Below are 576716 nucleotides of genomic sequence, written 5' to 3'. Positions count from 1 at the left end.
CTGACACTCTCTATCACTCTCTGACACTCTCTGACACTCTCTGACAGTCTCTATCACTCTCTATCACTCTCTGACACTCTCTGACACTCTCTGACAGTCTCTATCACTCTCTATCACTCTCTGACAGTCTCAATCACTCTCTATCACTCTCTGACAGTCTCAATCACTCTCTATCACTCTCTGACACTCTCAGACACTCTCAGACACTCTCAGACACTCTCTGAAACTCTCTGAAACTCTCTATCACTCTCTATCACTCTCTGACACTCTCTGACACTCTCATACACTCTCTGACACTCTCTGACACTCTCAGACACTCTCTGAAACTCTCTGACATTCTCTGACACTCTCTATCACTCTCTATCACTCTCTGACACTCTCTGACACTCTCATACACTCTCTGACACTCTCTGACACTCTCAGACACTCTCTGAAACTCTCTGACATTCTCTGACACTCTCTATCACTCTCTGACACTCTCAGACACTCTCTGACACTCTCTGACACGCTCTGACACTCTCTGACATTCTCTGACATTCTCTATCACTCTCTATCACTCTCTGACACTCTCAGACACTCTCTGAAACTCTCTATCACTCTCTATCACTCTCTGACACTCTCTGACACTCACTATCACTCTCTGACACTCTTTGACACTCTCTGACAGTCTCTATCACTCTCTATCACTCTCTGACAGTCTCAATCACTCTCTATCACTCTCTGACAGTCTCAATCACTCTCTATCACTCTCTGACACTCTCAGACACTCTCAGACACTCTCAGACACTCTCTGAAACTCTCTGAAACTCTCTATCACTCTCTATCACTCTCTGACACTCTCTGACACTCTCATACACTCTCTGACACTCTCTGACACTCTCAGACACTCTCTGAAACTCTCTGACATTCTCTGACACTCTCTATCACTCTCTGACACTCTCAGACACTCTCTGACACTCTCTGACACTCTCTGACATTCTCTGACATTCTCTATCACTCTCTATCACTCTCTGACACTCTCAGACACTCTCAGACACTCTCTGAAACTCTCTATCACTCTCTATCACTCTCTGACACTCTCTGACACTCACTATCACTCTCTGACACTCTCAGACACTCTCATACACTCTCTGACACTCTCTGACACTCTCAGACACTCTCTGAAACTCTCTGACATTCTCTGACACTCTCTATCACTCTCTATCACTCTCTGACACTCTCTGACAGTCTCTGACAGTCTCTATCACTCTCTATCACTCTCTGACAGTCTCAATCACTCTCTATCACTCTCTGACAGTCTCAATCACTCTCTATCAATCTCTGACATTCTCAGACACTCTCTGACACTCTCTGACACTCTCAGACACTCTCTGACACTCTCTGAAACTCTCTATCACTCTCTGACACTCTCTGACACTCTCTGACACTCTCTATCACTCTATGACACTCTCTGACACTCTCTATCACTCTCTATCACTCTCTGACACTCTCAGACACTCACTATCACTCTCTGACACTCTCTGACACACTCTGACACTCTCTGACACTCTCTGAAACTCTCTATCACTCTCTGACACTCTCTGACACTCTCTGACACTCTCTATCACTCTATGACACTCTCTGACACTCTCTATCACTCTCTATCACTCTCTGACACTCTCAGACACTCACTATCACTCTCTGACACTCTCTGACACACTCTGACACTCTCTGACACTCTCTGACACTCTCAGACACTCACTATCACTCTCTGACACTCTCTGACATTCTCTGAAACTCTCTATCACTCTCTATCACTCTCTATCACTCTCTATCACTCTCTGACACTCTCTGACACTCTCTGACAGTCTCTATCACTCTCTATCACTCTCTGACAGTCTCAATCACTCTCTATCACTCTCTGACAATCTCAATCACTCTCTTTCACTCTCTGACACTCTCAGACACTCACTATCACTCTCTGACACTCTCTGACATTCTCTGACACTCTCTATCACTCTCTATCACTCTCTGACACTCTCTGACACACTCTGACACTCTCAGACACTCACTATCACTCTCTGGCACTCTCTGACACTCTCTGACAGTCTCTGACACTCTCTATCACTCTCTGACACTCTCTGACACTCTCTGACACTCTCTGAAACTCTCTATCACTCTCTGACACTCTCTGAAACTCTCTATCACTCTCTATCACTCTCTATCACTCTCTGACACTCTCTGACAATCTCTGACAGTCTCTATCACTCTCTATCACTCTCTGACAGTCTCAATCACTCTCTATCACTCTCTGACAGTCTCAATCACTCTCTTTCACTCTCTGACACTCTCAGACACTCGCAGACACTCTCTGACACTCTCTGACACTCTCTGAAACTCTCTGACATTCTCTGACACTCTCTATCACTCTCTATCACTCTCTGACACTCTCAGACACTCTCTGAAAATCTCTGAAACTCTCTATCACTCTCTATCACTCTCTGACACTCTCTGACACTCTCTGACACACTCTGACACGCTCAGACACTCAATATCACTCTCTGACACTCTCAGACACTCTCAGACACTCTCATACACTCTCTGACATCTCAGACACTCAGTATCTCTCTCTGACTCTCTTTGACTCTCTCTGACAGTCTCTATCACTCTCTATCACTCTCTGACAGTCTCAATCACTCTCTATCACTCTCTTACAGTCTCAATCACTCTCTATCACTCTCTGACACTCTCAGACACTCTCAGACACTCCCAGACACTCTCTGAAACTCTCTGAAACTCTCTATCACTCTCTATCACTCTCTGACACTCTCTGACACTCTCATACACTCTCTGAAACTCTCTGCAACTCTCTATCACTCTCTATCACTCTCTGACACTCTCTGACACTCACTATCACTCTCTGACACTCTCTGAAAATCTCTGAAACTCTCTATCACTCTCTATCACTCTCTGACACTCTCTGACACTCTCTGACACACTCTGACACGCTCAGACACTCACTATCACTCTCTGACACTCTCAGACACTCTCAGACACTCTCTGACACTCTCAGACACTCAGCATCACTCTCTGACTCTCTTTGACACTCTCTGACAGTCTCTATCACTCTCTATCACTCTCTGACAGTCTCAATCACTCTCTATCACTCTCTTACAGTCCCAATCACTCTCTATCACTCTCTGACACTCTCAGACACTCTCAGACACTCCCAGACACTCTCTGAAACTCTCTGAAACTCTCTGACACTCTCTGACACTCTCTGACACTCTCATACACTCTCTGAAAATCTCTGAAACTCTCTATCACTCTCTATCACTCTCTGACACTCTCTGACACTCACTATCACTCTCTGACACTCTCAGACACTCTCATACACTCTCTGACACTCTCTGACACTCTCAGACACTCTCTGAAACTCTCTGACATTCTCTGACACTCTCTATCACTCTCTATCACTCTCTGACACTCTCTGACACTGTCAGACACTCTCTGAAACTCTCTGACATTCTCTGACACTCTCTATCACTCTCTGACACTCTCTGACAGTCTCTGACAGTCTCTATCACTCTCTATCACTCTCTGACAGTCTCAATCACTCTCTATCACTCTCTGACAGTCTCAATCACTCTCTATCACTCTCTGACATTCTCAGACACTCTCTATCACTCTCTGACACTCTCTGACACTGTCAGACACTCTCTGAAACTCTCTGACATTCTCTGACACTCTCTATCACTCTCTGACACTCTCTGACATTCTCTGACATTCTCTATCACTCTCTATAACTCTCTGACACTCTCAGACACTCTCTGAAACTCTCTGAAACTCTCTATCAATCTCTATCACTCTCTGACACTCTCTGACACTCACTATCACTCTCTGACACTCTCAGACACTCTCATACACTCTCTGACACTCTCTGACACTCTCAGACACTCTCTGAAACTCTCTGACATTCTCTGACACTCTCTATCACTCTCTGACACTCTCTGACAGTCTCTGACAGTCTCTATCACTCTCTATCACTCTCTGACAGTCTCAATCACTCTCTATCACTCTCTGACAGTCTCAATCACTCTCTATCACTCTCTGAAATTCTCAGACACTCTCTGACACTCTCTGACACTCTCTGACACTCTCTGAAATTCTCTGACATTCTCTATCACTCTCTATCACTCTCTGACACTCTCAGACACTCTCTGAAACTCTCTGAAACTCTCTATCACTCTCTATCACTCTCTGACACTCTCTGACACTCTCATACACTCTCGGACACTCTCAGACACTCTCTGACACTCTCTGAAACTCTCTATCACTCTCTATCACTCTCTGACACTCTCTGACACTCTCTGACACTCTCTGACACTCTCTGACACTCAGTATCACTCTCTGACACTCTCTGACACTCTCTGACAGTCTCTATCACTCTCTATCACTTTATGACAGTCTCAATCACACTCTATCACTCTCTGACAGTCTCAATCACTCTCTATCACTCTCTGACACTCTCTGACACTCTCTGACACTCTCTGACACTCTCTGAAACTCTCTGAAACTCTCTGAAACTCTCTATCAATCTCTGACACTCTCTGACACTCCCTGACACTCTCTGACACTCTCTGACATTCTCTGACATTCTCTGACACTCTCTGACACTCTCAGACACTCTCAGACACTCTCTGACACTCTCTGACACTCTCTGACACTCTCTGACACTCTCTGACACTCTCTATCACTCTCTATCACTCTTACACTCTCTGACACTCTCAGACACTCTCAGACACTCTCTGACACTCTATATCACTCTCTATCACTCTCTGACACTCTCTGACACTCTCTATCACTCTCTATCACTCTCTGACACTCTCAGACACTCTCTGACACTCTCTGAAACTCTCTATCACTCTCTATCACTCTCTATCACTCTCTGACACTCTCTGACACTCTCTATCACTCTCTATCACTCTCTGACACTCTCAGACACGCTCTGACACTCTCTGACACTCTCTATCACTCTCTATCACTCTCTATCACTCTCTGACACTCTCTGACACTCTCTATCACTCTCTATCACTCTCTGACACTCTCAGACACTCTCTGACACTCTCTGACACTCTCTATCACTCTCTGACACTCTCTGACACTCTCTATCACTCTCTATCACTCTCTGACTCTCTCAGACACTCACTATCACTCTCTGACACTCTCTGACACTCTCTGACACTCTCTGACACTCTCTGACACTCTCTATCACTCTCTGACACTCTCTGACAATCTCTATCACTCTCTATCACTCTCTGACACTCTCAGACACTCACTATCACTCTCTGACACTCTCTGACACTCTCTGACACTCTCTATCACTCTCTGACACTCTCAGACACTCTCTGACACTCTCTGACACTCTCTGGCACTCTCAGACACTCAGTATCACTCTCTGACACTCTCTGACAGTCTCTATCACTCACTATCAATCTCTGACTGTCTCAATCACTCTCTATCACTCTCTGACAGTCTCAATCACTCTCTATCACTCTCTGACACTCTCAGACACTCTCAGACACTCTCTGAAACTCTCTGACATTCTCTGACACTCTCTATCACTCTCTATCACTCTCTGACACTCTCTGACAGTCTCTGACAGTCTCTATCACTCTCTATCACTCTCTGACAGTCTCAATCACTCTCTTTCACTCTCTGACACTCTCTGACTCTCTCTGACATTCTCTGACACTCTCTGAAACTCTCTATCACTCTCTATCACTCTCTGACACTCTCAGACACTCTCTGACACTCTCTGACACTCTCTATCAATCTCTATCACTCTCTGACACTCTCAGACACTCTCTGACACTCTCTATCACTCTCTATCACTCTCTGACAGTCTCAATCACTCTCTATCACTCTCTGACACTCTCTGACACTCTCTGACAGTCTCTGACAGTCTCAATCACTCCCTATCACTCTCTGACTCTCTCAATCACTCTGTATCACTCTCTTACACTCTCAGACACTCTCTGACACTCTCTGACACTCTCTGAAACTCTCTATAACTCTCTGACACTCTCAGACACTCTCTGACACTCTCTGAAACTCTCTATCACTCTCTATCATTCTCTATCACTCTCTGACACTCTCAGACACTCTCTGACACTCTCTGCAACTCTCTATCACTCTCTATCACTCTCTATCACTCTCTGACACTCTCTGACACTCTCTATCACTCTCTATCACTCTCTGACACTCTCAGACACTCTCTGACACTCTCTGACACTCTCTATCACTCTCTATCACTCCCTGACACTCTCTGACACTCTCTATCACTCTCTATCACTCTCTGACACTCTCAGGCACTCTCTTACACTCTCTGAAACTGTCTATCACTCTCTGACACTCTCAGACACTCTCTGACACTCTCTGACACTCTCTGACACTCTCTATCACTCTCTATCACTCTCTATCACTCCCTGACACTCTCTGACACTCTCTGACACTCTCTATCACTCTCTATCAATCTCTATCACTCTCAGACACTCACTATCACTCTCTGACACTCTCTGACAGTCTCTGACACTCTCTATCACTCTCTGACACTCTCAGACACTCAGTATCACTCTCTGACACTCTCTGACAGTCTCTATCACTCTCTATCACTCTCTGACAGTCTCAATCACTCTCTATCACTCTCTGACAGTCTCTATCACTCTCTATCACTCTCTGACACTCAGACACTCTCAGACACTCTCTGAAACTCTCTGACATTCTCTGACACTCTCTATCAATCTCTATCACTCTCTGACACTCTCTGACAGTCTCTGACAGTCTCTACCACTCTCTATCACTCTCTGACAGTCTCAATCACTCTCTATCACTCTCTGACAGTCTCAATCACTCTCTATCACTCTCTGACACTCTCAGACACTCTCAGACACTCTCTGAAACTCTCTGACATTCTCTGACACTCTCTATCACTCTCTATCACTCTCTGACACTCTCTGACACTCTCTATCACTCTCTATCACTCTCTGACACTCTCAGACACTCTCTGAAACTCTCTGAAACTCTCTATCACTCTCTGAAACTCTATATCACTCTCTGACACTCTCTGACACTCTCTATCACTCTCTGACAATCTCTGACACTCTCTATCACTCTCTATCACTCTCTGACACTCTCTGGCACTCAGTATCACTCTCTGACACTCTCTGACACTCTCTGACAGTCTCTATCACTCTCTATCACTCTCTGACAGTCTCAATCACTCTCTATCACTCTCTGACAGTCTCAATCACTCTCTATCACTCTCTGACACTCTCAGACACTCTCAGACACTCTCTGACACTCTCTGACACTCTCTGACACTCTCTGAAACTCTCTGACATTCTCTGACACTCTCTATCACTCTCTATCACTCTCTGACACTCTCAGACACTCTCTGACGCTCTCTGACACTCTCTGACACTCTCAGACACTCACTATCACTCTCTGACACTCTCTGACACTCTCTGACACTCTCTGACACTCTCTGACAGTCTCTGACACTCTCTATCACTCTCAGACACTCTCAGACACTCTCAGACACTCTCTGACACTCTCTGACACTCTCAGACACTCAGTATCACTCTCTGACACTCTCTGACAGTCTCTATCACTCTCTATCACTCTCTGACTGTCTCAATCACTCTCTATCACTCTCTGACAGTCTCAATCACTCTCTATCACTCTCTGACACTCTCAGACACTCTCAGACACTCTCAGACACTCTCAGATACTCTCTGAAACTCTCTGACATTCTCTGACACTCTCTATCACTCTCTATCACTCTCTGACACTCTCTGACACACTCTGACACGCTCAGACACTCTCAGACACTCTCAGAAACTCTCTGAAACTCTCTGAAACTCTCTATCACTCTCTATCACTCTCTGACACTCTCTGACACTCTCAGACACTCACTATCACTCTCTGACTCTCTTTGACACTCTCTGACAGTCTCTATCACTCTCTATCACTCTCTGACAGTCTCAATCACTCTCTATCACTCTCTTACAGTCTCAATCACTCTCTATCACTCTCTGACACTCTCAGACACTCTCAGACACTCTCAGAAACTCTCTGAATCTCTCTGAAACTCTCTATCACTCTCTATCACTCTCTGACACTCTCTGACACTCTCAGACAATCACTATCACTCTCTGACTCTCTTTGACACTCTCTGACAGTCTCTATCACTCTCTATCACTCTCTGACAGTCTCAATCACTCTCTATCACTCTCTTACTGTCTCAATCACTCTCTATCACTCTCTGACACTCTCAGACACTCTCAGACACTCTCAGAAACTCTCTGAAACTCTCTGAAACTCTCTATCACTCTCTATCACTCTCTGACACTCTCTGACACTCTCAGACACTCTCTATCACTCTCTGACACTCTCTGACACTCTCTGACACTCTCGGACACTCTCAGACACTCTCTGACACTCTGTGAAACTCTCTATCACTCTCTATCACTTTCTGACACTCCCTGACACTCTCTGACACCCTCTGACACTCTCTGACACTCTCTATCAATCTCTAACACTCTCAGACACTCTCAGACACTCTCTGACGCTCTCTGACACTCTCTGACACTCTCAGACACTCACTATCACTCTCTGACACTCTCTGACAGTCTCTGACACTCTCTATCACTCTCTGACACTCTCTGACACTCTCTATCACTCTCTGACACTCTCTGACACTCTCTATCACTCTCTATCACTCTCTGACACTCTCAGACACTCACTATCACTCTCTGACACTCTCTGACACTCTCTGACACTCTCTATCACTCTCTGACACTCTCAGACACTCTCTGACACTCTCTGACACTCTCTGGCACTCTCAGACACTCAGTATCACTCTCTGACACTCTCTGACAGTCTCCATCACTCACTATCAATCTCTGACTGTCTCAATCACTCTCTATCACTCTCTGACAGTCTCAATCACTCTCTATCACTCTCTGACACTCTCAGACACTCTCAGACACTCTCTGAAACTCTCTGACATTCTCTGACACTCTCTATCACTCTCTATCACTCTCTGACACTCTCTGACAGTCTCTGACAGTCTCTATCACTCTCTATCACTCTCTGACAGTCTCAATCACTCTCTTTCACTCTCTGACACTCTCTGACTCTCTCTGACATTCTCTGACACTCTCTGAAACTCTCTATCACTCTCTATCACTCTCTGACACTCTCAGACACTCTCTGACACTCTCTGACACTCTCTATCAATCTCTATCACTCTCTGACACTCTCAGACACTCTCTGACACTCTCTATCACTCTCTATCACTCTCTGACAGTCTCAATCACTCTCTATCACTCTCTGACACTCTCTGACACTCTCTGACAGTCTCTGACAGTCTCAATCACTCCCTATCACTCTCTGACTCTCTCAATCACTCTGTATCACTCTCTTACACTCTCAGACACTCTCTGACACTCTCTGACACTCTCTGACACTCTCTGAAACTCTCTATAACTCTCTGACACTCTCAGACACTCTCTGACACTCTCTGAAACTCTCTATCACTCTCTATCATTCTCTATCACTCTCTGACACTCTCAGACACTCTCTGACACTCTCTGCAACTCTCTATCACTCTCTATCACTCTCTATCACTCTCTGACACTCTCTGACACTCTCTATCACTCTCTATCACTCTCTGACACTCTCAGACACTCTCTGACACTCTCTGACACTCTCTATCACTCTCTATCACTCTCTATCACTCCCTGACACTCTCTGACACTCTCTATCACTCTCTATCACTCTCTGACACTCTCAGGCACTCTCTTACACTCTCTGAAACTGTCTATCACTCTCTGACACTCTCAGACACTCTCTGACACTCTCTGACACTCTCTGACACTCTCTATCACTCTCTATCACTCTCTATCACTCCCTGACACTCTCTGACACTCTCTGACACTCTCTATCACTCTCTATCAATCTCTATCACTCTCAGACACTCACTATCACTCTCTGACACTCTCTGACAGTCTCTGACACTCTCTATCACTCTCTGACACTCTCAGACACTCAGTATCACTCTCTGACACTCTCTGACAGTCTCTATCACTCTCTATCACTCTCTGACAGTCTCAATCACTCTCTATCACTCTCTGACAGTCTCTATCACTCTCTATCACTCTCTGACACACTCAGACACTCTCAGACACTCTCTGAAACTCTCTGACATTCTCTGACACTCTCTATCAATCTCTATCACTCTCTGACACTCTCTGACAGTCTCTGACAGTCTCTACCACTCTCTATCACTCTCTGACAGTCTCAATCACTCTCTATCACTCTCTGACAGTCTCAATCACTCTCTATCACTCTCTGACACTCTCAGACACTCTCAGACACTCTCTGAAACTCTCTGACATTCTCTGACACTCTCTATCACTCTCTATCACTCTCTGACACTCTCAGACACTCTCTGAAAATCTCTGAAACTCTCTATCACTCTCTGAAACTCTATATCACTCTCTGACACTCTCTGACACTCTCTATCACTCTCTGACAATCTCTGACACTCTCTATCACTCTCTATCACTCTCTGACACTCTCTGGCACTCAGTATCACTCTCTGACACTCTCTGACACTCTCTGACAGTCTCTATCACTCTCTATCACTCTCTGACAGTCTCAATCACTCTCTATCACTCTCTGACAGTCTCAATCACTCTCTATCACTCTCTGACACTCTCAGACACTCTCAGACACTCTCTGACACTCTCTGACACTCTCTGACACTCTCTGAAACTCTCTGACATTCTCTGACACTCTCTATCACTCTCTATCACTCTCTGACACTCTCTGACGCTCTCTGACACTCTCTGACACTCTCAGACACTCACTATCACTCTCTGACACTCTCTGACACTCTCTGACACTCTCTGACACTCTCTGACAGTCTCTGACACTCTCTATCACTCTCAGACACTCTCAGACACTCTCAGACACTCTCTGACACTCTCAGACACTCTCTGACACTCTCTGACACTCTCAGACACTCAGTATCACTCTCTGACACTCTCTGACAGTCTCTATCACTCTCTATCACTCTCTGACTGTCTCAATCACTCTCTATCACTCTCTGACAGTCTCAATCACTCTCTATCACTCTCTGACACTCTCAGACACTCTCAGACACTCTCAGACACTCTCAGATACTCTCTGAAACTCTCTGACATTCTCTGACACTCTCTATCACTCTCTATCACTCTCTGACACTCTCTGACACACTCTGACACGCTCAGACACTCTCAGACACTCTCAGAAACTCTCTGAAACTCTCTGAAACTCTCTATCACTCTCTATCACTCTCTGACACTCTCTGACACTCTCAGACACTCACTATCACTCTCTGACTCTCTTTGACACTCTCTGACAGTCTCTATCACTCTCTATCACTCTCTGACAGTCTCAATCACTCTCTATCACTCTCTTACAGTCTCAATCACTCTCTATCACTCTCTGACACTCTCAGACACTCTCAGACACTCTCAGAAACTCTCTGAATCTCTCTGAAACTCTCTATCACTCTCTATCACTCTCTGACACTCTCTGACACTCTCAGACAATCACTATCACTCTCTGACTCTCTTTGACACTCTCTGACAGTCTCTATCACTCTCTATCACTCTCTGACAGTCTCAATCACTCTCTATCACTCTCTTACTGTCTCAATCACTCTCTATCACTCTCTGACACTCTCAGACACTCTCAGACACTCTCAGAAACTCTCTGAAACTCTCTGAAACTCTCTATCACTCTCTATCACTCTCTGACACTCTCTGACACTCTCAGACACTCTCTATCACTCTCTGACACTCTCTGACACTCTCTGACACTCTCGGACACTCTCAGACACTCTCTGACACTCTGTGAAACTCTCTATCACTCTCTATCACTTTCTGACACTCCCTGACACTCCCTGACACTCTCTGACACCCTCTGACACTCTCTGACACTCTCTATCAATCTCTAGCACTCTCAGACACTCTCAGACACTCTCTGACGCTCTCTGACACTCTCTGACACTCTCAGACACTCACTATCACTCTCTGACACTCTCTGACACTCTCTGACAGTCTCTGACACTCTCTATCACTCTCAGACACTCTCAGACACTCTCAGACACTCTCTGACACTCTCTGACACTCTCAGACACTCAGTATCACTCTCTGACACTCTCTGACAGTCTCTATCACTCTCTATCACTCTCTGACTGTCTCAATCACTCTCTATCACTCTCTGACAGTCTCAATCACTCTCTATCACTCTCTGACACTCTCAGACACTCTCAGACACTCTCAGACACTCTCAGACACTCTCTGAAACTCTCTGACATTCTCTGACACTCTCTATCACTCTCTATCACTCTCTGACACTCTCTGACACTCTCTGACAGTCTCTATCACTCTCTATCACTCTCTGACAGTCTCAATCACTCTCTATCACTCTCTGACAGTCTCAGTCACTCTCTATCACTCTCTGACACTCTCTGACACTCTCTGACACTCTCTGACACTCTCTGACACTCTCTGAAACTCTCTATCACTCTCTATTAGTCTCTGACACTCTCAGACACTCTCTGACACTCTCTGACAGTCTCTGACAGTCTCTATCACTCTCTATCACTCTCTGACACTCTCTGACACTCTCTATCACTCTCTATCACTCTGTGACACTCTCAGACACTCTCTGACACTCTCTGAAACTCTCTATCACTCTCTATCACTCTCTGACACTCTTGACACTCTCTATCACTCTCTATCACTCTCTGAAACTCTCAGACACTCTCTGACACACTCTGACACTCTCTATCACTCTCTATCACTCTATATCACTCCCTGACACTCTCTGACACTCTCTATCACTCTCTATCACTCTCTGACACTCTCAGACACTCTCTGACACTCTCTGAAACTCTCTATCACTCTCTGACACTCTCTGACACTCAGTATCACTCTCTGACACTCTCTGACAGACTCTATAACTCTCTATCACTCTCTGACAGTCTCAATCACTCTCTATCACTCTCTGACAGTCTCAATCACTCTCTATCACTCTCTGACACTCTCAGACACTCTCAGACACTCTCAGACACTCTCTGAAACTCTCTGACATTCTCTGACACTCTCTATCACTCTCTATCACTCTCTGACACTCTCTGACAGTCTCTGACAGTCTCTATCACTCTCTATCACTCTCTGACAGTCTCAATCACTCTCTATCACTCTCTGACAGTCTCAATCATACTCTATCACTCTCTGACACTCTCTGACACTCTCTGACAGTCTCTGACTGTCTCTATCACTCTCTATCACTCTCTGACAATCTCAATCACTCTCTATCACTCTCTGACTGTCTCAATCACTCTCTATCACTCTCTGACACTCTCAGACACTCTCAGACACTCTCTGACACTCTCTGACACTCTCTGAAACTCTCTATCACTCTCTATCACTCTCTGACACTCTCAGACACTCTCTGACACTCTCTGAAACTCTCTATCACTCTCTATCATTCTCTATCACTCTCTGACACTCTCTGACACTCTCTATCACTCTCTATCACTCTCTGACACTCTCAGACACTCTCTATCACTCTCTATCACTCTGACACTTACTGACACTCTCAGACACTCTCTGACACTCTCTGAAACTCTCTATCACTCTCTATCACTCTCTATCACTCTCTGACACTCTCTGACACTCTCTATCACTCTCTAACACTCTCTGACACTCTCAGACACTCTCTGACACTCTCTGAAACTCTCTATCACTCTCTATCACTCTCTGACACTCTTGACACTCTCTATCACTCTCTATCACTCTCTGAAACTCTCAGACACTCTCTGACACTCTCTGACACTCTCTATCACTCTCTATCACTCTCTATCACTCCCTGACACTCTCTGACACTCTCTATCACTCTCTATCACTCTCTGACACTCTCAGACACTCTTTGACACTCTCTGAAACTCTCTATCACTCTCTGACACTCTCAGACACTCAGTATCACTCTCTGACACTCTCTGACAGTCTCTATAACTCTCTATCACTCTCTGACAGTCTCAATCACTCTCTATCACTCTCTGACAGTCTCAATCACTCTCTATCACTCTCTGACACTCTCAGACACTCTCAGACACTCTCAGACACTCTCTGAAACTCTCTGACATTCTCTGACACTCTCTATCACTCTCTATCACTCTCTGACACTCTCTGACAGTCTCTATCACTCTCTATCACTCTCTGACAGTCTCAATCACTCTCTATCACTCTCTGACAGTCTCAATCACTCTCTATCACTCTCTGACACTCTCTGACACTCTCTGACAGTCTCTGACTGTCTCTATCACTCTCTATCACTCTCTGACAGTCTCAATCACTCTCCATCACTCTCTGACTGTCTCAATCACTCTTTATCACTCTCTGACACTCTCAGACACTCTCAGACACTCTCTGACACTCTCTGACACTCTCTGAAACTCTCTATCACTCTCTATCACTCTCTGACACTCTCAGACACTCTCTGACACTCTCTGAAACTCTCTATCACTCTCTATCATTCTCTATCACTCTCTGACACTCTCAGACACTCACTATCACTCTCTGACACTCTCTGACACTCTCTGACACTCTCATACACTCTCTGACACTCTCTGACACTCTCAGACACTCTCTGAAACTCTCTGACATTCTCTGACACTCTCTATCACTCTCTATCACTCTCTGACAGTCTCAATCACTCTCTATCACTCTCTGACAGTCTCAATCACTCTCTATCACTCTCTGACACTCTCAGACACTCTCTGACACTCTCTGACACTCTCTGACACTCTCTGACACTCTCTGACATTCTCTGACACTCTCTATCACCCTCTATCACTCTCTGACACTCTCAGACACTCTCTGAAACTCTCTGAAACTCTCTATCACTCTCTGACACTCTCTGACACTCTCATACACTCTCGGACACTCTCAGACACTCTCTGACACTCTGTGAAACTCTCTATCACTCTCTGACACTCTCAGACTCTCTCAGACACTCTCTGACGCTCTCTGACACTCTCTGACACTCTCAGACACTCACTATCACTCTCTGACACTCTCTGACAGTCTCTGACACCCTCTGACACTCTCTGACACTCTCTATCACTCTCTGACACTCTCAGACTCTCTCAGACACTCTCTGACGCTCTCTGACACTCTCTGACACTCTCAGACACTCACTATCACTCTCTGACACTCTCTGACAGTCTCTGACACTCTCTATCACTCTCTGACACTCTCTATCACTCTCTGACAGTCTCTGACACTCTCTATCACTCTCTGACACTCTCAGACACTCTCTGACACTCTCTGACAGTCTCTGACACTCTCTATCACTCTCTGACACTCTCTATCACTCTCTGACAGTCTCTGACACTCTCTATCACTCTCTGACACTCTCAGACACTCTCAGACACTCTCTGACACTCTCTGACACTCTCTGACACTCTCAGACACTCAGTATCACTCTCTGACACTCTCTGACAGTCTCTATCACTCTCTATCACTCTCTGACTGTCTCAATCACTCTCTATCACTCTCTGACAGTCTCAATCACTCTCTATCACTCTCTGACACTCTCTGACACTCTCAGACACTCACTATCACTCTCTGACACTCGCTGACACTCTCTGACAGTCTCTGACACTCTCTATCACTCTCTGACACTCTCAGACACTCTCAGACACTCTCTGACACTCTCTGACACTCTCAGACACTCAGTATCACTCTCTGACACTCTCTGACAGTCTCTATCACTCTCTATCACTCTCTGACTGTCTCAATCACTCTCTATCACTCTCTGACAGTCTCAATCACTCTCTATCACTCTCTGACACTCTCTGACACTCTCAGACACTCACTATCACTCTCTGACACTCGCTGACACTCTCTGACAGTCTCTGACACTCTCTATCACTCTCTGACACTCTCAGACACTCTCAGACACTCTCAGACACTCTCTGAAACTCTCTGACATTCTCTGACACTCTCTATCACTCTCTATCACTCTCTGACACTCTCTGACACTCTCTGACAGTCTCTATCACTCTCTATCACTCTCTGACAGTCTCAATCACTCTCTATCACTCTCTATCACTCTCTGACAGTCTCTATCACTCTCTATCACTCTCTGACTGTCTCAATCACTCTCTATCACTCTCTGACAGTCTCAATCACTCTCTATCACGCTCTGACACTCTCAGACACTCTCAGACACTCTCTGAAACTCTCTGACATTCTCTGACACTCTCTATCACTCTCTATCACTCTCTGACACTCTCTGACAGTCTCTATCACTCTCTGACACTCTCTGACAGTCTCAATCACTCTCTATCACTCTCTGACAGTCTCAGTCACTCTCTATCACTCTCTGACACTCTCTGACACTCTCTGACACTCTCTGACACTCTCTGACACTCTCTGAAACTTTCTATCACTCTCTATCAGTCTCTGACACTCTCAGACACTCTCTGACACTCTCTGAAACTCTCTATCACTCTCTATCACTCTCTATCACTCTCTGACACTCTCTGACACTCTCTATCACTCTCTATCACTCTCTGACACTCTCAGACACTCTCTGACACTCTCTGAAACTCTCTATCACTCTCTATCACTCTCTGACACTCTTGACACTCTCTACCACTCTCTACCACTCTCTATCACTCTCTGAAACTCTCAGACACTCTCTGACACACTCTGACACTCTCTATCACTCTCTATCACTCTATGTCACTCCCTGACACTCTCTGACACTCTCTATCACTCTCTATCACTCTCTGACACTCTCAGACACTCTCTGACACTCTCTGAAACTCTCTATCACTCTCTGACACTCTCTGACACTCAGTATCACTCTCTGACACTCTCTGACAGACTCTATAACTCTCTATCACTCTCTGACAGTCTCAATCACTCTCTATCACTCTCTGACAGTCTCAATCACTCTCTATCACTCTCTGACACTCTCAGACACTCTCAGACACTCTCAGACACTCTCTGAAACTCTCTGACATTCTCTGACACTCTCTATCACTCTCTATCACTCTCTGACACTCTCTGACAGTCTCTGACAGTCTCTATCACTCTCTATCACTCTCTGACAGTCTCAATCACTCTCTATCACTCTCTGACAGTCTCAATCACTCTCTATCACTCTCTGACACTCTCTGACAGTCTCTGACTGTCTCTATCACTCTCTATCACTCTCTGACAGTCTCAATCACTCTCTATCACTCTCTGACTGTCTCAATCACTCTCTATCACTCTCTGACACTCTCAGACACTCTCAGACACTCTCTGACACTCTCTGACACTCTCTGACACTCTCTGAAACTCTCTATCACTCTCTATCACTCTCTGACACTCTCAGACACTCTCTGACACTCTCTGAAACTCTCTATCACTCTCTATTACTCTCTATCACTCTCTGACACTCTCTGACACTCTCTATCACTCTCTATCACTCTCTATCACTCTCTGACACTCTCAGACACTCTCTGACACTCTCTGACACTCTCTATCACTCTCTATCACTCTCTATCACTCTCTGACACTCTCTGACACTCTCTGACACTCTCTATCACTCTCTATCACTCTCTGACACTCTCACACACTCTCTGACACTCTCTGACACTCTCTATCACTCTGACACTCTCTGACACTCTCTATCACTCTCTATCACTCTCTGACACTCTCAGACACTCACTATCACTCTCTGACACTCTCTGACACTCTCTGACAGTCTCTGACACTCTCTATCACTCTCTGACACTCTCAGACACTCTCAGACACTCTCTGACACTCTCTGACACTCTCAGACACTCAGTATCACTCTCTGACACTCTCTGACAGTCTCTATCACTCTCTATCACTCTCTGACTGTCTCAATCACTCTCTATCACTCTCTGACAGTCTCAATCACTCTCTATCACTCTCTGACACTCTCAGACACTCTCAGACACTCTCTGAAACTCTCTGACTTCTCTGACACTCTCTATCACTCTCAGACACTCAGTATCACTCTCTGACACTTTCTGACAGTCTCTATCACTCTCTATCACTCTCTGACTGTCTCAATCACTCTCTATCACTCTCTGACAGTCTCAATCACTCTCTATCACTCTCTGACACTCTCAGACACTCTCTGAAACTCTCTGACATTCTCTGACACTCTCTATCACTCTCTATCACTCTCTGACACTCTCTGACACTCTCTGACAGTCTCTATCACTCTCTATCACTCTCTGACAGTCTCAATCACTCTCTATCACTCTCTGACAGTCTCAATCACTCTCTATCACTCCCTGACACTCTCTGACACTCTCTGACACTCTCTGACACTCTCTGAAACTCTCTATCACTCTCTATCAGTCTCTGACACTCTCAGACACTCTCTGACACTCTCTGAAACTCTCTATCACTCTCTATCACTCTCTATCACTCTCTGACACTCTCTGACACTCTCTGACACTCTCTATCACTCTCTATCACTCTCTGACACTCTCAGACACTCTCTGACACTCTCTGAAACTCTCTATCACTCTCTATCACTCTCTGACACTCTTGACACTCTCTATCACTCTCTATCACTCTCTGAAACTCTCAGACACTCTCTGACACTCTCTGACACTCTCTATCGCTCTCTATCACTCTCTATCACTCCCTGACACTCTCTGACACTCTCTATCACTCTCTATCACTCTCTGACACTCTCAGACACTCTCTGACACTCTCTGAAACTCTCTATCACTCTCTGACACTCTCAGACACTCAGTATCACTCTCTGACACTCTCTGACAGTCTCTATAACTCTCTATCACTCTCTGACAGTCTCAATCACTCTCTATCACGCTCTGACAGTCTCAATCACTCTCTATCACTCTCTGACACTCAGTATCACTCTCTGACACTCTCTGACAGTCTCTATAACTCTCTATCACTCTCTGACAGTCTCAATCACTCTCTATCACGCTCTGACAGTCTCAATCACTCTCTATCACTCTCTGACACTCTCAGACACTCTCAGACACTCTCAGACACTCTCAGACACTCTCTGAAACTCTCTGACATTCTCTGACACTCTCTATCACTCTCTATCACTCTCTGACACTCTCTGACAGTCTCTATCACTCTCTATCACTCTCTGACAGTCTCAATCACTCTCTATCACTCTCTGACAGTCTCAATCACTCTCTATCACTCTCTGACACTCTCTGACAGTCTCTGACTGTCTCTATCACTCTCTATCACTCTCTGACAGTCTCAATCACTCTCTATCACTCTCTGACTGTCTCAATCACTCTCTATCACTCTCTGACACTCTCAGACACTCTCAGACACTCTCTGACACTCTCTGACACTCTCTGAAACTCTCTATCACTCTCTATCACTCTCTGACACTCTCAGACACTCTCTGACACTCTCTGAAACTCTCTATCACTCTCTATCATTCTCTATCACTCTCTGACACTCTCTGACACTCTCTATCACTCTCTATCACTCTCTGACACTCTCAGACACTCTCTGACACTCTCTGAAACTCTCTATCACTCTCTATCACTCTCTATCACACTCTGACACTCTCTGACACTCTCTATCACTCTCTATCACTCTCTGACACTCTCAGACACTCTCTGACACTCTCTGACACTCTCTATCACTCACTATCACACTCTATCACTCCCTGACACTCTCTGAAACTCTCTATCACTCTCTATCACTCTCTGACACTCTCAGACACTCTCTGACACTCTCTGACACTCTCTGACACTCTCTGACGCTCTCTGAAACTCTCTGAAACTCTCTATCAATCTCTGACACTCTCTGACACTCCCTGACACTCTCTGACACTCTCTGACATTCTCTGACATTCTCTGACACTCCCTGACACTCTCAGACACTCTCAGACACTCTCTGACACTCTCTGACACTCTCTGAAACTCTCTGACACTCTCTGACACTCTCTGTCACTCTCTGTCACTCTCTGTCACTCTCTGACACTCTCTGACACTCTCTGACAGTCTCTATCACTCTCTATCACTCTCTGACAGTCTCAATCACTCACTATCACTCTCTGACACTCTCAGACACTCTCATACACTCTCTGACACTCTCTGACACTCTCTGACACTATCTGACACTCTCAGACACTCTCTGACTCTCTCTGAAACTCTCTATCACTCTCTGACACTCTCTATCACTCTCTAACACTCTCAGACACTCTCTGACACTCTCTATCACTCTCTATCACTCTCTGACACTCTCAGACACTCTCTGACAATCTCTGAAACTCTCTATCACTCTCTGACACTCTCTGTCACTCTCTGTCACTCTCTGTCACTCTCTGACACTCTCTGACACTCTCTGACAGTCTCTATCACTCTCTATCACTCTCTGACTGTCTCAATCACTCTCTATCACTCTCTGACAGTCTCAATCACTCTCTATCACTCTCTGACACTCTCAGACACTCTCTGAAACTCTCTGACATTCTCTGACACTCTCTATCACTCTCTATCACTCTCTGACACTCTCTGACACTCTGTGACAGTCTCTATCACTCTCTGACAGTCTCAATCACTCGCTATCACTCTCTGACAGTCTCAATCACTCTCTATCACTCTCTGACACTCTCTGACACTCTCTGACACTCTCTGACACTCTCTGAAACTCTCTATCACTCTCTATCAGTCTCTGACACTCTCAGACACTCTCTGACACTCTCTGAAACTCTCTATCACTCTCTATCACTCTCTATCACTCTCTGACACTCTCTGACACTCTCTATCACTCTCTATCACTCTCTGAAACTCTCAGACACTCTCTGACACTCTCTGACACTCTCTATCACTCTCTATCACTCTCTATCACTCCCTGACACTCTCTGACACTCTCTGACACTCTCTATCACTCTCTATCACTCTCTGACACTCTCAGACACTCTCTGACACTCTCTGAAACTCTCTATCACTCTCTGACACTCTCAGACACTCAGTATCACTCTCTGACACTCTCTGACAGTCTCTATAACTCTCTATCACTCTCTGACAGTCTCAATCACTCTCTATCACTCTCTGACACTCTCAGACACTCTCAGACACTCTCAGACACTCTCTGAAACTCTCTGACATTCTCTGACACTCTCTATCACTCTCTATCACTCTCTGACACTCTCTGACAGTCTCTGACAGTCTCTATCACTCTCTATCACTCTCTGACAGTCTCAATCACTCTCTATCACTCTCTGACTGTCTCAATCACTCTCTATCACTCTCTGACACTCACTAGCACTCTCTGACAGTCTCTGACTGTCTCTATCACTCTCTATCACTCTCTGACAGTCTCAATCACTCTCTATCACTCTCTGACTGTCTCAATCACTCTCTATCACTCTCTGACACTCTCAGACACTCTCTGACACTCTCTGACACTCTCTGACACTCTCTGAAACTCTCTATCACTCTCTATCACTCTCTGACACTCTCAGACACTCTCTGACACTCTCAGACACTCTCTGACACTCTCAGACACTCTCTGACACTCTCTGAAACTCTCTATCACTCTCTATCACTCTCTATCACTCTCTGACACTCTCAGACACTCTCTGACACTCTCTGAAACTCTCTATCACTCTCTATCATTCTCTATCACTCTCTGACACTCTCTGACACTCTCTATCACTCTCTATCACTCTCTGACACTCTCAGACACTCTCTGACACTCTCAGACACTCTCTATCACTCTCTATCACTCTCTATCACTCTCTGACACTCTCTGACACTCTCTATCACTCTCTATCACTCTCTGACACTCTCAGACACTCTCTGACACTCTCTGACACTCTCTATCACTCTCTATCACTCCCTGACACTCTCTGACACTCTCTATCACTCTCTATCACTCTCTGACACTCTCAGACACTCTCTTACACTCTCTGAAACTCTCTAACACTCTCAGACACTCTCTGACACTCTCTGACACTCTCTATCACTCTCTGACACACTCTGACACTCTCTATCACTCTCTATCACTCTCTATCACTCTCAGACACTCACTATCACTCTCTGACACTCTCTGACACTCTCTGACAGTCTCTGACACTCTCTATCACTCTCTGACACTCTCAGACACTCTCTGACACTCTCTGACACTCTCAGTCACTCAGTATCACTCTCTGACACTCTCTGACAGTCTCTATCACTCTCTATCACTCTCTGACAGTCTCAATCACTCTCTATCACTCTCTGACAGTCTCAATCACTCTCTATCACTCTCTGAAACTCTCTGACATTCTCTGACACTCTCTATCACTCTCTATCACTCTCTATCACTCTCTGACACTCTCTGAAAGTCTCTGACAGTCTCTATCACTCTCTATCACTCTCTGACAGTCTCAATCGCTCTCTATCACTCTCAGACACTCTCTGACACTCTCTGACACTCTCTGACACTCTCTGACATTCTCTGACACTCTCTATCACTCTCCATCACTCGCTGACCCTCTCAGACACTCTCTGAAACTCTCTGAAACTCTCTATCACTCTCTATCACTCTCTGACAATCTCTGGCACACTCTGACACTCTCAGACACTCAGTATCACTCTCTGACACTCTCTGACAGTCTCTATCACTCTCTATCACTCTCTGACAGTCTCAATCACTCTCTATCACTCTCTGACAGTCTCAATCACTCTCTATCACTCTCTGAAACTCTCTGACATTCTCTGACACTCTCTATCACTCTCTATCACTCTCTATCACTCTCTGACACTCTCTGACAGTCTCTGACAGTCTCTATCACTCTCTATCACTCTCTGACAGTCTCAATCACTCTCTATCACTCTCTGAAACTCTCTGACATTCTCTGACACTCTCTATCACTCTCTATCACTCTCTATCACTCTCTGAAACTCTCTGAAACTCTCTATCACTCTCTATCACTCTCTGACACTCTCTGACACTCTCAGACACTCACTATCACTCTCTGACTCTCTTTGACACTCTCTGACAGTCTCTATCACTCTCTATCACTCTCTGACAGTCTCAATCACTCTCTATCACTCTCTTACAGTCTCAATCACTCTCTATCACTCTCTGACACTCTCAGACACTCTCAGACACTCTCAGAAACTCTCTGAATCTCTCTGAAACTCTCTATCACTCTCTATCACTCTCTGACACTCTCTGACACTCTCAGACAATCACTATCACTCTCTGACTCTCTTTGACACTCTCTGACAGTCTCTATCACTCTCTATCACTCTCTGACAGTCTCAATCACTCTCTATCACTCTCTTACTGTCTCAATCACTCTCTATCACTCTCTGACACTCTCAGACACTCTCAGACACTCTCAGAAACTCTCTGAAACTCTCTGAAACTCTCTATCACTCTCTATCACTCTCTGACACTCTCTGACACTCTCAGACACTCTCTATCACTCTCTGACACTCTCTGACACTCTCTGACACTCTCGGACACTCTCAGACACTCTCTGACACTCTGTGAAACTCTCTATCACTCTCTATCACTTTCTGACACTCCCTGACACTCTCTGACACCCTCTGACACTCTCTGACACTCTCTATCAATCTCTAACACTCTCAGACACTCTCAGACACTCTCTGACGCTCTCTGACACTCTCTGACACTCTCAGACACTCACTATCACACTCTGACACTCTCTGACACTCTCTGACAGTCTCTGACACTCTCTATCACTCTCTGACACTCTCTGACACTCTCTATCACTCTCTGACACTCTCTGACACTCTCTATCACTCTCTATCACTCTCTGACACTCTCAGACACTCACTATCACTCTCTGACACTCTCTGACACTCTCTGACACTCTCTATCACTCTCTGACACTCTCAGACACTCTCTGACACTCTCTGACACTCTCTGGCACTCTCAGACACTCAGTATCACTCTCTGACACTCTCTGACAGTCTCTATCACTCACTATCAATCTCTGACTGTCTCAATCACTCTCTATCACTCTCTGACAGTCTCAATCACTCTCTATCACTCTCTGACACTCTCAGACACTCTCAGACACTCTCTGAAACTCTCTGACATTCTCTGACACTCTCTATCACTCTCCATCACTCTCTGACACTCTCTGACAGTCTCTGACAGTCTCTATCACTCTCTATCACTCTCTGACAGTCTCAATCACTCTCTTTCACTCTCTGACACTCTCTGACTCTCTCTGACATTCTCTGACACTCTCTGAAACTCTCTATCACTCTCTATCACTCTCTGACACTCTCAGACACTCTCTGACACTCTCTGACACTCTCTATCAATCTCTATCACTCTCTGACACTCTCAGACACTCTCTGACACTCTCTATCACTCTCTATCACTCTCTGACAGTCTCAATCACTCTCTATCACTCTCTGACACTCTCTGACACTCTCTGACAGTCTCTGACAGTCTCAATCACTCCCTATCACTCTCTGACTCTCTCAATCACTCTGTATCACTCTCTTACACTCTCAGACACTCTCTGACACTCTCTGACACTCTCTGACACTCTCTGAAACTCTCTATAACTCTCTGACACTCTCAGACACTCTCTGACACTCTCTGAAACTCTCTATCACTCTCTATCATTCTCTATCACTCTCTGACACTCTCAGACACTCTCTGACACTCTCTGCAACTCTCTATCACTCTCTATCACTCTCTATCACTCTCTGACACTCTCTGACACTCTCTATCACTCTCTATCACTCTCTGACACTCTCAGACACTCTCTGACACTCTCTGACACTCTCTATCACTCTCTATCACTCTCTATCACTCCCTGACACTCTCTGACACTCTCTATCACTCTCTATCACTCTCTGACACTCTCAGGCACTCTCTTACACTCTCTGAAACTGTCTATCACTCTCTGACACTCTCAGACACTCTCTGACACTCTCTGACACTCTCTGACACTCTCTATCACTCTCTATCACTCTCTATCACTCCCTGACACTCTCTGACACTCTCTGACACTCTCTATCACTCTCTATCAATCTCTATCACTCTCAGACACTCACTATCACTCTCTGACACTCTCTGACAGTCTCTGACACTCTCTATCACTCTCTGACACTCTCAGACACTCAGTATCACTCTCTGACACTCTCTGACAGTCTCTATCACTCTCTATCACTCTCTGACAGTCTCAATCACTCTCTATCACTCTCTGACAGTCTCTATCACTCTCTATCACTCTCTGACACACTCAGACACTCTCAGACACTCTCTGAAACTCTCTGACATTCTCTGACACTCTCTATCAATCTCTATCACTCTCTGACACTCTCTGACAGTCTCTGACAGTCTCTACCACTCTCTATCACTCTCTGACAGTCTCAATCACTCTCTATCACTCTCTGACAGTCTCAATCACTCTCTATCACTCTCTGACACTCTCAGACACTCTCAGACACTCTCTGAAACTCTCTGACATTCTCTGACACTCTCTATCACTCTCTATCACTCTCTGACACTCTCTGACACTCTCTATCACTCTCTGACACTCTCAGACACTCTCTGAAAATCTCTGAAACTCTCTATCACTCTCTGAAACTCTATATCACTCTCTGACACTCTCTGACACTCTCTATCACTCTCTGACAATCTCTGACACTCTCTATCACTCTCTATCACTCTCTGACACTCTCTGGCACTCAGTATCACTCTCTGACACTCTCTGACACTCTCTGACAGTCTCTATCACTCTCTATCACTCTCTGACAGTCTCAATCACTCTCTATCACTCTCTGACAGTCTCAATCACTCTCTATCACTCTCTGACACTCTCAGACACTCTCAGACACTCTCTGACACTCTCTGACACTCTCTGACACTCTCTGAAACTCTCTGACATTCTCTGACACTCTCTATCACTCTCTATCACTCTCTGACACTCTCTGACGCTCTCTGACACTCTCTGACACTCTCAGACACTCACTATCACTCTCTGACACTCTCTGACACTCTCTGACACTCTCTGACACTCTCTGACAGTCTCTGACACTCTCTATCACTCTCAGACACTCTCAGACACTCTCAGACACTCTCTGACACTCTCAGACACTCTCTGACACTCTCTGACACTCTCAGACACTCAGTATCACTCTCTGACACTCTCTGACAGTCTCTATCACTCTCTATCACTCTCTGACTGTCTCAATCACTCTCTATCACTCTCTGACAGTCTCAATCACTCTCTATCACTCTCTGACACTCTCAGACACTCTCAGACACTCTCAGACACTCTCAGATACTCTCTGAAACTCTCTGACATTCTCTGACACTCTCTATCACTCTCTATCACTCTCTGACACTCTCTGACACACTCTGACACGCTCAGACACTCTCAGACACTCTCAGAAACTCTCTGAAACTCTCTGAAACTCTCTATCACTCTCTATCACTCTCTGACACTCTCTGACACTCTCAGACACTCACTATCACTCTCTGACTCTCTTTGACACTCTCTGACAGTCTCTATCACTCTCTATCACTCTCTGACAGTCTCAATCACTCTCTATCACTCTCTTACAGTCTCAATCACTCTCTATCACTCTCTGACACTCTCAGACACTCTCAGACACTCTCAGAAACTCTCTGAATCTCTCTGAAACTCTCTATCACTCTCTATCACTCTCTGACACTCTCTGACACTCTCAGACAATCACTATCACTCTCTGACTCTCTTTGACACTCTCTGACAGTCTCTATCACTCTCTATCACTCTCTGACAGTCTCAATCACTCTCTATCACTCTCTTACTGTCTCAATCACTCTCTATCACTCTCTGACACTCTCAGACACTCTCAGACACTCTCAGAAACTCTCTGAAACTCTCTGAAACTCTCTATCACTCTCTATCACTCTCTGACACTCTCTGACACTCTCAGACACTCTCTATCACTCTCTGACACTCTCTGACACTCTCTGACACTCTCGGACACTCTCAGACACTCTCTGACACTCTGTGAAACTCTCTATCACTCTCTATCACTTTCTGACACTCCCTGACACTCTCTGACACCCTCTGACACTCTCTGACACTCTCTATCAATCTCTAACACTCTCAGACACTCTCAGACACTCTCTGACGCTCTCTGACACTCTCTGACACTCTCAGACACTCACTATCACTCTCTGACACTCTCTGACACTCTCTGACAGTCTCTGACACTCTCTATCACTCTCAGACACTCTCAGACACTCTCAGACACTCTCTGACACTCTCTGACACTCTCAGACACTCAGTATCACTCTCTGACACTCTCTGACAGTCTCTATCACTCTCTATCACTCTCTGACTGTCTCAATCACTCTCTATCACTCTCTGACAGTCTCAATCACTCTCTATCACTCTCTGACACTCTCAGACACTCTCAGACACTCTCAGACACTCTCAGACACTCTCTGAAACTCTCTGACATTCTCTGACACTCTCTATCACTCTCTATCACTCTCTGACACTCTCTGACACTCTCTGACAGTCTCTATCACTCTCTATCACTCTCTGACAGTCTCAATCACTCTCTATCACTCTCTGACAGTCTCAGTCACTCTCTATCACTCTCTGACACTCTCTGACACTCTCTGACACTCTCTGACACTCTCTGACACTCTCTGAAACTCTCTATCACTCTCTATTAGTCTCTGACACTCTCAGACACTCTCTGACACTCTCTGACAGTCTCTGACAGTCTCTATCACTCTCTATCACTCTCTGACACTCTCTGACACTCTCTATCACTCTCTATCACTCTGTGACACTCTCAGACACTCTCTGACACTCTCTGAAACTCTCTATCACTCTCTATCACTCTCTGACACTCTTGACACTCTCTATCACTCTCTATCACTCTCTGAAACTCTCAGACACTCTCTGACACACTCTGACACTCTCTATCACTCTCTATCACTCTATATCACTCCCTGACACTCTCTGACACTCTCTATCACTCTCTATCACTCTCTGACACTCTCAGACACTCTCTGACACTCTCTGAAACTCTCTATCACTCTCTGACACTCTCTGACACTCAGTATCACTCTCTGACACTCTCTGACAGACTCTATAACTCTCTATCACTCTCTGACAGTCTCAATCACTCTCTATCACTCTCTGACAGTCTCAATCACTCTCTATCACTCTCTGACACTCTCAGACACTCTCAGACACTCTCAGACACTCTCTGAAACTCTCTGACATTCTCTGACACTCTCTATCACTCTCTATCACTCTCTGACACTCTCTGACAGTCTCTGACAGTCTCTATCACTCTCTATCACTCTCTGACAGTCTCAATCACTCTCTATCACTCTCTGACAGTCTCAATCATACTCTATCACTCTCTGACACTCTCTGACACTCTCTGACAGTCTCTGACTGTCTCTATCACTCTCTATCACTCTCTGACAATCTCAATCACTCTCTATCACTCTCTGACTGTCTCAATCACTCTCTATCACTCTCTGACACTCTCAGACACTCTCAGACACTCTCTGACACTCTCTGACACTCTCTGAAACTCTCTATCACTCTCTATCACTCTCTGACACTCTCAGACACTCTCTGACACTCTCTGAAACTCTCTATCACTCTCTATCATTCTCTATCACTCTCTGACACTCTCTGACACTCTCTATCACTCTCTATCACTCTCTGACACTCTCAGACACTCTCTATCACTCTCTATCACTCTGACACTTACTGACACTCTCAGACACTCTCTGACACTCTCTGAAACTCTCTATCACTCTCTATCACTCTCTATCACTCTCTGACACTCTCTGACACTCTCTATCACTCTCTAACACTCTCTGACACTCTCAGACACTCTCTGACACTCTCTGAAACTCTCTATCACTCTCTATCACTCTCTGACACTCTTGACACTCTCTATCACTCTCTATCACTCTCTGAAACTCTCAGACACTCTCTGACACTCTCTGACACTCTCTATCACTCTCTATCACTCTCTATCACTCCCTGACACTCTCTGACACTCTCTATCACTCTCTATCACTCTCTGACACTCTCAGACACTCTTTGACACTCTCTGAAACTCTCTATCACTCTCTGACACTCTCAGACACTCAGTATCACTCTCTGACACTCTCTGACAGTCTCTATAACTCTCTATCACTCTCTGACAGTCTCAATCACTCTCTATCACTCTCTGACAGTCTCAATCACTCTCTATCACTCTCTGACACTCTCAGACACTCTCAGACACTCTCAGACACTCTCTGAAACTCTCTGACATTCTCTGACACTCTCTATCACTCTCTATCACTCTCTGACACTCTCTGACAGTCTCTATCACTCTCTATCACTCTCTGACAGTCTCAATCACTCTCTATCACTCTCTGACAGTCTCAATCACTCTCTATCACTCTCTGACACTCTCTGACACTCTCTGACAGTCTCTGACTGTCTCTATCACTCTCTATCACTCTCTGACAGTCTCAATCACTCTCCATCACTCTCTGACTGTCTCAATCACTCTTTATCACTCTCTGACACTCTCAGACACTCTCAGACACTCTCTGACACTCTCTGACACTCTCTGAAACTCTCTATCACTCTCTATCACTCTCTGACACTCTCAGACACTCTCTGACACTCTCTGAAACTCTCTATCACTCTCTATCATTCTCTATCACTCTCTGACACTCTCAGACACTCACTATCACTCTCTGACACTCTCTGACACTCTCTGACACTCTCATACACTCTCTGACACTCTCTGACACTCTCAGACACTCTCTGAAACTCTCTGACATTCTCTGACACTCTCTATCACTCTCTATCACTCTCTGACAGTCTCAATCACTCTCTATCACTCTCTGACAGTCTCAATCACTCTCTATCACTCTCTGACACTCTCAGACACTCTCTGACACTCTCTGACACTCTCTGACACTCTCTGACACTCTCTGACATTCTCTGACACTCTCTATCACCCTCTATCACTCTCTGACACTCTCAGACACTCTCTGAAACTCTCTGAAACTCTCTATCACTCTCTGACACTCTCTGACACTCTCATACACTCTCGGACACTCTCAGACACTCTCTGACACTCTGTGAAACTCTCTATCACTCTCTGACACTCTCAGACTCTCTCAGACACTCTCTGACGCTCTCTGACACTCTCTGACACTCTCAGACACTCACTATCACTCTCTGACACTCTCTGACAGTCTCTGACACCCTCTGACACTCTCTGACACTCTCTATCACTCTCTGACACTCTCAGACTCTCTCAGACACTCTCTGACGCTCTCTGACACTCTCTGACACTCTCAGACACTCACTATCACTCTCTGACACTCTCTGACAGTCTCTGACACTCTCTATCACTCTCTGACACTCTCTATCACTCTCTGACAGTCTCTGACACTCTCTATCACTCTCTGACACTCTCAGACACTCTCAGACACTCTCTGACACTCTCTGACACTCTCTGACACTCTCAGACACTCAGTATCACTCTCTGACACTCTCTGACAGTCTCTATCACTCTCTATCACTCTCTGACTGTCTCAATCACTCTCTATCACTCTCTGACAGTCTCAATCACTCTCTATCACTCTCTGACACTCTCTGACACTCTCAGACACTCACTATCACTCTCTGACACTCGCTGACACTCTCTGACAGTCTCTGACACTCTCTATCACTCTCTGACACTCTCAGACACTCTCAGACACTCTCTGACACTCTCTGACACTCTCTGACACTCTCAGACACTCAGTATCACTCTCTGACACTCTCTGACAGTCTCTATCACTCTCTATCACTCTCTGACTGTCTCAATCACTCTCTATCACTCTCTGACAGTCTCAATCACTCTCTATCACTCTCTGACACTCTCTGACACTCTCAGACACTCACTATCACTCTCTGACACTCGCTGACACTCTCTGACAGTCTCTGACACTCTCTATCACTCTCTGACACTCTCAGACACTCTCAGACACTCTCAGACACTCTCTGAAACTCTCTGACATTCTCTGACACTCTCTATCACTCTCTATCACTCTCTGACACTCTCTGACACTCTCTGACAGTCTCTATCACTCTCTATCACTCTCTGACAGTCTCAATCACTCTCTATCACTCTCTATCACTCTCTGACAGTCTCTATCACTCTCTATCACTCTCTGACTGTCTCAATCACTCTCTATCACTCTCTGACAGTCTCAATCACTCTCTATCACGCTCTGACACTCTCAGACACTCTCAGACACTCTCTGAAACTCTCTGACATTCTCTGACACTCTCTATCACTCTCTATCACTCTCTGACACTCTCTGACAGTCTCTATCACTCTCTGACACTCTCTGACAGTCTCAATCACTCTCTATCACTCTCTGACAGTCTCAGTCACTCTCTATCACTCTCTGACACTCTCTGACACTCTCTGACACTCTCTGACACTCTCTGAAACTTTCTATCACTCTCTATCAGTCTCTGACACTCTCAGACACTCTCTGACACTCTCTGAAACTCTCTATCACTCTCTATCACTCTCTATCACTCTCTGACACTCTCTGACACTCTCTATCACTCTCTATCACTCTCTGACACTCTCAGACACTCTCTGACACTCTCTGAAACTCTCTATCACTCTCTATCACTCTCTGACACTCTTGACACTCTCTACCACTCTCTACCACTCTCTATCACTCTCTGAAACTCTCAGACACTCTCTGACACACTCTGACACTCTCTATCACTCTCTATCACTCTATGTCACTCCCTGACACTCTCTGACACTCTCTATCACTCTCTATCACTCTCTGACACTCTCAGACACTCTCTGACACTCTCTGAAACTCTCTATCACTCTCTGACACTCTCTGACACTCAGTATCACTCTCTGACACTCTCTGACAGACTCTATAACTCTCTATCACTCTCTGACAGTCTCAATCACTCTCTATCACTCTCTGACAGTCTCAATCACTCTCTATCACTCTCTGACACTCTCAGACACTCTCAGACACTCTCAGACACTCTCTGAAACTCTCTGACATTCTCTGACACTCTCTATCACTCTCTATCACTCTCTGACACTCTCTGACAGTCTCTGACAGTCTCTATCACTCTCTATCACTCTCTGACAGTCTCAATCACTCTCTATCACTCTCTGACAGTCTCAATCACTCTCTATCACTCTCTGACACTCTCTGACAGTCTCTGACTGTCTCTATCACTCTCTATCACTCTCTGACAGTCTCAATCACTCTCTATCACTCTCTGACTGTCTCAATCACTCTCTATCACTCTCTGACACTCTCAGACACTCTCAGACACTCTCTGACACTCTCTGACACTCTCTGACACTCTCTGAAACTCTCTATCACTCTCTATCACTCTCTGACACTCTCAGACACTCTCTGACACTCTCTGAAACTCTCTATCACTCTCTATCATTCTCTATCACTCTCTGACACTCTCTGACACTCTCTATCACTCTCTGACACTCTCAGACACTCTCTATCACTCTCTATCACTCTGACACTCTCTGACACTCTCTGACACTCTCAGACACTCTCTGACACTCTCTGAAACTCTCTATCACTCTCTATCACTCTCTATCTGACTCTGACACTCTCTGACACTCTCGATCACTCTCTATCACTCTCTGACACTCTCAGACACTCTCTGACACTCTCTGAAACTCTCTATCACTCTCTATTACTCTCTATCACTCTCTGACACTCTCTGACACTCTCTATCACTCTCTATCACTCTCTATCTCTCTCTGACACTCTCAGACACTCTCTGACACTCTCTGACACTCTCTATCACTCTCTATCACTCTCTATCACTCTCTGACACTCTCTGACACTCTCTGACACTCTCTATCACTCTCTATCACTCTCTGACACTCTCACACACTCTCTGACACTCTCTGACACTCTCTATCACTCTGACACTCTCTGACACTCTCTATCACTCTCTATCACTCTCTGACACTCTCAGACACTCACTATCACTCTCTGACACTCTCTGACACTCTCTGACAGTCTCTGACACTCTCTATCACTCTCTGACACTCTCAGACACTCTCAGACACTCTCTGACACTCTCTGACACTCTCAGACACTCAGTATCACTCTCTGACACTCTCTGACAGTCTCTATCACTCTCTATCACTCTCTGACTGTCTCAATCACTCTCTATCACTCTCTGACAGTCTCAATCACTCTCTATCACTCTCTGACACTCTCAGACACTCTCAGACACTCTCTGAAACTCTCTGACTTCTCTGACACTCTCTATCACTCTCAGACACTCAGTATCACTCTCTGACACTTTCTGACAGTCTCTATCACTCTCTATCACTCTCTGACTGTCTCAATCACTCTCTATCACTCTCTGACAGTCTCAATCACTCTCTATCACTCTCTGACACTCTCAGACACTCTCTGAAACTCTCTGACATTCTCTGACACTCTCTATCACTCTCTATCACTCTCTGACACTCTCTGACACTCTCTGACAGTCTCTATCACTCTCTATCACTCTCTGACAGTCTCAATCACTCTCTATCACTCTCTGACAGTCTCAATCACTCTCTATCACTCCCTGACACTCTCTGACACTCTCTGACACTCTCTGACACTCTCTGAAACTCTCTATCACTCTCTATCAGTCTCTGACACTCTCAGACACTCTCTGACACTCTCTGAAACTCTCTATCACTCTCTATCACTCTCTATCACTCTCTGACACTCTCTGACACTCTCTGACACTCTCTATCACTCTCTATCACTCTCTGACACTCTCAGACACTCTCTGACACTCTCTGAAACTCTCTATCACTCTCTATCACTCTCTGACACTCTTGACACTCTCTATCACTCTCTATCACTCTCTGAAACTCTCAGACACTCTCTGACACTCTCTGACACTCTCTATCGCTCTCTATCACTCTCTATCACTCCCTGACACTCTCTGACACTCTCTATCACTCTCTATCACTCTCTGACACTCTCAGACACTCTCTGACACTCTCTGAAACTCTCTATCACTCTCTGACACTCTCAGACACTCAGTATCACTCTCTGACACTCTCTGACAGTCTCTATAACTCTCTATCACTCTCTGACAGTCTCAATCACTCTCTATCACGCTCTGACAGTCTCAATCACTCTCTATCACTCTCTGACACTCAGTATCACTCTCTGACACTCTCTGACAGTCTCTATAACTCTCTATCACTCTCTGACAGTCTCAATCACTCTCTATCACGCTCTGACAGTCTCAATCACTCTCTATCACTCTCTGACACTCTCAGACACTCTCAGACACTCTCAGACACTCTCAGACACTCTCTGAAACTCTCTGACATTCTCTGACACTCTCTATCACTCTCTATCACTCTCTGACACTCTCTGACAGTCTCTATCACTCTCTATCACTCTCTGACAGTCTCAATCACTCTCTATCACTCTCTGACAGTCTCAATCACTCTCTATCACTCTCTGACACTCTCTGACAGTCTCTGACTGTCTCTATCACTCTCTATCACTCTCTGACAGTCTCAATCACTCTCTATCACTCTCTGACTGTCTCAATCACTCTCTATCACTCTCTGACACTCTCAGACACTCTCAGACACTCTCTGACACTCTCTGACACTCTCTGAAACTCTCTATCACTCTCTATCACTCTCTGACACTCTCAGACACTCTCTGACAGTCTCTGAAACTCTCTATCACTCTCTATCATTCTCTATCACTCTCTGACACTCTCTGACACTCTCTATCACTCTCTATCACTCTCTGACACTCTCAGACACTCTCTGACACTCTCTGAAACTCTCTATCACTCTCTATCACTCTCTATCACACTCTGACACTCTCTGACACTCTCTATCACTCTCTATCACTCTCTGACACTCTCAGACACTCTCTGACACTCTCTGACACTCTCTATCACTCACTATCACACTCTATCACTCCCTGACACTCTCTGAAACTCTCTATCACTCTCTATCACTCTCTGACACTCTCAGACACTCTCTGACACTCTCTGACACTCTCTGACGCTCTCTGAAACTCTCTGAAACTCTCTATCAATCTCTGACACTCTCTGACACTCCCTGACACTCTCTGACACTCTCTGACATTCTCTGACATTCTCTGACACTCCCTGACACTCTCAGACACTCTCAGACACTCTCTGACACTCTCTGACACTCTCTGAAACTCTCTGACACTCTCTGACACTCTCTGTCACTCTCTGTCACTCTCTGTCACTCTCTGACACTCTCTGACACTCTCTGACAGTCTCTATCACTCTCTATCACTCTCTGACAGTCTCAATCACTCACTATCACTCTCTGACACTCTCAGACACTCTCATACACTCTCTGACACTCTCTGACACTCTCTGACACTCTCTGACACTCTCTGACTCTCTCTGAAACTCTCTATCACTCTCTGACACTCTCTATCACTCTCTAACACTCTCAGACACTCTCTGACACTCTCTATCACTCTCTATCACTCTCTGACACTCTCAGACACTCTCTGACAATCTCTGACACTCTCTATCACTCTCTGACACTCTCTGTCACTCTCTGTCACTCTCTGTCACTCTCTGACACTCTCTGACACTCTCTGACAGTCTCTATCACTCTCTATCACTCTCTGACTGTCTCAATCACTCTCTATCACTCTCTGACAGTCTCAATCACTCTCTATCACTCTCTGACACTCTCAGACACTCTCTGAAACTCTCTGACATTCTCTGACACTCTCTATCACTCTCTATCACTCTCTGACACTCTCTGACACTCTGTGATAGTCTCTATCACTCTCTGACAGTCTCAATCACTCGCTATCACTCTCTGACAGTCTCAATCACTCTCTATCACTCTCTGACACTCTCTGACACTCTCTGACACTCTCTGACACTCTCTGAAACTCTCTATCACTCTCTATCAGTCTCTGACACTCTCAGACACTCTCTGACACTCTCTGAAACTCTCTATCACTCTCTATCACTCTCTATCACTCTCTGACACTCTCTGACACTCTCTATCACTCTCTATCACTCTCTGAAACTCTCAGACACTCTCTGACACTCTCTGACACTCTCTATCACTCTCTATCACTCTCTATCACTCCCTGACACTCTCTGACACTCTCTGACACTCTCTATCACTCTCTATCACTCTCTGACACTCTCAGACACTCTCTGACACTCTCTGAAACTCTCTATCACTCTCTGACACTCTCAGACACTCAGTATCACTCTCTGACACTCTCTGACAGTCTCTATAACTCTCTATCACTCTCTGACAGTCTCAATCACTCTCTATCACTCTCTGACACTCTCAGACACTCTCAGACACTCTCAGACACTCTCTGAAACTCTCTGACATTCTCTGACACTCTCTATCACTCTCTATCACTCTCTGACACTCTCTGACAGTCTCTGACAGTCTCTATCACTCTCTATCACTCTCTGACAGTCTCAATCACTCTCTATCACTCTCTGACTGTCTCAATCACTCTCTATCACTCTCTGACACTCACTAGCACTCTCTGACAGTCTCTGACTGTCTCTATCACTCTCTATCACTCTCTGACAGTCTCAATCACTCTCTATCACTCTCTGACTGTCTCAATCACTCTCTATCACTCTCTGACACTCTCAGACACTCTCTGACACTCTCTGACACTCTCTGACACTCTCTGAAACTCTCTATCACTCTCTATCACTCTCTGACACTCTCAGACACTCTCTGACACTCTCAGACACTCTCTGACACTCTCAGACACTCTCTGACACTCTCTGAAACTCTCTATCACTCTCTATCACTCTCTATCACTCTCTGACACTCTCAGACACTCTCTGACACTCTCTGAAACTCTCTATCACTCTCTATCATTCTCTATCACTCTCTGACACTCTCTGACACTCTCTATCACTCTCTATCACTCTCTGACACTCTCAGACACTCTCTGACACTCTCAGACACTCTCTATCACTCTCTATCACTCTCTATCACTCTCTGACACTCTCTGACACTCTCTATCACTCTCTATCACTCTCTGACACTCTCAGACACTCTCTGACACTCTCTGACACTCTCTATCACTCTCTATCACTCCCTGACACTCTCTGACACTCTCTATCACTCTCTATCACTCTCTGACACTCTCAGACACTCTCTTACACTCTCTGAAACTCTCTAACACTCTCAGACACTCTCTGACACTCTCTGACACTCTCTATCACTCTCTGACACACTCTGACACTCTCTATCACTCTCTATCACTCTCTATCACTCTCAGACACTCACTATCACTCTCTGACACTCTCTGACACTCTCTGACAGTCTCTGACACTCTCTATCACTCTCTGACACTCTCAGACACTCTCTGACACTCTCTGACACTCTCAGTCACTCAGTATCACTCTCTGACACTCTCTGACAGTCTCTATCACTCTCTATCACTCTCTGACAGTCTCAATCACTCTCTATCACTCTCTGACAGTCTCAATCACTCTCTATCACTCTCTGAAACTCTCTGACATTCTCTGACACTCTCTATCACTCTCTATCACTCTCTATCACTCTCTGACACTCTCTGAAAGTCTCTGACAGTCTCTATCACTCTCTATCACTCTCTGACAGTCTCAATCGCTCTCTATCACTCTCAGACACTCTCTGACACTCTCTGACACACTCTGACACTCTCTGACATTCTCTGACACTCTCTATCACTCTCCATCACTCGCTGACCCTCTCAGACACTCTCTGAAACTCTCTGAAACTCTCTATCACTCTCTATCACTCTCTGACAATCTCTGGCACACTCTGACACTCTCAGACACTCAGTATCACTCTCTGACACTCTCTGACAGTCTCTATCACTCTCTATCACTCTCTGACAGTCTCAATCACTCTCTATCACTCTCTGACAGTCTCAATCACTCTCTATCACTCTCTGAAACTCTCTGACATTCTCTGACACTCTCTATCACTCTCTATCACTCTCTATCACTCTCTGACACTCTCTGACAGTCTCTGACAGTCTCTATCACTCTCTATCACTCTCTGACAGTCTCAATCACTCTCTATCACTCTCTATCACTCTCAGACACTCTCAGACACTCACAGACACTCTCTGACACTCTCTGACACTCTCTGACACTCTCTGACACTCTCTGACATTCTCTGACACTCTCTATCACTCTCCATCACTCTCTGACACTCTCAGACACTCTCTGAAACTCTCTGAAACTCTCTATCACTCTCTGACAATCTCTGGCACACTCTGACACTCTCAGACACTCACTATCACTCTCTGACACTCACTAACACTCTCTGACACTCACTATCACTCTCTGACACTCACTATCACTCTCTGACACTCTCAGACACTCTCATACACTCACTATCACTCTCTCACACTCACTATCACTCTCTGACACTCACTATCACTCTCTGACACTCTCAGACACTCTCATACACTCACTATCACTCTCTGACACTCACTATCACTCTCAGACACTCACTATCACTCTCAGACACTCACTATCACTCTCTGACACTCACTATCACTCTCTGACACTCACTATCACTCTCTGACACTCTCTGACACTCTCATACACTCTCTGACACTCTCTGACACTCTCTGACACTCTCAGATACTCTCAGACACTCTCTGACACTCTCTGAAACTCTCTATCACTCTCTATCACTCTCTATCACTCTCTGACAATCTCTGACACTCTCTGACACTCTCTGACACTCAGTATCACTCTCTGACACTCTCTGACACTCTCTGACAGTCTCTATCACTCTCTATCACTCTCTGACAGTCTCAATCACTCTCTATCACTCTCTGACAGTCTCAATCACTCTCTATCACTCTCTGACACTCTCAGACACTCTCAGACACTCTCTGACACTCTCTGACATTCTCTGACATTCTCTGACACTCTCTGACACTCTCAGACACTCTCAGACACTCTCTGACACTCTCTGAAACTCTCTGACACTCTCTGACACTCTCCGACACTCTCTGTCACTCTCTGACACTCTCTGACACTCTCTGACAGTCTCTATCACTCTTTATCACTCTCTGACAGTCTCAATCACTCTCTATCACTCTCTGACAGTATCAATCACTCTCTATCACTCTCTGACACTCTCTGACACTCTCTATCACTCTCTATCACTCTCTGACACTCTCAGACACTCTCTGACACTCTCTGACACGCTCTATCACTCTCGATCACTCTCGATCACTCCCTGACACTCTCTGATACTCTCTATCACTCTCTATCACTCTCTGACACTCTCAGACACTCTCTTACACTCTCTGAAACTCTCTATCACTCTCTGACACTCTCAGACACTCTCTGACACTCTCTGACACTCTCTATCACTCTCTGACACACTCTGACACTCTCTATCATTCTCTATCACTCTCTATCACTCTCAGACACTCACTATCACTCTCAGACACTCACTATCACTCTCTGACACTCTCTGACACTCTCTGACAGTCTCTGACACTCTCTATCGCTCTCTGACACTCTCAGACACTCTCTGACACTCTCTGACACTCTCAGACACTCAGTATCACTCTCTGACACTCTCTGACAGTCTCTATCACTCTCTATCACTCTCTGACAGTCTCAATCACTCTCTATCACTCTCTGACAGTCTCAATCACTCTCTATCACTCTCTGACACTCTAAGACACTCTCAGACACTCTCTGAAACTCTCTGACATTCTCTGACACTCTCTATCACTCTCTATCACTCTCTGACACTCTCTGACAGTCTCTGACAGTCTCTATCACTCTCTATCACTCTCTGACAGTCTCAATCACTCTCTATCACTCTCTGACAGTCTCAATCACTCTCTATCACTCTCTGACACTCTCAGACACTCTCAGACACTCTCTGACACTCTCTGACACTCTCTGACACTCTCTGACACTCTCTGACATTCTCTGACACTCTCTATCACTCTCCATCACTCTCTGACACTCTCAGACACTCTCTGAAACTCTCTGAAACTCTCTATCACTCTCTATCACTCTCTGACAATCTCTGGCACACTCTGACACTCTCAGACACTCACTATCACTCTCGGACACTCACTATCACTCTCTGACACTCACTATCACTCTCTGACACTCACTATCACTCTCTGACACTCTCAGACACTCTCATGCACTCACTATCACTCTCTCACACTCACTATCACTCTCTGACACTCACTATCACTCTCTGACACTCTCAGACACTCTCATACACTCACTATCACTCTCTGACACTCACTATCACTCTCAGACACTCACTATCACTCTCAGACACTCACTATCACTCTCTGACACTCACTATCACTCTCTGACACTCAGTATCACTCTCTGACACTCTCAGACACTCTCATACACTCTCTGACACTCTCTGACACTCTCAGATACTCTCAGACACTCTCTGACACTCTCTGAAACTCTCTATCACTCTCTACACTCTCTGACACTCTCTGACACTCTCTGACACTCTCTGACACTCTCTGACACTCAGTATCACTCTCTGACACTCTCTGACACTCTCTGACAGTCTCTATCACTCTCTATCACTCTCTGACAGTCTCAATCACTCTCTATCACTCTCTGACAGTCTCAATCACTCTCTATCACTCTCTGACACTCTCAGACACTCTCAGACACTCTCTGACACTCTCTGACAGTCTCTGACATTCTCTGACATTCTCTGACACTCTCTGACACTCTCTGACACTCTCTGACAATCTCAGACACTCTCTGACACTCTCTATCACTCTCTGACACTCTCTGAAACTCTCTATCACTCTATCACTCTCTGACACTCTCTGACACTCTCTGACACTCACTATCACTCTCTGACACTCTCAGACACTCTCAGACACTCACTGACACTCTCTGACACTCTCTGAAACTCTCTATCACTCTCTATCACTCTCTGACACTCTCTGACACTCTCTGACACTCTCTATCACTCTCTATCACACTCTGACACTCTCTGACACTCTCTGACAGTCTCTATCACTCTCTGAAACTCTCAGACACTCACTATCACTCTCTGACACTCTCTGACACTCTCTGACAGTCTCTATCACTCTCTGACACTCTCTGACACTCTCTGACAGTCTCTATCACTCTCTGACACTCTCAGACACTCTCTGACACTCTCTGACAGTCTTTATCACTCTCTGACACTCTCTGACACTCTCTGACAGTCTCTATCACTCTCTGACACTCTCTGACACTCTCAGACACTCTCTGACACTCTCTGACACTCTCTGAAACTCTCTATCACTCTCTATCACACTCTGACACTCTCAGACACTCTCTGACACTCTCAGACACTCTCTGACACTCTCTATCACTCTCTATCACTCTCTGACACTCTCAGACACTCTCTGACACTCTCTGAAACTCTCTATCACTCTCTATCACTCTCTATCACTCTCTGACACTCTCTGACACTCTCTGACACTCTCTATCACTCTCTGACACTCTCAGACACTCTCTGACTCTCTCTGACACTCTCTGAAAGTCTCTATCACTCTCGATCACTCTCTGACACACTCTGACACTCTCTGAATCTCTCTAAGACTCTCTATCGCTCTCTGACACTCTCTGACACTCTCTGACACTCTCTGACACTCTCTATCACTCTCTGACACTCTCAGACACTCTCTGACACTCTCTGACACTCTCTGAAACTCTCTATCACTCTCTGACACTCTCTGACAATCTCAGACACTCTCTGACACTCTCTATCACTCTCTGACACTCTCTGAAACTCTCTATCACTCTATCACTCTCTGACACTCTCTGACACTCTCTGACACTCTCTATCACACTCTCTCACTCTCTGACACTCTCAGACACTCTCTGACACTCTCTGACACTCTCTGAAACTCTCTATCACTCTCTGACACTCTCAGACACTCTCTGACACTCTCTGAAACTCTCTATCACTCTCTATCATCTCTGACACTCTCTGACACTCTCTATCACTCTCTGACACTCTCAGACACTCTCTGACACTCTCAGACACTCTCTGAAACTCTCTATCACTCTCTGACACTCTCTGACACTCTCTGACACTATCTATCACACTCTGACACACTCAGACACTCTCTGACACTCTCTGACACTCTCTGACAGTCTCTATCACTCTCTATCACTCTCTGACACTCTCAGACACTCTCAGACACTCGCTGACACTCTCTGAAACTCTCTATCACTCTCTATCACTCTCTGTCACTCTCTGACACTCTCTGACACTCTCAGTCACTCTCTGACAATCTCTATCTCTCTCTATCACTCTCTGACACTCTCAGACACTGTCTGACACTCTCTGAAACACTCTGAAACTCTCTATCACTCTCTGACATTCTCTGACACTCTCTGACACTCTCTATCACTCTCTGACACTCTCTGACACTCTCTGACACTCTCTATCACTCTCTGACACTCTCTGACAGTCTCTATCACTCTCTATCACTCTCTGACACTCTCAGACACTCTCTGACAATCACTGAAACTCTCTATCACTCTCTATCACTCTCTGACACTCTCTGACACTCTCTGACACTCTCAGACACTCTCTATCTCTCTCTATCACTCTCTATCACTCTCTGACACTCTCAGACACTGACTGACACTCTCTGAAACTCTCTGTCACTCTCTGTCACTCTCTATCACTCTCTATCACTCTCAGACACTCTCAGACACTCTCAGACACTCTCTGACACTCTCTATCACTCTCTATCACTCTCTGACACTCTCAGACACTCTCTGACACTCTCTGAAACTCTCTATCACTCTCTATCACTCTCTATCACTCTCTATCACTCTCTGACACTCTCTGACACTCTCTGACACTCTCTATCACTCTCTGACACACTCAGACACTCTCTGACACTCTCTATCACTCTCGATCACTCTCTGACACTCTCTGACACTCTCTGAATCTCTCTAACACTCTCTATCGCTCTCTGACACTCTCTGACACTCTCTGACACTCTCTATCACTCTCTGATACTCTCAGACACTCTCTGACACTCTCTATCACTCTCTGACACTCTCTGACAATCTCAGACACTCTCTGACACTCTCTGACACTCTCTATCACTCTCTGACGCTCTCTGAAACTCTCTATCACTCTATCACTCTCTGACACTCTCTGACACTCTCTGACACTCTCTGACACTCTCTATCACACTCTCTCACTCTCTGACACTCTCTGACACTCTCTGACACTCTCTATCACTCTCTGACACTCTCAGACACTCTCTGACACTCTCTGAAACTCTCTATCACTCTCTGAAGCTCTCTGACACTCTCTATCACTCTCTGACACGCTCAGACACTCTCTGACACGCTCAGACACTCTCTGACACTCTCAGACACTCTCTGAAACTCTCTATCAGTCTCTATCACTCTCTGACATTCTCTGACGCTCTCTTTCAGTCTCTATCACTCTCTGACACTCTCAGACACTCTCTGACACTCTCTGAAACTCTCTATCACTCTCTATCACTCTCTATCACTCTCTGACACTCTCTGACACTCTCTGACACTCTCTATCACTCTCTGACACTCTCTGACACTCTCTGACACTCTCTGACACTCTCTATCACTCACTATCACTCTCTGACACTCTCTGACACTCTCTATCACTCTTTGACACTCTCTGACACACTCTGAAACTCTCTATCACTCTCTATCACTCTCTGACACTCTCTGACACTCTCTGACACTCTCTGACAGTCTCTGAAACTCTCTATCACTCTCTGACACTCTCTGACACTCTCTGACACTCTCTATCACTCTTTGACACTCTCAGACACCCTCTGACACTCTCAGACACTCACTATCACCCTCTGAAACTCTCAGACACTCTCAGACACTCTCTGACGCTCCCTGAAACTCTCTATCACTCTCTATCACTCTCTGACACTCTCTGACACTCTCTATCACTCTCTATCACTCTCTGACACTCTCTGACAGTCTCTGACACTCTCTGACACTCTCTGACATTCTCTGACACTCTCTATCACTCTCTGACACTCTCTGACACGCTCTGACACTCTCAGACACTCACTATCACTCTCTGACACTCTCTGACACTCTCTATCACTCTCTATCACTCTCTGACACTCTCTGACACTCTCTATCACTCTCTGACACTCTCTGACACTCTCTGACACTCTCTGAAACTCTCTATCACTCTCCATCACTCTCTGACACTCTCTGCCACTCTCTGACATTCTCTGACACTCTCTATCACTCTCTATCACTCTCTGACACTCTCTGACACTCTCTGACACTCTCTATCACTCTCTGACACTCTCTGACACTCTTTGACACTCTCTGACACTCTCTATCACTCACTATCACTCTCTGACACCCTCTGACACTCTCTATCACTCTTTGACACTCTCTGACACTCTCTGAAACTCTCTATCACTCTCCATCACTCTCTGACACTCTCTGCCACTCTCTGACATTCTCTGACACTCTCTATCACTCTCTATCACTCTCTGACACTCTCTGACACTCTCTGACACTCTCTATCACTCTCTGACACTCTCTGACACTCTTTGACACTCTCTGACACTCTCTATCACTCACTATCACTCTCTGACACCCTCTGACACTCTCTATCACTCTTTGACACTCTCTGACATACTCTGAAACTCTCTATCATTCTCTATCACTCTCTGACACTCTCTGACACTCTCTGACACTCTCTATCACTTTCTGACACTCTCAGACACTCTCTGACACTCTCTGACAGTCTCTGAAACTCTCTATCACTCTCTGACACTCTCTGACACTCTCTGACACTCTCTATCACTCTTTGACACTCTCAGACACCCTCTGACACTCTCAGACACTCACTATCACTCTCTGATACTCTCTGACACTCTCTGACACTCTCTATCACTCTCTCTCACACTATGACACTCTCAGACACTCTCAGACACTCTCTGACGCTCCCTGAAACTCTCTATCACTCTCTGACACTCTCTGACACTCTCTGACACTCTCTGACACTCTCTATCACTCTCTGACACTCTCTGACACTCTCTGAAACTCTCTATCACTCTCTATCACGCTCTGACACTCTCTGACACTCTCTGACACTCTGTGACACTCTCTGACAGTGTCTATCACTCTCTATCACTCTCTGACACTCACTGACACTCTCTGACACTCTCTGAAACTCTCTATCACTCTCTGACACTCTCTGACACTCTCTGACACTCTCTATCACTCTCTGAAACTCTCTGACACTCTCTGACACTTTCTGAAACTCTCTATCACACTCTATCACTCTCTGACACTCTCTGACACTCTCTGACACTCTCTATCACTCACTATCACTCTCTGACACTCTCTGACACTCTCAGACACTCTCAGACACTCTCTGAAGCTCTCTGAAACTCTCTATCACTCTCTATCACTCTCTGACACTCTCTGACACTCTCAGACACTCTCTAACACTCTCTATCACTCTCTGACACTCTCTGACAGTCTCTATCACTCTCTATCACTCTCTGACACTCTCTGTCACTCTCAGACACTCTCTGACACTCTCTGACACTCTCTGAAACTCTCTATTACTCTCCATCACTCTCTGACACTCTCTGACACTCTCTGACACTCTCTGACATTCTCTGACACTCTCTATCACTCTCTATCACTCTCTGACACTCTCTGATACTTTCAGACACTCTCTGACACTCACTATCACTCTCTGACACTCTCAGACACTCACTATCACTCTCTGACACTCTCAGACACTCACTATCACTCTCAGACACTCACTATCACTCTCTGACACTCACTATCACTCTCTGACACTCTCAGACACTCACTATCACTCTCAGACACTCACTATCACTCTCTGACACTCTCAGACACTCACTATCACTCTCAGACACTCACTATCACTCTCTGACACTCACTATCACTCTCTGACACTCTCAGACACTCACTATCACTCTCAGACACTCACTATCACTCTCTGACACTCTCAGACACTCACTATCACTCTCAGACACTCACTATCACTCTCTGACACTCTCAGACACTCTCAGACACTCACTGACACTCTCTGACACTCTCTGAAACTCCCTATCACTCTCTATCACTCTCTGACACTCTCTGACACTCTCTGACACTCTCTATCACTCTCTATCACACTCTGACACTCTCTGACACTCTCTGACAGTCTCTATCACTCTCTGACTCTCTCAGACACTCACTATCACTCTCTGACACTCTCTGACACTCTCTGACAGTCTCTATCACTCTCGATCACTCTCTGACACTCTCTGACACTCTCTGACAGTCTGTATCACTCTCTGACACTCTCAGACACTCTCTGACACTCTCTGACACTCTCTGACAGTCTCTATCACTCTCTGACACTCTCTGACACTCTCTGACAGTCTCTATCACTCTCTGACACTCTCTGACACTCTCAGACACTCTCTGACACTCTCTGACACTCTCTGACACTCTCTGAAACTCTCTATCACGCTCTGACACTCTCAGACACTCACTATCACTCTCTGACACTCTCTGACACTCTCTATCACTCTCTATCACACTCTGACACTCCCAGACACTCTCTGACATTCTCTGACACTCTCTATCACTCTCTATCACTCTCTGACACTCTCTGATACTTTCAGACACTCTCTGACACTCACTATCACTCTCTGACACTCTCAGACACTCACTATCACTCTCTGACACTCTCAGACACTCACTATCACTCTCAGACACTCACTATCACTCTCTGACACTCACTATCACTCTCTGACACTCTCAGACACTCACTATCACTCTCAGACACTCACTATCACTCTCTGACACTCTCAGACACTCACTATCACTCTCAGACACTCACTATCACTCTCTGACACTCACTATCACTCTCTGACACTCTCAGACACTCACTATCACTCTCAGACACTCACTATCACTCTCTGACACTCTCAGACACTCTCAGACACTCACTGACACTCTCTGACACTCTCTGAAACTCCCTATCACTCTCTATCACTCTCTGACACTCTCTGACACTCTCTGACACTCTCTATCACTCTCTATCACACTCTGACACTCTCTGACACTCTCTGACAGTCTCTATCACTCTCTGACTCTCTCAGACACTCACTATCACTCTCTGACACTCTCTGACACTCTCTGACAGTCTCTATCACTCTCGATCACTCTCTGACACTCTCAGACACTCTCTGACAGTCTGTATCACTCTCTGACACTCTCAGACACTCTCTGACACTCTCTGACACTCTCTGACAGTCTCTATCACTCTCTGACACTCTCTGACACTCTCTGACAGTCTCTATCACTCTCTGACACTCTCTGACACTCTCAGACACTCTCTGACACTCTCTGACACTCTCTGACACTCTCTGAAACTCTCTATCACGCTCTGACACTCTCAGACACTCACTATCACTCTCTGACACTCTCTGACACTCTCTATCACTCTCTATCACACTCTGACACTCCCAGACACTCTCTGACACTCTCAGACACTCTCTGACACTCTCTATCACTCTCTATCACTCTCTGACACTCCCAGACACTCTCTGACACTCTCAGACACTCTCTGACACTCTCTATCACTCTCTATCACTCTCTGACACTCTCAGACACTCTCTGACACTCTCTGAAACTCTCTATCACTCTCTATCACTCTCTATCACTCTCTGACACTCTCTGACACTCTCTGACACTCTCTATCACTCTCTGACACTCTCAGACACTCTCTGACACTCTCTGAAACTCTCTATCACTCTCTGACACTCTCTGACAATCTCAGACACTCTCTGACACTCTCTATCACTCTCTGACACTCTCGGAAACTCTCTATCACTCTATCACTCTCTGACACTCTCTGACACTCTCTGACACTCTCTGACATTCTCTATCACACTCTCTCACTCTCTGACACTCTCTATCACACTCTCTGACACTCTCTGACACTCTCTGAAACTCTCTATCACTCTCTGACACTCTCAGACACTCTCTGACACTCTCTGAAACTCTCTATCACTCTCTATCATCTCTGACAATCTCTGACACTCTATATCACTCTCTGACACTCTCAGACACTCTCTGACACTCTCAGACACTCTCTGAAACTCTCTATCACTCTCTGACACTCTCTGACACACTCTATCACACTCTGACACACTCAGACACTCTCTGACACTCTCTGACAGTCTCTATCACTCTCTATCACTCTCTATCACTCTATGACACTCTCAGACACTCTCAGACACTCTCAGACACTCGCTGACACTCTCTATCACTCTCTATCACTCTCTATCACTCTCTGTCACTCTCTGACACTCTCTGACACTCTCTGACACTCTCAGTCACTCTCTGACAATCTCTATCACTCTCTATCACTCTCTGACACTCTCAGACACTGTCTGACACTCTCTGAAACACTGTGAAACTCTCTATCACTCTCTGACATTCTCTGACACTCTCTGACACTCTCTATCACTCTCTGACACTCTCTGACAGTCTCTGACACTCTATCACTCTCTGACACTCTCTGACAGTCTCTATCACTCTCTATCACTCTCTGTCACTCTCTGACACTCTCTGACACTCTCTTTCACTCTCTGACACTCCCTATCACTCTCTATCACTCTCTGACACTCTCTGACACTCTCAGACACTCTCTGAAACTCTCTATCACTCTCTATCACTCTCTATCACTCTCTGACACTCTCTGACACTCTCTGACACTCTCTATCACTCTCTGACACTCTCAGACACTCTCTGACACTCTCTATCACTCTCGATCACTCTCTGACACTCTCTGACAATCTCTGAATCTCTCTAACACTCTCTATCGCTCTCTGACACTCTCTGACACTCTCTGACACTCTCTATCACTCTCTGACACTCTCAGACACTCTCTGACACTCTCTGACAGTCTCTGAAACTCTCTATCACTCTATCACTCTCTGACACTCTCTGACACTCTCTGACACTCTCTGACACTCTCTATCACACTCTCTCACTCTCTGACACTCTCTGACACTCTCTGACACTCTCTATCACTCTCTGACACTCTCAGACACTCTCTGACACTCTCTGAAACTCTCTATCACTCTCTGAAGCTCTCTGACACTCTCTATCACTCTCTGACACGCTCAGACACTCTCTGACACTCTCAGACACTCTCTGAAACTCTCTATCAGTCTCTATCACTCTCTGACATTCTCTGACGCTCACTTACAGTCTCTATCACTCTCTGACACTCTCAGACACTCTCTGACACTCTCTGAAACTCTCTATCACTCTCTATCACTCTCTATCACTCTCTGACACTCTCTATCACTCTCTGACACTCTCTGACACTCTCTGACACTCTCTGACACTCTCTATCACTCACTATCACTCTCTGACACTCTCTGACACTCTCTATCACTCTTTGACACTCTCTGACACACTCTGACACTCTCTATCACTTTCTGACACTCTCTGTCACTCTCTGACACTCTCTGACACTCTCTTTCACTCTCTGACACTCCCTATCACTCTCTATCACTCTCTGACACTCTCAGACACTATCTGACACTCTCTGAAACTCTCTATCACTCTCTATCACTCTCTATCACTCTCTGACACTCTCTGACACTCTCTGACACTCTCTATCACTCTCTGACACTCTCAGACACTCTCTGACACTCTCTATCACTCTCGATCACTCTCTGACACTCTCTGACAATCTCTGAATCTCTCTAACACTCTCTATCGCTCTCTGACACTCTCTGACACTCTCTGACACTCTCTATCACTCTCTGACACTCTCAGACACTCTCTGACACTCTCTGACACTCTCTGAAACTCTCTATCACTCTATCACTCTCTGACACTCTCTGACACACTCTGACACTCTCTATCACACTCTCTCACTCTCTGACACTCTCTGACACTCTCTGACACTCTCTATCACTCTCTGACACTCTCAGACACTCTCTGACACTCTCTGAAACTCTCTATCACTCTCTGAAGCTCTCTGACACTCTCTATCACTCTCTGACACGCTCAGACACTCTCTGACACTCTCAGACACTCTCTGAAACTCTCTATCAGTCTCTATCACTCTCTGACATTCTCTGACGCTCTCTTACAGTCTCTATCACTCTCTGACACTCTCAGACACTCTCTGACACTCTCTGAAACTCTCTATCACTCTCTATCACTCTCTATCACTCTCTGACACTCTCTGACACTCTCTGACACTCTCTATCACTCTCTGACACTCTCTGACACTCTCTGACACTCTCTGACACTCTCTATCAATCACTATCACTCTCTGACACTCTCTGACACTCTCTATCACTCTCTGATACTCTCTGACACTCTCTGACACTCTCTGACACTCTCTATCACCCTCTGAAACTCTCAGACACTCTGAGACACTCTCTGACGCTCCCTGAATCTCTCTATCACTCTCTATCACTCTCTATCACTCTCTGACACTCTCTGACACTCTCTGACACTCTCTGACACTCTCTATCACTCTCTATCACTCTCTGACACTCTCTGACACTCTCTGACATTCTCTGACACTCTCTGACATTCTCTGACACTCTCTATCACTCTCTGACACTCTCTGACACGCTCTGACACTCTCAGACACTCACTATCACTCTCTGACACTCTCTGACACTCTCTATCCCTCTCTATCACTCTCTGACACTCTCTGACTCTCTCTATCACTCTCTGACACTCTCTGACACTCTCTGACACTCTCTGAAACTGTCTATCACTCTCCATCACTCTCTGACACTCTCTGACACTCTCTGACACTCTCTGACATTCTCTGACACTCTCTATCACTCTCTATCACTCTCTGACACTCTCTATCACTCTCTGACACTCTCTGACACTCTCTATCACTCTCTGACACTCTCTGACACTCTCTGACCCTCTCTGAAACTCTCTATCACTCTCCATCACTCTCTGACACTCTCTGACACTCTCTGACACTCTCTGACATTCTCTGACACTCTCTATCACTCTCTATCACTCTCTGACACTCTCAGACACTCTCAGACACTCTCTGAAACTCTCTGAAACTCTCTATCACTCTCTATCACTCTCTGACACTCTCTGACACTCTCTGACACTCTCTATCACTCTCTGACACTCTCTGACACTCTCAGACCCTCTCTGACACTCTCTGACACTCTCAATCACTCTCTGACACTCTCTGATACTTTCAGACACTCTGTGACACTCTCTATCACTCTCTGACACTCTCTGACACTCTCAGACCCTCTCTGACACTCTCTGACACTCACTATCACTCTCTGACACTCTCAGACACTCACTATCACTCTCAGACACTCACTATCACTCTCTGACACTCTCAGACACTCACTATCACTCTCAGACACTCACTATCACTCTCTGACACACTCAGACACTCACTATCACTCTCAGACACTCACTATCACTCTCTGACACTCTCAGACACTCACTATCACTCTCAGACACTCACTATCACTCTCAGACACTCACTATCACTCTCTGACACTCACTATCACTCTCTGACACACTCAGACACTCACTATCACTCTCAGACACTCACTATCACTCTCTAACACTCTCAGACACTCACTATCACTCTCAGACACTCACTATCACTCTCAGACACTCACTATCACTCTCTGACACTCTCAGACACTCTCAGACACTCACTGACACTCTCTGACACTCTCTGAAACTCTCTATCACTCTCTATCACTCTCTGACACTCTCTGACACTCTCTGACACTCTCTATCACTCTCTATCACACTCTGACACTCTCTGACACTCTCTGACAGTCTCTATCACTCTCTGACACTCTCAGACACTCACTATCACTATCTGACACTCTCTGACACTCTCTGACAGTCTCTATCACACTCTGACACTCTCTATCACTCTCTGACAGTCTCTATCACTCTCTGACACTCTCAGACACTCACTATCACTCTGACACTCTCTGACACTCTCTGACAGTCTCTATCACTCTCTGACACTCTCTGACACTCTCTGACAGTCTCTATCACTCTCTGACACTCTCAGACACTCTCTGACACTCTCTGACACTCTCTGACAGTCTCTATCACTCTCTGACACTCTCTGACATTCTCTATCACTCTCTGACACTCTCTGACACTCTCAGACACTCTCTGACACTCTCTGACACTCTCTGACAGTCTCTATCACTCTCTGACACTCTCAGAAACTCTCAGACACTCTCTGACACCCTCTGACACTCTCTGAAACTCTCTATCACGCTCTGACACTCTCAGACACTCACTATCACTCTCTGACACTCTCTGACACTCTCTATCACTCTCTATCACACTCTGACACTCTCAGACTCTCTGACACTCTCAGACACTCTCTGACACTCTCTATCACTCTCTATCACTCTCTGACACTCTCAGACACTCTCTGACACTCTCTGAAACTCTCTATCACTCTCTATCACTCTCTATCACTCTCTGACACTCTCTGACACTCTCTGACACTCTCAGACACTCTCTGACACTCTCTGACACTCTCTGACACTCTCTGAAACTCTCTATCACTCTCGATCACTCTCTGACACTCTCTGAATCTCTCTAACACTCTCTATCGCTCTCTGACACTCTCTGACACTCTCTATCACTCTCTGACACTCTCTGACACTCTCTGAAACTCTCTATCACTCTCTGACACTCTCTGACAATCTCAGACACTCTCTGACACTCTCTATCACTCTCTGACACTCTCTGAAACTCTCTATCACTCTATCACTCTCTGACACTCTCTGACACTCTCTGACACTCTCTATCACAGTCTCTCAATCTCTGACACTCTCAGACACTCTCTGACACTCTCTGAAACTCTCTATCCCTCTCTATCACTCTCTAACGCTCTCTGACACTCTCTATCACTCTCTGACACGCTCAGACACTCTCTGACACTCTCAGACACTCTCTGACTGTCTCTATCACACTCTGACACTCTCTATCACTCTCTGACAGTCTCTATCACACTCTGACAGTCTCTATCACTCTCTGACACTCTCAGACACTCACTATCACTCTCTGACACTCTCTGACACTCTCTGACAGTCTCTATCACTCTCTGACACTCTCTGACACTCTCTGACACTCTCTGACAGTCTCTATCACTCTCTGACACTCTCTGACACTCTCTGACACTCTCTATCACTCTCTGACACTCTCAGACACTCTCAGACACTGTCTGACACTCTCTGACACTCTCTGACAGTCTCTATCACTCTCTGACACTCTCAGAAACTCTCAGACACTCTCTGACACCCTCTGACACTCTCTGAAACTCACTATCACTCTCTGACACTGTCTGACACTCTCTATCACTCTCTATCACACGCTGACACTCTCAGACACTCTCTGACACTCCCAGACACTCTTTGACACTCTCTATCACTCTCTATCACTCTCTGACACTCTCAGACACTCTCTGACACTCTCTGAAACTCTCAATCACTCTCTATCACTCTCTATCACTCTCTGACACTCTCTGACACTCTCTGACACTCTCTGACACTCTCAGACACTCTCTGACACTCTCTGACACTCTCTGACACTCTCTGAAACTCTCTATCACTCTCGATCACTCTCTGACACTCTCTGACACTCTCTGAATCTCTCTAACACTCTCTATCGCTCTCTGACACTCTCTGACACTCTCTGACACTCTCTATCACTCTCTGACACTCTCAGACACTCTCTGACACTCTCTGAAACTCTCTATCACTCTCTGACACTCTCTGACAATCTCAGACACTCTCTGAAACTCTCCATCACTCTCTGACACTCTCTGAAACTCTCTATCACTCTATCACTCTCTGACACTCTCTGACAATCTCTATCACACTCTGTCACTCTCTGACACTCTCTGACACGCTCTATCACTCTCTGACACTCTCAGACACTCGCTGACACTCTCTGACACTCTCTATCACACTCTGACACTCTTAGACACTCTCTGACATTCTCTGACACTCTCTGACAGTCTCTATCCCTCTCTGAAACTCTCTATCAGTCTCTATCACTCTCTGACATTCTCTGACACTCTCTGACAGTCTCTATCACTCTCTGACACTCTCAGACTCTCTCTGACACTCTCTGACACTCTCTGACACTCTCTGAAACTCTCTATCACTCTCTATCACTCTCTATCACTCTCTGACACTCTCTGACACTCTCTATCACTCTCTGACACTCTCTGACACTCTCTGACACTCTCTATCACTCACTATCACTCTCTGACACTCTCTGACACTCTCTATCACTCTTTGACACTCTCTGACACACTCTGAAAATCTCTATCATTCTCTATCACTCTCTGACACTCTCTGACACTCTCTGACACTCTCTGACACTCTCTGACAGTCTCTAACACTTTCTGACACTCTCAGACACTCTCTGACACTCTCTGACAGTCTCTGAAACTCTCTATCACTCTCTGACACTCTCTGACACTCTCTGACACTCTCTGTCACTCTTTGACACTCTCAGACACCCTCTGACACTCTCAGACACTCACTATCACTCGCTGATACTCTCTGACACTCTCTGACACTCTCTATCACTCTCTATCACCCTCTGACACTCTCAGACACTCTCAGACACTCGCTGACGCTCCCTGAAACTCTCTATCACTCTCTGACACTCTCTGACACTCTCTGACACTCTCTATCACTCTCTGACACTCTCTGACACTCTCTGAAACTCTCTATCACTCTCTGACACTCACTATCACTCTCTGACACTCTCAGACACTCACTATCACTCTCTGACACTCTCAGACACTCACTATCACTCTCAGACACTCACTATCACTCTCTGACACTCACTATCACTCTCTGACACTCACTATCACTCTCTGACACTCACTATCACTCTCAGACACTCACTATCACTCTCAGACACTCACTATCACTCTCTGACACTCACTATCACTCTCTGACACTCTCAGACACTCTCAGACACTCTCAGACACTCAGTGACACTCTCTGAAACTCTCTATCACTCTCTATCACTCTCTGACACTCTCTGACACTGTCTATCACTCTCTATCACACTCTGACACTCTCTGACACTCTCTGACGCTCACTATCACTCTCAGACACTCACTATCACTCTCTGACACTCTCAGACACTCTCTGACAAGCTCTGACAATCTCAGACACTCTCTATCACTCTCTATCACACTCTGACACACTCTGACACTCTCTGACAGTCTCTATCACTCTCTGACACTCTCAGACACTCACTATCACTCTCTGACACTCTCTGACACTCTCTGACAGTCTCTATCACTCTCTGACACTCTCAGACACTCTCTGACACTCTCTGACAGTCTATATCACTCTCTGACACTCTCTGACACTCTCTGACAGTCTCTATCACTCTCTGACACTCTCCGACACTCTCAAACACTCTCTGACACTCTCTGACAGTCTTTATCACTCTCTGACACTCTCAGACACTCACTATCACTCTCTGACACTCTCTGACAGTCTCTATCACTCTCTGACACTCTCAGACACTCTCTGACACTCTCTGACAGTCTATATCACTCTCTGACACTCTCTGAAACTCTCTGACAGTCTCTATCACTCTCTGACACTCTCAGAAACTCTCAGACACTCTCTGACACTCTCTGAAACTCTCTATCACGCTCTGACACTCTCAGACACTCACTATCACTCTCTGACACTCTCTGACACTCTCTATCACTCTCTATCACACTCTGACACTCTCTGACACTCTCTGACAGTCTCTATCACTCTCTGACACTCTCTGACAATCTCAGACACTCTCTGACAATCTCTGAAACTCTCTATCACTCTCTATCTCTCTCTGACACTCTCAGACGCTCTCTGACACTCTCTGACACTCTCTATCACTCTCTGACACTCTCAGACACTCTCTGACACTCTCTGACACTCTCTGAAACTCTCCATCACTCTCTGACACTCTCAGACACTCTCTGACACTCTCAGACACTCTCTGAAACTCTCTGACAGTCTCTATCACTCTCTATCACTCTCTGACACTCTCAGACAATCTCAGACACTCGCTGACACTCTCTGACACTCTCAGACACTCTCTGACACTCTCTACCACTCTCTATCACTCTCTGACACTCTCAGACACTCGCTGACACTCTCTGACACTCTCAGACACTCTCTGACACTCTCTACCACTCCCTATCACTCTCTGACACTCTCAGACACTCTCTGACACCCTCTGAAACTCTCTATCACTCTCTATCACTCTCTGACACTCTCTGACACTCTGACACTCTCAGACACTCTCTGACACTCTCTATCACTCTCTATCACTCTCTGACACTCTCAGACACTCTCTGACACTCTCTGAAACTCTCTATCACTCTCTATCACTCTCTATCACCCTCTATCACTCTCAGACACTCTCAGACACTCTCAGACACTCTCTGACACTCTCTATCACTCTCTATCACTCTCTGACACTCTCAGACACTCTCTGACACTCTCTGAAACTCTCTATCACTCTCTATCACTCTCTGACACTCTCTGACACTCTCTATCACTCTCTGACACTCTCAGACACTCTCTGACACTCTCAGACACTCTCTGACACTCTCTATCGCTCTCTGACACTCTCAGACACTCTCTGACACTCTCTGACACTCTCTGAAACTCTCTATCACTCTCTGACACTCTCTGACACTCTCTATCACTCTCTGACACTCTCAGACACTCTCTGACACTCTCAGACACTCTCTGAAACTCTCTATCACTCTCTATCACTCTCTGACACTCTCTGACACTCTCTGACACTCTCTATCACACTCTGACACTCTCAGCACTCTCTGACACTCTCTGACAGTCTCTATCACTCTCTATCATTCTCTGACACTCTCAGACACTCTCAGACACTCTCTGAAACTCTCTGACACTCTCAGACACTCTCTGACACTCTCTATCACTCTCTATCACTCTCTGACACACTCAGACACTCTCTGACACTCTCTGAAACTCTCTGAAACTCTCCATCACTCTCTGACACTCTCAGACACTCTCTGACACTCTCAGACACTCTCTGAAACTCTCTATCACTCTCTATCACTCTCTGACACTCTCTGACACTCTCTGACACTCTCTGACAGTCTCTATCACTCTCTGACACTCTCAGACACTCTCAGACACTCGCTGACACTCTCAGACACTCTCTGACACTCTCTACCACTCTCTATCACTCTCTGTCACTCTCTGTCACTCTCTGTCACTCTCTGACACTCTCTGACACTCTGACACTCTCAGACACTCTCTGAAACTCTCTATCACTCTCTATCACTCTCTGACACTCTCTATCACTCTATATCACTCTCTGACACTCTCTGACACTCTCTGACACTCTCTGAAATTCTCTATCACTCTCTATCACTCTCTGACACTATCTTACACTCTCTGACACTCTCTGACAATCTCTATCACTCTCTGACACTCTCAGACACTCTCTGACACTCTCTGACACTCTCTGAAACTCTCCATCACTCTCTGACACTCTCAGACACTCTCTGACACTCTCAGACAGTCTCTATCACTCTCTATCACTCTCTGACACTCTCAGACACTCTCAGACACTCGTTGACACTCTCTGACACTCTCAGACACACTCTGACACTCTCTACCACTCTCTATCACTCTCTGACACTCTCAGACACTCGCTGACACTCTCTGACACTCTCAGACACTCTCTGACACTCTCTACCACTCTCTATCACTCTATGACACTCTCAGACACTCTCTGACACTCTCTGAAACTCTCTATCACTCTCTATCACTCTCTGACACTCTCTGACACTCTGACACTCTCTGACACTCTCTGACACTCTCTATCACTCTCTATCACTCTCTGACACTCTCAGACACTCTCTGACACTCTCTGAAACTCTCTGACACTCTCAGACACTCGCTGACACTCTCTGACACTCTCAGACACTCTCTGACACTCTCTACCACTCCCTATCACTCTCTGACACTCTCAGACACTCTCTGACACCCTCTGAAACTCTCTATCACTCTCTATCACTCTCTGACACTCTCTGACACTCTGACACTCTCAGACACTCTCTGACACTCTCTATCACTCTCTATCACTCTCTGACACTCTCAGACACTCTCTGACACTCTCTGAAACTCTCTATCACTCTCTATCACTCTCTATCACCCTCTATCACTCTCAGACACTCTCAGACACTCTCAGACACTCTCTGACACTCTCTATCACTCTCTATCACTCTCTGACACTCTCAGACACTCTCTGACACTCTCTGAAACTCTCTATCACTCTCTATCACTCTCTGACACTCTCTGACACTCTCTATCACTCTCTGACACTCTCAGACACTCTCTGACACTCTCAGACACTCTCTGACACTCTCTATCGCTCTCTGACATTCTCAGACACTCTCTGACACTCTCTGACACTCTCTGAAACTCTCTATCACTCTCTGACACTCTCTGACACTCTCTATCACTCTCTGACACTCTCAGACACTCTCTGACACTCTCAGACACTCTCTGAAACTCTCTATCACTCTCTATCACTCTCTGACACTCTCTGACACTCTCTGACACTCTCTATCACACTCTGACACTCTCAGCACTCTCTGACACTCTCTGACAGTCTCTATCACTCTCTATCATTCTCTGACACTCTCAGACACTCTCAGACACTCTCTGAAACTCTCTGACACTCTCAGACACTCTCTGACACTCTCTATCACTCTCTATCACTCTCTGACACACTCAGACACTCTCTGACACTCTCTGAAACTCTCTGAAACTCTCCATCACTCTCTGACACTCTCAGACACTCTCTGACACTCTCAGACACTCTCTGAAACTCTCTATCACTCTCTATCACTCTCTGACACTCTCTGACACTCTCTGACACTCTCTGACAGTCTCTATCACTCTCTGACACTCTCAGACACTCTCAGACACTCGCTGACACTCTCAGACACTCTCTGACACTCTCTACCACTCTCTATCACTCTCTGTCACTCTCTGTCACTCTCTGTCACTCTCTGACACTCTCTGACACTCTGACACTCTCAGACACTCTCTGAAACTCTCTATCACTCTCTATCACTCTCTGACACTCTCTATCACTCTATATCACTCTCTGACACTCTCTGACACTCTCTGACACTCTCTGAAATTCTCTATCACTCTCTATCACTCTCTGACACTATCTTACACTCTCTGACACTCTCTGACAATCTCTATCACTCTCTGACACTCTCAGACACTCTCTGACACTCTCTGACACTCTCTGAAACTCTCCATCACTCTCTGACACTCTCAGACACTCTCTGACACTCTCAGACAGTCTCTATCACTCTCTATCACTCTCTGACACTCTCAGACACTCTCAGACACTCGTTGACACTCTCTGACACTCTCAGACACACTCTGACACTCTCTACCACTCTCTATCACTCTCTGACACTCTCAGACACTCGCTGACACTCTCTGACACTCTCAGACACTCTCTGACACTCTCTACCACTCTCTATCACTCTATGACACTCTCAGACACTCTCTGACACTCTCTGAAACTCTCTATCACTCTCTATCACTCTCTGACACTCTCTGACACTCTGACACTCTCTGACACTCTCTGACACTCTCTATCACTCTCTATCACTCTCTGACACTCTCAGACACTCTCTGACACTCTCTGAAACTCTCTATCACTCTCTATCACTCTCTGACACTCTCTGACACTCTCTGACACTCTCTATCGCTCTCTGACACTCTCAGACACTCTCTGACACTCTCTGACACTCTCTGAAACTCTCTATCACTCTCTGATACTCTCTGACACTCTCTATCACTCTCTGACACTCTCAGACACTCTCTGACACTCTCAGACACTCTCTGAAACTCTCTGTCACTCTCTATCACTCTCTGACACTCTCTGACACTCTCTGACACTCTCTATCACACTCTGACACTCTCAGACACTCGCTGACACTCTCTGACAGTCTCTATCACTCTCTATCATTCTCTGACACTCTCAGACACTCTCAGACACTCTCTGACACTCTCTGACACTCTCTATCACTCTCTATCACTCTCTGACACACTCAGACACTCTCTGACACTCTCTGAAACGCTCTATCACTCTCAGACACTCTCAGACACTCTCAGACACTCTCTGACACTCTCTGACACTCTCTATCACTCTCTATCACTCTCTATCACTCTCAGACACTCTCAGACACTCTCAGACACTCTCTGACACTCTCTATCACTCTCTATCACTCTCTGACACTCTCAGACATTCTCTGACACTCTCTGAAACTCTCTTCACTCTCTATCTCTCTCTATCACTCTCTGAAACTCTCTGACACTCTCTGACACTCTCTATCGCTCTCTGACACACTCAGACACTCTCTGACGCTCTCTGACACACTCTGAAACTCTCTATCTCTCTCTATCACTCTCTATCACTCTCTGACACTCTCTGACACTCTCTGACACTCTCTTTCGCTCTCTATCACTCTCTGACACTCTCAGACACTCTCTGACACTCTCAGACACTCTCTGAAACTCTCTATCACTCTCTATCACTCTCTGACACTATCTTACACTCTCTGACACTCTCTGACACTCTCTATCACTCTCTGACACTCTCAGACACTCTCTGACACTCTCTGACACTCTCTGAAACTCTCCATCACTCTCTGACACTCTCAGACACTCTCTGACACTCTCAGACACTCTCTGACACTCTCTGACACTCTCTATCACTCTCTGACACTCTCTGACACTCTCTGACACTCTCTGACAGTCTCTATCACTCTCTATCACTCTCAGACACTCTCAGACACTCTCAGACACTCGCTGACACTCTCTGACACTCTCAGACACTCTCTGACACTGTCTACCACTCTCTATCACTCTCTGACACTCTCAGACACTCGCTGACACTCTCTGACACTCTCAGACACTCTCTGACACTCTCTACCACTCTCTATCACTCTCTGACACTCTCAGACACTCTCTGACACTCTCTGAAACTCTCTATCACTCTCTATCACTCTCTGACACTCTCTGAAACTCTGACACTCTCAGACACTCTCTGACACTCTCTATCACTCTCTATCACTCTCTGACACTCTCAGAAACTCTCTGACACTCTCTGAAACTCTCTATCACTCTCTATCACTCTCTATCACTCTCTGACACTCTCTGACACTCTCTGACACTCTCTATCGCTCTCTGACACTCTCAGACACTCTAAGACACTCTCTGAAACTCTCTATCACTCTCTGACACTCTCTGACACTCTCTATCACTCTCTGACACTCTCACACGCTCTCTGACACTCTCAGACACTCTCTGAAACTCTCTATCACTCTCTGACACTCTCTGACACTCTCTATCACACTCTGACACTCTCAGCACTCTCTGACACTCTCTGACAGTCTCTATCACTCTCTATCACTCTCTGACACTCTCAGACACTCTCAGACAATCTCTGACACTCTCTGACACTCTCAGACACTCTCAGACCCTCTCTGACACTCTCTATCACTCTCTATCACTCTCTGACACTCTCAGACACTCTCTGACACTCTCTGACACTCTCTATCACTCTCTATCACTCTCTATCACTCTCAGACACTCTCTATCACTCTCTATCACTCTCTGACACTCTCTGACACTCTCTGACACTCTCTGACACTCTCTGACACTCTCTATCGCTCTCTGACACTCTCAGACACTCTCTGACACTCTCTGAAACTCTCTATCACTCTCTGACACTCTCTGACACTCTCTATCACTCTCTGACACTCTCAGACACTCTCTGACACTCTCTATCGCTCTCTGACACTCTCAGACACTCTCTGACACTCTCTGAAACTCTCTATCACTCTCTGACACTCTCTGACACTCTCTATCACTCTCTGACACTCTCAGACACTCTCTGATACTCTCAGACACTCTCTGAAACTCTCTATCACTCTCTATCACTCTCTGACACTCTCTGACACTCTCTATCACACTCTGACACTCTCAGCACTCTCTGACACTCTCTGACAGTCTCTATCACTCTCTATCACTCTCTGACACTCTCAGACACTCTCAGACACTCTCTGACACTCTCTGACACTCTCAGACACTCTCTGACACTCTCTATCACTCTCTATCACTCTCTGACACTCTCAGACACTCTCTGACACTCTCTGAAACTCTCTATCACTCTCTATCACTCTCTATCACTCTCAGACACTCTCTATCACTCTCTATCACTCTCTGACACTCTCAGACACTCTCTGACACTCTCTGAAACTCTCTATCACTCTCTATCACTCTCTATCACCCTCTGACACTCTCTGACACTCTCTGACACTCTCTATCGCTCTCTGACACTCTCAGACACTCTCTGACGCTCTCTGACACTCTCTGAAACTCTCTATCACTCTCTATCACTCTCTGACACTCTCTGACACTCTCTGAAACTCTGTAACACTCTCTGACACTCTCTGACACTCTCTGACACTCTCTGACATTCTCTGACACTCTCAGACACTCTCTGACACTCTCTGACACTCTCTGAAACTCTCTATCACTTTCTGACACTCTCTGACAATCTCTGACACTCTCTGACACTCTCTATCACTCTCTGATACTCTCTGAAACTCTCTATCACTCTATCACACTCTGACACTCTCTGACACTCTCTATCACACTCTGTCACTCTCTGACACTCTCAGACACTCTCTGACACTCTCTGACACTCTCTGAAACTCTCTATCACGCTCTGACACTCTCAGACACTCACTATCACTCTCTGACACTCTCTGAAACTCTCTATCACTCTATCACACTCTGACACTCTCTGAAACTCTCTATCACACTCTGTCACTCTCTGACACTCTCAGACACTCTCTGACACTCTCTGAAACTCTCTATCACTCTCTATCACTCTTTATCACTCTCAGACACTCTCTATCACTCTCTATCACTCTCTAACACTCAGACACTCTCTGACACTCTCTGAAACTCTCTATCACTCTCTATCACTCTCTATCACTCTCTGACACTCTCTGACACTCTCTGACACTCTCTATCGCTCTCTGACACTCTCAGACACTCTCTGACGCTCTCTGACACTCTCTGAAACTCTCTATCACTCTCTATCACTCTCTGACACTCTCTGACACTCTCTGAAACTCTGTAACACTCTCTGACACTCTCTGACACTCTCTGACACTCTCAGACACTCTCTGACACTCTCTGAAACTCTCTATCACTTTCTGACACTCTCTGACAATCTCTGACACTCTCTATCACTCTCTATCACTCTCTGACACTCTCTATCACTCTCTGACACTCTCTGACACTCTCTGAAACTCTGTAACACTCTCTGACACTCTCTGACACTCTCTGACACTCTCAGACACTCTCTGACACTCTCTGAAACTCTCTATCACTCTCTGACACTCAGACACTCTCTGACACTCTCTGAAACTCTCTATCACTCTCTATCACTCTCTATCACTCTCTGACACTCTCTGACACTCTCTGACACTCTCTATCGCTCTCTGACACTCTCAGACACTCTCTGACGCTCTCTGACACTCTCTGAAACTCTCTATCACTCTCTATCACTCTCTGACACTCTCTGACACTCTCTGAAACTCTGTAACACTCTCTGACACTCTCTGACACTCTCTGACACTCTCAGACACTCTCTGACACTCTCTGAAACTCTCTATCACTTTCTGACACTCTCTGACAATCTCTGACACTCTCTGACACTCTCTATCACTCTCTGACACTCTCTGAAACTCTCTATCACTCTATCACACTCTGACACTCTCTGACACTCTCTATCACACTCTGTCACTCTCTGACACTCTCTGACACTCTCTATCACTCTCTGACACTCTCTGAAACTCTCTATCACTCTATCACACTCTGACACTCTCTGACACTCTCTATCACACTCTGTCACTCTCTGACACTCTCTGACACTCTCTATCACTCTCTGACACTCTCTGACACTCTCAGACACTCTCTGACGCTCTCTGACACACTCTGAAACTCTCTATCACTCTCTATCACTCTCTATCACACTCTGTCACTCTCTGACACTCTCAGACACTCTCTGACACTCTCTGAAACTCTCTATCACTCTCTATCACTCTCTATCACTCTCAGACACTCTCTATCACTCTCTATCACTCTCTGACACTCAGACACTCTCTGACACTCTCTGAAACTCTCTATCACTCTCTATCACTCTCTATCACTCTCTGACACTCTCTGACACTCTCTCACACTCTCTATCACTCTCTATCACTCTCTGACACTCTCAGACACTCTCTGACACTCTCTGAAACTCTCTATCACTCTCTATCACTCTCTATCACTCTCTATCACTCTCTGACACTCTCTGACACTCTCTGAAACTCTGTAACACTCTCTGACACTCTCTGACACTCTCTGACAATCTCTGACACTCTCTGACACTCTCTATCACTCTCTGACACTCTCTGAAACTCTCTATCACTCTATCACACTCTGACACTCTCTGACACTCTCTATCACACTCTGTCACTCTCTGACACTCTCTGACACTCTCTATCACTCTCTATCACTCTCTGACACTCTCTGACACTCTCTATCACTCTCTGACACTCTCAGACACTCTCTGACGCTCTCTGACACACTCTGAAACTCTCTATCACTCTCTATCACTCTCTATCACTCTCTGACACTCTCTGACACTCTCTGACACTCTCTGTCGCTCTCTATCACTCTCTGACACTCTCAGACACTCTCTGACACTCTCAGACACTCTCTGAAACTCTCTATCACTCTCTATCACTCTCTGACACTATCTTACACTCTCTGACACTCTCTGACACTCTCTATCACTCTCTGACACTCTCAGACACTCTCTGACACTCTCTGACACTCTCTGAAACTCTCCATCACTCTCTGACACTCTCAGACACTCTCTGACACTCTCAGACACTCTCTGAAACTCTCTATCACTCTCTATCACTCTCTGACACTCTCTGACACTTTCTGACACTCTCTGACAGTCTCTATCACTCTCTATCACTCTCTGACAATCTCAGACATTCTCAGACACTCTCTGAAACTCTCTATCACTTTCTGACACTTTCTGACAATCTCTGACACTCTCTGACACTCTCTATCACTCTCTATCACTCTCTGACACTCTCTGACACTCTCTGAAACTCTGTAACACTCTCTGACACTGTCTATCGCTCTCTGACACTCTCAGACACTCTCTGACGCTCTCTGACACTCTCTGAAACTCTCTATCACTCTCTATCACTCTCTGAGACTCTCTGACACTCTCTGAAACTCTGTAACACTCTCTGACACTCTCTGACACTCTCTGACACTCTCTATCACTCTCTGACTCTCTCAGACACTCTCTGACACTCTCTGACACTCTCTGAAACTCTCTATCACTTTCTGACACTCTCTGACAATCTCTGACACTCTCTGACACTCTCTATCACTCTCTGACACTCTCTGAAACTCTCTATCACTCTATAACACTCTGACACTCTCTGACACTCTCTATCACACTCTGTCACTCTCTGACACTCTCAGACACTCTCTGACACTCTCTGACACTCTCTGAAACTCTCTATCACGCTCTGACACTCTCAGACACTCACTATCACTCTCTGACACTCTCTGACACTCTCTATCACTCTCTATCACTCTCTATCACTCTCTATCACTCTCAGACACTCTCTATCACTCTCTATCACTCTCTGACACTCTCAGACACTCTCTGACACTCTCTGAAACTCTCTATCACTCTCTATCACTCTCTATCACTCTCTATCACTCTCTGACACTCTCTGACACTCTCTGACACTCTCTATCGCTCTCTGACACTCTCAGACACTCTCTGACGCTCTCTGACACTCTCTGAAACTCTCTATCACTCTCTATCACTCTCTGACACTCTCTGACACTCTCTGAAACTCTGTAACACTCTCTGACACTCTCTGACACTCTCTGACACTCTCTATCACTCTCTGACACTCTAAGACACTCTCTATCACTCTCTGAAACTCTCTATCACTTTCTGACACTCTCTGACACTCTCTATCACTCTCTATCACTCTCTATCACCCTCAGACACTCTCTATCACTCTCTATCACTCTCTGACACTCTCAGACACTCTCTGACACTCTCTGAAACTCTCTATCACTCTCTATCACTCTCTATCACTATCTGACACTCTCTGACACTCTCTGACACTCTCTATCGCTCTCTGACACTCTCAGACACTCTCTGACGCTCTCTGACACTCTCTGAAACTCTCTATCACTCTCTATCACTCTCTGACACTCTCTGACACTCTCTGAAACTCTGTAACACTCTCTGACACTCTCTGACAATCTCTGACACTCTCTGACACTCTCTATCACTCTCTGACACTCTCTGAAACTCTCTATCACTCTATCACACTCTGACACTCTCTGACACTCTCTATCACACTCTGTCACTCTCTGACACTCTCAGACACTCTCTGACACTCTCTGACACTCTCTGAAACTCTCTATCACGCTCTGACACTCTCAGACACTCACTATCAATCTCTGACACTCTCTGACACTCTCTATCACTCTCTATCACTCTCTATCACTCTCAGACACTCTCTATCACTCTCTATCACTCTCTGACACTCTCAGACACTCTCTGACACTCTCTGAAACTCTCTATCACTCTCTATCACTATCTGACACTCTCTGACACTCTCTGACACTCTCTATCGCTCTCTGACACTCTCAGACACTCTCTGACGCTCTCTGACACTCTCTGAAACTCTCTATCACTCTCTATCACTCTCTGACACTCTCTGACACTCTCTGAAACTCTGTAACACTCTCTGACACTCTCTGACACTCTCTGACACTCTCTATCACTCTCTGACACTCTAAGACACTCTCTGACACTCTCTGAAACTCTCTATCACTTTCTGACACTCTCTGACAATCTCTGACACTCTCTGACACTCTCTGTCACTCTCTGACACTCTCTGAAACTCTCTATCACTCTATCACACTCTGACACTCTCTGACACTCTCTATCACACTCTGTCACTCTCTGACACTCTCTGACACTCTCTATCACTCTCTGACAGTCTCTATCACTCTCTATCACTCTCTGACACTCTCAGACACTCTCAGACACTCGCTGACACTCTCTGACACTCTCAGACACTCTCTGACACTCTCTACCACTCTCTATCACTCTCTGACACTCTCAGACACTCGCTGACACTCTCTGACACTCTCTGACACTCTCTGAAACTCTCTATCACTTTCTGACACTCTCTGACAATCTCTGACACTCTCTGACACTCTCTATCACTCTCTGATACTCTCTGAAACTCTCTATCACTCTATCACACTCTGACACTCTCTGACACTCTCTATCACACTCTGTCACTCTCTGACACTCTCAGACACTCTCTGACACTCTCTGACACTCTCTGAAACTCTCTATCACGCTCTGACACTCTCAGACACTCACTATCACTCTCTGACACTCTCTGAAACTCTCTATCACTCTATCACACTCTGACACTCTCTGAAACTCTCTATCACTCTCTGACACTCTCAGACACTCTCAGACACTCTCTGACACTCTCTGACACTCTCAGACACTCTCTGACACTCTCTATCACTCTCTATCACTCTCTGACACTCTCAGACACTCTCTGACACTCTCTGAAACTCTCTATCACTCTCTATCACTCTCTATCACTCTCAGACACTCTCTATCACTCTCTATCACTCTCTGACACTCTCAGACACTCTCTGACACTCTCTGAAACTCTCTATCACTCTCTATCACTCTCTATCACCCTCTGACACTCTCTGACACTCTCTGACACTCTCTATCGCTCTCTGACACTCTCAGACACTCTCTGACGCTCTCTGACACTCTCTGAAACTCTCTATCACTCTCTATCACTCTCTGACACTCTCTGACACTCTCTGAAACTCTGTAACACTCTCTGACACTCTCTGACACTCTCTGACACTCTCTGACATTCTCTGACACTCTCAGACACTCTCTGACACTCTCTGACACTCTCTGAAACTCTCTATCACTTTCTGACACTCTCTGACAATCTCTGACACTCTCTGACACTCTCTATCACTCTCTGATACTCTCTGAAACTCTCTATCACTCTATCACACTCTGACACTCTCTGACACTCTCTATCACACTCTGTCACTCTCTGACACTCTCAGACACTCTCTGACACTCTCTGACACTCTCTGAAACTCTCTATCACGCTCTGACACTCTCAGACACTCACTATCACTCTCTGACACTCTCTGAAACTCTCTATCACTCTATCACACTCTGACACTCTCTGAAACTCTCTATCACACTCTGTCACTCTCTGACACTCTCAGACACTCTCTGACACTCTCTGAAACTCTCTATCACTCTCTATCACTCTTTATCACTCTCAGACACTCTCTATCACTCTCTATCACTCTCTGACACTCAGACACTCTCTGACACTCTCTGAAACTCTCTATCACTCTCTATCACTCTCTATCACTCTCTGACACTCTCTGACACTCTCTGACACTCTCTATCGCTCTCTGACACTCTCAGACACTCTCTGACGCTCTCTGACACTCTCTGAAACTCTCTATCACTCTCTATCACTCTCTGACACTCTCTGACACTCTCTGAAACTCTGTAACACTCTCTGACACTCTCTGACACTCTCTGACACTCTCAGACACTCTCTGACACTCTCTGAAACTCTCTATCACTTTCTGACACTCTCTGACAATCTCTGACACTCTCTATCACTCTCTATCACTCTCTGACACTCTCTGACACTCTCTGACACTCTCTATCGCTCTCTGACACTCTCAGACACTCTCTGACGCTCTCTGACACTCTCTGAAACTCTCTATCACTCTCTATCACTCTCTGACACTCTCTGACACTCTCTGAAACTCTGTAACACTCTCTGACACTCTCTGACACTCTCTGACACTCTCAGACACTCTCTGACACTCTCTGAAACTCTCTATCACTCTCTGACACTCAGACACTCTCTGACACTCTCTGAAACTCTCTATCACTCTCTATCACTCTCTATCACTCTCTGACACTCTCTGACACTCTCTGACACTCTCTATCGCTCTCTGACACTCTCAGACACTCTCTGACGCTCTCTGACACTCTCTGAAACTCTCTATCACTCTCTATCACTCTCTGACACTCTCTGACACTCTCTGAAACTCTGTAACACTCTCTGACACTCTCTGACACTCTCTGACACTCTCAGACACTCTCTGACACTCTCTGAAACTCTCTATCACTTTCTGACACTCTCTGACAATCTCTGACACTCTCTGACACTCTCTATCACTCTCTGACACTCTCTGAAACTCTCTATCACTCTATCACACTCTGACACTCTCTGACACTCTCTATCACACTCTGTCACTCTCTGACACTCTCTGACACTCTCTATCACTCTCTGACACTCTCAGACACTCTCTGACACTCTCTGAAACTCTCTATCACTCTATATCACTCTCTGACACTCTCTGACACTCTCTATCACTCTCTGACACTCTCAGACACTCTCTGACGCTCTCTGACACACTCTGAAACTCTCTATCACTCTCTATCACTCTCTATTACACTCTGTCACTCTCTGACACTCTCAGACACTCTCTGACACTCTCTGAAACTCTCTATCACTCTCTATCACTCTCTATCACTCTCAGACACTCTCTATCACTCTCTATCACTCTCTGACACTCAGACACTCTCTGACACTCTCTGAAACTCTCTATCACTCTCTATCACTCTCTATCACTCTCTGACACTCTCTGACACTCTCTCACACTCTCTATCACTCTCTATCACTCTCTGACACTCTCAGACACTCTCTGACACTCTCTGAAACTCTCTATCACTCTCTATCACTCTCTATCACTCTCTATCACTCTCTGACACTCTCTGACACTCTCTGAAACTCTGTAACACTCTCTGACACTCTCTGACACTCTCTGACAATCTCTGACACTCTCTGACACTCTCTATCACTCTCTGACACTCTCTGAAACTCTCTATCACTCTATCACACTCTGACACTCTCTGACACTCTCTATCACACTCTGTCACTCTCTGACACTCTCTGACACTCTCTATCACTCTCTGACACTCTCAGACACTCTCTGACACTCTCTGAAACTCTCTATCACTCTCTATCACTCTCTGACACTCTCTGACACTCTCTATCACTCTCTGACACTCTCAGACACTCTCTGACGCTCTCTGACACACTCTGAAACTCTCTATCACTCTCTATCACTCTCTATCACTCTCTGACACTCTCTGACACTCTCTGACACTCTCTGTCGCTCTCTATCACTCTCTGACACTCTCAGACACTCTCTGACACTCTCAGACACTCTCTGAAACTCTCTATCACTCTCTATCACTCTCTGACACTATCTTACACTCTCTGACACTCTCTGACACTCTCTATCACTCTCTGACACTCTCAGACACTCTCTGACACTCTCTGACACTCTCTGAAACTCTCCATCACTCTCTGACACTCTCAGACACTCTCTGACACTCTCAGACACTCTCTGAAACTCTCTATCACTCTCTATCACTCTCTGACACTCTCTGACACTTTCTGACACTCTCTGACAGTCTCTATCACTCTCTATCACTCTCTGACACTCTCAGACATTCTCAGACACTCTCTGAAACTCTCTATCACTTTCTGACACTTTCTGACAATCTCTGACACTCTCTGACACTCTCTATCACTCTCTATCACTCTCTGACACTCTCTGACACTCTCTGAAACTCTGTAACACTCTCTGACACTCTCTATCGCTCTCTGACACTCTCAGACACTCTCTGACGCTCTCTGACACTCTCTGAAACTCTCTATCACTCTCTATCACTCTCTGAGACTCTCTGACACTCTCTGAAACTCTGTAACACTCTCTGACACTCTCTGACACTCTCTGACACTCTCTATCACTCTCTGACTCTCTCAGACACTCTCTGACACTCTCTGACACTCTCTGAAACTCTCTATCACTTTCTGACACTCTCTGACAATCTCTGACACTCTCTGACACTCTCTATCACTCTCTGACACTCTCTGAAACTCTCTATCACTCTATAACACTCTGACACTCTCTGACACTCTCTATCACACTCTGTCACTCTCTGACACTCTCAGACACTCTCTGACACTCTCTGACACTCTCTGAAACTCTCTATCACGCTCTGACACTCTCAGACACTCACTATCACTCTCTGACACTCTCTGACACTCTCTATCACTCTCTATCACTCTCTATCACTCTCTATCACTCTCAGACACTCTCTATCACTCTCTATCACTCTCTGACACTCTCAGACACTCTCTGACACTCTCTGAAACTCTCTATCACTCTCTATCACTCTCTATCACTCTCTATCACTCTCTGACACTCTCTGACACTCTCTGACACTCTCTATCGCTCTCTGACACTCTCAGACACTCTCTGACGCTCTCTGACACTCTCTGAAACTCTCTATCACTCTCTATCACTCTCTGACACTCTCTGACACTCTCTGAAACTCTGTAACACTCTCTGACACTCTCTGACACTCTCTGACACTCTCTATCACTCTCTGACACTCTAAGACACTCTCTATCACTCTCTGAAACTCTCTATCACTTTCTGACACTCTCTGACACTCTCTATCACTCTCTATCACTCTCTATCACTCTCAGACACTCTCTATCACTCTCTATCACTCTCTGACACTCTCAGACACTCTCTGACACTCTCTGAAACTCTCTATCACTCTCTATCACTCTCTATCACTATCTGACACTCTCTGACACTCTCTGACACTCTCTATCGCTCTCTGACACTCTCAGACACTCTCTGACGCTCTCTGACACTCTCTGAAACTCTCTATCACTCTCTATCACTCTCTGACACTCTCTGACACACTCTGAAACTCTGTAACACTCTCTGACACTCTCTGACAATCTCTGACACTCTCTGACACTCTCTATCACTCTCTGACACTCTCTGAAACTCTCTATCACTCTATCACACTCTGACACTCTCTGACACTCTCTATCACACTCTGTCACTCTCTGACACTCTCAGACACTCTCTGACACTCTCTGACACTCTCTGAAACTCTCTATCACGCTCTGACACTCTCAGACACTCACTATCAATCTCTGACACTCTCTGACACTCTCTATCACTCTCTATCACTCTCTATCACTCTCAGACACTCTCTATCACTCTCTATCACTCTCTGACACTCTCAGACACTCTCTGACACTCTCTGAAACTCTCTATCACTCTCTATCACTATCTGACACTCTCTGACACTCTCTGACACTCTCTATCGCTCTCTGACACTCTCAGACACTCTCTGACGCTCTCTGACACTCTCTGAAACTCTCTATCACTCTCTATCACTCTCTGACACTCTCTGACACTCTCTGAAACTCTGTAACACTCTCTGACACTCTCTGACACTCTCTGACACTCTCTATCACTCTCTGACACTCTAAGACACTCTCTGACACTCTCTGAAACTCTCTATCACTTTCTGACACTCTCTGACAATCTCTGACACTCTCTGACACTCTCTGTCACTCTCTGACACTCTCTGAAACTCTCTATCACTCTATCACACTCTGACACTCTCTGACACTCTCTATCACACTCTGTCACTCTCTGACACTCTCTGACACTCTCTATCACTCTCTGACAGTCTCTATCACTCTCTATCACTCTCTGACACTCTCAGACACTCTCAGACACTCGCTGACACTCTCTGACACTCTCAGACACTCTCTGACACTCTCTACCACTCTCTATCACTCTCTGACACTCTCAGACACTCGCTGACACTCTCTGACACTCTCAGACACTCTCTGACACTCTCTACCACTCTCTATCACTCTCTGACACTCTCAGACACTCTCTGACACTCTCTGACACTCTCTGAAACTCTCTATCACGCTCTGACACTCTCAGACACTCACTATCACTCTCTGACACTCTCTGACACTCTCTATCACTCTCTATCACTCTCTATCACTCTCAGACACTCTCTATCACTCTCTATCACTCTCTGACACTCTCAGACACTCTCTGACACTCTCTGAAACTCTCTATCACTCTCTATCACTCTCTGTCACTCTCTATCACTCTCAGACACTCTCTATCACTCTCTATCACTCTCTGACACTCTCAGACACTCTCTGACACTCTCTGAAACTCTCTATCACTCTCTGTCACTCTCTATCACTATCTGACACTCTCTGACACTCTCTGACACTCTCTATCGCTCTCTGACACTCTCAGACACTCTCTGACGCTCTCTGACACTCTCTGAAACTCTCTATCACTCTCTATCACTCTCTGACACTCTCTGACACTCTCTGAAACTCTGTAACACTCTCTGACACTCTCTGACACTCTCTGACACTCTCTATCACTCTCTGACACTCTAAGACACTCTCTGACACTCTCTGAAACTCTCTATCACTTTCTGACACTCTCTGACAATCTCTGACACTCTCTGACACTCTCTATCACTCTCTGACACTCTCTGACACTCTCTATCACTCTCTGACACTCTAAGACACTCTCTGACACTCTCTGAAACTCTCTATCACTTTCTGACACTCTCTGACAATCTCTGACACTCTCTGACACTCTCTATCACTCTCTGACACTCTAAGACACTCTCTGACACTCTCTGAAACTCTCTATCACTTTCTGACACTCTCTGACAATCTCTGACACTCTCTGACACTCTCTATCACTCTCTGACACTCTCTGAAACTCTCTATCACTCTATCACACTCTGACACTCTCTGACACTCTCTATCACACTCTGTCACTCTCTGACACTCTCTGACACTCTCTATCACTCTCTGACACTCTCAGACACTCTCTGACACTCTCTGAAACTCTCTATCATTCTCTATCACTCTCTGACACTCTCTGACACTCTCTGACAATCTCTGACACTCTCTGACACTCTCTATCACTCTCTGACACTCTCTGAAACTCTCTATCACTCTATCACACTCTGACACTCTCTGACACTCTCTATCACACTCTGTCACTCTCTGACACTCTCAGACACTCTCTGACACTCTCTGACACTCTCTGAAACTCTCTATCACGCTCTGACACTCTCAGACACTCACTATCACTCTCTGACACTCTCTGACACTCTCTATCACTCTCTATCACTCTCTATCACTCTCAGACACTCTCTATCACTCTCTATCACTCTCTGACACTCTCAGACACTCTCTGATACTCTCTGAAACTCTCTATCACTCTCTATCACTATCTGACACTCTCTGACACTCTCTGACACTCTCTATCGCTCTCTGACACTCTCAGACACTCTCTGACGCTCTCTGACACTCTCTGAAACTCTCTATCACTCTCTATCACTCTCTGACACTCTCTGAAACTCTGTAACACTCTCTGACACTCTCTGACACTCTCTGACACTCTCTATCACTCTCTGACACTCTAAGACACTCTCTGACACTCTCTGAAACTCTCTATCACTTTCTGACACTCTCTGACAATCTCTGACACTCTCTGACACTCTCTATCACTCTCTGACACTCTCTGAAACTCTCTATCACTCTATCACACTCTGACACTCTCTGACACTCTCTATCACACTCTGTCACTCTCTGACACTCTCTGACACTCTCTATCACTCTCTGACAGTCTGTATCACTCTCTATCACTCTCTGACACTCTCAGACACTCTCAGACACTCGCTGACACTCTCTGACACTCTCAGACACTCTCTGACACTCTCTACCACTCTCTATCACTCTCTGACACTCTCAGACACTCGCTGACACTCTCTGACACTCTCAGACACTCTCTGACACTCTCTACCACTCTCTATCACTCTCTGACACTCTCAGACACTCTCTGACACTCTCTGACACTCTCTGAAACTCTCTATCACGCTCTGACACTCTCAGACACTCACTACCACTCTCTGACACTCTCTGACACTCTCTATCACTCTCTATCACTCTCTATCACTCTCAGGCACTCTCTATCACTCTCTATCACTCTCTGACACTCTCAGACACTCTCTGACACTCTCTGAAACTCTCTATCACTCTCTATCACTCTCTATCACTATCTGACACTCTCTGACACTCTCTGACACTGTCTATCGCTCTCTGACACTCTCAGACACTCTCTGACGCTCTCTGACACTCTCTGAAACTCTCTATCACTCTCTATCACTCTCTGACACTCTCTGACACTCTCTGAAACTCTGTAACACTCTCTGACACTCTAAGACACTCTCTGACACTCTCTGAAACTCTCTATCACTTTCTGACACTCTCTGACAATCTCTGACACTCTCTGACACTCTCTATCACTCTCTGACACTCTCTGAAACTCTCTATCACTCTATCACACTCTGACACTCTCTGACACTCTCTATCACACTCTGTCACTCTCTGACACTCTCTGACACTCTCTATCACTCTCTGACACTCTCAGACACTCTCTGACACTCTCTGAAACTCTCTATCATTCTCTATCACTCTCTGACACTCTCTGACACTCTCTATCACTCTCTGACACTCTCAGACACTCTCTGACGCTCTCTGACACACTCTGAAACTCTCTATCACTCTCTATCACTCTCTATCACTCTCTGACACTCTCTGACACTCTCTGACACTCTCTATCGCTCTCTATCACTCTCTGACACTCTCTGACACTCTCTGACACTCTCAGACACTCTCTGAAACTCTCTATCACTCTCTATCACTCTCTGACACTATCTTACACTCTCTGACACTCTCTGACACTCTCTATCACTCTCTGACACTCTCAGACACTCTCTGACACTCTCTGAAACTCTCCATCACTCTCTGACACTCTCAGACACTCTCTGACACTCTCAGACACTCTCTGAAACTCTCTATCACTCTCTATCACTCTCTGACACTCTCTGACACTCTCTGACACTCTCTGACAGTCTCTATCACTCTCTATCACTCTCTGACACTCTCAGACACTCTCAGACACTCGCTGACACTCTCTGACACTCTCAGACACTCTCTGACACTCTCTACCACTCTCTATCACTCTCTGACACTCTCAGACACTCGCTGACACTCTCTGACACTCTCAGACACTCTCTGACACTCTCTACCACTCTCTATCACTCTCTGACACTCTCAGACACGCTCTGACACTCTCTGACACTCTCTGAAACTCTCTATCACTCTCTATCACTCTCTGACACTCTCTGACACTCTGACACTCTCAGACACTCTCTGACACTCTCTACCACTCTCTATCACTCTCTGACACTCTCAGACACTCTCTGACACTCTCTGACACTCTCTGACACTCTCTGAAACTCTCTATCACTCTCTATCACTCTCTGACACTCTCTGACACTCTGACACTCTCAGACACTCTCTGACACTCTCTATCACTCTCTATCACTCTCTGACACTCTCAGAAACTCTCTGACACTCTCTGAAACTCTCTATCACTCTCTATCACTCTCTATCACTCTCTATCACTCTCTGACACTCTCTGACACTCTCTGACACTCTCTATCGCTCTCTGACACTCTCAGACACTCTCTGACACTCTCTGAAACTCTCTATCACTCTCTGACACTCTCTGACACTCTCTATCACTCTCTGACACTCTCAGACACTCTCTGACACTCTCAGACACTCTCTGAAACTCTCTATCACTCTCTATCACTCTCTGACACTCTCTGACACTCTCTATCACACTCTGACACTCTCAGCACTCTCTGACACTCTCTGACAGTCTCTATCACTCTCTATCACTCTCTGACACACTCAGGCACTCTCAGACACTCTCTGACACTCCCTGACACTCTCAGACACTCTCTGACACTCTCTATCACTCTCTATCACTCTCTGACACTCTCAGACACTCTCTGACACTCTCTGAAACTCTCTATCACTCTCTATCACTCTCTGACACTCTCTGACACTCTCTGACACTCTCTGACACTCCCTGACACTCTCTGACACTCTCTATCACTCTCTATCACTCTCTATCACTCTCAGACACTCTCTATCACTCTCTATCACTCTCTGACACTCTCAGACACTCTCTGACACTCTCTGAAACTCTCTATCACTCTCTATCACTCTCTGACACTCTCTGACACTCTCTATCGCTCTCTGACACTCTCAGACACTCTCTGACGCTCTCTGACACTCTCTGAAACTCTCTATCACTCTCTATCACTCTCTGACACTCTCTGACACTCTCTGACACTCTCTATCACTCTCTGACACTCTCAGACACTCTCTGACACTCTCTGACACTCTCTGAAACTCTCTATCACTTTCTGACACTCTCTGACAATCTCTGACACTCTCTGACACTCTCTATCACTCTCTGACACTCTCTGAAACTCTCTATCACTCTATCACACTCTGACACTCTCTGACACTCTCTATCACACTCTGTCACTCTCTGACACTCTCAGACACTCTCTGACACTCTCTGACACTCTCTGAAACTCTCTATCACGCTCTGACACTCTCAGACACTCACTATCACTCTCTGACACTCTCTGACACTCTCTATCACTCTCTACCACTCTCTATCACTCTCAGACACTCTCTATCACTCTCTGACACTCTCAGACACTCTCTGACACTCTCTGAAACTCTCTATCACTCTCTATCACTCTCTATCACTATCTGACACTCTCTGACACTCTCTGACACTGTCTATCGCTCTCTGACACTCTCAGACACTCTCTGACGCTCTCTGACACTCTCTGAAACTCTCTATCACTCTCTATCACTCTCTGACACTCTCTGACACTCTCTGAAACTCTGTAACACTCTCTGACACTCTAAGACACTCTCTGACACTCTCTGAAACTCTCTATCACTTTCTGACACTCTCTGACAATCTCTGACACTCTCTGACACTCTCTATCACTCTCTGACACTCTCTGAAACTCTCTATCACTCTATCACACTCTGACACTCTCTGACACTCTCTATCACACTCTGTCACTCTCTGACACTCTCTGACACTCTCTATCACTCTCTGACACTCTCAGACACTCTCTGACACTCTCTGAAACTCTCTATCATTCTCTATCACTCTCTGACACTCTCTGACACTCTCTATCACTCTCTGACACTCTCAGACACTCTCTGACGCTCTCTGACACACTCTGAAACTCTCTATCACTCTCTATCACTCTCTATCACTCTCTGACACTCTCTGACACTCTCTGACACTCTCTATCGCTCTCTATCACTCTCTGACACTCTCTGACACTCTCAGACACTCTCTGAAACTCTCTATCACTCTCTATAACTCTCTGACACTATCTTACACTCTCTGACACTCTCTATCACTCTCTGACACTCTCAGACACTCTCTGACACTCTCTGAAACTCTCCATCACTCTCTGACACTCTCAGACACTCTCTGACACTCTCAGACACTCTCTGAAACTCTCTATCACTCTCTATCACTCTCTGACACTCTCTGACACTCTCTGACACTCTCTGACAGTCTCTATCACTCTCTATCACTCTCTGACACTCTCAGACACTCTCAGACACTCGCTGACACTCTCTGACACTCTCAGACACTCTCTGACACTCTCTACCACTCTCTATCACTCTCTGACACTCTCAGACACTCGCTGACACTCTCTGACACTCTCAGACACTCTCTGACACTCTCTACCACTCTCTATCACTCTCTGACACTCTCAGACACGCTCTGACACTCTCTGACACTCTCTGAAACTCTCTATCACTCTCTATCACTCTCTGACACTCTCTGACACTCTGACACTCTCAGACACTCTCTGACACTCTCTACCACTCTCTATCACTCTCTGACACTCTCAGACACTCTCTGACACTCTCTGACACTCTCTGACACTCTCTGAAACTCTCTATCACTCTCTATCACTCTCTGACACTCTCTGACACTCTGACACTCTCAGACACTCTCTGACACTCTCTATCACTCTCTATCACTCTCTGACACTCTCAGAAACTCTCTGACACTCTCTGAAACTCTCTATCACTCTCTATCACTCTCTATCACTCTCTATCACTCTCTGACACTCTCTGACACTCTCTGACACTCTCTATCGCTCTCTGACACTCTCAGACACTCTCTGACACTCTCTGAAACTCTCTATCACTCTCTGACACTCTCTGACACTCTCTATCACTCTCTGACACTCTCAGACACTCTCTGACACTCTCAGACACTCTCTGAAACTCTCTATCACTCTCTATCACTCTCTGACACTCTCTGACACTCTCTATCACACTCTGACACTCTCAGCACTCTCTGACACTCTCTGACAGTCTCTATCACTCTCTATCACTCTCTGACACACTCAGGCACTCTCAGACACTCTCTGACACTCCCTGACACTCTCAGACACTCTCTGACACTCTCTATCACTCTCTATCACTCTCTGACACTCTCAGACACTCTCTGACACTCTCTGAAACTCTCTATCACTCTCTATCACTCTCTGACACTCTCTGACACTCTCTGACACTCCCTGACACTCTCTGACACTCTCTATCACTCTCTATCACTCTCTATCACTCTCAGACACTCTCTATCACTCTCTATCACTCTCTGACACTCTCAGACACTCTCTGACACTCTCTGAAACTCTCTATCACTCTCTATCACTCTCTGACACTCTCTGACACTCTCTATCGCTCTCTGACACTCTCAGACACTCTCTGACGCTCTCTGACACTCTCTGAAACTCTCTATCACTCTCTATCACTCTCTGACACTCTCTGACACTCTCTGACACTCTCTATCACTCTCTGACACTCTCAGACACTCTCTGACACTCTCTGACACTCTCTGAAACTCTCTATCACTTTCTGACACTCTCTGACAATCTCTGACACTCTCTGACACTCTCTATCACTCTCTGACACTCTCTGAAACTCTCTATCACTCTATCACACTCTGACACTCTCTGACACTCTCTATCACACTCTGTCACTCTCTGACACTCTCAGACACTCTCTGACACTCTCTGACACTCTCTGAAACTCTCTATCACGCTCTGACACTCTCAGACACTCACTATCACTCTCTGACACTCTCTGACACTCTCTATCACTCTCTACCACTCTCTATCACTCTCAGACACTCTCTATCACTCTCTGACACTCTCAGACACTCTCTGACACTCTCTGAAACTCTCTATCACTCTCTATCACTCTCTATCACTATCTGACACTCTCTGACACTCTCTATCGCTCTCTGACACTCTCAGACACTCTCTGACGCTCTCTGACACTCTCTGAAACTCTCTATCACTCTCTATCACTCTCTGACACTCTCTGACACTCTCTGAAACTCTGTAACACTCTCTGACACTCTCTGACACTCTCTGACACTCTCTATCACTCTCTGACACTCTCAGACACTCTCTGACACTCTCTGAAACTCTCTATCACTTTCTGACACTCTCTGACAATCTCTGACACTCTCTGACACTCTCTTTCTCTCTCTGACACTCTCTGAAACTCTCTATCACTCTATCACACTCTGACACTCTCTGACACTCTCTATCACACTCTGTCACTCTCTGACACTCTCTGACATTCTCTATCACTCTCTGACACTCTCAGACACTCTCTGACACTCTCTGAAACTCTCTATCACTCTCTATCACTCTCTGACACTCTCTGACACTCTCTATCACTCTCTGACACTCTCAGACACTCTCTGACGCTCTCTGACACACTCTGAAACTCTCTATCACTCTCTATCACTCTCTATCACTCTCTGACACTCTCTGACACTCTCTGACACTCTCTATCGCTCTCTATCACTCTCTGACACTCTCAGACACTCTCTGACACTCTCAGACACTCTCTGAAACTCTCTATCACTCTCTATCACTCTCTGACACTATCTTACACTCTCTGACACTCTCTGACGCTCTCTATCACTCTCTGACACTCTCAGACACTCTCTGACACTCTCTGACACTCTCTGAAACTCTCCATCACTCTCTGACACTCTCAGACACTCTCTGACACTCTCAGACACTCTCTGAAACTCTCTATCACTCTCTATCACTCTCTGACACTCTCTGACACTCTCTGACACTCTCTGACAGTCTCTATCACTCTCTATCACTCTCTGACACTCTCAGACACTCTCAGACACTCGCTGACACTCTCTGACACTCTCAGACACTCTCTGACACTCTCTACCACTCTCTATCACTCTCTATCACTCTCTGACACTCTCAGACACTCGCTGACACTCTCTGACACTCTCAGACACTCTCTGACACTCTCTACCACTCTCTATCACTCTCTGACACTCTCAGACAATCTCTGACACTCTCTGACACTCTCTATCACTCTCTGACACTCTCTGAAACTCTCTATCACTCTATCACACTCTGACACTCTCTGACACTCTCTATCACACTCTGTCACTCTCTGACACTCTCTGACACTCTCTATCACTCTCTGACACTCTCAGACACTCGCTGACACTCTCTGAAACTCTCTATCACTCTCTATCACTCTCTGACACTCTCAGACACTCTCTGACACTCTCTGAAACTCTCTATCACTCTCTATCACTCTCTGACACTCTCTGACACTCTGACACTCTCAGACACTCTCTGACACTCTCTATCACTCTCTATCACTCTCTGACACTCTCAGAAACTCTCTGACACTCTCAGAAACTCTCTATCACTCTCTATCACTCTCTATCACTCTCTGACACTCTCTGACACTCACTGACACTCTCTATCGCTCTCTGACACTCTCAGACACTCTCTGACACTCTCAGACACTCGCTGACACTCTCTGACACTCTCAGACACTCTCTGACACTCTCTACCACTCTCTATCACTCTCTGACACTCTCTGACAATCTCTGACACTCTCTGACACTCTCTATCACTCTCAGACACTCTCTGACACTCTCTGAAACTCTCTATCACTCTCTGACACTCTCTGACACTCTCTATCACTCTCTGACACTCTCAGACACTCTCTGACACTCTCAGACACTCTCTGAAACTCTCTATCACTCTCTATCACTCTCTGACACTCTCTGACACTCTCTGACACTCTCTATCACACTCTGACACTCTCAGCACTCTCTGACACTCTCTGACAGTCTCTATCACTCTCTATCACTCTCTGACACTCTCAGACACTCTCAGACACTCTCTGACACTCTCTGACACTCTCAGACACTCTCTGACACTCTCTATCACTCTCTATCACTCTCTGACACTCTCAGACACTCTCTGACACTCTCTGAAACTCTCTATCCCTCTCTGACACTCTCTGACACTCTCTGACACTCTCTGACACTCTCTATCACTCTCTATCACTCTCTGACACTCTCAGACACTCTCTGACACTCTCTGAAACTCTCTATCACTCTCTATCACTCTCTGACACTCTCTGACACTCTCTATCGCTCTCTGACACTCTCAGACACTCTCTGACGCTCTCTGACACTCTCTGAAACTCTCTATCACTCTCTATCACTCTCTGACACTCTCTGACACTCTCTGAAACTCTGTAACACTCTCTGACACTCTCTGACACTCTCTGACACTCTCTATCACTCTCTGACACTCTCAGACACTCTCTGACGCTCTCTGACACTCTCTGAAACTCTCTATCACTCTCTGACACTCTCTGACACTCTCTGAAACTCTGTAACACTCTCTGACACTCTCAGACAATCTCTGACACTCTCTGACACTCTCTATCACTCTCTGACACTCTCTGAAACTCTCTATCACTCTATCACACTCTGACACTCTCTGACACTCTCTATCACACTCTGTCACTCTCTGACACTCTCTGACACTCTCTATCACTCTCTGACACTCTCAGACACTCGCTGACACTCTCTGAAACTCTCTATCACTCTCTATCACTCTCTGACACTCTCAGACACTCTCTGACACTCTCTGAAACTCTCTATCACTCTCTATCACTCTCTGACACTCTCTGACACTCTGACACTCTCAGACACTCTCTGACACTCTCTATCACTCTCTATCACTCTCTGACACTCTCAGAAACTCTCTGACACTCTCAGAAACTCTCTATCACTCTCTATCACTCTCTATCACTCTCTGACACTCTCTGACACTCACTGACACTCTCTATCGCTCTCTGACACTCTCAGACACTCTCTGACACTCTCAGACACTCGCTGACACTCTCTGACACTCTCAGACACTCTCTGACACTCTCTACCACTCTCTATCACTCTCTGACACTCTCTGACAATCTCTGACACTCTCTGACACTCTCTATCACTCTCAGACACTCTCTGACACTCTCTGAAACTCTCTATCACTCTCTGACACTCTCTGACACTCTCTATCACTCTCTGACACTCTCAGACACTCTCTGACACTCTCAGACACTCTCTGAAACTCTCTATCACTCTCTATCACTCTCTGACACTCTCTGACACTCTCTGACACTCTCTATCACACTCTGACACTCTCAGCACTCTCTGACACTCTCTGACAGTCTCTATCACTCTCTATCACTCTCTGACACTCTCAGACACTCTCAGACACTCTCTGACACTCTCTGACACTCTCAGACACTCTCTGACACTCTCTATCACTCTCTATCACTCTCTGACACTCTCAGACACTCTCTGACACTCTCTGAAACTCTCTATCCCTCTCTGACACTCTCTGACACTCTCTGACACTCTCTGACACTCTCTATCACTCTCTATCACTCTCTGACACTCTCAGACACTCTCTGACACTCTCTGAAACTCTCTATCACTCTCTATCACTCTCTGACACTCTCTGACACTCTCTATCGCTCTCTGACACTCTCAGACACTCTCTGACGCTCTCTGACACTCTCTGAAACTCTCTATCACTCTCTATCACTCTCTGACACTCTCTGACACTCTCTGAAACTCTGTAACACTCTCTGACACTCTCTGACACTCTCTGACACTCTCTATCACTCTCTGACACTCTCAGAAACTCTCTGACACTCTCTGACAATCTCTGAAACTCTCTATCACGTTCTGACACTCTCTGACAATCTCTGACACTCTCTGACACTCTCTATCACTCTCTGACACTCTCTGAAACTCTCTATCACTCTATCACACTCTGACACTCTCTGACACTCTCTATCACACTCTGTCACTCTCTGACACTCTCTGACACTCTCTATCACTCTCTGACACTCTCAGACACTCGCTGACACTCTCTGAAACTCTCTATCACTCTCTATCACTCTCTGACACTCTCTGACACTCTCTATCACTCTCTGACACTCTCAGACACTCTCTGACACTCTCAGACACTCTCTGGAACTCTCTATCAGTCTCTATCACTCTCTGACACTCTCTGACACTCTCTATCACACTCTGACACTCTTAGACACTCTCTGACATTCTCTGACACTCTCTGACAGTCTCTATCACTCTCTATCACTCTCTGACACTCTCAGACTCTCTCAGACACTCTCAGACACTCTCTGACACTCTCAGACACTCTCTGACAATCTCAGACACTCTCTGACACTCTCTGAAACTCTCTATCACTCTCTATCACTCTCTGACACTCTCTGACACTCTCTGACACTCTCTATCGCTCTCTGACACTCTCAGACACTCTCTGACACTCTCTGACACTCTCTGAAACTCTCCATCACTCTCTGACACTCTCAGACACTCTCTGACACTCTCAGACACTCTCTGAAACTCTCTATCACTCTCTGACACTCTCTGACACTCTCTGACACTCTCTATCACTCTCTATCACTCTCTGACACTCTCAGAAACTCTCTGACACTCTCTGAAACTCTCTATCACTCTCTATCACTCTCTATCACTCTCTGACACTCTCTGACACTCTCTGACACTCTCTGACACTCTCTATCGCTCTCTGACACTCTCAGACACTCTCTGACACTCTCTGAAACTCTCTATCACTCTCTGACACTCTCTGACACTCTCTATCACTCTCTGACACTCTCTGACACTCTCTATCGCTCTCTGACACTCTCAGACAATCTCTGACACTCTCTGAAACTCTCTATCACTCTCTGACACTCTCTGACACTCTCTATCACTCTCCGACACTCTCAGACACTCTCTGACACTCTCAGACACTCTCTGAAACTCTCTATCACTCTCTATCACTCTCTGACACTCTCTGACACTCTCTGACACTCTCGATCACACTCTGACACTCTCAGCACTTTCTGACACTCTCTGACAGTCTCTATCACTCTCTGACACTCTCAGACACTCTCAGACACTCTCTGACACTCTCTGACACTCTCAGACACTCTCTGACACTCTCTATCACTCTCTATCACTCTCTGACACTCTCAGACACTCTCTGACACTCTCTGAAACTCTCTATCACTCTCTATCACTCTCTGACACTCTCAGACACTCTCTGACACTCTCTGACACTCTCTATCACTCTCTATCACTCTCTATCACTCTCAGACACTCTCTATCACTCTCTATCACTCTCTGACACTCTCAGACACTCTCTGACACTCTCTGAAACTCTCTATCACTCTCTATCACTCTCTATCACTCTCTGACACTCTCTGACACTCTCTGACACTCTCTATCGCTCTCTGACACTCTCAGACACTCTCTGACGCTCTCTGAAACTCTCTGAAACTCTCTATCACTCTCTATCACTCTCTGACACTCTCTGACACTCTCTGAAACTCTGTAACACTCTCTGACACTCTCTGACACTCTCTATCACTCTCTGACACTCTCTGACACTCTCTGACACTCTCTGACACTCTCTGAAACTCTCTATCACTTTCTGACACTCTCCGACAATCTCTGACACTCTCTGACACTCTCTATCACTCTCTGACACTCTCTGAAACTCTCTATCACTCTATCACACTCTGACACTCTTAGACACTCTCTGACATTCTCTGACACTCTCTGGAACTCTCTATCAGTCTCTATCACTCTCTGACACTCTCTGACACTCTCTATAACACTCTGACACTCTTAGACACTCTCTGACATACTCTGACACTCTCTGACAGTCTCTATCACTCTCTATCACTCTCTGAAACTCTCTATCAGTCTCTATCACTCTCTGACATTCTCTGACACTCTCTGACAGTCTCTATCACTCTCTGACACTCTCAGACACTCTCTGACACTCTCTGAAACTCTCTATCACTCTCTATCACTCTCTATCACTCTCTGACACTCTCTGAAACTCTCTATCACTCTCTGACACTCTCTGACACTCTCTGACACTCTCTATCACTCACTATCACTCTCTGACACTCTCTGACACTCTCTATCACTCTTTGACACTCTCTGACACACTCTGAAAATCTCTATCATTCTCTATCACTCTCTGACACTCTCTGACACTCTCTGACACTCTCTGACACTCTCTGACAATCTCTATCTCTTTCTGACACTCTCAGACACTCTCTGACACTCTCTGACAGTCTCTGAAACTCTCTATCACTCTCTGACACTCTCTGACACTCTCTATCACTCTTTGACACTCTGAGACACCCTCTGACACTCTCAGACACTCACTATCACTCGCTGATACTCTCTGACACTCTCTGACACTCTCTATCACTCTCTATCACCCTCTGACACTCTCAGACACTCTCAGACACTCTCTGACGCTCCCTGAAACTCTCTATCACTCTCTATCACTCTCTGACACTCTCTGACACTCTCTGACACTCTCTGACACTCTCTATCACACTCTGACACTCTCTGACACTCTCTGAAACTCTCTATCACTCTCTATCACGCTCTGACACTCTCTGACACTCTCTGACACTCTCTGACACTCTCTGACACTCTGTGACACTCTCTGACAGTCTCTATCACTCTCTATCACTCTCTGACACTCCCTGACACTCTCTGACACTCTCTGAAACTCTATATCACTCTCTATCACTCTCTGACACTCTCTGACACTCTCTATCACTCTCTGACACTCTCTGACACTCTCTGACACTCTCTGACACTCTCTGACACTCTCTGACACTCTCTATCACACTCTATCACTCTCTGACACTCTCTGACACTCTCAGACACTCTCAGACACTCTCTGAAGCTCTCTGAAACTCTCTATCACTCTCTGTCACTCTCTGAAACTCTCTGACACTCTCAGACACTCTCTGACACTCTCCATCACTCTCTGGCACTCTCTGACACTCTCTGACAGTCTCTATCACTCTCTATCACTCTCTGACACTCTCTGACACTCTCAGACACTCTCTGACACTCTCTGACACTCTCTGAAACTCTCTATCACTCTCCATCACACTCTGACACTCTCTGACACTCTCTGACACTCTCTGACATTCTCTGACACTCTCTATCACTCTCTATCACTCTCTGACACTCTCAGACACTCTCAGACACTCTCTGAAACTCTCTGAAACTCTCTATCACTCTCTATCACTCTCTGACACTCTCTGACACTCTCTGACACTCTCTATCACTCTCTGACACTCTCTGACACTCTCAGACACTCTCTGACACTCTCTGACACTCTCAATCACTCTCTGACACTCTCTGATACTTTCAGACACTCTCTGACACTCACTATCACTCTCTGACACTCTCAGACACTCACTATCACTCTCTGACACTCTCAGACACTCACTGTCACTCTCAGACACTCTCTGACACTCTCTGACACTCTCAATCACTCTCTGACACTCTCTGATACTTTCAGACACTCTCTGACACTCACTATCACTCTCTGACACTCTCAGACACTCACTATCACTCTCTGACACTCTCAGACACTCACTATCACTCTCAGACACTCACTATCACTCTCTGACACTCACTATCACTCTCTGACACTCTCAGACACTCTCAGACACTCACTGACACTCTCTGACACTCTCTGAAACTCTCTATCACTCTCTATCACTCTCTGACACTCTCTGACACTCTCTATCACTCTCTATCACACTCTGACACTCTCTGACACTCTCTGACGCTCACTATCACTCTCAGACACTCACTATCACTCTCTGACACTCTCAGACACTCTCTGACTATCTCTGACACTCTCAGACACTCTCTATCACTCTCTATCACACTCTGACACTCTCTGACACTCTCTGACAGTCTCTATCACTCTCTGACACTCTCAGACACTCACTATCACTCTCTGACACTCTCTGACACTCTCTGACAGTCTCTATCACTCTCTGACACTCTCTGACACTCTCTGACACTCTCTGACACTCTCTGACAGTCTATATCACTCTCTGACACTCTCAGACACTCTCTGACACTCTCTGACAGTCTCTATCACTCTCTGACACTCTCAGAAACTCTCAGACACTCTCTGACACTCTCTGACACTCTCTGAAACTCTCTATCACGCTCTGACACTCTCAGACACTCACTATCACTCTCTGACACTCTCTGACACTCTCTATCACTCTCTATCACACTCTGACACTCTCTGACACTCTCTGACAGTCTCTATCACTCTCTGACACTCTCTGACACTCTCAGACACTCTCTGACACTCTCTGAAACTCTCTATCACTCTCTATCTTTCTCTGACACTCTCAGATGCTCTCTGACACTCTCTGACACTCTCTGACACTCTCAGACACTCTCTATCACTCTCTGACACTCTCAGACACTCTCTGACACTCTCTGAAACTCTCTATCACTCTCTATCACTCTCTGACACTCTCTGGCACTCTCTATCACTCTCTGGCACTCTCAGACACTCTCTGACACTCTCAGACACTCTCTGAAACTCTCTATCACTCTCTGACACTCTCTATCACTCTATATCACTCTCTGACACTCTCTGACACTCTCTGACACTCTCTGAAATTCTCTATCACTCTCTATCACTCTCTGACACTATCTTACACTCTCTGACACTCTCTGACACTCTCTATCACTCTCTGACACTCTCAGACACTCTCTGACACTCTCTGACACTCTCTGAAACTCTCCATCACTCTCTGACACTCTCAGACACTCTCTGACACTCTCAGACACTCTCTGAAACTCTCTATCACTCTCTATCACTCTCTGACACTCTCTGACACTCTCTGACACTCTCTGACAGTCTCTATCACTCTCTATCACTCTCTGACACTCTCAGACACTCTCAGACACTCGCTGACACTCTCTGACACTCTCAGACACTCTCTGACACTCTCTACCACTCTCTATCACTCTCTGACACTCTCAGACACTCGCTGACACTCTCTGACACTCTCAGACACTCTCTGACACTCTCTACCACTCTCTATCACTCTCTGACACTCTCTGACACTCTCTGACAGTCTCTATCACTCTCTGACACTCTCTGACACTCTCAGACACTCTCTGACACTCTCTGAAACTCTCTATCACTCTCTATCTTTCTCTGACACTCTCAGATGCTCTCTGACACTCTCTGACACTCTCTGACACTCTCAGACACTCTCTATCACTCTCTGACACTCTCAGACACTCTCTGACACTCTCTGAAACTCTCTATCACTCTCTATCACTCTCTGACACTCTCTGGCACTCTCTATCACTCTCTGGCACTCTCAGACACTCTCTGACACTCTCAGACACTCTCTGAAACTCTCTATCACTCTCTGACACTCTCTATCACTCTATATCACTCTCTGACACTCTCTGACACTCTCTGACACTCTCTGAAATTCTCTATCACTCTCTATCACTCTCTGACACTATCTTACACTCTCTGACACTCTCTGACACTCTCTATCACTCTCTGACACTCTCAGACACTCTCTGACACTCTCTGACACTCTCTGAAACTCTCCATCACTCTCTGACACTCTCAGACACTCTCTGACACTCTCAGACACTCTCTGAAACTCTCTATCACTCTCTATCACTCTCTGACACTCTCTGACACTCTCTGACACTCTCTGACAGTCTCTATCACTCTCTATCACTCTCTGACACTCTCAGACACTCTCAGACACTCGCTGACACTCTCTGACACTCTCAGACACTCTCTGACACTCTCTACCACTCTCTATCACTCTCTGACACTCTCAGACACTCGCTGACACTCTCTGACACTCTCAGACACTCTCTGACACTCTCTACCACTCTCTATCACTCTCTGACACTCTCAGACACTCTCTGACACTCTCTGAAACTCTCTATCACTCTCTATCACTCTCTGACACTCTCTGACACTCTGACACTCTCAGACACTCTCTGACACTCTCTATCACTCTCTATCACTCTCTGACACTCTCAGACACTCTCTGACACTCTCTGAAACTCTCTATCACTCTCTATCACTCTCTATCACTCTCTATCACTCTCAGACACTCTCAGACACTCTCAGACACTCTCTGACACTCTCTATCTATCTCTATCACTCTCTGACACTCTCAGACACTCTCTGACACTCTCTGAAACTCTCTATCACTCTCTATCACTCTCTGACACTCTCTGACACTCTCTGACACTCTCTATCGCTCTCTGACACTCTCAGACACTCTCTGACACTCTCTGACACTCTCTGAAACTCTCTATCACTCTCTGACACTCTCTGACACTCTCTATCACTCTCTGACACTCTCAGACACTCTCTGACACTCTCAGACACTCTCTGAAACTCTCTATCACTCTCTATCACTCTCTGACACTCTCTGACACTCTCTGACACTCTCTATCACACTCTGACACTCTCAGCACTCTCTGACACTCTCTGACAGTCTCTATCACTCTCTATCATTCTCTGACACTCTCAGACACTCTCAGACACTCTCAGACACTCTCTGACACTCTCTGACACTCTCAGACACTCTCTGACACTCTCTATCACTCTCTATCACTCTCTGACACACTCAGACACTCTCTGACACTCTCTGAAACGCTCTATCACTCTCTATCACTCTCAGACACTCTCAGACACTCTCTGACACTCTCTGACACTCACTATCACTCTCTATCACTCTCTATCACTCTCAGACACTCTCAGACACTCTCAGACACTCTCTGACACTCTCTATCACTCTCTATCACTCTCTATCACTCTCTGACACTCTCAGACACTCTCTGACACTCTCTGAAACTCTCTATCACTCTCTATCACTCTCTATCACTCTCTGAATCTCTCTGACACTCTCTGACACTCTCTATCGCTCTCTGACACACTCAGACACTCTCTGACGCTCTCTGACACACTCTGAAACTCTCTATCACTCTCTATCACTCTCTATCACTCTCTGAAACTCTCTGACACTCTCTGACACTCTCTATCGCTCTCTATCACTCTCTGACACTCTCTGACACTCTCTGACACTCACAGACACTCTCTGAAACTCTCTGACACTCTCTGACAGTCTCTGAAACTCTCTATCACTCTCTGACACTCTCTGACACTCTCTATCACTCTCTGACACTCTCAGACACTCTCTGACACTCTCTGACACTCTCTGAAACTCTCCATCACTCTCTGACACTCTCAGACACTCTCAGACACTCTCTGACACTCTCAGACACTCTCTGACACTCTCTATCACTCTCTATCACTCTCTATCACTCTCTGACACACTCAGACACTCTCTGACACTCTCTGAAACGCTCTATCAATCTCTATCACTCTCAGACACTCTCAGACACACTCTGACACTCTCTGACACTCTCTGACGCTCACTATCACTCTCAGACACTCACTATCACTCTCTGACACTCTCAGACACTCTCTGACTATCTCTGACACTCTCAGACACTCTCTATCACTCTCTATCACACTCTGACACTCTCTGACACTCTCTGACAGTCTCTATCACTCTCTGACACTCTCAGACACTCACTTTCACTCTCTGACACTCTCTGACACTCTCTGACAGTCTCTATCACTCTCTGACACTCTCTGACACTCTCTGACACTCTCTGACACTCTCTGACAGTCTGTATCACTCTCTGACACTCTCTGACACTCTCTGACAGTCTCTATCACTCTCTGACACTCTCAGACACTCTCAGACACTCTCTGACACTCTCTGACAGTCTCTATCACTCTCTGACACTCTCAGAAACTCTCAGACACTCTCTGACACTCTCTGACACTCTCTGAAACTCTCTATCACGCTCTGACACTCTCAGACACTCACTATCACTCTCTGACACTCTCTGACACTCTCTATCACTCTCTATCACACTCTGACACTCTCTGACAGTCTCTATCACTCTCTGACACTCTCTGACACTCTCAGACACTCTCTGACACTCTCTGAAACTCTCTATCACTCTCTATCTCTCTCTGACACTCTCAGATGCTCTCTGACACTCTCTGACACTCTCTGACACTCTCTGACACTCTCTATCACTCTCTGACACTCTCTGACACTCTCAGACACTCTCTGAAACTCTCTATCACTCTCTATCACTCTCTGACACTCTCTATCACTCTATATCACTCTCTGACACTCTCTGACACTCTCTGACACTCTCTGAAATTCTCTATCACTCTCTATCACTCTCTGACACTATCTTACACTCTCTGACACTCTCTGACACTCTCTATCACTCTCTGACACTCTCAGACACTCTCTGACACTCTCTGACACTCTCTGAAACTCTCCATCACTCTCTGACACTCTCAGACACTCTCTGACACTCTCAGACACTCTCTGAAACTCTCTATCACTCTCTATCACTCTCTGACACTCTCTGACACTCTCTGACAGTCTCTGACAGTCTCCATCACTCTCTATCACTCTCTGACACTCTCTGACACTCTCAGACACTCTCAGACACTCGCTGACACTCTCTGACACTCTCAGACACTCTCTGACACTCTCTACCACTCTCTATCACTCTCTGACACTCTCAGACACTCGCTGACACTCTCTGACACTCTCAGACACTCTCTGACACTCTCTACCACTCTCTATCACTCTCTGACACTCTCAGACACTCTCTGACACTCTCTGAAACTCTCTATCACTCTCTATCACTCTCTGACACTCTCTGACACTCTGACACTCTCAGACACTCTCTGACACTCTCTATCACTCTCTATCACTCTCTGACACTCTCAGACACTCTCTGACACTCTCTGAAACTCTCTATCACTCTCTATCACTCTCTATCACTCTCTATCACTCTCAGACACTCTCAGACACTCTCAGACACTCTCTGACACTCTCTATCTCTCTCTATCACTCTCTGACACTCTCAGACACTCTCTGACACTCTCTGAAACTCTCTATCACTCTCTATCACTCTCTGACACTCTCTGACACTCTCTGACACTCTCTATCGCTCTCTGACACTCTCAGACACTCTCTGACACTCTCTGACACTCTCTGAAACTCTCCATCACTCTCTGACACTCTCTGACACTCTCTATCACTCTCTGACACTCTCAGACACTCTCTGACACTCTCAGACACTCTCTGAAACTCTCTATCACTCTCTATCACTCTCTGACACTCTCTGACACTCTCTGACACTCTCTGACACTCTCTATCACACTCTGACACTCTCAGCACTCTCTGACACTCTCTGACAGTCTCTATCACTCTCTATCATTCTCTGACACTCTCAGACACTCTCAGACACTCTCTGACACTCTCTGACACTCTCAGACACTCTCTGACACTCTCTATCACTCTCTATCACTCTCTGACACACTCAGACACTCTCTGACACTCTCTGAAACGCTCTATCACTCTCTATCACTCTCAGACACTCTCAGACACTCTCTGACACTCTCTGACACTCCCTATCACTCTCTATCACTCTCTATCATTCTCTATCACTCTCAGACACTCTCAGACACTCTCAGACACTCTCTGACACTCTCTATCACTCTCTATCACTCTCTATCACTCTCTGACACTCTCAGACACTCTCTGACACTCTCTGAAACTCTCTATCACTCTCTATCACTCTCTATCACTCTCTGAAACTCTCTGACACTCTCTGACACTCTCTATCGCTCTCTGACACACTCAGACACTCTCTGACGCTCTCTGACACACTCTGAAACTCTCTATCACTCTCTATCACTCTCTATCACTCTCTGAAACTCTCTGACACTCTCTGACACACTCTATCGCTCTCTATCACTCTCTGACACTCTGTGACACTCTCTGACACTCTCAGACACTCTCTGAAACTCTCTATCACTCTCTGACACTCTCTGACACTATCTTACACTCTCTGACACTCTCTGACACTCTCTATCACTCTCTATCACTCTCTATCACTCTCTGACACACTCAGACACTCTCTGACACTCTCTGAAACGCTCTATCACTCTCTATCACTCTCAGACACTCTCAGACACTCTCTGACACTCTCTGACACTCTCTATCACTCTCTATCACTCTCTATCACTCTCTATCACTCTCAGACACTCTCAGACACTCTCAGACACTCTCTGACACTCTCTATCACTCTCTATCACTCTCTATCACTCTCTGACACTCTCAGACACTCTCTGACACTCTCTGAAACTCTCTATCACTCTCTATCACTCTCTGAAACTCTCTGACACTCTCTGACACACTCAGACACTCTCTGACGCTCTCTGACACACTCTGAAACTCTCTATCACTCTCTATCACTCTCTATCACTCTCTGACACTCTCTGACACTCTCTGACACTCTCTATCGCTCTCTATCACTCTCTGACACTCTCAGACACTCTCTGACACTCTCAGACACTCTCTGACACTCTCTGACACTCTCTATCACTCTCTGACACTCTCAGACACTCTCTGACACTCTCTGACACTCTCTGAAACTCTCCATCACTCTCTGACACTCTCAGACACTCTCTGACACTCTCAGACACTCTCTGAAACTCTCTATCACTCTCTATCACTCTCTGACACTCTCTGACACTCTCTGACACTCTCTGACAGTCTCTATCACTCTCTATCACTCTCTGACACTCTCAGACACTCTCAGACACTCGCTGACACTCTCTGACACTCTCAGACACTCTCTGACACTCTCTACCACTCTCTATCACTCTCTGACACTCTCAGACACTCGCTGACACTCTCTGACACTCTCAGACACTCTCTGACACTCTCTACCACTCTCTATCACTCTCTGACACTCTCAGACAATCTCTGACACTCTCTGACACTCTCTATCAATCTCTGACACTCTCTGAAACTCTCTATCACTCTATCACACTCTGACACTCTCTGACACTCTCGATCACACTCTGTCACTCTCTGACACTCTCTGACACTCTCTATCACTCTCTGACACTCTCAGACACTCGCTGACACTCTCTGAAACTCTCTATCACTCTCTATCACTCTCTGACACTCTCAGACACTCTCTGACACTCTCTGAAACTCTCTATCACTCTCTATCACTCTCTGACACTCTCTGACACTCTGACACTCTCAGACACTCTCTGACACTCTCTATCACTCTCTATCACTCTCTGACACTCTCTGACACTCACTGACACTCTCTATCGCTCTCTGACACTCTCAGACACTCTCTGACACTCTCAGACACTCGCTGACACTCTCTACCACTCTCTATCACTCTCTGACACTCTCTGACAATCTCTGACACTCTCTGACACTCTCTATCACTCTCTACCACTCTCTATCACTCTCTGACACTCTCTGACAATCTCTGACAATCTCTGACACTCTCAGACACTCTCTGACACTCTCTGACACTCTCTACCACTCTCTATCACTCTCTGACACTCTCAGACACTCGCTGACACTCTCTGACACTCTCATACACTCTCTGACACTCTCTACCACTCTCTATCACTCTCTGACACTCTCTGACAATCTCTGACACTCTCAGACACTCTCTGACACTCTCTGACACTCTCTACCACTCTCTATCACTCTCTGACACTCTCAGACACTCGCTGACACTCTCTGACACTCTCAGACACTCTCTGACACTCTCTACCACTCTCTATCACTCTCTGACACTCTCAGACACTCTCTGACACTCTCTGAAACTCTCTATCACTCTCTATCACTCTCTGACACTCTCTGACACTCTGACACTCTCAGACACTCTCTGACACTCTCTATCACTCTCTATCACTCTCTGACACTCTCTGACACTCTCAGAAACTCTCTGACACTCTCTGAAACTCTCTATCACTCTCTATCACTCTCTATCACTCTCTGACACTCTCTGACACTCTCTGACACTCTCTATCGCTTTCTGACACTCTCAGACACTCTCTGACACTCTCTGAAACTCTCTATCACTCTCTGACACTCTCTGACACTCTCTATCACTCTCTGACACTCTCAGACACTCTCTGACACTCTCAGACACTCTCTGAAACTCTCTATCACTCTCTATCACTCTCTGACACTCTCTGACACTCTCTGACACTCTCTATCACACTCTGACACTCTCAGCACTCTCTGACACTCTCTGACAGTCTCTATCACTCTCTATCACTCTCTGACACTCTCAGACACTCTCAGACACTCTCTGACACTCTCTGACACTCTCAGACACTCTCTGACAATCTCTATCACTCTCTATCACTCTCAGACAATCTCTGACACTCTCTGACACTCTCTATCAATCTCTGACACTCTCTGAAACTCTCTATCACTCTATCACACTCTGACACTCTCTGACACTCTCGATCACACTCTGTCACTCTCTGACACTCTCTGACACTCTCTATCACTCTCTGACACTCTCAGACACTCGCTGACACTCTCTGAAACTCTCTATCACTCTCTATCACTCTCTGACACTCTCAGACACTCTCTGACACTCTCTGAAACTCTCTATCACTCTCTATCACTCTCTGACACTCTCTGACACTCTGGCACTCTCAGACACTCTCTGACACTCTCTATCACTCTCTATCACTCTCTGACACTCTCAGAAACTCTCTGACACTCTCAGAAACTCTCTATCACTCTCTATCACTCTCTATCACTCTCTGACACTCTCTGACACTCACTGACACTCTCTATCGCTCTCTGACACTCTCAGACACTCTCTGACACTCTCAGACACTCGCTGACACTCTCTGACACTCTCAGACACTCTCTGACACTCTCTACCACTCTCTATCACTCTCTGACACTCTCTGACAATCTCTGACACTCTCTGACAATCTCTATCACTCTCAGACACTCTCTGACAATCTCTGACACTCTCAGACACTCTCTGACACTCTCTGACACTCTCTACCACTCTCTATCACTCTCAGACACTCGCTGACACTCTCTGACACTCTCAGACACTCTCTGACACTCTCTACCACTCTCTATCACTCTCTGACACTCTCTGACAATCTCTGACACTCTCAGACACTCTCTGACACTCTCTGACACTCTCTACCACTCTCTATCACTCTCTGACACTCTCAGACACTCGCTGACACTCTCTGACACTCTCAGACACTCTCTGACACTCTCTACCACTCTCTATCTCTCTCTGACACTCTCAGACACTCTCTGACACTCTCTGAAACTCTCTATCACTCTCTATCACTCTCTGACACTCTCTGACACTTTGACACTCTCAGACACTCTCTGACACTCTCTATCACTCTCTATCACTCTCTGACACTCTCTGACACTCTCAGAAACTCTCTGACACTCTCTGAAACTCTCTATCACTCTCTATCACTCTCTATCACTCTCTGACACTCTCTGACACTCTCTGACACTCTCTATCGCTTTCTGACACTCTCAGACACTCTCTGACACTCTCTGAACTCTCTATCACTCTCTGACACTCTCTGACATTCTCTATCACTCTCTGACACTCTCAGACACTCTCTGACACTCTCAGACACTCTCTGAAACTCTCTATCACTCTCTATCACTCTCTGACACTCTCTGACACTCTCTGACACTCTCTATCACACTCTGACACTCTCAGCACTCTCTGACACTCTCTGACAGTCTCTATCACTCTCTATCACTCTCTGACACTCTCAGACACTCTCAGACACTCTCTGACACTCTCTGACACTCTCAGACACTCTCTGACAATCTCTATCACTCTCTATCACTCTCTGACACTCTCTGACACTCTCAGACACTCTCTGACACTCTCTGAAACTCTCTATCACTCTCTATCACTCTCTGACACTCTCAGACACTCTCTGACACTCTCTGACACTCTCTATCACTCTCTATCACTCTCTATCACTCTCTGACACTCTCAGACACTCTCTGACACTCTCTGACACTCTCTATCACTCTCTATCACTCTCAGACACTCTCTATCACTCTCTATCACTCTCTGACACTCTCAGACACTCTCTGACACTCTCTGAAACTCTCTATCACTCTCTATCACTCTCTATCACTCTCAGACACTCTCTGACACTCTCTGACACTCTCTATCACTCTCTATCACTCTCTATCACTCTCAGACACTCTCTATCACTCTCTATCACTCTCTGACACTCTCAGACACTCTCTGACACTCTCTGAAACTCTCTATCACTCTCTATCACTCTCCATCACTCTCTGACACTCTCTGACACTCTCTGACACTCTCTATCGCTCTCTGACACTCTCAGACACTCTCTGACGCTCTCTGACACTCTCTGAAACTCTCTATCACTCTCTATCACTCTCTGACACTCTCTGACACTCTCTGAAACTCTGTAACACTCTCTGACACTCTCTGACACTCTCTGACACTCTCTGACACTCTCTATCACTCTCTGACACTCTCAGACACTCTCTGACACTCTCTGACACTCTCTGAAACTCTCTATCACTTTCTGACACTCTCTGACAATCTCTGACACTCTCTGACACTCTCTATCACTCTCTGACACTCTCTGAAACTCTCTATCACTCTATCACACTCTGACACTCTCTGACACTCTCTATCGCACTCTGTCACTCTCTGACACTCTCTGGCACTCTCTATCACTCTCTGACACTCTCAGACACTCTCTGACACTCTCTGAAACTCTCTATCACTCTCTATCACTCTTTGACACTCTCTGACACTCTCTATCACTCTCTGACACTCTCAGACACTCTCTGACACTCTCAGACACTCTCTGGAACTCTCTATCAGTCTCTATCACTCTCTGACACTCTCTGACACTCTCTGACACTCTCTATCACACTCTGACTCTCTTAGACACTCTCTGACATTCTCTGACACTCTCTGACAGTCTCTATCACTCTCTATCACTCTCTGACACTCTCAGACTCTCTCAGACACTCTCAGACACTCTCTGACACTCTCAGACACTCTCTGACACTCTCTGACACTCTCTAAATCTCTCTGACACTCTCAGACACTCTCTGACACTCTCTGAAACTCTCTATCACTCTCTATCACTCTCTGACACTCTCTGACACTCTCTATCACTCTCTGACACTCTCAGACACTCTCTGACACTCTCAGACACTCTCTGGAACTCTCTATCAGTCTCTATCACTCTCTGACACTCTCTGACACTCTCTATCACACTCTGACACTCTTAGACACTCTCTGACATTCTCTGACACTCTCTGACAGTCTCTATCACTCTCTATCACTCTCTGACACTCTCAGACTCTCTCAGACACTCTCAGACACTCTCTGACACTCTCAGACACTCTCTGACACTCTCTGAAACTCTCTATCACTCTCTATCACTCTCTATCACTCTCTGACACTATCTGACACTCTCTATCGCTCTCTGACACTCTCAGACACACTCTGACACTCTCTGACACTCTCTGAAACTCTCTATCACTCTCTATCACTCTCTGACACTCTCTGACACCCTCTGACACACTCTGAAACTCTCTATCACTCTCTATCACTCTCTGACACTCTCTGACACTCTCTGACACTCTCTATCACTCTCTGACACTCTCTGACACTCTCAGACACTCTCTGACACTCTCTGTCACTCTCTATCACTCTCTGACACACTCAGACACTCTCTGACACTCTCTGAAACGCTCTATCACTCTCTATCACTCTCAGACACTCTCTGACACTCTCTGACACTCTCTTTCACTCTCTATCACTCTCTATCACTCTCAGACACTCTCAGACACTCTCAGACACTCTCTGACACTCTCTATCACTCTCTATCACTCTCTGACACTCTCAGACACTCTCTGACACTCTCTGACAGTCTCTATCACTCTCTATCATTCTCTGACTCTCTCAGACACTCTCAGACACTCTCTGACACTCTCTGACACTCTCAGCACTCTCTGACACTCTCTGACAGTCTCTATCACTCTCTATCATTCTCTGACACTCTCAGACACTCTCAGACACTCTCTGACACTCTCTGACACTCTCAGACACTCTCTGACACTCTCTATCACTCTCTATCACTCTCTGACACACTCAGACACTCTCTGACACTCTCTGAAACGCTCTATCACTCTCTATCACTCTCAGACACTCTCAGACACTCTCTGACACTCTCTGACACTCACTATCACTCTCTATCACTCTCTATCACTCTCTATCACTCTGAGACACTCTCAGACACTCTCAGACACTCTCTGACACTCTCTATCACTCTCTATCACTCTCTATCACTCTCTGACACTCTCAGACACTCTCTGACACTCTCTGAAACTCTCTATCACTCTCTATCACTCTCTATCACTCTCTGAAACTCTCTGACACTCTCTGACACTCTCTATCGCTCTCTGACACACTCAGACACTCTCTGACGCTCTCTGACACACTCTGAAACTCTCTATCACTCTCTATCACTCTCTATCACTCTCTGAAACTCTCTGACACTCTCTGACACTCTCTATCGCTCTCTATCACTCTCTGACACTCTCTGACACTCTCTGACACTCTCAGACACTCTCTGAAACTCTCTATCACTCTCTGACACTCTCTGACACTATCTTACACTCTCTGACACTCTCTGACACTCTCTATCACTCTCTGACACTCTCAGACACTCTCTGACACTCTCTGACACTCTCTGAAACTCTCCATCACTCTCTGACACTCTCAGACACTCTCTGACACTCTCTGACACTCTCAGACACTCTCTGACACTCTCTATCACTCTCTATCACTCTCTATCACTCTCTGACACACTCAGACACTCTCTGACACTCTCTGAAACGCTCTATCACTCTCTATCACTCTCAGACACTCTCAGACACTCTCTGACACTCTCTGACACTCTCTATCACTCTCTATCACTCTCTATCACTCTCTATCACTCTCAGACACTCTCAGACACTCTCAGACACTCTCTGACACTCTCTATCACTCTCTATCACTCTCTATCACTCTCTGACACTCTCAGACACTCTCTGACACTCTCTGAAACTCTCTATCACTCTCTATCACTCTCTGAAACTCTCTGACACTCTCTGACACACTCAGACACTCTCTGACGCTCTCTGACACACTCTGAAACTCTCTATCACTCTCTATCACTCTCTATCACTCTCTGACACTCTCTGACACTCTCTGACACTCTCTATCGCTCTCTATCACTCTCTGACACTCTCAGACACTCTCTGACACTCTCAGACACTCTCTGAAACTCTCTATCACTCTCTATCACTCTCTGACACTATCTTACACTCTCTGACACTCTCTGACACTCTCTATCACTCTCTGACACTCTCAGACACTCTCTGACACTCTCTGACACTCTCTGAAACTCTCCATCACTCTCTGACACTCTCAGACACTCTCTGACACTCTCAGACACTCACTGAAACTCTCTATCACTCTCTATCACTCTCTGACACTCTCTGACACTCTCTGACAGTCTCTATCACTCTCTATCACTCTCTGACACTCTCAGACACTCTCAGACACTCGCTGACACTCTCTGACACTCTCAGACACTCTCTGACACTCTCTACCACTATCTATCACTCTCTGACACTCTCAGACACTCGCTGACACTCTCTGACACTCTCAGACACTCTCTGAAACTCTCTACCACTCTCTATCACTCTCTGACACTCTCAGACAATCTCTGACACTCTCTGACACTCTCTATCAATCTCTGACACTCTCTGAAACTCTCTATCACTCTATCACACTCTGACACTCTCTGACACTCTCGATCACACTCTGTCACTCTCTGACACTCTCTGACACTCTCTATCACTCTCTGACACTCTCAGACACTCGCTGACACTCTCTGAAACTCTCTATCACTCTCTATCACTCTCTGACACTCTCAGACACTCTCTGACACTCTCTGAAACTCTCTATCACTCTCTATCACTCTCTGACACTCTCTGACACTCTGACACTCTCAGACACTCTCTGACACTCTCTATCACTCTCTATCACTCTCTGACACTCTCAGAAACTCTCTGACACTCTCAGAAACTCTCTATCACTCTCTATCACTCTCTATCACTCTCTGACACTCTCTGACACTCACTGACACTCTCTATCGCTCTCTGACACTCTCAGACACTCTCTGACACTCTCAGACACTCGCTGACACTCTCTGACACTCTCAGACACTCTCTGACACTCTCTACCACTCTCTATCACTCTCTGACACTCTCTGACAATCTCTGACACTCTCTGACACTCTCTATCACTCTCAGACACTCTCTGACAATCTCTGACACTCTCAGACACTCTCTGACACTCTCTGACACTCTCTACCACTCTCTATCACTCTCTGACACTCTCAGACACTCGCTGACACTCTCTGACACTCTCTGACACTCTCTGACACTCTCTACCACTCTCTATCACTCTCTGACACTCTCTGACAATCTCTGACAGTCTCAGACACTCTCTGACACTCTCTGACACTCTCTACCACTCTCTATCACTCTCTGACACTCTCAGATACTCGCTGACACTCTCTGACACTCTCAGACACTCTCTGACACTCTCTACCACTCTCTATCACTCTCTGACACTCTCTGACACTCTCTGACACTCTCTGAAACTCTCTATCACTCTCTATCACTCTCTGACACTCTCTGACACTCTGACACTCTCAGACACTCTCTGACACTCTCTATCACTCTCTATCACTCTCTGACACTCTCTGACACTCTCAGAAACTCTCTGACACTCTCTGAAAATCTCTATCACTCTCTATCACTCTCTATCACTCTGACACTCTCTGACACTCTCTGACACTCTCTATCGCTTTCTGACACTCTCAGACACTCTCTGACACTCTCTGAAACTCTCTATCACTCTCTGACACTCTCTGACACTCTCTATCACTCTCTGACACTCTCAGACACTCTCTGACACTCTCAGACACTCTCTGAAACTCTCTATCACTCTCTATCACTCTCTGACACTCTCTGACACTCTCTGACACTCTCTATCACACTCTGACACTCTCAGCACTCTCTGACACTCTCTGACAGTCTCTATCACTCTCTATCACTCTCTGACACTCTCAGACACTCTCAGACACTCTCTGACACTCTCTGACACTCTCAGACACTCTCTGACAATCTCTATCACTCTCTATCACTCTCAGACAATCTCTGACACTCTCTGACACTCTCTATCAATCTCTGACACTCTCTGAAGCTCTCTATCACTCTATCACACTCTGACACTCTCTGACACTCTCGATCACACTCTGTCACTCTCTGACACTCTCTGACACTCTCTATCACTCTCTGACACTCTCAGACACTTGCTGACACTCTCTGAAACTCTCTATCACTCTCTGACACTCTCTATCACTCTCTATCACTCTCTGACACTCTCAGAAACTCTCTGACACTCTCAGAAACTCTCTATCACTCTCTATCACTCTCTATCACTCTCTGACACTCTCTGACACTCACTGACACTCTCTATCGCTCTCTGACACTCTCAGACACTCTCTGACACTCTCAGACACTCGCTGACACTCTCTGACACTCTCAGACACTCTCTGACACTCTCTACCACTCTCTATCACTCTCTGACACTCTCTGACAATCTCTGACACTCTCTGACACTCTCTATCACTCTCAGACACTCTCTGACAATCTCTGACACTCTCAGACACTCTCTGACACTCTCTGACACTCTCTACCGCTCTCTATCACTCTCTGACACTCTCAGACACTCGCTGACACTCTCTGACACTCTCAGACACTCTCTGACACTCTCTACCACTCTCTATCACTCTCTGACACTCTCTGACAATCTCTGACACTCTCAGACACTCTCTGACACTCTCTGACACTCTCTACCACTCTCTATCACTCTCTGACACTCTCAGACACTCGCTGACACTCTCTGACACTCTCAGACACTCTCTGACACTCTCTACCACTCTCTATCACTCTCTGACACTCTCAGACACTCTCTGACACTCTCTGAAACTCTCTATCACTCTCTATCACTCTCTGACACTCTCTGACACTCTGACACTCTCAGACACTCTCTGACACTCTCTATCACTCTCTATCACTCTCTGACACTCTCTGACACTCTCAGAAACTCTCTGACACTCTCTGAAACTCTCTATCACTCTCTATCACTCTCTATCACTCTCTGACACTCTCTGACACTCTCTGACACTCTCTATCGCTTTCTGACACTCTCAGACACTCTCTGACACTCTCTGAAACTCTCTATCACTCTCTGACACTCTCTGACACTCTCTATCACTCTCTGACACTCTCAGACACTCTCTGACACTCTCAGACACTCTCTGAAACTCTCTATCACTCTCTATCACTCTCTGACACTCTCTGACACTCTCTGACACTCTCTATCACACTCTGACACTCTCAGCACTCTCTGACACTCTCTGACAGTCTCTATCACTCTCTATCACTCTCTGACACTCTCAGACACTCTCAGACACTCTCTGACACTCTCTGACACTCTCAGACACTCTCTGACACTCTCTATCACACTCTGACACTCTCAGCACTCTCTGACACTCTCTGACAGTCTCTATCACTCTCTATCACTCTCTGACACTCTCAGACACTCTCAGACACTCTCTGACACTCTCTGACACTCTCAGACACTCTCTGACAATCTCTATCACTCTCTATCACTCTCTGACACTCTCTGACACTCTCAGACACTCTCTGACACTCTCTGAAACTCTCTATCACTCTCTATCACTCTCTGACACTCTCAGACACTCTCTGACACTCTCTGACACTCTCTATCACTCTCTATCACTCTCTATCACTCTCTGACACTCTCAGACACTCTCTGACACTCTCTGACACTCTCTATCACTCTCTATCACTCTCTATCACTCTCAGACACTCTCTATCACTCTCTATCACTCTCTGACACTCTCAGACACTCTCTGACACTCTCTGAAACTCTCTATCACTCTCTATCACTCTCTATCACTCTCAGACACTCTCTGACACTCTCTGACACTCTCTATCACTCTCTATCACTCTCTATCACTCTCAGACACTCTCTATCACTCTCTATCACTCTCTGACACTCTCAGACACTCTCTGACACTCTCTGAAACTCTCTATCACTCTCTATCACTCTCTATCACTCTCTGACACGCTCTGACACTCTCTGACACTCTCTATCGCTCTCTGACACTCTCAGACACTCTCTGACGCTCTCTGACACTCTCTGAAACTCTCTATCACTCTCTATCACTCTCTGACACTCTCTGACACTCTCTGAAACTCTGTAACACTCTCTGACACTCTCTGACACTCTCTGACACTCTCTGACACTCTCTATCACTCTCTGACACTCTCAGACACTCTCTGACACTCTCTGACACTCTCTGAAACTCTCTATCACTTTCTGACACTCTCTGACAATCTCTGACACTCTCTGACACTCTCTATCACTCTCTGACACTCTCTGAAACTCTCTATCACTCTATCACACTCTGACACTCTCTGACACTCTCTATCACACTCTGTCACTCTCTGACACTCTCTGACACTCTCTATCACTCTCTGACACTCTCAGACACTCTCTGACACTCTCTGAAACTCTCTATCACTCTCTATCACTCTCTGACACTCTCTGACACTCTCTATCACTCTCTGACACTCTCAGACACTCTCTGACACTCTCAGACACTCTCTGGAACTCTCTATCAGTCTCTATCACTCTCTGACACTCTCTGACACTCTCTGACACTCTCTATCACACTCTGACTCTCTTAGACACTCTCTGACATTCTCTGACACTCTCTGACAGTCTCTATCACTCTCTATCACTCTCTGACACTCTCAGACTCTCTCAGACACTCTCAGACACTCTCTGACACTCTCAGACACTCTCTGACACTCTCTGACACTCTCTAAAACTCTCTGACACTCTCAGACACTCTCTGACACTCTCTGAAACTCTCTATCACTCTCTATCACTCTCTGACACTCTCTGACACTCTCTATCACTCTCTGACACTCTCAGACACTCTCTGACACTCTCAGACACTCTCTGGAACTCTCTATCAGTCTCTATCACTCTCTGACACTCTCTGACACTCTCTATCACACTCTGACACTCTTAGACACTCTCTGACATTCTCTGACACTCTCTGACAGTCTCTATCACTCTCTATCACTCTCTGACACTCTCAGACTCTCTCAGACACTCTCAGACACTCTCTGACACTCTCAGACACTCTCTGACACTCTCTGAAACTCTCTATCACTCTCTATCACTCTCTATCACTCTCTGACACTATCTGACACTCTCTATCGCTCTCTGACACTCTCAGACACACTCTGACACTCTCTGACACTCTCTGAAACTCTCTATCACTCTCTATCACTCTCTGACACTCTCTGACACCCTCTGACACACTCTGAAACTCTCTATAACTCTCTATCACTCTCTGACACTCTCTGACACTCTCTGACACTCTCTATCACTCTCTGACACTCTCTGAAACTCTCTATCACTCTATCACACTCTGACACTCTCTGACACTCTCTATCACACTCTGTCACTCTCTGACACTCTCTGACACTCTCTATCACTCTCTGACACTCTCAGACACTCTCTGACACTCTCTGAAACTCTCTATCACTCTCTATCACTCTCTGACACTCTCTGACACTCTCTATCACTCTCTGACACTCTCAGACACTCTCTGACACTCTCAGACACTCTCTGGAACTCTCTATCAGTCTCTATCACTCTCTGACACTCTCTGACACTCTCTGACACTCTCTATCACACTCTGACTCTCTTAGACACTCTCTGACATTCTCTGACACTCTCTGACAGTCTCTATCACTCTCTATCACTCTCTGACACTCTCAGACTCTCTCAGACACTCTCAGACACTCTCTGACACTCTCAGACACTCTCTGACACTCTCTGACACTCTCTAAAACTCTCTGACACTCTCAGACACTCTCTGACACTCTCTGAAACTCTCTATCACTCTCTATCACTCTCTGACACTCTCTGACACTCTCTATCACTCTCTGACACTCTCAGACACTCTCTGACACTCTCAGACACTCTCTGGAACTCTCTATCAGTCTCTATCACTCTCTGACACTCTCTGACACTCTCTATCACACTCTGACACTCTTAGACACTCTCTGACATTCTCTGACACTCTCTGACAGTCTCTATCACTCTCTATCACTCTCTGACACTCTCAGACTCTCTCAGACACTCTCAGACACTCTCTGACACTCTCAGACACTCTCTGACACTCTCTGAAACTCTCTATCACTCTCTATCACTCTCTATCACTCTCTGACACTATCTGACACTCTCTATCGCTCTCTGACACTCTCAGACACACTCTGACACTCTCTGACACTCTCTGAAACTCTCTATCACTCTCTATCACTCTCTGACACTCTCTGACACCCTCTGACACACTCTGAAACTCTCTATCACTCTCTATCACTCTCTGACACTCTCTGACACTCTCTGACACTCTCTATCACTCTCTGACACTCTCTGACACTCTCAGACACTCTCTGACACTCTCTATCACTCTCTATCACTCTCTGACACACTCAGACACTCTCTGACACTCTCTGAAACGCTCTATCACTCTCTATCACTCTCAGACACTCTCTGACACTCTCTGACACTCTCTTTCACTCTCTATCACTCTCTATCACTCTCTATCACTCTCAGACACTCTCAGACACTCTCAGACACTCTCTGACACTCTCTATCACTCTCTATCACTCTCTGACACTCTCAGACACTCTCTGAAACTCTCTATCACTCTCTATCACTCTCTATCACTCTCTGAAACTCTCTGACACTCTCTGACACTCTCTATCGCTCTCTGACACTCTCAGACAGTCTCTGACGCTCTCTGACACACTCTGAAACTCTCTATCACTCTCTATCACTCTCTATCACTCTCTGACACTCTCTGACACTCTCTGACACTCTCTATCGCTGTCTATCACTCTCTGACACTCTCAGACACTCTCTGACACTCTCAGACACTCTCTGAAACTCTCTATCACTCTCTATCACTCTCTGACACTATCTTACACTCTCTGACACTCTCTGACACTCTCTATCACTCTCTGACACTCTCAGACACTCTCTGACACTCTCTGAAACTCTCCATCACTCTCTGACACTCTCAGCCACTCTCTGACACTCTCTGAAACTCTCCATCACTCTCTGACACTCTCAGCCACTCTCTGACACTCTCAGACACTCTGTGAAACTCTCTATCACTCTCTATCACTCTCTGACACTCTCTGACACTCTCTGACAGTCTCTATCACTCTCTATCACTCTCTGACACCCTCAGACACTCTCAGACACTCGCTGACACTCTCTGACACTCTCAGACACTCTCTGACACTCTGTGAAACTCTCTATCACTCTCTATCACTCTCTGACACTCTCTGACACTCTCTGACAGTCTCTATCACTCTCTATCACTCTCTGACACCCTCAGACACTCTCAGACACTCGCTGACACTCTCTGACACTCTCAGACACTCTCTGACACTCTCTACCACTCTCTATCACTCTCTGACACTCTCAGACACTCGCTGACACTCTCTGACACTCTCAGACACTCTCTGACACTCTCTACCACTCTCTATCACTCTCTGACACTCTCTATCACTCTCTGACACTCTCTGACACTCTCTATCGCTCTCTGACACTCTCTGACACTCTCTATCGCTCTCTGACACTCTCAGACACTCTCTGACACTCTCTGACACTCTCTATCACTCTCTGACACTCTCAGACACTCTCTGACACTCTCAGACACTCTCTGAAACTCTCTATCACTCTCTATCACTCTCTGACACTCTCTGACACTCTCTGACACTCTCTATCACACTCTGACACTCTCAGCACTCTCTGACACTCTCTGACAGTCTCTATCACTCTCTATCACTCTCTGACACTCTCAGACACTCTCAGACACTCTCTGACACTCTCTGACACTCTCAGACACTCTCTGACACTCTCTGAAACTCTCTATCACTCTCTATCACTCTCTATCACTCTCTGACAGTCTCTGACACTCTCTGACACTCTCTATCGCTCTCTGACACTCTCTATCGCTCTCTGACACGCTCTGACACTCTCTATCGCTCTCTGACACTCTCAGACACTCTCTGACACTCTCTGACACTCTCTATCACTCTCTGACACTCTCAGACACTCTCTGACACTCTCAGACACTCTCTGAAACTCTCTATCACTCTCTGACACTCTCTGACACTCTCTGACACTCTCTATCACACTCTGACACTCTCAGCACTCTCTGACACTCTCTGACAGTCTCTATCACTCTCTATCACTCTCTGACACTCTCAGACACTCTCAGACACTCTCAGACACTCTCTGAAACACTCTATCACTCTCTATCACTCTCTATCACTCTCTGACACTCTCTGACACTCTCTGACACTCTCTATCACTCTCTGACACTCTCAGACACTCTCTGACACTCTCAGACACTCTCTGAAACTCTCCATCACTCTCTATCACTCTCTGACACTCTCTGACACTCTCTGACACTCTCTATCACACTCTGACACTCTCAGCACTCTCTGACACTCTCTGACAGTCTCTATCACTCTCTATCACTCTCTGACACTCTCAGACACTCTCAGACACTCTCTGACACTCTCAGACACTCTCAGACACTCTCTGATACTCTCTATCACTCTCTATCACTCTCTGACACTCTCAGACACTCTCTGACACTCTCTGAAACTCTCTATCACTCTCTATCACTCTCTGACACTCTCCGACACTCTCTGACACTCTCTATCACTCTCTATCACTCTCAGACACTCTCTATCACTCTCTATCACTCTCTGACACTCTCAGACACTCTCTGACACTATCTGAAACTCTCTATCACTCTCTATCACTCTCTATCACTCTCTGACACTCTCTGACACTCTCTGACACTCTCTATCGCTCTCTGACACTCTCAGACACTCTCTGACGCTCTCTGACACTCTCTGAAACTCTCTATCACTCTCTATCACTCTCTATCACTCTCTGACACTCTCTGACACTCTCTGAAACTCTGTAACACTCTCTGACACTCTCTGACACTCTCTGACACTCTCTATCACTCTCTGACACTCTCAGACACTGTCTGACACTCTCTGACACTCTCTGAAACTCTCTATCACTTTCTGACACTCTCTGACAATCTCTGACACTCTCTGACACTCTCTATCACTCTCTGACACTCTCTGACACTCTCTGAAACTCTGTAACACTCTCTGACACTCTCTGACACTCTCTGACACTCTCTATCACTCTCTGACACTCTCAGACACTGTCTGACACTCTCTGACACTCTCTGAAACTCTCTATCACTTTCTGACACTCTCTGACAATCTCTGACACTCTCTGACACTCTCTATCACTCTCTGACACTCTCTGAAACTCTCTATCACTCTATCACACTCTGACACTCTCTGACACTCTCTATCACACTCTGTCACTCTCTGACACTCTCTGACACTCTCTGACACTCTCTGACACTCTCTATCGCTCTCTGACACTCTCTGACACTCTCTATCTCTCTCTGACACTCTCAGACACTCTCTGACACTCTCTGAAACTCTCTATCACTTTCTGACACTCTCTGACAATCTCTGACACTCTCTGACACTCTCTATCACTCTCTGAACACTCTCTGAAACTCTCTATCACTCTATCACACTCTGACACTCTCTGACACTCTCTATCACACTCTGTCACTCTCTGACACTCTCTGACACTCTCTATCACTCTCTGACACTCTCAGACACTCTCTGACACTCTCTGAAACTCTCTATCACTCTATATCACTCTCTGACACTCTCTGACACTCTCTATCACTCTCTGACACTCTCTGACACTCTCTGACACTCTCTATCATTCTCTGACACTCTCAGACACTCTCTGACACTCTCTGACACTCTCTGAAACTCTCTATCACTCTCTATCACTCTCTGACACTCTCTGACACTCTCTGACACTCTCTGAAACTCTCCATCACTCTCTATCACTCTCTGACACTCTCTGACACTCTCTGACACTCTCAGACACTATCTGAAACTCCCTGAAACTCTCTATCACTCTCTATCACTCTCTGACACTCTCTGAAACTCTCTGACACTCTCTGACCCTCTCTATCACTCTCTGACACTCTCTGACACTCTCTGAAACTCTCTATCACTCTCTATCACTCTCTGACACTCTCTGACACTCTCTGACACTCTCTATCACTCACTATCACTCTCTGACACTCTCTGACACTCTCAGACAGTCTCTATCACTCTCTATCCCTCTCTGACACTCTCTGACACTCTCTGAGACTCTCAGACACTCTCTGACACTCTCTGACACTCTCTGAAACTCTCTATCACTCTCGATCACTCTCTGACACTCTCTGACACTCTCTGACACTCTCTATCACTCACTATCACTCTCTGACACTCTCTGACACTCTCTGAAACTCTCTGAAACTCTCTATCACTCTCTATCACTCTCTGACACTTTCTGAAAATCTCTGACACTCTCTGACCTTCTCTATCACTCTCTGACACTCTCTGACACTCTCTGAAACTCTCTATCACTCTCTATCACTCTCTATCACTCTCTGACACTCTCTGACACTCTCTGACACTCTCTATCACTCACTATCACTCTCTGACACTCTCTGACACTCTCAGACAGTCTCTATCACTCTCTATCACTCTCTGACACTCTCTGACACTCTCTGACACTCTCAGACACTCTCTGACACTCTCTGAAACTCTCTATCACTCTCTATCACTCTCTGACACTCTCTGACACTCTCTGACACTCTCTGAAACTCTCCATCACTCTCTATCACTCTCTGACACTCTCTGACACTCTCTGACACTCTCAGACACTATCTGACACTCCCTGAAACTCTCTATCACTCTCTATCACTCTCTGACACTCTCTGAAACTCTCTGACACTCTCTGACCCTCTCTATCACTCTCTGACACTCTCTGACACTCTCTGAAACTCTCTATCACTCTCTATCACTCTCTGACACTCTCTGACACTCTCTGACACTCTCTATCACTCACTATCACTCTCTGACACTCTCTGACACTCTCAGACAGTCTCTATCACTCTCTATCCCTCTCTGACACTCTCTGACACTCTCTGAGACTCTCAGACACTCTCTGACACTCTCTGACACTCTCTGAAACTCTCTATCACTCTCGATCACTCTCTGACACTCTCTGACACTCTCTGACACTCTCTATCACTCACTATCACTCTCTGACACTCTCTGACACTCTCTGAAACTCTCTGAAACTCTCTATCACTCTCTATCACTCTCTGACACTCTCTGAAACTCTCTGACACTCTCTGACCTTCTCTATCACTCTCTGACACTCTCTGACACTCTCTGAAACTCTCTATCACTCTCTATCACTCTCTATCACTCTCTGACACTCTCTGACACTCTCTGACACTCTCTATCACTCACTATCACTCTCTGACACTCTCTGACACTCTCAGACAGTCTCTATCACTCTCTATCACTCTCTGACACTCTTTGACACTCTCTGACACTCTCAGACACTCTCTGACACTCTCTGACACTCTCTGAAGCTCTCTATCACTCTCGATCACTCTCTGACACTCTCTGACACTCTCTGACACTCTCTATCACTCACTATCACTCTCTGACACTCTCTGACACTCTCTGAAAATCTCTGAAACTCTCTATCACTCTCTATCACTCTCTGACAATCTCTGACACTCTCTGACACTCTCTGACACTCTCTGTCACTCTCTATCACTTTCTGACACTCTCTGACACTCTCAGACACTCAGTATCACTCTCTGACACTCTCTGACACTCTCAGACAGTCACTATCAATCTCTGATACTCTCTGACACTCTCTGACACTCTCTATCACTCTCTATCACCCTCTGACACTCTCTGACACTCTCAAACACTCTCTGACACTCCCTGAAACTCTCTATCACTCTCTATCACTCTCTGACACTCTCTGAAACTCTCTGACACTCTCTGACCCTCTCTATCACTCTCTGACACTCTCTGAAACACTCTATCACTCTCTATCACTCTCTGACACTCTCTGACACTCTCTATCACTCACTATCACTCTCTGACACTCTCTGACACTCTCAGACAGTCTCTATCACTCTCTATCACTCTCTGACACTCTCTGACACTCTCTGACACTCTCTGAAACTCTCTATAACTCTCTATCACTCTCTGACACTCTCTGACACTCTCAGACAGTCTCTATCACTCTCTATCACTCTCTGACACTCTCAGACACTCTCTGACACTCTCTGAAACTCTCTATAACTCTCTATCACTCTCTGACACTCTCTGACACTCTCTGACACTCTCTATCACTCACTATCACTCTCTGACACTCTCTGACACTCTCAGACACTCTCTGAACCTCTCTGAAACTCTCTAACACTCTGTATCACTCTCTGGCAATCTCTGACACTCTCTGACTCTCTCTGACACTCTCTATCACTCTCTATCACTCTCTGACACTCTCTGCCACTCTCAGACACTCTCTGACACTCTCTATCACTCTCTGGCACTCTCTGACACTCTCTGACACTCTCTGACACTCTCTGAAACTCTCTATCACTTTTTATCACTCTCTGACACTCTCTGACACTCTCTGACACTCACTATCACTCTCTGACACTCTCTGACACTCTCTGACAGTCTCTATCACTCTCTATCACTCTCTGACACTCTCTGACTCTCTCAGACACTCTCTGACACTCTCTGACACTCTATGAAACTCTCTATCACTCTCTGACACTCTCTGACACTCTCTGACAGTCTCTATCACTCTCTATCACCCTCTGACACTCTCTGACACTCTCTATCACTCACCATCGCTCACCATCACTCTCTGACACTCTCTGACATTCTCAGACACTCTCTGAAACTCTCTGAAACTCTCTGAAACTCTCTATCACTCTCTGACACTCTCTGACACTCTCTGACACTCTCTATCACTCTCTATCACTCTCTGACACTCTCTGACACTCTCAGACACTCTCTGACACTCTCTATCACTCTCTGGCACTCTCTGACACTCTCTGACACTCTCTGACAGTCTCTATCACTCTCTATCACTCTCTGACTCTCTCTGACACTCTCTGACACTCTCTGACACTCTCTATCACTCACTATCACTCTCTGACACTCTCTGACACTCTCTGACACTCTCTATCACTCTCTGGCACTCTCTGACACTCTCTGACACTCTCTGACACTCACTATCACTCTCTGACGCTCTCTGACACTCTCTGACAGTCTCTATCAATCTCTAACACTCTCTGACACTCTCTGACTCTCTCAGACACACTCTGACACTCTCTGACACTCTCTGAAACTCTCTATCACTCTCTATCACTCTCTGACACTCTCTGACACTCTCTGACACTCTCTGACACTCTCTATCACTCACTATCACTCTCTGACACTCTCTGACATTCTCTGACACTCTCTGAAACTCTCTGAAACTCTCTATCACTCTCTGACACTCTCTGACACTCTCTGACACTCTCTGACACTCTCTATCACTCTCTATCACTCTCTGACACTCTCTGACACTCTCAGACACTCTCTGACACTCTCTATCACTCTCTGGCACTCTCTGACACTCTCTGACACTCTCTGACAGTCTCTATCACTCTCTATCACTCTCTGACACTCTCTATCACTCACTATCACTCTCTGACACTCTCTGACATTCTCTGACACTCTCTGAAACTCTCTGAAACTCTCTATCACTCTCTGACACTCTCTGACACTCTCTGACACTCTCTATCACTCTCTGACACTCTCTGACACTCTCTGACACTCTCTATCACTCACTATCACTCTCTGACACTCTCTGACACTCTCTATCACTCTCTGACACTCTCTGAAACTCTCTGACACTCTCTGACCCTCTCTATCACTCTCTGACACTCTCTGACACTCTCTGAAACTCTCTGACACTCTCTATCACTCACTATCACTCTCTGAAACTCTCTGACACTCTCTATCACTCTCTGGCACTCTCTGACACTCTCTGACACTCACTATCACTCTCTGACACTCTCTGACACTCTCTGACAGTCTCTATCACTCTCTAACACTCTCAGACACTCTCTGACTCTCTCAGACACTCTCTGACACTCTCTGACACTCTCTGAAACTCTCTATCACTCTCTATCACTCTCTGACACTCTCTGACACTCTCTATCACTCACTATCACTCTCTGACACTCTCTGACATTCTCTGACACTCTCTGAAACTCTCTGAAACTCTCTATCACTCTCTGACACTCTCTGACACTCTCTGACACTCTATATCACTCTCTATCACTCTCTGACACTCTCTGACACTCTCAGACACTCTCTGACACTCTCTATCACTCTCTGGCACTCTCTGACACTCTCTGACACTCTCTGACAGTCTCTATCACTCTCTATCACTCTCTGACACTTTCTGACACTCTCAGAAACTCTCTGACACGCTCTGACACTCTCTGAAACTCTCTATCACTCTCTATCACTCTCTGACACTCTCTGACACTCTCTGACACTCTCTGACAGTCTCTGACAGTCTCTATCACTCTCTATCACTCTCTGACACTCTCTGACACTCTCAGAAACTCTCTGACACGCTCTGACACTCTCTGAAACTCTCTATCACTCTCTATCACTCTCTGACACTCTCTGACACTCTCTGACACTCTCTATCACTCTCTATCACTCTCTGACACTCTCTGACACTCTCAGACACTCTCTGACACTCTCTATCACTCTCTGGCACTCTCTGACACTCTCTGACACTCTCTGACAGTCTCTATCACTCTCTATCACTCTCTGACACTCTCTATCACTCACTATCACTCTCTGACACTCTCTGACATTCTCTGACACTCTCTGAAACTCTCTGAAACTCTCTATCACTCTCTGACACTCTCTGACACTCTCTGACACTCTCTATCACTCTCTGACACTCTCTGACACTCTCTGACACTCTCTATCACTCACTATCACTCTCTGACACTCTCTGACACTCTCTATCACTCTCTGACACTCTCTGAAACTCTCTGACACTCTCTGACCCTCTCTATCACTCTCTGACACTCTCTGACACTCTCTGAAACTCTCTGACACTCTCTATCACTCACTATCACTCTCTGAAACTCTCTGACACTCTCTATCACTCTCTGGCACTCTCTGACACTCTCTGACACTCACTATCACTCTCTGACACTCTCTGACACTCTCTGACAGTCTCTATCACTCTCTAACACTCTCAGACACTCTCTGACTCTCTCAGACACTCTCTGACATTCTCTGACACTCTCTGAAACTCTCTATCACTCTCTATCACTCTCTGACACTCTCTGACACTCTCTATCACTCACTATCACTCTCTGACACTCTCTGACATTCTCTGACACTCTCTGAAACTCTCTGAAACTCTCTATCACTCTCTGACACTCTCTGAAACTCTCTGACACTCTCTGACCCTCTCTATCACTCTCTGACACTCTCTGACACTCTCTGAAACTCTCTGACACTCTCTATCACTCACTATCACTCTCTGAAACTCTCTGACACTCTCTATCACTCTCTGGCACTCTCTGACACTCTCTGACACTCACTATCACTCTCTGACACTCTCTGACACTCTCTGACAGTCTCTATCACTCTCTAACACTCTCAGACACTCTCTGACTCTCTCAGACACTCTCTGACACTCTCTGACACTCTCTGACACTCTATATCACTCTCTATCACTCTCTGACACTCTCTGACACTCTCAGACACTCTCTGACACTCTCTATCACTCTCTGGCACTCTCTGACACTCTCTGACAGTCTCTATCACTCTCTATCACTCTCTGACACTCTCTGACACTCTCAGAAACTCTCTGACACGCTCTGACACTCTCTGAAACTCTCTATCACTCTCTATCACTCTCTGACACTCTCTGACACTCTCTGACACTCTCTGACAGTCTCTGACAGTCTCTATCACTCTCTATCACTCTCTGACACTCTCTGACACTCTCAGAAACTCTCTGACACGCTCTGACACTCTCTGAAACTCTCTATCACTCTCTATCACTCTCTGACACTCTCTGACACTCTCTGACACTCTCTGACACTCTCAGACACTCTCAGACACTCACGATCAATCTCTGATACTCTCTGACACTCTCTGACACTCTCTGACACTCTCAGACACTCTCTGACACTCTCTATCACTCTCTGACACTCTCAGACACTCTCTGACACTCTCAGACACTCTCTATCACTCTCTGACACTCTCTGAAACTCTCTGACACTCTCTATCACTCACTATCACTCTCTGACACTCTCTGACACTCTCTGACACTCTCTGACACTCTCAGACAGTCTCTATCACTCTCTATCACTCTCTGACACTCTCTGACACTCTCTGACACTCTCAGACACTCTCTGACACTCTCTGACACTCTCTGAAACTCTCTATCACTCTCGATCACTCTCTGACACTCTCTGACACTCTCTGACACTCTCAGACACTCTCTGACACACTCTGAAACTCTCTATCACTCTCTATCACTCTCTGACACTCTCTGACACTCTCTGACACTCTCTATCACTCACTATCACTCTCTGACACTCTCTGACACTCACGATCAATCTCTGATACTCTCTGACACTCTCTGACACTCTCTGACACTCTTAGACACTCTCTGACACTCTCTATCACTCTCTGACACTCTCAGACACTCTCTGACACTCTCAGACACTCTCTATCACTCTCTGACACTCTCTGAAACTCTCTGACACTCTCTATCACTCACTATCACTCTCTGACACTCTCTGACACTCTCTGACACTCTCTGACACTCTCAGACAGTCTCTATCACTCTCTATCACTCTCTGACACTCTCTGACACTCTCTGACACTCTCAGACACTCTCTGACACTCTCTGACACTCTCTGAAACTCTCTATCACTCTCGATCACTCTCTGACACTCTCTGACACTCTCTGACACTCTCAGACACTCTCTGACAGACTCTGAAACTCTCTATCACTCTCTATCACTCTCTGACACTCTCTGACACTCTCTGACACTCTCTATCACTCACTATCACTCTCTGACACTCTCTGACACTCTCAGACACTCTCTGAAACTCTCTGAAACTCTCTATCACTCTCTATCACTCTCTGACACTCTCTGAAACTCTCTGACACTCTCTGACCCTCTCTATCACTCTCTGACACTCTCTGACACTCTCTGAAACACTCTATCACTCTCTATCACTCTCTGACACTCTCTGACACTCTCTATCACTCACCTGCACTCTCTGACACTCTCTGACACTCTCAGACAGTCTCTATCACTCTCTATCACTCTCTGACACTCTCTGACACTCTCTGACACTCTCTGACACTCTCAGACACTCTCTGACACTCTCTGAAACTCTCTATAACTCTCTATCACTCTCTGACACTCTCTGACACTCTCTATCACTCACTATCACTCTCTGACACTCTCTGACACTCTCAGACACTCTCTGAACCTCTCTGAAACTCTCTAACACTCTCTATCACTCTCTGACAATCTCTGACACTCTCTGACTCTCTCTGACACTCACTATCACTCTCTATCAATCTCTGACACTCTCTGACACTCTCAGACACTCTCTGACACTCTCTATCACTCTCTGGCACTCTCTGACACTCTCTGACACTCTCTGACACTCTCTGACACTCTCTGAAACTCTCTATCACTTTCTATCACTCTCTGACACTCTCTGACACTCTCTGACACTCTCTGACACTCACTATCACTCTCTGACACTCTCTGACACTCTCTGACAGTCTCTATCACTCTCTATCTCTCTCTGACACTCTCTGACTCTCTCAGACACTCTCTGACACACTCTGACACTCTATGAAACTCTCTATCACTCTCTATCACCCTCTGACACTCTCTGACACTCTCTATCACTCACCATCACTCTCTGACACTCTCTGACATTCTCAGACACTCTCTGAAACTCTCTGAAACTCTCTATCACTCTCTGACACTCTCTGACACTCTCTGACACTCTCTATCACTCTCTAACACTCTCTGACACTCTCTGACACTCTCAGACACTCTCTGACACTCTCTATCACTCTCTGGCACTCTCTGACACTCTCTGACAGTCTCTATCACTCTCTATCACTCTCTATCACTCTCTATCACTCTCTGACACTCTCTGACACTCTCAGACACTCTCTGACACTCTCTATCACTCTCTGGCACTCTCTGACACTCTCTGACTCTCTCTGACACTCACTATCAATCTCTGATACTCTCTGACACTCTCTGACACTCTCTATCACTCTCTATCACCCTCTGACACTCTCTGACACTCTCAGACACTCTCTGACACTCTCTGAAACTCTCTATCACTCTCTATCACTCTCTGACACTCTCTGACACTCTCTGACACTCTCTATCACTCACTATCACTCTCTGACACTCTCTGACACTCTCAGACAGTCTCTATCACTCTCTGACACTCTCTGACACTCTCAGACACTCTCTGACACACTCTGAAACTCTCTATCACTCTCTATCACTCTCTGACACTCTCTGACACTCTCTGACACTCTCTGACAATCTCTGACACTCACTATCACTCTCTGACGCTCTCTGACACTCTCTGACAGTCTCTATCAATCTCTAACACTCTCTGACACTCTCTGACTCTCTCAGACACACTCTGACACTCTCTGACACTCTCTGAAACTCTCTATCACTCTCTATCACTCTCTGACACTCTCTGACACTCTCTGACACTCTCTATCACTCACTATCACTCTCTGAAACTCTATATCACTCTCTGACACTCTCTGACACTCTCTGACACTCTCTGACACTCTCTATCACTCTCTATCACTCTCTGACACTCTCTGACACTCTCAGACACTCTCTGACACTCTCTATCACTCTCTGGCACTCTCTGACACTCTCTGACACTCTCTGACAGTCTCTATCACTCTCTATCACTCTCTGACACTCTCTATCACTCACTATCACTCTCTGACACTCTCTGACATTCTCTGACACTCTCTGAAACTCTCTGAAACTCTCTATCACTCTCTGACACTCTCTGACACTCTCTGACACTCTCTATCACTCTCTGACACTCTCTGACACTCTCTGACACTCTCTATCACTCACTATCACTCTCTGACACTCTCTGACACTCTCAGACACTCTCTGAAACTCTCTGAAACTCTCTATCACTCTCTATCACTCTCTGACAATCTCTGACACTCTCTGAGACTCTCTATCACTCTCTATCACTCTCTGACACTCTCTGACACTCTCAGACACTCTCTGACACTCTCTATCACTCTCTGGCACTCTCTGACACTCTCTGACACTCTCTGAAACTCTCTATCACTCTCTATCACTCTCTGACACTCTCTGACACTCTCTGACACTCACTATCACTCTCTGACACTCTCTGACACTCTCTGACAGTCTCTATCACTCTCTAACACTCTCAGACACTCTCTGACTCTCTCAGACACTCTCTGACACTCTCTGACACTCTCTGAAACTCTCTATCACTCTCTGACACTCTCTGACATTCTCTGACACTCTCTGAAACTCTCTGAAACTCTCTATCACTCTCTGACACTCTCTGACACTCTCTGACACTCTCTGACACTCTATATCACTCTCTATCACTCTCTGACACTCTCTGACACTCTCAGACACTCTCTGACACTCTCTATCACTCTCTGGCACTCTCTGACACTCTCTGACAGTCTCTATCACTCTCTATCACTCTCTGACACTCTCTGACACTCTCAGAAACTCTCTGACACGCTCTGACACTCTCTGAAACTCTCTATCACTCTCTATCACTCTCTGACACTCTCTGACACTCTCTGACACTCTCTGACAGTCTCTGACAGTCTCTGACAGTCTCTATCACTCTCTATCACTCTCTGACACTCTCTGACACTCTCAGAAACTCTCTGACACGCTCTGACACTCTCTGAAACTCTCTATCACTCTCTATCACTCTCTGACACTCTCTGACACTCTCTGACACTGTCTGACACTCTCAGACACTCTCAGACACTCACTATCAATCTCTGATACTCTCTGACACTCTCTGACACTCTCTATCACTCTCTATCACCCTCTGACACTCTCTGACACTCTCAGACACTCTCTGACACTCCCTGAAACTCTCTATCACTCTCTATCACTCTCTGAAACTCTCTGACACTCTCTGACACTCTCTATCACTCTCTATCACCCTCTGACACTCTCTGACACTCTCAGACACTCTCTGACACTCCCTGAAACTCTCTATCACTCTCTGACCCTCTCTATCACTCTCTGACACTCTCTGACACTCTCTGAAACTCTCTATCACTCTCTATCACTCTCTGACACACTCTGACACTCTCTGACACTCTCTATCACTCACTATCACTCTCTGACACTCTCTGACACTCTAAGACAGTCTCTATCACTCTCTATCACTCTCTGACACTCTCTGACACTCTGACACTCTCAGACACTCTCTGACACACTCTGATACTCTCTATCACTCTCTATCACTCTCTGACACTCTCTGACACTCTCTGACACTCTCTATCACTCACTATCACTCTCTGACACTCTCTGACACTCTCAGACACTCTCTGAAACTCTCTGAAACTCTCTATCACTCTCTATCACTCTCTGACACTCTCTGAAACTCTCTGGCACTCTCTGACCCTCTCTATCACTCTCTGACACTCTCTGACACTCTCTGAAACACTCTATCACTCTCTATCACTCTCTGACACTCTCTGACACTCTCTATCACTCACCTGCACTCTCTGACACTCTCTGACACTCTCAGACAGTCTCTATCACTCTCTATCACTCTCTGACACTCTCTGACACTCTCTGACACTCTCTGACACTCTCTGACACTCTCTGAAACTCTCTATAACTCTCTATCACTCTCTGACACTCTCTGACACTCTCTGACACTCTCTATCACTCACTATCACTCTCTGACACTCTCTGACACTCTCAGACACTCTCTGAACCTCTCTGAAACTCTCTAACACTCTCTATCACTCTCTGACAATCTCTGACACTCTCTGACTCTCTCTGACACTCTCTATCACTCTCTATCACTCTCTGACACTCTCTGACACTCTCAGACACTCTCTGACACTCTCTATCACTCTCTGGCACTCTCTGACACTCTCTGACACTCTCTGACACTCTCTGACACTCTCTGAAACTCTCTATCACTTTCTATCACTCTCTGACACTCTCTGACACTCTCTGACACTCTCAGACACTCTCTGACACTCTCTGACAGTCTCTATCACTCTCTATCACTCTCTGACACTCTCTGACTCTCTCTGACTCTCTCAGACACTCTCTGACACTCTCTGACACTCTATGAAACTCTCTATCACTCTCTATCACCCTCTATCACCCTCTGACACTCTCTGACACTCTCTGACACTCTCTGACACTCTCTATCACTCACCATCACTCTCTGACACTCTCTGACATTCTCAGACACTCTCTGAAACTCTCTGAAACTCTCTATCACTCTCTGACACTCTCTGACACTCTCTGACACTCTCTATCACTCTCTATCACTCTCTGACACTCTCTGACACTCTCAGACACTCTCTGACACTCTCTATCACTCTCTGGCACTCTCTGACACTCTCTGACAGTCTCTATCACTCTCTGTCACTCTCTATCACTCTCTGACACTCTCTGACACTCTCAGACACTCTCTGACACTCTCTATCACTCTCTGGCACTCTCTGACACTCTCTGACACTCTCTGACACTCACTATCAATCTCTGATACTCTCTGACACTCTCTGACACTCTCTATCACTCTCTCTCACCCTCTGACACTCTCTGACACTCTCAGACACTCTCTGACACTCTCTGAAACTCTCTATCACTCTCTATCACTCTCTGACACTCTCTGACACTCTCTATCACTCACTATCACTCTCTGACACTCTCTGACACTCTCAGACAGTCTCTATCACTCTCTGACACTCTCTGACAATCTCTGACACTCTCAGACACTCTCTGACACACTCTGAAACTCTCTATCACTCTCTGACACTCTCTGACACTCTCTGACACTCTCTATCACTCACTATCACTCTCTGACACTCTCTGACACTCTCAGACACTCTCTGAAACTCTCCGAAACTCTCTATCACTCTCTATCACTCTCTGACAATCTCTGACACTCTCTGATACTCTCTGTCACTCTCTATCACTCTCTGACACTCTCTGACACTCTCTGACACTCTCAGACACTCTCTGAAACTCTCTATCACTCTCTATCACTCTCTGACAATCTCTGACACTCTCTGAGACTCTCTATCACTCTCTATCACTCTCTATCACTCTCTGACACTCTCTGACACTCTCAGACACTCTCTGACACTCTCTATCACTCTCTGGCACTCTCTGACACTCTCTGACACTCTCTGACAGTCTCTATCACTCTCTATCACTCTCTGTCACTCTCTATCACTCTCTGACACTCTCTGACACTCTCAGACACTCTCTGACACTCTCTATCACTCTCTGGCACTCTCTGACACTCTCTGACACTCTCTGACACTCACTATCAATCTCTGATACTCTCTGACACTCTCTGACACTCTCTATCACTCTCTCTCACCCTCTGACACTCTCTGACACTCTCAGACACTCTCTGACACTCTCTGAAACTCTCTATCACTCTCTATCACTCTCTGACACTCTCTGACACTCTCTATCACTCACTATCACTCTCTGACACTCTCTGACACTCTCAGACAGTCTCTGTCACTCTCTGACACTCTCTGACAATCTCTGACACTCTCAGACACTCTCTGACACACTCTGAAACTCTCTATCACTCTCTGACACTCTCTGACACTCTCTGACACTCTCTATCACTCACTATCACTCTCTGACACTCTCTGACACTCTCAGACACTCTCTGAAACTCTCTGAAACTCTCTATCACTCTCTATCACTCTCTGACAATCTCTGACACTCTCTGATACTCTCTGTCACTCTCTATCACTCTCTGACACTCTCTGACACTCTCAGACACTCTCTGACACTCACTATCACTCTCTGACGCTCTCTGACACTCTCTGACAGTCTCTATCAATCTCTAACACTCTCTGACACTCTCTGACTCTCTCAGACACACTCTGACACTCTCTGACACTCTCTGAAACTCTCTATCACTCTCTATCACTCTCTGACACTCTCTGACACTCTCTGACACTCTCTGACACTCTCTATCACTCACTATCACTCTCTGACACTCTCTGACATTCTCTGACACTCTCTGAAACTCTCTGAAACTCTCTATCACTCTCTGACACTCTCTGACACTCTCTGACACTCTCTATCACTCTCTATCACTCTCTGACACTCTCTGACACTCTCAGACACTCTCTGACACTCTCTATCACTCTCTGGCACTCTCTGAAACTCTCTGACACTCTCTGACAGTCTCTATCACTCTCTATCACTCTCTGACACTCTCTATCACTCACTATCACTCTCTGACACTCTCTGACATTCTCTGACACTCTCTGAAACTCTCTGAAACTCTCTATCACTCTCTGACACTCTCTGACACTCTCTGACACTCTCTATCACTCTCTGACACTCTCTGACACTCTCTGACACTCTCTATCACTCACTATCACTCTCTGACACTCTCTGACACTCTCAGACACTCTCTGAAACTCTCTATCACTGTCTATCACTCTCTGACAATCTCTGACACTCTCTGAGACTCTCTATCACTCTCTATCACTCTCTGACACTCTCTGACACTCTCAGACACTCTCTGACACTCTCTATCACTCTCTGGCACTCTCTGACACTCTCTGACACTCTCTGAAACTCTCTATCACTCTCTATCACTCTCTGACACTCTCTGACACTCTCTGACACTCACTATCACTCTCTGACACTCTCTGACACTCTCTGACAGTCTCTATCACTCTCTAACACTCTCTGACACTCTCTGACACTCTCTATCACTCACTATCACTCTCTGGCACTCTCTGACACTCTCTGACACTCTCTGAAACTCTCTATCACTCTCTATCACTCTCTGACACTCTCTGACACTCTCTGACACTCACTATCACTCTCTGACACTCTCTGACACTCTCTGACAGTCTCTATCACTCTCTATCACTCTCTGACACTCTCTGACACTCTCAGAAACTCTCTGACACGCTCTGACACTCTCTGAAACTCTCTATCACTCTCTATCACTCTCTGACACTCTCTGAAACTCTCTGACACTCTCTGACACTCTCTGACACTCTCAGACACTCACTATCAATCTCTGATACTCTCTGACACTCTCTGACACTCTCTATCACTCTATATCACCCTCTGACACTCTCTGACACTCTCAGACACTCTCTGACACTCCCTGAAACTCTCTATCACTCTCTATCACTCTCTGACACTCTCTGAAACTCTCTGACACTCCCTGACCCTCTCTATCACTCTCTGACACTCTCTGACACTCTCTGACACTCTCTGAAACTCTCTGACACTCTCTATCACTCACTATCACTCTCTGACACTCTCTGACACTCTCTGACACTCTCTGACACTCTCAGACAGTCTCTATCACTCTCTATCACTCTCTGACACTCTCTGACACTCTCTGACACTCTCAGACACTCTCTGACACTCTCTGACACTCTCTGAAACTCTCTATCACTCTCGATCACTCTCTGACACTCTCTGACACTCTCTGACACTCTCTATCACTCACTATCACTCTCTGACACTCTCTGACACACTCAGACACTCTCTGAAACTCTCTGAAACTCTCTATCACTCTCTATCACTCTCTGACAATCTCTGACACTCTCTGACACTCTCTGACACTCTCTGTCACTCTCTATCACTCTCTGACACTCTCTGACACTCTCAGACACTCAGTATCACTCTCTGACACTCTCTGACACTCTCAGACACTCACTATCAATCTCTGATACTCTCTGACACTCTCTGACACTCTCTATGACTCTCTATCACCCTCTGACACTCTCTGACACTCTCAAACACTCTCTGACACTCTCTGAAACTCTCTGACACCCTCTGACCCTCTCTATTACTCTCTGACACTCTCTGACACTCTCTGAAACACTCTATCACTCTCTATCACTCTCTGACACTCTCTGACACTCTCTATCACTCACTATCACTCTCTGACACTCTCTGACACTCTCAGACACTCTCTGACACTCTCTGAAACTCTCTATCACTCTCTATCACTCTCTGACACTCTCTGACACTCTCTGACACTCTCTGACACTCTCTATCGCTCACTATCACTCTCTGACACTCTCTGACACTCTCAGACACTCTCTGAACCTCTCTGAAACTCTCTATCTCTCTCTATCACTCTCTGACAATCTCTGACACTCTCTGACACTTTCTGACACTCTCTATCAATCTCTATCGCTCTCTGACACTCTCTGACACTCTCAGACACTCTCTGACACTCTCTATCACTCTCTGGCACTCTCTGACACTCTCTGACACTCTCTATCACTCTCTGAAACTCTCTATCACTCTCTATCACTCTCTGACACTCTCTGACACTCTCTGACACTCACTATCACTCTCTGACACTCTCTGACACTCTCTGACAGTCTCTATCACTCTCTATCACTCTCTGACACTCTCTGACTCTCTCTGACACTCTCTGACACTCTCTGACACTCTATGAAACTCTCTATCACTCTCTATCACCCTCTGACACTCTCTGACACTCTCTGAAACTCTCTATCACTCACCATAACTCTCTGACACTCTCTGACATTCTCAGACACTCTCTGAAACTCTCTGAAACTCTCTATCACTCTCTGACACTCTCTGACACTCTCTGACACTCTCTATCACTCTCTATCACTCTCTGACACTCTCTGACACTCTCTGACACTCCCTGACCCTCTCTATCACTCTCTGACACTCTCTGACACTCTCTGACACTCTCTGACACTCTCTGTCACTCTCTATCACTCTCTGACACTCTCTGACACTCTCAGACACTCAGTATCACTCTCTGACACTCTCTGACACTCTCAGACACTCACTATCAATCTCTGATACTCTCTGACACTCTCTGACACTCTCTATGACTCTCTATCACCCTCTGACACTCTCTGACACTCTCAAACACTCTCTGACACTCTCTGAAACTCTCTGACACCCTCTGACCCTCTCTATTACTCTCTGACACTCTCTGACACTCTCTGAAACACTCTATCACTCTCTATCACTCTCTGACACTCTCTGACACTCTCTATCACTCACTATCACTCTCTGACACTCTCTGACACTCTCAGACACTCTCTGACACTCTCTGAAACTCTCTATCACTCTCTATCACTCTCTGACACTCTCTGACACTCTCTGACACTCTCTGACACTCTCTATCGCTCACTATCACTCTCTGACACTCTCTGACACTCTCAGACACTCTCTGAACCTCTCTGAAACTCTCTATCTCTCTCTATCACTCTCTGACAATCTCTGACACTCTCTGACACTTTCTGACACTCTCTATCAATCTCTATCGCTCTCTGACACTCTCTGACACTCTCAGACACTCTCTGACACTCTCTATCACTCTCTGGCACTCTCTGACACTCTCTGACACTCTCTATCACTCTCTGAAACTCTCTATCACTCTCTATCACTCTCTGACACTCTCTGACACTCTCTGACACTCACTATCACTCTCTGACACTCTCTGACACTCTCTGACAGTCTCTATCACTCTCTATCACTCTCTGACACTCTCTGACTCTCTCTGACACTCTCTGACACTCTCTGACACTCTATGAAACTCTCTATCACTCTCTATCACCCTCTGACACTCTCTGACACTCTCTGACACTCTCTATCACTCACCATAACTCTCTGACACTCTCTGACATTCTCAGACACTCTCTGAAACTCTCTGAAACTCTCTATCACTCTCTGACACTCTCTGACACTCTCTGACACTCTCTATCACTCTCTATCACTCTCTGACACTCTCTGACACTCTCTGACACTCCCTGACCCTCTCTATCACTCTCTGACACTCTCTGACACTCTCTGACACTCTCTGAAACTCTCTGACACTCTCTATCACTCACTATCACTCTCTGACACTCTCTGACACTCTCTGACACTCTCTGACACTCTCAGACAGTCTCTATCACTCTCTATCACTCTCTGACACTCTCTGACACTCTCTGACACTCTCAGACACTCTCTGACACTCTCTGACACTCTCTGAAACTCTCTATCACTCTCGATCACTCTCTGACACTCTCTGACACTCTCTGACACTCTCTATCACTCACTATCACTCTCTGACACTCTCTGACACACTCAGACACTCTCTGAAACTCTCTGAAACTCTCTATCACTCTCTATCACTCTCTGACAATCTCTGACACTCTCTGACACTCTCTGACACTCTCTGTCACTCTCTATCACTCTCTGACACTCTCTGACACTCTCAGACACTCAGTATCACTCTCTGACACTCTCTGACACTCTCAGACACTCACTATCAATCTCTGATACTCTCTGACACTCTCTGACACTCTCTATCACTCTCTATCACCCTCTGACACTCTCTGACACTCTCAAACACTCTCTGACACTCTCTGAAACTCTCTGACACCCTCTGACCCTCTCTATTACTCTCTGACACTCTCTGACACTCTCTGAAACACTCTATCACTCTCTATCACTCTCTGACACTCTCTGACACTCTCTATCACTCACTATCACTCTCTGACACTCTCTGACACTCTCAGACACTCTCTGACACTCTCTGAAACTCTCTATCACTCTCTATCACTCTCTGACACTCTCTGACACTCTCTGACACTCTCTGACACTCTCTATCGCTCACTATCACTCTCTGACACTCTCTGACACTCTCAGACACTCTCTGAACCTCTCTGAAACTCTCTATCTCTCTCTATCACTCTCTGACAATCTCTGACACTCTCTGACACTCTCTGACACTCTCTATCACTCTCTATCGCTCTCTGACACTCTCTGACACACTCAGACACTCTCTGACACTCTCTATCACTCTCTGGCACTCTCTGACACTCTCTGACACTCTCTATCACTCTCTGAAACTCTCTATCACTCTCTATCACTCTCTGACACTCTCTGACACTCTCTGACACTCACTATCACTCTCTGACACTCTCTGACACTCTCTGACAGTCTCTATCACTCTCTATCACTCTCTGACACTCTCTGACTCTCTCTGACACTCTCTGACACTCTCTGACACTCTATGAAACTCTCTATCACTCTCTATCACCCTCTGACACTCTCTGACACTCTCTGACACTCTCTATCACTCACCATAACTCTCTGACACTCTCTGACATTCTCAGACACTCTCTGAAACTCTCTGAAACTCTCTATCACCCTCTGACACTCTCTGACACTCTCTGACACTCTCTATCACTCTCTATCACTCTCTGACACTCTCTGACACTCTCTGACACTCTCTATCACTCTCTGAGACTCTCTGACACTCTCTGACACTCTCTGACAGTCTCTATCACTCTCTATCACTCTCTGACACTCTCTGACACTCTCTGACATTCTCAGACACTCTCTGAAACTCTCTGAAACTCTCTATCACTCTCTGACACTCTCTGACACTCTCTGACACTCTCTATCACTCTCTATCACTCTCTGACACTCTCTGACACTCTCTGACACTCTCTATCACTCTCTGGCACTCTCTGACACTCTCTGACACTCTCTGACAGTCTCTATCACTCTCTATCACTCTCTGACACTCTCTGACACTCTCTGACACTCTCAGACACTCTCTGACACTCTCTGAAACTCTCTATCACTCTCTATCACTCTCTGACACTCTCTGACACTCTCTGACACTCTCAGACACTCACTATCACTCTCTGACACTCTCTGACACTCTCTGACAGTCTCTATCACTCTCTATCATTCTCTGACACTCTCTGACACTCTCTGACACTCTCTGACAGTCTCTATCACTCTCTATCACTCTCTGACACGCTCTGACACTCTCTGACACTCTCTGACACTCTCTGACACTCTCTGAAACTCTCTATCACTCTCTATCACTCTCTGACACTCTCTGACACTCTCTGGCACTCTCTGACATTCTCTATCACTCTCTATCACTCTCTGACACTCTCTGACACTCTCTATCACTCTCTGACACTCTCTGACACTCTCTGACACTCTCAGACACTCTCTGACACTCTCTGACACTCTCTGAAACTCTCTATCACTCTCTATCACTCTCTGACACTCTCTGACACTCTCAGACACTCTCTGACACTCTCTGACACTCTCTGAAACTCTCTATCACTCTCTATCACTCTCTATCAATCTCTGACACTCTCTGACACTCTCAGACACTCTCTGACACTCTCTGACACTCTCGGAAACTCTCTATCACTCTCTATCACTCTCTGACACTCTCTGACACTCTCTGACAGTCTCTATCACTCTCTATCATTCTCTGACACTCTCTGACACTCTCTGACACTCTCTGACAGTCTCTATCACTCTCTGACACTCTCTGACACTCTCTGACAGTCTCTATCACTCTCTATCATTCTCTGACACTCTCTGACACTCTCTGACACTCTCTGACAGTCTCTATCACTCTCTATCACTCTCTGACACGCTCTGACACTCTCTGACACTCTCTGACACTCTCTGACACTCTCTGAAGCTCTCTATCACTCTCTATCACTCTCTGACACTCTCTGACACTCTCTGACAGTCTCTATCACTCTCTGACACTCTCTGACACTCTCTGACAGTCTCTATCACTCTCTATCATTCTCTGACACTCTCTGACACTCTCTGACACTCTCTGACACTCTCTGAAACTCTCTATCACTCTCTATCACTCTCTGACACTCTCTGACACTCTCTGACACTCTCTGACATTCTCTATCACTCTCTATCACTCTCTGACACTCTCTGACACTCTCTATCACTCTCTGACACTCTCTGACACTCTCTGACACTCTCAGACACTCTCTGACACTCTCTGACACTCTCTGAAACTCTCTATCACTCTCTATCACTCTCTGACACTCTCTGACACTCTCTGACACTCTCTGACACTCTCTGAAACTCTCTATCACTCTCTATCATTCTCTGACACTCTCTGACACTCTCTGACACTCTCTGACAGTCTCTATCACTCTCTATCACTCTCTGACACGCTCTGACACTCTCTGACACTCTCTGACACTCTCTGACACTCTCTGAAACTCTCTATCACTCTCTATCACTCTCTGACACTCTCTGACACTCTCTGACACTCTCTGACATTCTCTATCACTCTCTATCACTCTCTGACACTCTCTGACACTCTCTATCACTCTCTGACACTCTCTGACACTCTCTGACACTCTCAGACACTCTCTGACACTCTCTGAAACTCTCTATCACTCTCTATCACTCTCTGACACTCTCTGACACTCTCAGACACTCTCTGACACTCTCTGACACTCTCTGAAACTCTCTATCACTCTCTATCACTCTCTATCAATCTCTGACACTCTCTGACACTCTCAGACACTCTCTGACACTCTCTGACACTCTCGGAAACTCTCTATCACTCTCTATCACTCTCTGACACTCTCTGACACTCTCTGACAGTCTCTATCACTCTCTATCATTCTCTGACACTCTCTGACACTCTCTGACACTCTCTGACAGTCTCTATCACTCTCTGACACTCTCTGACACTCTCTGACAGTCTCTATCACTCTCTATCATTCTCTGACACTCTCTGACACTCTCTGACACTCTCTGACAGTCTCTATCACTCTCTATCACTCTCTGACACGCTCTGACACTCTCTGACACTCTCTGACACTCTCTGACACTCTCTGAAGCTCTCTATCACTCTCTATCACTCTCTGACACTCTCTGACACTCTCTGACAGTCTCTATCACTCTCTGACACTCTCTGACACTCTCTGACAGTCTCTATCACTCTCTATCATTCTCTGACACTCTCTGACACTCTCTGACACTCTCTGACACTCTCTGAAACTCTCTATCACTCTCTATCACTCTCTGACACTCTCTGACACTCTCTGACACTCTCTGACATTCTCTATCACTCTCTATCACTCTCTGACACTCTCTGACACTCTCTATCACTCTCTGACACTCTCTGACACTCTCTGACACTCTCAGACACTCTCTGACACTCTCTGACACTCTCTGAAACTCTCTATCACTCTCTATCACTCTCTGACACTCTCTGACACTCTCAGACACTCTCTGACACTCTCTGAAACTCTCTGAAACTCTCTATCACTCTCTATCACTCTCTATCAATCTCTGACACTCTCTGACACTCTCAGACACTCTCTGACACTCTCTGACACTCTCGGAAACTCTCTATCACTCTCTATCACTCTCTGACACTCTCTGACACTCTCTGACAGTCTCTATCACTCTCTATCATTCTCTGACACTCTCTGACACTCTCTGACACTCTCTGACAGTCTCTATCACTCTCTGACACTCTCTGACACTCTCTGACAGTCTCTATCACTCTCTATCATTCTCTGACACTCTCTGACACTCTCTGACACTCACTGACAGTCTCTATCACTCTCTATCACTCTCTGACACGCTCTGACACTCTCTGACACTCTCTGACACTCTCTGACACTCTCTGAAACTCTCTATCACTCTCTATCACTCTCTGACACTCTCTGACACTCTCTGACAGTCTCTATCACTCTCTGACACTCTCTGACACTCTCTGACAGTCTCTATCACTCTCTATCATTCTCTGACACTCTCTGACACTCTCTGACACTCTCTGACAGTCTCTATCACTCTCTATCACTCTCTGACACGCTCTGACACTCTCTGACACTCTCTGACACTCTCTGACACTCTCTGAAACTCTCTATCACTCTCTATCACTCTCTGACACTCTCTGACACTCTCTGACAGTCTCTATCACTCTCTGACACTCTCTGACACTCTCTGACAGTCTCTATCACTCTCTATCATTCTCTGACACTCTCTGACACTCTCTGACACTCTCTGACAGTCTCTATCACTCTCTATCACTCTCTGACACGCTCTGACACTCTCTGACACTCTCTGACACTCTCTGACACTCTCTGAAACTCTCTATCACTCTCTATCACTCTCTGACACTCTCTGACACTCTCTGACACTCTCTGACATTCTCTATCACTCTCTATCACTCTCTGACACTCTCTGACACTCTCTATCACTCTCTGACACTCTCTGACACTCTCTGACACTCTCAGACACTCTCTGACACTCTCTGACACTCTCTGAAACTCTCTATCACTCTCTATCACTCTCTGACACTCTCTGACACTCTCAGACACTCTCTGACACTCTCTGACACTCTCTGAAACTCTCTATCACTCTCTATCACTCTCTATCAATCTCTGACACTCTCTGACACTCTCAGACACTCTCTGACACTCTCTGACACTCTCGGAAACTCTCTATCACTGTCTGTCACTCTCTGACACTCTCTGACACTCTCTGACACTCTCTGACACTCTCAGACACTCTCTGACACTCTCTGACACTCTCTGAAACTCTCTATCACTCTCTATCACTCTCTGACACTCTCTGACACTCTCTGACACTCTCTGAAACTCTCTATCGCTCACTATCACTCTCTGACACTCTCTGACACTCTCTGACACTCTCTGACACTCTCTATCAATCTCTGACACTCTCTGACACTCTCTGACTCTCTCTGACACTCTCAGACACTCACTATCACTCTCTGACACTCTCTGACACTCTCAGACACTCACTATCAATCTCTGATACTCTCTGACACTCTCTGACACTCTCTGACACTCTCTATCACTCTCTATCACCCTCTGACACTCTCTGACACTCACTATCAATCTCTGATACTCTCTGACACTCTCTGACACTCTCGATCACTCTCTATCACCCTCTGACACTCTCTGACACTCTCAGACACTCTCTGACACTCCCTGAAACTCTCTATCACTCTCGATCACTCTCTGACACTCTCTGAAACTCTCTGACACTCTCTGACCCTCTCTATCACTCTCTGACACTCTCTGACACTCTCTGAAACTCTCTATCACACTCTATCACTCTCTGACACTCTCTGACACTCTCTGACACTCTCTATCACTCACTATCACTCTCTGACACTCTCTGACACTCTCAGACAGTCTCTATCACTCTCTATCACTCTCTGACACTCTCTGACACTCTCTGACACTCTCAGACACTCTCTGACACTCTCTGACACTCTCTGAAATTCTCTATCACTCTCGATCACTCTCTGACACTCTCTGACACTCTCTGACACTCTCTATCACTCACTATCACTCTCTGACACTCTCTGACACACTCAGACACTCTCTGAAACTCTCTGAAACTCTCGATCACTCTCTTTCACTCTCTGACAATCTCTGACACTCTCTGACACTCTCTGACACTCTCTGTCACTCTCTATCACTCTCTGACACTCTCTGACACTCTCAGACACTCAGTATCACTCTCTGACACTCTCTGACACTCTCAGACACTCACTATCAATCTCTGATACTCTCTGACACTCTCTGACACTCTCTATCACTCTCTATCACCCTCTGACACTCTCTGACACTCTCAAACACTCTCTGACACTCCCTGAAACTCTCTATCACTCTCTATCACTCTCTGACACTCTCTGAAACTCTCTGACACCCTCTGACCCTCTCTATCACTCTCTGACACTCTCTGACACTCTCTGAAACACTCTATCACTCTCTATCACTCTCTGACACTCTCTGACACTCTCTATCACTCACTATCACTCTCTGACACTCTCTGACACTCTCTGACACTCTCTGACACTCTCAGACACTCTCTGACACTCTCTGAAACTCTCTATCACTCTCTATCACTCTCTGACACTCTCTGACACTCTCTGACACTCTCTATCACTCTCTGACACTCTCTGACACTCTCAGACACTCTCTGAACCTCTCTGAAACTCTCTATCTCTCTCTATCACTCTCTGACAATCTCTGACACTCTCTGACACTCTCTGACATTCTTTATCACTCTCTATCGCTCTCTGACACTCTCTGACACTCTCAGACACTGTCTGACACTCTCTATCACTCTCTGGCACTCTCTGACACTCTCTGACACTCTCTGACACTCTCTGAAACTCTCTATCACTCTCTGACACTCTCTGACACTCTCTGACACTCACTATCACTCTCTGACACTCTCTGACACTCTCTGACAGTCTCTATCACTCTCTATCACTCTCTGACACTCTCTGACTCTCTCCGACACTCTCTGACACTCTCTGACACTCTATGAAACTATCTATCACTCTCTATCACCCTCTGACACTCTCTGACACTCTCTGACACTCTCTATCACTCACCATAACTCTCTGACACTCTCTGACATTCTCAGACACTCTCTGAAACTCTCTATCACTCTCTGACACTCTCTGACACTCTCTGACACTCTCTGACACTCTCTATCACTCTCTATCACTCTCTGACACTCTCTGACACTCTCTGACACTCTCTATCACTCTCTGGCACTCTCTGTCACTCTCTGACACTCTCTGACAGTCTCTATCACTCTCTATCACTCTCTGACACTCTCTGACACTCTCTGACATTCTCAGACACTCTCTGAAACTCTCTGAAACTCTCTCTCACTCTCTGACACTCACTGACACTCTCTGACACTCTCTATCACTCTCTATCACTCTCTGACACTCTCTGACACTCTCTGACACTCTCTATCACTCTCTGGCACTCTCTGACACTCTCTGACACTCTCTGACAGTCTCTATCACTCTCTATCACTCTCTGACACTCTCTGACACTCTCAGACACTCTCTGACACTCTCTGAAACTCTCTATCACTCTCTATCACTCTCTGACACTCTCTGACACTCTCAGACACTCACTATCACTCTCTGACACTCTCTGACACTCTCTGACAGTCTCTATCACTCTCTGACACTCTCTGACACTCTCTGACACTCTCTGACAGTCTCTATCACTCTCTGACACTCTCTGACACTCTCTGACACTCTCAGACACTCACTATCACTCTCTGACACTCTCTGACACTCTCTGACACTCTCTGACAGTCTCTGACACTCTCTGACACTCTCTGACACTATCTATCACTCTCTGACACTCTCTGACACTCTCTGACACTCTCAGACACTCTCTGACACTCTCTGACACACTCTGAAACTCTCTATCACTCTCTATCACTCTCTGACACTCTCTGACACTCTCAGACACTCTCTGACACTCTCTGACACTCTCTGACACTCTCAGACACTCTCTGACAGTCTCTATCACTCTCTGACACTCTCTGACACTCTCTGACACTCTCTGACAGTCTCTATCACTCTCTGACACTCTCTGACACTCTCAGACACTCTCTGACACTCTCTGACACTCTCTGAAACTCTCTATCACTCTCTATCACTCTCTGACACTCTCTGCACTCTCTGACACTCTCTATCACTCTCTGACACTCTCTGACACTCTCTGACACTCTCTGACACTCTCTGACACTCTCTGACAGTCTCTGACACTCTCTGACACTCTCTGACACTATATATCACTCTCTGACACTCTCTGACACTCTCTGACACTCTCAGACACTCTCTGACACTCTCTGACACACTCTGAAACTCTCTATCACTCTCTATCACTCTCTGACACTCTCTGACACTCTCAGACACTCTCTGACACTCTCTGACACTCTCTGACACTCTCAGACACTCTCTGACAGTCTCTATCACTCTCTGACACTCTCTGACACTCTCTGACACTCTCTGACAGTCTCTATCACTCTCTGACACTCTCTGACACTCTCAGACACTCTCTGACACTCTCTGACACTCTCTGAAACTCTCTATCACTCTCTATCACTCTCTGACACTCTCTGCACTCTCTGACACTCTCTATCACTCTCTGACACTCTCTGACACTCTCTGACACTCTCTGACACTCTCAGACACTCTCTGACACTCGCTGACACTCTCTGAAACTCTCTATCACTCTCTATCACTCTCTGACACTCTCTGACACTCTCAGACACTCTCTGACACTCTCTGACAGTCTCTATCACACACTATCACTCTCTGACACTCTCTGACACTCTCTGACACTCTCTGACACTCTCTGACACTCTCTGACACTCTCTATCACTCTCTATCACTCTCTGACACTCTCTGACACTCTCTGACACTCTCTGACACTCTCTATCACTCACTATCACTCTCTGACACTCTCTGACACTCTCAGACACTCTCTGAACCTCTCTGAAACTCTCTATCTCTCTCTATCACTCTCTGACAATCTCTGACACTCTCTGACACTCTCTGACACTCTTTATCACTCTCTATCGCTCTCTGACACTCTCTGACACTCTCAGACACTCTCTGACACTCTCTGACACTCTCTGAAACTCTCTATCACTCTCTATCACTCTCTGACACTCTCTGACACTCTCTGACACTCTCTATCACTCTCTGACACTCTCTGACACTCTCTGACACTCTCAGACACTCTCTGACACTCTCTGTCACTCTCTGAAACTCTCTATCACTCTCTATCACTCTCTGACACTCTCTGACACTCTCTGACACTCTCTGACACTCTCTATCACTCACTATCACTCTCTGACACTCTCTGACACTCTCTGACACTCTCTGACACTCTCTGACAGTCTCTATCACTCTCTATCACTCTCTATCACTCTCTATCACTCTCTGACACTCTCTGACACTCTCAGACACTCTCTGACACTCTCTATCACTCTCTGGCACTCTCTGACACTCTCTGACACTCTCTGACACTTACTATCAATCTCTGATACTCTCTGACACTCTCTGACACTCTCTATCACTCTCTATCACCCTCTGACACTCTCTGACACTCTCAGACACTCTCTGACACTCTCTGAAACTCTCTATCACTCTCTATCACTCTCTGACACTCTCTGACACTCTCTGACACTCTCTATCACTCACTATCACTCTCTGACACTCTCTGACACTCTCAGACAGTCTCTATCACTCTCTGACACTCTCTGACAATCTCTGACACTCTCAGACACTCTCTGACACACTCTGAAACTCTCTATCACTCTCTATCACTCTCTGACACTCTCTGACACTCTCTGACACTCTCTATCACTCACTATCACTCTCTGACACTCTCTGACACTCTCAGACACTCTCTGAAACTCTCTGAAACTCTCTATCACTCTCTATCACTCTCTGACAATCTCTGACACTCTCTGAGACTCTCTGTCACTCTCTATCACTCTCTGACACTCTCTGACACTCTCAGACACTCTCTGACACTCTCTATCACTCTCTGGCACTCTCTGACACTCTCTGACACTCTCTGACACTCACTATCACTCTCTGACGCTCTCTGACACTCTCTGACAGTCTCTATCAATCTCTAACACTCTCTGACACTCTCTGACTCTCTCAGACACACTCTGACACTCTCTGACACTCTCTGAAACTCTCTATCACTCTCTATCACTCTCTGACACTCTCTGACACTCTCTGACACTCTCTATCACTCACTATCACTCTCTGACACTCTCTGACATTCTCTGACACTCTCTGAAACTCTCTGAAACTCTCTATCACTCTCTGACACTCTCTGACACTCTCTATCACTCTCTATCACTCTCTGACACTCTCTGACACTCTCAGACACTCTCTGACACTCTCTATCACTCTCTGGCACTCTCTGACACTCTCTGACACTCTCTGACAGTCTCTATCACTCTCTATCACTCTCTGACACTCTCTATCACTCACTATCACTCTCTGACACTCTCTGACATTCTCTGACACTCTCTGAAACTCTCTGAAACTCTCTATCACTCTCTGACACTCTCTGACACTCTCTGACACTCTCTATCACTCTCTGACACTCTCTGACACTCTCTGACACTCTCTATCACTCACTATCACTCTCTGACACTCTCTGACACTCTCAGACACTCTCTGAAACTCTCTGAAACTCTCTATCACTCTCTATCACTCTCTGACAATCTCTGACACTCTCTGAGACTCTCTATCACTCTCTATCACTCTCTGACACTCTCTGACACTCTCAGACACTCTCTGACACTCTCTATCACTCTCTGGCACTCTCTGACACTCTCTGACACTCTCTGAAACTCTCTATCACTCTCTATCACTCTCTGACACTCTCTGACACTCTCTGACACTCACTATCACTCTCTGACACTCTCTGACACTCTCTGACAGTCTCTATCACTCTCTAACACTCTCAGACACTCTCTGACTCTCTCAGACACTCTCTGACACTCTCTGAAACTCTCTATCACTCTCTGTCACTCTCTGACACTCTCTGACACTCTCTATCACTCTATATCACCCTCTGACACTCTCTGACACTCTCAGACACTCTCTGACACTCCCTGAAACTCTCTATCACTCTCTATCACTCTCTGACACTCTCTGAAACTCTCTGACACTCCCTGACCCTCTCTATCACTCTCTGACACTCTCTGACACTCTCTGAAACTCTCTGACACTCTCTATCACTCACTATCACTCTCTGACACTCTCTGACACTCTCTGACACTCTCTGACACTCTCAGACAGTCTCTATCACTCTCTATCACTCTCTGACACTCTCTGACACTCTCTGACACTCTCAGACACTCTCTGACACTCTCTGACACTCTCTGAAACTCTCTATCACTCTCGATCACTCTCTGACACTCTCTGACACTCTCTGACACTCTCTATCACTCACTATCACTCTCTGACCCTCTCTGACACACTCAGACACTCTCTGAAACTCTCTGAAACTCTCTATCACTCTCTATCACTCTCTGACAATCTCTGACACTCTCTGACACTCTCTGAAACTCTCTGTCACTCTCTATCACTCTCTGACACTCTCTGACACTCTCAGACACTCAGTATCACTCTCTGACACTCTCTGACACTCTCAGACACTCACTATCAATCTCTGATACTCTCTGACACTCTCTGACACTCTCAGACACTCAGTATCACTCTCTGACACTCTCTGACACTCTCAGACACTCACTATCAATCTCTGATACTCTCTGACACTCTCTATCACTCTCTATCACCCTCTGACACTCTCTGACACTCTCAAACACTCTCTGACACTCTCTGAAACTCTCTGACACCCTCTGACCCTCTCTATTACTCTCTGACACTCTCTGACACTCTCTGAAACACTCTATCACTCTCTATCACTCTCTGACACTCTCTGACACTCTCTATCACTCACTATCACTCTCTGACACTCTCTGACACTCTCTGACACTCTCAGACACTCTCTGACACTCTCTGAAACTCTCTATCACTCTCTATCACTCTCTGACACTCTCTGACACTCTCTGACACTCTCTGACACTCTCTATCGCTCACTATCACTCTCTGACACTCTCTGACACTCTCAGACACTCTCTGAACCTCTCTGAAACTCTCTATCTCTCTCTATCACTCTCTGACAATCTCTGACACTCTCTGACACTCTCTGACACTCTCTATCACTCTCTATCGCTCTCTGACACTCTCTGACACTCTCAGACACTCTCTGACACTCTCTATCACTCTCTGGCACTCTCTGACACTCTCTGACACTCTCTGACACTCTCTGAAACTCTCTATCACTCTCTATCACTCTCTGACACTCTCTGACACTCTCTGACACTCACTATCACTCTCTGACACTCTCTGACACTCTCTGACAGTCTCTATCACTCTCTATCACTCTCTGACACTCTCTGACTCTCTCTGACACTCTCTGACACTCTCTGACACTCTATGAAACTCTCTATCACTCTCTATCACCCTCTGACACTCTCTGACACTCTCTGACACACTCTATCACTCACCATAACTCTCTGACACTCTCTGACATTCTCAGACACTCTCTGAAACTCTCTGAAACTCTCTATCACTCTCTGACACTCTCTGACACTCTCTGACACTCTCTATCACTCTCTATCACTCTCTGACACTCTCTGACACTCTCTGACACTCTCTATCACTCTCTGAGACTCTCTGACACTCTCTGACACTCTCTGACAGTCTCTATCACTCTCTATCACTCTCTGACACTCTCTGACACACTCTGACATTCTCAGACACTCTCTGAAACTCTCTGAAACTCTCTATCACTCTCTGACACTCTCTGACACTCTCTGACACTCTCTATCACTCTCTATCACTCTCTGACACTCTCTGACACTCTCTGACACTCTCTATCACTCTCTGGCACTCTCTGACACTCTCTGACACTCTCTGACAGTCTCTATCACTCTCTATCACTCTCTGACACTCTCTGACACTCTCTGACACTCTCAGACACTCTCTGACACTCTCTGAAACTCTCTATCACTCTCTATCACTCTCTGACACTCTCTGACACTCTCTGACACTCTCAGACACTCACTATCACTCTCTGACACTCTCTGACACTCTCTGACACTCTCTGACACTCTCTGACACTCTCTGACAGTCTCTATCACTCTCTATCACTCTCTGACACGCTCTGACACTCTCTGACACTCTCTGACACTCTCTGACACTCTCTGAAACTCTCTATCACTCTCTATCACTCTCTGACACTCTCTGACACTCTCTGACACTCTCTGACATTCTCTATCACTCTCTATCACTCTCTGACACTCTCTGACACTCTCTATCACTCTCTGACACTCTCTGAAACTCTCTGACACTCTCAGACACTCTCTGACACTCTCTGACACTCTCTGAAACTCTCTATCACTCTCTATCACTCTCTGACACTCTCTGACACTCTCAGACACTCTCTGACACTCTCTGACACTCTCTGACAGTCTCTATCACTCTCTATCACTCTCTGACACGCTCTGACACTCTCTGACACTCTCTGACACTCTCTGACACTCTCTGAAACTCTCTATCACTCTCTATCACTCTCTGACACTCTCTGACACTCTCTGACACTCTCTGACATTCTCTATCACTCTCTATCACTCTCTGACACTCTCTGACACTCTCTATCACTCTCTGACACTCTCTGACACTCTCTGACACTCTCTGAAACTCTCTATCACTCTCTATCACTCTCTGACACTCTCTGACACTCTCTGACACTCTCAGACACTCACTATCACTCTCTGACACTCTCTGACACTCTCTGACACTCTCTGACACTCTCTGACAGTCTCTATCACTCTCTATCACTCTCTGACACGCTCTGACACTCTCTGACACTCTCTGACACTCTCTGACACTCTCTGAAACTCTCTATCACTCTCTATCACTCTCTGACACTCTCTGACACTCTCTGACACTCTCTGACATTCTCTATCACTCTCTATCACTCTCTGACACTCTCTGACACTCTCTATCACTCTCTGACACTCTCTGACACTCTCTGACACTCTCAGACACTCTCTGACACTCTCTGACACTCTCTGAAACTCTCTATCACTCTCTATCACTCTCTGACACTCTCTGACACTCTCAGACACTCTCTGACACTCTCTGACACTCTCTGACAGTCTCTATCACTCTCTATCACTCTCTGACACGCTCTGACACTCTCTGACACTCTCTGACACTCTCTGACACTCTCTGAAACTCTCTGACACTCTCTGACAGTCTCTATCACTCTCTATCACTCTCTGACACGCTCTGACACTCTCTGACACTCTCTGACACTCTCTGACACTCTCTGACACTCTCTGACAGTCTCTATCACTCTCTAACACTCTCAGACACTCTCTGACTCTCTCAGACACTCTCTGACACTCTCTGAAACTCTCTATCACTCTCTGTCACTCTCTGACACTCTCTGACACTCTCTATCACTCTATATCACCCTCTGACACTCTCTGACACTCTCAGACACTCTCTGACACTCCCTGAAACTCTCTATCACTCTCTATCACTCTCTGACACTCTCTGAAACTCTCTGACACTCCCTGACCCTCTCTATCACTCTCTGACACTCTCTGACACTCTCTGAAACTCTCTGACACTCTCTATCACTCACTATCACTCTCTGACACTCTCTGACACTCTCTGACACTCTCTGACACTCTCAGACAGTCTCTATCACTCTCTATCACTCTCTGACACTCTCTGACACTCTCTGACACTCTCAGACACTCTCTGACACTCTCTGACACTCTCTGAAACTCTCTATCACTCTCGATCACTCTCTGACACTCTCTGACACTCTCTGACACTCTCTATCACTCACTATCACTCTCTGACCCTCTCTGACACACTCAGACACTCTCTGAAACTCTCTGAAACTCTCTATCACTCTCTATCACTCTCTGACAATCTCTGACACTCTCTGACACTCTCTGAAACTCTCTGTCACTCTCTATCACTCTCTGACACTCTCTGACACTCTCAGACACTCAGTATCACTCTCTGACACTCTCTGACACTCTCAGACACTCACTATCAATCTCTGATACTCTCTGACACTCTCTGACACTCTCAGACACTCAGTATCACTCTCTGACACTCTCTGACACTCTCAGACACTCACTATCAATCTCTGATACTCTCTGACACTCTCTATCACTCTCTATCACCCTCTGACACTCTCTGACACTCTCAAACACTCTCTGACACTCTCTGAAACTCTCTGACACCCTCTGACCCTCTCTATTACTCTCTGACACTCTCTGACACTCTCTGAAACACTCTATCACTCTCTATCACTCTCTGACACTCTCTGACACTCTCTATCACTCACTATCACTCTCTGACACTCTCTGACACTCTCTGACACTCTCAGACACTCTCTGACACTCTCTGAAACTCTCTATCACTCTCTATCACTCTCTGACACTCTCTGACACTCTCTGACACTCTCTGACACTCTCTATCGCTCACTATCACTCTCTGACACTCTCTGACACTCTCAGACACTCTCTGAACCTCTCTGAAACTCTCTATCTCTCTCTATCACTCTCTGACAATCTCTGACACTCTCTGACACTCTCTGACACTCTCTATCACTCTCTATCGCTCTCTGACACTCTCTGACACTCTCAGACACTCTCTGACACTCTCTATCACTCTCTGGCACTCTCTGACACTCTCTGACACTCTCTGACACTCTCTGAAACTCTCTATCACTCTCTATCACTCTCTGACACTCTCTGACACTCTCTGACACTCACTATCACTCTCTGACACTCTCTGACACTCTCTGACAGTCTCTATCACTCTCTATCACTCTCTGACACTCTCTGACTCTCTCTGACACTCTCTGACACTCTCTGACACTCTATGAAACTCTCTATCACTCTCTATCACCCTCTGACACTCTCTGACACTCTCTGACACACTCTATCACTCACCATAACTCTCTGACACTCTCTGACATTCTCAGACACTCTCTGAAACTCTCTGAAACTCTCTATCACTCTCTGACACTCTCGGACACTCTCTGACACTCTCTATCACTCTCTATCACTCTCTGACACTCTCTGACACTCTCTGACACTCTCTATCACTCTCTGAGACTCTCTGACACTCTCTGACACTCTCTGACAGTCTCTATCACTCTCTATCACTCTCTGACACTCTCTGACACACTCTGACATTCTCAGACACTCTCTGAAACTCTCTGAAACTCTCTATCACTCTCTGACACTCTCTGACACTCTCTGACACTCTCTATCACTCTCTATCACTCTCTGACACTCTCTGACACTCTCTGACACTCTCTATCACTCTCTGGCACTCTCTGACACTCTCTGACACTCTCTGACAGTCTCTATCACTCTCTATCACTCTCTGACACTCTCTGACACTCTCTGACACTCTCAGACACTCTCTGACACTCTCTGAAACTCTCTATCACTCTCTATCACTCTCTGACACTCTCTGACACTCTCTGACACTCTCAGACACTCACTATCACTCTCTGACACTCTCTGACACTCTCTGACACTCTCTGACACTCTCTGACACTCTCTGACAGTCTCTATCACTCTCTATCACTCTCTGACACGCTCTGACACTCTCTGACACTCTCTGACACTCTCTGACACTCTCTGAAACTCTCTATCACTCTCTATCACTCTCTGACACTCTCTGACACTCTCTGACACTCTCTGACATTCTCTATCACTCTCTATCACTCTCTGACACTCTCTGACACTCTCTATCACTCTCTGACACTCTCTGACACTCTCTGACACTCTCAGACACTCTCTGACACTCTCTGACACTCTCTGAAACTCTCTATCACTCTCTATCACTCTCTGACACTCTCTGACACTATCAGACACTCTCTGACACTCTCTGACACTCTCTGACAGTCTCTATCACTCTCTATCACTCTCTGACACGCTCTGACACTCTCTGACACTCTCTGACACTCTCTGACACTCTCTGAAACTCTCTATCACTCTCTATCACTCTCTGACACTCTCTGACACTCTCTGACACTCTCTGACATTCTCTATCACTCTCTATCACTCTCTGACACTCTCTGACACTCTCTATCACTCTCTGACACTCTCTGACACTCTCTGACACTCTCTGAAACTCTCTATCACTCTCTATCACTCTCTGACACTCTCTGACACTCTCTGACACTCTCAGACACTCACTATCACTCTCTGACACTCTCTGACACTCTCTGACACTCTCTGACACTCTCTGACACTCTCTGACAGTCTCTATCACTCTCTATCACTCTCTGACACGCTCTGACACTCTCTGACACTCTCTGACACTCTCTGACACTCTCTGAAACTCTCTATCACTCTCTATCACTCTCTGACACTCTCTGACACTCTCTGACACTCTCTGACATTCTCTATCACTCTCTATCACTCTCTGACACTCTCTGACACTCTCTATCACTCTCTGACACTCTCTGACACTCTCTGACACTCTCAGACACTCTCTGACACTCTCTGACACTCTCTGAAACTCTCTATCACTCTCTATCACTCTCTGACACTCTCTGACACTCTCAGACACTCTCTGACACTCTCTGACACTCTCTGACAGTCTCTATCACTCTCTATCACTCTCTGACACGCTCTGACACTCTCTGACACTCTCTGACACTCTCTGACACTCTCTGAAACTCTCTGACACTCTCTGACAGTCTCTATCACTCTCTATCACTCTCTGACACGCTCTGACACTCTCTGACACTCTCTGACACTCTCTGAAACTCTCTATCACTCTCTATCACTCTCTGACACTCTCTGACACTCTCTGACACTCTCTGACATTCTCTATCACTCTCTATCACTCTCTGACACTCTCTGACACTCTCTATCACTCTCTGACACTCTCTGACACTCTCTGACACTCTCAGACACTCTCTGACACTCTCTGACACTCTCTGAAACTCTCTATCACTCTCTATCACTCTCTGACACTCTCTGACACTCTCAGACACTCTCTGACACTCTCTGACACTCTCTGACAGTCTCTATCACTCTCTATCACTCTCTGACACGCTCTGACACTCTCTGACACTCTCTGACACTCTCTGACACTCTCTGAAACTCTCTATCACTCTCTATCACTCTCTGACACTCTCTGACACTCTCTGACACTCTCTGACATTCTCTATCACTCTCTATCACTCTCTGACACTCTCTGACACTCTCTATCACTCTCTGACACTCTCTGACACTCTCTGACACTCTCAGACACTCTCTGACACTCTCTGACACTCTCTGAAACTCTCTATCACTCTCTATCACTCTCTGACACTCTCTGACACTCTCAGACACTCTCTGACACTCTCTGACACTCTCTGAAACTCTCTATCACTCTCTATCACTCTCTATCAATCTCTGACACTCTCTGACACTCTCAGACACTCTCTGACACTCTCTGACACTCTCGGAAACTCTCTATCACTCTCTATCACTCTCTGACACTCTCTGACACTCTCTGACACTCTCTGACAGTCTCTATCACTCTCTGACACTCTCTGACACTCTCTGACACTCTCAGACACTCTCTGACACTCTCTGACACTCTCTGACACTCTCAGACACTCTCTGACACTCTCTGACACTCTCTATCACTCTCTGACACTCTCTGACACTCACTATCACTCTCTGACACTCTCTGACACTCTCTGAAACTCTCTATCACTCTCGATCACTCTCTGACACTCTCTGACACTCTCTGACACTCTCTATCACTCACTATCACTCTCTGACCCTCTCTGACACACTCAGACACTCTCTGAAACTCTCTGAAACTCTCTATCACTCTCTATCACTCTCTGACAATCTCTGACACTCTCTGACACTCTCTGAAACTCTCTGTCACTCTCTATCACTCTCTGACACTCTCTGACACTCTCAGACACTCAGTATCACTCTCTGACACTCTCTGACACTCTCAGACACTCACTATCAATCTCTGATACTCTCTGACACTCTCTGACACTCTCAGACACTCAGTATCACTCTCTGACACTCTCTGACACTCTCAGACACTCACTATCAATCTCTGATACTCTCTGACACTCTCTATCACTCTCTATCACCCTCTGACACTCTCTGACACTCTCAAACACTCTCTGACACTCTCTGAAACTCTCTGACACCCTCTGACCCTCTCTATTACTCTCTGACACTCTCTGACACTCTCTGAAACACTCTATCACTCTCTATCACTCTCTGACACTCTCTGACACTCTCTATCACTCACTATCACTCTCTGACACTCTCTGACACTCTCTGACACTCTCAGACACTCTCTGACACTCTCTGAAACTCTCTATCACTCTCTATCACTCTCTGACACTCTCTGACACTCTCTGACACTCTCTGACACTCTCTATCGCTCACTATCACTCTCTGACACTCTCTGACACTCTCAGACACTCTCTGAACCTCTCTGAAACTCTCTATCTCTCTCTATCACTCTCTGACAATCTCTGACACTCTCAGACACTCTCTGACACTCTCTGAAACTCTCTATCACTCTCTATCACTCTCTGACACTCTCTGACACTCTCTGACACTCTCTATCACTCACTATCACTCTCTGACACTCTCTGACACTCTCAGACAGTCTCTATCACTCTCTGACACTCTCTGACAATCTCTGACACTCTCAGACACTCTCTGACACTCTCTGACACTCTCTGACACTCTCAGACACTCTCTGACACTCTCTGACACTCTCTGAAACTCTCTATCACTCTCTATCACTCTCTGACACTCTCTGACACTCTCAGACACTCTCTGACACTCTCTGACACTCTCTGAAACTCTCTATCACTCTCTATCACTCTCTATCAATCTCTGACACTCTCTGACACTCTCAGACACTCTCTGACACTCTCTGACACTCTCGGAAACTCTCTATCACTCTCTATCACTCTCTGACACTCTCTGACACTCTCTGACACTCTCTGACACTCTCTATCACTCACTATCACTCTCTGACACTCTCTGACACTCTCAGACACTCTCTGAACCTCTCTGAAACTCTCTATCTCTCTCTATCACTCTCTGACAATCTCTGACACTCTCTGACACTCTCTGACACTCTTTATCACTCTCTATCGCTCTCTGACACTCTCTGACACTCTCAGACACTCTCTGACACTCTCTGACACTCTCTGACACTCTCTGACACTCTCTATCACTCTCTGACACTCTCTGACACTCTCTGACACTCTCTGACACTCTCTATCACTCACTATCACTCTCTGACACTCTCTGACACTCTCAGACACTCTCTGAACCTCTCTGAAACTCTCTATCTCTCTCTATCACTCTCTGACAATCTCTGACACTCTCTGACACTCTCTGACACTCTTTATCACTCTCTATCGCTCTCTGACACTCTCTGACACTCTCAGACACTCTCTGACACTCTCTGACACTCTCTGAAACTCTCTATCACTCTCTATCACTCTCTGACACTCTCTGACACTCTCTGACACTCTCTATCACTCTCTGACACTCTCTGACACTCTCTGACACTCTCGGACACTCTCTGACACTCTCTGTCACTCTCTGAAACTCTCTATCACTCTCTATCACTCTCTGACACTCTCTGACACTCTCTGACACTCTCTGACACTCTCTATCACTCACTATCACTCTCTGACACTCTCTGACACTCTCTGACACTCTCTGACACTCTCTGACACTCTCTGACAGTCTCTATCACTCTCTATCACTCTCTATCACTCTCTATCACTCTCTGACACTCTCTGACACTCTCAGACACTCTCTGACACTCTCTATCACTCTCTGGCACTCTCTGACACTCTCTGACACTCTCTGACACTTACTATCAATCTCTGATACTCTCTGACACTCTCTGACACTCTCTATCACTCTCTATCACCCTCTGACACTCTCTATCACTCTCTATCACTCTCTGACACTCTCTGACACTCTCTGACACTCTCTATCACTCACTATCACTCTCTGACACTCTCTGACACTCTCAGACAGTCTCTATCACTCTCTGACACTCTCTGACAATCTCTGACACTCTCAGACACTCTCTGACACACTCTGAAACTCTCTATCACTCTCTATCACTCTCTGACACTCTCTGACACTCTCTGACACTCTCTATCACTCACTATCACTCTCTGACACTCTCTGACACTCTCAGACACTCTCTGAAACTCTCTGAAACTCTCTATCACTCTCTATCACTCTCTGACAATCTCTGACACTCTCTGAGACTCTCTGTCACTCTCTATCACTCTCTGACACTCTCTGACACTCTCAGACACTCTCTGACACTCTCTATCACTCTCTGGCACTCTCTGACACTCTCTGACACTCTCTGACACTCACTATCACTCTCTGACGCTCTCTGACACTCTCTGACAGTCTCTATCAATCTCTAACACTCTCTGACACTCTCTGACTCTCTCAGACACACTCTGACACTCTCTGACACTCTCTGAAACTCTCTATCACTCTCTATCACTCTCTGACACTCTCTGACACTCTCTGACACTCTCTATCACTCACTATCACTCTCTGACACTCTCTGACATTCTCTGACACTCTCTGAAACTCTCTGAAACTCTCTATCACTCTCTGACACTCTCTGACACTCTCTATCACTCTCTATCACTCTCTGACACTCTCTGACACTCTCAGACACTCTCTGACACTCTCTATCACTCTCTGGCACTCTCTGACACTCTCTGACACTCTCTGACAGTCTCTATCACTCTCTATCACTCTCTGACACTCTCTATCACTCACTATCACTCTCTGACACTCTCTGACATTCTCTGACACTCTCTGAAACTCTCTGAAACTCTCTATCACTCTCTGACACTCTCTGACACTCTCTGACACTCTCTATCACTCTCTGACACTCTCTGACACTCTCTGACACTCTCTATCACTCACTATCACTCTCTGACACTCTCTGACACTCTCAGACACTCTCTGAAACTCTCTGAAACTCTCTATCACTCTCTATCACTCTCTGACAATCTCTGACACTCTCTGAGACTCTCTATCACTCTCTATCACTCTCTGACACTCTCTGACACTCTCAGACACTCTCTGACACTCTCTATCACTCTCTGGCACTCTCTGACACTCTCTGACACTCTCTGAAACTCTCTATCACTCTCTATCACTCTCTGACACTCTCTGACACTCTCTGACACTCACTATCACTCTCTGACACTCTCTGACACTCTCTGACAGTCTCTATCACTCTCTAACACTCTCAGACACTCTCTGACTCTCTCAGACACTCTCTGACACTCTCTGAAACTCTCTATCACTCTCTGTCACTCTCTGACACTCTCTGACACTCTCTATCACTCTATATCACCCTCTGACACTCTCTGACACTCTCAGACACTCTCTGACACTCCCTGAAACTCTCTATCACTCTCTATCACTCTCTGACACTCTCTGAAACTCTCTGACACTCCCTGACCCTCTCTATCACTCTCTGACACTCTCTGACACTCTCTGAAACTCTCTGACACTCTCTATCACTCACTATCACTCACTGACACTCTCTGACACTCTCTGACACTCTCTGACACTCTCAGACAGTCTCTATCACTCTCTATCACTCTCTGACACTCTCTGACACTCTCTGACACTCTCAGACACTCTCTGACACTCTCTGACACTCTCTGAAACTCTCTATCACTCTCGATCACTCTCTGACACTCTCTGACACTCTCTGACACTCTCTATCACTCACTATCACTCTCTGACCCTCTCTGACACACTCAGACACTCTCTGAAACTCTCTGAAACTCTCTATCACTCTCTATCACTCTCTGACAATCTCTGACACTCTCTGACACTCTCTGAAACTCTCTGTCACTCTCTATCACTCTCTGACACTCTCTGACACTCTCAGACACTCAGTATCACTCTCTGACACTCTCTGACACTCTCAGACACTCACTATCAATCTCTGATACTCTCTGACACTCTCTGACACTCTCAGACACTCAGTATCACTCTCTGACACTCTCTGACACTCTCAGACACTCACTATCAATCTCTGATACTCTCTGACACTCTCTATCACTCTCTATCACCCTCTGACACTCTCTGACACTCTCAAACACTCTCTGACACTCTCTGAAACTCTCTGACACCCTCTGACCCTCTCTATTACTCTCTGACACTCTCTGACACTCTCTGAAACACTCTATCACTCTCTATCACTCTCTGACACTCTCTGACACTCTCTATCACTCACTATCACTCTCTGACACTCTCTGACACTCTCTGACACTCTCAGACACTCTCTGACACTCTCTGAAACTCTCTATCACTCTCTATCACTCTCTGACACTCTCTGACACTCTCTGACACTCTCTGACACTCTCTATCGCTCACTATCACTCTCTGACACTCTCTGACACTCTCAGACACTCTCTGAACCTCTCTGAAACTCTCTATCTCTCTCTATCACTCTCTGACAATCTCTGACACTCTCTGACACTCTCTGACACTCTCTATCACTCTCTATCGCTCTCTGACACTCTCTGACACTCTCAGACACTCTCTGACACTCTCTATCACTCTCTGGCACTCTCTGACACTCTCTGACACTCTCTGACACTCTCTGAAACTCTCTATCACTCTCTATCACTCTCTGACACTCTCTGACACTCTCTGACACTCACTATCACTCTCTGACACTCTCTGACACTCTCTGACAGTCTCTATCACTCTCTATCACTCTCTGACACTCTCTGACTCTCTCTGACACTCTCTGACACTCTCTGACACTCTATGAAACTCTCTATCACTCTCTATCACCCTCTGACACTCTCTGACACTCTCTGACACTCTCTATCACTCACCATAACTCTCTGACACTCTCTGACATTCTCAGACACTCTCTGAAACTCTCTGAAACTCTCTATCACTCTCTGACACTCTCTGACACTCTCTGACACTCTCTATCACTCTCTATCACTCTCAGACACTCTCTGACACTCTCTGACACTCTCTATCACTCTCTGAGACTCTCTGACACTCTCTGACACTCTCTGACAGTCTCTATCACTCTCTATCACTCTCTGACACTCTCTGACACACTCTGACATTCTCAGACACTCTCTGAAACTCTCTGAAACTCTCTATCACTCTCTGACACTCTCTGACACTCTCTGACACTCTCTATCACTCTCTATCACTCTCTGACACTCTCTGACACTCTCTGACACTCTCTATCACTCTCTGGCACTCTCTGACACTCTCTGACACTCTCTGACAGTCTCTATCACTCTCTATCACTCTCTGACACTCTCTGACACTCTCTGACACTCTCAGACACTCTCTGACACTCTCTGAAACTCTCTATCACTCTCTATCACTCTCTGACACTCTCTGACACTCTCTGACACTCTCAGACACTCACTATCACTCTCTGACACTCTCTGACACTCTCTGACACTCTCTATCACTCTCTATCACTCTCTGACACTCTCTGACACTCTCAGACACTCTCTGACACTCTCTGACACTCTCTGACAGTCTCTATCACTCTCTATCACTCTCTGACACGCTCTGACACTCTCTGACACTCTCTGACACTCTCTGACACTCTCTGAAACTCTCTATCACTCTCTATCACTCTCTGACAATCTCTGACACTCTCTGACACTCTCTGACATTCTCTATCACTCTCTATCACTCTCTGACACTCTCTGACACTCTCTATCACTCTCTGACACTCTCTGACACTCTCTGACACTCTCAGACACTCTCTGACACTCTCTGACACTCTCTGAAACTCTCTATCACTCTCTATCACTCTCTGACACTCTCTGACACTCTCAGACACTCTCTGACACTCTCTGACACTCTCTGAAACTCTCTATCACTCTCTATCACTCTCTATCAATCTCTGACACTCTCTGACACTCTCAGACACTCTCTGACACTCTCTGACACTCTCGGAAACTCTCTATCACTCTCTATCACTCTCTGACACTCTCTGACACTCTCTGACACTCTCTGACACTCTCTGACACTCTCAGACACTCTCTGACACTCTCTGACACTCTCTGAAACTCTCTATCACTCTCTATCACTCTCTGACACTCTCTGACACTCTCAGACACTCTCTGACACTCTCTGACACTCTCTGAAACTCTCTATCACTCTCTATCACTCTCTATCAATCTCTGACACTCTCTGACACTCTCAGACACTCTCTGACACTCTCTGACACTCTCGGAAACTCTCTATCACTCTCTATCACTCTCTGACACTCTCTGACACTCTCTGACACTCTCTGACAGTCTCTATCACTCTCTGACACTCTCTGACACTCTCTGACACTCTCAGACACTCTCTGACACTCTCTGACACTCTCTGACACTCTCAGACACTCTCTGACACTCTCTGACACTCTCTATCACTCTCTGACACTCTCTGACACTCACTATCACTCTCTGACACTCTCTGACACTCTCTGACAGTCTCTATCACTCTCTATCACTCTCTGACACTCTCTGACACTCTCTGACACTCTCTGACAGTCTCTATCACTCTCTGACACTCTCTGACACTCTCTGACACTCTCAGACACTCTCTGACACTCTCTGACACTCTCTGAAACTCTCTATCACTCTCTATCACTCTGTGACACTCTCTGACACTCTCTGACACTCTCTGACAGTCTCTTTCACTCTCTATCACTCTCTGACACTCTCTGACACTCTCAGAAACTCTCTGACACTCTCTGACACTCTCTGACACTCTCAGACACTCTCTGACACTCTCTGACACTCTCTATCACTCTCTGACACTCTCTGACACTCTCAGACAATCTCTGACACTCTCTGACACTCTCTGAAACTCTCTATCACTCTCTAACACTCTCTGACACTCTCTGACACTCTCTGACACTCTCTGAAACTCTCTATCACTCTCTATCACTCTCTGACACTCTCTGACACTCTCTGACACTCTCTGACACTCACTATCACTCTCTGACACTCTCTGACACTCTCTGACAGTCTCTACCACTCTCTATCACTCTCTGACACTCTCTGACACTCTCAGACACTCTCTGACACTCTCTGACACTCTCTGACACTCTCTATCACTCTCTGACACTCTCTGACACTCTCAGACACTCTCTGACACTCTCTGACACTCTCTGAAACTCTCTATCACTCTCTAACACTCTCTGACATTCTCAGACACTCACTATCTCTCTCTGACACTCTCTGACACTCTCTGACAGTCTCTATCACTCTCTATCACTCTCTGACACTCTCTGACACTCTCAGACACTCTCTGACACTCTCTGACACTCTCTGAAACTCTCTATCACTCTCTATCACTCTCTGACACTCTCTGACACTCTCTGACACTCTCTGACACTCACTATCACTCTCTGACACTCTCTGACACTCTCTGACAGTCTCTATCACTCTCTATCACTCTCTATCACTCTCTGACACTCTCTGACACTCTCAGACACTCTCTGACACTCTCTGACACTCTCTGACACTCTCTATCACTCTCTGACACTCTCTGACACTCTCAGACACTCTCTGACACTCTCTGACACTCTCTGAAACTCTCTATCACTCTCTAACACTCTCTGACACTCTCTGACACTCACGATCACTCTCTGACACTCTCTGACACTCTCTGACAGTCTATATCACTCTCTGACACTCTCTGACACTCTCTGACACTCTCAGACACTCTCTGACACTCTCTGACACTCTCTGAAACTCTCTATCACTCTCTAACACTCTCTGACACTCTCTGACACTCTCTGACACTCACTATCACTCACTATCACTCTCTGACACTCTCTGACACTCTCTGACAGTCTCTATCACTGTCTATCACTCTCTGACACTCTCTGACACTCTCAGACACTCTCTGACACTCTCTGACACTCTCTGAAACTCTCTATCACTCTCTAACACTCTCTGACACTCTCTGACACTCACGATCACTCTCTGACACTCTCTGACTGTCTCTATCACTCTCTATCACTCTCTGACACTCTCTGACACTCTCAGACACTCTCTGACACGCTCTGACACTCTCTGATACTCTCTATCACTCTCTATCGCTCTCTGACACTCTCTGACACACTCTGACACTCTCTGACACTCTCTGACACTCTCTATCACTCACTATCACTCTCTGACACTCTCTGACACTCTCAGACACTCTCAGACACTCTCTGAAACTCTCTGAAACACTCTATCACTCTCTATCACTCCCTGACACTCTCTGACACTCTCTGACACTCTCTGACACTCTCTATCACTCTCTATCACTCTCTGACACTCTCTGACACTCTCTGACTCTCTCTGACAGTCTCTATCACTCTCTATCACTCTCTATCACTCTCTGACACTCTCTGACACTCTCAGAGACTCTCTGACACTCTCTGACACTCTCTGAAACTCTCTATCACTCTCTATCGCTCTCTGACACTCTCTGACACACTCTGACACTCTCTGACACTCTCTGACACTCTCTGACACTCTCTATCACTCACTATCACTCTCTGACTCTCTCTGACACTCTCAGACACTCTCCGACACTCTCTGAAACTCTCTGAAACTCTCTATCACTCTCTATCACTCTCTGACACTCTCTGACACTCTCAGACACTCTCTGACACTCTCTATCACTCTCTGGCACTCTCTGACATTCTCTGACAGTCTCTATCACTCTCTATCACTCTCTGACACTCTCTGACACTCTCAGCCACTCTCAGCCACTCTCTGACACTCTCTGACACTCTCTGACACTCTCTATCACTATCTGGCACTCTCTGACACTCTCTGACAGTCTCTATCACTCTCTATCACTCTCTATCACTCTCTGACACTCTCTGACACTCTCTGACACTCTCTGACACTCTCTATCACTCACTATCACTCTCTGACACTGTCTGCCACTCTCTGACACTCTCTGACACTCTCTATCACTCTCTATCACTCTCTGACACTCTCAGACACCCTCTGACACTCTCTGACACTCTCTGACACTCTCTATCACTCTCTGACACTCTCAGACACTCTCTGACACTCTCTGAAACTCTCTGTCACTCTCTATCACTCTCCGACACTCTCTGACACTCTCTGACACTCTCTATCACTCACTATCACTCTCTGACACTCTCTGACACTCTCTGACACTCTCTGACACTCTCTATCAATCTCTGACACTCTCTGACACTCTCTGACACTCTCTGACACTCTCTATCGCTCACTATCACTCTCTGACAATCTCTGACACTCTCTGACACTCTCTGACACTCTCTATCAATCTCTGACACTCTCTGACACTCTCTGACTCTCTCTGACACTCTCAGACACTCACTATCACTCTCTGACACTCTCTGACACTCTCAGACACTCACTATCAATCTCTGATACTCTCTGACACTCTCTGACACTCTCTATCACTCTCTATCACCCTCTGACACTCTCTGACACTCTCAGACACTCTCTGACACTCCCTGAAACTCTCTATCACTCTCGATCACTCTCTGACACTCTCTGAAACTCTCTGACACTCTCTGACCCTCTCTATCACTCTCTGACACTCTCTGACACTCTCTGAAACTCTCTATCACACTCTATCACTCTCTGACACTCTCTGACACTCTCTATCACTCACTATCACTCTCTGACACTCTCTGACACTCTCAGACAGTCTCTATCACTCTCTATCACTCTCTGACACTCTCTGACACTCTCAGACACTCTCTGACACTCTCTGACACTCTCTGAAATTCTCTATCACTCTCGATCACTCTCTGACACTCTCTGACACTCTCTGACACTCTCTATCACTCACTATCACTCTCTGACACTCTCTGACACACTCAGACACTCTCAGAAACTCTCTGAAACTCTCGATCACTCTCTTTCACTCTCTGACAATCTCTGACACTCTCTGACACTCTCTGACACTCTCTGTCACTCTCTATCACTCTCTGACACTCTCTGACACTCTCAGACACTCAGTATCACTCTCTGACACTCTCTGACACTCTCAGACACTCACTATCAATCTCTGATACTCTCTGACACTCTCTGACACTCTCTTTCACTCTCTATCACCCTCTGACACTCTCTGACACTCTCAAACACTCTCTGACACTCCCTGAAACTCTCTATCACTCTCTATCACTCTCTGACACTCTCTGAAACTCTCTGACACCCTCTGACCCTCTCTATCACTCTCTGACACTCTCTGACACTCTCTGAAACACTCTATCACTCTCTATCACTCTCTGACACTCTCTGACACTCTCTATCACTCACTATCACTCTCTGACACTCTCTGACACTCTCTGACACTCTCTGACACTCTCAGACACTCTCTGACACTCTCTGAAACTCTCTATCACTCTCTATCACTCTCTGACACTCTCTGACACTCTCTGACACTCTCTATCACTCTCTGACACTCTCTGACACTCTCAGACACTCTCTGAACCTCTCTGAAACTCTCTATCTCTCTCTATCACTCTCTGACAATCTCTGACACTCTCTGACACTCTCTGACATTCTTTATCACTCTCTATCGCTCTCTGACACTCTCTGACACTCTCAGACACTCTCTGACACTCTCTATCACTCTCTGGCACTCTCTGACACTCTCTGACACTCTCTGACACTCTCTGACACTCTCTGAAACTCTCTATCACTCTCTATCACTCTCTGACACTCTCTGACACTCTCTGACACTCACTATCACTCTCTGACACTCTCTGACACTCTCTGACACTCTCTGACAGTCTCTATCACTCTCTATCACTCTCTGACACTCTCTGACTCTCTCCGACACTCTCTGACACTCTCTGACACTCAGTATCACTCTCTGACACTCTCTGACACTCTCAGACACTCACTATCAATCTCTGATACTCTCTGACACTCTCTGACACTCTCTTTCACTCTCTATCACCCTCTGACACTCTCTGACACTCTCAAACACTCTCTGACACTCCCTGAAACTCTCTATCACTCTCTATCACTCTCTGACACTCTCTGAAACTCTCTGACACCCTCTGACCCTCTCTATCACTCTCTGACACTCTCTGACACTCTCTGAAACACTCTATCACTCTCTATCACTCTCTGACACTCTCTGACACTCTCTATCACTCACTATCACTCTCTGACACTCTCTGACACTCTCTGACACTCTCTGACACTCTCAGACACTCTCTGACACTCTCTGAAACTCTCTATCACTCTCTATCACTCTCTGACACTCTCTGACACTCTCTGACACTCTCTATCACTCTCTGACACTCTCTGACACTCTCAGACACTCTCTGAACCTCTCTGAAACTCTCTATCTCTCTCTATCACTCTCTGACAATCTCTGACACTCTCTGACACTCTCTGACATTCTTTATCACTCTCTATCGCTCTCTGACACTCTCTGACACTCTCAGACACTCTCTGACACTCTCTATCACTCTCTGGCACTCTCTGACACTCTCTGACACTCTCTGACACTCTCTGACACTCTCTGAAACTCTCTATCACTCTCTATCACTCTCTGACACTCTCTGACACTCTCTGACACTCACTATCACTCTCTGACACTCTCTGACACTCTCTGACACTCTCTGACAGTCTCTATCACTCTCTATCACTCTCTGACACTCTCTGACTCTCTCCGACACTCTCTGACACTCTCTGACACTCACTATCACTCTCTGACACTCTCTGACACTCTCTGACAGTCTCTATCACTCTCTATCACTCTCTATCACTCTCTGACACTCTCTGACACTCTCAGACACTCTCTGACACTCTCTGACACTCTCTGACACTCTCTATCACTCTCTGACACTCTCTGACACTCTCAGACACTCACTGACAATCTCTGACACTCTCTGAAACTCTCTATCACTCTCTAACACTCTCTGACACTCTCTGACACTCACGATCACTCTCTGACACTCTCTGACACTCTCTGACAGTCTATATCACTCTCTGACACTCTCTGACACTCTCTGACACTCTCAGACACTCTCTGACACTCTCTGACACTCTCTGAAACTCTCTATCACTCTCTAACACTCTCTGACACTCTCTGACACTCTCTGACACTCACTATCACTCACTATCACTCTCTGACACTCTCTGACACTCTCTGACAGTCTCTATCACTCTCTATCACTCTCTGACACTCTCTGACACTCTCAGACACTCTCTGACACTCTCTGACACTCTCTGAACTCTCTATCACTCTCTAACACTCTCTGACACTCACGATCACTCTCTGACACTCTCTGACTGTCTCTATCACTCTCTATCACTCTCTGACACTCTCTGACACTCTCAGACACTCTCTGACACGCTCTGACACTCTCTGATACTCTCTATCACTCTCTATCGCTCTCTGACACTCTCTGACACACTCTGACACTCTCTGACACTCTCTGACACTCTCTATCACTCACTATCACTCTCTGACACTCTCTGACACTCTCAGACACTCTCAGACACTCTCTGAAACTCTCTGAAACACTCTATCACTCTCTATCACTCCCTGACACTCTCTGACACTCTCTGACACTCTCTGACACTCTCTATCACTCTCTATCACTCTCTGACACTCTCTGACACTCTCTGACACTCTCTGACAGTCTCTATCACTCTCTATCACTCTCTATCACTCTCTGACACTCTCTGACACTCTCAGACACTCTCTGACACTCTCTGACACTCTCTGAAACTCTCTATCACTCTCTATCGCTCTCTGACACTCTCTGACACACTCTGACACTCTCTGACACTCTCTGACACTCTCTGACACTCTCTATCACTCACTATCACTCTCTGACTCTCTCTGACACTCTCAGACACTCTCCGACACTCTCTGAAACTCACTGAAACTCTCTATCACTCTCTATCACTCTCTGACACTCTCTGACACTCTCAGACACTCTCTGACACTCTCTATCACTCTCTGGCACTCTCTGACATTCTCTGACAGTCTCTATCACTCTCTATCACTCTCTGACACTCTCTGACACTCTCAGCCACTCTCAGCCACTCTCTGACACTCTCTGACACTCTCTGACACTCTCTATCACTATCTGGCACTCTCTGACACTCTCTGACAGTCTCTATCACTCTCTATCACTCTCTATCACTCTCTATCACTCTCTGACACTCTCTGACACTCTCTGACACTCTCTGACACTATCTATCACTCACTATCACTCTCTGACACTCTCTGCCACTCTCTGACACTCTCTGACACTCTCTATCACTCTCTATCACTCTCTGACACTCTCAGACACCCTCTGACACTCTCTGACACTCTCTGACACTCTCTATCACTCTCTGACACTCTCAGACACTCTCTGACACTCTCTGAAACTCTCTGTCACTCTCTATCACTCTCCGACACTCTCTGACACTCTCTGACACTCTCTATCACTCACTATCACTCTCTGACACTCTCTGACACTCTCTGACACTCTCTGACACTCTCTATCAATCTCTGACACTCTCTGACACTCTCTGACACTCTCTGACACTCTCTATCGCTCACTATCACTCTCTGACAATCTCTGACACTCTCTGACACTCTCTGACACTCTCTATCAATCTCTGACACTCTCTGACACTCTCTGACTCTCTCTGACACTCTCAGACACTCACTATCACTCTCTGACACTCTCTGACACTCTCAGACACTCACTATCAATCTCTGATACTCTCTGACACTCTCTGACACTCTCTATCACTCTCTATCACCCTCTGACACGCTCTGACACTCTCAGACACTCTCTGACACTCCCTGAAACTCTCTATCACTCTCGATCACTCTCTGACACTCTCTGAAACTCTCTGACACTCTCTGACCCTCTCTATCACTCTCTGACACTCTCTGACACTCTCTGAAACTCTCTATCACACTCTATCACTCTCTGACACTCTCTGACACTCTCTATCACTCACTATCACTCTCTGACACTCTCTGACACTCTCAGACAGTCTCTATCACTCTCTATCACTCTCTGACACTCTCTGACACTCTCTGACACTCTCAGACACTCTCTGACACTCTCTGACACTCTCTGAAATTCTCTATCACTCTCGATCACTCTCTGACACTCTCTGACACTCTCTGACACTCTCTATCACTCACTATCACTCTCTGACACTCTCTGACACACTCAGACACTCTCAGAAACTCTCTGAAACTCTCGATCACTCTCTTTCACTCTCTGACAATCTCTGACACTCTCTGACACTCTCTGACACTCTCTGTCACTCTCTATCACTCTCTGACACTCTCTGACACTCTCAGACACTCAGTATCACTCTCTGACACTCTCTGACACTCTCAGACACTCACTATCAATCTCTGATACTCTCTGACACTCTCTGACACTCTCTATCACTCTCTATCACCCTCTGACACTCTCTGACACTCTCAAACACTCTCTGACACTCCCTGAAACTCTCTATCACTCTCTATCACTCTCTGACACTCTCTGAAACTCTCTGACACCCTCTGACCCTCTCTATCACTCTCTGACACTCTCTGACACTCTCTGAAACACTCTATCACTCTCTATCACTCTCTGACACTCTCTGACACTCTCTATCACTCACTATCACTCTCTGACACTCTCTGACACTCTCAGACACTCTCTGACACTCTCTGAAACTCTCTATCACTCTCTATCACTCTCTGACACTCTCTGACACTCTCTGACACTCTCTATCACTCTCTGACACTCTCTGACACTCTCAGACACTCTCTGAACCTCTCTGAAACTCTCTATCTCTCTCTATCACTCTCTGACAATCTCTGACACTCTCTGACACTCTCTGACATTCTTTATCACTCTCTATCGCTCTCTGACACTCTCTGACACTCTCAGACACTCTCTGACACTCTCTATCACTCTCTGGCAATCTCTGACACTCTCTGACACTCTCTGACACTCTCTGACACTCTCTGAAACTCTCTATCACTCTCTATCACTCTCTGACACTCTCTGACACTCTCTGACACTCACTATCACTCTCTGACACTCTCTGACACTCTCTGACAGTCTCTATCACTCTCTATCACTCTCTGACACTCTCTGACTCTCTCCGACACTCTCTGACACTCTCTGACACTCTATGAAACTATCTATCACTCTCTATCACCCTCTGACACTCTCTGACTCTCTCTGACACTCTCAGACACTCACTATCACTCTCTGACACTCTCTGACACTCTCAGACACTCACTATCAATCTCTGATACTCTCTGACACTCTCTGACACTCTCTATCACTCTCTATCACCCTCTGACACTCTCTGACACTCTCAGACACTCTCTGACACTCCCTGAAACTCTCTATCACTCTCGATCACTCTCTGACACTCTCTGAAACTCTCTGACACTCTCTGACCCTCTCTATCACTCTCTGACACTCTCTGACACTCTCTGAAACTCTCTATCACACTCTATCACTCTCTGACACTCTCTGACACTCTCTATCACTCACTATCACTCTCTGACACTCTCTGACACTCTCAGACAGTCTCTATCACTCTCTATCACTCTCTGACACTCTCTGACACTCTCTGACACTCTCAGACACTCTCTGACACTCTCTGACACTCTCTGAAATTCTCTATCACTCTCGATCACTCTCTGACACTCTCTGACACTCTCTGACACTCTCTATCACTCACTATCACTCTCTGACACTCTCTGACACACTCAGACACTCTCAGAAACTCTCTGAAACTCTCGATCACTCTCCTTCACTCTCTGACAATCTCTGACACACTCTGACACTCACTGACACTCTCTGTCACTCTCTATCACTCTCTGACACTCTCTGACACTCTCAGACACTCAGTATCACTCTCTGACACTCTCTGACACTCTCAGACACTCACTATCAATCTCTGATACTCTCTGACACTCTCTGACACTCTCTATCACTCTCTATCACCCTCTGACACTCTCTGACACTCTCAAACACTCTCTGACACTCCCTGAAACTCTCTATCACTCTCTATCACTCTCTGACACTCTCTGAAACTCTCTGACACCCTCTGACCCTCTCTATCACTCTCTGACACTCTCTGACACTCTCTGAAACACTCTATCACTCTCTATCACTCTCTGACACTCTCTGACACTCTCTATCACTCACTATCACTCTCTGACACTCTCTGACACTCTCTGACACTCTCTGACACTCTCAGACACTCTCTGACACTCTCTGAAACTCTCTATCACTCTCTATCACTCTCTGACACTCTCTGACACTCTCTGACACTCTCTATCACTCTCTGACACTCTCTGACACTCTCAGACACTCTCTGAACCTCTCTGAAACTCTCTATCTCTCTCTATCACTCTCTGACAATCTCTGACACTCTCTGACACTCTCTGACATTCTTTATCACTCTCTATCGCTCTCTGACACTCTCAGACACTCTCTGACACTCTCTATCACTCTCTGGCACTCTCTGACACTCTCTGACACTCTCTGACACTCTCTGAAACTCTCTATCACTCTCTATCACTCTCTGACACTCTCTGACACTCTCTGACACTCACTATCACTCTCTGACACTCTCTGACACTCTCTGACACTCTCTGACAGTCTCTATCACTCTCTATCACTCTCTGACACTCTCTGACTCTCTCCGACACTCTCTGACACTCTCTGACACTCTATGAAACTATCTATCACTCTCTATCACCCTCTGACACTCTCTGACACTCTCTGACACTCTCTATCACTCACCATAACTCTCTGACACTCTCTGACACTCTCAGACACTCTCTGAAACTCTCTATCACTCTCTGACACTCTCTGACACTCTCTGACACTCTCTATCACTCTCTATCACTCTCTGACACTCTCTGACACTCTCTGACACTCTCTATCACTCTCTGGCACTCTCTGTCACTCTCTGACACTCTCTGACAGTCTCTATCACTCTCTATCACTCTCTGACACTCTCTGACACTCTCTGAGATTCTCAGACACTCTCTGAAACTCTCTGAAACTCTCTATCACTCTCTGACACTCACTGACACTCTCTGACACTCTCTATCACTCTCTATCACTCTCTGACACTCTCTGACACTCTCTGACACTCTCTATCACTCTCTGGCACTCTCTGACACTCTCTGACACTCTCTGACAGTCTCTATCACTCTCTATCACTCTCTGACACTCTCTGACACTCTCAGACACTCTTTGACACTCTCTGAAACTCTCTATCACTCTCTATCACTCTCTGACACTCTCTGACACTCTCAGACACTCACTATCACTCTCTGACACTCTCTGACACTCTCTGACAGTCTCTATCACTCTCTATCACTCTCTGACACTCTCTGACACTCTCTGACACTCTCTGACACTCTCTGACAGTCTCTATCACTCTCTGACACTCTCTGACACTCTCTGACACTCTCAGACACTCACTATCACTCTCTGACACTCTCTGACACTCTCTGACAGTCTCTATCACTCTCTATCACTCTCTGACACTCTCTGACACTCTCTGACACTCTCTGACAGTCTCTATCACTCTCTGACACTCTCTGACACTCTCAGACACTCTCTGACACTCTCTGACACTCTCTGAAACTCTCTATCACTCTCTATCGCTCTCTGACACTCTCTGACACTCTCTGACACTATCTATCACTCTCTGACACTCTCTGACACTCTCTGACACTCTCAGACACTCTCTGACACTCTCTGACACTCTCTGAAACTCTCTATCACTCTCTATCACTCTCTGACACTCTCTGACACTCTCAGACACTCTCTGACACTCTCTGACACTCTCTGACACTCTCAGACACTCTCTGACAGTCTCTATCACTCTCTGACACTCTCTGACACTCTCAGACACTCACTATCACTCTCTGACACTCTCTGACACTCTCTGACACTCTCTGACAGTCTCTATCACTCTCTGACACTCTCTGACACTCTCTGACACGCTCAGACACTCTCTGACACTCTCTGACACTCTCTGAAACTCTCTATCACTCTCTATCACTCTCTGACACTCTCTGACACTCTCTGACACTCTCTGACACTCTCTATCACTCTCTGACACTCTCTGACACTCTCTGACACTCTCAGACACTCTCTGACACTCTCTGACACTCTCTGAAACTCTCTATCACTCTCTATCACTCTCTGACACTCTCTGACACTCTCAGACACTCTCTGACACTCTCTGACAGTCTCTATCACTCACTATCACTCTCTGACACTCTCTGACACTCTCTGACACTCTCTGACACTCTCTGACACTCTCTATCACTCTCTGACACTCTCTATCACTCTCTATCACTCTCTGACACTCTCTGACACTCTCTGACACTCTCTGACACTCTCTATCACTCACTATCACTCTCTGACACTCTCTGACACTCTCAGACACTCTCTGAACCTCTCTGAAACTCTCTATCTCTCTCTATCACTCTCTGACAATCTCTGACACTCTCTGACACTCTCTGACACTCTTTATCACTCTCTATCGCTCTCTGACACTCTCTGACACTCTCAGACACTCTCTGACACTCTCTGACACTCTCTGAAACTCTCTATCACTCTCTATCACTCTCTGACACTCTCTGACACTCTCTGACACTCTCTATCACTCTCTGACACTCTCTGACACTCTCTGACACTCTCAGACCCTCTCTGACACTCTCTGACACTCTCTGAAACTCTCTATCACTCTCTATCACTCTCTGACACTCTCTGACACTCTCAGACACTCTCTGACACTCTCTGACAGTCTCTATCACTCACTATCACTCTCTGACACTCTCTGACACTCTCTGACACTCTCTGACACTCTCTATCACTCTCTATCACTCTCTGACACTCTCTGACACTCTCTGACACTCTCTGACACTCTCTATCACTCACTATCACTCTCTGACACTCTCTGACACTCTCAGACACTCTCTGAACCTCTCTGAAACTCTCTATCTCTCTCTATCACTCTCTGACAATCTCTGAAACTCTCTGACACTCTCTGACACTCTTTATCACTCTCTATCGCTCTCTGACACTCTCTGACACTCTCAGACACTCTCTGACACTCTCTATCACTCTCTGGCACTCTCTGACACTCTCTGACACTCTCTGACACTCTCTGACACTCTCTGAAACTCTCTATCACTCTCTATCACTCTCTGACACTCTCTGACACTCTCTGACACTCACTATCACTCTCTGACACTCTCTGACACTCTCTGACACTCTCTGACAGTCTCTATCACTCTCTGACACTCTCTGACACTCTCAGACACTCTCTGACACTCTCTGACACTCTCTGAAACTCTCTATCACTCTCTATCACTCTCTGACACTCTCTGACACTCTCTGACACTCTCTATCACTCTCTGACACTCTCTGACAATCTCTGACACTCTCTGACACTCTCTGACACTCTTTATCACTCTCTATCGCTCTCTGACACTCTCTGACACTCTCTGACACTCTCTATCACTCTCTGGCACTCTCTGACACTCTCTGACACTCTCTGACACTCTCTGACACTCTCTGACACTCACTATCACTCTCTGACACTCTCTGACACTCTCTGACACTCTCTGACAGTCTCTATCACTCTCTGACACTCTCTGACACTCTCAGACACTCTCTGACTCTCTCTGACACTCTCTGAAACTCTCTATCACTCTCTATCACTCTCTGACACTCTCTGACACTCTCTGACACTCTCTATCACTCTCTGACACTCTCTGACACTCTCTGACACTCTCAGACACTCTCTGACACTCTCTGACACTCTCTGAAACTCTCTATCACTCTCTATCACTCTCTGACACTCTCTGACACTCTCAGACACTCTCTGACACTCTCTGACACTCTCTATCACTCATTATCACTCTCTGACACTCTCTGACACTCTCTGACACTCTCTGACACTCTCTATCACTCTCTATCACTCTCTGACACTCTCTGACACTCTCTGACACTCTCTATCACTCACTATCACTCTCTGACACTCTCTGACACTCTCAGACACTCTCTGAACCTCTCTGAAACTCTCTATCTCTCTCTATCACTCTCTGACAATCTCTGACACTCTCTGACACTCTCTGACACTCTTTATCACTCTCTATCGCTCTCTGACACTCTCTGACACTCTCAGACACTCTCTGACACTCTCTATCACTCTCTGGCACTCTCTGGCACTCTCTGACACTCTCTGACACTCTCTGACACTCTCTGACACTCTCTGACACTCTCTGAAACTCTCTATCACTCTCTATCACTCTCTGACACTCTCTGACACTCTCTGACACTCACTATCACTCTCTGACACTCTCTGACACTCTCTGACAGTCTCTATCACTCTCTATCACTCTCTGACACTCTCTGACTCTCTCCGACACTCTCTGACACTCTCTGACACTCTATGAAACTATCTATCACTCTCTATCACCCTCTGACACTCTCTGACACTCTCTGACACTCTCTATCACTCACCATAACTCTCTGACACTCTCTGACATTCTCAGACACTCTCTGAAACTCTCTGAAACTCTCTATCACTCTCTGACACTCTCTGACACTCTCTGACACTCTCTGACACTCTCTATCACTCTCTATCACTCTCTGACACTCTCTGACACTCTCTGACACTCTCTATCACTCTCTGGCACTCTCTGTCACTCTCTGACACTCTCTGACAGTCTCTATCACTCTCTATCACTCTCTGACACTCTCTGACACTCTCTGACATTCTCAGACACTCTCTGAAACTCTCTGAAACTCTCTATCACTCTCTGACACTCACTGACACTCTCTGACACTCTCTATCACTCTCTATCACTCTCTGACACTCTCTGACACTCTCTGACACTCTCTATCACTCTCTGGCACTCTCTGACACTCTCTGACACTCTCTGACAGTCTCTATCACTCTCTATCACTCTCTGACACTCTCTGACACTCTCAGAGACTCTCTGACACTCTCTGAAACTCTCTATCACTCTCTATCACTCTCTGACACTCTCTGACACTCTCTGACACTCTCAGACACTCACTATCACTCTCTGACACTCTCTGACACTCTCTGACACTCTCAGACACTCACTATCACTCTCTGACACTCTCTGACACTCTCTGACAGTCTCTATCACTCTCTATCACTCTCTGACACTCTCTGACACTCTCTGACACTCTCTGACAGTCTCTATCACTCTCTGACACTCTCTGACACTCTCTGACACTCTCAGAAACTCTCTGACACTCTCTGACACTCTCTGAAACTCTCTATCACTCTCTATCACTCTCTGACACTCTCTGACACTCTCTGACACTCTCTGACACTCTCTGAAACTCTCTATCACTCTCTATCACTCTCTGACACTCTCTGACACTCTCTGACACTCTCAGACACTCTCTGACACTCTCAGACACTCTCTGACACTCTCTATCACTCTCTATCACTCTCTGACACCCTCTGACACTCTCTGACACTCTCTATCACTCTCTGACACTCTCTGACACTCTCTGACACTCTCAGACACTCTCTGACACTCTCTGACACTCTCTGAAACTCTCTATGACTCTCTATCACTCTCTGACACTCTCTGACACTCTCAGACACTCACTATCACTCTCTGACACTCTCTGACACTCTCTGACAGTCTCTATCACTCTCTATCACTCTCTGACACTCTCTGACACTCTCTGACACTCTCTGACAGTCTCTATCACTCTCTGACACTCTCTGACACTCTCTGACACTCTCAGACACTCTCTGACACTCTCTGACACTCTCTGAAACTCTCTATCACTCTCTATCACTCTCTGACACTCTCTGACACTCTCTGACACTCTCTGACACTCTCTGAAACTCTCTATCACTCTCTATCACTCTCTGACACTCTCTGACACTCTCTGACACTCTCAGACACTCTCTGACACTCTCAGACACTCTCTGACACTCTCTATCACTCTCTATCACTCTCTGACACCCTCTGACACTCTCTGACACTCTCTATCACTCTCTGACACTCTCTGACACTCTCTGACACTCTCAGACACTCTCTGACACTCTCTGACACTCTCTGAAACTCTCTATGACTCTCTATCACTCTCTGACACTCTCTGACACTCTCAGACACTCTCTGACACTCTCTGACACTCTCTGACACTCTCTGAAACTCTCTATCACTCTATCACTCTCTGACACTCTCTGACACTCTCTGACACTCTCAGACACTCTCTGACACTCTCTGACACTCTCTGACACTCTCTGACAGTCTCTATCACTCTCTATCACTCTCTGACACTCTCTGACACTCTCTGACACTCTCTGACAGTCTCTATCACTCTCTGACACTCTCTGACACTCTCTGACACTCTCAGACACTCTCTGACACTCTCTGACACTCTCTGAAACTCTCTATCACTCTCTATCACTCTCTGACACTCTCTGACACTCTCTGACACTCTCTGACACTCTCTGACACTCTCTGACACTCTCTGAAACTCTCTATCACTCTCTATCACTCTCTGACACTCTCTGACACTCTCAGACACTCTCTGACACTCTCTGACACTCTCAGACACTCTCTGACACTCTCTATCACTCTCTATCACTCTCTGACACTCTCTGACACTCTCTGACACTCTCTATCACTCTCTGACACTCTCTGACACTCTCTGACACTCTCAGACACTCTCTGACACTCTCTGACACTCTCTGAAACTCTCTATCACTCTCTATCACTCTCTGACACTCTCAGACACTCTCTGACACTCTCTGACACTCTCTGACACTCTCTGAAACTCTCTATCACTCTCTATCACTCTCTATCACTCTCTGACACTCTCTGACACTCTCTGACACTCTCAGACACTCTCTGACACTCTCTGACACTCTCGGAAACTCTCTATCACTCTCTATCACTCTCTGACACTCTCTGACACTCTCTGACACTCTCTGACAGTCTCTATCACTCTCTATCAATCTCTGACACTCTCTGACACTCTCAGACACTCTCTGACACTCTCTGACACTCTCTGATACTCTCAGACACTCTCTGACACTCTCTGACACTCTCTGACACTCTCTATCACTCTCTGACACTCTCTGACACTCACTATCACTCTCTGACACTCTCTGACACTCTCTGACAGTCTCTATCACTCTCTATCACTCTCTGACACTCTCTGACACTCTCTGACACTCTCTGACAGTCTCTATCACTCTCTATCACTCTCTGACACTCTCTGACACTCTCTGACACTCTCAGACACTCTCTGACACTCTCTGACACTCTCTGAAACTCTCTATCACTCTCTATCACTCTCTGACACTCTCTGACACTCTCTGACACTCTCTGACAGTCTCTATCACTCTCTATCACTCTCTGACACTCTCTGACACTCTCTGACACTCTCTGACACTCTCTGACACTCTCAGACACTCTCTGACACACTCCGACACTCTCTATCACTCTCTATCACTCTCTGACACTCTCTGACACTCTCAGACACTCTCTGACACTCTCTGACACTCTCTGAAACTCTCTATCGCTCTCTAACACTCTCTGACACTCTCTGACACTCTCTGACACTCTCTGACACTCTCTGAAACTCTCTATCACTCTCTATCACTCTCTGACACTCTCTGACACTCTCTGACACTCACTATCACTCTCTGACACTCTCTGACAGTCTCTATCACTCTCTATCACTCTCTGACACTCTCTGACACTCTCAGACACTCTCTGACAGTCTCTGACACTCTCAGACACTCTCTGACACTCTCTGAAGCTCTGTATCACTCTCTAACACTCTCTGACACTCTCAGACACTCACTATCACTCTCTGACACTCTCTGACACTCTCTGACAGTCTCTATCACTCTCTATCACTCTCTGACACTCTCTGACACTCTCAGACACTCTCTGACAGTCTCTGACTCTCTCTGACACTCTCTATCACTCTCTGACACTCTCTGACACTCTCAGACACTCTCTGACACTCTCTGACACTCTCTGAAACTCTGTATCACTCTCTAACACTCTCTGACACTCTCAGACACTCACTATCACTCTCTGACACTCTCTGACACTCTCTGACAGTCTCTATCACTCTCTATCACTCTCTGACACTCTCTGACACTCTCAGACACTCTCTGACACTCTCTGACACTCTCTGAAACTCTCTATCACTCTCTGACACTCTCTGACACTCTCTGACACTCTCTGACACTCACTATCACTCTCTGACACTCTCTGACACTCTCTGACAGTCTCTATCACTCTCTGACACTCTCAGACACTCTCTGACACTCTCTGACACTCTCTGACACTCTCTATCACTCTCTGACACTCTCTGACACTCTCAGACACTCTCTGACACTCTCTGACACTCTCTGAAACTCTCTATCACTCTCTAACACTCTCTGACACTCACGATCACTCTCTGACACTCTCTGACACTCTCTGACAGTCTCTATCACTCTCTGACACTCTCTGACACTCTCTGACACTCTCAGACACTCTCTGACACTCTCTGACACTCTCTGAAACTCTCTATCACTCTCTATCACTCTCTGACACTCTCTTACACTCTCTGACACTCACTATCACTCTCTGACACTCTCTGACACTCTCTGACAGTCTCTATCACTCTCTATCACTCTCTGACACTCTCTGACACTCTCAGACACTCTCTGACACTCTCTGACACTCTCTGACACTCTCTATCACTCTCTGACACTCTCTGACATTCTCAGACACTATCTGACACTCTCTGACACTCTCTGAAACTCTCTATCACTCTCTAACACTCTCTGACACTCTCTGACACTCACAATCACTCACTGACACTCTCTGACTGTCTCTATCATTCTCTATCGCTCTCTGACACTCTCTGACACACTCTGACACTCTCTGACACTCTCTGACACTCTCTATCACTCACTATCACTCTCTATCACTCTCTGAAACTCTCTGACACTCTCTGACACTCTCTATCACTCTCTATCACTCTCTGACACTCTCTGACACTCTCTGACACTCTCTGACAGTCTCTATCACTCTCTATCACTCCCTGACACTCTCTGACACTCTCTGACACTCTCTGACACTCTCTGACACTCTCTGAAACTCTCTATCACTCTCTATCGCTCTCTGACACTCTCTGACACACTCTGACACTCTCTGACACTCTCTGACACTCTCTATCACTCACTATCACTCTCTGACTCTCTCTGACACTCTCAGACACTCTCTGAAACTCTCTGAAACTCTCTGAAACTCTCTATCACTCTCTATCACTCTCTGACACTCTCTGACACTCTCTGACACTCTCTATCACTCTCTGACACTCTCTGACACTCTCTGACACTCTCTGACAGTCTTTGTCACTCTCTATCACTCTCTGACACTCTCTGACACTCTCAGACACTCTCTGACACTCTCTGACAATCTCTGAAACTCTCTATCACTCTCTATCGCTCTCTGACACTCTCTGACACACTCTGACACTCTCTGACACTCTCTGACACTCTCTATCACTCACTATCACTCTCTGACTCTCTCTGACACTCTCAGACACTCTCAGACACTCTCTGAAACTCTCTGAAACTCTCTATCACTCTCTATCACTCTCTGACACTCTCTGACACTCTCTGACACTCTCTGACACTCTCTATCACTCTCTGACACTCTCTGACACTCTCTGACACTCTCTGACAGTCTTTGTCACTCTCTATCACTCTCTGACACTCTCTGACACTCTCAGACACTCTCTGACACTCTCTGACAATCTCTGAAACTCTCTATCACTCTCTATCGCTCTCTGACACTCTCTGACACACTCTGACACTCTCTGACACTCTCTGACACTCTCTATCACTCACTATCACTCTCTGACTCTCTCTGACACTCTCAGACACTCTCAGACACTCTCTGAAACTCTCTGAAACTCTCTATCACTCTCTATCACTCTCTGACACTCTCTGACACTCTCAGACACTCTCTGACACTCTCTATCACTCTCTGACACTCTCTGACACTCTCTATCACTATCTGGCACTCTCTGACACTCTCTGACAGTCTCTATCACTCTCTATCACTCTCTGACACTCTCTGACACTCTCTGACACTCTCTATCACTCACTATCACTCTCTGACACTCTCTGACACTCTCTGACACTCTCAGACACTCTCTGACACTCGCTATCACTCTCTATCACTCTCTGACACTCTCTGACACTCTCTGACACTCTCTATCACTCTCTATCACTCTCTGACACTCTCAGACACCCTCTGACACTCTCTGACACTCTCTGACACTCTCTATCACTCTCTGACACTCTGAGACACTCTCTGACACTCTCTGAAACTCTCTGTCACTCTCTATCACTCTCCGACACTTTCTGACACTCTCTGACACTCTCTATCACTCACTATCACTCTCTGACACTCTCTGACACTCTCTGACACTCTCTGACACTCTCTGACACTCTCTATCACTCTCTGACACTCTCTGACACTCTCTATCACTCTCTATCACTCTCTGACACTCTCAGACACCCTCTGACACTCTCTGACACTCTCTATCACTCTCTGACACTCTCTGACACACTCTGACACTCACTATCACTCTCTGACACACTCTGACACTCACTATCACTCTCTGACACTCTCTGACACTCTCAGACACTCTCAGACACTCACTATCCTTCTCTGACACTCTCTGGCACTCTCTTAAACTCTCTATCACTCTCTATCACTCTCTGACACTCTCTGACACTCTCAGACACTCTCTGACACTCTCTATCACTCTCTATCACTCTCTGACACTCTCTGACACTCTCTATCACTCTCTGACACTCTCTGACACTCTCTGACACACTCAGACACTCTCTGAAACTCTCTATCACCCTCTATCACTCTCTGACACTCTCTGACATTCTTTATCACTCTCTATCACTCTCTGACACTCTCTGACACGCTCAGACACTCTCTGACACTCTCTGAAACTCTGCAACACTCTCTATCACTCTCTGACACTCTCTGACACTCTCTGACACTCTCTGATACTATCTGTCACTCTCTGACACTCTCTGACACTCTCTGAAACTCTCTATCACTCTCTATCACTCTCCAACACTCTCTGACACTCTCTGACACTCTCTGACACTCTCTGAAACTCTCTATCACTCTCTATCACTCTCTGACACTCTCTGACACTCTCTGACACTCTCTGACACTCACTATCACACTCTGACACTCTCTGACACTCTCTGACAGTCTCTATCACTCTCTGACACTCTCTGACACTCTCAGACACTCTCTGACACTCTCTGACACTCTCTGACACTCTCTATCACTCTCTGACGCTCTCTGACACTCTCAGACACTCTCTGACACTCTCTGACACTCTCTGAAACTCTCTATCACTCTCTAACACTCTCTGACACTCTCAGACACTCACTATCACTCTCTGACACTCTCTGACACTCTCTGACATTCTCTATCACTCTCTATCACTCTCTGACACTCTCTGACACTCTCTGACACTCTCTGACATTCTCTATCACTCTCTATCACTCTCTGACACTCTCTGACACTCTCTGACACTCTCTGACACTCTCTGACATTCTCTGACACTCTCTGACACTCTCTGACACTCTCTGACACTCTCTGAAACTCTCTATCACTCTCTTTCACTCTCTGACACTCTCTGACACTCTCTGACACTCTCTGACACTCACTATCACTCTCTGACACTCTCTGACACTCTCTGACAGTCTCTATCACTCTCTATCACTCTCTGACACTCTCTGACACTCTCAGACACTCTCTGACACTCTCTGACAGTCTCTATCACTCTCTATCACTCTCTGACACTCTCTGACACTCTCAGACACTCTCTGACACTCTCTGACACTCTCTGAAACTCTCTATCACTCTCTATCACTCTCTGACACTCTCTGAAACTCTCTGACACTCTCTGACAGTCTCTATCACTCTCTATCACTCTCTGACACTCTCTGACACTCTCAGACACTCTCTGACACTCTCTGACACTCTCAGACACTCTCTGACACTCTCTGACACTCTCTATCACTCTCTGACACTCTCTGACACTCTCTGACACTCTCCTACAGTCTCTATCACTCTCTATCACTCTCTGACACTCTCTGACACTCTGAGACACTCTCTGACACTCTCTGACACTCTCTGAAACTCTCTATCACTCTCTATCACTCTCTGACACTCTCTGACACTCTCTGACACTCTCTGACACTCACTATCACTCTCTGACACTCTCTGACACTCTCTGACAGTCTCTATCACTCTCTATCACTCTCTGACACTCTCTGACACTCTCTGACACTCTCTGATACTCTCTGTCACTCTCTATCACTCTCTGACACTCTCTGACACTCTCTGAAACTCTCTATCACTCTCTATCACTCTCTAACACTCTCTGACACTCTCTGACACTCTCTGACACTCTCTGAAACTCTCTATCACTCTCTATCACTCTCTGACACTCTCTGACACTCTCTGACACTCACTATCACTCTCTGACACTCTCTGGCACTCTCTGACAGTCTCTATCACTCTCTGACACTCTCTGACACTCTCAGACACTCTCTGACACTCTCTGACACTCTCTGACACTCTCTATCACTCTCTGACGCTCTCTGACACTCTCTGACACTCTCTGAAACTCTCTATCACTCTCTAACACTCTCTGACACTCTCAGACACTCACTATCACTCTCTGACACTCTCTGACACTCTCTGACATTCTCTATCACTCTCTATCACTCTCTGACACTCTCTGACACTCTCAGACACTCTCTGACACTCTCTGACACTCTCTGAAACTCTCTATCACTCTCTATCACTCTCTGACACTCTCTGAAACTCTCTATCACTCTCTAACACTCTCTGACACTCTCTGACACTCTCTGAAACTCTCTATCACTCTCTATCACTCTCTGACACTCTCTGACACTCTCTGACACTCTCTGACACTCACTATCACTCTCTGACACTCTCTGACACTCTCTGACACTCTCTGAAACTCTCTATCACTCTCTATCACTCTCTGACACTCTCTGAAACTCTCTGACACTCTCTGACAGTCTCTATCACTCTCTATCACTCTCTGACACTCTCTGACACTCTCAGACACTCTCTGACACTCTCTGACACTCTCTGACACTCTCAGACACTCTCTGACACTCTCTGACACTCTCTATCACTCTCTGACACTCTCTGACACTCTCTGACACTCTCTGAAACTCTCTATCACTCTCTATCACTCTCTGACACTCTCTGACACTCTCTGACACTCTCTGACACTCACTATCACACTCTGACACTCTCTGACACTCTCTGACAGTCTCTATCACTCTCTGACACTCTCTGACACTCTCAGACACTCTCTGACATTCTCTGACACTCTCTGACACTCTCTATCACTCTCTGACGCTCTCTGACACTCTCAGACACTCTCTGACACTCTCTGACACTCTCTGAAACTCTCTATCACTCTCTAACACTCTCTGACACTCTCAGACACTCACTATCACTCTCTGACACTCTCTGACACTCTCTGACATTCTCTATCACTCTCTATCACTCTCTGACACTCTCTGACACTCTCTGACACTCTCTGACATTCTCTATCACTCTCTATCACTCTCTGACACTCTCTGACACTCTCTGACACTCTCTGACACTCTCTGACACTCTCTGACACTCTCTGACACTCTCTGAAACTCTCTATCACTCTCTTTCACTCTCTGACACTCTCTGACACTCTCTGACACTCTCTGACACTCACTATCACTCTCTGACACTCTCTGACACTCTCTGACAGTCTCTATCACTCTCTATCACTCTCTGACACTCTCTGACACTCTCAGACACTCTCTGACACTCTCTGACAGTCTCTATCACTCTCTATCACTCTCTGACACTCTCTGACACTCTCAGACACTCTCTGACACTCTCTGACACTCTCTGAAACTCTCTATCACTCTCTATCACTCTCTGACACTCTCTGAAACTCTCTGACACTCTCTGACAGTCTCTATCACTCTCTATCACTCTCTGACACTCTCTGACACTCTCAGACACTCTCTGACACTCTCTGACACTCTCTGACACTCTCAGACACTCTCTGACACTCTCTGACACTCTCTATCACTCTCTGACACTCTCTGACACTCTCAGACACTCTCTGACAGTCTCTATCACTCTCTATCACTCTCTGACACTCTCTGACACTCTCTGACACTCTCTGACACTCACTATCACTCTCTGACACTCTCTGACACTCTCTGACAGTCTCTATCACTCTCTATCACTCTCTGACACTCTCTGACACTCTCTGACACTCTCTGATACTCTCTGTCACTCTCTATCACTCTCTGACACTCTCTGACACTCTCTGAAACTCTCTATCACTCTCTATCACTCTCTAACACTCTCTGACACTCTCTGACACTCTCTGACACTCTCTGAAACTCTCTATCACTCTCTATCACTCTCTGACACTCTCTGACACTCTCTGACACTCACTATCACTCTCTGACACTCTCTGGCACTCTCTGACAGTCTCTATCACTCTCTGACACTCTCTGACACTCTCAGACACTCTCTGACACTCTCTGACACTCTCTGACACTCTCTATCACTCTCTGACGCTCTCTGACACTCTCTGACACTCTCTGAAACTCTCTATCACTCTCTAACACTCTCTGACACTCTCAGACACTCACTATCACTCTCTGACACTCTCTGACACTCTCTGACATTCTCTATCACTCTCTATCACTCTCTGACACTCTCTGACACTCTCAGACACTCTCTGACACTCTCTGACACTCTCTGAAACTCTCTATCACTCTCTATCACTCTCTGACACTCTCTGAAACTCTCTATCTCTCTCTAACACTCTCTGACACTCTCTGACACTCTCTGAAACTCTCTATCACTCTCTATCACTCTCTGACACTCTCTGACACTCTCTGACACTCTCTGACACTCACTATCACTCTCTGACACTCTCTGACACTCTCTGACACTCTCTGAAACTCTCTATCACTCTCTATCACTCTCTGACACTCTCTGAAACTCTCTGACACTCTCTGACAGTCTCTATCACTCTCTATCACTCTCTGACACTCTCTGACACTCTCAGACACTCTCTGACACTCTCTGACACTCTCTGACACTCTCAGACACTCTCTGACACTCTCTGACACTCTCTATCACTCTCTGACACTCTCTGACACTCTCAGACACTCTCTGACACTCTCTGACACTCTCTGAAACTCTCTATCACTCTCTAACACTCTCTGACACTCTCTGACACTCTCTGACACTCTCTGAAACTCTCTATCACTCTCTATCACTCTCTGACACTCTCTGACACTCTCTGACACTCTCTGACACTCACTATCACTCTCTGACACTCTCTGACACTCTCTGACAGTCTCTATCACTCTCTATCACTCTCTGACACTCTCTGACACTCTCAGACACTCTCTGACACTCTGTGACACTCTCTATCACTCTCTGACACTCTCTGACACTCTCAGACTCTCTCTGACACTCTCTGACACTCTCTGAAACTCTCTATCACTCTCTAACACTCTCTGACACTCTCAGACACTCACTATCACTCTCTGACACTCTCTGACGGTCTCTATCACTCTCTATCACTCTCTGACACTCTCTGACACTCTCAGACACTCTCTGACACTCTCTGACACTCTCTGAAACTCTCTGACACTCTCTATCACCCTCTGACACTCTCTGACACTCTCTGACACTCTCAGACACTCTCTGACACTCTCTGACACTCTCTGACAGTCTCTATCACTCTCTATCAATCTCTGACACTCTCTGACACTCTCAGACACTCTCTGACACTCTCTGACACTCTCAGACACTCACTATCACTCTCTGACACTCTCTGACGGTCTCTATCACTCTCTATCAATCTCTGACACTCTCTGACACTCTCAGACACTCTCTGACACTCTCTGACACTCTCTGAAACTCTCTATCACTCTCTATCACCCTCTGACACTCTCTGACACTCTCTGACACTCTCTGACACTCTCAGACACTCTCTGACACTCTCTGACACTCTCTGACAGTCTCTATCACTCTCTATCAATCTCTGACACTCTCTGACACTCTCAGACACTCTCTGACACTCTCTGACACTCTCTGACACTCTCTATCACTCTCTGACACTCTCTGACACTCTCAGACACTCTCTGACACTCTCTGACACTCTCTGAAACTCTCTATCACTCTCTAACACTCTCTGACACTCTTTGACACTCACGATCACTCTCTGACACTCTCTGACACTCTCTGACAGTCTCTATCACTCTCTGACACTCTCTGACACTCTCTGACACTCTCAGACACTCTCTGACACTCTCTGAAACTCTCTATCACTCTCTATCACTCTCTGACACTCTCTGACACTCTCTGACACTCTCTGACACTCACTATCACTCTCTGACACTATCTGACACTCTCTGACTGTCTCTATCACTCTCTATCACTCTCTGACACTCTCAGACACTCTCTGACACTCTCTGACACTCTCTGACACTCTCTATCAATCTCTGACACTCTCTGACACTCTCAGACACTCTCTGACACTCTCTGACACTCTCTGAAACTCTCTATCACTCTCTAACACTCTCTGACACTCTCTGACACTCACAATCACTCTCTGACACTCTCTGACTGTCTCTATCACTCTCTATCACTCTCTGACACTCTCTGACACTCTCAGACACTCTCAGACACTCTCTGACACTCTCTGACACTCTCTGAAACTCTCTATCACTCTCTATCGCTCTCTGACACTCTCTGACACACTCTGACACTCTCTGACACTCTCTGACACTCTCTATCACTCACTATCACTCTCTGACACTCTCTGACACTCTCAGATACTCTCAGACACTCTCTGAAACTCTCTGAAACTCTCTATCACTCTCTATCACTGTCTGACACTCTCTGACACTCTCTGACACTCTCTGACACTCTCTATCACTCTCTATCAGTCTCTGACACTCTCTGACACTCTCTGACACTCTCTGACAGTCTCTATCACTCTCTATCACTCTCTGACACTCTCTGACACTCTCAGACACTCTCTGACACTCTCTGACACTCTCTGAAACTCTCTATCACTCTCTATCGCTCTCTGACACTCTCTGACACACTCTGACACTCTCTGACACTCTCTGACACTCTCTATCACTCACTATCACTCTCTGACTCTCTCTGACACTCTCAGACACTCTCAGACACTCTCTGAAACTCTCTGAAACTCTCTATCACTCTCTATCACTCTCTGACACTCTCTGACACTCTCAGACACTCTCTGACACTCTCTATCACTCTCTGGCACTCTCTGACATTCTCTGACAGTCTCTATCACTCTCTATCACTCTCTGACACTCTCTGACACTCTCAGACACTCTCTGACACTCTCTGACACTCTCTATCACTATCTGGCACTCTCTGACACTCTCTGACAGTCTCTATCACTCTCTATCAATCTCTGACACTCTCTGACACTCTCTGACACTCTCTGACACTCTCTATCACTCACTATCACTCTCTGACACTCTCTGACACTCTCTGACACTCTCAGACACTCTCTGACACTCGCTATCACTCTCTATCACTCTCTGACACTCTCTGACACTCTCTGACACTCTCTATCACTCTCTATCACTCTCTGACACTCTCAGACACCCTCTGACACTCTCTGACACTCTCTGACACTCTCTATCACTCTCTGACACTCTCAGACACTCTCTGACACTCTCTGAAACTCTCTGTCACTCTCTATCACTCTCCGACACTCTCTGACACTCTCTGACACTCTCTATCACTCACTATCACTCTCTGACACTCTCTGACAATCTCTGACACTCTCTGACACTCTCTATCACTCTCTATCACTCTATGACACTCTCTGACACTCTCCATCACTCTCTATCACTCTCTGACACTCTCAGACACCCTCTGACACTCTCTGACACTCTCTGACACTCTCTATCACTCTCTGACACTCTCTGACACACTCTGACACTCTCTGGCACTCTCTGAAACTCTCTATCACTCTCTATCACTCTCTGACACTCTCTGACACTCTCAGACACTCTCTGACACTCTCTGACACTCTCTGACACACTCAGACACTCTCTGAAACTCTCTATCACCCTCTATCACTCTCTGACACTCTCTGACACTCTCTATCACTCTCTATCACTCTCTGACACTCTCTGACACGCTCAGACACTCTCTGACACTCTCTGAAACTCTGCAACACTCTCTATCACTCTCTAACACTCTCTGACACTCTCTGATACTCTCTGTCACTCTCTATCACTCTCTATCACTCTCTAACACTCTCTGACACTCTCTGACACTCTCTGACACTCTCTGACACTCTCTGAAACTCTCTATCACTCTCTATCACTCTCTGACACTCTCTGACACTCTCAGACACTCTCTGACACTCTCTGACACTCTCTGACACTCTCTATCACTCTCTGACACTCTCTGACACTCTCAGACACTCTCTGACACTCTCTGACACTCTCAGACACTCTCTGACACTCTCTGACACTCTCTGACTGTCTCTATCACTCTCTATCACTCTCTGACACTCTCTGACACTCTCAGACACTCTCTGACACTCTCTGACACTCTCTGAAACTCTCTATCACTCTCTATCGCTCTCTGACACTCTCTGACACACTCTGACACTCTCTGACACTCTCTGACACTCTCGATCACTCACTATCACTCTCTGACACTCTCTGACACTCTCTGACACTCTCAGACACTCTCAGACACTCTCTGACACTCTCTATCACTCTCTATCACTCTCTGACACTCTCTGACACTCTCTGACACTCTCTGACACTCTCTATCACTCTCTATCACTCTCTGACACTCTCTGACACTCTCTGACACTCTCTGACACTCTCTATCACTCTCTATCACTCTCTATCACTCTCTATCACTCTCTGACACTCTCTGACACTCTCAGACACTCTCTGACACTCTCTGACATTCTCTGAAACTCTCTATCACTCTCTATCGCTCTCTGACACTCTCTGACACACTCTGACACTCTCTGACACTCTCTGACACTCTCTATCACTCACTATCACTCTCTGACTCTCTCTGACACTCTCAGACACTCTCTGAAACTCTCTGAAACTCTCTATCACTCTCTATCACTCTCTGACACTCTCTGACACTCTCAGACACTCTCTGACACTCTCTATCACTCTCTGGCACTCTCTGACATTCTCTGACAGTCTCTATCACTCTCTATCACTCTCTGACACTCTCTGACACTCTCAGACACTCTCTGACACTCTCTGACACTCTCTATCACTCACTATCACTCTCTGACACTCTCTGACACTCTCTGACACTCTCAGACACTCTCTGACACTCGCTATCACTCTCTATCACTCTCTGACACTCTCTGACACTCTCTGACACTCTCTATCACTCTCTATCACTCTCTGACACTCTCTGACACTCTCAGACACTCTCTGACACTCTCTATCACTCTCTGGCACTCTCTGACATTCTCTGACAGTCTCTATCACTCTCTATCACTCTCTGACACTCTCTGACACTCTCAGACACTCTCTGACACTCTCTGACACTCTCTATCACTCACTATCACTCTCTGACACTCTCTGACACTCTCTGACACTCTCAGACACTCTCTGACACTCGCTATCACTCTCTATCACTCTCTGACACTCTCTGACACTCTCTGACACTCTCTATCACTCTATATCACTCTCTGACACTCTCAGACACTCTCTGACACTCTCTATCACTCTCTGACACTCTCAGACACTCTCTGACACTCTCTGAAACTCTCTGTCACTCTCTATCACTCTCTGACACTCTCTGACACTCTATATCACTCTCTGACACTCTCTGACACTCTCTGACACTCTCTGACACTCTCTATCACTCTCTGACACTCTCTATCACTCTCTGACACTCTCAGACACCCTCTGACACTCTCTGACACTCTCTGACACTCTCTATCACTCTCTGACACTCTCTGACACACTCTGACACTCACTATCACTCTCTGACACTCTCTGACACTCTCAGACACTCTCTGACACTCTCTGACACTCTCTGGCACTCTCTGAAACTCTCTATCACTCTCTATCACTCTCTGACACTCTCTGACACTCTCAGACACTCTCTGACACTCTCTGACAGTCTCTATCACTCTCTGACACTCTCTATCACTCTCTATCACTCTCTCACACTCTCTGACACTCTCTATCACTCTCTGACTCTCTCTGACACACTCAGACACTCTCTGAAACTCTCTATCACCCTCTATCACTCTCTGACACTCTCTGACACTCTCTATCACTCTCTATCACTCTCTGACACTCTCTGACACGCTCAGACACGCTCAGACACTCTCTGACACTCTCTGAAACTCTGCAACACTCTCTATCACTCTCTGACACTCTCTGACACTCTCTGACACTCTCTGATACTCTCTGTCACTCTCTATCACTCTCTGACACTCTCTGACACTCTCTGAAACTCTCTATCACTCTCTGACACTCTCTGACACTCTCAGACACTCTCTATCACTCTCTGACACTCTCAGACACTCTCTGAAACTCTCTCTCACTCTCTATCACTCTCTGACGCTCTCTGACACTCTCTGACACTCTCTGACACTCTCTATCACTCTCTATCACTCTCTGACACTCTCTGAAACTCTCTATCACTCTCTATCACTCTCTGACACTCTCTGACACTCTCTATCACTCTCTGACAATCTCAGACACTCTCAGACACTCACTATCACTCTCTGACACTCTCTGACACTCTCAGACACTCTCAGACACTCACTATCCCTCTCTGACACTCTCTGGCACTCTCTGAAACTCTCTATCACTCTCTATCACTCTCTGACGCTCTCTGACACTCTCAGACACTCTCTGACACTCCCTGACACTCTCTATCACTCTCTGACACTCTCTGACACTCTCTATCACTCTCTGACACTCTCTGACACACTCAGACACTCTCTGAAACTCTCTATCACCCTCTATCACTCTCTGACACTCTCTGACACTCTCTATCACTCTCTATCACTCTCTGACACTCTCTGACACGCTCAGACACTCTCTGACACTCTCTGAAACTCTGCAACACTCTCTATCACTCTCTGACACTCTCTGACACTCTATGACACTCGCTATCACTCTCTATCACTCTCTGACACTCTCTGACACGCTCAGACACTCTCTGACACTCTCTGAAACTCTGCAACACTCTCTATCACTCTCTGACACTCTCTGACACTCTCTGACACTCTCTGATACTCTCTGTCACTCTCTATCACTCTCTGACACTCTCTGACACTCTCAGACACTCTCTATCACTCTCTGACACTCTCAGACACTCTCTGAAACTCTCTCTCACTCTCTATCACTCTCTGACACTCTCTGACACTCTCTATCACACTCTGACACTCTCAGACACTCTCTGACACTCTCTGACACTCTCTATCACTCACTATCACTCTCTGACACTCTCTGACACTCTCAGACACTCTCAGACACTCTCTGAAACTCTCTGAAACTCTCTATCACTCTCTATCACTCTCTGACACTCTCTGACACTCTCTGACACTCTCTATCACTCTCTATCACTCTCTGACACTCTCTGACACTCTCTGACACTCTCTGACACTCTCTGACAGTCTCTATCACTCTCTATCACTCTCTGACACTCTCTGACACTCTCAGACACTCTCTGACACTCTCTGACATTCTCTGAAACTCTCTATCACTCTCTATCGCTCTCTGACACTCTCTGACACACTCTGACACTCTCTGACACTCTCTGACACTCTCTATCACTCACTATCACTCTCTGACTCTCTCTGACACTCTCAGACACTCTCAGACACTCTCTGAAACTCTCTGAAACTCTCTATCACTCTCTATCACGCTCTATCACTCTCTGACACTCTCTGACACTCTCAGACACTCTCTGACACTCTCTATCACTCTCTGGCACTCTATGACATTCTCTGACAGTCTCTATCACTCTCTATCACTCTCTGACACTCTCTGACACTCTCAGACACTCTCTGACACTCTCTGACACTCTCTGACACTCTCTATCACTATCTGGCACTCTCTGACACTCTCTGACAGTCTCTATCACTCTCTATCACTCTCTGACACTCTCTGACACTCTCTGACACTCTCTATCACTCACTATCACTCTCTGACACTCTCTGACACTCTCAGACACTCTCTGACACTCGCTATCACTCTCTATCACTCTCTGACACTCTCTGACACTCTCTGACACTCTCTATCACTCTCTATCACTCTCTGACACTCTCAGACACCCTCTGACACTCTCTGACACTCTCTGACACTCTCGATCACTCTCTGACACTCTCAGACACTCTCTGACACTCTCTGAAACTCTCTGTCACTCTCTATCACTCTCCGACACTCTCTGACACTCTCTGACACTCTCTGACACTCTCTGACACACTCTGACACTCACTATCACTCTCTGACACTCTCTGACACTCTCAGACAATCTCAGACACTCACAATCACTCTCTGACACTCTCTGACTGTCTCTATCACTCTCTATCACTCTCTGACACTCTCTGACACTCTCAGACACTCTCAGACACTCTCTGACACTCTCTGACACTCTCTGAAACTCTCTATCACTCTCTATCGCTCTCTGACATTCTCTGACACACTCTGACACTCTCTGACACTCTCTGACACTCTCTAACACTCACTATCACTCTCTGACACTCTCTGACACTCTCAGATACTCTCAGACACTCTCTGAAACTCTCTGAAACTCTCTATCACTCTCTATCACTCTCTGACACTCTCTGACACTCTCTGACACTCTCTGACACTCTCTATCACTCTCTATCAGTCTCTGACACTCTCTGACACTCTCTGACACTCTCTGACAGTCTCTATCACTCTCTATCACTCTCTGACACTCTCTGACACTCTCAGACACTCTCTGACACTCTCTGACACTCTCTGAAACTCTCTATCACTCTCTATCGCTCTCTGACACTCTCTGACACACTCTGACACTCTCTGACACTCTCTGACACTCTCTATCACTCACTATCACTCTCTGACTCTCTCTGACACTCTCAGACACTCTCAGACACTCTCTGAAACTCTCTGAAACTCTCTATCACTCTCTATCACTCTCTGACACTCTCTGACACTCTCAGACACTCTCTGACACTCTCTATCACTCTCTGGCACTCTCTGACATTCTCTGACAGTCTCTATCACTCTCTATCACTCTCTGACACTCTCTGACACTCTCAGACACTCTCTGACACTCTCTGACACTCTCTATCACTATCTGGCACTCTCTGACACTCTCTGACAGTCTCTATCACTCTCTATCAATCTCTGACACTCTCTGACACTCTCTGACACTCTCTGACACTCTCTATCACTCACTATCACTCTCTGACACTCTCTGACACTCTCAGACACTCTCTGACACTCGCTATCACTCTCTATCACTCTCTGACACTCTCTGACACTCTCTGACACTCTCTATCACTCTCTATCACTCTCTGACACTCTCAGACACCCTCTGACACTCTCTGACACTCTCTGACACTCTCTATCACTCTCTGACACTCTCAGACACTCTCTGACACTCTCTGAAACTCTCTGTCACTCTCTATCACTCTCCGACACTCTCTGACACTCTCTGACACTCTCTATCACTCACTATCACTCTCTGACACTCTCAGACAATCTCAGACACTCACAATCACTCTCTGACACTCTCTGACTGTCTCTATCACTCTCTATCACTCTCTGACACTCTCTGACACTCTCAGACACTCTCAGACACTCTCTGACACTCTCTGACACTCTCTGAAACTCTCTATCACTCTCTATCGCTCTCTGACACTCTCTGACACACTCTGACACTCTCTGACACTCTCTGACACTCTCTATCACTCACTATCACTCTCTGACACTCTCTGACACTCTCAGATACTCTCAGACACTCTCTGAAACTCTCTGAAACTCTCTATCACTCTCTATCACTGTCTGACACTCTCTGACACTCTCTGACACTCTCTGACACTCTCTATCACTCTCTATCAGTCTCTGACACTCTCTGACACTCTCTGACACTCTCTGACAGTCTCTATCACTCTCTATCACTCTCTGACACTCTCTGACACTCTCAGACACTCTCTGACACTCTCTGACACTCTCTGAAACTCTCTATCACTCTCTATCGCTCTCTGACACTCTCTGACACACTCTGACACTCTCTGACACTCTCTGACACTCTCTATCACTCACTATCACTCTCTGACTCTCTCTGACACTCTCAGACACTCTCAGACACTCTCTGAAACTCTCTGAAACTCTCTATCACTCTCTATCACTCTCTGACACTCTCTGACACTCTCAGACACTCTCTGACACTCTCTATCACTCTCTGGCACTCTCTGACATTCTCTGACAGTCTCTATCACTCTCTATCACTCTCTGACACTCTCTGACACTCTCAGACACTCTCTGACACTCTCTGACACTCTCTATCACTATCTGGCACTCTCTGACACTCTCTGACAGTCTCTATCACTCTCTATCAATCTCTGACACTCTCTGACACTCTCTGACACTCTCTGACACTCTCTATCACTCACTATCACTCTCTGACACTCTCTGACACTCTCTGACACTCTCAGACACTCTCTGACACTCGCTATCACTCTCTATCACTCTCTGACACTCTCTGACACTCTCTGACACTCTCTATCACTCTCTATCACTCTCTGACACTCTCAGACACCCTCTGACACTCTCTGACACTCTCTGACACTCTCTATCACTCTCTGACACTCTCAGACACTCTCTGACACTCTCTGAAACTCTCTGTCACTCTCTATCACTCTCCGAAACTCTCTGACACTCTCTGACACTCTCTATCACTCACTATCACTCTCTGACACTCTCTGACAATCTCTGACACTCTCTGACACTCTCTATCACTCTCTATCACTCTATGACACTCTCTGACACTCTCCATCACTCTCTATCACTCTCTGACACTCTCAGACACCCTCTGACACTCTCTGACACTCTCTGACACTCTCTATCACTCTCTGACACTCTCTGACACACTCTGACACTCTCTGGCACCATCTGAAACTCTCTATCACTCTCTATCACTCTCTGACACTCTCTGACACTCTCAGACACTCTCTGACACTCTCTGACACTCTCTGACACACTCAGACACTCTCTGAAACTCTCTATCACCCTCTATCACTCTCTGACACTCTCTGACACTCTCTATCACTCTCTATCACTCTCTGACACTCTCTGACACGCTCAGACACTCTCTGACACTCTCTGAAACTCTGCAACACTCTCTATCACTCTCTAACACTCTCTGACACTCTCTGATACTCTCTGTCACTCTCTATCACTCTCTATCACTCTCTAACACTCTCTGACACTCTCTGACACTCTCTGACACTCTCTGACACTCTCTGAAACTCTCTATCACTCTCTATCACTCTCTGACACTCTCTGACACTCTCTGACACTCTCTGACACTCTCTGACACTCTCTATCACTCTCTGACACTCTCTGACACTCTCAGACACTCTCTGACACTCTCTGACACTCTCTGACTGTCTCTATCACTCTCTATCACTCTCTGACACTCTCTGACACTCTCAGACACTCTCTGACACTCTCTGACACTCTCTGAAACTCTCTATCACTCTCTATCGCTCTCTGACACTCTCTGACACACTCTGACACTCTCTGACACTCTCTGACACTCTCGATCACTCACTATCACTCTCTGACACTCTCTGACACTCTCTGACACTCTCAGACACTCTCAGACACTCTCTGACACTCTCTATCACTCTCTATCACTCTCTGACACTCTCTGACACTCTCTGACACTCTCTGACACTCTCTATCACTCTCTATCACTCTCTGACACTCTCTGACACTCTCTGACACTCTCTGACACTCTCTATCACTCTCTATCACTCTCTATCACTCTCTGACACTCTCTGACACTCTCAGACACTCTCTGACACTCTCTGACATTCTCTGAAACTCTCTATCACTCTCTATCGCTCTCTGACACTCTCTGACACACTCTGACACTCTCTGACACTCTCTGACACTCTCTATCACTCACTATCACTCTCTGACTCTCTCTGACACTCTCAGACACTCTCTGAAACTCTCTGAAACTCTCTATCACTCTCTATCACTCTCTGACACTCTCTGACACTCTCAGACACTCTCTGACACTCTCTATCACTCTCTGGCACTCTCTGACATTCTCTGACAGTCTCTATCACTCTCTATCACTCTCTGACACTCTCTGACACTCTCAGACACTCTCTGACACTCTCTGACACTCTCTATCACTCACTATCACTCTCTGACACTCTCTGACACTCTCTGACACTCTCAGACACTCTCTGACACTCGCTATCACTCTCTATCACTCTCTGACACTCTCTGACACTCTCTGACACTCTCTATCACTCTCTATCACTCTCTGACACTCTCAGACACCCTCTGACACTCGTTGACACTCTCTGACACTCTCTATCACTCTCTGACACTCTCAGACACTCTCTGACACTCTCTGAAACTCTCTGTCACTCTCTATCACTCTCTGACACTCTCTGACACTCTATATCACTCACTATCAATCTCTGACACTCTCTGACACTCTCTGACACTCTCTGACACTCTCTATCACTCTCTGACACTCTCTATCACTCTCTGACACTCTCAGACACCCTCTGACACTCTCTGACACTCTCTGACACTCTCTATCACTCTCTGACACTCTCTGACACACTCTGACACTCACTATCACTCTCTGACACTCTCTGACACTCTCAGACACTCTCTGACACTCTCTGACACTCTCTGGCACTCTCTGAAACTCTCTATCACTCTCTATCACTCTCTGACACTCTCTGACACTCTCAGACACTCTCTGACACTCTCTGACAGTCTCTATCACTCTCTGACACTCTCTAAAACTCTCTATCACTCTCTGACACTCTCTGACACTCTATATCACTCTCTGACACTCTCTGACACACTCAGACACTCTCTGAAACTCTCTATCACCCTCTATCACTCTCTGACACTCTCTGACACTCTCTATCACTCTCTATCACTCTCTGACACTCTCTGACACGCTCAGACACGCTCAGACACTCTCTGACACTCTCTGAAACTCTGCAACACTCTCTATCACTCTCTGACACTCTCTGACACTCTCTGACACTCTCTGATACTCTCTGTCACTCTCTATCACTCTCTGACACTCTCTGACACTCTCTGAAACTCTCTATCACTCTCTATCACTCTCTGACACTCTCTGACACTCTCTGACACTCTCTGACACTCTCTATCTTTCTCTATCACTCTCTGACACTCTCTGACACTCTCAGACACTCTCTGACACTCTCTGACACTCTCAGACACTCTCAGACACTCTCTATCACTCTCTGACACTCTCAGACACTCTCTGAAACTCTCTCTCACTCTCTATCACTCTCTGACGCTCTCTGACACTCTCTATCACACTCTGACACTCTCAGACACTCTCTGACACTCTCTGACACTCTCTGACACTCTCTATCACTCTCTATCACTCTCTGACACTCTCTGAAACTCTCTATCACTCTCTATCACTCTCTGACACTCTCTGACACTCTCTATCACTCTCTGACAATCTCAGACACTCTCAGACACTCACTATCACTCTCTGACACTCTCTGACACTCTCAGACACTCTCAGACACTCACTATCCCTCTCTGACACTCTCTGGCACTCTCTGAAACTCTCTATCACTCTCTATCACTCTCTGACGCTCTCTGACACTCTCAGACACTCTCTGACACTCCCTGACACTCTCTATCACTCTCTGACACTCTCTGACACTCTCTATCACTCTCTGACACTCTCTGACACACTCAGACACTCTCTGAAACTCTCTATCACCCTCTATCACTCTCTGACACTCTCTGACACTCTCTATCACTCTCTATCACTCTCTGACACTCTCTGACACGCTCAGACACTCTCTGACACTCTCTGAAACTCTGCAACACTCTCTATCACTCTCTGACACTCTCTGACACTCTCTGACACTCGCTATCACTCTCTATCACTCTCTGACACTCTCTGACACGCTCAGACACTCTCTGACACTCTCTGAAACTCTGCAACACTCTCTATCACTCTCTGACACTCTCTGACACTCTCTGACACTCTCTGATACTCTCTGTCACTCTCTATCACTCTCTGACACTCTCTGACACTCTCAGACACTCTCTATCACTCTCTGACACTCTCAGACACTCTCTGAAACTCTCTCTCACTCTCTATCACTCTCTGACACTCTCTGACACTCTCTATCACACTCTGACACTCTCAGACACTCTCTGACACTCTCTGACACTCTCTATCACTCACTATCACTCTCTGACACTCTCTGACACTCTCAGACACTCTCAGACACTCTCTGAAACTCTCTGAAACTCTCTATCACTCTCTATCACTCTCTGACACTCTCTGACACTCTCTGACACTCTCTATCACTCTCTATCACTCTCTGACACTCTCTGACACTCTCTGACACTCTCTGACACTCTCTGACAGTCTCTATCACTCTCTATCACTCTCTGACACTCTCTGACACTCTCAGACACTCTCTGACACTCTCTGACATTCTCTGAAACTCTCTATCACTCTCTATCGCTCTCTGACACTCTCTGACACACTCTGACACTCTCTGACACTCTCTGACACTCTCTATCACTCACTAACTCTCTCTGACTCTCTCTGACACTCTCAGACACTCTCAGACACTCTCTGAAACTCTCTGAAACTCTCTATCACTCTCTATCACGCTCTATCACTCTCTGACACTCTCTGACACTCTCAGACACTCTCTGACACTCTCTATCACTCTCTGGCACTCTATGACATTCTCTGACAGTCTCTATCACTCTCTATCACTCTCTGACACTCTCTGACACTCTCAGACACTCTCTGACACTCTCTGACACTCTCTGACACTCTCTATCACTATCTGGCACTCTCTGACACTCTCTGACAGTCTCTATCACTCTCTATCACTCTCTGACACTCTCTGACACTCTCTGACACTCTCTATCACTCACTATCACTCTCTGACACTCTCTGACACTCTCAGACACTCTCTGACACTCGCTATCACTCTCTATCACTCTCTGACACTCTCTGACACTCTCTGACACTCTCTATCACTCTCTATCACTCTCTGACACTCTCAGACACCCTCTGACACTCTCTGACACTCTCTGACACTCTCGATCACTCTCTGACACTCTCAGACACTCTCTGACACTCTCTGAAACTCTCTGTCACTCTCTATCACTCTCCGACACTCTCTGACACTCTCTGACACTCTCTGACACTCTCTATCACTCTCTGACACTCTCTGACACTGTCTGACACGCTCTGACACTCTCTATCACTCTCTATCACTCTCTGACACTCTCTGACACTCTCTATCACTCTCTGACACTCTCAGACACCCTCTGACACTCTCTGACACTCTCTGACACTCTCTATCACTCTCTGACACTCTCTGACACACTCTGACACTCACTATCACTCTCTGACACTCTCTGACACTCTCAGACACTCACTATCACTCTCTGACACTCTCTGACACTCTCAGACAATCTCAGACACTCACTATCCCTCTCTGACACTCTCTGGCACTCTCTGAAACTCTCTATCACTCTCTATCACTCTCTGACACTCTCTGACACTCTCAGACACTCTCTGACACGCTCTGACAGTCTCTATCACTCTCTGACACTCTCTATCACTCTCTATCACTCTCTGACACTCTCTGACACTCTCTATCACTCTCTGACACTCTCTGACACTCTCTGACACACTCAGACACTCTCTGAAACTCTCTATCACCCTCTATCACTCTCTGACACTCTCTGACACTCTCTATCACTCTCTATCACTCTCTGACACTCTCTGACACGCTCAGACACTCTCTGACACTCTCTGAAACTCTGCAACACTCTCTATCACTCTCTGACACTCTCTGACACTCTCTGACACTCTCTGACACTCTCTGATACTCTCTGTCACTCTCTATCACTCTCTGACACTCTCTGACACTCTCTGAAACTCTCTATCACTCTCTGTCACTCTCTGACACTCTCTGACACTCTCTGACACTCTCTGACACTCTCTGACACTCTCTGACACTCTCTGAAACTCTGCAACACTCTCTATCACTCTCTGACACTCTCTGACACTCTCTGACACTCTCTGATACTCTCTGTCACTCTCTATCACTCTCTGACACTCTCTGACACTCTCTGAAACTCTCTATCACTCTCTATCACTCTCTGACACTCTCTGACACTCTCTGACACTCTCTGACACTCTCTATCACTCTCTACCACTCTCTGACACTCTCTGACACTCTCAGACACTCTCTGACACTCTGACACTCTCAGACACTCTCTGACACTCTCTGACACTCTCTGACACTCTCAGACACTCTCTATCACTCTCTGACACTCTCAGACACTCTCTGAAACTCTCTCTCACTCTCTATCACTCTCTGACACTCTCGGACACTCTCTGACACTCTCAGACACTCTCTGACACTCTCAGACACTCTCTATCACTCTCTGACACTCTCAGACACTCTCTGAAACTCTCTATCACTCTCTGACACTCTCTGACACTCTCTATCACACTCTGACACTCTCAGACACTCTCAGACACTCTCTGAAACTCTCTATCACTCTCTATCACTCTCTATCACTCTCTGACACTCTCAGACACTCACTATCCCTCTCTGACACTCTCTGGCACTCTCTGAAACTCTCTATCACTCTCTATCACTCTCTGACACTCTCTGACACTCTCAGACACTCTCTGACACGCTCTGACAGTCTCTATCACTCTCTGACACTCTCTATCACTCTCTATCACTCTCTGACACTCTCTGACACTCTCTATCACTCTCTGACACTCTCTGACACTCTCTGACACACTCAGACACTCTCTGAAACTCTCTATCACCCTCTATCACTCTCTGACACTCTCTGACACTCTCTATCACTCTCTATCACTCTCTGACACTCTCTGACACGCTCAGACACTCTCTGACACTCTCTGAAACTCTGCAACACTCTCTATCACTCTCTGACACTCTCTGACACTCTCTGACACTCTCTGACACTCTCTGATACTCTCTGTCACTCTCTATCACTCTCTGACACTCTCTGACACTCTCTGAAACTCTCTATCACTCTCTGTCACTCTCTGACACTCTCTGACACTCTCTGACACTCTCTGACACTCTCTGACACTCTCTGACACTCTCTGAAACTCTGCAACACTCTCTATCACTCTCTGACACTCTCTGACACTCTCTGACACTCTCTGATACTCTCTGTCACTCTCTATCACTCTCTGACACTCTCTGACACTCTCTGAAACTCTCTATCACTCTCTATCACTCTCTGACACTCTCTGACACTCTCTGACACTCTCTGACACTCTCTATCACTCTCTACCACTCTCTGACACTCTCTGACACTCTCAGACACTCTCTGACACTCTGACACTCTCAGACACTCTCTGACACTCTCTGACACTCTCTGACACTCTCAGACACTCTCTATCACTCTCTGACACTCTCAGACACTCTCTGAAACTCTCTCTCACTCTCTATCACTCTCTGACACTCTCGGACACTCTCTGACACTCTCAGACACTCTCTGACACTCTCAGACACTCTCTATCACTCTCTGACACTCTCAGACACTCTCTGAAACTCTCTATCACTCTCTGACACTCTCTGACACTCTCTATCACACTCTGACACTCTCAGACACTCTCAGACACTCTCTGAAACTCTCTATCACTCTCTATCACTCTCTGAAACTCTCTGAAACTCTCTATCACTCTCTATCACTCTCTGACACTCTCTGACACTCTCTATCACTCTCTGACACTCTCAGACACTCTCAGACACTCTCTGACATTCTCAGACACTCTCTGACACTCTCTATCACTCTCTATCACTCTTTGACACTCTCTGACACTCTCAGACACTCTCAGACAATCTCAGACACTCACTATCCCTCTCTGACACTCTCTGGCACTCTCTGAAACTCTCTATCACTCTCTATCACTCTCTGACACTCTCTGACACTCTCAGACACTCTCTGACACTCTCTGAAACTCTCTGTCACTCTCTATCACTCTCCGACACTCTCTGACACTCTCTGACACACTCTGACACTCTCTATCACTCTCTGACACTCTCTGACACTCTCTGACACTCTCTGACACTCTCTATCACTCTCTATCACTCTCTGACACTCTCTGACACTCTCTATCACTCTCTGACACTCTCAGACACCCTCTGACACTCTCTGACACTCTATATCACTCTCTGACACTCTCTGACACACTCTGACACTCACTATCACTCTCTGACACTCTCTGACACTCTCAGACACTCACTATCACTCTCTGACACTCTCTGACACTCTCAGACAATCTCAGACACTCACTATCCCTCTCTGACACTCTCTGGCACTCTCTGAAACTCTCTATCACTCTCTTTCACTCTCTGACACTCTCTGACACTCTCAGACACTCTCTGACACTCTCTGACAGTCTCTATCACTCTCTGACACTCTCTATCACTCTCTATCACTCTCTGACACTCTCTGACACTCTCTGTCACTCTCTGACACTCTCTGACACTCTCTGACACACTCAGACACTCTCTGAAACTCTCTATCACCCTCTATCACTCTCTGACACTCTCTGACACTCTCTATCACTCTCTATCACTCTCTGACACTCTCTGACACGCTCAGACACTCTCTGACACTCTCTGAAACTCTGCAACACTCTCTATCACTCTCTGACACTCTCTGACACTCTCTGACACTCTCTGATACTCTCTGTCACTCTCTATCACTCTCTGACACTCTCTGACACTCTCTGAAACTCTCTATCACTCTCTATCACTCTCTGACACTCTCTGACACTCTCTGACACTCTCTGACACTCTCTGAAACTCTGCAACACTCTCTATCACTCTCTGACACTCTCTGGCACTCTCTGACACTCTCTGATACTCTCTGTCACTCTCTATCACTCTCTGACACTCTCTGACACTCTCTGAAACTCTCTATCACTCTCTATCACTCTCTGACACTCTCTGACACTCTCTGACACTCTCTGACACTCTCTATCACTCTCTACCACTCTCTGACACTCTCAGACACTCTCTGACACTCTGACACTCTCAGACACTCTCTGACACTCTGACACTCTCAGACACTCTCTGACACTCTCAGACACTCTCTATCACTCTCTGACACTCTCTGACACTCTCTATCACTCTCTGACACTCTCTGACACTCTCTATCACTCTCTCTCACTCTCTATCACTCTCTGACACTCTCTGACACTCTCTGACACTCTCAGACACTCTCTGACACTCTCAGACACTCTCTATCACTCTCTGACACTCTCAGACACTCTCTGAAACTCTCTATCACTCTCTGACACTCTCTGACACTCTCTATCACACTCTGACACTCTCAGACACTCTCTGACACTCTCAGACACTCTCTGAAACTCTCTATCACTCTCTATCACTCTCTGAAACTCTCTGAAACTCTCTATCACTCTCTATCACTCTCTGACACTCTCTGACACTCTCTATCACTCTCAGACACTCTCAGACACTCTCTGACACTCTCAGACACTCTCTGACACTCTCTATCACTCTCTATCACTCTCTGACACTCTCTGACACTCTCAGACACTCTCAGACAATCTAAGACACTCACTATCCCTCTCTGACACTCTATGGCACTCTCTGAAACTCTCTATCTCTCTCTATCACTCTCTGACACTCTCTGACACTCTCTGACAGTCTCTATCACTCTCTGACACTCTCTATCACTCTCTATCACTCTCTGACACTCTCTGACACTCTCTATCACTCTCTGACACTCTCTGACACTCTCTGACACACTCAGACACTCTCTGAAACTCTCTATCACCCTCTATCACTCTCTGACACTCTCTGACACTCTCTATCACTCTCTATCACTCTCTGACACTCTCTGACACGCTCAGACACTCTCTGACACTCTCTGAAACTCTGCAACACTCTCTATCACTCTCTGACACTCTCTGACACTCTCTGACACTCTCTGATACTCTCTGTCACTCTCTATCACTCTCTGACACTCTCTGACACTCTCTGAAACTCTCTATCACTCTCTATCACTCTCTGACACTCTCTGACACTCTCTGACACTCTCTGACACTCTCTATCACTCTCTATCACTCTCTGACACTCTCTGACACTCTCAGACACTCTCTGACACTCTGACACTCTCAGACACTCTCTGACACTCTCTGACACTCTCTGACACTCTCAGACACTCTCTATCACTCTCTGACACTCTCAGACACTCTCTGAAACTCTCTCTCACTCTCTATCACTCTCAGACACTCTCTGACACTCTCTGACACTCTCAGACACTCTCTGACACTCTCAGACACTCTCTATCACTCTCTGACACTCTCAGACACTCTCTGAAACTCTCTATCACTCTCTGACACTCTCTGACACTCTCTATCACACTCTGACACTCTCAGACACTCTCTGACACTCTCAGACACTCTCTGAAACTCTCTATCACTCTCTATCACTCTCTGAAACTCTCTGAAACTCTCTATCACTCTCTATCACTCTCTGACACTCTCTGACACTCTCTATCACTCTCTGACACTCTCTGAAACTCTGCAACACTCTCTATCACTCTCTGACACTCTCTGACACTCTCTGACACTCTCTGATACTCTCTGACACTCTCTATCACTCTCTGACACTCTCTGACACTCTCTGAAACTCTCTATCACTCTCTATCACTCTCTGACACTCTCTGACACTCTCTGACACTCTCTGACACTCTCTATCACTCTCTATCACTCTCTGACACTCTCTGACACTCTCAGACACTCTCTGACACTCTGACACTCTCAGACACTCTCTGACACTCTCTGACACTCTCTGACACTCTCAGACACTCTCTATCACTCTCTGACACTCTCAGACACTCTCTGAAACTCTCTCTCACTCTCTATCACTCTCTGACACTCTCTGACACTCTCTGACACTCTCAGACACTCTCTGACACTCTCAGACACTCTCTATCACTCTCTGACACTCTCAGACACTCTCTGAAACTCTCTATCACTCTCTGACACTCTCTGACACTCTCTATCACACTCTGACACTCTCAGACACTCTCTGACACTCTCAGACACTCTCTGAAACTCTCTATCACTCTCTATCACTCTCTGAAACTCTCTGAAACTCTCTATCACTCTCTATCACTCTCTGACACTCTCTGACACTCTCTATCACTCTCTGACACTCTCAGACACTCTCAGACACTCTCTGACACTCTCAGACACTCTCTGACACTCTCTATCACTCTCTATCACTCTCTGACACTCTCTGACACTCTCAGACACTCTCAGACACACTCTGACACTCTCTGACACTCTCTGAAACTCTCTCTCACTCTCTATCACTCTCTGACACTCTCTGACACTCTCTGACACTCTCTATCACTCTCAGACACTCTCTGACACTCTCAGTCACTCTCTGAAACTCTCTATCACTCTCTATCACTCTCTGACACTCTCTGAAACTCTTTATCACTCTCTACTGTCGGAGAGACTCACGGTTGGTGTGTTGCCTCCCAGGTGCCAGGGTACGTGATGTCTCCGATCGTGTTTTTGGGATCCTTAAGGGGGAGGGGGAGCACCCCCAAGTCGTGGTCCACATAGGCACCAACGACATCGGTAGGAAGAGAGATGGGGATTTAAGGCAGAAATTCAGGGAGCTAGGGTGGAAGCTTAGAGCGAGAACAACCAGAGTTGTTATCTCTGGGTTGTTGCCTGTGCCACGTGCTAGCGAAGAGAGGAATAGGGAGAGAGAGGAGTTGAACACGTGGCTGCAGGGATGGTGTAGGAGGGAGGGTTTTGGTTTCCTGGATAATTGGGGCTCTTTCTGGGGTAGGTGGGACCTCTACAAACAGGATGGTCTTCACCTGAACCAGAGGGGTACCAATATCCTGGGGGGGGAGATTTGTTAGTGCTCTTCGGGGGGGTTTAAACTAAATCAGCAGGGGAATGGGAACCTAAATTGCAGTGCCAGTGTACAGGCTGTTGAGAGTAGTGAGGTAGGGGATAAGGTTACAGGGACGCAAGAGGGCACTGGCAAGCAAGAACTTGGTTTAAAGTGTGTCTACTTCAACGCCAGGAGCATCCGGAATAAGGTGGGTGAGCTTGCAGCATGGGTTGGTACCTGGGATCCTGATGTTGTGGCCATTTCGGAGACATGGGTAGAGCAGGGGCAGGAATGGATGTTGCAGGTTCCGGGATTTAGATGTTTCAGAAAGAACAGAGAAGAGGGTAAAAGAGGGGGGGGGGTGTGGCATTGTTAATCAAGGAAAGTATTACAGCGGCAGAAAGGACGTTTGAGGACTCGTCTACTGAGGTAGTATGGGCCGAGGTTAGAAACAGGAGAGGAGAGGTCACCCTGTTGGGAGTTTTCTATAGACCTCCGAATAGTTCCAGAGATGTAGAGGAAAGGATAGCGAAGATGATTCTCGACAGGAGCGAGAGTAACAGGGTAGTGGTTATGGGGGACTTTAACTTTCCAAATATTGACTGGAAATACTATAGTTCGAGTACTTTAGATGGGTCTGTTTTTGTCCAGTGTGTGCAGGAGGGTTTTCTGACACAGTATGTGGACAGGCCAACCAGGGGCGATGCCACATTGGATTTGGTACTGGGTAATGAACCCGGCCAGGTGTTTGATTTAGATGTAGGTGAGCACTTTGGCGATAGTGATCACAATTCGGTTAGGTTTACCTGAGCGATGGGCAGGGACAGGTATATACCGCAGGGCAAGAATTATAGCTGGGGGAAAGGAAATTATGACGCGATTAGGCAAGATTTAGGATGTGTAGGATGGGGAAGGAAACTGCAGGGGATGGGCACAAACGAAATGTGGAGCTTATTCAAGGAGCAGCTAATGCGTGTCCTTGATAAGTATGTACCTGTCAGGCAGGGAGGAAGTTGTCGAGCAAGGGAGCCGTGGTTTACTCAAGAAGTTGAAGCGCTTGTCAAGAGGAAGAGGGCGGCTTATGTTAGGATGAGACGTGAAGGCTCAGTTAGGGCGCTTGAGAGTTACAAGCTAGCCAGGAAGGATCTAAAGGGAGGGCTAAGAAGAGCAAGGAGAGGACACGAGAAGTCATTGGCGGATAGGATCAAAGAAAACCCTAAGGCTTTCTATAGGTATATCAGGAATAAACGAATGATAAGAGTTAGAACAGGGCCAATCAAGGATAGTAGTGGGAAGTTGTGTGCGGAATCAGAGGAGATAGGGGAAGCGTTAAATGAATATTTTGCGTCAGTATTTACAGTAGAGAAAGAAAATGTTGCCGAGGAGATTACTGAGATACAGCCTACTAGGCTAGATGGGATTGAGATTCACAAGGAGGAGGTGTTAGCAATTTTGGAAAGAGTGAAAATAGATAAGTCCCCTGGGCCAGATGGGATTTATCCTAGGATTCTCTGGGAAGCCAGGGAGGAGATTGCAGAGCCGTTGTTGTTGATCTTTAAGTCGTCATTGTCGACAGGAGTAGTGCCGGAGGACTGGAGGATAGCAAATGTTGTCCCCTTGTTCAAGAAGGGGAGTAGAGACAGCCCTGGTAATTATAGACCTGTGAGCCTTACTTCGGTTGTGGGTAAAATGTTGGAAAAGGTTATAAGAGACAGGATTTATAATCATCTTGAAAAGAATAAGTTCATTTGCGATAGTCAGCACGGTTTTGTGAAAGGTAGGTCGTGCCTCACAAACCTTATTGAGTTTTTCGAGAAGGTGACCAAACAGGTGGATGAGGGTAAAGCCGTGGATGTGGTGTATATGGATTTCAGTAAGGCGTTTGATAAGGTTCCCCACGGTAGGCTATTGCAGAAAATACGCAAGTATGGGGTTGAAGGTGATTTAGAGCTTTGGATCAGAAATTGGCTAGCTGAAAGAAGACAGAGGGTGGTGGTTGATGGCAAATGTTCATCCTGGAGTTTAGTTACTAGTGGTGTACCGCAAGGTTCTGTTTTGGGGCCACTGCTGTTTGTCATTTTTATAAACGACCTGGATGAGGGTGTAGAAGGGTGGGTTAGTAAATTTGCGGATGACACGAAGGTCGGTGGAGTTGTGGATAGTGTCGAAGGGTGTTGTAGGGTACAGAGGGACATAGATAGGCTGCAGAGCTGGGCTGAGAGATGGCAAATGGAGTTTAATGCGGAGAAGTGTGAGGTGATTCACTTTGGAAGGAGTAACAGGAATGCAGAGTACTGGGCTAATGGGAAGATTCTTGGTAGTGTAGATGAGCAGAGAGATCTTGGTATCCAGGTACATAAATCCCTGAAAGTTGCTACCCAGGTTAATAGGGCTGTTAAGAAGGCATATGGTGTGTTAGCCTTTATTAGTAGGGGGATCGAGTTTCAGAGCCACGGGGTCATGATGCAGCTGTACAAAACTCTGGTGAGGCCGCACCTGGAGTATTGCGTGCAGTTCTGGTCACCGCATTATAGGAAGGATGTCGAAGCTTTGGAAAGGGTGCAGAGGAGATTTACTAGGATGTTGCCTGGTATGGAAGGAAGGTCTTACGAGGAAAGGCTGAGGGACTTGGGGTTGTTTTCGTTAGAGAGAAGGAGGAGGAGAGGTGACTTAATAGAGACATACAAGATAATCAGAGGGTTAGATAGGGTGGATAGTGAGAGTCTTTTTCCTCGGATGAGGATGGCAAACACGAGGGGACATAGCTTTAAGTTGAGGGGTGAAAGATATAGGACAGATGTCAGAAGTAGTTTCTTTACGCAGAGAGTAGTAGGGGCGTGGAACGCCCTGCCTGCAACAGTAGTAGACTCGCCAACTTTAAGGGCATTTAAGTGGTCATTGGATAGACATATGGATGTAAATGGAATAGTGTAGGTCAGATGATCGGCGCAACATCGAGGGCCGAAGGGCCTGTACTGCGCTGTAATATTCTAATTCTAATTCTAATTCTATCACTCTCTGACACTCTCTGACACTCTCTATCACTCTCTGACACTCTCAGACACTCTCAGACACTCTCTGACACTCTCAGACACTCTCTGACACTCTCTGTCACTCTCTATCACTCTCTGACACTCTCAGACACTCTCTGACACTCTCTGAAACTCTCTATCACTCTATCACTCTCTATCACTCTCTGACACTCTCAGACACTCTCAGACACACTCTGACACTCTCTGACACTCTCTGAAACTCTCTATCACTCTCTATCACTCTCTGACACTCTCTGACACTCTCTGACACTCTCTATCACTCTCTATCACTCTCTGACACTCTCTGACATTCTCTATCACTCTCTATCACTCTCTGACACTCTCAGACACTCTCTGACAGTCTCTATCACTCTCTATCACTCTCTGACATTCTCAGACACTCTCAGACACACTCTGACACTCTCTGACACTCTCAGACACTCTCTGACACTCTCTATCACTCTCTATCACTCTCTATCACTCTCTGACACTCTCTGACACTCTCTGAAACTCTCTATCACTCTCTGACACTCTCTGACACTCTCAGACACTCTCTGAAACACTCTGAAACTCTCTATCACTCTCTGACGCTCTCTGACACTCTCTGACAGTCTCTGACACTCTCTATCACTCTCTGACACTCTCTGACACGCTCTGACACTCTCAGACACTCTCTGACACTCTCTGACACTCTCTATCACTCTCTGACACTCTCTGACACTCTCTGACACTCTCTATCACTCTCTATCACTCTCTGACACTCTCTGACACTCTCTGACACTCTCTATCACTCTCTATCACTCTCTGACACACTCTGACACTCTCTGACACTCTCTATCACTCTCTATCACTCTCTGACACTCTCTGACACACTCTGACACTCTCTATCACTCTCTGACACTCTCAGACACTCTCTGACACTCTCTGACACTCTCAGACACTCTCTGACACTCTCAGACACTCGCTATCACTCTCTATCACTCTCTGACACTCTCAGACACTCTCAGACACTCTCAGACACTCTCTGACACTCCCTGAAACTCTCTATCACTCTCTATCACTCTCTGACACTCTCTGACACTCTCTGACACTCTCTATCACTCTCTATCACTCTCTGACACTCTCAGACACTCTCAGACACTCTCTGACACTCTCTGACACTCTCTATCACTCTCTATCACTCTCTGACACTCTCTGACACTCTCAGACACTCACTATCACTCTCTGACACTCGCTGACACTCTCTGACACTCTCTGACAGTCTCTATCACTCTCTATCACTCTCAGACACTCTCAGACTCACTCTGACACTCTCTGACACTCTCTGAAACTCTCTATCACTCTCTATCACTCTCTGACACTCTCTGACACTCTCTGACACTCTCTATCACTCTCTATCACTCTCTGACACTCTCTGACACTCTCTGACACTCTCTGACACTCTCAGACACTCTCTGAAACACTCTGAAACTCTCTATCACTCTCTATCACTCTCTGACTCTCTCTGACACTCTCTGACACTCTCTCTCACTCTCTGACACTCTCTGACACTCTCTGACACGCTCTGACACTCTCAGACACTCTCTGACACTCTCTGACACTCTCTATCATTCTCTGACACTCTCTGACACTCTCTGAAACTCTCTATCACTCTTTATCACTCTCTGACACTCTTTGACACTCTCTGACACTCTCTATCACTCTCTATCACTCTCTGACACTCTCTGACACTCTCTATCACTCTCTATCACTCTCTGACACTCTCTGACACTCTCTGACAGTCTCTATCACTCTCTATCACTCTCAGACACTCTCTGAAACACTCTGAAACTCTCTATCACTCTCTATCACTCTCTGACACTCTCTGACACTCTCTGACAGTCTCTGACACTCTCTATCACTCTCTGACACTCTCTGACACTCTCTGACACTCTCTATCACTCTCTGACACTCTCTGACACTCTCTGACACTCTCTGACAGTCTCTGACACTCTCTATCACTCTCTATCACTCTCTATCACTCTCTGACACTCTCTGACACTCTCTGACACTCTCTATCACTCTCTATCACTCTCTGACACTCTCTGACACTCTCTGACAATCTCTATCACTCTCTATCATTCTCTGACCCTGTCTGACACACTCTGACACTCTCTATCACTCTCTGACACTCTCAGACACTCTCTGACACTCTCTGACACTCTCAGACACTCTCTGACACTCTCAGACACTCGCTATCACTCTCTATCACTCTCTGACACTCTCTGACACTCTCTGACACTCTCTATCACTCTCTATCACTCTCTGACACTCTCAGACACTCACTATCACTCTCTGACACTCTCTGACACTCTCTGACAGTCTCTATCACTCTCTATCACTCTCTGACACTCTCTGACACTCTCAGACACTCTCAGACACACTCTGACACTCTCTGACACTCTCTGAAACTCTCTATCACTCTTTATCACCCTCTGACAGTCTTTGACACTCTCTGACACTCTCTATCACTCTCTATCACTCCCTGACACTCTCCGACACTCTCTGACACTCTCTATCACTCTCTATCACTCTCTGACACTCTCTGACACTCTCAGACACTCTCTATCACTCTCTATCACTCTCTATCACTCACTGACACTCTCTGACACTCTCTGACACTCTCAGACACTCTCTGAAACACTCTGAAACTCTCTATCACTCTCTATCACTCTCTGACACTCTCTGACACTCTCAGACACTCACTATCACTCTCTGACACTCTCTGACACTCTCTGACAGTCTCTGACACTCTCTGACAGTCTCTATCACTCTCTATCACTCTCAGACACTCTCAGACACACTCTGACACTCTCTGACACTCTCTGAAACTCTCTATCTCTCTCTATCACTCTCTGACACTCTCTGACTCTCTCTGACACTCTCTATCACTCTCTATCACTCTCTGACACTCTCTGACACTCTCTGACACTCTCAGACACTCTCTGAAACACTCTGAAACTCTCTATCACTCTCTATCACTCTCTGACACTCTCTGACACTCTCTGACAGTCTCTATCACTCTCTATCACTCTCAGACACTCTCAGACACACTCTGACACTCTCTGACACTCTCTGAAACTCTCTATCTCTCTCTATCACTCTCTGACACTCTCTGACTCTCTCTGACACTCTCTATCACTCTCTATCACTCTCTGACACTCTCTGACACTCTCTGACACTCTCAGACACTCTCTGAAACACTCTGAAACTCTCTATCACTCTCTATCACTCTCTGACACTCTCTGACACTCTCTGACACTCTCTATCACTCTCTGACACTCTCTGACACTCTCTGACACGCTCTGACACTCTCAGACACTCTCTGACACTCTCTGACACTCTCTATCATTCTCTGACACTCTCTGAAACTCTCTATCACTCTTTACCACTCTCTGACACTCTTTGACACTCTTTGACACTCTCTGACACTCTCTATCACTCTCTATCACTCTCTGACACTCTCTGACACTCTCTATCACTCTCTATCACTCTCAGACACTCTCAGACACTCTCTGACACTCTCTGACACTCCCTGAAACTCTCTATCACTCTCTATCACTCTCTGACACTCTCAGACACTCTCAGACACTCTCTGACACTCTCTGACACTCCCTGAAACTCTCCATCACTCCCTGAAACTCTCTGACACTCTCTGACACTCTCTGACACTCTCTATCACTCTCTATCACTCTCTGACACTCTCTGACACTCTCAGACACTCACTATCACTCTCTGACACTCTCTGACACTATCTGACAGTCTCTATCACTCTCTATCACTCTCTATCACTCTCTGACACTCTCTGACACTCTCAGACACTCACTATCACTCTCTGACACTCTCTGACACTCTCTGACAGTCTCTATCACTCTCTATCACTCTCAGACACTCTCAGACACACTCTGACACTCTCCGACACTCTCTGAAACACTCTATCACTCTCTATCACTCTCTGACACTCTCTGAAACTCTCTGACACTCTCTATCACTCTCTATCACTCTCTGACACTCTCTGACACTCTCTGAGCCTCTCAGACACTCTCTGAAACACTCTGAAACTCTCTATCACTCTCTATCACTCTCTGACACTCTCTGAAACACTCTGAAACTCTCTATCACTCTCTATCACTCTCTGACACTCTCTGACACTCTCTGACACTCTCTATCACTCTCTATCACTCTCTGACACTCTCAGACACACTCTGACACTCTCTGACACTCTCTGAAACTCTCTATCACTCTCTATCACTCTCTGAAACTCTCTGACACTCTCTATCACTCTCTATCACTCTCTGACACTCTCTGACACTCTCTGAGCCTCTCAGACACTCTCTGAAACACTCTGAAACTCTCTATCACTCTCTATCACTCTCTGACACTCTCTGACACTCTCTGACACTCTCTATCACTCTCTGACACTCTCTGACACTCTCTGACAGTCTCTATCACTCTCTCTCACTCTCAGACACTCTCTGAAACACTCTGAAACTCTCTATCACTCTCTATCACTCTCTGACACTCTCAGACACTCACTATCACTCTCTGACACTCTCTGACACTATCTGACAGTCTCTATCACTCTCTATCACTCTCTATCACTCTCTGACACTCTCTGACACTCTCAGACACTCACTATCACTCTCTGACACTCTCTGACACTCTCTGACAGTCTCTATCACTCTCTATCACTCTCAGACACTCTCAGACACACTCTGACACTCTCTGACACTCTCTGAAACTCTCTATCACTCTCTATCACTCTCTGACACTCTCTGAAACTCTCTGACACTCTCTATCACTCTCTATCACTCTCTGACACTCTCTGACACTCTCTGAGCCTCTCAGACACTCTCTGAAACACTCTGAAACTCTCTATCACTCTCTATCACTCTCTGACACTCTCTGACACTCTCTGACACTCTCTATCACTCTCTGACACTCTCTGACACTCTCTGACAGTCTCTATCACTCTCTCTCACTCTCAGACACTCTCTGAAACAGTCTGAAACTCTCTATCACTCTCTATCACTCTCTGACACTCTCTGACACTCTCTGACACTCTCTATCACTCTCTATCACTCTCTATCACTCTCTGACACTCTCTGACACTCTCTATCACTCTCTATCACTCTCTGACACTCTCTGACACTCTCTGACACTCTCTATCACTCTCTATCACTCTCTGACACTCTCTGACACTCTCTGACACTCTCTATCACTCTCTGACACTCTCTGACACTCTCTGACACGCTCTGACACTCTCAGACACTCTCTGACACTCTCTGACACTCTCTATCATTCTCTGACACTCTCTGAAACTCTCTATCACTCTTTATCACTCTCTGACACTCTTTGACACTCTTTGACACTCTCTGACACTCTCTATCACTCTCTATCACTCTCTGACACTCTCTGACACTCTCTATCACTCTCTATCACTCTCTGAAACTCTCTGACACTCTCTATCACTCTCTATCACTCTCTGACACTCTCTGACACTCTCTGAGCCTCTCAGACACTCTCTGAAACACTCTGAAACTCTCTATCACTCTCTATCACTCTCTGACACTCTCTGACACTCTCTGACACTCTCTATCACTCTCTGACACTCTCTGACACTCTCTGACAGTCTCTATCACTCTCTCTCACTCTCAGACACTCTCTGAAACACTCTGAAACTCTCTATCACTCTCTATCACTCTCTGACACTCTCAGACACTCACTATCACTCTCTGACACTCTCTGACACTATCTGACAGTCTCTATCACTCTCTATCACTCTCTATCACTCTCTGACACTCTCTGACACTCTCAGACACTCACTATCACTCTCTGACACTCTCTGACACTCTCTGACAGTCTCTATCACTCTCTATCACTCTCAGACGCTCTCAGACACACTCTGACACTCTCTATCACTCTCTATCACTCTCTATCACTCTCTGACACTCTCTGACACTCTCTATCACTCTCTATCACTCTCTGACACTCTCTGACACTCTCTGACACTCTCTATCACTCTCTATCACTCTCTGACACTCTCTGACACTCTCTATCACTCTCTATCACTCTCTGACACTCTCTGACACTCTCTGACACTCTCTATCACTCTCTATCACTCTCTGACACTCTCTGACACTCTCTGACACTCTCTATCACTCTCTGACACTCTCTGACACTCTCTGACACGCTCTGACACTCTCAGACACTCTCTGACACTCTCTGACACTCTCTATCATTCTCTGACACTCTCTGAAACTCTCTATCACTCTTTATCACTCTCTGACACTCTTTGACACTCTTTGACACTCTCTGACACTCTCTATCACTCTCTATCACTCTCTGACACTCTCTGACACTCTCTATCACTCTCTATCACTCTCAGACACTCTCAGACACTCTCTGACACTCTCTGACACTCCCTGAAACTCTCTATCACTCTCTATCACTCTCTGACACTCTCAGACACTCTCAGACACTCTCTGACACTCTCTGACACTCCCTGAAACTCTCCATCACTCCCTGAAACTCTCTGACACTCTCTGACACTCTCTGACACTCTCTATCACTCTCTATCACTCTCTGACACTCTCTGACACTCTCAGACACTCACTATCACTCTCTGACACTCTCTGACACTATCTGACAGTCTCTATCACTCTCTATCACTCTCTATCACTCTCTGACACTCTCTGACACTCTCAGACACTCACTATCACTCTCTGACACTCTCTGACACTCTCTGACAGTCTCTATCACTCTCTATCACTCTCAGACACTTTCAGACACACTCTGACACTCTCTGACACTCTCTGAAACTCTCTATCACTCTCTATCACTCTCTGACACTCTCTGAAATTCTCTGACACTCTCTATCACTCTCTATCACTCTCTGACACTCTCTGACACTCTCTGAGCCTCTCAGACACTCTCTGAAACACTCTGAAACTCTCTATCACTCTCTATCACTCTCTGACACTCTCTGACACTCTCTGACACTCTCTGACACTCTCTGACAGTCTCTATCACTCTCTATCACTCTCAGACACTCTCAGACACACTCTGACACTCTCTGACACTCTCTGAAACTCTCTATCACTCTCTATCACTCTCTGACACTCTCTGAAACTCTCTGACACTCTCTATCACTCTCTATCACTCTCTGACACTCTCTGACACTCTCTGAGCCTCTCAGACACTCTCTGAAACACTCTGAAACTCTCTATCACTCTCTATCACTCTCTGACACTCTCTGACACTCTCTGACACTCTCTATCACTCTCTGACACTCGCTGACACGCTCTGACACTCTCAGACACTCTCTGACACTCTCTGACACTCTCTATCATTCTCTGACACTCTCTGACACTCTCAGACACTCTCTGACACTCACTATCACTCTCTGACACTCTCTGACACTCTCTGACAGTCTCTATCACTCTCTATCACTCTCAGACACTCTCAGACACACTCTGACACTCTCTGACACTCTCTGAAACTCTCTATCGCTCTCTATCACTCTCTGACACTCTCTGAAACTCTCTGACACTCTCTATCACTCTCTATCACTCTCTGACACTCTCTGACACTCTCTGACACTCTCAGACACTCTCTGAAACACTCTGAAACTCTCTATCACTCTCTATCACTCTCTGACACTCTCTGACACTCTCTGACACTCTCTATCACTCTCTGACACTCTCTGACACTCTCTGACACGCTCTGACACTCTCAGACACTCTCTGACACTCTCTATCATTCTCTGACACTCTCTGACACTCTCAGACACTCTCTGACACTCTCTATCACTCTCTGACACTCTCTGACACGCTCTGACACTCTCAGACACTCTCTGACACTCTCTGACACTCTCTATCATTCTCTGACAAATTCTGACACTCTCAGACACTCTCTGACACTCTCTATCATTCTCTGACACTCTCTGACACTCTCTGACACTCTCTGACACTCTCTATCACTCTCTGACACTCTCTGACACGCTCTGACACTCTCAGACACTCTCTGACACTCTCTGACACTCTCTATCATTCTCTGACACTCTCTGACACTCTCAGACACTCTCTGACACTCACTATCACTCTCTGACACTCTCTGACACTCTCTGACAGTCTCTATCACTCTCTATCACTCTCAGACACTCTCAGACACACTCTGACACTCTCTGACACTCTCTGAAACTCTCTATCGCTCTCTATCACTCTCTGACACTCTCTGAAACTCTCTGACACTCTCTATCACTCTCTATCACTCTCTGACACTCTCTGACACTCTCTGACACTCTCAGACACTCTCTGAAACACTCTGAAACTCTCTATCACTCTCTATCACTCTCTGACACTCTCTGACACTCTCTGACACTCTCTATCACTCTCTGACACTCTCTGACACTCTCTGACACGCTCTGACACTCTCAGACACTCTCTGACACTCTCTATCATTCTCTGACACTCTCTGACACTCTCAGACACTCTCTGACACTCTCTGTCACTCTCTATCACTCTCTGACACTCTCTGACAATCTCTGACACTCTGTATCACTCTCTATCACTCTCTGACACTCTCTGACACTCTCTGACACTCTCTGATACTCTCTATCACTCTCTCACACTCTCAGACACTCTCTGCCACTCTCTGACACTCTCTGACACTCTCTGACACTCTCAGACACTCTCTGCCACTCTCTGAAACTCTCTGACAGTCTCTATCACTCTCTATCACTCTCAGACAATCTCAGACACACTCTGACACTCTCTGACACTCTCTGAAACTCTCTATCACTCTCTATCACTCTCTGACACTCTCTGAAACTCTCTGACACTCTCTATCACTCTCTATCACTCTCTGACACTCTCTGACACTCTCAGACACTCTCTGAAATACTCTGAAACTCTCTATCACTCTCTATCACTCTCTGACACTCTCTGACACTCTCTGACACTCTCTGACACTCTCTATCACTCTCTGACACTATCAGACACTCTCTGACACTCTCTGAAACTCTCTATCACTCTCTATCACTCTCTGACACTCTCTGACACTCTCTATCACTCTCTGACACTCTCAGACACTCTCTGCCACTCTCTGACACTCTCTGACACTCTCTGACACTCTCAGACACTCTCTGCCACTCTCTGACACTCTCTGAAACTCTCTATCACACACTATCACTCTCTGACACTCTCTGACACTCTCTATCACTCTCTGACAGTCTCAGACACTCTCTGACACTCTCTGACACTCTCTGACACTCTCTGAAACTCTCTATCACTCTATATCACTCTCTGACACTCTCTGACACTCCCTGTCACTCTCTGACACTCTCTATCACTCTCTGACACTCTCTATCAATCTCTGACACTCTCAGACACTCTCTGACACTCTCTGACACTCTCTATCACTCTCTGACACTCTCAGACACTCTCTGAAATACTCTGAAACTCTCTATCACTCTCTATCACTCTCTGACACTCTCTGACACTCTCTGACACTCTCTGACACTCTCTATCACTCTCTGACACTCTCAGACACTCTCTGACACTCTCTGAAACTCTCTATCACTCTCTATCACTCTCTGACACTCTCTGACACTCTCTATCACTCTCTGACACTCTCAGACACTCTCTGCCACTCTCTGACACTCTCTGACACTCTCTGACACTCTCAGACACTCTCTGCCACTCTCTGACACTCTCTGAAACTCTCTATCACTCACTATCACTCTCTGACACTCTCTGACACTCTCTGACACTCTCAATCACTCTCTGACAGTCTCAGACACTCTCTGACACTCTCTGACACTCTCTGACACTCTCTGAAACTCTCTATCACTCTATATCACTCTCTGACACTCTCTGACACTCCCTGACACTCTCTGACACTCTCTATCACTCTCTGACACTCTCAGACACTCTCTGACACTCTCTGAAACTCTCAGACACTATATCACTCTCTGACACTCTCTGGCACTCTCTGAAACTCTCTATCACTCTCTATCACTCTCTGACACTCTCAGACACTCTCTGACACTCTCTGAAACTCTCTCTCACTCTCTATCACTCTCTGACACTCTCTGACACACTCTGACACTCTCTATCACTCTCTGACACTCTCAGACACTCTGTGAAACTCTCTGTCACTCTCTGACACTCTCAGACACTCTCTGACACTCTCTGACACTCTCTGTCACTCTCTGACACTCTCAGACACTCTCTGACACTCTCTGAAACTCTCTATCACTCTCTATCACTCTCTGACACTCTCTGACACTCTCTGACACGCTCTGACACTCTCAGACACTCTCTGACACTCTCTGACACTCTCTATCATTCTCTGACACTCTCTGACACTCTCAGACACTCTCTGACACTCTCTATCACTCTCTATCACTCTCTGACACTCTCTGACACTCTCTGACACTCTCTATCACTCTCTATCACTCTCTGACACTCTCTGACACTCTCTGACACTCTCTGACACTCTCTATCACTCTCTGACACTCTCAGACACTCTCTGACACTCTCTGAAACTCTCTATCACTCTCTGTCACTCTCTGACACTCTCTGACACTCTCTTACATTCTCTGACACTCTCAGACACTCTCTGCCACTCTCTGACACTCTCTGACACTCTCTGACACTCTCAGACACTCTCTGCCACTCTCTGACACTCTCTGAAACTCTCTATCTCTCTCTATCACTCTCTGACACTCTCTCACACTCTCTGACACTCTCTATCACTCTCTGACAGTCTCAGACACTCTCTGACACTCTCTGACACTCTCTGACACTCTCTGAACCTCTCTATCACTCTATATCAATCTCTGACACTCTCAGACACTCCCTGATACTCTCTGACACTCTCTATCACTCTCTGACACTCTCAGACACTCTCTGACACTCTCTGAAACTCTCAGACACTCTATCACTCTCTGACACTCTCTGACACTCTCTGAAACTCTCTCTCACTCTCTATCACTCTCTATCACTCTCTGACACTCTCTGACACACTCTGACACTCTCTATCACTCTCTGACACTCTCAGACACTCTCTGACACTCTCTGAAACTCTCAGACACTCTATCACTCTCTGACACTCTCTGACACTCTCTGACACTCTCTGAAACTCTCTATCACTCTCTATTACTCTCTGACACTCTCAGACACTCTCTGACACTCTCTGAAACTCTCTCTCACTCTCTATCACTCTCTGACACTCTCTGACACACTCTGACACTCTCTATCACTCTCTGACACTCTCAGACACTCTCTGACATTCTCTGACACTCTCAGACACTCTCATACACTCACTATCTCTCTCTGACACTCTCTGACACTCTCAGACACACTCAGACGCTCACTATCACTCTCTGACACTCTCTATCACTCTCTATCAATCTCTATCACTCTCTATCACTCTCTATCACTCTCTATCACTCTCTGACACTCTCTGACACTCTCTGACACTCTCTGTCACTCTCTGACACTCTCAGACAATCTCTGACACTCTCTGACACTCCCTGAAACTCTCTATCACTCTCTGTCACTCCCTGACACTCTCTGACACTCTCTGACACTCTCTGACACTCTCTATCACTCTCTATCACTCTCTGACACTCTCTGACACTCTCTGACAATCTCTGACACTCTCTATCACTCTCTACCACTCTCTGACGCTCTCTGACACTCTCAGACACTCACTATCACTCTCTGACACTCTCTGACACTCTCTGACAGTCTCTATCACTCTCTGACACCCTCTATTACTCTCTGACACTCTCAGACACTCTCTGACACTCTCTATCACTCTCTATCATTCTCTGACACTCTCAGACACTCTCTGAAACTCTCTATCACTCTCTGACACTCTCTGACACACTCTGACACTCTCTGACACACTCTGACACTCTCTATCACTCTCTGACACTCTCAGACACTCTCTGACATTCTCTGACACTCTCAGACACTCTCATACACTCACTATCTCTCTCTGACACTCTCTGACACTCTCAGACACACTCAGACGCTCACTATCACTCTCTGACACTCTCTATCACTCTCTATCACTCTCTATCACTCTCTATCACTCTCTATCACTCTGTATCACTCTCTGACACTCTCTGACACTCTCTATCACTCTCTATCACTCTCTGACACTCTCTGACACTCTCTGACACTCTCTGACACTCTCTATCACTCTCTACCACTCTCTGACACTCTCTGACACTCTCAGACACTCACTATCACTCTCTGACACTCTCTGACACTCTCTGACAGTCTCTATCACTCTCTATCACTCTCAGACACTCTCAGACACTCTCAGACACACTCTGACACTCTCTATCACTCTCTGACACTCTCTGACACTCTCTGACAGTCTCTATCACTCTCTATCACTCTCAGACACTCTCAGACACTCTCAGACACACTCTGACACTCTCTATCACTCTCTGACACTCTCTGACACTCTCTGACACTCTCAGACACTCACTATCACTCTCTGACACTCTCTGACACTCTCTGACAGTCTCTAACACTCTCTATCACTCTCAGACACTCTCAGACACACTCTGACACTCTCTGACACTCTCTGAAACTCTCTATCACTCTCTATCACTCTCTGACACTCTCTGACACTCTCTGACACTCTCTATCACTCTCTATCACTCTCTGACACTCTCTGACACTCTCTGACACTCTCAGACACTCTCTGAAACACTCTGAAACTCTCTATCACTCTCTATCACTCTCTGACACTCTCAGACACTCACTATCACTCTCTGACACTCTCTGACACTCTCTGACAGTCTCTATCACTCTCTGACACTCTCAGACACTCTCTGACACTCTCTGAAACTCTCTACCACTCTCTATCGCTCTCTGACACTCTCTATCACTCTCTGACACTCTCTGACACTCTCTGACACTCTCTATCACTCTCTATCACTCTCTGACACTCTCTGACACTCTCTGACACTCTCTGACACCCTCTATCACTCTCTGACACTCTCAGACACTCTCTGACACTCTCTATCACTCTCTATCATTCTCTGACACTCTCAGACACTCTCTGAAACTCTCTATCACTCTCTGACACACTCTGACACACTCTGACACTCTCTATCACACTCTGACACTCTCAACACTCTCAGACACTCTCTGACACACTCTGACACTCTCTATCACACTCTGACACTCTCTATCACACTCTGACACTCTCTGACACTCTCAGACACTCTCTGACACTCTCTGAAACTCTCTATCACTCTCTATCACTCTCTATCACTCTCTGACACTCTCTGACACTCTCTGACACTCTCTATCACTCTCTATCACTCTCTGACACTCTCTGACACTCTCTGACACCCTCTATCACTCTCTGACACTCTCAGACACTCTCTGACACTCTCTGAAACTCTCTATCACTCTCTATCATTCTCTGACACTCTCTGACACTCTCTATCACTCTCAGACACTCTCTGACACTCTCAGACACTCTCTGAAACTCTCTATCACTCTCTATCACTCTCTGACATTCTCTGACACACTCTGACAGTCTCTATCACACTCTGACACTCTCAGACACTCTCAGAAACTCTCTGACACTCTCTGACACTCTCAGACACTCTCAGACACTCTCTGACACTCTCTGACACTCTCTGACACTCTCAGACACTCTCTGACACTCTCTATCACTCTCTATGACTCTCTATCACTCTCTGACACTCTCAGACACTCTCAGACACTCTCTGGCACTCTCTGAAACTCTCTATCACTCTCTATCACTCCCTGACACTCTCTGACACTCTCTATCACTCTCTGACACTCTCAGACACTCACTATCACTCTCTGACACTCTCTGACAGTCTCTTACACTCTCTTACACTCTCTGACACTCTCTGACACTCTCTGACAGTCTCTATCACTCTCTTACACTCTCTGACACTCTCTGACTCTCTCTGACACTCTCTATCACTCTCTGACACTCTCTGACACTCTCAGACACTCTCTTACACTCTCTTACACTCTCTGACACTCTCTGACACTCTCTATCGCTCTCTGACACTCTCTGACACTCTCAGACACTCTCTGACACTCTCTGAAACTCTCTATCACTCTCTGACACACTCTGACACTCTCTGAAACTCTCTATCACTCTCTATCACTCTCTGACACTCTCTGACACTCTCTGACACTCTCTGAAACTCTCTATCTCTCTCTATCACTCTCTGACACTCTCTGACACTCTCTGACACTCTCTGACACTCTCTATCACTCTCTATCACTCTCTGACACTCTCTGACACTCTCTGACACTCTCAGGCACTCTCTGACACTCTCTGACACTCTCTGACACCCTCTACCACTCTCTATGACTCTCTATCACTCTCTGACACTCTCAGACACTCTCAGACACTCTCTGACACTCTCTGAAACTCTCTATCACTCTCTATCACTCCCTGACACTCTCTGACACTCTCTGAAACTCTCTGACATTCTCTATCACTCTCTGACACTCTCAGACACTCACTATCACTCTCTGACACTCTCTGACAGTCTCTTACACTCTCTTACACTCTCTGACACTCTCTGACACTCTCTGACACTCTCTATCACTCTCTGACACTCTCTGACACTCTCAGACACTCTCTGACACTCTCTGAAACTCTCTGACACTCTCTGACACTCTCTGACACTCTCTGAAACTCTCTATCACTCTCTATCACTCTCTGACACTCTCTGACACTCTCTGACACTCTCTGACACTCTCTATCACTCTCTATCACTCTCTGACACTCTCTGACACTCTCAGGCACACTCTGACACTCTCTGACACTCTCTGACACCCTCTACCACTCTCTGACAGTCTCAGACACTCTCTGACACTCTCTGAAACTCTCTATCACTCTCTATCACTCTCTATCACTCTCTGACACTCTCTGACACTCTCTGACACTCTCTATCACTCTCTGACACTCTCAGACACTCTCTGACACTCTCAGACACTCTCTGAAACTCTCCATCACTCTCTATCACTCTCTGACACTCTCTGACATTCTCTATCACACTCTGACACTCTCAGACACTCTCTGACACTCTCTGACACTCTCTATCACTCTCTGACACTCTCTGACACTCTCTGACACTCTCTGACACTCTCTATCACTCTCTGACACTCTCAGACACTCACTATCACACTCTGACATTCTCTGACAGTCTCTATCACTCTCTATCACTCTCTGACATTCTCTGACACTGTCAGACACTCTCTGACACTCTCTGACACTCACTGAAACTCTCTATCACTCTCTATCACTCTCTGACACTCTCTGACACTCTCTGACACTCTCTGACACTCTCTATCACTCTCTGACACTATCTGACACTCTCAGACATTCTCAGACACTCTCTGAAACTCTCTATCACTCTCTATCACTCTCTATCACTCTCTGACACTTTCTGACACTCTCAGACACTCTCAGACACTCTCTGACACTCTCTGAAACTCTCTATCACTCTCTATCACTCTCTGACACTCTCTGACACACTCTCTCACTCACTGTCACTCTCTGACACTCTCTGACACTCTCAGACACTCTCAGACACTCTCTGAAACTCTCTGAAACTCTCTATCACTCTCTATCACTCTCTGACACTCTCTGAAACTCTCTGACACTCTCGATCACTCTCTGACACTCTCTGACACTCTCAGTCACTCTCTGAAACTCTCTATCACTCTCTGACACTCTCTGACTCTCTCTGAGAGTCTCTTCACACTCTATCACTCTCTGACACTCTCTGACACTCTCAGACACTATCTGACACTCTCTGACACTCTCTGACACTCTCTGACACTCTCTATCACTCACTATCACTCTCTGACACTCTCTGACACTCTCAGACACTCTCAGACACTCTCTGAAACTCTCTGAAACTCTCTATCACTCTCTATCACTCTCTGAAACTCTCTAACACTCTCTGACACTCTCTATCACTCTCTGACACCCTCTGACACTCTCTGACACTCGCAGCATCTCTCTGACACTCTCTGACACTCTCTATCACTCTCTGACACTCTCTGACACTCTCAGACACTCTCTATCACTCTCTGAAACTCTCTGACACTCTCTGACACTCTCTGACACTCTCTATCACTCTCTATCACTCTCTGACACTCTCAGACACTCTCTGACACTCTCTGACACCCTCTGACACTCTCTATCACTCTCTGACACTCTCAGACACTCTCTGACACTGTCTGAAACACTCTATCACTCTCTATCACTCTCTGACACTCTCTGACACTCTCTATCACTTTCTGACACTCTCAGACACTCTCTGCCACTCTCTGAAACTCTCTGAAACTCTCTATCACTCTCTATCACTCTCTGACACTCTCTGACACTCTCTGACACTCTCTGACACTCTCTATCGCTCTCTGACACTCTCTGACACTCTCAGACACTCTCTGACACTCTCTGAAACTCTCTATCACTCTCTGACACACTCTGACACTCTCTGAAACTCTCTATCACTCTCTATCACTCTCTGACACTCTCTGACACTCTCTGACACTCTCTGAAACTCTCTATCACTCTCTATCACTCTCTGACACTCTCTGACACTCTCTGACACTCTCTGACACTCTCTATCACTCTCTATCACTCTCTGACACTCTCTGACACTCTCTGACACTCTCAGGCACTCTCTGACACTCTCTGACACTCTCTGACACCCTCTACCACTCTCTGACAGTCTCAGACACTCTCTGACACTCTCTGAAACTCTCTATCACTCTCTATCACTCTCTATCACTCTCTGACACTCTCTGACACTCTCTGACACTCTCTATCACTCTCTGACACTCTCAGACACTCTCTGACACTCTCAGACACTCTCTGAAACTCTCCATCACTCTCTATCACTCTCTGACACTCTCTGACATTCTCTATCACACTCTGACACTCTCAGACACTCTCTGACACTCTCTGACACTCTCAGACACTCTCTGACACTCTCTGACACTCTCTGACACTCTCTATCACTCTCTGACACTCTCTGACACTCTCTGAAACTCTCTATCACTCTCTATCACTCTCTGACACTCTCTGACACTCTCTGACACTCTCTGACACACTCTATCACTCACTGTCACTCTCTGACACTCTCTGACACTCTCAGACACTCATAGACACTCTCTGAAACTCTCTGAAACTCTCTATCACTCTCTATCACTCTCTGACACTCTCTGAAACTCTCTGACACTCTCGATCACTCTCTGACACTCTCTGACACTCTCAGTCACTCTCTGACACTCTCTATCACTCTCTGACACTCTCTGAAACTCTCTGACACTCTCGATCACTCTCTGACACTCTCTGACACTCTCAGTCACTCTCTGACACACTCTATCACTCTCTGACACTCTCTGACACTCTCAAACACTATCTGACACTCTCTGACACTCTCTGACACTCTCTGACACTCTCTATCACTCACTAACACTCTCTGACACTCTCTGACACTCTCAGACACTCTCAGACACTCTCTGAAACTCTCTGAAACTCTCTATCACTCTCTGAATCTCTCTAACACTCTCTGACACTCTCTATCACTCTCTGACACCCTCTGACACTCTCTGACACTCGCAGCATCTCTCTGACACTCTCTGACACTCTCTATCACTCTCTGACACTCTCTGACACTCTCAGACACTCTCTATCACTCTCTATCACTCTCTGAAACTCTCTGACACTCTCTGACACTCTCTGACACTCTCTATCACTCTCTATCACTCTCTGACACTCTCAGACACTCTCTGACACTCTCTGACACCCTCTGACACTGTCTATCACTCTCTGACACTCTCAGACACTCTCTGACACTGTCTGAAACACTCTATCACTCTCTATCACTCTCTGACACTCTCTGACACTTTCTGACACTCTCAGACACTCTCTGCCACTCTCTGACACTCTCTGAAACTCTCTATCACTCTCTATCACTCTCTATCACTCTCTGACACTCTCTGACACTCTCTGACACTCTCTATCGCTCTCTGACACTCTCTGACACTCTCAGACACTCTCTGACACTCTCTGAAACTCTCTATCACTCTCTGACACACTCTGACACTCTCTGAAACTCTCTATCACTCTCTATCACTCTCTGACACTCTCTGACAATCTCTGACACTCTCTGAAACTCTCTATCACTCTCTATCACTCTCTGACACTCTCTGACACTCTCTGACACTCTCTGACACTCTCTATCACTCTCTATCACTCTCTGACACTCTCTGACACTCTCTGACACTCTCTGACACTCTCTGAAACTCTCTATCACTCTCTATCACTCTCTATCACTCTCTGACACTCTCTGACACTCTCTGACACTCTCTATCACTCTCTGACACTCTCAGACACTCTCTGACACTCTCAGACACTCTCTGAAACTCTCCATCACTCTCTATCACTCTCTGACACTCTCTGACATTCTCTATCACACTCTGACACTCTCAGACACTCTCTGACACTCTCTGACACTCTCAGACACTCTCTGACACTCTCTGACACTCTCTGACACTCTCTATCACTCTCTGACACTCTCTGACACTCTCTGACACTCTCTATCACTCTCTGACACTCTCAGACACTCACTATCACTCTCTGACATTCTCTGACAGTCTCTATCACTCTCTATCACTCTCTGACATTCTCTGACACTGTCAGAAACTCTCTGACACTCTCTGACATTCTCTGACACTGTCAGACACTCTCTGACACTCTCTGACACTCACTGAAACTCTCTATCACTCTGTACAACTCTCTGACACTCTCTGACACTCTCTGACACTCTCTGACACTCTCTGACACTCTCTATCACTCTCTGACACTATCTGACACTCTCAGACATTCTCAGACACTCTCTGAAACTCTCTATCACTCTCTATCACTCTCTATCACTCTCTGACACTCTCTGACACTCTCAGACACTCTCTGACACTCTCTGACACTCTCTGAAACTCTCTATCACTCTCTATCACTCTCTGACACTCTCTGACACTCTCTGACACTCTCTGACACACTCTATCACTCACTGTCACTCTCTGACACTCTCTGACACTCTCAGACACTCTCAGACACTCTCAGACACTCTCTGAAACTCTCTGACACTCTCAGTCACTCTCTGACACTCTCTATCACTCTCTGACACTCTCTGACTCTCTCTGACAGTCTCTTCACACTCTATCACTCTCTGACACTCTCTGACACTCTCAGACACTATCTGACACTCTCTGACACTCTCTGACACTCTCTGACACTCTCTGACATTCTCTGACAGTCTCTATCACTCTCTATCACTCTCTGACATTCTCTGACACTGTCAGACACTCTCTGACACTCTCTGACACTCACTGAAACTCTCTTTCACTCTCTATCACTCTTTGACACTCTCTGACACTCTCTGACACTCTCTGACACTCTCTATCACTCTCTGACACTATCTGACATTCTCAGACACTCTCTGAAACTCTCTATCACTCTCTATCACTCTCTATCACTCTCTATCACTCTCTGACACTCTCTGACACTCTCAGACACTCTCTGACACTCTCTGACACTCTCTGAAACTCTCTATCACTCTCTATCACTCTCTGACACTCTCTGACACTCTCTGACACTCTCTGACACACTCTATCACTCACTGTCACTCTCTGACACTCTCTGACACTCTCTGACACTCTCAGACACTCTCAGACACTCTCAGACACTCTCTGAAACTCTCTGAAACTCTCTATCACTCTCTATCACTCTCTGACACTCTCTGACACTCTCTGACACTCTCGATCACTCTCTGACACTCTCTGACACTCTCAGTCACTCTCTGACACTCTCTATCACTCTCTGACACTCTCTGACTCTCTCTGACAGTCTCTTCACACTCTATCACTCTCTGACACTCTCAGACACTCTCAGACACTCTCAGACACTATCTGACACTCTCTGACACTCTCTGACACTCTCTGAAACTCTCTATCACTCTCTATCACTCTCTATCACTCTCTGACACTCTCTGACACTCTCTGACACTCTCTATCACTCTCTGACACTCTCAGACACTCTCTGACACTCTCAGACACTCTCTGAAACTCTCCATCACTCTCTATCACTCTCTGACACTCTCTGACATTCTCTATCACACTCTGACACTCTCAGACACTCTCTGACACTCTCTGACACTCTCAGACACTCTCTGACACTCTCTGACACTCTCTGACACTCTCTATCACTCTCTGACACTCTCTGACACTCTCTGACACTCTCTATCACTCTCTGACACTCTCAGACACTCACTATCACTCTCTGACATTCTCTGACAGTCTCTATCACTCTCTATCACTCTCTGACATTCTCTGACACTGTCAGAAACTCTCTGACACTCTCTGACATTCTCTGACACTGTCAGACACTCTCTGACACTCTCTGACACTCACTGAAACTCTCTATCACTCTGTACAACTCTCTGACACTCTCTGACACTCTCTGACACTCTCTGACACTCTCTGACACTCTCTATCACTCTCTGACACTATCTGACACTCTCAGACATTCTCAGACACTCTCTGAAACTCTCTATCACTCTCTATCACTCTCTATCACTCTCTGACACTCTCTGACACTCTCAGACACTCTCTGACACTCTCTGACACTCTCTGAAACTCTCTATCACTCTCTATCACTCTCTGACACTCTCTGACACTCTCTGACACTCTCTGACACACTCTATCACTCACTGTCACTCTCTGACACTCTCTGACACTCTCAGACACTCTCAGACACTCTCAGACACTCTCTGAAACTCTCTGACACTCTCAGTCACTCTCTGACACTCTCTATCACTCTCTGACACTCTCTGACTCTCTCTGACAGTCTCTTCACACTCTATCACTCTCTGACACTCTCTGACACTCTCAGACACTATCTGACACTCTCTGACACTCTCTGACACTCTCTGACACTCTCTGACATTCTCTGACAGTCTCTATCACTCTCTATCACTCTCTGACATTCTCTGACACTGTCAGACACTCTCTGACACTCTCTGACACTCACTGAAACTCTCTATCACTCTCTATCACTCTTTGACACTCTCTGACACTCTCTGACACTCTCTGACACTCTCTATCACTCTCTGACACTATCTGACATTCTCAGACACTCTCTGAAACTCTCTATCACTCTCTATCACTCTCTATCACTCTCTATCACTCTCTGACACTCTCTGACACTCTCAGACACTCTCTGACACTCTCTGACACTCTCTGAAACTCTCTATCACTCTCTATCACTCTCTGACACTCTCTGACACTCTCTGACACTCTCTGACACACTCTATCACTCACTGTCACTCTCTGACACTCTCTGACACTCTCTGACACTCTCAGACACTCTCAGACACTCTCAGACACTCTCTGAAACTCTCTGAAACTCTCTATCACTCTCTATCACTCTCTGACACTCTCTGACACTCTCTGACACTCTCGATCACTCTCTGACACTCTCTGACACTCTCAGTCACTCTCTGACACTCTCTATCACTCTCTGACACTCTCTGACTCTCTCTGACAGTCTCTTCACACTCTATCACTCTCTGACACTCTCAGACACTCTCAGACACTCTCAGACACTATCTGACACTCTCTGACACTCTCTGACACTCTCTGACACTCTCTATCACTCACTATCACTCTCTGACACTCTCTGACACTCTCAGACACTCTCAGACACTCTCTGAAACTCTCTGAAACTCTCTATCACTCTCTATCACTCTCTGAAACTCTCTAACACTCTCTGACACTCTCTATCACTCTCTGACACCCTCTGACACTCTCTGACACTCGCAGACTCTCTCTGACACTCTCTGACACTCTCTATCACTCTCTGACACTCTCTGACACTCTCAGACACTCTCTATCACTCTCTATCACTCTCAGAAACTCTCTGACACTCTCTGACACTCTCTGACACTCTCTAAAACTCTCTATCACTCTCAGACACTCTCTGACACTCTCTGACACCCTCTGACACTCTCTATCACTCTCTGACACTCTCAGACACTCTCTGACACTGTCTGAAACACTCTATCACTCTCTATCACTCTCTGACACTCTCTGACACTCTCTATCACTTTCTGACACTCTCAGACACTCTCTGCCACTCTCTGACACTCTCTGAAAGTCTCTATCACTTTCTATCACTCTCTGACACTGTCTGACACTCTCTGACACTCTCTATCACTCTCTGACACTCTCAGACACTCTCTGACACTCTCTGAAACTCTCAGACACTCACTATCACTCTCTATCACACTCTGACACTCTCAGACACTCTCTGACACTCTCTGAAACTCTCTATCACTCTCTATCACTCTCTGACACTCTCTGACACACTCTGACACTCTCTATCACTCTCTGACAGTCTCAGACACTCTCTGACACTCTCTGAAACTCTCTATCACTCTCTTTCACTCTCTATCACTCTCTGACACTCTCTGACACTCTTAGACACTCTCTGACACTCTCTGACACTCTCTATCACTCTCTGACACTCTCAGACACTCTCTGACACTCTCTGAAACTCTCTATCACTCTCTATCACTCTCTGACACTCTATATCACTCTCTGACAATCTCTGACACTCTCAGACACTCTCTGACACTCTCAGACACTCTCTGAAACTCTCTATCACTCTCTATCACTCTCTGACACTCTCTGACACTCTCTATCACTCTCTGTCACTATCTGACACTCTCTGACACTCTCTGAAACTCTCTATCACTCTCTGACACTCTCTGACACTCTCTGACACACTCTATCACTCTCTATCACTCTCTGACACTCTCAGACACTCTCCGACACTCTCAGACACTCTCTATCACTCTCTGACACTCTCAGACACTCTCTGACACTCTCTGAAACTCTCTATCACTCTCTATCACTCTCTGACACTCTCTGACACTCTCTTTCACTCTCTGACACTCTCAGACACTCTCTGACACTCTCAGACACTCTCTGAAACTCTCTCTCACTCTCTATCACTCTCTGACACTCTCTGACACTCTCTGACACTCTCTATCACTCTCTGACACTCTCAGACACTCTCTGACAGTCTCTATCACTCTCTATCACTCTCTGACACTCTCTGACACTCTCAGACACTCTCAGACACTCTCTGACACTCTCTATCACTCTCTATCACTCTCTGACACTCTCTGACACTCTCAGACACTCTCAGACACTCTGTGACACTCTCTATCACTCTCTGACACTCTCAGACACTCTCAGAGACTCTCTGACACTCTCTGAAACTCTATATCACTCTCTATCACTCTCTGACACTCTCTATCACTCTCTGACACTCTCAGACACTCTCTGACACTCTCTGACACTCTCTGAAACACTCTATCACTCTCTGACAATCTCTGACACTCTCTGACACTCTCTGAAACTCTCTATCACTCTCTATCACTCTCTGACACTCTCTGACACTCTCTGAAACTCTCTGACACTCTCTATCACTCTCTGACACTCTCAGACTCTCTCTGACACTCTCTGACACTCTCTGAAACTCTCTATCACTCTCTGACACTCTCTGACACTCTCTGACACTCTCTGACACTCTCTATCACTCTCTGACACTCACAGACACTCTCTGACACTCTCTGACACTCACTATCACTCTCTGACACTCTCTGACACTCTCTATCACTCTCTATCACTCTCTGGCACTCTCAGACACTCTCAGACACTCTCTGACACTCTCTGGCACTCTCAGACACTCTCAGACACTCTCTGACACTCCCTGAAACTCTCTATCAATCTCTATCACTCTCTGACACTCTCTGACACTCTCTATCACTCTCTATCACTCTCTATCACTCTCAGACACTCACTATCACTCTTTGACACTCTCTGACACTCTCTGACAGTCTCTATCACTCTCTATCACTCTTTGACACTCTCAGACACTCTCAGACACACTCTGACACACTCTGACACTCTCTGAAACTCTCTATCACTCTCTATCACTCTCTATCACTCTCTGACACTCTCTGACACTCTCTGACACTCTCTGACACTCTCTATCACTCTCTGACACTCTCTGACACTCTCTGACACTCTCTGACACTCTCTATCACTCTCTGACACTCTCTGACACTCTCTGACACCCTCAGACACTCTCTGACACTCTCTATCATTCTCTATCACTCTCTGACACTCTCTGACACTCTCTGACACTCTCTATCACTCTCTATCACTCTCTGACACTCTCTGACACTCTCTATCACTCTCTGACACTCTCCGACACTCTCCGACACTCTCAGACACTCTCTGAAACTCTCTATCACTCTCTGACACTCTCTGACACTCTCTATCACTCTCTGACACTCTCAGACACTCTCTGACACTCTCTGACACTCTCTGACAGTCTCTGACACTCTCTATCACTCTCTATCACTCTCTATAACTCTCTGACACTCTCAGACACTCTCAGACACTCTCTGACACTCTCTGAAACTCTCTATCACTCTCTATCACTCTCTGACACTCTCTGACACTCTCTATCACTCTCTGACACTCTCAGACACTCTCTGACACTCTCAGACACTCTCTGACACTCTCTATCACTCTCTATCATTCTCTGACACTCTCAGACACTCTCTGACACTCTCTATCACTCTCTGAAACTCTCTATCACTCTCTATCACTCTCTGACACTCTCTGACACTCTCTATCACTCTCTGACACTCTCAGACACTCTCTGACACTCTCTGACACTCTCTGACAGTCTCTGACACTCTCTATCACTCTCTATCACTCTCTATAACTCTCTGACACTCTCAGACACTCTCAGACACTCTCTGACACTCTCTGAAACTCTCTATCACTCTCTATCACTCTCTGACACTCTCTGACACTCTCTATCACTCTCTGACACTCTCAGACACTCTCTGACACTCTCAGACACTCTCTGACACTCTCTATCACTCTCTATCATTCTCTGACACTCTCAGACACTCTCTGACACTCTCTATCACTCTCTGACACTCTCAGACACTCTCTGACACTCTCAGACACTCTCTGACTCTCTCTATCACTCTCTGACACTCTCTATCACTCTCTGACACTCTCAGACACTCTCTGACACTCTCAGACACTCTCAGACACTCTCTGACTCTCTCTATCACTCTCGATCACTCTCAGACACTCTCAGACACTCTCTGACACTATCTGAAACTCTCTATCACTCTCTATCACTCTCTGACACTCTCTGACACTCTCTATCACTCTCTGACACTCTCAGACACTCTCTGACACGCTCTGACACTCTCTGAAACACTCTATCACTCTCTATCACTCTCTGACACTCTCTGACACTCTCTGACACTCTCTGAAACTCTCTATCACTCTCTTTCACTCACTGACACGCTCTGACAATCTCTGACACTCTCTATCACTCTCTGACACTCTCTGACACTCTCAGACACTCTCTGACACTCTCTGACACTCTCTGACACTCTCTGAAACTCTCTATCACTCTCTGACACTCTCTGACACTCTCTGACACTCTCTATCACTCTCTGACACTCGCAGACAATCTCTGACACTCTCTAACACTCACTATCACTCTCTGACACTCTCTGACACTCTCTGACACTCTCTATCACTCTCTATCACTCTCTGACACTCTCAGACACTCTCTATCACTCTCTGACACTCTCTGACACTCTCTGACACTCTCTATCACTCTCTGACACTCTCTGACACTCTCTGACACTCTCAGACTCTCTCAGACACTCTCTGACACTCTCTGACACTCTCTATCACTCTCTGACACTCTCTGACACTCTCTGACACTCTCTGACACTCTCTATCACTCTCTGACACTCTCTGACACTCTCTGACACCCTCAGACACTCTCTGACACTCTCTATCACTCTCTATCACTCTCTGACACTCTCTGACACTCTCTGACACTCTCTATCACTCTCTATCACTCTCTGACACTCTCTGACACTCTCTATCACTCTCTGACACTCTCCGACACTCTCCGACACTCTCAGACACTCTCTGAAACTCTCTATCACTCTCTATCACTCTCTGACACTCTCTGACACTCTCTATCACTCTCTGACACTCTCCGACACTCTCCGACACTCTCAGACACTCTCTGAAACTCTCTATCACTCTCTATCACTCTATGACACTCTCTGACACTCTCTATCACTCTCTGACACTCTCAGACACTCTCTGACACTCTCTGACACTCTCTGACACTCTCTGACAGTCTCTGACACTCTCTATCACTCTCTATCACTCTCTATAACGCTCTGACACTCTCAGACACTCTCAGACACTCTCTGACACTCTCTGACACTCTCTGACACTCTCTGAAACTCTCTATCACTCTCTGACACTCTCTGACACTCTCTGACACTCTCTATCACTCTCTGACACTCGCAGACAATCTCTGACACTCTCTGACACTCACTATCACTCTCTGACACTCTCTGACACTCTCTGACACTCTCTATCACTCTCTATCACTCTCTGACACTCTCAGACACTCTCTATCACTCTCTGACACTCTCTGACACTCTCTGACACTCTCTATCACTCTCTGACACTCTCTGACACTCTCTGACACTCTCAGACTCTCTCTGACACTCTCTGACACTCTCTGACACTCTCTATCACTCTCTGACACTCTCTGACACTCTCTGACACTCTCTATCACTCTCTGACACTCTCTGACACTCTCTGACACCCTCAGACACTCTCTGACACTCTCTATCACTCTCTATCACTCTCTGACACTCTCTGACACTCTCTGACACTCTCTGACACTCCCTATCACTCTCTGACACTCTCAGACACTCTCAGACACTCTCTGACACTCTCTGACAGTCTCTGACACTCTCTATCACTCTCTATCACTCTCTATAACTCTCTGACACTCTCAGACACTCTCTGACACTCTCAGACACTCTCTGACACTCTCAGACACTCTCTGACACTCTCTATCACTCTCTATCACTCTCTGACACTCTCAGACACTCTCTGACTCTATCACTCTCTGACACTCTCAGACACTCTCTGACACTCTCAGACACTCTCTGACACTCTCTATCACTCTCTATCACTCTCTGACACTCTCAGACACTCTCAGACACTCTCTGACACTCTCTATCACTCTCTATCACTCTCTGACACTCTCAGACACTCTCAGACACTCTCTGACACTCTCTGAAACTCTCTATCACTCTCTATCACTCTCTGACACTCTCTGACATTCTCTATCACATTATGACACTCTCAGATTCTCTCTGACACTCTCTGACACTCTCTGAAACACTCTATCACTCTCTATCACTCTCTGACACTCTCTGACACTCTCTGACACTCTCTGAAACTCTCTATCACTCTTTTTCACTCTCTGACACGCTCTGACAATCTCTGACACTCTCTGACACTCTCTATCACTCTCTGACACTCTCTATCACTCTCTGACACTCTCAGACACTCTCTGACACTCTCTGACACTCTCTGACACTCTCTGAAACTCTCTATCACTCTCTGACACTCTCTGACACTCTCTATCACTCTCTGACACTCGCAGACAATCTCTGACACTCTCTGACACTCACTATCACTCTCTGACACTCTCTGACACTCTCAGACACTCTCTGACACTCTCTGACACTCTCTATCATTCTCTATCACTCTCTGACACTCTCTGACACTCTCTGACACTCTCTATCACTCTCTATCACTCTCTGACACTCTCTGACACTCTCTATCACTCTCTGACACTCTCCGACACTCTCCGACACTCTCAGACACTCTCTGAAACTCTCTATCACTCTCTGACACTCTCTGACACTCTCTATCACTCTCTGACACTCTCAGACACTCTCTGACACTCTCTGACACTCTCTGACAGTCTCTGACACTCTCTATCACTCTCTATCACTCTCTATAACTCTCTGACACTCTCAGACACTCTCAGACACTCTCTGACACTCTCTGAAACTCTCTATCACTCTCTATCACTCTCTGACACTCTCTGACACTCTCTATCACTCTCTGACACTCTCAGACACTCTCAGACACTCTCAGACACTCTCTGACACTCTCTATCACTCTCTATCATTCTCTGACACTCTCAGACACTCTCTGACACTCTCTATCACTCTCTGAAACTCTCTATCACTCTCTATCACTCTCTGACACTCTCTGACACTCTCTATCACTCTCTGACACTCTCAGACACTCTCTGACACTCTCTGACACTCTATGACAGTCTCTGACACTCTCTATCACTCTCTATCACTCTCTATAACTCTCTGACACTCTCAGACACTCTCAGACACTCTCTGACACTCTCTGAAACTCTCTATCACTCTCTATCACTCTCTGACACTCTCTGACACTCTCTATCACTCTCTGACACTCTCAGACACTCTCTGACACTCTCAGACACTCTCTGACACTCTCTATCACTCTCTATCATTCTCTGACACTCTCAGACACTCTCTGACACTCTCTATCACTCTCTGACACTCTCAGACACTCTCTGACACTCTCAGACACTCTCTGACTCTCTCTATCACTCTCTGACACTCTCTATCACTCTCTGACACTCTCAGACACTCTCTGACACTCTCAGACACTCTCAGACACTCTCTGACTCTCTCTATCACTCTCTATCACTCTCAGACACTCTCAGACACTCTCTGACACTCTCTGAAACTCTCTATCACTCTCTATCACTCTCTGACACTCTCTGACACTCTCTATCACTCTCTGACACTCTCAGACACTCTCTGACACGCTCTGACACTCTCTGAAACACTCTATCACTCTCTATCACTCTCTGACACTCTCTGACACTCTCTGACACTCTCTGACACTCTCAGGCACTCTCTGACACTCTCTGACACTCTCTGACACCCTCTACCACTCTCTGACAGTCTCAGACACTCTCTGACACTCTCTGAAACTCTCTATCACTCTCTATCACTCTCTATCACTCTCTGACACTCTCTGACACTCTCTGACACTCTCTATCACTCTCTGACACTCTCAGACACTCTCTGACACTCTCAGACACTCTCTGAAACTCTCCATCACTCTCTATCACTCTCTGACACTCTCTGACATTCTCTATCACACTCTGACACTCTCAGACACTCTCTGACACTCTCTGACACTCTCAGACACTCTCTGACACTCTCTGACACTCTCTGACACTCTCTATCACTCTCTGACACTCTCTGACACTCTCTGAAACTCTCTATCACTCTCTATCACTCTCTGAAACTCTCTGACACTCTCTGACACTCTCTGACACACTCTATCACTCACTGTCACTCTCTGACACTCTCTGACACTCTCAGACACTCATAGACACTCTCTGAAACTCTCTGAAACTCTCTATCACTCTCTATCACTCTCTGACACTCTCTGAAACTCTCTGACACTCTCGATCACTCTCTGACACTCTCTGACACTCTCAGTCACTCTCTGACACTCTCTATCACTCTCTGACACTCTCTGAAACTCTCTGACACTCTCGATCACTCTCTGACACTCTCTGACACTCTCAGTCACTCTCTGACACACTCTATCACTCTCTGACACTCTCTGACACTCTCAAACACAATCTGACACTCTCTGACACTCTCTGACACTCTCTGACACTCTCTATCACACACTAACACTCTCTGACACTCTCTGACACTCTCAGACACTCTCAGACACTCTCTGAAACTCTCTGAAACTCTCTATCACTCTCTGAATCTCTCTAACACTCTCTGACACTCTCTATCACTCTCTGACACCCTCTGACACTCTCTGACACTCGCAGCATCTCTCTGACACTCTCTGACACTCTCTATCACTCTCTGACACTCTCTGACACTCTCAGACACTCTCTATCACTCTCTATCACTCTCTGAAACTCTCTGACACTCTCTGACACTCTCTGACACTCTCTATCACTCTCTATCACTCTCTGACACTCTCAGACACTCTCTGACACTCTCTGACACCCTCTGACACTGTCTATCACTCTCTGACACTCTCAGACACTCTCTGACACTGTCTGAAACACTCTATCACTCTCTATCACTCTCTGACACTCTCTGACACTTTCTGACACTCTCAGACACTCTCTGCCACTCTCTGACACTCTCTGAAACTCTCTATCACTCTCTATCACTCTCTATCACTCTCTGACACTCTCTGACACTCTCTGACACTCTCTATCGCTCTCTGACACTCTCTGACACTCTCAGAAACTCTCTGACACTCTCTGAAACTCTCTATCACTCTCTATCACTCTCTGACACTCTCTGACAATCTCTGACACTCTCTGAAACTCTCTATCACTCTCTATCACTCTCTGACACTCTCTGACACTCTCTGACACTCTCTGACACTCTCTATCACTCTCTATCACTCTCTGACACTCTCTGACACTCTCTGACACTCTCTGACACTCTCTGAAACTCTCTATCACTCTCTATCACTCTCTATCACTCTCTGACACTCTCTGACACTCTCTGACACTCTCTATCACTCTCTGACACTCTCAGACACTCTCTGACACTCTCAGACACTCTCTGAAACTCTCCATCACTCTCTATCACTCTCTGACACTCTCTGACATTCTCTATCACACTCTGACACTCTCAGACACTCTCTGACACTCTCTGACACTCTCAGACACTCTCTGACACTCTCTGACACTCTCTGACACTCTCTATCACTCTCTGACACTCTCTGACACTCTCTGACACTCTCTATCACTCTCTGACACTCTCAGACACTCACTATCACTCTCTGACATTCTCTGACAGTCTCTATCACTCTCTATCACTCTCTGACATTCTCTGACACTGTCAGAAACTCTCTGACACTCTCTGACATTCTCTGACACTGTCAGACACTCTCTGACACTCTCTGACACTCACTGAAACTCTCTATCACTCTGTACAACTCTCTGACACTCTCTGACACTCTCTGACACTCTCTGACACTCTCTGACACTCTGTATCACTCTCTGACACTATCTGACACTCTCAGACATTCTCAGACACTCTCTGAAACTCTCTATCACTCTCTATCACTCTCTATCACTCTCTGACACTCTCTGACACTCTCAGACACTCTCTGACACTCTCTGACACTCTCTGAAACTCTCTATCACTCTCTATCACTCTCTGACACTCTCTGACACTCTCTGACACTCTCTGACACACTCTATCACTCACTGTCACTCTCTGACACTCTCTGACACTCTCAGACACTCTCAGACACTCTCAGACACTCTCTGAAACTCTCTGACACTCTCAGTCACTCTCTGACACTCTCTATCACTCTCTGACACTCTCTGACTCTCTCTGACAGTCTCTTCACACTCTATCACTCTCTGACACTCTCTGACACTCTCAGACACTATCTGACACTCTCTGACACTCTCTGACACTCTCTGACACTCTCTGACATTCTCTGACAGTCTCTATCACTCTCTATCACTCTCTGACATTCTCTGACACTGTCAGACACTCTCTGACACTCTCTGACACTCACTGAAACTCTCTATCACTCTCTATCACTCTTTGACACTCTCTGACACTCTCTGACACTCTCTGACACTCTCTATCACTCTCTGACACTATCTGACATTCTCAGACACTCTCTGAAACTCTCTATCACTCTCTATCACTCTCTATCACTCTCTATCACTCTCTGACACTCTCTGACACTCTCAGACACTCTCTGACACTCTCTGACACTCTCTGAAACTCTCTATCACTCTCTATCACTCTCTGACACTCTCTGACACTCTCTGACACTCTCTGACACACTCTATCACTCACTGTCACTCTCTGACACTCTCTGACACTCTCTGACACTCTCAGACACTCTCAGACACTCTCAGACACTCTCTGAAACTCTCTGAAACTCTCTATCACTCTCTATCACTCTCTGACACTCTCTGACACTCTCTGACACTCTCGATCACTCTCTGACACTCTCTGACACTCTCAGTCACTCTCTGACACTCTCTATCACTCTCTGACACTCTCTGACTCTCTCTGACAGTCTCTTCACACTCTATCACTCTCTGACACTCTCAGACACTCTCAGACACTCTCAGACACTATCTGACACTCTCTGACACTCTCTGACACTCTCTGACACTCTCTATCACTCACTATCACTCTCTGACACTCTCTGACACTCTCAGACACTCTCAGACACTCTCAGACACTCTCTGAAACTCTCTGAAACTCTCTATCACTCTCTATCACTCTCTGAAACTCTCTAACACTCTCTGACACTCTCTATCACTCTCTGACACCCTCTGACACTCTCTGACACTCGCAGACTCTCTCTGACACTCTCTGACACTCTCTATCACTCTCTGACACTCTCTGACACTCTCAGACACTCTCTATCACTCTCTATCACTCTCAGAAACTCTCTGACACTCTCTGACACTCTCTGACACTCTCTATCACTCTCTATCACTCTCAGACACTCTCTGACACTCTCTGACACCCTCTGACACTCTCTATCACTCTCTGACACTCTCAGACACTCTCTGACACTGTCTGAAACACTCTATCACTCTCTATCACTCTCTGACACTCTCTGACACTCTCTATCACTTTCTGACACTCTCAGACACTCTCTGCCACTCTCTGACACTCTCTGAAAGTCTCTATCACTTTCTATCACTCTCTGACACTGTCTGACACTCTCTGACACTCTCTATCACTCTCTGACACTCTCAGACACTCTCTGACACTCTCTGAAACTCTCAGACACTCACTATCACTCTCTATCACACTCTGACACTCTCAGACACTCTCTGACACTCTCTGAAACTCTCTATCACTCTCTATCACTCTCTGACACTCTCTGACACACTCTGACACTCTCTATCACTCTCTGACAGTCTCAGACACTCTCTGACACTCTCTGAAACTCTCTATCACTCTCTTTCACTCTCTATCACTCTCTGACACTCTCTGACACTCTTAGACACTCTCTGACACTCTCTGACACTCTATATCACTCTCTGACACTCTCAGACACTCTCTGACACTCTCTGAAACTCTCTATCACTCTCTATCACTCTCTGACACTCTATATCACTCTCTGACAATCTCTGACACTCTCAGACACTCTCTGACACTCTCAGACACTCTCTGAAACTCTCTATCACTCTCTATCACTCTCTGACACTCTCTGACACTCTCTATCACTCTCTGTCACTATCTGACACTCTCTGACACTCTCTGAAACTCTCTATCACTCTCTGACACTCTCTGACACTCTCTGACACACTCTATCACTCTCTATCACTCTCTGACACTCTCAGACACTCTCTGACACTCTCAGACACTCTCTATCACTCTCTGACACTCTCAGACACTCTCTGACACTCTCTGAAACTCTCTATCACTCTCTATCACTCTCTGACACTCTCTGACACTCTCTTTCACTCTCTGACACTCTCAGACACTCTCTGACACTCTCAGACACTCTCTGAAACTCTCTCTCACTCTCTATCACTCTCTGACACTCTCTGACACTCTCTGACACTCTCTATCACTCTCTGACACTCTCAGACACTCTCTGACAGTCTCTATCACTCTCTATCACTCTCTGACACTCTCTGACACTCTCAGACACTCTCAGACACTCTCTGACACTCTCTATCACTCTCTATCACTCTCTGACACTCTCTGACACTCTCAGACACTCTCAGACACTCTGTGACACTCTCTATCACTCTCTGACACTCTCAGACACTCTCAGAGACTCTCTGACACTCTCTGAAACTCTCTATCACTCTCTATCACTCTCTGACACTCTCTATCACTCTCTGACACTCTCAGACACTCTCTGACACTCTCTGACACTCTCTGAAACACTCTATCACTCTCTGACAATCTCTGACACTCTCTGACACTCTCTGAAACTCTCTATCACTCTCTATCACTCTCTGACACTCTCTGAAACTCTCTGACACTCTCTATCACTCTCTGACACTCTCAGACTCTCTCTGACACTCTCTGACACTCTCTGAAACTCTCTATCACTCTCTGACACTCTCTGACACTCTCTGACACTCTCTGACACTCTCTATCACTCTCTGACACTCGCAGACACTCTCTGACACTCTCTGACACTCACTATCACTCTCTGACACTCTCTGACTCTCTCTGACAGTCTCTTCACACTCTATCACTCTCTGACACTCTCTGACACTCTCAGACACTATCTGACACTCTCTGACACTCTCTGACACTCTCTGACACTCTCTGACATTCTCTGACAGTCTCTATCACTCTCTATCACTCTCTGACATTCTCTGACACTGTCAGACACTCTCTGACACTCTCTGACACTCACTGAAACTCTCTATCACTCTCTATCACTCTTTGACACTCTCTGACACTCTCTGACACTCTCTGACACTCTCTATCACTCTCTGACACTATCTGACATTCTCAGACACTCTCTGAAACTCTCTATCACTCTCTATCACTCTCTATCACTCTCTGACACTCTCTGACACTCTCAGACACTCTCTGACACTCTCTGACACTCTCTGAAACTCTCTATCACTCTCTATCACTCTCTGACACTCTCTGACACTCTCTGACACTCTCTGACACACTCTATCACTCACTGTCACTCTCTGACACTCTCTGACACTCTCTGACACTCTCAGACACTCTCAGACACTCTCAGACACTCTCTGAAACTCTCTGAAACTCTCTATCACTCTCTATCACTCTCTGACACTCTCTGACACTCTCTGACACTCTCGATCACTCTCTGACACTCTCTGACACTCTCAGTCACTCTCTGACACTCTCTATCACTCTCTGACACTCTCTGACTCTCTCTGACAGTCTCTTCACACTCTATCACTCTCTGACACTCTCAGACACTCTCAGACACTCTCAGACACTATCTGACACTCTCTGACACTCTCTGACACTCTCTGACACTCTCTATCACTCACTATCACTCTCTGACACTCTCTGACACTCTCAGACACTCTCAGACACTCTCTGAAACTCTCTGAAACTCTCTATCACTCTCTATCACTCTCTGAAACTCTCTAACACTCTCTGACACTCTCTATCACTCTCTGACACCCTCTGACACTCTCTGACACTCGCAGACTCTCTCTGACACTCTCTGACACTCTCTATCACTCTCTGACACTCTCTGACACTCTCAGACACTCTCTATCACTCTCTATCACTCTCAGAAACTCTCTGACACTCTCTGACACTCTCTGACACTCTCTATCACTCTCTATCACTCTCAGACACTCTCTGACTCTCTCTGACACCCTCTGACACTCTCTATCACTCTCTGACACTCTCAGACACTCTCTGACACTGTCTGAAACACTCTATCACTCTCTATCACTCTCTGACACTCTCTGACACTCTCTATCACTTTCTGACACTCTCAGACACTCTCTGCCACTCTCTGACACTCTCTGAAAGTCTCTATCACTTTCTATCACTCTCTGACACTGTCTGACACTCTCTGACACTCTCTATCACTCTCTGACACTCTCAGACACTCTCTGACACTCTCTGAAACTCTCAGACACTCACTATCACTCTCTATCACACTCTGACACTCTCAGACACTCTCTGACACTCTCTGAAACTCTCTATCACTCTCTATCACTCTCTGACACTCTCTGACACACTCTGACACTCTCTATCACTCTCTGACAGTCTCAGACACTCTCTGACACTCTCTGAAACTCTCTATCACTCTCTTTCACTCTCTATCACTCTCTGACACTCTCTGACACTCTTAGACACTCTCTGACACTCTCTGACACTCTCTATCACTCTCTGACACTCTCAGACACTCTCTGACACTCTCTGAAACTCTCTATCACTCTCTATCACTCTCTGACACTCTATATCACTCTCTGACAATCTCTGACACTCTCAGACACTCTCTGACACTCTCAGACACTCTCTGAAACTCTCTATCACTCTCTATCACTCTCTGACACTCTCTGACACTCTCTATCACTCTCTGTCACTATCTGACACTCTCTGACACTCTCTGAAACTCTCTATCACTCTCTGACACTCTCTGACACTCTCTGACACACTCTATCACTCTCTATCACTCTCTGACACTCTCAGACACTCTCTGACACTCTCAGACACTCTCTATCACTCTCTGACACTCTCAGACACTCTCTGACACTCTCTGAAACTCTCTATCACTCTCTATCACTCTCTGACACTCTCTGACACTCTCTTTCACTCTCTGACACTCTCAGACACTCTCTGACACTCTCAGACACTCTCTGAAACTCTCTCTCACTCTCTATCACTCTCTGACACTCTCTGACACTCTCTGACACTCTCTATCACTCTCTGACACTCTCAGACACTCTCTGACAGTCTCTATCACTCTCTATCACTCTCTGACACTCTCTGACACTCTCAGACACTCTCAGACACTCTCTGACACTCTCTATCACTCTCTATCACTCTCTGACACTCTCTGACACTCTCAGACACTCTCAGACACTCTGTGACACTCTCTATCACTCTCTGACACTCTCAGACACTCTCAGAGACTCTCTGACACTCTCTGAAACTCTCTATCACTCTCTATCACTCTCTGACACTCTCTATCACTCTCTGACACTCTCAGACACTCTCTGACACTCTCTGACACTCTCTGAAACACTCTATCACTCTCTGACAATCTCTGACACTCTCTGACACTCTCTGAAACTCTCTATCACTCTCTATCACTCTCTGACACTCTCTGAAACTCTCTGACACTCTCTATCACTCTCTGACACTCTCAGACTCTCTCTGACACTCTCTGACACTCTCTGAAACTCTCTATCACTCTCTGACACTCTCTGACACTCTCTGACACTCTCTGACACTCTCTATCACTCTCTGACACTCGCAGACACTCTCTGACACTCTCTGACACTCACTATCACTCTCTGACACTCTCTGACACTCTCTATCACTCTCTATCACTCTCTGGCACTCTCAGACACTCTCAGACACTCTCTGACACTCTCTGGCACTCTCAGACACTCTCAGACACTCTCTGACACTCCCTGAAACTCTCTATCAATCTCTGTCACTCTCTGACACTCTCTGACAGTCTCTATCACTCTCTATCACTCTCTATCACTCTCAGACACTCACTATCACTCTTTGAAACTCTCTGACACTCTCTGACAGTCTCTATCACTCTCTATCACTCTTTGACACTCTCAGACACTCTCAGACACACTCTGACACACTCTGACACTCTCTGAAACTCTCTATCACTCTCTATCACTCTCTATCACTCTCTGACACTCTCTGACACTCTCTGACACTCTCTGACACTCTCTGACACTCTCTATCACTCTCTGACACTCTCTGACACTCTCTGACACTCTCTGACACTCTCTATCACTCTCTGACACTCTCTGACACTCTCTGACACCCTCAGACACTCTCTGACACTCTCTATCATTCTCTATCACTCTCTGACACTCTCTGACACTCTCTGACACTCTCTATCACTCTCTATCACTCTCTGACACTCTCTGACACTCTCTATCACTCTCTGACACTCTCCGACACTCTCCGACACTCTCAGACACTCTCTGAAACTCTCTATCACTCTCTGACACTCTCTGACACTCTCTATCACTCTCTGACACTCTCAGACACTCTCTGACACTCTCTGACACTCTCTGACAGTCTCTGACACTCTCTATCACTCTCTATCACTCTCTATAACTCTTTGACACTCTCAGACACTCTCAGACACTCTCTGACACTCTCTGAAACTCTCTATCACTCTCTATCACTCTCTGACACTCTCTGACACTCTCTATCACTCTCTGACACTCTCAGACACTCTCTGACACTCTCAGACACTCTCTGACACTCTCTATCACTCTCTATCATTCTCTGACACTCTCAGACACTCTCTGACACTCTCTATCACTCTCTGAAACTCTCTATCACTCTCTATCACTCTCTGACACTCTCAGACACTCTCTATCACTCTCTGACACTCTCTGACACTCTCTGACACTCTCTATCACTCTCTGACACTCTCTGACACTCTCTGACACTCTCAGACTCTCTCAGACACTCTCTGACACTCTCTGACACTCTCTATCACTCTCTGACACTCTCTGACACTCTCTGACACTCTCTGACACTCTCTATCACTCTCTGACACTCTCTGACACTCTCTGACACCCTCAGACACTCTCTGACACTCTCTATCACTCTCTATCACTCTCTGACACTCTCTGACACTCTCTGACACTCTCTATCACTCTCTATCACTCTCTGACACTCTCTGACACTCTCTATCACTCTCTGACACTCTCCGACACTCTCCGACACTCTCAGACACTCTCTGAAACTCTCTATCACTCTCTATCACTCTCTGACACTCTCTGACACTCTCTATCACTCTCTGACACTCTCCGACACTCTCCGACACTCTCAGACACTCTCTGAAACTCTCTATCACTCTCTATCACTCTCTGACACTCTCTGACACTCTCTATCACTCTCTGACACTCTCAGACACTCTCTGACACTCTCTGACACTCTCTGACACTCTCTGACAGTCTCTGACACTCTCTATCACTCTCTATCACTCTCTATAACGCTCTGACACTCTCAGACACTCTCAGACACTCTCTGACACTCTCTGACACTCTCTGACACTCTCTGAAACTCTCTATCACTCTCTGACACTCTCTGACACTCTCTGACACTCTCTGACACTCTCTATCTCTCTCTGACACTCGCAGACAATCTCTGACACTCTCTGACACTCACTATCACTCTCTGACACTCTCTGACACTCTCTGACACTCTCTATCACTCTCTATCACTCTCTGACACTCTCAGACACTCTCTATCACTCTCTGACACTCTCTGACAATCTCTGACACTCTCTATCACTCTCTGACACTCTCTGACACTCTCTGACACTCTCAGACTCTCTCTGACACTCTCTGACACTCTCTGACACTCTCTATCACTCTCTGACACTCTCTGACACTCTCTGACACTCTCTATCACTCTCTGACACTCTCTGACACTCTCTGACACCCTCAGACACTCTCTGACACTCTCTATCACTCTCTATAACTCTCTGACACTCTCAGACACTCTCTGACACTCTCAGACACTCTCTGACACTCTCAGACACTCTCTGACACTCTCTATCACTCTCTATCACTCTCTGACACTCTCAGACACTCTCTGACTCTATCACTCTCTGACACTCTCAGACACTCTCTGACACTCTCAGACACTCTCTGACACTCTCTATCACTCTCTATCACTCTCTGACACTCTCAGACACTCTCTGACACTCTCTGACACTCTCTATCACTCTCTATCACTCTCTGACACTCTCAGACACTCTCAGACACTCTCTGACACTCTCTGAAACTCTCTATCACTCTCTATCACTCTCTGACACTCTCTGACATTCTCTATCACATTATGACACTCTCAGACACTCTCTGACACTCTCTGACACTCTCTGAAACACTCTATCACTCTCTATCACTCTCTGACACTCTCTGACACTCTCTGACACTCTCTGAAACTCTCTATCACTCTTTTTCACTCTCTGACACGCTCTGACAATCTCTGACACTCTCTGACACTCTCTATCACTCTCTGACACTCTCTATCACTCTCTGACACTCTCAGACACTCTCTGACACTCTCTGACACTCTCTGACACTCTCTGAAACTCTCTATCACTCTCTGACACTCTCTGACACTCTCTATCACTCTCTGACACTCGCAGACAATCTCTGACACTCTCTGACACTCACTATCACTCTCTGACACTCTCTGACACTCTCAGACACTCTCTGACACTCTCTGACACTCTCTATCATTCTCTATCACTCTCTGACACTCTCTGACACTCTCTGACACTCTCTATCACTCTCTATCACTCTCTGACACTCTCTGACACTCTCTATCACTCTCTGACACTCTCCGACACTCTCCGACACTCTCAGACACTCTCTGAAACTCTCTATCACTCTCTGACACTCTCTGACACTCTCTATCACTCTCTGACACTCTCAGACACTCTCTGACACTCTCTGACACTCTCTGACAGTCTCTGACACTCTCTATCACTCTCTATCACTCTCTATAACTCTCTGACACTCTCAGACACTCTCAGACACTCTCTGACACTCTCTGAAACTCTCTATCACTCTCTATCACTCTCTGACACTCTCTGACACTCTCTATCACTCTCTGACACTCTCAGACACTCTCTGACACTCTCAGACACTCTCTGACACTCTCTATCACTCTCTATCATTCTCTGACACTCTCAGACACTCTCTGACACTCTCTATCACTCTCTGAAACTCTCTATCACTCTCTATCACTCTCTGACACTCTCTGACACTCTCTATCACTCTCTGACACTCTCAGACACTCTCTGACACTCTCTGACACTCTCTGACAGTCTCTGACACTCTCTATCACTCTCTATCACTCTCTATAACTCTCTGACACTCTCAGACACTCTCAGACACTCTCTGACACTCTCTGAAACTCTCTATCACTCTCTATCACTCTCTGACACTCTCTGACACTCTCTATCACTCTCTGACACTCTCAGACACTCTCTGACACTCTCAGACACTCTCTGACACTCTCTATCACTCTCTATCATTCTCTGACACTCTCAGACACTCTCTGAAACTCTCGGAAACTCTCTATCACTCTCTATCACTCTCTGACACTCTCTGACACTCTCTAACACTCTCTGACACTCTCTATCACTCTCTGACACTCTCTGACACACTCTGACACTCTCAGACACTCTCTGACACTCTCTGACACTCTCTATCACTCTCTGACACTCTCTGACACTCTCAGACACTCTCTGACACTCTCTATCACTCTCTATCACTCTCTATCACTCTCTGACACTCTCTGAGAATCTCTGACACTCTCTATCACTCTCTATCACTCTCTGACACACTCTGACACTCTCTGACACTCTGTGACACTCTCTATCACTCTCTGACACTCTCAGACACTCTCTGACACTCTCTGAAACTCTCTATCACTCTCTGACACTCTCTGACACTCTCTGACACTCTCTGACACTCTCTATCACTCTCTGACACTCGCAGACAATCTCTGACACTCTCTAACACTCACTATCACTCTCTGACACTCTCTGACACTCTCTGACACTCTCTATCACTCTCTATCACTCTCTGACACTCTCAGACACTCTCTATCACTCTCTGACACTCTCTGACACTCTCTGACACTCTCTATCACTCTCTGACACTCTCTGACACTCTCTGACACTCTCAGACTCTCTCAGACACTCTCTGACACTCTCTGACACTCTCTATCACTCTCTGACACTCTCTGACACTCTCTGACACTCTCTGACACTCTCTGACACTCTCTATCACTCTCTGACACTCTCTGACACTCTCTGACACCCTCAGACACTCTCTGACACTCTCTATCACTCTCTATCACTCTCTGACACTCTCTGACACTCTCTGACACTCTCTATCACTCTCTATCACTCTCTGACACTCTCTGACACTCTCTATCACTCTCTGACACTCTCCGACACTCTCCGACACTCTCAGACACTCTCTGAAACTCTCTATCACTCTCTATCACTCTCTGACACTCTCTGACACTCTCTATCACACTCTGACACTCTCAGACACTCTCTGACACTCTCTGACACTCTCTGACACTCTCTGACAGTCTCTGACACTCTCTATCACTCTCTATCACTCTCTATAACGCTCTGACACTCTCAGACACTCTCAGACACTCTCTGACACTCTCTGACACTCTCTGACACTCTCTGAAACTCTCTATCACTCTCTGACACTCTCTGACACTCTCTGACACTCTCTGACACTCTCTATCACTCTCTGACACTCGCAGACAATCTCTGACACTCTCTGAAACTCACTATCACTCTCTGACACTCTCTGACACTCTGACACTCTCTATCACTCTCTATCACTCTCTGACACTCTCAGACACTCTCTATCACTCTCTGACACTCTCTGACACTCTCTGACACTCTCTATCACTCTCTGACACTCTCTGACACTCTCTGACACTCTCAGACTCTCTCTGACACTCTCTGACACTCTCTGACACTCTCTATCACTCTCTGACACTCTCTGACACTCTCTGACACTCTCTATCAATCTCTGACACTCTCTGACACTCTCTGACACCCTCAGACACTCTCTGACACTCTCTTTCACTCTCTATCACTCTCTGACACTCTCTGACACTCTCTGACACTCTCTGACACTCCCTATCACTCTCTGACACTCTCAGACACTCTCAGACACTCTCTGACACTCTCTGACAGTCTCTGACACTCTCAGACACTCTCTGACACTCTCTGACAGTCTCTGACACTCTCTATCACTCTCTATCACTCTCTATAACTCTCTGACACTCTCAGACACTCTCTGACACTCTCAGACACTCTCTGACACTCTCAGACACTCTCTGACACTCTCTATCACTCTCTGACACTCTCAGACACTCTCTGACTCTATCACTCTCTGACACTCTCAGACACTCTCTGACACTCTCAGACACTCTCTGACACTCTCTATCACTCTCTATCACTCTCTGACACTCTCAGACACTCTCAGACACTCTCTGACACTCTCTATCACTCTCTATCACTCTCTGACACTCTCAGACACTCTCAGACACTCTCTGACACTCTCTGAAACTCTCTATCACTCTCTATCACTCTCTGACACTCTCTGACATTCTCTATCACATTATGACACTCTCAGACACTCTCTGACACTCTCTGACACTCTCTGAAACACTCTATCACTCTCTATCACTCTCTGACACTCTCTGACACTCTCTGACACTCTCTGAAACTCTCTATCACTCTTTTTCACTCTCTGACACGCTCTGACAATCTCTGACACTCTCTGACACTCTATATCACTCTCTGACACTCTCTATCACTCTCTGACACTCGCAGACAATCTCTGACACTCTCTAACACTCACTATCACTCTCTGACACTCTCTGACACTCTCTGACACTCTCTATCACTCTCTATCACTCTCTGACACTCTCAGACACTCTCTATCACTCTCTGACACTCTCTGACACTCTCTGACACTCTCTATCACTCTCTGACACTCTCTGACACTCTCTGACACTCTCAGACTCTCTCAGACACTCTCTGACACTCTCTGACACTCTCTATCACTCTCTGACACTCTCTGACACTCTCTGACACTCTCTGACACTCTCTATCACTCTCTGACACTCTCTGACACTCTCTGACACCCTCAGACACTCTCTGACACTCTCTATCACTCTCTATCACTCTCTGACACTCTCTGACACTCTCTGACACTCTCTATCACTCTCTATCACTCTCTGACACTCTCTGACACTCTCTATCACTCTCTGACACTCTCCGACCTTCTCCGACACTCTCAGACACTCTCTGAAACTCTCTATCACTCTCTATCACTCTCTGACACTCTCTGACACTCTCTATCACTCTCTGACACTCTCAGACACTCTCTGACACTCTCTGACACTCTCTGACACTCTCTGACAGTCTCTGACACTCTCTATCACTCTCTATCACTCTCTGACACTCTCTGACATTCTCTATCACATTATGACACTCTCAGACACTCTCTGACACTCTCTGACACTCTCTGAAACACTCTATCACTCTCTATCACTCTCTGACACTCTCTGACACTCTCTGACACTCTCTGAAACTCTCTATCACTCTTTTTCACTCTCTGACACGCTCTGACAATCTCTGACACTCTCTGACACTCTATATCACTCTCTGACACTCTCTATCACTCTCTGACACTCGCAGACAATCTCTGACACTCTCTAACACTCACTATCACTCTCTGACACTCTCTGACACTCTCTGACACTCTCTATCACTCTCTATCACTCTCTGACACTCTCAGACACTCTCTATCACTCTCTGACACTCTCTGACACTCTCTGACACTCTCTATCACTCTCTGACACTCTCTGACACTCTCTGACACTCTCAGACTCTCTCAGACACTCTCTGACACTCTCTGACACTCTCTATCACTCTCTGACACTCTCTGACACTCTCTGACACTCTCTGACACTCTCTATCACTCTCTGACACTCTCTGACACTCTCTGACACCCTCAGACACTCTCTGACACTCTCTATCACTCTCTATCACTCTCTATCACTCTCTGACACTCTCTGACACTCTCTGACACTCTCTATCACTCTCTATCACTCTCTGACACTCTCTGACACTCTCTATCACTCTCTGACACTCTCCGACCTTCTCCGACACTCTCAGACACTCTCTGAAACTCTCTATCACTCTCTATCACTCTCTGACACTCTCTGACACTCTCTATCACTCTCTGACACTCTCAGACACTCTCTGACACTCTCTGACACTCTCTGACACTCTCTGACAGTCTCTGACACTCTCTATCACTCTCTATCACTCTCTATAACGCTCTGACACTCTCAGACACTCTCAGACACTCTCTGACACTCTCTGACACTCTCTGGCACTCTCTGAAACTCTCTATCACTCTCTGACACTCTCTGACACTCTCTGACACTCTCTGACACTCTCTATCACTCTCTGACACTCGCAGACAATCTCTGACACTCTCTGACACTCACTATCACTCTCTGACACTCTCTGACACTCTCTGACACTCTCTATCACTCTCTATCACTCTCTGACACTCTCAGACACTCTCTATCACTCTCTGACACTCTCTGACACTCTCTGACACTCTCTATCACTCTCTGACACTCTCTGACACTCTCTGACACTCTCAGACTCTCTCTGACACTCTCTGACACTCTCTGACACTCTCTATCACTCTCTGACACTCTCTGACACTCTCTGACACTCTCTATCACTCTCTGACACTCTCTGACACTCTCTGACACCCTCAGACACTCTCTGACACTCTCTATCACTCTCTATCACTCTCTGACACTCTCTGACACTCTCTGACACTCTCTGACACTCCCTATCACTCTCTGACACTCTCAGACACTCTCAGACACTCTCTGACACTCTCTGACAGTCTCTGACACTCTCTATCACTCTCTATCACTCTCTGACACTCTCTGACACTCTCAGACACTCTCTGACACTCTCAGACACTCTCTGACACTCTCAGACACTCTCTGACACTCTCTATCACTCTCTATCACTCTCTGACACTCTCAGACACTCTCTGACTCTATCACTCTCTGACACTCTCAGACACTCTCTGACACTCTCAGACACTCTCTGACACTCTCTATCACTCTCTATCACTCTCTGACACTCTCAGACACTCTCAGACACTCTCTGACACTCTCTATCACTCTCTATCACTCTCTGACACTCTCAGACACTCTCAGACACTCTCTGACACTCTCTGAAACTCTCTATCACTCTCTATCACTCTCTGACACTCTCTGACATTCTCTATCACATTATGACACTCTCAGACTCTCTCTGACACTCTCTGACACTCTCTGAAACACACTATCACTCTCTATCACTCTCTGACACTCTCTGACACTCTCTGACACTCTCTGAAACTCTCTATCACTCTTTTTCACTCTCTGACACGCTCTGACAATCTCTGACACTCTCTGACACTCTCTATCACTCTCTGACACTCTCTATCACTCTCTGACACTCTCAGACACTCTCTGACACTCTCTGACACTCTCTGAAACTCTCTATCACTCTCTGACACTCTCTGACACTCTCTATCACTCTCTGACACTCGCAGACAATCTCTGACACTCTCTGACACTCACTATCACTCTCTGACACTCTCTGACACTCTCAGACACTCTCTGACACTCCCTGAAACTCTCTATCACTCTCTATCACTCTCTATCACTCTCTGACACTCTCTGACACTCTCTACCACTCTCTATCACTCTCAGACACTCACTATCACTCTCTGACACTCTCTGACAGTCTCTATCACTCTCGATCACTCTCTGACATTCTCAGACACTCTCAGACACACTCTGACACTCTCTGAAACTCTCTATCACTCTCTATCACTCTCTGACACTCTCTGACAGTCTCTGACACTCTCAGACACTCTCTGAAACTCTCGGAAACTCTCTATCACTCTCTATCACTCTCTGACACTCTCTGACACTCTCTAACACTCTCTGACACTCTCTATCACTCTCTGACACTCTCTGACACACTCTGACACTCTCAGACACTCTCTGACACTCTCTGACACTCTCTATCACTCTCTGACACTCTCTGACACTCTCAGACACTCTCTGACACTCTCTATCACTCTCTATCACTCTCTATCACTCTCTGACACTCTCTGAGAATCTCTGACACTCTCTATCACTCTCTATCACTCTCTGACACACTCTGACACTCTCTGACACTCTGTGACACTCTCTATCACTCTCTGACACTCTCAGACACTCTCTGACACTCTCTGAAACTCTCTATCACTCTCTGACACTCTCTGACACTCTCTGACACTCTCTGACACTCTCTATCACTCTCTGACACTCGCAGACAATCTCTGACACTCTCTAACACTCACTATCACTCTCTGACACTCTCTGACACTCTCTGACACTCTCTATCACTCTCTATCACTCTCTGACACTCTCAGACACTCTCTATCCCTCTCTGACACTCTCTGACACTCTCTGACACTCTCTATCACTCTCTGACACTCTCTGACACTCTCTGACACTCTCAGACTCTCTCAGACACTCTCTGACACTCTCTGACACTCTCTATCACTCTCTGACACTCTCTGACACTCTCTGACACTCTCTGACACTCTCTATCACTCTCTGACACTCTCTGACACTCTCTGACACCCTCAGACACTCTCTGACACTCTCTATCACTCTCTATCACTCTCTGACACTCTCTGACACTCTCTGACACTCTCTATCACTCTCTATCACTCTCTGACACTCTCTGACACTCTCTATCACTCTCTGACACTCTCCGACACTCTCCGACACTCTCAGACACTCTCTGAAACTCTCTATCACTCTCTATCACTCTCTGACACTCTCTGACACTCTCTATCACACTCTGACACTCTCAGACACTCTCTGACACTCTCTGACACTCTCTGACACTCTCTGACAGTCTCTGACACTCTCTATCACTCTCTATCACTCTCTATAACGCTCTGACACTCTCAGACACTCTCAGACACTCTCTGACACTCTCTGACACTCTCTGACACTCTCTGAAACTCTCTATCACTCTCTGACACTCTCTGACACTCTCTGACACTCTCTGACACTCTCTATCACTCTCTGACACTCGCAGACAATCTCTGACACTCTCTGAAACTCACTATCACTCTCTGACACTCTCTGACACTCTCTGACACTCTCTATCACTCTCTATCACTCTCTGACACTCTCAGACACTCTCTATCACTCTCTGACACTCTCTGACACTCTCTGACACTCTCTATCACTCTCTGACACTCTCTGACACTCTCTGACACTCTCAGACTCTCTCTGACACTCTCTGACACTCTCTGACACTCTCTATCACTCTCTGACACTCTCTGACACTCTCTGACACTCTCTATCAATCTCTGACACTCTCTGACACTCTCTGACACCCTCAGACACTCTCTGACACTCTCTTTCACTCTCTATCACTCTCTGACACTCTCTGACACTCTCTGACACTCTCTGACACTCCCTATCACTCTCTGACACTCTCAGACACTCTCAGACACTCTCTGACACTCTCTGACAGTCTCTGACACTCTCAGACACTCTCTGACACTCTCTGACAGTCTCTGACACTCTCTATCACTCTCTATCACTCTCTATAACTCTCTGACACTCTCAGACACTCTCTGACACTCTCAGACACTCTCTGACACTCTCAGACACTCTCTGACACTCTCTATCACTCTCTGACACTCTCAGACACTCTCTGACTCTATCACTCTCTGACACTCTCAGACACTCTCTGACACTCTCAGACACTCTCTGACACTCTCTATCACTCTCTATCACTCTCTGACACTCTCAGACACTCTCAGACACTCTCTGACACTCTCTATCACTCTCTATCACTCTCTGACACTCTCAGACACTCTCAGACACTCTCTGACACTCTCTGAAACTCTCTATCACTCTCTATCACTCTCTGACACTCTCTGACATTCTCTATCACATTATGACACTCTCAGACACTCTCTGACACTCTCTGACACTCTCTGAAACACTCTATCACTCTCTATCACTCTCTGACACTCTCTGACACTCTCTGACACTCTCTGAAACTCTCTATCACTCTTTTTCACTCTCTGACACGCTCTGACAATCTCTGACACTCTCTGACACTCTATATCACTCTCTGACACTCTCTATCACTCTCTGACACTCTCAGACACTCTCTGACACTCTCTGACACTCTCTGACACTCTCTGAAACTCTCTATCACTCTCTGACACTCTCTGACACTCTCTATCACTCTCTGACACTCGCAGACAATCTCTGACACTCTCTGACACTCACTATCACTCTCTGACACTCTCTGACACTCTCAGACACTCTCTGACACTCCCTGAAACTCTCTATCACTCTCTATCACTCTCTGACACTCTCTGACACTCTCTACCACTCTCTATCACTCTCAGACACTCACTATCACTCTCTGACACTCTCTGACAGTCTCTATCACTCTCGATCACTCTCTGACATTCTCAGACACTCTCAGACACACTCTGACACTCTCTGAAACTCTCTATCACTCTCTATCACTCTCTGACACTCTCTGACAGTCTCTGACACTCTCAGACACTCTCTGAAACTCTCTGAAACTCTCTATCACTCTCTATCACTCTCTGACACTCTCTGACACTCTCTAACACTCTCTGACACTCTCTATCACTCTCTGACACTCTCTGACACACTCTGACACTCTCAGACACTCTCTGACACTCTCTGACACTCTCTATCACTCTCTGACACTCTCTGACACTCTCAGACACTCTCTGACACTCTCTATCACTCTCTATCACTCTCTATCACTCTCTGACACTCTCTGAGAATCTCTGACACTCTCTATCACTCTCTATCACTCTCTGACACACTCTGACACTCTCTGACACTCTGTGACACTCTCTATCACTCTCTGACACTCTCAGACACTCTCTGACACTCTCTGAAAATCTCTATCACTCTCTATCACTCTCTGACACTCTCTGACACTCTCTATCACTCTCTGACACTCTCAGACACTCTCTGCCACTCTCTGACACTCTCTGAAACTCTCTATCACTCTCTATCACTCTCTGACACTCTCTGACACTCTCTATCACTCTGTGACACTCTCAGACACTCTCTGACACTCTCTGACACTCTCTATCACTCTCTGACACTCGCAGACAATCTCTGACACTCTCTGACACTCACTATCACTCTCTGACACTCTCTGACACACTCTATCACTCTCTATCACTCTCTGGCACTCTCAGACACTCTCTGGCACTCTCTGACACTCTCTGAAACTCTCTATCACTCTCTATCACTCTCTGACACTCTCTGACACTCTCTGACACTCTCTATCACTCTCTGACACTCTCAGACACTCTCTGACACTCTCTGAAACTCTCAGACACTCTATCACTCTCTGACACTCTCTGACACTCTCTGAAACTCTCAGTCACTCTCTGACACTCTCTATCACTCTCTATCACTCTCTGACACTCTCTGACACACTCTGACACTCTCTATCACTCTCTGACACTCTCAGACACTCACTATCACTCTCTGACACTCTCTGACACTCTCTGACACTCTCTGACACTCTTTGAAACTCTCTATCACTCTCTATCACTCTCTGACACTCTCCGACGCTCTCTGACACTCTCTATCACACTCTGACACTCTCAGACATTCTCTGACACTCTCTGAAACTCTCTATCACTCTCTGACACTCTCTGACACTCTCTGACACTCACTGACACTCTCTGACACTCGCAGACACTCTCTGACACACTCTGACACTCACTATCACTCTCTGACACTCTCTATCACTCTCTATCACTCTCTGGCACTCTCAGACACTCTCTGGCACTCCCTGAATCTCTCTATCACTCTCTATCACTCTATGACACTCTCTGACACTCTCTGACACTCTCTATCACTCTCTATCACTCTCAGACACTCACTATCACTCTCTGACACTCTCAGACACTCTCTGACAGTCTCTATCACTCTCTATCACTCTCTGACACTCTCAGACACTCTCTGACACTCTCTGACACTCTCTATCACTCTCTATCACTCTCTGACACTCTCTGACACTCTCTGACACTCTCTATCACTCTCTGACACTCTCTGACACTCTCAGACACTCTCTGACACTCTCTGACACTCTCTATCACTCTCTGACACTCTCTGACACTCTCTATCACTCTCTGAAACTCTCTGACACTCACTGACACTCTCTATCACTCTATATCACTCTCTGACACTCTCAGACACTCTCTATCACTCTCTGACACTCTCTGACACTCTCTGACACTCTCTATCACTCTCTGACACTCTCTGACACTCTCTGACACTCTCAGACTCTCTCAGACACTCTCTGAAACTCTCTGAAACTCTCTATCACTCTCTATCACTCTCTGACACTCTCTGACACTCTCTGACACTCTCTATCACTCTCTGACACTCTCTGACACTCTCTGACACTCTCAGACACTCTCTGACACTCTCTATCACTCTCTGACACTCTCAGACACTCTCTGACACTCTCTGACACTCTCAGACACTCTCTGACACTCTCTGACACTCTCTGACACTCTCAGACACTCTCTGAAACTCTCTGACACTCACTATCACTCTCTGACACTCTCTGACACACTCTATCACTCTCTATCACTCTCTGGCACTCTCAGACGATCTCAGACTCTCTCTGACACTCCCTGAAACTCTCTATCACTCTCTCTCACTCTCTGACACTCTCTGACACTCTCTATCACTCTCTATCACTCTCTGACACTCGCTGACACTCTCAGACACTCTCTGACACTCTCTGAAACTCTCAGACATTATATCACTCTCTGACACTCTCTGACACTCTCTGAAACTCTCAGACACTCTCTGACACTCTCTATCACTCTCTATCACTCTCTGACACTCTCTGACACTCTCTATCACTCTCTGACACTCTCTGACACTCTCTGACACTCTCTGACACTCTCAGACGCTCTCAGACACTCACTATCACTCTCTGACACTCTCTGATACTCTCTGACACTCTCTATCGCTCTCTGACACTCTCAGACACTCACTATCACTCTCTGACAATCTCTGACACTCTCTATCACTCTCTGACACTCTCAGACACTCACTATCACTCTCTGACACTCTCTGACGCTCTCTATCACTCTCTGACATTCTCAGACACTCACTATCACTCTCTGACACTCTCTGACACTCTCTGACACTCTCTGACACTCTCTGAAACTCTCTATCACTCTCTATCACTCTCTGACACTCTCCGACACTCTCTGACACTCTCTATCACACTCTGACACTCTCAGACATTCTCTGACACTCTCTGAAACTCTCTATCACTCTCTGACACTCTCTGACACTCTCTGTCACTCTCTGACACTCGCAGACACTCTCTGACACTCTCTGACACTCACTATCACTCTCTGACACTCTCTATCACTCTCTATCACTCTCTGGCACTCTCAGACACTCTCTGACACTCCCTGAATCTCTCTATCACTCTCTATCACTCTCTGACACTCTCTGACACTCTCTGACACTCTCTATCACTCTCTATCACTCTCAGACACTCACTATCACTCTCTGACACTTTCTGACACTCTCTGACAGTCTCTATCACTCTCTATCACTCTCTATCACTCTCTGACACTCTCTGACACTCTCTGACACTCTCTGACACTCTCTGACACTCTCTATCACTCTCTGACACTCTCTGACACTCTCTATCACTCTCTGACACTCTCTGACACTCTCTGACACTCTCTATCACTCTCTATCACTCTCTGACTCTCTCAGACACTCTCTATCACTCTCTGACACTCTCTGGCACTCTCTGACACTCTCTATCACTCTCTGACACTCTCTGACACTCTCAGACTCTCTCAGACACTCTCTGACACTCTCTGACACTCTCTATCACTCTCTGACACTCTCTGACTCTCTCTGACACTCTCAGACACTCTCTATCACTCTCTGACACTCTCTGACACTCTCTGACACTCTCAGACACTCTCTGACACTCTCTATCACTCTCTATCACTCTCTGACACTCTCTATCACTCTCTATCACTCTCTGACACTCTCTGACACTCTCTGACACTCTCTGACACTCTCAGACACTCTCTGACACTCTCTGACACTCACTATCACTCTCTGACACTCTCTGACACTCTCTATCACTCTCTATCACTCTCTGGCACTCTCAGACACTCTCAGACACTCTCTGACACTCCCTGAAACTCTCTATCACTCTCTCTCACTCTCTGACACTCTCTGACACTCTCTACCACTCTCTTTCACTCTCAGACACTCACTATCACTCTCTGACACTCTCTGACACTCTCTGACACTCTCTGACACTCTCTATCACTCTCTATCACTCTCTGAAAATCTCAGACACTTTCAGACACACTCTGACACTCTCTGAAACTCTCTATCACTCTCTATCACTCTCTGACACTCTCTGACACTCTCTGACACTCTCTGAAACTCTCTATCACTCTCTATCACTCTCTGACACTCTCTGACACTCTCTAACACTCTCTGACACTCTCTATCACTCTCTGACACTCTCTGACACACTCTGACACTCTCAGACACTCTCTGACACTCTCTATCACTCTCTGACACTCTCTGACACTCTCAGACACTCCCTGACACTCTCTATCACTCTCTATCACTCTCTGACACTCTCAGACACTCTCTGACACTCTCTATCACTCTCTATCACTCTCTGACACTCTCTGACACTCTCTGACACTCTCTGACACTCTATGAAACTCTCTATCACTCTCTCTCACTCTCTGACACTCTCTGACACTCTCTGACACTCTCTACCACTCTCTTACACTCTCAGACACTCACTATCACTCTCTGACACTCTCTGACACTCTCTGACAGTCTCTATCACTCTCTATCACTCTCTGAAAATCTCAGACACTCTCAGACACACTCTGACACTCTCTGAAACTCTCTATCACTCTCTATCACTCTCTGACACTCTCTGACACTCTCTGACACTCTCTGAAACTCTCTATCACTCTCTATCACTCTCTGACACTCTCTGACACTCTCTAACACTCTCTGACACTCTCTATCACTCTCTGACACTCTCTGAAACACTCTGACACTCTCAGACACTCTCTGACACTCTCTGACACTCTCTATCACTCTCTGACACTCTCTGACACTCTCAGACACTCCCTGACACTCTCTATCACTCTCTATCACTCTCTGACACTCTGTGACACTCTCTGACACTCTCTATCACTCTCTATCACTCTCTGACACTCTCTGACAATCTCAGACTCTCTCTGACACTCTCTGAAACTCTCAGATACTCTATCACTCTCTGACACTCTCTGACACTCTCTGAAACTCTCAGACACTCTCTGACACTCTCTATCACTCTCTATCACTCTCTGACACTCTCTGACACACTCTGACACTCTCTATCACTCTCTGACACTCTCAGACACTCTCTGACACTCTCTGACACTCTCAGACGCTCTCAGACACTCACTATCACTCTCTGACACTCTCTGACACTCTCTGACACTCTCTATCGCTCTCTGACACTCTCAGACACTCACTATCACTCTCTGACACTCTCTGACTCTCTCTATCACTCTCTGACACTCTCAGACACTCACTATCACTCTCTGACACTCTCTGACACTCTCTATCACTCTCTGACACTCTCAGACACTCACTATCACTCTCTGACACTCTCTGACACTCTCTGACACTCTCTGACACTTTCTGACACTCTCTGAAACTCTCTATCACTCTCTATCACTCTCTGACACTCTCTATCACTCTCTATCACTCTCTATCACACTCTGACTCTCTCAGACATTCTCTGACACTCTCTGAAACTCTCTATCACTCTCAGACACTCACTATCACTCTCTGACACTCTCTGACACTCTCTATCACTCTCTGACACTCTCAGACACTCACTATCACTCTCTGACACTCTCTGACACTCTCTGACACTCTCTGACACTCTCTGAAACTCTCTATCACTCTCTATCACTCTCTGACACTCTCTGACACTCTCTGACACTCTCTGAAACTCTCTATCACTCTCTATCACTCTCTGACACTCTCCGACACTCTCTGACACTCTCTATCACACTCTGACACTCTCTATCACACTCTGACACTCTCAGACATTCTCTGACACTCTCTGAAACTCTCTATCACTCTCTGACACTCTCTGACACTCTCTGACACTCTCTGACACTCTCTATCACTCTCTGACACTCGCAGACACTCTCTGACACTCTCTGACACTCACTATCACTCTCTGACACTCTCTATCACTCTCTATCACTCTCTGGCACTCTCAGACACTCTCTGACACTCCCTGAATCTCTCTATCACTCTCTATCACTCTCTGACACTCTCTGACACTCTCTATCACTCTCTATCACTCTCTGACACTCTCTGAAACTCTCAGACACTCTATCACTCTCTGACACTCTCTGACACTCTCTGAAACTCTCAGACACTCTCTGACACTCTCTAACACTCTCTATCACTCTCTGACACTCTCTGACACACTCTGACACTCTCTATCACTCTCTGACACTCTCAGACACTCTCTGACACTCTCTGACACTCTCAGACGCTCTCAGACACTCACTATCACTCTCTGACACTCTCTGACACTCTCTGACACTCTCTATCGCTCTCTGACACTCTCAGACACTCACTATCACTCTCTGACACTCTCTGACTCTCTCTATCACTCTCTGACACTCTCAGACACTCACTATCACTCTCTGACACTCTCTGACACTCTCTATCACTCTCTGACACTCTCAGACACTCACTATCACTCTCTGACACTCTCTGACACTCTCTGACACTCTCTGACACTCTCTGAAACTCTCTATCACTCTCTATCACTCTCTGACACTCTCTATCACTCTCTATCACTCTCTATCACACTCTGACACTCTCAGACATTCTCTGACACTCTCTGAAACTCTCTATCACTCTCAGACACTCACTATCACTCTCTGACACTCTCTGACACTCTCTATCACTCTCTGACACTCTCAGACACTCACTATCACTCTCTGACACTCTCTGACACTCTCTATCACTCTCTGACACTCTCAGACACTCACTATCACTCTCTGACACTCTCTGACACTCTCTGACACTCTCTGACACTTTCTGACACTCTCTGAAACTCTCTATCACTCTCTATCACTCTCTGACACTCTCTATCACTCTCTATCACTCTCTATCACACTCTGACTCTCTCAGACATTCTCTGACACTCTCTGAAACTCTCTATCACTCTCAGACACTCACTATCACTCTCTGACACTCTCTGACACTCTCTATCACTCTCTGACACTCTCAGACACTCACTATCACTCTCTGACACTCTCTGACACTCTCTGACACTCTCTGACACTCTCTGAAACTCTCTATCACTCTCTATCACTCTCTGACACTCTCTGACACTCTCTGACACTCTCTGAAACTCTCTATCACTCTCTATCACTCTCTGACACTCACCGACACTCTCTGACACTCTCTATCACACTCTGACACTCTCTATCACACTCTGACACTCTCAGACATTCTCTGACACTCTCTGAAACTCTCTATCACTCTCTGACACTCTCTGACACTCTCTGACACTCTCTGACACTCTCTATCACTCTCTGACACTCGCAGACACTCTCTGACACTCTCTGACACTCACTATCACTCTCTGACACTCTCTATCACTCTCTATCACTCTCTGGCACTCTCAGACACTCTCTGACACTCCCTGAATCTCTCTATCACTCTCTATCACTCTCTGACACTCTCTGACACTCTCTATCACTCTCTATCACTCTCTGACACTCTCTGAAACTCTCAGACACTCTATCACTCTCTGACACTCTCTGACACTCTCTGAAACTCTCAGACACTCTCTGACACTCTCTAACACTCTCTATCACTCTCTGACACTCTCTGACACACTCTGACACTCTCTATCACTCTCTGACACTCTCAGACACTCTCTGACACTCTCTGACACTCTCAGACGCTCTCAGACACTCACTATCACTCTCTGACACTCTCTGACACTCTCTGACACTCTCTATCGCTCTCTGACACTCTCAGACACTCACTATCACTCTCTGACACTCTCTGACTCTCTCTATCACTCTCTGACACTCTCAGACACTCACTATCACTCTCTGACACTCTCTGACACTCTCTATCACTCTCTGACACTCTCAGACACTCACTATCACTCTCTGACACTCTCTGACACTCTCTGACACTCTCTGACACTCTCTGAAACTCTCTATCACTCTCTATCACTCTCTGACACTCTCTATCACTCTCTATCACTCTCTATCACACTCTGACACTCTCAGACATTCTCTGACACTCTCTGAAACTCTCTATCACTCTCAGACACTCACTATCACTCTCTGACACTCTCTGACACTCTCTATCACTCTCTGACACTCTCAGACACTCACTATCACTCTCTGACACTCTCTGACACTCTCTGACACTCTCTGAAACTCTCTATCACTCTCTATCACTCTCTGACACTCTCTGACACTCTCTGACACTCTCTGAAACTCTCTATCACTCTCTATCACTCTCTGACACTCTCCGACACTCTCTGACACTCTCTATCACACTCTGACACTCTCAGACATTCTCTGACACTCACTGAAACTCTCTATCACTCTCTGACACTCTCTGACACTCTCTGACACACTCTGACACTCTCTATCACTCTCTGACACTCGCAGACACTCTCTGACACTCTCTGACACTCACTATCACTCTCTGACACTCTCTATCACTCTCTATCACTCTCTGGCACTCTCAGACACTCTCTGACACTCCCTGAATCTCTCTATCACTCTCTATCACTCTCTGACACTCTGTATCACTCTCTATCACTCTCAGACACTCACTATCACTCTCTGACACTCTCTGACACTCTCTGACAGTCTCTATCACCCTCTATCACTCTCTGACACTCTCAGACACTCTCTGACACTCTCTGACACTCTCTATCACTCTCTATCACTCTCTATCACTCTCTGACACTCTCTGACACTCTCTGACACTCTCTATCACTCTCTATCACTCTCTATCACTCACTATCACTCTCTGACACTCTCTGAAACTCTCTATCACTCTCTATCACTCTATGACACTCTCTGACACACTCTGACACTCTCTATCACTCTCTGACACTCTCAGACACTCTCTGACACTCCCTGACACTCTCTATCACTCTCTGACTCTCCCTGACACTCTCTAACACTCTCTATCACTCTCTGATACTTTCTGACACTCACTATCACTCTCTGACTCTCTCTATCACTCTCTGACACTCTCTATCACTCTCTGACACTCTCAGACACTCTCTGACACTCGCTGAAACTCTCTATCACTCTCTGACACTCTCTGACACTCACTATAACTCTCTGACAATCTCTATCACTCTCTGACACGCTCAGACATTTACTATCACTCTCTGACACTCCCTATCACTCTCCATCACTCTCTGACCCTCTCAGACACTCTCAGACACTCTCTATCACTCACAATCACACTCTGACACTCTCTGACACTCACTGTCACTCTCTGACACTCACTGTCACTCTCTGACACTCTCTGACACTCACTATCACTCTCTGACACTCTCTGACACTCTCTGACACTCTCTATCACTCTCTATCACTCTCTGACACTCTCTGAAACTCTCAGACACTCACTTTCACTCTCTGACACTCTCTGACACTCTCTGACACTCTCTGATACTCTCTGACACTCACTATCACTCTCTGACACTCTCTGACACTCTCTAGCACTCTCTGACACTCACTAAAACTCTCTCACACTCTCCATCACTCTCTGACACTCTCCGACACTCTCTGATACTCTCGGACACTCACTATTACTCTCTGATACTCTCTGACACTCACTAGCACTCTCTGACACTCACTAAAACTCTCTTACACTATCTATCACTCTCCGACACTCTCTGATACTCTCGGACACTCACTATCACACTCTGATACTCTCTGACACTCACTATCACTCTCTGACACTCTCTGACACTCACTAAAACTCTCTCACACTCTCTATCACTCTCTGACACTCTCCGACACTCTCTGACACTCTCTGACACCCTCTGACAAACTCTGACACTCTCTTACACTCACTATCACTCTCTGACACTTTCTATCACTCTCTGATACTCTCCGAAACTCACTATTACTCTCTGAATCTCTCAGACACTCTCGGACACTCACTATCACTCTCTGATACTCTCTGACACTCACTATCAATCTCTGACATTCTCTATCACTCTCTGACACTCTCTGACACTCATTATCACTCTCTGACAGTCTCGATAACTCTCTGACACTCTATATCACTCTCTGAAACTCTCTATCTGTCTCTGACTCTCCCTGACACTCTCTAACACTCTCTATCACTCTCTGATACTTTCTGACACTCACTAACACTCTCTGACACTCTCTGACACTCTCTATCACTCTCTGACACTCTCTGACACTCTCAGACACTCTCGGACACTCACTATCACTCTCTGATACTTCTGACACTCACTATCACTCTCTGACACTCTCTATCAATCTCTGAAACTCTCTGACACTCTCTATCACTTCTTTGATACTCTCTGACCCTCACAAACACTCTCTGACACTCTCTGTCACTCTCTATCACTCTCTGACACTCTCAGCCACTCTCGGACACTCACTATCACTCTCTGACACTCACTATCGCTCTCTGACACTCTCTATCTCTCTTTGACACTCACTATCACCCTCTGACACTCTCTATCTCAATCTGACACTCTCTGTCCCTCTCTAACACTCTCTGAAACTCTCTGACAATCTCAGACATTCTCATGCACTCACTATCACTCTCTGACATTCTCTGACACTCTCTGACATTCTCAGAAACTCTCAGAAACGCACTATCACTCTCTGATACTCTCTGACACTGTCAGACACTCTCAGACACGCACTATCACTCTCTGACACTCTCTATCACTCTCTATCACTCTCTATCACTCTCTATCACTCTCTGACACTCTCAGACACTCTCTGACACTCTCTGACACTCTCTGACACTCTCTATCACTCTCTGACACTCTCAGAAACTCTCTGACACTCTCTATCACTCTCTGACACTCCTCTCAGACAATCACTATCACTCTCTGACACTCACTATCACTCTCTGACACTCTCTATCTCTCTCTGACACACTCTGACACGCTCTATCACTCACTATCGCTCTCTGACACTCTCTGACACTCTCAGAAACTCACTATCACTCTCTGACACTCACTATCACTCTCTGACACTCTCTATCTCTCTCTGACACACTCTGACACGCTCTATCACTCACTATCGCTCTCTGACACTCTCTGACACTCTCAGAAACTCACTATCACTATCTGACACTCTCTATCACTCTCTATCGCTCTCTGACACTCTCTGACACACTCAGCAACTCACTATCACTCTCTGACACTCACTATCACTCTCTGACACTCTCTATCACACTCTGACATTCTCTATCACTATCTGACACTATCTGACACTCTCTCTCACTCTATATCGCTCTCTGACACTCTCTGACACTCTCACAAACTCACTATCACTCTCTGACACTCTCTGACACTCTCTCTCACTCTCTGACACCCTCTATCTCTCTCTGACACTCTCTGACACTCTCTATCTCTCTCTGACACTCTCTGACACTCACTATCACTCTCTATCACTCTCTATCGCTCTCTGACACTCTCAGACACTCACTATCACTCTCTGACACTCTTTATCACTCTCTATCACTCTCTATCACTCTCTATCACTCTCTGACACTCTCAGACACTCTCTGACACTCTCTGACACTGTCTGACACTCTCTATCACTCTCTGACACTCTCAGACACTCTCTGACACTCTCTATCACTCTCTGAAACTCCTCTCAGACAATCACTATCACTCTCTGACACTCACTATCACTCTCTGACACTCTCTATCTCTCTCTGACACACTCTGACACGCTCTATCACTCACTATCGCTCTCTGACACTCTCTGACACTCTCAGAAACTCACTATCACTCTCTGACACTCACTATCACTCTCTGACACTCTCTATCTCTCTCTGACACACTCTGACACGCTCTATCACTCACTATCGCTCTCTGACACTCTCTGACACTCTCAGAAACTCACTATCACTCTCTGACACTCTCTATCACTATCTGAGACTATCTGACACTCTCTATCACTCTCTATCGCTCTCTGACACTCTCTGACACACTCAGCAACTCACTATCACTCTCTGACACTCACTATCACTCTCTGACACTCTCTATCACACTCTGACATTCTCTATCACTATCTGACACTATCTGACACTCTCTATCACTCTATATCGCTCTCTGACACTCTCTGACACTCTCACAAACTCACTATCACTCTCTGACACTCTCTGACACTCAGTCTCACTCTCTGACACCCTCTATCTCTCTCTGACACTCTCTGACACTCTCTATCTCTCTCTGACACTCTCTGACACTCACTATCACTCTCTATCACTCTCTATCGCTCTCTGACACTGTCAGACACTCACTATCACTCTCTGACACGCTCTATCACTATCTGACACTCCCTGACACTCGCTGACACTCTCTATCACTCTCAGACACGCTCTGACACTCTCTAACACTATCTGACACTCTCTGACACTCTCTGACACTCTCTATCACTCTCTGACACTCTCTGACACTCTCTGACACTCTCTGACGCTCTCTGACAATCTCAGACACTCTCGGACACTCTCTGACACTCTCAGACACTCTCAGACACTCACTATCAATCTCTGACACCCTCTGACACTCTCTATCACTCTCTGACACTCTCTGACACTCTCTGACACTCTCTGACACACTCTGACAATCTTTGACACTCTCTGTAACTCTCTGACACTCTCTGACACTCTCTGACACCCTCTGACACTCTCTAACACTCTCTATCACTCTCTATCACTCTCTGACACACTCTGACACACTCTGACACTCTCAGACACTCTCTGACAGTCTCTATCACTCTCTGATACTCTCTGACACTCTCTATCACTCTGACACTCTTTATCTCTCTCTGACAATCTCTACCACTCTCTGACACTCTCTGACATTCCCTGACACTCTCTGACACTCTCTGACACTCTCTATAACACTCTGACACTCTCTGACACCCTCTGACACTCTCTATCACTCTCTATCACTCTCTGACACTCTCAGACACTCTCAGACACTCACTATCAGTCTCTGACTCTCTCTATCACTCTCTGCCACTCTCTGACACACTCTATCACTCGCTGACACTCTCTGAAAATCTCTGACAATCTCAGCCACTCTCAGACACTCTCAGACACTCTCTGACACTCTCTGACACTCTCTGACATACTCTGACACTCTCTGACACTCTCAGACACTCACTGTCACTCTCTGATACTCTCTGACACTCTCCAGCACTCTCTTACACTCTCGATCTCTCTCTGACTCTCTCTATCTCTCCCAGACACTTTCTATCACTCTCTGACACTCTCTGACACTCTCTATAACTCTGACACTCTCTAACACTCTCTGACACTCTCTGACACTCTCTGACACTCTCTATCACTCTCTGACACTCTCTGACACTCTCAGACACTCACTATCACTCTCTGACTATCTCTATCACTCTCTGCCACTCTCTGACACTCTCTATCACTCTCTGACACTCTCTGACACTCTCTGACACACTCTGACACTCTCTATCACTGCCTGACACTCTCTGACACTCTCTGACACTCTCAGACACTCACTATCACTCTCTGTCACTCTCAGACACTCACTATCACTCTCTGACACTCTCTATCTCTCTCTGACACTCTCTATCTCTTTCTGACACTCTCAATCACTCTCTGACACTCTCTGGCACTCTCTGAAACTCTCTATAACTCTCTGACACTCTCTGGCACTCTCTGACACCCTCTGACACTCTCAGACACTCTCAGACACTCTCAGACACTCTCTGACACTCTCTGAAAATCACTATCACTCTCTGACACACTCTGACACTCTCTATCACTGCCTGACACTCTCTGACACTCTCTGACACTCTCAGACACTCACTATCACTCTCTGTCACTCTCAGACACTCACTATCACTCTCTGACACTCTCTATCTCTCTCTGACACTCTCTATCTCTTTCTGACACTCTCAATCACTCTCTGACACTCTCTGGCACTCTCTGAAACTCTCTATAACTCTCTGACACTCTCTGGCACTCTCTGACACCCTCTGACACTCTCAGACACTCTCAGACACTCTCAGACACTCTCAGACACTCACTATCACTCTCTGACACTCTCTGACACTCTCTGAAACTCTCTGACACTCTCTGACAGTCTCTGACAGTCTCTATCACTCTCTGACACTCTCAATCACTGTCTGACAGTCTCTGACACTCTGACAATCTCAGACACTCTCAGAATCTCACTATCATTCTCTGATACTCTCTGACAATCAATATCACTCTCTGACATTCTCTCACACTCTCAGACACTCACTATCACTCTCTGACACTCTCTGACACTCTCTGACACTCTCGATCACTCTCTATCACCCTCTGACACTCTCTGACACTCTCACAAACTCACTATCACTCTCTGACACTCACTATCACTCTCTGACACTCTCTGACACCCTCTATCACTCTCTATCAATCTCTATCACTCTCTATCGCTCTCTGACACTCTCATACACTCACTATCACTCTCTGACACGCTCTATCACTATCTGACACTCCCTGACACTCTCTGACACTCTCTATCACTATCTGACGCTCTCTGACAATCTCTGACACACTCTATCACTCTCTGACACTCTCTGAAACTCTCTGACAATCTCAGACACTCACTATCACTCTCTGTCACTCTCAGACACTCACTATCACTCTCTGACACTCTCTATCTCTCTCTGACACTCTCTATCTCTTTCTGACACTCTCAATCACTCTCTGACACTCTCTGGCACTCTCTGAAACTCTCTATAACTCTCTGACACTCTCTGGCACTCTCTGACACCCTCTGACACTCTCAGACACTCTCAGACACTCTCAGACACTCACTATCACTCTCTGACACTCTCTGACACTCTCTGAAACTCTCTGACACTCTCTGACAGTCTCTGACAGTCTCTATCACTCTCTGACACTCTCAATCACTGTCTGACAGTCTCAGACACTCTCAGAATCTCACTATCATACTCTGATACTCTCTGACAATCAATATCACTCTCTGACATTCTCTCACACTCTCAGACACTCACTATCACTCTCTGACACTCTCTGACACTCTCTGACACTCTCTATCACTCTCTATCACCCTCTGACACTCTCTGACACTCTCACAAACTCACTATCACTCTCTGACACTCACTATCACTCTCTGACACTCTCTGACACCCTCTATCACTCTCTATCAATCTCTATCACTCTCTATCGCTCTCTGACACTCTCAGACACTCACTATCACTCTCTGACACGCTCTATCACTATCTGACACTCCCTGACACTCTCTGACACTCTCTATCACTATCTGACGCTCTCTGACAATCTCTGACACACTCTATCACTCTCTGACACTCTCTGAAACTCTCTGACAATCTCAGACACTCTCCGACACTCTCTGACACTCTCAGACACTCTCAGACACTCACTATCGCTCTCTGACACCCTCTGACACCCTCTGACACTCTCTATCACTCTCTGACACTCTCTGACACACTCTGACACACTCTGACATACTCTGACACTCTCTATCACTCTCTGATACTCTCTAAAACTCACTATCACCCTCTGACACTCTCTATCACTCTCTGACACTCTCTGACACTCTCTGACACTCTCTGTAACTCTCTGACACTCTCTGACACTCTCTGACACCATCTGACACTCTCTATCACTCTCTATCGCTCTCTGACACACTCTGACACACTCTGAAACTCTCTGACACTCTCTGACAGTCTCTGACAGTCTCTATCACTCTCTGACACTCTCAATCACTGTCTGACAGTCTCTGACACTCTGACAATCTCAGACACTCTCAGAATCTCACTATCATTCTCTGATACTCTCTGACAATCAATATCACTCTCTGACATTCTCTCACACTCTCAGACACTCACTATCACTCTCTGACACTCTCTGACACTCTCTATCACTCTCTATCACCCTCTGACACTCTCTGACACTCTCACAAACTCACTATCACTCTCTGACACTCTCTGACACTCTCTGACACTCTCTATCACTCTCTATCACTCTCCGACACTCTCTGACACTCTCAGACACTCTCAGACACTCACTATCACTCTCTGACACCCTCTGACACTCTCTAGCACTCTCTATCACTCTCTGACACTCTCAGACAATCACTATCACTCTCTGACACTCTCTGACACTCTCTGACACCATCTGACACTCTCTATCACTCTCTATCACTCTCTGACACACTCTGACACACTCTGAAACTCTCTGACACTCTCTGACAGTCTCTGACAGTCTCTATCACTCTCTGACACTCTCAATCACTGTCTGACAGTCTCTGACACTCTGACAATCTCAGACACTCTCAGAATCTCACTATCATTCTCTGATACTCTCTGACAATCAATATCACTCTCTGACATTCTCTCACACTCTCAGACACTCACTATCACTCTCTGACACTCTCTGACACTCTCTGACACTCTCTGTAACTCTCTGACACTCTCTGTAACTCTCTGACACTCTCTGACACTCTCTGACACCCTCTGACACTCTCTATCACACTCTTTCTCTCTCTGACACACTCTGACACACTCTGACACTCTCAGACACTCACTATCACTCTCTGACACTCTCTGACACGCTCTATCACTCTCTATCGCTCTCTGACACTCTCTGACACTCTCAGAAACTCACAATCACTCTCTGACACTCTCTATCACTATCTGAGACTATCTGACACTCTCCATCACTCTCTATCGCTCTCTGACACTCTCTGACACACTCAGCAACTCACTATCACTCTCTGACACTCTCTGACACTCTCTGACACTCTTTGACACTCTTTATCACTCTCTATCACTCTCTGACACTCTCTGACACTCTCTATCACTCTCTGACACTCTCTGACACACTCTGACACTCTCGGACACTCTCTATCACTCTCTGCCACTCTCTCTATCACTCTCTGCAACTCTCTGCCACTCTCTGACACTCTCTATCACTCGCTGTCACTCTCTGACACCCTCTGACACTCTCAGACACTCTCAGACACTCTCAGACACTCACTATCACTCTCTGACACTCTCTGACACTCTCTGACAGTCTCTGACAGTCTCTATCACTCTCTGACACTCTCAATCACTGTCTGACAGTCTCTGACACTCTGACAATCTCAGACACTCTCAGAATCTCACTATCATTCTCTGATACTCTCTGACAATCAATATCACTCTCTGACATTCTCTCACACTCTCAGACACTCACTGTCACTCTCTGACTCTCTCTATCACTCTCTGCCACTCTCTGACACTCTCTGACACTCTCTGAAACTCTCTGACAATCTCAGACACTCTCAGACACTCTCAGACACTCTCAGACACTCTCTGACACTCTCTGACATACTCTGACACTCTCTACCACTCTCTGACACTCTCTGAAACTCACTATCATTCTCTGACACTCTCTGACACTCTCAGACACTCACTATCACTCTCTGATACTCTCTGACACTCTCTATCACTCTCTGACACTCACTATCTCTCTCTGACTCTCTCTATCTCTCTCTGACACTCTCTATCACTCTCTGACACTCTCTGACACTCTCTGACACCCTCTGACACTCTCTATCACTCTCTATCACTCTCTGACACTCTCTGACATACTCTGACACTGTCAGACACTCTCAGACACTAACTATCACTCTCTGACGAACTCTCTGACGAACTCTCTGTCACTCTCTGACACTCTCTGACATTCTCTGCCACTCTCTATCACTCTTTATCACTCTCTGACACTCTCTGACACTCTCAGACAATCACTATCACTCTCTGACACTCACTATCACTCTCTGACACTCTCTATCTCTCTCTGACACACTCTGACACGCTCTATCACTCACTATCGCTCTCTGACACTCTCTGACACTCTCAGAAACTCACTATCACTCTCTGACACTCTCTATCACTATCTGAGACTATCTGACACTCTCTATCACTCTCTATCGCTCTCTGACACTCTCTGACACACTCAGCAACTCACTATCACTCTCTGACACTCACTATCACTCTCTGACACTCTCTATCACACTCTGACATTCTATATCACTATCTGACACTCTCTATCACTCTATATCGCTCTCTGACACTCTCTGACACTCTCACAAACTCACTATCACTCTCTGACACTCACTATCACTCTCTGACACTCTCTGACACTCTCTCTCACTCTCTGACACCCTCTATCTCTCTCTGACACTCTCTGACACTCTCTATCTCTCTCTGACACTCTCTGACACTCTCTATCACTCTCTATCACTCTCTATCGCTCTCTGACACTGTCAGACACTCACTATCACTCTCTGACACGCTCTATCACTCTCAGACACGCTCTGACACTCTCTAACACTATCTGACACTCTCTGACACTCTCTGACACTCTCTATCACTCTCTGACACTCTCTGACACTCTCTGACACTCTCTGACGCTCTCTGACAATCTCAGACACTCTCGGACACTCTCTGACACTCTCAGACACTCTCAGACACTCACTATCAATCTCTGACACCCTCTGACACTCTCTATCACTCTCTGACACTCTCTGACACTCTCTGACACTCTCTGACACACTCTGACATTCTCTGACACTCTCTGTAACTCTCTGACACTCTCTGACACTCTCTGACACCCTCTGACACTCTCTAACACTCTCTATCACTCTCTATCACTCTCTGACACACTCTGACACACTCTGACACTCTCAGACACTCTCTGACAGTCTCTATCACTCTCTGATACTCTCTGACACTCTCTATCACTCTGACACTCTTTATCTCTCTCTGACACTCTCTATCACTCTCTGACACTCTCTGACATTCCCTGACACTCTCTGACACTCTCTGACACTCTCTATAACACTCTGACACTCTCTGACACTCTCTGACACCCTCTGACACTCTCTATCACTCTCTATCACTCTCTGACACTCTCAGACACTCTCAGACACTCACTATCAGTCTCTGACTCTCTCTATCACTCTCTGCCACTCTCTGACACACTCTATCACTCGCTGACACTCTCTGAAACTCTCTGACAATCTCAGCCACTCTCAGACACTCTCAGACACTCTCTGACACTCTCTGACACTCTCTGACATACTCTGACACTCTCTGACACTCTCAGACACTCACTGTCACTCTCTGATACTCTCTGACACTCTCCAGCACTCTCTGACACTCTCGATCTCTCTCTGACTCTCTCTATCTCTCCCAGACACTTTCTATCACTCTCTGACACTCTCTGACACTCTCTATAACTCTCTGACACACTCTGACACTCTCTGACACTGTCAGACACTCTCTATCACTATCTGACACTCTCTGACACTCTCTGACACTCTCTATCACTCTCTGACACTCTCTGACACTCTCAGACACTCACTATCACTCTCTGACTCTCTCTATCACTCTCTGCCACTCTCTGACACTCTCTGACACTCTCTATCACTGTCTGACACGCTCTATCACTCTCTGACACTCTCTGACACTCTCTATAACTCTCTGACACTCTCTGACAATCTCTGACACTCTCTGACACTCTCTATAACTCTCTGACACACTCTGACACTCTCTGACACTGTCAGACACTCTCTATCACTATCTGACACTCTCTGACACTCTCTGACACTCTCTATCACTCTCTGACACTCTCTGACACTCTCAGACACTCACTATCACTCTCTGACTCTCTCTATCACTCTCTGCCACTCTCTGACACTCTCTATCACTCTCTGACACTCTCTGACACTCTCTGACACTCTCTGACACTCTCTATCACTGTCTGACACGCTCTATCACTCTCTGACACGCTCTATCAATCTCTGACACTCTCAGACACTCTCAGACACTCTCTGACACTCTCAGAAACTCACTATCACTCTCTGACACTCACTATCACTCTCTGACACTCTCTATCTCTCTCTGACACACTCTGACACGCTCTATCACTCACTATCGCTCTCTGACACTCTCTGACACTCTCAGAAACTCACTATCACTCTCTGACACTCACTATCACTCTCTGACACTCTCTATCACACTCTGACATTCTCTATCACTATCTGACACTATCTGACACTCTCTATCACTCTATATCGCTCTCTGACACTCTCTGACACTCTCACAAACTCACTATCACTCTCTGACACTCTCTGACACTCTCTCTCACTCTCTGACACCCTCTATCTCTCTCTGACACTCTCTGACACTCTCTATCTCTCTCTGACAATCTCTGACACTCACTATCACTCTCTATCACTCTCTATCGCTCTCTGACACTGTCAGACACTCACTATCACTCTCTGACACGCTCTATCACTATCTGACACTCCCTGACACTCGCTGACACTCTCTATCACTCTCAGACACGCTCTGACACTTTCTAACACTATCTGACACTCTCTGACACTCTCTGACACTCTCTATCACTCTCTGACACTCTCTGACACTCTCTGACACTCTCTGACGCTCTCTGACAATCTCAGACAGTCTCGGACACTCTCTGACACTCTCAGACACTCTCAGACACTCACTATCAATCTCTGACACCCTCTGACACTCTCTATCACTCTCTGACACTCTCTGACACTCTCTGACACTCTCTGACACACTCTGACAATCTCTGACACTCTCTGTAACTCTCTGACACTCTCTGACACTCTCTGACACCCTCTGACACTCTCTAACACTCTCTATCACTCTCTATCACTCTCTGACACACTCTGACACACTCTGACACTCTCAGACACTCTCTGACAGTCTCTATCACTCTCTGATACTCTCTGACACTCTCTATCACTCTGACACTCTTTATCTCTCTCTGACACTCTCTATCACTCTCTGACACTCTCTGACATTCCCTGACACTCTCTGACACTCTCTGACACTCTCTATAACACTCTGACACTCTCTGACACCCTCTGACACTCTCTATCACTCTCTGACACTCTCAGACACTCTCAGACACTCACTATCAGTCTCTGACTCTCTCTATCACTCTCTGCCACTCTCTGACACACTCTATCACTCGCTGACACTCTCTGAAACTCTCTGACAATCTCAGCCACTCTCAGACACTCTCAGACACTCTCTGACACTCTGACACTCTCTGACACTCTCTGACATACTCTGACACTCTCTGACACTCTCAGACACTCACTGTCACTCTCTGATACTCTCTGACACTCTCCAGCACTCTCTTACACTCTCGATCTCTCTCTGACTCTCTCTATCTCTCCCAGACACTTTCTATCACTCTCTGACACTCTCTGACACTCTCTATAACTCTGACACTCTCTAACACTCTCCTACACTCTCTGACACTCTCTGACACTCTCTATCACTCTCTGACACTCTCTGACACTCTCAGACACTCACTATCACTCTCTGACTATCTCTATCACTCTCTGCCACTCTCTGACACTCTCTATCACTCTCTGACACTCTCTGACACTCTCTGACACTCTCTGACACTCTCTATCACTGTCTGACACGCTCTATCACTCTCTGACACTCTCAGACACTCTCAGACACTCTCTGACACTCTCTGAAAATCACTATCACTCTCTGACACACTCTGACACTCTCTATCACTGCCTGACACTCTCTGACACTCTCTGACACTCTCAGACACTCACTATCACTCTCTGTCACTCTCAGACACTCACTATCACTCTCTGACACTCTCTATCTCTCTCTGACACTCTCTATCTCTTTCTGACACTCTCAATCACTCTCTGACACTCTCTGGCACTCTCTGAAACTCTCTATAACTCTCTGACACTCTCTGGCACTCTCTGACACCCTCTGACACTCTCAGACACTCTCAGACACTCTCAGACACTCTCAGACACTCACTATCACTCTCTGACACTCTCTGACACTCTCTGAAACTCTCTGACACTCTCTGACAGTCTCTGACAGTCTCTATCACTCTCTGACACTCTCAATCACTGTCTGACAGTCTCTGACACTCTGACAATCTCAGACACTCTCAGAATCTCACTATCATTCTCTGATACTCTCTGACAATCAATATCACTCTCTGACATTCTCTCACACTCTCAGACACTCACTATCACTCTCTGACACTCTCTGACACTCTCTGACACTCTCGATCACTCTCTATCACCCTCTGACACTCTCTGACACTCTCACAAACTCACTATCACTCTCTGACACTCACTATCACTCTCTGACACTCTCTGACACCCTCTATCACTCTCTATCAATCTCTATCACTCTCTATCGCTCTCTGACACTCTCAGACACTCACTATCACTCTCTGACACGCTCTATCACTATCTGACACTCCCTGACACTCTCTGACACTCTCTATCACTATCTGACGCTCTCTGACAATCTCTGACACACTCTATCACTCTCTGACACTCTCTGAAACTCTCTGACAATCTCAGACACTCACTATCACTCTCTGTCACTCTCAGACACTCACTATCACTCTCTGACACTCTCTATCTCTCTCTGACACTCTCTATCTCTTTCTGACACTCTCAATCACTCTCTGACACTCTCTGGCACTCTCTGAAACTCTCTATAACTCTCTGACACTCTCTGGCACTCTCTGACACCCTCTGACACTCTCAGACACTCTCAGACACTCTCAGACACTCACTATCACTCTCTGACACTCTCTGACACTCTCTGAAACTCTCTGACACTCTCTGACAGTCTCTGACAGTCTCTATCACTCTCTGACACTCTCAATCACTGTCTGACAGTCTCAGACACTCTCAGAATCTCACTATCATACTCTGATACTCTCTGACAATCAATATCACTCTCTGACATTCTCTCACACTCTCAGACACTCACTATCACTCTCTGACACTCTCTGACACTCTCTGACACTCTCTATCACTCTCTATCACCCTCTGACACTCTCTGACACTCTCACAAACTCACTATCACTCTCTGACACTCACTATCACTCTCTGACACTCTCTGACACCCTCTATCACTCTCTATCAATCTCTATCACTCTCTATCGCTCTCTGACACTCTCAGACACTCACTATCACTCTCTGACACGCTCTATCACTATCTGACACTCCCTGACACTCTCTGACACTCTCTATCACTATCTGACGCTCTCTGACAATCTCTGACACACTCTATCACTCTCTGACACTCTCTGAAACTCTCTGACAATCTCAGACACTCTCCGACACTCTCTGACACTCTCAGACACTCTCAGACACTCACTATCGCTCTCTGACACCCTCTGACACCCTCTGACACTCTCTATCACTCTCTGACACTCTCTGACACACTCTGACACACTCTGACATACTCTGACACTCTCTATCACTCTCTGATACTCTCTAAAACTCACTATCACCCTCTGACACTCTCTATCACTCTCTGACACTCTCTGACACTCTCTGACACTCTCTGTAACTCTCTGACACTCTCTGACACCATCTGACACTCTCTATCACTCTCTATCGCTCTCTGACACACTCTGACACACTCTGAAACTCTCTGACACTCTCTGACAGTCTCTATCACTCTCTGACACTCTCAATCACTGTCTGACAGTCTCTGACACTCTGACAATCTCAGACACTCTCAGAATCTCACTATCATTCTCTGATACTCTCTGACAATCAATATCACTCTCTGACATTCTCTCACACTCTCAGACACTCACTATCACTCTCTGACACTCTCTGACACTCTCTATCACTCTCTATCACCCTCTGACACTCTCTGACACTCTCAGAAACTCACTATCACTCTCTGACACTCTCTGACACTCTCTGACACTCTCTATCACTCTCTATCACTCTCCGACACTCTCTGACACTCTCAGACACTCTCAGACACTCACTATCACTCTCTGACACCCTCTGACACTCTCTAGCACTCCCTATCACTCTCTGACACTCTCTGACAATCACTATCACTCTCTGACACTCTCTGACACTCTCTGACACCATCTGACACTCTCTATCACTCTCTATCACTCTCTGACACACTCTGACACACTCTGAAACTCTCTGACACTCTCTGACAGTCTCTGACAGTCTCTATCACTCTCTGACACTCTCAATCACTGTCTGACAGTCTCTGACACTCTGACAATCTCAGACACTCTCAGAATCTCACTATCATTCTCTGATACTCTCTGACAATCAATATCACTCTCTGACATTCTCTCACACTCTCAGACACTCACTATCACTCTCTGACACTCTCTGACACTCTCTGACACTCTCTGTAACTCTCTGACACTCTCTGACACTCTCTGACACCCTCTGACACTCTCTATCACTCTCTTTCACTCTCTGACACACTCTGACACACTCTGACACTCTCAGACACTCACTATCACTCTCTGACACTCTCTGACACGCTCTATCAATCTCTATCGCTCTCTGACACTCTCTGACACTCTCAGAAACTCACAATCACTCTCTGACACTCTCTATCACTATCTGAGACTATCTGACACTCTCTATCACTCTCTATCGCTCTCTGACACTCTCTGACACACTCAGCAACTCACTATCACTCTCTGACACTCTCTATCACTCTCTATCATTCTCTGACACTCTCAGACACTCTCAGACACTCACTATCACTCTCTGACACTCTCTGACACTCTCTGACACTCTCTATCACTCTCTGACACTCTCTGACACACTCTGACACTCTCGGACACTCTCTATCACTCTCTGCCACTCTCTCTATCACTCTCTGCAACTCTCTGCCACTCTCTGACACTCTCTATCACTCGCTGTCACTCTCTGACACCCTCTGACACTCTCAGACACTCTCAGACACTCTCAGACACTCACTATCACTCTCTGACACTCTCTGACACTCTCTGACAGTCTCTGACAGTCTCTATCACTCTCTGACACTCTCAATCACTGTCTGACAGTCTCTGACACTCTGACAATCTCAGACACTCTCAGAATCTCACTATCATTCTCTGATACTCTCTGACAATCAATATCACTCTCTGACATTCTCTCACACTCTCAGACACTCACTATCACTCTCTGACTCTCTCTATCACTCTCTGCCACTCTCTGACACACTCTATCCCCCGCTGACACTCTCTGACACTCTCTGACACTCTCTGAAACTCTCTGACAATCTCAGACACTCTCAGACACTCTCTGACACTCTCTGACATACTCTGACACTCTCTACCACTCTCTGACACTCTCTGAAACTCACTATCATTCTCTGACACTCTCTGACACTCTCAGACACTCACTATCACTCTCTGATACTCTCTGACACTCTCTATCACTCTCTGACACTCACTATCTCTCTCTGACTCTCTCTATCTCTCTCTGACACTCTCTATCACTCTCTGACACTCTCTGACACCCTCTGACACTCTCTATCACTCTCTATCACTCTCTGACACTCTCTGACATACTCTGACACTGTCAGACACTCTCAGACACTAACTATCACTCTCTGACGAACTCTCTGAGGAACTCTCTGTCACTCTCTGACACTCTCTGACATTCTCTGCCACTCTCTATCACTCTTTATCACTCTCTGACACTCTCTGACACTCTCAGACAATCACTATCACTCTCTGACACTCACTATCACTCTCTGACACTCTCTATCTCTCTCTGACACACTCTGACACGCTCTATCACTCACTATCGCTCTCTGACACTCTCTGACACTCTCAGAAACTCACTATCACTCTCTGACACTCTCTATCACTATCTGAGACTATCTGACACTCTCTATCACTCTCTATCGCTCTCTGACACTCTCTGACACACTCAGCAACTCACTATCACTCTCTGACACTCACTATCACTCTCTGACACTCTCTATCACACTCTGACATTCTATATCACTATCTGACACTATCTGACACTCTCTATCACTCTATATCGCTCTCTGACACTCTCTGACACTCTCACAAACTCACTATCACTCTCTGACACTCACTATCACTCTCTGACACTCTCTGACACTCTCTCTCACTCTCTGACACCCTCTATCTCTCTCTGACACTCTCTGACACTCTCTATCTCTCTCTGACACTCTCTGACACTCTCTATCACTCTCTATCACTCTCTATCGCTCTCTGACACTGTCAGACACTCACTATCACTCTCTGACACGCTCTATCACTATCTGACACTCCCTGACACTCGCTGACACTCTCTATCACTCTCAGACATGCTCTGACACTCTCTAACACTATCTGACACTCTCTGACACTCTCTGACACTCTCTATCACTCTCTGACACTCTCTGACACTCTCTGACACTCTCTGACGCTCTCTGACAATCTCAGACACTCTCGGACACTCTCTGACACTCTCGGACACTCTCAGACACTCACTATCAATCTCTGACACCCTCTGACACTCTCTATCACTCTCTGACACTCTCTGACACTCTCTGACACTCTCTGACACACTCTGACAATCTCTGACACTCTCTGTAACTCTCTGACACTCTCTGACACTCTCTGACACCCTCTGACACTCTCTAACACTCTCTATCACTCTCTATCACTCTCTGACACACTCTGACACACTCTGACACTCTCAGACACTCTCTGACAGTCTCTATCACTCTCTGATACTCTCTGACACTCTCTATCACTCTGACACTCTTTATCTCTCTCTGACACTCTCTATCACTCTCTGACACTCTCTGACATTCCCTGACACTCTCTGACACTCTCTGACACTCTCTGACACCCTCTGACACTCTCTATCACTCTCTATCACTCTCTGACACTCTCAGACACTCTCAGACACTCACTATCAGTCTCTGACTCTCTCTATCACTCTCTGCCACTCTCTGACACACTCTATCACTCGCTGACACTCTCTGAAACTCTCTGACAATCTCAGCTACTCTCAGACACTCTCAGACACTCTCTGACACTCTCTGACACTCTCTGACATACTCTGACACTCTCTGACACTCTCAGACACTCACTGTCACTCTCTGATACTCTCTGACACTCTCCAGCACTCTCTGACACTCTCGATCTCTCTCTGACTCTCTCTATCTCTCCCAGACACTTTCTATCACTCTCTGACACTCTCTGACACTCTCTATAACTCTCTGACACACTCTGACACTCTCTGACACTGTCAGACACTCTCTATCACTATCTGACACACTCTGACACTCTCTGACACTCTCTATCACTCTCTGACACTCTCTGACACTCTCAGACACTCACTATCACTCTCTGACTCTCTCTATCACTCTCTGCCACTCTCTGACACTCTCTGACACTCTCTGACACTCTCTGACACTCTCTATAACTCTCTGACACACTCTGACACTCTCTGACACTGTCAGACACTCTCTATCACTATCTGACACTCTCTGACACTCTCTGACACTCGCTATCACTCTCTGACACTCTCTGACACTCTCAGACACTCACTATCACTCTCTGACTCTCTCTATCACTCTCTGCCACTCTCTGACACTCTCTATCACTCTCTATCACTCTCTGACACTCTCTATCACTGTCTGACACGCTCTATCACTCTCTGACACTCTCAGACACTCTCAGACACTCTCTGACACTCTCTGAAAATCACTATCACTCTCTGACACACTCTGACACTCTCTATCACTGTCTGACACTCTCTGACACTCTCTGACACTCTCAGACACTCACTATCACTCTCTGTCACTCTCAGACACTCACTATCACTCTCTGACACTCTCTATCTCTCTCTGACACTCTCTATCTCTCCCTGACACTCTCAATCACTCTCTGACACTCTCTGGCACTCTCTGAAACTCTCTATAACTCTCTGACACTCTCTGGCACTCTCTGACACTCTCAGACACTCACTATCACTCTCTGACACTCTCTGACACTCTCTGAAACTCTCTGACACTCTCTGACAGTCTCTGACAGTCTCTATCACTCTCTGACACTCTCAATCACTGTCTGACAGTCTCTGACACTCTGACAATCTCAGACACTCTCAGAATCTCACTATCATTCTCTGATACTCTCTGACAATCAATATCACTCTCTGACATTCTCTCACACTCTCAGACACTCACTATCACTCTCTGACACTCTCTGACACTCTCTGACACTCTCTTTCACTCTCTATCACCCTCTGACACTCTCTGACACTCTCACAAACTCACTATCCCTCTCTGACACTCACTATCACTCTCTGACACTCTCTGACACCCTCTATCTCTCTCTGACACTCTCTGACACTCTCTATCTCTCTCTGATACTCTCTGAAACTCTCTATCACTCTCTATCACTCTCTATCGCTCTCTGACACTCTCAGACACTCACTATCACTCTCTGACACGCTCTATCACTATCTGACACTCCCTGACACTCTCTGACACTCTCTATCACTCGCTGTCACTCTCTGACACCCTCTGACACTCTCAGACACTCTCAGACACTCTCAGACACTCTCAGACACTCACTATCACTCTCTGACACTCTCTGACAGTCTCTGACAGTCTCTATCACTCTCTGACACTCTCAATCACTGTCTGACAGTCTCTGACACTCTGACAATCTCAGACACTATCAGAATCTCACTATCATTCTCTGATACTCTCTGACAATCAATATCACTCTCTGACATTCTCTCACACTCTCAGACACTCACTATCACTCTCTGACTCTCTCTATCACTCTCTGCCACTCTCTGACACACTCTATCCCCCGCTGACAGTCTCTGACACTCTCTGACACTCTCTGAAACTCTCTGACAATCTCAGACACTCTCAGACACTCTCAGACACTCTCTGACACTCTCTGACATACTCTGACACTCTCTACCACTCTCTGACACTCTCTGAAACTCACTATCATTCTCTGACACTCTCTGACACTCTCAGACACTCACTATCACTCTCTGATACTCTCTGACACTCTCTATCACTCTCTGACACTCACTATCTCTCTCTGACTCTCTCTATCTCTCTCTGACACTCTCTATCACTCTCTGACACTCTCTGACACTCTCTGACACCCTCTGACACTCTCTATCACTCTCTATCACTCTCTGACACTCTCTGACATACTCTGACACTGTCAGACACTTTCAGACACTAACTATCACTCTCTGACGAACTCTCTGAGGAACTCTCTGTCACTCTCTGACACTCTCTGACATTCTCTGCCACTCTCTATCACTCTTTATCACTCTCTGACACTCTCTGACACTCTCAGACAATCACTATCACTCTCTGACACTCACTATCACTCTCTGACACTCTCTATCTCTCTCTGACACACTCTGACACGCTCTATCACTCACTATCGCTCTCTGACACTCTCTGACACTCTCAGAAACTCACTATCACTCTCTGACACTCTCTATCACTATCTGAGACTATCTGACACTCTCTATCACTCTCTATCGCTCTCTGACACTCTCTGACACACTCAGCAACTCACTATCACTCTCTGACACTCACTATCACTCTCTGACACTCTCTATCACACTCTGACATTCTCTATCACTATCTGACACTATCTGACACTCTCTATCACTCTATATCGCTCTCTGACACTCTCTGACACTCTCACAAACTCACTATCACTCTCTGACACTCACTATCACTCTCTGACACTCTCTGACACTCTCTATCTCTCTCTGACACTCTCTGACACTCTCTATCACTCTCTATCACTCTCTATCGCTCTCTGACACTGTCAGACACTCACTATCACTCTCTGACACGCTCTATCACTATCTGACACTCCCTGACACTCGCTGACACTCTCTACCACTCTCAGACACGCTCTGACACTCTCTAACACTATCTGACACTCTCTGACACTCTCTGACACTCTCTATCACTCTCTGACACTCTCTGACACTCTCTGACGCTCTCTGACAATCTCAGACACTCTCGGACACTCTCTGACACTCTCGGACACTCTCAGACACTCACTATCAATCTCTGACACCCTCTGACACTCTCTATCACTCTCTGACACTCTCTGACACTCTCTGACACTCTCTGACACACTCTGACAATCTCTGACACTCTCTGTAACTCTCTGACACTCTCTGACACTCTCTGACACCCTCTGACACTCTCTGACACCCTCTGACACTCTCTAACACTCTCTATCACTCTCTGACACTCTCTGACACTCTCTGACACTCTCTGACACACTCTGACAATCTCTGACACTCTCTAACACTCTCTATCACTCTCTATCACTCTCTGACACACTCTGACACACTCTGACACTCTCAGACACTCTCTGACAGTCTCTATCACTCTCTGATACTCTCTGACACTCTCTATCACTCTGACACTCTTTATCTCTCTCTGACACTCTCTATCACTCTCTGACACTCTCTGACATTCCCTGACACTCTCTGACACTCTCTGACACTCTCTATAACACTCTGACACTCTCTGACACTCTCTGACACCCTCTGACGCTCTCTATCACTCTCTATCTCTCTCTGACACTCTCAGACACTCTCAGACACTCACTATCAGTCTCTGACTCTCTCTATCACTCTCTGCCACTCTCTGACACACTCTATCACTCGCTGACACTCTCTGAAACTCTCTGACACTCTCTGACATACTCTGACACTCTCTGACACTCTCAGACACTCACTGTCACTCTCTGATACTCTCTGACACTCTCCAGCACTCTCTGACACTCTCGATCTCTCTCTGACTCTCTCTATCTCTCCCAGACACATTCTATCACTCTCTGACACTCTCTGACACTCTCTATAACTCTCTGACACTCTCTGACACTCTCTGACACTCTCTGACACTCTCTATAACTCTCTGACACACTCTGACACTCTCTGACACTGTCAGACACTCTCTATCACTATCTGACACTCTCTGACACTCTCTGACACTCTCTATCACTCTCTGACACTCTCTGACACTCTCAGACACTCACTATCACTCTCTGACTCTCTCTATCACTCTCTGCCACTCTCTGACACTCTCTATCACTCTCTGACACTCTCTGACACTCTCTGACACTCTCTGACACTCTCTATCACTGTCTGACACGCTCTATCACTCTCTGACACTCTCAGACACTCTCAGACACTCTCTGACACTCTCTGAAAATCACTATCACTCTCTGACACACTCTGACACTCTCTATCACTGTCTGACACTCTCTGACACTCTCTGACACTCTCAGACACTCACTATCACTCTCTGTCACTCTCAGACACTTACTATCACTCTCTGACACTCTCTATCTCTCTCTGACACTCTCTATCTCTCTCTGACACTCTCAATCACTCTCTGACACTCTCTGGCACTCTCTGAAACTCTCTATAACTCTCTGACACTCTCTGGCACTCTCTGACACCCTCTGACACTCTCAGACACTCTCAGACACTCTCAGACACTCACTATCACTCTCTGACAGTCTCTGACAGTCTCTATCACTCTCTGACACTCTCAATCACTGTCTGACAGTCTCTGACACTCTGACAATCTCAGACACTCTCAGAATCTCACTATCATTCTCTGATACTCTCTGACAATTAATATCACTCTCTGACATTCTCTCACACTCTCAGACACTCACTATCACTCTCTGACACTCTCTGACACTCTCTGACACTCTCTTTCACTCTCTATCACCCTCTGACACTCTCTGACACTCTCACAAACTCACTATCACTCTCTGACACTCACTATCACTCTCTGACACTCTCTGACACCCTCTATCTCTCTCTGACACTCTCTGACACTCTCTATCTCTCTCTGATACTCTCTGACACTCTCTATCACTCTCTATCACTCTCTATCGCTCTCTGACACTCTCAGACACTCACTATCACTCTCTGACACGCTCTATCACTATCTGACACTCCCTGACACTCTCTGACACTCTCTATCACTATCTGACGCTCTCTGACAATCTCTGACACACCCTATCACTCTCTGACACTCTCTGAAACTCTCTGACAATCTCAGACACTCTCCGACACTCTCTGACACTCTCAGACACTCTCAGACACTCACTATCACTCTCTGACACCCTCTGACACCCTCTGACACTCTCTATCACTCTCTGACACTCTCTGACACACTCTGACACACTCTGACATACTCTGACACTCTCTATCACTCTCTGATACTCTCTAAAACTCACTATCACCCTCTGACACTCTCTATCACTCTCTGACACTCTCTGACACTCTTGACACTCTCTGTAACTCTCTGACACTCTCTGACACTCTCTGACACCATCTGACACTCTCTATCACTCTCTATCACTCTCTGACACACTCTGACACACTCTGAAACTCTCTGACACTCTCTGACAGTCTCTGACAGTCTCTATCACTCTCTGACACTCTCAATCACTGTCTGACAGTCTCTGACACTCTGACAATCTCAGACACTCTCAGAATCTCACTATCATTCTCTGATACTCTCTGACAATCAATATCACTCTCTGACATTCTCTCACACTCTCAGACACTCACTATCACTCTCTGACACTCTCTGACACTCTCTGACACTCTCTGTAACTCTCTGACACTCTCTGACACTCTCTGACACCCTCTGACACTCTCTATCACTCTCTTTCACTCTCTGACACACTCTGACACACTCTGACACTCTCAGACACTCACTATCACTCTCTGACACTCTCTGACACGCTCTATCACTCTCTATCGCTCTCTGACACTCTCTGACACTCTCAGAAACTCACAATCACTCTCTGACACTCTCTATCACTATCTGAGACTATCTGACACTCTCTATCACTCTCTATCGCTCTCTGACACTCTCTGACACACTCAGCAACTCACTATCACTCTCTGACACTCTCTATCACTCTCTATCATTCTCTGACACTCTCAGACACTCTCAGACACTCACTATCACTCTCTGACACTCTCTGACACTCTCTGACACTCTTTATCACTCTCTATCACTCTCTGACACTCTCTATCACTCTCTGACACTCTCTGACACACTCTGACACTCTCGGACACTCTCTATCACTCTCTGCCACTCTCTCTATCACTCTCTGCAACTCTCTGCCACTCTCTGCCACTCTCTATCACTCGCTGTCACTCTCTGACACCCTCTGACACTCTCAGACACTCTCAGACACTCTCAGACACTCACTATCACTCTCTGACACTCTCTGACACTCTCTGAATCTCTCTGACACTCTCTGACAGTCTCTGACAGTCTCTATCACTCTCTGACACTCTCAATCACTGTCTGACAGTCTCTGACACTCTGACAATCTCAGACACTCTCAGAATCTCACTATCATTCTCTGATACTCTCTGACAATCAATATCACTCTCTGACATTCTCTCACACTCTCAGACACTCACTATCACTCTCTGACACTCTCTGACACTCTCTGACACTCTCTATCACTCTCTATCACCCTCTGACACTCTCTCAACCTCACTATCACTCTCTGACACTCACTATCACTCTCTGACACTCTCTGACACCCTCTATCTCTCTCTGACACTCTCTGACACTCTCTATCTCTCTCTGATACTCTCTGACACTCTCTATCACTCTCTATCACTCTCTATCGCTCTCTGACACTCTCAGACACTCACTATCACTCTCTGACACGCTCTATCACTATCTGACACTCCCTGACACTCTCTGACACTCTCTATCACTATCTGACGCTCTCTGACAATCTCTGACACACTCTATCACTCTCTGACACTCTCTGAAACTCTCTGACAATCTCAGACACTCTCCGACACTCTCTGACACTCTCAGACACTCTCAGACACTCACTATCACTCTCTGACACCCTCTGACACCCTCTGACACTCTCTATCACTCTCTGACACTCTCTGACACACTCTGACACACTCTGACATACTCTGACACTCTCTATCACTCTCTGATACTCTCTAAAACTCACTATCACCCTCTGACACTCTCTATCACTCTCTGACACTCTCTGACACTCTCTGACACTCTCTGACACTCTCTGTAACTCTCTGACACTCTCTGACACTCTCTGACACCATCTGACACTCTCTATCACTCTCTATCACTCTCTGACACACTCTGACACACTCTGACACTCTCAGACACTCACTATCCCTCTCTGACACTCTCTGACACGCTCTATCACTCTCTATCGCTCTCTGACACTCTCTGACACGCTCTATCACTCTCTATCGCTCTCTGACACTCTCTGACACTCTCAGAAACTCACTATCACTCTCTGACACTCTCTATCACTATCTGAGACTATCTGACACTCTCTATCACTCTCTATCGCTCTCTGACACTCTCTGACACACTCAGCAACTCACTATCACTCTCTGACACTCTCTTTCACTCTCTATCATTCTCTGACACACTCAGACACTCTCAGACACTCACTATCACGCTCTGACACACTCAGCAACTCACTATCACTCTCTGACACTCTCTATCACTCTCTATCATTCTCTGACACTCTCTGACACTCTCTTTCACTCGCTGACACTCTCTGACACTCTCTGACAATCTCAGACACTCTCAGACACTCACTATCACTCTCTGACACTCTCTATCGCTCTCTGACAGTCTCTGACACTCTGACAATCTCTGACACTCTCAGAATCTCACTATCATTCTCTGATACTCTCTGACAATCAATAACACTCTCTGACACTCTCTCACACTCTCAGACACTCACTATCACTCTCTGACACTCTCTGACACTCTCTGACACTCTCTATCACTCTCTATCACTCTCTATCACTCTCTGACACTCTCTGACACTCTCACAAACTCACTATCACTCTCTGACACTCACTATCACTCTCTGACACTCTCTGACACTGTCTCTCACTCTCTGACACCTTCTATCTCTCTCTGACACTCTCTGACACACACCATCTCTCTCTGATACTCTCTGACACTCTCTATCACTCTCTATCACTCTCTATCGCTCTCTGACACTCTCAGACATTTACTATCACTCTCTGACACGCTCTATCACTATCTGACACTCCCTGACACCCTCTGACACTCTCTATCACTCTCTGACACTCCCTGACACTCTCTATCACTATCTGACACTCTCTGACACTCTCTGACACTCTCTATCACTCTCTGACACTCTCTGACAATCTCAGACACTCTCAGACACTCTCTGACACTTTCAGACACTCTCAGACACTCACTATCACTCTCTGACACCCTCTGACACCCTCTGACACTCTCTATCACTCTCTGACACTCTCTGACACTCTCTGACACACTCTGACATACGCTGACACTCTCTATCACTCTCTGATACTCTCTAAAACTCACTATCACCCTCTGACACTCTCTATCACTCTCTGACACTCTCTGACACTCTCTGTAACTCTCTGACACTCTCTGACACACTCTGACACCCTCTGACACTCTCTATCACTCTCTTTCACTCTCTGACACACTCTGACACACTCTGACACTCTCAGACACTCACTATCACTCTCTGACACTCTCTGACACGCTCTATCTCTCTCTATCGCTCTCTGACACTCTCTGACACTCTCAGAAACTCACAATCACTCTCTGACACTCTCTATCACTATCTGAGACTATCTGACACTCTCTATCACTCTCTATCGCTCTCTGACACTCTCTGACACACTCAGCAACTCACTATCACTCTCTGACACTCTCTATCACTCTCTATCATTCTCTGACACTCTCAGACACTCTCAGACACTCACTATCACCCTCTGACACTCTCTGACACTCTCAGACACTCTCTATCACTCTCTGACACTCTCTGACACACTCTGACACTCTCGGACACTCTCTATCACTCTCTGCCACTCTCTCTATCACTCTCTGCAACTCTCTGCCACTCTCTGACACTCTCTATCACTCGCTGTCACTCTCTGACACTCTCTGACAATCTCAGACACTTTCAGACACTCACAGAAACTCTCAGACACTCATTATCACTCTCTGACTCTCTCTGACACACTCTGACACTCTCTGTCACTCTCTGACACTCTCTGAAATTCACTATCACTCTCTCACACTCCCTATCACTCTCTATCATTCACTGATACTCTCTGACACTCTCAGACACTCTCAGACACTCTCAGACACTCACTATCACTCTCTGACACTCTCTGACACTCTCTGAAACTCTCTGACACTCTCTGACAGTCTCTGACAGTCTCTATCACTCTCTGACACTCTCAATCACTGTCTGACCGTCTCTGACAATCTCAGACACTCTCAGAATCTCACTATCATTCTCTGATACTCTCTGACAATCAATATCACTCTCTGACATTCTCTCACACTCTCAGACACTCACTATCACTCTCTGACACTCTCTGACACTCTCTGACACTCTCTATCACTCTCTATCACCCTCTGACACTCTCTGACACTCTCACTAACTCACTATCACTCTCTGACACTCACTATCACTCTCTGACACTCTCTGACACCCTCTATCTCTCTCTGACACTCTCTGACACTCTCTATCTCTCTCTGATACTCTCTGACACTCTCTATCACTCTCTATCACTCTCTATCGCTCTCTGACACTCTCAGACACTCACTATCACTCTCTGACACGCTCTATCACTATCTGAAACTCCCTGACACTCTCTGACACTCTCTATCACTATCTGACGCTCTCTGACAATCTCTGACACACTCTATCACTCTCTGACACTCTCTGAAACTCTCTGACAATCTCAGACACTCTCAGACACTCTCAGACACTCACTATCACTCTCTGACACCCTCTGACACTCTCTGACACTCTCTATCACTCTCTATCACTCTCTGACACTCTCTGACACTCTCACAAACTCACTATCACTCTCTGACACTCACTATCACTCTCTGACACTCTCTGACACTGTCTCTCACTCTCTGACACCCTCTATCTCTCTCTGACACTCTCTGACACTCACCATCTCTCTCTGATACTCTCTGACACTCTCTATCACTCTCTATCACTCTCTATCGCTCTCTGACACTCTCAGACACTTACTATCACTCTCTGACACGCTCTATCACTATCTGACACTCCCTGACACCATCTGACACTCTCTATCACTCTCTGACACTCCCTGACACTCTCTATCACTATCTGACACTCTCTGACACTCTCTATCACTCTCTGACACTCTCTGAAACTCTCTGACAATCTCAGACACTCTCTATCACTCTCTGACACTTTCAGACACTCTCAGACACTCACTATCACTCTCTGACACCCTCTGACACCCTCTGACACTCTCTATCACTCTGACACTCTCTGACACACTCTGACATACTCTGACACTCTCTATCACTCTCTGATACTCTCTAAAACTCACTATCACCCTCTGACACTCTCTATCACTCTCTGACACTCTCTGACACTCTCTGTAACTCTCTGACACTCTCTGACTCACTCTGACACCCTCTGACACTCTCTATCACTCTCTTTCACTCTCTGACACACTCTGACACACTCTGACACTCTCAGACACTCACTATCACTCTCTGACACTCTCTGACACGCTCTATCTCTCTCTATCGCTCTCTGACACTCTCTGACACTCTCAGAAACTCACAATCACTCTCTGACACTCTCTATCACTATCTGTGACTATCTGACACTCTCTATCACTCTCTATCGCTCTCTGACACTCTCTGACACACTCAGCAACTCACTATCACTCTCTGACACTCTCTATCAATCTCTATCATTCTCTGACACTCTCAGACACTCTCAGACACTCACTATCACTCTCTGACACTCTCTGACACTCTCTGACACTCTTTATCACTCTCTATCACTCTCTGACACTCTCAGACACTCTCTATCACTCTCTGACACTCTCTGACACACTCTGACACTCTCGGACACTCTCTATCACTCTCTGCCACTCTCTCTATCACTCTCTGCAACTCTCTGCCACTCTCTGACACTCTCTATCACTCGCTGTCACTCTCTGACACTCTCTGACAATCTCAGACACTTTCCGACACTCACGGACACTCTCAGACACTCATTATCACTCTCTGACTCTCTCTGACACACTCTGACACTCTCTGTCACTCTCTGACACTCTCTGAAATTCACTATCACTCTCTCACACTCCCTATCACTCTCTATCATTCACTGATACTCTCTGACACTCTCAGACACTCTCAGACACTCTCAGACACTCACTATCACTCTCTGACACTCTCTGACACTCTCTGAAACTCTCTGACACTCTCTGACAGTCTCTGACAGTCTCTATCACTCTCTGACACTCTCAATCACTGTCTGACCGTCTCTGACAATCTCAGACACTCTCAGAATCTCACTATCATTCTCTGATACTCTCTGACAATCAATATCACTCTCTGACATTCTCTCACACTCTCAGACACTCACTATCACTCTCTGACACTCTCTGACACTCTCTGACACTCTCTATCACTCTCTATCACCCTCTGACACTCTCTGACACTCTCACAAACTCACTATCACTCTCTGACACTCACTATCACTCTCTGACACTCTCTGACACCCTCTATCTCTCTCTGACACTCTCTGACACTCTCTATCTCTCTCTGATACTCTCTGACACTCTCTATCACTCTCTATCACTCTCTATCGCTCTCTGACACTCTCAGACACTCACTATCACTCTCTGACACGCTCTATCACTATCTGACACTCCCTGACACTCTCTGACACTCTCTATCACTATCTGACGCTCTCTGACAATCTCTGACACACTCTATCACTCTCTGACACTCTCTGAAACTCTCTGACAATCTCAGACACTCTCAGACACTCTCAGACACTCACTATCACTCTCTGACACCCTCTGACACCCTCTGACACTCTCTATCACTCTCTGACACTCTCTGACACACTCTGACACACTCTGACATACTCTGACACTCTCTATCACTCTCTGATACTCGCTAAAACTCACTATCACCCTCTGACACTCTCTATCACTCTCTGACACTCTCTGACACTCTCTGACACTCTCTGTAACTCTCTGACACTCTCTGACACTCTCTGACACCATCTGACACTCTCTATCACTCTCTATCACTCTCTGACACACTCTGACACACTCTGACACACTCAGACACTCACTATCCCTCTCTGACACTCTCTGACACGCTCTGTCACTCTCTATCGCTCTCTGACACTCTCTGACACTCTCTATCACTATCTGAGACTATCTGACACTCTCTGTAACTCTCTGACACTCTCTGACACTCTCTGACACCCTCTGACACTCTCTATCACTCTATTTCACTCTCTGACACACTCTGACACACTCTGACACTCTCAGACACTCACTATCCCTCTCTGACACTCTCTGACACGCTCTGTCACTCTCTATCGCTCTCTGACACTCTCTGACACACTCAGCAACTCACTATCACTCTCTGACACTCTCTTTCACTCTCTATCATTCTCTGACACACTCTGACACACTCTGACATACTCTGACACTCTCTATCACTCTCTGATACTCGCTAAAACTCACTATCACCCTCTGACACTCTCTATCACTCTCTGACACTCTCTATCATTCTCTGACACTCTCTGACACTCTCTTTCACTCGCTGACACTCTCTGACACTCTCTGACAATCTCAGACACTCTCAGACACTCACTATCACTCTCTGACACTCTCTATCGCTCTCTGACAGTCTCTGACACTCTGACAATCTCTGACACTCTCAGAATCTCACTATCATTCTCTGATACTCTCTGACAATCAATATCACTCTCTGACACTCTCTCACACTCTCAGACACTCACTATCACTCTCTGACACTCTCTGACACTCTCTGACACTCTCTATCACTCTCTATCACTCTCTATCACTCTCTGACACTCTCTGACACTCTCACAAACTCACTATCACTCTCTGACACTCACTATCACTCTCTGACACTCTCTGACACTGTCTCTCACTCTCTGACACCCTCTATCTCTCTCTGACACTCTCTGACACTCACCATCTCTCTCTGATACTCTCTGACACTCTCTATCACTCTCTATCGCTCTCTGACACTCTCAGACACTTACTATCACTCTCTGACACGCTCTATCACTATCTGACACTCCCTGACACCCTCTGACACTCTCTATCACTCTCTGACACTCCCTGACACTCTCTATCACTATCTGACACTCTCTGACACTCTCTGACACTCTCTATCACTCTCTGACACTCTCTGAAACTCTCTGACAATCTCAGACACTCTCAGACACTCTCTGACACTTTCAGACACTCTCAGACACTCACTATCACTCTCTGACACCCTCTGACACCCTCTGACACTCTCTATCACTCTCTGACACTCTCTGACACTCTCTGACACACTCTGACATACTCTGACACTCTCTATCACTCTCTGATACTCTCTAAAACTCACTATCACCCTCTGACACTCTCTATCACTCTCTGACACTCTCTGACACTCTCTGTAACTCTCTGACACTCTCTGACACTCTCTGACACCCTCTGACACTCTCTATCACTCTATTTCACTCTCTGACACACTCTGACACTCTCAGACACTCACTATCACTCTCTGACACTCTCTGACACGGTCTATCACTCTCTATCGCTCTCTGACACTCTCTGACACTCTCAGAAACTCACAATCACTCTCTGACACTCTCTATCACTATCTGAGACTATCTGACACTCTCTATCACTCTCTATCGCTCTCTGACACTCTCTGACAAACTCAGCAACTCACTATCACTCTCTGACACTCTCTATCACTCTCTATCATTCTCTGACACTCTCAGACACTCTCAGACACTCACTATCACTCTCTGACACTCTCTGACACTCTCTGACACTCTTTATCACTCTCTATCACTCTCTGACACTCTCTGACACTCTCTATCACTCTCTGACACTCTCTGACACACTCTGACACTCTCGGACACTCTCTATCACTCTCTGCCACTCTCTCTATCACTCTCTGCAACTCTCTGCCACTCTCTGACACCCTCTATCACTCGCTGTCACTCTCTGACACTCTCTGACAATCTCAGACACTTTCAGACACTCACAGACACTCTCAGACACTCATTATCACTCTCTGACTCTCTCTGACACACTCTGACACTCTCTGTCACTCTCTGACACTCTCTGAAATTCACTATCACTCTCTCACACTCCCTATCACTCTCTATCATTCACTGATACTCTCTGACACTCTCAGACACTCTCAGACACTCACTAACACTCTCTGACACTCTCTGACACTCTCTGACACGCTCTATCACTCTCTATTACTCTCTGTCACTCTCTGACACACTCTGACACTCTCTATCACTCTCTGCCACTCTCTGACACTCTCTGACACTCTCTTTCACTCGCTGACACTCTCTGACACTCTCTGACAATCTCAGACACTCTCAGACAGTCACTATCACTCTCTGACACTCTCTATCACTCTCTGACAGTCTCTGACACTCTGACAATCTCAGACACTCTCAGAATCTCACTATCATTCTCTGATACTCTCTGACAATCAATATCACCCTCTGACACTCTCTCACACTCTCAGACACTCACTATCACTCTCTGACACTCTCTGACACTCACTATCACACTCTGACGAACTCTCTGACACTCTCTGACACTCTCAGACAATCACTATCAATCTCTGACACTCTCTATCACTATCTGACACTATCTGACACATTCTATCACTCTCTTTCGCTCTCTGACACTCTCTGACACTCTCAGAGACTCACTATCACTCTCTGACACTCACCATCACTCTCTGACACTCTCTCTCACTCTCTGACACTCTCTATCTATCTCTGACACTCTCTGACACTCTCTATCACTCACTATCACTCTCTGACACTCTATGACACACTCTATCGCTCTCTGACACTCTCTGACACACTCTGACACTCTCTATCACTCTCTGACACTCTCTGACACTCACTAACACTCTCTATCACTCTCTATCGCTCTCTGACATTCTCAGACACTCACTATCACTCTCTGACACGCTCTACCACTCCCTGACACTCTCTGACAACCTCTATCACTCTCTGACACTCTCTGACACTCTCTATCACTCTCTGACACTCTCTGACATTCTCTGACAATCTCAGACACTCTCAGACACTCTCTGACACTCTCAGACACTCTCAGACACTCACTATCACTCTCTGACACTCTATGAAACTCTCTGACACTCTCTATCACTCTCTATCACTCTCTGACACTCTCTGACACTCTCTGACACTCTCTGACACTCTCTGACATTCTCTGACAATCTCAGACACTCTCAGACACTCTCTGACACTCTCAGACACTCTCAGACACTCACTATCACTCTCTGACACTCTCTGACACTCTGACACACTCTATCACTCTCTGACACTCTCTGACACTCTCTGACACACTCTGACATACTCTGACACTCTCTATCAGTCTCTGATACTCTCTAAAACTCACTATCACTCTCTGACACTCTCTATCACACTCTATCATTCTCTGACACTCTCTGACACTCTCTGGCACTCTCAGACACTCACTATCACTCTCTGATACTCTCTGACACTCTCTATCAATCTCTGACACTCTCTATCTCTCTCTGACAATCTCTATCACTCTGACACTCTCTGACACTCTCTGACACCCTCTGACACTCTCTGACAGTCTCTATCACTCTCTGATACTCTCTGACACTCTCTATCACTCTCTGACACTCTCTATCTCTCTCTGACACTCTCTATCACTCTCTGACACTCTCTGACATTCGCTGACACTCTCTGACACTCTCTGACACTCTCTATAACACTCTGACACTCTCTGACACTATCTGACACCCTCTGACACTCTCTATCACTCTCTATCACTCTCTGACACTCTCAGACACTCTCAGACACTCTCAGACACTCACTATCACTCTCTGACTCTCTCTATCACTCTCTGCCACTCTCTGACACACTCTATCACCCGCTGACACTCTCTGACACTCTCTGACACTCTCTGAAACTCTCTGACAATCTCAGACACTCTCAGACACTCTCAGACACTCTCAGACACTCTCTGACACTCTCTGACATACTCTGACACTCTCCACCACTCTCTGACACTCTCTGAAACTCACTATCATTCTCTGACACTCTCTGACACTCTCAGACACTCACTATCACTCTCTGATACTCTCTGACACTCTCTATCACTCTCTGACACTCACTATCTCTCTCTGACTCTCTCTATCTCTCTCTGACACTCTCTATCACTCTCTGACACTCTCTGACACTCTCTGACACCCTCTGACACTCTCTATCACTCTCTATCACTCTCTGACACTCTCTGACACTCTCTATCACTCTCTATCACTCTCTATCACTCTCTGACACTCTCTGACACTCTCACAAACTCACTATCACTCTCTGACACTCACTATCACTCTCTGACGAACTCTCTGACGAACACTCTGTCACTCTCTGACACTCTCTGACATTCTCTGCCACTCTCTATCACTCTTTATCACTCTCTGACACTCTCTGTCACTCTCAGACAATCAGTATCACTCTCTGACACTCACTATCACTCTCTGACACTCTCTATCTCTCTCTGACACACTTTGACACGCTCTATCACTCACTATCGCTCTCTGACACTCTCTGACACTCTCAGAAACTCACTATCACTCTCTGACACTCTCTATCACTATCTGAGACTATCTGACACTCTCTATCACTCTCTATCGCTCTCTGACACTCTCTGACACACTCAGCAACTCACTATCACTCTCTGACACTCACTATCACTCTCTGACACTCTCTATCACACTCTGACATTCTCTATTACTATCTGACACTATCTGACACTCTCTGTCACTCTATATCGCTCTCTGTCACTCTCTGACACTCTCACAAACTCACTATCACTCTCTGACACTCACTATCACTCTCTGACACTCTCTGACACTCTCTCTCACTCTCTGACACCCTCTATCTCTCTCTGACACTCTTTGACACTCTCTATCTCTCTCTGACACTCTCTGACACTCTCTATCACTCTCTGACACTCTCTATCACTCTCTATCACTCTCTATCGCTCTCTGACACTGTCAGACACTCACTATCACTCTCTGACACGCTCTATCACTATCTGACACTCCCTGACACTCGCTGACACTCTCTATCACTCTCAGACACGCTCTGACACTCTCTAACACTATCTGACACTCTCTGACACTCTCTGACACTCTCTATCACTCTCTGACACTCTCTGACACTCTCTGACGCTCTCTGACAATCTCAGACACTCTCGGACACTCTCTGACACTCTCAGACACTCTCAGACACTCACTATCACTCTCTGACACCCTCTGACACTCTCTATCACTCTCTGACACTCTCTGACACTCTCTGATACTCTCTGACACACTCTGACAATCTCTGACACTCTCTGTAACTCTCTGACACTCTCTGACACTCTCTGACACCCTCTGACACTCTCTAACACTCTCTAACACTCTCTATCACTCTCTATCACTCTCTGACACACTCTGACACACTCTGACACTCTCAGACACTCTCAGACACTCTCTGACAGTCTCTATCACTCTCTGATACTCTCTGACACTCTCTATGACTCTGACACTCTTTATCTCTCTCTGACACTCTCTATCACTCTCTGACACTCTCTGACATTCCCTGACACTCTCTGACACTCTCTGACACTCTCTATAACACTCTGACACTCTCTGACACTCTCTGACACCCTCTGACACACTCTATCACTCTCTATCACTCTCTGACACTCTCAGACACTCTCAGACACTCACTATCAGTCTCTGACTCTCTCTATCACTCTCTGCCACTCTCTGACACACTCTATCACTCGCTGACACTCTCTGAAACTCTCTGACAATCTCAGACACTCTCAGACACTCTCAGACACTCTCAGACACTCTCTGACACTCTCTGACACTCTCTGACATACTCTGACACTCTCTGACACTCTCAGACACTCACTATCACTCTCTGATACTCTCTGACACTCTCTATCACTCTCTGACACTCTCTATCTCTCTCTGACACTCTCTATCTCACTCTGACACTCTCAATCACTCTCTGACACTCTCTGGCACTCTCTGAAACTCTCTAGAACTCTCTGACACTCTCTGGCACTCTCTGACACCCTCTGACACTCTCAGACACTCTCAGACACTCACTATCACTCTCTGACACTCTCTGACACTCTCTGAAACTCTTTGGCACTCTCTGACACCCTCTGACACTCTCAGACACTCTCAGACACTCACTATCACTCTCTGACACTCTCTGACACTCTCTGAAACTCTCTGACACTCTCTGACAGTCTCTGACAGTCTCTATCACTCTCTGACACTCTCAATCACTGTCTGACACTCTCTATCTCTCTCTGACACTCTCTATCTCTCTCTGACACTCTCTGACATTCTCTGACACTCTCTGACACTCTCTGACACTCTCTATCACTCACGATCACTCTCTGACACTCTCTGACACTCTCTATCACTCTCTGACACTCTCTGACACTCTCTATCATTCTCTGACACTCTCTGACACTCACTATCACTCTCTGACACTCTCTATCTCTCTCTGACACGCTCTGACAGTCACTATCACTCTCTGACACTCTCTATCACTCTCTGACACTCTCTATCTCTCTCTGACACTCTCTGACACTCTCTATCACTCTCTGACACTCTCTGACACTCTCTGACACTCTCTGACGCTCTCTGACAATCTCAGACACTCTCGGACACTCTCTGACACTCTCAGACACTCTCAGACACTCACTATCACTCTCTGACACCCTCTGACACTCTCTATCACTCTCTGTAACTCTCTGACACTCTCTGACACTCTCTGACACCCTCTGACACTCTCTAACACTCTCTATCACTCTCTATCACTCTCTGACACACTCTGACACACTCTGACACTCTCAGACACTCTCTGACAGTCTCTATCACTCTCTGATACTCTCTGACACTCTCTATGACTCTGACACTCTTTATCTCTCTCTGACACTCTCTATCACTCTCTGACACTCTCTGACATTCCCTGACACTCTCTGACACTCTCTGACACTCTCTATAACACTCTGACACTCTCTGACACTCTCTGACACCCTCTGACACTCTCTATCACTCTCTATCACTCTCTGACACTCTCAGACACTCTCAGACACTCACTATCAGTCTCTGACTCTCTCTATCACTCTCTGCCACTCTCTGACACACTCTATCACTCGCTGACACTCTCTGAAACTCTCTGACAATCTCAGACACTCTCAGACACTCTCAGACACTCTCAGACACTCTCTGACACTCTCTGACACTCTCTGACATACTCTGACACTCTCTGACACTCTCAGACACTCACTATCACTCTCTGATACTCTCTGACACTCTCTAGCACTCTCTGACACTCTCTATCTCTCTCTGACTCTCTCTATCTCTCCCAGACACTCTCTATCACTCTCTGACACTCTCTGACACTCTCTATAACTCTCTGACACTCTCTGACACTCTCTGACACTCTCTATAACTCTCTGACACACTCTGAAACTCTCTGACACTGTCAGACACTCTCTATCACTATCTGACACTCTCTGACACTCTCTATCACTCTCTGACACTCTCTGACACTCTCAGACACTCACTATCACTCTCTGACTCTCTCTATCACTCTCTGCCACTCTCTGACACTCTCTGACACTCTGACACTCTCTATCACTGTCTGACACGCTCTATCACTCTCTGACACTCTCAGACACTCTCAGACACTCTCTGACACTCTCTGAAACTCACTATCACTCTCTGACACACTCTGACACTCTCTATCACTGTCTGACACTCTCTGACACTCTCTGACACTCTCAGACACTCACTATCACTCTCTGTCACTCTCAGACACTCACTATCACTCTCTGATACTCTCTGACACTCTCTGTCACTCTCTGACACTCTCTATCTCTCTCTGACACTCTCTATCTCACTCTGACACTCTCAATCACTCTCTGACACTCTCTGGCACTCTCTGAAACTCTCTATAACTCTCTGACACTCTCTGGCACTCTCTGACACCCTCTGACACTCTCAGACACTCTCAGACACTCACTATCACTCTCTGACAGTCTCTGACACTCTCTGAAACTCTTTGGCACTCTCTGACACCCTCTGACACTCTCAGACACTCTCAGACACTCACTATCACTCTCTGACACACTCTGACACTCTCTGAAACTCTCTGACACTCTCTGACTGTCTCTGACAGTCTCTATCACTCTCTGACACTCTCAATCACTGTCTGACACTCTCTATCTCTCTCTGACACTCTCTATCTCTCTCTGACACTCTCTGACATTCTCTGACACTCTCTGACACTCTCTGACACTCTCTATCACTCACGATCACTCTCTGACACTCTCTGACACTCTCTATCACTCTCTGACACTCTCTGACACTCTCTATCATTCTCTGACACTCTCTGACACTCACTATCACTCTCTGACACTCTCTATCTCTCTCTGACACGCTCTGACAGTCACTATCACTCTCTGACACTCTCTATCACTCTCTGACACTCTCTATCTCTCTCTGACACTCTCTGACATTCTATATCACTCTCTATCACTCTCTATCGCTCTCTGACACTCTCTGACACTCTCAGGCTCTCACTATCACTCTCTGACACGCTCTTTCACTATCTGACACTCTCTGAGATCTCTATCACTCTCTGACACTCTCTGACACTCTCTGACACTCTCTATCACTATCTGACACTCTCTGACACTCTCTGACACTCTCTATCAATCTCTGACAATCTCAGACACTCACTATCACTCTCTGACTCTCTCTGACTCTCTCTATCACTCTCTGACACACTCTATCACTGTCTGACACTCTCTGACAATCTCTGACACTCTCTGACTCTCTCTATCAATCTCTGCCACTCTCTGACACACTCTATCAGTCTCTGACACTCTCTGACACTCTCAGACACTCTCAGACACTCACTATCACTCTCTGACACTCTCTGACACACTCTGACACTCTCTGACACACTCTATCACTGTCTGACACTGTCTGACACTCTCTGACACTCTCTGACACTCTCAGAAACTCTCAGAAACTCTCTGACACTCTCTGAAACTCACTATCACTCTCTGACACTCTCTATCACTCTCTATCATTCTCTGACACTCTCAGACACTCTCAGACACTCACTATCACTCTCTGACACTCTCTGACGCTCTCTGACACTCTCGGACACTCTCGATCACTCTCTATCACTCTCTGTCACTCTCAGACACTCACTATCACTCTCTGATACTCTCTGACACTCTCTATCACTCTCTGACACTCTCTATCTCTCTCTGACACTCTCTATCTCTCTCTGACACTCTCAATCTCTCTCTGACACTCTCTGGCACTCTCTGAAACTCTCTATAACTCTCTGACACTCTCTGGCACTGTCTGACACCCTCTGACACTCTCAGACACTCTCAGACACTCACTATCACTCTCTGACACTCTCAATCACTGTCTGACACTCTCTATCTCTCTCTGACACTCTCTACCTCTCTCTGACACTCTCTGACATTCTCTGACACCCTCTGACACTAACTATCACTCTCTGACGAACTCTCTTAGACTCTCTGACACTCTCTGACACTGTCTGACACTCTCTATCACTCTCTGACACTCTCTGACACTCTCAGACATTCTCTGACACTCTCTGACACTCTCTGACACTCTCTATCACTCACGATCACTCTCTGACACCCTCTGACACTCTCTATCACTCTCTATGACTCTCTATCAATCTCTGACACTCTCTGAAACACTCTGACACTAACTATCACTCTCAGACGAACTCTCTGACACTCTCTTACACTCTCTGACACTCTCAGACACTCTCTGACACTCTCTCACACCCTCTGACACTCTCCATCACTCTCTATGACTCTCTATCAATCTCTGACACTCTCTGACACACTCTGACATTCACTGACACCCTCTGACACTAACTATCACTCTCTGACGAACTCTCTTACACTCTCTGACCCTCTCTGACACTGTCTGACACTCCCTATCACTCTCTGACACTCTCTGACACTCTCAGACAATCACTATCACATTCTGACACTCTCCATCTCTCTCTGACACTCTCTGACACTCTCTATCACTCTCTGACAGACTCTATCACTATCTGACACTATCTGACACTCTCTATCACTCTCTATCGCTCTCTGACAGACTCTATCACTATCTGACACTATCTGACACTCTCTATCACTCACTATCACTCTCTGACACTCCCTGACACTCTCTGACATTCACTATCACTCTCTGACACTCTGACACTCTCTATCACACTCTGACACTCTCTGACACTCTCAGACAATCACTATCACTCTCTGACTATCACTATCACTCTCTGACACTCTCCATCTCTCTCTGACACTCTCTGACACTCTCTATCACTCTCTATCGCTCTCTGACACTCTCTGACACTCTCAGAAACTCACTGTCACTCTCTGACACTCTCTGACAATCTCTCTCACTCTCTCTCACTCTCTGACACTCTCTATCACTCTCTGACACTCTCTGACACTCTATATCACTCTCTGACACTCTCTGACACTCTCTATCACCCTCTGACACTCTCTGACACTCTGTGACATTCACTATCACTCTCTGACACTCTCTATATCTCTCTGACACTCTCTGACACGCTCTGAAACTCTCTATCTCTCTCTGACACTCTGACACTCTCTGAAACTCACTATCACTATCTGACACTATCTGACACTCTCTATCACTCTCTATCGCTCCCTGACATTCTCTGACACTCTCAGACACTCACTATCACTCTCTGACACGCTCTATATCTCTCTGACACTCTCTGACACTCTCTGACACTCTCTATCTCTCTCTGACACTCTGACACTCTCTGAAACTCACTATCACTATCTGACACTATCTGACACTCTCTATCACTCTCTACCGCTCTCTGACACTCTCTGACATTCTCAGAAACTAACTATCTCTCTCAGACACTCACTATCACTCTCTGACACGCTCGATCACTATCTGACTCTCTCTATCACTCTGTGCCACTCTCTGACTCTCTCTATCACTCTATGACACTCTCTATCACTCTCTGACAGTCTCTATCACTATCTGACACTCTCTGACACTCTCTGACACTCTCTATCACTCTCGGACATTCTCTGACACTCTCAGACACTCACTATCACTCTCTGACTCTCTCTATCACTCTCTGCAACTCTCTGACACTCTCTGACACTCTCTGACACTCTCTGACACTCTCGGACACTCTCTGACAATCTCAGACACTCTCAGACACTCTCGGAAACTCTCAGACACACTCTGACACTCTCTGACACACTCTGAAACTCACTATCACTCTCTGACACTCTCTATCACTATCATTCTCTGACACTCTCTGAAACTCTCTGACACTTATTGACAATCACTATCGCTCTTTGACTCTCTCTATGACTCTCTGACACTCTCTGACACTCTCTGACACTCTCTGACACTCTCTGACACTCTCTGACACACTCTGAAACTCTCTATCACTCTCTATGACTCTCTATCAATCTCTGACACTCTCTGAAACACTCTGACACTAACTATCACTCTCTGACGAACTCTCTGACACTCTCTTACACTCTCTGACACTCTCAGACACTCTCTGACACTCTCTCACACCCTCTGACACTCTCCATCACTCTCTATGACTCTCTATCAATCTCTGACACTCTCTGACACACTCTGACATTCACTGACACCCTCTGACACTAACTATCACTCTCTGACGAACTCTCTTACACTCTCTGACACTCTCTGACACTGTCTGACACTCCCTATCACTCTCTGACACTCTCTGACACTCTCAGACAATCACTATCACACTCTGACACTCTCCATCTCTCTCTGACACTCTCTGACACTCTCTATCACTCTCTGACAGACTCTATCACTATCTGACACTATCTGACACTCTCTATCACTCTCTATCGCTCTCTGACAGACTCTATCACTATCTGACACTATCTGACACTCTCTATCACTCACTATCACTCTCTGACACTCCCTGACACTCTCTGACATTCACTATCACTCTCTGACACTCTGACACTCTCTATCACACTCTGACACTCTCTGACACTCTCAGACAATCACTATCACTCTCTGACTATCACTATCACTCTCTGACACTCTCCATCTCTCTCTGACACTCTCTGACACTCTCTATCACTCTCTATCGCTCTCTGACACTCTCTGACACTCTCAGAAACTCACTGTCACTCTCTGACACTCTCTGACAATCTCTCTCACTCTCTCTCACTCTCTGACACTCTCTATCACTCTCTGACACTCTCTGACACTCTATATCACTCTCTGACACTCTCTGACACTCTCTATCACCCTCTGACACTCTCTGACACTCTGTGACATTCACTATCACTCTCTGACACTCTCTATATCTCTCTGACACTCTCTGACACGCTCTGAAACTCTCTATCTCTCTCTGACACTCTGACACTCTCTGAAACTCACTATCACTATCTGACACTATCTGACACTCTCTATCACTCTCTATCGCTCTCTGACATTCTCTGACACTCTCAGACACTCACTATCACTCTCTGACACGCTCTATATCTCTCTGACACTCTCTGACACTCTCTATCTCTCTCTGACACTCTGACACTCTCTGAAACTCACTATCACTATCTGACACTATCTGACACTCTCTATCACTCTCTACCGCTCTCTGACACTCTCTGACATTCTCAGAAACTAACTATCACTCTCAGACACTCACTATCACTCTCTGACACGCTCGATCACTATCTGACTCTCTCTATCACTCTGTGCCACTCTCTGACTCTCTCTATCACTCTATGACACTCTCTATCACTCTCTGACAGTCTCTATCACTATCTGACACTCTCTGACACTCTCTGACACTCTCTATCACTCTCGGACATTCTCTGACACTCTCAGACACTCACTATCACTCTCTGACTCTCTCTATCAATCTCTGCAACTCTCTGACACTCTCTGACACTCTCTGACACTCTCGGACACTCTCTGACAATCTCAGACACTCTCAGACACTCTCAGAAACTCTCAGACACACTCTGACACTCTCTGACACACTCTGAAACTCACTATCACTCTCTGACACTCTCTATCACTATCATTCTCTGACACTCTCTGAAACTCTCTGACACTTATTGACAATCACTATCGCTCTCTGACTCTCTCTATGACTCTCTGACACTCTCTGACACTCTCTGACACTCTCTGACACTCTCTGACACTCTCTGACACACTCTGAAACTCTCTGACACTCTCTGACAGTCTCTGACATTCACTATCACTGTCTGACACTCTCTATCTCTCTCTGACGCTCTCTATCTCTCTGACACTCTCTGACATTCTCTGACACTCTCTGACACCCTCTGACACTCTCTATCACTCTCTATCACTCTCTATCACTCTCTGACACTCTCTGACACTCTCAATCACTCTCTGACACTCTCTGACACTCTCTATCACTCTCTATCACTTTCTGACACTCTCTGACACTCTCTGACATTCACTATCACTCTCTGACACTCTGACACTCTCTGACACTCTCTATCACTCTCTGACACTCTCTGACACTCTCAGACAATCACTATCACTCTCTGACTATCACTATCACTCTCTGACACTCTCCATCTCTCTCTGACACTCTCTGACACTCTCTATCACTCTCTATCGCTCTCTGACACTCTCTGACACTCTCAGAAACTCACTATCACTCTCTGACACACTATCACTATCTGACACTATCTGACACTCTCTATCACTCTCTATCGCTCTCTGACACTCTCTGACACTCTCGGAAACTCACTATCACTCTCTGACACTCTCTCTCACTCTCTGACACTCTCTATCACTCTCTGACACTCTCTGACACTCTATATCACTCTCTGACACTCTCTGACACTCTCTATCACTCTCTGACACTCTCTGACACTCTGTGACATTCACTATCACTCTCTGACACTCTCTGACACTCTATATCACTCTCTGACACTCTCTGACACTCTCTATCACCCTCTGACACTCTCTGACACTCTGTGACATTCACTATCACTCTCTGACACTCTCTATATCTCTCTGACACTCTCTGACACGCTCTGAAACTCTCTATCTCTCTCTGACACTCTGACACTCTCTGAAACTCACTATCACTATCTGACACTATCTGACACTATCTGACACTCTCTATCGCTCTCTATCGCTCTCTGACATTCTCTGACACTCTCAGACACTCACTATCACTCTCTGACACGCTCTATATCTCTCTGACACTCTCCGACACTCTCTGACACTCTCTATCTCTCTCTGACACTCTGACACTCTCTGAAACTCACTATCACTATCTGACACTATCTGACACTCTCTATCACTCTCTACCGCTCTCTGACACTCTCTGACATTCTCAGAAACTAACTATCACTCTCAGACACTCACTATCACTCTCTGACACGCTCGATCACTATCTGACTCTCTCTATCACTCTGTGCCACTCTCTGACTCTCTCTATCACTCTATGACACTCTCTATCACTCTCTGACAGTCTCTATCACTATCTGACACTCTCTGACACTCTCTGACACTCTCTATCACTCTCGGACATTCTCTGACACTCTCAGACACTCACTATCACTCTCTGACTCTCTCTATCACTCTCTGCAACTCTCTGACACTCTCTGACACTCTCTGACACTCTCGGACACTCTCGGACACTCTCTGACAATCTCAGACACTCTCAGACACTCTCAGAAACTCTCAGACACACTCTGACACTCTCTGACACACTCTGAAACTCACTATCACTCTCTGACACTCTCTATCACTATCATTCTCTGACACTCTCTGAAACTCTCTGACACTTATTGACAATCACTATCGCTCTCTGACTCTCTCTATGACTCTCTGACACTCTCTGACACTCTCTGACACTCTCTGACACTCTCTGACACTCTCTGACACACTCTGAAACTCTCTGACACTCTCTGACAGTCTCTGACATTCACTATCACTGTCTGACACTCTCTATCTCTCTCTGACGCTCTCTATCTCTCTGACACTCTCTGACATTCTCTGACACTCTCTGACACCCTCTGACACTCTCTATCACTCTCTATCACTCTCTATCACTCTCTGACACTCTCTGACACTCTCAATCACTCTCTGACACTCTCTGACACTCTCTATCACTCTCTATCACTTTCTGACACTCTCTGACACTCTCTGACATTCACTATCACTCTCTGACACTCTGACACTCTCTGACACTCTCTATCACTCTCTGACACTCTCTGACACTCTCAGACAATCACTATCACTCTCTGACTATCACTATCACTCTCTGACACTCTCCATCTCTCTCTGACACTCTCTGACACTCTCTATCACTCTCTATCGCTCTCTGACACTCTCTGACACTCTCAGAAACTCACTATCACTCTCTGACACACTATCACTATCTGACACTATCTGACACTCTCTATCACTCTCTATCGCTCTCTGACACTCTCTGACACTCTCGGAAACTCACTATCACTCTCTGACACTCTCTCTCACTCTCTGACACTCTCTATCACTCTCTGACACTCTCTGACACTCTATATCACTCTCTGACACTCTCTGACACTCTCTATCACTCTCTGACACTCTCTGACACTCTGTGACATTCACTATCACTCTCTGACACTCTCTGACACTCTATATCACTCTCTGACACTCTCTGACACTCTCTATCACCCTCTGACACTCTCTGACACTCTGTGACATTCACTATCACTCTCTGACACTCTCTATATCTCTCTGACACTCTCTGACACGCTCTGAAACTCTCTATCTCTCTCTGACACTCTGACACTCTCTGAAACTCACTATCACTATCTGACACTATCTGACACTATCTGACACTCTCTATCACTCTCTATCGCTCTCTGACATTCTCTGACACTCTCAGACACTCACTATCACTCTCTGACACGCTCTATATCTCTCTGACACTCTCCGACACTCTCTGACACTCTCTATCTCTCTCTGACACTCTGACACTCTCTGAAACTCACTATCACTATCTGACACTATCTGACACTCTCTATCACTCTCTACCGCTCTCTGACACTCTCTGACATTCTCAGAAACTAACTATCACTCTCAGACACTCACTATCACTCTCTGACACGCTCGATCACTATCTGACTCTCTCTATCACTCTGTGCCACTCTCTGACTCTCTCTATCACTCTATGACACTCTCTATCACTCTCTGACAGTCTCTATCACTATCTGACACTCTCTGACACTCTCTGACACTCTCTATCACTCTCGGACATTCTCTGACACTCTCAGACACTCACTATCACTCTCTGACTCTCTCTATCACTCTCTGCAACTCTCTGACACTCTCTGACACTCTCTGACACTCTCGGACACTCTCTGACAATCTCAGACACTCTCAGACACTCTCAGAAACTCTCAGACACACTCTGACACTCTCTGACACACTCTGAAACTCACTATCACTCTCTGACACTCTCTATCACTATCATTCTCTGACACTCTCTGAAACTCTCTGACACTTATTGACAATCACTATCGCTCTCTGACTCTCTCTATGACTCTCTGACACTCTCTGACACTCTCTGACACTCTCTGACACTCTCTGACACTCTCTGACACACTCTGAAACTCTCTGACACTCTCTGACAGTCTCTGACATTCACTATCACTCTCTGACACTCTCTATCACTCTCTGACACTCTCTATCTCTCTCTGACGCTCTCTATCTCTCTGACACTCTCTGACATTCTCTGACACTCTCTGACACCCTCTGACACTCTCTATCACTCTCTATCACTCTCTATCACTCTCTGACACTCTCTGACACTCTCAATCACTCTCTGACACTCTCTGACACTCTCTATCACTCTCTATCACTTTCTGACACTCTCTGACACTCTCTGACATTCACTATCACTCTCTGACACTCTGACACTCTCTGACACTCTCTATCACTCTCTGACACTCTCTGACACTCTCAGACAATCACTATCACTCTCTGACTATCACTATCACTCTCTGACACTCTCCATCTCTCTCTGACACTCTCTATCACTCTCTATCGCTCTCTGACACTCTCTGACACTCTCTGACACTCTGTGACATTCACTATCACTCTCTGACACTCTCTATATCTCTCTGACACTCTCTGACACTCTCTGACACTCTCTATCACTCTCTATCACTTTCTGACACTCTCTGACACTCTCTGACATTCACTATCACTCTCTGACACTCTGACACTCTCTGACACTCTCTATCACTCTCTGACACTCTCTGACACTCTCAGACAATCACTATCACTCTCTGACTATCACTATCACTCTCTGACACTCTCCATCTCTCTCTGACACTCTCTGACACTCTCTATCACTCTTTATCGCTCTCTGACACTCTCTGACACTCTCAGAAACTCACTATCACTCTCTGACACACTATCACTATCTGACACTATCTGACACTCTCTATCACTCTCTATCGCTCTCTGACACTCTCTGACACTCTCGGAAACTCACTATCACTCTCTGACACTCTCTCTCACTCTCTGACACTCTCTATCACTCTCTGACACTCTCTGACACTCTATATCACTCTCTGACACTCTCTGACACTCTCTATCACTCTCTGACACTCTCTGACACTCTGTGACATTCACTATCACTCTCTGACACTCTCTGACACTCTATATCACTCTCTGACACTCTCTGACACTCTCTATCACCCTCTGACACTCTCTGACACTCTGTGACATTCACTATCACTCTCTGACACTCTCTATATCTCTCTGACACTCTCTGACACGCTCTGAAACTCTCTATCTCTCTCTGACACTCTGACACTCTCTGAAACTCACTATCACTATCTGACACTATCTGACACTATCTGACACTCTCTATCACTCTCTATCGCTCTCTGACATTCTCTGACACTCTCAGACACTCACTATCACTCTCTGACACGCTCTATATCTCTCTGACACTCTCCGACACTCTCTGACACTCTCTATCTCTCTCTGACACTCTGACACTCTCTGAAACTCACTATCACTATCTGACACTATCTGACACTCTCTATCACTCTCTACCGCTCTCTGACACTCTCTGACATTCTCAGAAACTAACTATCACTCTCAGACACTCACTATCACTCTCTGACACGCTCGATCACTATCTGACTCTCTCTATCACTCTGTGCCACTCTCTGACTCTCTCTATCACTCTATGACACTCTCTATCACTCTCTGACAGTCTCTATCACTATCTGACACTCTCTGACACTCTCTGACACTCTCTATCACTCTCGGACATTCTCTGACACTCTCAGACACTCACTATCACTCTCTGACTCTCTCTATCACTCTCTGCAACTCTCTGACACTCTCTGACACTCTCTGACACTCTCGGACACTCTCTGACAATCTCAGACACTCTCAGACACTCACTATCACTCTCTGACTCTCTCTATCACTCTCTGCAACTCTCTGACACTCTCTGACACTCTCTGACACTCTCGGACACTCTCTGACAATCTCAGACACTCTCAGACACTCTCAGAAACTCTCAGACACACTCTGACACTCTCTGACACACTCTGAAACTCACTATCACTCTCTGACACTCTCTATCACTATCATTCTCTGACACTCTCTGAAACTCTCTGACACTTATTGACAATTACTATCGCTCTCTGACTCTCTCTATGACTCTCTGACACTCTCTGACACTCTCTGACACTCTCTGACACTCTCTGACACACTCTGAAACTCTCTGACACTCTCTGACAGTCTCTGACATTCACTATCACTGTCTGACACTCTCTATCTCTCTCTGACGCTCTCTATCTCTCTGACACTCTCTGACATTCTCTGACACTCTCTGACACCCTCTGACACTCTCTATCACTCTCTATCACTCTCTATCACTCTCTGACACTCTCTGACACTCTCAATCACTCTCTGACACTCTCTGACACTCTCTATCACTCTCTATCACTTTCTGACACTCTCTGACACTCTCTGACATTCACTATCACTCTCTGACACTCTGACACTCTCTGACACTCTCTATCACTCTCTGACACTCTCTGACACTCTCAGACAATCACTATCACTCTCTGACTATCACTATCACTCTCTGACACTCTCCATCTCTCTCTGACACTCTCTGACACTCTCTATCACTCTCTATCGCTCTCTGACACTCTCTGACACTCTCAGAAACTCACTATCACTCTCTGACACACTATCACTATCTGACACTATCTGACACTCTCTATCACTCTCTATCGCTCTCTGACACTCTCTGACACTCTCGGAAACTCACTATCACTCTCTGACACTCTCTCTCACTCTCTGACACTCTCTATCACTCTCTGACACTCTCTGACACTCTATATCACTCTCTGACACTCTCTGACACTCTCTATCACTCTCTGACACTCTCTGACACTCTGTGACATTCACTATCACTCTCTGACACTCTCTGACACTCTATATCACTCTCTGACACTCTCTGACACTCTCTATCACCCTCTGACACTCTCTGACACTCTGTGACATTCACTATCACTCTCTGACACTCTCTATATCTCTCTGACACTCTCTGACACGCTCTGAAACTCTCTATCTCTCTCTGACACTCTGACACTCTCTGAAACTCACTATCACTATCTGACACTATCTGACACTATCTGACACTCTCTATCACTCTCTATCGCTCTCTGACATTCTCTGACACTCTCAGACACTCACTATCACTCTCTGACACGCTCTATATCTCTCTGACACTCTCCGACACTCTCTGACACTCTCTATCTCTCTCTGACACTCTGACACTCTCTGAAACTCACTATCACTATCTGACACTATCTGACACTCTCTATCACTCTCTACCGCTCTCTGACACTCTCTGACATTCTCAGAAACTAACTATCACTCTCAGACACTCACTATCACTCTCTGACACGCTCGATCACTATCTGACTCTCTCTATCACTCTGTGCCACTCTCTGACTCTCTCTATCACTCTATGACACTCTCTATCACTCTCTGACAGTCTCTATCACTATCTGACACTCTCTGACACTCTCTGACACTCTCTATCACTCTCGGACATTCTCTGACACTCTCAGACACTCACTATCACTCTCTGACTCTCTCTATCACTCTCTGCAACTCTCTGACACTCTCTGACACTCTCTGACACTCTCGGACACTCTCTGACAATCTCAGACACTCTCAGACACTCTCAGAAACTCTCAGACACACTCTGACACTCTCTGACACACTCTGAAACTCACTATCACTCTCTGACACTCTCTATCACTATCATTCTCTGACACTCTCTGAAACTCTCTGACACTTATTGACAATCACTATCGCTCTCTGACTCTCTCTATGACTCTCTGACACTCTCTGACACTCTCTGACACTCTCTGACACTCTCTGACACTCTCTGACACACTCTGAAACTCTCTGACACTCTCTGACAGTCTCTGACATTCACTATCACTCTCTGACACTCTCTATCACTCTCTGACACTCTCTATCTCTCTCTGACGCTCTCTATCTCTCTGACACTCTCTGACATTCTCTGACACTCTCTGACACCCTCTGACACTCTCTATCACTCTCTATCACTCTCTATCACTCTCTGACACTCTCTGACACTCTCAATCACTCTCTGACACTCTCTGACACTCTCTATCACTCTCTATCACTTTCTGACACTCTCTGACACTCTCTGACATTCACTATCACTCTCTGACACTGTGACACTCTCTGACACTCTCTATCACTCTCTGACACTCTCTGACACTCTCAGACAATCACTATCACTCTCTGACTATCACTATCACTCTCTGACACTCTCCATCTCTCTCTGACACTCTCTATCACTCTCTATCGCTCTCTGACACTCTCTGACACTCTCTGACACTCTGTGACATTCACTATCACTCTCTGACACTCTCTATATCTCTCTGACACTCTCTGACACTCTCTGACACTCTCTATCTCTCTCTGACACTCTGACACTCTGTGACACTCACTATCACTATCTGACACTATGTGACACTCTCTATCACTCTCTATCGCTCTCTGACACTCTCTGACACTCTCAGAAACTAACTATCACTCTCTGACACTCACTATCACTCTCTGACACTCTCTGACACTCTCTCTCACTCTCTGACACTCTCTATCACTCTCTGACACTCTCTGACACTCTCCATCACTCTCTGACACTCTCTGACACTCTCTGTCACTCTCTGACACTCTCTGACACTCTCTATCTCTCTCTGACACTCTGACACTCTGTGACACTCACTATCACTATCTGACACTATGTGACACTCTCTATCACTCTCTATCGCTCTCTGACAGTCTCAGAAACTAAATATCACTCTCTGACACTCACTATCACTCTCTGACACTCTCTGACACTCTCTCTCACTCTCTGACACTCTCTATCACTCTCTGACACTCTCTGACACTCTCTATCACTCTCCATCACTCTCTGACACTCTGTGACATTCACTTTCACTCTCTGACACTCTCTGTATCTCTCTGACATTCTCTGACACTCTCTGACACTCTCTATCTCTCTCTGACACTCTGACACTCTCTGACACTCACTATCACTATCTAACACTATCTGACACTCTCTGTCACTCTCTATCGCTCTCTGACACTCTCTGACACTCTCAGAAACTAACTATCACTCTCTGACACTCACTATCACTCTCTGACACTCTCTGAAACTCTCGCTCACTCTCTGACACTCTCGATCTCCCTCTGACACTCTCTGACACTCTCTATCACTCACTATCACTCTCTGACACTCTCTGACACTCTCTATCACTCTCTGACACTCTCTGACACTCTCTATCACTCTCTGACACTCTCTGACACTCAATATCACTCTCAGACACTCTCAGACACTCTCTCACACTCTCTGAAACTCACTATCACTCACTGACACACTCTGACACTCTCTAACACTGTCTGACACTCTCTGACACTCTCTGACACTCTCAGACACTCACTATCACTCTCTGTCACTCTCAGACACTCACTATCACTCTCTGATACTCTCTGACACTCACTATCACTCTCTGACACTCTCTATCTCTCTCTGACACTCTCTATCTCACTCTGACACTCTCAATCACTCTCTGACATTCTCAGAAACTAACTATCACTCTCAGACACTCACTATCACTCTCTGACACGCTCGATCACTATCTGACTCTCTCTATCACTCTGTGCCACTCTCTGACTCTCTCTATCACTCTATGACACTCTCTATCACTCTCTGACAGTCTCTATCACTATCTGACACTCTCTGACACTCTCTGACACTCTCTATCACTCTCGGACATTCTCTGACACTCTCAGACACTCACTATCACTCTCTGACTCTCTCTATCACTCTCTGCAACTCTCTGACACTCTCTGACACTCTCTGACACTCTCGGACACTCTCTGACAATCTCAGACACTCTCAGACACTCTCAGAAACTCTCAGACACACTCTGACACTCTCTGACACACTCTGAAACTCACTATCACTCTCTGACACTCTCTATCACTATCATTCTCTGACACTCTCTGAAACTCTCTGACACTTATTGACAATCACTATCGCTCTCTGACTCTCTCTATGACTCTCTGACACTCTCTGACACTCTCTGACACTCTCTGACACTCTCTGACACTCTCTGACACACTCTGAAACTCTCTGACACTCTCTGACAGTCTCTGACATTCACTATCACTCTCTGACACTCTCTATCACTCTCTGACACTCTCTATCTCTCTCTGACGCTCTCTATCTCTCTGACACTCTCTGACATTCTCTGACACTCTCTGACACCCTCTGACACTCTCTATCACTCTCTATCACTCTCTATCACTCTCTGACACTCTCTGACACTCTCAATCACTCTCTGACACTCTCTGACACTCTCTATCACTCTCTATCACTTTCTGACACTCTCTGACACTCTCTGACATTCACTATCACTCTCTGACACTCTGACACTCTCTGACACTCTCTATCACTCTCTGACACTCTCTGACACTCTCAGACAATCACTATCACTCTCTGACTATCACTATCACTCTCTGACACTCTCCATCTCTCTCTGACACTCTCTATCACTCTCTATCGCTCTCTGACACTCTCTGACACTCTCTGACACTCTGTGACATTCACTATCACTCTCTGACACTCTCTATATCTCTCTGACACTCTCTGACACTCTCTGACACTCTCTATCTCTCTCTGACACTCTGACACTCTGTGACACTCACTATCACTATCTGACACTATGTGACACTCTCTATCACTCTCTATCGCTCTCTGACACTCTCTGACACTCTCAGAAACTAACTATCACTCTCTGACACTCACTATCACTCTCTGACACTCTCTGACACTCTCTCTCACTCTCTGACACTCTCTATCACTCTCTGACACTCTCTGACACTCTCCATCACTCTCTGACACTCTCTGACACTCTCTGTCACTCTCTGACACTCTCTGACACTCTCTATCTCTCTCTGACACTCTGACACTCTGTGACACTCACTATCACTATCTGACACTATGTGACACTCTCTATCACTCTCTATCGCTCTCTGACAGTCTCAGAAACTCACTATCACTCTCTGACACTCACTATCACTCTCTGACACTCTCTGACACTCTCTCTCACTCTCTGACACTCTCTATCACTCTCTGACACTCTCTGACACTCTCTATCACTCTCCATCACTCTCTGACACTCTGTGAAATTCACTTTCACTCTCTGACACTCTCTGTATCTCTCTGACATTCTCTGACACTCTCTGACACTCTGTATCTCTCTCTGACACTCTGACACTCTCTGACACTCACTATCACTATCTAACACTATCTGACACTCTCTGTCACTCTCTATCGCTCTCTGACACTCTCTGACACTCTCAGAAACTAACTATCACTCTCTGACACTCACTATCACTCTCTGACACTCTCTGAAACTCTCGCTCACTCTCTGACACTCTCGATCTCCCTCTGACACTCTCTGACACTCTCTATCACTCACTATCACTCTCTGACACTCTCTGACACTCTCTATCACTCTCTGACACTCTCTGACACTCTCTATCACTCTCTGACACTCTCTGACACTCAATATCACTCTCAGACACTCTCAGACACTCTCTCACACTCTCTGAAACTCACTATCACTCACTGACACACTCTGACACTCTCTAACACTGTCTGACACTCTCTGACACTCTCTGACACTCTCAGACACTCACTATCACTCTCTGTCACTCTCAGACACTCACTATCACTCTCTGATACTCTCTGACACTCACTATCACTCTCTGACACTCTCTATCTCTCTCTGACACTCTCTATCTCACTCTGACACTCTCAATCACTCTCTGACACTCTCTGGCACTCTCTGAAACTCTCTATAACTCTCTGACACTCTCTGGCACTCTCTGACACCCTCTGACACTCTCAGACACTCTCAGACACTCACTATCACTCTCTGACACTCTCTGACACTCTCTGAAACTCTCTGACACTCTCTGACAGTCTCTGACAGTCTCTATCACTCTCTGACACTCTCAATCACTGTCTGACACTCTCTATCTCTCTCTGACACTCTCTATCTCTCTCTGACACTCTCTGACATTCTCTGACACTCTCTGACACTCTCTGACACTCTCTATCACTCACGATCACTCTCTGACACTCTCTGACACTCTCTATCACTCTCTGACACTCTCTGACACTCTCTATCATTCTCTGACACTCTCTGATACTCACTATCACTCTCTGACACTCTCTATCACTCTATGACACTCTCTATCTCTCTCTGACACTCTCAGACATTCTATATCACTTTCTATCACTCTCTGTCGCTCTCTGACACTCTCTGACACTCTCAGGCACTCACTATCACTCTCTGACACGCTCTTTCACTATCTGACACTCTCTGAGATCTCTATCACTCTCTGACACTCTCTGACACTCTCTGACACTCTCTATCACTATCTGACACTCTCTGACACTCTCTGACACTAACTATCACTCTCTGACGAACTCTCTTACACTCTCTGACACTCTCTGACAATGTCTGACACTCCCTATCACTCTCTGACACTCTCTGACACTCTCAGACAATCACTATCACACTCTGACACTCTCCATCTCTCTCTGACACTCTCTGACACTCTCTATCACTCTCTGACAGACTCTATCACTATCTGACACTATCTGACACTCTCTATCACTCTCTATCGCTCTCTGACAGACTCTATCACTATCTGACACTATCTGACACTCTCTATCACTCACTATCACTCTCTGACACTCTCTGACATTCACTATCACTCTCTGACACTCTCTATCTCTCTCTGACACTCTCTGACACTTTCTGACACTCTCTATCTCTCTCTGACACTCTGACACTCTCTATCACACTCTGACACTCTCTGACACTCTCAGACAATCACTATCACTCTCTGACTATCACTATCACTCTCTGACACTCTCCATCTCTCTCTGACACTCTCTGACACTCTCTATCACTCTCTATCGCTCTCTGACACTCTCTGACACTCTCAGAAACTCACTGTCACTCTCTGACACTCTCTGACAATCTCTCTCACTCTCTCTCACTCTCTGACACTCTCTATCACTCTCTGACACTCTCTGACACTCTATATCACTCTCTGACACTCTCTGACACTCTCTATCACCCTCTGACACTCTCTGACACTCTGTGACATTCACTATCACTCTCTGACACTCTCTATATCTCTCTGACACTCTCTGACACGCTCTGAAACTCTCTATCTCTCTCTGACACTCTGACACTCTCTGAAACTCACTATCACTATCTGAAACTATCTGACACTATCTGACACTCTCTATCACTCTCTATCGCTCTCTGACATTCTCTGACACTCTCAGACACTCACTATCACTCTCTGACACGCTCTATATCTCTCTGACACTCTCTGACACTCTCTGACACTCTCTATCTCTCTCTGACACTCTGACACTCTCTGAAACTCACTATCACTATCTGACACTATCTGACACTCTCTATCACTCTCTACCGCTCTCTGACACTCTCTGGCATTCTCAGAAACTAACTATCACTCTCTGACATGCTCGATCACTATCTGACTCTCTCTATCACTCTGTGCCACTCTCTGACTCTCTCTATCACTCTATGACACTCTCTATCACTCTCTGACAGTCTCTATCACTATCTGACACTCTCTGACACTCTCTGACACTCTCTATCACTCTCGGACATTCTCTGACACTCTCAGACACTCACTATCACTCTCTGACTCTCTCTATCACTCTCTGCAACTCTCTGACACTCTCTGACACTCTCTGACACTCTCGGACACTCTCTGACAATCTCAGACACTCTCAGACACTCTCAGAAACTCTCAGACACACTCTGACACTCTCTGACACACTCTGAAACTCACTATCACTCTCTGACACTCTCTATCACTATCATTCTCTGACACTCTCTGAAACTCTCTGACACTTATTGACAATCACTATCGCTCTCTGACTCTCTCTATGACTCTCTGACACTCTCTGACACTCTCTGACACTCTCTGACACTCTCTGACACACTCTGAAACTCTCTGACACTCTCTGACAGTCTCTGACATTCACTATCACTCTCTGACACTCTCTATCACTCTCTGACACTCTCTATCTCTCTCTGACGCTCTCTATCTCTCTGACACTCTCTGACATTCTCTGACACTCTCTGACACTCTCTGACACCCTCTGACACTCTCTATCACTCTCTATCACTTTCTGACACTCTCTGACACTCTCTGACATTCACTATCACTCTCTGACACTCTGACACTCTCTGACACTCTCTATCACTCTCTGACACTCTCTGACACTCTCAGACAATCACTATCACTCTCTGACTATCACTATCACTCTCTGACACTCTCCATCTCTCTCTGACACTCTCTGACACTCTCTATCACTCTCTATCGCTCTCTGACACTCTCTGACACTCTCAGAAACTCACTATCACTCTCTGACACACTCTATCACTATCTGACACTATCTGACACTCTCTATCACTCTCTATCGCTCTCTGACACTCTCTGACACTCTCGGAAACTCACTATCACTCTCTGACACTCTCTCTCACTCTCTGACACTCTCTATCACTCTCTGACACTCTCTGACACTCTATATCACTCTCTGACACTCTCTGACACTCTCTATCACTCTCTGACACTCTCTGACAATCTGTGACATTCACTATCACTCTCTGACACTCTCTATATCTCTCTGACACTCTCTGACACTCTCTATCTCTCTCTGACACTCTGACACTCTGTGACACTCACTATCACTATCTGACACTATGTGACACTCTCTATCACTCTCTATCGCTCTCTGACACTCTCTGACACTCTCAGAAACTAACTATCACTCTCTGACACTCACTATCACTCTCTGACACTCTCTGACACTCTCTCTCACTCTCTGACACTCTCTATCACTCTCTGACACTCTCTGACACTCTCTATCACTCTCCATCACTCTCTGACACTCTCTGACACTCTCTGTCACTCTCTGACACTCTCTGACACTCTCTATCTCTCTCTGACACTCTGACACTCTGTGACACTCACTATCACTATCTGACACTATGTGACACTCTCTATCACTCTCTATCGCTCTCTGACAGTCTCAGAAACTAAATATCACTCTCTGACACTCACTATCACTCTCTGACACTCTCTGACACTCTCTGTATCTCTCTGACATTCTCTGACACTCTCTGACACTCTCTATCTCTCTCTGACACTCTGACACTCTCTGACACTCACTATCACTATCTAACACTATCTGACACTCTCTGTCACTCTCTATCGCTCTCTGACACTCTCTGACACTCTCAGAAACTAACTATCACTCTCTGACACTCACTATCACTCTCTGACACTCTCTGAAACTCTCGCTCACTCTCTGACACTCTCGATCTCCCTCTGACACTCTCTGACACTCTCTATCACTCACTATCACTCTCTGACACTCTCTGACACTCTCTATCACTCTCTGACACTCTCTGACACTCTCTATCACTCTCTGACACTCTCTGACACTCACTATCACTCTCTGACACTCTCTATCTCTCTCTGACATTCTCTGACACTCTCTGACACTCTCTATCCCTCTCTGACACTCTGACACTCTCTGACACTCTCTATCACTCTCTGACACTCTCTGACACTCTCAGACAATCACTATCACTCTCTGACTATCACTATCACTCTCTGACACTCTCCATCTCTCTCTGACACTCTCTGACACTCTCTGACACTCACAGAAACTCACTATCACTGTCTGACACTCTCTGAAACTCTCTCTCACTCTCTGACACTCTCTATCACTCTCTGACACTCTCAGACACTCTATATCACTCTCTGACACTCTCTGACACTCTCTGACACTCTCTATCTCTCTCTGACACTCTGACACTCTCTGACACTCACTATCACTATATGACACTATCTGACACTCTCTATCACTCTCTATCACTCTCTATCACTCTCTGACACTCTCTGAAACTCTCGCTCACTCTCTGACACTCTCTATCTCCCTCTGACACTCTCTGACACTCTCAGACACTCTCAGAAACTCTCAGACACACTCTGACATTCTCTGACAGACTCTGAAACTCACTATCACTCTCTGACACTCTCTATCACTATCATTCTATGACACTCTCTGAAACTCTCTGACACTTATTGACAATCACTATCGCTCTCTGACTCTCTCTATGACTCTCTGACACTCTCTGACACTCTCTGACACTCTCTGACACACTCTGAAACTCTCTGACACTCTCTGACAGTCTCTGACATTCACTATCACTCTCTGACACTCTCTATCACTCTCTGACACTCTCTATCTCTCTCTGACGCTCTCTATCTCTCTGACACTCTCTGACATTCTCTGACACTCTCTGACACTCTCTGACACCCTCTGACACTCTCTATCACTCTCTATCACTCTCTATCACTCTCTGACACTCTCTGACACTCTCACTCACTCTCTGACACTCTCTGACACTCTCTATCACTCTCTATCACTTTCTGACACTCTCTGACACTCTCTGACATTCACTATCACTCTCTGACACTCTCTATCTCTCTCTGACCCTCTCTGACACTCTCTGACACTCTCTATCTCTCTCTGACACTCTGACACTCTCTGACACTCTCTATCACACTCTGACACTCTCTGACACTCTCAGACAATCCCTATCACTCTCTGACTATCGCTATCACTCTCTGACACTCTCCATCTCTCTCTGACACTCTCTGACACTCTCTATCACTCTCTATCGCTCTCTGACACTCTCTGACACTCTCAGTATCTCACTATCACTCTCTGACACACTCTATCACTTTCTGACACTATCTGACACTCTCTATCACTCTCTATCGCTCTCTGACACTCTCTGACACTCTCAGAAACTCACTATCACTCTCTGACACTCTCTCTCACTCTCTGACACCCTCTATCACTCTCTGACACTCTCTGACACTCTATATCACTCTCTGACACTCTCTGACACTCTCTCTCACTCTCTGACACTCTCTGACACTCTGTGACATTCACTATCACTCTCTGACACTCTCTATATCTCTCTGACACTCTCTGACACTCTCTGACACTCTCTATCTCTCTCTGACACTCTGACACTCTGTGACACTCACTATCACTATCTGACACTATGTGACACTCTCTATCACTCTCTATCGCTCTCTGACACTCTCTGACACTCTCAGAAACTAACTATCACTCTCTGACACTCACTATCACTCTCTGACACTCTCTGACACTCTCTCTCACTCTCTGACACTCTCTATCACTCTCTGACACTCTCTGACACTCTCTATCACTCTCCATCACTCTCTGACACTCTCTGACACTCTCTGTCACTCTCTGACACTCTCTGACACTCTCTATCTCTCTCTGACACTCTGACACTCTGTGACACTCACTATCACTATCTGACACTATGTGACACTCTCTATCACTCTCTATCGCTCTCTGACAGTCTCAGAAACTAACTATCACTCTCTGACACTCACTATCACTCTCTGACACTCTCTGACACTCTCTCTCACTCTCTGACACTCTCTATCACTCTCTGACACTCTCAATCACTCTCCATCACTCTCTGACAGTCTCTGACACTCTCTGTCACTCTCTGACACTCTCTGACACTCTCTATCAATCTCTGACACTCTCTGACACTCTCTGACATTCACTTTCACTCTCTGACACTCTCAGAAACTCTCAGACACACTCTGACACTCTCTGACACACTCTGAAACTCACCATCACTCTCTGACACTCTCTATCACTCTCTATCATTCTCTGACACTCTCTGACACTCTCTGACACTCTCTGACAATCACTATCACTCTCTGACTCTCTCTATCACTCTCTGCCACTCTCTGACACTCTCTCTCACTCTATGACACTGTCTATCACTCTCTGACACTCTCTGACACTCTCTGACACACTCTGAAACTCTCTGACACTCTCTGACAGTCTCTGACAGTCTCTATCACTCTCTGCCACTCTCTGACACTCTCTATCACTCTATGACACTCTCTATGACTCTCTGACACTCTCTGACACTCTCTGACACAGTCTGAATCTCTCTGACACTCTCTGACAGTCTCTGACAGTCTCTATCACTCTTTAATACTCTCTGACAATCTCTATCAATCTCTGACACTCTCTATCTCTTTCTTTCGCTCTCTATCTCTCTCTGACACTCTCTGACATTCTCTGACCCTCTCTGACACTCTCTGACACTCTCTGACACCCTCTGACACTCTCTATCACTCTCTATCACTCTCTATCGCTCTCTGACACTCTCTGGCACTCTCAGAAACTCACTATCACTCTCTGACACTCTCTGACACTCTCTGACACTCTCTATCACTCTCTGACACTCTCTGACACTCTCTATCACTCTCTGACACTCTCTGACACTCTCTATCACTCTCTGACACTCTCTGACACTCTGTGACATTCACTATCACTCTCTGACACTCTCTATATCTCTCTGACACTCTCTGACACTCTCTGACACTCTCTATCTCTCTCTGACACTCTGACACTCTCTGACACTCACTATCACTATCTGACACTATCTGACACTCTCTATCACTCTCTGACACTCTCTGAAACTCTCGCTCACTCTCTGACATTCTCTGACACTCACTATCACTCTCTGACACTCTCTATCTCTCTCTGACACTCTCTGACACTTTCGATCACTCTCTATCATTCTCTATCACTCTCTGACACTCTCTGACACTCTCAGACACTCACTATCACTCTCTGACACGCTCTATCACTATCTGACACTCTCTGACACTCTCTATCACTCATTGACAGTCTCTGACACTCTCTGACACTCTCTGACAATCTCAGACACTCTCAGAAACTCTCAGACACACTCTGACACTCTCTGACACACTCTGAAACTCACCATCACTCTCTGACACTCTCTATCACTCTCTATCATTCTCTGACACTCTCTGACACTCTCTGACACTCTCTGACAATCACTATCACTCTCTGACTCTCTCTATCACTCTCTGCCACTCTCTGACACTCTCTCTCACTCTATGACACTGTCTATCACTCTCTGACACTCTCTGACACTCTCTGACACACTCTGAAACTCTCTGACACTCTCTGACAGTCTCTGACAGTCTCTATCACTCTCTGCCACTCTCTGACACTCTCTATCACTCTATGACACTCTCTATGACTCTCTGACACTCTCTGACACTCTCTGACACAGTCTGAATCTCTCTGACACTCTCTGACAGTCTCTGACAGTCTCTATCACTCTTTAATACTCTCTGACAATCTCTATCAATCTCTGACACTCTCTATCTCTTTCTTTCGCTCTCTATCTCTCTCTGACACTCTCTGACATTCTCTGACCCTCTCTGACACTCTCTGACACTCTCTGACACCCTCTGACACTCTCTATCACTCTCTATCACTCTCTATCACTCTCTGACACTCTCTATCACTCTCTGACACTCTCTGACACTCTCTGACACTCTCTATCACTCTCTATCACTCTCTGACACTCTCTGACACTCTCTGACTCTCTCTGACATTCACTATCACTCTCTGACACTCTCTATCTCTCTCTGACACTCTCTGACACTCTCTGACACTCTCTATCTCTCTCTGACACTCTGACACTCTCTGACACTCTCTATCACTCTCTGACACTCTCTGACACTCTCAGACAATTACTATCACTCTCTGACTATCACCAGCACTCTCTAACACTCTCCATCACTCTCTGACACTCTCTGACACTCTCTATCACTCTCTATCGCTCTCTGACACTCTCTATCACTATCTGACACTATCTGACACTCTCTATCACTCTCTATCGCTCTCTGACACTCTCTGACACTCTCTGACACTCTCTATCACTCTCTGACACTCCATATCACTCTCTGACACTCTCTCAGACTCTCTATCACTCTCTGACACTCTCTATCACTCTCTATCACTCTCTGACACACTCTATCACTATCTGACACTATCTGACACTCTCTATCACTCTCTATCGCTCTCTGACACTCTCTCTCACTCTCTGACACTCTCTATCACTCTCTGACACTCTCTGACACTCTATATCACTCTCTGACACTCTCTGACACTCTCTATCACTCTCTGACACTCTGTGACATTCACTATCACTCTCTGACACTCTCTATATCTCTCTGACACTCTCTGACACTCTCTGACACTCTCTGACACTCTCTATCTCTCTCTGACACTCTGACACTCTCTGACACTCACTATCACTATCTGACACTATGTGACACTCTCTATCACTCTCTATCGCTCTCTGACACTATCTGACACTCTCAGAAACTAACTATCACTCTCTGACACTCACTATCACTCTCTGAAACTCTCTGACACTCTCTCTCTCTCTCTGACACTCTCTATCACTCTCTGGCACTCTCTGACACTCTCTATCACTCTCTATCACTCTCTGACACTCTCTGACACTCTCTGTCACTCTCTGACACTCTCTGACACTCTCTATCACTTTCTGACAGTCTCTGACAGTCTCTATCACTCTCTGCCACTCTCTGACACTCTCTATCACTCTATGACACTCTCTATCACTCTCTGACACTCTCTATCACTCTCTGACACTCTCTGACACTCTCTGACATTCTCTATCACTCTCTATCACTCTCTGACACTCTCTGACACTCTCTGACTCTCTCTGACATTCACTATCACTCTCTGACACTCTCTATCTCTCTCTGACACTCTCTGACACTCTCTGACACTCTCTATCTCTCTCTGACACTCTGACACTCTCTGACACTCTCTATCACTCTCTGACACTCTCTGACACTCTCAGACAATTACTATCACTCTCTGACTATCACCAGCACTCTCTAACACTCTCCATCTCTCTCTGACACTCTCTGACACTCTCTATCACTCTCTATCGCTCTCTGACACTCTCTATCACTATCTGACACTATCTGACACTCTCTATCACTCTCTATCGCTCTCTGACACTCTCTGACACTCTCTGACACTCTCTATCACTCTCTGACACTCCATATCACTCTCTGACACTCTCTCACACTCTCTATCACTCTCTGACACTCTCTATCACTCTCTATCACTCTCTGACACACTCTATCACTATCTGACACTATCTGACACTCTCTATCACTCTCTATCGCTCTCTGACACTCTCTCTCACTCTCTGACACTCTCTATCACTCTCTGACACTCTCTGACACTCTCTATCACTCTCTGACAGTCTCTGACACTCTCTATCACTCTCTGACACTCTGTGACATTCACTATCACTCTCTGACACTCTCTATATCTCTCTGACACTCTCTGACACTCTCTGACACTCTCTGACACTCTCTATCTCTCTCTGACACTCTGACACTCTCTGACACTCACTATCACTATCTGACACTATGTGACACTCTCTATCACTCTCTATCGCTCTCTGACACTATCTGACACTCTCAGAAACTAACTATCACTCTCTGACACTCACTATCACTCTCTGAAACTCACTGACACTCTCTCTCTCTCTCTGACACTCTCTATCACTCTCTGGCACTCTCTGACACTCTCTATCACTCTCTATCACTCTCTGACACTCTCTGACACTCTCTGTCACTCTCTGACACTCTCTGACACTCTCTATCACTTTCTGACAGTCTCTGACAGTCTCTATCACTCTCTGCCACTCTCTGACACTCTCTATCACTCTATGACACTCTCTATGACTCTCTGACACTCTCTGACAGTCTCTGACACTCTCTGACACACTCTGACACACTCTGAAACTCTCTGACACTCTCTGACAGTCTCTGACAGTCTCTATCACTCTTTAATACTCTCTGACAATCTCTATCAATCTCTGACACTCTCTATCTCTCTCTTTCGCTCTCTATCTCTCTCTGACACTCTCTGACATTCTCTGACACTCTCTGACACTCTCTGACACCCTCTGACACTCTCTATCACTCTCTATCACTCTCTATCACTCTCTGACACTCTCTGACACTCTCTATCACTCTCTGACACTCTCTGACACTCTCTATCACTCTCTATCAATCTGTGACACTCTCTGACATTCACTATCACTATCTGACACTCTCTATCTCTCTCTGACACTCTCTGACACTCTCTATCTCTCTCTGACACTCTCTGACACTCTCTGACACTCTCTATCACTCTCTGACACTCTCTGACACTCTCTATCACTCTCTGACACTCTCTGACACTCTCTATCACTCTCTATCAATCTGTGACACTCTCTGACATTCACTATCACTATCTGACACTCTCTATCTCTCTCTGACACTCTCTGACACTCTCTATCTCTCTCTGACACTCTCTGACACTCTCTGACACTCTCTATCACTCTCTGGCACTCTCTGACACTCTCTATCACTCTCTATCACTCTCTGACACTCTCTGACACTCTCTGTCACTCTCTGACACTCTCTGACACTCTCTATCACTTTCTGACAGTCTCTGACAGTCTCTATCACTCTCTGCCACTCTCTGACACTCTCTATCACTCTATGACACTCTCTATGACTCTCTGACACTCTCTGACACTCTCTGACACTCTCTGACACACTCTGACACACTCTGAAACTCTCTGACACTCTCTGACAGTCTCTGACAGTCTCTATCACTCTTTAATACTCTCTGACAATCTCTATCAATCTCTGACACTCTCTATCTCTCTCTTTCGCTCTCTATCTCTCTCTGACACTCTCTGACATTCTCTGACACTCTCTGACACTCTCTGACACCCTCTGACACTCTCTATCACTCTCTATCACTCTCTGACACTCTCTGACACTCTCTATCACTCTCTGACACTCTCTGACACTCTCTATCACTCTCTATCAATCTGTGACACTCTCTGACATTCACTATCACTATCTGACACTCTCTATCTCTCTCTGACACTCTCTGACACTCTCTATCTCTCTCTGACACTCTCTGACACTCTCTGACACTCTGACACTCTCTGACACTCACCATCACTATCTGACACTATGTGACACTCTCTATCACTCTCTATCGCTCTCTGACACTCTCTGACACTCTCAGAAACTAACTATCACTCTCTGACACTCACTATCACTCTCTGAAACTCTCTGACACTCTCTCTCACTCTCTGACACTCTCTATCAAACTCTGACACTCTCTGACACTCTCTATCACTCTCTATCGCTCTCTGACACTCTCTGACACTCTCAGAAACTAACTATCACTCTCTGACACTCACTATCACTCTCTGAAACTCTCTGACACTCTCTCTCACTCTCTGACACTCTCTATCACTCTCTGACACTCTCTGACACTCTCTATCACTCTCTATCACTCTCTGACACTCTCTGACACTCTCTGACACTCTCTGACACTCTCTGTCACTCTCTGACACTCTCTGACACTCTCTATCACTCTCTGACACTCTCTGACACTCTGTGACATTCACTTTCACTTTTTGATACTCTCTGTATCTCTCTGACACTCTCTGACACTCTCTATCTCTCTCTGACACTCTGACACTCTCTGACACTCACTATCACTATTTGACACTATCTGACACTCTCTATCACTCTCTATCGCTCTCTGACACTCTCTGACACTCTCAGAAACTAACTATCACTCTCTGACACTCACTATGACTCTCTGACACTCTCTGACACTCTCTATCTCTCTCTGACACACTGACACTCTCTGACACTCGCTATCACTCTCTGACACTCTCTGACACTCTCAGACAATCACTATCACTCTCTGACTATCAATATCACTCTCTGACACTCTCCATCTCTCTCTGACACTCTCTGACACTCTCTATCACTCTCTATCGCTCTCTGACACTCTCTGACACTCTCTGACACTCTCTATCACTCTCTGACACTCTCTATCACTCTCTGACACTCTCTGACACTCTGTGACATTCACTATCACTCTCTGACACTCTCCATCTCTCTCTGACACTCTCTGACACTCTCTATCACTCTCTATCGCTCTCTGACACTCTCTGACACTCTCAGAAACTCACTATCACTCTCTGACACACTCTATCACTATCTGACACTATCTGACACTCTCTATCACTCTCTATCGCTCTCTGACACTCTCTGGCACTCTCAGAAACTCACTATCACTCTCTGACACTCTCTGACACTCTCTGACACACTCTATCACTCTCTGACACTCTCTGACACTCTCTGTCACTCTCTGACACTCTCTGATACTCTCTATCACTCTCTGACTCTCTCTGACACTCTGTGACATTCACTATCACTCTCTGACACTCTCTATATATCTCTGACACTCTCTGACACTCTCTATCTCTCTCTGACACTCTGACACTCTCTGACACTCATTATCACTATCTGACACTATCTGACACTCTCTATCACTCTCTGACACTCTCTGAAACTCTCGCTCACTCTCTGACATTCTCTGACACTCACTATCACTCTCTGACACTCTCTATCTCTCTCTGACACTCTCTGACACTTTCGATCACTCTCTATCATTCTCTATCACTCTCTGACACTCTCTGACACTCTCAGACACTCACTATCACTCTCTGACACGCTCTATCACTATCTGACACTCTCTGACACTCTCTATCACTCTCTGACACTCTCTATCACTATATGACACTCTCTGACACTCTCTATCACTCTCGGACACTCTCTGACACTCTCAGAGACTCACTATCACTCTCTGACTCTCTCTATCACTCTCTGCAACTCTCTGACACTCTCTATCACTCTCTGACACTCTCTGACACTCTCTGACACTCTCTGACAATCTCAGACACTCTCAGAAACTCTCAGACACACTCTGACACTCTCTGACACACTCTGAAACTCACTATCAATCTCTGACACTCTCTATCAATCTCTATCATTCTCTGACACTCTCTGACACTCTCTGACACTCTCTGACAATCACTATCACTCTCTGACTCTCTCTATCACTCTCTGCCACTCTCTGACACTCTCTCTCACTCTATGACACTTTCTATCACTCTCTGACACTCTCTGACACTCTCTGACACACTCTGAAACTCTCTGACACTCTCTGACAGTCTCTGACAGTCTCTATCACTCTCGGCCACTCTCTGACACTCTCTGACAGTCTCTGACACTCTCTATCTCTTTCTTTCGCTCTCTATCTCTCTCTGACACTCTCTGACATTCTCTGACCCTCTCTGACCCTCTCTGACACTCTCTGACACTCTCTGACACCCTCTGACACTCTCTATCACTCTCTATCACTCTCTGACACTCTCTATCACTCTCTGACACTCTCTGAAACTCTCTGACACTCTCTATCACTCTCTATCACTCTCTGACACTCTCTGACACTCTCTGACACTCTCTGACATTCACTATCACTCTCTGACACTCTCTATCTCTCTCTGACACTCTCTGACACTCTCTGACACTCTCTATCTCTATCTGACACTCTGACACTCTCTGACACTCTCTATCACTCTCTGACACTCTCTGACACTCTCAGACAATTACTATCACACTCTGACTATCACCAGCAATCTCTAACACTCTCCATCTCTCTCTGACACTCTCTGACACTCTCTATCACTCTCTATCGCTCTCTGACACTCTCTATCACTATCTGACACTATCTGACACTCTCTATCACTCTCTATCGCTCTCTGACACTCTCTGACACTCTCTCTGACTCTCTGACACTCTCTATCACACTCTGACACTCCATATCACTCTCTGACACTCTCTCACACTCTCTATCACTCTCTGACACTCTCTATCACTCTCTATCACTCTCTGACACACTCTATCACTATCTGACACTATCTGACACTCTCTATCACTCTCTATCGCTCTCTGACACTCTCTCTCACTCTCTGACACTCTCTATCACTCTCTGACACTCTCTGACTCTCTATATCACTCTCTGACACTCTCTGACACTCTCTATCACTCTCTGACACTCTCTGACACTCTGTGACATTCACTATTACTCTCTGACACTCTCTATATCTGTCTGACACTCTCTGACACTCTCTGACACTCTCTATCTCTCTCTGACACTCTGACACACTCTGACACTCACCATCACTATCTGACACTATGTGACACTCTCTATCACTCTCTATCGGTCTCTGACACTCTCTGACACTCTCAGAAACTAACTATCACTCTCTGACACTCACTATCACTCTCTGAAACTCTTTGACACTCTCTCTCACTCTCTGACACTCTCTATCACTCTCTGACACTCTCTGACACTCTCTATCACTCTCTATCACTCTCTGACAGTCTCTGACACTCTCTGTCACTCTCTGACAATCTCTGACACTCTCTATCACTCTCTGACAGTCTCTGACAGTCTCTATCACTCTCTGCCACTCTCTGACACTCTCTATCACTCTATGATACTCTCTATGACTCTCTGACACTCTCTGACACTCTCTGACACTCTCTGACACTCTCTATCACTATCTGACACTATGTGACACTCTCTATCACTCTCTCTCACTCTCTGACACTCTCTATCACTCTCTGACACTCTCTGACACTCTCTATCACTCTCTATCACTCTCTGACACTCTCTGACACTCTCTGTCACTCTCTGACACTCTCTGACACTCTCTATCACTCTCTGACAGTCTCTGACAGTCTCTATCACTCTCTGCCACTCTCTGACACTCTCTATCACTCTATGACACTCTCTATGACTCTCTGACACTCTCTGACAGACTCTGACACTCTCTGACACACTCTGACACACTCTGAAACTCTCTGACACTCTCTGACAGTCTCTGACAGTCTCTATCACTCTTTAATACTCTCTGACAATCTCTATCAATCTCTGACACTCTCTATCTCTCTCTTTCGCTCTCTATCTCTCTCTGACACTCTGTGACATTCTCTGACACTCTCTGACACTCTCTGACACTCTCTGACACCCTCTGACACTCTCTATCACTCTCTATCACTCTCTATCACTCTCTGACACTCTCTGACACTCTCTATCACTCTCTGACACTCTCTGACACTCTCTATCACTCTATGATACTCTCTATGACTCTCTGACACTCTCTGACACTCTCTGACATTCACTATCACTCTCTGACACTCTCTATCTCTCTCTGACACTCTCTGACACTCTCTGACACTCTCTATCTCTCTCTGACACTCTGACACTCTCTGACACTCTCTATCACTCTCTGACACTCTCAGACTATCACTATCACTCTCTGACTATCACCAGCACTCTCTGACACTCTCCATCTCTCTCTGACACTCTCTGACACCCTCTATCACTCTCTATCGCTCTCTGACACTCTCTATCACTATCTGACACTATCTGACACTCTCTATCACTCTCTATCGCTCTCTGACACTCTCTGACACTCTCTCTCACTCTCTGACACTCTCTATCACTCTCTGACACCCTCTGACACTCTATAGCACTCTCTGACACTCTCTGACACTCTCTATCACTCTCTGTCACTCTCTATCATTCTATATCACTCTCTGACACACTATATCACTATCTGACACTATCTGACACTCTCTATCACTCACTATCACTCTCTGAAACTCTTTGACACTCTCCCTCACTCTCTGACACTTTCTATCACTCTCTGACACTCTCTGACACTCTCTATCACTCTCTATCACTCTCTGACACTCTCTGACACTCTCTCTCACTCTCTGACACTCTCTGACACTCTCTATCACTCTCTGACAGTCTCTGACAGTCTCTATCACTCTCTGCCACTCTCTGACACTCTCTATCACTCTATGATACTCTCTATGACTCTCTGACACTCTCTGACACTCTCTGACACTCTCTGACACTCTCTATCTCTCTCTGACACTCTGACACTCTCTGACACTCACTATCACTATCTGACACTATGTGACACTCTCTATCACTCTCTATCACTCTCTGACACTCTCTGACACTCTCAGAAACTAACTATCACTCTCTGACACTCACTATCACTCTCTGAAACTCTCTGACACTCTCTCTCACTCTCTGACACTCTCTATCACTCTCTGGCACTCTCTGACACTCTCTATCACTCTCTATCACTCTCTGACACTCTCTGACAGTCTCTATCACTCTCTGCCACTCTCTGATACTCTCTATCACTCTATGACACTCTCTATGACTCTCTGACACTCTCTGACAGTCTCTGACACTCTCTGACACACTCTGACACACTCTGAAACTCTCTGACACTCTCTGACAGTCTCTGACAGTCTCTATCACTCTTTAATACTCTCTGACAATCTCTATCAATCTCTGACACTCTCTATCTCTCTCTTTCGCTCTCTATCTCTCTCTGACACTCTCTGACATTCTCTGACACTCTCTGACACTCTCTGACACCCTCTGACACTCTCTATCACTCTCTATCACTCTCTATCACTCTCTGACACTCTCTGACACTCTCTATCACTCTCTGACACTCTCTGACACTCTCTATCACTCTCTATCAATCTCTGACACTCTCTGACATTCACTATCACTCTCTGACACTCTCTATCTCTCTCTGACACTCTCTGACACTCTCTGACACTCTCTATCTCTCTCTGACACTCTCTGACACTCTCTGACACTCTCTATCACTCTCTGACACTCTCAGACTATCACTATCACTCTCTGACTATCACCAGCACTCTCTGACACTCTCCATCTCTCTCTGACACTCTCTGACACCCTCTATCACTCTCTATCGCTCTCTGACACTCTCTATCACTATCTGACACTATCTGACACTCTCTATCACTCTCTATCGCTCTCTGACACTCTCTGACACTCTCTGACACTCTCTGACACTCTCTATCACTCTCTGACACTCTCTGACACTCTATAGCACTCTCTGACACTCTCTGACACTCTCTATCACTCTCTGACACTCTCTATCACTCTCTATCACTCTCTGACACACTCTATCACTATCTGACACTATCTGACACTCTCTATCACTCTCTATCGCTCTCTGACACTCTCTCTCACTCTCTGACACTCTCTATCACTCTCTGACACTCTCTGACACTCTATATCACTCTCTGACACTCTCTGACACTCTCTATCACTCTCTGACACTCTCTGACACTCTGTGACATTCACTATCACTCTGACACTCTCTATATCTCTCTGACACTCTCTGACACTCTCTGACACTCTCTATCTCTCTCTGACACTCTGACACTCTCTGACACTCACCATCACTATCTGACACTATGTGACACTCTCTATCACTCTCTATCGCTCTCTGACACTCTCTGACACCCTCAGAAACTAACTATCACTCTCTGACACTCACTATCACTCTCTGAAACTCTCTGACACTCTCTCTCACTCTCTGACACTCTCTATCACACTCTGACACTATGTGACACTCTCTATCACTCTCTATCGCTCTCTCACACTCTCTGACACTCTCAGAAACTAACTATCACTCTCTGACACTCACTATCACTCACTGAAACTCTCTGACACTCTCTCTCACTCTCTGACACTCTCTATCACTCTCTGACACTCTCTGACACTCTCTATCACTCTCTATCACTCTCTGACACTCTCTGACACTCTCTGTCACTCTCTGACACTCTCTGACACTCTCTATCACTCTCTGACACTCTCTGACACTCTGTGACATTCACTTTCACTTTCTGATACTCTCTGTATCTCTCTGACACTCTCTGACACTCTCTATCTCTCTCTGACACTCTGACACTCTCTGACACTCACTATCACTATCTGACACTATCTGACACTCTCTATCACTCTCTATCGCTCTCTGACACTCTCTGACAATCTCAGAAACTAACTATCACTCTCTGACACTCACTATGACTCTCTGACACTCTCTGACACTCTCTATCTCTCTCAGACACTCTGACACTCTCTATCACTCTCTGACACTCTCTGACACTCTCAGACAATCACTATCACTCTCTGACTATCAATATCACTCTCTGACACTCTCCATCTCTCTCTGACACTCTCTGACACTCTCTATCACTCTCTATCGCTCTCTGACACTCTCTGACACTCTCTGACACTCTCTATCACTCTCTGACACTCTGTGACATTCACTATCACTCTCTGACACTATCCATCTCTCTCTGACACTCTCTGACACTCTCTATCACTCTCTATCGCTCTCTGACACTCTCTGACACTCTCAGAAACTCACTATCACTCTCTGACACACTCTATCACTATCTGACACTATCTGACACTCTCTATCACTCTCTATCGCTCTCTGACACTCTCTGGCACTCTCTGACACTCTCTATCACTCTCTGACACTCTCTGACACTCTCTATCACTCTCTGACACTCTCTGATACTCTCTATCACTCTCTGACACTCTCTGACACTCTGTGACATTCACTATCACTCTCTGACACTCTCTAAATCTCTCTGACACTCTCTGACACTCTCTATCTCTCTCTGACACTCTGACACTCTCTGACACTCACTAACACTATCTGACACTATCTGACACTGTCTATCACTCTCTGACACTCTCTGAAACTCTCGCTCACTCTCTGACATTCTCTGACACTCACTATCACTCTCTGACACTCTCTATCTCTCTCTGACACTCTCTGACACTTTCGATCACTCTCTATCATTCTCTATCACTCTCTGACACTCTCTGACACTCTCAGACACTCACTATCACTCTCTGACACGCTCTATCACTATCTGACACTCTCTGACACTCTCTATCACTCTCTGACACTCTCTATCACTATCTGACACTCTCTGACACTCTCTATCAATCTCGGACACTCTCTGACACTCTCAGACACTCACTATCACTCTCTGACTCTCTCTATCACTCTCTGCAACTCTCTGACACTCTCTATCACTCTCTGACACTCTCTGACACTCTCTGACACTCTCTGACAATCTCAGACACTCTCAGAAACTCTCAGACACACTCTGACACTCTCTGACACACTCTGAAACTCACTATCACTCTCTGACACTCTCTATCACTCTCTATCACTCTCTGCCACTCTCTGACACTCTCTCTCACTCTATGACACTGTCTATCACTCTCTGACACTCTCTGACACTCTCTGACACACTCTGAAACTCTCTGACACTCTCTGACAGTCTCTGACAGTCTCTATCACTCTCTGCCACTCTCTGACACTCTCTATCACTCTATGACACTCTCTATGACTCTCTGACACTCTCTGACACTCTCTGACACAGTCTGAAACTCTCTGACACTCTCTGACAGTCTCTGACAGTCTCTATCACTCTTTAATACTCTCTGACAATCTCTATCAATCTCTGACACTCTCTATCTCTTTCTTTCGCTCTCTAGCTCTCTCTGACACTCTCTGACATTCTCTGACCCTCTCTGACACTCTCTGACACTCTCTGACACCCTCTGACACTCTCTATCACTCTCTATCACTCTCTATCACTCTCTGACACTCTCTATCACTCTCTGACACTCTCTGACACTCTCTGACACTCTCTATCACTCTCTATCACTCTCTGACACTCTCTGACACTCTCTGACATTCACTATCACTCTCTGACACTCTCTATCTCTCTCTGACACTCTCTGACACTCTCTGACACTCTCTATCTCTCTCTGACACTCTCTCTCACTCTCTGACACTCTCTATCACACTCTGACACTCCATATCACTCTCTGACACTCTCTCACACTCTCTATCACTCTCTGACACTCTCTATCACTCTCTATCACTCTCTGACACACTCTATCACTATCTGACACTATCTGACACTCTCTATCACTCTCTATCGCTCTCTGACACTCTCTCTCACTCTCTGACACTCTCTATCACTCTCTGACACTCTATATCACTCTCTGACACTCTCTGACACTCACTATCACTCTCTGACACTCTCTGACACTCTGTGACATTCACTATCACTCTCTGACACTCTCTATATCTCTCTGACACTCTCTGACACTCTCTGACACTCTCTATCTCTCTCTGACACTCTGACACTCTCTGACACTCACCATCACTATCTGACACTATGTGACACTCTCTATCACTCTCTATCGGTCTCTGACACTCTCTGACACTCTCAGAAACTAACTATCACTCTCTGACACTCACTATCACTCTCTGAAACTCTTTGACACTCTCTCTCACTCTCTGACACTCTCTATCACTCTCTGACACTCTCTGACACTCTCTATCACTCTCTATCACTCTCTGACACTCTCTGACACTCTCTGTCACTCTCTGACACTCTCTGACACTCTCTATCACTCTCTGACAGTCTCTGACAGTCTCTATCACTCTCTGCCACTCTCTGACACTCTCTATCACTCTATGATACTCTCTATGACTCTCTGAAACTCTCTGACACTCTCTGACACTCTCTATCTCTCTCTGACACTCTGACACTCTCTGACACTCACTATCACTATCTGACACTATGTGACACTCTCTATCACTCTCTATCACTCTCTGACACTCTCTGACACTCTCTGTCACTCTCTGACACTCTCTGACACTCTCTATCACTCTGACAGTCTCTGACAGTCTCTATCACTCTCTGCCACTCTCTGACACTCTCTATCACTCTATGATACTCTCTATGACTCTCTATCACTCTCTGACACTCTCTGACACTCTCTGTCACTCTCTGACACTCTCTGACACTCTCTATCACTCTCTGACAGTCTCTGACAGTTTCTATCACTCTCTGCCACTCTCTGACACTCTCTATCACTCTATGACACTCTCTATGACTCTCTGACACTCTCTGACAGTCTCTGACACTCTCTGACACACTCTGACACACTCTGAAACTCTCTGACACTCTCTGACAGTCTCTGACAGTCTCTATCACTCTTTAATACTCTCTGACAATCTCTATCAATCTCTGACACTCTCTATCTCTCTCTTTCGCTCTCTATCTCTCTCTGACACTCTCTGACATTCTCTGACACTCTCTGACACTCTCTGACACTCTCTGACACCCTCTGACACTCTCTATCACTCTCTATCACTCTCTGACACTCTCTGACACTCTCTATCACTCTCTGACACTCTCTGACACTCTCTATCACTCTATGATACTCTCTATGACTCTCTGACACTCTCTGACACTCTCTGACATTCACTATCACTCTCTGACACTCTCTATCTCTCTCTGACACTCTCTGACACTCTCTGACACTCTCTATCTCTCTCTGACACTCTGACACTCTCTGACACTCTCTATCACTCTCTGACACTCTCAGACTATCACTATCACTCTCTGACTATCACCAGCACTCTCTGACACTCTCCATCTCTCTCTGACACTCTCTGACACCCTCTATCACTCTCTATCGCTCTCTGACACTCTCTATCACTATCTGACACTATCTGACACTCTCTATCACTCTCTATCGCTCTCTGACACTCTCTGACACTCTCTCTCACTCTCTGACACTCTCTATCACTCTCTGACACTCTCTGACACTCTATAGCACTCTCTGACACTCTCTGACACTCTCTATCACTCTCTGTCACTCTCTATCACTCTCTATCACTCTCTGACACACTATATCACTATCTGACACTATCTGCCACTCTCTATCACTCTCTATCGCTCTCTATCGCTCTCTGACACTCTCTATCACTATCTGACACTCTCTGACACTCACTATCACTCACTGAAACTCTCTGACACTCTCTCTCACTCTCTGACACTCTCTATCACTCTCTGACACTCTCTGACACTCTCTATCACTCTCTATCACTCTCTGACACTCTCTGACACTCTCTGTCACTCTCTGACAATCTCTGACACTCTCTATCACTCTCTGACACTCTCTGACACTCTGTGACATTCACTTTCACTTTCTGATACTCTCTGTATCTCTCTGACACTCTCTGACACTCTCTATCTCTCTCTGACACTCTGACACTCTCTGACACTCACTATCACTATCTGACACTATCTGACACTCTCTATCACTCTCTATCGCTCTCTGACACTCTCTGACACTCTCAGAAACTAACTATCACTCTCTGACACTCACGATGACTCTCTGACACTCTCTGACACTCTCTATCTCTCTCTGACACTCTGACACTCTCTATCACTCTCTGACACTCTCAGACAATCACTATCACTCTCTGACTATCAATATCACTCTCTGACACTCTCCATCTCTCTCTGACACTCTCTGACACTCTCTATCACTCTCTATCGCTCCCTGACACTGTCTGACACTCTCTGACACTCTCTATCACTCTCTGACACTCTCTGACACTCTGTGACATTCACTATCACTCTCTGACACTATCCATCTCTCTCTGACACTCTCTGACACTCTCTATCACTCTCTATCGCTCTCTGACACTCTCTGACACTCTCAGAAACTCACTATCACTCTCTGACACACTCTATCACTATCTGACACTATCTGACACTCTCTATCACTCTCTATCGCTCTCTGACACTCTCTGGCACTCTCAGAAACTCACTATCACTCTCTGACACTCTCTGACACTCTCTGACACTCTCTATCACTCTCTGACACTCTCTGACACTCTCTATCACTCTCTGACACTCTCTGATACTCTCTATCACTCTCTGACACTCTCTGACACTCTGTGACATTCACTATCACTCTCTGACACTCTCTAAATCTCTCTGACACTCTCTGACACTCTCTATCTCTCTCTGACACTCTGACACTCTCTGACACTCACTATCACTATCTGACACTATCTGACACTGTCTATCACTCTCTGACACTCTCTGAAACTCTCGCTCACTCTCTGACATTCTCTGACACTCACTATCACTCTCTGACACTCTCTATCTCTCTCTGACACTCTCTGACACTTTCGATCACTCTCTATCATTCTCTATCACTCTCTGACACTCTCTGACACTCTCAGACACTCACTATCACTCTCTGACATGCTCTATCACTATCTGACACTCTCTGACACTCTCTATCACTCTCTGACACTCTCTATCACTATCTGACACTCTCTGACACTCTCTATCACTCTCGGACACTCTCTGACACTCTCAGACACTCACTATCACTCTCTGACTCTCTCTATCACTCTCTGCAACTCTCTGACACTCTCTATCACTCTCTGACACTCTCTGACACTCTCTGACACTCTCTGACAATCTCAGACACTCTCAGAAACTCTCAGACACACTCTGACACTCTCTGACACACTCTGAAACTCACTATCACTCTCTGACACTCTCTATCACTCTCTATCATTCTCTGACACTCTCTGACACTCTCTGACACTCTCTGACAATCACTATCACTCTCTGACTCTCTCTATCACTCTCTGCCACTCTCTGACACTCTCTCCCACTCTATGACACTGTCTATCACTCTCTGACACTCTCTGACACTCTCTGACACACTCTGAAACTCTCTGACACTCTCTGACAGTCTCTGACAGTCTCTATCACTCTCTGCCACTCTCTGACACTCTCTATCACTCTATGACACTCTCTATGACTCTCTGACACTCTCTGACACTCTCTGACACAGTCTGAAACTCTCTGACACTCTCTGACAGTCTCTGACAGTCTCTATCACTCTTTAATACTCTCTGACAATCTCTATCAATCTCTGACACTCTCTATCTCTTTCTTTCGCTCTCTATCTCTCTCTGACACTCTCTGACATTCTCTGACCCTCTCTGACACTCTCTGACACTCTCTGACACCCTCTGACACTCTCTATCACTCTCTATCACTCTCTATCACTCTCTGACACTCTCTATCACTCTCTGACACTCTCTGACACTCTCTGACACTCTCTATCACTCTCTATCACTCTCTGACACTCTCTGACACTCTCTGACACTCGCTGACATTCACTATCTCTCTCTGACACTCTCTGACACTCTCAATCTCTCTCTGACACTCTGACACTCTCTGACACTCTCTATCACTCTCTGACACTCTCTGACACTCTCAGACAATTACTATCACTCTCTGACTATCACCAGCAATCTCTAACACTCTCCATCTCTCTCTGAAACTCTCTGACACTCTCTATCACTCTCTATCGCTCTCTGACACTCTCTATCACTATCTGACACTATCTGACACTCTCTATCACTCTCTATCGCTCTCTGACACCCTCTGACACTCTCTCTCACTCTCTGACACTCTCTATCACACTCTGACACTCCATATAACTCTCTGACACTCTCTCACACTCTCTATCACTCTCTGACACTCTCTATCACTCTCTATCACTCTCTGACACACTCTATCACTATCTGACACTATCTGACACTCTCTATCACTCTCTATCGCTCTCTGACACTCTCTCTCACTCTCTGACACTCTCTATCACTCTCTGACACTCTCTGACTCTCTATATCACTCTCTGACACTCTCTGACACTCTCTATCACTCTCTGACACTCTCTGACACTCTGTGACATTCACTATCACTCTCTGACACTCTCTATATCTCTCTGACACTCTCTGACACTCTCTGACACTCTCTATCTCTCTCTGACACTCTGACACTCTCTGACACTCACCATCACTATCTGACACTATGTGACACTCTCTATCACTCTCTATCGGTCTCTGACACTCTCTGACACTCTCAGAAACTAACTATCACTCTCTGACACTCACTATCACTCTCTGAAACTCTTTGACACTCTCTCTCACTCTCTGACACTCTCTATCACTCTCTGACACTCTCTGACACTCTCTATCACTCTCTATCACTCTCTGACACTCTCTGTCACTCTCTGACACTCTCTGACACTCTCTATCACTCTCTGACAGTCTCTGACAGTCTCTATCACTCTCTGCCACTCTCTGACACTCTCTATCACTCTATGATACTCTCTATGACTCTCTGACACTCTCTGACACTCTCTGACACTCTCTGACACTCTCTATCTCTCTCTGACACTCTGACACTCTCTGACACTCACTATCACTATCTGACACTATGTGACACTCTCTATCACTCTCTGACAGTCTCTGACAGTCTCTATCACTCTCTGCCACTCTCTGACACTCTCTATCACTCTATGATACTCTCTATGACTCTCTGACACTCTCTGACACTCTCTGACACTCTCTGACACTCTCTATCTCTCTCTGACACTCTGACACTCTCTGACACTCACTATCACTATCTGACACTATGTGACACTCTCTATCACTCTCTATCACTCTCTGACACTCTCTGACACTATCTGTCACTCTCTGACACTCTCTGACACTCTCTATCACTCTCTGACAGTCTCTATCACTCTCTGACACTCTCTGACACTCTCTATCACTCTATGATACTCTCTGACACTCTCTATCACTCTCTGACAGTCTCTGACAGTCTCTATCACTCTCTGCCACTCTCTGACACTCTCTATCACTCTATGACACTCTCTATGACTCTCTGACACTCTCTGACAGTCTCTGACACTCTCTGACACACTCTGACACACTCTGAAACTCTCTGACACTCTCTGACAGTCTCTGACAGTCTCTATCACTCTTTAATACTCTCTGACAATCTCTATCAATCTCTGACACTCTCTATCTCTCTCTTTCGCTCTCTATCTCTCTCTGACACTCTCTGACATTCTCTGACACTCTCTGACACTCTCTGACACTCTCTGACACCCTCTGACACTCTCTATCACTCTCTATCACTCTCTATCACTCTCTGACACTCTCTGACTCTCTCTATCACTCTCTGACACTCTCTGACACTCTCTATCACTCTATGATACTCTCTATGACTCTCTGACACTCTCTGACACTCTCTGACATTCACTATCACTCTCTGACACTCTCTATCTCTCTCTGACACTCTCTGACACTCTCTGACACTCTCTATCTCTCTCTGACACTCTCTGACACCCTCTATCACTCTCTATCGCTCTCTGACACTCTCTATCACTATCTGACACTATCTGACACTCTCTATCACTCTCTATCGCTCTCTGACACTCTCTGACACTCTCTCTCACTCTCTGACACTCTCTATCACTCTCTGACACTCTCTGACACTCTCTATCACTCTCTGTCACTCTCTATCACTCTCTATCACTCTCTGACACACTATATCACTATCTGACACTATCTGCCACTCTCTATCACTCTCTATCGCTCTCTGACACTCTCTCTCACTCTCTGACACTCTCTATCACTCTCTGACACTCTCTGACACTCTATATCACTCTCTGACACTCTCTGACACTCTCTATCACTCTCTGACACTCTCTGACACTCTCTGACATTCACTATCACTCTGACACTCTCTATATCTCTCTGACACTCTCTGACACTCTCTGACACTCTCTATCTCTCTCTGACACTCTGACACTCTCTGACACTCATCATCACTATCTGACACTATGTGACACTCTCTATCACTCTCTATCACTCTCTGACACTCTCTGACACTCTCTGTCACTCTCTGACACTCTCTGACACTCTCTATCACTCTCTGACACTCTCTGACACTCTCTATCACTCTCTGACACTCTCTGACACTCTCTATCACTCTCTATCACTCTCTGACACTCTCTGACACTCTCTGTCACTCTCTGACACTCTCTGACACTCTATCACTCTCTGACACTCTCTGACACTCTCTATCACTCTCTGACACTCTCTGACACTCTCTATCACTCTCTGACACTCTCTGTCACTCTCTGACACTCTCTGACACTCTATCACTCTCTGACACTCTCTATCACTCTCTGACACTCTCTGACACTCTCAGAAACTAACTATCACTCTCTGACACTCACTATCACTCTCTGAAACTCTCTGACACTCTCTCTCACTCTCTGACACTCTCTATCACTCTCTGAAACTCTCTGACACTCTCTATCACTCTATATCGCTCTCTGACACTCTCAGAAACTAACTATCACTCTCTGACACTCACTATCACTCTCTGAAACTCTCTGACACTCTCTCTCACTCTCTGACACTCTCTATCACTCTCTGACACTCTCTGACACTCTCTATCACTCTCTATCACTCTCTGACACTCTCTGACACTCTCTGTCACTCTCTGACACTCTCTGACACTCTCTATCACTCTCTGACACTCTTTGACACTCTGTGACATTCACTTTCACTTTCTGATACTCTCTGTATCTCTCTGACACTCTCTGACACTCTCTGACACTCTCTATCTCTCTCTGACACTCTGACACTCTCTGACACTCACTATCACTATCTGACACTATCTGACACTCTCTATCACTCTCTATCGCTCTCTGACACTCTCTGACACTCTCAGAAACTAACTATCACTCTCTGACACTCACTATGACTCTCTGACACTCTCTGAAACTCTCGCTCACTCTCTGACACTCTCTATCTCCCTCTGACACTCTCTGACACTCTCTATCACTCACTATCACTTTCTGACACTCTCTGACACTCTCTATCACTCTCTGGCACTCTCTGACTCTCTCTGTCACTCTCTGACACTGTCTGACACGCACTATCACTCTCTGACACTCTCTGTCTCTCTCTGACATTCTCTGACACTCTCTATCACTCTCTATCACTCTCTGACACTCTCTGACCATCACTATCACTCTCTGACTCTCTCTATCACTCTCTGCCACTCTCTGACACTCTCTCTCACTCTATGACACTCTCTATCACTCTCTGACACGATCTGACACTCTCTGACACATTCTGAAACTCTCTGACACTCTCTGACAGTCTCTGACAGTCTCTATCACTCTTTGATACTCTCTGACACTCTCTGACACTCTCTGACACTCTCTGACACCCTCTGACACTCTCTATCACTCTCTATGACTCTCTATCACTCACTGACACTCTCTGACACTCTCTATCACTCTCTGACACTCTCTATCACTCTCTAACACTCTCTGACACTCTCTGACATTCACTATCACTCTCTGACACTCTCTATATCTCTCTGACACTCTCTGACACTCTCTGACACTCGCTATCTCTCTCTGACACTCTGACACTCTCTGACACTCTCTATCACTCTCTGACACTCTCTGACACTCTCAGAAACTCACTATCACTCTCTGACTATCACTATCACTCTCTGACACTCTCCATCTCTCTCTGACACTATCTGACACTCTCTATCACTCTCTATCGCTCTCTGATACTCTCTGACACTCTCAGAAACTCACTATCACTCTCTGACACACTCTATCACTATCTGACACTATCTGACACTCTCTATCACTCTCTATCGCTCTCTGACACTCTCTGACACTCTCAGAAACTCACTATCACTCTCTGACAGTCTCTCTCACTCTCTGACACTCTCTATCACTCTCTGACACTCTCTGACACTCTCTATCACTCTCTATCACTCTCTGACTCTCTCTATCACTCTCTGACACTCTCTGACACTCTCTATCACTCTCTGACACTCTCTGACACTCTGTGACATTCACTATCACTCTCTGATACTCTCTATATCTCTCTGACACTCTCTGACACTCTCTATCTCTCTCTGACACTCTGAAACTCGCTGACACTCTCTATCGCTCTCTGATACTCTCAGAAACTCACTATCACTCTCTGACACACTCAATCACTATCTGACACTATCTGACACTCTCTATCACTCTCTATCGCTCTCCGACACTCTCTGACACTCTCAGAAACTCACTATCACTCTCTGACAGTCTCTCTCACTCTCTGACACTCTCTATCACTCTCTGACACTCTCTGACACTCTCTATCACTCTCTATCACTCTCTGACACTCTCTGACACTCGCTATCTCTCTCTGACACTCTGACACTCTCTGACACTCTCTATCACTCTCTGACACTCTCTGACACTCTCAGAAACTCACTATCACTCTCTGACAGTCTCTCTCACTCTCTGACACTCTCTATCACCCTCTGACACTCTCTGACACTCTCTATCACTCTCTATCACTCTCTGACACTCTCTGACACTCGCTATCTCTCTCTGACACTCTGACACTCTCTGACACTCTCTATCACTCTCTGACACTCTCTGACACTCTCAGAAACTCACTATCACTCTCTGACTATCACTATCACTCTCTGACACTCTCCATCTCTCTCTGACACTCTCTGACACAGTGGCGCAGTGGTTAGCACTGCAGCCTCACAGCTCCAGGGACCTGGGTTCGTTTCTGGGTACTGCCTGTGTGGAGTTTGCAAGTTCTCCCTGTGTCTGCGTGGGTTTTCTCCGGGTGCTCCGGTTTCCTCCCACAAGCCAAAAGACTTGCAGGTTGGTAGGTAAATTGGCCATTATAAATTGTCACTAGTATAGGTAGGTGGCAGGGAAATATAGGGACAGGTGGGGATGTTTGGTAGGAATATGGGATTAGTGTAGGATTAGTATAAATGGGTGGTTGATGGTCGGCACAGACACGGTGGGCCGAAGGGCCTGTTTCAGTGCTGTATCTCTAATCTAAAAAAAATCACTATCTGACACTATCTGACACTCTCTATCGCTCTCTGACACTCTCTGACACTCTCAGAAACTAACTATCACTCGCTGACACTCACTATCACTATCTGACACTATCTGACAATCTCTGTCACTCTCTATCGCTCTCTGACACTCTCTGACACTCTCAGAATCTAACTATCACTCTCTGACACTCACTGTCACTCTCGGACACTCTCTGATACTCTCGCTCACTCTCTGACACTCTCTATCTCCCTCTGACACTCTCTGACACTCTCTATCACACACTATCACTCTCTGACACTCTCGATCACTCTCTGACACTCTCTGACACTCTCTATCACTCTCTGACACTCACTATCACTCTCTGACACTCTCTATCTCTCTCTATCACTCTCTGACACTCTCTGAAACTCACTATCACTCTCTGACACTCTCTATCTCTCTCTGACACTCTCTGACACTCTCTATCACTCTCTATCACTCTCTGACACTCTCTGACACTCTCTGACACTCTCAGACACTCACTATCACTCTCTGAAACGCTCTATCACTATCTGACACTCTCTGACACTCTCTGATACTCACTATCACTCTCTGACTCTCTCTATCACTCTCTTCCACTCTCTGACACTCTCTGTCACTCTATGACACTCTCTATCACTCTCTGACACTCTCTATCACTATCTGTCACTCTCTGACACTCACTATCACTCTCGGACACTCTCTGACACTCTCAGACACTCACTATCACTCTCTGACTCTCTCTATCACTCTCTGCAACTCTCTGAAACTCTCTATCACTCTCTGACACTCTCTGACAATCTCAGACACTCTCAGAAACTCTCAGACACACTCTGACACTCTCTGACACACTCTGAAACTCACTATCACTCTCTGACACTCTCTATCACTCTCTATCATTCTCTGACACTCTCTGACACTCTCTGACACTCTCTGACAATCACTATCACTCTCTGACTATCTCTATCACTCTCTGCCACTCTCCGACACTCTCTCTCACTCTATGACACTCTCTATCACTCTCTGACACTCTCTGACACTCTCGATCACTCTCTGACACTCTCTATCTCTCTCTGACGCTCTCTATCTCTCTCTGACACTCTCTGACATTCTCTGACACTCTCTGACACTCTCTGACACCCTCTGACACTCTCTATCACTCTCTATGACTCTCTATCACTCTCTGACACTCTCTGACACTCTCAGAAACTCACTATCACTCTCTGACAGTCTCTCTCACTCTCTGACACTCTCTATCACTCTCTGACACTCTCTATCACTCTCTATCACTCTCTGACACACTCTATCACTCTCTATCACTCTCTGACACTCTCTGACACTCTCTATCACTCTCTGACACTCTCTGACGCTCACTATCACTCTCTGACACTCTCTATCTCTCTCTGACACTCTCTGACACTCTCTGACACTCTCAGACACTCACTATCACTCTCTGACACGCTCTATCACTATCTGACACTCTCTGACACTCTCTATCACTCTCTGACACTCTCAGACACTCACTATCACTCTATGACACTCTCTATCACTCTCTGACACTCTCTATCACTATCTGACCCTCTCTGACACTCTCTGACACTCTCTATCACTCTCGGACACTCTCTGACACTCTCAGACACTCACTATCACTCTCTGACTCTCTCTATCACTCTCTGCCACTCTCTGACACTCTCTATCACTCCATGACACTCACTATCACTCTCTGACTCTCTCTGACACTCTCTGATACTCTCGCTCAGTCTCTGACACTCTCTATCTCCCTCTGACACTCTCTGACACTTTCTATCACACACTATAACTCTCTGACACTCTCTGACACTCTCTATCACTCTCTGACACTCTCTGACACTCACTATCACTCTCTGACACTCTCTATCTCTCTCTGACACTCTCTGACACTCTATCACTCTCTGAAACGCTCTGTCACTATCTGACACTCTCTGACACTCTCTGATACTCTCTATCTCTCTCTGACTCTCTCTATCACTCTCTGCCACTCTCTGACACTCTCTGTCACTCTATGACACTCTCTATCACTCTCTGACACTCTCTATCACTATCTGTCAATCTCTGACCATCACTATCACTCTCTGACTCTCTCCATCACTCTCTGACACTCTCTATCACTCTCTATCACTCTCTGACACTCTCTATCACTCTCTGACACTCTGACACTCTCTGACACTCTCTATCACTCTCTGACACTCTCTGACACTCTCAGAAACTCACTATCACTCTCTGACTATCACTATCACTCTCTGACACTCTCCATCTCTCTCTGACACTCTCTGACACAGTGGCGCAGTGGTTAGCACTGCAGCCTCACAGCTCCAGGGACCTGGGTTCGTTTCTGGGTACTGCCTGTGTGGAGTTTGCAAGTTCTCCCTGTGTCTGCGTGGGTTTTCTCCGGGTGCTCCGGTTTCCTCCCACAAGCCAAAAGACTTGCAGGTTGGTAGGTAAATTGGCCATTATAAATTGTCACTAGTATAGGTAGGTGGCAGGGAAATATAGGGACAGGTGGGGATGTTTGGTAGGAATATGGGATTAGTGTAGGATTAGTATAAATGGGTGGTTGATGGTCGGCACAGACACGGTGGGCCGAAGGGCCTGTTTCAGTGCTGTATCTCTAATCTAAAAAAAATCACTATCTGACACTATCTGACACTCTCTATCGCTCTCTGACACTCTCTGACACTCTCAGAAACTAACTATCACTCGCTGACACTCACTATCACTATCTGACACTATCTGACAATCTCTGTCACTCTCTATCGCTCTCTGACACTCTCTGACACTCTCAGAATCTAACTATCACTCTCTGACACTCACTGTCACTCTCGGACACTCTCTGATACTCTCGCTCACTCTCTGACACTCTCTATCTCCCTCTGACACTCTCTGACACTCTCTATCACACACTATCACTCTCTGACACTCTCGATCACTCTCTGACACTCTCTGACACTCTCTATCACTCTCTGACACTCACTATCACTCTCTGACACTCTCTATCTCTCTCTATCACTCTCTGACACTCTCTGAAACTCACTATCACTCTCTGACACTCTCTATCTCTCTCTGACACTCTCTGACACTCTCTATCACTCTCTATGACTCTCTGACACTCTCTGACACTCTCTGACACTCTCAGACACTCACTATCACTCTCTGAAACGCTCTATCACTATCTGACACTCTCTGACACTCTCTGATACTCACTATCACTCTCTGACTCTCTCTATCACTCTCTTCCACTCTCTGACACTCTCTGTCACTCTATGACACTCTCTATCACTCTCTGACACTCTCTATCACTATCTGTCACTCTCTGACACTCACTATCACTCTCGGACACTCTCTGACACTCTCAGACACTCACTATCACTCTCTGACTCTCTCTATCACTCTCTGCAACTCTCTGAAACTCTCTATCACTCTCTGACACTCTCTGACAATCTCAGACACTCTCAGAAACTCTCAGACACACTCTGACACTCTCTGACACACTCTGAAACTCACTATCACTCTCTGACACTCTCTATCACTCTCTATCATTCTCTGACACTCTCTGACACTCTCTGACAATCACTATCACTCTCTGACTATCTCTATCACTCTCTGCCACTCTCCGACACTCTCTCTCACTCTATGACACTCTCTATCACTCTCTGACACTCTCTGACACTCTCGATCACTCTCTGACACTCTCTATCTCTCTCTGACGCTCTCTATCTCTCTCTGACACTCTCTGACATTCTCTGACACTCTCTGACACTCTCTGACACCCTCTGACACTCTCTATCACTCTCTATGACTCTCTATCACTCTCTGACACTCTCTGACACTCTCAGAAACTCACTATCACTCTCTGACAGTCTCTCTCACTCTCTGACACTCTCTATCACTCTCTGACACTCTCTATCACTCTCTATCACTCTCGGACACACTCTATCACTCTCTATCACTCTCTGACACTCTCTGACACTCTCTATCACTCTCTGACACTCTCTGACGCTCACTATCACTCTCTGACACTCTCTATCTCTCTCTGACACACTCTGACACTCTCTATCAATCTCTATCACTCTCTGACACTCTCTGACACTCTCAGACACTCACTATCACTCTCTGACACGCTCTATCACTATCTGACACTCTCTGACACTCTCTATCACTCTCTGACACTCTCAGACACTCACTATCACTCTATGACACTCTCTATCACTCTCTGACACTCTCTATCACTATCTGACCCTCTCTGACACTCTCTGACACTCTCTATCACTCTCGGACACTCTCTGACACTCTCAGACACTCACTATCACTCTCTGACTCTCTCTATCACTCTCTGCCACTCTCTGACACTCTCTATCACTCCATGACACTCACTATCACTCTCTGACTCTCTCTGACACTCTCTGATACTCTCGCTCAGTCTCTGACACTCTCTATCTCCCTCTGACACTCTCTGACACTTTCTATCACACACTATAACTCTCTGACACTCTCTGACACTCACTATCACTCTCTGACACTCTCTATCTCTCTCTGACACTCTCTGACACTCTATCACTCTCTGAAACGTTCTGTCACTATCTGACACTCTCTGACACTCTCTGATACTCTCTATCTCTCTCTGACTCTCTCTATCACTCTCTGCCACTCTCTGACACTCTCTGTCACTCTATGACACTCTCTATCACTCTCTGACACTCTCTATCAATATCTGTCAATCTCTGACCATCACTATCACTCTCTGACTCTCTCTATCACTCTCTGACACTCTCTATCACTCTCTATCACTCTCTGACACTCTCTATCACTCTCTGACACTCTCTGACACTCTCTATCACTCTCTGAAACGCTCTGTCACTACCTGACACTCTCTGACACTCTCTGATACTCTCTATCACTCTCTGACACTATCTGACACTCTCAGACACTCACTATCACTCTCTGACTCTCTCTATCACTCTCTGCCACTCTCAGAAACTAACTATCACTCTATGACACTCTCTATCACTCTCTGACACTCTCTATCACTATCTGACCCTCTCTGACACTCTCTGACACTCTCTATCACTCTCGGACACTCTCTGACACTCTCAGACACTCACTATCACTCTCTGACACACTCTATCACTATCTGACACTATCTGACACTCTCTATCACTCTCTATCGCTCTCTGACACTCTCTATCACTCTCTATCGCTCCCTGATACTCTCTGACACTCTCAGAAACTCACTATCACTCTCTGACACACTCTATCACTATCTGACACTATCTGACACTCTCTATCACTCTCTATCGCTCTCTGACACTCTCAGAAACTCACTATCACTCTCTGACAGTCTCTCTCACTCTCTGACACTCTCTATCACTCTCTGACACTCTCTGACACTCTCTATCACTCTCTATCACTCTCTGACACTCTCTATCACTCTCTGACACTCTCTGACACTCTCTATCACTCTCTGACACTCTGTGACATTCCCTATCACTCTCTGATACTCTCTATATCTCTCTGACACTCTCTGACACTCTCTATCTCTCTCTGACACTCTGAAACTCTCTGACACTCTCTATCGCTCTCTGATACTCTCTGATACTCTCAGAAACTCACTATCACTCTCTGACACTATCTGACACTCTCTATCACTCTCTATCGCTCTCTGACACTCTCTGACACTCTCAGAAACTCACTATCACTCTCTGACAGTCTCTCTCACTCTCTGACACTCTCTATCACTCTCTGACACTCTCTGACACTCTCTATCACTCTCTATCACTCTCTGACACTCTCTGACACTCGCTATCTCTCTCTGACACTCTGACACTCTCTGACACTCTCTATCACTCTCTGACACTCTCTGACACTCTCAGAAACTCACTATCACTCTCTGACAGTCTCTCTCACTCTCTGACACTCTCTATCACCCTCTGACACTCTCTGACACTCTCTATCACTCTCTATCACTCTCTGACACTCTCTGACACTCGCTATCTCTCTCTGACACTCTGACACTCTCTGACACTCTCTATCACTCTCTGACACTCTCTGACACTCTCAGAAACTCACTATCACTCTCTGACTATCACTATCACTCTCTGACACTCTCCATCTCTCTCTGACACTCTCTGACACAGTGGCGCAGTGGTTAGCACTGCAGCCTCACAGCTCCAGGGACCTGGGTTCGATTCTGGGTACTGCCTGTGTGGAGTTTGCAAGTTCTCCCTGTGTCTGCGTGGGTTTTCTCCGGGTGCTCCGGTTTCCTCCCACAAGCCAAAAGACTTGCAGGTTGGTAGGTAAATTGGCCATTATAAATTGTCACTAGTATAGGTAGGTGGCAGGGAAATATAGGGACAGGTGGGGATGTTTGGTAGGAATATGGGATTAGTGTAGGATTAGTATAAATGGGTGGTTGATGGTCGGCACAGACACGGTGGGCCGAAGGGCCTGTTTCAGTGCTGTATCTCTAATCTAAAAAAAATCACTATCTGACACTATCTGACACTCTCTGTCACTCTCTATCGCTCTCTGACACTCTCTGACACTCTCAGAAACTAACTATCACTCTCTGACACTCACTATCACTATCTGACACTATCTGACACTCTCTGTCACTCTCTATCGCTCTCTGACACTCTCTGACACTCTCAGAATCTAACTATCACTCTCTGACACTCACTGTCACTCTCGGACACTCTCTGATACTCTCGCTCACTCTCTGACACTCTCTATCTCCCTCTGACACTCTCTGACACTCTCTATCACACACTATCACTCTCTGACACTCACTATCACTCTCTGACACTCTCTATCTCTCTCTGACACTCTCTGACACTCTCTATCACCCTCTATCACTCTCTGACACTCTCTGACACTCTCTGACACTCTCAGACACTCACTATCACTCTCTGAAACGCTCTATCACTATCTGACACTCTCTGACACTCTCTGATACTCACTATCACTCTCTGACTCTCTCTATCACTCTCTTCCACTCTCTGACACTCTCTGTCACTCTATGACACTCTCTATCACTCTCTGACACACTCTATCACTATCTGTCACTCTCTGACACTCACTATCACTCTCGGACACTCTCTGACACTCTCAGACACTCACTATCACTCTCTGACTCTCTCTATCACTCTCTGCAACTCTCTGAAACTCTCTATCACTCTCTGACACTCTCTGACACTCTCTGACAATCTCAGACACTCTCAGAAACTCTCAGACACACTCTGACACTCTCTGACACACTCTGAAACTCACTATCACTCTCTGACACTCTCTATCACTCTCTATCATTCTCTGACACTCTCTGACACTCTCTGACACTCTCTGACAATCACTATCACTCTCTGACTATCTCTATCACTCTCTGCCACTCTCCGACACTCTCTCTCACTCTATGACACTCACTATCACTCTCTGACACTCTCTGACACTCTCGATCACTCTCTGACACTCTCTATCTCTCTCTGACGCTCTCTATCTCTCTCTGACACTCTCTGACATTCTCTGACACTCTCTGACACTCTCTGACACCCTCTGACACTCTCTATCACTCTCTATGACTCTCTATCACTCTCTGACACTCTCTGACACTCTCAGAAACTCACTATCACTCTCTGACAGTCTCTCTCACTCTCTGACACTCTCTATCACTCTCTGACACTCTCTATCACTCTCTATCACTCTCTGACACACTCTATCACTCTCTATCACTCTCTGACACTCTCTGACACTCTCTATCACTCTCTGACACTCTCTGACGCTCACTATCACTCTCTGACACTCTCTATCTCTCTCTGACACTCTCTGACACTCTCTATCAATCTCTATCACTCTGTGACACTCTCTGACACTCTCAGACACTCACTATCACTCTCTGACACGCTCTATCACTATCTGACACTCTCTGACAGTCTCTCTCACTCTCTGACACTCTCTATCACTCTCTGACACTCTCTATCACTCTCTATCACTCTCTGACACACTCTATCACTCTCTATCACTCTCTGACACTCTCAGACACTCACTATCACTCTCTGACACGCTCTATCACTATCTGACACTCTCTGACACTCTCTATCACTCTCTGACACTCTCAGACACTCACTATCACTCTATGACACTCTCTATCACTCTCTGACACTCTCTATCACTATCTGACCCTCTCTGACACTCTCTGACACTCTCTATCACTCTCGGACACTCTCTGACACTCTCAGACACTCACTATCACTCTCTGACTCTCTCTATCACTCTCTGCCACTCTCTGACACTCTCTATCACTCCATGACACTCACTATCACTCTCTGACTCTCTCTGACACTCTCTGATACTCTCGCTCAGTCTCTGACACTCTCTATCTCCCTCTGACAATCTCTGACACTTTCTATCACACACTATAACTCTCTGACACTCTCTGACACTCTCTATCACTCTCTGACACTCTCTGACACTCACTATCACTCTCTGACTCTCTCTATCTCTCTCTGACACTCTCTGACACTCTATCACTCTCTGAAACGCTCTGTCACTATCTGACACTCTCTGACACTCTCTGATACTCTCTATCTCTCTCTGACTCTCTCTATCACTCTCTGCCACTCTCTGACACTCTCTGTCACTCTATGACACTCTCTATCACTCTCTGACACTCTCTATCACTATCTGTCAATCTCTGACCATCACTATCACTCTCTGACTCTCTCTATCACTCTCTGACACTCTCTATCACTCTCTATCACTCTCTGACACTCTCTATCACTCTCTGACACTCTCTGACACTCTCTATCACTCTCTGAAACGCTCTGTCACTACCTGACACTCTCTGACACTCTCTGATACTCTCTATCACTCTCTGACACTATCTGACACTCTCAGACACTCACTATCACTCTCTGACTCTCTCTAACACTCTCTGCCACTCTCAGAAACTAACTATCACTCTATGACACTCTCTATCACTCTCTGACACTCTCTATCACTATCTGTCACTCTCTGACACTCTCTATCACTCTCGGACACTCTCTGACACTCTCAGACACTCACTATCACTCTCTGACTCTCTCTATCACTCTCTGCAACTCTCTGACACTCTCTATCACTCTCTGACACTCTCTGACACTCTCTGACACTCTCTGACAATCTCAGACATTCTCAGACACTCTCAGAAACTCTCAGACACACTCTGACACTCTCTGACACACTCTGAAACTCACTATCACTCTCTGACACTCTCTATCACTCTCTATCATTCTCTGACACTCTCTGACACTCTCTGACACTCTCTGACACTCTCTGACAATCACTATCACTCTCTGACTCTCTCTATCACTCTCTGCCACTCTCCGACACTCTCTCTCACTCTATGACACTCTCTATCACTCTCTGACACTGTCTGAAACTCTCTGACACTCTCTGACAGTCTCTAACAGTCTCTATCACTCTTTGATACTCTCTGACACTCTCGATCACTCTCTGACACTCTCAATCTCTCTCTGACGCTCTCTATCTCTCTCTGACACTCTCTGACATTCTCTGACACTCTCTGACAGCCTCTGACACTCTCTATCACTCTCTATGACTCTCTATCACTCTCTGACACTCTCTGACACTCTCAGAAACTCACTATCACTCTCTGACAGTCTCTCTCACTCTCTGACACTCTCTATCACTCTCTGACACTCTCTGACACTCTCTATCACTCTCTATCACTCTCTGACACTCTCTATCACTCTCTATCACTCTCTGACACTCTCTGACACTCTCAATCACTCTCTGACACTCTCTGACACTCTGTGACATTCACTATCACTCTCTGACACTCTCTATATCTCTCTGTCACTCTCTGACACCCTCTGACACTCTCTATCTCTCTCTGACACTCTGACACTCTCTGACACTCACTATCACTATCTGACACTATCTGACACTCTCTGTCACTCTCTTTCGCTCTCTGACACTGTCTGACACTCTCAGAAAATAACTATCACTCTCTGACACTCACTATCACTCTCTGACACTATCTGACACTCTCAGACACTCACTATCACTCTCTGACTCTCTCTATCACTCTCTGCCACTCTCTGACATTCTCTGTCACTCTATGACACTCTCTATCTCTCTCTGACACTCTCTATCACTATCTGTCACTCTCTGACCATCACTATCACTCTCTGACTCTCTCTATCACTCTCTGACACTCTCTGACACTCTCTATCACTCTCTATCACTCTCTGACACTCTCTATCACTCTCTGACACTCTCTGACACTCTCTATCACTCTCTGACACTCTCTGACACTCTGTGACATTCACTATCACTCTCTGACACTCTCTATATCTCTCTGACTCTCTCTGACACTCTCTGACACTCTCAATCACTCTCTGACACTCTCTGACACTCTGTGACATTCACTATCACTCTCTGACACTCTCTATATCTCTCTGTCACTCTCTGACACCCTCTGACACTCTCTATCTCTCTCTGACACTCTGACACTCTCTGACACTCACTATCACTATCTGACACTATCTGACACTCTCTGTCACTCTCTTTCGCTCTCTGACACTGTCTGACACTCTCAGAAAATAACTATCACTCTCTGACACTCACTATCACTCTCTGACACTATCTGACACTCTCAGACACTCACTATCACTCTCTGACTCTCTCTATCACTCTCTGCCACTCTCTGACATTCTCTGTCACTCTATGACACTCTCTATCACTCTCTGACACTCTCTATCACTATCTGTCACTCTCTGACCATCACTATCACTCTCTGACTCTCTCTATCACTCTCTGACACTCTCTGACACTCTCTATCACTCTCTATCACTCTCTGACACTCTCTATCACTCTCTGACACTCTCTGACACTCTCTATCACTCTCTGACACTCTCTGACACTCTGTGACATTCACTATCACTCTCTGACACTCTCTATATCTCTCTGACACTCTCTGACACCCTCTGACACTCGCTATCTCTCTCTGACACTCTCTGACACTCACTATCACTATCTGAAACTATCTGACACTCTCTGTCACTCTCTTTCGCTCTCTGACACTCTCTGACGCTCTCAGAAACTAACTATCACTCTCTGACACTCACTATCACTCTCTGAAACTATCTGACACTCTCAGACACTCTCTTTCGCTCTCTGACACTCTCTGACACTCTCAGAAACTAACTATCACTCTATGACACTCTCTATCACTCTCTGACACTCTCTATCACTATCTGTCACTCTCTATCACTCTCTGACACTCTCTATCACTCTCTATCACTCTCTGACACACTCTATCACTCTCTATCACTCTCTGACACTCTCTGACACTCTCTATCACTCTCTGACACTCTCTGACGCTCACTATCACTCTCTGACACTCTCTATCTCTCTCTGACACTCTCTGACACTCTCTATCAATCTCTATCACTCTCTGACACTCTCTGACACTCTCAGACACTCACTATCACTCTCTGACACGCTCTATCACTATCTGACACTCTCTGACACTCTCTATCACTCTCTGACACTCTCAGACACTCACTATCACTCTATGACACTCTCTATCACTCTCTGACACTCTCTATCACTATCTGACCCTCTCTGACACTCTCTGACACTCTCTATCACTCTCGGACACTCTCTGACACTCTCAGACACTCACTATCACTCTCTGACTCTCTCTATCACTCTCTGCCACTCTCTGACACTCTCTATCACTCCATGACACTCACTATCACTCTCTGACTCTCTCTGACACTCTCTGATACTCTCGCTCAGTCTTTGACACTCTCTATCTCCCTCTGACACTCTCTGACACTTTCCATCACACACTATAACTCTCTGACACTCTCTGACACTCTCTATCACTCTCTGACACTCTCTGACACTCACTATCACTCTCTGACACTCTCTATCTCTCTCTGACACTCTCTGACACTCTATCACTCTCTGAAACGCTCTGTCAATATCTGACACTCTCTGACACTCTCTGATACTCTCTATCTCTCTCTGACTCTCGCTATCACTCTCTGCCACTCTCTGACACTCTCTGTCACTCTATGACACTCTCTATCACTCTCTGACACTCTCTATCACTATCTGTCAATCTCTGACCATCACTATCACTCTCTGACTCTCTCTATCACTCTCTGACACTCTCTATCACTCTCTATCACTCTCTGACACTCTCTATCACTCTCTGACACTCTCTGACACTCTCTATCACTCTCTGAAACGCTCTGTCACTACCTGACACTCTCTGACACTCTCTGATACTCTCTATCACTCTCTGACACTATCTGACACTCTCAGACACTCACTATCACTCTCTGACTCTCTCTATCACTCTCTGCCACTCTCAGAAACTAACTATCACTCTATGACACTCTCTATCACTCTCTGACACTCTCTATCACTATCTGTCACTCTCTGACACTCTCTATCACTCTCGGACACTCTCTGACACTCTCAGACACTCACTATCACTCTCTGACTCTCTCTATCACTCTCTGCAACTCTCTGACACTCTCTATCACTCTCTGACACTCTCTGACACTCTCTGACACTCTCTGACAATCTCAGACATTCTCAGACACTCTCAGAAACTCTCAGACACACTCTGACACTCTCTGACACACTCTGAAACTCACTATCACTCTCTGACACTCTCTATCACTCTCTATCATTCTCTGACACTCTCTGACACTCTCTGACACTCTCTGACACACTCTGACAATCACTATCACTCTCTGACTCTCTCTATCACTCTCTGCCACTCTCCGACACTCTCTCTCACTCTATGACACTCTCTATCACTCTCTGACACTGTCTGAAACTCTCTGACACTCTCTGACAGTCTCTAACAGTCTCTATCACTCTTTGATACTCTCTGACACTCTCGATCACTCTCTGACACTCTCTATCTCTCTCTGACGCTCTCTATCTCTCTCTGACACTCTCTGACATTCTCTGACACTCTCTGACACCCTCTGACACTCTCTATCACTCTCTATGACTCTCTATCACTCTCTGACACTCTCTGACACTCTCTGACACTCTCAGAAACTCACTATCACTCTCTGACAGTCTCTCTCACTCTCTGACACTCTCTATCACTCTCTGACACTCTCTGACACTCTCTATCACTCTCTATCTCTCTCTGACACTCTCTGACACTCTCTATCAATCTCTATCACTCTCTGACACTCTCTGACACTCTCTGACACTCACTATCACTCTCTGACACGCTCTATCACTATCTGACACTCTCTGACACTCTCTATCACTCTCTGACACTCTCAGACACTCACTATCACTCTATGACACTCTCTATCACTCTCTGACACTCTCTATCACTATCTGACCCTCTCTGACACTCTCTGACACTCTCTATCACTCTCGGACACTCTCTGACACTCTCAGACACTCACTATCACTCTCTGACTCTCTCTATCACTCTCTGCCACTCTCTGACACTCTCTATCACTCCATGACACTCACTATCACTCTCTGACTCTCTCTGACACTCTCTGATACTCTCGCTCAGTCTCTGACACTCTCTATCTCCCTCTGACACTCTCTGACACTTTCCATCACACACTATAACTCTCTGACACTCTCTGACACTCTCTATCACTCTCTGACACTCTCTGACACTCACTATCACTCTCTGACACTCTCTATCTCTCTCTGACACTCTCTGACACTCTATCACTCTCTGAAACGCTCTGTCAATATCTGACACTCTCTGACACTCTCTGATACTCTCTATCTCTCTCTGACTCTCGCTATCACTCTCTGCCACTCTCTGACACTCTCTGTCACTCTATGACACTCTCTATCACTCTCTGACACTCTCTATCACTATCTGTCAATCTCTGACCATCACTATCACTCTCTGACTCTCTCTATCACTCTCTGACACTCTCTATCACTCTCTATCACTCTCTGACACTCTCTATCACTCTCTGACACTCTCTGACACTCTCTATCACTCTCTGAAACGCTCTGTCACTACCTGACACTCTCTGACACTCTCTGATACTCTCTATCACTCTCTGACACTATCTGACACTCTCAGACACTCACTATCACTCTCTGACTCTCTCTATCACTCTCTGCCACTCTCAGAAACTAACTATCACTCTATGACACTCTCTATCACTCTCTGACACTCTCTATCACTATCTGTCACTCTCTGACACTCTCTATCACTCTCGGACACTCTCTGACACTCTCAGACACTCACTATCACTCTCTGACTCTCTCTATCACTCTCTGCAACTCTCTGACACTCTCTATCACTCTCTGACACTCTCTGACACTCTCTGACACTCTCTGACAATCTCAGACATTCTCAGACACTCTCAGAAACTCTCAGACACACTCTGACACTCTCTGACACACTCTGAAACTCACTATCACTCTCTGACACTCTCTATCACTCTCTATCATTCTCTGACACTCTCTGACACTCTCTGACACTCTCTGACACACTCTGACAATCACTATCACTCTCTGACTCTCTCTATCACTCTCTGCCACTCTCCGACACTCTCTCTCACTCTATGACACTCTCTATCACTCTCTGACACTGTCTGAAACTCTCTGACACTCTCTGACAGTCTCTAACAGTCTCTATCACTCTTTGATACTCTCTGACACTCTCGATCACTCTCTGACACTCTCTATCTCTCTCTGACGCTCTCTATCTCTCTCTGACACTCTCTGACATTCTCTGACCCTCTCTGACACCCTCTGACACTCTCTATCACTCTCTATGACTCTCTATCACTCTCTGACACTCTCTGACACTCTCTGACACTCTCAGAAACTCACTATCACTCTCTGACAGTCTCTCTCACTCTCTGACACTCTCTATCACTCTCTGACACTCTCTGACACTCTCTATCACTCTCTATCACTCTCTGACACTCTCTATCACTCTCTGACACTCTCTGACACTCTCAATCACTCTCTGACACTCTCTGACACTCTGTGACATTCACTATCACTCTCTGACACTCTCTATATCTCTCTGTCACTCTCTGACACCCTCTGACACTCTCTATCTCTCTCTGACACTCTGATACTCTCTGACACTCACTATCACTATCTGACACTATCTGACACTCTCTGTCACTCTCTTTCGCTCTCTGACACTGTCTGACACTCTCAGAAAATAACTATCACTCTCTGACACTCACTATCACTCTCTGACACTATCTGACACTCTCAGACACTCGCTATCACTCTCTGACTCTCTCTATCACTCTCTGCCACTCTCTGACACTCTCTGTCACTCTATGACACTCCCTATCACTCTCTGACACTCTCTATCACTATCTGTCACTCTCTGACCATCACTATCACTCTCTGACTCTCTCTATCACTCTCTGACACTCTCTGACACTCTCTATCACTCTCTGACACTCTCTATCACTCTCTGACACTCTCTGACACTCTCTATCACTCTCTGACACTCTCTGACACTCTGTGACATTCACTATCACTCTCTGACACTCTCTATATCTCTCTGACACTCTCTGACACCCTCTGACACTCGCTATCTCTCTCTGACACTCTGACACTCTCTGACACTCACTATCACTATCTGAAACTATCTGACACTCTCTGTCACTCTCTTTCGCTCTCTGACACTCTCTGACGCTCTCAGAAACTAACTATCACTCTCTGACACTCACTATCACTCTCTGAAACTATTTGACACTCTCAGACACTCTCTTTCGCTCTCTGACACTCTCTGACACTCTCAGAAACTAACTATCACTCTATGACACTCTCTATCACTCTCTGACACTCTCTATCACTATATGTCACTCTCTGACACTCTCCATCACTTTCGGACACTCTCTGACACTCTCAGACACTCACTATCACTCTCTGACTCTCTCTATCACTCTCTGCAACTCTCTGACACTCTCTATCACTCTCTGACACTCTCTGACACTCTCTGACACTCTCTGACACTCTCTGACAATCTCAGACACTCTCAGACACTCTCAGAAACTCTCAGACACACTCTGACACTCTCTGACACACTCTGAAACTCACTATCACTCTCTGACACTCTCTATCACTCTCTATCATTCTCTGACACTCTCTGACACTCTCTGACACTCTCTGACACTCTCTGACAATCACTATCACTCTCTGACTCTCTCTATCACTCTCTGCCACTCTCCGACACTCTCTCTCACTCTATGACACTCTCTATCACTCTCTGACACTCTCTGACACTCTCTGACACACTCTGAAACTCTCTGACACTCTCTGACAGTCTCTAACAGTCTCTATCACTCTTTGATACTCTCTGACACTCTCGATCACTCTCTGACACTCTCTATCTCTCTCTGACCCTCTCTATCTCTCTCTGACACTCTCTGACATTCTCTGACACTCTCTGACACCCTCTGACACTCTCTATCACTCTCTATGACTCTCTATCACTCTCTGACACTCTCTGACACTCTCTGACACTCTCAGAAACTCACTATCACTCTCTGACACTCTCTGACACTCTGTGACATTCACTATCACTCTCTGACACTCTCTATATCTCTCTGACACTCTCTGACACTCTCTATCTCTGTCTGACACTTTGACACTCTCTGACACTCACTATCACTATCTGACACTATCTGACACTCTCTGTCACTCTCTTTCGCTCTCTGACACTCTCTGACACTCTCAGAAACTAACTATCACTCTCTGACACTCACTATCACTCTCTGACACTATCTGACACTCTCAGACACTCACTATCACTCTCTGACTCTCTCTATCACTCTCTGCCACTCTCTGACACTCTCTGTCACTCTATGACACTCTCTATCACTCTCTGACACTCTCTGACACTCTCTATCACTCCCTATCACTCTCTGACACTCTCTATCACTCTCTGACACTCTCTATCACTCCCTATCACTCTCTGACACTCACTATCACTCTCTGACACTCTCTGACACTCTCTGACACACTGTGACATTCACTATCACTCTCTGACACTCTCTATATCTCTCTGACACTCTCTGACACCCTCTGACACTCTCTATCTCTCTCTGACACTCTGACACTCTCTGACACTCACTATCACTATCTGACACTATCTGACACTCTCAGACACTCTCTTTCGCTCTCTGACACTCTCTGACACTCTCAGAAACTAACTATCACTCTATGACACTCTCTATCACTCTCTGACACTCTCTATCACTATCTGTCACTCTCTGACACTCTCTATCACTCTCGGACATTCTCTGACACTCTCAGACACTCGCTATCACTCTCTGACTCTCTCTATCACTCTCTGCAACTCTCTGACACACTCTATCACTCGCTGACATTCTCTGACACTCTCTGACAATCTCAGACACTCTCAGACACTCTCAGAAACTCTCAGACACACTCTGACACTCTCTGACACACTCTGAAACTCACTATCACTCTCTGACACTCTCTATCACTCTCTATCATTCTCTGACACTCTCTGACACTCTCTGACAATCACTATCACTCTCTGACTCTCTCTATCACTCTCTGCCACTCTCCGTCACTCTCTCTCACTCTATGACACTCTCTATCACTCTCTGACACTCTCTGACACTCTCTGACACACTCTGAAACTCTCTGACACTCTCTGACAGTCTCTAACAGTCTCTATCACTCTTTGATACTCTCTGACACTCTCGATCACTCTCTGACACTCTCTATCTCTCTCTGACGCTCTCTATCTCTCTCTGACACTCTCTGACATTCTCTGACACTCTCTGACACCCTCTGACACTCTCTATCACTCTCTATGACTGTCTATCACTCTCTGACACTCTCTGACACTCTCAGAAACTCACTATCACTCTCTGACAGTCTCTCTCACTCTCTGACACTCTCTATCACTCTCTGACACTCTCTGACACTCACTATCACTCTCTGACACTCTCTATCTCTCTCTGACACTCTCTGACACTCTCTATCACTCTCTATCACTCTCTGACACTCTCTGACACTATCAGACACTCACCATCGCTCTCTGACACGCTCTATCACTATCTGACACTCTCTGACACTCTCTGGCACTCTCTATCACTCTCTGACACTCTCTGACACTCTGTGACATTCACTATCACTCTCTGACACTCTCTATATCTCTCTGACACTCTCTGACACCCTCTGACACTCTCTATCTCTCTCTGACACTCTGACACTCTCTGACACTCACTATCACTATCTGAAACTATCTGACACTCTCTGTCACTCTCTTTCGCTCTCTGACACTCTCTGACACTCTCAGAAACTAATTATCACTCTCTGACACTCACTATCACTCTCTGAAACTATCTGACACTCTCAGACACTCTCTTTCGCTCTCTGACACTCTCTGACACTCTCAGAAACTAACTATCACTCAATGACACTCTCTATCACTCTCTGACACTCTCTATCACTATCTGTCACTCTCTGACACTCTCTATCACTCTCGGACACTCTCTGACACTCTCAGATACTCACTATCACTCTCTGACTCTCTCTATCACTCTCTGCAACTCTCTGACACTCTCTATCACTCTCTGACACTCTCTGACACTCTCTGACACTCTCTGACAATCTCAGACACTCTCAGACACTCTCTGACACACTCTGAAACTCACTATCACTCTCTGACACTCTCTATCACTCTCTATCATTCTCTGACACTCTCTGACACTCTCTGACACTCTCTGACAATCACTATCACTCTCTGACTCTCTCTATCACTCTCTGCCACTCTCCGACACTCTCTCTCACTCTATGACACTCTCTATCACTCTCTGACACTCTCTGACACACTCTGAAACTCTCTGACACTCTCTGACAGTCTCTAACAGTCTCTATCACTCTTTGATACTCTCTGACACTCTCGCTCACTCTCTGACACTCTCTATCTCTCTCTGACGCTCTCTATCTCTCTCTGACACTCTCTGACATTCTCTGACACTCTCTGACACCCTCTGACACTCTCTATCACTCTCTATGACTCTCTATCACTCTCTGACACTCTCTGACACTCTCTGACACTCTCAGAAACTCACTATCACTCTCTGACAGTCTCTCTCACTCTCTGACACTCTCTATCACTCTCTGACACTCTCTGACACTCTCTGACACTCTCTATCACTCTCTGTCCCTCTCTATCACTCTCTGACACTCTCTGACACTCTCTATCACTCTCTGACACTCTCTGACACTCTGTGACATTCACTATCACTCTCTGACACTCTCTATATCTCTCTGACACTCTCTGGCACCCTCTGACACTCTCTATCTCTCTCTGACACTCTGACACTCTCTGACACTCACTATCACTATCTGACACTATCTGACACTCTGTCACTCTCTTTCGCTCTCTGACACTCTCTGACACTCTCAGAAACTAACTATCACTCTCTGACACTCACTATCACTCTCTGACACTATCTGACACTCTCAGACACTCACTATCACTCTCTGACTCTTTCTATCACTCTCTGCCACTCTCTGACACTCTCTGTCATTCTATGACACTCTCTATCACTCTCTGACACTCTCTATCACTATCTGTCACTCTCTGACCATCACTATCACTCTCTGACTCTCTCTATCACTCTCTGACACTCTCTGACACTCTCTATCACTCTCTGACACTCTGCGACATTCACTATCACTCTCTGACACTCTCTATATCTCTCTGACACTCTCTGACACCCTCTGACACTCTCTATCTCTCTCTGACACTCTGACACTCTCTGACACTCAATATCACTATCTGAAACTATCTGACACTCTCTGTCACTCTCAATCGCTCTCTGACACTCTCTGACACTCTCAGAAACTAACTATCACTCTCTGACACGCACTATCACTCTCTGAAACTATCTGACACTCTCAGACACTCTCTTTCGCTCTCTGACACTCTCTGAAACTCTCTATCACTCTGACACTCTCTGACACTCTCTATCACTCTCTGACACTCTCTGACACTCACTATCACTCTCTGACACTCTCTATCTCTCTCTGACACTCTCTGACACTCTCTATCTCTCTCTATCACTCTCTATCACTCTCTGACACTCTCTGACACTCTCAGACACTCACTATCACTCTCTGACACGCTCTATCACTATCTGACACTCTCTGACACTCTCTGACACTCTCTATCACTCTCTGACACTCTCTGACACTCTGTGACATTCACTATCACTCTCTGACACTCTCTGTATCTCTCTGACACTCTCTGACACCCTCTGACACTCTCTATCCCTCTCTGACACTCTGACACTCTCTGACATTCACTATCACTATCTGAAACTATCTGACACTCTCTGTCACTCTCTTTCGCTCTCTGACACTCTCTGACACTCTCAGAAACTAACTATCACTCTCTGGCACTCACTATCACTCTCTGAAACTATCTGACACTCTCAGACACTCTCTTTCGCTCTCTGACACTCTCTGACACTCTCAGAAACTAACTATCACTCTATGACACTCTCTATCACTCTCTGACACTCTCTATCACTATCTGTCACTCTCTGACACTCTCTATCACTCTCGGACACTCTCTGACACGCTCAGACACTCACTATCACTCTCTGACTCTCTCTATCACTCTCTGCAACTCTCTGACACTCTCTATCACTCTCTGACACTCTCTGACTCTCTCTGACACTCTCTGACAATCTCAGACACTCTCAGACACTCTCAGAAACTCTCAGACACACTCTGACACTCTCTGACACACTCTGAAACTCACTATCACTCTCTGACACTCTCTATCACTCTCTATCATTCTCTGACACTCTCTGACACTCTCTGACACTCTGACACTCTCTGACAATCACTATCACTCTCTGACTCTCTCTATCACTCTCTGCCACTCTCCGACACTCTCTCTCACTCTATGACACTCTCTATCACTCTCTGACACTCTCTGACACTCTCTGACACACTCTGAAACTCTCTGACACTCTCTCACAGTCTCTAACAGTCAATATCACTCTTTGATACTCTCTGACAATTTCGATCACTCTCTGACACTCTCTATCTCTCTCTGACGCTCTCTATCTCTCTCTGACACTCTCTGACATTCTCTGACACTCTCTGACACCCTCTGACACTCTCTATCACTCTCTATGACTCTCTATCACTCTCTGACACTCTCTGACACTCTCTGACACTCTCAGAAACTCACTATCACTCTCTGACAGTCTCTCTCACTCTCTGACACTCTCTATCACTCTCTGACACTCTTTGACGCTCTCTATCACTCTCTATCACTCTCTGACACTCTCTGACAATCACTATCACTCTCTGACTCTCTCTATCACTCTCTGCCACTCTCCGACACTCTCTCTCACTCTATGACACTCTCTATCACTCTCTGACACTGTCTGACACTCTCTGTCACTCTCTGACACTCTCTGACACTCTGTGACATTCACTATCACTCTCTGACACTCTCTATATCTCTCTGACACTCTCTGACACCCTCTGACACTCTCTATCTCTCTCTGACACTCTGACACTCTCTGACACTCACTATCACTATCTGAAACTATCTGACACTCTCTGTCACTCTCTTTAGCTCTCTGACACTCTCTGACAGTCTCTAACAGTCTCTATCACTCTTTGATACTCTCTGACACTCTCGATCACTCTCTGACACTCTCTATCTCTCTCTGACGCTCTCTATCTCTCTCTGACACTCTCTGACATTCTCTGACACTCTCTGACACCCTCTGACACTCTCTATCACTCTCTATGACTCTCTATCACTCTCTGACACTCTCTGACACTCTCAGAAACTCACTATCACTCTCTGACAGTCTCTCTCACTCTCTGACACTCTCTATCACTCTCTGACACTCTCTGACACTCACTATCACTCTCTGACACTCTCTATCTCTCTCTGACACTCTCTGACACTCTCTATCACTCTCTATCACTCTCTGACACTCTCTGACACTCTCAGACACTCACTATCACTCTCTGACACGCTCTATCACTATCTGACACTCTCTGACACTCTCTATCACTCTCTGACACTCTCTGACACTCTGTGACATTCACTATCACTCTCTGACACTCTCTATATCTCTCTGACACTCTCTGACACCCTCTGACACTCTCTATCTCTCTCTGACACTCTGACACTCTCTGACACTCACTATCACTATCTGAAACTATCTGACACTCTCTGTCACTCTCTTTCGCTCTCTGACACTCTCTGACACTCTCAGAAACTAATTATCACTCTCTGACACTCACTATCACTCTCTGAAACTATCTGACACTCTCAGACACTCTCTTTCGCTCTCTGACACTCTCTGACACTCTCAGAAACTAACTATCACTCAATGACACTCTCTATCACTCTCTGACACTCTCTATCACTATCTGTCACTCTCTGACACTCTCTATCACTCTCGGACACTCTCTGACACTCTCAGATACTCACTATCACTCTCTGACTCTCTCTATCACTCTCTGCAACTCTCTGACACTCTCTATCACTCTCTGACACTCTCTGACACTCTCTGACACTCTCTGACAATCTCAGACACTCTCAGACACTCTCTGACACACTCTGAAACTCACTATCACTCTCTGACACTCTCTATCACTCTCTATCATTCTCTGACACTCTCTGACACTCTCTGACACTCTCTGACAATCACTATCACTCTCTGACTCTCTCTATCACTCTCTGACACTCTCTGACACGCTCAGACACTCACTATCACTCTCTGACTCTCTCTATCACTCTCTGCAACTCTCTGACACTCTCTATCACTCTCTGACACTCTCTGACTCTCTCTGACACTCTCTGACAATCTCAGACACTCTCAGACACTCTCAGAAACTCTCAGACACTCTCAGACACTCTCTTTCGCTCTCTGACACTCTCTGACACTCTCAGAAACTAACTATCACTCAATGACACTCTCTATCACTCTCTGACACTCTCTATCACTATCTGTCACTCTCTGACACTCTCTATCACTCTCGGACACTCTCTGACACTCTCAGATACTCACTATCACTCTCTGACTCTCTCTATCACTCTCTGCAACTCTCTGACACTCTCTATCACTCTCTGACACTCTCTGACACTCTCTGACACTCTCTGACAATCTCAGACACTCTCAGACACTCTCTGACACACTCTGAAACTCACTATCACTCTCTGACACTCTCTATCACTCTCTATCATTCTCTGACACTCTCTGACACTCTCTGACACTCTCTGACAATCACTATCACTCTCTGTCACTCTCTTTCGCTCTCTGACACTCTCTGACACTCTCAGAAACTAACTATCACTCTCTGGCACTCACTATCACTCTCTGAAACTATCTGACACTCTCAGACACTCTCTTTCGCTCTCTGACACTCTCTGACACTCTCAGAAACTAACTATCACTCTATGACACTCTCTATCACTCTCTGACACTCTCTATCACTATCTGTCACTCTCTGACACTCTCTATCACTCTCGGACACTCTCTGACACGCTCAGACACTCACTATCACTCTCTGACTCTCTCTATCACTCTCTGCAACTCTCTGACACTCTCTATCACTCTCTGACACTCTCTGACTCTCTCTGACACTCTCTGACAATCTCAGACACTCTCAGACACTCTCAGAAACTCTCAGACACACTCTGACACTCTCTGACACACTCTGAAACTCACTATCACTCTCTGACACTCTCTATCACTCTCTATCATTCTCTGACACTCTCTGACACTCTCTGACACTCTGACACTCTCTGACAATCACTATCACTCTCTGACTCTCTCTATCACTCTCTGCCACTCTCCGACACTCTCTCTCACTCTATGACACTCTCTATCACTCTCTGACACTCTCTGACACTCTCTGACACACTCTGAAACTCTCTGACATTCTCTCACAGTCTCTAACAGTCAATATCACTCTTTGATACTCTCTGACAATTTCGATCACTCTCTGACACTCTCTATCTCTCTCTGACGCTCTCTATCTCTCTCTGACACTCTCTGACATTCTCTGACACTCTCTGACACCCTCTGACACTCTCTATCACTCTCTATGACTCTCTATCACTCTCTGACACTCTCTGACACTCTCTGACACTCTCAGAAACTCACTATCACTCTCTGACAGTCTCTCTCACTCTCTGACACTCTCTATCACTCTCTGACACTCTTTGACGCTCTCTATCACTCTCTATCACTCTCTGACACTCTCTGACAATCACTATCACTCTCTGACTCTCTCTATCACTCTCTGCCACTCTCCGACACTCTCTCTCACTCTATGACACTCTCTATCACTCTCTGACACTGTCTGACACTCTCTGTCACTCTCTGACACTCTCTGACACTCTGTGACATTCACTATCACTCTCTGACACTCTCTATATCTCTCTGACACTCTCTGACACCCTCTGACACTCTCTATCTCTCTCTGACACTCTGACACTCTCTGACACTCACTATCACTATCTGAAACTATCTGACACTCTCTGTCACTCTCTTTAGCTCTCTGACACTCTCTGACAGTCTCTAACAGTCTCTATCACTCTTTGATACTCTCTGACACTCTCGATCACTCTCTGACACTCTCTATCTCTCTCTGACGCTCTCTATCTCTCTCTGACACTCTCTGACATTCTCTGACACTCTCTGACACCCTCTGACACTCTCTATCACTCTCTATGACTCTCTATCACTCTCTGACACTCTCTGACACTCTCAGAAACTCACTATCACTCTCTGACAGTCTCTCTCACTCTCTGACACTCTCTATCACTCTCTGACACTCTCTGACACTCACTATCACTCTCTGACACTCTCTATCTCTCTCTGACACTCTCTGACACTCTCTATCACTCTCTATCACTCTCTGACACTCTCTGACACTCTCAGACACTCACTATCACTCTCTGACACGCTCTATCACTATCTGACACTCTCTGACACTCTCTATCACTCTCTGACACTCTCTGACACTCTGTGACATTCACTATCACTCTCTGACACTCTCTATATCTCTCTGACACTCTCTGACACCCTCTGACACTCTCTATCTCTCTCTGACACTCTGACACTCTCTGACACTCACTATCACTATCTGAAACTATCTGACACTCTCTGTCACTCTCTTTCGCTCTCTGACACTCTCTGACACTCTCAGAAACTAATTATCACTCTCTGACACTCACTATCACTCTCTGAAACTATCTGACACTCTCAGACACTCTCTTTCGCTCTCTGACACTCTCTGACACTCTCAGAAACTAACTATCACTCTATGACACTCTCTATCACTCTCTGACACTCTCTATCACTATCTGTCACTCTCTGACACTCTCTATCACTCTCGGACACTCTCTGACACTCTCAGATACTCACTATCACTCTCTGACTCTCTCTATCACTCTCTGCAACTCTCTGACACTCTCTATCACTCTCTGACACTCTCTGACACTCTCTGACACTCTCTGACAATCTCAGACACTCTCAGACACTCTCTGACACACTCTGAAACTCACTATCACTCTCTGACACTCTCTATCACTCTCTATCATTCTCTGACACTCTCTGACACTCTCTGACACTCTCTGACAATCACTATCACTCTCTGACTCTCTCTATCACTCTCTGCCACTCTCCGACACTCTCTCTCACTCTATGACACTCTCTATCACTCTCTGACACTCTCTGACACACTCTGAAACTCTCTGACACTCTCTGACAGTCTCTAACAGTCTCTATCACTCTTTGATACTCTCTGACACTCTCGCTCACTCTCTGACACTGTCTATCTCTCTCTGACGCTCTCTATCTCTCTCTGACACTCTCTGACATTCTCTGACACTCTCTGACACCCTCTGACACTCTCTATCACTCTCTATGACTCTCTATCACTCTCTGACACTCTCTGACACTCTCTGACACTCTCAGAAACTCACTATCACTCTCTGACAGTCTCTCTCACTCTCTGACACTCTCTATCACTCTCTGACACTCTCTGACACTCTCTGACACTCTCTATCACTCTCTGTCCCTCTCTATCACTCTCTGACACTCTCTGACACTCTCTATCACTCTCTGACACTCTCTGACACTCTGTGACATTCACTATCACTCTCTGACACTCTCTATATCTCTCTGACACTCTCTGGCACCCTCTGACACTCTCTATCTCTCTCTGACACTCTGACACTCTCTGACACTCACTATCACTATCTGACACTATCTGACACTCTGTCACTCTCTTTCGCTCTCTGACACTCTCTGACACTCTCAGAAACTAACTATCACTCTCTGACACTCACTATCACTCTCTGACACTATCTGACACTCTCAGACACTCACTATCACTCTCTGACTCTTTCTATCACTCTCTGCCACTCTCTGACACTCTCTGTCATACTATGACACTCTCTATCACTCTCTGACACTCTCTATCACTATCTGTCACTCTCTGACCATCACTATCACTCTCTGACTCTCTCTATCACTCTCTGACACTCTCTGACACTCTCTATCACTCTCTGACACTCTCTGACACTCTGCGACATTCACTATCACTCTCTGACACTCTCTATATCTCTCTGACACTCTCTGACTCCCTCTGACACTCTCTATCTCTCTCTGACACTCTGACACTCTCTGACACTCACTATCACTATCTGAAACTATCTGACACTCTCTGTCACACTCAATCGCTCTCTGACACTCTCTGACACTCTCAGAAACTAACTATCACTCTCTGACACGCACTATCACTCTCTGAAACTATCTGACACTCTCAGACACTCTCTTTCGCTCTCTGACACTCTCTGAAACTCTCTATCACTCTGACACTCTCTGACACTCTCTATCACTCTCTGACACTCTCTGACACTCACTATCACTCTCTGACACTCTCTATCTCTCTCTGACACTCTCTGACACTCTCTATCACTCTCTATCACTCTCTATCACTCTCTGACACTCTCTGACACTCTCAGACACTCACTATCACTCTCTGACACGCTCTATCACTATCTGACACTCTCTGACACTCTCTGACACTCTCTATCACTCTCTGACACTCTCTGACACTCTGTGACATTCACTATCACTCTCTGACACTCTCTGTATCTCTCTGACACTCTCTGACACCCTCTGACACTCTCTATCCCTCTCTGACACTCTGACACTCTCTGACACTCACTATCACTATCTGAAACTATCTGACACTCTCTGTCACTCTCTTTCGCTCTCTGACACTTTCTGACACTCTCAGAAACTAACTATCACTCTCTGACACTCACTATCACTCTCTGAAACTATCTGACACTCTCAGACACTCTCTTTCGCTCTCTGACACTCTCTGACACTCTCAGAAACTAACTATCACTCTATGACACTCTCTATCACTCTCTGACACTCTCTATCACTATCTGTCACTCTCTGACACTCTCTATCACTCTCGGACACTCTCTGACACGCTCAGACACTCACTATCACTCTCTGACTCTCTCTATCACTCTCTGCAACTCTCTGACACTCTCTATCACTCTCTGACACTCTCTGACTCTCTCTGACACTCTCTGACAATCTCAGACACTCTCAGACACTCTCAGAAACTCTCAGACACACTCTGACACTCTCTGACACACTCTGAAACTCACTATCACTCTCTGACACTCTCTATCACTCTCTATCATTCTCTGACACTCTCTGACACTCTCTGACACTCTGACACTCTCTGACAATCACTATCACTCTCTGACTCTCTCTATCACTCTCTGCCACTCTCCGACACTCTCTCTCACTCTATGACACTCTCTATCACTCTCTGACACTCTCTGACACTCTCTGACACACTCTGAAACTCTCTGACACTCTCTCACAGTCTCTAACAGTCAATATCACTCTTTGATACTCTCTGACACTTTCGATCACTCTCTGACACTCTCTATCTCTCTCTGACGCTCTCTATCTCTCTCTGACACTCTCTGACATTCTCTGACACTCTCTGACACCCTCTGACACTCTCTATCACTCTCTATGACTCTCTATCACTCTCTGACACTCTCTGACACTCTCTGACACTCTCAGAAACTCACTATCACTCTCTGACAGTCTCTCTCACTCTCTGACACTCTCTATCACTCTCTGACACTCTTTGACGCTCTCTATCACTCTCTATCACTCTCTGACACTCTCTGACAATCACTAACACTCTCTGACTCTCTCTATCACTCTCTGCCACTCTCCGACACTCTCTCTCACTCTATGACACTCTCTATCACTCTCTGACACTCTCTGACACTCTCTGTCACTCTCTGACACTCTCTGACACTCTGTGACATTCACTATCACTCTCTGACACTCTCTATCTCTCTCTGACACTCTGACACTCTCTGACACTCACTATCACTATCTGAAACTATCTGACACTCTCTGTCACTCTCTTTAGCTCTCTGACACTCTCTGACACTCTCGGAAACTAACTATCACTCTCTGACACTCACTATCACTCTCTGAAACTATCTGACACTCTCAGACACTCTCTTTCGCTCTCTGACACTCTCTGAAACTCTCAGAAACTAACTATCACTCTATGACACTCTCTATCACTCTCTGACACTCTCTATCACTATCTGTCACTCTCTGACACTCTCTATCACTCTCGGACACTCTCTGACACTCTCAGACACTCACTATCACTCTCTGACTCTCTCTATCACTCTCTGCAACTCTCTGACACTCTCTCACTCTCTGACACTCTCTGACTCTCTCTGACACTCTCTGACAATCTCAGACACTCTCAGACACTCTCAGAAACTCTCAGACACACTCTGACACTCTCTGACACACTCTGAAACTCACTATCACTCTCTGACACTCTCTATCACTCTCTATCATTCTCTGACATTCTCTGACACTCTCTGACACTCTCTGACACTCTCTGACAATCACTATCACTCTCTGACTCTCTCTATCACTCTCTGCCACTCTCCGACACTCTCTCTCACTCTATGACACTCTCTATCACTCTCTGACACTCTCTGACACTCTCTGACACACTCTGAAACTCTCTGACACTCTCTGACAGTCTCTAACAGTCTCTATCACTCTTTGATACTCTCTGACACTCTCGATCACTCTCTGACACTCTCTATCTCTCTCTGACGCTCTCTATCTCTCTCTGACACTCTCTGACATTCTCTGACACTCTCGATCACTCTCTGACACTCTCTATCTCTCTCTGACGCTCTCTATCTCTCTCTGACACTCTCTGACATTCTCTGACACTCTCTGACACCCTCTGACACTCTCTATCACTCTCTATGACTCTCTATCACTCTCTGACACTCTCTGGCACCCTCTGACACTCTCTATCTCTCTCTGACACTCTGACACTCTCTGACACTCAATATCACTATCTGACACTATCTGACACTCTCTGTCACTCTCTTTCGCTCTCTGACACTCTCTGACACTCTGTGACATTCACTATCACTCTCTGACACTCTCTATATCTCTCTGACACTCTCTGACACCCTCTGACACTCTCTATCTCTCTCTGACACTCTGACACTCTCAGAAACTAACTATCACTCTCTGACACTCTCAGACACTCACTATCACTCTCTGACTCTTTCTATCACTCTCTGCCACTCTCTGCCACTCTCTGTCACTCGATGACACTCTCTATCACTCTCTGACACTCTCTATCACTATCTGTCACTCTCTGACCATCACTATCACTCTCTGACTCTCTCTATCACTCTCTGACACTCTCTGACACTCTCTATCACTCTCTATCACTCTCTGACACTCTCTATCACTCTCTGACACTCTCTGACACTCTCTGTCACTCTCTGACACTCTCTGACACTCTGTGACATTCACTATCACTCTCTGACACTCTCTATATCTCTCTGACACTCTCTGACACCCTCTGACACTCTCTATCTCTCTCTGACACTCTGACACTCTCTGACACTCACTGTCACTATCTGAAACTATCTGACACTCTCTGTCACTCTCTTTAGCTCTCTGACACTCTCTGACACTCTCGGAAACTAACTATCACTCTCTCACACTCACTATCACTCTCTGAAACTATCTGACACTCTCAGACACTCTCTTTCGCTCTCTGACACTCTCTGACACTCTCAGAAACTAACTATCACTCTATGACACTCTCTATCACTCTCTGACACTCTCTATCACTATCTGTCACTCTCTGACACTCTCTATCACTCTCGGACACTCTCTGACACTCTCAGACACTCACTATCACTCTCTGACTCTCTCTATCACTCTCTGCAACTCTCTGACACTCTCTCACTCTCTGACACTCTCTGACACTCTCTGACAATCTCAGACACTCTCAGACACTCTCAGAAACTCTCAGACACACTCTGACACTCTCTGACACACTCTGAAACTCACTATCACTCTCTGACACTCTCTATCACTCTCTGCAACTCTCTGACACTCTCTCACTCTCTGACACTCTCTGACACTCTCTGACAATCTCAGACACTCTCAGACACTCTCAGAAACTCTCAGACACACTCTGACACTCTCTGACACACTCTGAAACTCACTATCACTCTCTGACACTCTCTATCACTCTCTATCATTCTCTGACATTCTCTGACACTCTCTGACACTCTCTGACACTCTCTGACAATCACTATCACTCTCTGACTCTCTCTATCACTCTCTGCCACTCTCCGACACTCTCTCTCACTCTATGACACTCTATATCACTCTCTGACACTCTCTGACACTCTCTGACACACTCTGAAACTCTCTGACAATCTCTGACAGTCTCTAACAGTCTCTATCACTCTTTGATACTCTCTGACACTCTCGATCACTCTCTGACACTCTCTATCTCTCTCTGACGCTCTTTATCTCTCTCTGACACTCTCTGACATTCTCTGACACTCTCGATCACTCTCTGACACTCTCTATCTCTCTCTGACGCTCTCTATCTCTCTCTGACACTCTCTGACAATCTCTGACACTCTCTGACACCCTCTGACACTCTCTATCACTCTCTATGACTCTCTATCACTCTCTGACACTCTCTGACATTCTCTGACACTCTCAGAAACTCACTATCACTCTCTGACAGTCTCTCTCACTCTCTGACACTCTCTATCACTCTCTATCACTCTCTGACACTCTCTGACACTCTCTATCACTCTCTATCACTCTCTGACACTCTCTATCACTCTCTGACACTCTCTGACACTCTCTATCAATCTCTGACACTCTCTGACACTCTGTGACATTCACTATCACTCTCTGACACTCTCTATATCTCTCTGACACTCTCTGACACCCTCTGACACTCTCTATCTCTCTCTGACACTCTGACACTCTCTGACACTCACTATCACTATCTGACACTATCTGACACTCTCTGTCACTCTCTTTCGCTCTCTGACACTCTCTGACACTCTCAGAAACTAACTATCACTCTCTGACACTCACTATCACTATCTGACACTATCTGACACTCTCTGTCACTCTCTATCGCTCTCTGACACTCTCTGACACTCTCAGAAACTAACTATCACTCTCTGACACTCACTGTCACTCTCTCACACTCTCTGATACTCTCGCTCACTCTCTGACACTCTCTATCTCCCTCTGACACTCTCTGACACTCTCTATCACACACTATCACTCTCTGACACTCTCTGACACTCTCTATCACTCTGACACTCTCTGACACTCTCTATCACTCTCTGACACTCTCTGACACTCACTATCACTCTCTGACACTCTCTATCTCTGTCTGACACTCTCTGACACTCTCTATCACTCTCTATCACTCTCTATCACTCTCTGACACTCTCTGACACTCTCAGACACTCACTATCACTCTCTGACACGCTCTATCACTATCTGACAGTCTCTGACACTCTCTGACACTCTCTGACACTCTGTGACATTCACTATCACTGTCTGACACTCTCTATATCTCTCTGACACTCTCTGACACCCTCTGACACTCTCTATCTCTCTCTGACACTCTGACACTCTCTGACACTCACTATCACTATCTGAAACTATCTGACACTCTCTGTCACTCTCTTTCGCTCTCTGAGACTCTCTGAAACTGTCAGAAACTAACTATCACTCTCTGACACTCACTATCACTCTCTGAAACTATCTGACACTCTCAGGCACTCTCTTTCGCTCTCTGACACTCTCTGACACTCTCAGAAACTAACTATCACTCTATGACACTCTCTATCACTCTCTGACACTCTCTATCACTATCTGTCACTCTCTGACACTCTCTATCACTCTCGGACACTCTCTGACACTCTCAGACACTCACTATCACTCTCTGACTCTCTCTATCACTCTCTGCAACTCCCTGACACTCTCCATCACTCTCTGACACTCTCTGACACTCTCTGACACTCTCTGACAATCTCAGACACTCTCAGACTCTCTCAGAAACTCTCAGACACACTCTGACACTCTCTGACACACTCTGAAACTCACTATCACTCTCTGACACTCTCTATCACTCTCTATCATACTCTGACACTCTCTGACACTCTCTGACACTCTCTGACACTCTCTGACAATCACTATCACTCTCTGACTCTCTCTATCACTCTCTGCCACTCTCCGACACTCTCTCTCACTCTATGACACTCTCTATCACTCTCTGACACTCTCTGACACTCTCTGACACACTCTGAAACTCTCTGACACTCTCTGACAGTCTCTAACAGTCTCTATCACTCTTTGATACTCTCTGACACTCTCGATCACTCTCTGACACTCTCTATCTCTCTCTGACGCTCTCTATCTCTCTCTGACACTCTCTGACATTCTCTGACACTCTCTGACACTCTCAGAAACTCACTATCACTCTCTGACAGTCTCTCTCACTCTCTGACACTCTCTATCACTCTCTGACACTCTCTGACACTCTCTATCACTCTCTATCACTCTCTGACACTCTCTATCACTCTCTGACACTCTCTGACACTCTCTATCACTCTCTGACACTCTCTGACACTCTGTGACATTCACTATCACTCTCTGACACTCTCTATATCTCTCTGACACTCTCTGACACTCTCTGACACTCACTATCACTATCTGACACTATCTGACACTCTCTGTCACTCTCTTTCGCTCTCTGACACTCTCTGACACTCTCAGAAACTAACTATCACTCTCTGACACTCACTATCACTATCTGACACTATCTGACACTCTCTGTCACTCTCTATCGCTCTCTGACACTCTCTGACACTCTCAGAAACTAACTATCACTCTCTGACACTCACTGTCACTCTCTGACACTCTCTGATACTCTCGCTCACTCTTTGACACTCTCTCTCTCCCTCTGACACTCTCTGACACTCTCTATCACACACTATCACTCTCTGACACTCTCTGACACTCTCTATCACTCTGACACTCTCTGACACTCTCTATCACTCTCTGACACTCTCTGACACTCACTATCACTCTCTGACACTCTCTATCTCTCTCTGACACTCTCTGACACTCTCTATCACTCTCTATCACTCTCTATCACTCTCTGACACTCTCTGACACTCTCTATCATACACTATCACTCTCTGACACGCTCTATCACTATCTGACACTATCTGACACTCTCTATCACTCTCGGACACTCTCTGACACTCTCAGACACTCACTATCACTCTCTGACTCTCTCTATCACTCTCTGCCACTCTCTGACACTCTCTGTCACTCTATAACACTCTCTATCACTCTCTGACACTCTCTATCACTATCTGACATTCTCTGACACTCTCTATCTCTCGGACACTCTCTGAAACTCTCAGACACTCACTATCACTCTCTGACTCTCTCTATCACTCTCTGCAACTCTCTGACACTCTATCTCACTCTCTGACACTCTCTGACACTCTCTGACACTCTTTGATACTCTCTGACACTCTCTATCACTCTCTGACACTCTCTATCTATCTCTGACGCTCTCTATCTCTCTCTGACACTCTCTGACATTCTCTGACACTCTCTGACACTCTCTGACACTCTCTGACACTCTCTATCACTCTCTGACACTCTCTATCACTCTCTGACATTCACTATCACTCTCTGACACTCTCTATCTCTCTCTGACACTCTCTGACACTCTCTATCTCTCTCTGACACTCTGACACGCTCTGACACTCTCTATCACTCTCTGACACTCTCTGACACTCTCAGACAATCACTATCACTCTCTGACTATCACTATCACTCTCTGACACTCTCCATCTCTCTCTGACACTCTCTGACAGTCTCTATCACTCTCTATCGCTCTCTGACACTCTCTGACACTCTCAGAAACTCACTATCACTCTCTGACACTCTATGACACTCTCTCTCACTCTCTGACACTCTCTATCAATCTCTGACACTCTCTGACACTCTCTATCACTCTCTATCACTCTCTGACACTCTCTGACACTCTCTGACACTCTGTGATATTCACTATCACTCTCTGACACTCTCTATATCTCTCTGACACTCTCTGACACTCTCTGACACTCTCTATCTCTCTCTGACACTCTGACACTCTCTGACACTCACTATCACTATCTGATACTATTGACACTCTCTGTCACTCTCTATCGCTCTCTGACACTCTCTGAAACTCTCAGAAACTAACTATCACTCTCTGACACTCACTATCACTCTCTGACACTCTCTGAAACTCTCGCTCACTCTCTGACACTCTCTATCTCCCTCTGACACTCTCTATCACACACTATCACTCTCTGACACGCTCTGACACTCTCTATCACTCTCTGACACTCTCTGACACTCTCTATCACTCTCTGACACTCTCTGACACTCACTATCACTCTCTGACCCTCTCTATCTCTCTCTGACACTCTCTGACACTCTCTATCACTCTCTATCACTCTCTATCACTCTCTGACACTCTCTGACACTCACTATCACTCTCTGACCCTCTCTATCTCTCTCTGACACTCTCTGACACTCTCTATCACTCTCTATCACTATCTGACACTCTCTGACACTCTCTGACACTCTCCTTCACTCTCTGACACTATCTGACACTCTCAGACACTCACTATCACTCTCTGACTCTCTCTATCACTCTCTGCCACTCTCTGACACTCTCTATCACTCTATGACACTCTCTATCACTCTCTGATACTCTCTATCACTATCTGACACTCTCAGACACTCACTATCACTCTCTGACTCTCTCTATCACTCTCTGCAACTCTCTGACATTCTCTATCACTCTCTGACACTGTCTGACACTCTCTGACAATCTCAGACACTCTCAGACACTCTCAGAAACTCTCAGACACACTCTGACACTCTCTGACACACTCTGAACCTCACTATCACTCTCTGACACTCTCTGACACTCTCTGACACACTCTGAAACTCTCTGACACTCTCTGAAAGTCTCTGACAGTCTCTATCACTCTTTTATACTCTCTGACACTCTCGATCACTCTCTGACACTCTCTATCTCTCTCTGATGCTCTCTATCTCTCTCTGACACTCTCTGACATTCTCTGACACTCTCTGACACTCTCTGACACCCTCTGACACTCTCTATCACTCTCTATGACTCTCTCTCACTCTCTGACACTCTCTGACACACTCTGACACTCTCAGTCACTCTCAGACACTCACTATCACTCTCTGACTCTCTTTATCACTCTCTGACACTGTCTGACACTCTCTATCACTCGCTGACACTCTCTGTCACTCTCTGTCACTCTCTGTCACTATCTGACAATCTCAGACACTCTCAGACACTCTCTGACTATCTCTGACGTACTCTGACACTCTCTATCACTCTCTGACACACTCTGAAACTCACTATCACTCTCTGACTCTCTCTATCACTCTCTGCCACTCTCTGACTCTCTCTATCACTCTCTGACACTCTCTGACACTCTCTGACACTCTCTGACAATCTCAGACACTCTCAGACACTCTCAGACACTCTCAGACACACTCTGACACTCTCTGACACACTCTGAAACTCACGAACACTCTCTGAATCTCTCTATCACTCTCTATCATTCTCTGACAATCTCTGACACTCTCTGACACTCTCTGACAATCACTATCACTCTCTGACTCTCTCTATCACTCTATGCCGCTCTCTGACACTGTCTCTCACTCTTTGACACTCTCTATCACTCTCTGACACTCTCTGACGATCTCAGACAATCTCAGACATTCTCTGACACTCTCTGACACACTCTGACACTCTCTGACACACTTTGAAGCTCACTATCACTCTCTGACACTCTCTATCACTCTCTATCATTCTCTGACACTCTCTGACACTCTCTGATACTCGCTATCACTCTCTGACACTCTCTGACACTCTCAGACACTCTCAGACACTCACAATCAATCTCTGACACTCTCTGACACTCTCTATCACTCTCTATCACTCTCTGACACTCTCAGACACTCACTATCACTCTCTGATACTCTCTGACACTCTCTATCACTTTCTGACACTATCTCTCTCTGACACTCTCTATCTCTCTCTGACACGCTCAATCACTCTCTGACACTCTCTGACACTCTCTATAACTCTCTGACACTCTCTGGCACTCTCTGACAGCCTCTGACACTCTCTATCACTCTCTATCACTCTCTGACACACTCTGACACACACTGACACTCTCAGACACTCTCAGACACTCACTATCACTCTCTGACACTCTCTGAAACTCTCTGACACTCTCTGACAGTCTCTGACAGTCTGTATCACTCTTTGATACTCTCTGACACTCTCTATCACTCTCTGACACTCTCTATCTCTCTCTGACTCTCTCTATCACTCTCTGCCACTCTCTGACACTCTCTATCAGTCGCTGACACTCCCTGTCACTCTCTGTCAATCTGTGACAATCTCAGACACTCTCAGACACTCTCAGACACTCTCTGACTATCTGTGACATACTCTGACACTCTCTATCACTCTGACACACTCTGAAATTCACTATCACTTTCTGACACTCTCTATCACTTTCTATCATTCTCTGACACTCTCTGACACTCTCAGACACTCACTATCACTCTCTGATACTCTCTGACACTCTCTATCACTCTCTGACACTCTCTATCTCTCTGACACTCTCTAACTCTCTCTGACACTCTCTATCACTCTCTGACACTCTCTGACACTCTCTGACACCCTCTGACACTCTCCATCACTCTCTATCACTCTCTGACACACTCTGACACACTCTGACACTCTCAGACACTCTCAGGCACTCACTATCACTCACTGACACTCTCTGACACTCTCTGACAGTCTCTATCACTCTCTGACACCCTCTATATCTCTCTGACACTCTGTGACACTCTGAGACACTCACTATCACTCTATATAACTCTCTGACACTCTCTGACAGTCTCTATCACTCTCTGACACTCTCTATCACTGTCTGACACTCTCTATCTCTCTCTGACACTCTCTATCTCTCTCTGACACTCTCTGACATTCTCTGATACTCTCTGACACTCTCTATTACTCTCTGACACTCCCTGACACCCTCTGACACTGTCTATCACTCTCTATGACTCTCTATCACTCTCTGACACTCTCTGATACACTCTGACACTCTCAGACACTCTCAGACACTCACTATCACTCTCTGACTCTCTCTGTCACTCTCTGACACTCTCCATCACTCGCTGACACTCTCTGACACTCTGACATACTCTGAAACTCTCTATCACTCTCTGACACTCTCTGAAACTCACTATCACTCTCTGACACTCTCTGACACTCTCTCTCATTCTCTGACACTCTCTGACATTCTCAGACACTCACTATCACTCTCTGATACGCTCTAACTCTCTATCACTCTCTGACACTCTCTATCTCTCTCTGACACTCTCTATCTCTCTCAGACACTCACTATCACACTCTGACACTCTCTGACACTCTCTATCACTCTCTGACACCCTCTATCTCTCTCTGACACTCTGTGACACTCGCCATCACTCTCTATCGCTCTCTGACACTCTCTGACAATCTCAGACACTCTCAGACACTCTCTGACACTCTCTGATACTCTCTGTAACTCACTATCACTCTCTGTCACTCTCTATCATTCTCTGACACTCTCTGAAACTCACTATCACTCTCTGACACTCTCTATCACATTCTATCTTTCTCTGACACTCTCTGACACTGTCAGACACACACTATCACTCTCTGACACTCTCTTACACTCTCTGACACTCTCTGACACTCTGTGACAATCTCAGACACTCTCAGACACTCACTATCACTCTCTGACACTCTCTGACTCACTCTGACACTCTCTGACACACTCTAGCACTCTCTGACACTCTCTGAAACTCACTATCACTCTCTGACATTCTCTGACACTCTCTGACACTCTCTGACACTCTCTGACACTCTCTATCACTCTCTGACACTCTCTGGCACTCTCTGACACTCTCTATCACTCTCTGACACTCTCTGACACCCTCTGACATTCTCTGACACTCTCTATCACTCTCTGATACTCTCTGTAACTCACTATCACTCTCTGTCACTCTCTATCATTCTCTGACACTCTCTGACACTCTCAGACACTCACCATCACTCTCTGATACTCTCTGACACTCTCTATCACTCTCTGACACTCTCTATCTCTCTCTGACACTCTCCATCATTCTCTAGCCCTCTCAATCACTCTCTGGCACTCTCAATCACTCTCTGGCACTCTCTGACACTCTCTGACACACTCTATAACTCTCTGACTCTCTCTGGCACTCTCTGACACCCTCTGACACTCTCTATCACACTCTGACACTCACTATCACTCTCTGACACTCTCTAACACTCTCTGACACTCCCTGACAGTCTCTATCACTCTCTGACACTCTCAGACACTCTCTATCACTCTCTGACACACTCTATCACACTCTGACTCTCTCTCACACTCGCTATCACTCTCTGACACTCTCTGACATTCTCTGACACTCTCAGAGACTCACTATCACTCTCTGACACTCTCTGTCACTCTCTGACACTCTCTGACACTCTCTATCACTCTCTGACACTGTCTGACACTCTCTGACACTCTCAGAGACTCACTATCACTCTCTGACACTCTCAGAGACTCAATATCACTCTCTGACACTCTCAGAGACTCACTATCACTCTCTGACACTCTGTGACACTCACTGTCACTCTCTGACACTGTCTGACACTCTCTGACACTCTTTCACTCTCTGACACTGTCTGACACTCTCTGACACTCTCAGAGACTCACTATCACTCTCTGACACTCTCAGACACTCTCAGCGACTCACTATCACTCTCTGACACTCTCTATCACTCTCTGACACTGTCTGACACTCTCTGACACTCTCAGACACTCACTATCACTCTCTGACACTCTGTGACACTCACTGTCACTCTCTGACACTGTCTGACACTCTCTGACATTCTCTATCACTCTCTGACACTCTCGGACACTCCCTGACACTCTCAGACACTCTCTATCACTCTGTGACACTCTCTGACACTCACAATCACTCTCTGACACCCTCTATCACTCTCTGACAATCTCTGACACTCTCAGACACTCTCTATCACTCTGTGACACTCTCTGACACTCTCTATCACTGTCTGACACTCTCTATCTCTCTCTGACACTCTCTATCTCTCTCTGACACTCTCTGACATTCTCTGATACTCTCTGACACTCTCTATTACTCTCTGACACTCCCTGACACCCTCTGACACTGTCTATCACTCTCTATGACTCTCTATCACTCTCTGACACTCTCTGATACACTCTGACACTCTCAGACACTCTCAGACACTCACTATCACTCTCTGACTCTCTCTGTCACTCTCTGACACTCTCTATCACTCGCTGACACTCTCTGACACTCTGACATACTCTGAAACTCTCTATCACTCTCTGACACTCTCTGAAACTCACTATCACTCTCTGACACTCTCTGACACTCTCTCTCATTCTCTGACACTCTCTGACACTCTCAGACACTCACTATCACTCTCTGATACGCTCTAACTCTCTATCACTCTCTGACACTCTCTATCTCTCTCTGACACTCTCTATCACTCTCTGACACTCTCTGACACTCTCTATAACTCTGTGACCCTCGCTGACACTCTGTGACACCCTCTGACACTCTCTATCACTCTCTGAAACACTCTGACACACTCTGACACTCTCAGACACTCTCAGACACTCACTATCACACTCTGACACTCTCTGACACTCTCTATCACTCTCTGACACCCTCTATCTCTCTCTGACACTCTGTGACACTCGCCATCACTCTCTATCGCTCTCTGACACTCTCTGACAATCTCAGACACTCTCAGACACTCTCTGACACTCTCTGACATACTCTGACACTCTCTATCACTCTCTGACACTCTCTGAAACTCACTATCACTCTCTGACACTCTCTATCACATTCTATCTTTCTCTGACACTCTCTGACACTGTCAGACACACACTATCACTCTCTGACACTCTCTTACACTCTCTGACACTCTCTGACACTCTGTGACAATCTCAGACACTCTCAGACACTCACTATCACTCTCTGACACTCTCTGACTCACTCTGACACTCTCTGACACACTCTAGCACTCTCTGACACTCTCTGAAACTCACTATCACTCTCTGACATTCTCTGACACTCTCTGACACTCTCTGACACTCTCTGACACTCTCTATCACTCTCTGACACTCTCTGGCACTCTCTGACACTCTCTATCACTCTCTGACACTCTCTGACACCCTCTGACATTCTCTGACACTCTCTATCACTCTCTGATACTCTCTGTAACTCACTATCACTCTCTGTCACTCTCTATCATTCTCTGACACTCTCTGACACTCTCAGACACTCACCATCACTCTCTGATACTCTCTGACACTCTCTATCACTCTCTGACACTCTCTATCTCTCTCTGACACTCTCCATCATTCTCTAGCCCTCTCAATCACTCTCTGGCACTCTCAATCACTCTCTGGCACTCTCTGACACTCTCTGACACACTCTATAACTCTCTGACTCTCTCTGGCACTCTCTGACACCCTCTGACACTCTCTATCACACTCTGACACTCACTATCACTCTCTGACACTCTCTGACACTCTCTGACACTCTCTGACAGTCTCTATCACTCTCTGACACTCTCAGACACTCTCTATCACTCTCTGACACACTCTATCACACTCTGACTCTCTCTCACACTCGCTATCACTCTCTGACACTCTCTGACATTCTCTGACACTCTCAGAGACTCACTATCACTCTCTGACACTCTCTGTCACTCTCTGACACTCTCTGGCACTCTCTATCACTCTCTGACACTGTCTGACACTCTCTGACACTCTCAGAGACTCACTATCACTCTCTGACACTCTCAGAGACTCACTATCACTCTCTGACACTCTCAGAGACTCACTATCACTCTCTGACACTCTGTGACACTCACTGTCACTCTCTGACACTGTCTGACACTCTCTGACACTCTTTCACTCTCTGACACTGTCTGACACTCTCTGACACTCTCAGAGACTCACTATCACTCTCTGACACTCTCAGACACTCTCAGCGACTCACTATCACTCTCTGACACTCTCTATCAATCTCTGACACTGTCTGACACTCTCTGACACTCTCAGACACTCACTATCACTCTCTGACACTCTGTGACACTCACTGTCACTCTCTGACACTGTCTGACACTCTCTGACATTCTCTATCACTCTCTGACACTCTCGGACACTCCCTGACACTCTCAGACACTCTCTATCACTCTGTGACACTCTCTGACACTCACAATCACTCTCTGACCCCCTCTATCACTCTCTGACAATCTCTGACAATCTCAGATACTCACTATCACTCTCTGACACTCTGTCACTCTTTGACACTCTCTGACACTCTCTATCACTCTCTGGCACACTCTGACACACTCTGATACTCTCAGACACACTCAGAGACTCACTATCACTCTCTGACACTGTCATACAATCTCTGACACTCTCTATCACTCTCTGACACTCTCTACCACTCTCTATCACTCTCTATCTCTTTCTGAAACTCTCTCAAACTCTCTGACACTATCTATCACTATCTATCACTCTCTGACACTCTCTATCACTCTCTATCACTCTCGTCTCTCTCTGACACTCTCTGAAACTCTCTATCACTCTGTACTACTCTGAGACACTCACTATCACTCTCTGACACTCACTATCACTCTCTGACACTGTCATACAATGTCTGAAGCTCTCTATCACTCTCTGACACTCTCTATCACTCTCTATCACTCTCCGACACCCTTGGACACTCTCTGAAACTCTCAGACAATCACTATCACTCTCTGACACTCACTATCACTCTCTGACACTCTCTATCATCTTTATCTCTCTCTGACACTCTCTGACACTCTCTGACACTCTCTATCACTCTCTAATACTCTCCGACACCCTTGGACACTCTCTGAAACTCTCAGACAATCACTATCACTCTCTGACACTCACTATCACTCTCTGACACTCTCTATCATCTTTATCTCTCTCTGACACTCTCTGACACTCTCTGACACTCTCTGACACTCTCTATCACTCTGTGACACTGTCTTACACTCTCTGACACTCTCTGACACTCTCTATCACTCTCTGACACTCTCTATCACTCTCTATCACTCACTGACACTCACTGACACTCTCAGATACTCACTATCACTCTCTGACACTCACTGTCACTCTCTGACACTCACTATCAATCTCTGACGCTCTCTATCACTCTCTGACACTCTCTGACACTCTCTATCACTCTCTATCACTCTCTGACACTCACTGACACGCTCAGACACTCACTATCACTCTCTGACACACTCTATCACTCTCTGACACAGTCTGAGACACTCTGTCACTCTCTGACACTCTCAGACACTCACTATCACACTCTGACACTCTCTATCACACGCTGACTCTCTCTGACACTCTCTGACACTCTCTGACACCCTCTAACACTCTCTGGCACTCTCTGACACTCTCAGACACTCTCAGAGACTCACTATCACTCTCTGACACTCTCTGTCACCCTCAGACATTCTCTGACACTCTCTATCACTCTCTATCACTCTCTGACACTCTCTGACATTCTCAGACACTCTCAGAGACTCACTATCACTCTCTGACACTCACTATCAGTTTCTGACTATGTCTGACACTCTCTGACACTCTCAGACAATCACTATCACTCTCTGACACTCTCTGACACTCACTATCACTCTCTGACACTGTCTGACACTCTCTGGCACTCACTATCACTCTCTGACACTCTCTGAAACTCTCAGACACTCTATATCTCTCTCTGACACTCTCTGACTCTCTCTGACAGTCTCAGACGCTCGCTGACACTCACTATCACTCTCTGACACTCTCTGACACTCTCAGACACTCACTATCACCCTCTGACACTCTCTATCACTCTCTGACACTCACTATCACTCTCTGACACTCTCTTACACTCTCTGACACTCTCTGACACTCTGTGACAATCTCAGACACTCTCAGACACTCACTATCACTCTCAGACACTCTCTATCACTCTCTGACACTCACTATCACTCTCTGACACTCTCTTACACTCTCTGACACTCTCTGACACTCTGTGACAATCTCAGACACTCTCAGACACTCACTATCACTCTCTGACACTCTCTGACTCACTCTGACACTCTCTGACACACTCTAGCACTCTCTGACACTCTCTGAAACTCACTATCACTCTCTGACATTCTCTGACACTCTCTGACACTCTCTGACACTCTCTGACACTCTCTATCACTCTCTGACACTCTCTGGCACTCTCTGACACTCTCTATCACTCTCTGACACTCTCTGACACCCTCTGACATTCTCTGACACTCTCTATCACTCTCTGATACTCTCTGTAACTCACTATCACTCTCTGTCACTCTCTATCATTCTCTGACACTCTCTGACACTCTCAGACACTCACCATCACTCTCTGATACTCTCTGACACTCTCTATCACTCTCTGACACTCTCTATCTCTCTCTGACACTCTCCATCATTCTCTAGCCCTCTCAATCACTCTCTGGCACTCTCAATCACTCTCTGGCACTCTCTGACACTCTCTGACACACTCTATAACTCTCTGACTCTCTCTGTAACTCTCTGACACCCTCTGACACTCTCTATCACACTCTGACACTCACTATCACTCTCTGACACTCTCTGACACTCTCTGACACTCTCTGACAGTCTCTATCACTCTCTGACACTCTCAGACACTCTCTATCACTCTCTGACACACTCTATCACACTCTGACTCTCTCTCACACTCGCTATCACTCTCTGACACTCTCTGACATTCTCTGACACTCTCAGAGACTCACTATCACTCTCTGACACTCTCTGTCACTCTCTGACACTCTCTGACACTCTCTATCACTCTCTGACACTGTCTGACACTCTCTGACACTCTCAGAGACTCACTATCACTCTCTGACACTCTCAGAGACTCACTATCACTCTCTGACACTCTCAGAGACTCACTATCACTCTCTGACACTCTGTGACACTCACTGTCACTCTCTGACACTGTCTGACACTCTCTGACACTCTTTCACTCTCTGACACTGTCTGACACTCTCTGACACTCTCAGAGACTCACTATCACTCTCTGACACTCTCAGACACTGTCAGCGACTCACTATCACTCTCTGACACTCTCTATCACTCTCTGACACTGTCTGACACTCTCTGACACTCTCAGACACTCACTATCACTCTCTGACACTCTGTGACACTCACTGTCACTCTCTGATACTGTCTGACACTCTCTGACATTCTCTATCACTCTCTGACACTCTCGGACACTCCCTGACACTCTCAGACACTCTCTATCACTCTGTGACACTCTCTGACACTCACAATCACTCTCTGACCCCCTCTATCACTCTCTGACAATCTCTGACAATCTCAGATACTCACTATCACTCTCTGACACTCTGTCACTCTTTGACACTCTCTGACACTCTCTATCACTCTCTGGCACACTCTGACACACTCTGATACTCTCAGACACACTCAGAGACTCACTATCACTCTCTGACACTGTCATACAATCTCTGACACTCTCTATCACTCTCTGATACTCTCTACCACTCTCTATCACTCTCTATCTCTTTCTGAAACTCTCTCAAACTCTCTGACACTATCTATCACTATCTATCACTCTCTGACACTCTCTATCACTCTCTATCACTCTCGTCTCTCTCTGACACTCTCTGAAACTCTCTATCACTCTGTACTACTCTCAGACACTCACTATCACTCTCTGACACTCACTATCACTCTCTGACACTGTCATACAATGTCTGAAGCTCTCTATCACTCTCTGACACTCTCTATCACTCTCTATCACTCTCCGACACCCTTGGACACTCTCTGAAACTCTCAGACAATCACTATCACTCTCTGACACTCACTATCACTCTCTGACACTCTCTATCATCTTTATCTCTCTCTGACACTCTCTGACACTCTCTGACACTCTCTATCACTCTCTAATACTCTCCGACACCCTTGGACACTCTCTGAAACTCTCAGACAATCACTATCACTCTCTGACACTCACTATCACTCTCTGACACTCTCTATCATCTTTATCTCTCTCTGACACTCTCTGACACTCTCTGACACTCTCTGACACTCTCTATCACTCTGTGACACTGTCTTACACTCTCTGACACTCTCTGACACTCTCTATCACTCTCTGACACTCTCTATCACTCTCTATCACTCACTGACACTCACTGACACTCTCAGATACTCACTATCACTCTCTGACACTCACTGTCACTCTCTGACACTCACTATCAATCTCTGACGCTCTCTATCACTCTCTGACACTCTCTGACACTCTCTATCACTCTCTATCACTCTCTGACACTCACTGACACGCTCAGACACTCACTATCACTCTCTGACACACTCTATCACTCTCTGACACAGTCTGAGACACTCTGTCACTCTCTGACACTCTCAGACACTCACTATCACACTCTGACACTCTCTATCACACGCTGACTCTCTCTGACACTCTCTGACACTCTCTGACACCCTCTAACACTCTCTGGCACTCTCTGACACTCTCAGACACTCTCAGAGACTCACTATCACTCTCTGACACTCTCTGTCACCCTCAGACATTCTCTGACACTCTCTATCACTCTCTATCACTCTCTGACACTCTCTGACATTCTCAGACACTCTCAGAGACTCACTATCACTCTCTGACACTCACTATCAGTTTCTGACTATGTCTGACACTCTCTGACACTCTCAGACAATCACTATCACTCTCTGACACTCTCTGACACTCACTATCACTCTCTGACACTGTCTGACACTCTCTGGCACTCACTATCACTCCCTGACACTCTCTGAAACTCTCAGACACTCTATATCTCTCTCTGACACTCTCTGACTCTCTCTGACAGTCTCAGACGCTCGCTGACACTCACTATCACTCTCTGACACTCTCTGACACTCTCAGACACTCACTATCACCCTCTGACACTCTCTATCACTCTCTGACACTCACTATCACTCTCTGACACTCTCAGACACTCACTATCACTCTCTGACACTCTCTGAATCTCACTATCACTCTCTGACACACTCTTTCACTCTCTGACACTCTCTGACAATCTCTATCACTCTCTGACACTCTCTGACACTCTCTGACACTCTCTGACACTCTGTGACATTCACTATCACTCTCTGACACTCTCTATATCTCTCTGACACTCTCTGTCACTCTCTGACACTCTCTGACACTCTGTGACATTCACTATCACTCTCTGACACTCTCTATATCTCTCTGACACACTCTGACACACTCTGACAATCTCAGTCACTCTCTGACACTCTCTATCAGTCTCTGACACTCTCTGACACTCTCTATCACTCTCTATCACTCTCTATCACTCTGACACACTCTGACACTCTCAGACACACTCAGAGACTCACTATCACTCTCTGACACTCTCTATCACTCTCTATCACTCTCTGATATTCTCTGACACTCTGGAACACTCTCTGACACTCTCTGACCCTCACTATCACTCTCTGACGCTCTCTTTCACTCTCTGACATTCACTGACACTCTCTGACAATCCATATCACTCTCAGACACTCTCAGAGACTCACTATCACTCTCTGACACACTCTATCACACTCTGACACTCTCAGACACTCACTATCACTCTCTGACACTCTCTATCACACGCTGACTCTCTCTGACACTCTCTGACACTCTCTATCACTCTCTGGCACTCACTGACGCTCTCAGACTCTCTCAGAGACTCACTATCACTCTGACACTCTCTGTCACTCTCTGAATCTCTCTGACACACTCTGACACTCTGTATCAATCTCTGTCACTCTCTGACACTCTCTGACACTCTCTGACACTCTCTGAAACTCTCTGACATTCTCAGACACTCTCAGAGGCTCACTATCACTCTCTGACGCTCTCTATCACTCTCTGACACTGTCTGACACTCTCTGACACTCTCAGACACGCACTATCACTCTCTGACACTCTCTGACACTCACTATCACTCTCTGACACTGTCTGACACTCGCTGGCACTCACTATCATTCTCTGACACTCTCTGACACTCTCAGACTCTCACTATCACTCTCTGACACTCTCTGACACTCACTATCACTCTCTGACACTATCTGAAACTCTCTGACACTCTCTGACACTCTCTATCTCTCTCTATCACTCTCTGACACTCACTGACACTCTCAGACACTCACTATCACTCTCTGACACTGTCTGACACTCACTATCACTCTCTGACACTATCTGACACTCACTGTCACTCTCTGACACTGTCTGACACTCACTATCACTCTCTGACACTATCTGAAACTCTCTGACACTCTCTGACACTATCTGACACTCACTGTCACTCTCTGACACTGTCTGACACTCACTATCACTCTCTGACACTATCTGACACTCACTGTCACTCTCTGACACTGTCTGACACTCACTATCACTCTCTGACACTATCTGAAACTCTCTGACACTCTCTGACACTCTCTGACACTCTCTATCACTCTCTTGGCACTCTCTATCTCTCTCTATCACTCTCTGACACTCTCGGACACTTACTGACACTCTCAGACACTCACTATCACTTTCTAACACTCACTATCACTCTCTGACACTCACTATCACTCTCTGACACACTCTATCACTCTCTGACACTCTGAGAGACTCACTGTCACTCTCTGACACTCACTTTCACTGTCTATCACTCTCTATCACTCTCAGACACTCTCAGAGACTCACTATCACTCTCTGACACTCACTATCACTCTGAGACACTCTGAGAGACTCACTGTCACTCTCTGACACTCACTATCACTCTCTGACGCTCTCTTTCACTCTCTGACATTCTCTGACACTCTCTGACAATCTCTATCTCTCTCAGACACTCTCAGACACTCACTATCTCTCTCTGACACACTCTATCACTCGCTGACTCTCTCTGACACTCTCTGACACTCTCTATCACTCTCTGGCACTCTCTGACGCTCTCAGACTCTCTCAGAGACTCACTATCACTCTCTGACACTCACTATCACTCTCAGACACTCTGAGAGACTCACTGTCACTCTCTGACACTCACTATCACTCTCTGACGCTCTCTTTCACTCTCTGACATTCTCTGACACTCTCTGACAATCTCTATCTCTCTCAGACACTCTCAGACACTCACTATCTCTCTCTGACACACTCTATCACTCGCTGACTCTCTCTGACACTCTCTGACACTCTCTATCACTCTCTGTCACTCTCTGACACTCTCTGACACTCTCTGACAATCTATATCAATCTCTGTCACTCTCTGACACTCTCTGACACTCTCTGACATTCTCAGACACTCTCAGAGGCTCACTATCACTCTCTGACGCTCTCTATCACTCTCTGACACTGTCTGACACTCTCTGACACTCTCAGACACTCACTATGACTCTCTGACACTCTCTGACACTCACTATCACTCTCTGACACTGTCTGAGACTCGCTGGCACTCACTATCACTCTCTGACACTCTCAGACTCTCACTATCACTCTCTGACACTCTCTGACACTCACTATCACTCTCTGACATTATCTGAAACTCTCTGACACTCTCTGACATTATCTATCACTCTCTGTCACTCTCGGACACTCACTGACACTCTCAGACAATCTCTATCACTCTCTGACACTCTCTGACACTCTATCACTCTCTGACTCTCTCTGACACACTCTGACTCTCACTATCACTCTCCGACACTCTCTGACGCTCTCAGACACTCAGTATCACCCTCTGAAACTCTCTAACACTCTCTGACACTGTCTGACACTCTCTGACACTCTCAGACACTCACTATGACTCTCTGACACTCTCTGACACTCACTATCACTCTCTGACACTGTCTGAGACTCGCTGGCACTCACTATCACTCTCTGACACTCTCAGACTCTCACTATCACTCTCTGACACTCTCTGACACTCACTATCACTCTCTGACATTATCTGAAACTCTCTGACACTCTCTGACATTATCTATCACTCTCTGTCACTCTCGGACACTCACTGACACTCTCAGACAATCTCTATCACTCTCTGACACTCTCTGACACTCTATCACTCTCTGACACTCTCTGACTCTCTCTGACACACTCTGACTCTCACTATCACTCTCCGACACTCTCTGACGCTCTCAGACACTCAGTATCACCCTCTGAAACTCTCTAACACTCTCTGACACTCTCTGACACTCTCTGACACTCTGCATCACTCTCCATCACTCTCTGTCACACTCTGACACTCACTATCACTCTCTGACACTCTCAGACACTCACTATCACACTCTGACACTCACTATCACTCTCAGACACTCACTATCACACTCTGACACACTCTTTCACTCTCTGACACTCTCTGACACTCTCTGACAATCTCTATCACTCTCTATCACTCTCTGACACACTCTGACACACTCTGACAATCTCAGTCACTCTCTGACACTCTCTCAGTCTCTGACACTCTCTGACACTCTCTGACACTCTCTGTCACTCTCTATCACTCTCTGACACACTCTGACACTCTCAGACACACTCTATCACTCTCTATCACTCTCTGACACTCTCAGACACTCACTATCACTCTCTGACACACTCTATCACTCTCTGACACTCACTACCACTCTCTATCACTCTCTGACAATCTATTTCACTCTCTATCTCTCTCTGACACTCTCTGACACTCTGTATCACAATCTGACACTCTCAGACACTCACTATCACTCTCTGACACTCTCTATCACTCTCTGACACTCTCTGACAGTCTCTGACAATCGCTGACACTCACTATCACTCTCTGATATTCTCTGACACTCTCCTTCACTCTCTGACACTCTCTATCACTCTCTGACATTCTCTGACACTCTATCACTCTCTGACATTCTCTGACTCTCTCTGACACACTCTGATACTCACAATCACCCTCTGACACTCTCTATCACTCTCTGACACTCTCTGACACTCTGCATCACTCTCCATCACTCTCTGTCAGACTCTGACACTCACTATCACTCTCTGACAATCTCAGACACTCACTATCACTCTCTGACACTCTCTGATTCTCACTATCACTCTCTGACACACTCTTTCACTCTCTGACCCTCTCTGACAATCTCTATCACTCTCTATCACTCTCTGACACACTCTGACACACTCTGACAATATCAGTCACTCTCTGACACTCTCTATCAGTCTCTGACACTCTCTGACACTCTCTGTCACTCTCTATCACTCTCTGACACACTCTGACACTCTCAGACACACTCTATCACTCTCTGACACTCACTATCACTCTCTATCACTCTCTGACAATCTATTTCACTCTCTATCTCTCTCTGAAACTCTCTGACACTCTGTATCACTCTGTATCACTCTCTGACACTCTCAGACACTCACTATCACTCTCTGACACTCTCTATCACTCTCTGACACTCTCTGTCACTCTCTGACACTCTCTGACAATCGCTGACACTGACTATCACTCTCCGATATTCTCTGACACTCTCTAACACTCTCTGACACTCTATATCACTCTCTGACACGCTCTGACACTCTGAGACTCTCACTATCACTCTCTGACACTCTCTGACACTGTCTTACACTCTCTGACACTCTCTGACACTCTCTGACACTCTCTATCACTCTCTGGCACTCTCTATCTCTCTCTATCACTCTCTGACACTCTCGGACACTTACTGACACTCTCAGACACTCACTATCACTTTCTGACACTCACTATCACTCTCTGACACTCACTATCACTCTCTGACACACTCTATCACTCTCTGACACTCTCTGACGCTCTCTATCACTGTATATCACTCTCTATCACTCTCAGACACTCTCAGAGACTCACTATCACTCTCTGACACTCACTATCACTCTCAGACACTCTGAGAGACTCACTGTCACTCTCTGACACTCACTATCACTCTCTGACGCTCTCTTTCACTCTCTGACATTCTCTGACACTCTCTGACAATCTCTATCTCTCTCAGACACTCTCAGAGACTCACTATCTCTCTCTGACACACTCTATCACTCTCTGACACAGTGTGACACACTCTATCACTCTCTGACACTCTCAGACACTCACTATCACTCTCTGACACTCTCTATCACACGCTGACTCTCTCTGACACTCTCTGACACTCTCTATCACTCTCTGGCACTCTCTGACGCTCTCAGACTCTCTCAGAGACTCACTATCACTCTCTGACACTCTCTGTCACTCTCTGACACTCTCTGACACTCTCTGACAATCTATATCAATCTCTGTCACTCTCTGACACTCTCTGACACTCTCTGACATTCTCAGACACTCTCAGAGGCTCACTATCACTCTCTGACGCTCTCTATCACTCTCTGACACTGTCTGACACTCTCTGACACTCTCAGACTCTCACTATCACTCTCTGACACTCTCTGACACTCACTATCACTCTCTGACATTATCTGAAACTCTCTGACACTCTCTGACATTATCTATCACTCTCTGTCACTCTCGGACACTCACTGACACTCTCAGACAATCTCTATCACTCTCTGACACTCTCTGAGACTCTATCACTCTCTGACACTCTCTGACTCTCTCTGACACACTCTGACACTCACTATCACTCTCCGACACTCTCTGACGCTCTCAGACACTCAGCATCACCCTCTGAAACTCTCTATCACTCTCTGACACTCTCTGACACTCTCTGACACTCTCTGACAATCTGTATCACTCTGTATCACTCTCTGACACTCTCAGACACTCACTATCACTCTCTGACACTCTCTATCACTCTCTGACACTCTCTGTCACTCTCTGACACTCTCTGACAATCGCTGACACTGACTATCACTCTCCGATATTCTCTGACACTCTCTAACACTCTCTGACACTCTATATCACTCTCTGACACGCTCTGACACTCTGAGACTCTCACTATCACTCTCTGACACTCTCTGACACTGTCTTACACTCTCTGACACTCTCTGACACTCTCTGACACTCTCTATCACTCTCTGGCACTCTCTATCTCTCTCTATCACTCTCTGACACTCTCGGACACTTACTGACACTCTCAGACACTCACTATCACTTTCTGACACTCACTATCACTCTCTGACACTCACTATCACTCTCTGACACACTCTATCACTCTCTGACACTCTCTGACGCTCTCTATCACTGTATATCACTCTCTATCACTCTCAGACACTCTCAGAGACTCACTATCACTCTCTGACACTCACTATCACTCTCAGACACTCTGAGAGACTCACTGTCACTCTCTGACACTCACTATCACTCTCTGACGCTCTCTTTCACTCTCTGACATTCTCTGACACTCTCTGACAATCTCTATCTCTCTCAGACACTCTCAGAGAGTCACTATCTCTCTCTGACACACTCTATCACTCTCTGACACAGTCTGACACACTCTATCACTCTCTGACACTCTCAGACACTCACTATCACTCTCTGACACTCTCTATCACACGCTGACTCTCTCTGACACTCTCTGACACTCTCTATCACTCTCTGGCACTCTCTGACGCTCTCAGACTCTCTCAGAGACTCACTATCACTCTCTGACACTCTCTGTCACTCTCTGACACTCTCTGACACTCTCTGACAATCTATATCAATCTCTGTCACTCTCTGACACTCTCTGACACTCTCTGACATTCTCAGACACTCTCAGAGGCTCACTATCACTCTCTGACGCTCTCTATCACTCTCTGACACAGTCTGACACTCTCTGACACTCTCAGACACTCACTATGACTCTCTGACACTCTCTGACACTCACTATCACTCTCTGACACTGTCTGAGACTCGCTGGCACTCACTATCACTCTCTGACACTCTCAGACTCTCACTATCACTCTCTGACACTCTCTGACACTCACTATCACTCTCTGACATTATCTGAAACTCTCTGACACTCTCTGACATTATCTATCACTCTCTGTCACTCTCGGACACTCACTGACACTCTCAGACAATCTCTATCACTCTCTGACACTCTCTGACACTCTATCACTCTCTGACACTCTCTGACTCTCTCTGACACACTCTGACACTCACTATCACTCTCCGACACTCTCTGACGCTCTCAGACACTCAGTATCACCCTCTGAAACTCTCTATCACTCTCTGACACTCTCTGACACTCTCTGACACTCTCTGACACTCTGCATCACTCTCCATCACTCTCTGTCACACTCTGACACTCACTATCACTCTCTGACACTCTCAGACACTCACTATCACACTCTGACACACTCTTTCACTCTCTGACACTCTCTGACACTCTCTGACAATCTCTATCAATCTCTATCACTCTCTGACACACTCTGACAATCTCAGTCACTCTCTGACACTCTCTCAGTCTCTGACACTCTCTGACAGTCTCTGTCACTCTCTATCACTCTCTGACACACTCTGACACTCTCAGACACACTCTATCACTCTCTATCACTCTCTGACACTCTCAGACACTCACTATCACTCTCTGACACACTCTATCACTCTCTGACACTCACTACCACTCTCTATCACTCTCTGACAATCTATTTCACTCTCTATCTCTCTCTGACACTCTCTGACACTCTGTATCACTCTGTATCACAATCTGACACTCTCAGACACTCACTATCACTCTCTGACACTCTCTATCACTCTCTGACACTCTCTGACACTCTCTGACAATCGCTGACACTCACTATCACTCTCTGATATTCTCTGACACTCTCCTTCACTCTCTGACACTCTCTATCACTCTCTGACACTCTCTGACACGCTCTGAAACTCTGAGAATCTCACTATCACTCTCTGACACTCTCTGACACTCACTATCGCTCTCTGACACTGTCTTACACTCTCTGACATTCTCTATCACTCCCTGACACTCTCGGACACTCACTATCACTGACACTCACTTTCACTCTCTGAAACTCACTATCACTCTCTGACACTCTCTAAAACTCTGTATCATTCTCCATCACTCTCTGTCACACTCTGACACTCACTATCACTCTCTGACACTCTCAGACACTCACTATAACTCTCTGACACTCTCTGATTCTCACTATCACTCTCTGACACACTCTTTCACTCTCTGACACTCTCTGACACTCTCTGACAATCTCTATCACTCTCTATCAATCTCTGACACACTCTGACAATCTCAGTCTCTCTCTGACACTCTCTATCAGTCTCTGACACTCTCTGACACTCTCTGACACTCTGTCACTCTCTATCACTGTCTGACACACTCTGACACTCACTATCACTCTCTGACACACTCTATCACTCTCTGACACTCACTATCACTCTCTATCACTCTCTGACAATCTATTTCACTCTCTATCTCTCTCTGAATATCTCTGACACTCTGTATCACTCTGTATCACTCTCTGACACTCTCAGACACTCACTATCACTCTCTGACACTCTCTATCACTCTCTGACACTCTCTGACACTCTCTGACAATCGCTGACACTCACTATCAATCTCTGATATTCTCTGACACTCTCTATCACTCTCTGACACTCTCTGACACGCTCTGACACTCTCTGACACTCACTATCGCTCTCTGACACTGTCTTACACTCTCTGACACTCTCTGACACTCTCGTTCACTCTCTGGCACTCTCTATCTCTCTCTATCACTCTCTGACACTCTCGGACACTTACTGACACTCTCAGAAACTCACTATCACTTTCTGACACTCACTATCACTCTCTGACACTCACTATCACTCTCTGACACACTCTATCACTCTCTGACACTCTCTGACGCTCTCTATCACTCTCAATCACTCTCAGACACTCTCAGAGACTCACTATCACTCTCTGACACTCACTATCACTCTCAGACACTCTGAGAGACTCACTATCACTCTCTGACAGTCTCTATCACTCTCTGACACACTCTATCACTCTCTGACACTCACTACCACTCTCTATCACTCTCTGACAATCTATTTCACTCTCTATCTCTCTCTGACACTCTCTTACACTCTGTATCACTCTGTATCACAATCTGACACTCTCAGACACTCACTATCAATCTCTGACACTCTCTATCACTCTCTGACACTCTCTGACACTCTCTGACAATCGCTGACACTCACTATCACTCTCTGATATTCTCTGACACTCTCCTTCACTCTCTGACACTCTCTATCACTCTCTGACACTCTCTGACACGCTCTGAAACTCTGAGAATCTCACTATCACTCTCTGACACTCTCTGACACTCACTATCGCTCTCTGACACTGTCTTACACTCTCTGACATTCTCTATCACTCCCTGACACTCTCGGACACTCACTATCACTGACACTCACTTTCACTCTCTGAAACTCACTATCACTCTCTGACACTCTCTAAAACTCTGTATCATTCTCCATCACTCTCTGTCACACTCTGACACTCACTATCACTCTCTGACACTCTCAGACACTCACTATAACTCTCTGACACTCTCTGATTCTCACTATCACTCTCTGACACACTCTTTCACTCTCTGACACTCTCTGACACTCTCTGACAATCTCTATCACTCTCTATCAATCTCTGACACACTCTGACAATCTCAGTCTCTCTCTGACACTCTCTATCAGTCTCTGACACTCTCTGACACTCTCTGACACTCTGTCACTCTCTATCACTGTCTGACACACTCTGACACTCACTATCACTCTCTGACACACTCTATCACTCTCTGACACTCACTCTCACTCTCTGTCACTCTCTGACAATCTATTTCACTCTCTATCTCTCTCTGAATATCTCTGACACTCTGTATCACTCTGTATCACTCTCTGACACTCTCAGACACTCACTATCACTCTCTGACACTCTCTATCACTCTCTGACACTCTCTGACACTCTCTGACAATCGCTGACACTCACTATCACTCTCTGATATTCTCTGACACTCTCTATCACTCTCTGACACTCTCTAACACTCTCTGACACTCTCTGACACGCTCTGACACTCTCTGACACTCACTATCGCTCTCTGACACTGTCTTACACTCTCTGACACTCTCTGACACTCTCGTTCACTCTCTGGCACTCTCTATCTCTCTCTATCACTCTCTGACACTCTCGGACACTTACTGACACTCTCAGAAACTCACTATCACTTTCTGACACTCACTATCACTCTCTGACACTCACTATCACTCTCTGACACACTCTATCACTCTCTGACACTCTCTGACGCTCTCTATCACTCTCAATCACTCTCAGACACTCTCAGAGACTCACTATCACTCTCTGACACTCACTATCACTCTCAGACACTCTGAGAGACTCACTATCACTCTCTGACAGTCTCTATCAATCTCTGACACAGTCTGACACACTCTATCTCTCTCTGACACTCTCAGACACTCACTATCACTCTCTGACACTCTCTATCACACGCTGACTCTCTCTGACACTCTCTGACACTCTCTATCACTCTCTGACACTCTCTGACACTCTCAGACACTCTCAGAGACTCACTATCACTCTCTGACACTCTCTGTCACTCTCTGACACACTCTGGCACTCTCTATCACTCTCTATCACTCTCTGACACTCTCTGACACTCTCAGACACTCTCAGAGACTCTCTATCACTCTCTGACACTGGCTGACACTCTCTGACACTCTCTATCAATCTCTGACACTCTCTGACACTCTCAGACTCTCACTATCACTCTCTGACACTCTCTCTCACTCTCTGACGCACTCTGACACACTCTCTCACGCTCTGACACTATCAGACACTCACTATCACTCTCTGACACTTTCTGTCACACGCTGACACTCTCTGACACTCTCTATCACTCTCCATCACTCTCTGACACTCACTATCACTGACACTCACTATCACTCTCTGAAACTCACTATCACTCTCTGACACTCGCTATCACTCTCTGACACTCTCTGACACTCTCTATCACTCTCTATCACTCTCAGACACTCTCAGAGACTCACTATCACTTTCTGACACTCTCTATCACTCTCTGACGCACTCTGACACACTCTCTCACTCTCTGACACTCTCAGACACTCACTATCACTCTCTGACACTCTCTGTCACACGCTGACACTCTCTGACACTCTCTATCACTCTCTATCACTCTCTATCACTCTCCATCGCTCTCTATCACTCTCAGACACACTCAGAGACTCACTATCACTCGCTGACACACTCTGACACTCTCTGGCACTCTCTGACACTCTCAGACACTCTCAGACACTCACTATCACTCTCTGACACTCTCTGACACACTCTGACACACTTTATAACTCTCAGAAACTCACTATCACTCTCTATCACTCTCTGACACTCTCCATCACTCTCTGGCACTCTCTGAAACTCTCTGACACGCTCTATCACTCTCTGCCACTCTATGACACACTCACACACTCTCTGCCACTCACTATCACTCTCTGACTCTCTCTATCATTCTCTGCAACTCTCTGCCACTCTCTGACACTCTCTATCACTCGCTGACACTCTCTGACACTCTCTGACACTCTCAGACACTCTCAGACACTCTATGACACACTCACACACTCTCTGCCACTCACTATCACTCTCTGACTCTCTCTATCACTCTCTGCAACTCTCTGCCACTCTCTGACACTCTCTATCACTCACTATCACTCTCTGACACACTCTATCACTCTCTGACACTCTCTGACGCTCTCTATCACTCTCAATCACTCTCAGACACTCTCAGAGACTCACTATCTCTCTCTGACACTCACTATCACTCTCAGACACTCTGAGAGACTCACTATCACTCTCTGACAGTCTCTATCAATCTCTGACACAGTCTGACACACTCTATCTCTCTCTGACACTCTCAGACACTCACTATCACTCTCTGACACTCTCTATCACACGCTGACTCTCTCTGACACTCTCTGACACTCTCTATCACTCTCTGACACTCTCAGACACTCTCAGAGACTCACTATCACTCTCTGACACTCTCTGTCACTCTCTGACACACTCTGGCACTCTCTATCACTCTCTATCACTCTCTGACACTCTCTGACACTCTCAGACACTCTCAGAGACTCTCTATCACTCTCTGACACTGGCTGACACTCTCTGACACTCTCTATCAATCTCTGACACTCTCTGACACTCTCAGACTCTCACTATCACTCTCTGACACTCTCTCTCACTCTCTGACGCACTCTGACACACTCTCTCACGCTCTGACACTATCAGACACTCACTATCACTCTCTGACACTTTCTGTCACACGCTGACACTCTCTGACACTCTCTATCACTCTCCATCACTCTCTGACACTCACTATCACTGACACTCACTATCACTCTCTGAAACTCACTATCACTCTCTGACACTCGCTATCACTCTCTGACACTCTCTGACACTCTCTATCACTCTCTATCACTCTCAGACACTCTCAGAGACTCACTATCACTTTCTGACACTCTCTATCACTCTCTGACGCACTCTGACACACTCTCTCACTCTCTGACACTCTCAGACACTCACTATCACTCTCTGACACTCTCTGTCACACGCTGACACTCTCTGACACTCTCTATCACTCTCTATCACTCTCTATCACTCTCCATCGCTCTCTATCACTCTCAGACACACTCAGAGACTCACTATCACTCGCTGACACACTCTGACACTCTCTGGCACTCTCTGACACTCTCAGACACTCTCAGACACTCACTATCACTCTCTGACACTCTCTGACACACTCTGACACACTTTATAACTCTCAGAAACTCACTATCACTCTCTATCACTCTCTGACACTCTCCATCACTCTCTGGCACTCTCTGAAACTCTCTGACACGCTCTATCACTCTCTGCCACTCTATGACACACTCACACACTCTCTGCCACTCACTATCACTCTCTGACTCTCTCTATCATTCTCTGCAACTCTCTGCCACTCTCTGACACTCTCTATCACTCGCTGACACTCTCTGACACTCTCTGACACTCTCAGACACTCTCAGACACTCTATGACACACTCACACACTCTCTGCCACTCACTATCACTCTCTGACTCTCTCTATCACTCTCTGCAACTCTCTGCCACTCTCTGACACTCTCTATCACTCGCTGACACTCTCTGACAATCTCTGACACTCTCTGACACACTCTGACTCTCTCTGCCACTCTCTGAATCTCTCTGACACTCTCTGACACTCTCTATCACTCGCTTCAACTCTCTGAATCTCTCTGACACTCACTATCAATCCCTGACTCTCACTATCACTCTCTGACGAACTCTCTGACACTCTCTGACATTCTCTATCACTCTCTATCTCTCTCAGACACTCTCAGAGACTCATTATCACTCTCTGACACTCTCTATCACTCTCTGACGCACTCTGACACACTCTCTCACGCTCTGACACTCTCAGACACTCACTATCACTCTCTGACACTCTCTGTCACACGCTGACACTCTCTGACACTCTCTATCACTCTCCATCACTCTCTGACACTCACTATCACTGACACTCACTATCACTCTCTGAAACCCACTATCACTCTCTGACACTCGCTATCACTCTCTGACACTCTCTATCACTCTCTATCACTCTCAGACACTCTCAGAGACTCACTATCACTCTCTGACACTCTCTATCACTCTCTGACGCTCTCTTTCACTCTCTGACATTCTCTGACACTCTCTGACAATCTCTATCTCTCTCAGACACTCTCAGACACTCTCTATCTCTCTCTGACACACTCTATCACTCGCTGACTCTCTCTGACACTCTCTGACACTCTCTATCACTCTCTGTCACTCTCTGACACTCTCTGACACTCTCTGACAATCTATATCAATCTCTGTCACTCTCTGACACTCTCTGACATTCTCAGACACTCTCAGAGGCTCACTATCACTCTCTGACGCTCTCTATCACTCTCTGACACTGTCTGACACTCTCTGACACTCTCAGACACTCACTATGACTCTCTGACACTCTCTGACACTCACTATCACTCTCTGACACTGTCTGAGACTCGCTGGCACTCACTATCACTCTCTGACACTCTCAGACTCTCACTATCACTCTCTGACACTCTCTGACACTCACTATCACTCTCTGACATTATCTGAAACTCTCTGACACTCTCTGACATTATCTATCACTCTCTGTCACTCTCGGACACTCACTGACACTCTCAGACAATCTCTATCACTCTCTGACACTCTCTGACACTCTATCACTCTCTGACACTCTCTGACTCTCTCTGACACACTCTGACTCTCACTATCACTCTCCGACACTCTCTGACGCTCTCAGACACTCAGTATCACCCTCTGAAACTCTCTAACACTCTCTGACACTCTTTGACACTCTCTGACACTCTGCATCACTCTCCATCACTCTCTGTCACACTCTGACACTCACTATCACTCTCTGACACTCTCAGACACTCACTATCACACTCTGACACACTCTTTCACTCTCTGACACTCTCTGACACTCTCTGACAATCTCTATCACTCTCTATCACTCTCTGACACACTCTGACACACTCTGACAATCTCAGTCACTCTCTGACACTCTCTCAGTCTCTGACACTCTCTGACACTCTCTGACACTCTCTGTCACTCTCTATCACTCTCTGACACACTCTGACACTCTCAGACACACTCTATCACTCTCTATCACTCTCTGACACTCTCAGACACTCACTATCACTCTCTGACACACTCTATCACTCTCTGACACTCACTACCACTCTCTATCACTCTCTGACAATCTATTTCACTCTCTATCTCTCTCTGACACTCTCTGACACTCTGTATCACTCTGTATCACAATCTGACACTCTCAGACACTCACTATCACTCTCTGACACTCTCTATCACTCTCTGACACTCTCTGACACTCTCTGACAATCGCTGACACTCACTATCACTCTCTGATATTCTCTGACACTCTCCTTCACTCTCTGACACTCTCTATCACTCTCTGACACTCTCTGACACTCTATCACTCTCTGACATTCTCTGACTCTCTCTGACACTCTCTGATACTCACTATCACTCTCCGACACTCTCTGACGCTCTCAGACACTCACTATCACCCTCTGACACTCTCTATCACTCTCTGACACTCTCTGACACTCTGCATCACTCTCCATCACTCTCTGTCAGACTCTGACACCCACTATCACTCTCTGACAATCTCAGACACTCACTATCACTCTCTGACACTCTCTGATTCTCACTATCACTCTCTGACACACTCTTTCACTCTCTGACCCTCTCTGACAATCTCTATCACTCTCTATCACTCTCTGACACACTCTGACACACTCTGACAATATCAGTCACTCTCTATCAGTCTCTGACACTCTCTGACACTCTCTGTCACTCTCTATCACTCTCTGACACACTCTGACACTCTCAGACACACTCTATCACTCTCTGACACTCACTATCACTCTCTATCACTCTCTGACAATCTATTTCACTCTCTATCTCTCTCTGACACTCTCTGACACTCTGTATCACTCTGTATCACTCTCTGACACTCTCAGACACTCACTATCACTCTCTGACACTCTCTATCACTCTCTGACACTCTCTGTCACTCTCTGACACTCTCTGACAATCGCTGACACTGACTATCACTCTCCGATATTCTTTGACACTCTCTAACACTCTCTGACACTCTATATCACTCTCTGACACGCTCTGACACTCTGAGACTCTCACTATCACTCTCTGACACTCTCTGACACTGTCTTACACTCTCTGACACTCTCTGACACTCTCTGACACTCTCTATCACTCTCTGGCACTCTCTATCTCTCTCTATCACTCTCTGACACTCTCGGACACTTACTGACACTCTCAGACACTCACTATCACTTTCTGACACTCACTATCACTCTCTGACACTCACTATCACTCTCTGACACACTCTATCACTCTCTGACACTCTCTGACGCTCTCTATCACTGTATATCACTCTCTATCACTCTCAGACACTCTCAGAGACTCACTATCACTCTCTGACACTCACTATCACTCTCAGACACTCTGAGAGACTCACTGTCACTCTCTGACACTCACTATCACTCTCTGACGCTCTCTTTCACTCTCTGACATTCTCTGACACTCTCTGACAATCTCTATTTCTCTCAGACACTCTCAGAGACTCACTATCTCTCTCTGACACACTCTATCACTCTCTGACACAGTCTGACACACTCTATCACTCTCTGACACTCTCAGACACTCACTATCACTCTCTGACACTCTCTATCACACGCTGACTCTCTCTGACACTCTCTGACACTCTCTATCACTCTCTGGCACTCTCTGACGCTCTCAGACTCTCTCAGAGACTCACTATCACTCTCTGACACTCTCTGTCACTCTCTGACACTCTCTGACACTCTCTGACAATCGATATCAATCTCTGTCACTCTCTGACACTCTCTGACACTCTCTGACATTCTCAGACACTCTCAGAGGCTCACTATCACTCTCTGACGCTCTCTATCACTCTCTGACACTGTCTGACACTCTCTGACACTCTCAGACACTCACTATGACTCTCTGACACTCTCTGACACTCACTATCACTCTCTGACACTGTCTGAGACTCGCTGGCACTCACTATCACTCTCTGACACTCTCAGACTCTCACTATCACTCTCTGACACTCTCTGACACTCACTATCACTCTCTGACATTATCTGAAACTCTCTGACACTCTCTGACATTATCTATCACTCTCTGTCACTCTCGGACACTCACTGACACTCTCAGACAATCTCTATCACTCTCTGACACTCTCTGACACTCTCTGACACTCTGCATCACTCTCCATCACTCTCTGTCACACTCTGACACTCACTATCACTCTCTGACACTCTCAGACACTCACTATCACACTCTGACACACTCTTTCACTCTCTGACACTCTCTGACACTCTCTGACAATCTCTATCAATCTCTATCACTCTCTGACACACTCTGACAATCTCAGTCACTCTCTGACACTCTCTCAGTCTCTGACACTCTCTGACAGTCTCTGTCACTCTCTATCACTCTCTGACACACTCTGACACTCTCAGACACACTCTATCACTCTCTATCACTCTCTGACACTCTCAGACACTCACTATCACTCTCTGACACACTCTATCACTCTCTGACACTCACTACCACTCTCTATCACTCTCTGACAATCTATTTCACTCTCTATCTCTCTCTGACACTCTCTGACACTCTGTTTCACTCTGTATCACAATCTGACACTCTCAGACACTCACTATCACTCTCTGACACTCTCTATCACTCTCTGACACTCTCTGACACTCTCTGACAATCGCTGACACTCACTATCACTCTCTGATATTCTCTGACACTCTCCTTCACTCTCTGACACTCTCTATCACTCTCTGACACTCTCTGACACGCTCTGAAACTCTGAGACTCTCACTATCACTCTCTGACACTCTCTGACACTCACTATCGCTCTCTGACACTGTCTTACACTCTCTGACATTCTCTATCACTCCCTGACACTCTCGGGCACTCACTATCACTGACACTCACTTTCACTCTCTGAAACTCACTATCACTCTCTGACACTCTCTAAAACTCTGTATCATTCTCCATCACTCTCTGTCACACTCTGACACTCACTATCACTCTCTGACACTCTCAGACACTCACTATATCTCTCTGACACTCTCTGATTCTCACTATCACTCTCTGACACACTCTTTCACTCTCTGACACTCTCTGACAATCTCTATCACTCTCTATCAATCTCTGACACACTCTGACAATCTCAGTCTCTCTCTGACACTCTCTATCAGTCTCTGACACTCTCTGACACTCTCTGACACTCTGTCACTCTCTATCACTGTCTGACACACTCTGACACTCACTATCACTCTCTGACACACTCTATCACTCTCTGACACTCACTATCACTCTCTATCACTCTCTGACAATCTATTTCACTCTCTATCTCTCTCTGAATATCTCTGACACTCTGTATCACTCTGTATCACTCTCTGACACTCTCAGACACTCACTATCACTCTCTGACACTCTCTATCACTCTCTGACACTCTCTGACACTCTCTGACAATCGCTGACACTCACTATCACTCTCTGATATTCTCTGACACTCTCTATCACTCTCTGACACTCTCTAACACTCTCTGACACTCTCTGACACGCTCTGACACTCTCTGACACTCACTATCGCTCTCTGACACTGTCTTACACTCTCTGACACTCTCTGACACTCTCGTTCACTCTCTGGCACTCTCTATCTCTCTCTATCACTCTCTGACACTCTCGGACACTTACTGACACTCTCAGAAACTCACTATCACTTTCTGACACTCACTATCACTCTCTGACACTCACTATCACTCTCTGACACACTCTATCACTCTCTGACACTCTCTGACGCTCTCTATCACTCTCAATCACTCTCAGACACTCTCAGAGACTCACTATCACTCTCTGACACTCACTATCACTCTCAGACACTCTGAGAGACTCACTATCACTCTCTGACAGTCTCTATCAATCTCTGACACAGTCTGACACACTCTATCTCTCTCTGACACTCTCAGACACTCACTATCACTCTCTGACACTCTCTATCACACGCTGACTCTCTCTGACACTCTCTGACACTCTCTATCACTCTCTGACACTCTCTGACACTCTCAGACACTCTCAGAGACTCACTATCACTCTCTGACACTCTCTGTCACTCTCTGACACACTCTGGCACTCTCTATCACTCTCTGACACTCTCAGACACTCTCAGAGACTCTCTATCACTCTCTGACACTGGCTGACACTCTCTGACACTCTCTATCAATCTCTGACACTCTCTGACACTCTCAGACTCTCACTATCACTCTCTGACACTCTCTCTCACTCTCTGACGCACTCTGACACACTCTCTCACGCTCTGACACTATCAGACACTCACTATCACTCTCTGACACTCTCTGTCACACGCTGACACTCTCTGACACTCTCTATCACTCTCCATCAATCTCTGACACTCACTATCACTGACACTCACTATCACTCTCTGAAACTCACTATCACTCTCTGACACTCGCTATCACTCTCTGACACTCTCTGACACTCTCTATCACTCTCTATCACTCTCTATCACTCTCCATCGCTCTCTATCACTCTCAGACACACTCAGAGACTCACTATCACTCGCTGACACACTCTGACACTCTCTGGCACTCTCTGACACTCTCAGACACTCTCAGACACTCACTATCACTCTCTGACACTCTCTGACACACTCTGACACACTTTATAACTCTCAGAAACTCACTATCACTCTCTATCACTCTCTGACACTCTCTATCACTCTCTGACACTCTCTGAAACTCTCTGACACGCTCTATCACTCTCTGCCACTCTATGACACACTCACACACTCTCTGCCACTCACTATCACTCTCTGACTCTCTCTATCACTCTCTGCAACTCTCTGCCACTCTCTGCCACTCTCTATCACTCGCTGACACTCTCTGACACTCTCTGACACTCTCAGACACTCTCAGACACTCTATGACACACTCACACACTCTCTGCCACTCACTATCACTCTCTGACTCTCTCTATCACTCTCTGCAACTCTCTGTCACTCTCTGACACTCTCTATCACTCGCTGACACTCTCTGACAATCTCTGACACTCTCTGACACACTCTGACTCTCTCTGCCACTCTCTGAATCTCTCTGACACTCTCTGACACTCTCTATCACTCGCTTCAACTCTCTGAATCTCTCTGACACTCACTATCAATCCCTGACTCTCACTATCACTCTCTGACGAACTCTCTGACACTCTCTGACATTCTCTATCACTCTCTATCACTCTCAGACACTCTCAGAGACTCACTGTCACTCTCTGACACTCTCTATCACTCTCTGACGCACTCTGACACACTCTCTCACGCTCTGACACTCTCAGACACTCACTATCACTCTCTGACACTCTCTGTCACACGCTGACACTCTCTGACACTCTCTATCACTCTCCATCACTCTCTGACACTCACTATCACTGACACTCACTATCACTCTCTGAAACTCACTATCACTCTCTGACACTCGCTATCACTCTCTGACACTCTCTGACACTCTCTATCACTCTCTATCACTCTCAGACACTCTCAGAGACTCACTATCACTCTCTGACACTCTCTGTCACTCTCTGACGCACTCTGACACACTCTCTCACTCTCTGACACTCTCAGACACTCACTATCACTCTCTGACACTCTCTGTCACACGCTGACACTCTCTGACACTCTCTATCACTCTCTATCACTCTCTATCACTCTCCATCACTCTCTGACACTCTCTGACACTCTCAGAGACTCACTATCACTCTCTGACACTCTCTATCACTCTCTGACGCACTCTGACACACTCTCTCACTCTCTGACACTCTCAGACACTCACTATCACTCTCTGACACTCTCTGTCACACGCTGACACTCTCTGACACTCTCTATCACTCTCTATCACTCTCTATCACTCTCCATCACTCTCTGACACTCTCTGACACTCTCAGAGACTCACTATCACTCTCTGACACTCTCTGTCACACGCTGACACTCTCTGACACTCTCTATCACTCTCTATCACTCTCCATCACTCTCTGACACTCTCTGACACTCTCAGAGACTCACTATCACTCTCTGACACTCTCTATCACTGTCTGACACTCACTATCACTCTCTGACACTGTCTGACACTCTCTGGCACTCTCTATCACTCTCTGACACTCCCTGACACTCTCCATCACTCTCTATCACTCTCTGACACTCTCAGACACTCTCTGACACTCACTATCGCTCTCTGACACTCTCAGACACTCACTATGACCCTCTGACACTCTCAGACACTCACTATCACCCTCTGACACTCTCTATCTCTCTCTGACACTCTCTATCACTCTCTGACACTCTGACAATCTCAGACACTCTCAGACTCTCACTATCATTCTCTGATACTCTCCGACAATCAATATCACCCTCTGAACTCTCTCACACTCTCAGACACTCACTATCACTCTCTGACGAACTCTCTGACAATCTCTGACACTCTCTGACACTCACTATCACTCTCAGATACTCACTATCACTCTCTGACTCGCACTATCACTATCTGACACCCTCTATCACTCTCTGACACTCTCAGACAATCACTATCACTCTCTGACACTCACTATCACTCTCTGAGACTCACTATCACTATCTGACACCCTCTATCACTCTCTGACACTCTCTGACCTTCTCAGACACTCACTATCACTCTCTGACGCTCATTATCACTCTCTGACACTCACTATCGCTCTCTGACATCCTCTATCACTCTCTGACACTCTCTGACACTCTCTGACACTCTCTGACAACCTCTATCACTCTCTGACACTCTCTGACAACCTCAGACACTCACTATCACTCTCTGACACTCTCTATCACTCTCTGAAATTCTCTGTCACTCTCTATCACTCTCAGACACACTCAGAGACTCACTATCACTCGCTGACACACGCTGACACTCTCTGGCACTCTCTGACACTCTCAGACACTCTCAGACACTCACTATCACTCTCTGACACTCTCTGACACACTCTGACACACTTTATAACTCTCAGAAACTCACTATCACTCTCTACCACTCTCTGACACTCTCTATTACTCTCTGGCACTCTCTGAAACTCTCTGACACGCTCTATCACTCTCTGCCACACTATGACACACTCACACACTCTCTGCCACTCACTATCACTCTCTGACTCTCTCTATCACTCTCTGCAACTCTCTGCCACTCTCTGACACTCTCTATCACTCGCTGACACTCTCTGACACTCTCTGACAATCTCAGACACTCTCAGACACTCAGTATCACTCACTATCACTCTCTGACACTCACTATCACTCTCTGACACTCTCTATTACTCTCTATCACTCTCAGACACGCTCAGAGACTCACTATCACTCTCTGACACTCTCGATCACTCTCTATCACTCTCTGACACTCTCTGACACTTTCTATCACTCTCTGACACTCTCTATCACTCTCTGACACTATCTGACAATCTCAGACACTCACTATCACTCTCTGATACTCTCTGACACTCTCTTTCACTCTCTGACACTCTCTCTCACTCTCTGACACGCTCTGACACTCTCAGACACTCACTATCACTCTCTGACACTCTCTATCACTCTCTATCACTCTCTGACACTCTCGGACACTCTCTGACACTCTCAGACACTCACTATCTCTCTCTGAAACTCACTATCAATCTCTGACACTCACTATCACTCTCTGACACTCTCTATCACTCTCTATCACTCTCTATCCATCGCAGACACTCTCAGAGACTCACTATCACTCTCTGACAATCTCTGTTACTCTCTGACACAGTCTGACACACTCTATCACTCTCTGACACTCTCAGACACTCACTATCACTCTCTGACACTCTATATCACACTCTGACTCTCTCTCACACTCTCTATCACTCTCTGACACTCTCTGACACTCTCTGTCACTCTCTGACACTCTCTATCACTCTCTGACACTCTCTGACACTCTCTGTCACTCTCTGACACTCTGAAACTCACTATCACTCTCTGACACTCTCTATCACTCTCTGACACTGTCTGACACTCTCTGACACTCTCAGACACTTTCAGAGACTCACTATCACTCTCTGACACTCTCTGTCACTCTCTGACACTCTCTGACACTCTCTGACACTCTCTATCACTCTCTATCACTCTCTGACACTCTCTGACACTCTCTGACACTCTCTGACACTCTCTATCACCCTCTATCACTCTCTGACACTCTCTGACACTCTCTGACACTCTCAGAGACTCACTATCACTCTCTGACACTCTCTATCACTCTCTGACACTGTCTGACACTGTCTGACACTCTCAGACACTCACTATCACTCTCTGACACTCTCTGACACTCTCTATCATTCTCTATCACTCTCTATCACTCTCTGACACTCTCTGACACTCTCTATCACCCTCTGAAACTCTCTATCACTCTCAGACACTCACTATCACTCTCTGACACACTCTTACACTCTCAGACACTCACTATCACTCTCTGACACTCTCTGACACTCACTGTCACTCTCTGACACTCTCAGACACTCTCTGGCACTCACTGTCACTCTCTGACACTCTCTGACACTCTCTGACACTCTCAGACTCTCACTATCACTCTCTGACAATCTCTGACACTCACTATCACTCTCTGACACTGTCTGAAACTCTCTGACACTCTCTGACATTCTCTATCACTCTCTGTCACTCTCGGACACTCTCTGACAATCTCAGACACTCTCTAACACTCTCTGACACTCTCTGACACTCTATCACTCTCTGACACTCTCTGACTCTCTCTGACACTCTCAGACATTCACTATAACTCTCTGACACTCTCTGACACTCTATATCTCTCTTTGACACTCTCTGACACTCTCTGACACTCTCTGACGCTCTCTGACGCTCTCAGACACTCACCATCACCCTCTGACACTCTCTATCACTCTCTGGCACTCTCTGACACTCACTATCACTCTCTGACACTCTCTGACGCTCTCAGACACTCACTATCACCCTCTGACACTCTCCATCACTCTCTGTCACACTCTGACACTCACTATCACTCTCTGACACTCTCAGACACTCACTATCACTCTCTGACACTCTCTGAATCTCACTATCACTCTCTGGCACACTCTTTCACTCTCTGACACTCTCTGACAATCTCTATCACTCTCTATCACTCTCTGACACACTCTGACACACTCTGACAATCTCAGTCACTCTCTGACACTCTCCATCAGTCTCTGACACTCTCTGACACTCTCTGACACTCTCTATCACTCTCTGACACACTCTGACACTCTCAGACACACTCAGAGACTCACTATCACTCTCTGACACTCTCTATCACTCTCTGATATTCTCTGACACTCTCTATCACTCTCTGACACTCTCTGACACTCACTATCACTCTCTGACACTGTGTTACACTCTCTGACATCTCTGACACTGTCTATCACTCTCTGACACTCTCTATCACTCTCTATCACTCTCTGACACTCACTGACACTCTCAGACACTCACTATCACTCTCTGACACTCACTATCACTCTCTGACGCTCTCGATCACTCTCTGACACTCTCTGACACACTCTTTCACTCTCAATCATTCTCTGACACTCACTAACACTCTCAGAGACTCACTATCACTCTCTGACCCTCACTGCCACTCTCTGACACTCACTATCACTCTCTGACGCTCTCTATCACCCTCTGACATTCTCTGACACTCTCTGACAATCTCTATCACTCTCTGACACTCTCTGACACTCTCTGTCACTCTCTGACACTCTCTGAAACTCACTATCACTCTCTGACACTCTCTATCACTCTCTGACACTGTCTGACACTCTCTGACACTCTCAGACACTTTCAGAGACTCACTATCACTCTCTGACACTCTCTGTCACTCTCTGACACTCTCTGACACTCTCTGACACTCTCTATCACTCTCTATCACTCTCTGACACTCTCTGACACTCTCTGACACTCTCTATCACCCTCTATCACTCTCTGACACTCTCTGACACTCTCTGACACTCTCAGAGACTCACTATCACTCTCTGACACTCTCTATCACTCTCTGACACTGTCTGACACTGTCTGACACTCTCAGACACTCACTATCACTCTCTGACACTCTCTGACACTCTCTATCATTCTCTATCACTCTCTATCACTCTCTGACACTCTCTGACACTCTCTATCACCCTCTGAAACTCTCTATCACTCTCAGACACTCACTATCACTCTCTGACACACTCTTACACTCTCAGACACTCACTATCACTCTCTGACACTCTCTGACACTCACTGTCACTCTCTGACACTCTCAGACACTCTCTGGCACTCACTGTCACTCTCTGACACTCTCTGACACTCTCTGACACTCTCAGACTCTCACTATCACTCTCTGACAATCTCTGACACTCACTATCACTCTCTGACACTGTCTGAAACTCTCTGACACTCTCTGACATTCTCTATCACTCTCTGTCACTCTCGGACACTCTCTGACAATCTCAGACACTCTCTAACACTCTCTGACACTCTCTGACACTCTATCACTCTCTGACACTCTCTGACTCTCTCTGACACTCTCAGACATTCACTATAACTCTCTGACACTCTCTGACACTCTATATCTCTCTTTGACACTCTCTGACACTCTCTGACACTCTCTGACGCTCTCTGACGCTCTCAGACACTCACCATCACCCTCTGACACTCTCCATCACTCTCTGTCACACTCTGACACTCACTATCACTCTCTGACACTCTCAGACACTCACTATCACTCTCTGACACTCTCTGAATCTCACTATCACTCTCTGGCACACTCTTTCACTCTCTGACACTCTCTGACAATCTCTATCACTCTCTATCACTCTCTGACACACTCTGACACACTCTGACAATCTCAGTCACTCTCTGACACTCTCCATCAGTCTCTGACACTCTCTGACACTCTCTGACACTCTCTATCACTCTCTGACACACTCTGACACTCTCAGACACACTCAGAGACTCACTATCACTCTCTGACACTCTCTATCACTCTCTGATATTCTCTGACACTCTCTATCACTCTCTGACACTCTCTGACACTCACTATCACTCTCTGACACTGTGTTACACTCTCTGACATCTCTGACACTGTCTATCACTCTCTGACACTCTCTATCACTCTCTATCACTCTCTGACACTCACTGACACTCTCAGACACTCACTATCACTCTCTGACACTCACTATCACTCTCTGACGCTCTCGATCACTCTCTGACACTCTCTGACACACTCTTTCACTCTCAATCATTCTCTGACACTCACTAACACTCTCAGAGACTCACTATCACTCTCTGACCCTCACTGCCACTCTCTGACACTCACTATCACTCTCTGACGCTCTCTATCACCCTCTGACATTCTCTGACACTCTCTGACAATCTCTATCACTCTCTGACACTCTCTGACACTCTCTGTCACTCTCTGACACTCTCTGAAACTCACTATCACTCTCTGACACTCTCTATCACTCTCTGACACTGTCTGACACTCTCTGACACTCTCAGACACTTTCAGAGACTCACTATCACTCTCTGACACTCTCTGTCACTCTCTGACACTCTCTGACACTCTCTGACACTCTCTATCACTCTCTATCACTCTCTGACACTCTCTGACACTCTCTGACACTCTCTATCACCCTCTATCACTCTCTGACACTCTCTGACACTCTCTGACACTCTCAGAGACTCACTATCACTCTCTGACACTCTCTATCACTCTCTGACACTGTCTGACACTGTCTGACACTCTCAGACACTCACTATCACTCTCTGACACTCTCTGACACTCTCTATCATTCTCTATCACTCTCTATCACTCTCTGACACTCTCTGACACTCTCTATCACCCTCTGAAACTCTCTATCACTCTCAGACACTCACTATCACTCTCTGACACACTCTTACACTCTCAGACACTCACTATCACTCTCTGACACTCTCTGACACTCACTGTCACTCTCTGACACTCTCAGACACTCTCTGGCACTCACTGTCACTCTCTGACACTCTCTGACACTCTCTGACACTCTCAGACTCTCACTATCACTCTCTGACAATCTCTGACACTCACTATCACTCTCTGACACTGTCTGAAACTCTCTGACACTCTCTGACATTCTCTATCACTCTCTGTCACTCTCGGACACTCTCTGACAATCTCAGACACTCTCTAACACTCTCTGACACTCTCTGACACTCTATCACTCTCTGACACTCTCTGACTCTCTCTGACACTCTCAGACATTCACTATAACTCTCTGACACTCTCTGACACTCTATATCTCTCTTTGACACTCTCTGACACTCTCTGACACTCTCTGACGCTCTCTGACGCTCTCAGACACTCACCATCACCCTCTGACACTCTCTATCACTCTCTGGCACTCTCTGACACTCACTATCACTCTCTGACACTCTCTGACGCTCTCAGACACTCACTATCACCCTCTGACACTCTCTATCACTCTCTGACACTCTCTCTGACACCCTGTATCACTCTCCATCACTCTCTGTCACACTCTGACACTCACTATCACTCTCTGACACTCTCAGACACTCACTATCACTCTCTGACACTCTCTGAATCTCACTATCACTCTCTGGCACACTCTTTCACTCTCTGACACTCTCTGACAATCTCTATCACTCTCTATCACTCTCTGACACACTCTGACACACTCTGACAATCTCAGTCACTCTCTGACACTCTCCATCAGTCTCTGACACTCTCTGACACTCTCTGACACTCTCTATCACTCTCTGACACACTCTGACACTCTCAGACACACTCAGAGACTCACTATCACTCTCTGACACTCTCTATCACTCTCTGATATTCTCTGACACTCTCTATCACTCTCTGACACTCTCTGACACTCACTATCACTCTCTGACACTGTGTTACACTCTCTGACATCTCTGACACTGTCTATCACTCTCTGACACTCTCTATCACTCTCTATCACTCTCTGACACTCACTGACACTCTCAGACACTCACTATCACTCTCTGACACTCACTATCACTCTCTGACGCTCTCGATCACTCTCTGACACTCTCTGACACACTCTATCACTCTCAATCATTCTCTGACACTCACTAACACTCTCAGAGACTCACTATCACTCTCTGACCCTCACTGCCACTCTCTGACACTCACTATCACTCTCTGACGCTCTCTATCACCCTCTGACATTCTCTGACACTCTCTGACAATCTCTATCACTCTCAGACACTCTCAGAGACTCACTATCACTCTCTGACACTGTCTGACACACTCTATCACTCTCTGACACTCTCAGACACTCACTATCGCTCTCTGACACACACTATCACTCTCTGACACTCACTATCACTCTCTGACACTCTCCGACACTCTCTATCACTCACTGACACTCTCTCTCACTCTCTGACACGCTCTGACACTCTCAGACACTCACTATCACTCTCTGATACTGTCATAAACTCTCTGACACTCTCTGACTCTCTCTATCACTCTCTGACACTCTCTATCACTCTCTATCACTCTCTGACGCTCTCGGACACTCTCTGACACTCTCAGACACTCACTATCTCTCTCTGACACTCACTATCAATCTCTGACAATCACTATCACTCTCTGACACTCTCTATCACTCTCTATCACTCTCTATCCATCTCAGACTCTCTCAGAGACTCACTATCACTCTCTGACACTCTCTATCACTCTCTGACACAGTCTGACACACTCTATCACTCTCTGACACTCTCAGACACTCACTATCACTCTCTGACACTCTCTATCACACTCTGACTCTCTCTCACACTCTCTATCACTCTCTGACACTCTCTGACAATCTCTGTCACTCTCTGACACTCTCTGACACTCTCTATCACTCTCTGACACTCTCTGACACTCTGTCACTCTCTGACACTCTCTGACACTCACTATCACTCTCTGACACTCTCTATCACTCTCTGACACTGTCTGACACTCTCTGACACTCTCAGACACTCACTATCACTCTCTGACACTCTGTGCCACTCTCTGACACTATCTATCACTCTCTGACACTGTCTGACATTCTCTGACACTCTCAGACACTTTCAGAGACTCACTATCACTCTCTGACACTCTCTGTCACTCTCTGACACTCTCTGACACTCTCTGACACTCTCTATCACTCTATATCACTCTCTGACACTCTCTGACACTCTCTGACACTCTCTAGCACCCTCTATCACTCTCTGACACTCTCTGACACTCTCTGACATTCTCAGACACTCTCAGAGACTCTCTATCACTCTCTGACACTCTCTATCACTCTCTGACACTGTCCGACACTTTCTGACACTCTCAGACACTCACTATCACTCTCTGACATTCTGTGCCACTCTCTGACACTCTCTATCATTCTCTGACACTGTCTGACACTCTCTGACACTCTCAGACACTTTCAGAGACTCACTATCACTCTCTGACACGCTCTGTCACTCTGTGACACTCGCTGACACTGTCTGACACTCTCTATCACTCTCTATCACTCTCTGACACTCTCTGACACTCTCTGACACTTTCTAGAACCCTCTATCACTCTCTGACACTCTCTGACACTCTCTGACATTCTCAGACACTCTCAGAGACTCACTATCACTCTCTGACACTCTCTATCACTCTCTGACACTGTCTGACACTGTCTGACACTCTCAGACACTTTCAGAGACTCACTATCACTCTCTGACACTGTCTGACACTCTCTGGCACTCACTATCACTCTCTGACACTCTCTGACACTCTCAGACTCTCACTATCACTCTCTGACACTCCCTGACACTCACTATCACTCTCTGACACTGTCTGAAACTCTCTGACATTCTCTATCACTCTCTGTCACTCTCGGACACTCTCTGACACTCTCATACACTCTCTATTACTCTCTGACACTCTCTGACACTCTATATCTCTCTTTGACACTCTCTGACTCTCTCTGACAGTCTCAGACACTCTCTGACACTCACTATCACTCTCTGACACACTCTGACGCTCTCTGACGCTCTCAGACACTCACTATCACCCTCTGACACTCTCTATCACTCTCTGACACTCTCTGACAATCTCTGACACTCTGTATCACTCTCCATCAATCTCTGTCACACTCTGACACTCACTATCACTCTCTGACACTCTCAGACACTCACTATCACTCTCTGACAAACTCTGACACACTCTGACAATCTCAGTCACTCTCTGACACTCTCTATCAGTCTCTGACACTCTCTGACACTCTCTATCACTCTCTATCACTCTCTGACACACTCTGACACTCTCAGACACACTCAGAGACTCACTATCACTCTCTGACACTCTCTATCACTCTCTGATATTCTCTGACACTCTCTATCACTCTCTGACACTGTGTTTCACTCTCTGACACTCTCTTACACTGTCTATCACTTTCTGACACTCTCTATCACTCTCTATCACTCACTGACACTCACTGACACTCTCAGACACTCACTATCACTCTCTGACACTCACTATCACTCTCTGACGCTCTCGATCACTCTCTGACACTCTCTGACACTCTCTATCACTCTCAATCACTCTCTGACACTCACTGACACTCTCAGACACTCACTATCACTCTCTGACCCTCACTATCACTCTCTGACACTCACTATCAATCTCTGACGCTCTCTATCACTCTCTGACATTCTCTGACACTCCCTGACAATCTCTATCACTCTCAGACACTCTCAGAGACTCACTATCACTCTCTGACACACTCTATCACTCTCTGACACAGTCTGACACACTCTATCACTCTCTGGCACTCTCAGACACTCACTATCACTCTCTGACACTCTCTGACACTCTCTATCACTCTCTGACAGTCTCTCTCTCACTCTCTGACACGCTCTGACACTCTCAGACACTCACTATCACTCTCTGACACTGTCATAAACTCTCTGACACTCTCTGACACTCTCTATCACTCTCCGACACTCTCCATCACTCTCCATCACTCTCTGACAATCTCGGACACTCTCTGACACTCTCAGACACTCACTATCTCTCTCTGACACTCACTATCAATCTCTGACACTCACTATCACTCTCTGACACTCTCTATCACTCTCTATCACTCTCTATCCATGTCAGACACTCTCAGAGACTCTCTGACACTCTCTGACATTCTCAGACACTGTCAGAGACTCACTATCACTCTCTGACGCTCTCTGACACTCACTATCACTCTCTGACACTGTCTGACACTCTCTGGCACTCACTATCACTCTCTGACACTCTCTGACACTCTCAGACTCTCACTATCACTCTCTGACACTCTCTGACACTCACTATCACTCTCTGACACTGTCTGAAACTCTCTGACACTCTCTGACATTCTCTATCACTCTCTGTCACTCTCGGACACTCACTATCACCCTCTGACACTCTCTATCACTCTCTGACACTCTCTGACACTGTGTATCACTCTCCATCACTCTCTGTCACACTCTGACACTCACTATCACTCTCTGACACTCACAGACACTCACTATCACTCTCTGACACTCTCTGAATCTCACTATCACTCTCTGGCACACTCTTTCACTCTCTGACACTCTCTGACAATCTCTATCACTCTCTATCACTCTCTGACACACTCTGACACACTCTGACAATCTCAGTCACTCTCTGACACTCTCCATCAGTCTCTGACACTCTCTGACACTCTCTGACACTCTCTATCACTCTCTATCACTCTCTGACACACTCTGACACTCTCAGACACACTCAGAGACTCACTATCACTCTCTGACACTCTCTATCACTCTCTGATATTCTCTGACACTCTCTATCACTCTCTGACACTCTCAGACACTCACTATCACTCTCTGACACTCACTATCACTCTCTGACGCTCTCGATCTCTCTCTGACACTCTCTGACACACTCTATCACTCTCAATCATTCTCTGACACTCACTAACTCTCTCAGAGACTCACTATCACTCTCTTACCCTCACTGTCACTCTCTGACACTCACCAGCACTCTCTGACCCTCTCTATCACCCTCTGACATTCTCTGACACTCTCTGACAATCTCTATCACTCTCAGACACTCTCAGAGACTCACTATCACTCTCTGACACACTCTATCACTCTCTGACACTGTCTGACACACTCTATCACTCTCTGACACTCTCAGACACTCACTATCACTCTCTGACACTCACTATCACTCTCTGACACTCACTATCACTCTCTGACACTCTCCGACACTCTCTATCACTCACTGACACTCTCTCTCACTCTCTGACACGCTCTGACACTCTCAGACACTCACTATCACTCTCTGATACTGTCATAAACTCTCTGACACTCTCTGACTCTCTCTATCACTCTCTGACACTCTCTATCACTCTCTGACGCTCTCGGACACTCTCTGACTCTCTCAGACACTCACTATATCTCTCTGACACTCACTATCAATCTCTGACAATCACTATCACTCTCTGACACTCTCTATCACTCTCTATCACTCTCTATCCATCTCAGACTCTCTCAGAGACTCACTATCACTCTCTGACACTCTCTATCACTCTCTGACACAGTCTGACACACTCTATCACTCTCTGACACTCTCAGACACTCACTATCACTTTCTGACACTCTCTATCACACTCTGACTCTCTCTCACACTCTCTATCACTCTCTGACACTCTCTGACACTCTCTGTCACTCTCTGACACTCTCTGACACTCTCTATCACTCTCTGACACTCTGTGACACTCTGTCACTCTCTGAAACTCTCTGACACTCACTATCACTCTCTGACACTCTCTATCACTCTCTGACACTGTCTGACACTCTCTGACACTCTCAGACACTCACTATCACTCTCTGACACTCTGTGCCACTCTCTGACACTCTCTATCACTCTCTGACACTGTCTGACATTCTCTGACACTCTCAGACACTTTCAGAGACTCACTATCACTCTCTGACACTCTCAGACACTCACTATCACTCTCTGACACTCTGTGCCACTCTCTGACACTCTCTATCACTCTCTGACACTGTCTGACAATCACTGACACTCTTAGACACTCACTAACACTCTCTGAATCTCACTATCACTCTCTGACACTCTCTGACACTCTCAGACACTCACTGTCACCCTCTGACTCACTCTATCCCTCTCAGACACTCTCAGACACTCACTATCACTCTCTGACACTCTCTGACACACTCTGACACACTCTATCTCTCTCAGACACTCACTATCACTCTCTATCACTCTCTGACACTCTCTGACACTCTCTGAATCTCTCTGACACTCTCAGACACTCACTCTCACTCTCTGACTCTCTCCATCACTCTCTGCAACTTTCTGTCACTCTCTGACACAATCTATCGCTCGCTGACACTCTCTGACACTCTCTGACACATTCTTACAATCTCAGACACTCTCAGACACTCATTATCACTCTCTGACACTCTCTGACACTCTCTGACACACTCTGACACTCTCTGACACTCTCTGACACTCTCTATCACTCTCTGCCACTCTCTGAATCTCTCTGACACTCACTATCACTCTCTGACACTCACTATCACTCTCTGAAGAACTCTCTGACACTCTCTGACACTCTCTGACAATCTCTATCTATCTCTATCACTCTCTGACACTCTCTATCACTCTCTGACACTCTCTGTCACTCTCTGACACTCTCTATCACTCTCTGACACATTCTGACACCCTCTATCACTCTCTGAAGCTCTCTGACAATCTCAGACACTCACTATCACTCTCTGACACTCACTATCACTCTCTGACTCTCTCTGTCACTCTCTGACACTCTCTATCCATCTCCGACACACTCAGAGACACACTATCACTCTCTGACACTCTCTGAGACTCTCTCTCACTCTCTATCACTCTCTGACACTCTCTGACACTCTGTATCACTCTCTATCACTCTCTGCCACTCTCTGACAATCTCAGAGACTCACTATCACTCTCTGACACTCAATATCAATCTCTGACATTCTCTATCAGTCTCTGACACTCTCTGACACCCTCTATCACTCTCTGACAATCTCTGACAATCTCAGACACTCACTATCAATCTCTGACACTCACTATCACTCTCTGACACTCTCTATCACTCTCTGACACTCTCTATCACTCTCTATCACTCTCTGACACTCTCAGACACTCTCAGACACTCACTATCACTCTCTGACACACTATATTGCTCTCTGACACTCACTATCACTCTCTATCACTCTCTGACAATCTATTTCACTCTCTATCTCTCTCTGAAACTCTCTGACTCTCTGTATCACTCTGTATCACTCTCTGACACTCTCAGACACTCACTATCACTCTCTGACACTCTCTATCACTCTCTGACACTCTCTGACACTCTCTGACAATCGCAGACACTCACTATCACTCTCGGATATTCTCTGACACTCTCTATCACTCTCTGACACTCTCTATCACTCTCTTACACTCTCTGACACACTCTGACACTCTCAGACTCTCACTATCACTCTCTGACACTCTCTGACACTCACTATCACTCTCTGACACTGTCTTACACTCTCTGACACTCTCTATCACTCTCTGACACTCTCTCTCTCACTCTCTATCACTCTCTGACAGTCTCGGACACTCTCTGACACTCTCAGACACTCACTATCTCTCTCTGACACTCACTATCAATCTCTGACACTCACTATCACTCTCTGACACTCTCTATCACTCTCTATCACTCTCTATCCTTGTCAGACACTCTCAGAGACTCTCTGACACTCTCTGACATTCTCAGACACTGTCAGAGACTCACTATCACTCTCTGACGCTCTCTATCACTCTCTGACACTGTCTGACACTCTCTGACACTCTCAGACACTCACTATCACTCTCGGACACTCTCTGACGCTCTCTATCACTCTCTGACACTCTCTGACTCTCTCTGACACTCTCAGACACTCTCTGACACTCACTATCACTCTCTGACACTCTCAGACACTCACTATCACCCTCTGACACTCTCTATCACTCTCTGACACTCTCTCACACTCTCTGACACTCTCTGACACACTCTATCACTCTCTGACACTCTCGGACACACTCTGACAATCACTGACACTCTTAGACACTCACTAACACTCTCTGAATCTCACTATCACTCTCTGACACTCTCTGACACTCTCAGACACTCACTGTCACCCTCTGACTCACTCTATCCCTCTCAGACACTCTCAGACACTCACTATCACTCTCTGACACTCTCTGACACACTCTGACACACTCTATCTCTCTCAGACACTCACTATCACTCTCTATCACTCTCTGACACTCTCTGACACTCTCTGAATCTCTCTGACACTCTCAGACACTCACTCTCACTCTCTGACTCTCTCTATCACTCTCTGCAACTTTCTGTCACTCTCTGACACAATCTATCGCTCGCTGACACTCTCTGACACTCTCTGACACATTCTTACAATCTCAGACACTCTCAGACACTCATTATAACTCTCTGACACTCTCTGACACTCTCTGACACACTCTGACACTCTCTGACACTCTCTATCACTCTCTGCCACTCTCTGAATCTCTCTGACACTCACTATCACTCTCTGACACTCACTATCACTCTCTGAAGAACTCTCTGACACTCTCTGACACTCTCTATCACTCTCTATCACTCTCAGACACACTCAGAGACTCACTATCACTCTCTGACACTCTCTCACTCTCTATCACTCTCTGACACTCTCTGACCATCTCTGACAATCTCTATCTATCTCTATCACTCTCTGACACTCTCTATCACTCTCTGACACTCTCTGTCACTCTCTGACACTCTCTATCACTCTCTGACACATTCTGACACCCTCTATCACTCTCTGAAGCTCTCTGACAATCTCAGACACTCACTATCACTCTCTGACACTCACTATCACTCTCTGACTCTCTCTGTCACTCTCTGACACTCTCTATCAATCTCCGACACACTCAGAGACACACTATCACTCTCTGACACTCTCTGAGACTCTCTCTCACTCTCTATCACTCTCTGACACTCTCTGACACTCTGTATCACTCTCTATCACTCTCTGACACTCTCAATCACTCTCTATCACTCTCTGACACTCTCTGACACTCTCTTTCACTCTCTATCACTCTCTGACACTCTCAGACACTCTCTGACACTCTCTGACACTCTCTGAAACTCTCTATCACTCTCTATCACTCTCTGACACTCTCTGACACTCTCTATCACTCTCTGATATTCTCTGACACTCTCTATCACTCTCTGACACTCTCTGACACTCACTATCACTCTCTGACACTCACTATCACTCTCTGACGCTCTCGATCACTCTCTGACACTCTCTGACACACTCTATCACTCTCAATCATTCTCTGACACTCACTAACACTCTCAGAGACTCACTATCACTCTCTGACCCTCACTGTCACTCTCTGACACTCACTATCACTCTCTGACGCTCTCTATCACCCTCTGACATTCTCTGACACTCTCTGACAATCTCTATCACTCTCAGGCACTCTCAGAGACTCACTATCACTCTCTGACACACTCTATCACTCTCTGACACTGTCTGACACACTCTATCACTCTCGGACACTCTCAGACACTCACTATCACTCTCTGACACTCACTATCACTCTCTGACACTCACTATCACTCTCTGACACTCTCTGACACTCTCTATCACTCACTGACACTCTCTCTCACTCTCTGACACGCTCTGACACTCTCAGACACTCACTATCACTCTCTGATACTGTCATAAACTCTCTGACTCTCTCTGACTCTCTCTATCACTCTCTGACACTCTCTATCACTCTCTGACGCTCTCGGACACTCTCTGACACTCTCAGACACTCACTATATCTCTCTGACACTCACTATCAATCTCTGACAATCACTATCACTCTCTGACACTCACTATCAATCTCTGACAATCACTATCACTCTCTGACACTCTCTATCACTCTCTGATACAGTCTGACACACTCTATCACTCTCTGACACTCTCAGACACTCACTATCACTCTCTGACACTCTCTATCACACTCTGACTCTCTCTCACACTCTCTATCACTCTCTGACACTCTCTGACACTCTCTGTCACTCTCTGACACTCTCTGACACTCTCTCTCACTCTCTGACACTCTCTGACACTCTGTCACTCTCTGAAACTCTCTGACACTCACTATCACTCTCTGACACTCTCTATCACTCTCTGACACTGTCTGACATTCTCTGACACTCTCAGACACTTTCAGAGACTCACTATCACTCTCTGACACTCTCTATCACACTCTGAGACTCTCTGACACTCTCTGACACTCTCTATCACTCTCTATCACTCTCTGACACTCTCTGACACTCTCTGACACTCTCTAGCACCCTCTATCACTCTCTGACACTCTCTGACACTCTCTGACATTCTCAGACACTCTCAGAGACTCACTATCACTCTCTGACACTCTCTATCACTCTCTGACACTGTCTGACACTTTCTGACACTCTCAGACACTCACTATCACTCTCTGACATTCTGTGCCACTCTCTGACACTCTCTATCACTCTCTGACACTGTCTGATACTCTCTGACACTCTCAGACACTTTCAGAGACTCACTATCCTCTCAGACACGCTCTGTCACTCTGTGACACTCGCTGACACTGTCTGACTCTCTTTATCACTCTCTATCACTCTCTGACACTCTCTGACACTCTCTGACACTCTCTAGAACCCTCTATCACTCTCTGACACTCTCTGACACTCTCTGACATTCTCAGACACTCTCAGAGACTCACTATCACTCTCTGACACTCTCTATCACTCTCTGACACTGTCTGACACTGTCTGACACTCTCAGACACTTTCAGAGACTCACTATCACTCTCTGACACTCTCTGACACTCACTATCACTCTCTGACACTGTCTGACACTCTCTGGCACTCACTATCACTCTCTGACACTCTCTGACACTCTCAGACTCTCACTATCACTCTCCGACACTCCCTGACACTCACTATCACTCTCTGACACTGTCTGAAACTCTCTGACACTCTCTGACATTCTCTATCACTCTCTGTCACTCTCGGACACTCTCTGACACTCTCAGACACTCTCTCTCACTCTCTGACACTCTCTGAAGCTCTATATCTCTCTTTGACACTCTCTGACTCTCTCTGACAGTCTCAGACACTCTCTGACACTCACTATCACTCTCTGACACTCTCTGACGCTCTCTGACGCTCTCAGACACTCACTATCACCCTCTGACACTCTCTATCACTCTCTGACACTCTCTGACACTCTCTGACACTCTGTATCAATCTCCATCAATCTCTGTCACACTCTGACACTCACTATCACTCTCTGACACTCTCAGACACTCACTATCACTCTCTGACACACTCTGACACACTCTGACAATCTCAGTCACTCTCTGACACTCTCTATCAGTCTCTGACACTCTCTGACACTCTCTGACACTCTCTATCACACTCTATCACTCTCTGACACACTCTGACACTCTCAGACACACTCAGAGACTCACTATCACTCTCTGACACTCTCTATCACTCTCTGATATTCTCTGACACTCTCTATCACTCTCTGACACTCTCTGACACTCACTATCACTCTCTGACACTGTGTTTCACTCTCTGACACTCTCTTACACTGTCTATCACTTTCTGACACTCTCTATCACTCTCTATCACTCACTGACACTCACTGACACTCTCAGACACTCACTATCACTCTCTGACACTCACTATCACTCTCTGCCGCTCTCGATCACTCTCTGACACTCTCTGACACTCTCTATCACTCTCAATCACTCTCTGACACTCACTGACACTCTCAGACACTCACTATCACTCTCTGACCCTCACTATCACTCTCTGACACTCACTATCAATCTCTGACACTCTCTATCACTCTCTATCACTCTCTGACATTTTCTGACACTCCCTGACAATCTCTATCACTCTCAGACACTCTCAGAGACTCACTATCACTCTCTGACACACTCTATCACTCTCTGACACAGTCTGACACACTCTATCACTCTCTGGCACTCTCAGACACTCACTATCACTCTCTGACACTCTCTGACACTCTCTATCACTCCCTGACACTCTCTCTCTCAGTCTCTGACACGCTCTGACACTCTCAGACACTCACTATCACTCTCTGACACTGTCATAAACTCTCTGACACTCTCTGACACTCTCTATCACTCTCTGACACTCTCTATCACTCTCTATCACTCTCTGACAATCTCGGACACTCTCTGACACTCTCAGACATTCACTATCACTCTCTGACACTCTCTATCACTCTCTATCACTCTCTATCCATGTCAGACACTCTCAGAGACTCTCTGACATTCTCAGACACTCTCAGACACTCACTATCACTCTCTGACACTGTCATAAACTCTCTGACACTCTCTGATACTCTCTATCACTCTCTGACACTCTCTCTCACTCTCTATCACTCTCTGACACTCTCGGACACTCTCTGACACTCTCAGACACTCACCATCTCTCTCTGACACTCACTATCAATCTCTGACACTCACTATCACTCTCTGACACTCTCTATCACTCTCTATCCTTGTCAGACACTCTCAGAGACTCTCTGACACTCTCTGACATTCTCAGACACTGTCAGAGACTCACTATCACTCTCTGACGCTCTCTATCACTCTCTGACACTGTCTGACACTCTCTGACACTCTCAGACACTCACTATCACTCTCGGACACTCTCTGACGCTCTCTATCACTCTCTGACACTCTCTGACTCTCTCTGACACTCTCAGACACTCTCTGACACTCACTATCACTCTCTGACACTCTCAGACACTCACTATCACCCTCTGACACTCTCTATCACTCTCTGACACTCTCTCACACTCTCTGACACTCTCTGACACACTCTATCACTCTCTGACACTCTCGGACACACTCTGACAATCACTGACACTCTTAGACACTCACTAACACTCTCTGAATCTCACTATCACTCTCTGACACTCTCTGACACTCTCAGACACTCACTGTCACCCTCTGACTCACTCTATCCCTCTCAGACACTCTCAGACACTCACTATCACTCTCTGACACTCTCTGACACACTCTGACACACTCTATCTCTCTCAGACACTCACTATCACTCTCTATCACTCTCTGACACTCTCTGACACTCTCTGAATCTCTCTGACACTCTCAGCCACTCACTCTCACTCTCTGACTCTCTCTATCACTCTCTGCAACTTTCTGTCACTCTCTGACACAATCTATCGCTCGCTGACACTCTCTGACACTCTCTGACACATTCTTACAATCTCAGACACTCTCAGACACTCATTATCACTCTCTGACACTCTCTGACACTCTCAGACACACTCTGACACTCTCTGACACTCTCTGACACTCTCTATCACTCTCTGCCACTCTCTGAATCTCTCTGACACTCACTATCACTCTCTGACACTCACTATCACTCTCTGAAGAACTCTCTGACACTCTCTGACACTCTCTATCACTCTCTATCACTCTCAGACACACTCAGAGACTCACTATCACTCTCTGACACTCTCTCACTCTCTATCACTCTCTGACACTCTCTGACACTCTCTGACAATCTCTATCTATCTCTATCACTCTCTGACACTCTCTATCACTCTCTGACACTCTCTGTCACTCTCTGACACTCCCTATCACTCTCTGACACATTCTGACACCCTCTATCACTCTCTGAAGCTCTCTGACAATCTCAGACACTCACTATCACTCTCTGACACTCACTATCACTCTCTGACTCTCTCTGTCACTCTCTGACACTCTCTATCAATCTCCGACACACTCAGAGACACACTATCACTCTCTGACACTCTCTGAGACTCTCTCTCACTCTCTATCACTCTCTGACACTCTCTGACACTCTGTATCACTCTCTATCACTCTCTGCCACTCTCTGACAATCTCAGAGACTCACTATCACTCTCTGACACTCAATATCAATCTCTGACATTCTCTATCACTCTCTGACACTCTCTGACACCCTCTATCACTCTCTGACAATCTCTGACAATCTCAGACACTCACTATCAATCTCGAACACTCACTATCACTCTCTGACACTCTCTATCACTCTCTGCCACTCTCTATCACTCTCTATCCCTCTCAGACACACTCAGAGACTCACTATCACTCTCTGACACTCTCAATCACTCTCTATCACTCTCTGACACTCTCTGACACTCTCTGAGACTCTCTATCACTCTCTGACACTCTCTGACAATCTCAGACACTCTCCGACACTCTCGGACACTCTCTGAAACTCTCAGATACTCACTATCACTCTCTATCACTCACTATCACTCTCTGACACTCACTATCACTCTCTGACACTCTATATCACTCTCTTTCTCTCTCTGACACTCTCTGACACTCTCTATCACTCTCTATCACTCTCTATCACTCTCTGACACTCTCTGACACTCTCAGACACTCACTATCTCTCTCTGACACTCACTATCAATCTCTGACACTCACTATCACTCTCTGACACTCTCTATCACTCTCTATCACTCTCAGACACTGTCAGAGACTCACTATCACTCTCTGACGCTCTCTATCACTCTCTGACACTGTCTGACACTGTCTGACACTCTCAGACACTCACTGTCACTCTCGGACACTCTCTGACACTCACTATCACTCTCTGACACTGTCTGACACTCTCTGGCACTCACTATCACTCTCTGACACTCTCTGACACTCTCAGACTCTCACTATCACTCTCTGACAGTCTCTGACACTCACTATCACTCTCTGACACTGTCTGAAACTCTCTGACACTCTCTGACATTCTCTATCACTCTCTGTCACTCTCGGACACTCTCTGACACTCTCAGACACTATCTATCACTCTCTGACACTCTCTGACACTCTATCACTCTCTGACACTCTCTGACACTCTCTGACACTCTCAGACATTCACTATCACTCTCTGACACTCTATATCTCTCTCTGACACTCTCTGACTCTCTCTGACTGTCTCAGACACACTCTGACCCTCACTATCACTCTCTGACTCTCTCTGACGCTCTCAGACACTCACGATCACCCTCTGACACTCTCTATCACTCTCTGACACTCTCTGACACTCTCTGACACTCTCTGACACTCTGTATCACTCTCCATCACTCTCTGTCACACTCTGACACTCACTATCACTCTCTGACACTCTCTGAATCTCACTATCACTCTCTGACACACTCTTTCACTCTCTGACACACTCTGACACACTCTGACAATCTCAGTCACTCTCTGACACTCTCTATCAGTCTCTGACACTCTCTGACACTCTCTATCACTCTCTATCGCTCTCTGACACACTCTGACACTCTCAGACACACTCAGAGACTCACTATCACTCTCTGACACTCTCTATCACTCTCCATCTCTCTCTGAAACTCTCTGACACTCTCTGACACTCTCTATCACTCTCTATCACTCTCTGACACTCTGAGACACTCTCAGACACTCACTATCACTCTCTGACACACTCTATTACTCTCTGACACTCACTATCACTCTCTATCACTCTCTGACAATCTATTTCACTCTCTATCTCTCTCTGAAACTCTCTGACTCTCTGTATCACTCTGTATCACTCTCTGACACTCTCAGACACTCACTATCACTCTCTGACACTCTCTATCACTCTCTGACACACTCTGACACTCTCTGACACTCTCTGACACTCTCTGACAATCTCTATCACTCTCTGCCACTCTCTGAATCTCTCTGACACTCACTATCACTCTCTGACACTCACTATCACTCTCTGAAGAACTCTCTGACACACTCTGATACTCTCTATCACTCTCTATCACTCTCAGACACACTCAGAGACTCACTATCACTCTCTGACACTCTCTGACACTCTCTGACAATCTCTATCTATCTCTATCACTCTCTGACACTCTCTATCACTCTCTGACACTCTCTGTCACTCTCTGACACTCTCTATCACTCTCTGACACATTCTGACACCCTCTATCACTCTCTGAAGCTCTCCGACAATCTCAGACACTCACTATCACTCTCTGACACTCACTATCACTCTCTGACTCTCTCTGTCACTCTCTGACACTCTCTATCAATCTCCGAAATACTCAGAGACACACTATCACTCTCTGACACTCTCTGAGACTCTCTCTCACTCTCTATCACTCTCTGACACTCTCTGACACTCTGTATCACTCTCTATCACTCTCTGCCACTCTCTGACAATCTCAGAGACTCACTATCACTCTCTGACACTCAATATCAATCTCTGACATTCTCTATCACTCTCTGACACTCTCTGACACCGTCTATCACTCTCTGACAATCTCTGACAATCTCAGACACTCACTATCAATCTCTGACACTCACTATCACTCTCTGACACTCTCTATCACTCTCTGACACTCTCTATCACTCTCTATCCCTCTCAGACACACTCAGAGACTCACTATCACTCTCTGACACTCTCAATCACTCTCTATCACTCTCTGACACTCTCTGACACTCTCTGACACTCTCTATCACTCTCTGACACTCTCTGACAATCTCAGACACTCTCCGACACTCTCGGACACTCTCTGAAACACTCAGATACTCACTATCACTCTCTATCACTCACTATCACTCTCTGACACTCACTATCACTCTCTGACACTCTATATCACTCTCTTTCTCTCTCTGACACTCTCTGACACTCTCTGACACTCTCTATCACTCTGTATCACTCTCTGACACTCTCAGGCACTCACTATCACTCTCTGACACTCTCTATCACTCTCGGACACTCTCTGACACTCACTATCACTCTCTGACACTGTCTTACACTCTCTGACACTCTCTATCTCTCTGTGACACTCTCTACCACTCTCTATCACACTCTGACACTCACTGACACTCTCAGACACTCACTATCACTCTCTGACACTCACTATCACTCTCTGACGCTCTCTATCACTCTCTGACACTCTCTGACACTCTCTGAAACTCTCTATCACTCTCTATCTCTCTTTGACACTCTCTGACACTCTCTGACACTCTCTATCACTCTCTGACACTCTCTGTCACTCTCTGACACTCTCCAACACTCTCTCTCTCTTTGACACTCTCTGACACTCTCTGACACTCTCTATCACTCTCTGACACTCTCTGTCTCTCTCTGACACTCTATATCACTCTCTGACACATTCTGACACCCTCTATCACTCTATGAAGCTCTCTGACAATCTCAGACACTCACTATCACTCTCTGACACTCACTATGACTCTCTGACACTCTCTATCACTCTCTGACACTCTCTATCAATCTCAGACACACTCAGAGACACACTATCACTCTCTGACACTCTGTCACTCTCTATCACTCTCTATCACTCTCTGACACTCTCTGACACTCTATATCACTCCCTGACACAGTCTGACACACTCTATCAATCTCTGGCACCCTCAGACACTCAGTATCACTCTCTGACACTCTCTATCACTCTCTGACACTCTCTCTCTCTCAATCTCTGACACGCTCTGACACTCTCAGACACTCACTATCACTCTCTGACACTGTCATAAACTCTCTGACACTCTCTGACACTCTCTATCACTCTCTGACACTCTCTATCACTCTCTATCACTCTCTGACACTCTCGGACACTCTCTGACACTCTCAGACACTCACTATCTCTCTCTGACACTCACTATCAATCTCTGACACTCACTATCACTCTCTGACACTCTCTATCACTCTCTATCACTCTCTATCCATGTCAGACACTCTCAGAGACTCTCTGACACTCTCTGACATTCTCAGACACTGTCAGAGACTCACTATCACTCTCTAACGCTCTCTATCACTCTCTGACACTGTCTGACACTCTCTGACACTCTCAGACACTCACTGTCACTCTCGGACACTCTCTGACACTCACTATCACTCTCTGACACTGTCTGACACTCTCTGACACTCTCAGACACTCACAATCACTCTCGGACACTCTCTGACGCTCTATATCACTCTCTGACACTCTCTGACTCTCTCTGACACTCTCAGACACTCTCTGACACTCACTATCACTCTCTGACACTCACTATCACCCTCTGACACTCTCTATCACTCTCTGACACTCTCTCACACTCTCTGACACTCTCTGATACACTCTATCACTCTCTGACACTCTCGGACAAACTCTGACAATCACTGACACTCTTAGACACTCACTAACACTCTCTGAATCTCACTATCACTCTCTGACACTCTCTGACACTCTCAGACACTCACTGTCACCCTCTGACTCACTCTATCCCTCTCAGACACTCTCAGACACTCACTATCACTCTCTGACACTCTCTGACACACTCTGACACACTCTATCTCTCTCAGACACTCACTATCACTCTCTATCACTCTCTGACACTCTCTGACACTCTCTGAATCTCTCTGACACTCTCAGACACTCACTCTCACTCTCTGACTCTCTCTATCACTCTCTGAAACTATCTGTCACTCTCTGACACAATCTATCGCTCGCTGACACTCTCTGACACTCTCTGACACATTCTTACAATCTCAGACACTCTCAGACACTCATTATCACTCTCTGACACTCTCTGACACTCTCTGACACACTCTGACACTCTCTGACACTCTCTGACACTCTCTATCACTCTCTGCCACTCTCTGAATCTCTCTGACACTCACTATCACTCTCTGACACTCACTATCACTCTCTGAAGAACTCTCTGACACTCTCTGACACTCTCTATCACTCTCTATCACTCTCAGACACACTCAGAGACTCACTATCACTCTCTGACACTCTCTCACTCTCTATCACTCTTTGAAACTCTCTGACACTCTCTGACAATCTCTATCTATCTCTATCACTCTCTGACACTCTCTATCACTCTCTGACACTCTCTGTCACTCTCTGACACTCCCTATCACTCTCTGACACATTCTGACACCCTCTATCACTCTCTGAAGCTCTCTGACAATCTCAGACACTCACTAACACTCTCTGACACTCACTATCACTCTCTGACTCTCTCTGTCAGTCTCTGACACTCTCTATCAATCTCCGACACACTCAGAGACACACTATCACTCTCTGACACTCTCTGAGACTCTCTCTCACTCTCTATCACTCTCTGACACTCTCTGACACTCTGTATCACTCTCTATCACTCTCTGCCACTCTCTGACAATCTCAGAGACTCACTATCACTCTCTGACACTCAATATCAATCTCTGACATTCTCTATCACTCTCTGACACTCTCTGACACCCTCTATCACTCTCTGACAATCTCTGACAATCTCAGACACTCACTATCAATCGCTGACACTCACTATCACTCTCTGACACTCTCTATCACTCTCTGACACTCTCTATCACTCTCTATCCCTCTCAGACACACTCAGAGACTCACTATCACTCTCTGACACTCTCAATCACTCTCCATCACTCTCTGACACTCTCTGACACTCTCTGACACTCTCTATCACTCTCTGACACTCTCTGACAATCTCAGACACTCTCCGACACTCTCGGACACTCTCTGAAACTCTCAGATACTCACTATCACTCTCTATCACTCACTATCACTCTCTGACACTCACTATCACTCTCTGACACTCTATATCACTCTCTTTCTCTCTCTGACACTCTCTGACACTCTCTGACACTCTCTATCACTCTGTATCACTCTCTGACACTCTCAGGCACTCACTATCACTCTCTGACACTCTCTATCACTCTCTGATATTCTCTGACACTCTCTATCACTCTCGGACACTCTCTGACACTCACTATCACTCTCTGACACTGTCTTACACTCTCTGACACTCTCTGACACTCTCTATCACTCTGTGACACTCTCTATCACTCTCGATCACACTCTGACACTCACTGACACTCTCAGACACTCACTATCACTCTCTGACACTCACTATCACTCTCTGACGCTCTCTATCACTCTCTGACACTCTCTGACACTCTCTATCACTCTCTATCTCTCTTTGACACTCTCTGACACTCTCTGACACTCTCTATCACTCTCTGACACTCTCTGTCACTCTCTGACACTCTCCAACACTCTCTCTCTCTTTGACACTCTCTGACACTCTCTGACACTCTCTATCACTCTCTGACACTCTCTGTCACTCTCTGACACTCTATATCACTCTCTGACACATTCTGACACCCTCTATCACTCTATGAAGCTCTCTGACAATCTCAGACACTCACTATCACTCTCTGACACTCACTATGACTCTCTGACACTCTCTATCACTCTCTGACACTCTCTATCAATCTCAGACACACTCAGAGACACACTATCACTCTCTGACACTCTCTGTCACTCTCTATCACTCTCTATCACTCTCTGACACTCTCTGACACTCTATATCACTCTCTGACACAGTCTGACACACTCTATCAATCTCTGGCACCCTCAGACACTCACTATCACTCTCTGACACTCTCTGACACTCTCTATCACTCTCTGACACTGTCTCTCTCTCACTCTCTGACACGCTCTGACACTCTCAGACACTCACTATCACTCTCTGACACTGTCATAAACTCTCTGACACTCTCTGACACTCTCTATCACTCTCTGACACTCTCTATCACTCTCTATCACTCTCTGACACTCTCGGACACTCTCTGACACTCTCAGACACTCACTATCTCTCTCTGACACTCACTATCAATCTCTGACACTCACTATCACTCTCTGACACTCTATCACTCTCTATCACTCTCTATCCATGTCAGACACTCTCAGAGACTCTCTGACACTCTCTGACATTCTCAGACACTGTCAGAGACTCACTATCACTCTCTGACGCTCTCTATCACTCTCTGACACTGTCTGACACTCTCTGACACTCTCAGACACTCACTGTCACTCTCGGACACTCTCTGACACTCACTATCACTCTCTGACACTGTCTGACACTCTCTGGCACTCACTATCACTCTCTGACAATCTCTGACACTCTCAGACTCTCACTATCACTCTCTGACAGTCTCTGACACTCACTATCACTCTCTGACACTGTCTGAAACTCTCTGACACTCTCTGACATTCTATATCACTCTCTGTCACTCTCGGACACTCTCTGACACTCTCAGACACTATCTATCACTCTCTGACACTCTCTGACACTCTATCACTCTCTGACACTCTCTGACACTCTCTGACACTCTCAGACATTCACTATCACTCTCTGACACTCTATATCTCTCTCTGACACTCTCTGACTCTCTCTGACTGTCTCAGACACTCTCTGACCCTCACTATCACTCTCTGACTCTCTCTGACGCTCTCAGACACTCACGATCACCCTCTGACACTCTCTATCACTCACTGACACTCTCTGACACTCTCTGACACTCTGTATCACTCTCCATCACTCTCTGTCACACTCTGACACTCACTATCACTCTCTGACACTCTCAGACACTCACTATCACTCTCTGACATTCTCTGAATCTTACTATCACTCTCTGACACACTCTGACACTCTCAGACACACTCAGAGACTCACTATCACTCTCTGACACTCTCTATCACTCTCCATCTCTCTCTGAAACTCTCTGACACTCTCTGACACTCTCTATCACTCTCTATCACTCTCTGACACTCTGAGACACTCTCAGACACTCACTATCACTCTCTGACACACTCTATTACTCTCTGACACTCACTATCACTCTCTATCACTCTCTGACAATCTATTTCACTCTCTATCTCTCTCTGATACTCTCTGACTCTCTCTGACACTCTCTATCACTCTGTATCACTCTCTGACACTCTCTATCACTCTCTGACACTCTCTGACAATCTCAGACACTCACTATCACTCTCTGACACTCTCTATCACTCTCTGATATTCTCTGACACTCTCTATCACTCTCTGACACTCTCTGACACTCACTATCACTCTCTGACACTCTCAGACACTCACTATCGCTCTCTGACCATCACTATCACACTCTGACACTCTCAGAGACTCACTATCACTCTCTGCCACTCTCTGCCACTCTCTGACACTCTCTGACACTCTCTATCACTCTCTGACACTCTCTGACACTCTCAGACACTCTCAGAGACTCACTATCACTCTCTGACACTCTCTATCACTCTCTGACACTCTCTGACACTCTCTGACACTCTCAGAGACTCACTATCACTCTCTGACACTCTCTGCCACACTCTGACACTCTCTGACACTCTCTATCACTCTCTGACACTCTCTATCACTCTCTATCACACTCTGACACTCACTGACACTCTCAGACACTCACTATCACTCTCTGACACTCACTATCACTCTCTGACGCTCTCTATCACTCTCTGACACTCTCTGACACTCTCTATCAGTCTCTAGCACTCTCTATCTCTCTTTGACACTCTCTGACACTCTCTGACACTCTCTATCACTCTCTGACACTCTCTGTCACTCTCTGACACGCTCCAACACTCTCTATCTCTCTTTGACACTCTCTGACACTCTCTGACACTCTCTATCACCCTCTGACACTCTCTGTCACTCTCTGACACTCTCTATCACTCTCTGACACATTCTGACACCCTCTATCACTCTCCGAAGCTCTCTGACAATCTCAGACACTCACTATCACTCTCTGACACTCTCTATCAATCTCTGTCACTCTCTATCACTCTCAGACACACTCAGAGACACACTATCACTTCCTGACACTCTCTGACACTCTCTATCACTCTCTATCACTCTCTGACACTCTCTGACACTCTGTATCACTCTCTATCACTCTCTGCCACTCTCTGACAATCTCAGACACTCTCAGACACTCTCTTTCACTCGCTGACACTCTCTGACAATCTCAGACACTCTCAGACACTCTCAGAGACTCACTATCACTCTCTGACACTCACTATCACTCTCTGACATTCTTTATCACTCTCTGACACCCTCTATCACGCTCTGACAATCTCTGACAATCTCAGACACTCACTATCAATCTGTGACACTCACTATCACTCTCTGACACTCTCTATCACTCTCTGACACTCTCTGACACTCTCTGACAATCTCAGACACTCACTATCACTCTCTGATACTCTCTGACACTCTCTATCACTCTCTGACACTCTCTCTCAGTCTCTGACACTCTCTGACTCTCTCAGACACTCACGATCACTCTCTGACACTGTCATACACTCTCTGACACTCTCTGACACTCTCTATCACTCTCTGACACTCCCTATCACACTCTATGACTCTCTGACACTCTCGGACACTCTCTGACAATCTCAGACACTCACTATCTCTCTCTGACACACACTATCACTCTCTGACACGCAGTATCACTCTCTGAAACTCTCTATCACTCTCTATCACTCTCTATCCATCTCAGACACTCTCAGAGACTCACTATCACTCTCTGACACTCTCTATCACTCTCTGATACAGTCTGACACACTCTATAACTCTCTGACACTCAGACACTCACTATCGCTCTCTGACCATCTCTATCACACTCTGACTCTCTCTGACACTCTCTATCACTCTCTGACACACTCTGACACACACTATCACTCTCTGACACCGTCTTACACTCTCTGACACTCTCTGACACTCTCTATCACTCTCTGACACTCTCTATCACTCTCTATCACACTCTGACACTCACTGACACTCTCAGACACTCACTATCACTCTCTGACACTCACTATCACTCTCTGACGCTCTCTATCACTCTCTGACACTCTCTGACACTCTCTATCACTCTCTATCACTCTCTGTCACTCTCTGACACTCTCTATCACTATCTGACACTCTCTGTCACTCTCTGACACTCTCCAACACTCTCTATCTCTCTCTATCTCTCTTTGACACTCTCTGACACTCTCTGACACTCTGTATCACTCTCTGACACTCTCTATCAGTCTCTGACACTCTCTGACACTCACTATCACTCTCTGACACCGTCTTACACTCTCTGACACTCTCTGACACTCTCTATCACTCTCTGACATTCTCTATCGCTCTCTGTCACTCTCTGACACTCTCTGACACTCTCTATCAGTCTCTATCACTCTCTATCTCTCTTTGACACTTTCTGACACTCTCTGACACTCTCTATCACTCTCTGACACTCTCTGTCACTCTCTGACACTCTCCAACACTCTCTATCTGTCTTTGACACTCTCTGACACTCTCTGACACTCTCTGACACTCACTATCACTCTCTGACACTCTCTATCAATCTCTGACACTCTCTATCACTCTCAGACACACTCTGAGACACACTATCACTCTCTGACACTCTCTGACACTCTCTGACACTCTCTATCACTCTCTATCACTCTCTGACACTCTCTGACACTCTGTATCACTCTCTATCACTCTCTGCCACTCTCTGACGCGCTATGACACTCTTTGACACTCTCTTTCACTCGCTGACACTCTCTGACAATCTCAGACACTCTCAGACACTCTCAGACACTCAGTATCACTCTCTGACACTCACTGACAGTCTCTGACAATCTCAGAGACTCACTATCACTCTCTGACACTCACTATCACTCTCTGACATTCTTTATCACTCTCTGACACTCTCTGACACCCTCTATCACGCTCTGACAATCTCTGACAATCTCAGACACTCACTATCAATCTGTGACACTCACTATCACTCTCTGACAATCACTATCACTCTCTGACACTCTCTGTCACTCTCTATCACTCTCTGACACTCACTATCACTCTCTGACACTCACTATCACTCTCTGACACTCTCTATCACTCTCTATCTCTCTGTATCACTCTCTGACAATCTCAGACACGCACTATCACTCTCTGACACTCTCTATCACTCTCTAATATTCTCTGACACTCTCTATCACTCTCTGACACTCACTATCACTCTCTGACACTGTCTTACTCTCTCTGACACTATCTGACACTCTCTATCACTCTCTGACACTCTCTATCACTCTCTATCACACTCTGACACTCACTGACAGTCTCAGACACTCACTATCACTCTCTGACACTCACTATCACTCTCTGACGCTCTCTATGACTCTCTGACACTCTCTGACACTCTCTATCACTCTCTATCACACTCTGACACTCTCTGACACTCTCTATCACTCTCTATCACTCTCTGACACTCACTAACACTCTCAGACACTCACTATCACTCTCTGACACTCACTATCACTCTCTGACACTCTCTTTCACTCACTGACGCTCTCTATCACTCTCTGACACACTCTGACACTCTCTGACACTCTCTCTCAGTCTCAGACACTCTCAGAGACTCACTATCACTCTCTGACACTCTCTATCACTCTCTGACACAGTCTGACACACTCTATCACTCTCTGACACTCTCAGACACTCACTATCACTCTCTGACACTCTCTATCACACGCTGACTCTCTCTGACTCTCTCTGACACTCTCTGACACTCTCTGTCACACTCAGAGACTCACTATCACTCTCTGACACTCTCTGTCACTCTCTGACTTTCTCTGACACTCTCGATCGCTCTCTGTCACTCTCTGACTATCTCTGGCACTCTCTATCACTCTCTTTCACTCTCTGACACTCTCTGACACTCTCAGACACTCACTATCACTCTCTGACACTCTCTGACACTCACTATCCCTCTCTGACACTGTCTGACACTGTCTGGCACTCACTATCACTCTGACACTCTCTGACACTCTCAGACTCTCACTATCACTCTCTGTCACTCTCAGACACTCACTATCACTCTCTATCACTCTCTGACAATCTCTATCACTCTCCGACACACTCTGACACTCACTGACTCTCTCTGACACACACTATCACTCTCTGACGCTCTCTATCACTCTCTGACACTCTCTGACACCCTCTATCACTCTCCGAAGCTCTCTGACAATCTCAGACACTCACTATCACTCTCTGACACTCTCTATCAATCTCTGTCACTCTCTATCACTCTCAGACACACTCAGAGACACACTATCACTGTCTGACACTCTCTGACACTCTCTATCACTCTCTATCACTCTCTGCCACTCTCTGACGCTCTCTGACACTCTTTGACACTCTCTTTCACTCGCTGACACTCTCTGACAATCTCAGACACTCTCAGACACTCTCAGACACTCAGTATCACTCTCTGACACTCACTGACAGTCTCTGACAATCTCAGAGACTCACTATCACTCTCTGACACTCACTATCACTCTCTGACATTCTTTATCACTCTCTGACACCCTCTATCACGCTCTGACAATCTCTGACAATCTCAGACACTCACTATCAATCTGTGACACTCACTATCACTCTCTGACACTCTCTGTCACTCTCTGACACTCTCTGACACTCTCTGACACTCTCTATCACTCTCTGACACTCTCTGACAATCTCAGACACTCACTATCACTCTCTGATACTCTCTGACACTCTCTATCACTCTCTGACACTCTCTCTCAGTCTCTGACACTCTCTGACTCTCTCAGACACTCACGATCACTCTCTGACACTGTCATACACTCTCTGACACTCTCTGACACTCTCTATCACTCTCTGACACTCTCTATCACACTCTATGACTCTCTGACACTCTCGGACACTCTCTGACAATCTCAGACACTCACTATCTCTCTCTGACACACACTATCACTCTCTGACACGCAGTATCACTCTCTGACACTCTCTATCACTCTCTATCACTCTCTATCACTCTCTATCCATCTCAGACACTCTCAGAGACTCACTATCACTCTCTGACACTCTCCATCACTCTCTGACACAGTCTGACACACTCTATAACTCTCTGACACTCAGACACTCACTGTCGCTCTCTGACCATCTCTATCACACTCTGACTCTCTCTGACACTCTCTATCACTCTCTGACACTCTCTGACACACACTATCACTCTCTGACACCGTCTTACACTCTCTGACACTCTCTGACACTCTCTATCACTCTCTGACACTCTCTATCACTCTCTATCACACTCTGACACTCACTGACACTCTCAGACACTCACTATCACTCTCTGACACTCACTATCACTCTCTGACGCTCTCTATCACTCTCTGACACTCTCTGACACTCTCTATCACTCTCTATCACTCTCTGTCACTCTCTGACACTCTCTATCACTATCTGACACTCTCTGTCACTCTCTGACACTCTCCAACACTCTCTATCTCTCTCTATCTCTCGTTGACACTCTCTGACACTCTGTATCACTCTCTGACACTCTCTATCAGTCTCTGACACTCTCTGACACTCACTATCACTCTCTGACACCGTCTTACACTCTCTGACACTCTCTGACACTCTCTATCACTCTCTGACACTCTCTATCACTCTCTATCACACTCTGACACTCACTATCACTCTCTGACGCTCTCTGTCACTCTCTGACACTCTCTGACACGCTCTATCAGTCTCTATCACTCTCTATCTCTCTTTGACACTTTCTGACACTCTCTGACACTCTCTATCACTCTCTGACACTCTCTGTCACTCTCTGACACTCTCCAACACTCTCTATCTGTCTTTGACACTCTCTGACACTCTCTGACACTCTCTGACACTCTCTATCACCCTCTGACTCTCTCTGTCACACTCTGACACTCTCTATCACTCTCTGACACATTCTGACACCCTCTATCACTCTCCGAAGCTCTCTGACAATCTCAGACACTCACTATCGCTCTCTGACACTCTCTATCAATCTCTGACACTCTCTGACACTCTGTATCACTCTCTATCACTCTCTGCCACTCTCTGACGCGCTCTGACACTCTTTGACACTCTCTTTCACTCGCTGGCACTCTCTGACTATCTCAGACACTCTCAGACACTCTCAGACACTCAGTATCACTCTCTGACACTCACTGACAGTCTCTGACAATCTCAGAGACTCACTATCACTCTCTGACACCCTCTATCACGCTCTGACAATCTCTGACAATCTCAGACACTCACTATCAATCTGTGACACTCACTATCACTCTCTGACAATCACTATCACTCTCTGACACTCTCTGTCACTCTCTATCACTCTCTGACACTCTCTGACACTCTCTGACACTCTCTATCACTCTCTGACACGCTCTGACAATCTCAGACACTCACTATCACTCTCTGATACTCTCTGACACTCTCTATCACTCTCTGACACTCTCTCTCAGTCTCTGACACTCTCTGACTCTCTCAGACACTCACGATCACTCTCTGACACTGTCATACACTCTCTGACACTCTCTGACACTCTCTATCACTCTCTGACACTCTGTATCACACTCTATGACTCTCTGACACTCTCGGACACTCTCTGACACTCTCAGTCACTCACTATCTCTCTCTGACAAACACTATCACTCTCTGACACGCAGTATCACTCTCTGACACTCTCTATCACTCTCTATCACTCTCTATCACTCTCTATCCATCTCAGACACTCTCAGAGACTCACTATCACTCTCTGACACTCTCTATCACTCTCTGACACAGTCTGACACACTCTATCACTCTCTGACACTCTCAGACACTCACTATCGCTCTCTGACCATCTCTATCACACTCTGACTCTCTCTGACACTCTCTATCACTCTCTGACACTCTCTGACACTCTCTGACACTCTCAGAGACTCACTATCACTCTCTGCCACTCTCTGCCACTCTCTGACACTCTCTGACACTCTCTATCACTCTCTGACACTCTCTGACACTCTCAGACACTCTCAGAGACTCACTATCACTCTCTGACACTCTCTATCACTCTCTGACACTCTCTGACACTCTCTGACACTCTCAGAGACTCACTATCACTCTCTGACACTCTCTGCCACACTCTGACACTCTCTGACACTCTCTATCACTCTCTGACACTCTCTATCACTCTCTATCACACTCTGACACTCACTGACACTCTCAGACAATCACTATCACTCTCTGACACTCACTATCACTCTCTGACGCTCTCTATCACTCTCTGACACTCTCTGACACTCTCTATCACTCTCTGACACTCTCTGTCACTCTCTGACACTCTCCAACACTCTCTATCTCTCTTTGACACTCTCTGACACTCTCTGACACTCTCTGACACACTCTATCACCCTCTGACACTCTCTGTCACTCTCTGACACACTCTATCACTCTCCGACACATTCTGACACCCTCTATCACTCTCCGAAGCTCTCTGACAATCTCAGACACTCACTATCACTCTCTGACACTCTCTATCAATCTCTGTCACTCTCTATCACTCTCAGACACACTCAGAGACACACTATCACTCTCTGACACTCTCTGACACTCTCTATCACTCTCTATCACTCTCTGACACTCTCTGACACTCTGTATCACTCTCTATCACTCTCTGCCACTCTCTGACGCTCTCTGACACTCTTTGACACTCTCTTTCACTCGCTGACACTCTCTGACAATCTCAGACACTCTCAGACACTCTCAGACACTCAGTATCACTCTCTGACACTCACTGACAGTCTCTGACAATCTCAGAGACTCACTATCACTCTCTGACACTCATTATCACTCTCTGACATTCTTTATCACTCTCTGACACTCTCTGACACCCTCTATCACGCTCTTACAATCTCTGACAATCTCAGACACTCACTATCACTCTCTGACACTCACTATCACTCTCTGACACTCTCTATCACTCTCTATCACTCTCTGACACTCTCTGTCACTCTCTGACACTCTCTATCACTCTCTGACACTCTCAGACACTCACTATCACTCTCTGATACTCTCTGACACTCTCTATCACTCTCTGACACTCTCTCTCAGTCTCTGACACTCTCTGACTCTCTCAGACACTCACGATCACTCTCTGACACTGTCATACACTCTCTGACACTCTCTGACACTCTCTATCACTCTCTGACACTCTCTATCACACTCTATGACTCTCTGACACTCTCGGACACTCTCTGACACTCTCAGACACTCACTATCTCTCTCTGACACACACTATCACTCTCTGACACGTAGTATCACTCTCTGACACTCTCTATCAATCTCTATCACTCTCTATCACTCTCTATCCTTCTCAGACACTCTCAGAGACTCACTATCACTCTCTGACACTCTCTATCACTCTCTGACACAGTCTGACACACTCTATCACTCTCTGACACTCTCAGACACTCACTATCGCTCTCTGACCATCTCTATCACACTCTGACTCTCTCTGACACTCTAATTCACTCTCTGACACTCTCTGACACTCTCAGAGACTCACTATCACTCTCTGACACTCTCTGCCACTCTCTGACACTCTCTATCACTCTCTGACACTCTCTGACACTCTCAGACACTCTCAGAGACTCACTATCACTCTCTGACACTCTCTATCACTCTCTGAAACTGTCTGACACTCTCTGACACTCTCAGACACTCACTATCACTCTCTGACACTCTGTGACACTCACTGTCACTCTCTGACACTGTCTGACACTCTCTGACACTCACTATCACTCTGACACTGTCTGAAACTCTCTGACAGTCTCTGACATTCTCTATCACTCTCTGACACTCTCGGACACTCTCTGACACTCTCAGACACTCACTTTCACGCTCTGACACTCACTATCACTCTCTGACACCCTCTATCACTCTCTGACAATCTCAGATACTCACTATCACTCTCTGACACTCACTAACACTCTCTGACACTCTCTATCACTCTCTGACACTCTCTGACACACTCTGACACTCTCTGACACTCTCAGACTCACTCAGAGGCTCACTATCACTCTCTGACACTCTCTATCACTCTCTATCACTCTCTGACACTCTCTATCACTCTCTATATCTCTCTGACACTCTCACTCACTCTCTTTCACTCTGTATCACTCTCTGACACTCTCAGACACTCACTATCACTCTCTGACACTCTCTAACACTCTCTGACACTCGCTATCTCTCTCTGACACTCTCTGACACTCTCTCACAATCTCAGACACTCACTATCACTCTCTGACACTCTCTAACACTCTCTGACACGCTCTGACACTCTCAGACACTCACTATCACTCTCTGACACTCTCTGACACTCACTAGCACTCTCTGACACTGTCATAAAATCTCTGACACTCTCTGACACTCTCTATCACTCTCTGACACTCTCTATCACTCTCTATCACTCTCCGACACTCTCAGACACTCTCTGAAACTCTCAGACACTCACTATCACTCTCTGACACTCACTATCACTCTCTGACACTCACTATCACTCTCTGACACTCTCTATCACTCTCTATCTCTCTGTATCACTCTCTGACAATCTCAGACACTCACTATCACTCTCTGACACTCTCTATCACTCTCTGATATTCTCTGACACTCTTTATCACTCTCTGACACTCTCTATCACACTCTGATATTCTCTGTCACTCTCTGACACTCTCTATCACTCTCTGACACTCTCTGACAATCTCAGACACTCACTATCACTCTCTGATACTCTCTGACACTCTCTATCACTCTCTGACACTCTCTCTCAGTCTCTGACACTCTCTGACTCTCTCAGACACTCACGATCACTCTCTGACACTGTCATACACTCTCTGACACTCTCTATCACTCTCTGACACTCTCTATCACACTCTATGACTCTCTGACACTCTCGGACACTCTCTGACACTCTCAGACACTCACTATCTCTCTCTGACACACACTATCACTCTCTGACACGCAGTATCACTCTCTGACACTCTCTATCAATCTCTACCACTCTCTATCACTCTCTATCCATCTCAGACACTCTCAGAGACTCACTATCACTCTCTGACACTCTCTATCACTCTCTGACACACTCTATCACTCTCTGACACTCTCAGACACTCACTATCGCTCTCTGACCATCTCTATCACACTCTGACTCTCTCTGACACTCTCTATCACTCTCTGACACTCTCTGACACTCTCAGAGACTCACTATCACTCTCTGACACTCTCTGCCACTCTCTGACACTCTCTGACACTCTCTATCACTCTCTGACACTCTCTGACACTCTCAGACACTCTCAGAGACTCACTATCACTCTCTGACACTCTCTATCACTCTCTGAAACTGTCTGACACTCTCTGACACTCTCAGACACTCACTATCACTCTCTGACACTCTGTGACACTCACTGACACTCTCTGACACTGTCTGACACTCTCTGACACTCACTATCACTCTGACACTGTCTGAAACTCTCTGACAGTCTCTGACATTCTCTATCACTCTCTGACACTCTCGGACACTCTCTGACACTCTCAGACATTCACTTTCACGCTCTGACACTCACTATCACTCTCTGACACCCTCTATCACTCTCTGACAATCTCAGATACTCACTATCACTCTCTGACACTCACTATCACTCTCTGACACTCTCTATCACTCTCTGACACTCTCTGACACACTCTGACACACTCTGACACTCTCAGACTCACTCAGAGGCTCACTATCACTCTCTGACACTCTCTATCACTCTCTATCACTCTCTGACACTCTCTATCACTCTCTATATCTCTCTGACACTGTCACTCACTCTCTTTCACTCTGTATCACTCTCTGACACTCTCAGACACTCACTATCACTCTCTGACACTGTCTAACACTCTCTGACACTCTCTATCTCTCTCTGACACTCTCTGACACTCTCTCACAATCTCAGACACTCACTGTCACTCTCTGACACTCTCTAACACTCTCTGACACGCTCTGACACTCTCAGACACTCACTATCACTCTCTGACACTCTCTGACACTCACTAGCACTCTCTGACACTGTCATAAAATCTCTGACACTCTCTGACACTCTCTATCACTCTCTGACACTCTCAGACACTCTCTGAAACTCTCAGACACTCACTATCACTCTCTGACACTCACTATCACTCTCTGACACTCACTATCACTCTCTGACACTCTCTATCACTCTCTATCTCTCTGTATCACTCTCTGACAATCTCAGACACTCACTATCACTCTCTGACACTCTCTATCACTCTCTGATATTCTCTGACACTCTCTATCACTCTCTGACACTCACTATCACTCTCTGACACTGTCTTACTCTCTCTGACACTATCTGACACTCTCTATCACTCTCTGACACTCTCTATCACTCTCTATCACACTCTGACACTCACTGACAGTCTCAGACACTCACTATCACTCTCTGACACTCACTATCACTCTCTGACGCTCTCTATGACTCTCTGACACTCTCTGACACTCTCTATCACTCTCTATCACACTCTGACACTCTCTGACACTCTCTATCACTCTCTATCACTCTCTGACACTCACTGACACTCTCAGACACTCACTATCACTCTCTGACACTCACTATCACTCTCTGACACTCTCTGACACTTTCTGACACTCTCTCTCACTCTCAGACACTCTCAGAGACTCACTATCACTCTCTGACACTCTCTATCACTCTCTGACACAGTCTGACACACTCTATCACTCTCTGACACTCTCAGACACTCACTATCACTCTCTGACACTCTCTATCACACGCTGACTCTCTCTGACACTCTCTGACACTCTCTGACACTCTCTGTCACACTCAGAGACTCACTATCACTCTCTGACACTCTCTGTCACTCTCTGACTTTCTCTGACACTCTCTATCACTCTCTGTCACTCTCTGACTATCTCTGGCACTCTCTATCACTCTCTTTCACTCTCTGACACTCTCTGACACTCTCAGACACTCACTATCACTCTCTGACACTCTCTGACACTCACTATCACTCTCTGACACTGTCTGACAATCTCTGGCACTCACTATCACTCTGACACTCTCTGACACTCTCAGACTCTCACTATCACTCTCTGTCACTCTCAGACACTCACTATCACTCTCTGACAATCTCTATCACTCTCTATCACACTCTGACACTCACTGACTCTCTCTGACACACACTATCACTCTCTGACGCTCTCTATCACTCTCTGACACTCTCTGACACTCTCTATCACTCTCTATCACTCTCTGACTCTCTCTATCACTCTCTATCACTCTCTGACACTCACTGACACTCTCAGACACTCACTATCACTCTCTGACGCTCTCTATCACTCTCTGACACTCTCTGACACTCTCTATCACTCTCAGAAACTCTCAGAGACTCACTATCACTCTCTGACACTCTCTATCACTCTCTGACACAGTCTGACACACTCTATCACTCTCTGACACTCTCAGACACTCACTATCACTCTCTGACACTCTCTATCACACGCTGACTCTCTCTGACACTCTCTGACACACTCAGAGACTCACTATCACTCTCTGACACTCTCTGTCACTCTCTGACTCTCTCTGACACTCTCTGACACTCTCTATCACTCTCTGACACTCTCTGACACTCTCTGACACTCTCTGACACTCTCAGAGACTCACTATCACTCTCTGACACTCTCTATCGCTCTCTGACACTGTCTGACACTGTCTGACACTCTCAGACACTCACTATCACTCTCTGACACTCGCTGACACTCACTATCAGTCTCTGACACTGTCTGACACTCTCTGGCACTCACCATCACTCTGACACTCTCTGACACTCTCAGACCCTCACAATCACTCTCTGACACTCTCTGTCACTCTCTGACTCTCTCTGACACTCTCTGACATTCTCTGTCACTCTGTATCACTCTCTGACACCCTCTGACACTCTCTGACACTCTCTGACACTCTCAGAGACTCACTATCACTCTCTGACACTCTGTCACTCTCTGACTCTCTCTGACACTCTCTGACACTCTATATCACTCTCTAACACTCTCTAACACTCTCTGACACCCTCTGACACTCTCTGACACTCTCTGACTCTCACTATCACCCCTTGACATTCTCTGACACTCACTATCACTCTCTGACACTGTCAGAAACTCTCTGACACTCTCTGACATTCTCTATCACTCTCTGACACACTCTGACACTCTCAGACACTCTCAGACACTCTCTGACACTCTCTGACACTCTATCACTCTCTGACACTCTCTGACTCTCTCTGACACTCTCAGACACTCACTATCACTCTCTGACACTCTCTATCACACTCTATGACTCTCTGACACTCTCGGACACTCTCTTACACTCTCAGACACTCACTATCTCTCTCTGACACACACTATCACTCTCTGACACGCAGTATCACTCTCTGACACTCTCTATCACTCTCTATCACTCTCTATCACTCTCTATCCATCTCAGACACTCTCAGAGACTCACTATCACTCTCTGACACTCTCTATCACTCTCTGACACAGTCTGACACACTCTATCACTCTCTGACACTCTCAGACACTCACTATCGCTCTCTGACCATCTCTATCACACTCTGACTCTCTCTGACACTCTCTATCACTCTCTGACACTCTCTGACACTCTCAGAGACTCACTATCACTCTCTGACACTCTCTGCCACTCTCTGACACTCTCTGACACTCTCTGACACTCTCTATCACTCTCAGACACTCTCTGACACTCTCAGACACTCTCAGAGACTCACTATCACTCTCTGACACTCTCTATCACTCTCTGAAACTGTCTGACACTCTCTGACACTCTCAGACACTCACTATCACTCTCTGACACTCTGTGACACTCACTGTCACTCTCTGACACTGTCTGACACTCTCTGACACTCACTATCACTCTGACACTGTCTGAAACTCTCTGACAGTCTCTGACATTCTCTATCTCTGTCTGACACTCTCGGAGACTCTCTGACACTCTCAGACACTCACTTTCACTCTCTGACACTCACTATCACTCTCTGACACCCTCTATCACTCTCTGACAATCTCAGATACTCACTATCACTCTCTGACACTCACTATCACTCTCTGACACTCTCTATCACTCTCTGACACTCTCTGACACACTCTGACACACTCTGACACTCTCAGACTCACTCAGAGGCTCACTATCACTCTCTGACACTCTCTATCACTCTCTATCACGCTCTGACACTCACTATCACTCTCTGACACTCTCTATCACTCTCTGACACTCTCTGACACCCTCTGACACTCTCTGACACTCTCTGACTCTCACTATCACCCCCTGACATTCTCTGACACTCACTATCACTCTCTGACACTGTCTGAAACTCTCTGACACTCTCTGACATTCTCTATCACTCTCTGACACACTCTGACACTCTCAGACACTCTCAGACACTCTCTGACACTCTCTGACACTCTATCACTCTCTGACACTCTCTGACTCTCTCTGACACTCTCAGACACTCACTATCACTCTCTGACACTGTCTGACACTCTATATCACTCTCTGACACTCTCTGACACTCACTATCGCTCACTGACCATCTCTATCACACTCTGACTCTCTCTGACACTCTCTATCACTCTCTGACACTCTCTGACACTCTCAGAGACTCACTATCACTCTCTGACACTCTCTGCCACTCTCTGCCACTCTCTGACACTCTCTGACACTCTCAGAGACTCACTATCACTCTCTGACACTCTCTATCACTCTCTGACACTGTCTGACACTCTCTGACACTCTCAGACACTCACTATCACTCTCTGACACTCTGTGACACTCACTGTCACTCTCTGACACTGTCTGACACTCTCTGACACTCACTATCACTCTGACACTGGCTGAAACTCTCTGACAGTCTCTGACATTCTCTATCACTCTCTGACACTCTCGGACACTTTCGGACCCTCTCAGAAACTCACTTTTACTCTCTGACACTCACTATCACTCTCTGACACCCTCTATAACTCTCTGACAATCTCAGATACTCACTATCACTCTCTGACACTCACTATCACTCTCTGACACTCCCTATCACTCTCTGACACTCTCTGACGCTCTCTGACACTCTCTGAAACTCTCTATCACTCTATGACACGCTCTGACACTCTCTATCATTCTCTGACACTCTCTGACACTCTCAGAGACTCACTATCACTCTCTGACACTCTCTATCACTCTCTGACACTCTCTGACACTCTCTGACACTCTCTGACACTCTCAGACACTCACTATCACTCTCTGACACTCTGTGACACTCACTGTCACTCTCTGACACTGTCTGACACTCTCTGACACTCACTATCACTCTGACACTGTCTGAAACTCTCTGACAGTCTCTGACGCTCTCTGACACTCTCTGAAACTCTCTATCACTCTATGACACGCTCTGACACTCTCTATCACTCTCTGACAATCTCTGATACACTCAGACACTCTCTATCACTCTCTGACACACTCTGACAGTCTCTGACACTCTCAGACTCTCTCAGACACTCTCTGACACTCTCTGACACTCTTTATCACTCTCTATCACTCTCTGACACTGTCGGACACTCTCGGACACTCTCAGACACTCACTTTCACTCTTTGACACTCACTATCACTCTCTGACACCCTCTATCACGCTCTGACAATCTCTATCACTCTCTGAAACTCTCTGACACTCTCTGAAACTCAATGATACTCTCTGACACTCCCTATCACTCTCTATCACTCTCTGACACTCTCTATCACTCTCTGACACTCTCAGACACTCTCTGACACTCTCTGACTCTCACTATCACCCCCTGACATTCTCTGACACTCACTATCACTCTCTGACACTGTCTGAAACTCTCTGACACTCTCTGACATTTTCTATCACTCTCTGACACACTCTGACACTCTCAGACACTCTCTATCACTCTCTGACACTCTCTGACACTCTATCACTCTCTGACACTCTCTGACTCTCTCTGACACTCTCAGACACTCACTATCACTCTCTGACACTGTCTGACACTCTATATCACTCTCTGACACTCTCTGACACTCACTATCGCTCACTGACCATCTCTATCACACTCTGACTCTCTCTGACACTCTCTATCACTCTCTGACACTCTCTGACACTCTCAGAGACTCACTATCACTCTCTGACAATCTCTGCCACTCTCTGCCACTCTCTGCCACTCTCTGACACTCTCTGACTCTCACTATCACCCCCTGACATTCTCTGACACTCACTATCACTCTCTGACACTCTCTGACATTTTCTATCACTCTCTGACACACTCTGACACTCTCAGACACTCTCTATCACTCTCTGACACTCTCTGACCCTCTATCACTCTCTGACACTCTCTGACTCTCTCTGACACTCTCAGACACTCACTATCACTCTCTGACACTGTCTGACACTCTATATCACTCTCTGACACTCTCTGACACTCACTATCGCTCACTGACCATCTCTATCACACTCTGACTCTCTCTGACACTCTCTATCACTCTCTGACACTCTCAGAGACTCACTATTACTCTCTGACACTCTCTGACACTCTCTGCCACTCTCTGCCACTCTCTGCCACTCTCTGACACTCTCTGACACTCTCAGAGACTCACTATCACTCTCTGACACTCTCTATCACTCTCTGACACTGTCTGACACTCTCTGACACTCTCAGACACTCACTATCACTCTCTGACACTCTGTGACACTCACTGTCACTCTCTGACACTGTCTGACACTCTCTGACACTCACTATCACTATGACACTGTCTGAAACTCTCTGACAGTCTCTGACATTCTCTATCACTCTCTGACACTGTCGGACACTCTCGGACACTCTCAGACACTCACTTTCACTCTCTGACACTCACTATCACTCTTTGACACCCTCTATCACGCTCTGACAATCTCAGATACTCACTATCACTCTCTGACACTCACTATCACTCTCTGACACTCCCTATCACTCTCTGACACTCTCTGACACTCTCTGACACTCTCAGACACTCACTATCACTCTCTGACACTCTGTGACACTCACTGTCACTCTCTGACACTGTCTGACACTCTCTGACACTCACTATCACTCTGACACTGTCTGAAACTCTCTGACAGTCTCTGACATTCTCTATCACTCTCTGACACTGTCGGACACTCTCGGACACTCTCAGACACTCACTTTCACTCTCTGACACTCACTATCACTCTCTGACACCCTCTATCACTCTCTGACAATCTCAGATACTCACTATCACTCTCTGACACTCACTATCACTCTCTGACACTCCCTATCACTCTGTGACACTCTCTGACGCTCTCTGACACTCTCTGAAACTCTCTATCACTCTATGACACGCTCTGACACTCTCTATCACTCTCTGACACTCTCTGACACACTCAGACACTCTCTATCACTCTCTGACACACTCTGACAGTCTCTGACACTCTCAGACTCTCTCAGACACTCTCTGACACTCTCTGACACTCTCTGACACTCTTTATCACTCTCTATCATGCTCTGACACTCTCTGACACTCTCTGACACTCTCATAGACTCTCTCTCACTCTCTATCACTCTCTGACACTCTCAGACACTCTCTATCACTCTTTATCACTCTCTGGAACTCTCTGATACTCTCTGACACTCTCAGACACATTCATTCACTCTCCATCACTCTCTGACACTCTTTGACACTCTCTATCACTCTATGACACTCTCTGAGACTCTCTAAAACTCTATCTTACTCTCTGACACACTCTGACTCTCCCTGACACTCTCTGACACTCTCTTTCACTCTCTATCTCGCTCTGACACTCTCTATCACTCTCTATCACGCTCTGACACTCTCAGACACTCTCAGACACTCTATATCACTCTCTGACACTCGCAGACACTCTCTGTCACTCTCAGACACCTCAGACACTCTCTATCACTCTCCATGACGCTCTGACACTCTCAGACACTCTCTGACACACTCTGACACTCTCTGGCAGTCTCAGACACTCTCTATCACTCTCTGACACACTCTGACAATCTCTGACAGTCTCAGACACTCTCAGACACTCTCTGACACTCTCTGAAACTCTCTGACACTCTCTATCACTCTCTATCACTCTATGACACTCTCTATCACTCTCTATCACGCTCTGACACTCTCTGACACTCTCTATCACTCTCTGACAATCTCAGACACTCACTATCACTCTCTGATACTCTCTGACACTCTCTATCACTCTCTGACACTCTCTCTCAGTCTCTGACACTCTCTGACTCTCTCAGACACTCACGATCACTCTCTGACACTGTCATACACTCTCTGACACTCTCTGACACTCTCTATCACTCTCTGACACTCTCTATCACACTCTATGACTCTCTGACACTCTCGGACACTCTCTGACAATCTCAGACACTCACTATCTCTCTCTGACACACACTATCACTCTCTGACACGCAGTATCACTCTCTGACACTCTCTATCATTCTCTATCACTCTCTATCACTCTCTATCCATCTCAGACACTCTCAGAGACTCACTATCACTCTCTGACACTCTCTATCACTCTCTGACACAGTCTGACACACTCTATAACTCTCTGACACTCAGACACTCACTGTCGCTCTCTGACCATCTCTATCACACTCTGACTCTCTCTGACACTCTCTATCACTCTCTGACACTCTCTGACACACACTATCACTCTCTGACACCGTCTTACACTCTCTGACACTCTCTGACACTCTCTATCACTCTCTGACACTCTCTATCACTCTCTATCACACTCTGACACTCACTGACACTCTCAGACACTCACTATCACTCTCTGACACTCACTATCACTCTCTGACGCTCTCTATCACTCTCTGACACTCTCTGACACTCTCTATCACTCTCTATCACTCTCTGTCACTCTCTGACACTCTCTATCACTATCTGACACTCTCTGTCACTCTCTGACACTCTCCAACACTCTCTATCTCTCTCTATCTCTCTTTGACACTCTCTGACACTCTCTGACACTCTGTATCACTCTCTGACACTCTCTATCAGTCTCTGACACTCTCTGACACTCACTATCACTCTCTGACACCGTCTTACACTCTCTGACACTCTCTGACACTCTCTATCACTCTCTGACACTCTCTATCACTCTCTATCACACTCTGACACTCACTATCACTCTCTGACGCTCTCTGTCACTCTCTGACACTCTCTGACACGCTCTATCAGTCTCTATCACTCTCTATCTCTCTTTGACACTTTCTGACACTCTCTGACACTCTCTATCACTCTCTGACACTCTCTGTCACTCTCTGACACTCTCCAACACTCTCTATCTGTCTTTGACACTCTCTGACACTCTCTGACACTCTCTGACACTCTCTATCACCCTCTGACTCTCTCTGTCACACTCTGACACTCTCTATCACTCTCTGACACATTCTGTCACCCTCTATCACTCTCCGAAGCTCTCTGACAATCTCAGACACTCACTATCGCTCTCTGACACTCTCTATCAATCTCTGACACTCTCTATCACTCTCAGACACACTCAGAGACACACTATCACTCTCTGACACTCTCTGACACACTCTGACACTCTCTATCACTCTCTATCACTCTCTGACACTCTCTGACACTCTGTATCACTCTCTATCACTCTCTGCCACTCTCTGACACTGTCTGACACTCTCTGACACTCTCTGACACTCTCTATCACCCTCTGACTCTCTCTGTCACACTCTGACACTCTCTATCACTCTCTGACACATTCTGTCACCCTCTATCACTCTCCGAAGCTCTCTGACAATCTCAGACACTCACTATCGCTCTCTGACACTCTCTATCAATCTCTGACACTCTCTATCACTCTCAGACACACTCAGAGACACACTATCACTCTCTGACACTCTCTGACACTCTCTGACACTCTCTTTCACTCGCTGACACTCTCTGACAATCTCAGACACTCTCAGACACTCTCAGACACTCAGTATCACTCTCTGACACTCACTGACAGTCTCTGACAATCTCAGAGACTCACTATCACTCTCTGACACCCTCTATCACGCTCTGACAATCTCTGACAATCTCAGACACTCACTATCAATCTGTGACACTCACTATCACTCTCTGACAATCACTATCACTCTCTGACACTCTCTGTCACTCTCTATCACTCTCTGACACTCTCTGACACTCTCTGACACTCTCTATCACTCTCTGACACTCTCTGACAATCTCAGACACTCACTATCACTCTCTGATACTCTCTGACACTCTCTATCACTCTCTGACACTCTCTCTCAGTCTCTGACACTCTCTGACTCTCTCAGACACTCACGATCACTCTCTGACACTGTCATACACTCTCTGACACTCTCTGACACTCTCTATCACTCTCTGACACTCTGTATCACACTCTATGACTCTCTGACACTCTCGGACACTCTCTGACACTCTCAGTCACTCACTATCTCTCTCTGACAAACACTATCACTCTCTGACACGCAGTATCACTCTCTGACACTCTCTATCACTCTCTATCACTCTCTATCACTCTCTATCCATCTCAGACACTCTCAGAGACTCACTATCACTCTCTGACACTCTCTATCACTCTCTGACACAGTCTGACACACTCTATCACTCTCTGACACTCTCAGACACTCACTATCGCTCTCTGACCATCTCTATCACACTCTGACTCTCTCTGACACTCTCTATCACTCTCTGACACTCTCTGACACTCTCTGACACTCTCAGAGACTCACTATCACTCTCTGACACTCTCTGCCACTCTCTGCCACTCTCTGACACTCTCTGACACTCTCTGACACTCTCTATCACTCTCTGACACTCTCTGACACTCTCAGACACTCTCAGAGACTCACTATCACTCTCTGACACTCTCTATCACTCTCTGACACTCTCTGACACTCTCTGACACTCTCAGAGACTCACTATCACTCTCTGACACTCTCTGCCACACTCTGACACTCTCTGACACTCTCTATCACTCTCTGACACTCTCTATCACTCTCTATCACACTCTGACACTCACTGACACTCTCAGACAATCACTATCACTCTCTGACACTCACTATCACTCTCTGACGCTCTCTATCACTCTCTGACACTCTCTGACACTCTCTATCACTCTCTGACACTCTCTGTCACTCTCTGACACTCTCCAACACTCTCTATCTCTCTTTGACACTCTCTGACACTCTCTGACACTCTCTGACACACTCTATCACCCTCTGACACTCTCTGTCACTCTCTGACACACTCTATCACTCTCCGACACATTCTGACACCCTCTATCACTCTCCGAAGCTCTCTGACAATCTCAGACACTCACTATCACTCTCTGACACTCTCTATCAATCTCTGTCACTCTCTATCACTCTCAGACACACTCAGAGACACACTATCACTCTCTGACACTCTCTGACACTCTCTATCACTCTCTATCACTCTCTGACACTCTCTGACACTCTGTATCACTCTCTATCACTCTCTGCCACTCTCTGACGCTCTCTGACACTCTTTGACACTCTCTTTCACTCGCTGACACTCTCTGACAATCTCAGACACTCTCAGACACTCTCAGACACTCAGTATCACTCTCTGACACTCACTGACAGTCTCTGACAATCTCAGAGACCCACTATCACTCTCTGACACTCATTATCACTCTCTGACATTCTTTATCACTCTCTGACACTCTCTGACACCCTCTATCACGCTCTTACAATCTCTGACAATCTCAGACACTCACTATCACTCTCTGACACTCACTATCACTCTCTGACACTCTCTATCACTCTCTATCACTCTCTGACACTCTCTGTCACTCTCTGACACTCTCTATCACTCTCTGACACTCTCAGACACTCACTATCACTCTCTGATACTCTCTGACACTCTCTATCACTCTCTGACACTCTCTCTCAGTCTCTGACACTCTCTGACTCTCTCAGACACTCACGATCACTCTCTGACACTGTCATACACTCTCTGACACTCTCTGACACTCTCTATCACTCTCTGACACTCTCTATCACACTCTATGACTCTCTGACACTCTCGGACACTCTCTGACACTCTCAGACACTCACTATCTCTCTCTGACACACACTATCACTCTCTGACACGTAGTATCACTCTCTGACACTCTCTATCAATCTCTATCACTCTCTATCACTCTCTATCCATCTCAGACACTCTCAGAGACTCACTATCACTCTCTGACACTCTCTATCACTCTCTGACACAGTCTGACACACTCTATCACTCTCTGACACTCTCAGACACTCACTATCGCTCTCTGACCATCTCTATCACACTCTGACTCTCTCTGACACTCTAATTCACTCTCTGACACTCTCTGACACTCTCAGAGACTCACTATCACTCTCTGACACTCTCTGCCACTCTCTGACACTCTCTGACACTCTCTATCACTCTCTGACACTCTCAGACACTCTCAGAGACTCACTATCACTCTCTGACACTCTCTATCACTCTCTGAAACTGTCTGACACTCTCTGACACTCTCAGACACTGACTATCACTCTCTGACACTCTGTGACACTCACTGTCACTCTCTGACACTGTCTGACACTCTCTGACACTCACTATCACTCTGACACTGTCTGAAACTCTCTGACAGTCTATGACATTCTCTATCACTCTCTGACACTCTCGGACACTCTCTGACACTCTCAGACACTCACTTTCACGCTCTGACACTCACTATCACTCTCTGACACCCTCTATCACTCTCTGACAATCTCAGATACTCACTATCACTCTCTGACACTCACTAACACTCTCTGACACTCTCTATCACTCTCTGACACTCTCTGACACACTCTGACACACTCTGACACTCTCAGACTCACTCAGAGGCTCACTATCACTCTCTGACACTCTCTATCACTCTCTATCACTCTCTGACACTCTCTATCACTCTCTATATCTCTCTGACACTCTCACTCACTCTCTTTCACTCTGTATCACTCTCTGACACTCTCAGACACTCACTATCACTCTCTGACACTCTCTAACACTCTCTGACACTCGCTATCTCTCTCTGACACTCTCTGACACTCTCTCACAATCTCAGACACTCACTGTCACTCTCTGACACTCTCTAACACTCTCTGACACGCTCTGACACTCTCAGACACTCACTATCACTCTCTGACACTCTCTGACACTCACTAGCACTCTCTGACACTGTCATAAAATCTCTGACACTCTCTGACACTCTCTATCACTCTCTGACACTCTCTATCACTCTCTATCACTCTCCGACACTCTCAGACACTCTCTGAAACTCTCAGACACTCACTATCACTCTCTGACACTCACTATCACTCTCTGACACTCACTATCACTCTCTGACACTCTATATCACTCTCTATCTCTCTGTATCACTCTCTGACAATCTCAGACACTCACTATCACTCTCTGACACTCTCTATCACTCTCTGACACTCTCAGACACTCTCTGACACTCTCTGACACTCTCTGACACTCTCTATCACACTCTGATATTCTCTGTCACTCTCTGACACTCTCTATCACTCTCTGACACTCTCTGACAATCTCAGACACTCACTATCACTCTCTGATACTCTCTGACACTCTCTATCACTCTCTGACACTCTCTCTCAGTCTCTGACACTCTCTGACTCTCTCAGACACTCACGATCACTCTCTGACACTGTCATACACTCTCTGACACTCTCTATCACTCTCTGACACTCTCTATCACACTCTATGACTCTCTGACACTCTCGGACACTCTCTGACACTCTCAGACACTCACTATCTCTCTCTGACACACACTATCACTCTCTGACACGCAGTATCACTCTCTGACACTCTCTATCAATCTCTACCACTCTCTATCACTCTCTATCCATCTCAGACACTCTCAGAGACTCACTATCACTCTCTGACACTCTCTATCACTCTCTGACACAGTCTGACACACTCTATCACTCTCTGACACTCTCAGACACTCACTATCGCTCTCTGACCATCTCTATCACACTCTGACTCTCTCTGACACTCTCTATCACTCTCTGACACTCTCTGACACTCTCAGAGACTCACTATCACTCTCTGACACTCTCTGCCACTCTCTGACACTCTCTGACACTCTCTATCACTCTCTGACACTCTCTGACACTCTCAGACACTCTCAGAGACTCACTATCACTCTCTGACACTCTCTATCACTCTCTGAAACTGTCTGACACTCTCTGACACTCTCAGACACTCACTATCACTCTCTGACACTCTGTGACACTCACTGACACTCTCTGACACTGTCTGACACTCTCTGACACTCACTATCACTCTGACACTGTCTGAAACTCTCTGACAGTCTCTGACATTCTCTATCACTCTCTGACACTCTCGGACACTCTCTGACACTCTCAGACACTCACTTTCACGCTCTGACACTCACTATCACTCTCTGACACCCTCTATCACTCTCTGACAATCTCAGATACTCACTATCACTCTCTGACACTCACTATCACTCTCTGACACTCTCTATCACTCTCTGACACTCTCTGACACACTCTGACACACTCTGACACTCTCAGACTCACTCAGAGGCTCACTATCACTCTCTGACACTCTCTATCACTCTCTATCACTCTCTGACACTCTCTATCAGTCTCTATATCTCTCTGACACTCTCACTCACTCTCTTTCACTCTGTATCACTCTCTGACACTCTCAGACACTCACTATCACTCTCTGACACTGTCTAACACTCTCTGACACTCTCTATCTCTCTCTGACACTCTCTGACACTCTCTCACAATCTCAGACACTCACTGTCACTCTCTGACACTCTCTAGCACTCTCTGACACGCTCTGACACTCTCAGACACTCACTATCACTCTCTGACACTCTCTGACACTCACTAGCACTCTCTGACACTGTCATAAAATCTCTGACACTCTCTGACACTCTCTATCACTCTCTGACACTCTCTATCACTCTCTATCACTCTCCGACACTCTCAGACACTCTCTGAAACTCTCAGACACTCACTATCACTCTCTGACACTCACTATCACTCTCTGACACTCACTATCACTCTCTGACACTCTCTATCACTCTCTATCTCTCTGTATCACTCTCTGACAATCTCAGACACTCACTATCACTCTCTGACACTCTCTATCACTCTCTGATATTCTCTGACACTCTCTATCACTCTCTGACACTCACTATCACTCTCTGACACTGTCTTAATCTCTCTGACACTATCTGACACTCTCTATCACTCTCTGACACTCTCTATCACTCTCTGACACTCACTATCACTCTCTGACGCTCTCTATGACTCTCTGACACTCTCTGACACTCTCTATCACTCTCTATCACACTCTGACACTCTCTGACACTCTCTATCACTCTCTATCACTCTCTGACACTCACTGACACTCTCAGACACTCACTATCACTCTCTGACACTCACTATCACTCTCTGACACTCTCTTTCACTCACTGACGCTCTCTATCACTCTCTGACACTCTCTATCACTCTCTGACACAGTCTGACACACTCTATCACTCTCTGACACTCTCAGACACTCACTATCACTCTCTGACACTCTCTATCACACGCTGACTCTCTCTGACACTCTCTGACACTCTCTGACACTCTCTGTCACACTCAGAGACTCACTATCACTCTCTGACACTCTCTGTCACTCTCTGACTTTCTCTGACACTCTCTATCACTCTCTGTCACTCTCTGACTATCTCTGGCACTCTCTATCACTCTCTTTCACTCTCTGACACTCTCTGACACTCACTATCACTCTCTGACACTCTCTGACACTCACTATCACTCTCTGACACTGTCTGACAATCTCTGGCACTCACTATCACTCTGACACTCTCTGACACTCTCAGACTCTCACTATCACTCTCTGACACTCTCAGACACTCACTATCACTCTCTATCACTCTCTGACAATCTCTATCACTCTCTATCACACTCTGACACTCACTGACTCTCTCTGACACACACTATCACTCTCTGACGCTCTCTATCACTCTCTGACACTTTCTGACACTCTCTATCACTCTCTATCACTCTCTGACTCTCTCTATCACTCTCTATCACTCTCTGACACTCACTGACACTCTCAGACACTCACTATCACTCTCTGACGCTCTCTATCACTCTCTGACACTCTCTGACACTCTCTATCACTCTCAGAAACTCTCAGAGACTCACTATCACTCTCTGACACTCTCTATCACTCTCTGACACAGTCTGACACACTCTATCACTCTCTGACACTCTCAGACACTCACTATCACTCTCTGACACTCTCTATCACACGCTGACTCTCTCTGACACTCTCTGACACACTCAGAGACTCACTATCACTCTCTGACACTCTCTGTCACTCTCTGACTCTCTCTGACACTCTCTGACACTCTCTATCACTCTCTGACACTCTCTGACACTCTCTGACACTCTCTGACACTCTCAGAGACTCACTATCACTCTCTGACACTCTCTATCGCTCTCTGACACTGTCTGACACTGTCTGACACTCTCAGACACTCACTATCACTCTCTGACACTCGCTGACACTCACTATCAGTCTCTGACACTGTCTGACACTCTCTGGCACTCACTATCACTCTGACACTCTCTGACACTCTCAGACCCTCACAATCACTCTCTGACACTCTCTGTCACTCTCTGACTCTCTCTGACACTCTCTGACATTCTCTGTCACTCTCTATCACTCTCTGACACCCTCTGACACTCTCTGACACTCTCAGAGACTCACTATCACTCTCTGACACTCTGTCACTCTCTGACTCTCTCTGACACTCTCTGACACTCTATATCACTCTCTAACACTCTCTAACACTCTCTGACACCCTCTGACACTCTCTGACACTCTCTGACTCTCACTATCACCCCCTGACATTCTCTGACACTCACTATCACTCTCTGACACTGTCTGAAACTCTCTGACACTCTCTGACATTCTCTATCATTCTCTGACACACTCTGACACTCTCAGACACTCTCAGACACTCTCTGACACTCTCTGACACTCTATCACTCTCTGACACTCTCTGACTCTCTCTGACACTCTCAGACACTCACTATCACTCTCTGACACTCTCTATCACACTCTATGACTCTCTGACACTCTCGGACACTCTCTTACACTCTCAGACACTCACTATCTCTCTCTGACACACACTATCACTCTCTGACACGCAGTATCACTCTCTGACACTCTCTATCACTCTCTATCACTCTCTATCACTCTCTATCCATCTCAGACACTCTCAGAGACTCACTATCACTCTCTGACACTCTCTATCACTCTCTGACACAGTCTGACACACTCTATCACTCTCTGACACTCTCAGACACTCACTATCGCTCTCTGACCATCTCTATCACACTCTGACTCTCTCTGACACTCTCTATCACTCTCTGACACTCTCTGACACTCTCAGAGACTCACTATCACTCTCTGACACTCTCTGCCACTCTCTGACACTCTCTGACACTCTCTGACACTCTCTATCACTCTCAGACACTCTCTGACACTCTCAGACACTCTCAGAGACTCACTATCACTCTCTGACACTCTCTATCACTCTCTGAAACTGTCTGACACTCTCTGACACTCTCAGACACTCACTATCACTCTCTGACACTCTGTGACACTCACTGTCACTCTCTGACACTGTCTGACACTCTCTGACACTCACTATCACTCTGACACTGTCTGAAACTCTCTGACAGTCTCTGACATTCTCTATCTCTGTCTGACACTCTCGGAGACTCTCTGACACTCTCAGACACTCACTTTCACTCTCTGACTCTCACTATCACTCTCTGACACCCTCTATCACTCTCTGACAATCTCAGATACTCACTATCACTCTCTGACACTCACTATCACTCTCTGACACTCTCTATCACTCTCTGACACTCTCTGACACACTCTGACACACTCTGACACTCTCAGACTCACTCAGAGGCTCACTATCACTCTCTGACACTCTCTATCACTCTCTATCACGCTCTGACACTCACTATCACTCTCTGACACTCTCTATCACTCTCTGACACTCTCTGACACCCTCTGACACTCTCTGACACTCTCTGACTCTCACTATCACCCCCTGACATTCTCTGACACTCACTATCACTCTCTGACACTGTCTGAAACTCTCTGACACTCTCTGACATTTTCTATCACTCTCTGACACACTCTGACACTCTCAGACACTCTCAGACACTCTCTGACACTCTCTGACACTCTATCACTCTCTGACACTCTCTGACTCTCTCTGACACTCTCAGACACTCACTATCACTCTCTGACACTGTCTGACACTCTATATCACTCTCTGACACTCTCTGACACTCACTATCGCTCACTGACCATCTCTATCACACTCTGACTCTCTCTGACACTCTCTATCACTCTCTGACACTCTCTGACACTCTCAGAGACTCACTATCACTCTCTGACACTCTCTGCCACTCTCTGCCACTCTCTGACACTCTCTGACACTCTCTGACACTCTCAGAGACTCACTATCACTCTCTGACACTCTCTATCACTCTCTGACACTGTCTGACACTCTCTGACACTCTCAGACACTCACTATCACTCTCTGACACTCTGTGACACTCACTGTCACTCTCTGACACTGTCTGACACTCTCTGACACTCACTATCACTCTGACACTGGCTGAAACTCTCTGACAGTCTCTGACATTCTCTATCACTCTCTGACACTCTCGGACACTTTCGGACCCTCTCAGAAACTCACTTTTACTCTCTGACACTCACTATCACTCTCTGACACCCTCTATAACTCTCTGACAATCTCAGATACTCACTATCACTCTCTGACACTCACTATCACTCTCTGACACTCCCTATCACTCTCTGACACTCTCTGACGCTCTCTGACACTCTCTGAAACTCTCTATCACTCTATGACACGCTCTGACACTCTCTATCACTCTCTGACACTCTCTGACACTCTCAGAGACTCACTATCACTCTCTGACACTCTCTATCACTCTCTGACACTCTCTGACACTCTCTGACACTCTCTGACACTCTCAGACACTCACTATCACTCTCTGACACTCTGTGACACTCACTGTCACTCTCTGACACTGTCTGACACTCTCTGACACTCACTATCACTCTGACACTGTCTGAAACTCTCTGACAGTCTCTGACATTCTCTATCACTCTCTGACACTGTCGGACACTCTCGGACACTCTCAGACACTCACTTTCACTCTTTGACACTCACTATCACTCTCTGACACCCTCTATCACGCTCTGACAATCTCTATCACTCTCTGAAACTCTCTGACACTCTCTGAAACTCAATGATACTCTCTGACACTCCCTATCACTCTCTATCACTCTCTGACACTCTCTATCACTCTCTGACACTCTCAGACACTCTCTGACACTCTCTGACTCTCACTATCACCCCCTGACATTCTCTGACACTCACTATCACTCTCTGACACTGTCTGAAACTCTCTGACACTCTCTGACATTTTCTATCACTCTCTGACACTCTCTGACACTCTCTGACACTCTATCACTCTCTGACACTCTCTGACTCTCTCTGACACTCTCAGACACTCACTATCACTCTCTGACACTGTCTGACACTCTATATCACTCTCTGACACTCTCTGACACTCACTATCGCTCACTGACCATCTCTATCACACTCTGACTCTCTCTGACACTCTCTATCACTCTCTGACACTCTCTGACACTCTCAGAGACTCACTATCACTCTCTGACAATCTCTGCCACTCTCTGCCACTCTCTGCCACTCTCTGACACTCTCTGACTCTCACTATCACCCCCTGACATTCTCTGACACTCACTATCACTCTCTGACACTCTCTGACATTTTCTATCACTCTCTGACACACTCTGACACTCTCAGACACTCTCTATCACTCTCTGACACTCTCTGACCCTCTATCACTCTCTGACACTCTCTGACTCTCTCTGACACTCTCAGACACTCACTATCACTCTCTGACACTGTCTGACACTCTATATCACTCTCTGACACTCTCTGACACTCACTATCGCTCACTGACCATCTCTATCACACTCTGACTCTCTCTGACACTCTCTATCACTCTCTGACACTCTCAGAGACTCACTATTACTCTCTGACACTCTCTGACACTCTCTGCCACTCTCTGCCACTCTCTGACACTCTCTGACACTCTCAGAGACTCACTATCACTCTCTGACACTCTCTATCACTCTCTGACACTGTCTGACACTCTCTGACACTCTCAGACACTCACTATCACTCTCTGACACTCTGTGACACTCACTGTCACTCTCTGATACTGTCTGACACTCTCTGACACTCACTATCACTATGACACTGTCTGAAACTCTCTGACAGTCTCTGACATTCTCTATCACTCTCTGACACTGTCGGACACTCTCGGACACTCTCAGACACTCACTTTCACTCTCTGACACTCACTATCACTCTTTGACACCCTCTATCACGCTCTGACAATCTCAGATACTCACTATCACTCTCTGACACTCACTATCACTCTCTGACACTCCCTATCACTCTCTGACACTCTCTGACACTCTCTGACACTCTCAGACACTCACTATCACTCTCTGACACTCTGTGACACTCACTGTCACTCTCTGACACTGTCTGACACTCTCTGACACTCACTATCACTCTGACACTGTCTGAAACTCTCTGACAGTCTCTGACATTCTCTATCACTCTCTGACACTGTCGGACACTCTCGGACACTCTCAGACACTCACTTTCACTCTCTGACACTCACTATCACTCTCTGACACCCTCTATCACTCTCTGACAATCTCAGATACTCACTATCACTCTCTGACACTCACTATCACTCTCTGACACTCCCTATCACTCTCTGACACTCTCTGACGCTCTCTGACACTCTCTGAAACTCTCTATCACTCTATGACACGCTCTGACACTCTCTATCACTCTCTGACACTCTCTGACACACTCAGACACTCTCTATCACTCTCTGACACACTCTGACAGTCTCTGACACTCTCAGACTCTCTCAGACACTCTCTGACACTCTCTGACACTCTCTGACACTCTTTATCACTCTCTATCATGCTCTGACACTCTCTGACACTCTCTGACACTCTCATAGACTATCTCTCACTCTCTATCACTCTCTATCACTCTCTGACACTCTCAGACACTCTCTATCACTCTTTATCACTCTCTGGAACTCTCTGATACTCTCTGACACTCTCAGACACATTCATTCACTCTCCATCACTCTGTGACACTCTTTGACACTCTCTATCACTCTATGAAACTCTCTGAGACTCTCTATCACTCTATCTTACTCTCTGACACACTCTGACTCTCCCTGACACTCTCTGACACTCTCTTTCACTCTCTATCTCGCTCTGACACTCTCTATCACTCTCTATCACGCTCTGACACTCTCAGACACTCTCAGACACTCTATATCACTCTCTGACACTCGCAGACACTCTCTGTCACTCTCAGACACCTCAGACACTCTCTATCACTCTCCATGACGCTCTGACACTCTCAGACACTCTCTGACACACTCTGACACTCTCTGGCAGTCTCAGACACTCTCTATCACTCTCTGACACACTCTGACAATCTCTGACAGTCTCAGACACTCTCAGACACTCTCTGACACTCTCTGAAACTCTCTGACACTCTCTATCACTCTCTATCACTCTATGACACTCTCTATCACTCTCTATCACGCTCTGACACTCTCTGACACTCTCTGACACTCTCTATCACTCTCTGACACTCTCTGACAATCTCAGACACTCACTATCACTCTCTGATACTCTCTGACACTCTCTATCACTCTCTGACACTCTCTGACTCTCTCAGACACTCACGATCACTCTCTGACACTGTCATACACTCTCTGACACTCTCTGACACTCTCTATCACTCTCTGACACTCTCTATCACACTCTATGACTCTCTGACACTCTCGGACACTCTCTGACAATCTCAGACACTCACTATCTCTCTCTGACACACACTATCACTCTCTGACACGCAGTATCACTCTCTGACACTCTCTATCACTCTCTATCACTCTCTATCACTCTCTATCCATCTCAGACACTCTCAGAGACTCACTATCACTCTCTGACACTCTCTATCACTCTCTGACACAGTCTGACACACTCTATAACTCTCTGACACTCAGACACTCACTGTCGCTCTCTGACCATCTATATCACACTCTGACTCTCTCTGACACTCTCTATCACTCTCTGACACTCTCTGACACACACTATCACTCTCTGACACCGTCTTACACTCTCTGACACTCTCTGACACTCTCTATCACTCTCTGACACTCTCTATCACTCTCTATCACACTCTGACACTCACTGACACTCTCAGACACTCACTATCACTCTCTGACACTCACTATCACTCTCTGACGCTCTCTATCACTCTCTGACACTCTCTGACACTCTCTATCACTCTCTATCACTCTCTGTCACTCTCTGACACTCTCTATCACTATCTGACACTCTCTGTCACTCTCTGACACTCTCCAACACTCTCTATCTCTCTCTATCTCTCTTTGACACTCTCTGACACTCTCTGACACTCTGTATCACTCTCTGACACTCTCTATCAGTCTCTGACACTCTCTGACACTCACTATCACTCTCTGACACCGTCTTACACTCTCTGACACTCTCTGACACTCTCTATCACTCTCTGACACTCTCTATCACTCTCTATCACACTCTGACACTCACTATCACTCTCTGACGCTCTCTGTCACTCTCTGACACTCTCTGACACGCTCTATCAGTCTCTATCACTCTCTATCTCTCTTTGACACTTTCTGACACTCTCTGACACTCTCTATCACTCTCTGACACTCTCTGTCACTCTCTGACACTCTCCAACACTCTCTATCTGTCTTTGACACTCTCTGACACTCTCTGACACTCTCTGACACTCTCTATCACCCTCTGACTCTCTCTGTCACACTCTGACACTCTCTATCACTCTCTGACACATTCTGACACCCTCTATCACTCTCCGAAGCTCTCTGACAATCTCAGACACTCACTATCGCTCTCTGACACTCTCTATCAATCTCTGACACTCTCTATCACTCTCAGACACACTCAGAGACACACTATCACTCTCTGACACTCTCTGACACTCTCTGACACTCTCTATCACTCTCTATCACTCTCTGACACTCTCTGACACTCTGTATCACTCTCTATCACTCTCTGCCACTCTCTGACGCGCTCTGACACTCTTTGACACTCTCTTTCACTCGCTGACACTCTCTGACAATCTCAGACACTCTCAGACACTCTCAGACACTCAGTATCACTCTCTGACACTCACTGACAGTCTCTGACAATCTCAGAGACTCACTATCACTCTCTGACACCCTCTATCACGCTCTGACAATCTCAGACACTCACTATCAATCTGTGACACTCACTATCACTCTCTGACAATCACTATCACTCTCTGACACTCTCTGTCACTCTCTATCACTCTCTGACACTCTCTGACACTCTCTGACACTCTCTATCACTCTCTGACACTCTCTGACAATCTCAGACACTCACTATCACTCTCTGATACTCTCTGACACTCTCTATCACTCTCTGACACTCTCTCTCAGTCTCTGACACTCTCTGACTCTCTCAGACACTCACGATCACTCTCTGACACTGTCATACACTCTCTGACACTCTCTGACACTCTCAGTCACTCACTATCTCTCTCTGACAAACACTATCACTCTCTGACACGCAGTATCACTCTCTGACACTCTCTATCACTCTCTATCACTCTCTATCACTCTCTATCCATCTCAGACACTCTCAGAGACTCACTATCACTCTCTGACACTCTCTATCACTCTCTGACACAGTCTGACACACTCTATCACTCTCTGACACTCTCAGACACTCACTATCGCTCTCTGACCATCTCTATCACACTCTGACTCTCTCTGACACTCTCTATCACTCTCTGACACTCTCTGACACTCTCTGACACTCTCAGAGACTCACTATCACTCTCTGACACTCTCTGCCACTCTCTGCCACTCTCTGACACTCTCTGACACTCTCTATCACTCTCTGACACTCTCTGACACTCTCAGACACTCTCAGAGACTCACTATCACTCTCTGACACTCTCTATCACTCTCTGACACTCTCTGACACTCTCTGACACTCTCAGAGACTCACTATCACTCTCTGACACTCTCTGCCACACTCTGACACTCTCTGACACTCTCTATCACTCTCTGACACTCTCTATCACTCTCTATCACACTCTGACACTCACTGACACTCTCAGACAATCACTATCACTCTCTGACACTCACTATCACTCTCTGACGCTCTCTATCACTCTCTGACACTCTCTGACACTCTCTATCACTCTCTGACACTCTCTGTCACTCTCTGACACTCTCCAACACTCTCTATCTCTCTTTGACACTCTCTGACACTCTCTGACACTCTCTGACACACTCTATCACCCTCTGACACTCTCTGTCACTCTCTGACACACTCTATCACTCTCCGACACATTCTGACACCCTCTATCACTCTCCGAAGCTCTCTGACAATCTCAGACACTCACTATCGCTCTCTGACACTCTCTATCAATCTCTGACACTCTCTATCACTCTCAGACACACTCAGAGACACACTATCACTCTCTGACACTCTCTGACACTCTCTGACACTCTCTATCACTCTCTATCACTCTCTGACACTCTCTGACACGCTCTATCAGTCTCTATCACTCTCTATCTCTCTTTGACACTTTCTGACACTCTCTGACACTCTCTATCACTCTCTGACACTCTCTGTCACTCTCTGACACTCTCCAACACTCTCTATCTGTCTTTGACACTCTCTGACACTCTCTGACACTCTCTGACACTCTCTATCACCCTCTGACTCTCTCTGTCACACTCTGACACTCTCTATCACTCTCTGACACATTCTGACACCCTCTATCACTCTCCGAAGCTCTCTGACAATCTCAGACACTCACTATCGCTCTCTGACACTCTCTATCAATCTCTGACACTCTCTATCACTCTCAGACACACTCAGAGACACACTATCACTCTCTGACACTCTCTGACACTCTCTGACACTCTCTATCACTCTCTATCACTCTCTGACACTCTCTGACACTCTGTATCACTCTCTATCACTCTCTGCCACTCTCTGACGCGCTCTGACACTCTTTGACACTCTCTTTCACTCGCTGACACTCTCTGACAATCTCAGACACTCTCAGACACTCTCAGACACTCAGTATCACTCTCTGACACTCACTGACAGTCTCTGACAATCTCAGAGACTCACTATCACTCTCTGACACCCTCTATCACGCTCTGACAATCTCAGACACTCACTATCAATCTGTGACACTCACTATCACTCTCTGACAATCACTATCACTCTCTGACACTCTCTGTCACTCTCTATCACTCTCTGACACTCTCTGACACTCTCTGACACTCTCTATCACTCTCTGACACTCTCTGACAATCTCAGACACTCACTATCACTCTCTGATACTCTCTGACACTCTCTATCACTCTCTGACACTCTCTCTCAGTCTCTGACACTCTCTGACTCTCTCAGACACTCACGATCACTCTCTGACACTGTCATACACTCTCTGACACTCTCTGACACTCTCAGTCACTCACTATCTCTCTCTGACAAACACTATCACTCTCTGACACGCAGTATCACTCTCTGACACTCTCTATCACTCTCTATCACTCTCTATCACTCTCTATCCATCTCAGACACTCTCAGAGACTCACTATCACTCTCTGACACTCTCTATCACTCTCTGACACAGTCTGACACACTCTATCACTCTCTGACACTCTCAGACACTCACTATCGCTCTCTGACCATCTCTATCACACTCTGACTCTCTCTGACACTCTCTATCACTCTCTGACACTCTCTGACACTCTCTGACACTCTCAGAGACTCACTATCACTCTCTGACACTCTCTGCCACTCTCTGCCACTCTCTGACACTCTCTGACACTCTCTATCACTCTCTGACACTCTCTGACACTCTCAGACACTCTCAGAGACTCACTATCACTCTCTGACACTCTCTATCACTCTCTGACACTCTCTGACACTCTCTGACACTCTCAGAGACTCACTATCACTCTCTGACACTCTCTGCCACACTCTGACACTCTCTGACACTCTCTATCACTCTCTGACACTCTCTATCACTCTCTATCACACTCTGACACTCACTGACACTCTCAGACAATCACTATCACTCTCTGACACTCACTATCACTCTCTGACGCTCTCTATCACTCTCTGACACTCTCTGACACTCTCTATCACTCTCTGACACTCTCTGTCACTCTCTGACACTCTCCAACACTCTCTATCTCTCTTTGACACTCTCTGACACTCTCTGACACTCTCTGACACACTCTATCACCCTCTGACACTCTCTGTCACTCTCTGACACACTCTATCACTCTCCGACACATTCTGACACCCTCTATCACTCTCCGAAGCTCTCTGACAATCTCAGACACTCACTATCACTCTCTGACACTCTCTATCAATCTCTGTCACTCTCTATCACTCTCAGACACACTCAGAGACACACTATCACTCTCTGACACTCTCTGACACTCTCTATCACTCTCTATCACTCTCTGACACTCTCTGACACTCTGTATCACTCTCTATCACTCTCTGCCACTCTCTGACGCTCTCTGACACTCTTTGACACTCTCTTTCACTCGCTGACACTCTCTGACAATCTCAGACACTCTCAGACACTCTCAGACACTCAGTATCACTCTCTGACACTCACTGACAGTCTCTGACAATCTCAGAGACTCACTATCACTCTCTGACACTCATTATCACTCTCTGACATTCTTTATCACTCTCTGACACTCTCTGACATCCTCTATCACGCTCTTACAATCTCTGACAATCTCAGACACTCACTATCACTCTCTGACACTCACTATCACTCTCTGACACTCTCTATCACTCTCTATCACTCTCTGACACTCTCTGTCACTCTCTGACACTCTCTATCACTCTCTGACACTCTCAGACACTCACTATCACTCTCTGATACTCTCTGACACTCTCTATCACTCTCTGACATTCTCTCTCAGTCTCTGACACTCTCTGACTCTCTCAGACACTCACGATCACTCTCTGACACTGTCATACACTCTCTGACACTCTCTGACACTCTCTATCACTCTCTGACACTCTCTATCACACTCTATGACTCTCTGACACTCTCGGACACTCTCTGACACTCTCAGACACTCACTATCTCTCTCTGACACACACTATCACTCTCTGACACGTAGTATCACTCTCTGACACTCTCTATCAATCTCTATCACTCTCTATCACTCTCTATCCATCTCAGACACTCTCAGAGACTCACTATCACTCTCTGACACTCTCTATCACTCTCTGACACAGTCTGACACACTCTATCACTCTCTGACACTCTCAGACACTCACTATCGCTCTCTGACCATCTCTATCACACTCTGACTCTCTCTGACATTCTAATTCACTCTCTGACACTCTCTGACACTCTCAGAGACTCACTATCACTCTCTGACACTCTCTGCCACTCTCTGACACTCTCTGACACTCACTATCACTCTCTGACACTCTCAGACACTCTCAGAGACTCACTATCACTCTCTGACACTCTCTATCACTCTCTGAAACTGTCTGACACTCTCTGACACTCTCAGACACTCACTATCACTCTCTGACACTCTGTGACACTCACTGTCACTCTCTGACACTGTCTGACACTCTCTGACACTCACTATCACTCTGACACTGTCTGAAACTCTCTGACAGTCTCTGACATTCTCTATCACTCTCTGACACTCTCGGACACTCTCTGACACTCTCAGACACTCACTTTCACGCTCTGACACTCACTATCACTCTCTGACACCCTCTATCACTCTCTGACAATCTCAGATACTCACTATCACTCTCTGACACTCACTAACACTCTCTGACACTCTCTATCACTCTCTGACACTCTCTGACACACTCTGACACACTCTGACACTCTCAGACTCACTCAGAGGCTCACTATCACTCTCTGACACTCTCTATCACTCTCTATCACTCTCTGACACTCTCTATCACTCTCTATATCTCTCTGACACTCTCACTCACTCTCTTTCACTCTGTATCACTCTCTGACACTCTCAGACACTCACTATCACTCTCTGACACTCTCTAACACTCTCTGACACTCGCTATCTCTCTCTGACACTCTCTGACACTCTCTCACAATCTCAGACACTCACTGTCACTCTCTGACACTCTCTAACACTCTCTGACACGCTCTGACACTCTCAGACACTCACTATCACTCTCTGACACTCTCTGACACTCACTAGCACTCTCTGACACTGTCATAAAATCTCTGACACTCTCTGACACTCTCTATCACTCTCTGACACTCTCTATCACTCTCTATCACTCTCCGACACTCTCAGACACTCTCTGAAACTCTCAGACACTCACTATCACTCTCTGACACTCACTATCACTCTCTGACACTCACTATCACTCTCTGACACTCTCTATCACTCTCTATCTCTCTGTATCACTCTCTGACAATCTCAGACACTCACTATCACTCTCTGACACTCTCTATCACTCTCTGATATTCTCTGACACTCTTTATCACTCTCTGACACTCTCTATCACACTCTGATATTCTCTGTCACTCTCTGACACTCTCTATCACTCTCTGACACTCTCTGACAATCTCAGACACTCACTATCACTCTCTGATACTCTCTGACACTCTCTATCACTCTCTGACACTCTCTATCACACTCTATGACTCTCTGACACTCTCGGACACTCTCTGACAATCTCAGACACTCACTATCTCTCTCTGACACACACTATCACTCTCTGACACGCAGTATCACTCTCTGACACTCTCTATCACTCTCTGATATTCTCTGACACTCTCTATCACTCTCTGACACTCACTATCACTCTCTGACACTGTCTTACTCTCTCTGACACTATCTGACACTCTCTATCACTCTCTGACACTCTCTATCACTCTCTATCACACTCTGACACTCACTGACAGTCTCAGACACTCACTATCACTCTCTGACACTCACTATCACTCTCTGACGCTCTCTATGACTCTCTGACACTCTCTGACACTCTCTATCACTCTCTATCACACTCTGACACTCTCTGACACTCTCTATCACTCTCTATCACTCTCTGACACTCACTGACACTCTCAGACACTCACTATCACTCTCTGACACTCACTATCACTCTCTGACACTCTCTGACACTTTCTGACACTCTCTCTCACTCTCAGACACTCTCAGAGACTCACTATCACTCTCTGACACTCTCTATCACTCTCTGACACAGTCTGACACTCTCTATCACTCTCTATCACGCTCTGACACTCTCAGACACTCTCAGACACTCTATATCACTCTCTGACACTCGCAGACACTCTCTGTCACTCTCAGACACCTCAGACACTCTCTATCACTCTCCATGACGCTCTGACACTCTCAGACACTCTCTGACACACTCTGACACTCTCTGGCAGTCTCAGACACTCTCTATCACTCTCTGACACACTCTGACAATCTCTGACAGTCTCAGACACTCTCAGACACTCTCTGACACTCTCTGAAACTCTCTGACACTCTCTATCACTCTCTATCACTCTATGACACTCTCTATCACTCTCTATCACGCTCTGACACTCTCTGACACTCTCTGACACTCTCTATCACTCTCTGACACTCTCTGACAATCTCAGACACTCACTATCACTCTCTGATACTCTCTGACACTCTCTATCACTCTCTGACACTCTCTCTCAGTCTCTGACACTCTCTGACTCTCTCAGACACTCACGATCACTCTCTGACACTGTCATACACTCTCTGACACTCTCTGACACTCTCTATCACTCTCTGACACTCTCTATCACACTCTATGACTCTCTGACACTCTCGGACACTCTCTGACAATCTCAGACACTCACTATCTCTCTCTGACACACACTATCACTCTCTGACACGCAGTATCTCTCTCTGACACTCTCTATCACTCTCTATCACTCTCTATCACTCTCTATCCATCTCAGACACTCTCAGAGACTCACTATCACTCTCTGACACTCTCTATCACTCTCTGACACAGTCTGACACACTCTATAACTCTCTGACACTCAGACACTCACTGTCGCTCTCTGACCATCTCTATCACACTCTGACTCTCTCTGACACTCTCTATCACTCTCTGACACTCTCTGACACACACTATCACTCTCTGACACCGTCTTACACTCTCTGACACTCTCTGACACTCTCTATCACTCTCTGACACTCTCTATCACTCTCTATCACACTCTGACACTCACTGACACTCTCAGACACTCACTATCACTCTCTGACACTCACTATCACTCTCTGACGCTCTCTATCACTCTCTGACACTCTCTGACACTCTCTATCACTCTCTATCACTCTCTGTCACTCTCTGACACTCTCTATCACTATCTGACACTCTCTGTCACTCTCTGACACTCTCCAACACTCTCTATCTCTCTCTATCTCTCTTTGACACTCTCTGACACTCTCTGACACTCTGTATCACTCTCTGACACTCTCTATCAGTCTCTGACACTCTCTGACACTCACTATCACTCTCTGACACCGTCTTACACTCTCTGACACTCTCTGACACTCTCTATCACTCTCTGACACTCTCTATCACTCTCTATCACACTCTGACACTCACTATCACTCTCTGACGCTCTCTGTCACTCTCTGACACTCTCTGACACGCTCTATCAGTCTCTATCACTCTCTATCTCTCTTTGACACTTTCTGACACTCTCTGACACTCTCTATCACTCTCTGACACTCTCTGTCACTCTCTGACACTCTCCAACACTCTCTATCTGTCTTTGACACTCTCTGACACTCTCTGACACTCTCTGACACTCTCTATCACCCTCTGACTCTCTCTGTCACACTCTGACACTCTCTATCACTCTCTGACACATTCTGACACCCTCTATCACTCTCCGAAGCTCTCTGACAATCTCAGACACTCACTATCGCTCTCTGACACTCTCTATCAATCTCTGACACTCTCTATCACTCTCAGACACACTCAGAGACACACTATCACTCTCTGACACTCTCTGACACTCTCTGACACTCACTATCACTCTCTATCACTCTCTGACACTCTCTGACACTCTGTATCACTCTCTATCACTCTCTGCCACTCTCTGACGCGCTCTGACACTCTTTGACACTCTCTTTCACTCGCTGACACTCTCTGACAATCTCAGACACTCTCAGACACTCTCAGACACTCAGTATCACTCTCTGACACTCACTGACAGTCTCTGACAATCTCAGAGACTCACTATCACTCTCTGACACCCTCTATCACGCTCTGACAATCTCAGACACTCACTATCAATCTGTGACACTCACTATCACTCTCTGACAATCACTATCACTCTCTGACACTCTCTGTCGCTCTCTATCACTCTCTGACACTCTCTGACACTCTCTGACACTCTCTATCACTCTCTGACACTCTCTGACAATCTCAGACACTCACTATCACTCTCTGATACTCTCTGACACTCTCTATCACTCTCTGACACTCTCTCTCAGTCTCTGACACTCTCTGACTCTCTCAGACACTCACGATCACTCTCTGACACTGTCATACACTCTCTGACACTCTCTGACACTCTCAGTCACTCACTATCTCTCTCTGACAAACACTATCACTCTCTGACACGCAGTATCACTCTCTGACACTCTCTATCACTCTCTATCACTCTCTATCACTCTCTATCCCTCTCAGACACTCTCAGAGACTCACTATCACTCTCTGACACTCTCTATCACTCTCTGACACAGTCTGACACACTCTATCACTCTCTGACACTCTCAGACACTCACTATCGCTCTCTGACCATCTCTATCACACTCTGACTCTCTCTGACACTCTCTATCACTCTCTGACACTCTCTGACACTCTCTGACACTCTCAGAGACTCACTATCACTCTCTGACACTCTCTGCCACTCTCTGCCACTCTCTGACACTCTCTGACACTCTCTATCACTCTCTGACACTCTCTGACACTCTCAGACACTCTCAGAGACTCACTATCACTCTCTGACACTCTCTATCACTCTCTGACACTCTCTGACACTCTCTGACACTCTCAGAGACTCACTATCACTCTCTGACACTCTCTGCCACACTCTGACACTCTCTGACACTCTCTATCTCTCTCTGACACTCTCTATCACTCTCTATCACACTCTGACACTCACTGACACTCTCAGACAATCACTATCACTCTCTGACACTCACTATCACTCTCTGACGCTCTCTATCACTCTCTGACACTCTCTGACACTCTCTATCACTCTCTGACACTCTCTGTCACTCTCTGACACTCTCCAACACTCTCTATCTCTCTTTGACACTCTCTGACACTCTCTGACACTCTCTGACACACTCTATCACCCTCTGACACTCTCTGTCACTCTCTGACACACTCTATCACTCTCCGACACATTCTGACACCCTCTATCACTCTCCGAAGCTCTCTGACAATCTCAGACACTCACTATCACTCTCTGACACTCTCTATCAATCTCTGTCACTCTCTATCACTCTCAGACACACTCAGAGACACACTATCACTCTCTGACACTCTCTGACACTCTCTATCACTCTCTATCACTCTCTGACACTCTCTGACACTCTGTATCACTCTCTATCACTCTCTGCCACTCTCTGACGCTCTCTGACACTCTTTGACACTCTCTTTCACTCGCTGACACTCTCTGACAATCTCAGACACTCTCAGACACTCTCAGACACTCAGTATCACTCTCTGACACTCACTGACAGTCTCTGACAATCTCAGAGACTCACTATCACTCTCTGACACTCATTATCACTCTCTGACATTCTTTATCACTCTCTGACACTCTCTGACACCCTCTATCACGCTCTTACAATCTCTGACAATCTCAGACACTCACTATCACTCTCTGACACTCACTATCACTCTCTGACACTCTCTATCACTCTCTATCACTCTCTGACACTCTCTGTCACTCTCTGACACTCTCTATCACTCTCTGACACTCTCAGACACTCACTATCACTCTCTGATACTCTCTGACACTCTCTATCACTCTCTGACATTCTCTCTCAGTCTCTGACACTCTCTGACTCTCTCAGACACTCACGATCACTCTCTGACACTGTCATACACTCTCTGACACTCTCTGACACTCTCTATCACTCTCTGACACTCTCTATCACACTCTATGACTCTCTGACACTCTCGGACACTCTCTGACACTCTCAGACACTCACTATCTCTCTCTGACACACACTATCACTCTCTGACACGTAGTATCACTCTCTGACACTCTCTATCAATCTCTATCACTCTCTATCACTCTCTATCCATCTCAGACACTCTCAGAGACTCACTATCACTCTCTGACACTCTCTATCACTCTCTGACACAGTCTGACACACTCTATCACTCTCTGACACTCTCAGACACTCACTATCGCTCTCTGACCATCTCTATCACACTCTGACTCTCTCTGACATTCTAATTCACTCTCTGACACTCTCTGACACTCTCAGAGACTCACTATCACTCTCTGACACTCTCTGCCACTCTCTGACACTCTCTGACACTCACTATCACTCTCTGACACTCTCAGACACTCTCAGAGACTCACTATCACTCTCTGACACTCTCTATCACTCTCTGAAACTGTCTGACACTCTCTGACACTCTCAGACACTCACTATCACTCTCTGACACTCTGTGACACTCACTGTCACTCTCTGACACTGTCTGACACTCTCTGACACTCACTATCACTCTGACACTGTCTGAAACTCTCTGACAGTCTCTGACATTCTCTATCACTCTCTGACACTCTCGGACACTCTCTGACACTCTCAGACACTCACTTTCACGCTCTGACACTCACTATCACTCTCTGACACCCTCTATCACTCTCTGACAATCTCAGATACTCACTATCACTCTCTGACACTCACTAACACTCTCTGACACTCTCTATCACTCTCTGACACTCTCTGACACACTCTGACACACTCTGACACTCTCAGACTCACTCAGAGGCTCACTATCACTCTCTGACACTCTCTATCACTCTCTATCACTCTCTGACACTCTCTATCACTCTCTATATCTCTCTGACACTCTCACTCACTCTCTTTCACTCTGTATCACTCTCTGACACTCTCAGACACTCACTATCACTCTCTGACACTCTCTAACACTCTCTGACACTCGCTATCTCTCTCTGACACTCTCTGACACTCTCTCACAATCTCAGACACTCACTGTCACTCTCTGACACTCTCTAACACTCTCTGACACGCTCTGACACTCTCAGACACTCACTATCACTCTCTGACACTCTCTGACACTCACTAGCACTCTCTGACACTGTCATAAAATCTCTGACACTCTCTGACACTCTCTATCACTCTCTGACACTCTCTATCACTCTCTATCACTCTCCGACACTCTCAGACACTCTCTGAAACTCTCAGACACTCACTATCACTCTCTGACACTCACTATCACTCTCTGACACTCACTATCACTCTCTGACACTCTCTATCACTCTCTATCTCTCTGTATCACTCTCTGACAATCTCAGACACTCACTATCACTCTCTGACACTCTCTATCACTCTCTGATATTCTCTGACACTCTTTATCACTCTCTGACACTCTCTATCACACTCTGATATTCTCTGTCACTCTCTGACACTCTCTATCACTCTCTGACACTCTCTGACAATCTCAGACACTCACTATCACTCTCTGATACTCTCTGACACTCTCTATCACTCTCTGACACTCTCTCTCAGTCTCTGACACTCTCTGACTCTCTCAGACACTCACGATCACTCTCTGACACTGTCATACACTCTCTGACACTCTCTATCACTCTCTGACACTCTCTATCACACTCTATGACTCTCTGACACTCTCGGACACTCTCTGACACTCTCAGACACTCACTATCTCCCTCTGACACACACTATCACTCTCTGACACGCAGTATCACTCTCTGACACTCTCTATCAATCTCTACCACTCTCTATCACTCTCTATCCATCTCAGACACTCTCAGAGACTCACTATCACTCTCTGACACTCTCTATCACTCTCTGACACAGTCTGACACACTCTATCACTCTCTGACACTCTCAGACACTCACTATCGCTCTCTGACCATCTCTATCACACTCTGACTCTCTCTGACACTCTCTATCACTCTCTGACACTCTCTGACACTCTCAGAGACTCACTATCACTCTCTGACACTCTCTGCCACTCTCTGACACTCTCTGACACTCTCTATCACTCTCTGACACTCTCTGACACTCTCAGACACTCTCAGAGACTCACTATCACTCTCTGACACTCTCTATCACTCTCTGAAACTGTCTGACACTCTCTGACACTCTCAGACACTCACTATCACTCTCTGACACTCTGTGACACTCACTGACACTCTCTGACACTGTCTGACACTCTCTGACACTCACTATCACTCTGACACTGTCTGAAACTCTCTGACAGTCTCTGACATTCTCTATCACTCTCTGACACTCTCGGACACTCTCTGACACTCTCAGACACTCACTTTCACGCTCTGACACTCACTATCACTCTCTGACACCCTCTATCACTCTCTGACAATCTCAGATACTCACTATCACTCTCTGACACTCACTATCACTCTCTGACAGTCTCTATCACTCTCTGACACTCTCTGACACACTCTGACACACTCTGACACTCTCAGACTCACTCAGAGGCTCACTATCACTCTCTGACACTCTCTATCACTCTCTATCACTCTCTGACACTCTCTATCACTCTCTATATCTCTCTGACACTCTCACTCACTCTCTTTCACTCTGTATCACTCTCTGACACTCTCAGACACTCACTATCACTCTCTGACACTGTCTAACACTCTCTGACACTCTCTATCTCTCTCTGACACTCTCTGACACTCTCTCACAATCTCAGACACTCACTGTCACTCTCTGACACTCTCTAGCACTCTCTGACACGCTCTGACACTCTCAGACACTCACTATCACTCTCTGACACTCTCTGACACTCACTAGCACTCTCTGACACTGTCATAAAATCTCTGACACTCTCTGACACTCTCTATCACTCTCTGACACTCTCTATCACTCTCTATCACTCTCCGACACTCTCAGACACTCTCTGAAACTCTCAGACACTCACTATCACTCTCTGACACTCACTATCACTCTCTGACACTCACTATCACTCTCTGACACTCTCTATCACTCTCTATCTCTCTGTATCACTCTCTGACAATCTCAGACACTCACTATCACTCTCTGACACTCTCTATCACTCTCTGATATTCTCTGACACTCTCTATCACTCTCTGACACTCACTATCACTCTCTGACACTGTCTTACTCTCTCTGACACTATCTGACACTCTCTATCACTCTCTGACACTCTCTATCACTCTCTATCACACTCTGACACTCACTGACAGTCTCAGACACTCACTATCACTCTCTGACACTCACTATCACTCTCTGACGCTCTCTATGACTCTCTGACACTCTCTGACACTCTCTATCACTCTCTATCACACTCTGACACTCTCTGACACTCTCTATCACTCTCTATCACTCTCTGACACTCACTGACACTCTCAGACACTCACTATCACTCTCTGACACTCACTATCACTCTCTGACACTCTCTTTCACTCACTGACGCTCTCAATCACTCTCTGACACTCTCTGACACTTTCTGACACTCTCTCTCACTCTCAGACACTCTCAGAGACTCACTATCACTCTCTGACACTCTCTATCACACGCTGACTCTCTCTGACACTCTCTGACACTCTCTGACACTCTCTGTCACACTCAGAGACTCACTATCACTCTCTGACACTCTCTGTCACTCTCTGACTTTCTCTGACACTCTCTATCACTCTCTGTCACTCTCTGACTATCTCTGGCACTCTCTATCACTCTCTTTCACTCTCTGACACTCTCTGACACTCACTATCACTCTCTGACACTCTCTGACACTCACTATCACTCTCTGACACTGTCTGACAATCTCTGGCACTCACTATCACTCTGACACTCTCTGACACTCTCAGACTCTCACTATCACTCTCTGACACTCTCAGACACTCACTATCACTCTCTATCACTCTCTGACAATCTCTATCACTCTCTATCACACTCTGACACTCACTGACTCTCTCTGACACACACTATCACTCTCTGACGCTCTCTATCACTCTCTGACACTCTCTGACACTCTCTATCACTCTCAGAAACTCTCAGAGACTCACTATCACTCTCTGACACTCTCTATCACTCTCTGACACAGTCTGACACACTCTATCACTCTCTGACACTCTCAGACACTCACTATCACTCTCTGACACTCTCTATCACACGCTGACTCTCTCTGACACTCTCTGACACACTCAGAGACTCACTATCACTCTCTGACACTCTCTGTCACTCTCTGACTCTCTCTGACACTCTCTGACACTCTCTATCACTCTCTGACACTCTCTGACACTCTCTGACACTCTCTGACACTCTCAGAGACTCACTATCACTCTCTGACACTCTCTATCGCTCTCTGACACTGTCTGACACTGTCTGACACTCTCAGACACTCACTATCACTCTCTGACACTCGCTGACACTCACTATCAGTCTCTGACACTGTCTGACACTCTCTGGCACTCACTATCACTCTGACACTCTCTGACACTCTCAGACCCTCACAATCACTCTCTGACACTCTCTGTCACTCTCTGACTCTCTCTGACACTCTCTGACATTCTCTGTCACTCTCTATCACTCTCTGACACCCTCTGACACTCTCTGACACTCTCTGACACTCTCAGAGACTCACTATCACTCTCTGACACTCTGTCACTCTCTGACTCTCTCTGACACTCTCTGACACTCTATATCACTCTCTAACACTCTCTAACACTCTCTGACACCCTCTGACACTCTCTGACACTCTCTGACTCTCACTATCACCCCCTGACATTCTCTGACACTCACTATCACTCTCTGACACTGTCTGAAACTCTCTGACACTCTCTGACATTCTCTATCACTCTCTGACACACTCTGACACTCTCAGACACTCTCAGACACTCACTATCACTCTCTGACACTCTCTATCACACTCTATGACTCTCTGACACTCTCGGACACTCTCTTACACTCTCAGACACTCACTATCTCTCTCTGACACCCACTATCACTCTCTGACACGCAGTATCACTCTCTGACACTCTCTATCACTCTCTATCACTCTCTATCACTCTCTATCCATCTCAGACACTCTCAGAGACTCACTATCACTCTCTGACACTCTCTATCACTCTCTGACACAGTCTGACACACTCTATCACTCTCTGACACTCTCAGACACTCACTATCGCTCTCTGACCATCTCTATCACACTCTGACTCTCTCTGACACTCTCTATCACTCTCTGACACTCTCTGACACTCTCAGAGACTCACTATCACTCTCTGACACTCTCTGCCACTCTCTGACACTCTCTGACACTCTCTGACACTCTCTATCACTCTCAGACACTCTCTGACACTCTCAGACACTCTCAGAGACTCACTATCACTCTCTGACACTCTCTATCACTCTCTGAAACTGTCTGACACTCTCTGACACTCTCAGACACTCACTATCACTCTCTGACACTCTGTGACACTCACTGTCACTCTCTGACACTGTCTGACACTCTCTGACACTCACTATCACTCTGACACTGTCTGAAACTCTCTGACAGTCTCTGACATTCTCTATCTCTGTCTGACACTCTCGGAGACTCTCTGACACTCTCAGACACTCACTTTCACTCTCTGACACTCACTATCACTCTCTGACACCCTCTATCACTCTCTGACAATCTCAGATACTCACTATCACTCTCTGACACTCACTATCACTCTCTGACACTCTCTATCACTCTCTGACACTCTCTGACACACTCTGACACACTCTGACACTCTCAGACTCACTCAGAGGCTCACTATCACTCTCTGACACTCTCTATCACTCTCTATCACGCTCTGACACTCACTATCACTCTCTGACACTCTCTATCACTCTCTGACACTCTCTGACACCCTCTGACACTCTCTGACACTCTCTGACTCTCACTATCACCCCCTGACATTCTCTGACACTCACTATCACTCTCTGACACTGTCTGAAACTCTCTGACACTCTCTGACATTCTCTATCACTCTCTGACACACTCTGACACTCTCAGACACTCTCAGACACTCTCTGACACTCTCTGACACTCTATCACTCTCTGACACTCTCTGACTCTCTCTGACACTCTCAGACACTCACTATCACTCTCTGACACTGTCTGACACTCTATATCACTCTCTGACACTCTCTGACACTCACTATCGCTCACTGACCATCTCTATCACACTCTGACTCTCTCTGACACTCTCTATCACTCTCTGACACTCTCTGACACTCTCAGAGACTCACTATCACTCTCTGACACTCTCTGCCACTCTCTGCCACTCTCTGACACTCTCTGACACTCTCAGAGACTCACTATCACTCTCTGACACTCTCTATCACTCTCTGACACTGTCTGACACTCTCTGACACTCTCAGACACTCACTATCACTCTCTGACACTCTGTGACACTCACTGTCACTCTCTGACACTGTCTGACACTCTCTGACACTCACTATCACTCTGACACTGGCTGAAACTCTCTGACAGTCTCTGACATTCTCTATCACTCTCTGACACTCTCGGACACTTTCGGACCCTCTCAGAAACTCACTTTTACTCTCTGACACTCACTATCACTCTCTGACACCCTCTATAACTCTCTGACAATCTCAGATACTCACTATCACTCTCTGACACTCACTATCACTCTCTGACACTCCCTATCACTCTCTGACACTCTCTGACGCTCTCTGACACTCTCTGAAACTCTCTATCACTCTATGACACGCTCTGACACTCTCTATCACTCTCTGACACTCTCTGACACTCTCAGAGACTCACTATCACTCTCTGACACTCTCTATCACTCTCTGACACTCTCTGACACTCTCTGACACTCTCTGACACTCTCAGACACTCACTATCACTCTCTGACACTCTGTGACACTCACTGTCACTCTCTGACACTGTCTGACACTCTCTGACACTCACTATCACTCTGACACTGTCTGAAACTCTCTGACAGTCTCTGACATTCTCTATCACTCTCTGACACTGTCGGACACTCTCGGACACTCTCAGACACTCACTTTCACTCTTTGACACTCACTATCACTCTCTGACACCCTCTATCACGCTCTGACAATCTCTATCACTCTCTGAAACTCTCTGACACTCTCTGAAACTCAATGATACTCTCTGACACTCCCTATCACTCTCTATCACTCTCTGACACTCTCTATCACTCTCTGACACTCTCAGACACTCTCTGACACTCTCTGACTCTCACTATCACCCCCTGACATTCTCTGACACTCACTATCACTCTCTGACACTGTCTGAAACTCTCTGACACTCTCTGACATTTTCTATCACTCTCTGACACACTCTGACACTCTCAGACACTCTCTATCACTCTCTGACACTCTATCACTCTCTGACACTCTCTGACTCTCTCTGACACTCTCAGACACTCACTATCACTCTCTGACACTGTCTGACACACTATATCACTCTCTGACACTCTCTGACACTCACTATCGCTCACTGACCATCTCTATCACACTCTGACTCTCTCTGACACTCTCTATCACTCTCTGACACTCTCTGACACTCTCAGAGACTCACTATCACTCTCTGACAATCTCTGCCACTCTCTGCCACTCTCTGCCACTCTCTGACACTCTCTGACTCTCACTATCACCCCCTGACATTCTCTGACACTCACTATCACTCTCTGACACTCTCTGACATTTTCTATCACTCTCTGACACACTCTGACACTCTCAGACACTCTCTATCACTCTCTGACACTCTCTGACCCTCTATCACTCTCTGACACTCTCTGACTCTCTCTGACACTCTCAGACACTCACTATCACTCTCTGACACTGTCTGACACTCTATATCACTCTCTGACACTCTCTGACACTCACTATCGCTCACTGACCATCTCTATCACACTCTGACTCTCTCTGACACTCTCTATCACTCTCTGACACTCTCAGAGACTCACTATTACTCTCTGACACTCTCTGACACTCTCTGCCACTCTCTGCCACTCTCTGCCACTCTCTGACACTCTCTGACACTCTCAGAGACTCACTATCACTCTCTGACACTCTCTATCACTCTCTGACACTGTCTGACACTCTCTGACACTCTCAGACACTCACTATCACTCTCTGACACTCTGTGACACTCACTGTCACTCTCTGACACTGTCTGACACTCTCTGACACTCACTATCACTATGACACTGTCTGAAACTCTCTGACAGTCTCTGACATTCTCTATCACTCTCTGACACTGTCGGACACTCTCGGACACTCTCAGACACTCACTTTCACTCTCTGACACTCACTATCACTCTTTGACACCCTCTAACACGCTCTGACAATCTCAGATACTCACTATCACTCTCTGACACTCAATATCACTCTCTGACACTCCCTATCACTCTCTGACACTCTCTGACACTCTCTGACACTCTCAGACACTCACTATCACTCTCTGACACTCTGTGACACTCACTGTCACTCTCTGACACTGTCTGACACTCTCTGACACTCACTTTCACTCTCTGACACTCACTATCACTCTCTGACACCCTCTATCACTCTCTGACAATCTCAGATACTCACTATCACTCTCTGACACTCACTATCACTCTCTGACACTCACTATCACTCTGTGACACTCTCTGACGCTCTCTGACACTCTCTGAAACTCTCTATCACTCTATGACACGCTCTGACACTCTCTATCACTCTCTGACACTCTCTGACACACTCAGACACTCTCTATCACTCTCTGACACACTCTGACAGTCTCTGACACTCTCAGACTCTCTCAGACACTCTCTGACACTCTCTGACACTCTCTGACACTTCTTTATCACTCTCTATCATGCTCTGACACTCTCTGACACTCTCTGACACTCTCATAGACTCTCTCTCACTCTCTATCACTCTCTGACACTCTCAGACACTCTCTATCACTCTTTATCACTCTCTGGAACTCTCTGATACTCTCTGACACTCTCAGACACATTCATTCACTCTCCATCACTCTCTGACACTCTTTGACACTCTCTATCACTCTATGACACTCTCTGAGACTCTCTATCACTCTATCTTACTCTCTGACACACTCTGACTCTCCCTGACACTCTCTGACACTCTCTTTCACTCTCTATCTCGCTCTGACACTCTCTATCACTCTCTATCACGCTCTGACACTCTCAGACACTCTCAGACACTCTATATCACTCTCTGACACTCGCAGACACTCTCTGTCACTCTCAGACACCTCAGACACTCTCTATCACTCTCCATGACGCTCTGACACTCTCAGACACTCTCTGACACACTCTGACACTCTCTGGCAGTCTCAGACACTCTCTATCACTCTCTGACACACTCTGACAATCTCTGACAGTCTCAGACACTCTCAGACACTCTCTGACACTCTCTGAAACTCTCTGACACTCTCTATCACTCTCTATCACTCTATGACACTCTCTATCACTCTCTATCACGCTCTGACACTCTCTGACACTCTCTGACACTCTCTATCACTCTCTGACACTCTCTGACAATCTCAGACACTCACTATCACTCTCTGATACTCTCTGACACTCTCTATCACTCTCTGACACTCTCTCTCAGTCTCTGACACTCTCTGACTCTCTCAGACACTCACGATCACTCTCTGACACTGTCATACACTCTCTGACACTCTCTGACACTCTCTATCACTCTCTGACACTCTCTATCACACTCTATGACTCTCTGACACTCTCGGACACTCTCTGACAATCTCAGACACTCACTATCTCTCTCTGACACACACTATCACTCTCTGACACGCAGTATCACTCTCTGACACTCTCTATCACTCTCTATCACTCTCTATCACTCTCTATCCATCTCAGACACTCTCAGAGACTCACTATCACTCTCTGACACTCTCTATCACTCTCTGACACAGTCTGACACACTCTATAACTCTCTGACACTCAGACACTCACTGTCGCTCTCTGACCATCTCTATCACACTCTGACTCTCTCTGACACTCTCTATCACTCTCTGACACTCTCTGACACACACTATCACTCTCTGACACCGTCTTACACTCTCTGACACTCTCTGACACTCTCTATCACTCTCTGACACTCTCTATCACTCTCTATCACACTCTGACACTCACTGACACTCTCAGACACTCACTATCACTCTCTGACACTCACTATCACTCTCTGACGCTCTCTATCACTCTCTGACACTCTCTGACACTCTCTATCACTCTCTATCACTCTCTGTCACTCTCTGACACTCTCTATCACTATCTGACACTCTCTGTCACTCTCTGACACTCTCCAACACTCTCTATCTCTCTCTATCTCTCTTTGACACTCTCTGACACTCTCTGACACTCTGTATCACTCTCTGACACTCTCTATCAGTCTCTGACACTCTCTGACACTCACTATCACTCTCTGACACCGTCTTACACTCTCTGACACTCTCTGACACTCTCTATCACTCTCTGACACTCTCTATCACTCTCTATCACACTCTGACACTCACTATCACTCTCTGACGCTCTCTGTCACTCTCTGACACTCTCTGACACGCTCTATCAGTCTCTATCACTCTCTATTTCTCTTTGACACTTTCTGACACTCTCTGACACTCTCTATCACTCTCTGACACTCTCTGTCACTCTCTGACACTCTCCAACACTCTCTATCTGTCTTTGACACTCTCTGACACTCTCTGACACTCTCTGACACTCTCTATCACCCTCTGACTCTCTCTGTCACACTCTGACACTCTCTATCACTCTCTGACACATTCTGACACCCTCTATCACTCTCCGAAGCTCTCTGACAATCTCAGACACTCACTATCGCTCTCTGACACTCTCTATCAATCTCTGACACTCTCTATCACTCTCAGACACACTCAGAGACACACTATCACTCTCTGACACTCTCTGACACTCTGTATCACTCTCTATCACTCTCTGCCACTCTCTGACGCGCTCTGACACTCTTTGACACTCTCTTTCACTCGCTGACACTCTCTGACAATCTCAGACACTCTCAGACACTCTCAGACACTCAGTATCACTCTCTGACACTCACTGACAGTCTCTGACAATCTCAGAGACTCACTATCACTCTCTGACACCCTCTATCACGCTCTGACAATCTCTGACAATCTCAGACACTCACTATCAATCTGTGACACTCACTATCACTCTCTGACAATCACTATCACTCTCTGACACTCTCTGTCACTCTCTATCACTCTCTGACACTCTCTGACACTCTCTGACACTCTCTATCACTCTCTGACACTCTCTGACAATCTCAGACACTCACTATCACTCTCTGATACTCTCTGACACTCTCTATCACTCTCTGACACTCTCTCTCAGTCTCTGACACTCTCTGACTCTCTCAGACACTCACGATCACTCTCTGACACTGTCATACACTCTCTGACACTCTCTGACACTCTCTATCACTCTCTGACACTCTGTATCACACTCTATGACTCTCTGACACTCTCGGACACTCTCTGACACTCTCAGTCACTCACTATCTCTCTCTGACAAACACTATCACTCTCTGACACGCAGTATCACTCTCTGACACTCTCTATCACTCTCTATCACTCTCTATCACTCTCTATCACTCTCTATCCATCTCAGACACTCTCAGAGACTCACTATCACTCTCTGACACTCTCTATCACTCTCTGACACAGTCTGACACACTCTATCACTCTCTGACACTCTCAGACACTCAATATCGCTCTCTGACCATCTCTATCACACTCTGACTCTCTCTGACACTCTCTATCACTCTCTGACACTCTCTGACACTCTCTGACACTCTCAGAGACTCACTATCACTCACTGACACTCTCTGCCACTCTCTGACACTCTCTGACACTCTCTATCACTCTCTGACACTCTCTGACACTCTCAGACACTCTCAGAGACTCACTATCACTCTCTGACACTCTCTATCACTCTCTGACACACTCTGACACTCTCTGACACTCTCAGAAACTCACTATCACTCTCTGACACTCTCTGCCACACTCTGACACTCTCTGACACTCTCTATCACTCTCTGACACTCTCTATCACTCTCTATCACACTCTGACACTCACTGACACTCTCAGACAATCACTATCACTCTCTGACACTCACTATCACTCTCTGACGCTCTCTATCACTCTCTGACACTCTCTGACACTCTCTATCACTCTCTGACACTCTCTGTCACTCTCTGACACTCTCCAACACTCTCTATCTCTCTTTGACACTCTCTGACACTCTCTGACACTCTCTGACACACTCTATCACCCTCTGACACTCTCTGTCACTCTCTGACACACTCTATCACTCTCCGACACATTCTGACACCCTCTATCACTCTCCGAAGCTCTCTGACAATCTCAGACAATCACTATCACTCTCTGACACTCTCTATCAATCTCTGTCACTCTCTATCACTCTCAGACACACTCAGAGACACACTATCACTCTCTGACACTCTCTGACACTCTCTATCACTCTCTATCACTCTCTGACACTCTCTGACACTCTGTATCACTCTCTATCACTCTCTGCCACTCTCTGACGCTCTCTGACACTCTTTGACACTCTCTTTCACTCGCTGACACTCTCTGACAATCTCAGACACTCTCAGACACTCTCAGACACTCACTATCACTCTCTGACACTCACTGACAGTCTCTGACAATCTTTATCACTCTCTGACACTCTCTGACACCCTCTATCACGCTCTTACAATCTCTGACAATCTCAGACACTCACTATCACTCTCTGACACTCACTATCACTCTCTGACACTCTCTATCACTCTCTATCACTCTCTGACACTCTCTGTCACTCTCTGACACTCTCTATCACTCTCTGACACTCTCAGACACTCACTATCACTCTCTGATACTCTCTGACACTCTCTATCACTCTCTGACACTCTCTCTCAGTCTCTGACACTCTCTGACTCTCTCAGACACTCACGATCACTCTCTGACACTGTCATACACTCTCTGACACTCTCTGACACTCTCTATCACTCTCTGACACTCTCTATCACACTCTATGACTCTCTGACACTCTCAGACACTCTCTGACACTCTCAGACACTCACTATCTCTCTCTGACACACACTATCACTCTCTGACACGTAGTATCACTCTCTGACACTCTCTATCAATCTCTATCACTCTCTATCACTCTCTATCCATCTCAGACACTCTCAGAGACTCACTATCACTCTCTGACACTCTCTATCACTCTCTGACACAGTCTGACACACTCTATCACTCTCTGACACTCTCAGACACTCACTATCGCTCTCTGACCATCTCTATCACACTCTGACTCTCTCTGACACTCTAATTCACTCTCTGACACTCTCTGACACTCTCAGAGACTCACTATCACTCTCTGACACTCCTTGCCACTCTCTGACACTCTCTGACACTCTCTATCACTCTCTGACACTCTCTGACACTCTCAGACACTCACTATCACTCTCTGACACTCTGTGACACTCACTGTCACTCTCTGACACTGTCTGACACTCTCTGACACTCACTATCACTCTGACACTGTCTGAAACTCTCTGACAGTCTCTGACATTCTCTATCACTCTCTGACACTCTCGGACACTCTCTGACACTCTCAGACACTCACTTTCACGCTCTGACACTCACTATCACTCTCTGACACCCTCTATCACTCTCTGAAACTGTCTGACACTCTCTGACACTCTCTGACACTCTCAGACACTCACTTTCACGCTCTGACACTCACTATCACTCTCTGACACCCTCTATCACTCTCTGACAATCTCAGATACTCACTATCACTCTCTGACACTCACTAACACTCTCTGACACTCTCTATCACTCTCTGACACTCTCTGACACACTCTGACACACTCTGACACTCTCAGACTCACTCAGAGGCTCACTATCACTCTCTGACACTCTCTATCACTCTCTATCACTCTCTGACACTCTCTATCACTCTCTATATCTCTCTGACACTCTCACTCACTCTCTTTCACTCTGTATCACTCTCTGACACTCTCAGACACTCACTATCACTCTCTGACACTCTCTAACACTCTCTGACACTCGCTATCTCTCTCTGTCACTCTCTGACACTCTCTCACAATCTCAGACACTCACTGTCACTCTCTGACACTCTCTAACACTCTCTGACACGCTCTGACACTCTCAGACACTCACTATCACTCTCTGACACTCTCTGACACTCACTAGCACTCTCTGACACTGTCATAAAATCTCTGACACTCTCTGACACTCTCTATCACTCTCTGACACTCTCTATCACTCTCTATCACTCTCCGACACTCTCAGACACTCTCTGAAACTCTCAGATACTCACTATCACTCTCTGACACTCACTATCACTCTCTGACACTCACTATCACTCTCTGACACTCTCTATCACTCTCTATCTCTCTGTATCACTCTCTGACAATCTCAGACACTCACTATCACTCTCTGACACTCTCTATCACTCTCTGATATTCTCTGACACTCTTTATCACTCTCTGACACTCTCTATCACACTCTGATATTCTCTGTCACTCTCTGACACTCTCTATCACTCTCTGACACTCTCTGACAATCTCAGACACTCACTATCACTCTCTGATACTCTCTGACACTCACTATCACTCTCTGACACCCTCTATCACTCTCTGACAATCTCAGATACTCACTATCACTCTCTGACACTCACTAACACTCTCTGACACTCTCTATCACTCTCTGACACTCTCTGACACACTCTGACACACTCTGACACTCTCAGACTCACTCAGAGGCTCACTATCACTCTCTGACACTCTCTATCACTCTCTATCACTCTCTGACACTCTCTATCACTCTCTATATCTCTCTGACACTCTCACTCACTCTCTTTCACTCTGTATCACTCTCTGACACTCTCAGACACTCACTATCACTCTCTGACACTCTCTAACACTCTCTGACACTCGCTATCTCTCTCTGTCACTCTCTGACACTCTCTCACAATCTCAGACACTCACTGTCACTCTCTGACACTCTCTAACACTCTCTGACACGCTCTGACACTCTCAGACACTCACTATCACTCTCTGACACTCTCTGACACTCACTAGCACTCTCTGACACTGTCATAAAATCTCTGACACTCTCTGACACTCTCTATCACTCTCTGACACTCTCTATCACTCTCTATCACTCTCCGACACTCTCAGACACTCTCTGAAACTCTCAGATACTCACTATCACTCTCTGACACTCACTATCACTCTCTGACACTCACTATCACTCTCTGACACTCTCTATCACTCTCTATCTCTCTGTATCACTCTCTGACAATCTCAGACACTCACTATCACTCTCTGACACTCTCTATCACTCTCTGATATTCTCTGACACTCTTTATCACTCTCTGACACTCTCTATCACACTCTGATATTCTCTGTCACTCTCTGACACTCTCTATCACTCTCTGACACTCTCTGACAATCTCAGACACTCACTATCACTCTCTGATACTCTCTGACACTCTCTATCACTCTCTGACACTCTCTCTCAGTCTCTGACACTCTCTGACTCTCTCAGACACTCACGATCACTCTCTGACACTGTCATACACTCTCTGACACTCTCTATCACTCTCTGACACTCTCTATCACACTCTATGGCTCTCTGACACTCTCGGACACTCTCTGACACTCTCAGACACTCACTATCTCTCTCTGACACACACTATCACTCTCTGACACGCAGTATCACTCTCTGACACTCTCTATCAATCTCTACCACTCTCTATCACTCTCTATCCATCTCAGACACTCTCAGAGACTCACTATCACTCTCTGACACTCTCTATCACTCTCTGACACAGTCTGACACACTCTATCACTCTCTGACACTCTCAGACACTCACTATCGCTCTCTGACCATCTCTATCACACTCTGACTCTCTCTGACACTCTCTATCACTCTCTGACACTCTCTGACACTATCAGAGACTCACTATCACTCTCTGACACTCTCTGCCACTCTCTGACACTCTCTGACACTCTCTATCACTCTCTGACACTCTCTGACACTCTCAGACACTCTCAGAGACTCACTATCACTCTCTGACACTCTCTATCACTCTCTGAAACTGTCTGACACTCTCTGACACTCTCAGACACTCACTATCACTCTCTGACACTCTGTGACACTCACTGACACTCTCTGACACTGTCTGACACTCTCTGACACTCACTATCACTCTGACACTGTCTGAAACTCTCTGACAGTCTCTGACATTCTCTATCACTCTCTGACACTCTCGGACACTCTCTGACACTCTCAGACACTCACTTTCACGCTCTGACACTCACTATCACTCTCTGACACCCTCTATCACTCTCTGACAATCTCAGATACTCACTATCACTCTCTGACACTCACTATCACTCTCTGACACTCTCTATCACTCTCTGACACTCTCTGACACACTCTGACACTCTCAGACTCACTCAGAGGCTCACTATCACTCTCTGACACTCTCTATCACTCTCTATCACTCTCTGACACTCTCTATCACTCTCTATATCTCTCTGACAATCTCACTCACTCTCTTTCACTCTGTATCACTCTCTGACACCCTCAGACACTCACTATCACTCTCTGACACTGTCTAACACTCTCTGACACTCTCTATCTCTCTCTGACACTCTCTGACACTCTCTCACAATCTCAGACACTCACTGTCACTCTCTGACACTCTCTAACACTCTCTGACACGCTCTGACACTCTCAGACACTCACTATCACTCTCTGACACTCTCTGACACTCACTAGCACTCTCTGACACTGTCATAAAATCTCTGACACTCTCTGACACTCTCTATCACTCTCTGACACTCTCTATCACTCTCTATCACTCTCCGACACTCTCAGACACTCTCTGAAACTCTCAGACACTCACTATCACTCTCTGACACTCACTATCACTCTCTGACACTCTCTATCACTCTCTATCTCTCTGTATCACTCTCTGACAATCTCAGACACTCACTATCACTCTCTGACACTCTCTATCACTCTCTGATATTCTCTGACACTCTCTATCACTCTCTGACACTCACTATCACTCTCTGACACTGTCTTACTCTCTCTGACACTATCTGACACTCTCTATCACTCTCTGACACTCTCTATCACTCTCTATCACACGCTGACACTCACTGACAGTCTCAGACACTCACTATCACTCTCTGACACTCACTATCACTCTCTGACGCTCTCTATGACTCTCTGACACTCTCTGGCACTCTCTATCACTCTCTATCACACTCTGACACTCTCTGACACTCTCTATCACTCTCTATCACTCTCTGACACTCACTGACACTCTCAGACACTCACTATCACTCTCTGACACTCACTATCACTCTCTGACACTCTCTTTCACTCACTGACGCTCTCTATCACTCTCTGACACTCTCTGACACTTTCTGACACTCTCTCTCACTCTCAGACACTCTCAGAGACTCACTATCACTCTCTGACACTCTCTATCACTCTCTGACACAGTCTGACACACTCTATCACTCTCTGACACTCTCAGACACTCACTATCACTCTCTGACACTCTCTATCACACGCTGACTCTCTCTGACACTCTCTGACACTCTCTGACACTCTCTGTCACACTCAGAGACTCACTATCACTCTCTGACACTCTCTGTCACTCTCTGACTTTCTCTGACACTCTCTATCACTCTCTGTCACTCTCTGACTATCTCTGGCACTCTCTATCACTCTCTTTCACTCTCTGACACTCTCTGACACTCTCAGACACTCACTATCACTCTCTGACACTCTCTGACACTCACTATCACTCTCTGACACTGTCTGACAATCTCTGGCACTCACTATCACTCTGACACTCTCTGACACTCTCAGACACTCACTATCACTCTCTGACACTCTCTATCACTCTCTGATATTCTCTGACACTCTCTATCACTCTCTGACACTCACTATCACTCTCTGACACTGTCTTACTCTCTCTGACACTATCTGACACTCTCTATCACTCTCTGACACTCCCTATCACTCTCTATCACACTCTGACACTCACTGACAGTCTCAGACACTCACTATCACTCTCTGACACTCACTATCACTCTCTGACGCTCTCTATGACTCTCTGACACTCTCTGACACTCTCTATCACTCTCTATCACACTCTGACACTCTCTGACACTCTCTATCACTCTCTATCACTCTCTGACACTCACTGACACTCTCAGACACTCACTATCACTCTCTGACACTCACTATCACTCTCTGACACTCTCTTTCACTCACTGACGCTCTCTATCACTCTCTGACACTCTCTGACACTTTCTGACACTCTCTCTCACTCTCAGACACTCTCAGAGACTCACTATCACTCTCTGACACTCTCTATCACTCTCTGACACAGTCTGACACACTCTATCACTCTCTGACACTCTCAGACACTCACTATCACTCTCTGACACTCTCTATCACACGCTGACTCTCTCTGACACTCTCTGACACTCTCTGACACTCTCTGTCACACTCAGAGACTCACTATCACTCTCTGACACTCTCTGTCACTCTCTGACTTTCTCTGACACTCTCTATCACTCTCTGTCACTCTCTGACTATCTCTGGCACTCTCTATCACTCTCTTTCACTCTCTGACACTCTCTGACACTCTCAGACACTCACTATCACTCTCTGACACTCTCTGACACTCACTATCACTCTCTGACACTGTCTGACAATCTCTGGCACTCACTATCACTCTGACACTCTCTGACACTCTCAGACTCTCACTATCACTCTCTGTCACTCTCAGACACTCACTATCACTCTCTGACAATCTCTATCACTCTCTATCACACTCTGACACTCACTGACTCTCTCTGACACACACTATCACTCTCTGACGCTCTCTATCACTCTCTGACACTCTCTGACACTCTCTATCACTCTCTATCACTCTCTGACTCTCTCTATCACTCTCTATCACTCTCTGACACTCACTGACACTCTCAGACACTCACTATCACTCTCTGACGCTCTCTATCACTCTCTGACACTCTCTGACACTCTCTATCACTCTCAGAAACTCTCAGAGACTCACTATCACTCTCTGACACTCTCTATCACTCTCTGACACAGTCTGACACACTCTATCACTCTCTGACACTCTCAGACACTCACTATCACTCTCTGACACTCTCTATCACACGCTGACTCTCTCTGACACTCTCTGACACTCTCTGACACGCTCAGAGACTCACTATCACTCTCTGACACTCTCTGTCACTCTCTGACTCTCTCTGACACTCTCTGACACTCTCTATCACTCTCTGACACTCTCTGACACTCTCTGACACTCTCAGAGACTCACTATCACTCTCTGACACTCTCTATCGCTCTCTGACACTGTCTGACACTGTCTGACACTCTCAGACACTCACTATCACTCTCTGACACTCGCTGACACTCACTATCAGTCTCTGACACTGTCTGACACTCTCTGGCACTCACTATCACTCTGACACTCTCTGACACTCTCACACCCTCACAATCACTCTCTGACACTCTCTGTCACTCTCTGACTCTCTCTGACACTCTCTGACATTCTCTGTCACTCTCTATCACTCTCTGACACCCTCTGACACTCTCTGACACTCTCTGACACTCTCAGAGACTCACTATCACTCTCTGACACTCTGTCACTCTCTGACTCTCTCTGACACTCTCTGACACTCTATATCACTCTCTAACACTCTCTAACACTCTCTGACACCCTCTGACACTCTCTGACACTCTCTGACTCTCACTATCACCCCCTGACATTCTCTGACACTCACTATCACTCTCTGACACTGTCTGAAACTCTCTGACACTCTCTGACATTCTCTATCACTCTCTGACACACTCTGACACTCTCAGACACTCTCAGACACTCTCTGACACTCTCTGACACTCTATTACTCTCTGACACTCTCTGTCTCTCTCTGACACTCTCAGACACTCACTATCACTCTCTGACACTGTCTGACACTCTATATCACTCTCTGACACTCTCTGACACTCACTATCGCTCACTGACCATCTCTATCACACTCTGACTCTCTCTGACACTCTCTATCACTCTCTGACACTCTCTGACACTCTCAGAGACTCACTATCACTCTCTGACACTCTCTGCCACTCTCTGCCACTCTCTGCCACTCTCTGACACTCTCTGACACTCTCAGAGACTCACTATCACTCTCTGACACTCTCTATCACTCTCTGACACTGTCTGACACTCTCTGACACTCTCAGACACTCACTATCACTCTCTGACACTCTGTGACACTCACTGTCACTCTCTGACACTGTCTGACACTCTCTGACACTCACTATCACTCTGACACTGTCTGAAACTCTCTGACAGTCTCTGACATTCTCTATCTCTGTCTGACACTCTCGGAGACTCTCTGACACTCTCAGACACTCACTTTCACTCTCTGACACTCACTATCACTCTCTGTAAAACCTCTATCACTCTCTGACAATCTCAGATATTCACTATCACTCTCTGACACTCACTATCACTCTCTGACACTCTCTATCACTCTCTGACACTCTCTGACACACTCTGACACACTCTGACACACTCTGACACTCTCAGACTCTCTCAGAGGCTCACTATCACTCTCTGACACTCTCTATCACTCTCTATCACGCTCTGACACTCACTATCACTCTCTGACACTCTCTATCACTCTCTGACACTCTCTGACACCCTCTGACACTCTCTGACACTCTCCGACTCTCACTATCACCCCCTGACATTCTCTGACACTCACTATCACTCTCTGACACTGTCTGAAACTCTCTGACACTCTCTGACATTCTCTATCACTCTCTGACACACTCTGACACTCTCAGACAGTCTCAGACACTCTCTGACACTCTATCACTCTCTGACACTCTCTGACTCTCTCTGACACTCTCAGACACTCACTATCACTCTCTGACACTGTCTGACACTCTATATCACTCTCTGACACTCTCTGACACTCACTATCGCTCAATGACCATTTCTATCACACTCTGACTCTCTCTGACACTCTCTATCACTCTCTGACACTCTCTGACACTCTCAGAGACTCACTATCACTCTCTGACACTCTCTGCCACTCTCTGCCACTCTCTGACACTCTCTGACACTCTCTGACACTCTCAGAGACTCACTATCACTCTCTGACACTCTCTATCACTCTCTGACACTGTCTGACACTCTCTGACACTCTCAGACACTCACTATCACTCTCTGACACTCTGTGACACTCACTGTCACTCTCTGACACTGTCTGACACTCTCAGAGACTCACTATCACTCTCTGCCACTCTCTGCCACTCTCTGACACTCTCTGACACTCTCTGACACTCTCTGACACTCTCAGAGACTCACTATCACTCTCTGACACTCTCTATCACTCTCTGACACTGTCTGACACTCTCTGACACTCTCAGACACTCACTATCACTCTCTGACACTCTGTGACACTCACTGTCACTCTCTGACACTGTCTGACACTCTCTGACACTCACTATCACTCTGACACTGGCTGAAACTCTCTGACAGTCTCTGACATTCTCTATCACTCTCTGACACTCTCGGACACTTTCGGACCCTCTCAGAAACTCACTTTTACTCTCTGACACTCACTATCACTCTCTGACACCCTCTATAACTCTCTGACAATCTCAGATACTCACTATCACTCTCTGACACTCACTATCACTCTCTGACACTCCCTATCACTCTCTGACACTCTCTGACGCTCTCTGACACTCTCTGAAACTCTCTATCACTCTATGACATGCTCTGACACTCTCTATCACTCTCTGACACTCTCTGACACTCTCAGAGACTCACTATCACTCTCTGACACTCTCTATCACTCTCTGACACTCTCTGACACTCTCTGACACTCTCTGACACTCTCAGACACTCACTATCACTCTCTGACACTCTGTGACACTCACTGTCACTCTCTGACACTGTCTGACACTCTCTGACACTCACTATCACTCTGACACTGTCTGAAACTCTCTGACAGTCTCTGACATTCTCTATCACTCTCTGACACTGTCGGACACTCTCGGACACTCTCAGACACTCACTTTCACTCTTTGACACTCACTATCACTCTCTGACACCCTCTATCACGCTCTGACAATCTCTATCACTCTCTGAAACTCTCTGACACTCTCTGAAACTCAATGATACTCTCTGACACTCCCTATCACTCTCTATCACTCTCTGACACTCTCTATCACTCTCTGACACTCTCAGACACTCTCTGACACTCTCTGACTCTCACTATCACCCCCTGACATTCTCTGACACTCACTATCACTCTCTGACACTGTCTGAAACTCTCTGACACTCTCTGACATTTTCTATCACTCTCTGACACACTCTGACACTCTCAGAAACTCTCTATCACTCTCTGACACTCTCTGACACTCTATCACTCTCTGACACTCTCTGACTCTCTCTGACACTCTCAGACACTCACTATCACTCTCTGACACTGTCTGACACTCTATATCACTCTCTGACACTCTCTGACACTCACTATCGCTCACTGACCATCTCTATCACACTCTGACTCTCTCTGACACTCTCTATCACTCTCTGACACTCTCTGACACTCTCAGAGACTCACTATCACTCTCTGACAATCTCTGCCACTCTCTGCCACTCTCTGCCACTCTCTGACACTCTCTGACTCTCACTATCACCCCCTGACATTCTCTGACACTCACTATCACTCTCTGACACTCTCTGACATTTTCTATCACTCTCTGACACACTCTGACACTCTCAGACACTCTCTATCACTCTCTGACACTCTCTGACCCTCTATCACTCTCTGACACTCTCTGACTCTCTCTGACACTCTCAGACACTCACTATCACTCTCTGACACTGTCTGACACTCTATATCACTCTCTGACACTCTCTGACACTCACTATCGCTCACTGACCATCTCTATCACACTCTGACTCTCTCTGACACTCTCTATCACTCTCTGACACTCTCAGAGACTCACTATTACTCTCTGACACTCTCTGCCACTCTCTACCACTCTCTGCCACTCTCTGCCACTCTCTGCCACTCTCTGACACTCTCAGAGACTCACTATCACTCTCTGACACTCTCTATCACTCTCTGACACTGTCTGACACTCTCTGACACTCTCAGACACTCACTATCACTCTCTGACACTCTGTGACACTCACTGTCACTCTCTGACACTGTCTGACACTCTCTGACACTCACTATCACTATGACACTGTCTGAAACTCTCTGACAGTCTCTGACATTCTCTATCACTCTCTGACACTGTCGGACACTCTCGGACACTCTCAGACACTCACTTTCACTCTCTGACACTCACTATCACTCTTTGACACCCTCTATCACGCTCTGACAATCTCAGATACTCACTATCACTCTCTGACACTCACTATCACTCTCTGACACTCCCTATCACTCTCTGACACTCTCTGACACTCTCTGACACTCTCTGACACTCTCAGACACTCACTATCACTCTCTGACACTCTGTGACACTCACTGTCACTCTCTGACACTGTCTGACACTCTCTGACACTCACTATCACTCTGACACTGTCTGAAACTCTCTGACAGTCTCTGACATTCTCTATCACTCTCTGACACTGTCGGACACTCTCGGACACTCTCAGACACTCACTTTCACTCTCTGACACTCACTATCACTCTCTGACACCCTCTATCACTCTCTGACAATCTCAGATACTCACTATCACTCTCTGACACTCACTATCACTCTCTGACACTCCCTATCACTCTGTGACACTCTCTGACGCTCTCTGACACTCTCTGAAACTCTCTATCACTCTATGACACGCTCTGACACTCTCTATCACTCTCTATCACTCTCTGACACTCTCTGACACACTCAGACACTCTCTATCACTCTCTGACACACTCTGACAGTCTCTGACACTCTCAGACTCTCTCAGACACTCTCTGACACTCTCTGACACTCTCTGACACTCTTTATCACTCTCTATCACTCTAGGACACTCTCTGAGACTCTCTATCACTCTATCTTACTCTCTGACACACTCTGACTCTCCCTGACACTCTCTGACACTCTCTTTCACTCTCTATCTCGCTCTGACACTCTCTATCACTCTCTATCACGCTCTGACACTCTCAGACACTCTCAGACACTCTATATCACTCTCTGACACTCGCAGACACTCTCTGTCACTCTCAGACACCTCAGACACTCTCTATCACTCTCCATGACGCTCTGACACTCTCAGACACTCTCTGACACACTCTGACACTCTCAGGCAGTCTCAGACACTCTCTATCACTCTCTGACACACTCTGACAATCTCTGACAGTCTCAGACACTCTCAGACACTCTCTGACACTCTCTGAAACTCTCTGACACTCTCTATCACTCTCTATCACTCTATGACACTCTCTATCACTCTCTATCACGCTCTGACACTCTCTGACACTCTCTGACACTCTCTATCACTCTCCATCAATCTCTGACACTCTCTATCACTCTCTGAAACTCTCTGACACTCTCTGAAACTCAATGATACTCTCTGACACTCCCTATCACTCTCTATCACTCTCTGACACTCTCTATCACTCTCTGACACTCTCTGACACTCTCTGACACTCTCAGACCCTCTCTATCACTCTCTGACACTCTCTATCACTCTCTGACACTCTCTGACAATCTCAGACACTCTCTATCACTCTCTGCCACTCTCTGCCAATCTCTGACACTGTCTGACGCCTCAGACACTCTCTATCACTCTCTGCCACTCTCTGCCACTCTCTGACACTGTCTGACGCTCTCTGACACTCTCTGACACTCTCTATCACTCCATGGCACTCTCTGACAATCTCTATCACTCTCTGACACTCTCTGACAATCTCAGACACTCTCAATCACTCTCTAACTCTCTCTGACACACTCTGACACTCTCAGACTCTCTCTTTCACTCTCAGACACTCTCTATCTCTCTCTGACACTCTCTGACACTCTCAGACACTCTCTGACACTCTCTATCACTCTCTATCACTCTCTGCCACTCTCTGACACTGTCTGACGCTCTCTGACACTCTCTGACACTCTATATCACTCCATGGCACTCTCTGACAATCTCTATCACTCTCTGACACTCTCTGACAATCTCAGACACTCTCAATCACTCTCTAACTCTCTCTGACACACTCTGACACTCTCAGACTCTCTCTTTCACTCTCAGACACTCTCTATCTCTCTCTGACACTCTCTGACACTCTCAGACACTCTCTGACACTCTCTATCACTCTCTATCACTCTCTGACACTCTCTATCACTCTCTGACACTCTCCATCACTCTCTATCAATCTCTGACACTCTCTATCACTCTCTGACACTCTCTGACACTCTCAGACACTCTCAGACCCTCTCTATCACTCTCAGACCCTCTCTATCACTCTCTGACACTCTCTATCACTCTCTGACACTCTCAGACACTCTCTATCACTCTTGATCACACTCTATCACTTTCTGACACTCTCTGACACTCTTTATCACTTTCTGAAACTCTCTGATACTCTCTATCACTCAATGACACTCTCTGACACTCCCTATCACTCTCTATCACTCTCTGACACTCTCTATCACTCTCTGACACTCTCAGACACTCTCTGACACTCTCTGACTCTCACTATCACCCCCTGACATTCTCTGACACTCACTATCACTCTCTGACACTGTCTGAAACTCTCTGACACTCTCTGACATTTTCTATCACTCTCTGACACACTCTGACACTCTCAGACACTCTCTATCACTCTCTGACACTCTCTGACCCTCTATCACTCTCTGACACTCTCTGACTCTCTCTGACACTCTCAGACACTCACTATCACTCTCTGACACTGTCTGACACTCTATATCACTCTCTGACACTCTCTGACACTCACTATCGCTCACTGACCATCTCTATCACACTCTGACTCTCTCTGACACTCTCTATCACTCTCTGACACTCTCAGAGACTCACTATTACTCTCTGACACTCTCTGGCACTCTCTGCCACTCTCTGCCACTCTCTGACACTCTCTGACACTCTCTGACACTCTCAGAGACTCACTATCACTCTCTGACACTCTCTATCACTCTCTGACACTGTCTGACACTCTCTGACACTCTCAGACACTCACTATCACTCTCTGACACTCTGTGACACTCACTGTCACTCTCTGACACTGTCTGACACTCTCTGACACTCACTATCACTATGACACTGTCTGAAACTCTCTGACATTCTCTGACATTCTCTATCACTCTCTGACACTGTCGGACACTCTCGGACACTCTCAGATACTCACTTTCACTCTCTGACACTCACTATCACTCTTTGACACCCTCTATCACGCTCTGACAATCTCAGATACTCACTATCACTCTCTGACACTCACTATCACTCTCTGACACTCCCTATCACTCTCTGACACTCTCTGACGCTCTCTGACACTCTCTGAAACTCTCTATCACTCTATGACACGCTCTGACACTCTCTATCACTCTCTGACACTCTCTGACACACTCAGACACTCTCTATCACTCTCTGACACACTCTGACAGTCTCTGACACTCTCAGACTCTCTCAGACACTCTCAGACACTCTCTGACACTCTCTGACACTCTTTATCACTCTCTATCATGCTCTGACACTCTCTGACACTCTCTGACACTCTCATACACTCTCTCTCACTCTCTGACACTCTCAGACACTCTCTATCACTTTTTATCACTCTCTGGAACTCTCTGATACTCTCTGACACTCTCAGACACATTCATTCACTCTCCATCACTCTCTGACACTCTTTGACACTCTCTATCACTCTATGACACTCTCTGAGACTCTCTATCACTCTATCTTACTCTCTGACACACTCTGACTCTCCCTGACACTCTCTGACACTCTCAGACTCACTCTATCACTCTCTGACAATCTCTGACACTCTCTGACACTCTCAGACACTCGCTTTCACTCTCTATCTCGCTGTGACACTCTCTATCACTCTCTATCACGCTCTGACACTCTCAGACACTCTCAGACACTCTATATCACTCTCTGACACTCGCAGACACTCTCTGTCACTCTCAGACACCTCAGACACTCTCTATCACTCTCAATGACGCTCTGACACTCTCAGACACTCTCTGACACACTCTGACACTCTCTGGCAGTCTCAGACACTCTCTATCACTCTCTGACACACTCTGACAATCTCTGACAGTCTCAGACACTCTCTGACACTCTCTGACACTCTCTGACACTCTCTATCACTCTCTATCACTCTATGACACTCTCTATCACTCTCTATCACGCTCTGACACTCTCTGACACTCTCTGACACTCTCTATCACTCTCCATCAATCTCTGACACTCTCTATCACTCTCTGAAACTCTCTGACACTCTCTGAAACTCAATGATACTCCCTGACACTCCCTATCACTCTCTATCACTCTCTGACACTCTCTATCACTCTCTGACACTCTCTGACACTCTCAGACCCTCTCTATCACTCTCTGACACTCTCTATCACTCTCTGACACTCTCTGACAATCTCAGACACTCTCTATCACTCTCTGCCACTCTCTGCCACTCTCTGACACTGTCTGACGCCTCAGACACTCTCTATCACTCTCTGCCACTCTCTGCCACTCTCTGACACTGTCTGACGCTCTCTGACACTCTCTGACACTCTCTATCACTCCATGGCACTCTCTGACAATCTCTATCACTCTCTGACACTCTCTGACAATCTCAGACACTCTCAATCACTCTCTAACTCTCTCTGACACACTCTGACACTCTCAGACTCTCTCTTTCACTCTCAGACATCTCTATCTCTCTCTGACACTCTCTGACACTCTCAGACACTCTCTGACACTCTCTATCACTCTCTATCACTCTCTGACACTCTCTATCACTCTCTGACACTCTCTATCACTCTCTATCAATCTCTGACACTCTCTATCACTCTCTGACACTCTCTGACACTCTCAGACACTCTCTGACACTCTCAGACCCTCTCTTTCACTCTCAGACCCTCTCTATCACTCTCTGACACTCTCTATCACTCTCTGACACTCTCTATCACTCTCTGACACTCTCTGACACTCTCAGACACTCTCTATCACTCTTGATCACACTCTATCACTTTCTGACACTCTCTGACACTCTTTATCACTCTCTGAAACTCTCTGATACTCTCTATCACTCAATGACACTCTCTGACACTCCCTATCACTCTCTATCACTCTCTGACACTCTCTATCACTCTCTGACACTGTCAGAAACTCTCTGACACTCTCAGACCCTCTCTATCACTCTCTGACACTCTCTATCACTCTCTGACACTCTCTGACTATCTCAGACACTCTCAATCACTCCCTAACACTCTCTGACACACTCTGACAATCTCTGACACTCTCAGACTCTCTCTTTCACTCTCTGACACTCTCTGACGCTCTCTGACACTCTCTGAAACTCTCTATCACTCTATGACACGCTCTGACACTCTCTATCACTCTCTGACACTCTCTGACACACTCAGACACTCTCTATCACTCTCTGACACACTCTGACAGTCTCTGACACTCTCAGACTCTCTCAGACACTCTCAGACACTCTCTGACACTCTCTGACACTCTTTATCACTCTCTATCATGCTCTGACACTCTCTGACACTCTCTGACACTCTCATACACTCTCTCTCACTCTCTGACACTCTCAGACACTCTCTATCACTTTTTATCACTCTCTGGAACTCTCTGATACTCTCTGACACTCTCAGACACATTCATTCACTCTCCATCACTCTCTGACACTCTTTGACACTCTCTATCACTCTATGACACTCTCTGAGACTCTCTATCACTCTATCTTACTCTCTGACACACTCTGACTCTCCCTGACACTCTCTGACACTCTCAGACTCACTCTATCACTCTCTGACAATCTCTGACACTCTCTGACACTCTCAGACACTCGCTTTCACTCTCTATCTCGCTGTGACACTCTCTATCACTCTCTATCACGCTCTGACACTCTCAGACACTCTCAGACACTCTATATCACTCTCTGACACTCGCAGACACTCTCTGTCACTCTCAGACACCTCAGACACTCTCTATCACTCTCAATGACGCTCTGACACTCTCAGACACTCTCTGACACACTCTGACACTCTCTGGCAGTCTCAGACACTCTCTATCACTCTCTGACACACTCTGACAATCTCTGACAGTCTCAGACACTCTCTGACACTCTCTGACACTCTCTGACACTCTCTATCACTCTCTATCACTCTATGACACTCTCTATCACTCTCTATCACGCTCTGACACTCTCTGACACTCTCTGACACTCTCTATCACTCTCCATCAATCTCTGACACTCTCTATCACTCTCTGAAACTCTCTGACACTCTCTGAAACTCAATGATACTCCCTGACACTCCCTATCACTCTCTATCACTCTCTGACACTCTCTATCACTCTCTGACACTCTCTGACACTCTCAGACCCTCTCTATCACTCTCTGACACTCTCTATCACTCTCTGACACTCTCTGACAATCTCAGACACTCTCTATCACTCTCTGCCACTCTCTGCCACTCTCTGACACTGTCTGACGCCTCAGACACTCTCTATCACTCTCTGCCACTCTCTGCCACTCTCTGACACTGTCTGACGCTCTCTGACACTCTCTGACACTCTCTATCACTCCATGGCACTCTCTGACAATCTCTATCACTCTCTGACACTCTCTGACAATCTCAGACACTCTCAATCACTCTCTAACTCTCTCTGACACACTCTGACACTCTCAGACTCTCTCTTTCACTCTCAGACATCTCTATCTCTCTCTGACACTCTCTGACACTCTCAGACACTCTCTGACACTCTCTATCACTCTCTATCACTCTCTGACACTCTCTATCACTCTCTGACACTCTCTATCACTCTCTATCAATCTCTGACACTCTCTATCACTCTCTGACACTCTCTGACACTCTCAGACACTCTCTGACACTCTCAGACCCTCTCTTTCACTCTCAGACCCTCCCTATCACTCTCTGACACTCTCTATCACTCTCTGACACTCTCTATCACTCTCTGACACTCTCTGACACTCTCAGACACTCTCTATCACTCTTGATCACACTCTATCACTTTCTGACACTCTCTGACACTCTTTATCACTCTCTGAAACTCTCTGATACTCTCTATCACTCAATGACACTCTCTGACACTCCCTATCACTCTCTATCACTCTCTGACACTCTCTATCACTCTCTGACACTGTCAGAAACTCTCTGACACTCTCAGACCCTCTCTATCACTCTCTGACACTCTCTATCACTCTCTGACACTCTCTGACTATCTCAGACACTCTCAATCACTCCCTAACACTCTCTGACACACTCTGACAATCTCTGACACTCTCAGACTCTCTCTTTCACTCTCAGACACTCTCTATCACTCTCTGACACTCTCAGACACTCTCAGACACTCTCTATCACTCTCTGACACTCTCTGACACTCTCTATCACTCTCTGAAACACTCTGACACACTCTGACACTCTCTGACAGTCTCAGACACAATCCATCACTCTCTGACACACTCTGTCAATCTCTGACACTCTATATCACTCTCAGACACTCGCAGACACTCTCTGTCACTCTCAGACACCTCAGACACTCTCCATCACTCTCTATTACGCTCTGACACTCTCAGACACTCTCTGACACACTCTGACAGTCTCGGACACTCTCTATCGCTCTCTGACACACTCTGACAATCTCTAACAGTCTCAGACACTCTCAGACACTCGCAGACACTCTTTGTCACTCTCAGACACCTCAGACACTCTCTATCACTCTCTGCCACTCTCTGCCACACTCTGACACTGTCTGACGCTCTCTAACACTCTCTGACACTCTCTATCACTCTCTATCACACTCTGACACACTCTGACAGTCTCTGACACTCTCAGACACTCTCTGACACTCTCTGACATTCTCTGACACTCTCTGACACTCTCTATCACTCTATATCATGCTCTGACACTCTCTGACACTCTCTGACACTCTCAGATACTCCCTACAACTCTCTATCACTCTCTGACACTCTCTGACACTCTGTGACACTCACTGTCACTCTCTGACACTGTCTGACACTCTCTGACACTCACTATCACTATGACACTGTCTGAAACTCTCTGACAGTCTCTGACATTCTCTATCACTCTCTGACACTGTCGGACACTCTCGGACACTCTCAGACACTCACTTTCACTCTCTGACACTCACTATCACTCTTTGACACCCTCTATCACGCTCTGACAATCTCAGATACTCACTATCACTCTCTGACACTCACTATCACTCTCTGACACTCCCTATCACTCTCTGACACTCTCTGACGCTCTCTGACACTCTCTGAAACTCTCTATCACTCTATGACACGCTCTGACACTCTCTATCACTCTCTGACACTCCCTGACACACTCAGACACTCTCTATCACTCTCTGACACACTCTGACAGTCTCTGACACTCTCAGACTCTCTCAGACACTCTCTGACACTCTCTGACACTCTTTATCACTCTCTATCATGCTCTGACACTCTCTGACACTCTCTGACACTCTCATACACTCTCTCTCACTCTCTATCACTCTCTGACACTCTCAGACACTCTCTATCACTTTTTATCACTCTCTGGAACTCTCTGATACTCTCTGACACTCTCAGACACATTCATTCACTCTCCATCACTCTCTGACACTCTTTGACACTCTCTATCACTCTATGACACTCTCTGAGACTCTCTATCACTCTATCTTACTCTCTGACACACTCTGACTCTCCCTGACACTCTCTGACACTCTCAGACTCACTCTATCACTCTCTGACAATCTCTGACACTCTCTGACACTCTCAGACACTCTCTTTCACTCTCTATCTCGCTCTGACACTCTCTATCACTCTCTATCACGCTCTGACACTCTCAGACACTCTCAGACACTCTATATCACTCTCTGACACTCGCAGACACTCTCTGTCACTCTCAGACACCTCAGACACTCTCTATCACTCTCCATGATGCTCTGACACTCTCAGACACTCTCTGACACACTCTGACACTCTCTGGCAGTCTCAGACACTCTCTATCACTCTCTGACACACTCTGACAATCTCTGACAGTCTCAGACACTCTCTGACACTCTCCGACACTCTCTGACACTCTCTATCACTCTCTATCACTCTATGACACTCTCTATCACTCTCTATCACGCTCTGACACTCTCTGACACTCTCTGACACTCTCTATCACTCTCCATCAATCTCTGACACTCTCTATCACTCTCTGAAACTCTCTGACACTCTCTGAAACTCAATGATACTCTCTGACACTCCCTATCACTCTCTATCACTCTCTGACACTCTCTATCACTCTCTGACACTCTCTGACACTCTCAGACCCTCTCTATCACTCTCTGACACTCTCTATCACTCTCTGACACTCTCTGACAATCTCAGACACTCTCTATCACTCTCTGCCACTCTCTGCCACTCTCTGACACTGTCTGACGCCTCAGACACTCTGTATCACTCTCTGCCACTCTCTGCCACTCTCTGACACTGTCTGACGCTCTCTGACACTCTCTGACACTCTCTATCACTCCATGGCACTCTCTGACAATCTCTATCACTCTCTGACACTCTCTGACAATCTCAGACACTCTCAATCACTCTCTAACTCTCTCTGACACACTCTGACACTCTCAGACTCTCTCTTTCACTCTCAGACATCTCTATCTCTCTCTGACACTCTCTGACACTCTCAGACACTCTCTGACACTCTCTATCACTCTCTATCACTCTCTGACACTCTCTATCACTCTCTGACACTCTCTGACACTCTCAGACACTCTCTGACACTCTCAGACCCTCTCTTTCACTCTCAGACCCTCTCTATCACTCTCTGACACTCTCTGACACTCTCAGACACTCTCTATCACTCTTGATCACCCTCTATCACTTTCTGACACTCTCTGACACTCTTTATCACTCTCTGAAACTCTCTGATACTCTCTATCACTCAATGACACTCTCTGACACTCCCTATCACTCTCTATCACTCTCTGACACTCTCTATCACTCTCTGACACTCTCAGAAACTCTCTGACACTCTCAGACCCTCTCTATCACTCTCTGACACTCTCTATCACTCTCTGACACTCTCTGACTATCTCAGACACTCTCAATCACTCCCTAACACTCTCTGACACACTCTGACAATCTCTGACACTCTCAGACTCTCTCTTTCACTCTCAGACACTCTCTATCACTCTCTGACACTCTCAGACACTCTCTATCACTCTCTGACACTCTCTGACACTCTCATACACTCTCTATCAATCTCTATCACTCTCTGACACACTCTGACACACTCTGACACTCTCTGACAGTCTCAGACACAATCCATCACTCTCTGACACACTCTGTCAATCTCTGACACTCTCTGACACTCTCAGACACTCTCAGACACTCGATATCACTGTCTGACACTCGCAGACACTCTCTGTCACTCTCAGACACTCTATATCACTCTCAGACACTCGCAGACACTCTCTGTCACTCTCAGACACCTCAGACACTCTCCATCACTCTCTATTACGCTCTGACACTCTCAGACACTCTCTGACACACTCTGACAGTCTCGGACACTCTCTATCGCTCTCTGACACACTCTGACAATCTCTAACAGTCTCAGACACTCTCAGACACTCGCAGACACTCTTTGTCACTCTCAGACACCTCAGACACTCTCTATCACTCTCTGCCACTCTCTGCCACACTCTGACACTGTCTGACGCTCTCTGACACTCTCTGACACTCTCTATCACTCTCTATCACACTCTGACACACTCTGACAGTCTCTGACACTCTCAGACACTCTCTGACATTCTCTGACACTCTCTGACACTCTCTATCACTCTATATCATGCTCTGACACTCTCTGACACTCTCTGACACTCTCAGATACTCCCTACAACTCTCTATCACTCTCTGACACTCTCTGACACTCTCAGACACTCACTATCACTCTCTATCACTCTCTGACACTCTCTGACACTCTCCGACACTCTCTATCACTCTCTATCAATCTCTGACACTCTCTATCACTCTCTGAAACTCTCTGACATTCTCTGACACTCAATGACACTCTCTGAATTTCCCTATCACTCTCTATCACTCTCTATCACTCTCTGACACTCTCTGACACTCTCAGACACTCTCTATGACTCTTGATCACACTCTATCACTTTCTGACACTCTCTGACACTCTTTATCACTCTCTGAAACTCTCTGATTCTCTCTATCACTCAATGACACTCTCTGACACTCTCTATCACTCTCTATCACTCTCTGACTCTCTCTGACACACTCTGACACTCTCAGACACTCTCTATCGCTCTTTATCACTCTCTGACACTCTCTGACACTCTCTGACACTACCTGACACTCTCAGACACTCTCTGACACTCTCAGACACTCTCTATCGCTCTTTATCACTCTCTGAAACTCACTATCACTCTCTATCACTCTCTGACACTCTCTATCACTCTCTGTCACTCTCTGACACTCAATGACAATCTCTGACACTCTCCATCACTCACTATCACTCTCTGTCACTCTCTGACAGTCTCTGACACTCACTATCGGAAACTCTCTGACACTCTCTATCACTCAGTACCACCCACTGACACTCTCTGGCACTCTCCGACGCTCTCAGACACTCTCTATCACTCTCTATCACTCTCTGACCTTCTCTGACACTCTCAGACACTCTCCATCACTCTCTTTCACACTCTGACGCTCTCTGACACGCTCTGACACACTCAGACACTCTCTATCACTCTCTATTACTCTCTGGCACTCTCTGACACTCTCCGACACTCTCAGAAACACTCAATCACTCTCTATCACTCTCTGACACTCTCTGACACTCTCTGACGCTCTCTGACACACTCTGAAACTCTCTATCACTCTATGACACGCTCTGAAACTCTCTATCACTCTCTGACACTCTCTGACGCACTCAGCCACTCTCTATCACTCTCTATCACTCTCTGACACACTCTGACAGTCTCTGACTCTTTCAGACTCTCTCAGACACTCTCTGATATTCTCTGACACTCTCTGACACGCTCTATCACTCTCTGTCAAGCTCTGACACTCTCTGACACTCTCTGACGCACTCTGACACTCTATGACTTCTCAGACAATCTCTATCACTCTCTAACACTCTCTGACACACTCTGACAATCTCTGACACGCTCAGACACTCTCAGACACTCTCTATCACTCTCTGACACTCACTCACACTCGCAGACACTCTCTGTCACTCTCAGAAACCGCAGACACTCTCAATCACTCTCTGACATCCTCTGACACTCTCTGACGCTCTCTGACGCACTCGACACTCTCTATCACTCGATGACACTCTCTGACACTCACTATCAGTCTCTATCACTCTCTGACACTCTCTGACACACTCAGACACTCTCTATCACTCTCTGTCACTCTCTGACACACTCTGACAGTGTCTGACACTCTCAGACACTCACAGAGACTCTCTGACACTCGCTGACACTCTCTATCACTCTCTATCACGCTCTGACACTCTCTGACACTCTCAGACACTCCCTTTCAGTCGCGATCACTCTCTGAAATGCTCTATCTCTCTCTATCAATCTCTGACACTCTCTATCACTCTCTATCAATCTCTGACACTCTCTATCACTCTCAGACACTCTCTATCACTCTCTATCACTCTCTTACACTCTCTATCACTCTCTATAACTCTCTGACACTCTCTGAAACTCTCTATCACTCTATGACACGCTCTGACACTCTCTATCACTCTCTGACATTCTCTGACACACTCAGACACTCTCTATCACTCTCTATCACTCTCGGAAACACTCTGACAGTCTCTGACACTCTCAGACTCTCTCAGACACTCTCTGTCACGCTCTGACACTCTCTGACACTCTCTGACACACTCTGACACTCTCTGACATTCTCAGACACACTCTATCACTCTCTATCACTCTCTGACACACTCTGACAATCTCTGACACTCACTGACACTCGCAGACACTCTGTCACTCTCAGAAATCGCAGACACTCTCGATCACTCTCTGACATTCTCTGACACTCTCTGACGCTCTCTGACGCACTCTGACACTCTCTATCACTCGATGACACACTCTGAAACTCTCTATCACTCTCTATCACTCTCTGACACTCTCTGACACACTCAGACACTCTCTATCACTCTCTATCACTCTCTGACACACTCTGACAGTCTCTGACACTCTCAGACACTCACAGAGACTCTCTGACGCTCTCTGACACTCTCTGACACTCTCTATCACTCTCTATCACGCTCTGACACTCTCTGACACTCTCAGACACTCCCTATCAGTCTCTATCACTCTCTGAAATTCTCTATCACTCTGTATCAATCTCTGACACTCTCTATCACTCTCTATCAATCTCTGACACTCTCTATCACTCTCTGGCACTCTCTGACAATCTCTGTCACTCTCTGACACTCTCATACACTCACTATCACTCTCTGACACTCCCTGGCACTCCCTGACATTCACGATCACTCTCTGACACTCAATATCACTCTCTGACACTCTCTGACACTCTCTGACAATCTCTGACACTCTCTATCACTCTCTGACACTCTCTATCAATCTCTGACACTCTCTGACTCTCTCAGAAACTCACTATCACTCTCTGAAACTCTCTGTCACTCTCTGACACTCTCCATCGCTCTCTGACACTCTCAATCATTCTCAATCACTCTCTGGCACTCTCTGACATTCTCCATTACTCTCTATCACTCTCTGATACTCTCTGACACTCACTATCACTCTCTGACACTCTCTGACACTCTCTGACACTCTCTGACACTCTCTATCACTCTCTGACACTCTATATCACTCTCTATCACGCTCTATCACTCTCTGACACTCTCTGACACTCTCTATCACTCTCTGACACTCTCAGACACTCACTATCACTCTCTGACACTCTCTGACACTCACTATCACTCTCTGACACTCTCTGACACTCTCTGACACTCTCTATCACTCTCTATCACTCTCTGACACTCTCTGACACTCTCTATCACTCTCTGAAACTCTCTGACACTCTCTATCACTCAATGAAACTCTCTGACACTCTTGACCACTCTCTATCAATCTCTGACACTCTCTGACACTTTCTGACACTCTCTGACACTCTCAGACACTCCCCATCACTCTATATCGCTCTCTGACACTCTTAGTCACTCTCTATCACTCTCTGACAATCTCTATCACTCTCTGAAACTCTCTGACACTCTCTGACAATCAATGACACTCTCTGAATTTCCCTATCACTCTCTATCACTCTCTATCACTCTCTATCACTTTCTGACAGTCTCTGACACTCTCTATCACTCTCTGAAACTCTCTGATACTCTCTATCACTCAATGAAACTCTCTATCACTCTCTATCACTCTCTATCACTCTCTGACACACTCTGACAATCTCTGACACTCACTGACACTCGCAGACACTCTCTGTCACTCTCAGAAATCGCAGACACTCTCGATCACTCTCTGACATTCTCTGACACTCTCTGACGCTCTCTGACGCACTCTGACACTCTCTATCACTCGATGACACACTCTGAAACTCTCTATCACTCTCTATCACTCTCTGACACTCTCTGACACACTCAGACTCTCTCTATCACTCTCTATCACTCTCTGACACACTCTGACAGTCTCTGACACTCTCAGACACTCACAGAGACTCTCTGACGCTCTCTGACACTCTCTGACACTCTCTATCACTCTCTATCACGCTCTGACACTCTCTGACACTCTCAGACACTCCCTATCAGTCTCTATCACTCTCTGAAATTCTCTATCACTCTGTATCAATCTCTGACACTCTCTATCACTCTCTATCAATCTCTGACACTCTCTATCACTCTCTGGCACTCTCTGACAATCTCTGTCACTCTCTGACACTCTCATACACTCACTATCACTCTCTGACACTCCCTGGCACTCCCTGACATTCACGATCACTCTCTGACACTCAATATCACTCTCTGACACTCTCTGACACTCTCTGACAATCTCTGACACTCTCTATCACTCTCTGACACTCTCTATCAATCTCTGACACTCTCTGACTCTCTCAGAAACTCACTATCACTCTCTGAAACTCTCTGTCACTCTCTGACACTCTCCATCGCTCTCTGACACTCTCAATCATTCTCAATCACTCTCTGGCACTCTCTGACATTCTCCATTACTCTCTATCACTCTCTGATACTCTCTGACACTCACTATCACTCTCTGACACTCTCTGACACTCTCTGACACTCTCTGACACTCTCTATCACTCTCTGACACTCTATATCACTCTCTATCACGCTCTATCACTCTCTGACACTCTCTGACACTCTCTATCACTCTCTGACACTCTCAGACACTCACTATCACTCTCTGACACTCTCTGACACTCACTATCACTCTCTGACACTCTCTGACACTCTCTGACACTCTCTGACACTCTCTATCACTCTCTATCACTCTCTGACACTCTCTGACACTCTCTATCACTCTCTGAAACTCTCTGACACTCTCTATCACTCAATGAAACTCTTTGACACTCTTGACCACTCTCTATCAATCTCTGACACTCTCTGACACTCTCTGACACTCTCTGACACTCTCAGACACTCCCCATCACTCTATATCGCTCTCTGACACTCTTAGTCACTCTCTATCACTCTCTGACAATCTCTATCACTCTCTGAAACTCTCTGACACTCTCTGACAATCAATGACACTCTCTGAATTTCCCTATCACTCTCTATCACTCTCTATCACTCTCTATCACTTTCTGACAGTCTCTGACGCTCTCTATCACTCTCTGAAACTCTCTGATACTCTCTATCACTCAATGAAACTCTCTGACACTCTCTATCACTCTCTATCACTCTCTGACACTCTCTGACACACTCTGACACTCTCAGACAATCACTATCACCCTCTGACACTCTTTGACGCACTCTATCACTCTCTGACACACTCTGACACTCTCAGACACTCACAGACACTCACTATAACTCTCTGACACTCTCTGACACACTCTATCACTCTCTATCACTCTCTGACACTGTCTATCACTCTCTATCACTCTCTGACATTCTCTGATACTCTCTGACACTCTCTATCACTCTCTGACACTCTCCATCACTCTCTATCACTCTCTGAAACTCTCTGACACTCACTATCACTCTCTGACACACTCTTAAACTCTCAGACACTCACTATCACTCTCTGACTCTCTCTGACACTCTCTGACACTCTCTGTCACTCTCTGACACTCTCAAAAACTCTCTATCACTCTCTGGCACTCCTTGACATTCTCTATCACTCTCTATCACTCTCTGACACTCTCTGACACTCTCAGACACTCTCAGACACTCTCAGACACTCACTATCACTCTCTGACGCTCTCTGACACTCTCTATCATTCTCCATCTCTCTCTATCACTCTTTGACACTCTCTGACACTCTCTATCACTCTCAGACACTCACTATCACTCTCTGACACACTCTTACACTCTCAGACACTCACTATCACTCTCTGACACTCTCTGACGCTCTCTGACACTCTCTATCATTCTCCATCACTCGCTATCACTCTCGGACACTCTCTGACACTCTCTATCGCTCTGTGACACACTCTATCACTCTCTATCACTCTCTGACACTCTCTGACACTCTCAGACACTCACAGACACTCACTATCCGTCTCTGACACTCAGTATCACTCTCTGACACTCTCTGACATTCTCTGACACTCTCTATCACTCTCTGACACTCTCTATCAATCTCTGACACTCTCTGACACTCTCTGACACTCTCTGTCACTCTCTGACACTCTCATACACTCACTATCACTCTCTGACACTCCCTGGCACTCCCTGACATTCACGATCACTCTCTGACACTCAATATCACTCTCTGACACTCTCTGACACTCTCTGACAATCTCTGACACTCTCTATCACTCTCTGACACTCTCTATCAATCTCTGACACTCTCTGACTCTCTCAGAAACTCAGTATCACTCTCTGAAACTCTCTGTCACTCTCTGACACTCTCCATCGCTCTCTGACACTCTCAATCATTCTCAATCACTCTCTGGCACTCTCTGACATTCTCCATCACTCTCTATCACTCTCTGATACTCTCTGACACTCACTATCACTCTCTGACACTCTCTGACACTCTCTGACACTCTCTGACACTCTCTATCACTCTCTGACACTCTATATCACTCTCTATCACGCTCTATCACTCTCTGACACTCTCTGACACTCTCTATCACTCTCTGACACTCTCAGACACTCACTATCACTCTCTGACACTCTCTGACACTCACTATCACTCTCTGACACTCTCTGACACTCTCTGACACTCTCTGACACTCTCTATCACTCTCTATCACTCTCTGACACTCTCTGACACTCACTATCACTCTCTGACGCTCCCTGACTCTCTCTATCATTCTCCATCACTCTCGATCACTCTCTGACACTCTCTGACACTGTCTATCACTCTCTGACACTCTCTATCACTCTCAGACACTCACTATCACACTCTGATACTCTCTGACACTCACTACCACACTCTGATACTCTCAAACACTCACTATCACTCTCTGACACTTTCAATCACTCTCTGACACTCTCTATCACTCTCTGACTCTCTCTGACACTCTCTGACACTCACTATCACTCTCTGACATTCCCGATCACTCTCTATCACTCTCAGACACTCTCAGACACTCAGTATCACTATCTGACACTCTCTCACACTCTCTGACACTCTCTGACACTCTCTGACTCTCTCTGAGAATCTCTGACACTCTCTATCACTCTCTGACACTCTCAGACACTCACCATCACTCTCTATCACTCTCTGACACACTCTGACACTCTCAGACACTCACAGACACTCACTATAACTCTCAAACACTCTCAGACACTCTCTGTCACTCTCTGACACTCTCCATCACTCTCTATCACTCTCTGACACTCTCTGACACTGTCTATCACTCTCTGACACTCTCTATCACTCTCAGACACTCACTATCACACTCTGATACTCTCTGACACTCACTACCACACTCTGATACTCTCAAACACTCACTATCACTCTCTGACACTTTCAATCACTCTCTGACACTCTCTATCACTCTCTGACTCTCTCTGACACTCTCTGACACTCACTATCACTCTCTGACATTCCCGATCACTCTCTATCACTCTCAGACACTCTCAGACACTCAGTATCACTATCTGACACTCTCTCACACTCTCTGACACTCTCTGACACTCTCTGACTCTCTCTGAGAATCTCTGACACTCTCTATCACTCTCTGACACTCTCAGACACTCACCATCACTCTCTGTCACTCTCTGACACTCACTATCACTCTCTGACACTCTCTGAAACTCTCTGACACTCACTATCACTTTCTGAAACTCGCTGACACTCGCTGACACTCTCTGACACTCTCTGACACTCTCAGACAATCACTATCACTCTCTGACACTCTCTGACGCACTCTATCACTCTCTATCACTCTCTGACACACTCTGACACTCTCAGACACTCACAGACACTCACTATAACTCTCTGACACTCTCTGACACACTCTATCACTCTCTATCACTCTCTGACACACTCTGACACTCTCAGACACTCTCTATCACTCTCTGACACTCTCCATCACTCTCTATCACCTCTCTGACACTCTCTGACACGCACTATCACTCTCTGACACACTCTTACACTCTCAGACACTCACTATCACTCTCTGACACTCTCTGACACTCTCTGACACTCTCAATCACTCTCTATCACTCTCTGGCACTCTTTGACATTCTCTATCACTCTCTATCACTCTCTGACACTCTCAGACACTCTCAGACACCCACTATCACTCTCTGACGCTCTCTGACACTCTCTATCATTCTCCATCACTCTCTATCACTCTCTGACACTCTCTGACACTCTCTATCACTCTCTGAAACTCTCTATCACTCTCAGACACTCACTATCACTCTCTATCACCTCTCTGACACTCTCTGACACGCACTATCACTCTCTGACACACTCTTACACTCTCAGACACTCACTATCACTCTCTGACACTCTCTGACACTCTCTGACACTCTCAATCACTCTCTATCACTCTCTGGCACTCTTTGACATTCTCTATCACTCTCTATCACTCTCTGACACTCTCAGACACTCTCAGACACCCACTATCACTCTCTGACGCTCTCTGACACTCTCTATCATTCTCCATCACTCTCTATCACTCTCTGACACTCTCTGACACTCTCTATCACTCTCTGAAACTCTCTATCACTCTCAGACACTCACTATCACTCTCTGACACACTCTTATACTCTCAGACACTCACTATCACTCTCTGACACTTTCTGACACTCACTGACACTCTCTGTCACTCTCTATCACTCTCTATCACTCTCTGACACTCTCTAACACTCACTGTCGCTCTCTGACGCTCTCTGACGCTCTCTATCATTCTCCATCTCTCTCTATCACTCTCTGACACTCTCTGACACTCTCAGACACTCTCAGACACTCACTATCACTCTCTGACGCTCTCTGACACTCTCTATCATTCTCCATCACTCTCTATCACTCTCTGACACTCTCTGACACTCTCTATCACTCTCTGAAACTCTCTATCACTCTCGGACACTCACTATCACTTTCTGACACACTCTTACACTCTCAGACACTCACTATCACTCTCTGACACTCTCTGACACTCTCTATCACTCTCTATCACTCTCTGACCCTCTCTGACACTCACTATCACTCTCTGACGCTCTCTGACACTCTCTATCATTCTCCATCACTCTCTATCACTCTCTGACACTCTCTGACACTCTCTATCACTCTCTGAAACTCTCTATCACTCTCAGACACTCAATATCACTCTCTGATACTCTGACACTCACTATCACACTCTGATACTCTCAAACACTCACTATCACTCTCTGACACTTTCTATCACTCTCTGACACTCTCTATCACACTCTGACACTCTCTGACACACACTATCACTCTCTGACATTCCCGATCACTCTCTGACACTCTCTATCACTCTCAGACACTCTCAGACACTCAGTATCACTATCTGACACCTCTCACACTCTCTGACACTCTCTGACACTCTCTGACTCTCTCTGAGAATCTCTGACACTCTCTATCACTCTCTGACACTCTCTGACACTCACCATCACTCTCTGACACTCTCTATCACTCTCTGACACTCTCTGACACTCACTATCACTCTCTGACATTCCCGATCACTCTCTGACACTCTCTATCACTCTCAGACACTCTCAGACACTCAGTATCACTATCTGACACCTCTCACACTCTCTGACACTCTCTGACTCTCTCTGAGAATCTCTGACACTCACTATCACTCTCTGACACTCTCTGAAACTCTCTGACACTCACTATCACTTTCTGACTCTCGCTGACACTCTCTGACACTCTCTGACACTCTCAGACAATCACTATCACTCTCTGACACTCTCTGACGCACTCTATCACACTCTATCACTCTCTGACACACTCTGACACTCTCAGACACTCACAGACACTCACTATCACTCTCTGACACACTCTGACACTCTCTATCACTCTCTGACACTCTCCATCACTCTCTATCACTCTCTGACACTCACTATCACTCTCTGACACACTCTTACACTCTCAGACACTCACTATCACTCTCTGACACTCTCAGACACAAACTACCACTCTCTGACACTCTCTGACACTCTCTATCACTCTCTGACACTCTCCATCACTCTCCATCACTCTCTATCACTCTCCGACACTCTCTGACACTCACTATCACTCTCTGACACACTCTTACACTCTCAGACACTAACTATCACTCTCTGACACTCTCTGACACTCTCTGACACTCTCTGTCAGTCTCTGACACACTCAATCACTCTCTTTCACTCTCTGGCACTCTTTGACATTCTCTATCACTCTCTTTCACTCTCTGACACTCTCAGACACACACTACCACTCTCTGACACTCTCTGACACTCTCTATCACTCTCTGACACTCTCTGACACTCTCTATCACTCTCTGACACTCTCAGACACTCACTATCACTCTCTGACACTCTCAGACACTCACTATCACTCTCTGACACTCTCTGACACTCACTATCACTCTCTGACACTCTCTGACACTCTCTGACACTCTCTATCACTCTCTATCACTCTCTGACACTCTCTGACACTCACTATCACTCTCTGACGCTCTCTGACACTCTCTATCATTCTCCATCACTCTCTATCACTCTCTGACACTCTCTGACACTCTCTATCACTCTCTGACACTCTCTATCACTCTCAGACACTCACTATCACTCTTTGACACTCTCTATCACTCTCTATCACTCTCTGACACTCTCTGACACTCACTATCACTCTCTGACGCTCTCTGACACTCTCTATCATTCTCCATCACTCTCTATCACTCTCTGACACTCTCTGACACTCTCTATCACTCTCTGACACTCTCTATCACTCTCAAACACTCACTATCACTCTCTGACACTTTCTATCACTCTCTGACACTCTATCACACTCTGACACTCTCTGACACTCTCTGACACTCACTATCACTCTCTGACATTCCCGATCACTCTCTGACACTCTCTATCACTCTCAGACACTCTCAGACATTCAGTATCACTATCTGACACTCTCTCACACTCTCTGACACTCTCTGACACTCTCTGACTCTCTCTGAGAATCTCTGACACTCTATATCACTCTCTGACACTCTCAGACACTCACCATCACTCTCTGTCACTCTCTGACACTCACTATCACTCTCCGACACTCTCTGACACTCACTGACACTCTCTGACACACTCTTACACTCTCAGACACTCACTATCACTCTCTATCACTCTCTGACACTCTCTGACACTCACTATCACTCTCTGACGCTCTCTGACACTCTCTATCATTCTCCATCACTCTCTATCACTCTCTGACACTCTCTGACACTCTCTATCACTCTCTGACACTCTCTATCACTCTCAGACACTCACTATCACTCTCTGACACTCTCTATCACTCTCTATCACTCTCTGACACTCTCTGACACTCACTATCACTCTCTGACGCTCTCTGACACTCTCTATCATTCTCCATCACTCTCTATCACTCTCTGACACTCTCTGACACTCTCTATCACTCTCTGACACTCTCTATCACTCTCAAACACTCACTATCACTCTCTGACACTTTCTATCACTCTCTGACACTCTATCACACTCTGACACTCTCTGACACTCTCTGACACTCACTATCACTCTCTGACATTCCCGATCACTCTCTGACACTCTCTATCACTCTCAGACACTCTCAGACATTCAGTATCACTATCTGACACTCTCTCACACTCTCTGACACTCTCTGACACTCTCTGACTCTCTCTGAGAATCTCTGACACTCTCTATCACTCTCTGACACTCTCAGACACTCACCATCACTCTCTGTCACTCTCTGACACTCACTATCACTCTCTGACACTCTCTGAAACTCTCTGACACTCTATATCACTTTCTGACACTCGCTGACACTTGCTGACACTCTCTGACACTCTCTGACACTCTCAGACAATCACTATCACTCCCTGACTCTCTCTGACGCACTCTATCACTCTCTATCACTCTCTGACACACTCTGACACTCTCAGACACTCACAGACACTCACTATAACTCTCAAACACTCTCAGACACTCTCTGTCACTCTCTGACACTCTCCATCACTCTCTATCACTCTCTGACACTCTCTGACACTGTCTATCACTCTCTGACACTCTCTATCACTCTCAGACACTCACTATCACACTCTGATACTCTCTGACACTCACTACCACACTCTGATACTCTCAAACACTCACTATCACTCTCTGACACTTTCAATCACTCTCTGACACTCTCTATCACTCTCTGACTCTCTCTGACACTCTCTGACACTCACTATCACTCTCTGACATTCCCGATCACTCTCTATCACTCTCAGACACTCTCAGACACTCAGTATCACTATCTGACACTCTCTCACACTCTCTGACACTCTCTGACACTCTCTGACTCTCTCTGAGAATCTCTGACACTCTCTATCACTCTCTGACACTCTCAGACACTCACCATCACTCTCTGTCACTCTCTGACACTCACTATCACTCTCTGACACTCTCTGAAACTCTCTGACACTCACTATCACTTTCTGAAACTCGCTGACACTCGCTGACACTCTCTGACACTCTCTGACACTCTCAGACAATCACTATCACTCTCTGACACTCTCTGACGCACTCTATCACTCTCTATCACTCTCTGACACACTCTGACACTCTCAGACACTCACAGACACTCACTATAACTCTCTGACACTCTCTGACACACTCTATCACTCTCTATCACTCTCTGACACACTCTGACACTCTCAGACACTCTCTATCACTCTCTGACACTCTCCATCACTCTCTATCACCTCTCTGACACTCTCTGACACGCACTATCACTCTCTGACACACTCTTACACTCTCAGACACTCACTATCACTCTCTGACACTCTCTGACACTCTCTGACACTCTCAATCACTCTCTATCACTCTCTGGCACTCTTTGACATTCTCTATCACTCTCTATCACTCTCTGACACTCTCAGACACTCTCAGACACCCACTATCACTCTCTGACGCTCTCTGACACTCTCTATCATTCTCCATCACTCTCTATCACTCTCTGACACTCTCTGACACTCTCTATCACTCTCTGAAACTCTCTATCACTCTCAGACACTCACTATCACTCTCTGACACACTCTTATACTCTCAGACACTCACTATCACTCTCTGACACTTTCTGACACTCACTGACACTCTCTGTCACTCTCTATCACTCTCTATCACTCTCTGACACTCTCTAACACTCACTGTCGCTCTCTGACGCTCTCTGACGCTCTCTATCATTCTCCATCTCTCTCTATCACTCTCTGACACTCTCTGACACTCTCAGACACTCTCAGACACTCACTATCACTCTCTGACACTTTCTGACACTCACTGACACTCTCTGTCACTCTCTATCACTCTCTATCACTCTCTGACACTCTCTAACACTCACTGTCGCTCTCTGACGCTCTCTGACGCTCTCTATCATTCTCCATCTCTCTCTATCACTCTCTGACGCTCTCTGACACTCTCTATCATTCTCCATCACTCTCTATCACTCTCTGACACTCTCTGACACTCTCTATCACTCTCTGAAACTCTCTATCACTCTCGGACACTCACTATCACTTTCTGACACACTCTTACACTCTCAGACACTCACTATCACTCTCTGACACTCTCTGACACTCTCTATCACTCTCTATCACTCTCTGACCCTCTCTGACACTCACTATCACTCTCTGACGCTCTCTGACACTCTCTATCATTCTCCATCACTCTCTATCACTCTCTGACACTCTCTGACACTCTCTATCACTCTCTATCACTCTCTATCACTCTCTGACACTCACTATCACTCTCTGACACTCTCTGAAACTCTCTGACACTCTATATCACTTTCTGACACTCGCTGACACTTGCTGACACTCTCTGACACTCTCTGACACTCTCAGACAATCACTATCACTCCCTGACTCTCTCTGACACTCTCAATCACTCTCTATCACTCTCTGGCACTCTTTGACATTCTCTATCACTCTCTATCACTCTCTGACACTCTCAGACACTCTCAGACACCCACTATCACTCTCTGACGCTCTCTGACACTCTCTATCATTCTCCATCACTCTCTATCACTCTCTGACACTCTCTGACACTCTCTATCACTCTCTGAAACTCTCTATCACTCTCAGACACTCACTATCACTCTCTGACACACTCTTATACTCTCAGACACTCACTATCACTCTCTGACACTTTCTGACACTCACTGACACTCTCTGTCACTCTCTATCACTCTCTATCACTCTCTGACACTCTCTAACACTCACTGTCGCTCTCTGACGCTCTCTGACGCTCTCTATCATTCTCCATCTCTCTCTATCACTCTCTGACACTCTCTGACACTCTCAGACACTCTCAGACACTCACTATCACTCTCTGACACTTTCTGACACTCACTGACACTCTCTGTCACTCTCTATCACTCTCTATCACTCTCTGACACTCTCTAACACTCACTGTCGCTCTCTGACGCTCTCTGACGCTCTCTATCATTCTCCATCTCTCTCTATCACTCTCTGACGCTCTCTGACACTCTCTATCATTCTCCATCACTCTCTATCACTCTCTGACACTCTCTGACACTCTCTATCACTCTCTGAAACTCTCTATCACTCTCGGACACTCACTATCACTTTCTGACACACTCTTACACTCTCAGACACTCACTATCACTCTCTGACACTCTCTGACACTCTCTATCACTCTCTATCACTCTCTGACCCTCTCTGACACTCACTATCACTCTCTGACGCTCTCTGACACTCTCTATCATTCTCCATCACTCTCTATCACTCTCTGACACTCTCTGACACTCTCTATCACTCTCTATCACTCTCTATCACTCTCTGACACTCACTATCACTCTCTGACACTCTCTGAAACTCTCTGACACTCTATATCACTTTCTGACACTCGCTGACACTTGCTGACACTCTCTGACACTCTCTGACACTCTCAGACAATCACTATCACTCCCTGACTCTCTCTGACGCACTCTATCACTCTCTATCACTCTCTGACACACTCTGACACTCTCAGACACTCACAGACACTCACTATAACTCTCAAACACTCTCAGACACTCTCTGTCGCTCTCTGACACTCTCCATCACTCTCTATCACTCTCTGACACTCTCTGACACTGTCTATCACTCTCTGACACTCTCTATCACTCTCAGACACTCACTATCACACTCTGATACTCTCTGACACTCACTACCACACTCTGATACTCTCAAACACTCACTATCACTCTCTGACACTTTCAATCACTCTCTGACACTCTCTATCACTCTCTGACTCTCTCTGACACTCTCTGACACTCACTATCACTCTCTGACATTCCCGATCACTCTCTATCACTCTCAGACACTCTCAGACACTCAGTATCACTATCTGACACTCTCTCACACTCTCTGACACTCTCTGACACTCTCTGACTCTCTCTGAGAATCTCTGACACTCTCTATCACTCTCTGACACTCTCAGACACTCACCATCACTCTCTGTCACTCTCTGACACTCACTATCACTCTCTGACACTCTCTGAAACTCTCTGACACTCACTATCACTTTCTGAAACTCGCTGACACTCGCTGACACTCTCTGACACTCTCTGACACTCTCAGACAATCACTATCACTCTCTGACACTCTCTGACGCACTCTATCACTCTCTATCACTCTCTGACACACTCTGACACTCTCAGACACTCACAGACACTCACTATAACTCTCTGACACTCTCTGACACACTCTATCACTCTCTATCACTCTCTGACACACTCTGACACTCTCAGACACTCTCTATCACTCTCTGACACTCTCCATCACTCTCTATCACCTCTCTGACACTCTCTGACACGCACTATCACTCTCTGACACACTCTTACACTCTCAGACACTCACTATCACTCTCTGACACTCTCTGACACTCTCTGACACTCTCAATCACTCTCTATCACTCTCTGGCACTCTTTGACATTCTCTATCACTCTCTATCACTCTCTGACACTCTCAGACACTCTCAGACACCCACTATCACTCTCTGACGCTCTCTGACACTCTCTATCATTCTCCATCACTCTCTATCACTCTCTGACACTCTCTGACACTCTCTATCACTCTCTGAAACTCTCTATCACTCTCAGACACTCACTATCACTCTCTGACACACTCTTATACTCTCAGACACTCACTATCACTCTCTGACACTTTCTGACACTCACTGACACTCTCTGTCACTCTCTATCACTCTCTATCACTCTCTGACACTCTCTAACACTCACTGTCGCTCTCTGACGCTCTCTGACGCTCTCTATCATTCTCCATCTCTCTCTATCACTCTCTGACACTCTCTGACACTCTCAGACACTCTCAGACACTCACTATCACTCTCTGACGCTCTCTGACACTCTCTATCATTCTCCATCACTCTCTATCACTCTCTGACACTCTCTGACACTCTCTATCACTCTCTGAAACTCTCTATCACTCTCGGACACTCACTATCACTTTCTGACACACTCTTACACTCTCAGACACTCACTATCACTCTCTGACACTCTCTGACACTCTCTATCACTCTCTATCACTCTCTGACCCTCTCTGACACTCACTATCACTCTCTGACGCTCTCTGACACTCTCTATCATTCTCCATCACTCTCTATCACTCTCTGACACTCTCTGACACTCTCTATCACTCTCTGAAACTCTCTATCACTCTCAGACACTCACTATCACTCTCTGATACTCTGACACTCACTATCACACTCTGATACTCTCAAACACTCACTATCACTCTCTGACACTTTCTATCACTCTCTGACACTCTCTATCACTCTCTGACACTCTCTGACACACACTATCACTCTCTGACATTCCCGATCACTCTCTGACACTCTCTATCACTCTCAGACACTCTCAGACACTCAGTATCACTATCTGACACCTCTCACACTCTCTGACACTCTCTGACACTCTCTGACTCTCTCTGAGAATCTCTGACACTCTCTATCACTCTCTGACACTCTCTGACACTCACCATCACTCTCTGACACTCTCTATCACTCTCTGACACTCTCTGACACTCACTATCACTCTCTGACATTCCCGATCACTCTCTGACACTCTCTATCACTCTCAGACACTCTCAGACACTCAGTATCACTATCTGACACCTCTCACACTCTCTGACACTCTCTGACTCTCTCTGAGAATCTCTGACACTCACTATCACTCTCTGACACTCTCTGAAACTCTCTGACACTCACTATCACTTTCTGACTCTCGCTGACACTCTCTGACACTCTCTGACACTCTCAGACAATCACTATCACTCTCTGACACTCTCTGACGCACTCTATCACACTCTATCACTCTCTGACACACTCTGACACTCTCAGACACTCACAGACACTCACTATCACTCTCTGACACACTCTGACACTCTCTATCACTCTCTGACACTCTCCATCACTCTCCATCACTCTCTATCACTCTCTGACACTCTCTGACACTCACTATCACTCTCTGACACACTCTTACACTCTCAGACACTCACTATCACTCTCTGACACTCTCTGACACTCTCTGACACTCTCTGTCACTCTCTGACACTCTCAATCACTCTCTTTCACTCTCTGGCACTCTTTGACATTCTCTATCACTCTCTATCACTCTCTGACACTCTCAGACACACACTACCACTCTCTGACACTCTCTGACACTCTCTATCACTCTCTGACACTCTCCATCACTCTCCATCACTCTCTATCACTCTCCGACACTCTCTGACACTCACTATCACTCTCTGACACACTCTTACACTCTCAGACACTCACTATCACTCTCTGACACTCTCTGACACTCTCTGTCAGTCTCTGACACTCTCAATCACTCTCTTTCACTCTCTGGCACTCTTTGACATTCTCTATCACTCTCTATCACTCCCTGACACTCTCAGACACACACTACCACTCTCCGACACTCTCTGACACTCTCTATCACTCTCTGACACTCTCTGACACTCTCTATCACTCTCTGACACTCTCAGGCACTCACTATCACTCTCTGACACTCTCTGACACTCACTATCACTCTCTGACACTCTCTGACACTCTCTGACACTCTCTATCACTCTCTATCACTCTCTGACACTCTCTGACACTCACTATCACTCTCTGACGCTCTCTGACACTCTCTATCATTCTCCATCACTCTCTATCACTCTCTGACACTCTCTGACACTCTCTATCACTCTCTGACACTCTCTATCACTCTCAGACACTCACTATCACTCTCTGACACTCTCTATCACTCTCTATCACTCTCTGACACTCTCTGACACTCACTATCACTCTCTGACGCTCTCTGACACTCTCTATCATTCTCCATCACTCTCTATCACTCTCTGACACTCTCTGACACTCTCTATCACTCTCTGACACTCGCTATCACTCTCAAACACTCACTATCACTCTCTGACACTTTCTATCACTCTCTGACACTCTATCACACTCTGACACTCTCTGACACTCTCTGACACTCACTATCACTCTCTGACATTCCCGATCACTCTCTGACACTCTCTATCACTCTCAGACACTCTCAGACACTCAGTATCACTATCTGACACTCTCTCACACTCTCTGACACTCTCTGACACTCTCTGACTCTCTCTGAGAATCTCTGACACTCTCTATCACTCTCTGACACTCTCAGACACTCACCATCACTCTCTGTCACTCTCTGACACTCACTATCACTCTCTGACACTCTCTGAAACTCTCTGACACTCTATATCACTTTCTGACACTCGCTGACACTCGCTGACACTCTCTGACACTCTCTGACACTCTCAGACAATCACTATCACTCTCTGACTCTCTCTGACGCACTCTATCACTCTCTATCACTCTCTGACACACTCTGACACTCTCAGACACTCACAGACACTCACTATAACTCTCTGACACTCTCTGACACACTATCACTCTCTGACACACTCTGACAGTCTCAGACACTCTCTGTCACTCTCTGACACTCTCCATCACTCTCTATCACTCTCTGACACTCTCTGACACTCACTATCACTCTCTGACACACTCTTACACTCTCAGACACTCACTATCACTCTCTGACACTCTCTGACACTCACCATCACTCTCTGACACTCTCTATCACTCTCTGACACTCTCTGACACTCACTATCACTCTCTGACATTCCCGATCACTCTCTGACACTCTCTATCACTCTCAGACACTCTCAGACACTCAGTATCACTATCGGACACCTCTCACACTCTCTGACACTCTCTGACACTCTCTGACTCTCTCTGAGAATCTCTGACACTCACTATCACTCTCTGACACTCTCTGAAACTCTCTGACACTCACTATCACTCTCTGACACTCTCTGACGCACTCTATCACACTCTATCACTCTCTGACACACTCTGACACTCTCAGACACTCACAGACACTCACTATATCTCTCTGACACTCTCTGACACTCTCTGACACACTCTATCACTCTCTATCACTCTCTGACACACTCTGACACTCTCTATCACTCTCTGACACTCTCCATCACTCTCCAGCACTCTCTATCACTCTCTGACACTCTCTGACACTCACTATCACTCTCTGACACACTCTTACACTCTCAGACACTCACTATCACTCTCTGACACTCTCTGACACTCTCTGACACTCTCTGTCACTCTCTGACACTCTCAATCACTCTCTTTCACTCTCTGGCACTCTTTGACATTCTCTATCACTCTCTATCACTCTCTGACACTCTCAGACACAAACTACCACTCTCTGACACTCTCTGACACTCTCTATCACTCTCTGACACTCTCCATCACTCTCCATCACTCTCTATCACTCTCCGACACTCTCTGACACTCACTATCACTCTCTGACACACTCTTACACTCTCAGACACTAACTATCACTCTCTGACACTCTCTGACACTCTCTGACACTCTCTGTCAGTCTCTGACACACTCAATCACTCTCTTTCACTCTCTGGCACTCTTTGACATTCTCTATCACTCTCTTTCACTCTCTGACACTCTCAGACACACACTACCACTCTCTGACACTCTCTGACACTCTCTATCACTCTCTGACACTCTCTGACACTCTCTATCACTCTCTGACACTCTCAGACACTCACTATCACTCTCTGACACTCTCAGACACTCACTATCACTCTCTGACACTCTCTGACACTCACTATCACTCTCTGACACTCTCTGACACTCTCTGACACTCTCTATCACTCTCTATCACTCTCTGACACTCTCTGACACTCACTATCACTCTCTGACGCTCTCTGACACTCTCTATCATTCTCCATCACTCTCTATCACTCTCTGACACTCTCTGACACTCTCTATCACTCTCTGACACTCTCTATCACTCTCAGACACTCACTATTACTCTCCGACACTCTCTATCACTCTCTATCACTCTCTGACACTCTCTGACACTCACTATCACTCTCTGACGCTCTCTGACACTCTCTATCATTCTCCATCACTCTCTATCACTCTCTGACACTCTCTGACACTCTCTATCACTCTCTGACACTCTCTATCACTCTCAAACACTCACTATCACTCTCTGACACTTTCTATCACTCTCTGACACTCTATCACACTCTGACACTCTCTGACACTCTCTGACACTCACTATCACTCTCTGACATTCCCGATCACTCTCTGACACTCTCTATCACTCTCAGACACTCTCAGACATTCAGTATCACTATCTGACACTCTCTCACACTCTCTGACACTCTCTGACACTCTCTGACTCTCTCTGAGAATCTCTGACACTCTATATCACTCTCTGACACTCTCAGACACTCACCATCACTCTCTGTCACTCTCTGACACTCACTATCACTCTCCGACACTCTCTGACACTCACTGACACTCTCTGACACACTCTTACACTCTCAGACACTCACTATCACTCTCTGACACTCTCTGACACTCTCTGACACTCTCTGTCAGTCTCTGACACTCTCAATCACTCTCTTTCACTCTCTGGCACTCTTTGACATTCTCTATCACTCGCTTTCACTCTCTGACACTCTCAGACACACACTACCACTCTCTGACACTCTCTGACACTCTCTATCACTCTCTGACACTCTCTGACACTCTCTATCACTCTCTGACACTCTCAGACACTCACTATCACTCTCTGACACTCTCTGACACTCACTATCACTCTCTGACACTCTCTGACACTCTCTGACACTCTCTATCACTCTCTATCACTCTCTGACACTCTCTGACACTCACTATCACTCTCTGACGCTCTCTGACACTCTCTATCATTCTCCATCACTCTCTATCACTCTCTGACACTCTCTGACACTCTCTATCACTCTCTGACACTCTCTATCACTCTCAGACACTCACTATCACTCTCTGACACTCTCTATCACTCTCTATCACTCTCTGACACTCTCTGACACTCACTATCACTCTCTGACGCTCTCTGACACTCTCTATCATTCTCCATCACTCTCTATCACTCTCTGACACTCTCTGACACTCTATATCACTCTCTGACACTCTCTATCACTCTCAAACACTCACTATCACTCTCTGACACTTTCTATCACTCTCTGACACTCTATCACACTCTGACACTCTCTGACACTCTCTGACACTCACTATCACTCTCTGACATTCCCGATCACTCTCTGACACTCTCTATCACTCTCAGACACTCTCAGACATTCAGTATCACTATCTGACACTCTCTCACACTCTCTGACACTCTCTGACACTCTCTGACTCTCTCTGAGAATCTCTGACACTCTCTATCACTCTCTGACACTCTCAGACACTCACCATCACTCTCTGTCACTCTCTGACACTCACTATCACTCTCTGACACTCTCTGAAACTCTCTGACACTCTATATCACTTTCTGACACTCGCTGACACTTGCTGACACTCTCTGACACTCTCTGACACTCTCAGACAATCACTATCACTCTCTGACTCTCTCTGACGCACTCTATCACTCTCTATCACTCTCTGACACACTCTGACACTCTCAGACACTCACAGACACTCACTATAACTCTCAAACACTCTCAGACACTCTCTGTCACTCTCTGACACTCTCCATCACTCTCTATCACTCTCTGACACTCTCTGACACTCACTATCACTCTCTGACACACTCTTACACTCTCAGACACTCACTATCACTCTCTGACACTCTCTGACACTCTCTGACACTCTCAATCACTCTCTATCACTCTCTGGCACTCTTTGACATTCTCTATCACTCTCTATCACTCTCTGACACTCTCAGACACTCTCAGACACTCTCAGACACTCACTATCACTCTCTGACGCTCTCTGACACTCTCTATCATTCTCCATCACTCTCTAAAACTCTCAGACACTCTCAGACACTCAGTATCACTATCTGACACCTCTCACACTCTCTGACACTCTCTGACATTCTCTGACACTCTCTGACACTCACCATCACTCTCTGACACTCTCTATCACTCTCTGACACTCTCTGACACTCACTATCACTCTCTGACATTCCTGATCACTCTCTGACACTCTCTATCACTCTCAGACACTCTCAGACACTCAGTATCACTATCTGACACCTCTCACACTCTCTGACACTCTCTGACACTCTCTGACTCTCTCTGAGAATCTCTGACACTCACTATCACTCTCTGACACTCTCTGAAACTCTCTGACACTCACTATCACTTTCTGACACTCGCTGACACTCTCTGACACTCTCTGACACTCTCAGACAATCACTATCACTCTCTGACACTCTCTGACGCACTCTATCACTCTCTATCACTATCTGACACTCTCAGACACTCACAGACACTCACTATAACTCTCTGACACTCTCTGACACACTCTATCACTCTCTATCACTCTCTGACACACTCTGAAACTCTCTATCACTCTCTGACACTCTCCATCACTCTCCATCACTCTCTATCACTCTCTGACACTCTCTGACACTCACTATCACTCTCTGAAACACTCTTACACTCTCAGACACTCACAATCACTCTCTGACACTCTCTGACACTCTCTGACACTCTCTGTCACTCTCTGACACTCTCAATCACACTCTTTCACTCTCTGGCACTCTTTGACATTCTCTATCACTCTCTATCACTCTCTGACACTCTCAGACACACACTACCACTCTCTGACACTCTCTGACACTCTCTATCACTCTCTGACACACTCTATCACTCTCTATCACTCTCTGACACTCTCAGACACTCACATACACTCACTGTCACTCTCTGACACTCTCTGACACTCACTATCACTCTCTGACACTCTCTGACACTCTCTATCACTCTGACATTCTCTATCACTCTCTGACACTCTCTATCTATCTCTGACACTCTCTGACACTCTCAGACACTCACTATCACTCTCTGACACTCTCTGACACTCTCTGACACTCTCCAACACTCTCTGACACTCTCTGACACACTCTGACACTCTCTGACACTCTCTGACACTCACTATCAATCTCTGACACTCTCTCACACTCTCTGAAACTCTCTATCTCTCTCTGACACTCTCTATCACTCTTTGACACTCTCTATCACTCTTTGTCACTGTATGACACTCTCTATAACTCTCTGACACTCTCTGACCCTCACAATCACTCTCTGATACTCTCTGACGCTCACTATCACTCTCTGATACTCTCTGACAATCACTATCACTCTCTGACACTCTCGATCACTCTCTGACACTCTCTGACACTCACTATCACTCTCTGATACTCTCGGACAATCACTATCACTCTCTGACACTCTCGAACACTCTCTGACAATCTCTGACACTTTCTGACACTCTCTATCACTCTCTGAATCTCTGTGACACTCTCAGACACTCTCAGACACTCTCAGACACTCACTATCACTCTCTGATACTCTCTGACACTCACTAACACTCTCTGACCATCTTTGACACTCTCTGACACTCTCTGACACTCTCTATCACTCTCTGACTCCCTCAATCACTCTCTGACACACTCTGACACTCTCAGACACTCAGTGTCACTCTCTGACTCTCTCTGACACTCCCTGACACTCCCTGACACTCTCTGACACTCTCTGACACTCTCTGACACTCACTATCACTCTCTGACACTCTCTGACACTCTCAGACAATCACTATCACTCTTTGACACTCTCTGACACTCTCAGACACTCACTATCACTCTCTGACACTCTCTGACACTCACTAACCCTCTCTGACACTCTCTGACACACACTATCACTCTCTGACAATCTTTGACACTCTCTGACACTCTCTGACACTCTCTGACACTCACTATTACTCTCTGACACTCTCGGACACTCTCTGACACTCTCTGACACTCTCAGACAATCACTATCACTCTCTGACACTCTCAGACACTCACAGAAACTCACTATCACTCTCTGACACTGTCTGACAATCACTATCACTCTCTGACACTCTCTGACAATCTCTGACACTCTCAGACAATCACTATCACTCTCTGACACTCTCAGACACTCACAGACACTCACTATCACTCTCTGACACTCTCTGACACTCACTATCACTCTCTCACACTCTCTGACACACACTATCACTCTCTGAAACTCTCTGAAACTCTCTGACACTCTCTGACACTCTCCGACACTCTCTGACACTCTCTGACATTCTCAATCACTCTCTGACAGACTTTGACACTCTCAGACACTCATTATCACTCTCTGACACTCTCTGACAATCTCTGAAAATCTCTATCACTCTCGATCGCTCTCTGAAATTCTCAGACACTCTCTGACACTCTCTATCACTCGCTATCACTCTCTGACACTCTGTATCACACTCTGACACTCTCTGACACTCTCTGACATGCTCTGACACGCTCTGACACTCTCTATCACTCTCTGACACACTCTGACACTCTCAGACAGTCACTATCACTCTCTGACACTCTCAATCACTCTCTGACACGCTCAGACACTCAGTGTCACTCTCTGACACTCTCTGACACGCTCTGACACGCTCTGACACTCTCAGACAATCACTATCACTCTCTATCACTCTCAGACACTCACAGACACTCACTGTCACTCTCTGACACTCTCTGACACTCTCTGACACTCACTATCACTCTCTGACACTCTCTATCACTCTGACATTCTCTATCACTCTCTGACACTCTCTATCAATCTCGGACACTCTCTGACACTCTCTGACACTCACTATCACTCTCTGACACTCTCTGACACTCTCTGACACTCTCCAACACTCTCTGACACTCTCTGACACACTCTGACACTCTCTGACACTCTCTGACACTCTCCAACACTCTCTGACACTCTCTGACACACTCTGACACTCTCTGACACTCTCTATCACTCTTTGACACTCTCTATCACTCTTTGTCACTGTCTGACACTCTCTATCACTCTCTGACACTCTCTGACCCTCACTATCACTCTCTGATACTCTCTGACGCTCACTATCACTCTCTGATACTCTCTGACAATCACTATCACTCTCTGACACTCTCGATCACTCTCTGACACTCTCTGACACTCTCTGACACTCACTATCACTCTCTGATAATCTCTGACAATCACTATCACTCTCTGACACTCTCGAACACTCTCTGACAATCTCTGACACTTACTGACACTCTCTATCACTCTCTGACTCTCTGTGACACTCTCAGACACTCTCAGACACTCCCTATCACTCTCTGATACTCTCTGACACTCACTATCACTCTCTGACAATCTTTGACACTCTCTGACACTCTCTGACACTCTCTGACACTCTCTATCACTATCTGACTCTCTCAACCACTCTCTGACACTCTCTGACACTCTCAGACACTCAGTGTCACTCTCTGACAGTCTCTATCACTCTCTATCACTCTCTGACACTCTCAGACAATCACTGTCACTCTCTGACACTCTCTGACACTCTCTGACACTCTCTATCACTCTCTGACACTCTCTGACACTCTCAGACAATCACTATCACTCTCTGACACTCTCTGACACTCACTATCACGCTCTGACACTCTCTGACAATCACTGTCACTCTCTGACACTCTCTGACACTCTCTGACACTCTCTATCACTCTCTATCACTCTCTGACACTCTAAGACACTCACTATCACTCTCTGAAACTCTCTGACACTGTCTGACACTCTCTATCACTCTCTGACGCTCTCTGACATTCTCAGACACTCTCGGACACTCGCTATCACTCTCCGATATTCTCTGACAATCACTATCACTCTCTGACACTCTTTGACACTCTCCAACACTCTCTGACACTCTCTGACACTCTCTGAAACTCTCAGACACTCACTATCACTCTCTGGCTCTCTCTGACACTCACTATCACTCTCTGACACACTCTCACACTCTCTGAAACTCTCTATCTCTCTCTGACAATCTCTATCACTCTCTGACACGCTCTATCACTCTCTGTCACTGTCTGACACTCTCTATCACTCTCTGACACTCTCTGACACTCTCTGACAATCAGTATCACTCTCTGATACTCCCTGACGCTCACTATCACTCTCTGATACTCTCTGACAATCACTATCACTCTCTGACACTCTCTATCACTCTCTGACACTCTCTGACACTCTATGGCACTCACTGTCACTCTCTGACACTCACTATCACTCTCTGACACACTCTATCACTCTCTGATACTCTCAGACACTCACTATCACTCTTTGACACTCTCTCACACACTCCGACACTCTCTGACACTCTCTATCACTCTCAGACACTCTCAGACCATCTCTGACACTCTCTGACACTCTCTATCCCTCTCTGACACTCTCTGACTCTCTGTGACACTCTCAGACACTCTCAGACACTCTCAGACACTCACTATCACTCTCTGATACTCTCGGACACTCACTATCACTCTCTGACAATCTTTGACAGTCTCTGACACTCTCTGACACCCTCTATCACTCTCTGACTCTCTCAATCACTGTCTGACACACTCTGACTCTCTCAGACACTCAGTGTCACTCTCTGACACTCTCTATCACTCTCTATCAATCTCTGACACTCTCAGACAATCATTATCACTCTCTGACTCTCTCTGACACTCTCTGACACTCTCTATCACTCTCTGTCACTCTCTGACACTCTCTGACACTCTCAGACAATCACTATCACTCTCTGACACTATCTGACACTCACTATCACGCTCTGACACTCTCTGACACTCACTGTCACTCTCTGACACGCTCTGACACTCTCTGACACTCACAATCACTCTCTGACACTCTCTGACACTCTCTATCACTCTCTATCACTCTCTGACACTCTAAGACACTCACTTTGACTCTCTGACACTCTCTGACACTCTCTATCACTCTCTGACACTCTCAATCACTCTCTGACACACTCTGACACTCTCAGACACTCAGTGTCACTCTCTGACACTCTCTGACACTCTCTGACACACTCTATCACTCTCTATCACTCTCTGACACTCTCTGACACTCTCAGACACTCACAGACACTCACTGTCACTCTCTGACACTCTCTGACACTCACTATCACTCTCTGACACTCTCTGACACTCTCTATCACTCTCTGCCACTCTCTATCACTCTCTGCCACTCTCTATCACTCTCTGACACTCTCTGACACTCTCTGACACTCACTATCACTCTCTGACACTCTCTGACGCTCTCCAACACTCTCTTACACTCTCCGACACTCTCTGACATTCTCTCACACTCTCTGAAACTCTCTATCTCTCTCTGACAATCTCTATCACTCTCTGTCACAGTCTGACACTCTCTATCACTCTCTGACACTCTCTGACACTCTCTGACACTCTCTGACACTCTCAGACACTCTCAGACACTCACAATCACTCTCTGATACTCTCTGATGCTCACTATCACTCTCTGATACTCTCTGACACTCACTATCACTCTCTGACACTCTCTATCACTCTCTGACACTCTCTGGCACTCACTATCACTCTCTGACACTCACTATCACTCTCTGACACACTCTATCACTCTCTGAAACTCTCAGACACTCACTATCACACTCTGATACTCTCTGAAACTCACCTTCACTCTCTGATACTCTCTGACACTCACTATCACTCTCTGACACTCACCATCACTCTTTGACACTCTCTGACACTCTCTGACACTCATTATCACTCTCTGACACTCTCTGACACTCACTATCACTCTCTGACACTCTCTATCCCTCTCTGACACTCTCAGACAATCACTATCACTCTCTGACACACTCTGACATTCTCTGACACTCTCTATCACTCTCTGTCACTCTCTGACACTCTCTGACACTCTCAGACAATCACTATCACTCTCTGACACTCTCTGACACTCACTATCACGGGTGAGGTCCCGGAGGACTGGAGAATTGCTAATGTTGTCCCCTTGTTTAAGAAGGGTAGCAGGGATAATCCAGGTAATTATAGACCGGTGAGCCTGACGTCAGTGGTAGGGAAGCTGCTGGAGAAGATACTGAGGGATAGGATCTATTCCCATTTGGAAGAAAATGGGCTCATCAGTGATAGGCAACATGGTTTTGTGCAGGGAAGGTCATGTCTTACCAACTTAATAGAATTCTTTGAGGAAGTGACAAAGTTGATTGATGAGGGAAGGGCTGTCGATGTCATATACATGGACTTCAGTAAGGCGTTTGATAAGGTTCCCCATGGCAGGCTGATGGAGAAAGTGAAGGCGCTTGGGGTCCAAGGTGTACTAGCTAGATGGATAAAGAACTGGCTGGGCAACAGGAGACAGAGAGTAGCAGTAGAAGGGAGTTTTTCAAAATGGAGACGTGTGACCAGTGGTGTTCCACAAGGATCCGTGCTGGGACCACTGTTGTTTGTGATATACATTAATGATTTGGAGGAAAGTATAGGTGGACTGATTAGCAAATTTGCAGACGACACTAAGATTGGTGGAGTAGCAGATAGTGAAGGGGACTGTCAGAGAATACAGCAGAATATAGATAGATTGGAGAGTTGGGCAGAGAAATGGCAGATGGAGTTCAATCAGGGCAAATGCGAGGTGATGCATTTTTGGAAGATCCAATTCAAGAGTGAACTATACAGTAAATGGAAAAGTCCTGGGGAAAATTGATGTCCAGAGAGATTTGGGTGTTCAGGTCCACTGTTCCCTGAAGGTGGCAACGCAGGTAAATAGAGTGGTCAAGAAGGCATACGGCATGCTTTCCTTCATCGGACGGGGCAATGAGTACAAGAGTTGGCAGGTCATGTTACAGTGGTATAGGACTTTGGTTCGGCCACATTTGGAATACTGCGTACAGTTCTGGTCGCCACATTATCAAAAGGATGTGGATGCTTTGGAGAGGGTGCAGAGGAGGTTCACCAGGATGTTGCCTGGTATGGAGGGCGCTAGCTATGAAGAGAGGTTGAGCAGATTAGGATTATTTTCATTAGAAAGACGGAGGTTGAGGGGGGACCTGATTGAGGTGTACAAAATCATGAGAGGTATAGACAGGGTGGATAGCAAGAGGCTTTTTCCCAGAGTGGGGGTTTCAATTACTAGAGGACACGAGTTCAAAGTGAAAGGGGAAAAGTTTAGGGGGGATATGCGTGGAAAGTTCTTTACGCAGAGGGTGGTGGGCACCTGGAACGCATTGCCAGCGGAGGTGGTAGATGCGGGCACGATGGAGTCTTTTAAGATGTATCTAGACAGATACATGAATGGGCAGGAAGAAAAGAGATACAGAACCTTAGAAAATAGGCAACATGTTTAGAGAGAGGATCTGGATCGGCGCAGGCTTGGAGGGCCGAAGGGCCTGTTCCTGTGCTGTAATTATCTTTGTTCTTTGTTCTTTGTTCTAAGACACTCACTTTCACTCTCTGACACTCTCTGACACTCTCTGATACTCTCTGACACTCACTATCACTCTCTGACACTCTCTGACACTCTCTATCACTCTCTGACACTCTCTGACATTCTCAGACACTCTCGGACACTCACTATCACTCTCTGATACACTCTGACACTCACTATCACTCTCTGACACTCTCTGACATTCTCAGACACTCTCGGACACTCACTATCACTCTCTGATACTCTCTGACACTCACTATCACGCTCTGACACTCTCTGACACTCTCTGACACTCACTATCACTCTCTGACACTCTCTGACACTCTCTATCACTCTCTATCACTCTCTGACACTCTAAGACACTCACTATCACTCTCTGAAACTCTCTGACACTCTCTGACACTCTCTATCACTCTCTGACGCTCTCTGACATTCTCAGACACTCTCGGACACTCGCTATCACTCTCTGATATTCTCTGACAATCACTATCACTCTCTGACACTGTCTGACACTCTCTATCACTCTGACATTCTCTATCACTCTCTGACACTCTCTATCAATCTCTGACAGTCTCTGACACTCTCTGACACTCTCTAACACTCTGACACTCTCTGACACTCTTTGACACTCTCCAACACTCTCTGACACTCTCTGAAACTCTCAGACACTCACTATCACTCTCTGACACACTCTCACACTCTCTGAAACTCTCTACCTCTCTCTGACACTCTCTATCACTCTCTGACACTCTCTATCACTCTCTGTCACTGTCTGACACTCTCTATCACTCTCTGACACTCTCTGACACTCTCTGACAATCACTATCACTCTCTGATACTCCCTGACGCTCACTATCACTCTCTGATACTCTCTGACAATCACTATCACTCTCTGATACTCTCTATCACTCTCTGACACTCTCTGACACTCGATGGCACTCACTATCACTCTCTGACACTCACTATCACTCTCTGACACACTCTATCACTCTCTGACACTCTCAGACAGTCACTATCACTCTTTGACACTCCCTCACACACTCCGACACTCTCTGACACTCTCCATCACTCTCAGACACTCTCAGACAATCTCTGACACTCTCTGACACTCTCTATCACTCTCTGACGCACTCTGACATTCTCAGACACTCTCGGACACTCGCTATCACTCTCTGATACTCTCTGACAATCACTATCACTCTCTGATACTCTCTATCACACTCTGACACTCTCTGACACTCGATGGCACTCACTATGACTCTCTGACACTCACTATCACTCTCTGACACACTCTATCACTCTCTGACACTCTCAGACACTCACTTTCACTCTTTGACACTCTCTCACACACTCCGACACTCTCTGACACTCTCTATCACTCTCAGACACTCTCAGACAATCTCTGACACTCTCTGACACTCTCTATCACTCTCTGACACTCTGTGACTCTCTGTGACACTCTCAGACACTCTCAGACACTCTCAGACACTCACTATCACTCTCTGATACTCTCGGACACTCACTATCACTCTCTGACAATCTTTGACACTCTCTGAAACTCTCTGACACCCTCTATCACTCTCTGACTCTCTCAATCACTCTCTGACACACTCTGACTCTCTCAGACACTCAGTGTCACACTCTGACACGCTCTGACACTCTCTGACACTCACTATCACTCTCTGACACTCACTATCACTCTCTGACACTCTCTGACACTCTCTATCACTCTCTGTCACTCTCTGACACTCTCTGACACTCTCAGGCAATCACTATCACACTCTGACAATATCTGACACTCACTATCACGCTCTGACACTCTCTGACACTCACTGTCACACTCTGACACGCTCTGACACTCTCTGACACTCACTATCACTCTCTGACACTCACTATCACTCTATGACACACTCTATCACTCTCTGACACTCTCAGACACTCACTATCACTCTTTAACACTCACTCACACACTCCGACACTCTCTGACATTCTCCATCACTCTCAGACACTCTCAGACAATCTCTGACACTCTCTGACACTCTCTATCACTCTCTGACACTCTCTGACTCTCTGTGACACTCTCAGACACTCACTATCACTTTTTGACACTCTCTCACACACTCCGACACTCTCTGACACTCTCTATCACTCTCAGACACTCTCAGACAATCTCTGACACTCTCTGACACTCTCTATCACTCTCTGACACTCTCTGACTCTCTGTGACACTCTCAGACACTCTCAGACACTCTCAGACACTCACTATCACTCTCTGATACTCTCGGACACTCACTATCACTCTCTGACAATCTTTGACACTCTCTGAAACTCTCTGACACCCTCTATCACTCTCTGACTCTCTCAATCACTCTCTGACACACTCTGACTCTCTCAGACACTCAGTGTCACTCTCTGACACTCTCTATCACTCTCTATCACTCTCTAACACTCTCAGACAATCATTATCACTCTCTGACTCTCTCTGACACTCTTTGACACTCTCTATCACTCTCTGTCACTCTCTGACACTCTCTGACACTCTCAGACAATCACTATCACTCTCTGACAATATCTGACACTCTCTATCACTCTGACATTCTCTATCACTCTCTGACACTCTCAATCACTCTCTGACACACTCTGACACTCTCAGACACTCAGTGTCACTCTCTATCACTCTCTGACACTCTCTGACACTCTGTGACTCTCTGTGACACTCTCAGACACTCTCAGACACTCTCAGACACTCACTATCACTCTCTGATACTCTCGGACACTCACTATCACTCTCTGACAATCTTTGACACTCTCTGAAACTCTCTGACACCCTCTATCACTCTCTGACTCTCTCAATCACTCTCTGACACACTCTGACTCTCTCAGACACTCAGTGTCACACTCTGACACGCTCTGACACTCTCTGACACTCACTATCACTCTCTGACACTCACTATCACTCTCTCACACTCTCTGACACTCTCTATCACTCTCTGTCACTCTCTGACACTCTCTGACACTCTCAGGCAATCACTATCACACTCTGACAATATCTGACACTCACTATCACGCTCTGACACTCTCTGACACTCACTGTCACACTCTGACACGCTCTGACACTCTCTGACACTCACTATCACTCTCTGACACTCACTATCACTCTATGACACACTCTATCACTCTCTGACACTCTCAGACACTCACTATCACTCTTTAACACTCACTCACACACTCCGACACTCTCTGACATTCTCCATCACTCTCAGACACTCTCAGACAATCTCTGACACTCTCTGACACTCTCTATCACTCTCTGACACTCTCTGACTCTCTGTGACACTCTCAGACACTCACTATCACTTTTTGACACTCTCTCACACACTCCGACACTCTCTGACACTCTCTATCACTCTCAGACACTCTCAGACAATCTCTGACACTCTCTGACACTCTCTATCACTCTCTGACACTCTCTGACTCTCTGTGACACTCTCAGACACTCTCAGACACTCTCAGACACTCACTATCACTCTCTGATACTCTCGGACACTCACTATCACTCTCTGACAATCTTTGACACTCTCTGAAACTCTCTGACACCCTCTATCACTCTCTGACTCTCTCAATCACTCTCTGACACACTCTGACTCTCTCAGACACTCAGTGTCACTCTCTGACACTCTCTATCACTCTCTATCACTCTCTAACACTCTCAGACAATCATTATCACTCTCTGACTCTCTCTGACACTCTTTGACACTCTCTATCACTCTCTGTCACTCTCTGACACTCTCTGACACTCTCAGACAATCACTATCACTCTCTGACAATATCTGACACTCTCTATCACTCTGACATTCTCTATCACTCTCAGACACTCAGTGTCACTCTCTGACACTCTCTGACACTCTCTGACACACTCTATCACTCTCTATCACTCTCTGACACTCTCTGACACTCTCAGACACTCACAGACACTCACTGTCACTCTCTGACACTCTCTGACACTCACTATCACTCTCTGACACTCTCTGACACTCTCTATCACTCTCTGCCACTCTCTATCACTCTCTGCCACTCTCTATCACTCTCTGACACTCTCTGACACTCTCTGACACTCACTATCACTCTCTGACACTCTCTGACGCTCTCCAACACTCTCTTACACTCTCCGACACTCTCTGACATTCTCTCACACTCTCTGAAACTCTCTATCTCTCTCTGACAATCTCTATCACTCTCTGTCACAGTCTGACACTCTCTATCACTCTCTGACACTCTCTGACACTCTCTGACACTCTCTGACACTCTCAGACACTCTCAGACACTCACAATCACTCTCTGATACTCTCTGATGCTCACTATCACTCTCTGATACTCTCTGACACTCACTATCACTCTCTGACACTCTCTATCACTCTCTGACACTCTCTGGCACTCACTATCACTCTCTGACACTCACTATCACTCTCTGACACACTCTATCACTCTCTGAAACTCTCAGACACTCACTATCACACTCTGATACTCTCTGAAACTCACCTTCACTCTCTGATACTCTCTGACACTCACTATCACTCTCTGACACTCACCATCACTCTTTGACACTCTCTGACACTCTCTGACACTCATTATCACTCTCTGACACTCTCTGACACTCACTATCACTCTCTGACACTCTCTATCCCTCTCTGACACTCTCAGACAATCACTATCACTCTCTGACACACTCTGACATTCTCTGACACTCTCTATCACTCTCTGTCACTCTCTGACACTCTCTGACACTCTCAGACAATCACTATCACTCTCTGACACTCTCTGACACTCACTATCACGGGTGAGGTCCCGGAGGACTGGAGAATTGCTAATGTTGTCCCCTTGTTTAAGAAGGGTAGCAGGGATAATCCAGGTAATTATAGACCGGTGAGCCTGACGTCAGTGGTAGGGAAGCTGCTGGAGAAGATACTGAGGGATAGGATCTATTCCCATTTGGAAGAAAATGGGCTCATCAGTGATAGGCAACATGGTTTTGTGCAGGGAAGGTCATGTCTTACCAACTTAATAGAATTCTTTGAGGAAGTGACAAAGTTGATTGATGAGGGAAGGGCTGTCGATGTCATATACATGGACTTCAGTAAGGCGTTTGATAAGGTTCCCCATGGCAGGCTGATGGAGAAAGTGAAGGCGCTTGGGGTCCAAGGTGTACTAGCTAGATGGATAAAGAACTGGCTGGGCAACAGGAGACAGAGAGTAGCAGTAGAAGGGAGTTTTTCAAAATGGAGACGTGTGACCAGTGGTGTTCCACAAGGATCCGTGCTGGGACCACTGTTGTTTGTGATATACATTAATGATTTGGAGGAAAGTATAGGTGGACTGATTAGCAAATTTGCAGACGACACTAAGATTGGTGGAGTAGCAGATAGTGAAGGGGACTGTCAGAGAATACAGCAGAATATAGATAGATTGGAGAGTTGGGCAGAGAAATGGCAGATGGAGTTCAATCAGGGCAAATGCGAGGTGATGCATTTTTGGAAGATCCAATTCAAGAGTGAACTATACAGTAAATGGAAAAGTCCTGGGGAAAATTGATGTCCAGAGAGATTTGGGTGTTCAGGTCCACTGTTCCCTGAAGGTGGCAACGCAGGTAAATAGAGTGGTCAAGAAGGCATACGGCATGCTTTCCTTCATCGGACGGGGCAATGAGTACAAGAGTTGGCAGGTCATGTTACAGTGGTATAGGACTTTGGTTCGGCCACATTTGGAATACTGCGTACAGTTCTGGTCGCCACATTATCAAAAGGATGTGGATGCTTTGGAGAGGGTGCAGAGGAGGTTCACCAGGATGTTGCCTGGTATGGAGGGCGCTAGCTATGAAGAGAGGTTGAGCAGATTAGGATTATTTTCATTAGAAAGACGGAGGTTGAGGGGGGACCTGATTGAGGTGTACAAAATCATGAGAGGTATAGACAGGGTGGATAGCAAGAGGCTTTTTCCCAGAGTGGGGGTTTCAATTACTAGAGGACACGAGTTCAAAGTGAAAGGGGAAAAGTTTAGGGGGGATATGCGTGGAAAGTTCTTTACGCAGAGGGTGGTGGGCACCTGGAACGCATTGCCAGCGGAGGTGGTAGATGCGGGCACGATGGAGTCTTTTAAGATGTATCTAGACAGATACATGAATGGGCAGGAAGAAAAGAGATACAGAACCTTAGAAAATAGGCAACATGTTTAGAGAGAGGATCTGGATCGGCGCAGGCTTGGAGGGCCGAAGGGCCTGTTCCTGTGCTGTAATTATCTTTGTTCTTTGTTCTTTGTTCTAAGACACTCACTTTCACTCTCTGACACTCTCTGACACTCTCTGATACTCTCTGACACTCACTATCACTCTCTGACACTCTCTGACACTCTCTATCACTCTCTGACACTCTCTGACATTCTCAGACACTCTCGGACACTCACTATCACTCTCTGATACACTCTGACACTCACTATCACTCTCTGACACTCTCTGACATTCTCAGACACTCTCGGACACTCACTATCACTCTCTGATACTCTCTGACACTCACTATCACGCTCTGACACTCTCTGACACTCTCTGACACTCACTATCACTCTCTGACACTCTCTGACACTCTCTATCACTCTCTATCACTCTCTGACACTCTAAGACACTCACTATCACTCTCTGAAACTCTCTGACACTCTCTGACACTCTCTATCACTCTCTGACGCTCTCTGACATTCTCAGACACTCTCGGACACTCGCTATCACTCTCTGATATTCTCTGACAATCACTATCACTCTCTGACACTGTCTGACACTCTCTATCACTCTGACATTCTCTATCACTCTCTGACACTCTCTATCAATCTCTGACAGTCTCTGACACTCTCTGACACTCTCTAACACTCTGACACTCTCTGACACTCTTTGACACTCTCCAACACTCTCTGACACTCTCTGAAACTCTCAGACACTCACTATCACTCTCTGGCTCTCTCTGACACTCACCATCACTCTCTGACACACTCTCACACTCTCTGAAACTCTCTACCTCTCTCTGACACTCTCTATCACTCTCTGACACTCTCTATCACTCTCTGTCACTGTCTGACACTCTCTATCACTCTCTGACACTCTCTGACACTCTCTGACAATCACTATCACTCTCTGATACTCCCTGACGCTCACTATCACTCTCTGATACTCTCTGACAATCACTATCACTCTCTGATACTCTCTATCACTCTCTGACACTCTCTGACACTCGATGGCACTCACTATCACTCTCTGACACTCACTATCACTCTCTGACACACTCTATCACTCTCTGACACTCTCAGACAGTCACTATCACTCTTTGACACTCCCTCACACACTCCGACACTCTCTGACACTCTCCATCACTGTCAGACACTCTCAGACAATCTCTGACACTCTCTGACACTCTCTATCACTCTCTGACGCACTCTGACATTCTCAGACACTCTCGGACACTCGCTATCACTCTCTGATACTCTCTGACAATCACTATCACTCTCTGATACTCTCTATCACACTCTGACACTCTCTGACACTCGATGGCACTCACTATGACTCTCTGACACTCACTATCACTCTCTGACACACTCTATCACTCTCTGACACTCTCAGACACTCACTTTCACTCTTTGACACTCTCTCACACACTCCGACACTCTCTGACACTCTCTATCACTCTCAGACACTCTCAGACAATCTCTGACACTCTCTGACACTCTCTATCACTCTCTGACACTCTGTGACTCTCTGTGACACTCTCAGACACTCTCAGACACTCTCAGACACTCACTATCACTCTCTGATACTCTCGGACACTCACTATCACTCTCTGACAATCTTTGACACTCTCTGAAACTCTCTGACACCCTCTATCACTCTCTGACTCTCTCAATCACACTCTGACACGCTCTGACACTCTCTGACACTCACTATCACTCTCTGACACTCACTATCACTCTCTGACACTCTCTGACACTCTCTATCACTCTCTGTCACTCTCTGACACTCTCTGACACTCTCAGGCAATCACTATCACACTCTGACAATATCTGACACTCACTATCACGCTCTGACACTCTCTGACACTCACTGTCACACTCTGACACGCTCTGACACTCTCTGACACTCACTATCACTCTCTGACACTCACTATCACTCTATGACACACTCTATCACTCTCTGACACTCTCAGACACTCACTATCACTCTTTAACACTCACTCACACACTCCGACACTCTCTGACATTCTCCATCACTCTCAGACACTCTCAGACAATCTCTGACACTCTCTGACACTCTCTATCACTCTCTGACACTCTCTGACTCTCTGTGACACTCTCAGACACTCACTATCACTTTTTGACACTCTCTCACACACTCCGACACTCTCTGACACTCTCTATCACTCTCAGACACTCTCAGACAATCTCTGACACTCTCTGACACTCTCTATCACTCTCTGACACTCTCTGACTCTCTGTGACACTCTCAGACACTCTCAGACACTCTCAGACACTCACTATCACTCTCTGATACTCTCGGACACTCACTATCACTCTCTGACAATCTTTGACACTCTCTGAAACTCTCTGACACCCTCTATCACTCTCTGACTCTCTCAATCACTCTCTGACACACTCTGACTCTCTCAGACACTCAGTGTCACTCTCTGACACTCTCTATCACTCTCTATCACTCTCTAACACTCTCAGACAATCATTATCACTCTCTGACTCTCTCTGACACTCTTTGACACTCTCTATCACTCTCTGTCACTCTCTGACACTCTCTGACACTCTCAGACAATCACTATCACTCTCTGACAATATCTGACACTCACTATCACGCTCTGACACTCTCTGACACTCACTGTCACTCTCTGACACGCTCTGACTCTCTCTGACACTCACTATCACTCTCTGACACTCTCTGACACTCTCTATCACTCTCTATCAATCTCTGACACTCTAAGACACTCACTTTCACTCTCTGACACTCTCTATCACTCTCTGACACTCTCAATCACTCTCTGACACACTCTGACACTCTCAGACACTCAGTGTCACTCTCTGACACTCTCTGACACTCTCAGACAATCACTATCACTCTCTGACACTCTCTGACACACTCTATCACTCTCTATCACTCTCTGACACTCTCTGACACACTCAGACACTCACAGACACTCACTGTCACTCTCTGACACTCTCTGACACTCACTATCACGCTCTGACACTCTCTGACACTCTCTATCACTCTCTGCCACTCTCTATCACTCTCTGCCACTCTCTATCACTCTCTGACACTCTCTGACACTCTCTGACACTCACTATCACTCTCTGACACTCTCTGACACTCTCCAACACTCTCTGACACTCTCCGACACTCTCTGACACTCTCTGACATTCTCTCACACTCTCTGAAACTCTCTATCTCTCTCTGACAATCTCTATTACTCTCTGTCACAGTCGACACTCTCTATCACTCTCTGACACTCTCTGACACTCTCTGACACTCTCAGACACTCTCAGACACTCACAATCACTCTCTGATACTCTCTGATGCTCACTATCACTCTCTGATACTCTCTGACACTCACTATCACTCTCTGACACACTCTATCACTCTCTGATACTCTCAGACACTCACTATCACACTCTGACACTCTCTGACACTCTCTATCACTCTCAGACACTCTCAGACATTCACTATCACTCTCTGATACTCGCTGAAACTCACCTTCACTCTCTGATACTCTCTGACACTCACTATCACTCTCTGACACTCACCATCACTCTCTGACACTCTCTGACACTCTCTGACACTCACTATCACTCTCTGACACTCTCTGACACTCACTATCACTCTCTGACACTCTCTATCCCTCTCTGACAGTCTCAGACAATCACTATCACTCTCTGACACACTCTGACATTCTCTGACACTCTCTATCACTCTCTGTCACTCTCTGACACTCTCTGACACTCTCAGACAATCACTATCACCATCTGACACTCTCTGACACTCACTATCACGCTCTGACACTCTCTGACACTCACTGTCACTCTCTGATACTCTCTGACACTCTCTGACACGCACTATCACTCTCTGACACTCTCTGACACTATCTATCACTCACTATCACACTGTGACAATCAAAGACACTCACTTTCACTCTCTGACACTCTCTGACACTCTCTGATATTCTCTGACACTCACTATCACTCTCTGACACTCACTATCACTCTCTGACACTCTCTGACACTCTCTGACACTCTCTATCACTCTCTGACACTCTCTGACATTCTCAGACACTCTCTGACACACTCTATCACTCTCTGATACTCTCAGACACTCACTATCACACTCTGACACTCTCTGACACTCTCTATCACTCTCAGACACTCTCAGACATTCACTATCACTCTCTGATACTCTCTGAAACTCACCTTCACTCTCTGATACTCTCTGACACTCACTATCACTCTCTGACACTCACCATCACTCTCTGACACTCTCTGACACTCTCAGACACTCTCAGACATTCTCTATCACTCTCTGACACCCTCAGGCACGCTCTTCAACTCTCAGACACTCTCTATCACTCTCTGACACTCTCTGACACTCTCAGACACTCGCTCATACACTCTATCACGCTCTATCACTCTCTGACACTCTCTGACACACTGACAGTCTCCGACACTCTCAGACACTCTCTTTCACTCTCTTTCACTCTCTGACACATTCTGACAATCTCTGACACTTTCAGACAATCTCAGACACTCTCGAAACACTCTCAGACTCTCACTGACACTCTCAGACACGCTCTGTCACTCTCTGACACTCTCAGACAGACTCTATCACTCTCTATCACTCTCTGACACACTCTGACACTCTCAGACACTCTCTATCACTCTCTATCACTCTCTGACACAGCAGACACTCTCAGACACTCTCTTTCACTCTCTGACACTCTCTATCACTCTCTGAAACTCTCTGACAATCTCAGACTCTCTCTGAATCTCTCTATCACTTTCTGACACTCTCTGACACTCTCAGACACTCTCTATCACTCTCTTAATCTCTCTATCACTCTCTGACACTCTCTGACACTCTCTGACTCACTCTGACACTCTCTATCACTCTCTGACACTCTCTATAATACTCTATCACTCACTGACACACTCTGGCACACTCTGGCAATCTCTGACACTCTCAGACACTCTCTATCACTCTCTGACACTCACTGACACTCACAGACACTCTCTGTCACTTTCAGACAGTCTCAGACACTCTCTATAACTCTCTGACTCTCTCTATCACTCACTGACACTCTCTGAAACTCTCTGACACTCTCTGACTCTATCAGACACTCTCTATCACTCTCTATCACTCTCTGACACTCTCTGACACTCTCTATCACTCTCTGACACTCTCTATCATCTCTGATACTCTCAGACTCTCTCTATCAATCTCTGACACTCTCTGACACTCTCAGACACTCTCGATCACTCTCTGACACTCTCTGACACTCTCAGACAGTCTCTGTCACTCTCTATCACTCTCTGACACACTCTGACAGTCGCTGACACTCTCAGACGCTCTCAGACAATCTCAGACACTCTGTATCACTCTCTGCCACTCAGTGACACTCTCAGACACTCCCTGTCACTCTCAGACACTCTCTGTTACTCTCTGACACTCTCTGAAACTCTCTGACACACTCACACTCTCTCTGACACTCTATATCACTCTCTGACACTCTCTGACACACTCTGACACTCTCTGACACTCTCTATCACTCTCTGACACTCTCTGAAACTCTGTGACGCTCTCTTACACACTCTGACACACACTATCGCTCTCTGACACTCTCTGACACAATTTGACACTCTCTGACACTCTCTGACACTCTCTATCACTCTCTATCACTCTCTATCACTCTCTGACACAATCTGACACTCTCTATCACTCTCTGACACTCTCAGACACAATTTGACTCTCTCTGACACTCTCTGACACTCTCTATCACTCTCTGACACAATTTGACACTCTCTATCACTCTCTGACACTCTCAGACAATCTCTATCAATCTATGACACTCTCTGACATTGTCTATCACTCTCTGACAACCTATGACACTCCCTGACACTCCCAGACACTCTCTATATCACTCTCTATCACTCTCTGACACACTCTGACAGTCTCTGACAATCTCAGACACTCTCAGACACTCTCTATCACTCTCTGACACTCAATGACACTCTCAGACACTCTCTGTCACTCTCAGACACTCTCTATCACTCTCTATTACTCTCTGACACCCTCAGGCACTCTTTTCCACTCTCAGACACTCTCTGTCACTCTCAGACACTCTCTGACACTCTCTGACACTCTCTGACACCCTCAGGCACTCTCTTCCACTCTCAGACACTTTCTATCACTCTCTGACACTCTCTGACACTCTCAGACAGTCTCTGTCACTCTCTATCACTCTCTGACACACTCTGACAGTCGCTGACACTCTCAGACACTCTCTGACACTCTCAGACAATCTCTATCACTCTCTGACACTCTCTATCACTCTCTGACACTCTCAGACACTCTCTATCACTCTCTGACACTCTCTGTCACTCTCTATCACTCTCTGACACTCTCTATCACTCTCTGACACTCTCTATCACTCTCTGACACTCTCTGACACGCTCAGACACACTCTATCACTCTCTGCCACTCAGTTAAACGCTCAGACGCTCTCAGATACTCTCTATCACTCTCTGACACTCTCTATCACTCTCTGACACTCTCTATCACTCTCTGACACTCTCTGACACTCTCTATCACTCTCTATCACTCTCTGACACAATTTGACACTCTCTCTCACTCTCTGACACTCTCAGACACTCTCAGACATTCTCTATCACTCTCTGACACCCTCAGGCACTCTCTTCCACTCTCAGACACTCTCAGACATTCTCTATCACTCTCTGACACCCTCAGGCACTCTCTTCCACTCTCAGACACTCTCTATCACTCTCTGACACTCTCTGACACACTCAGTCACTCGCTGAAACTCTCTATCACGCTCTTTCACTCTCTGACACTCTCTGACACACTGACAGTCTCTGACACTCTCAGACACTCTCTTTCACTCTCTTTCACACTCTGACACACTCTGACAATCTATGAAACTCTCAGACACTCTCTGACACTCACTGACACTCTCAGGCACGCTCTGTCACTCTCTGACACTCTCAGACACTCTCTATCACTCTCTATCACTCTCTGACACTCTCAGACACTCTCTATCACGCTCTATCACTCGCTGACACAGCAGACACTCTCAGACACTCTCTATCACTCTCTGACACTCTCTATCACTCTCTGAAACTCTCTGACAACCTCAGACACTCTCTGAATCTCTCTATCACGTTCTGACACTCTCTGACACTCTCAGACACTCTCTATCACTCTCTGAATCTCTCTATCACTCTCTGACACTCTCTGACACTCTCTGACTCACTCTGACACTCTCTATCACTCTCTGACACAATTTGACACTCTCTATCAATCTCTGACAATCTCAGACAATCTCTATCACTCTATGACACTCTCTGAAATTGTCTATCACTCTCTGACACACTCTGACAGTCTCTGACAATCTCAGACACTCTCAGACAATCTCTATCACTCTCTGACACTCAATGACACTCTCTGTCACTCTCAGACACTCTCTATCACTCTCTGTCACTCTCTATCACTCTCTGACACTCTCTGACACTCTCAGACACTCTCTGTCACTATCTGACAGTCTCTATCACTCTCTATCACTCTCTGACACACTCTGACACACTCTGAAACTCTCTGACACTCCCAGACACTCTATATCACACTCTATCACTCTCTGACACACTCTGACAGTCTCTGACAATCTCTATCACTCTCTGACACTCAATGACACTCTGAGACACTCTCTGTCACTCTCAGACACTCTCTATCACTCTCTATCACTCTCTATCACTCTCTGACCCTCTCTGACACTCTCAGACACTCTTTATCTCTCTCTGACACTCTGTATCACTCTCTGACACTCTCAGACACTCTCTATCACTATCTGACAGTCTCTATTACTCTCTATCACTCTCTGACACACTCTGACACACTCTGAAACTCTCTGACACTCCCAGACACTCTCTATCACTCTCTATCACTCTCTGACACACTCTGACAGTCTCTGACAATCTCAGACACTCTCAGACACTCTCTATCACTCTCTGACACTCAATGACACTCTCAGACACTCTCTGTCACTCTCAGACACTCTCTATCACTCTCTATCACTCTCTATCACTCTCCGTCACTCTCTGACACTCTCTGACACTCTCAGACACTCTTTATCTCTCTCTGACACTCTGTATCACTCTCTATCATCTCTGATACTCTCAGACTCTCTCCATCAATCTCAGACACTCTCTATCACTCTCTGACACACTCTGACACTCTCTGACACTCTCAGACACTCTCTGTCACTCTCTATCACTCTCTGACACACTCTGACAATCGCTGACACTCTCAGACGCTCTCAGACACTCTCAGACACTCTCTATCACTCTCTGACACTCTCTGACACTCTCTGACACTCTCAGACACTCTCTATCACTCTCTGACACTCTCAGACACTCTCTATCACTCTCTGACACTCTCTATCACTCTCGATCACTCTCTGGCACTCTCTGACATTCTCTGACACTCAAAGACACTCAAAGACACTCTCTATCACACTCTATCTCTCTCCATCACTCTCTTACACTCTCAGACACTCTACATCACTCTCTGACTGACTCTGACACACTCTGACAATCTATGAGACTCTCAGATACTCTCAGGCACTCTCTATCACTCTCTGACACTCTCTATCACTCTCTATCACTCTCTGACACACTCTGACACACTCTGACAATCTCTGAGACTCTCAGATACTCTCAGACACGGTCGGTCACTCTCAGACACTCTCAGACACTCTTTCACTCTCTGACATTATCTATCACTCTTTGACACTTTCTGAAACTCAAAGACACTCTCTATCACACTCTATCACTCTCCATCACTCTCTTACACTCTCTGACACTCTCAGACACTCGCTGAAACTCTCTATCACGCTCTATCACTCTCTGACACTCTCTGACACACTCTGTCACTCTCTGACACTCTCAGACACTCTCTATCACTCTCTATCACTCTCTGAAACTCTCTGACACACTGACACTCTCTATCACTCTCTATCACTCTCTGACACTCGCAGACACTCTCAGACACTCTCTGTCACTCACTGACACTCGCAGACACTCTCAGACACTCTCAGACACACTCAGACACTCTCATACACTCTCTATCACTCTCTATCACTCTCTGACACACTCTGACACTCTCTATCACTCTCTGACACTCAAAGACACTCTCTATCACACTCTATCACTCTCCATCACTCTCTTACACTCTCAGACACTCTCCATCACTCTCTGACACACTCTGACACACCCTGACAATCTCTGAGACTCTCAGATACTCTCAGACACGGTCTGTCACTCTCAGACACTCTCAGACACTCTTTCACTCTCTGACATTATCTATCACTCTCTGACACTAGCTGACACTCATAGACACTCTCTATCACTCTCTATCACTCTCCATCAATCTCTTACACTCTCTGACACTCTCAGACACTCGCTGAAACTCTCTATCACGCTCTCTCACTCTCCGTCACTCTCTGACACTCTCTGACACTCTCAGACACTCTTTGTCTCTCTCTGACACTCTGTATCACTCTCTATCATCTCTGATACTCTCAGACTCTCTCCATCAATCTCAGACACTCTCTATCACTCTCTGACACACTCTGACACTCTCTGACACTCTCAGACACTCTCTGTCACTCTCTATCACTCTCTGACACACTCTGACAATCGCTGACACTCTCAGACGCTCTCAGACACTCTCAGACACTCTCTATCACTCTCTGACACTCTCTGACACTCTCAGACACTCTCTATCACTCTCTGACACTCTCAGACACTCTCTATCACTCTCTGACACTCTCTATCACTCTCGATCACTCTCTGGCACTCTCTGACATTCTCTGACACTCTCTGACACTCAAAGACACTCTCTATCACACTCTATCTCTCTCCATCACTCTCTTACACTCTCAGACACTCTACATCACTCTCTGACTGACTCTGACACACTCTGACAATCTATGAGACTCTCAGATACTCTCAGGCACTCTCTATCACTCTCTGACACTCTCTATCACTCTCTATCACTCTCTGACACACTCTGACACACTCTGACAATCTCTGAGACTCTCAGATACTCTCAGACACGGTCGGTCACTCTCAGACACTCTCAGACACTCTTTCACTCTCTGACATTATCTATCACTCTTTGACACTTTCTGAAACTCAAAGACACTCTCTATCACACTCTATCACTCTCCATCACTCTCTTACACTCTCTGACACTCTCAGACACTCGCTGAAACTCTCTATCACGCTCTATCACTCTCTGAAACTCTCTGACACACTGACACTCTCTATCACTCTCTATCACTCTCTGACACTCGCAGACACTCTCAGACACTCTCTGTCACTCACTGACACTCGCAGACACACTCAGACACTCTCATACACTCTCTATCACTCTCTATCACTCTCTGACACACTCTGACACTCTCTATCACTCTCTGACACTCAAAGACACTCTCTATCACACTCTATCACTCTCCATCACTCTCTTACACTCTCAGACACTCTCCATCACTCTCTGACACACTCTGACACACCCTGACAATCTCTGAGACTCTCAGATACTCTCAGACACGGTCTGTCACTCTCAGACACTCTCAGACACTCTTTCACTCTCTGACATTATCTATCACTCTCTGACACTAGCTGACACTCATAGACACTCTCTATCACACTCTATCACTCTCCATCAATCTCTTACACTCTCTGACACTCTCAGACACTCGCTGAAACTCTCTATCACGCTCTATCACTCTCTGACACACTCTGACACACTCTGACACTCACTGAGCCTCTCAGACACGCTCTGTCACTCTCTGAGACTCTCAGACACTCTCTATCACTCTCTATCACTCTCTGACACTCGCATACACTCTCAGACACTCTCTGTCCCTCACTGACACTCGCAGACACTCTCAGACACTCTCAGACACTCTCTATCACTCTCTATCACTCTCTGACACTCGCAGACACTCTCAGACACTCTCTATCACTCTCCGACACTCTCAGACACTCTCTATCACTCTCTATCACTCTCCGACACTCTCAGACACTCTCAGACACTCTCTATCACTCTCTGACACACTCTGACACACTCTGACACTCACTGACCCTCTTAGACACGCTCGGTCACTCTCTGACACTCTCAGACACTCTCTATCACTCTCTGAAACTCTCTGAAACTCTCAGACACTCTCTATCACTCTCTGACACTCGCAGACACACTCAGACACTTTCAGTCACTCACTGACACTCTCAGACACTCTCAGACACTCTCAGACACTCTCAGACACTCTCTATCACTCTCTGACACTCGCAGACACTCTCAGACACTCTCTGTCACTCACTGACACTCGCAGACACTCTCAGACAGTCTCAGACACTCTCAGACACTCTCTATCACTCTCTATCACACTCTATCACTCTCCATCACTCTCTTACACTCTCAGACACTCTCAGTCACTCTCTGTCACTCTCTATCACTCTCTATCACTCTCTGACACACTCTGACACTCTCTATCACTCTCTGACACTCAAAGACACTCTCTATCACACTCTATCACTCTCCATCACTCTCTTACACTCTCAGACACTCTCCATCACTCTCTGACACACTCTGACACACCCTGACAATCTCTGAGACTCTCAGATACTCTCAGACACGGTCTGTCACTCTCAGACACTCTCAGACACTCTTTCACTCTCTGACATTATCTATCACTCTCTGACACTAGCTGACACTCATAGACACACTCTATAACACTCTATCACTCTCCATCAATCTCTTACACTCTCTGACACTCTCAGACACTCGCTGAAAATCTCTATCACGCTCTATCACTCTCTGACACACTCTGACACACTCTGACACTCACTGAGACTCTCAGACACGCTCTGTCACTCTCTGACACTCTCAGACACTCTCTATCACACTCTATCACTCTCCATCAATCTCTTACACTCTCTGACACTCTCAGACACTCGCTGAAAATCTCTATCACGCTCTATCACTCTCTGACACACTCTGACACACTCTGACACTCACTGAGCCTCTCAGACACGCTCTGTCACTCTCTGAGACTCTAAGACACTCTCTATCACTCTCTATCACTCTCTGACACTCGCATACACTCTCAGACACTCTCTGTCCCTCACTGACACTCGCAGACACTCTCAGACACTCTCAGACACTCTCTATCACTCTCTATCACTCTCTGACACTCGCAGACACTCTCAGACACTCTCTATCACTCTCCGACACTCTCAGACACTCTGTATCACTCTCTATCACTCTCTGACACACTCTGACACACTCTGACAATCTCTGAGACTCTCAGATACTCTCAGACACGGTCTGTCACTCTCAGACACTCTCAGACACTCTTTCACTCTCTGACATTATCTATCACTCTCTGACACTAGCTGACACTCATAGACACTCTCTATCACACTCTATCACTCTCCATCAATCTCTTACACTCTCTGACACTCTCAGACACTCGCTGAAACTCTCTATCACGCTCTATCACTCTCTGACACACTCTGACACACTCTGACACTCACTGAGCCTCTCAGACACGCTCTGTCACTCTCTGAGACTCTCAGACACTCTCTATCACTCTCTATCACTCTCTGACACTCGCATACACTCTCAGACACTCTCTGTCCCTCACTGACACTCGCAGACACTCTCAGACACTCTCAGACACTCTCTATCACTCTCTATCACTCTCTGACACTCGCAGACACTCTCAGACACTCTCTATCACTCTCCGACACTCTCAGACACTCTCTATCACTCTCTATCACTCTCCGACACTCTCAGACACTCTCAGACACTCTCTGTCACTCTCTGACACACTCTGACACACTCTGACACTCACTGACCCTCTTAGACACGCTCGGTCACTCTCTGACACTCTCAGACACTCTCTATCACTCTCTGAAACTCTCTGAAACTCTCAGACACTCTCTATCACTCTCTGACACTCGCAGACACACTCAGACACTTTCAGTCACTCACTGACACTCTCAGACACTCTCAGACACTCTCAGACACTCTCTATCACTCTCTGACACTCGCAGACACTCTCAGACACTCTCTGTCACTCACTGACACTCGCAGACACTCTCAGACAGTCTCAGACACTCTCAGACACTCTCTATCACTCTCTATCACACTCTATCACTCTCCATCACTCTCTTACACTCTCAGACACTCTCAGTCACTCTCTGTCACTCTCTATCACTCTCTATCACTCTCTGACACACTCTGACACTCTCTATCACTCTCTGACACTCAAAGACACTCTCTATCACACTCTATCACTCTCCATCACTCTCTTACACTCTCAGACACTCTCCATCACTCTCTGACACACTCTGACACACCCTGACAATCTCTGAGACTCTCAGATACTCTCAGACACGGTCTGTCACTCTCAGACACTCTCAGACACTCTTTCACTCTCTGACATTATCTATCACTCTCTGACACTAGCTGACACTCATAGACACACTCTATCACACTCTATCACTCTCCATCAATCTCTTACACTCTCTTACACTCTCAGACACTCGCTGAAAATCTCTATCACGCTCTATCACTCTCTGACACACTCTGACACACTCTGACACTCACTGAGACTCTCAGACACGCTCTGTCACTCTCTGACACTCTCAGACACTCTCTATCACACTCTATCACTCTCCATCAATCTCTTACACTCTCTGACACTCTCAGACACTCGCTGAAAATCTCTATCACGCTCTATCACTCTCTGACACACTCTGACACACTCTGACACTCACTGAGACTCTCAGACACTCTCTGTCACTCACTGACACTCGCAGACACTCTCAGACACTCTCAGACACTCTCAGACACTCTCTATCACTCTCTATCACTCTCTGACACTCGCAGACACTCTCAGACACACTCTATCATTCGCCGACACTCTCAGACACTCTCAGACACTCTCTATCACTCTCTGACATACTCTGACACACTCTGACACTCACTGACCCTCTCAGACACGCTCGGTCACTCTCTGACAATCTCAGACACTCTCTATCACTCTCTGAAACTCTCTGAAACTCTCAGACACTCTCTATCACTCTCTGACACTCGCAGTTACTCTCAGACACTTTCAGTCACTCACTGACACTCGCAGACACTCTCAGACAGTCTCAGAAACTCTCTATCACTCTCTGACACTCGCAGACACTCTCAGACACTCTCTGTCACTCACTGACACTCGCAGACACTCTCAGACAGTCTCAGACACTCTCAGACACTCTCAGACACTCTCTATCACTCTCTTTCACTCTCTGACACTCTCAGACACTCTCTATCACTCTCTATCACTCTCCGACACTCTCAGACACTCTCTATCACTCTCTGACACTCTCTGACACTCTCAGACACTCTCAGAATCTCTCTATCACTCTCTGACTCTTTCTGACACTCTCAGACACTCTCTATCACTCTCTGAATCTCTCTATCACTCTCTGACACACTCTGACACTCTCTGACACTCCCAGACACTCTCAGAGACTCTCTATCACTCTCTGACACTCCATGACACTCTCAGACACTCTCTGTCACTCTCAGACTCTCTGTAAACACTCTCTGACACTCCCAGACACTCTCAGACACTCTCTATCACTCTCTGACACTCCATGACACTCTCAGACACGCTCTGTCACTCTCTGACACTCTCAGACACTCTCTATCACTCTCACACACTCTTACACTCTCTATCACTCTCTGACACTCTCTGACACTCTCCATCACTCTCTATCACTTGCTATCACTCTCTGACACCCTCAGGCACTCTCTTCCACTCTCAGACACTGTCTATCACTCTGTGACACTCTCTGACAATCTCAGACACTCGCTGAAACTTTCTATCACGCTCTATCACTCTCTGACACTCTCTGACACACTGACAGTCTCTGACACTCTCAGACACTCTCTATCACTCTCTTTCACTCTCTGACACACTCTGAGAATCTCTGACACTCTCAGACACTCTCTATCACTCTCTGACACTCTCAGACACTCTCAGACATTCTCTATCACTCTCTGACACCCTCAGGCACTCTCTTCAACTCTCAGACACTCTCTATCACTCTCTGACACTCTCAGACACTCTCTTTCACTCTCTTTCACTCTCTGACTCACTCTGACAATCTCTTACACTCTCAGACACTCTCAGACACTCTCTAAACACTCTCAGACACTCACTGACACTCTCAGACACGCTCTGTCACTCTCTGACACTCTCAGACAGACTCTATCACTCTCTATCACTCTCTGACACTCTCTGACACTCTCAGACACTCTCAGACACTCTCTATCACTCTCTATCAGTCTCTGACACAGCAGACACTCTCAGACACTCTCTATCACTCTATGACACTCTCTATCACTCTCTGAAACTCTCTGACAATCTCAGACACTCTCTGAATCTCTCTATCACTTTCTGACACTCTCTGACACTCTCAGACTCTCTCTTTCACTCTCTTTCACTCTCTGACACATTCTGACAATCTCTGACACTCTCAGACATTCTCAGACACTCTCTAAACACTCTCAGACTCTCACTGACACTCTCAGACACGCTCTGTCACTCTCTGACACTCTCAGACAGACTCTATCACTCTCTATCGCTCTCTGACACTCTCTGACACTCTCAGACACTCTCTATCACTCTCTATCACTCTCTGACACAGCAGACACTCTCAGACACTCTCTATCACTCTCTGACACTCTCTATCACTTTCTGACACTCTCTGACACTCTCAGACACTCTCTGTCAATCTCTGAATCTCTCTATCACTCTCTGACACTCTCTGACACTCTCTGACTCACTCTGACACTCTCTATCACTCTCTGACACTCTCTATAACACTCTATCAATCACTGACACACTCTGGCACACTCTGGCAATCTCTGACACTCTCAGACACTCTCTATCACTCTCTGACACTCTCTGACACTCTCTATCACTCTCTGACACTCTCTATCATCTCTGATAATCTCAGACACTCTCTATCAATCTCTGACACTCTCTGACACTCTCAGACAGTCTCTGTCACTCTCTATCACTCTCTGACACTCTCTATAACACTCTATCAATCACTGACACACTCTGGCACACTCTGGCAATCTCTGACACTCTCAGACACACTCTATCACTCTCTGACACTCACTGACACTCTCAGACACTCTCTGTCAATTTCAGACACACTAAGACACTCTCTATAACTCTCTGACTCTCTATCACTCTCTGACACTCTCTGACACTCTCTGAAACTCTCTGACACTCTCTGACTCTATCAGACACACTCTATCACTCTCTATCACTCTCTGACACTCTCTGACACTCTCTATCACTCTCTGACACTCTCTATCATCTCTGATAATCTCAGACACTCTCTATCAATCTCTGACACTCTCTGACACTCCCAGACACTCTCAATCACTCTCTGACACTCTCTGACACTCTCAGACAGTCTCTATTACTCTCTGACACTCTCTATCATTCTCTATCAGTCTCTGACACTCTCAGGCACTCTCTATCTCTCTCTGACACTCTCTATCACTCTCTATCACTGTCTGACACTCTCTATCACTCTCTGACACTCTCTATCACTCTCTGACACTCTCTGACACTCTCTGACACTTTCTGACACACTCTATCACTCCCTATCACTCTCTGACACACTCTGACACTCTCAGACACACTCTATCACTCTCTGACACTCAGTTAAACGCTCAGACGCTCTCAGATACTCTCTATCACTCTCTGACACTCTCTATCACACTCTGACACTCTCTATCACTCTCACACACTCTGACACTCTCTATCACTCTCTGACACTCTCTGACACTCTCTGACACTCTCAGACACTCTCAGACATTCCCTATCACTCTCTGACGCCCTCAGACACTCTCTTCCACTCTCAGACACTCTCTATCACTCTCTGACACTCTCTGACACTCTCAGACACTCGCTGAAACTCTCTATCACGCTCATTCACTCTCTGACACTCTCTGACACACTGACAGTCTCTGACACTCTCAGACACTCACATTCCCTCTCTTTCACACTCTGACACACTCTGACAATCTACGAAACTCTCAGACACTCTCAGACACTCTCTGAAACTCACTGACATTCTCAGGCACGCTCTGTCACTCTCTGACACTCTCAGACACTCTCTATCACTCTCTATCACTCTCTGACACTCTCTGACACTCTCTATCACTCGCTGACACAGCAGACACTCTCAGACACTCTCCATCACTCTCTATCACTCTCTGACACTCTCTGACTCACTCTGACACTCTCTATCACTCTCTGACACAATTTGACACTCTATATCACTCTCTGAAACTCTCAGACAATCTCCATCACTCTATGACACTCTCTGAAATTGTCTATCACTCTCTGACACACTCTGACACTCTCTGACACTCCCAGACACTCTCTATCACTCTCTATCACTCTCTGACACACTCTGACAGTCTCTGACAATCTCAGACACACTCAGACAATCTCTATCACTCTCTGAAACTCAATGACACTCTCAGACACTCTCTGTCACTCTTAGACACTCTCTATCACTCTCTGTCACTCTCTATCACTCTCTGACACACTCTGACACTCTCAGACACTCTCTATCACTATCTGACAGTCTCTATCACTCTCTATCACTCTCTGACACACTCTGACACACTCTGAAACTCTCTGACACTCCCAGACACTCTATATCACACTCTATCACTCTCTGACACACTCTGACAGTCTCTGACAATCTCTATCACTCTCTGACACTCAATGACACTCTCAGACACTCTCAGACACTGTCTGTCACTCACAGACACTCTCTATCAATCTCTATCACTCTCTATCACTCTCTGACACTCTCTGACACTCTCAGACACTCTTTATCTCTCTCTGACACTCTGTATCACTCTCTATCATCTCTGATACTCTCAGACACTCTATATCACTCTCTGACACTCTCTGACACTCTCAGACGCTCTCTGTCACTCTCGATCACTCTCTGACACACTCTGACAATCGCTGACACTCTCTGACGCTCTCAGACACTCTCAGACACTCTCTATCACTCTCTGACACTCTCTGACACTCTCAGACACTCTCTATCACTCTCTGACAATCTCAGACACTCTCTATCACTCTCTGACACTCTCTATCACTCTCGATCACTCTCTGGCACTCTCTATCACTCTCTGACACTCTCTATCACTCTCTGCCACTCTCTGACATTCTCTGACACTCTCTGAAACTCTCTGACAGTCAAAGACACTCTCTATCACACTCTTTCACTCTCCATCAATCTCTTACACTCTCCATCACTCTCTGACAGACTCTGACACACTCTGACAATCTCTGAGACTCTCAGATACTCTCAGGCACTCTCTATCACTCTCTGACTCTCTCTATCACTCTCTATCACTCTCTATCACTCTCTGACACACGCTGACACACTCTGACAATCTCTGAGACTCTCAGATTCTCTCAGACACGGTCGGTCACTCTCAGACACTCTCAGACACTCTTTCACTATCTGACATTATCTATCACTCTCTGACACTCTCTGACACTCAAAGACACTCTCTATCACACTCTATCACTCTCCATCACTCTCTTACACTCTCTGACACTCTCAGACACTCGCTGAAACTCTCTATCACGCTCTATCACTCTCTGACACACTCTGACACACTCTGACACTCACTGACCCTCTCAGACACGCTCTGTCACTCTCTGACACTCTCAGACACTCTCTATCACTCTCTATCACTCTCTGAAACTCTCTGACACTCTCAGACACTCTCTATCACTCTCAATCACTCTCTGACACTCGCAGACACTCTCAGACACTCTCTATCACTCTCTATCACTCTCTGACACTCGCAGACACTCTCAGACACTCTCTGTCACTCACTGACACTCGCAGACACTCTCAGACACTCTCAGACACTCTCAGACACTCTCTATCACTCGCTGACACTCTCTATCACTCTCTATCACTCTCCGACACTCTCAGACACTCTCTATCACTCTCTGACACTCTCTGACACTCTCTATCACTCTCAATCACTCTCTGACACTCGCAGACACTCTCAGACACTCTCTATCACTCTCTATCACTCTCTGACACTCGCAGACACTCTCAGACACTCTCTGTCACTCACTGACACTCGCAGACACTCTCAGACACTCTCAGACACTCTCAGACACTCTCTATCACTCGCTGACACTCTCTATCACTCTCTATCACTCTCCGACACTCTCAGACACTCTCTATCACTCTCTGACACTCTCAGACACTCTCAGACACTCTCTGAATCTCTCTATCACTCTCTGACTCTTTCTGACACTCTCAGACACTCTCTATCACTCTCTGAATCTCTCTATCACTCTCTGACACACTCTGACACTCTCGGACACTCCCAGACACTCTCTATCACTCTCCATCACTCTCTGACCCACTCTGACAGTCTCTGACAATCTCAGACACTCTCAGACACTCTCTATCACTCTCTGACACTCAATGACACTCTCAGACACTCTCTGTCACTCCCAGACACTCTCTATCACTCTCCATCACTCTCTGACCCACTCTGACAGTCTCTGACAATCTCAGACACTCTCAGACACTCTCTATCACTCTCTATCACTCTCTGAAACTCTCTGACACTCTCAGACACTCTCTATCACTCTCAATCACTCTCTGACACTCGCAGACACTCTCAGACACTCTCTATCACTCTCTATCACTCTCTGACACTCGCAGACACTCTCAGAGACTCTCTGTCACTCACTGACACTCGCAGACACTCTCAGACACTCTCAGACACTCTCTATCACTCTCTATCACTCGCTGACACTCTCTATCACTCTCTATCACTCTCCGACACTCTCAGACACTCTCTATCACTCTCTGACACTCAATGACACTCTCAGACACTCTCTGTCACTCTCAGACACTCTCTATCACTCTCTATCACTCTCTATCACTCTCTGACACTCTCTGACACTCTCTGACACTCTCAGACACTCTTTATCTCTCTCTTACACTCTGTATCACTCTCTATCACTCTCTGACACTCTCAGACACTCTCTATCACTATCTGACACTCTCTATCACTCTCTATCACTCTCTATCACTCTCTGACACACTCTGACACACTCTGAAACTCTCTATCACTCTCTGACACTCTCAGTCACTCTCTATCACTCTCTATCACTCTCTGACACACTCTGACACTCTCTATCACTCTCACACACTCTGACACTCTCTATCACTCTCTGACACTCTCTGTCACTCTCAGACACTCTCTATCACTCTCTATCACTCTCTATCACTCTCTGACACTCTCTGACACTCTCAGACACTCTTTATCTCTCTCTGACACTCTGTATCACTCTCTATCATCTCTGATACTCTCAGACACTCTCTATCACTCTCTGA

This window comes from Heterodontus francisci, chromosome 34, assembly GCF_036365525.1.
Source record: "Heterodontus francisci isolate sHetFra1 chromosome 34, sHetFra1.hap1, whole genome shotgun sequence".
Lineage (NCBI taxonomy): Eukaryota > Metazoa > Chordata > Chondrichthyes > Heterodontiformes > Heterodontidae > Heterodontus > Heterodontus francisci.
This window is presented reverse-complemented; position numbering follows the sequence as displayed.